Raw genomic sequence first — 576,716 nt, forward strand, 5'->3', positions numbered from 1 at the left:
TATTTTACGTTAAATGACCAATAAGCTATTATTACGAAAGTTGAAGAAAACGGCAGATAAATGTTGTTGAGTTGTTGAAGCCAGCGAGATTTCTGAGCAATATTTCCGCCCCAGTGGGCGCTCTACAGTCGGAACTTGTTCATCATGGTTCTTTGACGATTTCCTCCCTTTTCTCTTTGCAAGCTATTTCTTGCAGATTCTTACACTGTATGAAAGTTACTTATCAAACGTTATCGTGACGCTTATATAATGTTCCTTATACTATTCCTACTGTTCCTTATTATAATGTTCATTTACTCTCCACGTTTTGTGTTTGTATCTACTAACTAATTACTCATACAAGCGTACTTACTCATAAGCTATTTACTTGTATAGGTTTAGACAGATTTTAGTTGTTTCTTTTTATAAGAATAAACGTACAAAATTACAGTAGAAAATACATTTCTTAAGAAACAAATCTAACGGTGAATCTTGCTGGAATGATTTGATGTTACAACAATTATATGTAAATCAATCACCATGTGTGAAGTTTGTATTCAATTTCATTCGTAAATTTTTAAAAATAAGTATAAAATTTTTACAGAATCATAAAGGTTATTTCAAACGTCCTATGACCGATTTAAAAATGTTTCCAATAATTTGCAATATGCTCGTTATTAAAGTTGACCAACCTGGGCTACACGTTGTTGTAATTGACCGGCTATTATTATTTTCATCATTGATAATATTAGAAGTAACCCAAAATTTAAAAGATTAAAAGAATTTGGATTTTAAAATAAATTTCCCATTGCCAACTCCCACGAGAAATATTAATTTTTTATAATATTTTTATAAACTATAAAATAACATTTTACTTTCTACAGTGTCAAAAGTAGATTACGTGTTTATAAGCTGAGAATTTAACTGTCATCATCTTAAAATGACGAAGCAATTGCTTTTTACAAAGAATTCAGTTTTTAAGATGAATCTTGCAACGTTTACGATGGATAAAACATTATGATAACAGTCTGTCAGCCGCCGGCATTTAACTTGTTTTTGGAGTATGTTAATTATAAAGCCGATGTTCATCAACATCTCTCCTCTTGTTTACTGAGTCGCTGGAGGTTTGCATAAGTAACGAATCCACCCTTTCCCTGCCATTATCGTTCCCCACCTTTATCACATCTTTCATTCCATACATACACTTTGCATGATTTGCAATCCATATTAACATTGTAAATACAAGTCATGTACGACCAATGTATGAACACTATCGAGCCTCATATCTGACTCAAAAAAATCAACTCGAAATTAATACAGTACATGAATGATATTTCTTTAATTAGCATCATCGGTCTATAAACCAGTTTTATTTTCTAAAATATGTACAACTCAGTTTAACTTCAGAGGCGAGGAGAGAATAAGTAATTCAATTATGTGACACTTGATAAAACGTAAATTACTGAAAGAACAGATATTCTTCAGATAAGTTTTAGACATCTCTGGATATTTCGGTCAAATAAAGTTTTAAAACGGAAAACCGGTAAAGAAATATAAATATGTTAGATAAAAATTTACTTAAATCCATATTTTGTAACGATGCTTATTTGGTAGCGCATAAGAAACCCCTTAAAACGATTACTGGACATATAACGCCATGTTTCCATAACGAAATACGTATAACAGTACACGCTCAATTGTCTAGTATGTAAGCCTTACATAAATGTGGCACATATCGTTGTCTTGAAAATATCTTACACTTATGTAAAAAAAATATATTTTCGGTATGTTTTGGGTTTTATAATTAACTCCACTGTGAACCAGGAGTTAATATAGTAAGGCAATTATGTAAAACAATATTTTATTTCATACAATTAAAAATAATACATTATTTAAAATAATAATAATAATAACACTGTAATAATACTAAATAATAATAATATTACAATAATATATAGTGTAGAGTTTCATTCACCGTGCAGCAGTACTCAGTTGGGAGAAAAGAGTATGGAGTTAAGCAATTAGCAACCAAAGTTAGATCAGCAATTACTGAAAATCAGACAACATCAGTGTTTTATCTTTGAAGGATATTCTTATATTGAGTAAGACTCTTTATGAGCAGTAAAATATTGTTTACAACTTGAAGCACATCTTCCAATGAATATTATAAATCTTTATCTTTTGACCCAGATGTAAGTAAAATGAGAGGGTTTTTACATTCATAAAGATCTGGGAAAGCTGAATACATTAAATATAAAAGACTTCTTGGATCACAGTTTTCTGTGAACACTGCTACGAACAGACCTGTAAAGTATAATATAATATAGTGGTATACTAGAAAATTATATCTATTGGTCTAACTTGAGTGGTGAGTCTAAATTTGAACTGTTTTTGATCTGGAAGTTGTAGGACTTAAGATATTCGTTTAGAAAAGGAAATGTGTCATTTAAATCTTAGAGTTTACATGATCAACGTTATGGTTGATGTCCTATGGTCTCGCCATCTCTCATTGAGACTGTGTTTTCACTTTCAGCTTGTAAAAACAACTAATGAATATTTGTAATCCATTTGTATTAACTTATTTCTATCCAGAGCCTACCTTGATTGAAATTACTCCTGAAATGATAGTTGTAAATTGGAATTTCCTTTCAAATTTATAGCATAGCATTTTAAGTGTGATAGTATCCCTAAGGTTGACTTTTTCCATTATTAGGTTTACTTAGTGCTTTTTAGAAAAAGTGGCATTTCAGTGAAAATAGATTTCATGGTGGTCGTTATCTGAAAATATGAAATTAAACAGAGTAAAGATTTACATGTACAACATTGACAATTGATTAATACTTTCAAATATGTAGAAATTCTTTATGTTGAAACTTTTGCAAATAGTTTGAGATCTCTCAAAATGTTATATTTTGCTCAGCTATGCCTAATAACTGAATAATCTCATATCAGAACTTTGACGGGCGCTTTTTTTTAAACATTATAGTATGTAGAAATCGTGAAGGTACATCTTTGGCCAGTATCAGGCTTAGTTGGGAAGCAGATGTTCGGGCAGGTGCAAACGGTGTAAAAGGCAGGTAATATGAAGCATTTTATTGGTATATTTACGACCTTATTTTAGACTTATTTAAGTAATACGTACTACTTTAAAATCGAGTCAGTGCGAAATTTTTTCTAAATTAATCTAACATTGTAGCAGTCAGTGTTAATTGTTTTTTCTCCTAGTGCAATTGTATCTTGCAAAGAACTTTGTACGATAATAGTTTTACCACCTTACTAGATCTATTTTCTGCTTTTTATTACGTAATAATATTTACATCACATCTTAAATGAGAGAAATAATTACTAAAATAATTTAAAATTATTCACAGTTTTTTGCACAATTTGTAACTATTGTTTTATGCTATGGTATAGTAAAAAGACATTATGAAGGTACATAACGGTTTTGTTTTAAAACTAATTTATTGGTTGATAATGGATATAAAAATTATCCTAGGTACGTGTCGATATTATTTTCGCATCAAGATTAGTACAAATCAATTAGGCTTAACGGCCGTCATGGTGTAGTCCTGTGTCATAGCTACTGTATAAGCCTTATACATGAACCATATATATATATATATATTTTAATTATAGTGGTTTCATCTACTGGGGGTCATCCTAGACAAAAATATAAGTAAAATGTTCTGGGTGATTATGAAAGTAGATACAATAGATGCAATAGATGCCAAATATCAGATATTTATTTTTATGAATTTGAAAGGCATTTCATCATAAAGTGTTCCCATTTATAAAGAAATTGCGTGACAGTGACTTAGGTCTATATTTAAAGAGAATAATTAATTTTATTTTGACAGGATCCTTTTATTTAAGATTACTCTTCGCCGTGCCTGTAAAACTTTGTAATTAATTAAATAATTATATTTTAAATCGTGTAAATAAAATAATCTTCTTCTTTTTATTGTTTAAAACAATAAATATCTTATTTAAAAAGTGGAAAAGTGAAGTAAGTGGTTACACAACGTTACATGCTCTGAGCAGTTGTAAAATGAAGTAACTTTAAATATTAAAAGGGTGAGAAAAGCCATTTGTTTTTATAAAGAAGACCAAACTAGGTTTTTTTTTATTAAATAAAACAAAGAACACAAATTTATTGAAATCGTGATCCTGAATAACTGAACTAATAATGAAACAGCTGGAAGTGGATATTATTACAACTGCAACTATAATTGTTAAGATTCTTGTTAGATGTTTAATAATTGTATTCTATAAATGATATTATTAGATCTTTTATTGCATACTACAGCACGTGTACTAGTAGAATTCGAAAAGATACTAGACTTGACAAAAGAAATGTTATTTAAACATTAAAATAGTATATTACACGTTTAAGACCACTTAAAAATATTAAAACGTTAAATAACGATATATTTTCCAGTTTACCTGACATCTCCAGGAATAGTGGCAATCTTACTGGCATTTAACTTCGCCATATAATATAATAGTACAATTGTCATAGTCACACACGTTTCACAAGGTCCCGATTTTGTAATAATATTTTCGATAACATTAGCTCTCTCAAAATGAAAATACGTTCGATCTTGCGAGCCACCAGACTCGTTGCCTTTGTTTGTACCCTTGTTAAACATTTTTGGAAAGTATGAATATCTGTAAACCTGATACAGTAGGGCATATACGCCCGCTTCCCAATCCTCGCTCGATGTATCATCGTATCGCCTTTATTTAATCTAGAAATACAGTGGACGTGCTGTGCACTCGCTAATTATTACCATAAAAACTTTCTTACATAATACGATCACTTCTAGGCCTACATTTACCTGAGCTTGAATTTACGTTGTTCTATACTTTGTTTATCTTACTGATTTAAAAGAGCTATTTATGGTATGAGTTTGGTATAAGTCGTTTATCCTTTAGAATGACTTCAAAAATTTCCTCAGTATGAGAATATAGCGCTAATTCCATTTTGTATGCTTCTCCCTAAGTGGCATTATATTTTCAGATATTGAGTTATAGTTGGAAGGATAGACTGGATAATTCATCTTTCAATGTCGATACAGTTAAGACATTCGCAACAGAACCTCTTCGTTTTCACTTGTTTTTTTTTATTTTATTTTGTATGACATTGAGTATGACATACCACAACCACCTAACCACAAAATGTAGTCCTCTCAGAACCTCCAAGTTATGTCACTGATGCTTCTGAAATTGGTTTAATATGTATCAGATATAATTATAAAAATGGTATTTTCACATTTTCTGGAACATTTCATGTGTTTTTATCTTGGTGTAACTTTATTATTACACGAGCACAAGCCACAAATAACAGTCTCTAGAGGCGCTATTACCTAAACCATACAGACTATATCAAAATTAGCTATAGTAGACCTAGTAAATGTTGACTTATTTGGATTTGACCGATATTCTTAGCTATGATTTTTATTATTGCTTTCGTTACTTGGCTAATACCTTTGTACAGTAGTTTCATAAATAAACAAGGAAACAACGTTTCCAGCGAAAATTAACACAATTTATGTTCCTCACTTTTATGACGTCTATGTGAAATGGTTTACCATCGTCTCAAGATTTCTTTCACAAACTGCATACGATATTAACATATTTCTCATATTTAAGTTTTACTCTGTGCCCGATTTGTTCTAGTGTATTGTTTTATTTCATTGGGATTACATATTTATAGCATTATTTTAACTCCACTCATCATTGTTGAGGGCTTTGCTATTATTTTCCCTCTGTAAAAGGTTATAAGCACCCCTTTTGTATCTAACTTAAAATTATAACATAAACAATTCAACTTCTTTTAAACTCCATTAATAAACTAGGTACAGTTTTAAAAGACTCATTGTTATACCTTTTCTATACAACGAGTTATTTTTTGGAGTTTTGCCAACAAAACTTAGGCTCCACGATAAATATTTCATGCTCTAGTAAGTAATACAAAATGCAGGGATAGACTTCTATTGCAGGGATAATTCTTTAGACGGTTTTGTAATTCTGGTTGCAGAGAGCGAGCTTCAGCACCTCGGTTGGGACTCATTTCAAGGAGCTATTCTTCAGACCTTTGGTCTACACGTCTTATGCTGCCAACATTAAATGGTCGATAGATGGGATATATTTAATTCCACAACGTGTGCCATCCAGAGGGAGGCTATTGATCGGCCTACATGTTCTGATACATATTCTGCTTGCTACCCTATATAATACTACCTACCTTGTAATGTTCACTTGTATTCCTATCCTCATTTATTTTGTTGTATACGGTTTTATATACTCGTAAGTCACTTTCGTTAATCTAGGATACGGTGGGCTGTACACTTTAAGCTACTGTTAATTACTACTAATCACTTTTCTAGTTGGTTAGTTTTAAGTATATTTCTACATTAATTATTTATTGTTTTACTGTTTGCAATTATATTTTGGTTGCTTAAATGTTATTCATATACTGTACATGGAAGAACTGATTATATGCAACGGATTATGCCATTAAAATAATAAAACAATATTTTAAAATAAGTACTTGTGTAAGGGTTCAATTTTATACCCCGTTTTTTTTTTGTTTTTTTTTTTTTTTGTTTTTTTTTTTTTTGTTCTTAAATGAGAAAACGTTTATTTTGACAAGTAAAGGTGTCGATTTATTTTCGTCGATAGTCGTCGTCGTCGTAGTCCTTCCATTAGAAGGAGTTAATTTGAGGTTAGGGAACCTCTCTACTCGGGGCAGTGCAGTAGCCGGAGCTCCGATGTGGCCGCTGCAGCGTCTGCCGACAGACTGACAAAAACGCGTTTCTGCGCATGACCGGCTGGCGGTCTACTTATACAGCCGACCCGACAAGGGACAGGGAGTTTTGCCTGCGGACGTCGTTGTGTGAAGTCGAGTTGAGGAGAGGAGCCCGGTACGGAGAATACGCATTCGCCTTATATCGTCTATTTGGTGAGTCACCACGATTTGTAATCGTTAAGAAAATTTAATAATTCGGTGCGTAGAATAGGTTATTAGTGGTTTGTAGGTTATCGCGGTTAGTGATAGTTAAATCGCGGTTTATCTATTAAATATAGGTTCTACTACCCTTCACTACCTTTCATAGTTTGCAAACATATATTTTGCATCCTATAAGCCGCATAAGCTTGTTATCCTATTCCTAATAATTCGGTCCGTAGGATAGGTTAGCAGCCGTTTATAAGTTATCGAGGTTAGTGATAGTAGTGTATCTATTAAATATAGGTTCTACTACCCTTCACTACCTTTCCTAGTTTGCAAACGCATATTTTGCATCCTATAAGCCGTATAAGGCTTGTTATCCTATTCCTAAAATCTATAATTCGGTGCATAGGATAGGTTAACAGCAGTATAGTTATATATTACTAGTGTACAGTAGTGTATCTATTCACTATAGGTTCTACTACCCTTCAATACCTTTCCTAGTTTGCAAACGCATATTTTGCATCCTATAAGCCGCATAGGTTTGTTATCCTATTCTTAAAAGTTAATAGTTTGATTTATAAGATAAGTTAGGTGTATGTACCTGGTCAATCTACTAGATATAGCATATATAAACCTTTCTATAGATCACGATTATATATATTGTGCTTACTGTAAGTCGTGTAGGCCTAATAGCCTAAGCTTAATGTTATTGATCAACGCCAGGATAGGCTGGGAACTTAATTAGGCTATCTAGGTAACAGCCTTGTTTACAAATATATTATTCATTGGCTTAATAAACCTCTGAATTCTCAGCCCGGTTTCTAAATATTTGTTCAGTACCCTGTAAACCACATAAGCTTTACTTCCTACTTCGAAGAGTGTGTTTCAAAGTGAATGTTAGGTTGTGGGCTATAACAAACTTTTAATGCTTGTTCATATTAATAGATTTGATACTAAGGGTCTAAAGAGGAAAATAGTACACACGAAATACCTGTATTATAGTTGAACTAGGATACTTGTATTAAATAACCTAAATATATTTGCTTGAAGGAATTTAGCCGTTTCACAGGGGAGGAATATAACTCAAGACTCCCCTTGGACATTTTGCTTCCAGCTTAAACTTATACGATAACGTTAGTCTTGTTAGTATAGAAAAGGAATTTGTTTGGTTTGATATATTTAACATTTATTTTGATATTTGTAAAGCCAAAACATAACCTCAGCTTAACACAGCACAACAACACACTGAAGAAAGAAGAAACGAGCAGACGATACAGAGACCGGTTCGAGTCTACGACTGTGGAATAAAGATCTCGCGGACCACCGATATTAAAATTATGTTTTCTCACGCACAAATAATTGCCAAATAGTCGTCGTTACAATAGAATTTATTTCTAAACGTCATATATTAGAACGGGGCATTGACAGTTCTAATCAACATTTATTTACGTAAAATCGCGAAATATAGAACAGAAAACTGTGATGATATCGTTCCATTGAAGAGTGCGAATAACTGAATTCGCTCTGAACGAGTCTGAGTTTTTCTGTTCACTTACGTTTAAATTTGCGTATCATATCGATCTCTACCAGCGTACGGTGAGGGCGCGGGTAAGATAAAAATATAAGGCGATACTGCAACCCTGGAATAGAACCCAGCACGACTGCAACTATCAGGGCAGACGATATAAAAAGCGATTACACCGAAACACCTCACACTTGGAAACCATGCATTACGATCCTATACAAGAGATATGGTAAAAAAGTCAAAGAGAGGAAAATTGCCCTTTAAAAGATAGCTCCCATAAATTAAGACCAGCTTTATGAGTTAAAATAACTTTAATAAGATAGAAAAACTAAATATGCAAGTAACAACGTACAAGAAAACGGGAACGCTACAAGTAGTGTCATACTGGTTACGTCACCGCGCGTACCTCTCCATACCATCACCATACCGCGGCTGGATCCAAGGCGTCACCGCTCACATTAAAGGAGTGAGACAGCTCTTTCTATGTAGTCCTGGTTCTACATTACCACCGCCCTAAAACAATTTGTATTCTTATAGGATTTAACAAGTCGAGACGTTGATGACCTTTGAATCACTATTTACATTATTTATTCAAGTAAAGAGTATTAGCCGGATCGGACACACCCGTTAACTCATTTAAAGCAGTGGAATTTCAGCAGGCATCTTTAGATTAGTAACAAATCATTCAGTACCTATATCTTCTAATCGGTGCACCTCCGCAGCCCATGTGGAGACAGGCTGAGGCAACGCAACATTTGCTACTGTTTGGGACGCAACTCCCAACGGGCACTTTAAATGCAAGGTTTTACTTTCTTGCCGTGAGAAAAACGCTTTTCAGGTTTAAATAATATGTAACATATTCTTTAAACTTGCTTGAAAAGCCTTGTTATAATATATATATACTCTTCTAAAACATCATACGATGAGATTTTACAAACTTTTTCAATATTTCTACTTGGGGTTAACTTATAATTTTAGCATATTTGTTTTTTAAATGTTTTATTTCATATTATTTACTGACATTATACTATTACAACCCGAATATGTTTTCATTATAAGCCAAACATACAGTGGTTTGTATGTTTGTTGTTTTCAACTACAATGAAGACGAAACTCCGCATTTCGGCCCTGACACAGTGCCGGCAGACGTGCTACAGACCGCGCCACCTTTACCGAACCGTGGCTAGCGAATATATACGGTAATTCTCTCTCCATTCCAGATGAGAGCAAGTAGTACAGTCCATGCAAAAATTCTTTTTTACAATCAGTTGCTTCTGTAAGTGAAGTTCACTGTATTGTGCAGTGACACTTCCACTTTAGAGCAGACTGTACTCAGTTGAGCGCCGAGAGGGGTAGATTTTTTTGTGAGAGTTGAAGTCCTTGTCTCAGACTGTCACCTCCCCTATCCACGCTTCACGCTGACTGGCTTAGCCTACACAAGAAACATTGTACGCGTGCGGGAGAAGGCCTAACTCCCTGATAGACTTTGGTATGTAGTAGAATTACTACTGTCTTTGCATTCCTATGGCTGAGAGATCAATTTCTATCCACATTACGGTGCACCAATTGATTGTTAAAACAATTTGTGAAACTAAATTACATGAAAGCTGTGTTTTTTAAGCATTGAGAATTTAGTCATGCCAGTATCACAGTGCCCCGTAACTCTCTGGACAATGGTATTTCACATTATACCTCATACAAGGACAAATACATGTCATAATATGAACATACGGGTTAGTAGCTCACATGTCTGTGTATATGTGTTTATTATGAAAGAGTTAATATGTAAAAAAACATTAATCCTACCAAATTTTAAGAAATGTTTTTAAGATAGAAAGGCCTTTTACTAAAATATATGCTATGCTAAAATTTTAATATCTTCAAGACTAACAATTTTAGTGAATAGTTACAGAAATAATATTCTTTAGTGTATGTGATCTCTAATCCAATGACATCAACGTAATTCAAATCGAATAGTAAATAACCAAAGGAGAACATTTACTATGACATGACACGGCCCACATTCAGGTTCTCAGCGAATTGCCAATTATACAAAATTGAATAAACGGAAGCTCCAGAATATAATTTGCCCGCGGGCCGTAGTATGGAGCACAACTTATAGATTACTAAACAATATTAGATGCCTTATACTGCATGGTAAACCGGTGCTATTCTCATATGTAACTCATGAAATAATCAGAAAGCAATTGTCAAGGAAGTTGTTAGGTGAAATAAGTTCACACATTAAAATGAATTAATAAGTTTTTACTCGTAAACGAGGTAGTTGGAGTGTTAATGTTTGAGACGTAAAGGACATTTTGTTCCTCTTAAGAGCCTCCCACCATTCCCCTCTACATTTCTCATTCCCCTCCCCACTCAACACCACCCCGAGTATGAGAGGGTCAGTTAAGTGGGAGACTTGTTGCTGGCCAACACCGTTAATTAACAGAATGATGTTGCCGATGATATATCTGAACTCTGCTATCGACCTAGCCAGTTAAAACTGACTTCCATCTCACTGACAGTTTGTGTATGATACGTTTAATTAACTTTTTATCTTAACACGTAAATGTATCATATTAACTAACAAAGGTTTTGTTTAATATTAAACAATTTTATTACTCTATTAACTAATCAATTATACATGTGTGAAAGAACTATTACACATAAATGATCTTATATTTTCGCTTACTTTATGTAGCCAAGTATTAAAACGTCTTTCTTTATATTTGCTATGTACATCTTCTTAAAATGGAATTCATAATGTAAATTACGAATTTAATTTCATGTACTTCAGCCACTCAAAGTTAAATTGTCTGTTTCTTTGGTCTAAAACATATTTTCTTGTTTGGAGCTCGATTGAAAACAGTTTTGATATTGTATCTTCTTAGTATCTCTAAGAACGATACATTACACTACATTCACAAATTATTAAGGCTGTGCTAAATTCGATACAGGACTCTTGACGCAGTGAATGTGTGTGTGTGTGTGTGTGTGTGTGCGTGCGTGCGTGTGCGTGTGCGCGCGTGCGTGTGTGTGAGTGCGTGTGTGTGTGTGTGTGTGTGTGTGTGTGTGTGTGTGTGTGTGTGTGTGTGTGGTGTGTGTGTGTGTGTGTGTGTGTGTGTGTGTGTGTGTGTGTGTGTGTGTGTGTGTGTGTGTGTGTGTGTGTGTGTGTGTGTGTGTGTGTACACTGCTTGACAAACTTGAGTCTCACGGTATTCGAGGTTTGCCTCTTAAATGGCTTACCTCGTTTCTAACTCACAGATCCCAGGTTGTCCAGATATCTAGTAAGTCGTCCAAAAAAATAGAACTGAGTTACGGAGTCCCTCAGGGATCCATCCTCAGTCCTGTGCTTTTCCTGCTTTACGTCAACGACGTAAAATCATCGCTTCTGCATGCAAAATTAGTGCAGTTTGCCGATGATACGACTCTCTTTTTCAATGCAATATCAAGTGAAGTTTTGGAACAACAGGCTTTTGTTGACGTCAACAACTGTGTCCAATACTTCCACAGCCTCAATCTTACAACAAACCCTTCAAAAACCAACGTTTTGAATATAGCCTTGCGCACTGCGGGCAACCAGTGTGGGCCTGCTATTTTGTTAGATGACTCCACACTGGAAGAAGTCAGCTCTTCAAAATTCCTAGGAATGCACCTTGACCAAGGGCTGACTTGGAATGAGCATATTGACTATGTTTGCGCCAAAGTCTGCTCAGGTATTTTTGTTCTGAGATCTTTAGCCAAATACTGCCCGAGTCAGGTACTGATTACGGCGTATTATGGACTGATTTACCCCCATCTGGCCTACGGAGTGGTCCTTTGGGGAGCTTGCGCAAACACACAGTTTCAAAGAGCATTCAGACTCCAAAAAAAAGCAATTCGAATAATCGCCAAAATCAAATTTAGAGAGTCGTGCAGGGAATCCTTCAAGAAATTGCAGCTGTTGACTCTGCCGTGCCTCTACATTTTGGAAACAACTTTGTTTTGTGTGAGTAAATGCGCCTTAACCAGAGGCCAAGACATACACATGTATGAGACACGTAGTAGAGCAAACTACCGAACTGGGAGACACAGAACGGTGGTTTATGAACGCCTGCCCTCGCAGGCGGGTGTTCATTTCCTCAACAGACTGCCCAATTCAATTAAAAATACTCCAACGCCCAAGGCGTTAAAGACTCGCCTTAAACGCTTCTTGGTGTCACAAGCATTCTATAATGCAGGTGAGTTTTTGGCATTCGACTGGGAGACCGCCCAATTAGACAACTGACTCCGCTGTACTAAGTGGGTTGCATTGGCGATGTATGAAAGAGGCGTAACTGTGAAACTGTATGTGTGAGTGTGTATTGTTATATGAATGTCAGAAATTTATTTAAAAAACCATGACGTTTGCCATACAATGTAAGAATTGTCGATGCAATAAAAAAGATTTGATTTGATTTGTGTGTGTGTGTGTGCGCGCGCGCGCGCGCGTGCGTGCGTGCGTGTGTGTTTGTGTGTGTGTGTGTGTGCGCGTGCGCGCGCGCGCGCGCGTGTGTGTGTGTGATTCTAGATCTACAAAGTGTAATCGTAGATTTACGATATTCTATATAGATTATAACTCAGTATTGGAGGGAAACAAGTTATTTGGCATATTAAGCTCACGAAACGTCAGTATAAGATAGATAGCGTCAAGTTGCCAAAAAGATGACAGCGTGTGCGAAGGAAGCAATATTTTGTTCATAGTGATCATTTATTGGTTAAGGTAAAATCAGTTACAATATACCTCCAGCCTTCCAGATCAACTGAACATGAGGATTACTGACAGATACGGTTTACGTCTGGTAACTGAAAATAGCACTACGTCAAGGCCGAAAACTTCTCCAATATTTCAATAGAAGGCTTACATGCTATTAAAAGTAGCCAAAATAATGTTGTCATTATCTTTTGCTACTATTGTTGTTTTTTATAATTATAATGGTGTAGAATTAATTAGCAGGATAACTGGAATTCAAACATTACAAATTATATTATATTTTTTAAATTTTATATACTGTGAAACCGAAAGGCAATTAATTGTCTTTTACTAATATTCTTGCATTTTCAATTATATCAGCCTTTAAATAATGAATGATTTACAGAAAATAACAGAACTTTTTTAGAATACACCAGTCCTTAATTTTTTCCCGATCCATCCAAGATCACGAAACATATCCTTTCCTAAATTTAGCAACATCCCCACCTATTTTATTTTTCACACACGATATGTCCGCTGTGTTCCACACTGGCCTCAGTCTCTCCTTACATTTATATGGTAGACAAATTTAACTGACGCCACAAAAAAGGTAATATTTTACTAAAACACTAACTTAAAACGTTGCAATATTTTTGAAATGGGAATGACAAAACATAGTAACAAGATAAATATTTTATTCCAAATAAAATTATATTAATCCATAGAAGGTGCTTGAAAGCATTAACACCTGGCGATAAAAAGATACTTTACTAAGCACGACTGTACATAAAGTGAATTATAGCTATACGTATAACAAATATATTCTCATGTTTAAATCAGTACTTATATTAATTTTATATCCATGTTCATAACAGTTATAATACTATGAAACTAATGTGTTAACTTATAAAAATATGGGAAATTTAATAGAACAGCATAAATGTATATGGATATTTTGACAGAAAATATTGAAATTAAATATTAAATTAAACAGTACAGACAATTTGGAAAGTAAAACATGTTCTGATATAATATAATTCAATTCATGTTTTATGAATTTCAACCCTTAAACGATTGTCAGTAATCGTATGTGAAGAATGCTGAATGGTTCAAATTTATAAAACATGTGGATGAATGAATTGTGTCACATCGCATTATTAATATTATATCAGCATGTAACATTCTTTGCTACCAATATTTATATTCAGCTCCTTGCATTTTAATTGACTAAGCTCATTAGCAATTACAAAAAAAAATATTTAACGCAGTTTACCTTCAGTAAGGGTAATAAGTGACAGAACATGTATCTGAAAGAAGAAAACTACAAATAACTATCCGACCGGAAGAAATCAGAGTCTTTCTTCGTTGACACTTTCAAATTAAGATTTATATTTAGAGTCAGTACAAATAGGCTTATACCAAAGACAATAACAGTATATCCTGTTTTTGAAGATTACACTTCTCCAGCTGTTCATGTTTGTCAGCATGTGTCATGTAAGTTAAGAAATTTATTAATATGAATATAGCAAAGAAAATTTCAAATACTTACATCTTTAATGTATAAAGACCAATTATAATAATTAAATTTAGGGAAATTTTGTTGTTAAGAAATTGTTTAAGATGTGACAAAATAAACTCCATATAATATTAGAATATGGATGTGTTATTTTTATACTACTTCCAACACTAAAAAACTTCCAATCATAATCGTATGGAATAAACCCATTACTGGGGGGCACACCGATTAACATTCATAAAATATAAAATTTCAATTTATGTTTATACTAAATATAACCAAAAAGAAACTGAAAAACACAACTTGGATAACTCGCCACTTTAAATACGTTAGGACGAGACAATAAAGTGGATAATGCTGTTACTTCTTTTTCTTTTATGAAGAGGAAGCTCAACACCAGATATCAACACCAACTGAGTTCATAATATAATATAATAATTATAGAGTAAGACACACTGTGTGGCAACTGCGTGAATTAATAATCCAGGAAACATTTTTAGCGTTGAATCTACCTTCATGGTACAGTGATGAATTACCTAATTACCAGTAAAATGATAGAATTATGGGGCTAAACATAGCAAAGACTTAAGATTACTTTACAGTTCGTTATTTACAAATATTACAAGAAAGTGTGAACATCTTCTCGAACGAAACGTCTGTAAACATCTATTACACTGAACAAAGACCCTGTTGCTGGTCAAGCTCCGTCCACAACTCACAGAAGGACTTCGAGTCACGAGAGTAGTGAGGCCAGTGACGTCACTAACAGAAGTGTTGCTCCCACTCTGGCTGAACTCGCTGTGCCAGTCACTGGATCACAGAACAGAAATGTCATTTTATAAGCAGCTAAATATAACACATTACACAGTTACGTATATTCCATATTGTATGGTCAACACATCTAACACAATTAATTATAATTGAGATTTCACATTTAAACACGTAATGTACATGTTCCAAAATGTAGCGGAATATGTTTATAAGTTTGTATATGTTAACAATACAAACGAAAAATTACTAACATGAGTTATTATTTTTTTCAACAAGTCTGTATAATATTTTATATATTGAAATATAAAAATTATTTTTCAGAATATTCCTACCAAATTATTTGAAATAATTCATCTAAATGATTCTTTCCCCACTTAAATAGTAGTTGCCATTTCACATTTTCATTTCAGTCTTAAGAAAAATACAAAAGTTTCAGTATTTTATACTAGAAGAATTTTTTTTAGTTGACATAATTAAAAGTAAAATGTTCATACACATAAGAAGGAATTTCGAATATGAGTACCGAATTTAACATATAACGTCCACATTGGTTGTTTCCTTTATTTTACATCCGAAAAGTTGTGTTAAGATATGTTGTTTATTTTATGTCCCTTAGATATTTTTCAGTGATATTAGACATTGTTATAATTGTACACACAATATAAACATATACCGAAATACTTAATTTGATAGAAAACCTGTTACGCTACTTGCATATTTGATCGCTATGCTACACTAGATTCCAAATTTACTATATAAATGGTCCTGACCTGAGAAGAGAGCCTCCTTGCTGTAGTCAAGTGCGGGAGGTGGGCTGGATGCAGACAGACGGTGATGCTCGGGCGAGTGCAGGACTGGTGCCGGGGCAGGTGCCATGGAAGTGCCGGTAGTATTTGAGGGGTAGGTGGAGATGGTAGCCACACACCGCACCTGCAGACGCCCCTTACGGAAGTGCTCGGGTCCCACCCTGAAGTGGAGCCTGGATATTGAAGTGATCAGTCCGTGTTGTTGGACTATCATTGTCTCGTTGCTGCGGCCCATCTGACACATATGATACTTACTAGCACCGATGAGATTTACATGGCATACTCCATCACTATAGTACGAGACATATCAATTAAAGAAGAATATTTAGTGATAAGATAATCGATCGAATTCAACAATCGAGTATTCAATATTGCTCATCTTTATTTCTCATCTGTCTTTCTGAATCCTTGAGTATAGTACATAAAGTACGCAAACAAATAATAAAATATAAATAAGATCAGAACGGATATGAACAACCGAAACGCAGCGAACCTTTGTCGCGTCATCTAAGAGGGTAGAAGTGGGGTTCGGTAACATTCTATACTGCCAGGCTAGCGTTGAGGTGTCTCTTACTATAACGAAGTTGTTTTGTAAGTTACAATATGTGGGAGGTATTCAATACAAGTAATATGACCACATTTTGTTACGTTTTTATAAGATATTTTCAATCAATTAATAGGATGTTAATTATACTTATTTAGGATTTTATTTTTAAACCTTATCGTTAAATCACCTTATGCGGTTTTAAATAAATGACAAGTATTTAAAACCGCTTAGTAGTCAAAGTATTCTTTTGTTAAAACTTAATGCATTTTGTCTACAAAGTGCACTTTATATCTTAGGAGTCGAGAGCTAATTCACATTGTATGAGCACACAACCTTTCTTCCTTAAAATGGATAAAGAATTTCTCCTAATAAAACATCTATCATTAGCCGCACTTAGTTTGGTGAAGATAAAAAATTGGGAGTGTTGGGTTGAACAAATATAAAACTATAATTATTTTCTTAGGTCGTATTTTTCTTAGCATGTTTAAGTGTTTAACCCTTCAAAATAGGTCTACTACTATTTTGACCTCCGCCAACTAACGCGCCTAGTAATCGAGATTTTATTATTTAAGAAATTCCTCTATCGATTTCAAGAAAATCTAGGCTATGTGATTATGAAACGCTAATTTCCTCTCGAAATTTTCAAATTTGTTTATATATAAATCACGTTAAATGAAATTCAACAAGTGTACATGAGCGAAATGTGACGTGAATGTCCATCCGTACAGGACTGTCCTATTATACAATCCAACAAGAGCCAGAACTTTGTTTTCTTCTTGTGAAGATATTTTTACAAAGGTCATCTAATGAAATTTAAATGAGTTGCTGGAAGCATTGATGAAATGGGCGTAATACATTCGTTGTCGTATTAGGGCAATAGTATTGTTTTACCTAATGCAGTTGAGTAACAAAGTATTATTTTAGAGAAATTTGTTCGTTTATTTCCTCGTGACAATAAAATCAAATATAATTGGTTATCGTCATCATCATCATTGTTATTTTAAATATGCCGCAAAATAGAGCTGTAAAGAGGGAAATTGAAAGAAACACCGATTATAAACACTAATGAATATACATTAACATATGAACTACAACATACAGTATAAAATTATATTAAACATTTTGATGAGTTTAATTGGAATTATAATAAAAAACTTCTTTTAATTTATAAAAAGTGCTTGAATCTTACAAAACCAGATAGCCTGTAGTCTGAATAAGGGAGAAGACACACAAAGAGGTGATATCTAAAATATACAGTATAAGAGAGGTAAAAAAATTACCTAACTGATTTTATTTATTGAAATATTTAAGAATTTAACCATTCCGGTCATACATATAATTTTACCATCTTCAGAATAAATTTTGATGGTTATTGGAGGATAAAACCACAAATAAGTGATAAATTATGAATTTAAATATACGCATTTAAATCATAAGATATCATAAGATCATAAGAATAACACAATTTTACTATTCAAGTAGAAATAAAGAGTGTATGACTTTGTTATAAATTGTATGAAATATTATTTTTGGAAGGAACATAGATTTTTATACATCACAGACGAAATAGCTACGTGTATTTATTCTCTGTAACTTCCGTTTCAGTTGGTGTTTTTATACTTAATGTAGCTTAATATCGTAAAAGTTGTATATATTAGACATATATCGTTGTAAATGCTAACAAAAGGTGGTAGCATTGCAAGACATTTTCATACACAATGACTGCCTTAGGGTTTTTACAAGTTCTGTTTGAGACCCATCATGCTGCGAGCAAGTCCATTCTGTTGATTGTATGGATCTCAACCAGACACGCTGTTGATACCAGACTAACAATCATCAGTGGTGTACTCTTGTAGTAAGTGAAACTAAACAAACAGCCTTGAACCTTTTTGCCTAGCTTGCGCTGAGGATGGTATAAGGCTTCAGCTGAGAGTTCTTCTAAGCTTTGATGTACGGCAGTAATCAGGAAGTTAGGAGGTTCGAAATGGCTGTCGCCTAGGTGCTGGACGTAGCGTATGGTCGATTATTCGGCTATTACTTAATCCATTTTAATGGGTGTAAACAAAGAGTCAAAAACTAGAGCTCCTTTTTTGAGAGAATTGAAAATAAACTGTAACAATTGTACGTACCAATTTGTCGTTGACGTACCACTGCAGGGTGGCTGCCGGGAAAGATCTGGCTGAAGTACAGTTGAGGTTGATTTCGTCGCCTATCTGGTAGTTCCTTTCTTCTCCCTCAATCTCAGGTCCTTCTTTAGGAAGTGCTGTGATAAAATACAGTAAACGAAAATTAAAATAAACTTCTTCTCAAAGGTTTTGCTTTACAGATTGGCAATGCATGTTATAATTACACTTAGGTATATGTAAAGTCAATATGAGTACAATATACGAGTTTTGACCAACATGTTAATAAAGAGTTTAGAATAAAACCATGCAAACACCGAAAACATTTTTAAAATAAACTTTAGGATCAATATCTGATTCCAGTGATGAAATAAGATTTTCATAAAGATTGATAATCATTGACAAATTTACTCGCTAATACATTAAATAGTTCGCACTGAAAATAAACAACGACCAGACTGTTTTTGCTTACAAAATAAACGTTTTAAATGTTTTTACGTCTATGATATGAGCTGTTCTTTTAAGTCTCTTAAGTAAATTTTATTGCTGTATTGCTGGAACTTAAAAATAATTCCCAAATGTGTTAATGTAAATAGATTATTAAAATTTTTAATTTGTTACCATAATCTAAAATGCATTACATTAAATTCAATATGATTGAAGCAGAAGTGTAACATTGCGTAGAAAAATACGGATAAGACTCAAGACGACAAGTTTCAGATTATTGCAATAAACAGATCAACACTTGTTCCCTTATTTGTGTTTTTGTTACATCAATACTGCTTAAAACCGTTATTTTAAACGTCTAAATATACAGGCGATCCTTAAAATAATTTACTCTAATCCAAAAACCAAGCAATGAATCTTGTAATTTGTTAACAGTTTTCTGTTATGTTTAATTTTTATGAATGATCTATTTAGGATGAAATATTACTGGATTATTAACTTATTGAAGTAAATAAACCTTGTCTTATTCTGAACTGTAGTTCCATGTAATTTCAAAAAGAGTCTCTAATGGTTTGGCACTTACAATCTTAGAAAAAGTTAATAAAATTCCAATTCTATATCTAAGGAATCTCTAGACTGTATTCTGTTCTTTTAAATATACTCCACATGGACGGTATCTGAGGTTTCACCCCAAAATATCAAAGGACAAAATGTATAATATAGAAAAATATTTGAAAATCTTATTTAGCATTACTGCATTCAATCCTAGTAAATTAAATTAAATCCTTTAGCACACTAATCTGTCTAAAACTACGATCTAAGTATATTCTCAAAGGAAGCATTATCTTAAACATCGAAGGCCGTAAGATTTATTAAAAAGACCATAACCTAAGTGCTCTATCCATTTTTATTTCTCCAGACTGGATCCCTATTTGTCTCAGAGCACGATAACTGCCACTTCAACCACTATAACTATCTTATTTCTTTAGAATAGATATAATTACTTTTAACAACCCATATTACCTAGTATCTGAGAAAGATATACCTCAGTAAACTATTTTGTCCCGTTGTTCTATATCGTTTCAAAAGAAATCCTAGAAAGACGTTATCTAGATACCTGAAGTAGACTTTGTAGCTTCCCACAGTAGCTATGAGGTAACTTAAAGTGATCAAACTATGTCACTATCTGAACTGAATCCTATCGCTGCTCTAGGATATATTTCATCATGTTTCGAAGAGAGACAGTACTTAAACAGGTAATAAGAAACAATTAAAGGTTTCCTAGAATATGTTGGACAAGTAAGTGCCATATGTGACATAAGTGAATATGTCATTGGAGGATAAGTGCCAAGTGGAAAAAACCCAATCCTTAAAATTGTATAGAGCTACCCTTTGTTTAAACTAAGTAGCCTCTCGTTAAATTACACAGTACAGTACTCTTTAACGTGAAGAATTAACCCGATATCAAAATATTTGGGGACCTACAAAAATTCTTAATTTTCTATATTCAGCAAAAACAATATTCGAGACAATTTGAATTGTATAAGCAACCAACGTGGTTTTCCATGAAATTGCTAGAAAATTTTCCCTAACACAAACATCTATCATCGTGATAGTTTTAATGGAGTCCAAATGGAATGGTATTAAAAGAGTTAAAAACAGTGAATTGATAATATTTTCTCATATTATGGTTACCTTTGTGTACAATATTTATAACTCTGTTTATTCACGATTTAAAATATAATTTTACTTTTACATATTTTTTTAATTTGTAGCTTTATAAATAATTCCCAGTGACCGGCAGTACCCAGGCAGACGATTGTGTAGGATCAGGTGATCTTTCGTACCTGATTGGTCTGGGCAATTAAAGATATTCCTATAGACACAATTGAAAAACGCGTGATCGCTCGGCGAGAACTCCTTCCCTACTTAGCTATGAGAAGTTAATCTGGTTTAATTTCCTTTAGAAATTAAAATCAAATCCTTATATAAAAACTCATATTAATTGTCAAATGATATTTCTAATGGAAGTAAATTTTATATGAACTTTCTTAGGGCCACAGAACAGGTTAAACTCCCAAAAACTGCAACTCTATAAAATGATTAACTTACCTACTACATTCATCATGGACTCTCCGTTGACGGACGAGAAAGCCGGAGCCTCAGCAGAAACCTCGCACCGGTACATCCCGCTGGCTCGGAGAGGGACATTTCTTATCACTACCCTCTGGGCGTCAGAGCTGAGGTGCTGCGTACAGAAGGGTTAAACATTTATCAAAATTCATTAATTATTTATAGATCGACTATTTATACTGTGCGGCTGGTTATAAGAAACCAAACAAAGGGTTACCTCCTATAAATTACTTTGTATACATTTCTCACTAAAACAGTACATTTTCTGGTAGTTTTAATAAACGTATTAAAACTGTTCTGTATACTGTTCATATGAAAACTTTTCTGTACACTGTTCATATGAAAACTGTTCGTTCTGTACACCCACTTATGGCCAGAACGTAGGGTAGCATTACATTACTTTTATTATTGAGAGATTAGTAGCTAATGAATCAATATTTTGTCTAGTTAAAAAGTTTAAGTACTGGATCAAATTTCAACAAGCACGATGCTTTTTATAATATACGTCAGTAGCTTTAAATTACAATATAATCTTATTCTAAACCAATACAATTATCTGCTCTTGAGCGAGAAAGTTGTTTGAGGATTAGAAAATGTGCAATTTTATGTTATTAAAATGTTTAAGAAACATTTTACAAGTTGAGAAAGATCCTAAAAATGTCTTACAATGTTTTCCACTGGTCTTACTTAAAAACCATTGAATTTTTCAGTAATCACCTTAATGAGTTATATCAGAGTTGACAGTTTATGCACTAATTAATAATGCAAGTAAATGAGTTGAAATTACACATACATAATCACCTGAACTCAAAACAACATACATGCATACATACGACGTCCGAAACAGGAACTACCTTCATAGAATACTATAGTTAAAGGTATAAATTACCTAGGTCATGGAGTCACTTTTCTCATTAGCAACATTATAAGTCGGAGCTTTTAAAATGATGTTTATGTCCTCAAAATTGTTTATCGACTTATACATTTAGATTCTAAATTCATATAGTATTTTATTAGAAGTATTTTAAAACAATAAAAGTATATCGAATATCAAAATTATTCAAACAAGTTATCTTTACGTGAAGTAAACTCCACTTCTATACTCACATCAACCCTGATGCCATCCACCCTGTAGATGTGCTGACTGGGCTTGCCCTTGGGAACATAACGGTAGAACTCATCATGGTCCTTGTACCAGGAGACGGAGTACAGCTTGTCTCCCATCAGGTCAAACTCGCAGATGAGTTCTACAGACTCGCCCTTGAGAGTGTACTGAGGCACGGACACTCTCAGCATCTTCACTCCAATACCTCCTGAAACAACAAATCGTTCATATAGTTTTTGTTTACATTTTTGTAAAAAAAATATTATAACCATGTGAAAACTCATTAATAAAATATTCTCACGCATCGACATAGATCAATTCAGAGTGATTTGCATAATAGACTGTCACGAACAATAATAATATTGTGTACGAAATTCTTAGAATTCCTAAACTTTATAAGACATGATATAAATGGATATTATTAAAATACTTGACATTTGTGCATTTTTAATATATTTTATTTTAATGTTGTTTTCTATTCGAACGTTTTAAGGACGTATAATACTATGATACCGTATGAAGTGTACTATTGTGTGTGTGTGTGTGTGTGCATGTGTACGGTATGGTATGTGTAGCTTTGTTATTGTTGCCTTGAATCGTATAAAATATATTTGTACGACATTATATATTTAAGATTATTTACTTTTATATACTTTTGCATAATAATATATTCATTGAGGAACAGGTGTGCTGACACCCTGTTGTTTTTTATAACATTTCATATTTTATAGGATATCCCAAAGTACTGCATAGTTTACGTTGTTTAATACTTCCAAACACAACTTTACTAGATTTTTCTGTTTAAACAAATATATTTTGTATAAATTATTTTATATTTTAATCCAACTTAAAGTTTTTATTTTATTTTGTTAGAGCCGAAGTGATCGGAATACGGTGATTGTCGCAAGATAACCGAGTCTAGCAACGTTGGGCGTGGCTACTGCTTGAATGGCTAAGCGACCCTCTCCTTTCAAGAAGACCACCTGCCTGGCCTTTGGTGGAGGCTCGGAGTAATTTTAAGCTGTTGGTCCCCAAGTTAAATGTCAGAGAGCGGTTCTTGATCCTAACTATGTATGGCGAAATGATATATAATTTACTTTTACTTTCATTTAACAAATAATATAGTTTTAAGCGTCTATAATTTTGTTTTAACAGTTTTAAAATAACTACTAAAAATTAAACTGTTAAAAATGTATCAACTGTAACTTTTAATTTATTTTATAAAAATTTACAGTATTTACGTTTAGCTAAAGTTTGTTTGCTAATGTTATATGCAAACAATAAGATAAATTTAAAAAGACAAAATTAAAGGATTGTTCTAATATATGGACTTACATAGTATTTCTATTTATTTGTACTAAAACTTAAAAATTAGAAACTTATTTAAACACTAAGTTAATAAATTATGATAAGAAAAATAAAATCCCGTAATTATAGTTACGCTCATTACAGTGTATAGTATTTACGAATTATTTTTAAATAGGCAACAACAAGAGAATCAATATAAGAAGAACATAACAACATGAAGATAATGTTGTTCTTTATATAAGAGAAGCAACATGTTCATAGTTACAATAATATGTTTATCATAATGTTTCCTTAACAATATTTTTTTAAAGTAAATAGTATAAAGTTTATTAATGGCGTTTCTCAACATTTCCCCTTGAATTGTTTTAGATAAAACTCGTACAATTGATATCCGCATTGAATTAAAGTGCATTGTTTAATCGTCATAAATTAGAAAAAAATATTAATGTAAACATCGGGTAGTAACAGCTCTAAATATCCTATTACCATATTGAGATGAGAACTACTTGTACTCAAACGGGATGTTAATTGGATGTGCCTGGAGATAGACGGATGATAATGTTGCGCTGTTAAGTGTTTCACCATCTGGTACACCGCTTTGTCAACGCTTCTCTATGTATCATTCCTTCTGATGGTAGAGGTAAAATGTATTCCTATTGTCATGAGTAAGCAGCAAGTTTAAATACTGTCAGACCATTTTAGAACTTTTAAAATTTTAGTATTATTTTTTCTTAATTTAATTTGATTTAGAGAAACTACGAAAGTTATTCAGTGCCATTAATACAACTGTTGTTAAACTGATAAGTAAATTCAATAACATGATAAAAAGCTTTTAGACACTGCTAAAAGTTATATGTAAACAAATTTAACTCTATTTTTCAAGGATGGGATTCTATCCTCCTCTTCAAGTTTCAACAAACCTTAGACGAAGGTAATACAAACTAAATTAAAAACTAATAAATGAATGGCTATGAACTCACCAAATTTAAACTTGATAACACGATAAGTTCATATATGAAAAATCAATCGCACACCGGTACCCGAAAGGTTAAAACAATCAGAATACGTAAAAACCATCGGCCTCCACAAAATGTTATGAATTTGTCTAAAAGATACTTAAATAGAGGTCTCTTAAAATATAAATATAAAACTTCTTTATTCTATTGTTCACCATCTACAAATAAATTTAATAAAACGTATTCATGAATATTTATTTTGGGAACTTTATTTCACTAATACAGTACGTTCAAAAATGGTTGTTCTCTGGTTTAAATACATAACTGGGAAATAGCAATGGGCATGAAGATTGAATTCGATTGTTTTGAAATATTAATGCAGATTCAAAGAATGTTCAACAAAGATTAATCTAAGAATATTCAAAGTTAAGTTTCTTCCCTTGTGACTTTTGAATTTTCAAAATATATATATGAAAGATGTTAGATTTTACTGAGCTATAAAATAGCTTGTAACACCTTTTTTCTTATGTATATATCAAAAGATTTGTTTTTCGTTTGATTTCAGACTTTCGCTTGATTGGAATTTAACTAATCCCAATTATAAATTTCAGAATATATTAACCCACATTGTCATGAAACGTGGGTCTAATATTCATTGCCTTCAGGACACTGGCCTTATAAGTCCAATAAATCATCAGTAACTATACAAACCTCAGAATCTTCTTGACAAAATTTTAAGTAATTTAGCAGTAACATTCTTCTTCTTTTTTTATTTACTCAGAATATAATTACTGGTCATGTGCAGTTTGGTTGTAGTACTTATTGTAGTATATTTCACAACGAAACTGTGGTACTGTTTTCAAGACGTATAATCTATTATGAGAACTGGAATTATGTTCTATGCTATAATTATTAGTATAATGTTTATTACTATAATAATTATTATAGTAGGAGCTATAAGAAAAAAATTACACACATGAGATTAGCTACGTAAATGAAATTGGAATTACACTTGAAGAAATAATTTGAGGATGTTTTAAATTAAATATATCATAAGATTAAAAAATGTATTAAATATGTCAAGAGAAACTCTCAAAAACCAATCCATTTAATGGAAAAAGTTCATTAATGTATATAAATACCCTTATACTTGTATATTGTATGATGTTTTTGTGCTTCATGTACGACTACAAACTAAACAGTTCTCTTTAGGCTGAACAGCCGCTCTACTGCATGTTGCGTGTCGACAAACATTAAATTATGTTATTTATGAGGGCTCAGGCATTCAGAGAATAAAAACCACCATAAAGGTTCATGAATATTCTGAAACTGCGCAGTAAATCCTTCATCACATCGACATGAAGATCTTTGAAACTGATTAATCAATCATAACTACAGTTGAAATAATGAAGTGATTGGTATGCGAATCATCAAACATCAAACATATAAATATAATTTAGATAAAAACATCATGTCCATTTTAATGTTGCTACCGTTATTAACTAACGCTTTATATTTCGTGTTAGGAAGAATTAATGTATACATATAATAAACCTTTCACAATTTTAAATCATGTGAATATTATTCCAAATTACACATTTCCGACTAAGGAGTGTATCAAAATTCCAATTTGGAAACAGTTACTTAATAAAAATCTTTAATTTCGACATTCACATTCATGGTGTTTATTTTAATATTTCTTAATCAATATGGACTATTTAGCATGGTAATGAATTCTTTAATCTGTTACAGTGTTCTGTTTTAGTATCTAAAATATCCTAATAATTCAAACTCTGAGATACATAAACAGTTTAAGTTTTTCAAAATAGATTTTGTAAAGTTACACAGGACAGATGCCATTGGCACGTGATAGTATCAAAGAGGTATGTGTTGAAATGCCGCACTTAATAATGAACAGTAAAAACATTTACAATAATAATGAATCAAATCACAGCGTTGATTTGAATATGCTTTAACACTGATAATGCTGCATATTAATAAATAAATATCCAAGTATATATTACCTATTACGAATTAGTCAATTATAAAATGATAGACTGTAAATACAATGTAAAAGTAAATATAAATTGTACGAGCCACTTATAAATATACCTTTGTGACATCTGCCAAGTTTATAGCTAAACTTTTAACGTCTCCGAAGCCTTCAAGGACATAACTCTTACAACTTCCTCGGATAAAAGATGATTCCTGGAATATACGAGTATACATGTTTGTGGTTAGATCCGCCTACGTGAACACATTGTAAGTTAGGGCTATATTATAACACTGATGTGCTTATTATTTGAATTATATTATTTTATAGTTTTTGTTTTTCCGTGTAATTCCGTTTTGTAACAAAATGAATGTTAATTTCAACAAAATAATTATATGAACTACATACATTAAATTTCCGAGTAATATTAAAATGCTTACTTCTTTACTTGCATGAATAATATCTTACTATTATATTATGAATAAAAATAATAAGAATAATAACTTATACATATTTTACTGTTTTGTATTATTATTATAATTTAAATATATAGTTTAATTCTAAATAACTGGTATTGTCTTAAAACAAAAAGACATTATTGTGTTTTGAGTTTTATTCCACACAATCTTAAAAGAATATTAAACTAAAATTTTTAAAAAAGTACCGTGAAGAAACAGAAAAGTACTAGATGGATTGTACAGTAATACAATTGCAAAAATATAGAACGAAATATGTGACTATTTCTTAGACCGAAATTTGGTGCACTGGTTTTTTTCCGAACATAATCAACAATAATACTGTTTTCATTATAACTTATATCCGCCTACATATAATTTACAACGTAAGATGAAATCAGGATGTGGTAATGGTTATGAACATATTTGCCACCTATGAAAACTTGCATATTAACTTATATGACGGTTTTAAATTAAAAGGAATTATAGCATATTTTTAAAAAGATAACATTATAATGGTCTTAGAGATACTAGGAATGCAACAATTAAATTTCTTTATTTGGTTCCACAGTTTTACATATCAGGAGATTGATGTAAAAGAGCTACAGAGTAACAACTGAGAATGAAAAATGATAAGAATTCTCAAAATAGGCATTGCAATAATATTGTAACAGAACACATAGTTTTTTGTTTTATTTTGTAATATATTTTATTCCTTATTTGAGGCTTAAAACTGAACATTACGGGAATATAAAAATATATACTTCCAAAACTACATAATCATTTGTGACATATTTTAGATACGCTTGGTTTATTTTAAAATTGTCTTTATCTTTAAAGATGACATGTTTTTAGAGTAGCCTATGTATGTGCTCGTAATTTGTTAAAAAAAAATTAAATTTTTATTCATAACAGGTTACTATTGCATAATTTTAACGCCATTCTTAGTTGAAAGTTTGTTTGACGATGGATATATTTTGAAAGAATCAGAATTTTTCCAAAAATTTCCATTGATCAGTGATACAAAATCTTACGAAATGTTTTAAAACACCTAGATAAACTATGTGGGAGTTAGTTGTTCACATAAATGATTTTAATAACATGCATTTTTTAATGATTCCAATCGAATATATACATCTCAAAATTATAAAAACTAACACAATTTTTAAATTCAGGAGTGTGCCAGGCGTTTTTAAAGATGACAATTAATATAAAATGTTCTAGTTTTGGTAATGATATAATGGTACACAAGAAAACTAATTGTACGCACATATTTATCAGTAAATTAACGGTTAAAAGAAGAATATTAAGTATTATCAAGTGCATCAGTACATTTTTTTCTACGTTCCATTTAAGGCACATTCCATTTTAAAACACTAATACAACGACCTTGAGGCGTTATATGCCGATTGGAAATGTTGTTTGTTGTAACTAAAAGTCGATAGGGAACCAAAATAATTTAAATTTATCAATGTTACTTGAAAAAACCTGTTTGTTTCATCACATTGAATATATTATATAATTATTCAGTAAAAATTAAGTTTGAATGACAGTGAAACTTTGAGTATGACTAGTATACAGCCATTATTCAAAATTAAAGAAAATGGTAGGCCTATCTGTGAAGATCCTCAAATGTTTCTTGTCAGATTAATTAATACATTTAGCGTGTCGCAGTATTATGGTATGCTTGCAGTACCATTATCAGACAGGGTATACAAGATTAGGCATCGCTGGCTCACCAACTGTGTTCGTTGCAACCCAAACAGCACCTACCTTACTTCGGAATAAAATTTGTATAGAGTTGATATTCGAACAAGCTATTCGATATCCAATATTGAGTTATGGTTTCATATCCAATTTTTTCTAGTTTTTGTGTATGCTACTTCATATTATACATATAATTCCTCAAATTTAACTAACCGTAAAAATTTCAGTATGGTATATTACGTAAAAATTTTAGCAAATTAGTCAATCTCACAGGTATAAGAATTAATAATACGGTATTATATAAAGTTTAAGAAACAATTACAAACTTATATTGTATATGTTATAACAACAAGATACAGTAAAAAATAGTATTAGGTATAAAAGTACCATATTATAGATCCATATGTATGGGTATACTTAATCTCACGTTTCAAAATATGGTAATTCTAATTGTCAGTACGACTTCATGTTTCGAAATAGGTCCCAGAGACTGTTAAACCTTTGGTGTTTATAATAAATTTAAGCGTACTTAAGTAAGTCACATCATTAAATTTTTTAACAGGAAGATATATTTAGATTTATAAACACCGACCATATAGCTTAACAGGGAAAATGTAATACTATCTAGTCCCGTATTGGAAGGAAAGCACGCACAGTGAATAGTAGTAATTATAAAGAGATACACTATATTGGCTAATCTTAGTCTTAAAACTATTATATTTTGGGAGTGTGGTGCGAAGGCAAACTGTTTTCCTTTGCGGGTATGGTTATAAAATAATTACCAATTATGGCTATGAAAACATGCAAACTATTTAATGGTTTTGTTGTGGAGACTTTTGCTAACAATGTTGTACTTCATAATTGATAGTAAGTCCTGTAGAAGAGATGCACTAGAAGAGTTCTAGTTTAGGAGCTGAGCCAGTTTGTATTGTGTCAGTAAACAATCTTGTTGTTCTTTAAATAGATAGGTAAATTTCCCATGAGAAGAAAATGTGATCCTCCACCGTGCTAGTGGAGGTCACAATGAAAGTTTTCTACGAGAGCTAAAAATATGAAATTATGATATTCTTTCTCAAATCTTTTTTGCCCATATTCTTAATATCAATCGTCAAGACAGGTAAATAATTATTAAGATCATCATATATAGCTCCTTGAAGTGGCAAGTTTTAGTCTATGTACTTGAATAACTGTATTGTAACTCTTATATATGGTGTAACGGGCGGTTTTAACTGTATCTGAATAAGTTTTGTATTCAAAATATTATCTGAGGAAAATTTATGATTTTTCACTATGGTACTCTCCCACTTCGACCTTCATCTAAATTAGCGTGGTTACTCTCAGTTCTATAAGAGTATAAATTTACTGTCGGCTTTAAATCCGTTAAAATCATTACTTACAAGAGGTAAAATAATAGTTTAGTTACTGTCTGATGGAATTAATAAGTCACTCACTTTCTTTATAGAAAAAATAACAAAAAAATACAACTCCTGACATGAAATACAACTTTATATTTAAATAAACGAAAATAATTATTTAATAGAAAACTTAGCTTTTTTGGTAGAAGGTGGCCAGTACCAGTTATATTAATTTAAGGATAATTATCTCACATGTCAAGTTACTAAACTGAGTAACTAAAGGTCCGTAGAACTTTCGCTCATGAGTGAGTGTATTAAAAGCAAATCACGAAACATCGCACCCATGATACTCGCGCCTTCTGTCGCCGAGGCAATCTGTGATGGCAATTAGCTGCAGTTATTACTTTTTGCATTACATTCGCGCCTAACTGGCTGTTTTGGAACTTTAATTTACCAGTCCAAGTAATTTAGAACGTTTTGAGCTGGACAAACGAGGGATTTCTTATTACGAATTAAAAGTACTACACTGGTTGACCTTATACAACAAATATTGTAATGATTATTGCTAAATAATTGCAGAAACTGCAAGTTATTGTTAATTTTAAATTTTTTTATTAAAAACCATAAATAATATTTAATGGTTCTTTCTATTTACCATAGCTAGGTATTTGTTTATGCGAGTAGTTTATAACTGAATTCCCTTCAAATATATAAGAGTTTAGTTCATAACAAAATATAAATTATTTGTTCTTATAAACGTTGAATTCACGATCTATTGTAATCATTATTAATGCTAGATGTGCTTCATTTAAAAATGTCCTATAAACTTGGCGATGACGAATCTAGGTATCGTATTACTTTTCTTTTCAAGTTGAACGCGTGATGAGTTGAATCGATCTGGTTCAAGGGCTAACACTTGCGTAAAATCCATATCATTGTAAATGTATAAGTCAGATCTTTCAGATACTTATGTTGCCAAGAAAAATCAAAGTACTAATTTAATAAAAAAACGTTTGTTTTTAAACTAATAAACAGTTTAATTAATTACAAATTTCATATTACGCCTACAAATTTCAAAAAAGATTTAAATTTATATAGAATCAGTTTGAGAAACCTAAGTAGGGCAGTAGTCAAGAGAATATATAGAAATTTATAGACATACGGTCACAGGTGGGATTTCTACCTAGACTATCATTAAGTTAGATTGAAATTTTGACGTCTTTACAATGCCACCATCGGATCTGTATAATTAGTGGTTCTGGTAAAGGTAACGTACTATACAAAAGAACACTGTAACATAGATTTTTAATCATAATTTAGAAACATTGGAAAGCAAAGAAAACTAATTTACAGAACGTATTTTATGTACTGACAGAAACTATTTAGAATTTAATAACTTACAGTTAACCTATCACTTCCCTCAGGGGCGGTCTTTACTTTCAAGGCCGTACGGGTAGTGGCGACCCCGAGGTACCCTAGCTAATGCTCCAGATCCCTTCTCTTCTTGTTCTGGAGGCCTATGGCTGGCACACTTCTCTATGTGTCAGCCTATCTCTCTTCTTCACTCTCTTCTATCTGAGGTAAAGTTCCTCAACTCTTCGATCTAGTTTCCCTTTCATTTCTCCCACTAGGGCCAAGCCACGGTGGAACAGCGTAGGCCAGGGCTGAATGGCTGGTGGCAAACCAGGTCTATACTATGCGGACTCTGGACACCGGCGACCCTCCAGTTTAAAAGCAGCTTTACCCAGGCATGCGGGGCTCTGTCTGGGCGGACCTTCCATTCCCTAGCTTCTCGTGGGGAACAACATGGAAAGAAACAAAAACAAAAAACAAAACAAACCAACCCTTGAAACAGCTCCTGAAGCTGTTTCTAACCTACCTCTTCCTGCTGAGGTAGCTTCCTGAAGCTACCTCGCACATACCACCACCTGGCAACACAACTCAAGAGGTTGTTATGCCAACATCCCTACCTTCTCCTCAACAAAGTGCCTTAGGAACACAGGAGGTTCCATTGCACACTGAAGCTCCCATACATGGCAAGGCTTTATCTGAGGAAGGCAGTACAAGCGCTGAGGTAGCAAAATCCCTTCAAGATATAGAAGATCAGCTCCTCAACAGCCCAAGCACTCCCATGTCTACAGGTACGCTGGATGATACCACAGAGCAACTCGGCAACCTCAGAATGAAGAGGCCCAATCTCACCACTGCTCAAAGAAGAGAAGCACTAAAGGCTAAACTTCTTGAAAAGGGTGAAGCTTTTGACCCTTCCAAGTGGAGGAGGGGGAAAAAAGAAGAAGAAAAAGAATCCCCGAACGGCAGGAGGTCTCAACTCGGGCCCAACTGCGGGTACCAAGGCGGGGGTGGGGTCGGCCGAACGCCCCAGAGGCACCTTGGTCACCCCGCCCTCCGCTGAGGGACCCGCAAAGAAGGCTAGGAGGGAAACCAAAAGCCCGAAGCCCACGATCCCGAGGCCTTGGTAGCACACCCAAGGCTATCTACAGAGAGGTCGCAGCGATTAAAATGGCCATAGCCCTCGAAGGCTATCCGGAAGCGAAGCTTAGTGCAGAGCAAGGAGAAGCCATCGAGACGCAATTATGGAAGAAATCCAACCCCTGGAGGATGGTTCCGTTCCATCGTTTGCGGGCACCTACCTAGAGAAAGGTGTTTTAATTGCTTCCTGCATCAACGAACACACCAAACGTTGGCTGGAAGAAGTTATCCAAAGAAATAAAACCTCTGGGAGATGATATCTCTCTGAGAGTGGGTCTGCGTAAGGACATCTTGAGGTCCACCAGGGTGTTTTTCAGAGCTCACCCGAAGCTTCTGAAGAAGACACCTGAAAAGGTACTTGAGATGTTCAATAAGCAGAACCCCAAACTGAATGTAAACGAGTGGAAAAATCCTTCCATCCAAGCCAGACCCGAAAGGTTACGGATTCGTCTGCTTCCTGGACGAGGTCTGCTACAAGGCTGTGAAGGTCTTCCAACTGTAGAGCCAACTTAGGACTCTGGCAGGTCTCAATTGTCTCCTCGACAGTCAAGGACAATGCCACGAGTTCTACAAATCAACCTCCAGCACAGTAGGGCTGCCTCGGCAGCCTTCTGCCAGTTCTTCCTCCAGGAGGGATTTGATCTGGCACTGATTCAAGAACCATGGCTTCACCAAGGGAGAGTGGCGGGCCTAAATGAAACCAAAGGTAAGTTAATTTACTGTACCTCTCTAAGGAATGTCAGAACCTGCATCCTGTTGAGGAGAGGCTTGGATTTTCTAACCCTCAACGAATTCTGCTCCAGAGATCTCACTGTGGGCACACTGACCTGGAAGAATGGAGGTATAGTGCAGAGCACAATTGTAGGCTCCGTATACTTGCCATATGATGCCAGGGAACTCCCTCCATCAAGAGACCTAGAGCTCCTGGTGGAAGAAGCACAAGCCAGACGTCAACAACTTCTTCTAGGTTGTGACGCCAACGCCCATCACTTCTGCTGGAATGGGGCAGCACCAACACTAACCCTAGAGGTGAGGCACTTTTACAATTTCTTCTAAGTAGGGACCTATTTATATGTAATAAAGGTAACCGCCCTACGTTCGCAACACGAATTAGACAAGAAGTTATTGACATAACAATCTCCACACAAGGAATACTTGGAATGGTTGATAAGTGGCACGTAAAGCGAAGAGGCCTCATTATCGGATCACAGGTATATCCTCTTTAACTTGCAAGATGAGGCTGCAGAGGTCCTCTATCGTAATCCCAGGAGGACTGACTGGTTGGGATATAAGTCCTGACCTTCAGTCACAGTTGGGATCGTAGGCGGAAGGGTGCGATGCTTCACAGACATAGATCAGATAGCTTCTGACCTGCAGAATGCTATAATCAATAGCTTCCATGACAATTGCCCATTGCGACGGGGGAAGAGTCGAACCAATAGTAAGTGGTGGACTGCAGACCTCGCTCGCAAAAGGGCTAATGTCAGGAAGCTGTACAATCAATGCAAAAGGAGCCGTATCTGGAGTCCTATCATAGAGCTCTAACAGAATACAGCCTAGCAATTAAAAAAGCAAACAAAGTTCCTGGAGGCAGTTTACACAGAAGGTAAAAATGAGTTAAGCGCGGCAGCTAGACTGCAACGCTTGCTAGCCTCAAGTCCAACCGTCACTTGGATCTTTAAGGTCCCAGGGAGGTCAACACACTTCCGGGTCTAGTGATAGCCTCAAACTTCTCCTTGAGACTCACTTCCCTGATTGTATCTTTGAGAATGACGACACTGGAACGTCTGGTAATCACGAGGCAGGCTCACGGCCAAGAGCTTGTCGTGGTAGCTGGGCCATTGCCAGAAGGATTGTCACTCTCTCTAAAGCCAAATGGGCAATTTCTAAATTTGCCCCTTTCAAATCTGCAGAAGGAGGGGATGGAATCTTTCCGGCCCTGCTTCAACAAGGGCCGGAGAATCTCCTTACCCTTCTATGTGACTATTCAGGGCGAGCCTAGCCTATGGGTACATAACCACAAGTCTGGCGTCTCAACAGGGTGGTCTTCATCCCTAAAAAAGGGAGAGCGGACTACTCTGTCCCTAAATCTTTTCGTCCCATCAGTTTTATCTTCGTTTCTACTGAAAAACATTAGAAAGACTGGTGGAGAGGCACCTGAGAAAGGGAGTTCTCTCAGACACTCCCCTTCATCGCAACCAACATGCATACCAGCAAGGCAAATCCTGTGAATCAGCACTGCACCAATTAGTCAGTAGGATTGAGGATAGCCTGTCCGCCAAGGAATTGGCATTGTGCACCTTTCATAGACATTGAAGGAGCTTTTTCGACAATGCCAAATTCACTGCAATGGTATAGTGGAGCACAGCGACGTTGGCTCGAGCCAGCTCTGTTGCCGGTGGCTTAGGGCCATGCTGTGCTCCAGACGGGATCAGGGCCCGATCTCAATGAAGGTATCGCTTGTGATCGCACCCACAAGGGGATGTCCTCAAGGAGGCATCCTGTCACCTCTACTGTGGAGAAGCCTAGTAGTAGATGGTTCTACTTGAGGACCTTACTAACAACGGAATCTATGTCCAAGGATATGCAGACGACATAGTCCTTATGTACAGGGAAAATACACAAATGTTGTGGTTGATATCATGAATACCAACCTTCAACATGTACACTAACTGGTGTCAGGAGAGGGACTGAAAGTAAATCCCTCTAAGACAGTAGTTGTACCATTCACTAGACAAAAAGAACCTAGAGTCTCTTTCTAGGCTGAAACTCGCATCCCACTCAGCCTAGGAGTGGTCAAAGACAGTCAAATATTTAGGACTGACTCTAGACCATAAAAGCTTACGTGGAATGATCATCTTAATAATATCCTGCACAAAGCAAAGTGGGCGCTCATGACGTCCAGGAGACTTGCAGGAATCTCATGGGGCGTAAAAACCCCATATAGCACTATGGGCTTTACAAAGCAGTTGTAAGGCCTCAAATCACTTATGGTTTCATTAGTCTGGTGGACAAAGGTGAATCAGGTAACTGCCAAAGCCAAGCTTGAAAGCTTACAAAGCTTGGCACAATCTTTGTAACCGGAGCATTCAGGAGCAGTCCCTCAGCGACCCTCGAGGGGCTTTAGGACTTCTACCTCTTGATGTTCATATTAAAAGCTGAAGCGCGTAAGTCAGCATATCGGCTGATGGTTGCTGCTTGTGGAGGAATGGCGCGTCTTAACGCGAGCCATGGCTGCCATCACTGAAGCTGTAAACCCAAGCGCTATTCTCGAAATGGTTCTTTCCGACACAATGAGAACGGAGAGTTCGTATTCAATAAGCCATTCTCTGTTGACTTCTACTCCAGAGATGAGTGGAAAATCGCAAGATAACATCCCAACAATAAGAAAGAGCTTTGTCTGGTACACGGATGGCTCGCTTATTAAGGGTTAGAACTGGATATGGAGTGTTTAGTCAATCCCTAGAACTGCCCTTAGCGGCAGTTTGGGTCGGAATGGCTCCATATTTCAAGCCGAAATCTATGTACTCCTAGCCTGTGCCAACCTAGGCCTCACCAGAAGGTACCAGGAAATGAACATCTGTATAATGTCAGACAGTCAGGCAGCTCTTAAAGCTCTTGACTCCAACAGCATTTCATCCAAGCTTGTGTGGGAGTGCTTTAACACTCTCTGCAAGCTTGGATCACGCAACTGTGTGCGTCCTTGGTTGGGTACCGGGCCACACAGGCATAGGTGGCAACGAATGCGCCGACTATGGCTTGCCAAAAGCGGAGCAAGCATGCCATACACCGGTCCAGAACCGAGTTGTGGTATAAGCAAGTCAGGCCGCTTATCAAAGCTATAAACAAATGGTCCAGGAAGACACACCGCTTGCGGTGGCAGAGTCACCAAGGACAAGCACTCGGCAAAAGACTGCTTGCCGATTCTAGCTCCGGATTCACCAGATGGCTGATAGGGCTGGGGAGGATCGGGTATAAGCAAGTGATTGCCTTGATCACTGGACACGGCCACTTCAGGAAAACACTCGTAAACACTCTAGGTTTACGAAATGTGGACTCGGAGTGTAGACTCGGGTTAAGCAAATAAGTCTGAAGAGACTGCAAAACACATAATACTGGACTGTGAGAGACTGGGAAGCAAGGAGAAGGGCTCTTTTCGGGTGATAAACAACCAGGCGACGAACCAGATGCTAGTATCGGGGAAAAGCTTCTTAGCCTAATTAAGGGCACGAAGATAGGCTTACCCCTCTAACATCAAAGGGGCACACAATAAGCTCAGGTTGACGTGTGAGGATCTAGGAATCCACCCCAATATCCCAAAGGAAAAAAAAAAAAAAAAAAAAAAAAAAACCTATCTATATTGACAAAACACGAAGAGTAAAATAAGATTAACTTTCATAGAAGAGAATTCCCAATTTACTATGGTTGCAGGATGTTGTTTTATTTACACAATATTGCAATATCGTTTTTTGTTGTGTCCTGGGAAAATAAATAAAAACCTGACAATTGAAGCAGTTTGTTACTTATATTTAATTAAAGTGTTCTTTACTTTATCCTATTATATAATTATTATATGAGAAATATTGTGAAAATGTTTTGTTGATTGATACCCAATCCCACAAAACAATAACAGCACAAATAAAAATGGGTTGAATGTAAAGGGTAATACCTGAAATTTTACATGCTTGGGTATAAGAATAAAATGGATCTTTAATTTCGAGCATACTATCAAAGTAACTCTGAGAGGTAATATTAAAGAGTCTGTATGTATAACAGAAAACCCCTAACTCGCTAACTAATCACTACCTCTCCTACATTCCGATATTTTATGAAGTTTAAATTTGGCTCACATATACTTTAAATATGACATACATGACTTAAACACAAAAAGTAAAACATGTTCATAAATATCGAAAATTTATAGGTATAAGTAAAATATACAAATAGAATAAACATAAGCATGACTATGAATATTAGAGATTTAAATAGCGTTGCAATGCCTTCTAGAATATTATACTTGTGTTTTAAATCTTTCCGCTACATAATAAGATGAAATATAAACTCATGCCTTATCATTTTTATTTATTTTTAACGGTAATACACCATTTTACAGATAAGGATAGATGGCAATACAAATTTTAAAAGTCTATAATTATATAAAAAGTACTTTTTATGAAGATCAGCCACCCAGAGGTGTATGCAAACGTTATAATGTATTTAGTTTTCAACCTCCAGCTGTCATAAAAAGGTAAAATCTGACACAAATATATATTATGCTCTCAACATACTACCGGAACCATAAATACCTTAGACCGAAAGTGGATTGTAATTACAGGTTTTAGTAGCCTTTTTTACTGAGTAGAACTTTCAAACCAAAGTATAGGTACGTATTCTTTCTTAATGAAAACAACAATGTTATTATGGTACTGGAAATACCTTACACTGGAAGTAGATTACAATTGCCGGCAGTAGATACTTTTTGAGCGAGGAAGACTTTTTAGGTTAACATGTATGTATTTTATTTATCACGAAAAACGCTATTAGGTCAGCGAAAATATCTTACACTGGAAGAAGAGTAGAAGTGCCGAAAGAAGATATTTTTTTTACTAAAGTTAGCTTCTCAAACTGAGTATGTATATTTGCAACATAGGATATTCTAATATATCATGTTGCATTTAGTACAATAGAACCATCAACGCTTCTCCAAGCGATATACCTAAATAGAAGCAAAATTTTATTACACTTTTTAACCTCTTAATACGAACACTAAAATTGATTATGTTTTAAATACGTCTGCTACCGGTTTAAAATTTTGTCACTGTGCTCCCTGTACAAGTGCTTAAAAATGGGTTATTATTACCCATCTATACTAAAATTTTCCATCGGTTTCTGAAATCGGTTACTATTCTATATAATAAAACGTTAGCATAGAAATTCCATTCATATAATTGCACCTGTTTCACAGCCCAACTTCAGGGCCACAAAGTATTGCTCTTTAAACTTTCTGTCCTACTAATCGAAAGTGGATCAGGAGATCTGAATATCTTCCAGTGGCCATCACTTATTTTCAGAAATATTTATTATGCCTTTACAAAGGATACGCCTATGACGTATTCTACAGAAAATCGCGTGTAAAGGCGAGGGTAACTGCTATTTTGCAATAAATATGGTCAAAATTGTTGGCAGCTGATCGAGTTAAGGTGCTGACAGTGTCACACATATTTCGCAATATTTTTTTAGGTTAACACATACTATACGTAGCTAATAGAACTTAACTGATTACGAACCGTCATTAGAGTTAAAATAAAGAATTCGGTAAAGGAAACCAGTAAAGATAATTACAGAAGTATATGAAATGTGTTTTCTTTTTCAAAACAACAGGAAACCATAATCTTGGTATTTTAGTTATAACAATAGGAAATGCCCCAAGTTTATAACCCAAGAATGATACCGGATATTGCGTTATTGTATACAAAGAAGTCTGCCAAATGCGTCTCACGACGATCACTTAGAGTCGGTTGCCAGCTCAATGTTTCCTTTAAGCTTTATCTGAATGAAAACTTCTACCAGAATATAATATTTCATGTCTGTTCTGGCAATAAGAATGGGGAAATAGCTAAAACTATAGTCAATCCATTTTATAAAGACAAATAGTGTTACATAATAAAACAAAAAAGTTAATTTTTAAAATTCATCATTAATAAGATATGTAATAATTTTTATTACAAATAATAAACTATTATTTTTAGGTGGTTATAAAGGAACGCATTATAGTTCTTTTCTAATTAGAGTTTACGTTTCGTTTTATACCCTACTTAGAATTTATGATATTTATCACATATAGTTCATATTATTATTCTCCTACTGATGTTAATTAAAGTCTTGTTGATTATAGAATAAAATATAAGTATATTCTTATATATCTGGTTCCTTTAAAACTTGTAATAGGTTCATATTTACAAAATCCAGTCTTTGAAGTTCTACGAAAGGAATTTATAACATAACATTCAATAGTCGTCCATGCTTATTTATATGAGTGTTATAAATTGTGATATCTTATTTGATTTTTATTCACACACTGGAAAATCTACACTAAAACATGTAAATAATAGTTTTATTAACGATGGCTAACAAAATAAATCTTCGTATAAAAATACTGCTTGTTATCATTCAAATCATGGGTTTTCTTAGTTTTAACTGATTTTATTATATGATATAATAAATTACAAGCAAAATAACAATCCACCAAAATTTCAAACTTTTTGATGAGCTATAATATGAAAAGTTATCTAAAACATAATTCTTGTGCGCGTGTACCTGCGCTTGGACCAGCAGCTAAACAGATTTGCATGTCAATAGAGCTTTGCGGCTCAAAGTCGAAGCCGACGCTAACCAAATTAGGACAAAACGTGACTAGACTTTAAACACAAATTGTTGATATCGCCTTTTATGTCGCAAAGTTTTTATACTCCATTGAGTCGTGGCTACATAACACATTATTGTAAGTGAGCACATTAAATTTATTTTAAAATTAGGCACATGTTTAAATTTGTTTTAAGCATTTAGAGGAAATTAAGAGTAATTTTTAGAGGTTTCAGGTCAATAAATATAAATTTAGTCATAACTATAAATATAAGAGGTTTTAAATGAATGTCTAGTCCTCTAATATCTAATTTTTCAACAAAGAGAAGTTGGCTACAGCCAGACTTTCCTGCATCTAATATTTTCTTTTTTAAAAGGAAAGCTATAACTCAGATAACCACCATTTTAACATGGACAACTCGTTAGTTCTCGATACGTATGATTATACCTAAAACGTTCATCCAGAGCTCTAAAGAAAGAATCCTATTGACCATTACAATCCTTGGAATTGTTTGGACTATTAAGCACCCTCTTGTGTTCATCTGTAAAATAGGCAACCTCCACTGTATTCACCATACTATAATTATTAGCTGGCTACAAACGTAAGTCATCGCATCCTGACTTACGCATCTCGAAGGGGTTGATGTGAGAAGGCTTGGGCTTAGAATTCTGTTAGTTTGTGTGATGGAGAACATTTATGTAAATCATTACAAGGAAGATGGTAGACTGAAGTATTGTCAATTCTTTGAGGTAAAATGAAAATTTAAATTACTCTTTTTAGAACCCTCCTTCCTTTGAAATAGCAGGCAAGGGTGATATATATATATATATATATATATATATATATATATATATATATATATAATACAATAAATAGTCTCCACCTAAAGTTACTAACAACTTCAGGAAATGCGAGTTACTTTACTATAAATCCAAACTGAATTCCTTGTGTCGATTTTGGCATCCAGCTCAATTTGTTAGGTTGTCACCGACTTAAAAATTCGTTATTGTAGAAAGTAAAGCAACCGCGTCTTTGGTTATGGACAAACCAATAATCACTAGATTGTGGTGAAAAGAACAGAAGTTTTTCTCATACTAATGAGGTCTTGAACTTGCTGTGCTGTGCTAAAACGTTCTTTAATGCTTTTACAGTGAGTCGTGGCACCTGCGTACCATTGATCCTAAAGTGGCAAGTGAACACAAGTGGAAGGTTAAATTAGGCTGAAATAACCATTCTCGCCATAGCCGTGTTATTGGTAGAAAACACGGTTGGTCCACCGTGCTTTCTGATCGTGTCTAAAGCATCGTAGTGCACTTGATTGTTTACCTAATGTTGCCTTGAGAATAGCTCCTAATCTGGATTACAATGGATGGCTGGTGGGAAACTAGATTGACATATTATGCAGTGTATGTGTCTTTGATGATGATGCAAAGAGTTCATTCTGAACTTTTTCGTCACCGCATATTTTGTATCTGTTTGGACGTGGACTCCAGAGCTCAGGAGTCAAGTCTGTGATACTGTTAGATTTTAACGCTGCACTAAGTAGAAGGTGAAATAGAGATAAACTCAATATTCGTACTGAATCAACCTTTCCAACCGTAACTACCCTTTTTGTTTCATCTAGTTATAAATTATATTTACGCCATATATAATTTACGGGGGCCGTAATGTAAATCAATGTTTCATGAATACATTGAAACTCTTTGAAGCAATACACCATACAGTTTGCAAACAATAAGGTTAATTAAACAATTCCAACAAAAGCTAAACGTAATTTTAAAAACAATCTCTTCTGTTGTCACTGTTAGTATTTACTTGTTTAAAAATCCTCCAATAATTCAACGTTACTGTATTTTATGTTACATGGTGAGTTTTTAAAATTTCGATACACCGAATCGGTCCCATAATATGTGTAAAGGTGCAAGCAAGCTCTTAACATTGTGACATATTATAAAAGTATGAAGTACTGAGAAATTTAATGTTTGTAGTATATAAATAAAATAAACGTTAAAAAAACAACTTTAATTATTTTATTAACACTTTTCATCATGAATCAATTATTATATTAACATATATAAAATTTCGTATTAAAACAATGGAGTAGAAAGCAGAAAAAGTTGGTTAATATTTATATGACATTTTAAACTACATTATTATCACTACACGACAAATTCTTTTATCCTTACATATGATTTTTCACTCCCTGTATACTGTTTATGTTTTATGTACGTTACCAATACAATCCTATTTGTAGTTAAACAACGTAACAGTATTTATTATTTCAACTTATAATATATGAATGCGGTGGTATTTGTGCAGCAATAATGGAGATAATCGTTTTTGGTTTTTACAAATGTAATTTAAATAATATTAAATATAAACAGGTACTACTAAAGGGATGAAAGGAATAATCTATTATGAGTATTTGTCTAGCTTAGATGGATCTGAGAGTGGCGAAAATGTGTAAAAAGGCGCCATAATACACTTCATTGGACTATTTGTATTCGTGTGATATAAAAAAGTAATTATTTCCTATTTTTATTTTGGAAAATAAAAATTTTACAGTTGTTAGAGTTATTTTTAGGATTTTAGCTAGACACCATGGCGCTTGACTGTTCTACTGTATAGGTTCCATGTTCTAAGTCAAGTTTTTATTGTTGTAATCAGATGATTAACATTGTGTTTTAAGATTCAACACCATATACTATCTGGTCTGATCACTTAGTTCCTAGTTCTTAAAACGTAGCATGTTAGTATTTTTACAACACAATGTTATGGAAAATTGCTGTAATTCTCCTATTCTTTCATAGCTATAATAATATAATTAAGATTCATTACATACGTTAAATGAATGTTTGGTAAAATAAAATAAACCTTCAAAATTTTGATATTTCAATTCTTTTTTAAAATCAAGCAAATATAGGTATATGGTACAGGAGGAAAATAAAGGAAACCCAAATTCTTCTTCCAAATCTACGAGTTCAGGTCAGTTTAACTATTGGCTGCTTCGTATTCTAATTTTATGTATTCATATTCAGATTTAAGCTCTATTTAATTTATTGTGAACTCTAATGAAGCTTCGTACAACTTCAAAATTAAAAATAATGCCCGTGAAAAACAATGAAGTATACAACTCAGTATACAAGTATACAAATATGTGATACATTACTCCCATCCACCAACTTACACTTTTTCCTCTTATACTTAAAAGGGCAATATAAGAATTGTTTTAATGTATTGATGTATTTTGTAGTAAGGGTACCAGTCCTCGCAATTTCCCTGCATGTAAGTATCATAAACATCTTAAGTAGGAAATATTTCTTTATGCAAAATAATGCAGATGTACTACTGTACTATAGGATTATACTTCCTTCCGCCTCTATGTATGTGAAAAATATATAAAATTTGATAATCGTTTTAACGAATATTCTTGTTAAAGACTATTGCTTAGATATGATATATTAGTTAATGAGTGAACTCCATTTAACGATATAAATGTAACACACTTCTTCTGGTTTCTGTTTAGTAACAACGCTTCAGAATGTTTTGTTTCCTAAAACGTTGTTTTTACTTATATCTCAGGTCAGGTATCCGCCATGAACCAAAATTCGCAACCAATGGACTCGCTGCATTGAAAGAAACATTATTGAATGCTTAGCCAATCTGAAATGTTTTGTGTGTTTATCGTTTATTCATAATTTCTTTACGTTATTAGTATAATATTTACTAATTTTTTTCAAATTTATGTAGGTATCATGAATTAAATTTCTTTCATTTTACTCATGTCGTACTCAAATCAGTAAAAGTTGTATATGTTATCTTAGCATTTACAGGTCTTTGCAGTTATTCTAACGAAACAGCAGTAGTGTAGTAACCACTTAAAAGGCCACTGTGATGAACCGGATAAGCTTGTTTTAAAATATTACTGTTGTTAAGGGTCATTATTCAATCATTGTAGTTAAAAATACGTCTATTTTGTCACTATGCATACTAGGAATTTCCATTTGAGTATAATTCGCTTGGATTAAGAAGGCATTAGTGTCGTGAAAGATCTTTAATGAATCATCGTAGTTAAACCATATTCATTATTTCACTTTGCCACTAGGAATTTCCTTTTGATAGCCCTCCACCGAATTGTCTGCCTCGGTCTGTTCCTCTCTTGATTGTATTTGTAACTAGAACAGTGATATTGATCGTGCTTTTGTAACTTCTTCCATAACAAAACGTGTTGCGATATGCAAAGGCTACACAATTACGCCATTGCGCCGTTTAGACTGTATGAATGCATTGTAATGTTGAAGATTCCCAGCCAAATGGGTGTTCCGAGTGCTGACCCAGTAAATCCCATTTATTGCTCACTTCCATCTCATATGAGCCAAGAAATAGCTTTGAGTTTTCCAAACCATTTCATGATTAGATTGTTTCTTCTTAAACTGATAACCCTAATATATTTTACTGTAACTATATAACAAAAAATATATTATATAACTACCAAAATGTAAGCTTGAAAATTTATAGAATACGAAAGTACGCAACATAAAAAAAAAACTTTTAACATGAAAGCTACCCCATTACTGAGATGCCACTTGGTGCTGTTGGCACTACACAAATTAAGTGTATATTGTTTATACTTACTATGACAGTTCTGACGTTTTAAGTGTAGAATTTGGAGAATTTAATCAGGTTAGCAGTTTTTTCATCATAGCCGCAATTACCTATTGGGAACTAGATATTATTTTACGCTGAAGAATATTCTTTTTTAGGAAAATATTTCTCACAAAATATGTGACACATATTTATTTAGTAAAATATACCATAGATCAATGTGGTCGAAAGAGGAAATAATAATTAATTTTAGATTATTTGTTTACAAAGTAGTAGTTTTGAAAAATAAAGATTGTCACCACTAAAAATGACTAAGTCAACGAACTCCAGTTAGTAAATAATGTAAGACAACAATGACTGTAATACTAGCGTATCCTTTACCCACTTTTATTTCCACCCTGTAGTCACAAATGAAGAAAACCTGTAATCGTGTCTGACTTTTATACATCGTTCAGATTTCTTGTCGGTATTATTATAATACAGTAGTTTTTTTGGAATAGGGTGGATTTTATAAGTAAGCCACCATTTTGATCTTGGAAAATATAGACCTGACAGCAAACTGTAAATAGGGAACCTATCCTTGTTTTGATATATGTAGAGTCATCTAAGAATACGTTCATTAAATTTTTAAATCGCCGTTATTTTTCGAGATAGCGGTCAACTTAGATATTTACCATGGAACACTCTGTATATTACTACGTCGGTAGGAATAGAATTTTAAGACACTTATTTCTTGTCGTTTTACTTATTTCTTGATTTTTGATATTTCCAATAATTATGAAGGTATGAGAGCTTAACGTATTGAAATTCCACATGGAGTTTAATATTAAGAAGATTCCTTTTGTAATAGGCACCCATTTGGATGTTCCAAACTTGAAATATAACATCAATGTTTATAAGATATTTATCAATTTTTAAACGGGAAAGAAGCTTAAAATTATATATTTATGTTAAAGCGTTTCCGTTTGTTCACGTGTCTGAATATAAAATGACGCTGTGTGTAAATAAAGCTCACTATGTGCTTTAAACTGTGTACTAAACATAAATGTTTAAAGCAAAAGAAAATTCCCACAAAAGATGTTATAAGAAAGGGTAGAACAAATACAAACAAAATATATTGGCTAGTAATATATCTACATCTAATTTGCTGACCTTTGATCTAGCCACTATATTAAGAAGACTACGTTGGTTTGAGCTCCTAGTTTCGTCGGTGAGCATTCAAAACTTTAAAACCTCAGATTACAACTACAGTGGATGAATTTATATGTTCGACGTGGGATTTTGTAAAAAAATATAAATTACAATGTTTACCAACAAATTTTGTGTGCATTACATTTTTTATTGTTTAATCAAATTAGTATCAAAATGTCATTTTTACAATTCATTTTGCATGAAATATTTTTATTCCTTTATTTATATTTGGAAACACCTAAATAGATATAGAGTAACTAAAGATAATTTTATGACTATAACTAAGGAAATTTAATTATAACTGAGTAATTTAAAGATACCTGTGTGTATCAAGCAAGGGATGCTGGGTTCTCTAACAGGTAGTAAAGCGTGGGTGAGAGCGTTGCGGCAGCTGCAATGTACAATTAAATATATTGGCTAGTTTAATTTTAAATGACACGGGCTCTTTGAATGTATGATATAATTTATCCTCCTAGCAGTACCCGAGTTGATAAAATCATTTACCGAGTGCCTTTGTGCATTGTGACAGAGTAATTAACATAATCCTCTTCTCATAAGTTAAAGCCAATAAACTAAAGTTAAGGTAGATTGGCCACAGTAACTGATTTACAACTGAGACGCTCGAGGCACTTGTGACATCAGCTATAAACAGGACTACAGCCACCGGGTGATATACGGTCGCGGGCACTAAACTGAACTGTTTATTGCTCGCCGCCCTGTTGTCACAGGTATCCGAGAGAACAGAACACTTTCATTAACTGTCAGGAAAACTAACTTTCATATAAGCTACGTACATAAATTTGTTATAACATACTCGAGCAGCTATTTTCAAATAAGGAAATTCACTCTTAGCTCAGTAAATATATCTTTAACATTTTTAGGTAGAATTCTTGTTATTTCAATCACACGGGTGACGGAATATTTATCATTTTCTCCGATCGTGGCTCCTATATCGTAAAACCAATATAATCCAAAAACTTATGTATAGACTTATGCAAATTTAAAGCAAACTTGTAAACACGATAACTGCCGTAATTTTATTAGATCAAATACTAAGCTTACAGATGCAGTATATTTGTAAATAGCTTGATTGATTTAGTTAACCATTTTTAGTCCGAAATAGAGAAAAAAACAACCCGTTTTTTATATTAGGTAATTAAAATCATTCATATTCTCATTCGGCATCTCTTTGGATTTCAAGATTGTTGCTGATCAAATTTTGGAAAATGAATGTTTATTGTACGGGGAAAATTAAAGTAATTTTTAATTTTCAAGTTTCTTTACAATAATTGTTGTTTTAATGTATTTTTATACCTCGCATGATTTTTAGATATTAATTAAACAAAGTTTTGCGTTCCGTATACATGAGAAAGTGATAGATTTCCGAAATACATTTATATAATAACTTATATAGCTTATAACTTAGTAATATCTTATATAAAAACCTGGTTAGAAATACGATATCCTAAGGTGGATGTAACTTCAGAAGCGCTTGAGAAAAAAATACTGTGATTAAGTACATTTTATAGAAAAATATTTACTTTAGAAAAGGTTGTTACATAAAAAGGTCTATGTGCACAGCATTGTGGACCTATCACTTATGTTTGCGCGGACTATAATGACTAAAATAATGTTATAATAGGATTTTAATCTTAGTAAATAATACAAAATAAGGTTCCTTTTTGAAGTTATAAAATATATCGTAAATACGATGTGAGATGAATGTGATTACCACCATAAGTTAGTAAATGATTGGTCGAATGCAGGTGAAATAATTTACTCAGAGAACAATCCAATACACACTAGGTTTGATTCTGAATACAAACTATAGTTTAACCATATTCTAAATATTGAAATTACTTCCTTCGACTTCTTGATGTTACACATGTTATGAAGGTTATTAAAAATAAATACTATAGTAATATATTTTAAATTATTTTCTATTTCACTCGTAAAGTAGCACTTGAAATTAAATCTAATATAACATTCCTGTTTAAAACTTTAATTAGGCGAAGGAGGGGGAATAGTTTTAAGAAGAGGCAAATACTGAAATCAAATACGAGTAAATCTAAATTATTATGCATGTTAAAATCAACTTAAAACTCTAATTATATAAGTTTTAATTAATTAATTTGAAATATTAAATTTCTAAGTAATTTATGAATACACCATATACATATTTGCAATAGACAACATGATTATACTGTGAAATAAATTTAAAATGTTTAATAATAAAATAAAACATTAATTAATATACCCATTTTGCTGTGAATCTTAAGGTTTAAAATTTTTTGTTATAATTCTGTTCTAAAGGATTCAAATTTGAAGTTTATAGTTAAACACTTTATGGAGTTTAGGGTAAAGATTTAACAGACTCGTATCTATATTCAGTCAAAAGACTCGCAGAATATGTCATAGTACAACAACTAATAAGATAAGTTTGTAAGCACCTGGTTTCGTGCCAAGAAGTATTTCTTTAACACAGTATAATTTGAAAGCATTGTATCTAGAGAAACAGCGAATCTGCACATTGTAATAGTGTAACAGTGTAAGTAAGTAAACATACAAGGACTGTACACAATCGTACACGACTGCTATGTAATATTGGGATTCCCAGCCAAATAACTGTCTACTACATAGTGACCTTACTAAATTCCATTTATTGCTCCCTTACATCGTACAAACGGACGAAAGCCAAGAAATAGCTCTCGGATCTCCGACGCGACTACCTTGCATGTGCTGTTCAGGCAGTATTGAGCCAGTTATACGCCCATATTCCACGTCGGAACTCCCAAGTGTCTCAGGAACTTGTTGAATTATAATACCACCATAAGAAGTACTTTCAGAATTTGAAGATCACTGTACTTGAATATTTATGATATACTGTTTAGGCATATAAGTGTGATATTTTAAATGTATACGGTTTCATTTCAGTAAAATATCTAAATATATGTGTAGGGCATAAAACTCTATCCTGATAATTAAAAAGTATTTGTATTCAGATCTGAGAACAAATCTAACAACAGTAATAAAAAGTGTAACTACCCTTCACTGCAATCCCACTAAAAAAAGTTCATTTTTTAACAAGAAAGTAAATTTTGTTACAAAATCTTTGAACCTAAACGAATTTCAAAACCATATATGAATAAGCTTATCCTTGCTTGAGTAACCATAACATTATATTAACAATATTCAAGATTTAAAACTGTTAAATTATGTATTTAAAATTTAAAACTCCGAAAGGCGTGCATACGACTAACTTAACAGCCTTCGTACTACAACCTTGAATGCTCCGATAAAGCGTTCTCGTTAAAGAATGTTCTCGTCACCTTTCATTACGTGTGTTTTTGGGGTACACAATATTATTGTTACATTTTTACAATGGATAAAACACAAACCGATACTAATAGATAAATTAATGTAGACAAATATACTAGATAATGTACGAGAGATAACCGACGATATAACGTTGTTATGGATAGCTAACTGGCTATTTTTAATTTTCTCTTCTACCAAACGTTAGAAAATAATATGCTTACTATATTGAAACATCCTGTGCAGATTTGATTGTCATAATACTATACAAATAGATATTCACATGGCTGTCATGTGTACGTTCGGGAAACGTTTACTTAACTGAACGATTTATTGACATCAAATCACGAATAGGGTGAAAGAAGAAACGTACAGGAGGGAAAACGTGAAGAAGAGGAGGAAGAAAAGTTATAATTAGATCAGGGAGAGATATGCATATGGAAGAGTGGGGGAAAAGAGAGGGAATTATAGGGTAGGAAAAGTGAAAAGGCAATTGGTTAGTGGGGGTTGAGAGGTCCCTCTTTAGTAACATTAAATGGGACACAGCTCTGGCTGGTCTATACCCATGTAGTTCTATTCCTTAAGCAGCAGCTTTTAAGTTGACTCACATTTACAAGCAACAATTTCACATTATAATTCTTTCCGATGGTAATATTTAAATAGTAATCTACAAATCAAATGATAATTAATACTAAGATTTATTTGTTAACGCGTTAAATATAAAGTCAACCAGCCACACTATATTTCAGAGTCTTAATTTGCACGTCTCGTTTATGCTGCGCTTGTTTCTGTATTGGTACATCGTAGTTTTTTAGAAGTAGTATTTCATTAACATTCTCGTTTTATTAGTGACGCCTTTCAGATAAATATTTCCCTATACAATTTTTAGAATCTGATTGTCTTTCCAGCGTATCGTTTATTGTTAACAATTCTTTGTATTTTTAATGTGTATGTATGATAAGCTTATGTTTCAGGGTGGAAAACTACAGGACGGCGTAAATACGAGCTATCGTAATGTCGCATCTGTTTTTGTTTTTTCCTTTTTAAGGAAATTACGATAGTAAATCTTCGCCAACCTTATATTCTGCCAAGTCGTCCATAAGGGTTCATACATCACGAATCTGGAATGAGGAAATTATGGAATGAGGATATTATTCATTATTCTGTTTCCAACTTACTTTTTTCAGATGTTTATCAATGTTAGTCATCATGTTATAGGTATTCGTTTTCTACAAACTCGTAATTGAGATGGTTGAATATTTGAGTGTTCTTCGCAACTATCACTAATGAATGCAACGAAATCTTTTACTATTTTGTTGGTATTGGATATTTACACTTAGCTTATCTTTTATTTTTGTCTACATTATGTTAAACTCTTACCCATTAATATACTTTATTTATCTCTTCTATTATTGTGGAATTTTCAGTGTTCATTGGTCTTATTAATAATGATCTGTAAAGTATTATCCATCGTCTTTGATACTCCAAAATCGATTCAGAATTTGTAAATGGTACGTGAATAAATGATAAAACATTATCTCTATATTTGCCTACTAAACTCAATTATCGATATACTTCAATCAACAATATAAACTACATTATATCAAATAGTTTTTTGTCAGATCGAAATTACTGTTAATACTGAATACTAATAATATGCAAGTAACACAATACACTATCACATATAGACCATCGTATCATGATGGCTGTAAACTGTACTCTTATATGATGGTTGAGGCTTTCTGTACGTAAATGCGTCATAAAGTTGGCCGACCACGTGATCGTGTACGAGCATAACGTGCGCGGGTCAAACTAATGCCCGTGCACAGGTCACGCGACCTACTCCAACACGCTGGCCATAATCAATCAGTGTACTGATAAGATTTGTAATCTGCGTGCTTTGTTTCACGCACGGCAATGATCTGGAATTTTGAAAAATCATCATACAACCACTGAAATAGTGTAAATAATTTCATCACATTTGTTACAATAATTTCCCTGAATAGATATTTGGGCTTGCTTCAATCCAATTCCTGGATACTTTTTGGCTAAAAGTGAGAAATATTAAGTTACCTCTTATTCCTGAGAAAGTTATTAAGTACAATATTAACCAAACTATATAAATTATAGCATAATATGACAGTTAAATGTTGTATGATATTACTTTTTAAATGTATCTACCAAGCTATTTATTTTCTTCTAATTTCAACACATTAGGCAAAGACATAAGAAACCTAAGTACAAACTGTGTTGTATTATACGTAACAAGGTAGTGTTAATACGGTATTTATATTAAATGTATATTCCATAAAGAGAAACAGAGCTGCCAACGTAAAATTGCAAACACGAATAAGGTCACGTGACGTAGAATTTTCAGTTGTTCAATTATTAAACTCTTTATAAAACTTTATAGATTTTTACTATCCAGAATTCCAGTTACTATACCTATAGAAGGTATGATGTAAGTGTGTAAATGAAATAAGAGAACAGCCTTATATTTATTATACATAACATGTATTAACTCTAGTTAAAACACCTAATAATTGAAGGAGGAATTAGTAACCTTACTATCCAAAATACCATGATCATGTTAACAAAGGTCATGTTAACGTTACTCTATTTACGTGGCATTGTAATTCAATTCTGGATGGTAAAAAGACACAAATTTAAATTTACTTTCCTTTAATAACCCTTTAAAGGATAGATATTGCTAAAATATTTTGTGTTCATAGTGAATTTTATTTTTTTGTAATATAATATTTCACGTTTACGATACTAAATATACCTGTAACTTCAAGATGCAAGATTCTTAATGACCGCTAAAATAAAAACGTAGGGAAATTGAGAGTAACTGTTTATGGACGTTATTGTTCAGGTTTTTATTAATGCCTTACTTTGTAAACACACTGTTTGTACACAGTTCAAATTAAAACGAATAGCTATATTATACTCATATAATAATGAGGCTGAACTTTGTATACATAGTGGGTCCTAATAATATGGTGTAGTTAAATGAATGTGATTAAAAACTCATAAAATCTGTCATCTTTAAACGATTGTTTAATAATTCTATATTAATATTATTCATGTATTCAACTTGTTACAGTTTCTACAAATACAGGCGTCCTGTAACGCGACACACGGAAAGAGAAGGCAACTTTTACAGTCACATCTCGGTGGTGGTGTTACAGTGTACTTGGAATACAAAACCCTTAACAGGACACATGGGCGTTGTAGGGCCGGCGTTACAGCCCCCGCCTAACAGTTTAGAATGCTCGAAACATTCGCAGGATAAAAATAAAGCTTAAGAGAGACACGTGTTGGTGATAGATGACTACACACATATTTCATAATGTTATCCAGAAAATACATTCTCTTTCTGCATTAAAAATTGGGATTAACAACACATGTCAGAATTAATATATTAAAAGTTATTATATACTTTTTTGTAGACATTATTTTATTAACTTCTTTAGAACTAGTATTCTTATCTCATTAGAGTATATTTTCGTAATAAATGCATTATCTTGACCATTTTTTAATCTATATAATAGTATAATAGTAATTTATTACTCGATATAGTGATAAACGTGCGTCAAAACTCTTAGTTATTATTTATATTATTACAAATAACCTACTGTATTATTACCTTAAATATTTTAGGGGTCCAATGTGTTACCATGAGGGCCTACCTGCCAGAAAAACGGTGACTAGGTTCATTCAGCAAAACCAAATTTGTCATATCTGGACAAACCAACGGGTGTCCAGGAGCTAATAAGTCTCGAGATGTTGGAGTTGGTCGATAGGTATAGGTTACTGTTTAGTGGTGGAGAAATATTTTTAGAGTAGGTGGGGATCCTTTAGTGCTAAGGGTCTATGCAAGCCTAAAAATGAGGGAGTATCATCCCCTGGCCACCTGAATTGTAAGAGGTAAGGACAGATCTGGCAACCTGATTCCAAATTGACATTACTGAAATAGTCACTATCCCCTCCTCATGATGGATGTAACATTGGATCTTGATAGTAGATTGTCTCTACTCCTACCTTACTACCCGGGGAGAAATAGTCACTATCCCCTCCTCATGATGGATGTAACATTGGATCTTGATAGTAGATTGTCTCTACTCCTACCTTACTACCCGGGGAGAAATAGTCACTATCCCCTCCTCATGATGGATGTAACATTGGATCTTGATAGTAGATTGTCTCTACTCCTACCTTACTACCCGGGGAGAAATAGTCACTATCCCCTCCTCATGATGGATGTAACATTGGATCTTGATAGTAGATTGTCTCTACTCCTACCTTACTACCCGGGGAGAAATAGTCACTATCCCCTCCTCATGATGGATGTAACATTGGATCTTGATAGTAGATTGTCTCTACTCCTACCTTACTACCCGGGGAGAAATAGTCACTATCCCCTCCTCATGATGGATGTAACATTGGATCTTGATAGTAGATTGTCTCTACTCCTACCTTACTACCCGGGGAGAAATAGTCACTATCCCCTCCTCATGATGGATGTAACATTGGATCTTGATAGTAGATTGACTCTACTCCTACCTTACTACCCGGGGAGAAATAGTCACTATCCCCTCCTCATGATGGATGTAACATTGGATCTTGATAGTAGATTGTCTCTACTCCTACCTTACTACCCGGGGAAAAAATTATAATCATACACAGGTTTGATAAGCCTATTTCTGTCAAAAGACAAGTAGCATGACCTATAGCAGTGTTGAAATGTATTATAAAAGTTACATAGTAACTTTGTCTTTGATATCTGCATAACAGTACTGTGACCAAGCACTGCGTACTTTATATTTGCTAAAATGTACCGCTAAATGTGAATTTTTTAATGTGGATATTCTGTACTCAACAGTGATTACAGTAAAGGTTGAAATTAGAAGTGCTTTTAATTCAAAGCCTATTCTAAGCTTTCAAAGCTATAACCTTTTTAAGAAGAGGCCGATCCATTTTTAGGCTTTTTGAGCTTGTCTTTGCGAGGATCTCATCAAACAAAATTAGGAGGAAGTCTATTCAGTAGCCTACAAGTTTAATTGGACTGATAACATTTTATACTGTCACAAACAGAATTTGAACCTGCGTTAGCTCTGAACCAGGTTCGAACGTCTTAGACCGCTCGGCCATTGGCGCTCACATAAAAAATTTAGATAGTGATTAAATTGATTAAAAATATGGTTGTAATGTCATGAAGCAATGTTTACACAGAAAATTTGGTTACATGTAACTGGATCTTTCACTTAATAACATTTGTTTGGTATAATGGAAATCCAGAGATAGAAATTTCTATTTTCTCAAATTTAAAGTCCAGTGGGGTACAGGCTGGAGGGTATTCGAAATTTAAATGAGCATATAAGTTAACCAAGGACCCTAAGCACGCCCATGTAAAGTTTAAATACAATCCGTCTAGTAGTGTTTACATGATTGAGTAATACACATACAAACACCATAAAATATGTATATAGAAATATAGATTAAAAATGGTGTAAATTTTACACCTATGTAAGTTTTAAACAAGCATGTTTGAAAATAGCCTACGAAACGAAATCATCTGTGGCCAGTCCCATAGTCTTAGTTGCCGGATATACGGCGATATTATACATAGTAACGTAACTGCGGGGCTGAACGGCGATTGGTTGTGTCTCACCATGAGTGATAGCCCATTACATCAGAGGGACAGATCCACCGGCTGATTAACTCCTGTCAATCTCTAATCAATTAATGTCAACCAAGCTATCACCAATTTGCAGTTATGTATTACTGCTGATACTCGAACACCACATTGTTACACTTGACGTCATACTCGTTCACATACACTGAGTTTTTAATACATTTTTCGTGCATTAATCATGACTAAATGTAAATCATCAGTTTTTCGTGTAAATCATCTATAAAAATGTACTTATATGGATTTAATATATATATATATATATATATATATATATATATATATATATTTAACTTACATTTTATATACCTTTGAAATCAATGTACAGAATTGGAAGCGACAGGATACAATCTGAAGATATGAGGACCGTTTTTATTCTGAACCTAAAATATCTGGTAAAAGAATGAAGTTTATTGACCAACTAAAATTTAAAAGGATAAGATTTTGGCAATTTCAGTTTTACATTCATAGCTGATTATAGCGAAAAATATGGTTCAACATTTCTGTATGATATATGTGGCTGGAATTAGGCTAAAAATAGGACCAAAAGATGAAGTTCATTTTAATACTTAAATTTAATATTTGACACAGTTTATAAAAAAATTTCAGGATTTCCTTAGAAATATATCTCATTGGCTGTTAACGGATATAAACCATATATTGGGTGTTCAAGGTAAAGTTTAGTCAGTGAATCTGCTGTAACATCGAGTAGTTTTATGTTTTGTTTTTAAGTTTGTTACTGACGATGGAAGGCGTAAAAGGATAACAGGATTTTAGATATTTGCCATTGTTGTAGGTTATAAAAGGTACAACACAACGTTTCGACGATTGGTATCTATCCTCTCCGTCGAGTGGGAGAGGTCACAAAACATAGAGACATTACATACATAAATAGAGAATAGAAAGAAGTTAAAAAGGAAAGAAAAAAAATACTGTGGGATCCCTCTACATACAGGATAAATTCTTCATAGTATCCCACTGTAACCTGTGCTAGTGTGATGTGTGATTTTGATCATCGTACTTGTGTTTTGTATTCGGGACTTGCATCCTGTGCAGTGACAACGCCTGGACTGGACTCCAAGAAGCCTTTAGGTATGTTTGAACCGTTTTCTTTCCTTTATTACTTTTTCTGATCTTTATTTTTGTATGTATTAATACCTCCCCCACCTGACGAAGAGGATGGATTCCAATCCTCGAAAAGTTGTGTTATACAGTGTTATAATCTCTAACTTAAGTAAAGAGTTCATATTTGAAACAGTACTATTCCAGGTACGAGAAAGCTACCACAGCAAATCATCCCTTAGTTTTGCAAGACTTTGGGTCTATTCTTAACCTGGAATCCGTGTTTACAGTGTTATTATCCCTCACATAAATAAATAGTTTATATTTGAAAAGACACTATTCCAGAAACAAGAGCATAAACCCTCACTTTTGTAACACAGTGTTTGATCCCTTTGTGTTACAAGACTTTGGTACGTGTCTTAACTTATCATTCGGGATTAAATTGTTCTAATTTCTCATTAAGAGCTAACTGTACTGGCAGTAATCTTGTTTACAACCGTAACAACAATTTTTAACTTAACAACTTTTGCAGCATTATTTTAAATCGAAAACTCGTGGAAGATCTCTCATTTTAAAGATATGGCAAACTCGCACCCAAAAGCTGTTTTATTATTTTTATCATATTTATTATTAATATATAAAAATCCCAAAAATTATAAATTTTTTCGTTTAAATACTCAAAATTCCCACATTGTAATAGAGAAGTGAAAAGCATTAAGATGCGTTTTTATCATGAGATCGTCCATTTTATTGCTATTAGATAGCAATAACAACAGATCAGTAAAAGTCCATGAGGTTTAACATTGTTATTATAAGATAAAATTGAAAGTAAAGAGTTGTATTTTGAACAGATACTATTCCAGTAACAAGGAAACTTGGTATATCTTGGTATATAACACAATATTTGATCCCTTTGTGTTACAATACCTTGGTACGTGCCTTAACTTTCCAGCTTGTTTACAGTGTTCTGAACCCTTACTTAAGTAAAGAGTTTATGTATGAAGGAACTTGTTCCTCGTATAGGAGCATAAACCTTCACAGTTAGTGCGGTACTTGATCTTACCATAACTTTGATCGTGCTACCCTAATTTACTTTGTTATATAATTTTATGTATCAAAGGATTAGAATTATTTGGTTAAAGCCAAATCGCAGTAAGTGGAATAAATATCAACTTATTAATTTTAAACCTCTGCTAATGTATTATTACCGCAAAGTCTACTACTACAGCATTTGCCACTTTCATAACTACTAGGCGTGTAAGGCAGCAATATAGAAACATTTTATCGATCTCTAATACTCCATTTAAGTACAGAGTTTATGTGTGAACGAATGCTGTTCCAAGAACAGCAGCGTAAACGTTCGCAGTTAACGGAGTTCTAGATCCCTACGTGTTACAGTATTGCAGCCTTAACTTGTAAAAGAATGTTCAAACAATGTTCAAAGTAAATGTAAAAACACCTATTACACTATTGTGCAATAGAGTTTGATACTAGTTAAACATGACGATATAAAGTCCACCTCAGGTGATTGCACATATAGGCTTATACGGCATGGAAAATATTGTACACCTTAACATGGCTTAAATTAATAGTCAAATTCCAAATGAAATTGGCAAATAAAATTTTACAGCCTCGTTTAAGCAGCGGAAAGCTGTTTTTCACAGATTTCTCAACATTTTCTTAAAGTTATTATCCCGAATTACTACTTATAAAATACTTATTCAAGGTTTAGTATTTGCATGAGCAAAATACAATGTGATGCAAATAGTAATGCCAGTAGTATTGTTTAAAGTTTATTATAGAGAAAAGCTGGGAGCAATTCAAAATATTTGTTGTATTTTAGGCTAGCTACTGCTGCGGCCTCAATGGCAATTTTCCAAAATAAAACTCTAAATAATACTTAGTAGAAGTACTTATGATGCAATTTAATGAAGTTCTATGAAATTTTGACACTGTAAGTAGGTATACGTCGGATTATTATATTTTTAGTGTTTGTGTTTATGAGTATCAGAGTTTAATCTGACTCTTAAATCATGTGTTTTTCTATGTGTGGGAATATTTAATCATTGGAATTAATTATATTTCCCACGCAAAAGTTGAGTCTGCACTCTTGAACCGATCATAAAAATACATAGGTCTTGGAAACCTACTTCGGTCAAAAAGTGTTTACTTTAATCCTTGTCATTCCCTTCCGGTCTAGGATATTTCCAGTTGCATATTAGCTTAACTTGTAGTTCCGACGAAGAAAAAATATGCTTATACGTAAATTTTATAAGTTTTTATTTAAAATTGCCCACTGATTTAAAATTGTAAGATTACTTACAGTGTCACAGTTAAGTTTGTGTCATTGCCCCAACCAAAAACTGCATATATATGTAGTCGATATGTATACTTTCTACCAAAGTATACTTTGGTCTAAAAGCGACTACTTCGTTCCACAATAATATTTACGTTCAATCTAAGGTATTCCCAGTGCTATAGTTCAGGTACCTGGTTGTCCCGATGAAGAAAGTGTGCATGCATTCGTTGTTGTGAGAAACGTATTGTGGTCTAGGGCCTAGGGGAAAATCCTACCTACTTCTTATCTACTTTCGGTATAATAGGGAATTCTTTTTAAGTTCATGCAACATTTCAAAATAATGGTTCATAAGGTTTTGAGTGAGCAGAAGACTTGTTGTTTGTCGGGCTGTAGTCTGGTAAGTAATAAATCGTTAGGCATGTTAGTGTTCATTTCTCTGTTTTTCCTTAAACCACTGTTGTAAGTGCCACATCACAATTTCAAGGAAGCTCACCAGTTTGGAGTAGCTCACGTGAAAAAAATTCACAGCTTTGTTTATTAAGGTTCGTTTTAGAACAGTGTTTCTATTATACCTATAATGCATCAGATGTGTAAATTCGTCACTGGTGCAATCTAAATATTAAGTTTTATTTACTATTTGCATTATACTACTGATCGAGCACTGATTACTAAATATGTGTAAAATTTCAATGTAACCATATGTTTTAGCCACTTTGTTAAACTTCAGTTGAAAGTTTCAACAGCTGTTTAGTGTGAGTAAATTTCGATATTGAAGAGAAAATATTACAATGTGTTTCGAGTTCCAAAATATTTCAGGTGACTTCTCTGATATTTCTCATCTTTTTAATACAAAGAAATATTTTATAAAAAGAAATATCCGAATTGGTGAAACCGCTCTTGAGATTAGCGCTTAGCAACATTAGTCTTATTTTCACTGTGGAACAACATATTTAGAGTAGATCAACGGAATATTCGCATTTGTGACTAAAATTTAAGGCAAGACACAAGCTCAGGAATATTGTGACCATCAAATGAAAACGCAAAGCACTCCCCCAGACAAAAAAGTTTACTTTGTTATCGGAGAAAACTATTCAGTGAGCAGTGCACACGTTATACTTAGAGTACAAGTTAAGATAGTCAGCTAGGAGCCCGAAAAATAGGCATGGATTTAATTATCGAGATATAAATATTCATAAATAAGATTAGGATAGTCGGGATGGTTCGAAATGTGTAGGTGTGTTTCCGAACATTATCTAGAGAATCGTTTAGTGTACAGTGGAGAAATTGTGCACCAATTTTTTTCTATTAATAATAAGGCATATACTCAAGTTACGTTTTCGCTTTATCCCTTATACCAAAGGAAAGGATTACAAGCAGTGGAATCAAACACTTTTTGACCGAAGTTGGCCTCCTAAATTGAACTATATGTTCTTCATTGAGACAATAGTGGCGCCAACTCAAGTGTGGCGACCAATTCGTTCTAATCAATAGTAGTTCTGCTGGCGCTAAACCTGAATAACAAAAGTCAATAATAATTTTTCCTTGATCGTAGTTAATACTACTGAAAATAAAGCTATTTTATAATGTACAGGCATTCTCTTTTTGTATTTATATCATCGCAAACTAACTGAATCCATATAAAATTTGGCTACAAGGTAGGTATCCACCACGTTAATATTCTAACACGCAACACTGAGGTTGCATGAAAAAATTTCAAATACGTTACTTATTTAATTCTTGATATTTCCTGCAGGCAGACAGTCAGATAGTCAGTCTATGTATGTATATTTTACACTCCATAATACAACAAAACAATCTCCATAGAAATATTGTTGGAATGAATATTTGAGCAGTATAATTGCAATTGATGCGAGCAAGTTCGCATACCAGCTAGATCGGTTAAACAGCCTGGTAGGTAGTTACATGTAACACTCTCTGTTACAACAACAGTGTGTCTTAATGAGATTGTTGTTTAAGAATAATAGAACAGTAAAATTTGGATGTATACCACCAATGTACGTATACCAGCAAGATCAGTTAATCAGCCGGTCACAATTAACACTCTCTAGTACAACAACGTAATATACTAAATTAAGACTGTTGGGTATGATTAACTGCATTTTATAATTGCAATGGATACCACAATGGCCATATCCTAGCACGATCGGTTAAACAACCGGGCATGTAGCAATATGTAACACTCCCTAGCACAACAACAGTGTAGTCTCAATTGAGACTGTTGGCTATGAATAATTGCTCCCTGTAACTTCTCTATACAGCCACTTACGGCTTGATACAAGTTGGTGCTGCAATATACATTAGTTTAGAGTTGGATAATCAACCTAACTTCCTACTAGTTACTTGATAACATTGGCAAGTGTGTATTGAAAAAACAGAAAAATATTATGAAATTAAATATTACCTCGCTGTTTTATTCATCCTTATGAGAAAATTTATGAAAGACGTCTGCATATCTTACTTGATCATAATGCTCAGATTCCAAATTTAAAAATTTTTACGTCATTTTATTACCTATACAGATATTTTTAAATTACTGTTTTAATACTTCATTCTGTATCTCTCAAGGCTTTAAAATATTGGATATTCAGACTTTAAGAATTTAATAGATATATCTTACCTGAATTACATAGCAGAACTAACATAGCGTTATGATTTTAGTGCAATTACGATTAATTTAGTTCACATAATTTGATGATGCTTTATAAGGACGACTCTTGTACACCTATTTTATAAGTAATATAGTATATTTTTCATACACATACATACATACCCACTGGTTGGATTTAAATAATTGAAACGTTTTAATTAGATGTAAGGAATTTGTGAAGCTTTATAAAAAAAATTACAGCATGGCAGCTTTTTCCTATGTAATAATATTCATATTTTTTTGTAAAACCTCAATATAATATATTTAGATTTTTATTCCATTCGTGTTTTAATTTGATTATGACCCCTGATAAAATATTTTATGTTCAAAGTGTTAGTTTTTTTTTTTCAAACCACTTATGTGCTCATAGCTATTTGTGTCTTAATTGTTTTAATTATCATTTTTCTAAAATGTTATCAATTAAATAACAATTATAAAACAAACTAAATTTATCAATCCTTAAAAACTATATAATGACTCTTAAACATGATGTTTCGAGATGACAGCGTCACATAAGATCTATTTTAGCTATTACTGTACGAGTGTTTTGTGGTTGCAGTTTGGAGTGTAAAGGGTAGCATTATCCACTCTTTTTATCACGGTGTTGGTATAAATTAATTGTTACAATTCCACGTCAGGTAGTAGTTTCAAAGTAAATCTTATAACAGATATGCTATTGGATATACAGTAAATTTCTTGTCATGTAAAAAAATGGCCTCCTACAGAAGAATGTCTAACATATCAGTCTCATGTCAAAGTTCCGTATTTAACCTTGCGGGAAGTATATGTAGGAAAGTATATGAAGGAAGTAAGTATGTGGGAAACAATATGATAAATAGTTATATAAAAGCTTATTTTAAGCAAATTATGTAACACCACCATGTACGCGACTATAAACTTTATTATTGTTATAAATAAACATACAGCCGTTTGTAGTCATGTTTAACGCAATAAAACTACCTGGATGCTTTTTCATATTGGGAAACGTAGGTGAGAGTACTCATTTAAAAATAGTCCCTCCTCTTTTTTACCTTCGGGAAAGACATGACTAGGACAAAAGTTGGGGACATAGATGCTATATTATTTTACTGTTTAGTGTGTCATAACTGTACGGTTCTGGTGGTAAATATCAAGATTATATGTTGAAGGAGTATATGTCGTGTAGATATAAATTTTTGTTGTTGTACTATTGTTGTTAAAAATCTGAAAAATATTTCAATACTGTGATCGATATCTTCCCAAGACTTACTAATACAAAGAGGAAAATTAAATGTCTTACAGTGTTTATTGAAAACAGAGCCAGCACTTCAATTCCTGATTTGTTACCTGAATAAGAAGATATTTTCTTAAAGATATTTGTTCATTTCTAAACATTTACTATTGTTATTAAAACTAAGGAATAATACTACCACACGTTCAGATTTGGTCACATTGTTTTTTTTTTTTCAGTTTGAGTTAAACTATGTGATATGATGTGTTCATATCTAGCAAGAATGATGGTTTGAGAATATTTCTCATAACATACTGAACACAAGTCAACCGACTAAAAACTCCTTTGCTGAAGAACTGCTACTGTACAAACAGATTCTGTGAGCGGAAAGTTGATACTATAGAAAAATTAATGTACCATTTTATAGGTAATTTATTTATTGTGTGGGAGCTAGTATGGTTAGCTTGCCAATCTGTATGAAGTGATGATGGATGGAATTTCGAAACGTTATGTGTTGAAACGTGGTATTTTAAAAAAACTTGGAATTTTAGTAAAAAGGAGAGATAATTGGTCTAATCTTTTAAAATTTAAGATGTAAAACCGAGCATCAAATGGTATGCAAAATTATGTCTAAAGTTTTGTTGTATGATTTCAAACGTATTTTATATTCTGATCTGTGTTCATTATACATGTCGAAATATAATCCATTGGTAATATTACTGTTTAACCACCTGGGGAGAACAGTCTTACATACTGTCCAAATAGAGGCATTATCGTCAACGTTTAAGGTGCTTAAGAAAATTTATAAGTTAGATAAGAATAAGTTCCAAATTGAAGAAATGAATTTTGAATTTATTTACTGACTTTGTGCTTATTGTGAGACTCAGACACTGCGCTGAATTGTAGCCAAAAATTTTCCCTTTTTTTGAGGGGAGAATTTTACCGTACATGCCAATAGTTACAACAATACACTGTTTTATAAAAAAATTTAAAATTTCACAAAATATTGTTTTAATATATAATATGCTTGTTTAGTAAAAATATAAACATAACATGTAAGATTTATTTAATGTTACAAAAATAATCACTGAAGGGACTGAATTAGACTAAATCAATTCTGTACATTTAAAACATAGGTATTTCATTGTAAAAAATTAATTTTTTGACTACTCCAGAGGTCTGAAACTTGTTGACCAATAGAAGACCTAGTTGGATACATGTGATGTAATGCGTCAAACAAAGCTACTGGAGAGCTTGTAGGTAGACAGTTTGGTTGTTCAGATTGGAAGAAGACCCCAGTTTACGGATATGTACATTTTATATATATATATATAATATATATTTTACGACGTGATTTTAGAGCTAAAAATAAGAAAAAAATGTTATATAAAGGTAGGTACGGAAACGCTCCATTACTGAGTAATAGCTGGCGAAAGATTTTGCTTTGTTTTCAGTTCAACTGGTGAAATTAAGTGATTCTGAACGGTTTTATTCTTACTTTTTAACTCGAATAAGATAGATTTATAAAGAAAATCACCTGAAAAATCAAATAAAACCATTCTAGAGGTTGTAGTGTGAACAGTTTTTGAGAAAAAGTATGAAAATTGCCAAAAATCTAATAACAAAAATACCGTCTTAAATGTTTGATGGCGAATAACATTGTTAAATCACCAATAAACAAATTGTTTTTCCTAATACAGATTGTAGAGAATTGTACAGAATAGAGAGTGTCCCACAAAGAGGTTTAATTTTTTTTATTTTATATTTTCTTGCCCATATAGATACCGAACATTTTGAAACTACACAATTCATTAAATAGGTTTATTTCAATTGCTATAGAGCTGACTTTTCATAGAATATTTTAAAAACCTATCTAATTAATCGTGTAGAATTTGATAATGTTCTGTGAATAAATGGGCGAATAATATTAAATGAAACGTTTAAACAAACCTCTTCGTGGGACACCCTGTACATATATATTCAACTGTCTTACTTTTCCTTATTAAATTGTGTGGGAATGACTAAAATCAATATCCAACATTAATAACTGTATTAATTTAGTTAGAAAACTTTAATTTTATTTCTGCGTATTCATTTCGATTTATGTACCATCACATTATTTATTCTTGTACACTCAATAGCACTTGTTTTACATGTTTGCATGTAAGAGATAACTTGCAAATAAATTACCTCAATACGTATTCAGTTCGGCTAAATAACTCTTAGCTTCTCTGAACAATAAACCATTATAGTACAATTGCGTAATAATTTAAAAAGGTTTTTATATTTACCAAGAAGTTATATGTAATAACATGTTATTTTCGTTATTCATGTAATTATTTCCTTTAATACCTTTTTTTAATATGTCAGAATATTGTGTTACAGTTCTTATTTAAGCTTATAACAATAAAAATATACATAAGCATTAAATAACTATTTATTTTAATCAACATATTAAATAATATTTAGTTTGTGTCAATTTTTGGTCAAAAGAAAATAAATCGAAATATCAAATATTTTACAGTTTCAGCAAGCTATTGTGCAATCATTCAGTATTAGTTACTTCTTACCAAGTGTACAAAACTTTACTCGTTTGCTACTGTGATAGAAATCGCTCAGCATATTACCGATCGCTCACCATGCCAAAACGTATGGCACACATGACTTCCTTTGGGGATTCAGGCTCCTTAAGGACTTTTGGTAAGATGTGATACACTTGTAGAGTTTGGAATCAAAAATGTGAAACTTCAAGTTTCAGTATGATAAATATTATTAAATTTCAATATCAACCATCCAAATTGTTTTTAATTGTTATTTTTAAGGATTAAATATATTATGAAATTAAAGTACGATATTTTTTTTTTAATGAGTAAATTGTTCATATGATAACATTTATGTATTTTTAAGTGTAACAGGTTTATTACAAAATATTTTGTACAGCTCCGTAAAACGTAACAGTATTACGTTTATATTGAAACGTTGTTTAAAGCCGACCAAAACGAGTGTTTAGGCAACAAAGACAATCTAGAGAATGCTACGCCTTAGGCACCGCCGCTGTGTAACATGACAACGACAACGCTTAGCCATATAATCCTACCACTTGACGGCGTACATGATCTCCCCCATCCTCTCACCACCATCTTCTATCACCCATACCGCTACAGTATCATATTTTGTGCTCTGTAAAACACTTCAGTATATGTTAAATTATCACTCAAGTATTTGGTGTTAAATACTCACAAAAAACGTGATCTGAGTGACAAAATTAAAACACAATGATGTTAAAAGTCTTAAATTTTATATATATATATATATATATATATATATATATATATATATATATATATATATATATATATATAATAACATTTATTTAACATTATTATATATATATGTTTTATATATATATATATATATATATATATATATAATGTTGTTTAATTACCACAAACAATAAACTTTTTTGCTAAAAAAGTTAAATGTTGCTAAAAATGTTAGATCAATTATATACTTGTTACGTTATTTTTGGTTACTTATCTTCAGAAGTATTATTTTTGTAGGAAACCAAACAATAGCAGCAGTCCAAGAACTGTAACTGCCCCGAATCCCATCAATTAAATTAGGTACAGCTTATTTGAAACGATGATTTTCAGTCTAGTAACTTAATACATTTGAGATTATTTTACAGTTGTTTTTTCATTTATCCTTTAAATGTTACGTTCCTCCAACAAACATTAGAAGTTCCTCTAATATTTTCATTAAAATAAGTTGTTTATAATCTCTGACCCTTCCTATCTCAGTAACCTAGTTGTGAAGAAAAAACAACAAAACAAAGGTATTAAAGTCCTTTAATTTTTAAATCACACCTGATAAGTATTACATTCTTAAAAGGAGAAAAGGAGTACTCTTAATTATGTTTATACAATTTTTATTAGTATACTTATTTTTTATTAAAAATTCATAAAAATCTTGTTCATCCAATAAATTAATTTCACGTTCCAGTTTAACTTTGGTTTTGTTGTCATAGCCATGTTTAATATAAAAGTCTCCTAAGCCATGGCACATTATAATATTTAACAGAACTGATATTAAAGAGGAAGTTTCCGGCAATATCCGCTCGTGTGGGAGCAATATGAGACGGTTGATATTATAACTGGCTTCCGTAGTTTGGTAAATATTGCGTTTACCAACATTAGACGAACATCATTACTACAAACATAGAGGAAGGCAAACAGTATAAAACATACAAGTTAGCGTTCTGCTTATCTGCTTCAAAGATAATAAAACTGTGCTTACTTTTTATAACGTATAATCGCTTTTGTACCTTTTAGTGAATGTTTAACTTAAACTGGTGAAATATTGCACAGCAAATATTACATTCAGGAATGCAATTTATAATGTACTAGTATCTAAAAATTCACTGCCGATGCGCAATAATAAGATATAAAAATGAAAGGACAATAAAACTTCAGAGATTTTCTATTGTTATCTAAAATTCTATTGCGTAACCAAAGATGAGTGAAAGTATTGAAATCGGTAGAAATAGGGTGATTGAGTAGGTGGGACTCATATGTGTTGGCGAGCCAACAATAAATCAACTTGTGATGCCTTCACCACCTACATCATTTGCCTTATCTCAACCACTTGCTCCTTCTGCACATACTGCTACAAACCCAATCACAATCTCCAATAAATCCACCAACACCACATGTACCTTACCTCTCTAAATAAATCCACGCATACGCTAATTTCTCTACTTTACCACATAACATGCCTACGTAAACTGATCCAACTTGAAATCTCGATCCACAACTTCCTCTGCTGCTTCACAAATTATCCATCTCTAAAACTTAGTTTACGTCCACTAATGTTCCATCTATTTCAAATGCCCCATAGGATGGGACACCTCCTTTATTTGTTTTCCTAAGAAGGCCATCGTGTTATATCCTAAATGGCCTTGACCTCATTCCCACTAACAAAAATCACCTTCAAAATGTTCAAAGCTTGTAACGCATATCCATACACTCAGGCTAAAGTACCTTTGCCAGAACATGGAAGCTGATTTAAAAATAATTTAAGGAGAATTTCAGATGAAATAGTTTACGGCGCTTGTTAATTTACACACCTAAAAACAATATTTATTGTACATAAACGCAAAGATTGTAAAGTAAATATATATAATACATAGCATATGTGATATTTATAGTGTACTAGCTTTTTCCCGCGGCTTCGCCCGCGTAGAAAAAAGAAAGGGGGCATAAATGTTTTATATAAAATTAAGAAGTCAGTTAAAAAGTTTAATATATTTATAATATTTGTTAAATCCTTGTTAGAAATATTTGTAGCTAGTTGTCAAATGCCTACTTATATTAACAAAGGTAACAGCAATAAAAAAATACTTAGAGGAAAGGCGTCTGCAAAATGGATTGCTTAACACTCCAGTGGGCGCGTGGTTTGCCGTCCCGCGAGTGGGCGCGCGGAGGACAGGTGTCCTCCACTTTGTTATGTGACTTTAACCTATGAAAATGTATATTTAGCGATCATGTTTTTCTTGTTTTGGGTTGAGAAGAAATATATGAATCACATTTTCTATTAAAAAGTGTATTCTACAAAACAATTTAAGTAGGAAATATACAATTATGGTAAAATCAAACAAAAACGTGAATAAGTGTAGTAGGTTATGCTATAAACGTTACAAAAATGCCTATAAGTATATAAGTTTTTATGTTTTTAGAAAAAATAAAAATTCAAGGTTTATAATACTTTCTAGTTTAAAATACAAAAATTGTTTTCATAGTATAAACAAAAAAAGGTTTATCTTAGTACAGCATAAAAAAACGCAAACAGAATGTTGAAACCTTTGGAAAAAATAGCTTATTCAATGCACCTTTCACAAACTTGTCTCATATGGTCAGCACACACCCACCCAAGACATTTGACACACTTTTTTCCTTGAGGTCTTATTCCTGGCTCGGCCGCAGAGGTAGCATCTTCCTTTCCCAGCGACTCCTCGAGCTGCTGGTTGAGGTGGAAGTTCTCTGTCCAGTTTCAGCAGGATCCTTCCTCTTGTTTTTATTTCCTGTGGTATCATCTCCAAACTGATGCGATGTTCAATTTTGTGTTCTAATTAGGTTGAAGGCCATTTCTTTCAAAAAATCACAACGGCTCACATGGTCAAAGTTTTTTATTTGTTTTATATATTACAAGAGCATTCACTCCTCCTACATTCAGGATATGAAAGAAGAGTGTTAATGGCCATCTTCGTGAGTTCCTCGAAGTGTTCGTATTGAACGACACATTTTGTCTAGAATGTCCACACCGTACTTTGTTTCGTTGTAGGATGTAATGATCATGGGTTTCGCTCATCACCTGTATTTGGATCGATAGCCATGTTTCCATGCATAGTTGATATTGCTAACACAGCCTTCTTCTTCTTCGGCACGTACGATACTAATGTGCAGTTATTTTTTGAAAGCCAAACAAACTGCTTTGACTTCTCTTGAGTTATCAGGTAAAAAGTTTGGGGGAACTTCAGCTTTGTTCTTTCTCAGAGTAGCTATCATTGTTATTTTTTCTTCTTACCCGTAGCTTTATTGCCAAGGGTACAGATGCGAACCAATTGTCACAGGTAATATTTTCTATTGGTTCCTGAAATAGGCTGCACCAATCTTAAAACTAAGTCAGATGTCTTGCTGCTTATTCTAAAAGGGCCTACTGGTTGCTTCCGTACATACACTTCAAGATTTGTAGTATAGAAGTTTTGTTGTAGAAACCATAGCAAAGATTTTTATCCCGTATTTAGCAGGTTTACTAGGCATGTAAACCCGAAAGGTACAGTTTCCTCTGAATCCAACTAGCTGTTCGTCAATGGTAAGGTAGTCAGTTGGTTTGTAATGCATTTTTGCAATTGAACACGAACATCTCAAATACTTCACGAAAAGCAGCAAGGTTGTCAACAGATTTTCTTTCATCTCTGTTGTGGACGTTATCAAAATCTCAGACAACGTAAAAGAAATCGAAACCTCTTGGCGCTCATGGTTAGATAAACAGCCTCTACTCCCGTTCCTTGTGAATTATCCCACATTTCAAATACGTTTCTTCTGCCAGCCTTCAAAACCCCAGCAAGGTATATTATACCAATCAACGCACGAATTTCTCGGCAATCAGTGGGCCTAGCATCCCTTTCTCTGTCAAAACTGAGGTTGAATTTTTCATTATGTAAATGTTGGTGTAATCAAAACAATTTTTTTCACTATTTCATCATCAATAAGACACTGTAAGGTAGCTATAGCTTCTGGTGATTATAGCATTTTTCGCTGACCCTTGAGGTCCCTGGGCGATGAAAAACTGGTATAATGTTATACCTTGGTGTACGAGAAGTCTGAGCAACTTGAGGTTCTACGTACCATCTTGACGTCCGATCTCTTCCCAAATAAAACTCTGGGTTCACGAAAGGTCCCAGGAGGGACTGCTTTCTTCCAATCACTTCCATTTCCTCGCTTCGTCGGAACATCATCCGGGTTATCTTCAACATTGATTACATCATCTCTATTCTCTGTGTGGTATTCAACGTGGTCTTCTTCAACCTTCATCTTCGTCCTCTATACCTAGAACACTCTCGGTATCCTCAGTCTCATCTAGCCAACGGCGTAACTGTTTCACGGTCACTTTCACTGGCCATTATTGTTTCAACAATACGAGATTAAAAATAAAATACTACACCAATATGCCAAAAAAATGTAACGTCACTGGGCGCTGCGGAGGACAACTGTCCTCCACTACTGTACCGAGCAAATAAACACGTGGTCACAGCGACCAACTAGCGAGCATAGACGCTGACAATGCACTGGCGGGTGGAGCGTGAGTGGGGGGAAAGGTATGTGGTCGCTCAAGGTCACGAGTGTTGCCAACCCTTGTAGTCACACAAAAACAAAATCACTGGAGGACACCTGTACTCCGCGCGCCCACTGGAGTGTTAAGAAAGGTCCTTTTTACCTACCTCAATAACGCAACATAGCCTAGTGAAATAACCAAGTATAAAGTTTTCAAATATTATAAATAAACCACTAATTTCTTTACATTCATAGTATACAATCAATTACTACAAACAATAATAACAACTATTTACACTTAACCCCATAGCATTTCCATTTGTTTCCGATTTACAACAATAAACTAAAATTTGTAAAATATAACCTAAAAATTCCAAAAAATGCCATACATTTTGTAATATAATTATTTTTTAAAAACTTAATTAGTAAAACATTATTATTTCACATCCTTTGCCATTACCAAACTCAATTCTATCTATATTCCTTTTCGAAGTATGCGTAGGCTATTGCCACTATATGTACGCTGTTATTTTCTAAAACACCCTCGTATCTAAGTTAAAATGCATTTTTCCTAAAATATCCTAAGAATAATTTTTGTTTAGAACTATGTTTTATATATATGCAGGACAGTAGTTTTATCCTACAATATGCAACATTTTACTCACCTCATTGGTGAAATGTGGAAAATCAAAAATATAAATTTTTCAAGAAATTATTATGAAATTGATCTACATTCATGGGTTACAACCAATTACTACACATATAAATAACAGTTATTTACACTTAACTACATAACATTTCAATTTATTTCCGATGTATAAGATTTAAAATTTGTAAAATATAACCTAAAAATTCTTAAAAAATGCCTTAAACCTTATAATATAATTATTTTTACTAATCAAATTCGATTACCTTATGTGCAAACATCCACGGATTTGTACAATGAGGTTGTTTTCATAATAGCGTTTAATAATATTTTCATTCCATTGGATAGGCAGTTTATTGATCATTGGTGCAATATAATTGTAAAATTATGCAAAGACGTCTTCTATGCAACCTGCATTACACTACCTGTTATACTAAAGTTATACCTGTTCCAAATTTCAGCACAATCCGTAAAGCAGTTACAGCGCGATTCGAGGACAAACCTCCTAACATCCAAATATCCAAACATTCAAACTTTCGCATTTATAATACTAGTGGGATAACAGTGGTGGTTATTGTATTTGCAATATTTGTGTGTGTTGTAAATGCATAAATTGCAGTGATACTAGAAATAGGTTAGTGTCTTATACTGCTTTTGATGTATTCATGTGGGACTAAGTTACAGATTACCTCTGGAGGGGCTTGATAACAGTTTTTATGTTCTCTATAAGGACAAGAAACTTAGAAATTGCATTTACTCCTATAAGGACCTTTGCGTCGCTTCTGGGTGACAGGATATTCTGGATGGGTATTGTTGGGGATAGGGACCGCCTCCTGTCGAGATCCATGAGGATGAATTTAGGGCATTAATATCAATCCATTTTCCTTTGATCCATTTTCCTGAAGCAGCCTTTCCAGTCAAAGCAGAAAGGTGGTGGTACACTCTTATTTTTAGGCTAGCAAGCACCTTTGACAACTATGGAACGAATCCCACCAACTCCAACAGTCACCTCCCGCAGTAGACTAGATCTATCGAATTACCCTTGCGCCGCAGAATCTCGACATTTGCGGTTATTGATGTGCCACTCCTGGATATCCATAATGTCGCCCAGATTTAAGTGACACAATGGTTTCTGCTGTACCCAGTGTGGGTTCAACTGGAAGGTATAAACCAACCAAAAGTGACCCCTGCTGGGTCTTGATGACAGTTAGGAAACTGTTGGAAAGTGTCTCTTGAATTAATTTTATTATCAACACAATAAAGAATAAAACAACTATGCATATAACATGTAATCTTTTTACTAATAGATGGCCCACAGGTTATTACGTTTCGTAGTTAAATGTATTAGATCATAACTAACGTATAAAGCAAACCCGGGGACAAATTCTATCTAAAAAATGTGTTCTGCAGGCAAACGTATCAGCGTATTGATCAAACATTTGTTAATAATATACTTGTTATTGTAAGCTTATACTAGAGACAAACAATAGACCGGTTTCAGTGTCGTTTTTAATAAGACAGCCCTGTGCAAACCAACCTGAATAAACTGTACAAGCAATCTGTCAACGCCCGGAAACTGTTTGGTGATGCGGGTCACGTTTAATCCAATTTGTCTTGTCTGATCCACAGCTGATCTATACAACTTTAACTCCATTCCTATTACTGTGTATCGGTTTACTAATATGTATATAATTATATATTTTATACTAATTATTATACTTGTTCCTTAGCCTGTAGTATTTTAGAACAGTACAACCGTTATAAAATAAACTGTGAAATTATTTAAGAACTATTTGTGAACACACAGTTTTAATTTTTAATTATACTATGAAACTTCAGGGTTATAGCCTATGAAATATTTTGGGAACATATAATAATATTTCCGTGTTGTATTAGGTTATCATATAAATACACATTCTTGACATGTGGCATGTCACTGAATAAAATGTGGTTCCTTATAGGTATGAAATAATTTAAACACTTTCATTTTAGTATTACAAGTGGAAATTATAATTAAATTTTGAATCACCAACATAATTCAAAACTTGTCAATACATGTATATAATTTAATTACTGTTTTTACGCTGGGAGACGTTTTACATTAGTTTGTATCTCAAATCTAACGTAGCTATCCATCATCCATCATCTCATCAATGAAACGCTGTTGAGACAAAATTTGATTCGAAATTTTTAAGAGGTACGAATAAAAACTTAATTTACATTTAAATATAATATTTGAAAACACTTTAGAGAAAAAACTGTAATTTTTTAGTAAGATGTTCTTGGAAAACTTTATACGTTATTATGTAACTTTATTATCATAAAGTATAATATGTTGTTTCCCTGTCACAACATAGCACTTTAAACCTTTGAAAAAGATTACTAATCTTGTACTTCAGGCTCAAGTGTTTAAAGGTTAGGGATAAATAATTTAGTTCTAAAATCCAGCTATGGAATTAATTATTGCAGTCATCTCGGGTACAGGGTGAAAACATTTGATAAAAAATAATAACAGTTAATATTCATCATTTAGGATAGTGCTCAATGAAAATAAGCCAAAGATCAGGGTATCAACTTTTACAGTACCTTTGAACAATAATCCTATTAAATTTTCAACATTTCCCGACAATTCAGTTTCAAAATAGCCCAAATTAATGTTAGTTACGCTTTCGACTCTGGAAACTATGGAACTAACAATTTATGGAAATATCATAACTTAGTTTTATATTTTGTAGGTAATAAGAAGAGGCGTATAAATTGGATTTATCTAAGAAATTTAATGAACGACTAATACAAACATCTAGTATTAGTAATCTAGTATTGTCTAGATATTAATATCTAGGTCCATTACTTAATCATGAAAAATAACTAAAGCAATTATGAACCCTAAACCTAATCAGAAGTTACCCTTAGAAAAAAACTTAAAGCATATCTAATACTCGTATGTTAAATGCAAAACATATTCTAGAAAAAAAAAAAAAAAAAAATATATATATATATATATATATATATATATTGAAGTCGAAGAAATTTTTATCGTACACAATTGTTTTTGAAATCTAGTACACACACAGTAATTTAATAAATTTAAATTTATTTTATCACATAAAAAATAGAACACTTCTATATCTATTTATATATATTATAGTGTTATATAGTAATAGTGTTAATTTAATACAAATGTATTAAGGTTAATGTTATTATTATATACTGTTTGAGATAAACTAATCATTTTTGCTAAACCTAAGCTTAATATGTTCATGTGCACGTATGTAGGTACAGTATTTGTAATTTACACATATATGGCAGGAGGGACCGGGCTGATTGGTGTAAGGCAGTAAACCCATCACGTCCGTCATTTTGTGCGGAGATTCTTTCGTCCATCAGAAATCTGCAGGACGTGCCTGGATTGATGATTCATATTTGGACTCGGGTTCCACACCCGGTCGTTGTGCTGTTCAATGAATCTTTCATACGGCTATGGAGAGATCATTTCAAAATCATCATGAATGTTTAATATAAATATGAAGAAAACATTCTTATTTTTCAGCAAAATGCTTTTAACTGAGCACTCTACTAATAAGTTGAACACAGATTTTTTATTTAGTCTATCACAGATTACACTCATTGATGAATTATTATGAAGATGAAATTCAGTAAAATTTAAGTTCAGATTGAAAGAAATTTATTGTAATTAACGATAATAATAAATAGAATAACTGAAACTACTCCAATTGGTTGCTACGTACAATTGTTTTTCAAAAGTTCTCAGTTAGTAAATTTTCCATATAAAGTAAATTTATACTATGGAAAAACTTGAGACTTATTAAGTGAGGTACTTTATGTCACAGAATAATTTACTAGTAACACTTTATTTTTAAGTTGTATATAGGCCACAAATTTTCATAAATCAGGAAACCAATCATTAATGAAGCTATTTGGTTCATACCTATTTAGATTATAACAAGCAGACTTACTTGCGTAGCTTTATGAGATTATGGATTCCTCGTGGTCCTTACAGAATAGTTTCTATCTACTCCTACCTAGGAATCCTATTTAAAGTTATAATGCAGCACCTTGCTTAACATAAACGTGATCTGCTTCGTGATCCAGAAAGCGTATTGGAATATTATCTCCTATAGAGTAAATCACGTTCGTTCTCACTTAGTTTCTCATTAATATTTGTTTATATATTAAAATAAATTATTAACTATTTGATCAATTAAAGCTCATAAGGATAAAATTTTATTTGTGGATATCTATTATTTTTATTAACTGCAGCTAACATATGCTGCTTAACTGCCCCAACGTCATGTTTTGGTTACTTGGTATGTAGATTTTATTATACCGTACACTACTATGAAATCCAAAGTGTCAAACAAGTAATCTATATGGTAAACTCTATTTTAATTGAAGAATATCTTATTTTACCAGGCAAATTTGGGCGAACATGAAAATTTCTGAACGTGTCACGGAGCAGGAAATTTCGAGAAACATTTTATATGTAGATTCTTTATTTGAAACCTTATTATTACATAGACAAGAGTAACGGTGCATAATTAGCCATGACATTAAATTTTGTCTGCGGGTCATTGAACCCTCTCACTTAGAAGGTTGACACAATTTCTCTTTGACTATAGGGAATTGAGAAAGTTATACATGGCTGTTCATAGTCCATCTTGAGAATGAGATAAACTATAGATTTGAAATTTTAAATTCACTTTGTTGAAGTAGAGTGTAAGCAAATCAAGTTCATTTATCTAAAAACTCGAATTGAACATGGTAGAACCGTCCAAGTTTGACTGCGTGTCAAAAACTTATTTTTTAGGAATTTAAAACGCTTTTTAGTACAAGGAATAACGTATTTAATTTGGCATTTATAAATTTTGTTAAATTTTCTATTATAATTTTATAGTTTTGATAAAAAGTTAAGTTAAACGTAATTATTACGAAATAACAAAAAACTAAATAAAAATATTAAATTTACTGTATTTTGTGAACAAAAAGGTATAAAAGATTTAAATTACGTTCATATTACTTGTTTTATAAATGAAAAAGTATAGCCTTTTTTACTTAATCCGTGGCGTGTTATTGTATTAAATAGTTGTTGATATATTAACCATCTAATCTAGAGATTTTTTAAAGTGTATGAATATTATAATTACCTTAAAATAAAAACTATAATAATAGCGTTTAAGCCTAATTGCTATATTATCTAATTAATTATGAGATGAAAACATCGGGAAGTTACTAACTGGATGTCAGCATCGAGATAACACATCAAATCAGGAAGATAGCCATTATGTAAGTAACAAAAAATAATCAATGTCATATTTAAAGGGATGCTGATTACAAATTCACAACAAAGCAGATGGTAAAAAATCAAGAAATCCTCTTTCAAACATGGAGAGTTTATTGTGCCATAAACCCAGACTAAGCTATAAAGTGTTATGACACAACGATATAGTTGCATACCGTGTTCTTGTTCTCGAAAACCTATGTAATCGTTTGGTAAATTTAGTCAATTATGTTTTATAAATTAAACAAACACAAATGAAATAAAATTGAGTAATGTGTGTATTGCGTGATGAAGGTCTTTTCTTTTCTTTTGAAACAGAAAATATATATTAGTAAAATTATAAATTTTATGGACAATATATTATTAAAAAACTTAAACCAATTATGTTACAATTTAGAGAGAAATGACAGATTTGAGTATAGTACAGAAAGACACGGTTGTAGGTTAAGTTAATTAGCTATTGAAAGCTTGTGACTCAGGCTGGTGAAGGTTGTCTTCAAGTTCAATGTACTGCTTGCTATATAATTCTTACTGAAACGTCCTTGGAGGTAAAGAAAAATATTACATTTAAAGTGCTTTAGTTTGGTAAACTTACGTATTTCTTAATAAATTTAGCTCCTACTTTTGGTGAATACTAAACCTTAATCCTATAGTTAAGACTACAAATTCGGGTATTGTTCTGAATAGAGGCATACCGGGATTTCGAAATCAAGGACATGACTGATTTCAAAGAGAAACAGTAAAAAAAATACTTATTAGGCGTAGAAGATTATTGACATAATATAGATATACGTAAGGTAGAAGAATATCGTAACATTTCATTAAAACCTGCAGTGTTCAGTAGTGTGCAGATTACAGATACGAATGTAGTCAAATAATCAATATCATAACCTTGTTAAAAACATGCAGTTTTTCTTCACCAAATTTCCTATCTAATCACAAAAATATTAAACTTAATAATCTGGAATTATACATTTCAATGATTAAGATCGAAATTTATAATAATTAATACCTTGTATATTACTCATGTTTTTCTATGTAAGGCATTAAATATAATTAAATTTGATCAATAATGAATAGTCCATTGGATATGAAGTTTTACTTTATTAAATTAAACAGAAATATACCTACTTTATTACCAAGCTAAACTATCCATTAAAAACTCTTTAAAACCATGTTGTTACAATAAGTGTGTCTAAATGAGACAAAGCATTGTATTACAATGTGAACATTGTTTCAGAGCTTCGTATCTTTTATGTTTTAATACCAGATATTTACTGCTAAAGGAATGTAGTAGATACCAAGTTTTAAGTGTCTAATTTCTAAATGAATAGCCCAACCAACAATCGAAACTATACTCAAAATCCCTGTATACCTATACTTGTGTAGTATTCAACGAAATGTTTTATTTTTCTAGTATACTTAGAGTAAAACAAGATGACTAGTGATATTTTAGTACTTATCTTACGACTTGCATCTGTATTCCATAAGAGATATATTATTCATATAAGATGCACTCCTGTAATTATAAATATTGCTATATGAGCAACATATGCAATAATGTAACTTACTATGATTTTTTAGATATAAGCATTATGATAATCAAGTAAAACATATATACAAATTAATAAAATGTTTAATAACTTTAAAGAGAACTAAAGATGTTGGTTGAGTGTTTAAAAAAAAACAAGATATTATATGCAACTAATAGAGCAATAAAACGCGCACCGCAGATTCGCCGTCCTAGGGAACAGCAGTAAAATATTTTACATCAACTTCATAACAGTTTTTACTGAAAGAGTCACAAAGTGCTTCAACGTTATTGTTAGTGACACGTTTTTTAAAGTAACAAATTTTCATTTTTTCATTTCACTTTCAAATAAATATTAAAGACAATAATGTTTTATCAAAGTATATTATATACAAAAATGAAACTTAAGCATCACATGATCCTGCATTATTTTAATTTTAAGCATGCAATACAATTAATTCGCTGAGAGTTAGTGAAAACTCACTTCTGAATTTTAAAATTTTTCATTTCTGTCTTTCTGTATAGAATTAGTTGAATTGTTGAATGAAGTTTGATTTATATTTTACCAACACAAATTTAATGGTAGTGTATGTCACTTCATGGAATTTAGCTGATCATTATCAAATATGTTTATATTAGTCTTACGGGCAGCGACGATGGCAACGAGGAAATATCAGACTAGATTAATTTGTAAACAAGAGGAGTACAGCTATACGTGATTTTAAGATGTGATAACACGTATAGATTAATAATATAATAAAAATAAAAAAATCAATACATTGACTAGTCGGCGTTAAATGTCAGTGAAAAGGTTTGGTTTTGCCGCACTCTTGCATTGTAATACCCTCCATACCCCACTGGAACTTTTATTATTAAATCTTTGCTATTAAACTTAACTCAATTGACAAAAATGTGAATATATTATATGGCAAGATATATCGATAAAGATTATCCATAGATTTTTATTTTTTTATGAAACTTCGTTCCTACATTAACAAGAATGAGTTCTGTGATTATTTAGGTCCAACCATGGAATTTCATCGAAACCTGTAACCTAATGGACTGACATATTTTGTGCGGGGGGATATAAAATATCTATCCTATGATGTCTATCTATCTGAACGCAAGACATCTCGAGAATAAGAGATAAACACCCTGTACCTGGTATATTTATAATGGTTTTAAATTTTGTATTCAATCTAAGCGAAGTCTGTTATGCATCACGTGGTGTGGCATAAGGTATCAACTCGCTAGCTCTAGACTGATAGGAACGAATTAACAAAAATAGGGTCCAGCAGCCTTAACAAATTTGTCTTAGTACGCATAAATTATTGTTTGAACGTTAGCGAAGCTTATAACCCAGTGGCCTTGCAAACTTTCCTGGCAATTCTGTAGGTTTTTGCAGGACATGTGATAATGAATGGGGCTATAGTATAGAAATTTTATATGGAACTTAGTTTTTTTTTATATGGGCATGATTAACATTTGGCGATGAATGTCTCAAACAAGCAAGCGAAACCTAACTTTTTGCAGGATATTTTTAAGAAGTATTAAGTTATAGGCTTTAAATAGAGGCTTCATTTAAATTTCTTACTTTAGCACCAACAACGATACCTACCAGTAGAAACCCAAATGGAATTTGATAGTTGAGAAATATCATTGATATGTCTATATCTTTCCATCATTATGTTAACATAGTAAATTATTGTTACATGTTTTCACAAATATAGTCGACTTCTACTCTGAATGATGTGGCACTGGACAGGGATGGTTGGTTAACCTCCTCTTGTTTGTTCTGCCTCCTAGGTGTCAGCTTTAAATTCTAATTTCAGGGTGAAGATTATGTTATTTTTATACCTTTAGCTTCATTATCTGATTGGATGAAGTTTCTCTCTTTTAAATCAACATTCCTGCTGATATTTTTAATCGATATCAATCGTGGCAATATTAGACGTGTTGTTATATCTAATATCTAGAAGAAAATATATCAGGCACTCTCAATATCTGTCAAAACTCCTTTTGGACGATAATGTGGGATTGATCACACAGCTGAGGTTCAGGCTAAACCCGCCAATGTCAGATATTTTTAATTTTATTTCCAAGCTTTTAAAGTTTGTTACGAGTAGTTTGGTCTGTTTTAAAGTAAATAACGACTACTTTTATCAATTTTCAAGTATATATCACTAGTGATCTAGACAATGCTGTTTTTAACGGTTATTTAACTCGCAGGATTTTTATGAGAATTTCTTATCAATCTATTGCTCATACAACATTTTCTGTAATTTTAATTACATTATTAATGTAATACATAATGACTCTACGAATAATCAGTACTATGAGTAAAGATATTGTTTTAAATATATTCCGGTCTAAAGCAAATATTTTTGTAAAATTTTTTTTAGTAGTAATTATCAAGTTTGTCATCCACATATGACTTGGGACCGCACTTTTGGACATAACTTGGGATATCTTTCCCCGTAATTAAATTTCATAAGATTATTTTAAATAGATTCCCTGTATGTGATTAAGAGTTTTGCATTTTATTTATATTTATAGTTCTTCTAATATATGCTTAGGACACCTTATCTGCCTTATCCGGTTAACTAACTACATTAAACCGCATTCTAAAAAGATTGAAAGGAATTTAATTAAACCTGTACCGAAAAATACGTTAGTAATTGCTCCAAAGTTTTTATCACAGTTTGTTTTGTCAAAAGTCCCAGAATTGCCGGTGGGGACACTGTGCTGTGTTTAAAATTTCAATGCCACAACCGTATACCCATATTTTATAGTTGTATAGGGAATCTAATACAACTATAAAAAATTTTTAAAATTGTTCAATCATTACTTTTGCCATATCACGAGTGTGTATACTCAGCCTGAATGTAAACGGAAGCGTAGATGATTACTTATTATCTATATGTATGGGGTAAAAGTGCTTCTATACTTGTACTCTATCCGAGGGAAACCTCCCACCTACTTAATTTTGATAGTCCAATATAAAAAAGTGTGGGAAACAAAAGAAAGCTTTAAGTTTATCTAATGTAACAGAAATGTCCGTCACAAGTGTCGCACCAGAAGGGTTTCCGAATAGGATAAGTGTAAGTTGATCAGATTTACAACTAAACCCTCCCCACTAAAATAACCTTACAACTTGCCCATGAAGTTGCCGATTAAGCACTCTGACTATCTATATACTATTATATATATATATATATATATATATATATATATATATATATATATATATATACTGTACTATATCTATACACTATCTACCTCGACTTATAAATGGCAATTAAATTTCTGCTTTTGTATTACATTGACTTTTGATTCCAATTTATTCCAAGAAACATTAACTATTTATTCTGCAAAAATGTATAAAAATTATCCATTTTGCCGAGTGCTAAAATTTATTCATTTGCTACTGATATATGTAATTTATAATACGTGCTGAAGATTTAAGCATGAGCAATATCATAATGTCTGCTGTTGTTTCCTATCTTGTTTATCGTCTAACTAGAAACGATGTATTATTCAATAGATCTGCAACTACTTATAATTTTACTGTATAATAACACGTCCTTTATTCTATATATTTCCTGAATAAAATAAGTCTTGAGCTATAACTACTTCCACTGTTAATATTTGTTTTTATAAAATATATAAAATGGCGGCTAGTGGTTAAACGAACCATTTCTCGACCCATGTTTATACAAACAAGTATTATCACTCACAGAGGTTTGGACACCCTTTTGTGATCACCTTGTATATATGTCTTTCTAGAAATAAAGGATTGAATATTCCTCAATAACAATAATACTTATTAGTACGTGAGCATATAATGATAGGAAATATTCAAGTTATAACTCTCTGAAATAACCATTGCAATGTTTTCTATGATTGGGTAAACCTTTTGTTAAGAGGTTGTTATGAAACCTTTACATATTCCAGTTGTGTTATTGTTTCTAAATTCCAAAATATCTATGCCACCAAATATATTGTAAATATAATAATTTTTGGCCAAAAATATGTAGGCGTTATTGTTTATACTAAGAAATAGCCAACAAAATTAATATCTGAAAATTATGTACAAATCTACTTTTTGTTAACTTTGAGGTATGAAAGGATAGGTTTAGCTTATGGCTCAATATGTGTAGAGTAAAATATAATAATAATATTATAAATAATTTTAGTGAGGAAAAAGCTATTCACAATCCAGGTGGCCAAAATCAAGGAATCATCCTTTCAGACATGTAGGAGTTTATTGTGCCATAAACCCAGACTCTGCTATAAAGTGTTTATGACAACAGATGTAAAGCACAGTGTTCCTGTCCACACCAACTTATGACATATCTTATTAATTATATTGCATTTAAATTAATGCTATGCAGGTTATATGGAAAAAATAACTATACTACGGTTAATGAACATGAATTATATTTAGGAGTATGAAGAAAACAGAGTGTAAAACAGCTATATATATATATATATACATATATATATATATATATATATATATATATATATATATATGTGTGTGTGTGTGTGTATATATATATATTCAAAAAAGTATTTTTCCATTATTATTAAACATTATCTTAGGCCTGAATATTCCCGCTTTCGTTGCGTTGACGAATTTATATTTCGTATCGTCAAATATAATGGTATCTAAATTTAAAAAAATGTAGAAGATGTTCTTGGCCCTAAAACAAAATTTAAGAAGTTTGAGGTCAAATTGACCTTTAGAGCCAAATTTAACTAAAATAAACAGACTTATATTCAGAGTTCATTCTTAAACCATGTAAATATATGTATGTTCATATGTACGATAACATACATATGAACATTCATATATTTACATGGTTTAAGAATGATCATTCACATCCTTAATAATTTACGAACAGATATTGTATTCTACAATATTTTCTATGCTGTAAATATAATGATTCAGAACATATCAACGCAAAATTATTGACGTGACAACGTCTTAAATTAGGTTGCGGCTCGGAGTCACTCATGAAAAAGTGTAACGCCCGGTAACGTTACGATGCCCGTCCAGTGGGTCCGCCGCATGGGATCCGCACGGGATAAAGCAGATAACTGTGGGTCCGCCGCACGGGATAAAGCAGATAACTATGTTTATTCGTGAAAATGTGGAGTGCTTAGATTCGTCATTTACAACAACTACAACAATAAAGGTAAATAATTGTACACTGATATTTCATTATCGTAAACTATGATTGATTGATTAATTGTTAGATTGACACAAAAGTTGAGAAACTGAGTTTATAGGTTATGTCATACTATTGACAAATGTTGATAGTGTTAAGTAAATTATTAGTTTAAATCACTCTGCAATCAATCGTAATTCAGTCGATTGAGAAGAAACAGCGCGTATTGCTAGTCAAACATTTAAAATAACAAATTATAACCTCTAACCTGTCATAACAGTGCGACCAAACAAACGAACTAAACCGACCAATCACCACGCGCGGAGTTAGAATTTAACTGTGTTTAGCAAGAATTTCAAATTCCAATTTTAGTAAATGTTTTATTCAACTTTACCATTTACAATAACAAATTTTAATTAATTTCAAATTATGTACAATGTTTTAGTAAACAAAATATATTTATATAGTTAAAATTTGTGCAATTCTTATTTTCATTCAATTCCTTGTTCCTATTGTGCAATTTAATAATATTCATATCAATAAATATTCTACCGAGTAAAAGACGTTGTCACGTAAAATCTTTGCCCGTAAAACCGACTTTACAGGCAACCATAATTTTTTTATTTTTATTTATCGCTTAATAACTTAATAATCATAATACGGAAACTGGAAGGTAATTATTTTCTTTTTTACTATGACGAGTTTCAAATTTCGAGACAAGTTCAGGAATGCAATTTTTTCAAAATCATAATTATATCTATAAAAGAGGCTGCTGCTGGCCGCCCCAGAGAACTGTAATAAAATATTTTACTGCAAGTTTACTACAGCTTTTACTGAAAGAGACGCAGAGGGGTTTAGCATTACTGTTACTGGAGTTGTTTGTAAAGTTATTAAATTTCAGTTTTACATTTCACTTATACGGACTTCCAAAGTGATACAAAACATTACAAAATATATGGAAATTGAAATTAATATACATAGGCTAATGCAAAAAGAGACCATCTGATTGAATGAGTTTGACATCAATTTAAAAACAAATTATGGCGGTAATAGGCTCAAAAAGTCTTAAGTGATTGGGATAAACCTAAAAAATAATACGTAATATTCCACATTATCTTTCATTAAATAATTTACAGTTCAGTTAAACTGGACGAGGTTCTAATGCTATTGACTCTACATAGGCAAATTCTTTGTTGTATCTTTGTAGCAGTATCTCAAATCCTTTCTTAACTAGTGGCAAACATACAAGCTTGAATCCAAGAGAGGTCTACATGAAACCGATCTACACACTTAACCGGTATTTTATTTAATTGTAAGCATCGGGTTGACTGATCTTATTACAGTGACGGAATGAGTTTTTAGCACTTTTATTTGTATTTCAATGGAGAAAAAGATATATAAGGCCTTGAAACATCGTTCAAAGAATCTTTAATCGCTAGAAAGAAGATTAACACTCCCGGTTCGTCTATAACGGAAAAAACGATCTCAACACAAACCTTATCAAGAACTATTAACTGAACCATCAGACTAACATGGCTGTAGCAAGATCTGAGACTCATCCTTTCTCACCTGTCATAACGAGATTCAGGAGAATTGAGCAACAAAGAAAAAATCCTAAGAATACACAGAAATTTTCTGCTTTGCTTCCCTCGTAAACACATATATAAGTCCAATTTTGTTTATGATAATAAAGTACCTATGTTCTACGCTATACGAGAAAAGAAAATTCACCTATTGTCAAGTTTGTCGTACGTAGCCAACAGCTATTTTGTCTACATGCGTAAATTGTATATGTACCTCAAGTAATTCATTGCATTCCGTCATTCAACGTACAGTATATAATGAGCAGCACATCATTGATACAGATAGAATTGTCTAAAAGTGTGTTTGGCTTAAAATGGACCAGCCATTTTCCATTCATGAATGAAGCTGTTTTGTTGCGGCGGGAACAGTCACTACATTGTGCTTTCAACACACTGACATTCCTATAGTCCCTCCACATCTCCCGGGAAATATAGTGACAACAAGAACTTTCCACATCATAACGTTTCATTGTTGAAAATCAAATATGGAAAACCAATATTTGTTGTACTGTCGTGATGTTATTGGGTCCGATTTGTTGTGTGTATAAGTGTCATTCGAATGGAAACCAATCTCGTTTATAAAGTGTGAAATGATGATCTAGTATGTCTTTTTGGAGATTGAGAGTTGTAACCAGGTTTATCTCCCACGGCCTGAATTTTAAGACAGTCTTATAATTAATTGATAACTCGCCAATTATGAGTATGCTCCAAAATTACCATGAGTTTATTCTCGGTCCATTAAAAATATACATTACTAGTTCAAAAACATACACGAACAATATTAACGTAAGTAAAAATCTAGGCACCCTTTTAGTTGTAATAAATACAAGTTGGTCCAACAATTTCAAAGCAACTATTACTTGTAGTTACTTCAGTTACCTTCGTTACTGAATATTATTTACTGAATAATATAAAAATCTTGAAAACTCAATAGCTGCTTATAATCTACGACTCAAAGTTACTTTTAGTTTTATTAGGACAAGAAGCTGAGCAATAGCTCTTGACTAAAAGGGCCTTTGCAGAAGGGACTAAAAGGAAATTTCATAGTTCATTCATGTATTGTAAAATAAAAGGTAATATAACTCCAATAATATAGGGTTGCATTTTGTTCTAGTTAAAGGGCAGGTATTCAGTCTGATTCTTTACTTTTGTGGCAGAATATATAATAACAAACGTAATTAGACACAATAATAATAGCCTGGTAAGCGCGGTATCATATGACCCAACAAAAGTTTAATGAAATTTCAGGTTAAGTTAAACTGCACATTCTTAAAAGAAACCAAGGAATTTAAACAAAGTAAATTGACTTTACAGTAAACTAAAAATAAATAATCACGAAGAAGAGTGATGTGCTTAGTAGCAGTATTATTTTTTTCAGACAGAACCGATTTCAATAATTCTTTGTCTGGTTGCTCAGTCAGCTTCGTAACGGACAGACTATCTCTGCATGATCTGTACTCATTCCTTTACCGTTAAAAACACACACAATAAAACCCCTTTGCTGACTATATTATCGTTTACCAGTTCCCTCTTAAGTGTAGAACAACTGCAATATATATATATATATATATATATATATATATATATATATATATATATATATATATTACAATCTTGCCAACATTGGAAAAAGCCGACGCCATCGAGTAACATCAATATCATCAATAGACGCTCATTTTGCTCGTTGCGTAATGGACTGGATTAAATCAAATTATTAAATTGATTATTAAGTAAACCAATATTTGTATATGTTTCTTTTTTGAACTATAACAGAAAAACAGAAAAGAGTGCAGAAACTTTTGAAATTAATGTTTTAAGGAAACAATTAGGATGTGCCTAAGAGTGTGACACAATGAGGATAAAATAAAGAAAGTAAATGAGATAACTGTTCAAATCTCCAGGTGTACGAGTTGAATGTAATAGGAGGGGGCAGGACACGTGATTAAAAAAGAATAAGGATAAAACAATAAAGGAAATATGTGAGACAACTCAATGTTAAGAATACTACATGTAAGACCTAAGACACGATGGACACAGTAAAGAGAGACCTGAAAACTAGCAGGAGTGGGATACGATACTGTACAAGAGGGATAGACAGAGGTGACTAATGTTTGAGAGAGCCTTCGTGGAATAATAACTTGAAAGTTGGTAATGGGAGTAATAAAGTAAGTTACTCAGAATTTCTGACAAATAAATAGTTACGTGGCAGCCTGCTATTAGAAGGGAAATAATCCTATTGAAAGATTAATATTTATTAATGGTTAAACATATTATATGGTTGAATTAGGATGTCCAATGATATGGGGAAACTATGAAACTGTTTTCTTAATCTTAAGTATTTTCCCGAATTCAGAATATGTTAAACTTGAGATTGTTAAGGTGTATTAAACTATTTTTATAATATAATAAATTATTTATGGTTACAGTATAAAACTATTCCTTTAAACACTGTCTTGTAAAATAGTATAAAAGGTACGCGACTAGTTCTAGCACTGAATATACTACGATTTTGGTAATTATTACAGAAATCCAACTACTAAAAATATAATTTGGGGCTCTCAGAACCAACGTGTCCTTAATCCACGTTTCAAAAATGTTGATATCTTATGATTTAAAAAAAATAAAATTGTTATTTCATTTACTTAAAACTTTAACCATACATATATTAAGAGTGAAAATATTAAAAAACCCCCAAAAACATTCATATTAATGAGTAAGATATATTCTTAATAGAAAGTCGGAGAAAGGGCAGTTTGTAACTGAAACATGGATAAGAGGTCTTTAGGAAATTGAGGAAGCTATTTTTGTATACATAGAGGGTATTTGTTTCTGAATTAACTCTGAGACAGAATTCTCCCAACTATGTAAGTGTAAACACGTTATGTTTATAGCAATAAATTTCGTAAATATTAGTAAATATTATTGATTCATAGCCACCTGTTTGGCAGTTGTACCACTAAAAAAATATACATTCAGGTTAATAAAATATCAACAAAATGTGAGGAATAACAAGACTTTCCCATTCGCATACATAACAGCAAAAATGTTTTGACAAGAGACACTGGGATTTTAGTGGCATAGGGCCTCTGCTGGCAAGTTAGAATAAAGGACATTTTGGTTTTGAAGAATAAATACAACGGTATATTGGATCTGGTTTGTAGGAAAAAACTTTGGAAATGAAGATACCTTTTACATTACATTTTAACATATAAAACGGACGTTTAAGAACAAAAACATGTTGTTTTGAGTAGAGAAATATGCTAGGAAACATGAAGAATAAAGATGTTAATTTTGAAAAAAAGGAATAAAGGACACTTTGGTTTTGGGAGTCTCATTTATGAGGTACTTGCAGTATTTTCTAAAGGGTAGGATGCTGGTTTAAAAAAAACCAGTATTTATACAAATATTTATTAGTGTCAAGGATTTTAAATCCAAGAAGTTCACTAATAAAAAAATGAGCGTTGGGTGGAAATTTTGCCACAAATTATGCATCACCTGAGGACATCATGCCGCTGTTACATTGAATATAGATTATACGTGCCGCAACATCTGTCAATCTCGACCCGCGGAGTCTGTGCCCCGGGGAAATTCTGTATTTGACACTTGACGGCCGCGCCCACGTTCGTGTTGGGCATCCATTTATGTCTCTAACCCTCTCTAGCTTTAAGGTTTTTTATAGGCACCATAGTATTCAACATTACTACTGAATAATGGTTGAGGTCTGTTGTTATTAAAACCTGGAAAAGAATAAGAATTATAGATCAGGGAGAACTAATGCCTAAGATAACAACTTTTTGATCTGAAACCTCCTCAAGTGCAACTAAAATACAATGATATATTTCCCCCCTGCATCGTGGAGCAGCAGGGAGCTGTCAGGAAGCAATCATCACAGCTGTGTGGGTCACGTGACTCACGCTATCAGCTGATTTACAGCTGTACTACCGGTCCTACTGGCACTCCCGCTGAGATATTAATTGATGGCCCCACTCATACGTTGCTCTCACTCACGCAGAGCGACCCTTCTCAACAGAGTAGATATCCAACAGTGTTATGGGCTTACTACTGTAAACAGTGTTGTATGCGTATCCCATCCAGATGGAATACTGAGTCATATAAGACGGTAAAGTTCATAAAAAGAACGTATATTTCTAGTAGCCTATTAACACACTGTTGATATGGAATTTTGATGATGACATTTAGTTTTTAATACAATATTGATTAAACTAAACAAGATCAATAAACCAGTTTATACCAGTTAACCTATAACCTATTGGTATAACCTCCTCAGTTTATACCAATGGATATACTGAGGAGTATATCCATTGGTCATCACGTGGTGACATATTCCGGAACGACAGTCTTGTGTGTAAGTAATAATAATTTCGGCTTTTAATTTCTTATAAAATTCTATCCACCTAATTGATACGATATTCTACATTTTTATTTCATAACTAAGATTTATTATACTATGTTCAAGTTCTGTATTAGTGGCTCATTTGTGAAACTATTAATATTCCAGAGAATCCTTGCCTAATCTAGGTACTTGAGTTAACCTCCAATTCATTTTTGGCTGTGCCTTAAAACGGAATTAATGTAAAACTATAAGTATAATTTGTATTAACATTAAGTAAAATGAAAGATAACAAGCAAATATCATTGATTGGTAATTACCAAATCAAACTGCCATCGATAGTGTTATAGAATAAATAATATGATATTTAATTACATGTTTAAATACTTATTCAATGTACAGAACAAATTCATTATGTAGGATTATTACAAAATCCTAAATAATTTAACAACGACACAGCTAATATTTCTTATTTTTCAACTTACTCAATGTTCATAACAGAACGGAGCTTTTTAACGGTTTAGAAAGTCTTACATTGATAAAAGTGAACCGATGATTACTTCTTTTGCTGTTTTGTGTGTGGCCGGGGCTGAATATATGTATGACACAAAATTCAAGAGATGTCACATCATTCAGTGCAGTCAGCCCTCAGGGAAATACGCCCCGACTTGCTTGCGAAATCCCTTACGTGGACATCAGTCAGTGTCATGGACAGACGGTTTTTACGAAAGTGGACACACGTCTCATGTATTATATCTCTACACCCTGTGTGTACCGTCCACATAATAATAAAAAAATCAACAAAATATCATTCAAACATAAATTTAAACAAATTAATAACAGTTTTAATATACGAGTATGTTGTAAACTGAATGTTTATGAGCTCAGTTGAGTAGGGTAAAATACTAAATGTAAGGAGCAGATAGATATAGCAAAATAAAGAAAGCTGTAGACAAAAATGTGTCAATGTAGTAGGCATTTGGTTACATGAAACTAACGTTAAAAAATAAATAAAAACTACATAATTGAGCACTATAAATTGTTATCACTGATTCTTTAATAACAAGAATACAGTTTTGGCAGTGCAGCTTTTTTAAAAGCAAGTTTAAACAGAATGAACAACGTACGAAACTATATACAGGAAATAATTGTACTGATAAATAATCTTACCATTTTCTCGGAATGAGCAAAATATGTTTGGTGAACGTATTGGGTTATATCAATGTACTAAGTCTTAGTCTACATGTGGTTTGTTTTTAAAAATCAAGGGATTCAGATTTATGTTCGGTTCTTTACTCAATTTTTATCTTATGGAGACTTAATTGTACTCAAAAACAAAAAACAAACTTCTTTATAATAAAAATATGAAGTTTTACAAATTATATATAACCACGTAAAAATCAAAGCAACGAAAATAATTTAACAATTGCTCCAGTAAATATAAAATGTGTATTCCTTAGATAAACATAGATATGCCAATTCATTTTATAATAATAATATACATACTCGTATCTTTATTAGCTTAAAAATATGTAAAAAATGACTTGCTTGTAAGTATTTTGTAACAAACCATCACTTATCAACTATTACTGCAGGCCTTTTGTACATCAATAGGCTGGATAATGAGTTAATTAAATAACTGAGTTAATTGGGTTTTATTAATTGTATGAGTTTATTTCATCAAACAAAAAGCGAACATTGTTTGGGAGTGACTGGTGTTACTTAGTAATTTTAAATTTTATGTTGAATGTTTTGTATAAAACCTACGAATATTTATATTTATACACATCAACACGAAATACTACAAAAAGCAAAAAAAATACACAACAAGTTATTTACAGAGTATTACAGACATATTCGTGGTATATACTTTAACAATTGTAGCATTTTTGTAACAATGAAAAGCTTAGTTTTACCTGTTAATATGTTTAATTGAATACATTATATAAATGTTACACGTGAACCTGATGTTGACAACTCTGTGTAGTTACTACAGTGTGTTTCAGAGCAAGTTAAAGCCACGATCATCAGTCACCCACTACTACTGCATGCCATTTGTACATCACTGGGCTGGATAATGAGTTACGCTGATATAGAGTCAAACCAAACTTTCTCTGCTTCAGCAGTTTGTTTAAACGGTACAAATTCACTTATTACAAATACAGTCTACTTGCATATCATCGGACTCATAAAAGAGTACTTATTAAACAGTAAAATGAGTTACATTTGGCAATAGAGAGAAACTGATCTTGATAAAGTAGTGACGTTACCTCTAGAATGAGTTTTAGAACGGGTTTAAGTCCTGACCATCAGTCACGACGACGGCGGGCCATTTGTACATCAACAGGGTGAAAATAAGTATTGCTGTTATACAGAAAATCTATCCTTCAAATTATTTTAGTTAATTCATATACATACTTTAGTTGTAGAATTTAAATAAAATTTTCAAAAACATATAAAATTGTTAATAATAAGGCAGAGGAAAATAGTTTTAAATCAATGTAATTCAAAGAGGATAATTTATCATTTCAAAGGCAGCATCATGTTTTACATACTAACCTATGTATTAGATAGTTAATTCCAATGTTTTATATATATATATATATATATATATATATATACGTTAAATTGTATAAATGGCAATAGCCTTATTTCATTGGCTATTGCCATTTATATAAGGCAAAGTACAAAACTCCCGGCGGAGCAAGTACTTTTTGTGATTCAATGTTTATTGAAATTAAATAAGGCTATTGCCATTTATACAATTTAACGTATATATATATACATATATTTGTCATGTAGTTTGTAATCAGAAATGTAATTTACAAAATATGTGCAGTCAAGCATAGAATCTTCATGGCTCGAATTCCAATTACAACAACTTCTACATCCCCAAAAAAATGCTGTGTTTCTTTCTGTATAATATTAAACCTGTGGAAATTCGTAAGTGTACATACAGTTATTACAAGTAAAGTAAATCAAGGGAGCGCTCCAAGATCTGAGACGGTAGGTTCACAGATCTAGGTTGTAAGTTCACCGCACTGTGTTGTGTTTGACACGTTGAAAACTTCAGCTATAGCATTGTCAAACTCATGGTATTTTGAAACATAAACTATCTATAGAGTTAAAGATGCTACGGATAAGAATGAGACTGGGCACATAATAGACATCGATCGTCTACTTTTAGGATGATCTGAAAATTTCAACTGATCTAAACTGAAGATCCATAAAAACGGGTTTAACGTTTTCAATAAGGCTACTTAAAAATTGGAAGGTAACCGTAGTAATTGAATGTAAATCTTACATTTTAAAGATTCATTACCTGGCATAGATGCAATATCTTTACTCCAGCTTAATTTTTTCAGTTTTTCTACAGAAAGTTGGTGCCTTTAATTTATTGGATGCCTACGTATTACTGTTAATATAATGCTGAAATATCCTTCATAGAGTTTTGTAAAGTATTTGTAGACTTTGTTAATTATTACATTTGACTGTTTAACTGTACTGGAGATATTATTTACGAGGCCAGAACTGCATGTCGAAGCGAATAAGTAATTGCAGTTAATAGCAGCAGTTCGTGTGTTACTACGGCAAAGTGGCGTGAGTGCATGACTGTACAGAGTAATAATTGAATATTACTCACTGCAACACCTTGCCATAACGTGAACGCATCAGTAGCAGTGGACCTTACTCTGTATTTGGTGTACGGCGTATTGATTGTTGAACATGCTATTTCAATAGTACGTGCAATGGAAAAGTGCATTGATGTGTAGGTCAAAACAAGGTAATTAACTAGAGAGTGAAACACAGAGAGAAATAGAGTACTTAATGATGTAACGAAACTAAACTTACATAAAAGTAATATTTATATGATTTTTCAACTTAACCAGTTTTAATCTTTAGCGGATATGTAGCAAAATTTAATACTACAATGTAGTTTTAATAGGTTTCTACGCTAGCAACGTTCTAAAATAACACAACACTACTACTAGGTGTCACAAAATTATAGGACCAAACTTCACCAAATTTTTCAGGAGGTCAAATTGAACGAAAAATGTTAAAAAAACGATAAAAATCTTGTATGTAAAAAAACAAAATGGCCGATCTGAGGTAAACGAAGCTAAATAGGACTATACATTATATGATATTTTTCGTTCAGTTTGACCTCCTGAACAATTTGGTGAAGTTTGGTTTTGTAATTTTGGGACACCCAGTATATAAAATGTTACATTAAATGAAATATATTCAATAGTAAAATTACTTATTTTGATAATCTATGAAGTCAAGTTAAACTTCTTTGCAAAAAGAGTCACACCCCATTTTAAACTTATCATTTTATAAACCAGTGATTGTTTGTTATGTTCCTTAACATTTTTTAATACCAGGGGTCCCAAAAGTCCTCTAAATTATTAATTTTTAACAGAAATATATAACCAATTACCATGGGAGGATCGTTATAATGGCAAAAACGTGGATTTTGGGATATATAAATTCAATCTCCAACCTTGCATAGAAGATTTGGGAGAATCGAGTGAAGTATCATTTAAAGGCCCTTACCAAGAAAAACTAAACAAACAGAATTTTTATTCCTCAATCCAGTATAAACTGTCAAATTTAGATTTTAAAATAAGCTATAAATTTATGAACAACACTGATATTAAGGCATTTAGATTATTTTAATGTGTAATATATCGAAAGGTTTAGATGTCCTAAGACTCATGGTAATATCCGTAACTGGTTAAATGCTTTAAAATCACCCAACATTCCCATGATTATTAGAGTAAAACATTTTGTTAATATTTCTTGAACAAGATACCATGTGTTCACATACGAATTTTATAAAGTAAAGAGCTTCAGCAAACTTATCTTTTAGAGCTAGCAAATAATAAATTCGGTCACCCGGTCTCGAGGTTGTTCCGGGTAAATTGGAAACATTGTATTAGGATTGGAGTATGTTGAATAAACACTGTATATAGAGCGGATGCAGCCCAGTGCGACCAGGTAGGTCTACCTCCCTATTAGTAAGGAATCCCATCCTTGCTTTTCCAGTTTATAACTTGGCGCGTGGAAAATTATGCCATGGAGTAGAGTACGACATCACGGTTATGGAGTTTGTAGAACCATCCTGGATAATTTAAGGAGAAATAATTATTGTAAATGGACAAAGATAATTCTTGCTAACTCTGCAATCATGTTAAAGTCTTTACTGTATTCATTGTTTAAAAACATAGATGAAAAAATATTATATGCAATTTATGTCTATATAAATTAACTCACTGCTAACCTAAAAAATGAATAAATTTCTATAGGTTCTATTAAATTGAGACTAATAGTTTTGGCTGTTTTGAATAAGCTATAAATATCACTCAACTATTCCGAAATAGTCTTCGTACCCGACTTTTTTTACTGTTACCTTGTAACCTGAACCAGCCCAAGCGGTTACAGCCCATATAACTGTCACTTCAGTCAGGTCAGAGGTAACGTCGTGACACTCTCCCTCCCGTAATAGCGACAGTAACAGAGACAGAGACAGTTGTTACCAGGTGCTGCCATCCGACCGCGTTTCTATTGTTTTATTCAATTTGTTTATAGTTTATTTACTTTTTAAATGCCATGAACAAGTTGAAATTGTTTCTAAGTAAGTAGACTCTATTTTTAGACTCTTGAATGCACTCTTGAGAAGCCTCTTTTTATTTTGGCTAGAATTTACCTTACAATTATCAACTATGTGAACTAGAACATACATGAAATTATCTACTTTATTTCTCACTATAAGCAATAGTATCGTATGTTTCAATGATCATAAATTAAACTTTCATTGTATTGAAGATAAATAGTTGCTAAATAAATACTTGTTTTCTGAAATAAAAGTTTCTTTAACTATATCAGGACTCTAAAATAAGAATTTGTATACATAACCTTAAATGCATGTCAGACGTCGATCACCGAGGGAGACTCCGCTAACTCTGAATATATAAATGCGTTACTGAGCCTAGAACCTATTTTCTACAATAAATAAATTTAAATTAATGTTATAATCTAGACCAATACACCTAGAATAATTTTTTGACAGTCAGAAATTGATACTCCCTAGGGATCGATGTATATAATTTTCAGTGGTGTAATAGAGTAGATAATGTTTTACCCCGAATTTACAACCCTCTAGATCCACTTGATCAACTAGTGCGTACAGACACACATAATTCTATCAGTATTGTCCATCAGTAGTTGGCGGAAGGGACATTACTGAACGCTCACCCAATAATGTGGAAATCTCTATAATAAACATTGACTCATAAACTCATTCTGATCTCTCACTAATAGTTTTTGATATTGCAAATGAATTCAACAAAACATGCCACGAAGATTTGTACAGTGCTAGACTTTTCTTAAAACTAATAATAATAAATATCATATGAATTTTTTTCCACATACTAAATCTTTAGATGATGATTTAAATTAACCTTTTAAAGCTCAATTTTACTATATAGACACAGTGTTACACTGTAGATCGTATCCTCACATGAAAATCTATAATATTCTAGATACAATTTCTTCAATAAGGCCCTAAAATAATGTACTAAATAGATGTTCAACATATGGGAAATACATCACAATTCTATAAGCAACACATTGTTACTGTGGATTCAATACACAACACTGCTCCAGATATGTGTTCCAGTAATGCATTCCACACACGTTTATTTCGTCACCGGGGAAATATAACTTGGGTTGAGGTGTTGAGGTGGCACGCCGACCCTCTACGTGGTCACAATACTTACATAATACTTGATACTATAGATGAGAAGCTCAGTTCATATTTTGTAAGTAATTAACTATTACGTGTACACATTATGGTGTAGTTTTACCTGTGGTGTTTGTAACAACTAAAACAATGATCTCTGAAGATCTGCACGCTTATGAATGACTTGAGTAAAACTAGCTAATAATGTAACCCTGAATCTCTTATAAATAAAAATGAATCACTAGATGAGTTGCCAAGCGCCAATGTGTAGTACGGCTAAGCCAAACTGCCTAATTCTTTTTTAAATATTCGTTGAAATCCGAAGAATGTTAAATGTAGAGAATACCCCAAAAAAATCCCTGGAAATTTTGACATCGGAACATATGATAATATATACGAAAAATAATTAAAATATCATTTATTTGGCAATAATCAGATGTTGACAAAATCAGGTGAAGTTCGCCAAAGAATAAGAGATGCGTTTAGTTTTTAATTTTAGAAAATACTAAACAAACAATGCTTGATGGGTATTGTTATGGAGATTGCAAAGAAGAGGTTACTATCTAATTTTTTCCAATAGATAGCACCACTATCTTGAATTCAATGGAAATAGTATTTAAACCCCGTTATAAGTTATAAGTTCTATTTTTGAGATCACGGTTGTATATTTGCACATAATATACTGAAAAAAGGTTGGTCTTCCACATATATAATTTTAGCTGTTGCTTAAGACATAACAGGAAATGAAAAAAAATATGCTTAAACATACCATTCTCTCCAAGACTTAAGTTAAAAATATCTACACTTTTATGACGCAAAACTTGTTCCAAAGGAATATGTGCTTTGTTTAATGAACTTAGTTTCAAGTTCTCTTCTACTTATTCCTGAGGAAAAACTTTTTTTAGCGCATTAGTCTGTATAAGCTTATGTATGCGTATAATTTGTTGACCAGTTAAATAATTAAGGGTTACGTATAGCACCATAAAGTTGATTCCCATGAACTGCATGTGTATATATTTTCTTGGTGGAGGCAACAACTCAAACTGAACTTTTGAACCATTAATAAATTATATCGGAATTGAATTTAAACCTGCGGAATATGTACTTTTACTCCTTATCGACTTTTCAGTCGTAATTAAGTATAAATATTTTAGTTCGTCGGTATAACGAGGTACACTCAACTGTGAAACCCATAACTGGAAGTGAAACTAATAAGTGGGAATATTTTTAGTACTTCGTTGAAAAAAGGCCGTAGATGTAGGACTTCTAAACCATTCGAACACTTTTTTCTTCAGGACTCAGCAAAACTCAACTAATGGCACAGAAAATATCTTAAATCAGAAGTAATTAACAAGGGCCAAAAATTGACCCTTTTTGATTTAAGTAGGTTTCCAAGACCTTTTTAGTATATATTTTCCTTATTTTCTTTGTTTTCAGGGTAGGCAAACACAACTTTGCCTAGGAATATAATTGGTACAAACTAAAAAATTATGATTCTTCACATGATAATCCGTTAATAAGAATCAGTAAAAATTGTATTTTACTGCAGAATTTCTAAATCGCTGACACTAAATTAACAAATACCAGAAATATACCCCCTAGGCCTACAGTTTGAAAACAGGACTCATAGGGCTTCATCATATTAATTCACTGAAAATTGGCTGCAAAGCCGTGGGTACCTGCTAATATAACATTACAATTCAATGTTTTATACTAGTATTATTTAGAAAATGTACTAAATTAATATTGAACAAACTACCTGCCGCAGTAAATGGCCCAAATAGAAATTTGATACGCACTAACCAAGATTCATCCTACATTCATGTACTTGTTCTTGTTGGAAGAAAGCTGATCGAAACACACATTTGATCCCAACATGGTACTTGGCATATCTTATATGTAACATTCTGAAATATCTAAACTGAATAAAAGCAGGAAGCCTGAGAAACTTAGTTTACTATATTTATAGCATAACATTTAGTAGTGACCGATTCTAGAACTGAAATAAGTTATATATGTGTGCCAATATAACTGTGGACTTATAAGAGAAACATAGAAGAATGGAGCACTACCAGGTTGGGTGGATGATGTACCTCCTATAAACACCACAAACTCTTAATAGCATTTGCTGCTTTTATGTTAATAAATGTTTCCCTCTGCAAGACAACTTCTTTTATGGCATTTTGCATTTAACAATATTCCATTGTTTGTGCAAAACTAAAAATACGAGGGAAGAATTGATTTTTTTCAATGCAGTTACTTCTTAGATGCTTTTAAATTGTATTTGCAATGGTATTCACCATTCTCATACGTAATATAATTAGGAATTCCGTTACGTGTTATTAAGAATACGCGTGTCACATATTGTCATTTCATTATTGAGATGTTTTTTAGACAGTCAGGCAGACAACTGTACAGAAAAACATTTTTCAATTCCTCCGGTAGGCAAAAGATTATTTGTGTCAGCCTTAATATGACGCCTAACAAATTCCATGCACTGTCATATAACTTATTCTTGTCTATGTAGAAATGAAATTAATTCTAAATTTAAAGCCTACGAGTGGAAGTTTTCACAAAATATGCCACATGACCAATTTACATATTTTTCATTGAGGTAGGTCTTTTAGTAATGTGAAAGTAAGTTCCGAAGGGAGGGCGCTATTATGAAATCGAATATTGTCATCGTATCGGAACGTTGCATTCCACAAGTTTTTTTTCTTTATACAATAAAATAAATACTACATGTTTCGTCTACTTACGTTTTTATGTTTATATAAAAAAAAGTATATTGAAATGTTTGCAGAGTTTGAAACAAAATACCAAAAGGGTTCTCTATCTTCTGAATTTCAGATTTGAGCATCATTGAGGCCCATTTCTCCGCTCAAAGGTTTAAACTTCATCATAAAGATTTATTTTTGATCAGGATTAGTGCGTGAATGACCCAGAATTCTTTGTGAGTTGTATTGCGTAGTAAATATATAATTGAGGATACAAAATCATTTGTCCAAGCCATGCGAATTCTTTTATATAAATATTCAATTCAAGAGTAAAAGTGGCAAAAAACATTAAAAAATCAAAGGTTTGCTAGTACAGAAGGAAACTAATGTTGAAATAGCTACTATTGTTTATTAGGTATATATTATTTTATTTTCTTTTCAATAAGATTGACTTAGTACTAATTCCTAAAAAGGTTATTCTTTATACTTGTTCATTATTTTGTAGTTATTACAATAAATTCCCCAAAATATTGCCCTCTATTTAACGTTTCCCTTAAAAATTCACATGTTTAATTATAAAAGTAGAATTAAAAAGTCCAGTACTCATACCAATGTTTTAACATTTATGACAAACAATTAAAAATAGGCCTGTGAAACTTGGCGCGAGTGCTCTGTAAAGTATATAGGGCGCCACTAGTGTAGGGTATTTTAAAGACTAGATTTTAATTTGAGATAGGATTACTTAGTTTGAACTCTAAATACGATCCTCATATAGACTCATCCTGAAGTAATCACAGGATATGTGAGTCAAATGGTTAAGCTAATATATAGACATCGTCCTGCTTCGAACCATTCCGGTATGCAGATGGTTTGTAACCAATATTAAGCGGCTTCATCGGAGTAATAATTTACTTATCTTTCTTAGGCAAATCGATGTATTATACTCCAATGGCTCTTATCGTATTTACATTGAACCAAGGCCTCAATCCTGTCAACCAAACACCGTATTGTGATAATAGTTGACTGTTTTCAATGAACTGAGCAAGCCAATAAATAGTAATATACAATTATACATATAATTAGATTTGCAGGAACAACTTATAAAACCCATATTAGCACTATGACCTTCTGATTTACTAGCGGTAAAAAAGGATTACCCTTAAATATAAATCAGTAGTTATGGCTTAATGTGGCTATTTGTGAAGAATATACAGCTAACTACACTATTTAACCAATAACTAGTATTTACTTACCGCTTTTCGTAAACACTAAATATCCCTATCGGTATTTGTACAGTCATAAAGTCATTGAAATATAACTCACAAAACCATGTTCATTAGAACAACTATAAATCACATAAACATTCTTTTATTGGAAAGTGTCGCAATTGTTGTGAATGATAGCAGTTTGAGTGCGGGATGACTTTCATAACACTACAATATTGACGGACCTTACCTGTTACCTCAGCCCACGTAAAATCAATAGTAGGAAAACAGTATCTGTTACCTCAGGTTAAATGAGAGAAATAGTGGGGTAGCTATTCCTGTAAGGAAACCAACGTGGGGGAAGTGGGTGAGATGCTGTAGCTGATACATCCATCCATATAGGAGAAGTGGAGTGGAAAACATACCTGTTACCTCAGGCTACATTAAAGAAACGGTGAGAATTGGTTTCTGGTACCTATTATCTCACACCAGAGAATTGGGAAGAGAGGAGAGAAGTAGCGAAAAAGCTGTATCTGTTATATTACTACATAAAGGAAGAATCCATAACCATTTAATACACATATGGCTCAGATATTTGTATTTGTGTTTTCGCTGAACTTAGACTCTACCTATCTAAATATTGAAGGCATATTTATTTTACTGGATTCCAAAGTGATATCATGGAAATCATCCCATATTTTAGCCAATAAAGGATTAAATCTTGAGGATTGCTTGAGCCAAGAATGAATTATAAACTATTTCTTGTGTCAACTGACATCGACTCGAAGACGTGAGTGACACCAAAGCACTTCTCCTTTGCATTATTAGTTGTCCAAGGCACTTTCAGTAGGCGTGATGCGTCAATGAAAGGTTAATTAGATAGCAACTGCTAGATCTCTCCAGTTCAGATTATTTATCATATGCTAGTATACATTTATTAATATTTATGTTATAATAATAACATAAATATATTAATGACAATAAGTATATATATATATATATATATAATTCATCCAATTTACAGTTGTCTGAAATAAGTATTTACTTATATTTTCCTCCAAAAACGACAAGCTATTCTTTTTAGTTTTTTTACCGAATTGAAAGCTCACGAATCCTTAAATTTACAAAGTGGATTGTGTTTAACTCTAGTAATGAATAATGTGGAACTTCATTCGATTCAAACGCAATACCTTTGCCTGTATTACGTTGTATTACGCCAAAACTTTCGGTCCAAACCAGATATGGACACCATGTAAAATTAACAATTAACACGACAGTAGCATGTGTTCTGTTTGGCAGACACAAGACAACATGAGACTGACAGGAAGTGTCGGTCGGATATCAGCAGAGAGCTGGCGTGAGTCACGTGATACTCATCAGATGTCACGTGATTGGCCACAACTGGTAGGTTAAAGTGCTGTTCCCACAGAACGTCGGTGCTGAGGCTCACGCTCTCTCTTGGCAGCCGGACATTTTTAGAACTAATTGAAAAATTAAGTAAATTTGGAACACACTCAACACTATTCCAATACGTGTTTGGCAAGTATTAAACAACAAACAGTTCTTCAGTCTGCAATTTTTAGATTAATCCAATTTAAATTCAATGAGTAACCCATCATTCTTTTTCAATTTCATTTACATATGTTTTGACATTAAAGCAAGTTTTTTTATTCTTAATTTCGAGGAAGCTGGTAGATGCGTGACCAATCCATTTAAGTTTTGACCGAAATCATAATCCTTGAAAATTGAAAGCAACTTACGTAAACTAGTTTTAGCTTCTAATTCTAAAATTGTATGATTGCCTCAACACTTATTATTAAAATAGCTAGAAGTTGTGGTGGGTTTCCTTTGGGTTGCTCAATTCCATTTTTCCTAATGCACTTCTGCCTGAATTTCTGCAGAATTATTGTGAGTTGCAGTTTTAAACTCTCAGTCCTACTCCAAAATGATTCCCTAACGCTTTAGAGATAGTAGAATAATTATAAGAAAGTAACAGACCTGAAACTGTGAAAAGAGAATAAAACAAAATACGAAAACTTACAGTTTCAATTGTAATTACGTATAGGAGGACTAAGAGCCACTCATTCACTTGCAAATGGTGAAAATGTTGTCAAAGGAAAGAGCTGTTGATAACACTCTACTTGGCACTTCCGAACCAATCCATTTTCCACTGGCGTGAAATCCCCTCACTATTTAATTATATAAAACGCCTGTTTTTGTCACTTAAATTTAGTACAGAATTAAGTATAATTTGAGTAAATTTGTAATTTATTCAATAATAGCACGCACGCGTGTGTGTTGTCGCTTTTGTCTTGGACGAACTACTGTACGAGAGATGGATTATATTAGTTTAAAATAGATAATTTTTTAAGTCACGTAAAGTTTTAAACTGGTTCGAATTTTGCATTATCTAAAAATTTGAATTCATGAAAACATATAACCATTGGCTCAAGATCAACTACGAAAAATGTAGAAGAAATATTTCGCTCTAACGCGAGGTCTCAACATTGCATGCGACTGTTCCGCTACAAACAAAGGTTATGTGTCCGTAAACGTTTTACTGCTTTCTCCTAAGGGTCCATGTTTTACAACACTTAACGTCTTATCTGTGTATGACGCATACTTTACAGTTATACCACCAACGATGGGCTTTATGTTTGCGTTTTTCCAGCAGAAACCAACATATCTGATGTAATGCTCTTCATATAACTTTTAATCGCCAACTTTAAAGCCATTGTGACGATAAATGTAATTATGTATTATTTACCAAAACAAATAATATGGAATAAATATAACTCCACTTTTTGGAATATAGTCTTTAATAAATTTGAACTTCTTTTTAAAGTACACAATATAATTTATTTCACTTTATTCTGCCTTTCTATATTATTATAGCCACAAAACTTTACGGATATGGATAAAAAACAGCAGACAGGTCCGCAGGTTCTACTTTTTTATCATTTCAAAAATTTCCAACTCTTAAGTAACACGAAAGTTTTAGTCTTCCATCTTTTAGGCTATTAAAACCCAACAAATGTGTACTGAAAAAGAGAGCAAATCTTAGTATTAACTGGTGTATGGTTGTGTGTATAAGGATATACCTGGAGAAAGTCAGATTCTTCAAACAAGGGTGTGAACATATCGAATTACGGTGAATAAAATAAAGCTTACCACGATTTTATTGCACAAGTTTTGAGATATTTTTAGTATGAGAACTATCTTTGAGGCTTGCAAAATCTTACTGATAATAGCAGAAAGAAAAGCAAAGGTCAACTTGAAGTAATTTATCATATTCAGTTAAAAGATACTTCAAGAACATAACATTCGGGTTGAAGTGTCAAGTGTGATTATTTTGGAATGTCAGAGTTATTTTTTAGAATTGAAAACCCTAGAATATCAATGAAGGGAAACTTTAAAACGCTAGCAAGAGGTGATTTGTTTTGATGATTCTTCATTTGTAAGGTACGAAGGTGCAGCTTTCTACTTAGTTGTATAAGACATCCATTAAAATCAAAACTCTATAAATTATAAAATTTATTTGCAAGGTTAAGGATAAAGCTTTGTTTCTATTAACCGATTTTAGTTTTCAAGTGTGATGTTTGTGTAACATTGTGGTATAAGAAAGAAGCAGATCTTAGCAGATGATGTGCGTTCAGAAATGGTTTTTGTAAATTACTTTGTTCTTAGTATATTTGTTGCATAATTAATATTGCCTTATTTACCGATTAAGAAAATGTATATAAATACACAGATCAGAAAAGTATACCTCTGGGATGGCTTTTATAACAGTCTTTAAATTAATATTAAAAGTTAGATAGTAACTTTGCCTTTTGTATCTAGTAATTAACATTTGCTACAAAATGTACAGGTGAAAGTACATTTACCCAATTACAACAATTACCCTATTTACGTTTTTCTTTCATTGTAAAACTGAAAAAATATTTTAAATATTTTTGAAAATTTAGAGCTGGAATTAGTATATTAATTTAAAAGCACAGTCCAGCGAATTGTGGACTGTTTCAAAGGTACTATTTAGAGTAAAATTATAAAAGTTTTGTTAAATTTTTACCATTTTTAGGATGTTTTCTAAGGTAGGTGAGTATTTACTTAATCACTAAAATATAATAACTACGTGAAAACTAATGTTTACCCTTTAAATAATTTACACACTATACTTGTAAACAATATGAATATAGTGGTTAAAATAATAAGACATGACACGGTGGTGCAGTCATAAAACAATATTTACACAGATAATTTGATTATATTTGATAGGAGTAGCACGGAGGGGTTTTGAAATTAAGAATATGCCTATATTCATCCCAGGAACCCTAATAATGTCCTTGTAAATTAAAAAAAAAAAACGGTTGAATAATTTAGGTGTGAAAGCAAAACAAACAAACATTGGCATTTGCGCATGTATATTATTTGGGTATTGATAGTTGAAAGCACATCACAATACCCGACCTAGTAGCTTACTCAGTTTTCTTGAACTCTGGCGTACAGATACGAGCGGGCAGGTATAAAAAATGCATATAATACAATCATTTTTTAAAACCCATAAAAAAATCCTGAGATGTTATTAAACTGTTTTTTGCTGGGTTATCATTTCAAACATACTATATTTTTTATATGATGTGCATTTTCTCTATGTATAAAATGAAAAACCCTCACTCTCTGATCTCTGAAATATATATAATATATATATATTTAATCATTCAGCTGTCCTACAGGGCTAAAATTTGACACTCAAGTCTATTATGCTCTTGAAAGGCTAGCGGGATATATATTACCTTAAACCGGAAGTAGATTATATGGTCGGAAGTAGCGGATTTAAGACGGATGTAGATTTTTAGATCCACTTAATACATTTGTTTTTTAATTGAGGTAACAATGCATACGCTACTACGCTATGGAAGTAGATATCAGTAACTGAAAGTAGTCACTTTTGAACAGAATTAAACTTTTCAGACCAACGTCTATGACCGTTTAACGCTACTACAGGTGTATAGCGTCTTAATACATTTCAAAATATTTGGATGTCCTGAAACAATTGAATGAATAGCTCCACCAATTTCAGTGATACTTCAAATATTTTTAAAAAGAATGTAGATATAGTAAGTAGTTTTTTAACTTAGTGTATTGAAAGCACTTATAATAGAAATATGAGTGTCCTTATAATTTTTAATCGGGAAAAGAAATGTTAAATGCACATATTACTTTAGTGGTGAATGTAAATATTTTCTATGTTCAAACTAAACGAAATTGTCCCTGTCCCTTTAACGTGTGGGGACTTATTTCTGGATTGAATAAATTATAGTTTTGACGTCATAGTTGAGTTTGTCTTGTTTCCACAATAGAAAATAAATATACTACTTCAGAAACATCTACTTCAGTAAAAAAGCGTCTACTTTCGGATATTGTAAACTACTAGCGGTGTATGTTATTTTCAGTGCAGTTGTAGTGTTTACATTGTTGTCCGGACCAAAAAACTATATATATACATAAAACAGAGCCCTCACTTTTTACGATTCAATTATTTTGTATTTGGCCGTTTCTTTCTCACATGTGTTTAAATAACCAAACTAACATATGATCGGAAGACCAAATACCTGTCAAATGACTTCTGTTTACATTTATTAAATTTGTATAAGTGGCAATAGCCTAATTTAATTTCAATAAATATTTAATCGCAAAAAGTACTTGCTCCGCCTTTGTACTCTTTGTATATATATATATATATATATATATATATATATATATATATATATATATATATATATATATATATACAAAGAGTACTTTGTGTCTTTACAAATATATATATTTGTATTGTATCTGAAAAGACACTATCGGTGAAAAGCGTTCCCTTACGCTCATTATAAATAATCTCTGGTATAAGGTATTCCAGCGCCTGTAGTGTATTTAGGGCATAGTAATGTGTCTAACTTCTTACTTTTAGACCATGGGGAAGTAAAAAAACCTTAATACAATTTTTTTGGGTTACAATTACATCTAAGCCCCAATGAGTAGATTGACTCATAAATATTTATGTGAAGAGAAATGTGCGTAAGAAGTTTCATCTTTCTACGACAGTGGAAAGGGTGCTCCTGTAGGAGTTGTTCAACTATTTAGACCATTATGGATGGTTGATTTTCATGAAAATTCTATTTTAGTCTCGTATTTCAATTACTAAATTCTCTATGTAAGTCATGAGGCATGTGTCAAATTTAATTTTATTAGAACATCAAGAAGTTGAAAAACAAAATATATTTCTTCTATGGGTTTGCAACCCCTTTTCAACTCCTATAAATGTTTGATCTGAAAGAACATGTTATGAGGAATACGTGTTCGAAAGTTTTTACTTCCTAGTATATTATGTAGGAAGTTCGAAAATTAGTGATAAATGAATAAGTGAGCGAGTGATTGCTAGTTTGGCTATTTTATCTGGTATATAGATTTAGGGATGAAATTTACTTTTTATAACAGATGTCCATCTCGCATACGTTACCACATTAAGTACCATGTGTATAACTATTAGAATATTAAGTCCCAAATCGCCTGTCTGGCAGGCATCAGGCCTGTCTAGTAGCAAGAATGTTAACATGGCCTGCTATTTGTAGTGAACTGTTAACATATAACACTCAATATGAAGCTCAGCAGTATAATATCTGACCATCTCGGTAGTAAAAGTGTGTTTTATAAGATACATTCACTATATATGAAATATTTATCTACGTTATCAGCCAAATTAATTATAACCTATTAAAATGATGCTCTCAGATTTATAGTGAAAACTATGGCATAATATTTGGATGAGATTATTCAACAATAATGTTTTAGTATATGTTTTTAAATTATACTTTTGTATGTCGCATAAATTCAAAGTTTTACTTAGTTTCCAAAAGCCACTAATATGTAAAGTGTTGCTTTATCAAAACTACCAAATTACTTTACCAATTTATTACCGGTTCAATGGCTAGCATGATAATTTTATATTATAGAAACATAATCAATAAAAGTTTTGCGATTCCTGGAATACGAGATTACTCGGTATTCAAGGCACGTTTGTGTCTACACCCGCGGGGAAATGTAACTCAGATCGCAATGTTGAACCATATCGCTGTACTTGCCCTCAATAGCTGCACAGCTCTTACATACGCTGTTTAACTTGTTAAAATAGAACAATACTGTTGTCTGCATATTTCCATAACAATATGTTGGGTTTGCATTGTAGGTCAACTATCTTAGTTTCAAACAATTGATTTACTATTGATTAGAACGTAATTCTGTTACTTGAAACTGTAAGTTTTAAATATGCAGGGAGTAATTAAAATGCACTGAAAAAGTCCAGAAGATTTTTAGTTTCTGGTTTCAAATCAAAAGTTTGTGTTACCTTATGTCCTAAAAAGCATTGTTTTTATACTGTCAGTCTGCTTGTGGTTTTACATTACACATTTTTAAGGTAACCACCAAAGCCAGAGAGCTGAAATCTTTAATATGTTCTATACTAGTGAGGAGCCATAACAACTGAATTGGAATATTATGTAAATTTTTAAAATCTAGCTTTAAAAATCTTTTATTTTTCTACCATTTTATTCAGAAAATAAAAAAACAATTGTTTTGAAACTAAATTTCACGTTTAAATATGACAAATGCCACACATCTGTTTTTAATTTAGATTTCAATATATAAGGTTTCTTATAATATTTTATAATTATTGTAAAATGTTATTAAAAGATACTGTTTTAATGAAATTCAAAATAAATTTGTCATTCCCATATTGAGTTATGTAGAGCTAAACGTCTAATTGTTATAATTTTGTAAAAGAGTATTGTATTCATAAAAGAAAAATATGTTATAATATGCAATACGCAATACTAAATGGTAACTTATAATTTCTATAATTTTACATATTGTCATCTCCTGATTTCACATGACCTAAATTCTATATAGTTTAGTTATTTGGGTCATTATTTCTCAGTTATTGTAAATTTATACAAAACTATAACACATATTTGTGTAAAAGACACTTATTTTTATGTATTAAGCTTTTGCGTAAATAGTTTATGGCATTTGGTCTAAACTTGCTAAACCTTAACTGTTCTGACGAAACACTGTTTATTTGATTTTATAGAAATTACTGTTGAATATTTTTTATATTACGTGTTTATCTTAAAATTTATAAGGACACCTATAAGTTAAATCGATTGACTATGTTGAATGCTAACAAACATGCACAATCACACGTTTGGAAGCTTTCCAATATCTTTATACTTTCTGAATCATTGGCCCGTAAACATAAACTTAAAACTTAATTGAATTGTCCAGGCTTTACTGTAATAATAAAGCGTTCAATATTTCGCACTGTGCGTGACGCACACAGGAAATTATCAGCGTTTAATTTTTAACTTTAAGCAAACTTGAAATTAAGTTTTTAAGCCTTCAGTTCCTAATACGAATGTTTAAATGTTTTGGAAACAATCGTAAAAGTAGCAAATAAATGCAGCCTTTGACGATCAACAGGCTTTGACAAGAGCTCACGTGCGTCACGACACTGTCCAAGCTGACGCGGCGTCGCCCTCGGCAATGTGACTGCAGTCCAATATTTCCTTCGATGTTACATTTAACTAAATGTTTAATTTATTTATTGCTTTTTCTATAAATAAAGCTAAATTTTTATATGAATCGTGATTTCTAAAAATGCTTTTAATGCTAACTGATAATTTTTTTTCCAAACTACATTTTTAAAATGGATATTACCAAAGATGTATGCTCTTAAAATCTACTTGACTTATTACAAAATAATAATAATAACAAATAGCATATAAAAATAATTTATTACAGAACGGTATCAGATTTCTCTTACCTCTTAATAACATGCATGGTTGCACCCAGTATTGAAAGCAACGCGTAGGTGGGCTTGAATGCCTTGTTATTTTTTATCATATTCTGTGATAGAGTGGTACAGCATTAAAGTACTTTGACAAATTCAAAGTAGTTATGTACAAGTACATACGTGCTTTGTTATTACAGTGATCGTAAAAGGAAACGCACATTATACTTAATTGTCTCGTGTATTTTAATTCATTTATTCTGTCGTTGACTAGATAGATTACATCAAAAATAGTTTCTAATGACAATGAATTTTAGCATTTGGTGGCATAATTTAAAATATGTCGGATAAGTATTTTTATAATAAAAGAGAATTTTAAATAATGTAAAATGGAATTTAAAGTTATATGTGATTAAGGTTTTGGGATCGATTTTGGGTAAAAAAGTATTTTCGTAAATTCATTACCCTTCAAGATAATTTCCAGGTGTGTAAAAAGTTTTAACCTTATATATATATATATATATATATATATATATATATATATATATATATATATATATACACATATCAATTGAGTGCTAGAACTAAAGATAATCATACTATCTAACTGTTGATAGAGATTTATAGACTTTTATAAAACCCACCATAGAAATTTTTATGTACGAAGTAAGCTTCTCGGACCTTTATAGACTGTATGTATATTTTCTTCCCGCAAGAAAACAATAGTCTCCTCAGACCTGTGTAGTTGTACACGTGAATAACTACACAGGTCTAAGAAGTGTCAACTATATGTTTTGTGTGTGTGTGTGTGTGTGTGTGTGTGTGTGTGTGTGTGTGTGTGTGTGTGTGTGTGTGTGTTTGAGATCGGGGAAAACAAACAAACTCAACTATGTTACTAGAAGTATATTAGACCGGATAAAATTAAAATGGCTATAAGTTTACACTTTCTGTTATATTATTAATCCAGGCAGCATGGAAAACTCAATCAGGGCGTAGAAAATATCATTCTTTCAAATAATGATACTCATGTACCTAAAAGGGCCTAAAATGGATGTACATTATTTGAAGCTGTTAACCATGGACACTAACATAATATATAACTAAGATAAGCTTACTTCAATTCCTAAACTGCACATAATCCCACCATAAATTATATATATATATATATATATATATATATATATATATATATATATATATATATTATATATATATATATATATATATATATCATTCATTGATATTGTCTTCGGCTTAAGCATTCCACCACACTGACCTAAACTAGTTCAACTGTAATGTTATGAAAGCATTGGTGCAATTTAATGGATTATCATGGAATGTATGAGGGATATTTGAATATTTTAAAAACTTTATTAATTTACGACTTTAAGGGTCCAAAAACACTGTTCTTTGAACTTAAATCTTAAATAGATCAGGAGATTGGAATACCTTTGAGTGACTATTATATCAGGACTGTATAGAATGTCATACAAAAAGAATAAGTGAATATAAAGTATATTCTTCAACATGAATTTGCGTGCAAAGCGGCGGGTAACTGCTTGTTTTAATATACATTTCAACTAATAAATTCATTAATCGTGCTTGTTTAAAGTGCTATAATATAATGAACTTAATAAATATTGTTGCTCAGCTGCAGAAAGAATATATACATATGGAATATATTATCATGGAATGTATGAGGGATATTTGGATATTTTAAAAACTTTATTAATTTACGACTTTAAGGGTCCAAAAACACTGTTCTTTGAACTTAAATCTTAAATAGATCAGGAGATTGGAATACCTTTGAGTGACTATTTTTATTCGTGAGTGAATATATATATATTCGTGTCAGCAGCAGTGGATATAAATAAATTTGGCTGATAAGAAATTGCTTTAAGACAAGACATTTTGTAATACGTAAAGTTCTGAGGTGCAGACATGAACTCAATATGCAACTATAAACTTTGCTACTAATGTCAGATATGTTACTTTGTATCGAATACTCCTGCTCATGTAACCTAGATGCATTCACACAACAAGTGAAATACATAACTAGTTACCTTGTAGACAGCCTTATTATTTCATTTAAAGGTTTCTTTTTCTAGTTTGTTTAAACTTATTACGAGAGACATGTATATTTCTGGGCTTGTAATACTCCTTTCAACATAATATTTTTTGGAAGTAATTAATAATTATTAATTAAGGTATTGAATATTTCGCAGAATAATTTATGATTCAAATTCAATATTTCCATACTTTTGGAGAGGGAAAACCTCGTGTAACAAGATTAAAAAACCCATAGAGTTCTTAGTATTATTATTATTATTAGTATGGCATGAATTTTGGGCGTATGCGTAAACATACATATTACGATATTTTCACTGTGGAATCATATTATGATAAAACACACTTACTCCCATGGCCATGGGTACCTAGAAGGTATTGGATCCCATGAACTTGTCACCATAATGCCACGTCATATAAATCATGTTTTCCATTCCTGCCAGTTTCCTCAGGTCCTTCCAACATGTTACAGTTTTGTTCATGTAAATTTTCTCTCCATATATATTTTACCATTCTTTAAAGTATTTAGATCATATGCGTAATGCTCACTTAATCTTCTACTACTACTTTCCGCCACGAAATATGGATATTTCAACAGGTCATCATTTATTAATAGTATTTTATTATTCATACACAAGCTTCAATGGGAGGACCATGTATTTTTTTCAAAACTTTAGTTTTGATCATTGCTGCTTTTTCCCTCTGCTTTGTGGCAAATGACCAGGTCTCTAACACAAAACAAAGAATTAACCTAGTTGTAGTCTTATACAGTTGTAATGTTTTTTTATATTAAAATTATTATTTATGATAATATTATACCTTGTGTACATATGCATCTTTTTTCTGGGTTAGTTCCATATTCAATTTTTAGGCGCTAAATTTCGCAGCTTTTCCGGTCATGTTAGTAGTATTTACATTGATAAATATTTTGAAACTCATAATAAAAGAAGTTAAAAAACTTTCCCTTCATTGACAAAATTTTTGTAGATTAGGTTTTTCATAATTTATTTGAAATCCTAATAAATGTACGTTCTACAAATCTGTAATTTTTTCTAAATTAATACTATATAGTCTATATCATAAACGTAAACATTCGTATTAAAGTTTCAATACTTAATTCTCGGTTTTTATTTCTTTCAGTGGATTTTCAAGGTTTTTGGAGATAAGACATGTGCTCCCGTCTCATGCCTTTCTACTCTGCGAACTATGGTGATTATTTGTTGTCTACTTTAATCATAAGTACATTTAGAATTTTTCAAACAGATTCACCATTTGGATTAATTATGTCAAAAATTCACATAGCTCAATATTTTCTCAAAATTTACTATATAGTTGCAATACTTAGATCAACAATGATACTATTTATTTAATTTACAGAGATACACTGACAATCTTAGAGCTAACGCGTGATTTGTTAAACCTATCTGCACATTATAAAGTGTGTGTGTGTGTGTGTGTGTGTGTGTGTGTGTGTGTGTGTGTGTTTTGTTACTGATGCCCTGATAAACAGAAGACAGTTTGTACAGCAATCATTCTAATGGTTACCAGTTAATGGTCAGATGGTCAACACACGTGGGTAATACTTGGCAATTCAGTTAAGAGCACTAGCTTAACACAACATCGCATGCATATTTTGTTTAACAATTTACCTTAAATTACATCATATTCCTCTCACTTTTCTTTTAAGTGGTTTTATGCGTATTTTTACGGGATTATGACATGACCCTGGTATTCATTACTTAACTCGTGAACAAACTCTGTACAATAGAAATTTATGCATACCAGCCATAATTTCATACAGCATTTCGATAATAATGTGAATAAAACCATTTTTATCCCAGACTTGGAGGTTACCAGGTAGTTAGTTATTTAGTTATTACTTATGATATAGGTATTGCTGGGACAATATATTGATGTCTATTAAAATATTTTTAATAAGATAGGGTTATTTTACGAATAAAGTATGATTTGTATTAGAAAAATCTATTATAACAACTGCATTTTATCGAAAATTTAATAGTAAATTATAGTGATTCCCATCAAGTGAACAATAAATAGGTATTACAGTAATATTTTTAGCACATTCATTCTGTGTTCTTGATCACGAATCTTTTATTAACAGACTATCTTGGCAAAAATTAGGTAGTATTATAATTAACATTAGCCAACGTTATACTTTCTTCTGAATTGGGTTATTTCATCTTTGTCTCTTGTATTGCCCGACAATATTTCATGTCTGTGTTTTTAATTCAGGGATGAAAGGGAATACAGATAAATTTTCGTTAATTTATTCATATTTTATTCTGTTAATTCCCTTAAAATAGGTTTAATTCTCAAGAACGACAATATTGACGCCGATCAATTCTGATAACGTAGAAGACCAGTGGAGATTATAAACGAAAGCTATATCTCGTACTTAATTTATATATATGTTTACAAACGTTACACATTTTGAACTTATCAGCTTATTGAGCTATTGAGAATTCGATAAATTCTAGGTAAATTCGTGACGTTGTCTGTTGTCCATCTGTCTACCCATTTGTGTAATAACTCCTAATATATAGCCTAGGTCCTAGAGACTTGAAACTTGGGCCTAGGAAGAACTTTTTAACAGGTAAACCCAGTTCGGTATGATCTCAATGATTGCTACTTTCTATCAGGTTCTGCGATACCCCATTGTATCGGTTTATTTGAATGGTGAAATATTCGTAAATGCATTCTCTTGCATAAACGCCGTATACCTCAAAGTTTTTACAAAAATATTATTATTCGCATATTACCACATTGACTGCGTAACACTAGTCAAGATTAATTAGTAGAAAGCCGCACTGAAGGTGTTAAAGAAACCGAATACCAAAATCAATACACTAAGACCTTAAGCCATAAGCAGTGGAATGTTGAATTACCTACCCTTTCTTGACGAAAACTTTTCGGGACACATTGGTCATTAAATGGTAGTTGATAGAAATCCTCCTCCGGCACCCAGTCAAAACATTCTTTACTAAGCTCACAAGGAAACTATAGTTATTTCATAATTTGTAGGTTTTATGCTTTCTTGATCAAATATTTAAAACATCCTTGAATAACGTAACAGTTACTGAAGAAAGACCCCCTTCTACATGCAATCATACTCCATTGAAGTATTAAATATGTCCGCAGTCCATATTTTAGAAATCCCAAAGTCTATAACCATAAGATTTCTTACAACAGACCCATACCATCAGCAGTGGTGTAGTTGGGTTTTCTTACACCCTCTAGTGAGATAATTTCCATTGATACCCTAAATTTCATTTCTGAAAGCTCCATATCTGACGCTTTTATATCCGATTCCGAAAGCAAATTACTTTTTTGGCGTCCAGAAATTAAGTTATCAGGAACCCTTATCTCCATCATTTATCACCAAAAAAACATTTTCTCCCAATAAACATCACGCAGATACTACCATTTCAATCTAAAGAACTCATAAACTCGTGGCCTATGTTAGTTATGAAATCAGGAACTCTTATGATCCTCAAGCATCCTTGTGACACGTAACAGTCAGTAAAACAAATACCAATTTCGTCCTTAATACCATATTTTATAGCTAGTACCAGTCACTCCTGATTCTCTCAATATTGAGGTACCGTCATCAGGCATAAGTAAGTATAAAACTCTGCGAAACGTTTAGATCTTTTTATTAATAAGTATAATCTGAAATAAGTAAATAGGTCACCATATATCGGCCGTATAAAATAAAATATCCAGAGGAAATATCCTAACAATATTTGATGGAATACGTTAGGTTTGTTTCAAGTATACATAAAACAAGTTTTAACATTAGCAGTAGAAAAGGCCATTGACTCGTTTGGTCCGAGAGCTTTTAATTTGCTCTCTGTTTGTCCGAGTTAAACCTATCCATTGATTATCCGCTTTCTAGACGTCAAAGGGGCTTTAATGTGCGCTGTTTTATTCAAGCCCTTTTATCTTTTGCATCATTCTTTTCAATCTCTGCGAAATTTTGTTAGGAACAAGGAAAGCTATGTTATAAAAAGTTCGACCGTACGAATGAAATATCAATACAGTGTTCTCCTTTCAATAGTGACTTTAAACATCTAAGACTTCAAAACTTGCAAAATAGTGTTGCAGTCTAATTATTGTATAGATCAATCAGCCTGAACCCGATAAACAGCATGACAATAACTGCCATTTCTTGAAGTTTTCTTTAATTTATCTTATATTATTATTACATAAGATGTGTTTACACTAAGACACATTACATAAGGTCTTAGTACACTTAAATTGTGTTTAGTCTGAAACACTTTCCAATGAAAATATTACTTTCATTCGTACTTATTTTAAATGCTTTAAATGTTATTTGGATGTCTGGCTGACGTACAAACAGATGGATATCAATGGTTAATTGCCTCATTTAATGACCTCGATAATCTTCCATGACTCACTGAAGCTACAACAAATTTAGTCAGGTTTAAATCATTTCATTCCATTCATATTTATAAAAGCCAAATTAGAGATAAACTGGTGTAAAAGTAAAGCCTACAATTTCATTCCTTTTCTAACTGTTCAAAGTAAACAGCCAAATTAATAGGTGTAGTAGTATATGATAGTATAGTGCAGAATGGCGTGGCTGCTTGTCCGTGCAGTAAGGTAATTGAATCCTGTCTACTGTAACACCTTGTGTGTAGGCTTCCTTGCATGTCTAGTACCACAACATGCCAGAAAGGAGTAATTATAAAGTTAGGTAACATCGTGAGCGATTATATTAACATTTACACTAAACTTATTTGATAAATACCGTGGTAAATTGGTTTCCTGCGATAAAAGTAAGTATTTTTATACTCATTTGAACCACTTCTTCTTTTATTTGACACCATTTTAGCGTTTGACTTGTTTTACTGATCAAGGAAGTCTATACATACGTTCGTCTTCGAACAAAAAGCAACTATTTCGGTTGTTCTATTCTACTTTCAGTGCTGTAGTAGCATTTCTTTTGTTTTCCCAATTAAGAAAATATATACGTACGTTATGTAATGTTTGCCTAGTTGTTCCGATCAAGAAAGTATATTCATACATTGGTCTGAAAACGCTACTTAGGTAAAAAAAGTGACTAATTTCAACCATTGTACTCTACTTCCGGTATAATATATTTGATATACTGGTAGTCTGTTGAGTACATAATTCACATGTGTACCTAATGTTTGCCTTATATCACAGCAGGAAATTTTAAACACAAAAATATAGTTGTATTAGGTGTTTCAAGCCTACCACCTATAGATCTGTATAAAAATTCCTTTTTTATAATTTTCAGAAAATGAGGCACATGTGTGTGAAGTGTCATCATAATAAGAGATTACGAAGTTCAAAAACAAAAATAGAGTTCTTATAGGGTTGTAAGTTTTATGTGTGCCTCATTGTCATAAGAATGCTTTAGTTTTTATTTATAATTTAAATTTCATCTTTCTAGGACATCACGAAGCTGTAAACCAAAAATACGGATATTTTAGGAGTTTAAAACGAATTTAACCTCTATGGATGGGTTGATTGAAATTCAAAATGTATTATTTGTCTGTTAAGACACATTTTTATTAATTTTAATCTTTTCAGGACATGGAGAAGTGAAAATCAAGTTCTTAAAATGTTTGCAACACAATGGATAAAAATATGCTTTAGCTTTGCAAATTTCAACTTTCTGCGATATCAGGAAGGTGGAGAATTTGTGTTGAGTGAGTGAGAGCTTCGCCTTTTATATACAGAGAAAGATTATATCCCTAGATAGTTACACATTACAGTTTTATATTTAACAGACTAAACAAGGGACAAGGTTAAAAGTTCCACTGTGTAAAATTGGTGTAGCTACCACCTACTGGTGTTCAAAACCTTTTTTGCATAACTATTTTTAACGTAAAATCGGATGAATGTTTTAATTAACCGGAATAACTACGATTTAAATCAGTAACGATAGTTTAAACATTGACATTAATTTTTTTGTACCAAAGTGGGGTATTTGCAGGATATACAAGTTTTTAAACGTAATAAATTCTCTACAAGTCTTCATAATAAAGGTTTTAGTAAGCAAAAACAAGGTATATAAATGTATATTGTACAAATGTTTTATGTAGTGAATAATAACGGCCAGAAGTTAATTGGCAGCTAAGCTCCGCGGTAAAACCCTTTTCTATACAATTAATTAGTTTGAAACACATAGGGAATGTAATTGTAGCAACTGAAACTAATGACAACGTTTTAGGGTAAAAAGCTATGAAAACCCGATAATTGACCGAGGGAAACCAGATCGTTCCAAGACCGAGGCTTACTATAGACTGAAAAACAAGGCGGAAACTTCTGTTGTCTCTACACATTTTGTTTTAGTTAAACATCTGTTTACTGAAGATAGCTTTCCACACCGAGACTGACATAATCAAGGTTTACTATAATTATCTTTTTCAGGATTATTTTAAGGCGATTTGAAACCTTAAAAATTGATTAGTGATACCAATTGACGTGGATTTAAAATGTTGTCTTCAGTAAAGTTTTTCCTCTCCCCTTTTGCAACAAATAAACCAGCAGAAAGAAACTACTTACCGGTATGGACGACCATTCTCAATGAATGAAGATTGTAAATACATTACGCATGTTGAAGTAAATTACAGTTACAACTATTCTAATATCTAATACACTTTTTTTTAGAAAAGAAATCACCACCAACTTTTGTTACATATTTTAAATTAATTAATTGCGATTTCATATATTTTAGTGTGCCTCAAATTCTGAAAATATAAAACAATTTAAATGTGTGTGAATATAAAATACTTACTCCTATATAAATGTAAATACATGCATCAAACTCATATACTAAAAGTGGTGTCACATTAATATTTTTACTGTAAAAGCATATAAATTCAAAGGTGGAGCAGATAGACGGATATAAGTTAGAGGTCGTTACAACAACGACTGGTGGGCCTTGATGTTAAGTGACTTCATCTCTCACACCTTCCCTCGGGACTGTCTGTGTTGGTTCAATACTTAGATTTTCGCTGCCTTTGGAATGCCCAGAAGTATTGGTTGGGCGTTTAGCAGTATTACAGTGAGTTCACCCACGAGAGAGTATTATAAATTTGATCTTTTTTCTAACATATTTTGTGTATAATTTGTGTAGTTAATTTAAACTTAATAAAATAAAACTACAAATAAAGTAAATAACTCAAGATTGAGTGTAACTATATACATAATTGCAATGTGTCTTAAAATAACCTATAAATTTCAAGGTATCAAAACAAATCCCCTAAAGTTCAATGTAATTAAATATATAATTTTTCTCTTACAAACCCAATGTATTCAGTTAAAACAAGTGAAATATTTTTATGTAATTCTATCACAACAAATGGTTCAATCTTTTCGTTGTTTTTAAAAACCTTTTTCTCTTATATTGCATGAAAACTAATACACTTAACTCACAGTTTATACCGCTGAAATTAAATGTCCTTAACCTGTTATTAAAATTAATATGCAGTTTGCTTTTAGTTAGTTTTTAATCCTCAATTTATCTAAGTCCATAAATTATCCATACATGTACTGAAAATAATACATTTATCCAAATATATGTTTTGAATTTCATATCCTGCAATTACATACTGTTTTCCATCTACAGAATCTAATCCTTCCAATCCTTACACTTAATAGTGATATGCACCTAAAAATATGCATTACATAAAGGTTTAATCTTTTAATTTTCCAAATCCTATGTTCAAATTCATTTAATGTTACCTAAATATTACTGTTCAAACCAACGACGTTTTTTGTGACATGCCAGAGACATTTACTAACACATTAGAACTTATGAAAACGATTTGAGAAAATAAGAGCGTAAAATCTATTAAGAGATCATTAAATCTTGGAAATACAATGGCTATCTACACACGTATATTTTAATACCTGAAATAAGCTGTAAATTCTCTAGGGCAAACGTTTGAAGTTCCACTGATAAAACAACAACAGTTTGGCCGTTTATATACCAGAAACTGTTCGTTCTGTACTAAAACCTACAGAAGCTGGTAAAAAGAATAATTAGGTGATCAATAATGTTATTCTAACTTATAAATATTTCTAAAATTCAGTTAGCCACTATTTGTTCCACAATATATTTGGTTAATTTCTTTTTTGCTAATTTAAATTAATTTGGTGGTCTACCAACACGTGAGCATGCAATATATAATTAGCCATGAAAAAAAAATATATTATTATCTAAATCTAAACCGCAAACGGGCACTGTCTGGCCTTTTTACTGAGTGAGTAATTATGCACGTTTCCCTAGTTGATTTTGACTGGTTTCTCGGTCAACAACTTAGATGAATTTTATAACAGACTTAAGTATATAGCAAATTCAGATTACAACTTTGACTTGTATATCAACAATACAGTGCTGACCAAGCATGGTATACTTAACGTTTGCTAAAAAGCGTAGTTAATAGTATATTTTGTATTAAAATTATTAAAAGATGATATAAGAAGTGGACGTTTCTATTATGCTGACTATATGCTTTAAAGACAATAAGTCCAAAAAATTTTAAATTGTCGTTCCATTAATTAAACATGAATGGTTTTACTGTTCTATGTTTACGCACAGTTGATTACATTTAACAGAATCTAGATGTGAATTTAACCCCTTATCTATAAAAGGAACTTAAATTTGCAGTAAAAAGGTTAAAGTTTATTAACCGAGACAAACACTATCCTATCATTTTAGTTGTACCAAGCAATACATATCCATAAAGATTTATTGAAATCGGTTTAAAAGCTTCGGAGATTAGAGTAAACGAACATCGTGACTCGAGGTTTTTGTACTAGAATATACAGATAATAAACTTATACTAATGTAAGGCAAAATAATAACTATAGCATTAACAAATCGATGCTAATATGTAAAATAGAGGTCATAATCAATCACATGGTATTATTTGCGATTTTGGCCTCAGTGAGCATCCTAACTTATCTCAGCCTAGCAAAAATTAAAAGCAGTTTTAAATTAGGTTATTGGTACTGAAATTTCTTTTAAGCTTCTTTGGTACATTCATACATTCCTTTAAAATTTCAGTGCTACACTCAAATTACTAGAGTAATGCATTTACTGTAATAATATACATTTTTAAGTTGCCGAGACATAAATTTACCGTAATATATTGTGAGGGAAGTAAATGACCTTGTTTCATTCTTATGAAACATTCTTTAAGAACTATAAGCAACTATATTTAAGATCGAATGGCTAAGAACAAATATTATGATATGATATAGTGTATTACTAGTTTAAATAATATATGTAAATAGTTTTCAAGGTTTAAATCAACCGAGAAAATGTGAGGTTACCTTAGGGATTAACTTTGTACGAAATGATAGTTTTTATTTCTTTAGTTATTATATCTTTAGTTACCTTATTACTCCTTTTCTTTTTATTTATTAGTAGGGGTTCCGTGAATATTTATATTTCCATCAAGTTTGTAAAGTGTATACAGTGTTGTAACGTGTGTAGGAGAAGACTATCCATCCACTATTGATCCACACAATATTTTAAAGTGAGTGAGTAACTGCAAAACCAACAAATATTTTAGTGGTGATCTCCAAAGATCGAACAGACATTTCCCAGGGAGGGTGTGAGGAATGAAGCCACGTAACATTAAGGCCCAACAGTCGTTTCTAAAACGACTCCTAATTTTTGCTCGTTTATCTACTTCGTCTTTTAAATCTGATAGACATTTTCAGCAAATAATCATTGCCAGGACTTTTTGAAGGTGTATCAGTCTAGTGTTATAATTAGAGTTATTATTACTTTAAAATATTCATATCTCCCAAATAAAAATTTGTTTTTATTTTTTATGAAAACTTTTAACGATGACAAACGTAATGTACATACCATTTGTAAGCAGAATTATAATAAATAATTATAAATTGATGAAAACGTTAAATTTCACGAAGGCAAAGTAAAGGGAATAGTGTGCTTAGTTACTATTAGTGTTCTTAAAACTTATTATTAATACGTGTGCGTTTTATTAGTTTTAGGATGTAGGGTACATAAAATTAGTAGAATAACGACCTAGACAGTCTTTTTATTTGGTGGATTTAGGACATTTTGCCAAGTTTTCTTTATGACGTGTTACCACTATGTTTTATGTTTTTCCTAACCTATGAGCACGCTAAGGATATTATAGCTTTTGTTTTTTTACATCTGAAGATGATGATGCAATTCAATTATACATGTGCCTGTTGACATTACAAATAAATTACCGTCAATAACGAGCCAATGGTGTTTACCGAGTTATTGAGCAAGAGTTTTAGACTAATAATTTGATTCGAAGATTTTGTTTCTATATTTTAAGAGAAAAATTATTATATGCGGTAAACATTAATGAAGTAGTTTGTTTAGAATTATTATAAACAGAAGATTAGTAATTTAGTTTTTAATTTTTATAACATTATTTAAACTGAAATTTTAAAAAAATAAGTATAATGAACACGAGTTGTAAGCATTTAAAAATTAGTATACATCTTTCTTTCTGTTTGAATTAAATTTCAAGATATGTTTAGTTGTGGTTAACACTGTTAATTTATTTGTTTCAATTAATTTTAATGTTAGATTATTAAATTATAATTTAATAGCTTGGCTAATTTTTAGTTAAATGGTTTATACACATTATCAGTCAAAGGTTTTATGTAAGGTCGTTATAAATAAATAATTTTCTTATAACTGTATTTCAACATACTATTGCAAATAATTGGAATAGTAAAGAGATGTTATGTTAGGATTTTATAAATAAATTGATTAATGCAATATTGTAACTTTCACTTTTTAGTGAAGACTTTGTTAAACACAACTCACGAATGTGATAGATATATAGGAACTAGGATATATTCTATTTTACATTTTGTACTATCCTTTTAAAAGAGATTGATTACTTATCGTAAAACATCTCTATTTAAAATTTCTAAACCAAAAATTTGGCCATTTAGTGTTTTTTTTGGGGGCTAATGGTTTATTTATTTCATGTAGCTACGATTTAATTACAAAGGAAAGTGAATAACCATGAACTTGATAAAATTAGTTAAACTATTTTCGACTTCGGCAGTGCTTTAAAGATAAATTTACTATAACTTGCAGTTTTATTTACAGTTTAAAGTATGATTCTAGAACGGAGTATCAATATGTGAAAGGTCGATTGTAAACACAAAATGTCTGCTAACAAGTCCGGGACCTTCTAGCGCTACACCTTTTATACTATCATAAAGGTTTTACAGTCAGCTTTCTGGTTCAGAATGCGTCCCCATGTTCACTTCACTATTGTATGGTACTGTTTAATACTATTTCCTTTAGTACATCAAGGCGACTCTCGAGGTAAGTACTTCGGTAATAAAACGTTTCTCTCATCACAAAGATTGTATTTTATTTTGGTTTTAGTAATTTTAGTAAAATTATTTTCTGCCCTATTGCAGGACATTGTATTAGTTAGCAGGTAAGTAGTAACAAGGAGTAAGCTTTGTGCTTAAAATAAAGTTTTAATATCAAGTATTTGTATATAAAATATACTATTGTCCTTATTTTGAAATATAAATATGGGTATTGTCCTTGGAACGCAGCCTTTAGCTATTGATTGTTGTGACCTTATATTTTAACTAAATTCAATGGTTCATCTTTTTGATTTAATAACTCATATAGTAATTTTACTGCGGATTTTATGGGAGTTAGAAGTAATGTAACTTTTAAATGTCAATATATAAAAACTGCTAGTTGGAGATGTGTCACACAATCTGTTTGTTATGTACCTCTGTTCGAAACTTACATGCTAATAATGAAGATTTCATCCCATATATTGATTATTTTCCAAAAACTACACTCTTCCTGAATTGCTTTCTTGGTTTCTAATATATTTTACATAAAATAATACTTAATTTTAGTTATAGTTAAAGATTTGAGTTTTTTAAATAAAATGTATTTTAAGTTAACTATTTTAGTAGTTATGGTCATTGCACATTGAAAAAAGTAAATATACAGGTATAATCTAATAAATAAATAAAAACCTTACATGAACTTTTCTACTACAAAACCTTTTCCCTCGTTATGATTAATCACCAAATATTCCGAGAAGATTTGTTTTAAATCAGTAAATGACGTTATATATTGTAGTAATATTTCTCTTTCCAGGATTAATAGCTACATACATTGTTTGCAAGTACTATAGCCATCTTACCTCTGGTTAACTTAGGCGACACGAACTTCGAAATTCATTTCACCGTTATTACAGTACCATAAAAAAACACTGCCATTGCCTGAACCTCTGCCTGATTTAAAATACTTAGTTTTTTCCCGTCAACTGTATAATATCACTATAAGGGCCATTTTTAGTGATCTGTTTCCTAATCTCATCTTTTTCAATCTTAATTTTTCTAATCCTACCTCACTAATTTTGTGACCACACTAACTTCTTCGTAACAAAATCACTTAATCCTCATATTAAGATGGAAGCGTATTAAGTTTATCAGTAATCATGTATCGCCTCGTTTCAGGATTGAGAGTGCATTGAATTCATGGTAATGATATATTTTCAGTGCACATTTTGAATTATACATTGGGAGTGCTGGCACTGAACACTAGTTATACTTCTATGTCGGCTTCATCGCCAGGTCAGGATCGGATTCATCTGTAATTATTATCGTTAGAATCATTGAAGTACCATTACCTTATTAGCTAAATCAGACTATAACTCAATCTGAACAGTATTATGGTGGAATTGTGTGTAACCTATGCTTCACCGCATTCTTCTACCGTTAATCTCTCATTAGTATTGGAGATAGCGGCTAAACCGACCTGCAACTTTTACCGCTACCATATTTGAGCTAGGCTGACCTCACTAACAATCTAATTGTGCTAGCATTTGTGGTGGTTCAGCGGTCACACCAGCAGTATTACCATCACCCTACATCTAACCGATATAACAAGCAATATAACATCTGTTATCTCTTAGTACTCTAATTTTGAAGTAACATCATAAGTACCCATCGCATATTAGGTACATAATATAATATATATTTCATAGAAATATATATTGCAATCGCTGTCATGATGAAATATACGGGTAATTGTTTGAAATTTTGAAGATAACAGACCCTAGAATTCGTAGCTCCTATCAAACATACATATTATACATTTGTACACTTGCATATTTGAACTAAAGTTATAAATACATGGGGACTTTTGAAAACTTGTGAGGGCATCTAACTCTCCTTTAAAAACAAAACTTCATGTACATAACTGATAGAAACTAAACTGTTTATGAATTTTGCAGTAATGAATCTATTCAACGGTCTATTGAGTATCAGGTCCGTAGTTACAGCCCATAGATCGAACTGATTGTAAAGTGAACTATTGTGCCCTTTGATATTTTACAGTCATACATACAAATGTACATTCAAACTACATCCATATACTGTAACCAATATGGCAAAGACTGTCTTCCCATAGACATACTTAGCAAGCCTTTGACGTTTTGACTTACAATCGTGCAATGTTTTCTTGGACCAAGAGGAACTATGTAACAATTGTACATGACCTTCCTACAAAGAGTCATTGGACATACGGGCATATAGACAACGATGTAAAGGACTTTCGGATCCTGAGTAAAATATACCTTGGATCATTTTTAAGCCAATAAAAGCCAGGAAAATGTATCTAGATTATTTACGTTTTTATAAGGTACACAAGAACAAAATGTTTCTTTGTATTAAGTCAATAGTTATACTCACAAGTATTGCTAGAAAATAATTTATAAGATCTCTTTACTTTTTGAAATCGCGGTTATTAAAAGTTTCAAAAAGCTATGGTTGTGTATCACCTACTACACATAATACAGCAAAATGGTTAAAGATTTTAGAATGTTCATGCTAGTAACAATAATTTCGTTCCAAAAATTATACTGATATTTTAGTGTTTCTAAACTGTTGGCGTACTAAGTTGTACACAACAATATTAAAGCAATATTAGTGCATCGATTTAAAAACGTAATTTCTAGATTCTTCAGATTGGAAAAAAATCTCAATTTATGATTATCTTTATAACTATTAGACTTTAAGATTTCAAGTTTATAAAGCTGATTCTAGTTACGATAAACATATCCTATTAAGTAATTCGAATATTTTGATATTATTTTGAAACGGCCATAGCTACTTAAAACTGTTACTTACAAACTTACAGTTTTATATTAGCTTTACATAACATCATATTTTCGAATTCTATTATGTTCCAATTATACATATATAAATTTTGTTTATTAAAAACGTTAAACTAATAAAATATTATTAATTTGTATACAGATTCTGCTTCAGTTTTTCCAGTAATTTTTATTGATGTATGTATCATTTAAGACAAATTATAAAATGTAATGGTCTTTGGAATGAAGAGAGTAATACGAATTACAGTCTCTAAAACTAATCTTTAAAACCTAATATTCGCATAAACTCAAATAAATCCTTCCCTCCCCGTTGGACGGAAATTAAACGACTGTTAAGCCTCCCAACGTAGAAGAGACGTTTGGTATTCAGGATTGATCACGAGTAAACATTCATAATTTTTAACCAAAGGTACCAGAACACAAAAATCTTCAAAAACTCAAAATTACATTTGGTCAAAGTCACTGCGATTTCCCGTTGTATACTTTTCCTACAATCTTCACTTTTTCATCCGTATTATTCACACACAAGTCATTCAACTGTTCAGCTATATATTTTGCCTCAATATTGTGTCCATTAAATGCGCACTATAAAAAGTAACCATATATATAATAAAAATATATTTAACTGTCTTCAAATTAAAACAAAATATACAGATTAAACCAACAAGTATTAGTCTTCTGCAAATCGATTTAATAAATCATATTATTGGCAAAATACTTTTGAATGAATGATCTATTACAATTATAGATTTACAACTAGTTTATTCTTTAGTATTGTGATTAGTGTAACTGTACATTAATTAATACTTCTCTCTTGATAGGCTAGAGTTTGAGTGACGCGGGGGTGGTCACGTGACTCACGGCATACGTCAGCTCAGTTCCGCTTCCGGTCTGACGTTAATGCAGTCAGGGCTAGCAACTGTGCTTCTTCTTCTTTTCTCTAATTCTGTCTCGACTGGTTTAGTATTCAACCACAGTTAAAAAAAACTTTGTTAGTAAATTCATTGTGTAATCAATTTAATTGTTATAGAAAAACTGATGGGGATTTATTTGAGAGTAAGATATTATTTTATCATTAAAGTTATATACTTTTAGACTTAGTTTAAGTTTTTTATTTAGTGGACTTAAATAGTTTTAAAAAATCAGTATGAATCATGATGTTATGTTATTAGGAATAAAAATACAAATCCTTAAAATCGAAATAAAAATTAAACTTCGTTATATTTTCAATGCTTTGCTCGATTTTCGTATGATACTGAAAAGCCACACATATCCTGTCAATTTTTTAAAAAAATGTTGTTTACAGGGATTGAATTTTTCACAAATTCGTCTCGTGTAATGCAATAAAAATCTACAAAACAGCATTGGATTGGTCAAAGTGAGTCCTGACACAATACAAAATGTTCTTTAAACTTACATATCAATATATTAATATATATTAATCAAAATAAAGTAAATCAACTTAAACGTTCATACTTAAGTAAGTATTCATTTAAGTGTTTTACCATAGGAAGTGTTACACATCATAACTCATACTAATATGAATTAAAATATAGGTTTATAATATATTACTATTATTACTTTATTATAAAAGTTTTAATATAAAAAAATAATCAGGATAAATTACCTAAACAACTTTTATGATCATTCGAGGTACTATAACTGTTATTTTCGTCCCGTTCATTAAAGGCCTAATCATTTATGCTTTTGCTAAAGAATTATGCTTATTAGGTATGCTTTGTGTGTAAAGTACCAATAAGGCATTAAAGATTCAGAATCATAATAGGGTGATAACGTTCCACATTGCAAAAGAGAATATTTTTATTTAAACACAACATATCACGTCGTTGTGAGCCACGACAAATTGTTTCTTTTTTTGCCTTCCATCACTAAATGAACATTATAAATTTAGTACTAGGGGTTTTGCTTTACAATTTTATTTCAGTTGAGAACGAGTTATTAATAAATATTAAAACATTTTAAAGTGTATAGGTATAAAAGTTGTACACAAGTATGAGTTGTGACGAGAAAGTGATGATATGACTGAGGACTATTTGGTAATATTGTCTTTCCATCACAGCTAATAAAGAATGTCTTTCCTAGTAATGTCTAGAATATTTGTATAGTGAGTGTTGGAAACTGAGCAGCATATCATGAACAACCATGATTTTGTGTTATTCCTGATAAAACTATGGATGCAATGTATACCATGTTATATAAAACCTCAAATTCATATTCCAATTTTACAGCATTAAAAACTATATTTGAGACCATTTTTGTAATGAAAAATCACCTTCAATTTTTAATAATTAATATATTAAGTAGATACTTGTAAAATCCATTTGTAACTAACATAAATTTTATTAAAATTAAGAAATTTATCTAAGAATAAAGAGCGTTTATGAGAAAATAATTTTCTAGTAACATGCATTAAACAAATATTACTTCTATTAAATATGTTGACCTGTCGATAGTAATGACATTTTTTTTTAAATACTACATGAATAAAATGGTACATATTAATAAATGAGACTCCGCCATAGCTGTAGGTAATTGAAATGTATAGTTATGGTATTTGTGAATGCAAGCTTGTATCTGATAAATGTGTAAGATTATTCAATCGTAATATTCCAAGTATTACATTCTGTCATACAAGTTATACTTATTCAAGTAATACATTTCAAGTAAATTATTAATACAGTCTTCAAAGAATGCGAACGATAAAACATTATTAATATAGTTATGGAACACTAAACGTCGTTTTAATGAAGTATCAGTAACCTTTTGTCTGCTCATAACGATGTTTATTGATGATCATTCTTTAGGGTTTGCATGTCAGTCTCGTGTAAAAATACAAAACAAAGATCAAGATATAAAAAATCCTAAAGGCTTCTCTAAAGGCCTCTAAAAAACCTTCCCTATTGGATACCAAGTATTCTAATTCGCATTTTATCAAAAATCTTATATAACATGTAATGAGCCTAACATAGTTAAAAGGGGACAGGGTAGGGCCTATCTAAACAATGTTAAATTGACCAAACATTTGCACACATTTCTCAATAACCATAAAAGATATCACAATGAAATTTTTTCACAATAATAATTATTCTATTGTACAATGTTTAACAGGAGGAATTAAAAAATTATTTTAAAAAATTTATTTTTTGGATTTTTTTATAAACTACAACAAAAACTTTGTTTTTAGCTTAATATTTTATTTTTATTTTTTTTTCTAGAATTAATATTGTTAAAATCTCTTGCTAAACCATACAACTAGGTTAGTTTTATATGTGATAAAAATTTCAGAGCTTTAAACCTCTCCAATGCTGAGAAAAATGTGAAAATGTATTTAAAAAATGTAAGTTTCGGAAATCGCAAAAAAAACGCCAAGAAAGACAGTGTTTTAATGGTAAATACATGAATTTAACGTAAAATTACTTTTAATGCATCCCATAACTATAGCTGGGGTCATCAGGATCCTCTTTCCACATCTTCAATTTTCATTTTTTTTATGTCTTCTCATTTGTATAGCCTTCTTTGTAATCTCTAACACTTGTTTTTGCGCAAAGTATACTCGGTCCTTATCCAACCTTTTCATAGCTTCAATTGTGTTTAGGCCTATTTTCATGTTACATTTTTTCACAGTTTCACATCTGGCAATGTAACCATCATTAAAACATGAAATTGCATCATAAATGCCAAAATGCAATGTTTAATTAGCTACAAAGATAGTTTTGGGAATACGGTTCCAAATAACATTGTTCACGCTCTCATTTGGATTTTGGGTTTTCCCATGAACCACATTTTTTAGTAGATCTGATTTGGCTAGGTCATTAAAAATAGGTTTAATCTCCTTCATAACTACTGCAGGTAGTGCCTTTTTACGGGAAAAATGTTGTTGGTTCGCAACTGCCTTTTGGTACTTGCACCACGATTGCTGGCGAAATCGGTGCGTGCAATGTCCACAAATATCGTAAATAAACATGACTTGCATATATATATATATATATATATATATATATATATATATATATATATAATATATATATATATATATATTGTATCATATTGTACCGTTAATTGGTTAATTAAATTTCATATAATGTAAAATTCACAACCTAGTCAGCCAGTTTAATTTCATATTATTTTCATCCAATGTTCCGGAACTAAATTATTGGGCGGAGTAACTACCTAATTGGCACGCGTATGAATATTTTCTTCTAACCCTCTGTAGCAGCCCAATTATGTGACCGAGCAGACCTCGCGCGCTTTGTCCGTAAGTAAAATTTATCTTTTCGTATTATTAAATTAGCCCTTTGATGCCAAACGTATAATAAATGAATGTAACGTAAAGTAATGTTGTAAATAGTAAAATAACGTACCCTTGAAGATCTTTTATTTCCTTGATTAAGATAGATAAAAGTTGTGGCGTCGTCCATGGCGAACACGTTTGTTATAATAAGTAATTTGTATCATTAAATGGCTAATACCGTCGCGAATTTGTTTTAGGCGAGTTCACGTAGCTCACGTACCTGATGTATCTCACGTGTTGTTTGAGTAGATGGCTACCAGTTTCCCAACTCTACTCCTCTTCTAGAAATAACCGTTCTTAGACTGCAGCTTCAATGTTTCGTGCCATGACGCCGACACCCGGGTTGTGAGTCTACATATTGCGAAGGGAAGTGAAATCTTATTGTTTTATAAAGTAGAACATCGTAGGCATAATTCCAGAGAACATTGGATATTTTAGGCCCACTTAGAAGATATTCGTTTTTAGTTCTTGTGTTCTAATTGGCAACAACGTGGCATTACATACTTTTCCTTTACCATCTAAAAGTGGTGCTTGTAAGTTTTCGTAGTTAAACTGAACTTATAAGTAAACTTTGCATTTCTAGTATTTATTACTACGACCTCAGAAGTCACCACCCTCATGTGTTATCGTCCAACGGTACACATATTTATTGCGCAACTCTGCTATTGATGTGCCTACTCTGCCATCAACTGGGTGAAACTGAGTGAAAACGCCACAATGCCTTGCCATAAAGATAGAATATTTGTCTAAAGATGAGTTGGTATTTGAACTGATATCTAGAGGTATTAAATTAAATAGTGACAGTACACTAAATGAACTTAGGAAGTCCTTAAGACAGTGTTTGACAGACAATATTTTACCCACTGCAGGTAGCCTATTAAAAATAGATCACATCAGGAAGTACAACTTCTCAGCGAAAAAGTGATTTTATTAGAACATGGGTTCAGTGAATTGAACAGTGATAGTTCTCCTTTAGAAATCACCAAATTTCAAGAAAAATGTAAACATTTAATAAACCGTTTATTTTTAGACAACCAGCTAGAACTAAGTACTGTACATAGTGAAACTTTATCAGCTTTAAAGTGTAGGCTAGTAAATGTTGAACAACAGTTGGCTAAAAACTTGCTACCTAAAGTGAACCTAGAACAGCTTAAAGTGTTAGAAGCCAGTTTAAACGAATCATTGGAACAAGATGAGGCTATGGAACAGGCAGTGAAAGAACAAATAGGCCCTATTTCTGTACAACCACCAACAATATCACAGCCTACTGCCAGTACCCCCACTTTGGCTGTAATGCCTAATTATAATGCAAACAATAATGGTATTAGTCAACCTATGTCTAGTTTAAATATGTTTAATAAGTTATACAACCCTGTAGAACGTTATTTACAAAGTTTTACAGTAACAAATGGTTTAATAGTACCTGAGCTTATAAACTTTTTGAAAACTTTGTTAAAACTAAAATGTGAAACGCCTATCAGATAATGAAATTTTAGCATTGTTACCATGTTATGCAAAAGGTCCACTTTTAGCCAAAATAATACAGTGTAAGTCTGTCATGCCAAATTTCAACTATCTACATAGGGAATTAATTAGTGCTTTTATCCCTGTAGGCCTAATTGAAAGACTTAGACTAGATTTAGTTTATAGGCCACAAAGGTTTGATGAGCCACTGTATGAATACATCTATGATATCAAAGAGCTCAGTCAAGTTTTATTGTGTAACATAAGTGAACAGGACTTGGTAACTTGTATAAAAAGAGGTATTAAGCCTACAGATAGAAATAAGTTAATTTTTGAAAACAATCCCATTTGCTTTACAGATTTGGAAAATTTGTGTATAGCTAGTAACAATATAAACTTTAATGATAACTTAAGGGACAATTTAAGTAAGACATATGTTAACAACATGTATCCACCACATGTTAAACCTAGAAATAGTAGGCCTACTGTCAAAAACCCAAAGTTATGTTTCAATTGTAATAGGCCTGGTCACTTAGCAAAAAATTGTTTTAGGAATCCAAAAAACTAGTTGGTAGGGGAGTGGTATTACACACAACACCTAAAAATATCCCTCCCCGGTTTCAGAAGTCTAAGAATAATAATTTTATAAATAGTAATGCAATAAGAAAAGAAAAACACTATTTTATGAGCGTATATGGTAAGGTAATAAAAATTTGAGTAAATTGAACTATAGAAAACCTAATTTAAGACTAAATGTTAGACAGTGTAACAATATGCCTTTAATTGAAGCTATAGTGGGTAAAAATGTAAAAACAAACTGCTTATTAGATACTGGTGCTACAAGAGATATAATAAGTAAAGAATTTTATGATAGCCTATTGTTGAATAAAAGTGTTTCTAAATTAATGAAATCAGATGATAGAATGTTCGCTGCAAATAACACTGAAATAAAATGTTTTGGTTACTGTTATGCTAAGATAAAATTTTCTAAATTTTGTTGGAAAGTAAAACTTATTGTAGAGGATAATTTAAAATGGGACATTGTATTAGGAAACCCATTTGTAACTAATAGGAAATTAATTTTAGATCTTGATGAAGATTCATGTTATTTTAAATTCAATTGTAATGAGAAGATAACTATTATTGTACAACTCACTGAAAATGTTTTGAATGTAAAAAAGGTTCATGTTGTGGATTTAAAGTTAAAATAAGACATATTCTGTATAAATATTTTGTAGCATCCCTAGCTTAAGAAACCACTTGCTGCCAAATTCCAAATTTAAAATATAACATAACATCCAGGAAGTTAATTGTTTGGTGAATTCTAAACGAATGTTTAAATGGAAATAAAATATAGGAAAGCGAAATTGTAACTAGACTTTGTATAAAGAAATGAGACAGAGTTGATCCTGACTGATTGTAATAAAGGAAACAAATATAAAAAATTGTGTCTGTCTTTTGTACGTATGTCAAAATATTGAAGTTTGAATTTTGTGGATATATTTGAAGTGTTCTAATTCAGGTAGATGTAATATGTATAGGGTGTTGTATGTAAATATATATTAAGAGTAATGCAGTATTAATAAGAAATGTGAGACTTATCTTCTCGTGAGGGGACGTTTCATTCCATCCGTATTCGATCCATATTGGTAACTTGTCCGCAAGTCTCAGGGTATTTAACGGCAAAACACTATACACAAAACACTGGTATGAATGCAAAAAAGAAGTATGAATGTGGCGCCTACATAACAAAACACTACACTACACTTGTTCACTATTTAATCGCCTTAAATGCCCTTATTCTCGCAACGACCCGCAAATTCTAAAACGCTCCAACGTGCACTGAATGGAAATAGTTTGCCTAAATCGATTTTCTATTTTTGGTCCCTAAACGATCAGATAAAGAGTCAGATGCGGAGAGAACTGCATTGGTATGCGATCTAGCGGATTTCATAGGAAACTCTTGAAACCCCGCGCTATCGTATTGTTATGGTTGAATTTGAATTTATGTAATGAGTAAAAGGTTGAAAAAAGTTTGTTATTTAGAATATGTTTAAAGTAAAGTGACTAACAAGGTTGCGAATTCAAAACAGGGGGGATATTCTGTACCGTTAAATGGTTAATTAAATTTCAATTAATGTAAAATTCACAACCTAGTCAGCCAGTATAATTTAATATTATTTTCATCCAATGTTCCGGAACTAAATTATTGGGCGGAGTAACTACCTAATTGGCACGCGTATGAATATTTTCTTCTAACCCTTTGTAGCAGCCCAATTATGTGACCGAGCAGACCTCGCGCGCTTTGTCCGTAAGTAAAATTTATCTTTTCGTATTATTAAATTAGCCCTTTGATGCCAAACGTATAATAAATGAATGTAACGTAAAGTAATGTTGTAAATAGTAAAATAACGTACCCTTGAAGATCTTTTATTTGCTTGATTAAGATAGATAAAAGTTGTGGCGTCGTCCATGGCGAACACGTTGTTATAATAAGTAATTTGTATCATTAAATGGCTAATACCGTCGCGAATTTGTTTTAGGCGAGTTCACGTAGCTCACGCACCTGATGTATCTCACGTGTTGTTTGAGTAGATGGCTACCAGTTTCCCAATTCTACTCCTCTTCTAGAAATAACCGTTCTTAGACTTCAGCTTCAATGTTTCGTGCCATGACGCCGACACCCGGGTTGTGAGTCTACATATTGCGAAGGGAAGTGAAATCTTATTGTTTTATAAAGTAGAACATCGTAGGCATAATTCCAGAGAACATTGGATATTTTAGGCCCACTTAGAAGATATTCGTTTTTAGTTCTTGTGTTCTAATTGGCAACAACGTGGCATTACATACTTTTCCTTTACCATCTAAAAGTGGTGCTTGTAAGTTTTCGTAGTTAAACTGAACTTATAAGTAAATTTTGCATTTCTAGTATTTATTACTACGACCTCAGAAGTCACCACCCTCATGTGTTATCGTCCAACGGTACAATATATCAAAATGTTCAGAATACTTCAGAGAACAAAAAAAATCATTAAAATGATTTTCGAAAAAAAAATTTTTTTGCTTACCCTGTCCCCCGCATTTTATCACAAATCTTATAAAACATATAATGAGCCTAACATAGTTAAGAAATAGTTACATTCCATTGACGGTGGATCTTAAAAAGTTTACTTTTTTCTTCGAAAATCTAATAATTACGTGTAATAAGTGCAAGGTATGCCACACGACGAATCCCGTAACAGGCTTTGCTGAGGTAGCATGAAACAAGTCTACAGATTTTTTAATAGGCTACACGCGCTAGTATGTCACATCTTAAAATCTCATATCCTTATACTCAATTTTTACAAATTAATTAATTCTGCGATATTAACTTTGCCATCATGGTTACTCATAGAACCAATGTAAAAAAGTAATAATCCTTCCATCTGACAAATCAGCCCCTCTTCTTAATAATGCCCTCTGTCTAAATTTTCAGTACCCGTTAGCTTGCAATAACTAAGACCAATCAATTTTGCCTGCCATTTTCAAGATAGTGAAATAATGGGAATCAATGAAATCATTGGATACATAGAAGCAAGAAGAATATTTCGAAAGCTACAATACAGATTTAGACGAAAAACATAGTGTCTGCACAGTTCTCAATTAGTCATATAATTGAGCCGAAAAATAGTGGCAAGTGTAATATTTTCATGGTGCTCGATTTCTCTTCAAAGAATTCAATTCTTTTAATCATTATATGTTGCTAGCGACAATGAACAATCATAGTTTGGCGAGGAGGCATTAATGTGGATCAAATCTTATCTAGGCAATAGAAAACAGGTCAACAAGCTTGGCACAGATACTTTACAGTGGCTTCCTAACTGCGTGGTGTCCCTCAAGCAGATGTCTTGGCAAAATTTTATCAAATCACATATAATTTTCCAAGCTGTGTTCAGAGTTGTGTTGCACATATGTATACAGATGACTGCCAGCTGCTCTTGGCGATTGAGCCTGCAAACTTGTAGTCAGCATAATCAGGTAAATCGTTAACTAAAATATATTTCCAATTAGTTAGTTAAAAATGATCAGAAATTCAACACGAGGAAATGCAAAATCCTTTGTGTTGCTCCACACGAACTGATGCGTACCCTTAACGAGAGTGGGAGTTCGGTCGTACTCGATGGCGAGGGTTTTCTGATTTTGATAAAGTGAAGACTCTCAATGTCGTGTTTGACTGTAACGTAGTTTTCTGACCAGGTCAACCACGTTTTCCAATGTGCTCTTGGTAGGTTGAGGGGTATGTATGAACTCAGAAAGCGGCTGCCTGACACTTCAAAGGTTTTGCTCTTACATTCATTTTTTCTGTCAGTTCTTTGCTACTCCTATCCCGCAAACTTAACAATTAGACTTAACAATTCAGTGATAACGTTCACTTTCAATTTGAAACCCTTTGACCGTGTGTCCTCCTCTCTGGAGACTGCCAAAATGCTGTCTATGGCAGTGGTATGCAGAGTGCTGCATGTTGCATGATTCACAAAGCTTTTATTCTTAATGAGCCGTAATATTTAAGCGAGAGCCTCTTAAACAGAGAGGAGATTTCCGTAGAACCGTAAGATACTCGGTAGAACCTTTTCGGCTTTTCGTACTTCGGCCCGAAATTGTTCAATGACCTCCCCTTGTTGCTTAATAGTGTAGTTTCTTGCGAAAAACTCTAACCTTAAGTTGAGATAATTACTCAAAAGAAACTGCAAGCCTTATGTAAGAATAATGTGATTTGTAATTCCTTTTTCATTATTGTTATAACGTAAGAATTTATTTATCTTTTACATTATTTTGCTTTTATTGGTGTGTATTTATTTGAAGTTTACTGAACAAAAGTTGATTTGAAAACGATTGTAAGTTGAAATACGCTTGCCAAATAAACATATTTTTATTTAATTAATATTTATTCGATAATTCATATGCATCAACAAACTCGAAAGAGAGATAATAATTAAATTTGTCCCCTCTAGTAATAAACTTCGCTCACTCTCGGCCAATAATATTTGTGACATGTGTATTATTCTTAGCAGTACTGGGACCACCTATAGTTTAATTAATTTCATAGTGGCAACTAATTGGTACAGTCCTTCACTATGATATTGTATTCGTCATTAGAACGGTAGAGACACAATAATTATGAACATTTCATGTAGCTTCAAACTGGTGCAAAATGGATGAAACATTGATTACTCCACTAATTAGTGACCGATAATTAACCACTTTGGAAACAATTAATTCAGTAAATGACACTATTTAACAAACACAATTAAGCAGCAAATAAACCACCACCATTGTTCTGTCATACGAACACAGTCTATTTCCGGTGTGAATGTAATATCCGATTTCGGTTGCGGCGGTGAACCACGCACTGAATTTAAACAATAAAATGGAATGACTGTTTTTCACTTATATTATTTAAAACAATTTTAAATATTTATCATTAAACATTTAAATACAACTGATATTTTATACGGAAAAACTGTTTTTTTTTCTACAACAATTTTAATAATATCATTCTATTTCAGTGTTAATGCTTTAACAAGTAAAGAATTTTTACACTTTCCATGTTTGCAAATTGTATTACTTTCCAAATACTAAGATAATATTCATTTTTGTTACAAAAAATAAACAATCAAATAGTAAATAGCTATTATAAAAATAGTGACTCATCTTAATAACAAAAACAGATTTTTATATGTCCATAAGTATAATTGAATGTGTGTTTTACTTGTATATATAATTTTGTGTACACACACAACATAAAATATAAAATCTACAGATGAGAAGCAGAATCAAGGAATGGCGGTCATCTTAAATTAATGTAGTGGTTATTTGCATAAAACCTAAGGCACGTGCGTGCACTCTGGACTAGCAGACCGGAAATTAATTTTTACCCGGATATTGGTTGGTGTGGCCGAGCGGAAATTAGACATAATATGCGGCAACTCGTGGGGCAGTTGTGGTAAGTCGAGTAGCCCCTTAAATGTGAACAACATTAACGTCACTGTAGCAATTATATATTGTCTGAGCGTTAGCTAAGGCTGAATAACACTGAGGGGTTGAAATAATATTAATTTCCGTCTGTCTCTATGTCTGACCGTTTGCCCGTTCGTCCTCACTACATAATGAAAAAGTATACCTATAGGCATGAACTTTTGACAACGAGAAAAAATTAGAATAAATATAATGTTAAACATGCTCAGTATAATCATATGAGATTTTAACATGTGCCTTATTAAAACATTGTTATGAAACTAAATTTAATAAACAAAATATGAATATTTCTTAACAAGATATTCTATTATCAGTAGATTTTTTATAAAAATTTATTTCCTTGTAGATGAGAATGAGTTTTTACACATGTCCAACTTTGAAATGAGTTAGCACCTATGAAGTCTACTATCTCTCAGTAAGTTTACACAAGTTGCTTCCAGGGAGGATGTAATAGTTTCTTTTCTATGATTGTCTGTCTTTCAGCAACTTCTTATCTGTGTATCTGGACATATTAATAATAAATTGAGCCAATAAATTCGAAATTTTATATGTAATCTTGGTGAAACCTATTATGCGACTATGGTGTGGCGTGCTACTGCTAAGGTTGATAAGACAGAACCCTCTTATAGATCAAAATTAAATATTCATGCATAGAATGCATTGTGTTAGAGTACAGCAAAGTCAGGAACTTCATTTTGAGATGGCGCTGGTCTCTGCCTCAGAACTGAAACTATGGTCTTATTATATCTATATGATCGTCGGTCGGACTATTGAATATTTTCTTCTGATGGGGTAGTGGTACGCTACACCACGAATCGCATAATAGGTCTCACAGAGGTGTACCCTCGAAAGAGTCAGATCGCGCTGATATTTGCTTCATTTCTACCTCACAACAAATATTCGATGGCTACGGTTTACAACACTTACGAGTATATTTTCTTAGTAATAGTCTTAACCATTTGTAAACTAATTACTAAATTCAGTACAAAAAATTAAAAATATATTAAATTATTTATTTTGTGAATTAAGATTGATAGAACAGAAAGAGCAATCAAACAGAGTATAAGTAATGCTAAATACATTATGGTAATAATGATAACTTAGTACAATAGTTCAATATATATAATTTTGTACTAAAATTAAAATTTACGTTTAAATTCAAATTATCATACATAAAAAATCTTAGTAATTCTTTCAGTGACCAACAGAAAAATCTATTCTAGCTTATCTTATTTTGCTTATTTTGTCTTTTTAATGCATACATAAAATATTTTAATATTTTAAGAAGAACTAGTTTATTAATAAACATTTTTTCATTTATTCATTGGATCTAAGTCTATAACTCTTCATACATATTATAGTACATACCAAATATTTTAATATTATCTCACATTCCTCATAACCTTAAATAAGGTAAAGACACAGAGAAGTTTGTATTTTTTTAGATGATAATACATTATGTATATATTGCTTAAAAGATACAGATATTATTAGTGTTTTTCGACTAGTTTGTAACTTGAACATTTTTTTGTTGTATGTTCAAGTTTTACAAAGGTATTGCATATAGTGTAATAGGATTCTTCAATAACATTAAATTCTAATATTTAAAAGACGGTTTAACCAGAAGTATTATAATCATACTGAGAAGACATTCAATATATGTAATTAAAGGATGCTTTAAAAACCCATTTTCTGAAAAAAAGCTAGGAATAGTTATATACTTTAGAGGAAGCAGATAATTAGAACACTTTACAATGCATAAGATATAAATTTACGTTGCACATTGTAAGCCTTCAAGTAATAACATATTGAAATGGTCAAACATCTTTTTATATGTTGACTCACCCGTAAGATAGAATGGCGTGTATTTTGGGACGTAAATTTCATGGTATTTTTTACTTCATATGTTTATTTATATTTCTAGTTGAATCGTTTTATTAATTTAAGCTCTTTGTTAAATTGCTTAAACTAAACATATGTTTAATTTAGTGATTGGTCTACTAATTTTATGTACGAAGGGCTATTCATTTTTTTAAACATTCCTAAGCATTAAACTGGCTACACTTCACTTATGTATCATCTGATTTTCAAACCAGCTAGTTTTGCACAAAGACTCTTTCAATATATGTATTCCCCTATAGTCTTTTTTATAAACTTTAAAAAATACAACTATTATTAGGCTTATAATAAATCTTCTTCGGCCCTGACAAAATATTTATTGCTGCGTCCGGATCTAACTACGCATGACGTAAAAATAGTTTTTTGCCTACAAGTACCTGAACTTTATGGTTATATACACATACACTCATTTACCAATTATCCATCGTGTTGGCTGTCTTAATCAGTTACAAACATTCAGTAAACGAGTCAATAAACCGTGGTATGTTAAGTGTTCTCCATACTTTTCAAAGGGAATGCGCTCGTCATTCGAGCCCCTCGGCTAATGTCATTACAAGGGCCATTAGGGTTATTACTGAAGGAACCTGACGAGGATCCGGTACTGGGGTTGTTCTCCTCCCACACCTTAATGCATTACCGCACTCGCGTAGAGCACGCGTATTAATATTGTGGTGTACGGGTATTATGCATGCAATACATTAAGAAATCCATTACATTTAAAATGGTAAGATTATATTACGTAACAGAGATAATAACATATTGTAAGGGAATAGTTACTACTTTTTTATGAACTAAAATATAATAAACTAACGCTTTAACCATAACTAATTGGTTTCAATGACATTTTTTATGAATGATTTTGAACTAGCTATCCTGTGAATATTGATATTGAAGGATAAACAAAGGCTATAGGTATTGACTGCACCATAAAAGGAACGTAACGACAAAGGGCCTAACTGTATGTAGAAACATCATTAAAGATAATTACAAATTCCCTTACTAATTCACCTTTTTTATGTTTAGTATACTCGAACTAAGGACTGAGAGATCTCTTGCCACTGTAGCCCTAAAAACGATACTGCCTCAGCTACCAACGTTTATAGACAATCTACCACTTCTGTAAGCAGGCGACTCCGGCGGATAACCACTAGGAAATCAGCCTCTGAAATGTACACATTACAAACCATAAAATCGAGCAAGAGTCAACGGATGCTACTCCTCCTCTATTCAGTCAGAGACAGTGTCAAAAATAGGCACATAGAAATTGTCACACAATAAACAGTTTATTATTAATCCCGGATGTGTTTTTCTGACATAGACTAACTTAAATTAAATCAAAATCACCACGTCACTCTACTTTAGTTTAACAGATAATCCACAAAAGTTTTTAGGTGTCTTAGGATAGTATTAAACCAAATCATTATAACATGCGTCTGCGTCATGAATTTATAATTTTTATTAAAGTTTTTTAATAAATTTTATTATAAATCATCTCTAGACTTATTTGACAAGATGCCAAAATGCTATAGGCAGAGGATTGATGACAGTGCGCGAAACACAAAGCTGTACGTTAGTCACGCAGACCGGAAATTGCAACAAGCGAGCCATATAACCTTGATGAAAGGGGATCTAGAATAGACCATCAACTTATAGAGTATTAAAAAGTTAAAGGGACTTTATCACTATATGCGAATATTTGTGACATAATAAAACGGCTTTTGTAATCACTTCTATTGATATTATTGAAAATGTTATGCCTTCTAGGTTGCCTGGTGTAATACCACGGAATATTTACATATACTGGATAAAAATATGTTCGTAAAAAATTTAAATAAGAAATGAAGTTATTATCTCAATTAGTACTTAAAACTTCGTTCCCTGTCTTAGGCTCTGAATGTAACTTTGTCAGCACGTTTTAAGACAACTCAGTGACAGAATCACTTTTATTATTATTGTTATGGATATATAATTATTATTCCTTATAAACCATATATGTAAAATTATAGTCAAATTATTATCAAAAATTACTAAACCTGTTGCTAATAAAATATTGTTCAAAGTTGCCTTCATAAAATTTGTATAATAAAACAAATTTTAGTATATACTCCGTTTACTAAACAAATTTTATCCGATAGTTCATATTAAGTCCTTTAAATGCAGTAAAGAAACGCGGCTATTACAAACAATATATCTTAATGGTATATACTAATATACAGACATCCATTTGTACTGGTCATGCCATTGTATATTTAGTGATATTTTAAAACCAAACAAATATGAAGTAGTAATATATTTTATTTCAATAAGTTGAAGTATGCTCTAATTTTATTCATGATTTATATTAATTCCAAATACAAGAAATTTAAAAACCGATAGGTCACATTAATAATCTTTAACTATATTTTTGTATTAAAACAATGTTTTTAGTACGGGATAGATTAATGTAATGAAAGATCGAAGATACTGTAACCGTAACATGGGTGGACTATGGACGTCGTCTGTGCAAACATCAGATAAAAAGCTGCTGATTTTGTTCCTTTTCTTGTCGACACAGGAATAAGTAGGTCCCGAGTGTGCTAAGAAATATTGTTCTTGCAGTCTAGTAAACCAATGAGCTGAGTTTTATGATAACCTTTTTATTAAACTCCCATAAATTATACCCCACCACTTATTTTACAGTCTTCCATTAAACAAATAATCAAAGAAATACTTATTTTATTTTAGTACTAAACTAAAAGATTTAAAATTTCGTTTAACCAAATAAATTTAGATATACATTTCTAAAACTATTAAGCGTTCCTAACCACAGACCTGGTTTTTTTCGATGTTCTAAATTGTTTATAGATAGAATATTTATCTATAAATGCACGATTGATTTTACATCTACAATTGCGATCAACGATATTAATCTGAAGTAATATCGCGCAAAATTTATACGAACATCCATACGACAAATCAAGAAAAAAATGTGTTTACAGCTGGGGCTCTACGGAATTCGATCTGCAAAATTGCATTCAAAAGAATCAATGTTGTAGGAGTCACTTTATTTTCCCTCTACTATTTATATAATTTACCCACCAACTTCATTTATGTAACTAGTAATAGATAGCTAGTGGTGAAAGTATTAATTATGAAATAAATTGTCACTTATTACTTGTTTAGTTATCGAACTTGCAGTTTATTAATGTGAATCTATTTTATGTTCTAAGATTACTGATTTCCTCAGTTGGAATCATCTGAAATACAACATAATTGATATAACAGGTTTTCGGCCATTTGCCATCGTTATAGTAACAAAATGGCATAAAGTAATTATAAAATTTTGATGATTACTTCCATGTTAATCATATATTTTTAGATTGAAAGCTATGTTATAAGTCGACCGACTAGTATCATTTAGATCAGTGGTATTGTTTTGTATATGAAGACCTTATAGTAAACAAATTTATGATGTCTTTGTAATTGTAATTGTAATACATTGTCTTAAACTTTTAAATCTAATATAAGTTAATGAAAATGCAGTTTTGGATATTTCCAATCCTTACGTGTTTCATAGTATGGCATGTTACATTTTGAGGATCGGAATCTATCCTCTCCTTTAGATGTTAAAGAAATGCAGAGGTGAAGCAAACCCAAATAAATACTTTATTTAGCAGTATTATGACATTTCAGCAATGCTCTGTATTAAAAGTTATATATATATTATTTACAAGTTAAGAATTGTAACGATGTGATAAACTGAATTAAATGTATCTATAAAATAAGGAGAGTATTTTACTGTGATATACAACAAATTATAATACCAATAGTATTTTGTTAACAAAGAGAGAATTTATTGTTAATTTCTGCTTTACACTCATCATGTTATGATAGTTTAGGCGCCTCAGCAGTTTAGTGCAGGTTTAAAACGATCTGCTTAAATAGAGATAATGGGTTAATACGATTGTTACGGGTAATTAGTACTTTATACAGCTTATAACACACGAACTACAATATGCTTTAGAACAATACTGGGCGCAAAACTTTCGATTTCAGTTCCACTAAGCCTCTTAAGAGCCGGCTTTGCTGGTTGCTGTCTATATTTTAGCCCCATGCGAATAATGCTAACTCTAAAACACACTTATGCTTAAACGAATAAAAACATCCTTTCATTAATGTCATGTAATAATGTTATTTTATTAGATATGAAACACTCAGAAGACTTTTGCTCTATCAATGAAATGTCCAAAATGTTTACGCGAAACCTGATAATCGTTTGCTACGTTTTAAACATATTTTTAAAAGGAAACATCCATATTTTTATAGTCAGAAATAAAGTATTGAAAGTTGTGATATAGAACTTATGCGTACAAGTTCGTTTTGCTATAGGCAGCTGTAAAATACTTATGATTGTAAAAAACGTAATCTACACCACAAAATTGCGAAGTTTTCATCACTGTCCTACACCTTTACTAACATAGTTTATCTATGCAACTGTCAAACCAACATGCCACGCAATTACATTTGAAATCATGTACTACTTATAACTGTAGAATGATTTTCTGACTTCTAGTGGCTTATTTTTTTATCATCCTGGAGAATAGCTGTTTGTTAGTATTAACGCGGCTGTTTTACACAGCGTTTTCTGATATTCTACTGTTCTATCTGTATAAAATTTCAATTTCTGAATTCTTATACGATTTATTATCTCGCCACAGATAAATATTATGTGCACTTACTCATGTTGCCAGGAGTCCAGATGGGATTCCGGATAACAAAATTTGTAATTCTACACGAGTATTTTCGGCTATCCACAAAATTCAAAATGAATCTTCTAGAAAACTATTTCTGTATTTTCTTATGTGGAAATGCCCAAATACAAAAATGGATGTAACTATTGGTGTAACGACTGAGAAAGTTCAAAAAGCAAAGCAAATAGAATACAACTGTAACACTGTTTAACTCGTAAAATATCAATGGTTAATTAAACGTACAAAGCATCCATATAGTACAGATTGGAGGTTTAAAAATAAAACTTTTTGGATGTTTTTAACACAATAAAACATTTTGAAATCACTAATGAACTATTGTGTTCTGCCACTTCCATTCCAACAAATCTATTACGGTACTATAAACATCTATTTTGTAATTTATGCAGAACGTCTGTAATGATAACAGTTAGGCAAAAAAAGGAAATTTATGTTGTATTTTGAGTGTTTGACATCGTTCAGCCTTTTTATTATATTTAAATTTGGTTCCTTCTTGTACCCCTACCCACTTCTACATGTAAAGGTATTCATGATTATCCAACTTAGATTACCGGATTACAAATTAATATCACACAAGAGATGATAAAAGTTTAAATAAAGGTTTCGGAAATTAACAGAAATTTGTATTACTCTCCCGGAAAGTCAGTCTATGATGTTTATATATTTATTAACAATGTCAAACATGTAAACAAAACAAAAGATTAAAGTGATGGTAAGAGTGTGAGAAGTGTTTAATACTCACAATAACACAATTAACCTTCCTTCTTAGATACATGTAAAATTTAGTATATGTATATTATACAAATTATTATTTATATTTTTTTTGTTATTGGTTAGTTATACATTATATAAATTACCATACAAAAATTATCTCCTCAAAACCTTTTATTTTTAACGATTGTAAACTAATCTCATAGTTTAACTCTGAATTATTTTAACATGTTTAAACATGCAATTGACATTAAATATACATTTCTTTCGACAGTATACAAAAGTGATAAATTGGGAGCGAAAAGTCAATGAATTTGTTCGTGAGCGACAGTTGAAAGGTAAATTGTCACAAGGATTTAAACAATAAAATAAAACTGTAAGTAGCTCTTTCAATTAGTAATCGTAACCACCCATTAGGCCTTAATGTTGTTGTAAACGCTTCACAGCATGAATGGCATTACGCATGATTTAATCCTTTTATGGCGGATCAAACGCGTCGGTGCCCAAACATGAATCTGTCTCGCTAATTCGTCATTGTTTCACATGGTACAATACAACAAGGGAACAATGGGAATTTCCTACTCTAACAATCTAAGTAATTGCTTGTAATCCAATTATTTTAATTAGCGTTGTAATTAATTAATCCCTGCCATGTCTCTCTCTAGTGGTCAATTACAGTTAAAATATTAACAGGTGATAGTGTACTTGACATTTGAATACTGATGTTCCCGTTCCCAAATCTTCAGAGAGATAGTTTTTAAAGTATATGTACGTGGAGATACGATAAAACATTTACTACTGTAATACACAAATTCATAACATTTTTATGTATATTTGCTAGTGCTTATTACCCTTTATATAGATTTTAATCCAAGACTAATAATTTACAAGGGAATGGATATATCTAATAAACATGGATTATTTTAAATTACATTAAACATATGAATTTTCTATAACGTATACTTAGGGATATGTGATAATAAATTTAATACTTTAATAACATAATAATAATAAATATTTCAATAGCATAATTGGATAGTCAGTTTTTAATGAACTATGTATTTCGAGTTTAAATCTTCATCACATTATATTATATGGTTTTTTCAAGTTGTTAGAGACTCTCGTAATTTATTTTAACTGATTTGTATATTCTAAATGCTTTAAATTACAGACAAACATATCATGTTGTTATAAATGAGAGTACTTTTGGTGTACTTTTAATTGTTTGACTATAAAAGTTTAAAAAATGTTCAAACCACATCGACCGATTTCTAATGTTCTTATTTACATATGCACAGGAAATTCATGTAAATGATTAAATTTTGTCAGTAATGTATTAAAACACTAAATTTCATAACATAGGAGGCTTATTGAGCTATCCCCTCAGATTAGAGTTCCAGGGAGCTTAGATCTTACTCATGATAGTTTCACCTTTAGAAGGAAGTGCTTTGTGTGGAGTACAACATACAGATAAAAGTACAAAGGATGTTTACCATTGGTAAGTGTTATAATAAAAGATATATTGTGTAAACATTGAAGGATACTAAATTCCATTATCCTGCTATCCATTACAAAAATGTATAATCAATAATAACCTTTTATGAGAGGACAATAGCAGATTGTAATGGTTGAAGAACAATAAAGAACTGGATTTTTTAAATTTAAGAGGTATATTTAATACCGTATATCACTTGTGGTATGAGTGATTATTACTATCGAGATTGTTCTTATTTGTAATAGACTCCAAACAGTGCTAAACACTTAATGGAAGAAGAATGCCTAGAGATCCGTAAAGAGAACTACTCAAAAACTCCGTATGGTGAATCTCGAGGTAAGTGTACTAAAACCTAAAAATAAAAACAATATGTGCAAACCAGTAATAAAATGTGAATGTAATACCTTGAGGAAATATGGCAGCAAGAAGAACACACCACAAGGTCCTCAGCTTCACTTGCCTCATTACGTCATTCACCATATCTGTGTCGCCTGACCAGGAATTACATCACCACTCAGTCCATTTCTGTAAACAATCATAATCGATATAATTTAATAAGTTTACTTATTAGATTTATAAATTATAGAAGAAAGCAAATGCTATATCCAGACTGTATCAAAAAGTGCCATTTTAACGCTCAACTCATCAAACCCGGTCACACATTCATAAAAAAATTATTTATATACTAATTATATATTTACGTTTATTTATGTAAATTTAATACAAAAGAAGAAACATAAATATAATAGCACATTACATAAAACTTTTTTTTTTCATAAATATATAGAGTGCACATAATAGTTTCATCCATTCTGAAATACATACATTATTTAAATAACATTTCTTTGCTGATATTCATATTTTTAGTACATATGTGGCTTAACAAGCACCAATTTTAATGTTGTGATTTTAAACTGAAAATATAATATTAAATCGTGGTTTGCCATGGCATAAAGGAGTAATTTTAAAAGCTCTTAATCAATTGGTCCACAAACTGGAATAATTTCTACAATAGTGAAATTTCAGACGATAATCGATTAGTTACCTATTGTTAAATTAAAATGTCGTAAAAGAACAAACCACAAAATATACTCATTCTAGTTAACAATATAACGCGTACACTTTATCTAAAATCTACCTACAATACTTAAATGTCAAACTACAATTAACCCGATTTATTCCTTTGAAGATACAATTTTACTACCACAATATTTGTATAATGAAAGCAAGCTTCTCGGAATTTCATATTAAGAGCATACATTACCAACTGTTGGAACTTGAATGCGCTCCAGGCAACTACTACAATCTTACCGAGTCTCATGACAATAACAGTATAACCTTTTACTTTGTATTGTTCTTTCGTAAATTGCACATGAATATTGTGCGCACAAGAATCTACAGTATGTAGGTAATAAATAAATGTAGACGAATCTTATATCGTTTCTTCAAGAAAGTTATTTCTCTCTTGGTCGTGAGCCTGTTAAACACAAAATTACCAGCGCACTCTTCAGTTTTTACACCTGAAATATTACACAACTGTATTTAAGATGTACTCATACAGTAAATAAGTATTTTCAAAGAGAACTTTTTCTTTAAGATTACATTACCGGTTATCCTCGTAACTTATACATATTTTTCTGCTTTGAGTCTAATTTCAGATAGAAATTACTTGAATCTCAAGATTTCTAATAAATACTTTCTCTGTCACAATACAGTAAATATTAATATACCATTCCTCAACAAAGTCCTAGTCAATTTCCTAACATCTTGAAAAGTTTGCACTGGATTGTATTGCGAGTTTGGTCTGTACTATTTCATGTAACGGGGTCGTTTATTGTTTAAACAATCAGTAGAGTGAGATGGTGTGTAAACAAACATAATACATTTTTGTAACATGAAATATAAATTCAAATCAACTATGCTTATTCGGTATTCGGTTCTCATCATAGTAAGAAATCAAATAACGATTAAAATTTTTAATTAATTTTGATAACATTTATCGATATATCTAAATACTTATACAGCCGCATGTGTAACTGACTGACTGACATATAGATACAAATTCTAACATAGTTCTAGAAGTGCTGGAAACTTGAAATTTGGCACGCAGGTACCTTTCACAATATGACCCGGAGGAAAAGTCTGAAAACCGGACTTTTTTTTACTTTTAAAACCCCTCAAAAAAATTCCTCAAAAATCGCGCATTCTTCACCCCTGCAGGCATTTCTTGTAAGATGATAGCGGGTGAACCGTTGGAGCTAGCTTCGATCTGACGAAAAATCATTAGTCAGGAATGATGAAGTGAACTACAAAAAAGGTCCAGTGACTTTTTGCTCTATCTTCCATGGTTAAGCGACCAAAAACGCTTGAACATTTGACATTCCAGAGATTTTTTTCGCTTAAAATAAAGTTTCGAGCTCGATAGCGGCCGAACGGTAGGTTGTAGCTCAAATCTGATTGACCCATCAAATTAGCAAATTTTGCGATCTACAGAAAAGGTCCAGTAACTTTTTGCTCTATCTCCCATTAGTTTTGGTCTAAAAAACGTGATTATGTGCAATTTTTTTTGTAATTTTCACGTGAAAAACTTTGTTTTTTGGGGTCGATAGCGGCGAAACAGTTGGTCGGAGGTCAAAATAAAACAAAGCTTAGATTTAGAAAATAATATGATCTACAAAAAAAGGTCTAATGACTTTTTACTATATCTCCATTATTTTGACCGCAAAAAACGTGATTAAGTGAAAATATTTGAAATTTTCGCCTACAAATTTACATTCCGGGCTTGATAGCGGCCTAAACGGTTGGTCGTAGCTCAAATCAGATTTTCATGTGGATTTAGAAAATTACGTGATCTACAAAAAATGTTCAGTAACATTTTGCCCTATCCTCAACGGTTTGGCCGCATAACGCGTTTTAAAGTTTTGATTTTTTGAGTTTTACGTGAGATTTTGTTTTTCTGGGCTCTATTTCAGACAAAACCTTAGTTCTAGCCCAGAGTTAAAAATTTGATTTTAATACAAAATAATGCGATCTACACAAAAGGTCCAGTGACCTTTCACTCTATCTTCCATGATTTAGCCGTAAAACGTAATTATATTGTAAATTTCACTTAAAAAACTTACTTTTCGTGCTCGATAGTGGCCGAACTGTTGGTCCTAGCTTAAATGTAAAACTTTTTGTAAGTAGCTATTCATAGGATCTACAAAAAAGGTCCAGTAGCTTTCTATCGTTTATCTTTCCGTAAGCCTGATAAATGCTCTAAATGGCTAATTCTTTGTCGTCAATTTTAGGTGTTTTAAATTTTTGCAACTATAACTAGTGCGATTCATGCTGGTTCCAGATTGGACTTGTATTACTACGGTAACGAGTGACTATAATCCCCCCCTCCACATCGGAAGTTGGCTGAGCGTTAGTGAAGCTTCAAAAGTAGATAGGGACAGAGTGCTTTTTAATTAATTAATGAAATAGTGATTCCTTATCAACAGTCAGGTATGGAATTATGATTTCCGAAGTAATTTAAACCCCCTGATCAACGTTTTATTTTGATCAAAAAATACTGTACACATATCCTCGTGGCCCAGACACACATTTCCAAGAAAAGTACCACGCGTTCTTATAATTTCCCGAGAACATTAATCCCTCTCTCGGGAATTTCCTGGTTGATGAACTCCTGATTAAATTAAAACCCCCTGTTTAACTTAATAATCTGATAAAGGTAGTTATTAATTTATTTACACTAAATCTGTTTACACCATAGCTGACCAGTGCAGACTTTTATGCCAAGCGTTGTACCGACTAAACCATAGGTCGTAGATCAAAATCTGACGGCACAATCGAAAGACAAAAGACAAAATTAAATTTCCGACAAGAAAGGTTCAGTCACTTTTTGTCGTATCTCTAACGGTTAAGCCACAAAATGGCCTTAGATTCAAAACTTTGATAAAAACTGGAAAATTCAAAAAAATAGGTCTAATACTATTTCGAATTCCGCTTATCCCCGAATTTGACCAACACCCCAAAAGGGGGTCTGGGGTGTGTCATTAACCCCCGCTAACATTAACCCCCCCCGGGATTTCCTAGTATGACCAGATAACCTCCTGAGTAGATAAACCCCCCCTGTGTTAACCCCCCCGGGAATTTCCTGGCATGACTTCATGTCCGAAATTTACCAATAACCAAATCTCTTAACCCCCCCCCTGGGAAGTTCCTGGTAAGACCAGACAACCCCCTGTGTCTTATCCCCCGGTAACGTTAACCCCCCCTAGGGAATTTCCTGGCATGACCTCATGTCCGAATTTTACCAATAACCAAATCTCTTAACCCCCCCCCTGGCAAGTTCCTGGTAAGACCAGACAACCCCCCCCTGGTGTCTTATCCCCCGTAACGGTAACGTTTAACCCCCCCTAGGCAATTTCCTGGCATGACCTCATGTCCGAATTTTACCAATAACCAAATCTCTTAAACCCCCCTGGGAAGTTCCTGGTATGACCAAATAACCCCCTGACGTCTTATCCCCAGGCAACGTTAACCCCCCCCCCCCTCCTGGGAATATCCTGGCATGACATCATGTCCGAATTTTACCAATCACCAAATCAATCTTATCCCCGAATTTAAGGGACTTACTGTGGGGGCCTGGGGGCGTAGCCCCCAGCGAGCCGAAGGCGAGTATGTATATATATATATATATATATATATATATATAACTCATTATGGGTTTTAAATTCTTCAATAGAAAGTATACGGTGCAGATCTGTCCATCAGTCCGTGTTTACTGAAAGTTCACCAGCAGATTATAATCAAAGTAACTGAACAGAAAAACTTTTAATATATATTTTTATGTTATGTCAACATAAATTTATTCCTTTATGCAAAATACTAATTGACCATCGATTTTACATTGTCAACAGCAACGTAAAAACACCTTTAACCGGTCACCCTATAAATGTACGAGCACACGATAAAAATAATTTTGTAAATTGTTGCTCTCTGAAATATTTCAATAAGATCCATGAAAATGTAAACGAAAACCTTGATAGATCAAAATAGAAAAAAAACCTAAGGTGCACAAAGGCACTTCAAACAAGGCATCCGGCAGGTGTTAATTTATGGTATATTTGATTTTTCTACTTATTCTTAAAAGTCAAATTTATGGTCCATCAGCTGCTGATCATTGTATTTATTTATAATGTTTTTTTCCTTGCTTTGATCCTCACTTTCGTTTATCCTTCATCTTTGTTTTAAATATTTCTACAGTTTATATTTATCTGAATAAGTGTATATAAATAAATAAATATATACATACATACATATACATATATATATATATATATATATATATATATATATATATATATGTATATATAGGAATTAATTTAAGATTTTAACTTTAGCAAGTACATATTTAATATTACTCCCTTAAAACACTGAATTATTTTAAAAAGATTATCTTATCTAGAAATTATGTGTTCTGATACACAGTTACTGACACGGATATAATAAACAACACAATATTGTTCATTTCTGCAAACAGGAGAGATGTATTTGTGTAAGCGGTGGTTAAGTGCTGGTGGTAACAATGATGTTTAATGGTGTCATTGTGTTTCGATAAATAATGTACCAGTCAGGTACCAACCTAACCTGTGAAACAAATTTACTCTATTATTGGTTATAATTTCTTGTTTATAGCGTCAATATGTAAATTTTAAACTTTAAAATATGAAAAACGGAGATAATACAACTGTATGCAATAAACATCGATTTATGTTTGAGGATATTTAAGCTGAAATGCAAAATAATAAATCCTTTAATAAATCTCGAGTAAATTTTGACTAACTGAACTTTTTCTTATTACAAAATTTGGCTGGTAGGTAAACCTTTTCCTGTAGTACACGTAATATCAGTTAAAAATGAAATTTCTGATTTGAAATGATCCAGTTCAATTTTTTTACGTTTATAAAATATGAGGCTTATTATAAGAAAAACAATTCTTTAAATTTAGTTCTTTCATTCCTAACTGCGTGAATATATTTCATTTAACTTCTTTCATTGGAAAATAATTTGCATTGAAAAGACGTTTAATTGATTATCATGTGGTACATGTTTACATTTGAAACTTTTGCGAGTTGAAAGATAAATTCAGGTTTTAATATACACTGTATTGAAATTGTAGCGTTATTTAGATGGATCCCGTGCTTTCGATTTAGAAAAGTGGCATTATGTTACTTTGTTATATCTGTCTTCTAGGCTCTGTAGACAATAATTTTTGATTATTCAAATATAAAATTGGCTATATTCATTTACAAAAAGGAATGTACATTATACATTTTCTTTTAGTTATTTTTTTAACCTCGTAAAGAAGCTTCCATTCTTTCAGAAGTGACACCAATTCGCTTTTTTTTACTCTTGTGATGTTTTATATATATATATATATATATATATATATATATATATATATATATTCTTTACGGTGGTCTTTAGAAATATTTTCATGCCTAATTATATATATATATATATATATATATATATATATATATATATATAAATAATTAGGCATGAAAATATTTCTAAAGACCACCGTAAAGAATCTTTTGGATTTATATGAATGGAAAATCCGTCTTTCTTACCTTACAGCAATGAAGAATGAATTAGTAGGCGTGTTGCGACGTGCTCTATCAAATTAGACTTTAAGATAAAAACTTTAAGTGTTCAGAAAATAATCGGGAGATTATCAAATCATTATTATGGGGAGGTTTAAATATGAATAATAGTAAATCGAATCTCATCATTGTAATATATATCGTTAATAAATAAGATTATATATGTACAAACTTTGAAATGTATAAAATTTCCACAAGAGTAAAAATACCTATGTTTTTATCATTAGTAGCCAAATTAAATTGCTCTCATTTCTTAATAGGTTAATTATATCTTCCCTCTGTTATTTTGTATCTTTGTTGTTGTGCAACCGTGCTTTCGAGCTTTACTAGTTCCTCTTTAGACCAGGAACTTGATCTTGATCCATCTAGTGGTTTTATATAAAGTTTAAGAAGAACATCAATAAGACTTAGCACGAGGAAAAATTGTTTTTTAATGACTACACGCAATATTATACCGATGATGTACGACTATTGTACACTCGTATACCGGTCGGTCATAGCCCGGTTATGTACTAGACTCTTTCCTTATGTATGTTCACTGGTATCAGCTGTAAAATATAACACTATTTTGAATTATTCATATACGCCGTCAATCAATTTTACAAATCGCGTTGTTGGTCTTGTCAATGAATATAAATAAAAACAGATCCAATCCAATCTACGTATGAAATACAAATTCTGCGGGTAAATTATCCAAAATGCTAGATCATATGCTCACTATCTTGTGCAATTATTGCTTCCAAAACCTTAAACCATAAAGTGACCTTAGATATTCATTATACGAGTATATAATAAAATATAGAGGTGCAGAACTGGAACTTTATTGAGTCTACGGAAAAAATATGTACTTTTAGCGCACTGATTTTGTGCAGTGGTACTATACTAGTTTTCAGCCAAGGGAAACTTTTTAAATATTGGAATGAGGCTGATGAAGATCTGAGAAGATAGAGGCCAAACAGCGGTCTCACTACAAATATTACTCAACAGTTAGTGGTAAGTTTATTCTAGATTTTTAAATATTGGAATAAGGCTGATGAAGATCTGAGAAGATAGAGGCCAAACAGCGGTCTCGCTACAAATATTACTCAACAGTTAGTGGTAATTTTATTCTAGATTTTGAATAGGCAACCCATTATATATTTTGTCTGAAAATTGCTTGAAAATTGCTAGTAATATCATTTAAATTATAATTTTGTGTTTCCCTATATATATTTTTCAGCTATAAACAAATAATCTGTAAGGTTTCATAACGTTTCATCTATTAGCACTGTAATTTAATTTATTCCAATATTCTTTGTTTCAGAACAACACGGAACGTAGCTTCCAGATAATGCAATGAAGTAATAATATATTAAAAGTATGTTTCTATGGCAGTATAAGAATGAAAATAGATTCTGCAAGCAAAACAGCATCATGTTTCCGTAAGCACACGTAATATTATCTGCAGTAAGTTGAACAGATTGTAAACTGGAAGGTGTTGTCGATATATAGCACTCCGAGCACTTAACTGAGATTATTACAGAAGTTTGGCGACTTTAATTTTCGTTATTTCCAAGTCAAAACTGTCAAAACAAGTCAAAACAAATTCCATAAGGTACTTAAGAACAATCATCTTTTACGAGTCATTTGATGTAGGTTTTATATTAGTAATTTCAGGTATTATTGTTTCAATCTACATATTTCTAAGTTTAAATAGAAAAATTGAAGCTATTTAGTTAGCCAAAGAAATAAAACAAGTATATTAATCGAATACAATAGACTTAAACTGTTAGAAATAGCATTTATTTTTCAGAAGTGATAAAGAGTACACTACATGAACTAGAAACGTGGAACTAATGAGAAATACCTCATTAGTTATTATTAGTTTCGGTGGGAGTACGGAACTTGTAGTTGATAGTTTTTACTTGAACAATAAATATCATATAAATATTAACAAACTTAATAACGTATATTAACATTTACGTCATAACAGAAATTTAAAGCTTTTGCAATAAAATCCAGCATATGCATAAAAAGGAAACCAGTAAGGTGATACCAACATCGCATACAAATGATAAAATGCTTCGAAAAAGCTTTATTAATACAGTTTTGGTGTTTGAAGTAGAAATAGAGAATTTTAAAGTTATTCAGACGTATATCATTAATTTATTGATTTATGATCTTAGGTATTCCTTTTACGATTCCATCTGCTAGTTTATATGCCCATCCATTACAAAATTAATTTTAAAGTTAAACTTTGATTTAGAATAGCAAATTTATAAAAATCCTGGTGGGTCTTTGGTTTTCTGGATAAAAATATGCTCTATAAGGATAGGTGTGGTGTCTGATATGATAAATTAGTGGTTTAATCCAAAGGTGCGCCACAAAAATTCTTTTTCCTAAAAAAAGGAGAGGATCTTCAAATACGTGCAGTATTTCTCAGGTAATAACTCACGGCATTTGCTACTAAAACTCGAATATTTTTTAAAACTCGAATAAGAAGTTACTTTTAAAACCTGTTATTATAGCCTAGCTCAATTAAAAATATTGAAAGGCAATACTTGAATAAGGATTCCACATGACAATGAGTCCACACAAAGTAGGTAAAGCCCCTGGACATGTGTGCATTAGTCCGTGTAACGCAATGCCAGGTATACAGGATAGCAAACCTTGGTACATATGTTTATCAAGTTTCGCTGAATCCCAAAACGCTGCTGGTGTCTCTTTTGCTCCTCTTAGAGACTCAATATTTCTGTTCTGATTGGTAAAGCTACAAGAATACCTCATAGACTTCGAAGCTAACCTCAGAGATAGCGTGCAGCCATAGAACTATTTTCAAAGATGAAAATTCTTTACAAGATCGCTAAATGGCCTCATGCCTCGGTTCACTGTCCAACGTTTTGATAATAAGCATATTTTAGATAAAGGGCTTTAGAGCTGAAACGAGATGGGATGGGTGCACAGTTCGGGTTCCTAAAAACAAGCATTGAGAAGGGGGGCAATTATATTTCACTATCCACGTAAAAATGGCACAGTATTGTGTGTTTTTGGTGTGCTATGGCCCAAAAAGTATGAATCGTTAATATATATATAATATTTTTCCTAACAACCATCACTGAAATCAGGAATACCGGTGCACAACTAGTCGTCCAATGAGAAAAATAACTTTTTTACAACTACTAACTATAGTGTTATTTCAGGGTATATTCAAATCTAAATAGAAAAAGGTAACATTTAATAAGAGTGAAATACTGTGTTATATTCATAAAACCTGTGGTTTAATGTGTAGTTATGAGTAATTTTTCTATGTCAAACCAATTGTAAGGATGGGTACTATTATTACACGATCTTCGTCTTTAAAATAATGAAATAGTTTCCAGACAAAGACATTTAAGGCAAGCCTGTATTAAATATAATATTTACATAATTTTCGTTAAAAGGGATAGATTTAAACTGTAGCTTGTATTCTATACATTATAATGAATATGTGCAAAAGAGTGCATTTATGTATTTCGTACATCTTTTTATGACATCTAGCGATCTTTACTGTTAAATCGCAGTTTTATATGGGATCCGAAACACTTATGCATTGATATAGTTTCACTGAGTAAATGGTAACATGTAGTCTCCGATCTCAGGCTGGGTCAAATTTAACGATGTCTAGTATATGTATAATACTGTATATCATGTAATCTTTCTTTCAAAATATACGCCTATAGTTCTGACAATGAAAAACATTTGAAAAATTATAATACCTTCTTGCTATTTTGGTGGTTATACAATAAATAAACTTCATAGAAATGTGATATTTTTATGCTATAAATAAATATGTTTAAACTTCAATTATAGATTAAAAGTAATGTACTATTATATTTTAAGATATAATTATTTGCTTATATTTTTCAAATATAATATGTAAACAATTGAATAAATAAACTATTTAATATAACCTTATGTTGAAAGAGGTTATAATAAGGATAATCCAGGATCCGAGAGCCAATTTCCACTGAATAATCACACCACCTGGTTTTTCTTCAAACCAACAGAAAACATTTCCCTTAAAAAGAAACTGATCGTTGGCTGTGCTAGTTTTGGTGGGGACATAAATTAGAGGATATCAAAAGGGGTAAAACAGAAATAAAATATCATCTCATTCCATATTTTTCATGGTTTGATAAATTTAAAACTACCCGTCATACACTTGAACACCAGTTATATTAAAGTTAGTTAATCATATGAAGATACTTTCAGTCTCTTTATCTAGTTATCTGACGGTACATTATTATTTATGTCTATGACGGTCGGTTTGAAGTGTATCAATGTGTGAAAAATCATAATATGTGAAAATGTTATCGTTTTATATTTTAACCAATTTATAACATCGCATTTGAATTTCCACCAAAACTTGCATTTCTGATTTGCACAAAAATTGAGTTTCGTGCTTATGCAGTGCAAATTGGTTCTACGATCCTACACTATGAAGAGGTGTACCAACAGAAAAATAGTAAATTTATATATGTGTGTGTGTGTGTGTGTGTGTGTGTGTACATCGTTATGGACCATCAAATCGTTTCAAAATGTACTTGTACATATATACTAAGAAAAATAAAATAATATTGAAATAGTATTTTGAATTCACCGCAAATTTATTTTTTTGAGTTACAACTAAGGGATCCCAAAAATAGAATTTAATTTATGCAATTTCATAATTTAGTTTTAAGGAACTGTAACAATCGTACATTTTATGAAAAAAGTAAATGCTATATTGTTTCAATAAAAAATATGCGAAATAAAATAAAAAGTTATAATACTTTTTGAGAGTATTTCCTATCATACCTGTATAACTGTATGATTAAAAGCAATATATTGTACCGTAGTTGTAATTATTTATGCTGAATTGCTGTAGGAAGTAGGCTCTTTTGTTAACTAGACGCGGTGCGTGGACATTGTTTGTTGGTTAGACCGGTAAATCAGCTGATCGAGATGTCTACGGTGATACGTTCCCGAGCCGGTTCCCGGAGAGAGGGGGACCAGTGTGGGAGTATTGACGACAGCGTACGGACGTCCACTAGAGAAGCAGTAGTTCTTCCTCTAATCCTATAGTTTGGATCTAGAGTAATTCTTTTAATCGGGTGTATATTCAAATCAAGTTATTAATTTTCTTTAGTGCGTTTTTAGTTTCCTATCAGCCTCTATAGTCTTCAAAGTAGTAAGTCCCGTACCAGCGTTTACTTAATATCTTTTATTTTTATACTGATGTGATTAAACTTGTAAAGTTTCCCATATTACAGAGTCTGAGAATTAATTCAATTTTTTGAAGTTTTGTGAATTAAATTTTGCTCGTAAAGCTAATATCAAGTTTTGTGTTATATTGATTTTGAGTATTTTGAGAAGAGAACTTTTTATTTTATTTTGTTAATTTAAACCATTTTTGTAGAAGTATACATTTTTAATTTAATTTTAATTTTAATTCTTTTTGATCAGACTCTTAATTAGATTTTATCGATTGTGAGAAGTTTTGGACAAAATCAAATCTAAAGTTTTTAAACTTTGTTAATTTTTTGGGTGAACATTAATTCGGAATAAATCAAGTATTTCCGAAAAGTTGTTTTGATTTATAAAGTATTAGCTCCAAAGTAATATAACATATGTACTATAATAACGGTACAATATATATATATATATATATTGCTTATATATAGGTATATATATGTACTATGTCTGATAAGGTTTTGCCTTTCCTTTTAAAACAGCAATAAACGTTAAGTCAGCGTATACAGGTATATTACATACTACAATTAATGCTATCTGCTTACCTACTTGTAATGTTGTAACACACGACGCATTTCGTTCAGAACAATTACCTTTTAAAGAGGGAATGTTTTATGTTGAAAACATTGAATTCTTATATAAATTTTGAGCGGAATTATTCCACATGAACCGAAATATACTACAAAAATTGCTAATAATGTCGTAGGGGATTTGTCTTTTAGCTGTACCACAGTGTAAAGGGCAAAAGTTACATTACCATGAGGAATAATTTTTCACTTTCTCTGGCGCATAATCCTTTCATTTGCTGTTTACTCTTTTATTAAACTTCACGTTGAAGAATGTAAGAGTATTTTGTTATTCATTTTAAGAGTTTATTTGGTTTTTTGTAGTTAGTGCTTATAAGTTCTAAATCATAACATTTATGACGTTTCTTTGCATTTAATTTGCAATATTTTGGTAATTTCGTATACCTATAATTATCATAAAAGGAAATAATTAATCGTATAAAACAAAATTTGCAAAATTTTAGACACATTAAAGGGATTCTGTAGAGATATTTGTTTATATGATAAATGCATATTTTAAAGGAAATATTGATATAAACATTTATAGAACCTATATAATTCTTACATATTTATATCTGATAGCCATTCAACTGCATGTGTTAACCTCGTAAACTCGTATACGAGTAGCTGTAAGTATTGTTAAAACCAAATGATTTTTTCCTAATTTATACACATTAGGATACCGGAATAAACGAATTATACATTTTCGCACAGAAGTGTTATACGTTTGTAACATATACCAATGGCATATGTTTAAAATCCTTTTATTCTTTCAAGTCATCCATCGTCAGTAACACACTTTAAATAAAGAAAACTCACATGAAGAACATTTCAGAGATATATTATATTTTTTTCCAGAGACACATGGTTAAAGTTTTATCTGACAATTCATTGTCGGATTATTTGTATGCATAATATTAAATGTATTGATCAAATTTTAACGCAAAATGCACATATTTTGTCAGTATTCTTCAAAGCTTAAATAAAGAAAGATCGGTTAACACAACGATACAGTGGCTAACCGCAGTTTAAATATCTTATTCATCAATAGAACTGCTACAAGTTTCAGACTGATTAAGATCTGAAACTGTCTATCCTTGTCATTAAATTACTCAAAGGCACGATGTCTTTAATTATGAAGAGCCGACTGTACTTGAGGCCATTTTGCTTTTAGACTTACATAAGTAATCTAATTTTTACAAACATTTCTATTAATCTTAGAGTAAAACTGGAGATGTTTTTTTTTTTATTCATTCAAAGGTATTCAAATATTTTTTATAACTGTTTACTAAAAAGGGTCTTTAAAATTGTCAGTTCTTAACCCTATAAATTTTCACAGAGTATACATTTGGTCCCAAATAAAATCACTTAAATGAAATTTAATGATAATTTTAAAGTAACACATGTCTTATAATATTGAAATTATGAAAAAGCGTTAAATTTATTTATGGTGAGAATTAATTATATTTTATTAAAGTTTTAACATATAATTAGCAACAATGAGATAACCATCTTGATTTTTTAAAATTGTAATTTAGAGACTAAGAGTACATTGTACAAAATAAATAAAAATTATTGATTTATTTTGCTAATCAACAAATGAATTCGTTTAATACAAGTAAATACTCAGGTAACTTTCGTTTTTATATGTGTAATTTCAGTGTACGATAGTTTAGTATATTTTTAAGGGAGTTAAACTTTCTATGTTACATTTTGTTTTTAAACAGTTGTAGGATTATTTAGAAATTGAATTGATTCGATATACATATATGTATATAGATAAAATATTGTATTATATATAATATATATTATGTTATATATAATAAAATATATATAATATATAATAATATATATTATATATAATAAATATTACAAAATATTACAAAGCTTCATTTATATTTGTAAATAAACAAACATAATAGTTACATTTGTTAATAATGCTATACGTGAAAGAAGAAAGATAAAATAATTTATTTCACAGTTTTCATTAAAAATATAATTTATCACAATCTAATATACTATATACACAGACTGTGTATAAAAGGTGCCTATGCAAATTAAATATTTTTACACATACGTGTTTTATTATTACAAGCCTATCGATTGTATTTATGCAATCAGTATGTTTTCTCTTAATTCACATTTAATTTGTATCCCAAAATTTGACTTATGGATATAAAAACTTAATGTAAAGTAGTTACTTACGTATTTATGTAAGTAAATGCCGTTTTGTTCATTACATTAAAAGCACAATATCTATTTAAATTTAGTGTTACTGTTAATATCACCTGTTAAACTGTACATATTTATTATATTTTGTAAAGTTAAATCATTATTTTGTTTTTAATTTCTGTTCATAAAAACGGTGATGAGAACATTTAATATATGTAAGTTAGTTAAATGTTAGTAAATATTTTAGTAAATTTAAAATGTATTTCCATCATATTTTAAATGTTATTTGTTATTAACTGTTTTTGAGCTGAAGTAATACGGCAAGAAACAGTTATATGGAAATGTGAGTAATAATCCAAAGAGAGAGGTTTTTGTGACGAGAAGATGAAAGCAAATGAGGGACGCGACTGTTTTTGTTACAGAAGTGTTTAAAGAAGAACTAAATTGCCCCTGAACCCACCCTGGCGCCAACACTCTTCACCATTCGGCCTCTACTGTTTTTATAAAGTCGCTTTCACGTGTGAATAAACCCTTAAGATTAAATAACTATATGAATACGAATTAATACTGAACACTTTGTGCTTCGATCGTACACATCTAAAAATGTTTCGTTAAAAGGTGTATAATATTTGTAGCTCTGGTTCTGTATGATATGTATAATAATTTTACATTCAGATTAATTTTGTTTACAGTTACATTTTTATTTATTCGTTTAGTTGGAAAATTTAATTTCTGTTTATATATCTCTCTGTCTATCTGTCAGCTCGGTATGCAGAAAACTAGCTGAACTCTGGACTTGAAATTAGGCACAAAGCTTCATTTATATATGTGAGGAACAATGAATTCGATGATGATACATGTCACTCTACGACATTTAGCTGGGCGTTAGCGAATATTTATATATTCTTGTAGGTAACCATGATGGCAAAGAGAAAATATCACAATGTGAAAATAAGTGTGTAAAAGCCTCAATATACCCATAAGAGATTTTAAAAGGTTATAATAAATAACACATGTAGCATAACCATTCCAACACATACAACATTATTTTATAGTAGCTTGGTGTGTAGATTTTTCTCCCTTTCTAATCTACATTTCAGTTGTTGTTTTTAAATATAAATTGGGTTAACTTTGTACCTCTTTTAAAAGAAATCGGTGAGGCTCCGTGTCACTTTACAGAGTAAAATTTATTATATATTATATATTATAAATCTTTCACTTGTACTACTGGTCCGGTTTAAATCTCTAGAACGGGAAAAAGTAAATTAATTTTGCAAGAAAATTGCTTACTTATAAAATACAAAGCTGTCAATTATTTACAATATTCTATAGTCTTAACACCATGCTTTTAAAGCAATTGCTACACACTATGAAACCACACTGTATATTTCATTAGTATTATCTTTAAAACATTAAATAAATATCGTACTACTTAAACTGGTTTCCAAATTATATTTTCTAAAACACTGTAGTTCTATTACTATATTATAAAATAAGTAAAGGATTATTATATATATGGAATAAATAATAAATTATTACCTGATACAGCATTGAATAATAATGCACATATATATTTAATAGTCATGTCATTGGCTGCGTAAGCCAGTAAACTGAAATATACTACGTTTACAAAAAATATGTATTATACACACAAAAAGGGCTTCAAACTGCTTGCCCCAAAAACTAGTATGGTGTTCAAATGAATTTACGATTTCTGACTATATCGGTTTTACCTGAGATATTAGTTTCCCAAGTATCTTCGTATGAGTCAATACTTAAATATATATATATATATATATATATATATATATATATATATATATATATATATATATATATTTATATGAAGATGAGGATACCTATTATAATTTCAAAAAATAAGAACCGTTGTCTAGCACACTTTACTAACAGTAGTGGCATAGCGATGACGTGGTATCGATGTTGAGTTATGAACCAAACACTAACTGTTGGTAAATTTACAACAACCTGCTGTACAATGCCTTTGTACGCAATTAACCACAATGTCCCCATATTCAACGCAATGTCATAATTTGCCACAGAAGGGACTTATGCAAGGCTATTAAAATTTTCATCGGGTTTAACAACAGCGAGTAGTTATTAAATGTTGCTGTTCTATTTACGTTTATCCCAGTTGTATGTTAATATTGTAAATTGATCCCCTTATTAATAAGTTACTTTAATTGTTTATTACTTTTGAAAAATGTATTCTCAGGAGCTGGGGAATGATTAGCTTATCAAAAGTAGCGTAAGGCTATTTTTAAAATAATTAGCTAATAGTAAAAATGTTCCAGCTAATAGTAAATAGTTTAAGCATGTTCCGGCTTCGTATTATTTTTCACAGTACCTTACTAGATATGGTGATTGTTAACATGAGGATGAAACAGGAACTAAAATCTCATTATCTTAAAAATAGATCTTCTAACAGTCTCTCAATATGCGTTTGAAATATCTACCACACCGCGATTCCCAATCAAGATAAGACAGGAGTGCGTCACACCAGATCAATAAATTTTGCCAAAAGTTGTTTGTATTCTTCTTGAATATCATGTGTATCTAAAGATTATACTTCTTTGTTCAGAAAAAATTACCTATTCAGTAAAAATACTGCAGACATTCTTATGTAGATTCAAATTCAATCTTAGCAGAATTTTACAGGGACTTCTGTCCATTAGAAAACAGAATAATTGGGTTTGTTGCGGTAACGTAAGTGGTAAAGAGCGAGACTGGTAGCAACCATAATGTCCCAAATTGCTCCCAAAACCAACTCCTCGAGCAGCTGTTTGGATGTTGTTCTGCACAGGTACAATGACGTATGTCATTGTGTTAATATTATTAATTATTATACACCCTATTGTCTCGTACTAAAACTGTCATAATTCTCTTATTAGTACCTATGTTGTAACGTTTTTTAAACATGAAATCAGCATGAAACTTCTTCTGGTTTAAAAAAATTATAATGAAATGTTTTAAAGACCAGGAAGTTTGGGGTGTAGGGTTTTAGCTACTTTTCTTTGATGCAATGGTCCCTATTTTACTCTATTAAAATAATTTCGATCTTTCACTGATTTAAAAAATACCATATATATTATACATTCCTTGTGATTTTTATCAAATAATAAACACCCATTTTTTGTAAGGTTATTTGAAGATAACTTTAATCTATTAGACGGATGGTTGGTAAACATGTCTGATAACCTGATAAATATATTATAATGTAAACCAGTTGTAAATCTGACTTTTTCGCACTGCCTACTTAGTATGGGTGTGCATTATTTTTACAACGTGTGCAATAGTTTCTATTTAGGGATACACTGTTATTGCTATTAATTTTATAAATAAATACTTGTCCATATTTATATATTATTAAAAAGCTGATCGCAAACCTTACAAGTTTACTAACCCTACTATTATTGAAATAAAAAACCTTATATTAAAAAAATTATTAAAGTATTTTGTAACAGCTGTTCCCAACAAAACGTGCAATGCGATACGGAATACGCGGTATAGCCATATTTATTCTTTATCTCTTGCTCGTATATAGTCCAAAAAGTCAAAGACACTGGTTTACAGGGAACAGTTTTTCAAGTCTCAGTTATGTTAAATTACAAGCCAAACTTCCATATATATTACATAGGCTCTATTTAGAGCTAATTAGTATCTACTTTTAACTAAGTAGTAAAACAAGTAACGCGATCGTTATTCTTTTAATTTAGACTAAATATATCATGTTGGATACACTAACCGTGTACACTTCACTTACTCCACTCGTATTACTGTTTTTCAATAGGGAAACAGTTGGCCAAAGTCAGGTATCTAACGGTGGAGGATTCCTCGGTTACACAAGTCATCCCGTATGTTTGGAGTTTTTTTTTTAACGGCGTTTGTCATCCATATTGCTATGTAAACCAGTTTTAAATCAAAAAGAGTATACTTTTTACATTCCCTACTCAGTATGGGTGTTCATTTATGTTTACAATGTGTGCCAAACTCCTCAATAGTTAGTTTCTACATAAAAATTCACCGTTGTTGTTATTGATTTTCTAGTTACTTGCAGTTATAAAAATTTAAGAATATAAAGTTTTCCTAACCAAACTATTATAATTATAATAGTTTCTGTACTAACTCTTATTCTTAGCACTCATTAATTTCCTCAATTTTACACATATTTTAATCAAATGTATTAAATTTACTACCCTTCATAGTTGCATTTAGATATAAGTAGCCTTTTTAGACCTGTGTAAATAAATACATATACATCGTGGGCAACAATTAAAACTCAAAAATGGAGTCAGAATATAATTCTTTCAAACCAGATGTGATCGTATACGTGCAGAACTACAAAATTACGTGCGAAGCTGCAGGTGTCTGCAATTAGAATCACAAAGCAATACACCACACACTGAATAAAATATTTTAATTGCATTAAACCGTTGAAGGACAATGCGTCTATTCTCATACAATCGTACTATAATATAGATGCATTCGATAAGAAAGCTAAGAATTTCGAATTTGGGGTTTCTTCACATTGATTTAAAATATATCCATAGAAAGTGAAATCGTTAGATCCATTCAATCAAATGCATGCAATTTTAGATCCACTTAATTGCATATGAATTGCGGGCATAGTCGTGAGTAAATGCTGGTATAATATAATTTAAATTTAAGTTAATTTCTTTTTCATGTATGGTTATGAACATAATATCATTGTGTTACATAACAATTGTTCTGGTTATATACAAATAGGACTCGGTTGTAGGACTCGTGATCGCTTCCCCCTAATTGGTCGGACTAATATAAAGGTACAATTTTAAGAAATAACTGAGTTAGCTAGCCCCTTTGCTCCCCTGGCTAAGAGGTAGCTCGTAGGCATAGTCGCTTATTTTGGGCAGAGTATATGACACCCTCGCCTTCCCTTGTCTTGTTTTCTCGTCCTGCCCTCGTTCCTTGTTTAAATGTAGTTTGGGGTGTCCCATTGTATTCTCCCCCTCCTCATTGATGCGAAGTGACTCTGAGCGTTGGAAACTGTGTATATACACAATCCGTTCGGGAGGAGAAGACACTCCCGTACTTGTGTCGTGATAAATGAAGACAACCCAAGGTGACTCTGGCATCTCTCTCTTTACCTATTAATCCATTTATTTAAACCCTTGCTTCATATTTAAATCCAAGACAGAAATTGAAATTCATAGTTAATTCAGTAATAAAGTTCTTAATTATATTTCGGACATATTAATTTAAACAATAAGTTCTAAAACTTGCTTTCTTCCTCATGACCCAATATATTCCGCTTCTTCTATTGAACGCTGAAATACATTTTTTAAATCTAAATTAGTGGTCAACATTATTCACATACTATTTAAGTACTTTCCACTCAATATATTGCAAAATATTTTCTTTATTTATAGAAAGTTTCTACAGATAATGGTGAACATTTTTTAATGGCTTTCTTAATATACACACTGCGCCACACATTTAATACGAACTCCAACATCTATTTGTAATCAAATCCAAACAACTAATCTGAGACCCTGAAAAAGAAATCAAGTTATACAACAATAAATATATGACCACATAAATATTGAAACGTATTTGTTGATTTTTGCTAATATACAATCTACAAGTCTATTTAACTGAGCGTCAGCTTTTACTACATGTATTACAAAATGCAATTTTACACACGAAAGCTGAATTTGACAGAACACAATACTACTGACGCTTAACCACTACTTATACAAATACATCAAAAGCGTTTCATTGTTGTTTGCTCAACCCGATTTGTTCATTGATTGTCTATTTGCCGTTTTAATTACGTATATTTTTAACTATATAAATCGTTTAAGCTTTAGTAATTGCATTAACGGAGTACTATTCACATATTCACATGAAATTACTAGATCATTTAGTTTCCATTACGGTGTGATATAATTTACAAAATGTAATAAAATAATTTTACAACACCTCTGCATAAAAAGTATTTTGCATCACGCATTTATTAATACGCTTTTGATATGTTATTTCTTCTTTCTTAGATAGTTTATCTATCTAGCATATGCAATTTTAATAATATTATTCACTATAGTATATCAGCATATACAACAAAAGGATATGCAATAACCGAAACTTGTTATTAATGTAAAGTATCATTAGTAATTTATGTGTCCTAAGATTCAGCAATGTCTACACACGGTGTTAGTAAAAAAATCAAACAGTTTGTAGAAACATATGGGCTTAAATCATTTCCTAAATTCCAAGTCCGTTTAGCGTATCAGCCTTTGTTGAGAAAGCATGCAAAGTTTCTAGCCTATAAATCATCAAGCTGTATATGTTTTTATGTCACATGCTAAAACATCCTACGATTATACTCACTTTTATCCCAATTTTTTATGCCATGATTTTATGATTGCCGTCATGGTAACTCATAAAACCAACGTAAACAAGTTTTCTAACGCTCAGACAGATCCCATGGAGTGAAACTTTCAATCATGGAACTCAGTGTTGCCAATATAAAAATGAGGTTTCGTGCAAAGTTTAAATACTATAAAAATGAACTATTTCTATATAGATCTTGTTATATGATATAGTATATTCACACTTTTGTTCCTTACGTTGGGTTTCATTGCAATTTTTCAGTAAACTTTCTACACACCAAGTCACCAAATGTGGAAGCCGTACTCATTGTCATCATCCTAACCATCAACATTAATCAATTATTTTAATCCATATAAACGTCCAGTAATAAATCCATTAAAAACACTCGCCCGTATATGAACACAGTTGAATTAAATTGTTATAAAAATGTACTGATAAAGTAAAAATCTGTGGTAGTTTTAAATATTCAGTTTATGCATATCCTAAAATTCAGTTTGCATGTCTTTCATTACTTAGATTTGCAACACCGGTGACTTTAGTCATTCGTCACCATTACTCTAACCGTTGGCCCGTGTCAGAGTGATTAATAATGTGCAGGTATGCTCATAGTAGTTCAGGCGAGTTACTACAACTTCAGGTGGCCGTTATCACCACTGTTCTTGCACGTGTTTCGTATACCTCTTGAATAATTGTTTACTCTCGTTATATTAAACATTACCTGTATTTATAAAATAATGTATTTCTCATGAACTGCTAGATAATTTCATCTAGTTCTTTTTTATATTCGTTGGAATTAGAAAAAGGATTTTACTAAAAGAAACATTTCACAGATAATATACTAAATGTTTTCTATTAATATCATAAATTAAAAAGAAATTTAATTTATGATTACGGTATGATTATGGTAGTTAATGACCATTGCATTAAAAAGGTTGAACAAGATATCATCTAACTTTGGCATTTCGCTGATATTAATTGGTCCGACCGTTCTGAGTGGCGGATTATAGAATCATTCAGTTACCAATGGGCAATCCTGGTAGGAAATATTTGTTGTAGGATCCTTCGTGTAAAGGAGCAGACGAACAAGTAGCGTACAAGTGGCAATATATGGAAGTGCTATGAATGGTACTCTTACCTAAGTGATACATCCTGATATAAGTGCTATATTCTGAAACTCCGATTTGGTCAGAATGCCGCTCTAATGGAGAAAGAAGTGAATCTTAATAATACTAATATTGCGTTTAAAAGACTCGTATAACAACCAACCCCAAGACCATTTTTAACTAATATGCGAGCATGTATTATTTATATTTTATCATAATTTTGATGTTTGGTAAAGTCTGGTACATTAAATATGTAAATAGTTTTTAAAATACCTAATTAAGTGGTTTACAACCTATTTTAATATAAATGTGGCTGTAAAATGTGAAGATACTTACAACTTTTCTATTACCCTGGTAAATCTCCTTAACGTTTGAGAACAACATCTTTAGTAAGTTTTAGCCATCAATAACTCTTAAGCCTTTAAATTATATCTGCTTTTCTATTGTAATTTTAGTTCCAAATTTTAGAGTTGAGAGGTATTGAAGAAATAATATAAAACCTATTATTCGTGAAATTTAAGGGGAATTCCCCTCTTTGAAAGAAATTTTCAATCTGCTGCAATAGCTATGTTGATGGTCAAAAAGGAAAGGTATAAGGCATTTTTGATAAGCTATCGAATCCTTATGACAATGTTTGTTTTCCACCATATATTTCAACTTACACATTTAAATTCAACTGTCACGCACTTAGATAAATGTTTCAGCGTCATTCAAACATATGAATGTAAAGTATTTGGTTGAAATGGAAGTGTTAATCTTTCAGCCTCGTTATTTTGTTATTAATGCAATTAAAGTGTAAAAATAAATGGAATCTGAAAATATCATTGTTAAACCTACCAAAACTAAAGTGGCTGGTTTAAATGTTTTTCCTATAGGATATTCCTCCACATATAAAAGTGGTGTACTTGTAAAAAAAACAAATAATTCTTGACAATTAGACCTAAAAATTGAAATTCTTTAGGATACACATAAATAATTTTACAATATAGCGTTATTGGAGAGTCCATTGAAGAAAGGGAATCCATAAAATTTAGAATACATGCAAAATTTAGAAATAAAACATAAACACAATAGGGTATAAATTAATATACAAAAAAGAGTTCTCAAAAATGGATAAGAAGTTATAACGTTTATTGTTAGACTAGATATCACAACCAATATTTCAGTTCACCTAAATAGTACAGCAAGCATTTTAAGAAGTACGGAGGAAACTAATCTAATCAGGGTTATGGTTACACGTGATTGACATGTATAATTTCATGGAAGTTCTTTCTTGGAGTATGTAAGAATCGACAACCACAGTATTAAAAATGTAAGAAACCCATTGGAGCAAGTACTATATGTGATTCTATTTACGAACGTTTATTGAAATTATACATATCAATTATAAAGAATAATGTTTGAAAAAGTGTTTTATCTATAACAGCGAAGAATAGACAAAAGATGCGATCTTCTATCTTCGATCAGATTCTTCCGAGATGCACGTGTTTCTCTGCAGCTACCACAGAATTATCTAATCTGTGGTCACAAAGTCTAACGAAGCATAGTAAAATATGTTACTTACGGTAGGTACATGTCAATTGTTTTGTGTATTTTTTACTGAGACTCGGATAGTGCATTGTATGTTTTGTGACTTTTTTGTGGTGAACTTTTTCCACTAATTAGTAACAAAAATATGGCTTACTTTTCTGCTATCATGTTAAAAGATAGCACTAATACTAACGGAATGGTTTGAAAAATTATTAATACCACAATTATACAGGAGAAGGATAAATCTTGTTTGTCATGACTGCTATTTTAGTTGATCAGTATTTAATATAGTGCTGCAATGAATGTTTTAATGACATACTTAATGTCTACAGATGATATCTTTCTCGACTTATCTTGTGGATAGTGTTAATTAATAAAATTGCATATGGTTGTATTCAGTTTGCTTACAATTTCATTTATTCTCCTGCTTTCTCGTTGAAATCAATGTACAAAGACAAATAATCTCCCATAGTAACAATGTAAATAGTTTCAGTGATGCTCATGCATAGCTCATGTAACATAGTATGTATGTATTACATCATCACCTTAGAAATGGAGCGTCATGCAAAACTCAACTCTATAGGTCGCTTTGTTCTTGAGATATTGGTTGGCAGAGAGAAATGAAACTTTCCAGCCTCTCGAGTCACAGCAAAAATATTCATATTATACAAATTTGTAAAATATAATACTGTAATTTATATACAAAGCTTCATGAATGATACAGCTTGTACACTGTAAATTTTTTTAAATACACATGAACACGGTTAAAATAATAAATATTATATTCCCTGTTAAAAAGTCTCGTGCTTGAATGAGATAACTCAGACCGCACTCAGCCCACAATTTCATGTTTATGTGAGCACATATTTAATATCTCGTGTTTTGAATTGAATGAAGTGATAGCCGTGGGGTGTTGGTTAATGTAGGTTCTAATACATCAGGTTGAACCTCTGACAGACCTTTTAAATGGTATTATTATTTCATGAATTGTGTTTACTTTCTTTTTGTTTTCCTTATTTCTTTATAATTCCATCCAGTGTGTTCAGTATTACCTCAGTATAAGTCAAATCATTTTCTTTGAATACAACGATTTAACCTTATATTATTTTAATATTAATTGGTATTTCTCACCACACACATGTGTAGACATGTATGAATCATACGTCATGTAAGTGTAAGACACAAGTTTCATTTAATCATCAATATTTTAAATGAGTATATTTGATAAACTATAATCAATAGTAATAGTAATAAGTATTTTATGGTGTCTGCCAAATGTTTTAACCATGCAGAGAGTAATATAATCCATCGAAAACATAATAAAGTAGCACATAAACATATCGTTTCGTTAGTTTTTAATATGAAAATCGTATCAACTTTTTACATGGACATTTATTTATTTTTTTGTAACATTTTTCTATACTAAAGAGTTTAAATTTATTAAATTATATTATTTTGTGTAATATTCGGTTATGGAAACAAACTCTACTGTTTTCATTTAAAGAATGTTCCTTTGGAAACTATTAATAAATTTGAAGAATTTGGATAATTTTAATATAAATTAAGAAAAATAACAAACAAGACAATCAGTACATAAAGCGGATAGTACAAACAACGTTGAAACGCTTTTCATGTATTTGTTAAGCTGCAGTGGCATCGTGTTCCGGTAAGACCGGTGTTTGTGTGTGAAATGCACGTACGTGGTATACAGAGTGACAGCTGCAGGCCTATTTGTGTAAATTTGCACCATTTATGTTTACAATATAAAATACTTCGGAAGTATTAAATAGCATTTTATTATTGCAATAAATACATTGAAATATCACAACAATTAAATTTACTTTTTCGAAGTTTTTGACGAAGATAGCCTTGCTATCGAAAGGTCTCATATCAGTAAAAGTTTAAAATATTGGTTATCAACAATGTTTATTATAGTAGTACAAAAAAATAAAAAAACAAAACAAAAAAACAATATATTGGTTTTTTGGTGTTGTTTATCAACTTAACCCTGTTTGGCTGTGTACTAATTGTTTTCATCTCGAATTTATATTCGGATATACTTTGTTTGAGTATAAAAAAGATATATACAAAAAGGTGTACGACATTGTGTGAATATACAGGGTGAGTCTAAAAGGACTTTACAACTTTGAAATTATATAGATATTTATTGACTTTACTTACAGACTTGATATATGTGTCATTTTATAGCAAATTATTTCAAGTTTATTGTCATATTCTTATTTTGGTTCAATGTGACTTCCATTAGTGATACGGCAAACATCCCACCGGTAATCAATTTCTCGCCACACCCGTTCTAGCAAATCTGGCGTAACTTCAGCAACTGCAGCTGCGATTCTTCTTCTTAGATCTGCAAGACTGGCTGGTAGAGGTGGAACATACACTTTATTTAAACCCCATAGAAAAAAATCCATAGGAGTCAAATCGGGGGAACGAGGTGACCATGCAATTGGTCCTGAACGCCCAATCCAGCGATCTGGAGAGCGACCGTTTAGGAAATCCCTAACATCTGTTAGGTAGTGAGGTGGTGCTCCGTCTTGCTGGTAGTAGAAACGAGCATCCTGTTGTTCATCTTCATCAATTTGAGGAATCAAAGAATTCTGCAACATATCAAGGTAAATTATACCAGTGAAAGTTCTCTCCATGAAGAAAAATGGCCCGTACACTTTAAATTTACTCATCGCACAAAACACATTCACTTTTGGACTGTCCCGAACTCATTCAAGGGATTCTCTTGGGTTTTGTTTCCCCAGATTCTGCAGTTAAGGGTGTTCACTTTACCTTTGATATGAAAGGTACTCTCATCACTGAAGATTATTGAGTTCAGGAATGTCTCATCTTCTCCCATTCGATCCAACATTACAGCACAGAATTCTCCACGAGCAGCTTTATCTAAATCAGTGATATGTTGTACTATCTTAAGTCTGTATGGTTTTAAGTGCAAACGTCTCCATAGCACTCTCGCTAAACTGTCTTTTGTGGAATTCCAGTCTCCACAGCTGCACGCCGCGTTGATTTTTTAGCACTACGGGCAAAGGTTTCCCTGACTTGTTCGACAGTAGCATCACTAACCGGTGGGCGACCTGGCGATTTCTCATGACGAACACAAAAAACTGTCTCGACAAAATTCTTGTGCCAACTGTAAATAGAAGGCCTGCTTGGAGTGTCTCTTCCGTATTTTGTGCAAAATCTAGGCTGAACACTCGTAGCAGAGTTTGTTTCATGAAACAATAACACACAGCGAGCACGCTTCGCACCAGGGAAAGTAGCCATTTTAGTAAAGACGAAGCTGGCACTCGCAGTGGCGGAACTTCGTACCACAGCACTATGGGAGTCAAACTTGAAGTAATTTGCTACAAAATGACATATATATCAAGCCTGGAAGTAAAGTCAATAAATATCTATATAATTTCAAAGTTGTAAAGTCCTATTAGACTCACCCTGTATTTGTGTATTTTGTTAGACCCCTTTTTCTCAAAAGACAAATAGAGAGAAATAGTTCTCTAAATTAAAAATATATGCATACTACCTTACGATGTTCATTGAAATTGGAACAAAAATAATAGTTTTTACGTTTATAAAACACATACATCTGTAATAGCACAATTTCAAATAAGAGTGAAGACATCCAATACATCCTACAGAATTTCATTTTGTTCCAGTAAGAAAATAACGATAAACATTCTTAGTGTTGCTTTTTCACTGTCCATCAAAATATAAACTAAGTTTAAAAATGTCTGCTGTAATATACATGAGACATTTTTTTCAAGTTACCATAACTGTGGATTAAAGATTAGTTTGTTACCTGTCAACCCGTTTGGTATATATCCTGGACTAGGTATGGGTAAACATTTACGGGTAAGTCTTCAAACTAAACGAAGCTATATACAGTTGAAGGATTTTACCTGATTGATAGATAGGAAAACTAAAGCTTATATGCTGACGATTGTTTTATTACAAGAACATTAAGGTATAATTTGTAATATTAATACTATGATGTACTTTTTGTACCTGTGCAGTACAACATCAAAGAGTTACTCGAATAGCTAGTGTTGGGGCAATTTTGGCCATTATGGTTGCTACCAGTCTCGCTCTTTACCACGTTACGGAAGCACCTTAAGCACACGTTACCGCAACAACCCAATTATTCTGTTTCCTAATGGACTGAGGCCGATGTCAAATTTTGCCCAGCTTGCCCTCGCATGCACAGAAACAGTTCTGCAACCTATACAACGTATTTTCCTTTGAGAAACAACATGTATAATTATTAGATTCACATCATATTCACACTTGTTACCTAATATTTTAAGAATAAAATATAACAAAAGCAACAGTTTGCATAAAATGACTATGATCTTCTAAGACAAATTCTGGTGGGTAAAAATTAAATTCCAAGAAGTGTTTTTCCTCAGCATTCAGTAGACTTATATCTGTAACAAAACATGTTAGAAGTACACCACACCATGTGTCGCGTAACAGGTTGAGGTCGCATGTAAAATTTACTCTATAGGCTAGGTCACTTCAATCTTGATATTTATTACAGATGGTCAGACGGGAAAACACGCAGAAAACATTTTTACTTCCCTGTGGTAGACAAAATAGAAACTGTACTGCTTACTGATTTTTACATGATACGTGATAAATGTTTTGTATGTATGATTTTACTCAGATTCTTTATAATCGCAGCTATTCCGTGATTTTCTTGTTGCCATTATGGTTACTTATAGGATCAATATAAAACGTGCGCTAACATTCAGCCAAACTCCTAGGAGTTACATATAGGCTACCATAATTGAAATGAATGTTCCTTACTTATAAATGAAGCTTCAATCGCAATATTAATTCAACAGATTGGATCATTCTCGTTATATCGTGTTAACAGACAGTCAGACAGACAGAATCTTTTCGAGCTAATCTAGTTATTGGCTTTGTTAACGATCAAACAATAATATAGGATTTTTAAATATGTTTAAAACAAATTGCTTGGCTCATTTGAATCTGGTACGTAAACACGAGAATGATGAGATTCAAATAACACTGGAACACATAACGTACCCTACATAAAGTTATCGTTTAAATATTGTTTAGTCGATCATGGAAGTCAATATAGGTGGGCGATTTATATGTCGCTATAGGCAATAGCAACTATCTCAACTATTATTTGATACTACATTATGTATGTTGTAACTTTTACAATCATCAACGAGTTCTAGACTGGAAGAATCTGGTATATATTGTAAAATTTCCTTTATAAACGTAATACGTTAATACTTGAATGATATTTTGCATATTGCATATACCACATAATATTTTGTGTATTCTGTATGTAATCATCAATTCTGTTTCACATTGTACACAACTTAATCATGAAAACAGGATGATCTCGGACAATTGCAAGCGTTCACAAATACAAGAAATCAGTGATCCTAGTCTTACATTTGGTATTACTAAACTATCACAAATATTCGAAATTTACCTTAAATCTCGTCAAGAATGAACTTTGAACAAAGATTATAGTAAAATTTCAACAAGAAATAAAACGTGCTTCAAAAGTTAAGCTTTATCTGGTCTCATTGTATGCTTGGTTTGTTATTTACCTAATACATTGTACCTAATACATGTAGTTTGAGCTAATACAACATAGAAGAGTAGAGTGAGGGGAAAATATAGTTTTGCCTATGTGTTATCCTTTTCAACACGATGTTGAAAAGGATATATTATTACATGTTTTTATTAATTATCACGAAATTTGAATGCATATTAAGTATGCAATTTCCATACATAACAAAATATGCAAATCATTTGTTTCTTTGACTGAGAAACATTAGTACAAGAAGTTCTCTTGATCTGTACTAATGTACAAATTAATGTACTACTATACTCAAATTAGTACTACGTATTTGATCTTTTCAAAGGCTACCATCATTAATATGTTATCACTATACTATAACTCTTAGTATTAACTTACTAGTTTAACGTGATAAATAATTTAACATAAGATTATAACACGTTGTATTTATCAAACTGTAAAAGTATCATTGAGATCTGAATAATAGAAAATGTTACCTTATTAATGAAATGCAGCCTTACGATGCAGAATCATGTAGAGAGTAGTTGGTCTCAATCAATAAGGCCGCAGAAGAGGTGTTTGTTTTTTTATAAGCGGTTTGGTTTAATATCATAGCCGAAAGGATTCTAAAATGAACATTTAGGACATTACATGTAAATAATAGCTATGAATTCACATATGGCTGGATTGTTTACGAGTTTGAGGAACACTTAAAAATTCATCCTTGTTATTAAGGTGAGATGAATATAGATAACTTTTTCATTCCTCTCTGTATAAACTACTATTTTTCAAATACTGACTAACTAATATGTTCTAAAATCTAAAAATAAAGAAATGTTTTAATCTCTTTGATAAACTTAACCTGTAAGTGCCTAAAACATTCAGTTTGTTATTGGATTACTTTTTTATTAACTCAATATTATTATAATTTATTTTGATTTCCAAAATATGCCGAGAAACCTTTCCAGTTTTTTCTTTAACTTGAACAAATATACAGGGTGGTTATAAATTATTGTACACATTTTAATATTGAATAAATAAATAACCAATCAACTTAAAAACATGGGTATTGTTTTATTAAGTTGTAAATTTAAAACAGTTTTATATACTGAATGAAAATTAATAATTGTACACATTACAATAATTATAAAAAGTAGTTATAAAAAGAAAGTAAAAATGTCACTTAAACTGTGGGTGTAAGGTATGATTCTTCTTAATGACTTGTGTTGTGACATAGTCAGCTGGTCAACAATGGATCTTTCCACACCAGCTGTTAATTACAGTTGACTAAACAAACACTAAACTAACCTCAGTATCAAAATGGCTAGTGTGCAAGAAAAAGCAAGGTGTGTTCTTTGGTTTCATGAAAGCAGATCTGTAATAACTGTTCAAAGAAGGTTTCGTTTAGAGTATGGCCGCAATCCTCCGAGTAACAATTCTATAAAACGCTGGTATAGGCAGTTTGAACAGACGGGAAGTGTCCAACATAGAAAAGGTGCTGGTAGACCTCCAGTTTCTGAAGCTATTGTTGATCAAGTAAGAGAATTGTTTACGAGGAGCCCTGGTAAGTCTACTCGGCGTGCAAGTTTGGAATTAGGATTACCTCGATCAACAGTCTTAAAAATTTTGCACAAACACCTTAAGCTCCATCCATACAAAATTCAGTTATTACGTGAACTAAAACCTAACGATAAACCTCGACGCTACGATTTTGCTGTTAGATTACTTGACCTCGAAGAACAAACAATAAACATTGGAGAAAGCAATTTCTTGAAAAAAGTAATTTTTTCTGATGAAGCAACCTTTCATGTTTCTGGTAAGGTGAATAGACACAATTGTAGGATTTGGGGTACTGAAAATCCTCATAATGTTCGAGAACAAGAAAGAGACAGCCCTAAAATAAACGTTTGGTGTGCATTGGCTATAGATGAAGTGATAGGACCCTTTTTCAGAACCGACAGTCACTAAAGAGGTATACCTCGACATGCTTGAACTTATTGCAATACCGCAAATTGAGCATAGACAACCAAATGTTTACTGGCAGCAAGATGGTGCCCCTCCACACTGGGGTAAGATAGTACGTGACTACCTAAATGACACGTTTCCTGGTCGTTGGATTGGACGGGATGGTCCAATTCCTTGGCCTCCACGTTCCCCAGACATTACACCCTTAGACTTTTTTTTGTGGGGCTGTGTCAAGGACAGAATCTTCGCCAAAAAAGTTCAAGATATTGAGGAACTCAAGAATAGAGTTCGAGAGGTTATTGGAAGCATAACTCCAGCAATGCTCAGAGACACATGGTGTGAGGTTGAATTTAGACTACAAACTTTGCGTGCAAACCTCGGAGAGCACGTGGAATTAGTTTAGTTTCCTTGTAAAAGTATGAGTAACAGTAATATTTTTGTCCTTCATTGGTAATAAAACTGTTTTTAATTTGCTATTTAATAAAACAATTTCCATGTTTTTAAGTTGATTGGTTATTTATTTATTCAATCTTAAAATGTGTACAATAATTTATAACCACCCTGTATTTTAATTAAAGAATTGGTCCAGCCGTTCTTGAGATTATCACTTATCCATTTAGCGACTCAAGCGTCAAGCAAGATATAAACGCCAAAACACATGCCACGTAACAGGCATCACTGAATCTCAAATTTCAAGCTTATGGTTTATTTCATTCTTGAGCCTTAGGCAGACAAATCGTCAAACACGAAAGACAAATTTACTGCCCTCAAGCGTACATAAAAGAAATGTAATAACGCTCAGCCAAAGCCTATAGACGGTTTTAACTACACAGAGTTGTAACATAAAACACTGCAAAGTATATAGTTTTAATGTGTGAACTCCACATGTAGCATTTCATTTAACAAGTGAAAGTAAAAGCGGTAAATACTCTAGGTGTTTGTTTCATGCTGATATTGCAAATGTCAACAAGTTTGCATTCTGTTTTAGGTTTTTGTGAGCTCACAAACATAAACTGAAACCGTTACGGAATACATCACCATTGATTTAGGTATACTGTAGGCAAATCATGACATAGCTTCTACATGTAATAAAAATAATAACCTTTTCCTTCCTTTTAACAATGATTTCCTTTATTTTCGTATAATTATCTGTAGTCCTTCATTATACATAAAATGTGAGTAAGATCTGAAACTTTTTTAGCACGTATATTACTCGATTTCAACAAATAGTCGTAATATTCATTAAATTTTTATGTAAATTTGTGTTAAAGATAAGGAACAAATTCCTTGATATACGTGACCATAATTATCCATATACTATTTAAAAATTGCTTTAATAACTTTATCTAGGTGTATAATATCTGGGATAAAGATAATAAGGCAGACTTATGTCCCGTCTCTAAGACGTAAAAACTATACGAAAAGCTTTTGGACGATCTGTTTGATCAATTTTCACGTAATTTAATATAAACAAAATATAGATATATAATTGACATAACATAATAAACAGACATCTTTCACTAATGATTACTTTCAAATAATAATTAATACAATGCTGTTACTATGCTGTTAGACGATAGCTACAACAAATATTTTTGGAAATTATGTTAAACATGCCTGCTTTATGAGTTTTATCTTTAGGCTTTCTTATTCAAATGCATTCGTTTTTTTATTACCACATGTGACTAAAAATCTTAAACTTTGTTTTTAACACTTTGATTCACCTGCTAAGTAAGTACTGGTAATATTTCGAAGCCGCTATAAATTGTTTTAAATTATGTTTTTACTAATATAGATCTACTATTATGGTTATAATTTAATAATAAATGCCTTGCAAACATTAAATAAGACAAATCAAGATGGTTGTTTTTTCTAAATAAAGTAGTAAAGGATAAATATAAAACATGAGTGTATTAGTTAGGTTCCACTCACACAAGAGTCGAACGATCCGTCAACTTCCACCTAAGCTAACCGTTAAGTGGGCCTTCCAGCCAGCTATATCGCGGAGTAGTTTTTGTTATAAAACATGAATGTATTAGTTCGGTTCCACTCACACAAGAGTCGAACGATCCGTCAACTTCCACCTAAGCTAACCGTTAAGTGGGCCTTCCAGCCAGCTATATCGCGTAGTAGTTTTTGTTATAAAACATGAATGTATTAGTTAGGTTCCACTCATACAAGAGTCGAATGATCCGTCAACTTCCACCTAAGCTAACCGTTAAGTGGGCCTTCCAGCCAGCTATATCGCGGACTAGTGTTTGTTAAGTGCACACCAGACGGCTTAAATCTCTAACGTCCGGCGCTGGAATCAAACCCGCGACTTCAGAACCAACTCCCAGGTCGGAGAGTAGCGCCTTTGACCACACGGCCATCCTGTATTGATGTTTGGATGGACAGACTTACGAAATTACTCCAACAGCACTCACTCATTTATTGCTTTAGCACCATTCTATCAGCGTGACTCGTAGTGCATATAGGGTTAAAACTAAATCAATAATACCGGATAATAATTATGAATAGTCCATATTCATTACCTCACAAAATGCATTGTTACATTACAACTCAAGTTGTACAAAGATATAGAAACAAGGACAATTTAGATAAAATTGACAGCCTCATGTAATAATCCCCGTTAAAACTTAAAGGGCCCGAAGCACTAGTGGAACTCCTCATACACGTGATGAGGTTCCATGTTTTCAATTTGTTCAAGTTACTACATACGATATTACACGTGTGCTTACTGAAAATTGATATTGCTTTGCATGCAGAATCCATTTTCTCTTATTTTTTTTAGTTCAAGATACTATTTGATTATTTTATTTTAAACTGGGCTACACGCTAACCGATAACCTTGATTTGCAAAAGTTAATTTTATAGACTTAAAGGATAACAGGGTTTTGGATGTTTACCATCGTTGTTTTTAAAGTGTGTAGCACTTTTCTGTCTTTCCTTTTTTTCTTTCTATTATTTCTTTTTAATGAACTAATTATATCACCACTTGACGAAGAGGATGGATTTCATTCCTCGAAAGGAAGTGTTATATTATTTTGTAACATATAAAGATGATCAAACGTCTAACACTATCCATATTATCATTTTAAACTTTCCATCGTCATAAACACACTTTAAACAAAGGATATAGACTGAAATATAAAAAGTACATAATATTTTGGTATTTTAATGCTTGTTCAATAAATTATGCGTGAAAAAAATATGGTTTAACATAACGCCTACACCGAGGTTCAGCGATATGCAAGATATAGTTTTAAATAATTACAATTAACCTCTTAAGCAGAAAAAATGGTTGTGAAATATTTTTATTTTCTAATTTTAAATTATAAAAGCTATAATTACCATAGCATTATTATTTAGCTATCAAATATGTGAATTAACTCTAAAATGTAATTTAAAAGAAAGTTACAATATGGTTAACATGGTGATATTTTTGAAAAAGTATTTCAATGTAAAATAAACTAAGTTTTCTCACATCTGCAATGAAAACCTGCAAAAATAGATATTTCTGAAACGAATACCTTTATTACAACGCAAAATAATGTATAAAATTATATTTTTGATGTCTGAAAATGAAATACTCTACTATGCGTTGGACTATATAGAATTATGTAGAATTGTATTTTTATATTATTTTAATATTCCTTTCTAAATTTGTTAGATACGTAGTTTACCCTTACCAATTTCATATTACATATTACTGCAAGATTAAAAAAATATGATTACAAATTGATTTTGTTGTATTGTGGTGTCACATGTGTGCTGTAAGTGCAGAGTGCAGAATTCCATGCGTAATAATCAATGAATTCTTATCTAAATGTTAAACCGAATTGATCAATACGAAACGCCCGAGACTATACAATTTGACAATAACGTTGTAAGAAATATGTCTTGCAGCTGTACCGCAATGTAAGGTGCAAAGTAGCATTGAAATGAGAGACCATATTTCACTTCTCTGTCTCATAATCCTTTTATTCCTGGCTTTCCCTTTTATTAAACATCCGTTGAAGAATCTAAAAGTAGACATTATTCATTTTAAGATGTTTCTACGTTTTCTAAAATTTGTTCGAGGAATGAAACTTACAAATCAAGCTTTAAATATAGAAAATAATTAAAAACCCTATATATTTTATTTATTATTACTTGGGAATAATTTTCAGCATTGTGATATATTTTATGCTAACTCTAAAACTTTACAATGTTTTCCAAATCATTGAATATATGCAATCTTTATATACAACTATGGACTACCTACAAATTCGTTAACATTGGATTATAAAGTACCTGGGATTAATGAAGTATACATTTACCTGCTGATGTTCCTCAGTATTGCGACATTACGACACGTTTTGTCAATACTATAACATCACCAGGTATCCACACATTGGCGTTTCGTTGTAGATTAAAATAAATAACACTTTGTACACAACATAAATAAATAAAAAAACATATAAAACAAGTTTTGATTCGAAGCTGTAGCCGCATGGTAGCGCGTGTTGTACGCACGGTTTGCATCTACTGGAGAAAGAAACTTGTCGTGATGACTTTGTTTACCGACCCATCCTTTCCAGGTGCATTGCCGTGTCAAACAATGAATTGAATTGAATGTTTATATTAAAACCGCATCGTAGAAATTCGTGTTTTATAAATGTTTTTATTATTTATTTTGTGTTGTTGTGCCGTGTACGGTTTTTTTATATTGTATTTTAGAATCGCTAATTCATGAATACCTCTGATGATGTTAGAGCGTTAAAGATACCTCTCGTAACGTCGCAATATGAAATAATGATTTATTCCAATAAATGTATAATCACGATTAACAAAACTTAAAAAAACTCTGGAATGACTGTGCACTTTTACAAGTAATGTGGTCAGTTAAAACACAAATATAAAAACAAAATTATTTCTTGAGTCCAGGTCTAATATTTATGTTGCTGCCAGTTGAGCTGCATTCTGTGGCGTCTGTCAGACTTAGTTGACTCTATTCCACTAGATAAGACTTAATACAAAACATAATTGCTTAATAACTAAAACTACCGTATACAAATTATGTATTAGGCTACTCAGAGTACAAAATATGAAAGCACAGCTAATTATAATAAAAGCAAACAAGTTAAAATATTTCACTTTACTTTAAAAAGAATAAAATATAATATTTAAGTCTAAATCAGTTTTAAAAAACAGTTTTTAAATCGAAATAGGTCAGCAGGTAAATTGATAATTCATTAAAATTATGAGCAATCCAACAGAAAGAATGAAATTTAATTTTTTAAGCTAGGATTTTCATTTCGTATAGTGACTAATTCTCATTGTAGAATTATTTAAAACTGTATTCTTGGTTCTTAAGGTATACGGTGTATATAAAACATTAATGTTAGCATAGGTTTTAAGTAAAACTAACACATATTACAACTCATACAATTAGCATTAAGTTATTAGACCTAAAGTTTATATATTTTATATAAACAGGATAAAACTGAATAGCTATAGGCCTATTGCTTATCACCTGCGACAAGACTTGGAGCAGAAGAACATGGAATCTCGGAAATGCCAACAGACTGCGAGACACTGGTTTAACTGGTTTGCTTGCGTAGCATTCAGCTTGATAATGTATTATTTGAGTTTGATAGGTAAAAAGTATATAAAACATTTCAAAAAATTCAACTATATGCAAACTTTTCACATACTTTATATTTAAATAAAGCAGACAATCTTACATATGGACAATTGAAAACTACCTAAATCAAGGGCAGTCTAAATAAAATTTACATAAATAGAAGCTTCCAAAAACATTCAGAGTGACTGGGTGGAGAAGTAAAAACTTAATCCATTGTTGCCTTAAACAAATGTACAATGTTGGCGTTTTTTAGTGTAATGGTTTATGGTGAATATTATCTTGAATGTATTATTAAAGGAACAATATTAAACTTCAATACAATTACATCATTGAATATAGTATGAGAATGAATTGAATTTTATCTAGGTGCTATGCAATTGGACGTGCATTGGATTTGCACTTAAAGATGTGAGTTATAAACATATAAACGATATTTTTAATGTGAAAACTATGTTCGTACTTAACAGTTCTAAAATTATATTTAAAACTATAAATTGAACAAGATTCCAACATCAAAAATAACAACATAAAGTCGTTTGGTCCTTACATCTTTTTAGGAAAACATTGAAGGTTTTTGCAGTAAAAACCGGTTCAATTAATTGAAAAACGTCATATTCCTTTAAAATTCGACTTTAATAAACCGATGCAACGGAACATCGAAGGATTTAAAAGAATGTAATGACGTTTTACCTAGCGTACAGACGAATGACGAACTGCTATGCTATTTTACTTTTTAAGCTTAAAAATGCTAAGGAACCTAGGATGTTTACCAAAAATCATGCCTTCGGTTTAGGCCTAGTGCACATACAGGCAAACGCACAGACAAACAGACAGACTGTCTGCACTGTTACCCATTTAACCTGAAAATCGAGAGGATCACCTAGGATCAATACTCATTTCTACCAAATGTTATTGCAAAGACGAATGTATAGCGACAAAATATCAATAAAGCCATATAAACGAGAGAGATCAAATACAAAACGTAAAATTAATTCTGCATATTTTTACTCAATTTAAATATATTGGTTGAACTCATATTAACGTGTGTTTCTCTCTTTTATGATGAATATTTATTAGGTAGGTCAATAGCCGTGACTGGTATGTTTCTTTTATTTATTAAAATTTTATTTTCTATTATTTATTAAGATTAATTAATAAAGTCGTTTTTTTTTAGTTTTAAAAAACTGTATAGGTAAACACAAAGAAATAACAATTTAAAATAAAGGAAACAAATTTAATTTAGCATAATTACGAAACTATAAGTACGTAAGGTTCGTTTCCATAATACATAAAACGTATAAAATTTTGTAATTAATCAAATCTGTTATACTTTAGTAAAATAAAAACGGATTAATAGGAAAGTTTGCGTTGAAAAAAAATATATACCTTACCCTATCACGATATTGTATCACGTTTGTATTTTTATGTTATTGTATACGTAGTTATTAAAATTAGTAGTCGTAAGACCGTAATAACAATACACTTTTTTTCAGATATACGAACACTTTTTGGAAACTGTGCTTCAACTTAATCTTCCCTACTACCTATTAGGAATTCGGTGAAATTATTTTAAATCCATCAAAAAATATAAAGGGTATTTTAAGGGGTGGAGGATAATTTTGGGAAATTTATAAAGAGGCATGTGGTACCTCATTTTGAAGGTCTCTTAACAAAGATGATTCATCAGATATTGAGAAGGGTGGGGCTAAAATTCGAATTGTTGAATTTATAGAATTGTTTGGCCAAAAAGTGGTGGAAACTTTCTATCTTCTCTTGTTATACTACTAAACTAAGATACACAGCTTTTAATTTCGTCCGTAATCATTTTATCTTATCTAGGTGCTATCGTATTTTTAAAGAAGAAAAGAAAATGTGGTAAACAGTAATATAGAAACATATGCAATAAGCCGACTATAGAGCTTTTGTAAAGAGACGATGAAAGCAAATGAGGGGCGCGACTGTTTTTGTTACAGAAGTGTTTAAAAAGAACTAAACTGCCGCAGAACCCACCGTGACGCCAACGCTCTACACCATTCGCTCTCCACAGTTTATATAAAGTTGCTTTCACGTTTGGGTACACTCTCACAGTTAAATATGAAATAACATAAAATTAGAAATGAAAATTGAATAAAACATGACTCTACTTTCCATCTGCATATATCATCGTAAATTAATTTTATACAGCATTGTTTCAATATGCAAAATTATAAATAAGAACATTTTAATATCCTTATATTAAGTTATTTTATTAAGATACCTTCTTTAATTATAAAATTAAATAGTTTTTTATTAATATGCTGGTTTTAATTGCTTGTATTGTACAAATCTAATTTTCAAAAAACGTGTATTATGTTATAACTATAAACTGTATTATATCGTGCGTCGAGTGTCTCTTCAAATGACTATACAAAAAAAGGGTTTTTATTATTTATTAGATAAAACCCACAAGGAAAATATAACATACATGGTATTTTTTTTTTACAGTAAAATATCTATTTTGTAGTTTTAAGTAAAAAATGGATCGTAGCGATAAATAGATAATAAATCAAACCCTACACCCTTGCTTGCTAGCCTTAAAGTTTGTTAACTATAATATTTCAAAACTATAAACAATATCATGCAGACTTCATGTAAAAACTTAACAATATAGGCACTAATAAAATAAATGTGACATAAATAGAAAACATTTATTTTGTATTTGTTATTTACTGCTATTGTAAATACGTTATGTCACAGTATTATTTATTTTTAAGCACTGGCAATAATATTTGTTGGTAATATTTAGTTTGTTATTTTGGGGAAATAAATTATTTATTATTAGTTAGACAAATTTTACCAGTAACAGTTTTTTTAGCGCAGCGAGTGAACGACGCAACCAATAATTATTTTAACCACACTGATTATTTGGTCTTGTGTGCATAAAATTTGGAATACACGATATAAAGAAATAGATACATTATTTTTATATATGTATATGTGTGTGTGTGTGTGCGTGTGTTTCTTTTTTTGTGTAAAATAACTTTTACATTCTGGATGAAATCTTTTTAAAATGCTCACTGGCAAAATTCTTAAATAATTTTTTACAAATATAGAATAACTCTCTGTGCATGCTGGCACTAGGAATCGTATGTTACCACATCACAGAGCACTCACTTTTTGTGATTTAACTATTTTGAATGTAGCTGTTTCCTTTACAATAGCGTTTAAATAGGTAAAATGATCAAATCCCTAATGACTTTGATTTCTATTACTTTAAATCTGTTTAGTCCGAAACAGTTTCCGAACTAATTCAGAATTTCTCACTTTGAACAAATGTATCGATGCATCGGCTATAACTTTAAGCAATAATATGGAAACTTTTATACCGTATATAACGTATTAAACATTACACGTTTATGGTTTATTGTGTTGCAGGTCAAGCAGAAATTTTAGACCATTGCAGTACACGTCTTTTATTTGAAGGTTCACTCATCTACGCGTAAAGTGGAAACCATTCTCCCTTCTCTATTCTAAGTGTTCTGTCACTAAAAACTTTTCGACTCAACAGTGTTAAGACTTCACCTTTCTCAGCCTTCACAGCAATAAACGGAGCTGCAACGATCAGTCGACGCTGCAGTCCGCGTCAAACCGTATTTTACTGTACCACGCGAAACTTCACACACAAAAGCCGATTACTGGAACACAGTATATCGATGCCACTGCCTAAACAAAAACATCAAAAGCGTTTCAGTGTTGTTTGTTTTATCCGCATAAAGCACTGGTTGTGTATTGATTGTTTTTCGTTCCGCCCATTCCATTCGGGTCCACTTTGCTGTTTGAGTACAACTAGGATTTTAATTTCATTATGAAAATATGTGATGTGTTTTATAACTTTTATGAAACATGATCCAAAAAGTTTGGAACTAAATTAGATTTTAATTCCACCTGTAAAAGAAGCAAACTTTATTTGAAAGGATAACAGGATTTCGGATATTTTACATCGTTATATGTTACAAAGGCTATATCGTTTTACACCTTTTATACCATACAACGATGGTAAAGTTTACAATTTAATGTCCTCTATCCTGTTATCATTTCAAAGCTTGCATCGTCAATAACAAACCTTAAACAAAGAAACCTTATTTACTATAACTCCTGTTCTATATATGTAGGTATTTTTGCCTGCTGTACAGAAAATAAAATTATATATATACATATATATAACGATTCACAATGTTTATTGAAATTAAATTAGGCTGTTGCCACTTATACAAATTTAATGAATATAAAAGTCATTTGACAGGTATTTGGTCTTCCGATCATATGTTAGTTTCCTTATTTAAACACATATGTGAAAGAAACGGCCAAACACAAAATAACTGAATCGTAAAAAGTAAGCGCTCTGTGGTGTAATGGTAGTACATTCACCCGGCAATTGAGAGATCCGGGTTCGAGTCTCGGCGGAGCAAGTACTTTTTGCGATTCAATGTTTATTGAAATTAAATTAGGCTATTGCCACTTATACAAATTTAATCTAATTATATATATATATATATATATATATATATATATATATATATATATATATATATATTACCAGAGTACAAAAAAATCAATAACAATGTACTAGAATTTATTAGGTCATATTTTTTACTTGTCTGTTATTGAGAATACGCGTTAATATTAACACTGATTACTTAACCATATCTAAATTAATGAGACAAAAATATTTTTTTAATCTGTATATGGAAGAAAAATCTCTCTAATAATATCAACTCTAATGATTTACCAATTTTAGTTCAGAAATATACTACTTAAAGAGTTTGAATAAGTTATATTTTGGGATATTGGAGTTGAGAGACCTACAAATCACATAACTCCGACAATACAATGAATAATTTTGGGTGAATTCTAACCAGCTCAATTTTATTTCTGTTAAATGAGCAAATCTGCGCCCTACAAACAATGCAATACAACAATACAATAAGTTAACTTCTGCGACAAACCTATGTTTCTTAAACGTATTAAACACGTGAAGTCATTAGACAGAAATCGTACTTTGTCTTGTTATCTCCTCGCCTTTCCTAAATATATATTCAATATGTTTAAGTAGAATAATGACGAAGACAAACAAGAACTTTGAAGACAATCAAAGTTAACTTTCAACTTTCAACAGCAGCCTGGGGTATATCCAGGTTCTAACAGTTGGTAATGTATGCTTTTAATATGAAATTCCGAGACGCTTCCTCTTTCAATATAACAGCGCTTTGTACATTTACCTCTATTAAGCAAAGTGCATATCTTAAGATGTTTTCTAAGTATTAAAACAGGTGTAACTCTTCAAGATCTATGATGCAACGTGATGTAATGCACAATAGCATCTCAAAAGCATTTATTTATATTTATATCAAAAACGTATTTCTAGTTTTTTCATAGTAACAGTAAAAAAGACAAAAAACTGGATTTTTTTCTTTTATTCTTAATATTTGAGATAGTAACTTTCATTTTTATAAGAACTTAGTAGCATTGTACTAAGGATTGTGGTAAAATCGATTTAGATTTAGGAAAATATTAACCGTTTGTTTAATATTTCACAAACCGTTGTAATATTGTAGTTTCAAAATTACACATTTATAATTTATTTAACAGAAACATATACTCTAGAGATTCTCGAACAATTTTAATATTATTTTTGTACTTATTCAGACCAGAAACAATAAATTAAATTTGTGGCTCAAAGTTTTTTAAATTTTTTGTATTTGGGTATATACAAAATCCTTCTTATATATATATGAAGGATTTTGAAGACAAAACGTTTTATTTTGCTGTACAGCATAACTAATAATTTTGGTAGAATGAAATGGTGGAAAAAAAACAAATGTGCAAGTTATATTTGTTAAAAATATAAATGCAGAGAAAACAATTTATCTACAATAACTATTATCAATATTGTTGCTATTATTATTGTATTTAATTATTATTTTATTATAATTAAGGGCTAGTCCATAGTTGGGAACTAGAATGCGTATGGGGCTTAAGGCCGCAATTATACCAGGAATGCCTGCTATTTAAAAGGGAGTTACAGAATGTCTTTGATAATTACTGCCAGATTAGTTGTGAAATCGACAACAGTAAATAGCTTACCTGTTAAGGAATTCGATCCAGTATCGACAATGCTGGTGAGCTGGAAAACATTGTTCCTAAGTTTTTAGGGGAAAATACACTTTATTTACTTTTTATCATTACGATACTGCTGTATCGACTACCCAGCTTGAGTTTTACGTTTTAAACTTCTTATTGTAGCAAACAATAACTGTTACGTATTACAGATAGTCTGTATGGTAATGCTTCACAAAAAGCGATTGAACCACACAGCAAAAATAAATGGAAACTGAAAAGACAAAATTAACGGCCACACGTAATCATCTCAGTTAAAACTTGTAGTGTTCGGAGCACTACTGGAACTAAAAAACGCGTATTTCCACGTAAGTAATTTTTTCACCTTGCCATACACGGTATTATGTTTTTGCTTTTGGTATAACACCATGAACATAAGGAAAATTAATGCTTAGGATCCATGTAACACTAAAATAGTGCAGTTTTAACCTTGGTTTAGCTTTATCAATAAGGAAAATATTTTACATAGAAATTAATTGCTATGGTAAATTGTAACTTCGAAATTTTGTTAGCTTTTTGACTTTTTCATTGTGTTATTGATTATGTCGTTTATGTAATTGTATCGTCAAATAGAACACTTGGAGTATTTGCAGAAAATAATGCCATAATGAATGGAAACACCAACATTTTAAGAATTGAGTTTTAATTTTTTTAAAAAATGGCATAGTTTTACACCGGAAGTAGGCTGTATTATAACCTTAGCCACCTATCTTTATTTAATTATTGACCGTATTCTTCTATTACAAATACTTTTTTTACAAAAATAGTCTACTAGATAAAACTATACTGTAAGTACTGTAATCATAAACTTGGCACATTATACTCTTGTCTTGAATTATCATTACCATGTTTCATTCGTTATAAAATAGTCCAATTATTTTATGCTATGATATTTATGAAAGATTTATAATACATCGCTTGAAAACCGTAAAAAACACATTTAGCGAGTTATCTGTACTCATGTAATACCTATAATTAATTAATTGTAATATATAAATTGCTTTACTAACAAATGAAATTAATATTTTCCAATTAAGATAGTAATTTTAAATAACATAATATAGAAGCATTGTGTAGCATTAAAAAACCATGCTTCGTTAATGCAAGCACATATTTCATGTGTCCTGTTTTGATTTGAATGAAGTGATAGCCTGAGGATGACAATTATTGTTGGTTCCATTATTTCATGCTAAACCTGAGGCACAGCTTCTAAATTATGTCATTTCATTACATTTGTCCACTACCTACGTCATTTCACTTAATTCCTCAGAGTTTCTTACCAGTCATAAATTACACTAGTATCTCGGTGACATTTAGTTCGTACAGTAAATAAATTACATTTCCAACGTTTTATATAATTTTACAGTTTATTACCGAAAGTGTCTCCAATACATGCACAATATTGAAAAATGTGAAATGCATAATCCGAGTTATGATAGACAAGATAGATCTTGTTGGTTACTATAAAACCAATGTTACGAATCTCACTTATTTTTTATTTATTACATTTTATTTATTAAAAGAGAAATTGTGAAGACAATGTAATAGTAATATTTAAAATGCTACCAAATGTTTAACTATCAAAGTTTCATTTAAAACAAATAATATGATATATGAATATGAACATTTAATGCATTATAAATACTATTTAAATCCATATTAATGAACAAAGTTTTGAATATTTGCTCATAAGGTACCCATAACTAGTTGGCTTCATTGACTTTGTGATGTGAAATTTTTTAACTGGCTTTTAATAAGAAACAGAAGAAAGAACACTAAATATAAGAGCATTTTTTTCCCAGGCCACGGTTCGAAAAACTAAACACTTCTATAAAACCAAAAATACTATAAACTATAATTTTGAATGATAATGAACTTAATAAACTTTACACCTAAAGTTGGTGTAACCGTAACAGCTTTTTAACCGTTGGTAGGTTTCTCAGTCCTATGTTTGAATATTTCCTTTACCAGCACAAGGAAACCTTAACCATGGCACTGGAAATATCTCAGACCGAAAGTAGATTACACAATTCCCAAAGTAGACTCGTATTGACCGGAGGTAAGTAGGTTTCCAATGTCAACATGATCATATTTTGTTCGTCTGGTCAATAAGGAACTCTCATTTTTGGAACCTTAAATTCAGTAGATCGGAAGTTAATTTAAGGAGGCCTTATAATCTCTATACTGTCCATGTAAAAAAGCAATGTTCATAAGTAAAGAAAAAAACTAGTAGGTTTACAGATTGAAAACTTACAATGTTTATTTATATTTTTGGAACAATGTTTATTTATGTATTTATTAGTGAGAACAGTAATTACAAGTTTTTAAATTTATTTCTATAAAATGCTGAAAAATTAAAATTTTTATATTAGTTAATATTAAAAAAAACATTTCACACACAAAACACTTATGCGATAAATTTAGCTAAAATTGCTAGTTATACATCTAAACACAGAGGAAAAGTTTCAGACCAATAGTGTTACAGGATTAGTAAAACAAATGCACCGGATTGTCAAGAAAAGTGATTTTTTAGTAGGCGCGTAAAACTGAAAAAATAATCCTATATTGTTGTCACAACTAAAATAGTCTGGTATTATACTCAGCAGCTGTTTCTTCTTCCTTGTCTTCCAAGTTTTAATTTATGATTTATTTAAAGTTTTTTTTTAACATTCTAAAGCTGTTTTTTGGCATCTATAACTCAATTTTGGTTGACTTGTTTTAGACTACTTACCTCCACAGGGATAACTCACAAAGTTAAATATCTTTTAAATTTGAAGTATGAACATTAGCCACTAGTAGAAGCAAATCTGTTTGCTTTAAACTCGTTCTAAGCAAAATTTTGCAATTGTCACACAAGCCAAAAACAGTAATTATTGTACGAGGAAGTTTTAAGGTAAACAGAAAACATAACAAAATTTACAAAAACAGCAATACGATATGTTTTGGAAGCAACTGTGACAAAGCAGAGAGTTTTATTTCACTAAAGTTAGCGAAATACAAAGTGAACGAAAAGAGATTATAACTTATAGTATCATTACATACGATCACAGCACGATGTGCACGTAGAGGCTTGTAGATATCTGAGAAAAATAAGGGAAGGTAAGCCGGTAAAGAACTTTTTTGGAAATGAAAATATGCATCAAATATTAATGTGGTACATATTAAAAGTTTCAGAAAGAAGGGTAGAGTTTAGCAAAAGTGAAAAAAAAACATTTTCTTCACCGGTTTATCATCATAGACCGGAAATAGATAAACGTCTGGAAAAACTTTTGACATACGTCGCTTTTTGAGGTCGCAATTTGTCTGATTCCCACTAACCTCTGATCCCTTTAACCATGAATACTGAAATAACACGTACCTGACGTATTCCTACCTAGGTTCTTAAAATAACATTGGCCTAATATATTACTATACATTTTGTAAAACTGATACGCAATGGTAATCGGAATCATATGGAACCATTACTGCTTTTACTCAGAAGGCTACTATCTACTATTTAACGACTTAATAACGTGCGAAACCGTGGGTAACTACTATCCTAGCAATAATAATAATGCAAATATTTAAATTTTAAACATTAAATAATAGCCTCAAATTCCTCACTCAATAACAGTTTATAAAGTAAAGCAGTGTTATTTTATGTAACTGAAATTATATAGCAGTTGAATAATCCTTGAGTAAAAATTTGTATTTACAGATATATTTAAAGAATGTTTTTTAGTCTATTTAAATTTTTGCCAAATATGGGCATGTAGTAAAACCTTTAAAGGGAATTTATTTGTAATTTGACAGTTTGACTTACTTATTCTGAATTACTTGAAAAAAAAAGATATTTACTCAATTATGAAACTTGTGAAATAATTTTAGAACGGAATTCTGTACAACTATATTGACAAAACCTTTAAATCATGTGCCACAATTTTGAAATGTTTACATTTAAAAGTAATGAGATTCCAAAATAGACCTCTAGGCTACACTGTATCTAAAATATAATGAAACTATGTTAAATTATTTTTGTTTATGAAATCTATGAGGTAAGTTTCTTTTCTGTTATTGGCTTTTTGCTTCAACGACAACTATAACTTGAAGGGCTTGAAAAAGTTTTATTTGTATATTCTCACAATATTACTCTATGGAAATCCACTGGGCGTTAACGAAAATGTTTACATTGGTTTTATGGATTTTTAAACAAATTCATACAATCAAATTACATTATATCACGTGACATAGTAGCAGATTTAGGTAAGATAAATGAGTTACGTGCCTGAAATTTTGCATGCAACCTCAGCGAAGCCTTTTACGTAACACGTATTGTATTGTAATACTGGATTGTTTATATGGTACGCGCTGATACTTTATCGCTATGGAATGTTTTACATCAATATAAATATATTACGGCATTAAACTTACAAATAATTTCTGGTTCTGTACGTTTTAACCGATTCGAACACTTTTTGTGTATCAAATATTTTTCATTACACCATTTGTTCACATCAACATTGAATATTAAGTAAAAATAGGTTTTAGACGTCATAGGCTTAAGTATATGAAGAAGACTTCATCAATCTAGTTATATAAAAAATTAGCTTTCTCATATAAAACAAACATTTTAATATGAATCTGGATTGTACATTTATTATTTATTGCTAGCTCTATGGAGAAACTCTCAACTCATCTCCAAAGGAAAATTCAGATTTAGAAATTTCTATATTGTCAAACGTCAAAAATGTTTACTATTACTGGTGTTTGTTAAAGAATTACAAATAATGTTTCCCCAACTATTTTCTGTAGAGAGCTCTTACTTAGAGAGGTAATAACACAATATTGTGTTATTATAAATAATCAATATTCTCACTTCTAAGAAACTAAAAGGTATTGTTCTGTAGAATCCCTATGTTACAAAGACGTGGAAACAAGGCAAATTAAGACAAAGTTAACAGCCTCACGTAATAATCTCAGTTAAAACTTGGAGTGCTCGGGGCACTACCGGAACTCTACATAAACGCGAGCAGTTTCCATGTTGGCAATTTGTTCACCTTACTACACGATATTAAATGTGTGCTTATGGAAACTTGATATTACTTTGCTTGCGGATATTTTCTCTTATTTTTCCTTAGAAATATTTTTCAAGATGTTATATCTATATTACTTTGTTTAAGAGCTATAATATGTGTTATATTGGTGTAAAACATTCTACATCAATAACACACCCTTATGAAAAACGTAGGTGTACGCTACACCACGTGTGCTCGTAATAGCAGATCTGAGGTTGGTTACCAAAAAGATCAATGTAAAAATTAGCTATAAGGCTCAATACCATGGATCTATAAGCTTATTACCATGGATGAGATAAACCATTACAAGACTCCTCGCTTATGTAGAAATGATCGTACTAAATTTCAATTTATATGTCACTTTGTTCTTTAAATAAGCTGGCAAATAGTATGTGTATGGCAGACTAACTGAAAAACTATAGTACAGTTCAGCAAGTAGATATAGTTAACAGTTAACTAACAGTTAAAAGTTCAAGATATAGGAAAACTAATTAATGTTATGATTGCTAACTCGACATTTAGACAAATATTGTACGTATAAATCAGTTTTATTCCTATAACACCACAAAAAAAGTTATTATCCTTCATAAGGGGCATATCTGCTCATTTAGTTTTTTAATACAACCAGCTGTTGTATTTTAGTAATTGCAAACTTTCATTTCACCTTTTGGTAATTACAACAATTATTTCATAGAGCATATTTATTTAATGGTTTAATATCCATTCGAATTTTGAGTAATGATTTTTAAACAATATTTTTTATAATTTAAATGACATTTTTAAATAAATTAAAATTTATATTGTTCTCATTGAAATATAAAATTACTCCCAAAACCAATACATATAGCTTTGGTGACATTGATGTAAGTAGGTAGGTGAGGTGAAAGTGAAGGTATTGATGAGCAATGTGGTGGTTCTTGGTCCAAGATTTACTTACAGCTTTGTTGTAATTAAATTCCGGGACTAACTTCACCAGTTCATCAAGTCAATAGCTCACACAACGAAAGTGTTTAAAAATATTTTAAAGTAAATTTAGACATATACCTATATGTATATTATTGTAAAATTAGTAGCAAGTGTAACTTAATTTTGCACAGGTACCATAACTTTATTCCCGAACATAGCATCGTACGTGATTTTTTTCATGAGTATGTTAATAAAAATATATTTTAATCATAATCAAAAAGTATGTGTAGAGTTTAGCTTGCTACGAAGATTACATTGTAAGTTAAACAAAAATATTTAATTTGTGTATAATTCACTAAATATTGCACATTAGGCCCTTTTAAAGATGATATTTGTAAATTGGATTTTGCCAAATACATAAATTTACAACCTGTAAATAGATATATGCTAAACAGTAAAGTTTAATTTTAAGAATACTGCTGTCATTTTGTGACAAATCAGTTATTGATTTGTTAAAACCAATGTTAATGATTTGTCACACATGCAATGAAAAATAAAACACAACAAGTAACAAAACGCCAGAACAAACTTCGTTGATGTGGTTGGAAAACGACTTTAGCCTCTGTAAAAGTTTACAGGTGAATGAGCAAATCACTATAATCAACTACCTATGCTCCTATACAACATAGACTGTGACGTTTTCTTCTTACTTAAATTGTTAAAATATTTATTTTTTCTCTTCTGCGTTATTATACTTGTTATATTTTTAACCGTAGACATTATATCTTCTAGATCTTTGAGAAATATAGGTATAGTTGCAATACAATTTCATTTCTCTGTATTTCACTTCCATCTTTAAAGCCATCTTATGCATCTTATGTGTTTAGTCTGCTGTACGTTGTTTTCATATAAATTTTGGTGTTCTGTAAGTATATCCTATCAATTAGCATTTATGTAATAATATTTCATATTATCAAATGTTATATTGAAGTTGAGGCTTACAAACTTTTCACACTCCCCTTTATCTTAATAATTAAATAATAAGTAAATATTTTTGCAAACATTTTTAAACACAAAACTCTTGCTAGGCAGTTCTCACAGACCAACTATCCAGAATACTCCGCAATCTGATATGCTATATGTGTAGCAGTTCTTTTGTTTACTCCTTATTATTAGCTGAGCGTTAGCGAAGCCTATCACTCGCGGGGATGGAAAAATTTCATTTCTGTCTGTATTTCTGCCCTCATGTCTGTCTCTGTGTCTGTTAATCTATCCGTATTTTGACACAATATATCGAAAACGAACTGATCTATATAGTTAAAATTGTAAATTGAGCTTCATATTCGTTTAAAAAACACTGACGAATGATAGGATGTTACCCCATTGGATTTGAGTGAGCGTTGGATATTTTTTGTACATTTACCTTTGGGGTTATCATGATGGCATAGATCAACTATCAGAATAAAATAATTTGTAAATAAACTCGATAAAACAATCAGAGATTCAAGCATGTAACATATTGATAAATATAGCCTAACTATGTGGTAACATATATTATCATTTAATAGTGAGTTGATATGTTGATTTTTACTATGTAAACACTGATATGGTACCCAATATAATCAACAAGAGTTTGAATGTATCACGTGACAAAATATGCGAGAAAAACATATTCTAATTTTACATAAATCTTCATTTGTACAAGAATGCAATCTATATTTTGCAGTCTGTATGTCATTTTTGTGTTATTGCCTATCATGAATATGTCCGCAAAACCTCTCGAGAGTGAACTGAGCTTGAAATTTGTCATGCAAACACAGATAAACGCGTGGTGTGGCGTATTTCTCCCTTGTTGTAATACACGTCACATTTATTGTACAGTACTGTATTTCTATTGCTCTCCTTAATAGTTACTCTTCAGGTACGGATTTAATAATTTTAAAATTTTATTAAAGTTAAAAACTATTATGATACAATGTGGCTAAAATAAGAATTTAATTTTACATCTAGATTGAACAATATATCTAACTTAATTGGATTTATATGGCCGGTCAATCGGCCAGACACATTTCTGTTCAATGAATTGTAGTCCATTTTAACTAATACTAATTTATATAAATTAATGGAATAGTAATTTTAAATAGCATATTTCCAAACTACACTTTTTGCGCAACTAACAGCTTTAACTTTTGGTTTTATGGATTATTATTTTAGATATTTAACTATTTTGGATCCCTCCACATTTATTCCCCCACGAAAAAGCCCCTTACCCACTTACGTCCGAGCTGAAGCTCAGTATATAGTATGATATGGATAGGTGATGTGAAGCAAGGATAAGGTAATGAGTACACTGGTATAGTATTTATGAAAGGAGAATATTTATAAAGCTGTAGGATAACAGATATTTCCGGTATAGCGAACGAATTGAATTAGTAGCGAGAGAGCTTAGCTTAATAATGCGGTTTCCTGCTTGCCGACCTCATCGTTGTTTGCGAACTTCTCTGGTGGAGTTTCCACCAATCACCTGTCTGTTTGTTTTTGTAATACAATAACAGCATATTTTATTTTATATGTTTGGTATGCACAGAAGTTTCGGGTTTTACCACACTAATTTATGCTCAAAGAACCAAAATTGTAATAATTAGTGAGCTACCACGTAGGTACGACGTAATACTTTCATATATATATATATATATATATATATATATATATATATATTTATTTATTTATTTATACACACACATGACACACACATATGTATTATGATACTGAAGTTAGAGCGAGTTTTGTGACCTTAGCAGTAATATACACATTGTTCTGATCAAATTAGTAGCTTTATCGTGAGAAACGGCAACTAACGAGTACTGAATATCAATAAATCTAAAGATGATCCTCATACATTTGCAAGGTTAATAGTGATAATGGCGGCTAAATTACACCAGTTGGTCACTAGAACCACTGTCAACGTACATTATTAATCAATCAGACACGGGCCAGCCGTTAGTGTAATGGTGACGAATGACTAAGGCCTCCAGTGTTACAAATGTATCTTTAAAGTAATGAAGGACACGCAACGTACGATAGGCGTGGGTAAATCTAATGTGAGGCTTAATTTAAATGTAGTGTTCATATTCATTCATCTTATTAACGTGCTGTTAAAAATATTACAATCGAAAATTTCAAATTACTTCAAATTCCAATAAGTTTTTGAAGAATTCATACTATTAGGATTATATTTTGTGTGCTTATAGAAAATACAAATAATTAAAAAACATTGCTAAATACATTTTAGTGATAGCGAAAGTAATAACATAATGATAATCTTAAGGATGTAAGATGAAGCTTTCTTTGGTGGACCTTATATTGTTTTGGCGAGAAGGGGTGAATGGTGATTAAATGTATGCTATATATGTATTATATAATATATTTGTTTATTTATATTCGAATATCTATAAGTACTATTAGAAATACTTATAGTTGTTTATCCTTGCAGTAAAAGGATTTGCTATGACACATGATTTGTTTTGATTTTTTTACCTGATTTGGGGTGCATCTGTTCTAGAACCTTCCCCAGAAGAGAAGAGGTGGCTTGTAGAAATAAGGATTTCTCCCATAGATTAATAGTGTTATTAAAATCTAATAACGACGTGTTAGATGAAATCATTTATTAATGAATAATTAATTATTAGATGAAACAGTCTTATTTCATCTAATAATAAAATGAAATATCTACGATGAGGGATAGTGAAACTTTCCGCCATCTATTTTCTATGTTTTTGATGTATGCCTTAAGTTTTTTATGTATATCTGTTCAATTAATTTAGATCATATAGGATTTCTCCAATTAACCAGTATTGATTCATGCATTACAACAAACAAGTCATTTTCAGACGAATGTACTAAAATTAATGTCCTTAAAGTTCATAAGTTATTCTCGTTTTCATTATCAGAAAGTTCTTCACTTATCTTATAGAAGCACAGTATGTTATTCAGACGCGATGTTGATAATAGTCATATAGGATGAGTGGAGTTCTAGTACTAATAATATTACAAGTTATAGGATGGAGTATCTAGCTTTAGATGGATCTTGAATCTATAATCTGCTTAAGCTAGCCGATAAGTTCACAGCGAAAGGCGGTAGTATGTCCCTTGAAGACTGCTTACTTTAATTTTAAATATGAATCTTTTGACATCTATTCGAAAGCTTCTGTTGGAACTCTCCTTTGTTTACTTCATTTTAGAAAACGTTTTAAAACAAATACAGGTTTTAAATTATACTCTTGGGCATTAATTTAGCAATAAGTTAACAACTTAAAGTCGACAAAATCGCTTCAGCATTACTAATAATGGCCTCATAATTGAACAACTTTTGAAAACTTTAATTTAAAAGGAATTCCTGTTAGTAAGGAAAATTTATTAGTTGGTTTATTTTAGCTATATTATATTAATTCGTAATGAACATTGAATGAACAATTATGTATGATTACCACGCGATCTACTCTACGTAACTTCTCGCATTATTACAATTAAAATAACTCTCTACTTTGAAGTAAATAAAGTGAAGTAATTTTCAGCCGTCGTAAGAGTGTAGCACGTTACGGTAAACTATAATTTAATTAAGTTAATACTGAACACAGTTTACAAAAATGTATTTGCTTGAATAGTAGGTATTTGGATGAATAGTTGATTAGTATCTGAGCTTGCTATTGTCAATACTGCTAATCAGTCAGAATATAAATTGACAGCCAATTATACAGAAAGGCTGGCTGTTTTTGTGTGTTAAGCACTAATTATCACGTATTGTGGTAAGTACTACCGCACAGTATGAGATACTAATATAAGGTTGATTTTTTTCCAAAAAATTATAGTTATTTTCATTCTTACTCCACTCATCTCCACGGGCCATTGGCCAGCAGTAACGTCATTCGGATATTGGAAACAAATATTCGTAGATTAAACCTATTTAAATATTGTATCTGTGGTCATTCAAACGTTATTCTATCGTTGAACTGTTATTCACAGGAAGTAGAGACAATTTTACCGATGTACTACATATGATCTTAGCCTCGCAACAATGTTTACATGACTATAGTACCGGAAGTAAATTAGATCTACCGGAAGTTGTTGCTTTTTAACCCGTGTAGACTTTTCAGACTAACATATTATACATGATTTAAATCCAAATGAAAATTTTACTACTGCATCGAAAGTAGACGCTTTATAACCGAAGAAGACTTTTCAGATCTTCTTGATTCGGGCTACAATGCGAACGGTGCAACTATGGCAGCAATAATTACTTTAGACCATAAGTAATTTATCACGGCCGGAAAAGAACGCTTTTTGACTTTAGTAGACTTTTTATACCAACGTGTGAGTGCATTTCCTTTATTGGGGTAACTGTGCAAACGCCAATTTTCAGTATGAACAGAAATGAATCTTCAAACGCTATATGTATAATAATAGCCAGTGGGAATTGTGTTTTTATTTGTTGAGTCTCTTTCAATGAACACTTGTAATACATATTATAAACATGGCTAATTACTACGACGCAATTAGAATTCCTCCACTCTAACCTGAAACTTTTAGTATTATTGAAATGTTTTACCTATTCATTTAATTATTAATAGTTGCAAAAATATTTTTGTGTTTATTGGTGCTTTTTCATTCTGCGCCTTCAGAATCCCAAAACATTGCTCTTTAAACTTAAGTTCACTTAATATGAAATAGATCATGATACTAGAATTTCTTCCAGTTTTTCAGGAGTGTTGATAAGGTCATTTAAACGTAGATGCCTATGAAGTAAATGCCATTTGATAGGAAATGACGTGCAAAGCTGCAGGTAACAGCTAGTAATATTCAATTAAAGTAGGTCAAATTTCAGTGTCTATAAACTACTTATATGTAAAAGGATATTAGGATTTCGGACATTGAATTTCTCTAATTAAAATTAAATAGTCAACCACAAACTGGTACCATAAACTGTGTAACTGTGTTGCACACAGGGAGGTTCTAGCTAGTTGTAGACAAAAGCGTTATACATCGGGTATTTGCATTCTAAAGTTCAGTTTGTGTTCAGTTCATAACTAACCACCTACACCACGATACTGTTACTTTGCTTCGTGAAATATATAAGGCCTACTCATATTGTGTTGATAATTACTTTCAAAAATAGCCATACATTTCCACTTATATTCTTTATATTATTTAATAATTTAAACTTAAGTACTAAACCTATCATAGATTTTTGGGATTTATTGGTGTCATAAACCGAGATACTAGTTTATGAAAATAAATTAGTACTTAAATTGACCAATATAATATATTTACATAAAAACTATAAATTTTGAGATATTCCAAAAATAATCTGTTTATTTGTATTTTCGTTTTTATATAATGCGGTATTATAACTATTGTCATAACGGTTGCCGGTTCAAATTGCGTTGGAAAATTGTGAAATTAGTAATATCCAGGAATACTGCTGATGTTTTGGTTTAATATCTAATATTAGTAATTATAATTTGTGTTATCAATATTTTGACGCTTTGTAAATTGTAAAACTAACGTTATAAAAATTGGTATGTATACATATATTTGTTTATGTTGGTATTTAAAATCAACTTTTAACAATTTTTTAAAATTTTTGTCATACTACTCTCAGTATAAACACTAGAAGAGGAAACATTTTATAGCAGCATAGTACAAAATACAGTGTGGTGATCGTCCCACTACGATAAGTACTGTCTAGGTTAAACTTTAAAAACACCTGCCAAAGACCACTTTCAGCTTAACAACAGTAAAATTACGCTGAACATATCATTTAATATGGACGTAACTACTGCAATGTAAATCAAAACCTAAAAATAATTCACAAATGCAATAAATAAATAAATATAAATATATATATATATATATATATATATATATATATATTATATATATGGATTATATATTATATGAATTCCCATTAATACAAATGATGAGATATTGAAAGCAGTATAAAGTGATCCAGACAATGTACTAAAAGACAATATAAACACACGTCAATTCATAGTATGAAGTATGAAACATCAATGCACACTGAAATGATTGTTGAGTGATTATCTACGGCAACATACTTCCTTACTCCGCAGTAAGAAAGTTGCGAACCACCAAAAAAGCACGCGCGAACATGTTGCCACTGCGTCGTAGAAAATATTTGAATTTGTGTTCTGTAAATATTTGTCTTTTTATTACTTACTCGTGATATTCTATTCTATTCTAAAATTGTTATTGTGTACTATGGTATATTACGTATATAAGTTATGTAGTTTTATGTTAGTTTAGTTATCTCGTGTACTTTGTGTTATTAATTTTAAATTTACGAAATGTTAGTAGGTGGAAACTGGAATATCTTACAGTGTTACCGAATCGCGTCATAACGTCGCAATAATAAGAAGATCGCAAGGTATATTTATATTTATATTAAATTAGTGACGTTCCAGCAGTACGAATGAACTTTAATATATTTAAACCTTTTATGCAAAACTAGTTTTGACTGCTTCGCTCTGTTAAAACTGTTTCTGACTAGTCAAAACTATTTTCGTCCAGAGAACCTGGTCAGAACTACTACTGACGGGTCAAATCTGGTTTAGACCATGGCCTTTGCTTAAAATAATTGTTGACTGGTTAATACTAGATTTCCTGTGTCATGTATGCCTATGTTCGAGGCCATATATCCTAAGACGTATTGAATTACCGTTAATTGCAATCCACAATATGTCAAATAGAGATATATAAACGATTTAACAAAACTAATTCAATAAAAGCGAGATAACAATTGGCTATTTTGCGTAGAAACAAACGGAAGTAAAATTCAGTTTTACCTCATAAAGGTATTGACAGCTTCAACTTTAAGCCTTCACTTTGAGTAGTACAACTATAGAACATGTCTAAATAAATAATTTTAATGCAAGTATATATATATATATATATATATATATATATATATATATATATATATATATATATATATATATATATATATATATATCCTTTTTATTGCTTATTTTATAGTGTTTAGTTTCTAATTATTTGTACAATATTTGAAGTATTTACCATATGATGTATTTCAAATTTTACAATTTTATTTTGAAAAAATAATTTATATAAATATTTATATCAATATAAATATGAATAAATAAAGTTGTACTTTAAGACACTAAACCGTTTGACCACATAGCAACGTATTTAAGCTGGGAGGGAGACATTTATGTATAGTAGGTGAATATCTGGTTAGCTTGCGTATAAAATATTGCTAGATAAAAATGTTAGTAACCTTATTGATGCGATTCTTGAATCTGTCTTTATACTTAATGTTCTTCTTAAATAGAGTTTAGACTTATTTATGCATCTGTGCATGCTTAATTCAAAAAGCAATGAGAAAGAAGGATACATAATGAGTTTGGATCAGTTTTACATATTTCACAATATCTCTTATTAAGTATAAATTGCCTGTGTAACAGTAGGCACTAAGAATAATTCATTCCTATGTATTTTAGTAACATCAACTTTAGATTTTTTGTAAGAGTTTGAGTAGAAAACCGCATGAATATACTGAGTTGGATGCAATCGTAGAGACTTTTTATGTTAAAATATAATTATAAAAAATATGAAATAAATATAACTATATATTTATAAACAGTTTGAAATATTTTCGAAACAATGTAAATAACATGTGAGTTTGAATCATATTGTGCATTTATATGTTTCGTTGCATGTCTCATCATTTCTAACTGTTATTTTGAACATCCACACAGAGTTCAGAAAACACAAGAACCTCTCAAAATGAATAATGCAATACTCTTAGATTCCTCAACGTGAAATTTAATAAAAGAGAAAGCCGCGAATAAAAGGATTATGAGACAGAGAAAGTGAGAAATGTTTCTTTATTTCAATGTTACTTTTGCACCTTACACTGCGGTAAACCTGCGAGGCATGTTCCCTACAACATTATTGTCACTTTTTGTAGTGTAAAAAATTTCATACTTACACTGGTGTAGAATGTATAGGACAATTAGATGATTAGAACTTATTAAGTCATGGTTTAATCAGTACAATATCACACGAGTGCAGTAAATAGTAAAATAACTTTACCTAATAAATCAGATATATTATGTACTGTAAGGAATACCGAATTCATGAAAAATTATATTAAATTACATAAAGTAAAATTCATAAAAATAAGTCTATTTTATTGTACCAATATTCAAGGTACTAACATTTTTAATTTAAATACCAATACAATCAGTAATATAAAACTGGAGGCTGAACAAAAACCCCTTAATCTTGTTATTTATTAACTTACTTTGTGTTTGTTATGGAATACAATTTAAAACATTTTAAGTACTATAAAGGTAAAGGGAGTTATAATTGAAATAGATTATATACGATTCAAATATATCAAGACTATTAAGATGAAGCAAACAATCACGTTAGACAGTTTTTACCGTAAAAGAGTACAGTTAAAGTTAACTTGTACGTTGTTATTTTTGGATCAAATCAGTTATTGTAGGCTTGTTGCGCATTTTTCCTTTATTTCATATTTTTTTATAAATGAAAGTGAAATATTTTATTAAAGAAATGAGAAATAAATGAAAGTACATACTTTATAGTCACACCATTTTTGGGGGGTGCTATTCTTTGCTAATAACGAATGGTTGCAATTTGAAACGTTTTGTTCTGTAGCGGTTCCATTTCAGGAAATATCACCTCATAATAGGAAGTACGTAATTGCAGATCCGATTGGTGTAGCTATATTCTCAGAAGTTGTATAACAAATAAACAAGTGTCGTTCATCTCAACTGAAATGTTGTGCACGGAACTGCGCAGAACAATACTTTAACCTTAATAGAAATATAAAATTCTTTTATAAACATGTTTTGTAGCAGACTCTTCATAAACTTTACTGTTGATTAAGTTAGCAAAGCTTGTACCGAATTCTTTCCTTGTTTAACTTTAAATTTCGTTCAGCTTCTCCATTATTTTACTCTAGATGAAAACCAAACTTTCCTCATACGCCACTCACGAAAATGAATTTTTCATCCTCAGCGATCTCGTTTAGGGTGTGGATATGATTTAAGTATGAGACATCTTCTCGTTAAGACAGTTTTATTATTAAAGGTGTCAATAATATGCTAATAAACATAACTTGTCATAAAATTACAAAAAGGTTTACAACAGTAGAATGATCTTGAAATCCATACTTTACATACTTTCATATACTTCAACAGCAATACTTAAAATACACATGTTTATCCGTGTCTCCACAAACACTTATAATATTTTCTTCACGGAGAGGCCAAAAAGCCCTCATGGGCCACTGGCCTGGAAAAGGATCACATAAAACAGAATTAGTAGGAGATTCGGAACAGAACAAGGTCAATTGTACTGATGAATTATCCTACGGAAACATATAATATTTATCTCTAACTCAGGCCTAAAGTCCAATGTATTAAACCGTGTGTCCATTGGCTCCACCAAATACTTTGTTCAATATTAATCTCAACCGCTTACTGTCTCATTTGAGTTTATATAGCTTTTCAAAACATTCATACAGTCAATTATATCTAAATAATATAGATAAATTTGAATTTTAGCTTACTTGCAACATTAAATTGTTGCTTTCAACATAACTTTAGATGCTGATAAGATCGGTCTGCCGGAAATTTTCGAAAAGTGCCGACGGCCAAATTGATCAGCTTTTTGAATATTTATTATTCTGTTCATAAATTTTTACATATAGAATAGTAGGTTATTTAGTCTCATGTTTTACATAATAGATCAAATACAAATTGGATATTTATCTTGATTTTATTTGCTATAGAGAGTAAAAGCTATTTGCAAAATATGAGAGACGACTTATTTACGAGTGCTGATTTTCAAAATTTTGCAGTATTATACTGTATAAGAAATATCAAAACTCAGTATTGCGGATACATACTATTTTTAACTTGGTAAGCTATATTTGTTTATATTTTCTTAGGGAACAATAAAAAGGTACATGCAAATGTAATATCAAAAAAAGCTTGGTATGTTTGTTCCTGTTTGCATAAGGAGGAATACAAAAGGGGTAAAGATTAATTAAGATCACAAGTTTATAATTTTATTATTTAATAAATCAAAAACCGTTTAAGGTTTAATATTTTTGTTTATTTAAAAATATTAGTTTGTTTGATCAGTCAAATAATATATTATATCCCGCTTTACATCACACAATAAAACAGAAATAGTCTCATTATGTTTATATTTTGGAAGATATATGAACTTTTTGGTGGAAAATTAAACAAACATCAAATTATAGTACTTGGCACTGAGAGAGATGACCTATCACACATGCTTAACAGCGCCACCCCTTCAAAAGTGCTTGGCACTCAAAGGGTAAGTTGAGCCTCCGTTCATAAGGGTTCCACTTCATTCATAAACCTACTTACGACAAGGCCAAAAATTATGAAGCACTTGTATTATTAAAGTTTTTGCTCTTGAACAAATAAAAATACCTCCATTTGCATGATATCAAGGTAAAAATAAATCTTGAATAAATCTCTTATAATTACAGTATATTGTAGTTCCTAAATTAATACAAACATTGCAATAACAAACATATTATAATATGATACATTCATCACATTAAATAAAAAATGAATATTATTTAGTCGCTAACCACATATTTCATCTACATCAGGTGAGTGTCTAAGTCATACAGCATAGCGGGTTGCCGCCTGGATTATATAGTACAAATAGATTTAGAAATAGAATAAAAAATTAGCTAGTCGACAAATTAAGTGAAAACTACGGTGTTTGCACAGGCAAATATTATTTTTAGATCAAGATAGTTTATTTAAAATATTAAAATAATATTGAGACGTTTCAATCATTTAATACCAACAGACTAGAAACAATTTACTAGTAACTCAGTATGTCAAAGCCGTCGTAACGATAAAACCAATACGTTTGAGTTTCAGAATTATAAACAGGTTATATTCTTTATTTGGGAGCAATAAGTGATTCAGTTTTAGATAATGAGGAAGTTGTATATTATTATGTACCGTATACTTATACAATGTACTATATATATATATATATATATATATATATATATATATATTTATTTATTTATTTATTGGTTATAAAAATTCAACAAGATATTAGAATTTTTCTAGTAATTCGAACGGTACTTTATTCATCGAAATCCTTCAACGAATAAAACACGGTCACTTTAAATTCTTGCACAAGCCGGGATCGCCAAACATGTTCCAGTTGAGAGGTATCAGTTGTTTGTTTTGTGTGTGTGTGTTTGTCTCTATATATATATATATATGTGTGTGTGTGTGTGTGTGTGTGTGTGTGTGTGTGTGTGTGTGTGTGTGTGTGTGTGTGTGTGTGTGTGTGTGTGTGTGTGTGTGTGTGTGTGTGTGTGTGTGTGTGTGTGTGTGTGTGTGTGTGTGTGAGAAACCTAGCTTCCATGAAGTTTAATTGGCTGAGCGTTTGGCGCAGTCTCTCCCACGAACTTATAACTAACAATTTCAGTATTTGGACTTTTTCCATCGTATCCCAAACGGGTAACCGACCTCTTTGTGAAAAAGACCTTTTCCCGAACACCTTAAGTCGAAGCAAACTAGAAAAAATTTAATCCTAGATTGTATGATCTTGTTTTCATTCTTTTAGATCTCATCAGCATGGAGTTAAGCTAATAAGTCTGTTTCAATGCAGCAAATATCAGCTGCAACATTGTCTGCCTTAGGACAGGAGATGGTAAGAAAATAACTTTGCCAGGATCAGACTGTCGATTTGCTTTGAATTTCTCGCTGTATTTTGTGCTGTGTCTAATAATAAGCAGTTCACATATGCGCAATTAGTACTAATTGTAAAAAAGCTTTATCAGAATGGAGAAAGTTATGGAATTATTTTCAGGAGACTTCGCGTGGTGTTTACCGAATTCATCAATTTTCTAACACCAAATTTATGTAACAATGCTTCTGACTTGTTTCTATAGGGTCACATTAAGCCAATATGTTATATCAATAATATTCTAAACTCCGTGACGAGGGAAACTCGAGGAGCTATCGGTGAAATTAAAGTGGAAATTTTTTGTGCAGTCATAATGAATTTAATGGATAAATATATGCATGCCGGTGCAGTATTATTATCATATACCAACGCCATTTTTAATACCTAAAATGTAAGGATTGCACGTACATTTTGATGAATTTTGTTTGTGCCCTTTTATGTATTAACTTTCTTACTTTAATACATTAAAAATAGCGCTTTTTAACCATCATGTTACCTTTAGAGGTTATGTCGTACTTTCCACAAAACCGTTATAAAAATATCAAAACGAACGCTTCATAACATTTTTCAGTCTATTGTTTATGTCTCTTCGTAAAATTTTATACCATATAAAACAAGCCAGGTGACATTTTCAATATTAGCATAACATAAACAAACAGAGTATTCATTGCTTTGACTTTGGAGTTGTATAATGAATGATACCTTTCGTCAAGTTAAGCTACATATTACACCCTTTAAAGTATTTTTTATTAGACCAGCACACATAATTTAGTATAAATGTTAACACTTTCATTCTGATTAATTACTGTAACATAACACTATGTAACAAACTACCAAGACTGCTCATTAGCTAAGCCACTTAAATTCCTGAATGCTGAACATCAGTCACTAATTCTTCTTTTATGGTTTACAACAAACAACTCACCGTCATTTCTTATTAGAATAGCAAATTTTTCCTTTAAATGTAAAAAATGTGTATTACTTGAGGGAGAAAATAATACTCCTTCTTTTATTCAAAATATTATAAATTATTTTAAAAGCTATAAAAATAGTTTTCAACAAGCATATTCTAATTAAATCTAAATACAAATCTAAAACTTGTAAGATGAACTAAGAAACGTTCAAATCCGAAAACCGAGATAGTCAGTCAGAACACAGAAAAAGAAATTAAAAATTAAATTAAAGATTATGTAACATTTGATTTTTATGTTGATGTTAAATGTCATTATTGATACTATGTTGCGAACACATTGATAAACAAATGGATAAAATTACATTTTAGTCTAGCTAACATCTACTCTCAGCCTATGTTGCAGTTATTACCTCCAGACCAGTATATAGTATGATGTATAGTAAAATGTGGAATTTTTTAAATTAATTCAACAGATTTTTTACACTATTGCGTATAGCAAAAGGTATTGAAAATGTTATAATAATAGTTGAACATATTGAAACTAATTGAAAAAGCCTATATATATATATATATATATATATATATATATATATATATATATATATATATATATATATATAATAACAATGTTGTGATTTTTTTTTTAAATTGGATCGTCCACCATATTGAAAGTAAAAGCGTACAAGGATGGCCAACGAACTTATCCGATATATTTATAAAACACACACACACACACTCACCTTTTAATACGGGGGGTAGTTTAGGCCCCCTGGACATCATATTCAGTGAAGTTATGTCAAAATTTTCTGTAATTCCTGCCATGAGGACAACTGCAATAGCCTGGTTTTCTATACAAAATCTACCTAATAGGACACTAGTGCTGGTTCAAACTATTAAGTCTATGTAAACTACGATAATAGTTATTAAATATAATAACAAAAGAGTACTAATATACTTAGTACTCTTTTGCATTCAGCGTAATACTCAGGCGACAATAGTTTGAATCTTATTTACCTGTCCTAATTTCAATTTCATTACATCATACTTGATGAAAATCTATTCGGAGAACCTCCTATAATATTCCCTTTGTTTGATAGTAGTTTTAAGCGTACAAAGTGCTGTTATGTTGCTTCTTGTAATGTCATATTAAGAGCATACATTACTGACTGTATATGTGCCTCAAGCTACGGTTGTAAATTTACTTTCACCAGCTGTTGTTTGTGTTACTCATTATCTACTTAAAGATATTTGATCTACATTGCGAATTGAATAGAGGTAACAACAGTGACTATTATGGAACACATAAACGTTTTTTTACTACATAAAGTTCTGTAGGTAGCATAACTGCCTATAAAGGGGTGAAATTATTAACTTTTATTTATTTCATTGGAAAGCGTATGATTATGTTACTGTAGAAAGGTTTTCACTTCATGGTTACAAAAATTGACACGAGATAACATGAAATGATAAATTTAGTAATTAAAAATATAAATAAATAAGGCTAAATATTGGAAAGATACACAGTGTCCACAAAGTCATGTCATATATTTAATTGTTTGTAGCTATTATATTATTGATCACAGTTGTATTTAATCAGAAAAGTGACTTTCAAATACAACGGTCAGAATGAAAAATAATCAGTACACAAGAAGTGCTTAAAGTAAATAGACAATCAAGACAAAAACGGTAACTGTTTAGGCAGTGGCACTGGTACTTGTCGCCCTTTAATCGTCTTTTGTAAGTGAAACTTTCACGGGGTACAATACAACACTAAGCGGCACAGGGTTCATTGTTTGTAAGGTAGGATATATGCAGTCTCCACACACACTTGTAACATGGTTGTATTGATAAAGAAATATTTAATATGTAATTAATTATCAACACAAATTGTATTCTCTGTTGGATATAATCCATGACAAATATGTTTTCCGATATATTTCTTCACTGAAGTTAATTACTTAAATGGATTTGGTATTCCGTACGTTATAATCCAGTATTTATAAAAGATTTTATTAAACGTTAGTCTGCAGTTATAGTTTGTTTTTAACAAGATAATCTTTAAATTTATTTTATTGGAGGACATTTCAGTTTAATACTTATTACTTCAATTTTTTTCTTATGAAAATAAAGATGACGTAACTTCGGCTTAGCCTGTTACACGATACATGGAGCTTACCTTTAATGCGGGTTAACTTACTTAAACTTGATTCAAATGTTGTAGATATTAAAGTTGTTGCTAACATTATTACACAAGTGTTGTGGTTCAATTTCAAAAATGGCGAGCCAAAACATAACAAAGGCTTTACAAAAACAACCTTGTATATTGAAATCGTTGTAACATTAAGTAATGAATTCAAATAAATTCAATATCCAGTACATTTTCTTTAAAAATACACTTCGAAAAATTATAGTTAACAATACTTTTATGCATCCAAAGTACATTTTTAAAGGTTTTACATATCAAGTCAACAAAGCTAAATAAATTAATAAATGAAAATTTATGGATTATAAATACAGTATAATAATTTTTAAACTGTTCTTTAATATAAAAAATATGTTTCTAATAATACAACATAATATATATTAATCCTAAATTCTGCCTCTATATATTTGTTCGAGTAATCCTGACTTAATTTTACCGGAACAAAACACATTGATATTTAATTTCCGCTTGCTTAACTTCTGCTTAAACAAACACATCAAACGATGTTCAGCTTGTTTTTTATAACGGAGTTCAAGCATTGCTTGTGTGTTTATTGTTTGTGTTTTGTCATACCGTTTGTTTTTATATAACATCGATCCTTTAAATTTTATTTCGGTGTATTAAGGAAATAATTAGACATTTATTCCTTATTGCAATGGAAAACCATAGCTAGTAGTAAACAGACGATATTTTGTGGAAAGATTTTTAAGTATAGTCCTGTTCAGATATATATATATATATATATATATATATATATATATATATTATATAATATATAATATAATGTATATATATATATATATATATATATATATATATACATTAATTATTCGTAACAAACATTGTTGTTTAACTATTATTGGAATTTTTATAAAAAATAACAATATCACTTGTCGTAATCACATTGTAGGATTGTTGGCAGTTATAATTTTTAGGAGTTGAATTTATTTTGTACCCAATTTAAAAGACATTAAAAATTATATATTGACAATAATATTAATACGAAATGTATTCTATAATTTCTTAATGAATAATAATTTATTTTTAAATACGAGGTTTTTTACGCCAGCAATAGGTATTTACAAGATTGATGTTTATAAAAGCTCAATGTAGTGTAATGTACAATTCAGTACATGACATCATGATAGATATTTAAATTAGTTTCTAATTTATAAGAACATTGGAAGATTAATATACTTACTATACTGAATGTAAAGCACAAGACACTTATCCAAGTAGAGAAATAAGGTAGGTATAAAAGATGCAAGAGAAATCTGATGATAAATAAGCCTATTTTCAAGGTGTTCCTCTGGTCACAACAACTGTCATTAGGTATGTCATATCATTTAATTTAAAACATGATATATTAAATATGTGCCGCATAAACATACATCAGGAACTACCCAGCGTTATTCATTTTGCGGCGATTTATTCAAATATCAAGTTGATATATGATCTGGTTATATTTTTATTCGGAGATTGAATTTATAGATCGTTCATCACTTGGCACATAACTAATTAAATGTCTAAATTATTTGATACGTAATACAATTTTTATATAATAAACAAGTATATTATCTATCACATTTTTGTTTAACTATTAAATTTAGTACCTTAGAATTTATCTTACGTAAGTTATCTTCCAGCGTCTAATATATTTCCAAGGCCTCAATTCCCCAAATTAATTCTTTAAACGTTATTTTATATCTTAAAATTGGTAAATGTGTATATATGTATATTTTCTTAGTTGGGGAAACAAGGGAAAATAAACACAAATGTCACACAAAATACCAAGACCAGGGTAGATCACATTGGCCATAACTTTCACTATTTGACATATTTTGTTTCATCAACTCGGATAATTCACCCGAAGCATTGCTCATTTACGTGTGAAGCCGCAATTAACTTATGTATACTAACTAAAATAACGTAAAAAATACAATATTTCAAAATTGGTAGACACGATAAAACCTCTTATTATTTCTGTTTATATATATGTGTGTGTGTGTGTGTGTGTGTGTGTGTGTGTGTGTGTGTTAGCGTGTGTGCGCGCGCGCGCGCGCGCGTTTGTGTCTATTCGTATATTATTTCATGTAGATTAACTTCTAAATTGTTTCACTGTTTCCCTATTAAGATACAATTATTTAAGTGCGCCTTTTTACCTTCATATAATAACATAAAGCAAAAAAATGACAATATAGTAATATTATTACAATATAAACACTCAAATTAAGTGGATAAAAAGAACAGATGGTGTATATTGAAACAAAATCTATAACTTTATAGCATTACAATGCACATTATTTGAAGATCATTTACATGTTCCTACTTCTGTTCAGAGACAATTAAGATGGGTTTTGTAAAAGTCTTTAAATTTATAATAAAGCTAGATAGTAACTTTGAATTTAATATTTGTATTACAGTATTGACCAAGCATTGTATACTTAAAATTTGGTAAAGTTTACAGTTACAGTACACTTTTTCTTTCACTTTAAATGTTCTAATCTGAATATTTTCTTACTCTGCGCTTATCATAGGTTGCAGACAAGATTAAAATAAGAAATGTTGCTACTATCAAGGTAACTTTATGCATATGTAAATAAATTTAGGATAGTGGTTAAATTAATTAAACACGCGGTTTTGCAGTTATAAAATCCCGGAACATATCCCGGAGGTATTTTCAATATACTAATAGGCCTTTACATTAACCAGGGACTCAAAAAATATCTATATTGGATTTCGGTCCAGTAGTTTTAACGTGATCAACACACATACATGAACACACAGATAGATATAATTGATTTTTTATAATAGTATAGGTATACTGTTTAAAATTATTAGAAACCGTATTTCAATACAAAACTCTTATTTTTTTGGCCTCCACGTTAAGCAAATTACTATGTATGTTAATATAACTAGATAGTATAAACAGATTTAATTTGTTCAACTTCCCACTAATGTCATTTTTAAATACTCGTACCATACAATTGCACATTTTGTTGATTTGGACAATCTCTCAGTCCAGAAGGAAAAATTCGACAAAAAGAAGAATGACAAAAAGCTTTCAGTTTTATTGATATTTTTATAATAGAGAATTTTAACCAAATTATTCTCTTTTACACTACTGGGAATCGAACCAAACGGTATAGTGCAGTCATAAAGAAGTGCACACATTTCAATATATAAAGATCATGAAATTATTTATGCTATATTCAGTCATGATTATTTAGTAGTTATTTATGCATTCCAGATTTTTTGTAAGTATTATTGAAAACTTTAAGGTAACTAAAATTAAATGCTAAAGTTTAATATCGTGACATTATATGGTAATTTCTACATTAGTTTCTTTTTAACATTAATAAAGTAGGAAACAATTTGAAATTCTAAAATACCATTCACGCTTGCTCTTGTGGATATTCCTATTATTATTCTTCTACTAAACAAGAGATAACGTTGATTATCAACTGCAAGAAAAGTAACTACTAGGGAGAGAATAGTATTTAAAATCCATTGCAATAAATATGTTACTATAGCAAATACCAATATTTTATATACGGCATCTGATCTAACTAACCCGTAATTTGTATTTTAGTTACTTTTTGCAATAATAGTAAGTGAGAACTCTACCTGTGTCACGTTTTAGTTTAATTTTAGTGTCAGCATACTTATATTCCAATATTGGTTTAGTATTTCACGACGACCAGTCTGAATAGACAAGAGTCTGTTGTTTAATATTCACGAAACATCCCAAGATAATATTCCCGTTGTTAAATAGAAGTAAATGTACTGTTGTGCTGAAAGAGCAAGCTTCTCGGAATGTCATATTAAAAGCGTACATTACCAACTCCTGGGACCTAAACGTGCCTTGCGCTACATTCCAAACTTAACTCTTTCGCAAACTGTGTTATTTATTACACTTAATAGGTAAACAGATGACCTGGTAAGTCCAATAATAAATGTGATATTACTCAAGGATATAATCTATATTGAAGATTGCTTAAAGGTAACAAGACAATGACGTGATGTTTATCTGACGATTCCATATAACCATTACATTAAAATAACTGATAGTATATAAAGTACGCTTCAGAGAGTATGATACGGATTGTGGTCTATTAAGAAACAGATTATTTGTATTGCTGTAGTAACGTGTACTACAGTAAAGTGGTAAGATAATAACTCTAAGGAAACTATAATGTCCATAAAACAATGCCTTTAATGGCACTTGTTCGAGTAGCTGGTTGATGTTACACTACGTAAGTACCTCATGGTTTTGTATGTAAATATGAGTACCCTCATTGTTGCATAAAAAATCGTAGATAGTGTTAAAATAGGTTATATCATTATTTATATCTCACTAAGGCCTTTAAACTTCACACATCTGTATTAAACTTGAGCATTTTCCCTCAACTGTTATGGACATTATAAAGGGGTTTTTCATTTTGGGTGGGTAGATGTTGGTTCGGTAAACAACCAGCCTACACCCAGACGTCAAAGGAACAGCAGATCTATCGAGAACATTGCAGCTGTCCGTGAAAGTATGCAGAAGAACCCGAGCAGTCAATTTCTCGCCGTGCACAAGTACTCGGTCCTTCGCAAACTTCAACTTGGCAAATGTAGCGTCTGGACTTAAGCTTGCATCCGTACAAAATCCAACTGACCCAGGAGCTCAAAGTTTATGTCAATAGGCAACGCCATTTGTTCGCCGTTTGGAAGAGGATCCTAATTTCGGCCGAAAAAATATCTTCAGCGACGAAGCATATTTCTGGATGAATGGCTATTTAACAAGCATAGTTTCCGTATCTGAGACAACTCCAAACCCACATGAGGTTCACCAGGTAGCTATGCATCCACAAAAAGTTACTTTTTGGTGCGGATTTAGGGCTGGCGATGTGATTGGTCCATATTTTTTTGAAAACAACGTTGGTGAGGCCATCAATGTCAACGGCGAACGCTACAGAACGATGATAACGGATTTCTTTTGGCCCAAATTGAATGATATGGACGTAAAAGACATGTGGTTTCAGCAAGACGGCGCTACGTGCCATGCCACGACAGTGTACATTTTGCATGAACGATTTCAGGGTATGGTTATCTTTCACAAAGGAGACGTGAACTTGCCACCAAGACCGTGCGATTTGACGCCCCTAGAATTTTTAATGGGATTTTCTGAAGTCGCAGGTCTATGCCAATAGGCCTTATTCAACCGATGAACTTGAGATCAACATAACCCAGGCCATCGCTCAAATTCAACCGGATTTATGCGGCAGAGTAATTATTGAAAATTGGACCACTCTAATCCGTACCATTGTGGGAAACCGCGGTGGACATTTGAACGATGTCATATTCCATACATAATGGCATACATGGGCCTTTCTTATGAAAAATAAATTTCGTTAATATATCATACACACACTCTCTCTCTCAGATAAAAATAAAAAAATCAACCAAATTAGTCCAACAGTTCTGAAGATTAGCGCTTAGCAACATATTTAAAGATTCATTGTTAATTATAAGATATATATACGAGATATATATATATATATATATATATATATATAATTTAAGAGCATTAAATAGAGCTGCAGCAATTTCGTATGTAACAAAGAGCGACTTTACACAGTAAAGCTGATTTTATCGGAATACAATACATTGATGCCACCACTGTTTAACCACTGCTTAGACAAATACATCAAAAGTCTTTGAGTGTAGTTTGTTTTATTCACTTCGTGTTGAGTGTATATTGATTGCATTTCATCATGTATTATTTTAGATCATATAAATGGTATACACTTTTTTGTGTTTTAACAGATATTATTCATACGAAACTAGCAAGAAATTTAATATCTGTAATATTTTAATCTCATCTACAACAAATTCATTCTGATGTACGGTGTCTTACCACTACAATATAAGTTGATGGATAGATTATGATGAACTGTGAGGATGAAATTTAGTATCATTCCAACATTTTTAGTACTATTTTCCTCATAAATGTGATAGTTTTGGTTTCACCACATGGTAGATCTCGTGAAAATGTCTGCTTTATTCAATATTTGGCTTAGTCATGGTTAATAAATCTATAATACTTCTAATTACGATTCTAATAATACAACAAACATGTCCAAATAGAGTAGGAATATTACAAAAAAATAATCAACGCATAAAAATACGAAGTCTAAATTCAAATCGAATTTATTTTGAAGTCTGGAAGTGCTTTGTTTTCCCTTTGAGTTAATTTATAAACCATATAAATAAAATATATTTATTTAAAACCTAATTAAGACGCAGACTTAAGTTTGGTACATATATTGGTAGTATCATGAGGTATATTAATCAAAGAAAACAATTTATACCCCGTAAACTTAAATAATTCAACTATTTTCAAATATTTATGTTGTAAGTTCTGGAATAGCGTTGTTTTAATAAGTACACCGTACACTATTAAAATAATTGCAACTTAATGCAAAACCATTGCTACCGCATTGTTCAAAATTGTTCGAGGATTAACTAAATTGACTCATATTAATTATTTCTTTAATGGTGTTATAAGTACCATTTCATTATTTACCTACTAAGATTATGGTTATTAAGATTATTACCTTAAGGTTAGTAATATTACCTGTCAGAAACTTTCAAGGTACATAACACTGCCACTCACTTCACCAGATGTTACATGGACAGTAGAAATTTTTGTCATAGGGAGGGTTACACAGCCGCCAGGTGAACTTTAAGATGGAAAAGGTCTTTATCTTGAAACTGTACATCTTTTGCTTGTACCATATCCAGAACCTCCAGATCTCTAACAGATATTATCAGACATCATCCTTAGAGTGTAGAAACGTCTTCAGTGTTTTGCTAGGATCAGCTGTGAATTTCTTAAAAGATTTTTTATCTCTACAATCTATTCTTCCTCGCTGTGTTAGGGAGTAAACCACAATATTGATGACGTTGAACTTGTTTTCTTGAGATAATTTTGAGATGGTATCACTCTTTATCCTACCTCAACTCGCTAGGTCTGAGAGCTCAGGGCCGCCCATAACGCCTTTATATGATACCCTTGCCTGGATAATTTCAAATAATCTTTTATGTCACTTATACATGGAACAAAACCTACAAATATATGGAAAAAAACTGATATTACTTTAAACCTATTTCTGAAATTTTTAACATTTCATCTGGAATTTTGAGATTGTCATTTTGCTACATTCGCTTTATTAGAATGTTAATAATAATTGCAATTAGCCATGACATAAAGTTAACAAACTTAAAAAATTACTTTTTATTTATTTAATTAATTAACATTAAATTTATAGAGTTGTTACACTGGTGACTTAAGTCATTCTTCTCCATTACATTAACGGCAGGCCCGTGTAAGCGTTATTAACCACATGTGTTGACATTACTAGTTCAGGCAAGTAGCTACAACTTTCTAAATATTCATGTCTTCGAATGGGGGCTACACTACATATTTTTCCATCCTCCATTTATTCTAATACATACAATACAGAATATAAATTAATAAAAAGGAATATAATGGACATTGATGTAAAGTGTAAGCAAGAACAATAATATATCAAAGAATTATAATGATAACAACACAAGGATAAAAAATAAGTATTTATATACGTCAAACCAAAAATTAAAATATTGACAATTTTATTTATATATTTATTTATAATATTGAAGATTAATATATATATATATATATATATATATATATATATATATATATATATATTGTATATATCAATATAATATATTATATATATATATATATTAATCTTCAATAATAAATCTTCAAATGTTTCAATTAAACAGTTTCTATATTTCGGCTTAAGCCGTCTTCAGGAAATTACAAAAATATAAATAGGGCTATAAGAACAAAATAAACATAAAACATCAACACAGAAAATGAAAATTAAGAATTAATTATGAAGAATGGTATAATATGATTTAATTTTAATAATTCACTTTGTTGACTAAGTGACCTTAAATTTAATCCACTTGGAAATTTTGATTTAGTGACGAGTTGATGGGCTTGTTCCATGGTTCTAAGACTGTTTGTACTTAATTTTTCTGATATTTTACTATTCGGTTTAAACTGAATATGTTTTTTCAAAATTTAAATTATGTATTAAGCCATGTGCCACTACAGGTTGCTCTGTCTTTTTATGTTTATATGCATACCTGTGACCTGTCATCCTTGTTCTAAGTGTTCTAAGAGAATTTATCGTTGAGCCAATATAATCTTTAGGGCATAACTTGCACTGAATTTGGTAAACAATATTCAACAATTATAAACAATATATATATATATATATATATATATATATATATATATGTACACACACACACACACACACACACACCCCTATATATATATATATATATATATATATATATAAATTAATAAAAAGGAATATAATGGACATTGATGTAAAGTGTAAGCAAGAACAATAATATATCAAAGAATTATAATGATAACAACACAAGAATAAAAAATAAGTATTTATATACGTCAAACCAAAAATACATATATAGGGATGTGTGTGTGTGTGTGTGTGTGTGTGTGTGTGCGCGCGCGTGTGTGTAACGCTAACCCACTATGTAAGGAATATCTATCATTTTAAGATAGTAAAAGTTACTTTTAAGATATTTCTCACATAAAATCGTAAATTTGATTTTCAATCTTTTAATGCTTTGTTTTCTTAAGTTATATTTTGCGCAAATCACATATATTTCTCAATTTTACGATCATTTTGTTTACTATTAATTTACACACATAGTGATTGTACATAGAAAATCACATGAAGTAATAATATTTCAAAAATTGTCGTTTCTAGATCGATAAACAAAGAAAATAAAGAGAAAATCAACTTTGGACCGTGGGTGGTTTCCATCCTCTGTTGAGTAAATATTTGTCCTGGAAACTTCATCCAATGTTATATACACTCAGTACATATTACATGTTTTGGATATTTTGATAAGCGAACACTATCCAATCATATGTAACAACTTAACAGATATTTGTTATTTCACTTCATACATATGTTTTGTAGACGATTAAACTGCATTACAAAGGTGAGAGTACGTTTTCTGAAAATTAAATCTCTTAAATAATAAATTAGTTCTGAAAACAAAGTAAATACATTATTATTTAGAGATATTCAATTTATGTCATTTTCGCACGTCATTCAGTGCAAGACTTGGCCTTGGTTAGCCAGTACTCATAGAATGCTTGCAAGAATTGAAGTAACTAACAATTTATAGTTATAAGTCCATTACTGGGGATATAATATTCTCACTATGTAGTTTGGATAGACAAGCTGTTAGTTCTATTGTGTTATTAAATGCCACATCTGCTTTAAATCTTTGCATTTTGATTTAGTATCATTGGTATTATTCTATGTACTTAGAAATAAATTATGTAATGCAGAAAATCACAAGACTTTTTTTATAATGTAGTATTGTAGAAAATAATTTTCAAAGCTTATAATTTGCTCGTCGGATGACTTTACTTACACAATTCGTACTAGGAAACGCCCATTTTCACACTAGTTGTGAAATATAATATTTTACAGCCCATAACTACGGACCAGAAGCTAGAGATGGTTTACACAATTATATGATTGGTGGAAAATCAGTAGTCAGAGAAGTTTACAAACAACGATGAGCCGGGCAACCAGGAAACCTCATTATTAAGCTAAGCTCTCTCGCTACTCATTCAATTCGTTCGCTAGACTGGAAACGTCAGTTATCCAACAGTTTTATAAACTTTCAAAAGTCATCCATAGTGCAGCATTGCGCTCATTAACTTTTACTTGCTAAATAAGACGAATCCCACATCAGCGTTACAGAATTAAACTCTAGTTTTTTATTAGACTGATACTGGAATTATTTTGGAATAATAAGTGTTGTATGTCATTCCAATTGATTCAGCTTACCGATGGTAACGGTGAAAGAGCAAACTGGAGGATAAATAAATTTGTAAACGTAATAAATACAATTATGCGAAAACTGTTACATAACATGTGGTGTGAGGTAGTCCTGCCTTGTTGTAGTGAATAATACAAAACGATAGCATATTGTCCTTTAGAAAATTTCAAAGGCTTAATATTGTGCTACTTTTATCTTTACATCTTAAGTTTTGAAGAAAAAAAATTACTTTGCAGGTACAGCTTGTGAGACAATTGTTGAGAAGCATGTAACACTGTTAAGGATCAAGTCAATCTTGACTTATAAAATTAAATTCAGGGACTATGTCGTTGCTGGGCTGCTAACTAACGACTGATTTATATTTTTCAGGTATTATTTGTTATGTTTTTACGTCATGAGCTACTATTATTAGTTCTTTTTGTTTATATTGTTTATGTAATTATTATATTTTTAACATTGTTATTTATCTTTTTTTATTTATGTTACAGAGTTTAAAAACCAATATATTAAATATTGCTGATGGTAGTTATTTTAAACAAGTATAATGGAAAATTTGATGCTAATTTAAAGATGTTTCATTTAATAGTAAACGCAATTCAAATTTTTATGACAGGCGACTCAGAATGAAGTACAACAGAATATAGCAAGGACTCTGTGCATTGCACTATGTTTTAAGGATATGAGTGCATCCTCCATTCCAGCTGTCAATTTTTTACAGGCAACTTTTTCATTATTCAAGTATGAATTTTGGAGGTATATCCATGCCTTGATTATTTTTAATATTTGGCTCATGCTTAACCTTACGATTTAATTAAGGTGTTTAACATATGGAGGAAGGGAATAGATTCCTTTCCTTGAAACGAAGTAGTCTATTTTTTTACATTAAAGAAAGGCCTCGTTAGTATAGTTTATGTCTTGTGACAATTGTATTAAAAAGGCAATTGGTATTGTTTAGTTTTATATATTAGCTACTATATATTTATTATATGGACTAACTAATATTACATTTAACTTAAGCTATGTGGAATATATATTGTCAACTGATCAATATCTAAGTTGTTTAAATAAGCTAATATGTCGGTTATTTATAACAACTAGTACAAAAATAAAATGCTATGCACTATAGTAACCAATGTGGACATGTAAATATATACAATATAATATTAAGTGTAACATTATCATTGTATAGCTTGTCTGTTGCGGAGTAAATACAATGCCATTACTGAACTATACATCCGAGTAATTGATTTATAAACTTAACTTCTTTCAATACACCAATCAATATAATAATGTTATTTTATTATTGTACATTGAAAGGTTATGGCTACTTATTCGGTATTTGTTGAAAATTCCAAAGTTTTAAAGAAAAACGAATTTTAGATTTACCTGGTAGATAGATTTACATATTCAATGAGAGTAAACTTTGAATTATAATTTAGCATAAACCAACACAATATTAAATTGCTTGTTATGAGAAAAGAAACATTCATTGCATTTTTACCGCCGAAACATGAATAATTCATGACCAAAACCAGCTGAAAATACAGTTCGACACAAAATTAGCCGACCTATTCAGTCATTGATGATGACTTACTTTTATAAAAATAATATATCAAACATATTGTATTATTTCTTTAGCAAACTTTAACAAATAATGCCTAATACAAAACTGTATTAAATTTTAATTTTATATTTCACTGCTCGTATTTGTCTTTTAACCGAATTAGCAACGCAAAACAAAACATGTAGCCTAAAAAACTACTTAAAACTCCGAAAAATACAAAAATGTTTATAAAAGGAATAAATTAGATTAATAATTAAGTATAACATTTCGTCTCATGTACCAATCCGGTGTCTTGATTACTCTTCCATGTTTATTTCTCGAAAGTTGCCTCATAATTTGGTCATTCATAACCGCAATACTATTTTTTACAGTTTTCCTGTAACTGCTCCTTTGTAGTTGTTATTAACGTACGTACTCAATATTTGTTGTGTATTCGACTACGTTCATTGCCAAAAACATTATATAAATAGACATTTGACGATTGTAATGTCAATTGGTCAATAATTTACGCACTATTTTTATAGCGAAAATTATTTAAATTAAGCAGAAACCACTGTTTATAGCTTAAACTAAGATGCCTATAATAGCCTACATTTGTGCTACTTCGTGTGTTCCCGGACACTGCAGTATTATTTATTTATTTGTTTCAAAGGTCAGTGCCATTTACAAATTTTAAAATGTTCTTCCTAAATTACTTAATTCATAAATTACAACATGTAAGTGTAACATTCTTTAGCCTAATCCAATCTAACACTACATCATCCTACAAGCATCCTTGTATGCAGCAAAGCGAGAGAGCAAACTAATTTTAATTTATTATGTTTAAAAGAAACTAAGGTGGTGAACATCAATGAGCTGCTCAATAATTAACTAAACTCAGCATATACAATAGTAACTTACCATATAAATCTAAAACACAGCCTCAAAGTGGAGTATGCAAAGAAATAGCTACTGTAAATTTCCGAATCAACTAAACAATCAACAACGAAATAAAAAAAATTAAATCAAGATATTTATAGAGTACAGTAGATAAATACGAATCAGGTTACATTATTCTGTGCAAATAAGTTCCTACCATAGACATCAATAACATTGGTAAAACCAAACAGAAAAATAAACACCAATACATCCACCAGATGACGACAAAGCAACAATAGTGTATCCAAATATGTGTAATAAAGTCACAAATATTTTGAAAGGAAGATGTTTTTATTTGCCCAGAAATTCCTTATTAACAACCGTTTTTACGTAAGAAGGAAACGTGTTAAAAGACGGATGCAGAAAAATAAACTCTGAATTTTTTTATCTTGTGTCCAGGTAAAATCAGACAATTTCTATTTCCTAAAGAGTAATTAATAGTAGCATAATTAGTTACAGAAAAGAGTTAGGGATATGTTTTGTGCATATATATTGTGTATATATATTTTAAAAACCAACAACGTTTTTTAGAATGTCCCACTACCATTGGTTCGTCTTTGCATCTCTAACTATATTTCACAAGCTGCGTACTGAGTTTTTATGTCCTTCCTCACGAGGAAAGTTTTATTCAAAAAATGATTTTTGCAGTATACAACTGTTACTAGAATCTCAGTTAATAATTCAATAAAGAATAAATGCAATACTAAACACGAAACATCTCTTAATGACACATAAAGTACTAGGGTTGAGAGCATTGATTCAACGTGAATTTTGAGTTGAACTCAAGTTCTCATTGAATAAAACTTTCCCAGCTACTTTAGGTGTAGGAAACTCGGTTACTACACCCCGCTTTAGGATTATGTCAGAAACATCGTAGTGCACTCAATTGTCCACTTGGCGAAACAATGAGAACAGATCTTCACCTAGATTACACTAGTAGGAAACTCGGTTACTACACCCCGCTTTAGGATTATGTCAGAAACATCGTAGTGCACTCAATTGTCCACTTGGCGAACCAATGAGAACAGATCTTCACCTAGATTACACTAGTAGGAAACTCGGTTACTACACCCCGCTTTAGGATTATGTCAGAAACATCGTAGTGCACTCAATTGTCCACTTGGCGAAACAATGAGAACAGATCTTCACCTAGATTACACTAGTAGGAAAACTCGGTTACTACACCCCGCTTTAGGATTATGTCAGAAACATCGTAGTGCACTCAATTGTCCACTTGGCGAAACAATGAGAACAGATCTTCACCTAGATTACACTAGTAGGAAACTCGGAACAGATCTTACTAGATTACACCCTTTAGGATTATGTTGTCAGAAACAGAATCGTAGTGCACTCAATTGTCCACTTTGGCGAAACAATGAGAACAGATCTTCACCTAGATTACACTAGTAGGAAACTCGGTTACTACACCCCGCTTTAGGATTATGTCAGAAACATCGTAGTGCACTCAATTGTCCACTTGGCGAAACAATGAGAACAGATCTTCACCTAGATTACACTAGTAGGAAACTCGGTTACTACACCCCGCTTTAGGATTATGTCAGAAACATCGTAGTGCACTCAATTGTCCACTTGGCGAAACAATGAGAACAGATCTTCACCTAGATTACACTATTATTTGTATTTTAAGTGTCTCTATTGTGAAACTATTTGCCTCAATAGTTCCATTTCAGCTTCTTCGTTGCTGACGTTTTTTTCGATCACTTCAGACGAACATGACTCCAGACTCCAGGATTCAAGTCTGTGAAAGCATCAAATTTCAAACGCTGCACTAAGAGCAGGTGAACTGAAGAGCTTAACATTCACTTTTAATGAGTTTACACTGAAACATCCAAAACCAAAAAATACTAAGAAAGCACTCTGAGGGCACCATAAATAAAAAGCGCACTGATCTATAACACAGAGGCAGCAGTGGAACTCTTGTACGTGGCACCAGTAAAGGCACTTCCAACTATCACACAATCCAACCATTCCTGTATTTTGCCTTTGATTCCAAATTCAAACTTTTACGTCTGCTACAGAAAGAATACTATCCAGTTGCTTTCTAAAGCATGGTTCATTGAAGAAAAATCCACAGAGGATGCCACTAAGTTTTCCAGGTGTTGAATAAGCTCCATTGCAGAGTTAACTTCGTAATTTTTACGCAACTGCCTTTGATCTAATAGATCTCTGGATCTAATTTTCTTACAGAAAAGATAACTATGACGCAAAAGACCAGGAGCACCAATGGGAGTATGTAAAGACTGTAAAAGTCTGTAAAAAAATAAAGCTACCTTTTCGAATCTTGAGAGGAAAGAGAGAAACCTGAATGATGAAGATGCATGGTTTCCAAAACCAAGCTTGATAACAACAAACTTTCTTATTCCCTCCTGGAGATAATACTTGATGTGGTAACCAAAGAACTGAGCAATACTCTATGTCGAGCGTGAACATAACAGAATAAAGGATCTTTAATATTGATAAGTACCCTTATTGCGTCTCGTAGATTCTTAATACAAATCTAAACGTATCTAGATGTTGATATAAATAATTTCAATTTGGAGGTTAATGATATTAATAAACAAAATCTGCCATGAACTGTAGTGGACCGAATAATCTGTGATCCAGTGTTTTAGTACAATATAATTGGTGATTTTAATGTGTGTAATTTTTTTTTTTAGGTGAAATAACAATATTGTAGTTGCCCAAAGATGGAACAAGTGTTTTTTCACTCAATTTTGTATTTTATCCTAGTCTTCTCACAAACTACTTAACCTACAGTTTTTAGGATCTGTTTTATTCAATTTATCCCATGAATTCACTCCTTAATCTATCTTAATAGAATTTTAGGAAGACCTCATTTTATATCGTGAACTGAAATCTGTGTAAAATCATTCGCTAGCGAAGCATTACCGGACCCATGTTTATATATAATTGTTCATTCTTTTTACATGTATAATTAGCTCCAACAGTTTCTGCATGTCTTAATGAATAACCCCATGCAATTCCATTTACTAAAGTATGATATGATATCGGCCTGAAGAACTAGTAAACCATGTTCATATACTATTCTTAATACGTAGTCAGGTAGTTACAATTCTGCTAAAAACTTCTATAAATGTATACCGTATTGTAAATAACCTTTAAAAAACTTCGTTGTAAGTTAAATATAATATATGTAGTTACATTTATTTCCTAATTTACGGAATTTATTTACATTAAGTTAAAGTATTCATTGTGTTAATTTAACGAATTGCAACTGAAATTTATTTTATCTACTATAGAAATGATTGAGAAACACCAATAATTAGATAACGTTCTACTAATAATATTTTAATGTATTTAAAAAAATTATAAGCAACAGTGCTCTAAAAAGTGTTAAACAAAATGTATAAAATCACGTGACATTGTGAGTTTGAAACATAAAGTTTATTATTAAATGATTCTCCAGAGATAAAACAAAGTTGGGAGAAATGGAGCGCCCCTGAGGGAGTCCCCGTTAATTAAAGAGAATAACCTTACTTTAAGCTAATCTACCTCCGTAATTACATCCTTAAACGAAATTTAAATTACACTAATTTGTTATTTTTTTTATTAATAGCGTGTATTCAAATTAATTGTTTTAAACGTCTATGACTATATATCTATTTCAAATTATAATCCACATGAAAAGAGTCGTTTTTGGTAAAAATATAATTTATCAAACCAGTAATTACCTTAAATTGAGGTATTGAATTAATTTCTGACCATATAATATCATGTCAGTACTTTTACCACATTAAGACTTATTAATTTGTATTTAAATTTAAATAAATTTTATTTTTTCACTTTTAATGTCTTTTCCCCCATATCTAGTAAGACATCCTTACAAGAAAAAAACATTTTTGATCCTTCCTCTTGCAAAATACATACATGCTTGCTGGAATGAATTGACCTAGGCTATTTGGTTTAAGTGATTATTTTTACTTCATCCAGAGTCAAATATAGTAGCCACTTGTTTTTATAACCTGATTACATCTTTCTTTTCTCCATATAAAACCATTACTAAAATTATGCAAAGAATAAAAATGGTATTTAGTCACTGTTTATATCTCCTATTTCGTTTTTTGATCTTGTATTTTGAAATACAATCGTTTACTTGGATAAGTAATATAAAATTGTTATCTAACTAATTTTGAATTAGAATCCAAGTACCACTTGTTGTGTTTGTTCCCTTTAATATAGTAGTATATCTCGGAAATACCAAGTGGTCGATAATCATTTGAGTTAACACAATTAGTTTTCTTCTTGAGAGAAATCTTTAGGACTGACGATGTTTAGGACTGGCTGAATATGTGTTTTTAATAAATTATTTTCAGAAAATATTTGAAAAGAAAAACCCTTACATAAAACACCAAAATATATATATTGAATAAGGAATAATTAATTAAAAATGTAAAAGAAAACAAATGCTGGCAAAAGTAGTGTATATATATATATATATATATATATATATATATATATATATATATATATATATATATATATATATATATAAGTTATCCTTTTCAGTTGAGTCTATTGGTAAAGAAGAATTGTTTGGATACCACACAGTTATTTTAAAAGCAAAAAGGAGACGTAATAAATAAAAATATAACTTTACAGGAGCGTTTGTCGAATAAGTGCAAGGTTTAACTTATCAAAGCGATTTATCAGGGCTTTGCCGGACCAGTCGTCTCTATCAATGCGGGCAGGAGGGAGAGAGCCGATGAAATCCCACAACTGTTGTTGTCAAAGATTTGCTTCCTTTCAGTTTACGAAGAAGAAACTTTTACTTGAAAGATTACATCGTTATTTCTTTACAGTAAATACTTTAAACTCTGCAATAAAGTTATTTATAACTAAGAGGACAAATACTTTTGATCTCTTAAAATAGAAGATTTTCAATGCATTATACATCAGATAATTATAACTAGCAGAATAAATTGACAGTACGCAAAATTCATAAAACACATGTTGATAATCTAGAACCAATTAAAAAACTTTTCTATTATGGAGGGAGTTTATTCTTACTGTTCATATTTTAGGTTATAAAATTACATACAAAATGCAACAAAATGTTGGAAAATGTTACATTTGTCATGTAAAACCATCGTGATGTACAATCCATTTTTTGAAGCAAATCTGCTAAAACTAATAATAAACTACTAAGATTTAGTTATTGATAAAAGTAATAATACAAAAATTATGTCTGTTACAATTATGGTTTTAGAGACTTATTAGCAACTTATAAACTTTCCCACTAATTATTTAAAATGATTACCTTTTTACTCTAATTACTAAACACTCTGTATATAACTTAGATATGGTGTGAATGGTTGATTCTTTGTGAATGTAGAATTTAATGATGAGACGATAAAAACACTTTTTCTTCTAGATTACACTGAATGGCTCCTTGATAAACCAGATAGAGCTTTTTCAGTGTCAACTTTTCATATGTCGTTTGTTTGAACATCTTCGTGCATTATGTAGATCTCCTCAGATATACCTACGTGGACTCTATCTGCCGATGAGTCAAGTCTGTGGCAGTGTCAGATTTCGTACACTGCTGTTTGCGGCTGGTGAGATGTAGCTAAACTCAAAATTGACACCGTGTATATTATTTGTTCACCTCTCTTTATCAAATAATAGGAATTACTTAATAACAGTAAGTTATGAACAACTAACCACAAACCATGCCCATACATTCTATCCATCCATGTGGGTCTCACCTAATTCATTATGGACTATAAATTACGATAGGCAAGCCCTCTTGCTACGTGTTAGAAGTATCTCGTTGATTACGTCATGGGCAACAACCATCAGGCCACGCCTACACTCCCTGAAGGATACAGTAACATTGTTATGTACTAACAACCACACACAGCAGGTTCACATCCTACGTGTAACATGGATCTCATTTAATTTTCCATTGTTTAACTTACAACCAAAAATAGAAATATGTTTAGATAGAACTCTAATTCTAATATAAGAAAAGCAGTCTATCTCCACTTGTAAAATCACTTCAATTCTATAACGTTGAGCTAATTTACTTTTTTTGTGGACTTAAACAACGATGCAATTGTAATAATACAGCCTCGTTCATGTTATCACAGAACGACCAAAACACACGATTTCTGTAATAGTTGTCGCATGGCTTGCGCTATTTGTTACGAACTCACGACTTGTTATGCAAATTAATAGGCTCTGTCACGCGAGTAAGTAAAAATCAATGACACGTTCTCTGTAACATACACAACAAACCTCTTCTTATTTTCAAGCGGCTACTGGAGATTTTTAGTTTTCAAAACATTACAATCTCAATTAATACAAATTGTTGTTTCTGTAATAGCGATTACGTCCTAAGGCGGTTTTACTTAAGTACATGCGACACTGATTAGAGATATTCAAACTTGGCTTTACAACTAACATTAACTGTTATGATTGAATCATGATAGAACTGTGTCTGCAGAGTAACACGTCTTATAAAATATTCAGAGGACAGCTAAAGTTTTGCCAATAAAACCAATACAACTCTGGCAATGTTCGATTTATATCGATGAATACTGATTTGTCCTGGGTGCTGCGCCCTCAGATGAATTTGAAAAATTTTTCTACCAAACACGTATTTTGTATCAGGGTCAAAATATTTTTGTTATTTGAAAATTTTAGATACAGTATGCTTAAGAATTGCTTTTTAAAGTACTAAACACATACTCTATTCTAAACCTACTTTAATTTGACAAGAAGAAATGTGGTTCTTTCATTTGATCACAATAACACCTGAATTCAAAAAACGTTTAAATAAGGATGATTTTAATTATTTCAAGTATAATTTATTCCAATGAAAATTGTATACATAAGTAAATAATAAAATAAAAATGCATACAAATAATAATAACATAATTATCATGGAAATCCCAAATCTCTCTCACTTTTCGTATATAACGCTTACTTCATACCGTGTAAAGCAGCTTTTTGATGAATTTTGTTTTTATACACTGTATTATTTCAAAGGATTTAGTCTTATCATTTTACAAACTTTATTCTTGTCACTTGGAAGTGCATATTTTAGCCAAAAATTATTTTCAACCTTTTGTGGCCATATATGATAGCTGAAACGTAGGTTATAACTCACCTAAAATGTTGTTATAAATCCTTCGGGCAAAGGTTGGTGTAATAATTACATGGAAAAGTTTTGTTTACCTTTACAAATTATTTTTATGTTTAGATTTTTACCATCACTGTTTGAGGTTATGACTCGTAAAAATGTCGAATAAATGTGAAAGAATTACCACTTTAAGTAGTTCAATGGTATACTCGATATTTAGAAAAATTACATTTAAGAAAATGAAATAACCAAGGATATGTATTTTAGAAATTAATATAAGTATTCAAGGTGGTAAAACTGCATTAATTTTATGCACACAATTTAGAAACGTATTCATGCAACAATACGACGATTGAATACGTTCCATACCCTCCCATTACGAACCCCACAAAGATTAGCGTAGCTGAAGTGTGGTTCCTTTCTCAGCAAGAGTCCACTATTGATGCAAGAAAACCAGATTATGTGCTTATGCCGTGAAAATTGTTCTCGACTTCCAGACTACTGGAGTTGACCAAAGTGATTTGATCCACTATTCTTGACATTATGCAGAATCTTACATGCATTTTAGAGTATCTTCTTCATACGACGTATCCTACACATATTATCTAGAGCTTCCAATCACTTGGGATCATCCATTTTCCATTTAATTTTCATAAGGTGTGTAATTTTCAATAAACAGCATTTTCCGGTATTCCCAGCGACGCTTCGTTACTATGACTAGATAATTCCTATTGTCAGCTTTCAAAGTCTTTTCACTCTTTCAACGTGTGATGGATACCATTAAGATAGCATGCTGATCTGAAACTCACGGATCGTATCAGATACTGCTTAGGATCGACGGTAGAAAGTTCTTTTATGAACATTTCTCCGATGCTCTCTTGCCTTTACCGATGATTTTTTTGGGATCACGATATCTTACATTTTTTAAATGAATATACAACTGTGAGAGGGAAGATTATTCTATGACTAAGAAAAAAAACTGCTGATTTCTACTGAAAAAGAGAGTGATAAAATATTATTATTGCATGATAAAAGTATTAATTTAATACATCTTTCGTTTTTGGTGAGACATACTAGAAAGGCATACATTGAATAGATCTCTTAAGCTTACTTGAATAACATACTATTTAATACTCTTGTCTGTCTTAGTTTTGTTTTAATTTTTTAGGGAATTCGGAGATCACTTTCAGGAACTAGTTTCATTGAGCAATTGCTAGCTGTCCTCCCCAGGCTACGGCACTTGCCAATGGTACTATACTCTCCTAGTAAACACGTCACAAAATGAGAAAAAACCATGGAAATCTATATAGAAAGGAAAATGTTTTGTAGAAAATATATTTTTTATTATAGGCTTCACTTTTATAAGAACAAAATATGCCAATAACTTGTGCAGGTCTTCAGGTCATGAGGAAAGACATTTCCCAAAATAAGTGTTCAATTGAATATAAATCAATGAACTTTCTGATAAACTAATCTTTTTGATGAATTTAATTTTTCAAATAAAGGTGGTTTTTCGACAACTGCAGAAATATTACTGACCTCGAATAATCAGTTTGTGGAATCTATTTGAATTTCCAAACCTATTTTTGATTTATTTACATGGTTAATAATGCTCCTTGGGCTGTTGTATGCATTACTGAAGCGAATTTACTACAAAAGTTAAGTGAGTAGATGGCACATATTTACACTAAATTTGGTTTTTATTTTTCTACAAATTGTTACATTTAACCTACATTTGTTTATGAAGGAAATAGGTTTTTTCCAGACATTTGCCATCATTCAGTGAAACACAAAATCCGTAACACTACGTTGATCTGCAATCTGATATCTTCTTCAGGTAAATAACTAACTTAATACATAATTACAAACTAGGTTAAAATAAACAAATAATACCAAAGTGTTGTGACACGCCTAAGTCAGGAATCACAACTACCTTGTTGTGTGTCAACTTCACTAACTCTAAAACATGCACTTGATAAAACTGTATACAAGACTAGTCATTAAAACTGAACTACTGAATACAGGTCACAATACGTCAGTATTCGTCTACCAACCACTCACAGTCAAGGGAGTTTTCTAAATTTTCTTCATCTAGTGATATGGATACCTCGGGGAAAATTTTAATGCCATTTTAATGATTTTAATCAGCGAACATAAGGTATTGTAGTTGGTGGTTAACGTAGTTCCAATGTAGCTGATGAAAATTTTGAAAGAATGTGTCTCCGGTGAGACTGTTAAAAACAATAACAAAATTTTTTTTAATGCTACCTAAACCTGTTAAACAAGTTGAGAACGAGTCTAGTAATGTTTTGTGCAATGATTGAAGGAAATTGGGCTCGATATTTTTGTTGCGTGTGAACCAACCATTTGTTGTAAACCTTAGCGTTAAGTAAAAAACTGAACTCGACACGCCAGAAAGAGATCAGGAAAATTAGTTGGGATTTAATTTTTTATCGATAGAATATGTAACAATAGAACCACAATATAAAGAGATCCATAATCTGAAAAATATAAAAATTTATGCTTCATATTTTTATTTATTTCATTGAAAAAAGATAAAAAAGGTTTTTAGTTTAGTTTTAAAATAAACACAATAACTCTTTGTATACATGTATCTGATTTACCTGAAGCATTACCTTAGCTTAAAGTAATGAAAACTTATAACACAAAGCAGTAAGTCATGTTTGCATAAAAATTAAGCTCTTGCTTGGTCTTATAGATAAAGAGGGGTTTTAATTTCTTTAAATGTCATTTAAGTAAGAATTAAAAACTTAAATGGTAATACACAGGTAAGGCAAATTTTCTTAGAATTCTGATAAAAATAAATTGGTTACTACATATAATTATAAATTACTTTATAAAAAATCCATAAAACAACAATTTCTGTCGTAGACAAGGAATTCCAGAAATTTATGAGAGGAGAAATGCAATAGAGAGCTATTTGTTTTATATTAAATTTAACATTTGAATATGCAGATGTTGGAAAGTTTCCTATTTGTTTTACTTGATTGAATAGAATAATAGTTTCTTAATTGATAAGAACATTAGGACTGAAGTATTATTTATTTTAAATTACTCACTCTAAGCTTAATATTTAATTGTGTATCCAACTTTACTCATAGATTCAGTGATTATTGAAGTTACTACATTTTTAATGTTACTATACTATAAAGACTTTAGAAAGTCGAATTTCAGGAACGCATCACAGTTTACGCATTGCAATATCGTTTATACTCTGTATTGATCTTTCATTTCCGACTTTATAGTGATTGATACATAATTAAATATAGCGTGTTCTAAAACAAATCCTTTAGTACAAAAAATTTTAACTTAGTTTAACTTGAAAGGTAAATATCGATTTGGACTCTATTGTCCATATTGGACAATATTGGAAATATTGTGATTGAATTCTATTGTTTAGTTACGATTAGTATGAAATGAATGTAAGATTCTGATTTCATCATGAAGTCTCGACTAATACTTGTGTCTTCGTGTGTTTAATGTGAAATAATCTTTAATCTATTCCTACTTTGAATGATGAAATATCTCTTATTTTTTTAAATTATTAAATTTATAAAAACTGTTTCCAGTAAATTAGAAAGAATAAAATGTTCTTCAAGATAGTAAACTTTGTCAAGCAAATTTATGAGACAAATTATAAAATAGTTAAAATAATAATATTATTGAGAAAAGTTTTTGAATACGTAATGCTACTCTTAAAAAAATAAAAGTTTTTTACTATATAACTGTATGTAAAAATTTTCTTTTTAAACAACGTAATAGTGTTTCTACAAAATACTTAAACAAAATTGGACCTGAATGTTTAAGGCAACATTCTTTAATTTATAGACAGGGGTCTTATAAGACACTAAATGCTTATGTTACCATACAGATTTCATTTCGTATCTTTAGTTCAACATATAAATATAAAAAGATTTGTAAATTATACCATCTCATCATTAGCTTGCGCTTGAAAGTGTTAAAGTATATAAAGAATATCTTATCTGTTGATATATTTTTAGTTTTTATAAAAGTTTTTAAGTTGTAAGATTTCAGATTAAAAAATAAGTAAGATCAAAAATGTAAGAATGAACTTCTTAGGGGGACTTTCTTTTAATGTGAAAAAACTACAAAATATAGAAAGCATAACGGACAAAAACGTAAAAATGTAGGAATAGTGGCGGCATCTGCGTCACCACCCATCACATAATGTGATAATACATGAAAAACGAGAATCCACAGAATTTCTTTCAAGCAAATAACTAATGTGGTTAAACGAATGGCGGCGGTCTTATAAACTTGACCTTTGGTTCAGTAAAGAGATTATCAGAAATACTGATAAATGGACACGGTAAAAGAGATGTCAATTATAGGCTTATTGTCCTTCTTTGATCCCCACCGTAGTCTTAGAAGTAAGGCATCAGCTCCCTAACCGATAGATCTGATAAGATATTTGGAAAAAATGTTTTTAATGTTTTGTAGCAGTTGTTATCACTTTTTTTAGACAATTGGATATTTTCGATAAATAATAATACTGTTATAGGAAAGAATTTTAAAAATACAGATCCTACTTATTTACTTTTGTGGCTCATGAATTTCCAATCACACGGAGGGTTCTTCGAGTTGTTCTATGTATATAATAGATTACAATTTTTTCTATGTGGAGTCAGCTGGTGGTAACAAGAAATGAAACAGTTTATCTTGGTTTCCACAAAACATTGGTAATGTTTTACAGATATTTCAATGTAATGTTACTGTGTAGGGAAAAGGAAGAGTGCTGCATGCTTTATAGAATCACTAGATGTCATAACCCAAGAACATTAATGCTTTATGTGAATCTGCTTCAGTGTTCGAATGTATTTACCGGAATGGAATATGTATTAGATATGTGTAATAGGTTAATCACTTTAAAGATATAATAATAGCGTTATGAGTAGAAGCAATTGATTGCTCTGAAAGTTTATGTCGTTTTGATATACCACGGTTGGTCAAACTAAATAGGGTGCGTGACTACGCCGAACGTGCTTTATTTATTCAATTTATATCCGGTTTTTAGTTTCAGTAATACATCGCAGTATTAATGTAAAATGTATAATAACTAACTAAATAATAACTAAAAGTAATCGTGCTATATCTATTTATTTATTTAAAGTGTTTTGTCTCAAGTTGTATAAAGTAAGAATGTATATTATCTAATAACTATCTAGTTGAGCAAATAAGTTGAATATTTAGACAATGTTACAGTAAACATAAATATAGAGAGATAATACTTGTTTAATGAATGTTTATAAACATATATTCTATACACGAAAAGCCTTTAAACGCAAGTGTAAGGGCGATGGAAGGGAAGCAAGAGGGATAGGGATGGAGTTTTAGACATAAACCTTGTTTACATGTTAGTAGTAGATTGGAGAAAGACTATTTTTAATTTGTTTTACTAAATCCTGGCATTCCGGAAGCAGTACATAGATCCTTATAGGAGTAACGTACCTTCCGCTAAATACAAAGAGAGGTATTCTTAGTCATTAATGTAAAAGGTATTAGAGATAGGCTAGGTCCTCTTTGTGGTAATACAAGGTTTAATCGTTGGATCAGGTTTGTAAAAAATTTTTCTATTGAGACTGGTGATTTTTACGTCTTGTGTACCTTTCTATGTACTTTGTTTCCTTAATTTAAAACGAAGAAGAAGGGATCAGTTGAAGACAGATAGAAAAGCGATAAAAGTATGGAATATAATTTATATAAATGTGGAATATTTGTGTAATATCCAGAATAAATCATAACTTCAGTAACATAATTCTAATATTTCATTGTACTCGAGTGTAAAGGATCGATAAAAGCAACATTTTACTGATAGTTTCCACAAGAACCGCCCACAGTTATGAGGAATTTCTCTCGATGGATTTTCTCTTAAATGCTGGAACCTCAAGTACATCAACGTTTACAGTTCAAATTATAAATTCTAATTGTGAAGAGAGGGATAACAACAGAGCGGAGTGGCGGGTGCGGCGCGGCGCCGCAGTTTAGTTATTGTTGTTCTTATGAACTTAGAAGCACCAAACCGAGAAACGAGTTCTTTGTTTTACTTGGAAACTTGTCAAGATTTGCCTCAACAGATGTTTTATTCCGCTTAAACAACAAAATCAAGTTCGTTTTAACAAAGTTTATGTTTCAGCTCACCAAAACAGCTAAAATAATTCTGAGATGGTTTTCAGTCTAATATGCTCTTACATATTTTTCATTCATGTGCTTTCTGCAAGATCTAGCCATTACATATTTATGAGATGCAAATTAAACTATTTTGCGAAGGACGAGCTTACAATTATAAATGTAATGTCAGCTTACAATAATAAAGGTTATAATAAGTAATATTGTATAGCTATTATTGATGATTTCCTTCCTGAATTTCACTTATAGAAAATGTGCGTTTTTACAATAATTTTAGACTTTACAAACACTAGAAATTCATAATGACGTAAAAAGATAGATATTCATGTGTGAACCTGCTTACTTTCAAACCTAGCCCTCAATGTTATGTCTTACTTATTCTCATTTCGTTGAAAAATGAATTCCATTTGGCCCTGAACTTCTTGGATTCATCTAAGCCCACCAACAATTTACTGATCATTCTACGAATGAGACTGGGACACCTATCCTGGAACTACCCTCCAACTACCAGCAGACTGAGATTATATTATGCTTAGTACACGTTTTCTTTACTATAGAAAGGTATAATAATGCCTCATAATAATGTTTACTATCGGCCCAGCTAGATCAATAACGTAGTTCCGAAGACAACAGGTTTTCCTTTAACAATGATATCTAGAGCATTCGAATAACAAAACCTTCCTATCATTTTGTGCGTAACCTCTTTACTATGCGAGAACCATTATAGAAAGATTAGTCATAATATAAAATGCAAGATTAATTATCAAAGAGAGATGAGTGCTGGAAAAAAGTAGCAAAAATATTAACCATCCTGTGTAATTATAAACCAAGCACCCCCGTTCTTTAAGTTTAGAATTTAAATGTATTTTCATGTGTAATAAAATTTAATATTAGTCATTTTAGTAAAAATTTACAGTATCATGAATGTTATTGAAAGTGAGACTAAATCTATTTTACCCTATTTTATCCGTTTTAATATGTTTTAATTCCTTTAGTTTATACTTTTTAATAATTCTATTGCGTTATAATTGTACAGATATACACCGATAGATCTATTCAACAAATATATTTGTTAATGTTTAGTTATTATAGTATTAAAACAAGGAGACAAAAAATTAAATATAGAAGTTCTCATCCTACAAAACTTAACGCAGTTATTAATATTAAAATAAACTTAATTATTATCAAGTTAATGAAACATCTTGGTGGCGATTTTAAATATTTGAATACTTTGCAAACTTAAAATCCTAATATTTACATTTAATAAAATTATTTTAATATTTCTATAGCATATTTTGCACACACTTATGGTATATTTTAAGGGCACGTTTTACATATTTACCACTGCACTTTAGTAGTTCAACTATGGGCCCTGACAAAAATAAAATTTCTTCATTTACCTCACTACAGGAAGTCACTACACACAATCGGTTTCTCGTATCAAAATGACCTATCTTGTCTCACAGTAAATAGGCCATGGTAATACTGAGCTTTACAACAAAGTTATTCTTGTTATACTAGGGCAATACTTTTGCATGTTGCTAGTATTAAAATTTCTATTCTTATCAACTTATTTTCTAAACATTAGCTCGAAATAATTTACAATATTTTTTAATTGAAAAGTTTATCGGTGTTTTGCAGATATTGGTAATTAAATCATAACATGATGAAATCCATGTCTGATATAGAACATAAAGTTTAGCATAAAAAATATACAAAAATCATAAAACCAAAATAATAAACCTTTTATTGATCAGAGAAAAATTGAATAGATCATGTTAGAAGTAAAGTCTAGGGTTGTATACATATTTTACTGTTTTGCCATTAGTATATATTTTAATAAAATCTATTTATTAAAGGAACAAAAAGCAATTTAAGTTTCCAATGTGACAAAAGTTTATCCATACTAAATTATCCCTTCCTAATTAAAAGTTTCTAAACTTGATCTAAACAATTATATACTATAGCAGGATCCAATTATTTCTGGAAGACGGTTAAAATAACTTTGGTCGAGATACTGAGTCGAAGGTTTTAGTAATTTTTCCCTGATATATAAAGTTTAAAATTCTAACTCTTACGATAAGGTTCAAGGCCTTATCCAAGAGTTCCAAATTTCGTGTTGTAGTATTTCCAACAATAAATGTTTTAAATCTAAGGGCCTCTAAAATTAGAAAAATTAAACACATATTAGTTGCAGTAAGACATTCTGACAAACCTAAGTAATTTAAAAGGCCAATATTTATTGTCTATGTGTGTGTGAAGGCGATATTGCTGGAAAGTTGAGAGTTAGTTTAAGGCTGCGCTCTACCACTCTGGTGAACGCTGATGCAAGGGTTTTGAATATGCCTCATTGTAGGCTCATTTTTTGAGCTATTACAAACATATTGATGTCACTTAAGTAACTAAATATTTTTATACGTGCACTAGTTTTTGAAATTTCAATTTAGATTCAACTTAAGCTGCACATCAGGTGGAAAGTTTTTTAAAAAAAAGGGTATTTTTCAACGTTTCATAAAATAAAAACGTGAATTTTTATTAAAGAATAAAATACAGACATTTCGTAGATTGGAATATAGTAAGAGTAAAACTGCAAACGGTTTATTAAAAAAGTTCTGAAGTTAAGGTACAATAAGGCAGACATGAAAGGTCTGCAAGCGCTATTCAACGCTCTGTCAGGTGGCGCGCGTGGCGGCTACAGCCGGAAAACTGTAGGCAACTCTCCCACCACTACCTGCTGGATATTTCCCCTCACCCGCTTTCGCTAGGTTATAACGTGTGGCCTTTCAGTGTTGGTGTTCCTTCAATTTGTTGATTTATAATATCTATTCATACATTAATAATCAAGTTCCTATCTTGCACAAATGAAAAATTGTAGTAAATATTTTGTTTTAAATAATAATATATTATGAATAAGTACGTATAAAGTATAAACTAGAATATTTTTATTTATTCGTCATCCGATCAGTGTGAAAGGATAGGATCGCATAGGATCACAGGCGTCACTGAGCTCACGGGCGGCGGTGTCTAAGGAATCGCGCCGCGCCAGGTCTTTCCAGCGGCCATGGACGAAACACTACTTACGCGCCACCGTTGCGCGCCCATGTAATGAATGATCGACGATCGTGTCGTGTGGAAGCTCTCTCATATACATCTTCATATCACCGAAATAGTTTTGGCGAACTCTTTCCGTATTAATACATTCGTAACGTGTAACAACTACCTCTACCTCCTGGGGAACAATAATTATTGAATTAATGTCATTATTTTCAAAAATATGAGTGAGATACCTCATTATGAGGTATTTTGTTTAGTGCAATATTATAGTCTAACTATAATAGGTTTTATTTGACTTAATGTATGATTGCTTCATTTGATTGTTAAACAAATCTCATTACATGAGCAGCTATTACCCATTACAAAATAAAGGAATTAAAATGTTAACATTTTAAATTAAAATTCCAATTTTAACTTTTTACCACAAATGCATATTGCCAGAACTAGTTGACCCAAGATATCCTCGAGGGCTTCCTGTGAGAGACAGACTAGATGTTTTATAACTACAATCTTATGTTAGTATAATGCAATAGACGTGACAAGAGAAGCTGATATAGTAATTAATTCATTAATTCACACGTATACCTATATTATCCCTTACACTACTGGAGAATACGCTGATATGCACTTTATTTACGGGTTTTTGTGATGGAAATGCGCATTGAACTCCATGGCAGCCTACACTTGACTAAATTGAGCAGAAAAATAGTTTTATTGGAGGTAGAAGTAATTCATGTAGACACTGGTCTTACAAAACAAGATAAGGAATGAATGTACAATACTGGTGAAAGTGATAAGATAAGGAATTAAAAACATTGATAAAGGATGTGACCATTAATCTGTAACTAGCATCCACACAAAATTCAAAATTTCAAACTGCTTTACTTTTTTGTAATCTTCAATTCCTTGTTTTATGAGCATTTTATAAAATATAAAAATTAAGTACAGTTGTTATTAAATTGTTTTAATCTTTTTGTAGCTTGCGTAGATAACAGAATACTTAACTATGGTCATATGGCATACTATTTTAAAGCCTATTAAATGGCAAAGTTTTTAATATGACTTGAAACATTCTTGTGTACAGGGTGTGGTAAGAAGATGGGGTTCAATGATATTTCAGTTTTTCTTAAACTTAGCAACTTTGTCATTTGAATCGACCTGAAGCTTAATTTTCTTTCCTTACCGTTTGAACCGATAACTTTTTCAAATTGAAAATTTAACGTTAGGAAAAGTACCGGTTACAGTTTCATACTGATTTAGCCGATTTTACTTCGCTCCTATCAGGTAGACTTTGCTCCGTGGAGACATTTGTTTTGATTTTGAGGGAATTATTACAAACTGAATTTATAGTGTGGTATATTTGATTTTTGTAAGTTGGCTATCCTGTCTTTACATTGAAGCTATTCTTATGAAGCTGTGTCATCATTGGCCTGTTCAGCGATTACTTGAAAATTATACTATTATTTTGTTAAATTTTTGAACAAACAAATTTCAACTTCTACAAAATAACTTATTCGTCATTTTCAAGTAAGTATTATGTTTTTCTTACCTTAGTTTAAAGCATTATTAAGATTAGTGACTTATTAGAAGCCTAGTATTACATTATACAGGTTAAGCACATGTTTTTGTTAAGAGAGGTTAGATTTTTCATTCTATGGGGAAACTTTGCTCTACGGTTCTTTTGGAGCAAAAGTCTACCCACTTCACTACATTTTTTACTTCTGCAAAACATGTTATATGTATTGATGTTTTCAGGTGTAAAAACATCGACATTTAACATAAATATTATTGAGCCATCGATATGTGTGGTCAATATTACCACCAATGTTAACAAGGATGTTTTTCAATCGATGTCAACTCCTACTGAGTTCTGAAAGTCTGGTTTTATTTCAGAATGCCAAGAACGTACAAAAGAAAACAAGGATCGAGGCGATATTGTGATTACAGTTTAGATAAGCTAAACCATTGCCTAGAAGCACTAAAACAAAGAAATTACTCAGCGAGAAGCGGAGGCAATCTATAAAATACCCCGTCGAACTCTAATTAACAAGCTCAAAACAGGTACCGGTATTCAACATGTGAAAAAACCAGGATATCAACAAATATTCCCACAAGAAGAAGATGCTTTTGAAAAAGTGTATTGTTGGATTTTGTGAATTCGGCTTTCCTTTACGGAAAATTTTGATTTACGGATGATAGTACATTCATATTTAAATAAAATGGGGTAGAGTTATTAAGAGATTTAAGAACAATGTTCCTGGCAATGAATGGGGTGCAGTCCTTTTTTAAACGGCATCCAAAACTGAATGGCTCCAGGTTGGCTTCTAACATAAAACGAAGTCGGGCTCAGATTGATGCTGATGTTCTCTTTGTAAAACATTGACAATTTAACTCCTATTGCAGCTGGGTGTACCTCCATCGAACATTTTTAATTACGATGAATCAAACCTTACAGACGACCCTGGGAAGAAAAGAGTAATCGAAAAAAGAGGATGTAAATATCCAGAATGGATTTGTAATAGCAGCAAAACCAGGATATCAATAATGATGTGTAGAAGTGCCGCAGGAGATCTACTTCCTCCTTACGTTGTTTACCATTCAGGTAAACTATGGGATTTGTGGACTGAATGGACCAGCTGGAGCCCATTACAATAATAGCACTTCTGGATGGTTTGATTCCAATATTCACAGATTGGTTCCAAAGTTTACTTTTACCAAATTGAAGAAATTTAGATGGAAAGAAAATTGTTTATTGGTGATAACTTGTCTTCACACATTACTTCTGAAGTATTACAGCTATGTGAACAAAATGAAATATCGTTTGTGTGCTTACCCTGTACTAATAGTACACATCTAACACGGCCACTTGATGTGGCATTCTTTGCCCCGATGAAGAGAGCTTGGCGAAAGATTTTAACAGAATGGAAGGAAAAATTCTGGTATTAAAAGTGGAAATCTTGAAAAGTCACAGTTTCCCAGGGAAAAATAACTGGTTATAATGACAAGGAAGTGAACATAAGTTCGATGCAACGCTCACTGAAGTCCTGGAAATGGCCTACCCCAGAAGACAACCATAATTACTTATGGGAGGACATACTTGGGGAAAAAATGCACCAAAGAAACCTTCCAAGCGTGGTTCCTATGAAGTACCAGAGCTAAATCATAGTCTTTAGAACTAATTGATGTTGTTTTCAAACTATTTTTAAGTTTTCAACTAATTACTTTGTGAAAGTTTACTATTTTATTCATCATCAATACATTCAGTATTACAATTATATCTGGAGCATTCTATACTCTATTATCACCCTAACAATGCACCTAATATAAGTTTTTGGTTGGTTTTACTGATACTTTTTATGTTGTAGTAAAGTACACCCCTTCCATTGGTAGAGTTTGCTCCAATTTTCAACAATTACTATTAATCAGCCTTTTTAAAAATATAATACAAGAAATTATCATAAATTAATTGACTCATATATAATTTTTTTTTAAATTGTTAAACATTTTTATACAATTTAAAAATTTAACAGAAATTAACATTTTCCATTTTGAGTGTCAAGAAATGGAGCAAAGTAACCCCGATTGACGGTATATGTTTTGCCTAAATTATACTACAATATTTTATATATGTTTAGCGATAGTTTTTCATGTGTATCTTTGTGTCCATTTACTGTCCAGTATATAGAGGCAGACTAATGTGAATAAAGCACAGTCTGCTTTATTCGTATGTGGCGTGGGTAAAGTCAAAAGTGGCTGAAAGGTGAAAGGCCTACTAGCCCATCCCTAGAGTCGGACGTCACGCACCTGGCTCGGGCCCCCCGCTCGGCAAATGTCGGAGGCGCTCGGTAAGTTCCGATCCCTTCCACAGCAACTACTCATTGCCCTCCCTACAACGATTTTTCCAGCGCTCCAAGCGGATTTTTTGAAAACATCGTACTGCGATTTCTGGCCTGTGGTAGAGCACACCCTTAACCCTCCGGCTGATAATAAGAAACTCCCAGAATGATAAGCTAGAATTTGCCCTTGTGTAGCATATTTTTAAGAAATTTACTAAAAATATTTAATAAATTAAAAGGTATAAGTGTTGTATATATATATATTTTTTGTTATTAACCATAGAATAATCTACAGTAATAAAAGTATTTAATTCACTTACTTTAGCATATTTTTTTTATTTACACATAAAACTGAAAATGTTAATTAAAAGAAATATTTTTTCAAAGTTTTAAGCTTTGTAGCTTTGTTACTTATAAAGATATCAAGACACTCCAAATGTAAGAATTATACACCATATTATAATGAACAAAAATCTTTATGACATATATACACATATTTACAACACAAAACATGTTTTCTTTCAAAAACTGAAAAATATCCAACTATATGCGATAGTCAACTAACTGAACTATGTGTTTATGTGTTGTTAAAAACGCCTCTTTTATTATATAACGAGATCAGAATAAGATATTTTCAATTATTCAGTAATTGTATCATTCAATTTAGAGAAGCTTTTGCGGTGAGAAAGCATTTGGCGTTACGAAACGTGAACTGAGCAGTACATTTAGAGAAACACAATGGGCGTAAGGAGTAAGCAAACATCGAGGCTCTGACCTGTTACCAAAGCTATCCAGCTGGATATAATGATTGTAACTTGCCTTTTAATCAATTCACTGTGTTCAGAAACCACACAAGTTTCAAGCTCTGCATTCCGACCAGGCAACACCAAATACGAGGCTATTGTTCTACATTACGTCATACATGGTCTACCACGCTCAAACAATATCACAGCATCGTGATACATTACAGACCAACAGCGTCGGCTCTGAACGTAATGTTAAGTTTGATATATGTAGTGATTAGTGATAGTATAAGAAAAGTTATTTAGTTGTGCCAAGTGTTTTAGACAATATTTGCACACTTATATGTATTATATTTGTTCAGATAGCTATCGAACACCATCGGTCAAAAAGATTTCACTATCTAACACTTGTTATTGAATTTAAGATCGCACTTTGCTGTTACAAACATACGTTTCACCTTATAAAAGATATCGCGAAATGATATGTAACATCAAAACATATTAAAAATAAATGACATAAAAATGAACTGTATAAAATTTATTTGTTTTTACTTAACAATGATCACTGTTTGTTCAGCTTTTTACCTGCATAATAAATAAAGTAATGCTTTCAAAGTCTCCAATATATTATAAACTGATTAATTACAATTGCGTAATTTACTTAAAACCAAAATTACCTTGTAACTTCGATTGCCTCCTAAATGCCTCACCTAAAAAAAACAGAAAACATAGTTAAGATAAAATAATTATTTTAATAATTAATTATATTTATTAATATAAATATTTATTGGCATGCCAGGAATACCTATTTATAACAATATGATTAACCAATACGCGTTGAATTAAAGCTAAATATACTTATAAATGTATAACAGTTTGAATAATATAAACTAGTACAACGGAGTATCAAAATAACGAACAAAACGTAACGATGATATTACCAACCAAGCCAATAAAGTAACTTAATTTCGTACTACACTATCAAACGACATGTCATATGATTGTACTCAGTTTGTTTAAAAATTTCTTTAGTCTAGGATTTTCTCGTTTTCATCGTGTTTAGTAATAAGATCAATGTGATATGTTAGAATTTTTCGATTTAATTTTTACCTTTCGTCCCCAACGTCAATTAAGTAATTCAATTCCTTAGGATCTTCTTACGGACTGACTGACAGAAATACAGACAATGCCGCTATTTTATTAAGTCTTTGTAAGATCTTAGATAGTGCCCACAAAGTTATTTTACATGAATTTACTATTTTTGTATATATGTTTTACTATATATATTTAAGATTAAGAGTCACAATCAAGAAAATTGTAGAACGAAACTTTTAAAATTTAAGATTAGACTATAATTGTATTGCTATTTTTTGTGCTATGCTTTCACAAGTGAGCAATTATTTAAATGCAAACGTTTAGTAAGGGAAGTAATATGTCATATAATATACTCCATTTTGGACAATATAATTTGTATTTTTAATAGTAATCTGTTTAACTATTGTGAATATTGGGTGGACAAAATAAAAACTAACGTTTTACAAAAAACATTATAAATAGATGTTATCTTGAAAGTTGATGAACTTAAATTTTACACGTATATTTAAAATATCCAGAAAACGTAATTATCGAGAGGAATATATTTCCATATCCTTCCATGGTATAGATTTTAGAATTAAGGACCAGTTTATTAAGTACCCAAGGTAATAGACCCTAGGGCGTGCTCTTACTATGCTTGAACTTATTTAATTTTTATAAGCTAGATTTCTAACAATTAAAGAAACGTGACAACCAAAATTCTTCTTTGGCCATTTACACTTAGTATGCGCCTTTTAATGATTATCATAGAGCGCCTAGAGATGGTCCGGGTGATTCGCTTATAGCGTATCAAGGGTTGTTTTAAAGTAATTCCTTGGCTATATTATACAATATGAACGCTTAGTGTGCTAAACAAATATTATAGAGCGGTTATGATACTTATTTTTTAACTACTATATTAGGTTAAGCTTGGTACTAGTGGTCCGTTCATAGCGTATCAAATGTTACCTTTATAATGCAGCAACAAAGTTATCTCACAAATCCACGGTTTACGGTATAGAGTAAACGAATGTATTCAAGTGCAACAAGAATGGAAGTAGAGAAGGAGAGAATATTGATTATGTAAAGTGTAAGATATACTGCAGCAGCAGTAATCTAAGTCCTTTCTCCTTGGCACTAAGTTATTTCAGCTTGAATTAAAGGCTTTAGTGTAGGTCAGTAATTGATTTTAATTATTCATGAAACCTCTCGTTGTACAACGTTTAAGTATAGCCTAGGTAGTGGTGCCGCCAGACTAAAACCGGTTTATACAGAAATGTTATAGACGTCTTGTGTTTGAATGTATTTTTACTAAACTTACCATAAACGTTTTATATGATGAATATCAACTTAGAATGTTTATTAGCGCCTTGATACAAAGGTGTAGCGCTAGTAACAAATCTGTTATAATTATGTACAACCACTCTGAATTCTTTGCAATTGGACCGATTAAAGCCAAAATTGACACATACATTCTATAAATAATTAATGTTAAATGATCATAGACTTTTGGCGTCCTTTCAGACAATGGGATGGAGTTCTATCACCTAATCTACTTTTTACAAAATTAAATTCTAAATATTTTGTGATCGAATATTTTCTAACCATAAATGGTATGAACGTTCTAGGGAAGTAATTGTAACAGAGAACTGATATTTTTAAAGAAAACAATACAAAGCTGTAAAAGGCAATAAGGTTCTACTGAGTAAGCGCCTCCTGAGACCTGTAGCTGACAGAAGGAATATGTTACATGATAGAGGTTGATTCCTACAGGAGGCCACGGAGCTACCAGTGATATGGGAGCTACAGAGGCCGAGATGTTCTAAAGCTGGTAGCCCCCAGGAGTAGAAACATGCCAGAGGCAAGGGTATGCTACACCCCGAGAGGTTCTGGAGGATCAGAAATTTCAGCTCCCGGCCAAAAAATTTACCAATATAAATTTATTGTCCATGTGGATTTTGAAAAATGTGTCAAGCGTATTGTGAGCCCTCCAATTAGTAAAATAAATTAGACTCAATTAGTAAAACTGTTTTTAAAAGATTTAAAAAAATTGTCCCTAAAAAATGAGTTCCTATGTAACAAACTCATTCGCTTTACAACGCAGTTGCTTAGTATACTGCTAGAATGGAGATCCTAAGCGTGTAAAACTCTGCTCGATCTTTTAATTTATATCATTTATACTGACTGATCGTCAATCCAGATAGCAATGCAAACTAACTACGATTTAAAAGGAAAGAATTTCAGTCAATCTGTAACAGCATGAAGGGTCATAGCTTGTAAACAAAAGTGGCTTGTTCAAATAAATAGTATTGAAAATAATTGTTAATTAGACTAATTTTATGTATAAAGAATCTCTACGCAAACAATTTATTGTAGTTGAATGGCTAATTCAATTAATATCTTACAACTTTGCAACAAAAGATTGAATTTTGTGCTAATTTTAAGACCAGAGGAATTTTCGAAGTAATAACAGGCCTATATTCATACCAGGGACCGTAAGAGTGTCCATTTAAATCTTTAGTACAATTGGTTTGAATAATTTACGTTTAAAAGCAGAAAAAACGACCAAAGTCACTTTTACATTTATAATATTATTGGGCTGTAACCTATAAAAAACGTCATATTTTTATGTAGACTTTTTAAATTACAACTCAATAATGACAAGCTGCAGTTTATGAACACGGTTTACTCTGTAAAAGCTACTTAATAAATAATGTCATAAAACATTACCTTAAGGTCGCTAAATATTTTAACATTTTAGGCAGAGAGTTACATTAATATTTCATCCCTCAAAAATTATTTCAAGAGCGTTATCTTGATGCCTACAAATAGATTATGATCAACATTTCTTATATACGGGAGTTTTTCCGATTCAACCTAGCCAATAAATTGGTACCCTGTGTACTCTGTGTTTAACAACATTACATGTTAAGCTGTGATGTGATGTGTTTTTATTTCTTTTAGTTTAGATTTATTTTATGGTATAAGCAGGTTTGAGACAATTCTGTCTTGTCCTCAGGTAACGTATCTTAGCGCTTTTATATCATCTCTTTTCTTTTCTTCTTTGTAATATTGAATTGTTGTGTTTTTCATCAGAATATAGATCTCAAAATTAAGTAACGTTTCTACTTTCTATTAATTCTAGAAGATTCTTTCATCCAACATAAAAATACTTAAGAAATAGTATAAAAACTAATATGAAAGCTGTAAGAAACCTTCTAAACAAATCTATGTCCACCATTTCTCTCAGGCGGAGAAAACAAGTTAGTTAAGTTTGACAAGTTTGTTCAGTTCTGTGCGAAACCTGCTTGTATAACATGTGTTAGTTTTAATGTTACTTCCCACACCCCGTTACTTAACTTTTTCCTCATAATTTACTAAACGAATGTATGAACATAAAGTGAAGTTCGCAAGTTTGATTAGTAAAGTGCGCATGTTGATGTTCAGTGAACCGTGAATTTGTTCCACCCTTTAGTGGGGAAAATTGCGATAGGATAACTGTGCTCTGATATCATAGCTTTAATGTCGGTACTTTGTACATAATTCATGTCGCTGTGAAGTATTGTACAGTGTAAGATAATTCTACGGTTGTGAAGATGTGCCTCACCTCAAGACCGTATTTCTTGTTGTAAAAACCCAATGTTACATTGTAGGAGAAATGAAATTCCAGAGATACTCTCCAGTTTAGCCGCTTGAGTAATTTTTCTTATCTTGAAAATCATTAAAGGATTATAAATATAAGGTCGAAATATTATAGTTTATTCATTAGATTGATTTAAGCTTAATTATGAATACCACTTAGTGGCCAGAAACCACCTCTAAGCCGATGTTTCATCTCACCTCAGAGTTGTAATTATTGTAATTCACTAGGTGTAATGGTGCAATTACATAATATGACCTCTAAACTACCACTTAGTGGCCAGAAACCACCTCTAAGCCGATGTTTCATCTCACCTCAGAGTTGAAACTATTGTAATTCACTAGGCGTAATGGTGCAATTACATAATATGACCTCTAAACTACCACTTAGTGGCCAGAAACCACATCTAAGCCGATGTTTCATCTCACCTCAGAGTTGTAACTATTGTAATTCACTAGGTGTAATGGTGCAATTACATAAGATGACCTCTAACTACCTCTAATGGTTGGAAAATGCCGCTTGAAAGTACAGCGGTATCCAATCAAGGAGCATCTACGTAGCCTACATTGTTGTTTGATTATTTTATCTTACGACAACAGTTTTAAGTCAGAGTAAGGTAATTTCAGCACTCATAAATCATAAGTATTCCATGATACCAGCGCTTATAAGTTAATATTTCATTACTTCAAGAAAACTAGTGCCTGGGCAGATAGTTAGGCACCTTTCTTAATGTTTCCATGTAGCCTAATTGTATTTATAATTATAAGTAAAAACTTCCTGCAAGAGAGTTTTGGTTTATGAGTTAAAAACTAAATATAACTAGTAACACAGTAATAATAATACTAGTAAGCTTGAACTATACTAAGTATTGCTCAAACAGACCAAACTGAATTACATATTTTACATGGAAATTAATTTGAGAATAATAAAATAAATATTTTATTTTCATATGTACATCTTTTTTGGAAACCGTATAGGATTTTTCTCGAAAAAATACGAGCAATAAATAATCAACAGATTAAAGCTTTTCTATTACTATTCTACTCAATTGACTAATAAGTAAGTGTGTACTCATTCTTACCGTAACAGAATGAGTTGTGACTGCCCATTAAGAAAGCCCCTGACCATTTGACACTGTGAGGTCAATATTAATATGGACCAGTAAAGTACTACAGTATTTATATTGTAGTATTACCAACCAACGATTCTGCATTGTTCCTAACAGTAAAATGTAAGTACTATTACTTACAAAATATCTAACGTCACCTAAATTATTAAAAGGAAATAAGGAACAGTGATTATTATATATTTATTTAGTAAGATATAAGTCCAAGTTATAGTTGCTCGGAATATTCTAGTTGATCTCAACTGAGTTGTTAAGCGGAAGTAGCCCGATACCCGTGGCAGCTTTAGCTGCAGCCGGCTGAGGAATTTGCTGATTCTGCTGATTCCAGCCTGTGTCTGGCCAAGTTGTGTCGTTTCTAGACTCTGTTACGCCCAAGTAAATCATTTGGGAGCAGCACCGTACGGAGTCTAGTCCGCCATTTTAACAAAAATTTGTAGCGAAAAAGCATGTGCGTGGAGTGAGTTGATCGCCGGTACTCGAACGTAACGCGTCGCTCCGTGTTTGCCCTTCCCTCTAAAATCTTAAATTTCTAACCTACTGTTTCGCTGATGAGTGATTAATATATTTTAAAATTACAGTTTAGGGAATGTGAGTAGTATTGTAATAATTATTAATGTGAAAGATTAAATTAAAATCAGATTTTTGCGGCCAACTAGTTTTCTGATTATCTAATTCCCAAGTCCCGTCTCGTCCGTTACAGAGTGAACACATGACAATGCACAAAACTATACAATACATTTACAAGTTTATTACTATAATGATATGTAATATCATGAATTTAGGGTATGATTATATGAAATGAATGCATAATATATGAGATTTGTAGTTTAATTTGTATGAATGAATAAAATGCTACACTATTAGACGTTTTAGTTTACATCCAAAACATACAATTAACTAAGGTAAATAAGTATTTGATCTCGAGTAGATTTACAAAAAGATATCGTAAGTTGGAAAATTTTAAATTTTGTCCTGTATATTTATGCATTTCATTTCAAATTTGTTACTTAAAATGTTTCTTAGAGTCTCTGGGTAAGTAACACTTATTTTTTAAATCAAAATTTATGCATTCACAGGTCCCAAGGCTCCAGTAACTTACGGAGGACACTAACCAAACTCTAACTATTCCGTTTTCCTGGTTCGGAACACTACAAATCCGGTTCCTGAACCGTTAAGACTATGTCAAAGTCAAAATCTTTCTTAAGAAACCGGAGCTAAGTCGTAGACGTTAAAATAAAACACCACCCCTTCTTTTTAGACAATCTCGTGCAGTACATAAAACAAATAGTTGAAATCCAACATGGAACTCACGTACAACCAAAACGTAAATAATGAGTTATTCTCTAATACTTGTAAAATAACTCGAGAAATCCAATAGAAAACCTCTCTCCGCATTAAATATTTTTTTTCTCTAAGACAACTTGCACTTTGGGTCCAAACGAAAGACGATCTGAATTCAGAACCAGAATTAAATGTCATCTCTAAGTTATGTGAAGATTGGTGGGAGATGTGTCCCTTATCATGCTGTTTTTCAATAATTTATACTTGTCCTTAACGGAGGACATCTGGTAAGCAATCAGAAAACTATAAATCATTCTTATACTCTATGACTAACTATCGAACTTTGAGAGAATCTTACTATTACAGTAGTAATCTCGACACTTCCTAGCTAAATTTAGAAAAATGTGTTGTTTATACCTAACTAAGCAATTTCCTATGAAACCATTTTGTTTTTTATGTGAAAATAATTATTTATTCATTGAGTAGCAATTACATCGTAACAAAGAAAACACAATGAATTAAAACAACTTATTATTCTTAAATTATGGTAATTATTGCTTAGCACATCATTAAGTACAACGTAAAGCAGTGTAACCCCATTGACACATTTTAAGGGGCATCGTAGTCCTTACAAAGTTCCCTATTGGAAAGGTCCCAATTATAATGTTGTTGATTATTCCCGAACAAATTAAATTATTAGTAGATCACACTTATTGGCAGAACTGCCAACCGTTAGGCTTATGTTACTTTGATTAATGTGATAATTTTATTTAAGTAATGAAGCGAGAAATAAATATAAATTATAGGCTTACACATCCGTGTCAATGTTGTAATAATACTTTGCTTAAAAATCTAAAATAATTAATAATTATATCAGCTGTATACAGGTAATTTGAGTATAATTCGATTTTTAATTCAAGTTTAAAGATACCAGTTTTTTATTTGAAAGTCTTAAATTACTTTGAAACTATGCTTGCTTCACAATAAATCACAGTTCATAAATCATCATGTTACAATAGTTGTCACAACTCTCACGTTGTTAAACCATAATGCGATAGGTTAATGTTAGTAAAATTTTGAGGAATTACAAGACTTTCATTACAGTACATAAAATTATTGCCATGTACAGTATACTATAAGATATACTATAAGACGCACTGGATCGATGGTGTTTTGTTTACTGCATATAAGATAAGATGAGAAATATATTTGCGTAAAAACAATAATAAAAAAGTTCATGTACATTTAGTTAGGTTTACTTTACAATTACAAAAACCGGAAACATAAAGTAGCTTAAGTTACGCTAGTAGTCCCAGAACCGGAAGCCAATTCGCATTGTACAAGGGCACAGCCTGGATTTTCCAAATCAACGGAGAGATTTCTTCTTAGAAGGAAATCTACCAATCGTTACCTGAATTAGTACTAGGGAGTCCGAAATGGCTATCAACAGAGTTAACAATATGAAACAAAAATTTTCTCAAATCATATTTTATTAGATGGACTCACCATCAGAGTCTTAAACAAATTATATATAAGCTTTAGCTAATCATATTCAGGTCTTTAAAATTGCCACTTGTTATTCTCTTTATCTCGTTGTCTGACAGTTATATAACTACTGTGTATATATCTAACGGTCTGTTGTAAGTTTACCAATCTATAAAAGGTATGATCTGATAAAGCAATTAGTATTACATAATTTAACCTCTATTTCAAAACACTCATATTCTAATCTCCACAATAACTATCATGGCAAACGATTTGATTCTTAACAAAATTCCTCAATCACTTTCAAGAAAGCCCATCCTAAGTGCTTATACAGTTCAAATTGGCCCTCCCCCCTTAGACTATACAGTTACAAAATCCTTTTAATCGATATTTTAAGGCAGTAGATTATTTGCATAGCATGTAACAAAAGTTATTCAATAACATTTAACATCATTAGTTAATAACAAAACATGGTTATAATAATTAAATAAATTTAAATAACTTTTATTTTTCGCATTTCTTTTTGTATATTTAAACTACGGTAATGTTCAAACCAAAAGGGTAATAAAACATTTCAAAAACACCCTACACTCGTGAAAAATACTTTATAAACACTCATTTATGGATTAAAGACTCCAATAAAAAATTCCATTTACTTTTTCTTAAAACATTTTATATTGTGGAACGTTGGAGACTGGACAGAGAGAAGATTGTGAGGTTGCGATGTTTTGGACCCTGGAGATCTGGTTAATTAAAGTTTGCTGTCACAAAAAGTACATCTCTGACCTTCACTCAGTGTTCTGAGATATTTTCTTTCCCTAGTATAGATAAATTGGTATGTTATCATATAATTGAATTTTTCATACGTTCATATATAGCCCCTATGTGGTGATGCTGATATTTCTAGAAATATGATTACAGAATCACCTCATGTGTTCACAGTAATATGTTACAGGAGTTTTTGAAGCTTTTTGCAAGATAAAACTAGTGTTAAGGCCATATGATTCGCTCTACTATTGAATACTCTCTTAAATGAAAATATTAAAGTTTTTAAAAAACAATTTGAAAGAACAACATACTCATGAAAACAAATACACATAATTTTCTATAGTAAATCTTTACTCATATAATATAAACTACTTACAAAGTAGGTATATGGGTATTATTGATTTTTATACATTTTAATTACACTTCCAGGCTCTATTTTTTAATTGACTCTCTTAAAATAGTAATAGACTTATCAAGCTTTACATTCAAAAATAAAAATTGAGTATGCTGAACTCGTAATATACAGTAGGCTTTGCACACTATTCAAACCATAATATTGAGCAAGTAGATGCAAGACCACTTGCTTCAACTGAATGCTAATATTACAATATTTTCATATTTGTAGATATGTTTCTAGGAATAATTTTTAAGTAGAATGATTAGAACGTCCACCCTAAAGCCTTTGGGAAACTACAAGTAATTGGATTAAGTCTGAAAACCCATGAATATCTACTCTATAACAAGAGTCATCAGTGTTGTTATTATAATGTTAAAACAATGCTATTAGGCATTTTTGACGTGACAACGTCTTAAATTAGGTTGCGGCTCGGAGTCACTCATGAAAAAGTGTAACGCCCGGTAACGTTACGATGCCCGTCCAGTGGGTCCGCCGCACGGGATCCGCACGGGATAAAGCAGATAACTGTGGGTCCGCCGCACGGGATAAAGCAGATAACTATGTTTATTCGTGAAAATGTGGAGTGCTTAGATTCGTCATTTACAACAACTACAACAATAAAGGTAAATAATTGTACACTGATATTTCATTATCGTAAACTATGATTGATTGATTAATTGTTAGATTGACACAAAAGTTGAGAAACTGAGTTTATAGGTTATGTCATACTATTGACAAATGTTGATAGTGTTAAGTAAATTATTAGTTTAAAATCACTCTGCAATCAATCGTAATTCAGTCGATTGAGAAGAAACAGCGCGTATTGCTAGTCAAACATTTAAAATAACAAATTATAACCTCTAACCTGTCATAACAGTGCGACCAAACAAACGAACTAAACCGACCAATCACCACGCGCGGAGTTAGAATTTAACTGTGTTTAGCAATAATTTCAAATTCCAATTTTAGTAAAATGTTTTATTCAACTTTACCATTTACAATAACAAATTTTTTAATTAATTTCAAATTATGTACAATGTTTTAGTAAACAAAATATATTTCTACAGTTAAAATTTGTGCAATTCTTATTTTCATTCAATTCCTTGTTCCTATTGTGCAATTTAATAATATTCATATCAATAAATATTCTACCGAGAAAAAGACGTTGTCACGTAAAATCTTCGCCCGTAAAACCGACTTTACAGGCAACCATAATTTTTTTTATTTTAGAATATTTGACGAGTCCAGCTTCAGTACACTTATAAGATATTCATATATCATTAAACATTTACATTAGATATTTAAATCTATCATCCCATCATAACGTTTTGAGATTTTACATTCCAATATAAAGCTCAAATATATATGAGTATGTATTGAAATGTACAGAATAATTTCCGTGTGAGTTCGTTCATGATGCGGTCAGTTCCAATATGACATAAGTAAGTATGTTACAGCAATCGATTTATGACTTCAAACCGTAGTTTACTCACTTAGTTTAACCACCATAGTTTAACACACTGATGATTATCTAAGCCTATCGCTCGAGGACACTTTTCATTTCTGTATTTCCGTTTTACAGGTTTTTACATGAAGTTTTATTGTACATAAACAACATCAAGTTCGATAATGGTCATTTTGAATGCATGGGATTGGCTATACATTAGAGAACATATTTGCATTGACCTTATGGGTAACCGTGATGAAAAAACAGTGATGTGAGAAAATCACAGAATAAATCAATTTGGAAAGAAAATTAATAAAGTTGTACAATTTTGTACAATATATTTCGATCGATTCAACTTCATACAGCAAGTAAAGTATTCGCATAGTTAGCATTAGCAAAATTATACTATTCATAAGAAAATTCGAGTATAAGAAAGAGATTTATTAGGATAAAATAGAGAGGAAAGGTTTAACGTTTGTATGTACAATACAATTGCAATAACTTTTGTATGTACAATACAATTACAATAAAGTTTTTTAAGTAACTCCACAAAAGGCTATTTATTTTAAGTGTATGTTGCTGGGCTTTATGACTGAATGATAAAACTTTATTATTCACTATTAAAACAAAAGATTTTCTGACTACACTGATTCTATTGAGATAACTTTCTTATGGTGAGTGTATAATAAAACATTAGATTATCTTAAGAGCAATCTCTCTGTACTTAAAACTTTATGGTACATTGGGCGTATAAGTAAAAATGTTGTAGACAAACTTTACGTACTAGCTTTGTACAAAATACTTAAATTAAACTATTTCCTAATTAAAACAATGGTGGTAAACAACCACTTTATCAAACAGGACCGATTTTCATAGTTCATCATATTAACATAAAGTCTTTGTGGACGTTTTAAGGGAAGATCGATGCTGGGAACAAAAAACAGAAGAAAACCGTCAGAAAAAGTCTCCGCGGGGCAGTTGGCAGTGTAAGAGCAGCAGTTTTGTCTCTGCCTTACTCTTCAACCAGGACGTTCTGCAATCAAACAACTTTGTAACCGATGTTTATCCTTCCTTGAAATTGCAGTTTGAAACATACATGAGATAGACTCTATTTTTGAATAAATAAATTATTTGTCTAATTCTTTCCTTTATTCCTTTATTATTATTCACTGTCTATAAACGGAATAGGCAGTGTTTTCCTTTAAAAACAACTTATGTAATATTACTCAAAAAAGTCGTGTCAATCTTCCCTGTTCAGACTCTAAGGACATAGCTCATTAATAATTGGCTATGCTTTAGCGAAGTGGGTCTGGATAAATATCATCCGGTCATTATATGAATATACAAATTTCAATTATGTAGGTCAATTCGTTGTAGAATATATATATATATATATATATATATATATATATATATATATATATATATATATATATATATATATTATGAGGTTTCGATTATGGTGCATGTCACCCTTGGGATTTGGCTGAGCGTTAGCGAATATTTTGCAAATTGGTCTTTTGGGTAACCATAATGGCAACGAGAAAATTACTAAATAAGTAAATGTATAATAAAACATCCATAACAAATTCAAGGACGTAACATATTTACACATGTAGCCTATCCTAACGTATGCAATTTAATTTTATTGTAAGTTGGTGTGTAGAATTTTACTATCTCAATACTAATATGAAACCCAAATTATTAAATAACAATGATATGCCAAGATATGCAGAAAAATACGTCATATTTAGGTATTTAAAATTTTTTATAAAAAATAATTTCTACAAGAGCGAGTATTGTGATGCGTTATTTTTGTGTCTTTTGTATGATTATCTGTCTATCTGTCACTTCGAGAACGAAATGAGCTATTCATTTTAAATTTTGGATACAACATCAAAAATGAACGTTACAACACTTCGTGTGGCATATTTTGTAGTATTATTATTTTGGCATATTATTTATTAAACCAGACAAAGGAATTGTTTGTTTGTTTTAAAGTATTTCAGGAAATTTGTCTTTACTTCCATCAATAATTATTTATAAAAATCGACTTTTCATATCTGAACATTCTTTACATAAAACATGAGCAACTTTTGTCGTTTTGTATTCCACAGCTGTTGCTAAATATGTACAATCGTTGCTTCCAGGATAATCCATGTTAGGTTCAGTGCTTTGCCCTCATAAATTAAGGCACGGGACATCCAGAAATCCCGACACAGGAGAGAAGCTCTCCAAGCGGTCGTTGAAGACGAGGCCGAGATCGTATTTTTCACACACGGAGGATTGAAACCGTCGTCTAAGTCCGAGTAGCCCGGGAGGTTATCGAGACAAAGAGCTTGTGGTGTTTCTTGGTGTGAATCTTTATACGAACCTCACGTTCTGGGACCAGATCCGTGGCGGAGCAAACAAGGCGGCAAGTTGTTACTGCACCTTTGAGCCGCCTGATAATAAGGCGGACCTGAGGTGAGTAGAGGTGGATACTCATGTCAGTCATGGATTCAGTGCTCCTGTGCGGGTGCGAGATATGGGCAGAAGCGCTACGTCAAGAGTGCTATAGACAATAGATGAGGGCACTCGTGAATGCTTACAGCACTGGCAATCCTCGTGTTGGTGGGGACCATTCAAATCGACCAGCTTGTTTTTGAAAAAAACCCGGGTATAAGAGAGGAGCATGCACCGAGGATAGAGTACACGTCTAGAGGGACTGGAAGGAACGATGGTTGCTAGAGAGCAGAGGACGTTAGACATCCAGGCTGATAACAGTCCTGACACAATAGGCGAAGCACAATCACGGGGATTTAAATGTCTACCTGATCAAGTTCATAATTCGATTCTTTCTTTTATTACCAATAATTACAACCAAGAATGATGTTTACACGTGCTTAACTCTTATGATGAAGCAGATATTCATCTTTATATTCATGTTTTTGGCTGAATGCTGATTGGTTTGATTTTTTTAGGCATGATCGTAGACAACTACTTTTCAAGCATCCAAGTTTTTGGGACCAAGGTTTTCGTGGAGCCAAAATTGCAGATGTTACTTGTTTTTACTCTGGTTAAAAGCGAACCATATCATAAAACGCCCTGAGATTCAGGGGAAGGATTGAAATAATCCGCCTAGAGAGGTGTTTTAATTTTTAATTCTTGGGGAACATTAAGATGTTATGAGAAAGTGTTCAAGGTTAGGAATAAGGTTGAAATTAGAAATATATTTGAAAAATTAAATTAGAACATTTAATAAGATCGGTACCTCAACTAAGGCAATATTTACTTTACAATCAGCGATGTATAATAAATTATTATTATAAGCCCTTAAACGCAATGATTTTTTATATTTGTATAGCCCCCACCCTATACTTCAGTATCAGGAATTCGAAATACCAATTTAGAATCCAAAATTAGAATTGCTTGTATATTTATCCTTTTTGACATTAAGACGTGTACGTATGAAATCAGTGAAAACAACAATTCAAATAATATATCCTTTAGAATAAAAAAGAAGGTCGAGGTGTATGATAAAAATATGAAAACGCCAAAAAGAGTGGTTAAATACAATTTAATATTTATTAATTCAATTACTTTGATTAAAACAGTTTTAAACTGAATAATTGATTTAAACCATCTAAATAAGAGTGTTTTAACAGAGTTAAGCAAAGGCCGTCGATATTAAATTACACTTGTAGCGAAGTATAAAGGCTTTTGCCAACACATGAACGTTAATTATTAATCACGACTGAAGTTGGCTTTTTGTTTCCGCATCACTGAACTCTGTTGAAACTGTTGCAATTGATTGTGAATCGCTACAAAGCCAGAGAGATGGTGTGTTAATTGTGGAATGATTGCTCTTCATAAATATTTTATAACAGTAATGACTGAATAAAATATTAAACTAAACTTTAAATCTTTTCTATCGAGACTGTATATTGTATTTCATTAAATTCAAACTATCAAAAGATCTGTAACGTTTTAGTGGTTGGAACATCATTCGAGTTCTTAAAGTTTTGATTTGTACGTTTTTCTTAAACCCACGCTTAATCTTTTCAGGGGTAAATAACATTCTATGTACTTGACCAGTAATTTACATCACTAGGAGAATATATATTATTTTCGATGTCCAAATTTGTTTTACGAACGATTTGAGGTTTTAAATACAATTAAACACTTAAAAAACATTATTTTGTAAACACTGTTTTTTCATACGGGAAACACAATAAAAGCTTTCACGTTTTATTTCATATTTATTACAATAAAACTCAACATAGTACTACTGTAAAAAATTAACATATAAAATAAGTAGTGTACTACTGCTTCAACTGAAAAAAAAACAAAGTTTAACAAAGTAAAAACATAATAATTTAGTGCATTAACAACATTTTAATTAAACGGCTACTGTTTTTTCTAATCTCTGTTATAAAGATCTACGAGAAACAATCATCTTTTTTACCATCTCAACTATCAAAACTCTGTCAAACATGGTTGTTTTGGCAGTTGAAAAATAGGTTCGTCATAAAATACGGCTCCGCAATGAAAACAACTACTTTTGCTCCTAGTTTTTAAAACTACTTCTATTATAAGAGCCACCCCAATGTATTTTGCTTCTAAAATTATATACTATTATACTTTAAAATCTAATAGTATCATCTTTGCGTATGTTTGTTAACCAATTTTATATGGACATTTTTACGGTCCCTGGTTAACACACCTATTTATAAAATCAATCCGGGCTACGCCCCACTGGTTTATAAAGTTGCAAAACATTCTCTCTTGACCTCTAAAGTTGCTAAAAATCCAATAAGAAATTCATTACAGAAACAAATATTAATAGAAAGAATTAAAAGTAATCAACTGTTATGTGTAAACATTATTTTACGGCAGCACAACATCATTTTTAATTAAATTAATTACAATTTACAGTTTGTTTACATTTATGGTCTTGAAAGCATTAAGTAAGCTTTATTTACAATATTTCTTTTTTAACTCTTTCTGCAACCGCTGTGTTTAGAACAGAGTAATTAAATTTCCAGATAATAAAATTTATAGTTTTAGTAAACTACACTACTGACTGACCATTTATTACTGACATATTGTTACAAAAGTAGGCTTTTTAGACAAACAAAGGAAACGCCCCACACTATGAACTTTATAAGTACATTTAAATGTATGCGTGTCTAACACAGTACACATTATCTATAAGATTTTAGTTGATAATAAAAATATATATTACGAACAAGCTGACACCTAACACATAAAAGATTTTAAATGTCTTATTTTACCATGCTAAACTATTGCAAGAAATTTATGCTAACATAAAAGCCACAATAATGATTTTAAATGAGAAATAAGCATATATCAGTTAAATTAAAAATCAAAAACATATTCTACTTGTAAATACATACCAATTTGACTCAAGTTTTATGTATAACAAACAGTTTATTTGTATTTTCAAAAATTTCATTAATTCAGCATGATAGTCAACTTAAAGTTTGTATTACTATAAATTATGACACAATATTGACCACTGAAACAAATTTTTAAGCGATTAGATGTGCTCCAATTAATTAGACCATTATCCATTAACCACACACACAAATGATTACGAATTCTGGCTTAACCATAGCAATGCAATTGTAATTGTAATGGCTTAAATGATGACGGGCAGTGGCTGCCCAAATGGGTACGTCAATAACAAGTGGAATCCCTAAGTTAGTTTGTACTGCACGGATGTTAATTGGTTTATTATTTATCATAACTATAAACAGTTTACTGCTGTTTTATTCATGTACAAGGTACGCCAGACCACATGTCGTGCAAAATGCCTCGTTGAAGTTACCAGCAAAATTTTTAATATATAGTGATTTTTAGAGAATTTATAAGGAAAATAATGCTTTTTCTTATAATATGTTTCATCCTATAGGATAAATATAATACGCAGTTATAAACTGAATTTTAATTGCGTATGAAGATAAAACAAATATAGTATTATTGAATGAGATAACAGAACTCAAAATGAAATAATGAAGGTTCTTATTGAGGTTAATTATAAATTTAAATATAGGTATTCTTTTTGTAATCGTTAAGAATTGTAATATAATGATCATAGTATATAAACACGCGACCAAATGATGGAGATACAGAAAGAAGAAACAGTTTTCAAATATATTTCAACATAAATTCCCAATAAAGCTATAATTAAAAACAATGATCATATTAATATTCAAATATAAAAACAAATCGTCAAAAGAAATATTTGCAATTTAAAAAAATGTATGGTAAAAAAATTTTAACTAGTAATAAAACAGACCTAAATAATAAATAAATTCACAAAATAGCGTTTAATTATAATTGAAACTGAGTATTATAGCCTACGACAAATGTTCTCTCAAAATCGGAATTTTAAAACACCATATTTTTAAAAATTCTTCTATTTAATGTTAACATTGTCATTTTCCCCTTTGAAATACTAAATCACAATTTAACTGTGTTAATATTAGAAGAATTTGATATTAATAACATTCTGTCACTACAGAAAATGTGGCTTCCATAACACCTGTCCGCAATTCTTACATCCCATTATCTCGACTATACAAAAATAGAACGACTTAAGTAAAATTTAACATAAGTTGTATTATGTTATAAAATGAATCGATTCTATAACCCATCAAAAGACCCGAACACGTAACTAAAAGTTATTACCCAGATAGACGGACTGTCCTTTTTCTTTTTGAACCCATAATAAAGATAGTCATTACTTGAACAAAGAAGAAGTGGTGGTCCAAGTACATGTAAAATCTTTATGACCTTTCTATGAAGGCATATCGCACACACAAGCGGCCGGGCAGGTAGATATACAGTAAATACAAACTATCATTGTATTCTTCAACCCCTAAATCAAGAGAGTTCTTCCTTGGGAGAAGAGAAACGAACCGTACCATGTTTGCAATCTCTAGAACCTGTATGTTAAGAGTTATTACACAGATGGACAGACTTACCAGGTGTAAAACCTACCTTATAACCCCATGATCAATACAGATCTGTTTGGTACCAAAATATATATATATTTACCAAGTTGCAAATCTCTATAATAGTATTCGCTACAAGTAATTAGTCTTAAATAATTTCTTGAAAATATTAAATTGTAGTGATATTAAACTGCATAAATTATTATATTTGAAACAATACCAGGAATTTATGAATGAATGCGCCTCAAGTTGTAGTCACTCAAAATGACTGCGCTCTAAATGTTTACAGTATTCACATGAAAAAGCATTCACAGTTGTGAAAGCATGAACGGAGAAACACAATGACTGTAAAGCGTGAACAAACATCCAGACTATAACCTGTGGGATATGATGATTGTAACTTGCCTTTTAGTCAATCCACTGCGTTCAGAAAGCACGCAAGTTTCAAGCTCTGTATACCGACCAAATTAACCCCAAACACTGAGCTATTGTTCCGCATTATATTAGCACCATCTACTCAACTCACTCAACGTTATCAGCAACTTCAATATAGATAGACGACATCAGTTCTTGATCTACGTAATATTATTTTTCACACTTTTAAATTGATTTCATATTACTGAATGTCATTAATACAAATTTTACTTTCAAAATGGTGTCTACACGATTGCATTATATTTAAGCTCCCTATACGTAACAGCGATCCTCATTGGTTCACTCCATATATTTAAAATATGCATAAAAATAAAAAAATGGAAGAATAAAAAGCATATAACTGGACTACTAATATTAACAACTAGGACTACCCCCGTAACATGGTTTCGAGAGCTCAAGCGAACTATCTGGGACGCCGTAGTTAGGCTTTTGTTGTAGTAATGATAGAGAAATATGTACATAGGTATGTCTAAGAATCATACTTCGTGCAAAACATGTCCAGCTCTGGGCCTTACCTACTTTAGGCTATGGCATTTCTAATGGCATAGTTCGATTTCGTGAACCGATCTAGAAAGTATATAAAATGAAGGTCTGAGAAGCCTTTTAAAACGCCTACTTACTTATATTTTAATGTACCTCTAATCCATGAAGACTCCGCTTCTCTAGCTGAGTTGAATTGTTGTTCTAATCAAGAATATATATATATATATATATATATATATATATATATATATATATATATAATTATTGAAATTAAATCAGGCTATTGCCATTTATACAACTTTAACGTACATATTATATAAACACACATACATAGGTCTGAGAAGACCACTTTCGTCACAGCGTATTCTTTCTGTCTTTTAATCTACTATCAATCTAATATATTTTCGATGCTACAGCTAGGTTGGTCCTGTTTCCCTTGATGAAGATAATATATGAATATTTGGATCTAGAAAGGTTATGTCGGTCGGTAGCTTTTCATTTTTGTCACTCCAGCCTACTTTTGGTGGAACTTCCAGAGATATAGTTCAGTTCTCCTTATTGTACCGAAAAGAAAATAAATGCCTAAGTAAGTCTCAGATGCCTACTACGGTAAAATGAGTACGTTTTTGCCTCGTAATAATTCCCGTCGCAAGGGCGGAGCGATAAATTTTTCCAGCCGTGCACTATTATACAATAGGTCTTATGGATCATTGGGTCATTGTGCGATGTATTTATAGATAGTTTTAAATATTATAAGAACAAAATATTACCACATTCTTTACTTATTTGTCTTAAATAATTGAACACGCTGTAGAAATATAATCAGGACAGTTGGTAATAATCTATATTGAAAGTATAAATATAATTCAGTTCTCATTATTTATTAAAATATCAGGTTAATATTGCGTGGAAGTATGTTTATTTTTGTCGGGCAATGTGAACACAAGAATAAAAGTTATGTATATGAGGCCATTTACTTTTTTGGAAATGTTCTTGGATGAGTGTTAATAATCTGCTACGGGTTCAGATAATACATAACGTTGTGGATATTGAAAATTAAATACAAACTAAACAGTATTTATTTCGGAAAAAGCATTTAATCTATTACAATTAAAAAATTAAAATTAGTAAAAAAAAAAACAAAACACAATTAAATAAATCTTAATTCAAGCATACACCACTAAAAATACCATACAAAATTGTGTTTACTGTTAAAACATAAAAGATATAAAGAAAGAGTATGTATTATGTAAAATTTAAGATATAGTGCAACATATAATCTAGGTCTTTGATCATAGCAAGCAATTTATTTGAGCTAAAATTAAAGGCTTTAGTGTAGGTCAGTAATTGTTTTTAATGATTCATGAAACCTCTCTTTCTACTAAGCGACCAAACTCATATTCCTTTGTAGCACTTATTTTGATATTAAACGTCTATTGTACATATATTTTAACCAAATATTACGTACCGTTTATATAAGATAGACGGCTTTCTTCATCCATGATAAAAATACTATGGAACTTTAATAAATGTCTGTATGAATCACTTTGTATACTTAACGTGTGTAAAATGTTAAAAGTAATCATATTGGGATGGATAAGTGAACTTGGGTATTAATTTATACATTTACTTAATAATCTCTTTAGCGTAAGTTAAGATGGTGTAAGATATTAACGCTGAACATTTTTATACATTAAAATACTCAAACTTTATGAAAACATATTACAACAGAACACAGCATAGGTCGTAGGCTGATACAGACCTATTTTGACCTGTATTGTGTAGTTCAATTTTAATGATTAGTTAGCTTTTATTAATTGCAAGTTTTAGACTAGTTAGTGAAGGTGACACAACGTGGTGGTTGTGATTCTTGACTTATGCGTGTCACAACGCTCCGGTATAATTTGTTTATTTTAACCGACATTTGATTGCAGATCTTGAAACGTAGTGTTACTTATTATTTGTATCACTGAACGATGGCAAATGTCCGGAAATATCCTGTTTCCATCAGAGCACAATACCTTTATAGTTCAAGCTATGCGTGTCATAGGAATATGTTACATAATTTTTATTGCTAAGTATAAAATGTATGTAACATATTAGTAGGACAAGTATTAGGAGCATTATATTTAAACTAATATCAACAGTATCTCATAAATATATAGCTAAATATACACTGGAATCAACAAAAATACGAAAAGCACCCTGAAAAACAAAGAATTAATTCAATTTGCGTAATTTAATTTCAACTACGAAGGGTCTGATTTTAACATTAAATAATCTTAAGCAATTGATTCAATTTTGAGTTTTAAATGCTATAACTATACCATTCCTATATTCAGTTCAATTCAACTATATTCAATTAACAATTCCTTACAACAGAAATAGAAATCAAATGTATTTAAATAAAAATTAAGACATGATTAAATACATTATAATATACTTTTAGTATAACACGCTCATGCAAGTCACCTATGGTCAGTAGAACAACATTTTATTCTTTACACCTCAATCTTCAACCCACAATCAAATACTTATTGGCGATATTCATAATTTCTTTCACTAGTCCATTCTGGTGAACTATCGTTTACTTTCTCATTTAGTGAATATATTTATATACAAATGTATTTAATATAACGATAAATTGTTATTAATAATTTAACACTATTGTATAAGCTTGTAATTAAATTAAACTGATTTTAGAAGAAAAGTGAGAATCCTATAACTATTAATCAATTTCATACTACTAACTATACTTATATAAAAATACATATAGTCATTCACAAGTATTATCACAGTTGAAATGGTAATACTTAAATACACAACCAGCTTGTTCATTTACTGGTAGTGAAGAGACTAGTCCTTACTCTCGATTTCGCTCTCATTTAGCGTTCCTCAATGTTCAACTTTGTAAGCTCTGATATTCATGTTATTTAAAAATTACTTACGCCACTCTGTTAACGAGTCCAGTCATATTTCTCCTTTATTACATAAAATTTCACTTTACACTTCTATCTGAGAAAGATATTAATAATTTTTTACCCGTACCCCGTAAAACTATCTTAACCATTGAATTGCAATTTGCTTTTAGTACAAATCTCAATAAATATCAAGTTTTATTTTTGTGACATAAGAAACAATTTTTATAAGAAAGCCGGTGTTATCACTTGAGTACTGTAGTAGGTAAATCAAAACAGGTACAATAATAGATATGAAATGTAAACTTTCTAATTATAAAATATGCTAATATAAAAAAGTAAGTTCAAACCGTCACATTAATGTAATAATATTAGGGAAGAGACTTTGCTTATTTACCAATATTTTCAGAATAAACATCCCTCAGTTTAATTACATCAAAACATGTAGTGTTATTCTGAGGTCACTGGGTGTTACATGTCTTCACTGTTATGCATATGACACCAATTCGTGAGATTACAAAGAGGTTATAATTTTACCGCTTGTAAAGGCCTTGTTACGATAGGATACATTTTAAGTTATAGTTATTGATATACAGACTTCTTTCGTGTCCTAAAATGTATATACATATTATATTTATATACATACTCAAAATATGGAAAAATAGATTAAATACATTTATAACAGGAATAATAAGCTTACATAACTTTCCTCCGGTAGCCTACAATGATAGCCTACTCAACATCCTATAAAACTGCTATGTTACAAACTTATTTGCTTTACAACGCAATTACTTTTAACAATACTTTACGGGGTTAGGTTCTGATCGGATAATGATGCTAAGTATTAAATGATAATTCTGACAACATTTTAAGTTAAGATAGAAAATGTTTTGTAAATTCCCTCTTGTATTCACACAAATTTAATCAAACACAGTTCAATGTAATTTCTGATACAGTTAATATATGTTTGTTAATTTCATTAAGATGCGATCTCACGTTGATCGTATAACTTGTACTCATGAATGTTATTATCACACTCTTCCAATAACTAAACTTTCCTTCATATTTCTATGAAAAGGACAATTACTGGAAACCCATACAGTGAACATCTCAAGTTTCATTAGCAAAGTGCAGACGTTGTTGTTCAGTGAGCCGTGAAGTTGTTGTTCCACCCTTTTGTGTCGAACGATGTTATAGGATCACTTCAATCCAATATCATAATTTAAATGGATTATTAGTTTGTAGTTTTCATTGTGAAATATAATAAAGTATTATAATAAACCGACACAAAAGAGGATAGGAAGACCCAACATAACTTAACGTAAGTCTTTACAGTATAGACTATAACTGTTAAATAAGAATCAGTTGGCCATCATTTTTATGAAATCGAAGAATTCAACAAAGTAACTTTATAAAAGGTGATGTTAATTTCAAATTGCATTTAGATGTTTGGGATTAAGTTTGACTGTACAAATAGTTTGTTTACAACCACGTTTATTTTGCAATGTGCTCCTTGCCATAACTTTTTCGATCAAACCAATACAAAAATGATAGAAATTCATTCTTTGCTTTCTGAAATGTTGAGACCAAAATTAACAGTTTTCTCTTGGCCCAAGAGAAATGTGCGTATAAAGGTCTGCAGACATGTTTTACTAAAGACAAATCTACTATTTATTTCATATAAACTACGTGCATTTATCGCTTACACAAATATTACGAATACTGCAATTTATCAAAACAGTTTAAACATTTTTATTTTTGTAATTTAAAATTGTATTTACATAAATAAATACTAGTTATTTTTAACTTTACTGCACAAATTCACCATAGTATAATGTTTATTTACTTAGTATTTTGCACTCGTATCTATTTGTATGGTGGAGTTGATTTATAACAATATTATCTAGTAAAATGGCAAAGGAAATCAGTCCAATGTCATTAAATAACTCGATTGCATACCAAAAACCTCATTAGATAATAACCAAAATAGCGTATTTTAAAAAGCTTATGGTATTTTTTTATTTACATTTCGTTCAGAGATAGCGAAGGCTACATTTTAAACGAAGGCTTACTGGCAACATTTATTATCTAACTACCAGTCTGTTAGGATATCACGAGATCGGATTGAATTGTATACCTATTGGAATTTCGCAATAGGTTTCTTTTCTATATAGACAATTTCGAGTTGGGTAATGGAGTATTTTCCTTGATTTGATTGGGTTGAGCTCAATTTTCACCTCAAGCTACACTATCTAGATGTTCCTTACAGTATACACGAGATTCTGTCACTGTAAGGTTTAAGAAGTGTATACACACATATATTAAAAAGAAATAATTGAATGGGGTATGCAAATATCATTATTTTACGTTTCACACCAAATATTATCTAGGCCAACAAGAATGATGATTTATTCAAAATTAAACATTTGCTTCAAAATATATTCTGATAATAGAATATATAATGTATTATTATAAGACTTTCCAGCCATTCATCCATGATAATATTTAGAATAGAAACGTTTCTTCCAAATTAGAAAACCACGCTGTAGGTAGTACGAAGACACATATACTTACATAGGAAATATAAAACGTGCTCTCGTGAGTCCAATCTCTCCTATTTATGGTAATTATCCATAAATTATTATTGTTTACTTGTATTTGTTTTGATATAAATATTAATTGTTTCTTCCTTAAGAAACGTTAGTTTACTTTATCATTTGAGGAGCAGGAGACATGATTTATGTCAGTCTGCCCAAACGCGTTGATCTATATCCTTGACATTTTTTGTGAACTTTCGTATTGTATTTTCTTAAGAACTCTAGTTCTCCAGTAAATGTGGGCTCAGAAACATTTCTTCGACGTTACGGGAAAACTATTTATCAATACCTTATCAACAAATAGAATTATCTTATTTCCAATCTAAGGCAAGAATATCATCGGTTAGGAAATTGTTACAAGCAATTAACAGAGAATGGAGAGTGACGCAAAGACAAAACCGACGTCATTAAATTACCAAACTGAGTAAAGGGAACTAACAGTAGGGCTCAAACGAAAGGTAAAGGGTGCAGTTTATTGCATTTTCTAGGAAACTCCGTCCAACAAAGTTCTATGTGTAGAACTGCTTTCTTTGATTTTTGATATTATTAGTACAGCAACGTTAGTGATTTTACTGCAAATCGTTTAAACAAAAGAAATTGTGCAATTGCTATTTAAATGGCTCATTTTCATTAAAATAGCCGAATGGGAAAGAAATGTGGGGCAAAATCGGCGTACACTTATTTTAATATATTTCACATAATATATTTCAACTGAAGATATGTGACAACTTCGTGTATGAAATACAATATGTAATAGAGGACAATTGTAGTCTCAAATTAATTTATAGTCGCTTCTATTTTAAATGGTTAAAACCTATTATACCACTGGGTTACAATAGTTACACAATGTGACATTATGAATATACAACGTTAACGTGGATATCGTTTAAAACATTACCGAGTAACTGAAACTGCAATATCTCACTTCATAGTGTTTAAAACGATAGTTGTAGGCCTTATATAAAAGGTACATAATTCTATTACTATTTTATTGCAGATGTTATTATATAGGTTATTATTTCCAGTTAAAGTAACATCGTTTATGAATTGTAGCCTTTCTGTTTAACTTAATTCTAACTAACTTACAGGCGCTAATTGCCCGTAGCGAAATAGGAATATATAATCAATAATTTGACTATTAAAGGAGAGAGCTGTCACTCTATCACTCTAACGGAAAATGTTACCCTCTAGATGAAGTCGAGGTTAGTAGCATCTATAGCCCTAAAATAGTGTATTTTTATTTAGAGCTTTTAATAATATTTTAACAGTCATGATAGTAACACATTTCTTCTTTAATTTCTAAGGATACAAAGAACCTTAAGGAACTTAGATGTGTTATTCACTTTATCATGGCTTAAAGAGAAACGATGCAAACAAACGAGGTTCAGGACATAATATAACTTCATTCATAATAGTCACGTGGTATTTAGCGATTTCAAATAAATAATTTGTTAACTTTTTCTTAGGTAGTTTCAAAGAGCGATGAAAGTGTCATATGCTTGTTTTTCACAACACCGGTTACTTTATGAAACGTTGGAGACTGGACAGAGAGAAGATTGTGAGGTTGCGATGTCTTGGACCCTGGAGAACTGGTTAATTAAAGTTTGCTGTCACAAAAAGAACGTCTCTGACCTTTCCTCGACGTTCTGAGACTTTTTTCTTTCCCTAATACAGGAATGATTGTTATGAAATCCATTGAAAAATTATTTATAAATGTGTATATCACTATAATGTATGTGGCGATGGTTATTAAAACACCTTTCCCGTGCCACCCAGGAGTGTATTTTCAATCATACTAACATACTAGTTGTTACAAAATTTTGTAGGTTTACTTAGAGATAAAACCAGAAATATTTGGGATAATTTTGATTCTAATAGGTCATTATTCAATTCATACTATCAGATTTTGAAGCAGCTTAAAATAGGAAAGTGTTATTACAAATATGTAATACATGACACAGATATCTCTAACGGGACATTCGTATTGTAAATTATATGTGTAGCTCTATGTGATAACCAACAGAGACACTTAGGAAAACCATGATACATAAAAACAGCAACAAAAAAAGACAATACGGTTTGTATACTGTGAGGAACATCTACATAGTGTCCAGTAGCTTGGGATGCTGGCATTCAAGGTGTTACAAAGCGATAGTAGCTAACTATTCTATGCGTTGAAATACTTTATGTCTAATTAAAAGTATTTATCTAATTGAAAAATATATATACATTATATGGCTCCAGTTATACAGGTCTATAACTGGAATATAAAATAATATTATTTCTGTATAAATAGATTTGATTTCATCGTACTCTTGCGTACCTCATCCTCTCTAGCTCACAGGAATTTTCTTATTCGAAAATACCAATGAAACCTAACTTAATGTGTTCAAAAATGGAAGTTTTTTTATTAATAAGTATATCTCAAGACAAATTCTATCTTTAACCTGGGTTTTTTTATAAAATTCATCTTTTACATAGAAAGATTGATTTTAAAATGGTGTATGGTATATGATTGTGCGTCATTGAAACATTACTCAATTGGTTGCGCAATATTTATTTAGTCTACCAGGAGGATGTAAAAGTGTATGTTCTTTCTATTTGATTGCAAGATATCTCGACAATGAAAATAAGCTAAAGATTATAACTTTTGCAAGCAAGCTCAGCGAAGTCTATATGCGAAACGTGATGAGGCCTCCTGCTATCTTTTTTGTTTTTTATGCAACTTTTAAAATATACCGAACTCCAAATTAAGCTATCCAATATAATGAGTAATAATATGAGATTTAGCAATGTTTCTCAATTTTACGCGTGAAACAACCAGTTCAAAAAGTATAGCAAATGCAGTGTAAATACCAATATGATATACCTCACAATGAACGCTTCAATATTTTAACTATATGGATTTTATTACTTTAGTTTTTACTCTTTTTCGTTTGCTTCAGTAGTGTCTGTTGTTTTATGGTTTTTGGGAATTTTAATTGCAAAGAACACAAGGTATAAAGCATAAATATGGAAATAGCTGTCATTCTGTTCCTTAGGAGTTTTCAACCCAGTCCAGTTGATTAAATACAACTCTTAATCACGAGTAGTTTCAATGATATTTTATATTATACCAAAACTATGTATAGATAACATTTTAAATAAGTACATTTTGTATTTGGAAAATGATATCAGTTAGTTTTAAACTGTACTCTTGGTCTGAAAATAAGATTTCTTCCTCGTACGTGCATGTGCCTGAAATACCTTAATCTGTTGTTTCACAATACAGCGGAAACAATATAATCTGCTGTTGTAGACTCATTCGTGGGTGGTTGCTCGGCTGATGCAGACCTATTATATCCTGCATTGTGCAGTTCGGTTCTAATAATTAGTGTTGTGTTTTGTTCTCATTAAATACATGTTTTAGAGTTAGTGAAGTTGACACACAACATGGTGGTTGTAATTTTTGACTTTTCACAACGCTCTGGTATGGTCTTTTTATTTTAACTAGATTTTTATTGTGTGTTAGGTTAGTTATTAACTTTAAGAAGATATCAGATTGCAGATCTCGAGACGTAGTGCTTTTTGATATATTTTTGTATCAGTGAACGATGTCAAATGTCTGAAAAAATCCTGTTTCCTTTTCAAATCCTTCCATCGTAAAATACAAACTTCAAACAGAACTCCATTGTTAGACGTTTTCTTTCCTTTTAGATAGCTTTTGTACGTAAAATCAGCCCGTTACAATTTCCCTCAAAGTAGCAAGACAAACGTCTACCCAACTACACAAAACATGACTGAGTATTATGATTGTACCTGTCCACCATGGAATTTGACAGACAGCAATTGAAGCCTTTTAAGTTAACTCAGTTGGATGATACAATATTTCTTTAGTCTGCCACGAAGAATTAAAAATATGTTTTTGTCTATCTGTTTGTAGGACATCTTTAGAATCAAATAAGTTATAGATTTTTAATTTAGCACTCAACCTTAAGGAATCCTATTACGCCACATATGTTGTAGCTTACTCTTACCTTATTTTACAAGGATAATTTTACATGGACCTACACGTAATATAACTTTGTATATCAAATATTTATTCCTACGTGAGATTGTCGATATTTTTCTTAAATTATTGCTAGCTATTGGTAACGAACTTCGACATGTTTGTAAAAGTCACATTTACGTAAAGTAATATAAATAAGCAAGAATATTGTACTCTTACACTACCTATACAATACAATGGTTGCCCAATGTTAGAACTCTATCCGCCGGGTCTTCTAAGACTGGAGTGAAATTTCAGTGGGGGAATATTGATTGTATGTAAATTGCGAGATATATCTTGACAGGTAATCTATTTTCTGTTGCCAACAGTACATTCAATTTTGTTTTTCCCAAAATCTTTATAACAGTAAAGATTTGAACCGTTTCCTGTTTAACGATTTTATTACAAATAAATATTTAACTTCATGCATAGTAGGGCCCATGCATTAGCTCAAATTATTTAGTCATTTTTCTGATAATTGATTTTTACATCTACATTTCAAGAATACTCATTGGAATCTTATTCAAATATTTTAATATTCAATGAAAGAATAAAGCATATTACCTTACTGTGGAAATAATAAGCTAGAACTCTATAATTTACTTAAGACTGTTTATCATTTCATGTAGCTGGATGGCATTAGTTAATTGAAAAGGTAAAGTGATTATGAATTAATTATAAACTCCCTGGCTACAAAATTGATAGTTTATGAACATTATGTTATAAATAAATATACATATATAAAATAAATAATATATATAGATATATAATATATAAAAATATAATATTATAAATACACTGTTTTGGGACTTGAGTAGTAAGGCTTTTATACTGTTCATGAATATTTACATTATCAAGTGATCATGGGTAGAAAATGAAGGCTGTAATTCAAGACACATATATTTTTTATGTTCAGATTAGACGGGGTTATTTATATGGAAATGTTTATGTAACTTAAAATAATTATGAAATTTGAAATGTGAGTTAGGATAACTGGGTTCTTCAAAGTATATGAAGAGTTTAATAAAAACATGTGGTGTAAATTCGTACTTTTTAAGCAAAGCCAACCCTCAAAATTTTATTTTTTATCTCTCTTTCTCAAATGCTAATATACGAGATGTTAATCAAAGCAACGGATGTATCATAAATGTTGTTAGCGTTCCTTTTAAAACTATGTTAATACCTTTTGCATGTCGTTTGTCAGGTTACTTGAATTACAGGACACAGAACAGCTGGTGAGCACGATTTCCTAGCAATATACAATACAGTGATAGGGAATATGCCCTAGCTCTATCCTGTAAAATAATGAGAGATGGCATAACTATTTTATGGAAAAGGTGATATTGGATTAGGCCAGGAGGCTAATGGATAACACTGTATGCCTCCCACACTACCGATTAGCTGCACATGACCTGCCTGGCAGTCATCAAGGGGTACTATACATATCTGTTCCCACATAATAAATTGTACTCTCTAAGGATTACCCATTCAGAATCTATTGAACGGTATTCAAAATGTTGTCCAACGATATCTTCTGAGACTACCTTGTAGTCATGGAAAGTAAGCCATAAGTAAGCTCAGAAGGAGAATATAAGACTAATATTAGGAATGTTGACAGGACATGGTCCCCTAAGGAAACATCTTATGAAGGTAGGCCTTAGCCAGACTAACGAATGTAGACTCTGTGGAGAAGAGGAGGAATCAGCAGAGCATATTTGGTTGGATTGACCTGCCATCTTAGAAACTTGGAAATGATACCTGGGAGCATATCTCCTCAACCCCAAGAATATCAGAGAATTGGAGCCCTCAAATCTGTTTGGTTTTTGCAAAAGCCTCGGACCTTGAGGACATAAAATTAAAGTAAGGGAGGCGCAAAGGTCCTTTTAGGACTAAGCGTGGGGACAAACTTTCCTTTCCCTTCGGAAAGGAAACAAAAGCCATAAGTAATGCCTCAAAACAGTTTAAGAAAATTTCGTAAAAACCCACGTCTTAAGATACCTTTAAAGACTTCTGTGTCTTTTCCGATTAACAAGAATTCTCATATACACAAATATTTTAACATCTGATATTACTAACTTCTAACCAGTCTTGCCAAAACGTATCCATATAGGCTGCATGAAGCTCGATATCAAATAGGCATAACGTTATTCCAAATCAGTGCCAACACGTAACTCAGTGAAACCCTAAGTAGCCCCGAGAGTATTTCTCCTCTTCCAGTACATATTTTCATAAAACACTGGATGTATTAGGAATCGTAGATGTTAAGTGTGGTTAAATAAAAAAAACTGCCAGGCACTGCTTACAATATTTTTTTTTTTTTAGTTCGGTGTTTGTTTATCTAACAAAATAAGCTCACCATGTTGCAACTCCAGGGATGGTAATGTACATGGTGTAACAAAACACGAATCATCAGTTACTCAGTATTAATATACATAGTTTAAAAGTTGTACTAAGTGTTATATTGAAATGCGTATTGATTCAATGCTATTTAATTACATTACAAATATTATTTTATTTTTTCATAATTATATAATATCTGACATCCCTATCGCATCTAGTATCAGAAGCCAGTCTCATTCATCCATACTGATTCTAAAGAATTATACAATATCAGTGAGTAATTCCAACCCTATCATTCGAAGGATATTATAATATAAAAATTCACTATGCATAGAAAAATGTATAAGCGGTTATTGATTATAACTAAAACTATAAACTGTAAATTGCAATAATATTTGTTTCAAACAACTCTAAAAATCATAAAAGAGGAGTGATATAAGACTAGAATGCAACGAAGTGTCAATTAATAATTTAAGTAAACTTATGAGTATACGTAAATTACCAGTGTACATGTGTACTGGCGTTTTCCTAACTATATTTTGTGCAATAGATCAATACATTTCTGAATAGGGATTAGGAATAGGAACTTGCAATCAGGTTTAGTAGATGGAGGGATATTTCTCAGATGTTCAATTTTAAAGTATTCGCTTAGAGATTTGGTTTCTATTTATTGATTTTAAGTATAAGCTACAGTACTATTATTTTGATACCATTATGAATGAACTACCTTCTTGTATTTTCTAGACTTCGTACAAAGAATTATTTTAGTAAATAAAAAATTAAGTTTAAAATAAAATCATAATTTTAACCAGACTAATCAAATAGGGTTACTCTTTCGGTAAAGTATGAAGGCTTTTGCCAACACATAACTGTTAATTATTAATCGCTACTGAAGTTACCACACCACTGAACAATAGTGAACCTTTTACAATTGATTTTGAATTCGCTCCAAAGCTACAGAGCTTCTGTTACGGTGTGTTAACTGAGAATTGAAATCATTTAAAGGTACAACAACCGTACTAAACAAAGATTTTTTAAATATGTTTGGAATGCTCGCCTTATACATTGTATTACATCATTATTGGAGAGTTTGGGAGTCTGGGATTCACGTGTTTTATTTTAGTCCAAAACATTAATAACGTTTTTATTTTAAAAAAACCTGCTTTAAAATGTAATTCCCACACAGAAGTGGTTTATTTCTATTTTAACTACTTAATGGCCTATAATCAAAAACTCTCAATACACGATTTAAAAATATTAATGTTGTAAAAATATTGTCAAAATAAGGATGAGTCTTTCCACTTTACGTTGTAAGTTTTAATAAATCTTATCCGAAGGATTAAGGTCTTCTAAGCTGTTAATTATTAATAAGATGTGTCCATATGGTTTTAATATAATGATTGTTTTTAAGAAATGTCTCTTTTAAAGATTAACAAAAATGTATGATTTGTGATCACTGTAATCATATCATAACCAATAATGTGTAAATTATTAATTGTTTTTTACAATTTTTAAGTTGTTTTATTTGTTAATAATTGGTAATAATAATCTAATAACTGTACAAAATTGATTATTCATTATTCTAATTCTCTCAGAAAATACATTTTAATTCGATCTTCAAGACGGTTGATGATTACTATGGTATCGTGTTTTATATAACTTTTACGGGATTCAAGATAACACTATTTTATTAGGTTTTTGATAAGACTTTAAATGCAATATTAGGATTTTAAGAATATTTCCTATGTTAAAGTATATAAAACATGTTATTATATTTATAACAGTTAAGATGTTCTTAAATTAAGTAAGAGAATTTAAAAAAATATTTATTTGTAAGTGAAAGAATTTGAAGATTAAACTCTACACTTTTAGCTAGAGTTGATACCACCTTGAGACTAACAAGTTCAACAATAACACAGGATGGAGAATTTGTCCCCTCACCTTAGTTAACAAGAGAGAGAAGTTTAGTCCTCAACATTTACAACACTAAGAAACCAAACAAGTAAAAGACATTGTTTTCCTTTGTTACTCACACAAATTTTAGTTTTTAGAAGTTTCTTCTCGTATGTAGTACTAGCTTATGATCAATTTATTTTATTTCTTGATTTTAAAACTTAAAATTAAAGAAAGTTTAGAAATAAAAATACAATTAAAGACAAGTTAAAACGTATTGCTTCCATTACATTATATAAATGTTATAAGCAATGGTCTTGAAAATTTAAGTTAATGAAATTTAATGTTAAGTGATAAGGATGATAGAGATAACGGTTTTTATGAAATATTTGACTAAATACCGCATAGTCGGTACAATTTTGGCTAGAGAAAACTGTAATAAAATGTTTAAAAAATAAATAACCATTATTTAATAATTAACATATTACAATTCTACAATTACTTAATTCAATGTTAAGAATGTAAAATTTCCGCCTCACAAATCTGTGATCGAGATTTTGAGTTGATGAGGATGCGTAATTTACAAAGTCACTGGTCATTTTTATAAATAATTTTCTACCTTAATGTTAGCACTAGGGCTCCAAAACTGTTTTATAGTGCTAAAATTGGTTGTATGTCAATGGAATATAAGAGGAAAAATATGAGTTGGACTCCTCATATTAGTCCTGCGTCTGAGATATTAATAGCATCGGAGATGGGCCACTTCTTTATATTAGTGGTGTGTCAGTGGCTCTTGACAGGAACGGAGTTGTGTTAATCATTAGTCCTTTGTTAGACGTAGTAAAATGATCGGACTGTGTTGGGCGGTTGATATTAGTTCTGTGTCTGAGGTAGTGAGAGAATCATACTGTGTTGGACACTTGATATTGGTTCTGTGTGAGAGATCCATAAAAAGAACATTAATTTGTCGAATAAATGGGATTTTTACTTTAAAATGAAAACGGAGAATGTTATAAATACGTTCTACTATTTTTAATCACAGCGATTAGTTTTAAATATCTTATTATGTTTGCGAATCGTCAATTCTTAAAACACGTTTTTTATTAAAAACAAATATCATCTTCTGGGAACTGTCGGGGATTATTGTGGAAAACCTTACAGCACTGAGTCTCTCAATTTCTATAACAGGTGGATCAAAATCCACGCCGTCACTATCCAGCAACCACCACCCTTCCAGCTGAGTGTCCTCTTGTCCTGCAGGATTAGGCAACACCTCTACTCACGCTGACGCGGTAATGCAATCCTCTTCACTAGGCAGTGATTGCTATATGATATTTTTTGTTTAATGATACAGACACTTCAAATCAGCCTCTAAATATTACATTTTGCTACAACAATTTCTAACACACAAAACTCAAAATTCTCAACCAGGAATATTCATATAATCCACCAGAACGCCCTAACAACTAGTGAGGTAGATGAACTGTAACTCATTTATGAATATCAAAGGGCTGATATTCTATAATATCGAATTATGGATTCAAAACTAAAATAATACAAGATTTCAAGATTGAAAAGTTTGTAGTCTTTTACTTTGTTTTTAGTAACTTCAAGTAACCATTCAAGTTTGAAACTTTTATGATTCGTTATGTTTGGAGTTAAATATTGAAGCCAATGGTATCAAAATCATGCCTAACACTATATACGTCCGTATGATTAAATACAATCACAGAGTTCATAAAAAAAACAATCTAGCTTATTTATAATTTTCTTTTATAGCAGTTAATTTGTGCAACAAATTTACAAACATAAATAATTTCCACCAAAATAATACATTTTAAAACATAACAGTAAATCATTTTTATAATGTATCATAGAGATTCTGGTGACCATAACAACAATGTACATAATTGGGGACGTACGAGTAACTTAATAAAGAAATATAAACCCGAGTATAGTATGTAATAATATGTTAAACATTAAGATTTCCTTCCCTTATTTTAATCTTTTATTATATACTATGATCTGTATATTAATAAAATATTTATCTAAAATCGTTCTTTTATGTTCCCAAACATGTAATAAAACATATTGCAAAAATATAAAAAATGTACAATCGGGACTACAAAAGCCAATTCAATTCGAAGAGATGTCATTAATTCTTCCATTGACCACGAGTACAACGATTTCAAATTATTGTTTAACCACAGAAATGAAATTGTAATTTTAATGGCTTAAATGACAGCAGTGGCCAAATGGATACGTCAATACAAAGTGGAGGCTCTGCTCTAGTCTGTACTGCACAGTTGTCAATCGGTTTATTATTTAACCGAGCCAAAACCATGTAATGTTGTTTTATCCATTTTGTGGAATTTATTATTTAAACGTATTTGTTCACTGTAAAAACATCAATTGTTTATGTAAATAAAACAATAAAAATGAAAATTTCTGCTATGTTAAATGTTGTGGTATGTTCTTCTCTACGAAGAAGAGGAATTTCTATTTCATTAGTAATCGGTTTAAATATTACACTCGTAACTCATTGATCACCATTATCATGTATATGTTTAGACTTATAATGTTAGTTGTAATTTTAATTGGTAATTGTATTAGTAATCTGTAAAATAACTAACCAAGCTGAGAAGGCTCAGCACTTAACTATCAATTAAGAAGTTTCCTACGGGACAAACATGTGTGAATACTATGGGGCTGTCTCGAAGTGGTTTCATGCTGAACATGGGAGAAGGTGAAGACTGCATCCGGGTCTGAGGACGAACATAATTGCCCTACATTCGTCTTCCTTCAGGGCGGTTCTATCCTTAAGCAGATCTGTGTATTGTCGGGTTGTGGGTCTAATACTATGGTCAACTGAGAAAGCATATTCACAGAGTCGGCATTCTCTGGAATAATTCAATCTGAAGATTGTGTGACTGGTTGGAGGAAACTGTCCTTTGGCTGTCCTGCAATAGCAAAGAATCGCTACGCTGTCTTTGGTTGTTTGGAGAAAGGAGGTGTATTTCCCCGAGAGTACCTGATCGGCTATTGTTGGCGGTACTTAGAACTACTGAAATCGTAAACTGGTTAACCTCATGGTATATTTTCGAGATAAGAAAAAGACCCTTGAGACTAAAATGCATGGAAAAAACTCGCCCCTTAAAAAAGAAGAAGAGACAAACTGATAAATATAGTCAATACTGATATTTATAAAAATAAAACCATAAATGTATTGTTTCTTGACTCTAGTTACTGATGAAGATATTACTGTTCTAACGTGATCAGCATATAAATTAAAATTGAATACAATATTTTGCGTAATCAGTTAAGTTATTAAAACGAGTTCTTAATTTGCTGAAATTGAATTACGTATTTCTCAGAAACAACATAATATATCAATGTGATTTTAATTTTTTTGTTATATATTTTTCTGAGAACCTTCACGCAGAGAATATTTCAATTTTCAAGGGGATGTGCTGATAGTGTAAACGTTTATATTAGAAAAACCATAATACAAATAAAATGAATATTTTCTGAATAATTATTGTGAACCATTAACTAAAATTAAAAGTGCCACCATTCAGTTGTAATCATCGTAATGTAACGTTTACGCCATTATAAGGCATGAGTGTATTTTTTGCTACTGCTAATTTATCGCGTGTATTTACGATTTTTCACTAAGTATGAAGAATGTGCTCTTTCTTATACTATAAACGATGTTATAAACTCTTTTAGTGGGAAGGGTAAGGTTAGAATTGGTTAGCAAGGTCAATGCACAACAACTAGTGTCACCACAGAACAGATTACCTCCACCAAATGACACTACTGGCAGCCATAAAGGAGTTCTATGTACGGCTGTAGTGCTCCAACATAATAATTTGTGCTGCAAAATAATTACACAAGTACACAAGAAAGAACGTGTATTTTCAAGTTTAAATTATGTTTCTTGAACCACTAGCTGTCCTATGTCTCATGAAACACAAGATTTCCTTACAATTAAATTAGGGTCTCTATTAAAACAGATTGTATTAATATGTAGTTTTAACATCCGATATTACTAATTAACGAATTTTATCGAAGCAGTACCCAGTCGTGCAGCAGGGAGCTCGATTTTAAATAGGTATTGTCCATAAAAAAAATACAGCTAGGCTCGTTACAAGACTTAACAGAACATTGTCGGTTACCCAAAATAAAATACACGAATAATATAAAACGTTTTTCACAGTTTTTGTTGTTGTGGTTGTTTCTTATTAAACACATCTATTTACATTCCTACAGATACTAAATAACAACCATGGTTTACAGTCTCAATTTTAATCAACAATAAATTTACAATGGTTAACACCGATTGTATTAGTTGAAAGACCTGTGAAGACTTAGACTGTACCTTACTCCATAATGTTTATCTACTAATAATTAACAGGTGGAAGAATGCACTCTTTTAAATATTGGAGGAATGATTGTGTGCACTAGTCGTATGGTATCTAGGGGTTTTAAACCCCCTACTACACGATCATGTTGAGTTTTTAATAGTTAACATAATCCTCAATTCCGGGATCAATTGAATTCAGTTTTCTGTTAAAGAAAATTATAATTCCAAAACGGCAATTACTTTCAATGAATAGGTTAATAACAATTGTACAATATACAAGGGAATCTTTAATGTGCATTGTAATTGGTAAGCGCACAAGGCACGTTTAGATCCTCTTTCGAACTTTATGGCCGATTATTAGTGAAAACGATTAATCGAGAAACTAAATCAACTTATTTTCTTTCCGTATGTCTATCTTTCCACACGCTAATTCAAGAACTAAACTGATGTATAGACTTGATAGTTTGCATGAAGATTTATATACAAGCAACAACGAGTTTGATGATGGTACATATCACTTCATGGGATTGCGATGGCTGAGCTTTAGTGAATAATTTTACATTCATGTTACGGGTAACTAAGATGGCAGCAGGAAAATCACTTAATAAATTTGTGAGCAAACTCGTACTGTTATAAAATTTCATGAATGTTACATAACAACACATACAACTTACATACTGGAAATTTCCACGTAAACACATGGAACTTGTCGCTGCGTACTCCGATTTTGTATTAAAATTATCCACCGTAGATATACTGTACATATTCTGTTATCGTCTAAACTATTTTTACATTTTGAATTTATCCAAAATTTAGGAAGTTCTAAAACTAATTATAGTATTAAACAAAATATTGGAATTCAACTCTGCACTTTTTACGAGAGCTGAAACCATGTTTAAACTAACGAAAACAAGTTCAACGAAAACACGGAAAGAGAGAATTTGTCCGCTTAGCTTTGTTAACGAGAGAGAGAAGTTTACTCCTCAACATTTCAATACTAGAAACCAAACAAGTAAAAGTCATTGTTCCCTTTCTTACTTGCAGGCCTTGTTAAGTACAAGTTCATGTTAACTGCAAATGGTTGCTACACATCATTATTTCAGTATATGATTTGTTACTTAAACAGATATTTTATATACTTTTACATACAATTAAAAGCGTGTTAAAATTGTAAAGCAATTATGAATATATGGATAATTGATATAAGCACAATGCTATGTAGTAACCACGGCAAATTTACCTCTCAATTGGTATGCTACTTAAATAGTAAAAGTTATAGATGTTTGCTGAATCAATTTGTATCCCTATAAATATTTGCCTACAGCTATGCGATTTCAGAATAATTTTCCAATTGTAGTGTTAAGAAATTTTTTCGAGTGAAACTTGATGGGAATATAGAAGAATAAAAATAAATGTATATTACTCACATGTTGTTAATAAATATTGTTATGGTATACAAAGTTTTGTTTAGTCTTTATTATTTTGAACTTTGAACTATTGCTCTTTTAATACAGTAAGAAAGTACCCAAGTAGTGTCCTTTGTAAAATACGTTACAACGCTAATGGTTTTAATCGAACCTAGCAATTAACTAAATTTAAAAATAAAATTTCTATAGTACTTAGGATTTTATATTTATATTCAACACGTAAATAACAAAATACTCCTGTTTATAAGAAAAGTTCCATAATTAAAATTAATGTTTAATAAATTACACATTTTTATAGTGAAGTACTTTATATAAAATATTTTGTTTATAATATTTTAGTTTAATTATAAACGAGATATTTATACATCATTTGTTTAATAAATATAATAATATTTCATTCTTACGAATAGATTAAATATCAAAAATACCCTCATTTTGAATGGAAAGGGATCACTAAAACACTTTTAAAACAGGCTGAAGGCCTAACAATACTACTCTCAGTTAGTAACTATGACATTATAAAATAGAAAGATAAACAATTCAATAGTTGTTAAGTATTATTGCGTTAAATAACTTGTTTTTTATTGCCTAATATGAAAAGGCTACTTTTATTGAACAATAATTATGTATATATTTTTTGGGCTATTTATACTCTATATTTTCCTTTATTTTACTAAACTGTATATACTGCATTAATTCTATATCTATTTCTGCGCCTAGTGCCTACAATACCATTCCTTACTGGATTAAAATATTCACGTACAGTGACAGACCATTGTTTCACGAATCAGCTGTTTACTGTACACTCACCAACCAATCACAACGGTTGACTTATCAATTGCCCACCTTGCAAGCGACTGCACGCTTGCTCAGTGTACGCTCAGTCCCGCCTGGGGCACTTATATAGCACTCTAGCCACTGCTGACCATACTTACTCAACACGTGACTTTATGCCCCATGTGTTACTCTCTCACTTAAATATTAGTTTATCTCTATTTGTTGTACATTTACATTAACATTAAAATCAGTGCTCTGGATTGGCAATCTCTACCAGAACGTCTCTGTTCCCGGACACCCGCGTCTACCGTGCTCTACAGGACTGGTCACAGTGTTATGAACTATTCGTTTGCGGTCGTATTGTGCGTGAGTGAATCCGTGAAGGACATCTTCCGTCTTCACGCCTGCCTACAAGACAGCAGCCTATTTCCACACTTCCTGATCACAACCTGTTCCTCAACAACAGCAGACTACGGTTACCCCTCATGAAAACAAAGGTAACTGTTTATTTTCTGCACTTTATTTGAATATGCACTGTTCATAAACTCATTATGTGTAACCTGGTGAACTCTTGTTAAAATCAGTGTGCTCGGCGTCTTTAATGCCTAGTGTGAAGTGGTCCTTCTTAATCGAGACTCTAAAATCTTATTTCACGGTTCTCATAATCAAAATCCATTCTTTTCAATAGTCATTTTGTAAAGTCAAACGTTTTGGAAAGTCTTGCCAAAGTCCATTATTTAACATTTTTTATGGTGTTTAGACTATTAGAAATACTGTTACATCTAATTGTCAATGTGATACTAGCATATTCTAAACATAAAGGTAAGATTCTTCCCACAGTAGGTAAAATGAGCTTATGAGAATGCAGGAGGACGAAACTTCAACCAGTTCAGTTGACATCTATGTTCCATCCTCGGAAGGAATTTCTTCTGAGCCGTTTAAGTTACTAATTTCTGAAACCGTGATTTCCATACAATATAGTGACTATATTACTCCTCTTAATATAAAACTATACTAAACAATAAATAAATACCAACTAAATCTTGTATTAAATAAATGTTTTGCAGTATAAGACAATACGTATAGCATATATTAACTAAATAAATATTTATTGTAAACTTGGTATCTCGTGTTTAGTCGTGCTAATATGACACAATCATATTATTTTATTGCCTACTTAAAATAACATATATCATTTCCAGAAAGAACAATACTCGTACAACTGGACGGATTAAAACTGCAAATTCAGTTTGAACATATGCAATTGAATTAGTCCATTAAACGCGAGCACAAATAATCACGAATTCTGGCTCAACCATAACAAGGGAATGTTAACTACAATGGCTCAAATGAAATCCAGTGGATGTCCAAATGGATGTCAATACAAAGTGGAGGTTCTGCTCTAGTTTGCACTGAACGGACGCCAATTTGTTTATTATTTATCAGTGCAATAATTTTCTGCAGCCTACTCTTAAATGTATATAATTAATGTAGATAATCAAATTACATTTTTAACCGCACTAACACTAATTTTTAATTGTAATAAAACAGTTAAAACGTTAAATTTAATCTTTTACTATAAAATAGGCTAAGGTGTTTGGATATAATTCATCGCTTACAATAATTTATATTCAAATTTTACGTAAATTTAAGTTAGGTTATAAGTATATAATAAGCAATATTAGTGATTCTAACGTCAATACTTTACAAATATTGGATGATAGCTGCATAAATTAATAATGTTCACTTCTAAGTAATACGCCGTCGATCATGTAATTAGAGCAACTTCCTAGAAGGGTAAACCAATCTAGACCGCAATATGATCTAAATGAACTATTTATTTGCCTACAGGATTGCAATAAAAGCGATATTATTATTTTAATACTTCAGTGTTCTCTCTTCCTTTAATGATAAATCAATATAAAACTACTCAAAAAATGTGGTGTTGTGTATGTGTCAACATTTTTACTTCAACCACATATCCTCCAGACATATTTGTCTTCCAAAGGACTCACATATTTCAAACAGGAGTTTTGTGACAAGTTAGAAGAAAGGACATTGCAAAACACAGACTTTACAGTGTCTACATGCATATATTGCTAATGTTGGCTCATTTACAGTTTATACAATTAAATGTGACTTAAAACACGTTACCTAAGTTACAATGACATACCTAAACTCATTCCACATACGGGTGACTAGATGAAGTATGAATAACTCTATTACCTTATGAGAATTTCCAAATTAGGCGCCGGCAATATAAAGCAAACCGTAATACTTTTGATTCTGGGTGTATAAAATCATTATAATTGACATCCAAATTCCATTGAAGCTTTTAAACAAATTTCATTTCAGGTTATGGGATGTTTAAAATTCTGGTAATGAAATAGAAAAAAACTATAATTTCTCCGTCACGCACATTCGTGAAAAAGATTCTACAGATTTTTTCAAAATATATTGTTCAAGGAAATTTGTTTACTCATCATGCACAACACTTTAATGGCCTAATGAAAAATATGAAATTTTGGATTTCATCCTAATATGGCCTTCATTCAACAGAAAATACGTCAAATAGGATTCCAACACGCATTGGCTCATTTAATAACTATTACTCATTAAAAGGGAATTTTAAAGTACCAAATGATTCTTCCAAAATTCAGTTGGAAAATTTAGAACAAGCGTATCAATTAGTCCAAATTACCTTTAGGCTTGAATAAGAAATTGTCTGTTAGAAATAGTCGTACAAATGTAAAACTGAATGTATTTTATATTTCTTTGTTATGAATGTACAACTAAAAAAACCAAAATTAAAAAAATGTATAAATTCTATTTTATTTAAATTTGAAACTGTTAGAACGCCATTGTGATATTTGGTAATCTTCATTTTGATACAAAGTCACTTCCCAAAATTTCTTACAATATATACGGGTAAAATTAAATTACAACCCCCTTATGTAAGGGGGATTAGTGAACTGAGGCATATACTCAAAATTCATATTGAGTTAACTCTTCCTACCATGAGTTTACGTTAAGTTCGTTGGATTTCGGACCAATATTGAACTATATGATTTTCTCAGCAGTGGTGAGGATGTGAACCTCATCACCGTCAATAGGCGTCCACAATACATAGCGTGAAACCGAAGAAATTAGCTTACTTTGTTCTAACGAAAACCCCTAAACCTTAATCGCAAATAATTCTGAAAAATAATTTTTAACACCAAAAATACCCTATAAACAGTTTTGGTGTGTGTAGGGTCATTTTGAAAGATTTTCAAATGCAATGTTAGGTCATACTATACCTCATTTTAAATGCCTACCAGTTCACTGAACATTTTCACAGTTCTCCCCTAGCGTTTCAATGTTGAAGGTACATAAAAATCATATTATAACAAACCTAACCACACTTAGGACTATATTATTAGTAACACGAGGTGACCATTCTTAACAGTTATATTGCTATATTGTATTTAAAAGTGAAACCTACATTACCATTGTGTAGTAAATACTTATAATATATGTCCAATTATTGGAACTAGTTTTCTTTATGATTGTATTCAAATGGAGCAATATATTTCATTTCATTTCGAAAAGTTTTAGTTTGTTTCCTTTCTTATATACAGATTGGTCCAAAATGAGAAAGTTAAACAGTTTTTCTTTTTTTACTTTTAGGTAATTAAAACTTTTAGTTCTACATTTATCAAGGTTACCACAGAAGTACTTATCAAAAAATGTGTTAAAGTTTTCACTTTTCAGTAAGTAATAAATATTTTTGTTGTTTAAATTTATGATTTTTTTAATCTCGTAAACCCAAAAATATTGAAACAACCAGTTATGGCTATCATAACACCTACCAGTAGCTCTAAAAAAACTAAATGTTTTTGCATTTAATATTTTTATATTTTTTACCATTGATGGTTTATGAATAGACTTAAAAACTCTAATTATCATAACCTGTTTACCTATGAGCACGAATAACGAATTCCGATTTAACCATAGCAACGGAATTGTAATTGTAATGGCTTAAATGACAGCCAGTGGTTTTCCAAACGGATACATACGTCAATACAAAGAGGAAGCTCTGCTCTAATTTGTACTGCACAGTTTCCAATCGGTTTACTATGTATCAGTGCTAAAACCATCAATTGTTGTTTTATTTAGTAAGTTTATTGTGTTACTTCATTAAGATTTGTTCACCATAACAACAATGATTATTTATTTCATTAAAAGTAAAAAAAAAATGGTAATAAGTGCTACATTAAATCTTATAAATTAAAGTTATAAATTGGAAACCGAAAATTTTAAAAAATTTAGGAACTTTTTCATAAAATTAGCACCGGTTTTCAAGTTTATGCTGCGATATTCTGTTCACCATTTCTTAGCGACCACTTGAGAATTAAGACAACCTTGTGTACTAAATTTCTTTATAATGCGTTCAGTGGTTTTATATATATATATATATATATATATATATATATATATATATATATAATATATATATATATATATAATAAATATTATAATATAATATAATAATTATATTATAATTATATATATATATAATAAAATATATATATATAATTCGATTATCTAGAATATTATTATGTTTAGATTTATTATGTTATTATTAAGTTTATAATTTTGGTAGATCACGTTATTAGTTGTTTGTAAAGTGAAAATAACAAACGTAATGATGTCTAATGTCTTATTTGTAAGGATTCATCTAAAGAGTAAATGTGACTATAATCAATACCTATATTTAATTTATTTCAGAAACGAAAACAAATTTAACCGTTTGGAGTTTATTATACACTTGTCTAGTAACAGGAAATAAGTAAATTACCAAAACTTTACAATTTACTCAAGTTTACATCTAAGTCATAAATCCAGCAGTTGTAATCGATCACTAAATTAGAGTGAGTGCCCAGAACTGTAAACTATTTATGACTCCGATCTAATGTAAAGGAACAACTTGTGTGCCCTCAGTACGGTAATAAAAACTAGTACTATGCAGTAATTTAATACTTTACTGTTTCTGTTTTACTTTTATGACATATCAATTTACAGTTTGTTTATTTTTCATTTTTAACGGCCAATACCAACTGACAGTTTTTAAATTGTTTTCAACATTCTACTAAGTTAGAACTACAATGAATGTTCACAGCATAATTGAACTAAAATGAAATCGTAAACGAAATAGTCAAGTACAATTCAATGAAAACTACAATCTGCTATAATACGTTCAAAATTTTGAAAATATTAGACTATATTAGGAGCTATTAAAAGACAAAGTAGCCTAAACATATTTTAGTATTTCAAATTCACTAAGTGATCTATAACTCTAACATATTACCATTTGTTTGGAATTGCTAAATCAGTTGTCAGTGAGAAAAATGCGTTTAATAAAAATACTTGCTCCTTAACTCACGTTCATATTAAATTGTATCCACCTATAAAAAAATAAGTGTAACAGAAAATTTATATTTTTCAAGGTACTAGTTGAGTTTTGCAATAACGTTTCAAATGCTAATGTTCGCATATCGTTACTTTTTATAGCTATCCTAAAGAGCGTTGTATAACTTGCATTTTCATTAAAAATATGAACACGAGGGAGAAAATAATTATCCGTGCAATATTTTCGAGTCTGCAGAGTCCTGCTGAAATTACATGCCATAACTGTTCCCCGCGTCAGCACTCGCATTTCTCTCTTATCAGCCCCACATCAGCAATTCCGGCAAGGGACGGAGCTCCATATTCTGAATCCAATCAAAGAGGTAGAAATATAAATGTAATATCCGCCAATCTGTTCGAGGTTTCGCTTTCCACACAAGAAATGACAGAATGACAGTAATGTAACATATTGGATACCTCGGTAGCAAAGTTAGAAACCGTATAGAATACAGTGTTAAGCATACCATACAAAATCAGAAACTCGCCACTGAATGGCTAGTACAACAATATTTGAGTTATTTAAGTTATGAGAATCCATTGTCAAATCATCCAACTACTACAACCAGTATAATTATTCCTTTGTAACGTATGGTAATTAAAACATGAATGACATGTCAGGTAAAGTTTATGTAGTTTAATAAAATTGTATAGCAATGTACGTATTTTAATAATAAAGATATAAAACGACTTCATGGTATTTAAAAACTAAATATAACATTTGTTATGTTCACACTCATATCTCGGACGTTTGATTCATTAATATAAATATACTTTTTTGCTAAAAACTATCCGGACTATCATACAAACCGTTGCCAATAGAATTTGTAAAATTATAGTTTCCAGATTATTAAACTGTAACTTAGTCGTGTGTAAGATTGGTGGGATAAACAAATATTCCATTAACAAAACCACAACAATTGATGCAGTAAACTGTTTTAAAATCCAAGTTATATAAAACTAAGCTGTTCTTGAGGAAAATACGTTGCATTTTATGGGGCGGAGAATTTCCATTATAAAAATAAACCCTTTGTATCGTTTCATTTGCTGCCGGGTTGATAAATGTTTAAATGTGTACTTCTTATTCTACTGTTCATACTTTACATCAAATATGAGTGCATTTTTATTTTTGTCACTATAGGAACTTGACAGCACCTTCTAAAAGTCGTGTCGTTGTCCGGCAGACTGTCTGTGCAGGAAAATTTGTTATAAAGATCGTATAGACATGTTACTTTGTACATGTGTCCTCTTTCTCATAGGAAAAACTGTATCATTTTTGGGATTTCCAAAGACTTTATAGGCTGAACTATTAATTTTAAATTCAAAAGTTAAAAGGATAGTCTGTCCCTTTCTACAACCGTATGTGTAATAAATATTTAATTACATTCTGTAGGACCTTTCGATACTCTATTACACTGGTTTATTGATTTAGTAACAAGCAAATGTTTGTAACAGCTATTTCTGATATAGTCTCCTTAAGTTTCTAAAACATATCTTTCCTCTTGTCTGAACGGGTCTACATCCTTCTAGTTGTTGATTTGGGAAGAGCTGATCGGTAAGACAAACTTTGCCCCGCCAATAAGTACAATTTCTGCAGTTGTATGTTCAGTGTCATTAGGCAAGTACTGAAAAGGGTTGACACATGATATTGTGATTTTCAACATATCCAACAAAGTTTCTCAGTAAGACGAGTTTATAAGTCCTTAGCAAAACTTATAGCAGGATTTGATTATTTGGTTTTGATTATTCGGGTGTTACACATTAACTTCAATAAGATATACAAATTTTATTTCCTCTACCTCTCTGTGGGTTATGATTCAAAGGATATAGCCATTCATAAACACAATTAGGCATTTAACCTAGTAATGTATTTGTTTAAGAAATTTAGGTGACATTGAAGTTTCTATCTCTTCAATTTAAATATAAGCCAGAGGGGACAAGAGTTTATTGACACCTGTTCCAGAAACTGTTTTGGAATCATTTATGTTCATAAATAACATTTAGGTAAACTTAATATGTTTAAAGTAATAGAATCTTAGTGGGTGGTCAGATTTAGTCACAATTAAACATTTAGTTGGAGCCGACAGACAGTGATAGAAGAAGGTAGAAAGGAGCAGGTGAGACGGAGTGTGGTCCAGATTGATTGGTTTCTTTATTTGTTGTCACATAAACAAAGATAATGAAGTGGTGCAATAGGTTTAACGTGTAGTAAATATTGTTTATTTAAGATAACTGCTTTGAACACTGAAAGTTAGAAACGGTTTTTATTGCTCCACGTGAAATTGTAGGTATTTAAAGGCCATTTTGTAATCAGGTCCAAATAAAATAATAAATATAAAATTTTAAATATTTATTAATAAACGGGGTATTAAAAAAATAGTATTTTTTACTTCTGTATAATTTAAGAAAATAACTTGTTTTTAAACAATTTTCTTAGAAGAATTGAAACTTTTGAAAATAAAATAAATTTAATGTTTTGTATTTAAGAAAAGCATGTATTTGACGTTAAAAATTATTTTCCAACCACAAAATCAAATACACTATTTTAAGACTTGACTAATCTTCAGTAATTACATGACATTAACGAATATATAATAGTACAAAAATTTAATCATAATACATACGTTGAGCAATTGAAGAATTTTAAAATTATAACCTATACACTTATAAAATAATCTCCTTTTAAGCCATTGATATTTTCTTATATACTCAGAATTAACTAGTATTCGTTCGCCTTATAAATAGTACTAGCAGGTTCCCGTGGCTACACACGCAATTATTTATTGAACGATTGGAAAATCATAAGCATAAAATACTTTTTAAATTACATACCAAACATTCTTGTGATGGTCTATGGAAGATATTCTAATCGTCCGATTCATTTTAGAATAATATTGGAATTTAAGTTTAAAGACAATATTTACATACACAGAAGAAAGAGAATGAAACAATCGTTATTTGTACTAATTAAAGAAGTCGAATTTCTCTGCAACATTCCTTCATATTTTATATAATACCTCCAATGATTTCAATAACATTAAAAGGCCTGTCTGGAGGAATAACAAAGTCAAAATACGTAGTCTTGTTAGTGAAAGCACTTATAATAATGTAATATTATGGAGCCCACTCTACGTCAAACGGTTCTCAAAATAAATGTGGGTTCACACACACACACACACACACACACCTAACCACCACAACCCTTGGTATTAGCTTTTCAAAGGAATATCTGTAAACATAATAGAGTACACTGTATGCTTTTCCTTTTTAAACTTTTTCACTATGTCATTTAATGTTTTTCTGTTCAATCTTGGTATTATTTAAATCTTTATATACTTATTCAGGATACGTATTATAACTTTTCAGTATGAAGCAGGCTTTCTGAAATAAGAAATACAATTTGAGTATTCTGCATTGCTTTGTGATTCCATTTGCAATTATCACTGCCCCATTGTGTTCGTTTGTTTCCTGAAATTTTAGTCAAAGAGCTAATTTGAGTTGCATAGTTGAGTCATGTTAGTTTCCGGTCCCTCCACTATTTTCCTTTAGCTTCTGTAAATATGCCGTCCTACAATATCTAAGGAATCTAATTTTGATATAGTATATCGGGATAGAAATATTTCATTATTGTATTCGTTTGCTTAAGCAATACGCCTGGTAAATTTAGTATAAATCCGTCCACGAGATTCTGTATGATGAACTATAAAATATCCAAAGTATAAACGTATAAATATCCAACTCGAGTACGTTGACCACCGACATTGTTAAAGGATCCTTGGAAATGTAAGTAGGATGTGCAGTCCCAATAACTTTATGCTTTAATACTACTTTTAATTTCAAACTTTTATAAAGATTTAAAATATATAACTGGTAATTAGCCTTTGTACTGTAAGAAATAAACAATACTTATAAGTGTACATTATTTATATAATTTTCTTGTTTAGTTTTAAGCTTATTGTAACGAATTTCGAGTTTATAATAATTAATCATTTTCCTTACTAAAGATCATAATACCAGTCCATATTTCATATTACAAACAGCAGTGAAAAGGTGAGTTAAAGAACAATGTTAATATATTTTATGGCAATAAGTCATTAGCATATAAGTGTAAGCGTAAAACCAAATGACTTGCTTAAGTCAGAAAAATATAAAAAGTTAATGGCAAGTCCCCATCGGAATCAGAACTATTAAAAACAACAGCAATCTCTACTCTACTACATAAATGGTGCATTAAATCCTATAGTTTGCATGTGAGCGGAACCGTTGTATACACTTCCAGGTAGCCTGTAACTATAAAGTTTAGCAATAAGGAGTTAACGTGACTATATTTGTCCCAGATATACATTTTATGTGATATACTGTACATATGCCCTAAGACAATCTTAGCAGTAATTCCAAACACACGGTATTAAAATAATGTGTATGGGCTGATATACTCTCACTTATTTGGGGGGGGGAGAGGAATTTGAATAATAATCAATTTCATAGAATTTTTTTTTTTTCAGAAAAATATAAGAATAATAAAGAAATTTCCAATAAGAGGTATGTAGAAATACTTTTAGTGGATTACATATACTGACTCTATATACAATTATAGTGTATAATAGTGATTTAAATCAGGGGCTCTATGAGGCCACATAATTGGTACACCTCGACCATTCTCCCTGCCTGGAAAACATACCATGCAAGTGCTCTTTACCATTTTTAAATAGTGTGCCGGTGCGCTATCATGTTGAAATATCATTTGATGTGTTCTTTCAGGTGGTACACCTTCAACTAGAACTGACAGTTTATTCTCTAAAAAGACTTTGTACCCAAGACCGGTTTTCAAAAACAAATGGGCCCTTTAACTTGTCCACAATCACACCATACTATACATGTATCGAAAATCGTATTTTATGTTTCAATTCTATAACCTCAGGTTCCCAGGTCTGGGACGTATTCATTCATTTATTCATTTTTTATTGAATCTTACATAAAATCCGATAAACTGAATACCTAACTTTAAGCCATAAAACATCAGTTCGCTTTTTTCCATCCTTTCCCAGAAAATCGGGCAAAATCTTTCTTCTTACAAAATGTTTCGAACAAACGTTTAAATTAAATTTGTTCACTATTTTTAGAGAAGAAACCACTTGAGAAGTTTTTCGGGTTACTAGTAGGACACCCTGTATATTTACAGGTATAATTGAAAAAGTTCCAACGGTCTTTCTAAATGTAACTTACGTATCATGAGCGTAGTTGATCTTTTGAAGCGGTAGTTCATAATTTGTGAGCAATACCTATGTTCGGGATAAAGCAGAGTACAATATATTTATGAAAAGTAAGTTTAGTTATAAATATTTTTTATTATGCTCATGTTTTATAAAATTCCCAATGCAGTTTGTGCCGATTTTTGATTTTTCATGTTAGCCATAAAAGTGTTACTCTAAAAGGGAAATTATGTCTTTCAAAATAACTTAATCATAATGAAATAGTCGTTTAACTATATCAGTTTTTAACTTAAGAATGTCAATTAATATAAAATTTATATTCGTATTTTTTATACAAAACTGATATCTTAACATTTGGCAATGACTTTCAAACCTACATATTAATCCTGGCACTAATAATTTTCAACCCAATAAAGCCCATGAGCCCTGCAACCCTCGTCAAAGATTAAATCGCGCGGAATCAAAGGTTTAAATTATCGAGATAGCTTCATTGAAATAATTTACTCAATTACTTATTCTTCTTAAAAAGAGTATTTTGTTAAATTGTTATACTTGCAATTAAAATTAGCTCATTTGTTATATTAATCATTCTATAATAAACTAAGAGTCCCTGGAAGAATTAATAAAAGTGGACATGGAAAATAAATTTGGATATTATCAGATGTTTTTGTATTATTGTTTGTCATAATTTGAACAAGTACTTGAACAGGAAATCTGCATTTTATAACATTTATACTTGTATTTCTTTGATATTAAATTTATTATTTAAATTTCCTATATCTTAACTCATATTTATTATTCTATAAAACAACGAACTATGCAGTAGGTCAGATCTAGTTCACAACAAAACCAGATTTCGTTGTATCTACCATTAAAGTAAAAATTCAATAGAAAATAATATCCCATACAAAACTGCACATTAACCAAATGGAAGTGAATATCTTTAACAAAAAATTACTTTTGTTTCAGTCCAACAATCGTAAAAAATTATTTCAGGTTTTGGATTGTGTTTTGCTAATTTGGAGACTCAGTATGAGTCGAAAGACAGGCAGTAGATATGACAGCATAAGGTTAATAATTAAAATTATGGAGTAGGTCTAATATACACATATAAACACCTTATCAGATCTGCTTTTCGTATTACTACAAAGACCTTGGAGGGTTCCTAAGGAGATTTTTTCTATTGGGGTGGAAAACAGTGACATTGCATTTCATTTATTCCGCTCTTAGAGACAGTGACCCATGCATGATGGTTAGATACGTATTCAGGACGATAGAATCCATAGAGTTTGCAGCTATTTCAATATCTCTTCTTTCCACCTGCTTCCATCAAGAATCTTCAAGTTTTCATGGGGCACTCTGCGTTCCCAACTTGTAGATTATTTGAAAATTGAACTTTACCAATGGAAATTTTAGAGGCAATTGAGAAACTAAGTTACGTAAAAATTTCACTATGTTCCCGCGCTATAAACTCTCACGAGTTTCAGATTTACGCGGCTGTCCTATAACCTCTTGTCTTTGTCGCCTTGTCTATTCACTGCATTCCGGACGATTTAGTGCCTCATTTACTAAAAAAATAAATTTATTTCCTCTTCAAATGGAGGAGATCAATTGTACCAACAATCTCGACACCTGGTTATGAATCTAAGCACTCGCTATCCGGATATCACCGCTAGTGTCTTAAATGTTGTGCTGCAGCGCAACCTTCCTTCCCTAGAACACAGAGTGCGTGATAGCTATGAGTATCCGCCTCTTTGTTCATTTTAAGGATATGAAACGTTTTCCAAACTGTTTCAAGAGGAGTTCACTATTGCCACCTTTTCTGAACTGACAGAAATTTTCTCTCAACATATGAGTTTAATATCAAGGTTTAAGTGGGGATTAAGATTCATATTGTGCTTTGTCTCAGCATCTGGATTATTTCTTCCTGAATGACAGAGAGAATATCTAGGATGCTAGAGTTAGATTATGCTTGACATCCCAGTTCCTCATCACGATTCTTTCGAGCTGCCACCACACCTTTTCCCGAAACTTCATAGTATTACCTGCCCGTGAAATGAGAGTATTACAAGACGACACTGAATAAAATGACCCCTCTTTCCTAGCGTTCAACCCCGGATTTCTCACCTGCACACGAGTAGATTTTATTCACCAAACTCTGCTACAATTAGGTTATTACTATTGGAACAAATTTAATGTTGTTTTAGGTATGTTTAAAGAACTTACTAAAAGTAATTTAATAAATATTTGATCAAAGAAACTTTCTGTTTGTTGGTTATTTAAACAAATACGTGTGAGGAATGGATTCAAACAAAAATATCGTATACATTTTCAAAGTTTAAATCGCATCAAAACATAATGTGATATAACCTTATGTTATTATAAATTAGATATATTTCAGACTTCCGGGGAAGATACGCTTTTAGTAAAAAGATAATAAACTAGGATTGAAATTTTCATGAAATTATAACGGTGAAGTATATTTAAAATAATATAAAATAAATAAAAAGAAAGTAAAAGGGTATGTAATGGTGGTACGATATGAGCGCGCGTGCGCGTGCTTGTATGAGTGATGAAATTCTTTTCCTTTTATTATATGTACAGGAAACTAGTTTCTAATTAAAATTTAACGAGTCTGTTATTCATAATGAGAAAATCGTTTACTGTCAGTTACTTACAAGGTAGAAGTGCACCTTGTCGTGTCATAACCGGCCTTTAAGATTGAAGGTAAAATTTCAAATCTATAGCTCATTGCATTCTCGAGATGTCCTGCGGATAGATATTCAGACAGTCGTAAAGATAGAACTCATTCTTCTAGAAATAAAATTTCATGCAAAATTTAAGTCTTCATACGAAATATTTCTCGACATATCTTGCCAGATAATATATTAACAGTTTTGTTCCTTAAATTGGGTTCCATATCAGCGTTTAAGTAATACAATTATATACACGAAAATCACTATAAAATGACGTATGTGTTGAGATAGTTAGGCTGCATGTGGTAATATGTCATATGTTTAAATCTCTTTAAGGGGCATCGTGTTTTTTACAAATTTATTTATTCCGATATTCTCTCGTTGCCACTATGGTTACACATGAGACCAATGTATCCCTAATCCCTAACTCTTATCCAAACCCCTAGTGAGTGACATGTACCATAATATGTCTCAGTTTACTTCATATATAAATTAAACACAATATATAGAGTATATAGATAAGTTCGTTTGTGAGATATCGTGCAGACAGACAGTCAGACACACAGAAATGAAAAACGTGTGATACGTTTCGTGAATGCTCAGCCAACTAGTTTAAACTCCATATTGTAAAGGAATGTGCATCTTTAGAGAATATATATTGTGAAATAAACAAAGTTGTGGATTATGCATACTTAAATAACACATTTAAACACCAGGAATGAAAAGACATAGTTTGACTTTTCAATTTACTCCTTCAATAGTAAATTTAAATAGTTTTAAACAAAACAACAAGTTAAATTTTCTTAAAAACAAACCTCATTTGAAGTAAATCATGTAATATTTTATTTTTAAAACATTTTGATGGTATTGAAACATTGTTGAGCTGGTTTTTAAGTGCTTATAAGAAAGGTAAACATTGAAACTTAACAGAATGAAAGGAGCTTTTAGATCGACGTACGTTCCTTTAACAATAAACGTACTTTTGTTTTAATACCGATACAGCATTTACATACTCCAAACATTGAAATGTTTTGCCATTTACCTTTTTATTAAAGATCTAAGTAAAATACTTTCGTACCGATTGTTAGTAAAAATGTATTTAAACACTGATTGTGTTATTTGTATCTGCTTATAAAAAATATTATATGTATGTTAAGAAGTAACAGATTATGATTCTCTTTTCATATTAACATAACATTAATATCAAATAAATTATTGTATTATTGGAAAGAATGTATTGTTTCAAAGTCTTCTAAGTATGTCTAGTATGTCATACAAACTCTTTAAGTATGTCTAGCCGCTGCATAAATGTATAATTAGATATTTAACAGCATTTTTTTAGTTTTAATCGTAAAACCAACGTCAAAAAATAAGTAAAATAATAAACTTTTATATAGTTGTATACACAATATTAGAAAATTACATTTTATGACAACGAATTTTAATAATAATGCAATTTACTGCACTAATCTAAATTTTTCGTAACCTAAAAATGCTACATTATTAAGAATGGAAGTGTGTAATGTAGTAAAAAGGCAGATAAAAATATTTGTTTTTTACCCAGACAGCACATTTGCTAAGAGGAAAACAGTGCAATAAAAACATAAGTGAAGTGGTGACGAAAACAGACAGTATAATACTTCTACAATAGCAATACTCTACTATGCCTACTGTATAAGTTGATTACAAGCTTATGAAAGTGTAATGGAAATTCCATTAAGAAATTTTGTAACAAAAAAGTTATCTTTATTATCTACATTAACAGTTGACATAAACAAGTTACGGTATATGGCATTTTAGTGATTACAACTCAATACTATCACCACCATGACAAATTATTTGCATAACAAGAGATTTCATTAATTTATTGTTTTCATGTTTAATGAAATATGTCAATTGAAATAGTGTTGACTTCACTACGACAACATTCTCGAGAAAGAACGTCGGACAAGTATGTTCTTTATTGCGTTTTAATGAACAAAAAAGAATATTCAAGATAGTAATGAAAAAGACGGTCGGTGGCAACATTATATTTAATTTTAAATAGTGCTTTATTTGCTACAGTTATTTGTTGCGCTGAACAGAGGTCCTCTTGAATTGTTTGTTACAACGTTGTGCAATTATTCAACGAGTTCTCTCCCTAATAGAACTCACTACCTTGTGTTCAATTGTAATTTTTTGATGTTTGATATTGTACATTATAGTAAAAGAAATGTTCTTACAATTTCTACTCTATAGTATTATTGTAAGGCTTTTGTTTAACTACTAGTAATGTCGATATGGACTTATCATGTAGTTATAAAGGACAATTTCCAAACATTTATTTCCAAAATATGTAAATGGCTTCAGAGTCTGCCTACGTAGGCTAAAGTTGGTATTATTACTTCCCTGTGTAAACATCGCGTTGGTGGAATCATTAACATATGTAAAATGGTGCTACCTTACTTATTATGACGGCCTTTATGGAAAACCCTGTAAATACCAGGACATTACTAACACCCTCACCAATTTTGATCCCTTAATTGTAACTAGTGTTACTCTAAATAATAAGATACGAGGGAAAATCAAAATCGAATATCTGAATTACACAATAATTAAATACGTACAAATTAAGTTCTGTAAAAATGACGGTTATTTCAATTACTCTGACATAGAGCTTTTTATTGTATTTTATTCCGTTATGAATAATGTCTCGTTGATAAATTTTGAATTTGGTTTAATCCTTCCTTCATCCAACTAGATGTCTTTGACATTGATTGGCCAGAAACTGTTACTTATGTATATTTCATTGTGTATAGAAGGTATCACGTGGTCCGTAATCATTGTCTACAGTTACACCTTTTTCAACTTAAAAAAATAATAAATAACTTAAAGGCACCGTACATGTTGGACATGTTGGAAACTTGCCATATTAAAAATATATTTTCTTATATGGTACGGCAGAAAAATACTGATAGCAAACATTAGCACCATTTTCTTTTAGGCACTATCGTATTTTATGACCTCCGACAGACCTGTAAATATTTTGAATAGATTAAAGTGTATTTCTAACAGTTATCATAATTTAATTTCATAATGCAATAAATTTAAATGTTATTTTGAACTTTTAAACCAATAATACGAATGTTCATTAGATTTTTAAACGTTATGTTGTAAACATATTATACAACTTAAAGGTAATTATTTAAGAAAACAAAAACCTTTACTGAATAATGTAGTATCAATATTTACAATAATATTTTACGTTTTATTATTTCAGTTTTACAATGAGCTTATCAATATTCCTTGGTTTTCAATGTTGAATCTGAAAATGTATATAAGAAATTACAGATCAATCATTGTAACCTGCATTCGTGATTATGTCCAAAGCAGAAAATAGGAATGTAAATGTATTAGTTATCTGTAAACAGTAACTTTACCTATTATTAGATGAACTGAAATCTCGACGTGTTACTAAATGAGTTACTTTTGTCACCTCACCTGCGGCTGTCGTTAATCCCCCAGAGTTATGGCACGAGCGACCTCGAGCCTCGGAGTTAACGATCCTCTCTGGGCAGATTTATGGCCAACCTTCCCTGTTCACCCCTCATTGGTCATTTGCATCTCCATGTATTGACGCAGGCCAGGCAGGCGAATAAATGAGCTCGGGAACTAAACGTGATAACACCGGTCCAGGATCCTTTTTTCTCAAAGTTGCAGGATTCGCTTTTATTTTATAAAGAGACTTTTAATGATCTGTCAAATTGGAGTCTTTGATGTTGCGTAACCGTTACTCCAGGGTTTAACTAAATGTACTGTTGGAATGCGATCCATCACCTCATCGGCAATGTTAAAGCCTTTCTGCTTACTCGCTCATTGTAAATGCTTGTTTTTTACAATATCTAGTAAGTAACAAGACAAAATTTTAACTCTAGCTGCTCGAGCTACATATTATAGTTTTCCTTAACACTATCTCTTTGTAGGTTTTGTGTATTTGTATTTTGTTGATTTCAATTGTATAAGAGCTGTGAAAAACTTTTTTTATCGATGTTTATGAATTTTAATTAAATAGTTACGGCAACATTATGACTAAAACTATTTCATTATTACCAATCCTAAACCTTTAAAATGAAAAATAGAAGTTTTAACTTTAGGGTATCCTAATGAAGTTACATCTCCTGAATATGAACAAGGAGAGAATGGAAATGGAGACGGAATTAGAAGAATACGGATCTAGACAAGGTCACGATATTTCCCATCCGAAAATGTTTTTGATAAAACGTCTCAGCTTTCATAATTATTTGTGACTATTTAACATACTTTCATTAATATGATGGAGAAGTTACAATTATGATGAGTTTCTCAGCATTACTCTCCTGTTTTACACGTTTGCTACGGTAGTAGGATATAAAGCCATAATTAACGATGTTAGGGTTTTATGTACAACCTGTAGTCCAAAAAAGGTATGAATATCATACAGCCGACATGATTACTGAAACAAGTCCATTGATAAAAAAATAGACTGCTAAACAGTGAACTGACATTCTTTTCTGCATTTCAAAATTAATTAGGAAATTAAATAAATTTAATCGCACGGGTGAGTTCGGTGCAATACTTATCCATGTTTGTCCAATTCCAGTTTTAAACTTTAAAATTGATTAAGTTATGGCAATGGTTGATCTATGTTTCAACCTGTGATAAAGATAGTATTTTATCATTGCATATCGCTATACAATCTTGAACATACTCAAATAATAATTTAATTTAAAGAAATAACTGGTCATGAATCTTTATAACTATCAATATTCACAACATTTATACAAACACTTATTGCTTTTCATATGAGTGCTTTACTTTAGAATTCAGAATATATATTTTTTTCCGGAATAAATTGATTTAAGTTATGTACTTGGTGTGTAAAACTGTACAAACTATGCATAAGCAATGATCAAAATACCCTAAATAAGGACTATTTTATGAATGATTTATCTAATTTTTTACCTGAGTTTTAGTTTGTTCGTGAGGTAAGGGAAATGGGTCAGCCTTCATTAGGCGCATGACGGCTTCATTGTAAACTCAAACCAAAAGACTGCATACTGTCTCGGGATTTGTATGAGACAAATCAAATTTTAAATATTCAGAAATTATATATAATTTAACTTATATTAAATTGCATAAGCAAAACATAATTCTCAATTTTTACAATATCATTATCGTTCTGAAAAAATAAACAAAAATATATATTTTGACATTTCGTAATACTTGTTTAGATTGTATTTAAATTACAGTAAATTAAGATTCATACAAGCAAGAATAGTAGGCCTACTAGTATCAGTATGAACTGTTTCAAATTCCTTTAGGTATGAATTTGTTCTTATAGTTTTTACAGTCTTACTTATCCAATTATGTAACGTATCCATTTATTGCAAACTTTTTCAGACAAATATTGTATTAACTGACAATGTTGCACATCACAACATTAGTTTGGTCTAAATAACTGCCTGTGGTTGGTCTTGAACGTAAGTCTACCACGTAAAGTTACTGTCACCACACCAGTATGACCGGTAAACGGCAACACAGCATAAAATGCAAGTTTTAAGTATGGGTTTGCGCATGATAAGTTGTAAATAAACGTGAGCCGACGTGGTGGTGAGGGTGAGGGAGACAAAAGCCACACACCTCTAAGAGAGATCGGAATGTTCATGACAAAGCTCAGGACCGGAGGCCGGCAAGCGACAATGCCGGCCACCTGCAGGGGATGCCGCGCCACAATACAGCCCCGGAGGGCTCAGGCCTGTTCTGTTCAAAACATAACGTGATTTCTGACCAATCTGAGGCAACTGCAATTTACTACATTTAAGCCATACTTAATTGTAAAACACAATAAAGAGATACACTTAGCTATAATGTTATTTTAATCACCTGTCTATGATTATAAAACATCAAACGAACATTAAATCATTTAACATAGTCATGGTATAAATCACTACACCATTTCCTTTCATATTGTATTTGAAATTCGTATATACAAATGTAAATTGTTACAATGTACTGACCAAGTTGGTTTATACATAAATCATAGTTCGATGGAAGGACGAATCGAGGATTAGTTTATTTCTCGCATTACCTATTCCAAGTTTGGACATTGACAGTTTCCACCAGATATTGATCTGACCCTTTATTATTGACAAGGCCAACAGCCAATTTAACTGTCTTGTGCACAACTGCGACTACCCCTCCCTGTCGATGTAATACCTTAATACTTTTCTCTAATGTTATTATTGCCCACACACTTAAGCTTAAAACAACAAGCCAATCCATACGTAAATTCCAGTTGTAAATCTCTCAAATATTTATTTGGAAAAGTGGTTTAAGAGATGTTTCACATTTCAGAATAGTTTCGACATCTACTAATGTTTCCAAGACGTTACACTTCAGCCAGGACTTAACAATACAAGATTATTCTCGAACTATATTCTGCCCTTCATTATATTTTTCCAAATGAAGTATACCTTCTTTAAGAATTCTCATCTCTTTCAGGATTATTATACTGACCTTCCTGATCTGCAATCTTGGCCTTCCTAGAGTTCATGGTCTTTTAATACTTAAAATTGATTACTTGGGTATATAAGACTATTAATAGACATATATATATATATATATATATATATATATATATATATATAAAACATAATTATATAAGGTTTAGAGCTGTTGAAACATTCTATTCAATACCTGAAAAGAAAAGAGCATGGCCATTTGTGATAGCAAGTACAAAATGAATCCATACAATTTTAATTATCAATAGTTTATTTAAATATATTTATTATGCACATTATTGTTCCTAAACAATATAATCTACCTCGTGAAGTGTATATTAGACAACCGTTTACAATGCAATAAATAATGAAGACAGTGAATAAGTGTTAATTGTAGAATACTGAGTAAGAATTTTGTCCCTGCGCTGTCTAAAATTAAGTCAATTGGTGTAAAATTGTATTGATATACATAAATATCCAACTCTTCAAAGATATTCGATCTATAATGCAATCACGTTTTTTTATTTCATATAGGAATTACGAGTATTTATGAGGTATTTAATCCTATATCGTACACTTTGTAGTATTATTGGATTTTTCAGTGATAATTGCCGACTAGATGCTGTATTCTGAATTACCCGTTCATTATACTTCTAAGACGTAGGATTCTATGAACGTTTCTGCTGTAATTTCACACTCAGCTGCAATGTCACAGGTGATTTATTATACGTTTAACAGTTTTCTGGCTGTAAATATGAATTAAACTATAAAATTTGGAAGTATTTACGGTTTGCCATAAATTTAATAGTACTGGCTCAGCGTTACAGAAACATATCACTTGAGCGACTAGAAAAATGTCGGTCTGTTGGTCTGTCTATATTGTATATCTGTCTATATAGACATATGTCTGTCTGTCTATATGACTGTCTGTCCGCGTCTTATCTCAGTCTGACTTATACAAACAAGAAATTTTGCATGCAGCATTTTTTCGTAATTTCGACGTAATCAACATCAAATTCGATGATATTGCATGTCGCTCCATAGAAGTTTTCTGAGGGCTAGTGAAAATTGGTCTTATGCTTAACAATGGTTACAACGACAAATCTTATAATAAGTAAATTTGCAAAAAAATTGAGTACAGTCATATGGGTTTTTAACATATGACATAGGAACTACTGAATCTGCAGCTATAGGCTTTAGCTTCAGCGAAGCCCATTGCAAGAGTACGAAAGATGTGTTAATTTGATTACGACATGTGTAGAATTTATTAAAACATCTAGCACGAATGACGTATATTAGCCTTGCAGTATAATAAGATTTGTTACTTGGCACCCATTCAAGATTGAAGAAAACACAGCACATAAAAATCACTTGCAGTGCGTGTCTGTTTGTAAGCCACACTACTTTATTGTAAGGGGTTTTTGCGATCACCTTTTTGCGTGCTACGTACCAGACTTGACCTTTAACTTATACAAACGGCAGGTTGGCGACCTTAGTAATTGTTATCGCTGAGTTTGCGTTATCTGTTTGTCTCAAAGCACAAACATTTGCGACCATTTGTTTGATTTGTTATTGAGGTACACGATACGACCCACGTATGCGATACGCCCCAAGTACCCAGTGTGTCGCATTTGTATTGCTTAGGTGATTTCAAAATTATGTTCTTACCTCTTTACTGAATAAATACCGTAAAAACGTGGGGTACTGTATGGAATTGTATGTGCTATTTATAAAAAATTGTGTGGCCATATTTATCATTCACAACAACGCAATCAGCAGAATCTCCATGCTTTTAACATTACCACCATTGCTGTACGAAAAACGTCAAAATGTCCAGGAAAGTTGAAATGGAAGACTGTTCTTACTTTTTCGTGACTACTAAACTTACCATTTTAAAACGATAATTTTTTTCCAGAACGATAATATAACTTCAAAATTTAGTATTTAACTACCCAATTTTTTTTTATGTAAATTGAAAATGTAATTAAATGTATGGACATAAAATCTATTAAGACTAATTTATTTAATGCAATTTTCTTTTAAACTTACTCTTTTATAAGCTACAATCAATCATCTTCAGTTTTATAAATTACATATTTTACTAGTTTATGAACCGTTGTGTGAGTGATTTCAAACTTAATAAAATAGCAGATGTCGTTATTTAAAAGTAACCTATTAGTATCGTGTTCAGGCTCTGTAATAACCTTATTATAATCATTAAATTGCCTCCATGAGTCTAAAAATACTTGGGTGAAAAATAGTCTTCCAAGTTATATTTAAAAACTCACGTTAATGAATATATAGTGTGCTATGGTAATATCCAACAATTACGATATCAGTGAATGAGGTATAAACATTTAAAATGATAAATTAATACAATAAATATCTGTACATGTTATACCAACAGGGCCTCAAATATAGGAGATTTCCAAAGACTAGCTTACAAAGCAACTTATCTTTGTTGAGATATTTCAGTTCATCTTATTAGAAACTTTAACAAGTAAATTGGCTTTCTCATTTCTTCAGTTTTCTTGTTAAAGCGGGAAAGAGGGTGCTACTATAATGCAAGTTATGCTCATGTGATACCATTCATTAGCTAAATCTCAGTCAGACGTATACCAGTAGCTTATTTACAAAACAGAAATGTGTGCACATGCATAAAACCTATATGGCCTATATGGTTTGAATGTTTATTGATTGAGCTTTAACAAAACTTATAACCAGAGTGGTTGTGGAATTTCATTTTTTCCCGCCTGTGTGTCCGCACAATATCTCGAACAATAACTGACATTCAGACTTGCAAATTTTGCATAAAGCCTCATTATCGGAAACTCTAATTCGATGACGTTGCGCGTACTCCGGCTTTATAGATAACCATCATTGCCATGAGATAATCCCAAAATAAATAAGTCTATAAAACAATTTAGTACAATCAAATTCTAACAAGCCACATATTAACTCAATGTAGCTAACTACCCCAACACATATAACGTCATGAAATGCTGAGTATACTTTTATCATTCACTATTATGAAACCAAATTTATTTTAACAAGTTTGGATATATCATGAGGAAAGGTATTTCGAGAAGGTTTCCATCTGAAGACTTTTTACATGAAATGAATTACTAGAAAGACAAAAATTATCTCTATGGTACTAAATGTCCAACAATGAAATTAGCTACCATACAGTGTTACTAAAGTCAGATTGATACAACTTCTCTTTTGCCTGCTAAATTAAATATGCTGTAAACTTGAAATGTTCCATGCAACCTCAGTGAATCCTGATACGCGACACCTCATGTAGCATAATCATAACTTGCATTTTTGGTAATTGTAAATCAGTATCAACACATTTAATTTGTATTAACAAAATACACACTTTCTGTTCACGAAGTGCTATCATAACTGTCAGTAACAGAAACACTTAAGTGTCTCAAGTGCCCTTTGTTTCAAGAAAAGCTATTAATATTGCGTGCCAACTATTTAAAGGCTTATAACTACAGTTTATGGATTCTTCACGTGTTAAACTCTAGTCTCCCAGTAGTATGTACACTACGGTAAAAGCTAGCAAGCTAGTAGAACATGAAAGTTCCTTGGTATATAACTTACGTAGGACTGAATGGTACGGTACTCTACAACTTAATGTTAGTATCTGTTAGCATTAATGTATTGATGAACATAGCTTTTTCGGCTATTATTATTCCAAGTAAAAATATTGTACTATATACATATTGAATATATGTAGAAACTGTAAGATTCTAGATTATTACACATTTAAAAACCTCTTTTAATCATACAGTAATGTTTACTTATTCATATTTCTCCTAGCACAATAAGTAAAATTTTTTGTAATTAAAAAATAATTCTAGTGAAAATTTACCTTTTTAGCAATATAGATTAAAATTATATCATTAAGATAGTGAATTAATCTGTTTCTATTAATTATTATCTAATTTAAAATCTGTGAATGATTAAATGTGATATAACTAACAGTTTTCAACAAAAATACCTTACAATACAATACGCTGTATCCTATAAATTATACTTTACACTTATTGCAGTGCAGGTCACAAGTTTCGAGCTCTTTCTATCACTCAGAACATTTTGTTATATCGATAAACAATTAATTATATATCATATACTATACTGTTATTTTCTATGTATGTATATGAATGCCTCAGGAGCGGTGTGAGTGTGTTGAATATAATTGGTAACTAAATTAACTCGTGTGCCTTGACCTTGTACAAAGATTTAGGGTCCATCCTTCGCTGGGTTTTGTGACCAAAGGTATTTCTTTCATACTTCTATTCCTTAATTTTCTCCCTTCAATGTATTCTCTATTCTAGAGGCATTTTCCGCAAAAAATCATTTAACAGGAAATGTAAAATATGAACATTCTTCTTCCATTCGATAAAAACATGTTGTGGTCGAGGTGTTATATATTATACACACCGACCTGAAGTAACTGGATCGGTTGTGGACATTTAAATTATGAAAGTCGTGATTAGTTACCTAACAGTTGTTGTGACGATTTCACTAGTCTACATCAGGTCTCCAGAAAACGCTTCTGTTGGGTTATTCTGACACATCACGAAACATCACCTAGACCAATGAGCTAGAATAAGATACCAAGATGTAGTTTTCTTCGAATGACCATAACTGACTTTATATATGAACACATGTTCATGTTAATTTATGGTCCTCGAGTAACGACCCTATTGGAAATTATTAAAATATTCCGCTCAGGAACCATTCAAATCAATATAAGTTGCCTCAGAGTTGCTATGGGAAGGGTTCTTCTAGTCTATATCAGAGTTTCAGAAAACGTTCCTATACGAGTATTTAGAAATACAACATGGAGTAACGAGACGGAATGAAATAACGAGATGAAGGTTTTTAAAAATACCGTAACTTACCTCACGAATGAAAGGTTATGTATCTTTTTTTATAATCACAGTGGAATTTCTATACGAGGTAATATAAAAACATCCGTCCTTGGAGTAAAGGGTCATGGCTGATTACGGAGATTTGAATGTCAAATTAGTGCAAGTTACCTCACAGTTGTTGTGGGAAATGTCCTAGCCTACATCAGGGTTGCAGAAAACGATTCTGCAGGAATAAGTTGGTACACAATATGGAGAAACGTGACAGAATGAGTTTCCAAGATGTAGTTTTCTTACCTTAACCTTAACTTGTAGATGTTTGGAAACCAGTAGTTGTTTAGAATAATGGTCCGAGTGTCGCCCCTGCTATAGGCAATGTGAAGACCATTTGGTACAATAAGAGAAGGTAGAATGCTGGGATTGGAATTTTTAAAACTACTTATACTACCTCACAGTTGCCATAGGATGTTTCTTAGGTGTAACCAGGGATCCAAATGATGCTCCTAAAGGAATTATTTTACATGGAAATGAGTCAAAATTATTTGCACACTTCTATTTTTCAAGGTACCACCATCTTTACTTTAGGATGCCAGGAAATATTTCACTTTTTATGTTAGTACATCAAATGATGACAATTGAGGTGGAAATTGGTGGTTGGCTTATAGTTCTAGATTAGGAGTTATGCTGTGTAAATTTGAAAATTGGGATCCAGTCTAGAGTAGCGAGAAAAGATAGAGCACGTAGACAGTGATCCATTGAATTAAAATTTGCTGTCTTCAATGTTGTTACGGGACGTTCCGTCATTCAAATATCTCCGTTCTAGATATTTCCTTCTTTGAGAAAGCGTTTATCCCAGTTGTGACCAGATTAGTATGATGTATAGAAATTTAATTTGGAGGAATGCGATTGAATAGAGTAGTCCTAAGTAAGAATTTCCGTTCCCTAATGTTTTGGAATAGTACCTAAGTTCGAGTGCATGTGGAATATATTTCGTGTATTAGAGGGACAATATGGAATGCAGAGATTGCTGTTCTGTAATTCTTTGTCATGGGGCGGGATATTTTACTTTCTCAGAGTTTTAAGTGCCGATCCCTTGGAAGCTTTGTTTAACATAACATTGAACATCAGTAAGGAATATGTTTACGTTCATTGCGTTTATTAAATGAATGCTTCATTCTGAATTGAATGCATTCATTGAATTACTCTCATACTTTATCTCCCATATACATAATAATCTAATATAATATCTTGCAATGTATTTTGAATCACATTAAATGTATCGTCAAGAAGATTTTCATCAATTCTGGATAAGTATGAATTTGTTAGTGTGAGAAGGAGGAAACGTACTGACCGAAATCAATAAAACCCAATACTTCAAGGCTGTTTACGAGTTTGACAAGCTAATGTAATATTTAAGTCTCCCACTCTCCCATCGCCTAAAGGCAGTAACTGACCTGGGCACAACAGAAGGGCTTAAGGACTTTTATGCTTGGTGACATACAGTTTCAAGAATATGTGTGGTTTTCTTTCTAGCAGTGCCACTTTTATATTTTACCGTAAATGCTTACTCGTGAAAATCATAATTATGTATTTGATCCAGTCTTTGGTTACAATCTGATCACAAAACACCTTCTTAGTATCTTTACCTATCTTTAAATGGCTTACTTATATAATATTGGAATCAAATACAAATACGCATTTAGTTATAAAACACTTAATGGTAGTTTTAATTATATCAATTACAGCAAATTCAATTGAGGATTTTACACGGGTAAGTCATTATAAACATTGAAACGACTAGACCAAAAAAACTTTATTAAACTTAATATCATAAGTCGGTTCAATATAATCTAAACATATAAGTAGCAAACATACTACTTAATATTTATTCGTTATAAACAATATTGTGTTACAACTTAACTTACTACTATATACATTTTCATTTTTTAAATCACTTATTATACATAATAAAATGCTAGCTACACCTAATACTACACATGGTAAGAGTTGTGCTATCACACCACGAATAGCACAAACTTCACTCCGGTTGCACGCATAATCACTTCATCCTTAAAGTGTCCTGCGAATATAAAGAAAGACAGACAATTATAAAGAAAAGAAATCTTTACTTCTCCCCGCAGACAAAAAAGAAATTGTGCTAGCCTGGTGAGTAATGGGCTCAAATAACCAACAGCCGAATTCCACTTCTCTAATGCTCAGCCAATTATACGCTATACGTATATAATAATTGAAATCAACTCATTGATTTTAGTTTAATTCACTCAATAAGACCACGAAAGTTTAATGTAGGATTAGGATAATTTTAGTATTTAATTTCAGAGCCAATATCAGTTTACGCGCAACACTTTCATTATAACTCTTAAATTACATATTAATAATAATAATTAAAAAGTGAGTATTAATAATACAATACAACGTCAAGGTTAAAAAAATATAAACTGCCTGAGTACTGAAATGGAACAAGGAGCAGAACTAACTTGATGGTGACCACTTATCTGACTAGTTTAATCCCCTATTGAGAAATATGTGCAGATAGGTATTTACAAATTGAGATATAATAAGTATTTCCTTGACAACTGTGACATTTTAATCATTATGAACGTAATGATGAAAATATATGGGAGATATCTAAATGTCACAAGAGACGAATGGTTTCAAATACAATTTAGCAATAAATTTTATAGTAATTAATACTTTTTAGATGAAGCTGTAATTTTAGTTATTTTTATCAATATTTTCTTTTGTACTTCCTGTAAACAATAAATAGGTTCGGTACACAAATTTACGCGACACACCATCAGTATAGTATACTTGCAAATATAAACAAGGAAACGATTAGTAGAAGTTAAAATAAGTATGACAGACATATGTTATATAATATAGATCCGTCAACTTGTAAGTATATGTGTATAAGAGTCAACTGATACTCTCAGTAGGTAGTCAAGTATGAAAAGTCACCGATGTAAATATAAAACGGAGGATGATGTTGCGACAGACGACAGTATATAATAACACACGCACTGTGTATCCCTATAAGTATTTTTGGCGTCAACTTGTTATTTACAAAATAAATAACATGTCTTCTCAGTGAGAATACAGATATAAATAAGTTCGCTTGAACAAATTTAATGAACAATACCATATTGTGACACAGAAAAAGTAATAACAATAATACTAATGTCGTATACTCTTGTAAAGAACATTAATTCTATATTCTTTCTTTTATAATAGACGCGCGTTACCCATGGTTTCGCACGAAAGTTCATCCTGAAAATAAGAGACACCATTAGCATATTTTAAATGGAATTTTCTACATTCACAACATAAGTGATATTCACTGAAAGATATTCCACGGTCTTGGTCCACTTTAGATTTTAGTTTAAAGTTGGGGATCCTGAATTTGGAGAATATTAAAATAGTAAACAGTGACATATATCAGTCTGTAGATATTTCTAACGTCACAGATAGTTCCCATGGGGTCCCCCATCTGTTTAACTGAATGTTTGTATTTAGTACTCCTCTGAATTAAATCCTCAAAAAAATAATGAAAAAACGAATTATGTAAGTTTTTGTCTCCGTCAACAAATTAACTTGATTCGACCCATTCCCATGGTAGAGGTCACCATTCTAAGAAGTGGAATCGACTCGTTATTAAGGAATGTTATCCTCGACAGAGGATTAACTTGGATCGATCATGTTGAGCACGTATGTGCAAGAGTTGCTCCATGGGTTTTTTCCGTGAGGAATCTGAAACAGCTTTACTCTTATGGTGTTCAAAGGGTGGCCTATTTTGGCCTTTTATATCCCCATTTGGCCTACGGTGTATCCCTTTTGACTAGATGTTACCACAATTAGATTAACAGAGTTTTCAGACATCTGAAGAAGGTCATTACAGCATTTGCAAATTGAAACCAAGAGAGTAGTGCCGCGATGCTTTCAGGGAGCATAGTTTTCTGACTTTATGCCTCTATACAGGTATCTTGGATGTAGCTATGTATTGCCGATTCCGATGTGAGTTGATCCGGGGCAGAACCGACCACAGGTATGATAACAGATGTGGGGACAGCTACAGGATGCAGCATCATAGAAGACTGGCATCTTAACAACTTCTTTCAAAAGCTGGTGTCAGATTAATTAATAATATCCCTAAGAGCACATTTTTTAACAACCCAACACTGTGTAAAGCTCCATTAAAGGATTTGTTAGTACCTGAAGGGTTTATTCTGTAGATGAGGACATGTTACGCCACTGAGATCACTAGTTTTCGTAACTTAGTACCGATACTAAAGCCATGTATGAATGACAGAGAGAATGTGATGTAATGTGGGTATGCGTGCAATGAACTAATCTTAGAATAGTAAATCTGTAAATCTCCTATTTTTCTTTAAGGCACAGTAAAAATATCATACACAATGTCAAAGGAGTCAACTAATTTCGATTACCTTATGTGCAAACATTCGCAGCTTTCTTCATTAAGGTAGATTTTGTCTGTGCTATCTGAATTACTACACTGTTCAAGTATACTATGTTCTAAAATTTATAAAATATAATCAAATGTTTCGGCCTCTATAAAAATTTCATCGGATAGAGCCAGTTAATCTTGAGTCGAAAATTTTCAAAAAGAATTAGCCGGATTCGTTCAGCCGTCCTCGAGATTAGCGCTTAGCAACTGATACTAGCATTCATTTTTATTTGTAAGAAAGATAAAACACATCTTAAATGTTTTAACTATAATGGAAGTAGGTTAAACTCATCAAAATATAACGTTCAATACAAAATTGTGTAACGCGTAAAAATTAACATTCATCGGATATGCTTATAAATAATGTTAATTTCTTATTGTAATTTATGTAACAGATACTAGGTCTTCTGAGAGATAATATACACATAAACAAAGTAAGACATTCAAAGATAACACACAACAAAGTAGTATGTGTCAAACCTAGATTGACTTTAAATTCATCTTCTTATTTATATAATATTTGACACAACTTTCCATAGTGAAGTCAAGTATAATTAAATTCACCTTATTCTTATATAACACGCACGATGATGTTGTGACACACGCAAGAATACAACACACGCATCGCCCCTCGCAGCAAATCGCCACTTGCACGCGTAACCCCGCACGCAATTTCTATCTCACGAACTGGTTTTAAACAGGCTAATTGGTTACTTCTACTTAAAACCAGTGACTAGGTTATACGTTTAAGTAAGTTCTTCAGATTCTTCTGTCTATATATATATATATATATATATATATATATATATATATTACTTATTAAAGAGGTCCTTATTTTTATATTCAAATTGCAGTCATTAATCTGCATACAAATAAAACACATTTTGGACACTTAGGACAATGTGCAATCCCTCATTGGAATGTTTACTCTTTCTAGAGTGACTGGATATTTAGGATGGTTTGGGATTGGTAGGACCATGTCACCTTTGAAGAAGGAGAACCAGCCAAGAAATACCGAGGAGATCATTTCATTCATGTTTAGGCTTTAAAACTAAGTGAGCCACTACGTTCTCCGTTCATCCTCCATTGTAAACTTGACTTATCAACCAAACTATTATAATTTAAAATCTTGACATTTGCAGTTATTAATGTTCCATTACTGCAAATCCATTGTGTTCTCCAGATTTTAGTGACATATTGGTTTTTGCTGTAGATAGTATAGGTTCTACTGTAAGATATAAACCAGTTAGAAGTGATCTCTCCTTCGTATACATCAAGATAGGATTTTTAGTAACAGGATTCGCTTAGTTTCACCCAAAACTTCAAATCTATAGTTCTTTTCGTTCTAGAGATGTCCTGGTGTAAGATTATAGACAGATCATGCAAATCAGAACTTGACACAAAATGACGGCATAGAACTTTTCTTGTAGACATGAAGTTTCATGTAGAATTTTAAGTATGCGTATGAAAGCTTTCTCTACATATCTTTTTATATCACACATTCACACTTTGTTGATTAAATTGTTTTTCATATAAGTGTAATAATAATATAATATATAATAATAACAATCTACATAACAAGGCACTTTAAATTATTTATTTCTAGGCTAAATATGTTAATGTCACATGTTTCTGAATGTCTTGTGAATTCTTTTGTGTGTATTAAGTTTATTCACTAATTTATTTATTCTGCTATTTAATTTTTGCATTCATGGTTACCAATAAGGCCAACGTAAAAATATCGCTAACGCTGAGCCAAGTCTCTCGAGTAACATGCCCTACCATTGATATCAATGTTACTTTTTATAAAAATAAAGCCTCAGCCACAATTTCAAGTCTGTACGTCAGTTTGTTTTTTAGATATCGTGTGGACAGACAGACAGAAATAAAGTTTTCCAGCTCCATGGGTTTAGGCTTCTCTAATACCTAAACCTATTAAGAATTCATAAGATTCAAATACTTGAAAATGCTACTAAATATTGAGGGCAGTCGTATTCCCAATTGTGTAGCATTTTACAAAAAGCTGCACTTGATACTAAAAATGTTTCACATTGAAAGGAATGGCTCCAGCAGAGAATTAATTATTACCTTTGGTAAACGAAATGCTTGTAATTGTCACTGAGGGGTACTAATGGTGTGGTCTGGGAGCTATGAAACCACGTGAGGCACTCCTCTCAATCGCACCTCACCCCTTTTGTACATAGTGGTTCATAATTAAAGTACAGTTTACGGTTTCCATTTAATAAAATATTTAGTTTTCTAATAACAAAAAATTAATTGTGCAAAATATAAAACTTCGTCCTATTGGAACAAGATTACTTTTATGGTATAAGTACACAAATTGTTACATATAGGGTGGTTTTATATTTTGTGACAGGTTTCTTCAAAACAAATCCAAAGTTCTAATTCTTGAGTTTTACTTAAATGTCAACATATGCAGTGTTATGAATACTTTTCAAATGTATGACTTCATAATCTTAAACAATTGAAAAATGTAGGACGTATTACAGCATACGAACTAAAGTATTAATAATTAACCTAAATACGCACCACAATAAGAGTGATGTCGGTATGCAAAATTATATTTGCTGAAAGCACTCTCCTTCACGTTCAAACTAAAATTTAAAATGATATTCAAATAAAATATCAATAGAAATAAACCTTAATGAAATGGGACAGAATTCATCAAAATTAATGTACAGATTATTTAAAGTAAATGTTATATTGCTATACCGAGAGTTAAAAATACTATTTAAGTAAAACATTGACTGAAGAATTGTATCTTTATAAACTGGTTGTGTTTATACGTAAGCTTTATCAATATCAGCTTTTCAATAAATGAAAAAATATTTTTAAATACTAGTGGTTATTTTATTATTATTCTGCGATGGTCATTAGTTTAAATAACAAATTAAACTCTAGTATTTTATTTTTTTTACTGATTAAAATTAAAAAGATGATTACTGATCTTAAAGCAACGTTTATATTTATAAACATTAAAAAATCTATTCGCCATAATCCGGCTCAAGAAAATGCCCAGTTGTTGACATGTTATGAACAAGCCAACATATGACGATTGCTTCTAAAAATATATCACTAATAGGATTCAGTTAGAAAAAAAAATAGTTTACGTCATAAAGTAAAATAATTAAAAAGTTTTATTCAATAGCAAATGAAGTTATCGGTTTTTAATGTTTACATAGCTTTTTCATATAGTGGTTTGTTATGTTACCAGAACTGTTATATTTAGATCTTTATTTATGGTTCGAAAATGTACCTGACAGATGAAGAAATATGAGACTATTGTATGTATTAACACAATATATTATACGTAACTATATATATATATATATATATATATATATATATATATATATATAATTATATTAATAATTACTTACAGTGCTTCACCTGGACTCGAAACTGATATTTGCCGGGCAAGCATACACACCACCCAACGCTCATATTATGAAATAAAAAAGTGTTTATAAAATTTTAAATACAATCTTTCTATTTCATTATAGGAATTAAGCTACAATTATTGAAATCGAAATACTGCAAAAATAAATCTTTAAGAAGTAATAAGTTGTTATCTTTACATTCTGTATTCAATCGCAGTCTATTTCCTGCGGCAGCAAATTACGAGTAACTGGGTCAGAACCAATAAAGTTACCAATTATACCTGGGGTAATTATCTCCAAGTCCATGCTATAAGATATCTAGTATAATAAATACTGTTTCGATCTTGAAAATACGCTAATAATTTACCTTTATTCTGGATTATTAAGATTTTGATAATATGACTGTTTATAACAGATTGATTTGATGTTTATTGCGATTATTATTGTAATCGGGCTATTTTCTTTTATTTAAACTTATTATATTTTTTCTCGACTGCTCATTAATAGCTTGGTTTAATTGGTATCGATAACTCGTTTATATCCAAATCTCAAGAAGTTAGTTTTTACCCTATGAACCTAATAAGCGTCCGTTCAACAATAGTCAATTTATTTAATAATGTTTATTTTTAAGTTTTTATTCTATACATTTTTTACTAGTTAAATTAATTTTTACGTTTATTTTCAACACATATAATACATAAAAAACACAATACATTACAAATTTCATTTTAAATCAATTAATGTAGTATATAAACTAAAAAATGCGAAAAACATCAAAGAGCAGGAAAAGAAACAGTATCTAAATAGAAAAAGGAAAGGTAAATACAAAAATACATTTAGTATCGTCTGGAAAGTTTTATCTTCATAATAAATACAAGATTTTCCTAGATAAAGACAACATACAATATATTTATACGATTTTCGAAGAACTTGAAAGAAACATCTTTTTCCATGTGTTACTTGTAATTATAGTATACTTTTAATGAATTGCAATTTTTAAACGAAAGTTAAATCAGAGTCCTGGTGATTTTTTAAGAGATCCAACACCTCTTTTTATCCGGCTCTGAATGTACCCAAACCAACGGCGAGTGGTGATTGGTTGAGTATAATACTATGAAGCACGTATTAATTCTTTTTTTCAGGGGACAGGGACCGAACGAGAAGGTAACATTGTCGTTTGAGCCAGAAGACTGGGTCAAGTAAGTCCCCTGCAAAGTTTTACCTTACAACCAATAAATTCAAAAGCTTGTGATCGAAAATTTCAAACTTCTAAAGTGAAGATCTTCCTAAATGACTGGCAAGACACTGTCACAGTGAAAATTCTGATTTTTAAAGACCTTCTATAATAATAAATGGTGCATACGTGTTTTATCAAATAGCACCTCAAGTGGCATGAAGAGTCTGCCTTTCTCAGATAAACAACTAAATAGGAAGTAGCGTTTGCGATTGGGAAATGGGGATTTAAGTGTAATTATTCAACTGGATCAGACGGCATACAATCTCGCCTGCTAAAGTGGGTAATACTACATTTACTTGGCCACTAACTTTCATCAATAATCTCTTATTAATTTGGTAGTATATTCTAATTCACTGAAAAGTATTATTGCCATGCTAAAATATAACAATGGATATCAGAATAACTGTAACAAGTCTTTTCATTCTTTTAATTAGTACAAAAGTGTATTCATTGGTGACTAATATGTTGACAACTGGGTGTGTGTGTGTGTGTGTGTGTGGGCCGAGCTAGAGGTAAGGGTCTATGAGGAGACATGCGCTGTTCTCCATTTGTCTTTGTAGAACCTAATGATATGAATAATAACAAACCGCAAACACTTGATAATTTCAAATTTTTGTTTTAAATAATGATCTTTAAGCATTCCCGATTCCAGGAATCAAGTCTGAGGCAACGTCGGATTCCATATGTTGCCCTAAACAGAATATGAACTGGAGCTAAATTCAACATTTACATTGAATAAATCCTTCTCAACATTCATAGTAAAGTTATTTGTAAAAACATATACTGTGAAATCAGTTATTTTATCATACAAATGAGAAAAGAGGTTTATGAAGTTTATGCAACTTCAGTTTCTTTAATTGTTCTTCTTTTTTACTATACACTTCTTGACGGTAGTCATAATAGATTTATACTTATTAAAAACGACTTATGTATATGATTTTAATTTTGAAATAAGATTGTCTTAATTCGATACTCAATAACTATATAATTGTTTTAAGTGGTTTTCATACTGTACTTACTGAAGTTTCGTAATCTCAATTATAATAATTTGGGAATTGAAGCTCAAATCCTGCATGGCTTTAGACTTCACATATACTCCGAATAGATTTTGGTGTGTTTTACAAATATTCCTCGATTATTCGTGACCAATATATTAGCATCGTTAACTGGTCATTAAGCAATTCGCAATTATTATCACAAAAAGCATTTAAAAATTGCATCTTGCTCTATGAAATACAATCTATACTTTTTTTATTAGGTTTATTTATCAGTCCATTTGTTCTCTTATCTCATATGTGTCTAAAATAGTATTTTTATTTCGCCTAAAGTTATTTAAAATATAGCTATTTTGGTACTTATAAAACAAGAGTATTAATAGTTAGTCAGTAAAAGTTACTTATCTTTTAATATTGTATATATTAGGCTATATATTAAAAATCTTTCAAATTAAACTTAGTCTCGTAAATTTTGAACTAAAGTTTCCTTCAATACCACTAAAATTCGCGTTTGAAATGAATAGCAAACAACCCTCCTGATGTATTATTTTCGAAGGTGTGCGATGTCACAAATAATGGGTCGTAGTATGTGTTTGGATTTATATCTAATAACATGAGTCGTAAGGTGTAACTCATATTTTACGTTAGAATAAATTTTGTAAGGATCAAAAATAATAAGAATTAGAGAACATGTTCGCTGAAGATAATTTTAAAGGTAGGTAGTAGTGTAATAAAAAACAAGAACCCTAGAGTATTATAGTGTCACGCAACCTTGCACTTGCACCTCTGATAGCATGAACTATCGATTGGCTGATAAAATGTCAAGGTCAAATCATTGTCTTTAACCTTTCTAAATCCGTATAAACTACAGCAATTACATCATCAAATACCCATCTCAATTCGAGTTCACTGTAATCAATCTTAAACGCGTTTTAAGAAACACGTTAAAAGTTAGACTGACTGCTTGTTATATTGCTGTAAAATAAGTAAGACTTATTTTACATTAAATATTTAAGTCCTTATTTCTCTTTTGGAACATAAACTGTATGGTAAATTGGCAGTTTTTTGGAATTTTGGCTTGAAAATAAGTAACACAATATATACAGCCCTACCATATATAAATAATTACGGTCTTGTATTTAAATGACGCTTATTTTTTTATTTAAAATAAATATGTACATACACATTTTTGAAAGAACTAAGAACAATATTAGTGAAGTATTAAATCATCCTCACGATAAGTTTGTGTGTTTAGAGTGAGTATTGCAAAAACAAAATTAGAAACAGAATTATTTTCTACTTATTTACAACATTCTGGAGAATTTTACTGTCTAAGAAACTCTGCTTTAGGCTATAATACCATGGGTTGAAAGCGTTACATTTATTTCATATCCAAGCGTAGAAAAAAGTTGTTCAAATTTAAAATTAATTTTTCTAAGCTATTGAACTGTGGCTCTGTAATCACCAATGCCTCAATCCCTTATATTCGTGATTTAAGCTGACATTGAATCATCGCTTAGGAATTTAAATAAAACTTTTGGAGAGTGCTCAAAAGCTCAAAATAAATTGCCCTATGGAAAGGTGATCTAAGGTGTCTGTACGAACAACATCCATTTCACGAGATTGTTCAAAGGTGTAGAGAAATTTTATTTGAACATTTGAAACTTTCAAAAGTTTGCATTGTTCTTAAATTACAGATAAAACTTAATTTGTTATGTTTTTATGTGCCTGAGAGTATACCTAGGAGCTTATGAGTATGAAAATAAAGCACAGATAACTTCTAGACAGTGATGTATGGAACGGTGGTTTACTAGAATGTTTATCCACAGCCAGATATAATTTTTTTTTATCTGTTACATTCATTTTAAAATGACATGATACTCAAGAGGTTACAAAACTAACTAATAAACTGTGAAACCCAGTGTTGGTGACTTTGTGGAGTGTTATGGAAGGCCACACAATGAGAAGAGTTTACTGCTAAAAATTGTTTATAATGTGCGATGGCTGACTCAGCAAAAAAGTTTTAACCATCGTTACTTTGAATTTGGTTCAACTAATTCCTCATATCTCAGATTTTTAAGATGATCTTTTCCTGTGTACTATTTATTGTTGGCTGTGTGTAAAACATGTCATACAATGAAAATATCACGTGCCTACTTAAATAACAATAACGAAAAGAGTTATATTTTGAAGGTCTTATTTTTAAACATTTTGGATGTTTTATACGCTTACCATATTTAAAATACTTGGGTAGTAGTTATTTCATTTAAATTAAAACTGAATTAATATTTTATTTGTTTAGCTCTACGTCATTCCTCTCTGCCCTTGTCAAATCTTGAGTACATTTCAAGAACACATTTCTTGAGTTCTTGATTGCAAGAAATTAATGCTGCATAAGCCGTTAGTTGTTATATGTTGGTTTTAATGGAAAAGACATTTTTCATACTTCCACATTTAATTTATTTAAAAAGCGCTTTCGCCGGTTAAGGCATCATCAGTTAGATATTGTTTACAGAAAAAACACGTGTTTAAAATAGAAAAAAAACGTATGATAAAATAGAATAAAATTTAAAACTAATTGTAAAGATGAAAAATCGGCATTGTTACATAAATTTTGGTAACCGCTTCGATACCCAGGCCACGCCTTTAATTATTCTTTCACCTTCAAATTTAAAAATTAATTTATTTATAAAAGCCTTCATGTTAAATCTAAAATTACTGTAACAACATTCAAAACTCCTACTTGTGAAAATGGGCTATAATGTCCTTGTGTACCCACATATGACATAGTGCACAAATTCATGGGGAGTAAGTGATAACGGCCATTTCAAGATGCGTTTCGCCCTTCATAAGATAGAAGAAGAATCGTTGAAACAGTAGGTGAAAGAATACCCTGCAAGAATCGTTTCAGAGAACTAGATTTGCTAACCTTCCCGATCCGTCTACAGACACGAAAACACCTTGTAATGTCGTAACAAATATGAAGTGACGCGAGTCAGAGATGTTCATGAGGTTAATTCCAGAAGGCGGAAAGCGTTTACATCCTCACAGCACAGGTTCCAGACTTACGAAGCTCTGAAGCTGGGGCTAAGCTGGTCAACAAGCTGCCATCTTGATTAAAATAGAAAATATTACTCTGTTGGCAAGTTTTCCAAAATTGTAGTTAAAATTATTTGTATTTTTCAATAAAATGTTATATATGAGGTATATTTTTTTGTTAATTTCATTAATCTCATATATTTTTAAACTTTTGTGCTCGATTTGACGCATACCTTACAATATTGTCTTCGAATTAAAAAAAAAACACACAAAATATTACATATTTTCAATAGTTATACAAGTGTTATTTGGTAATGTTTTAAACTCAAGCTTTCCCCAGAAGGTGCACTTCTGGCTCGTTTATACATTCCAGTTGAACCCACACTGAGTACTGCAAAAACCGATGTGTCACTTAAATATGGGCACATTATTTTTTTGCAGGAGCGACACATCACTAACCGCAAATATCGAGACTCTGGGGCGAAAGAGAAATTCGATGGGTCTAGTGTACTGCGGAAGATGACTGTTGGTAGGATTCGTTCCTTAAGAGTCAAAGGTTCTTACCAGCTTAGACATAAGGGTGTGCCACCCCCTGCCTGCTTTTACATGAGAGGATGGTTCAGAACTGGCTTTCCCTTCTTCCGAGGAGACATGACTTGAGATTATTTCCCAAATTTGTCCACATGAATCTCGACAGGAGGCGACCTCTATCGCCGAACTTACCCATCCAGAATATCCTGTCACTCCGGAAGCATCGCAAACGTCCTAGGACCAGGTGCAATTCTCTCTGATTCTTGTCTTAAGAGAACAAAAATAATTACTTTGTTTATATCAAATTTTGTAGTTTAAGTTTTGCTCCTAATGTAGGGCTAAAAAACTGATTTTAATGTTTTTAACATATTATTCATCGTATGTATGTTTTGGATATCGGAAGTAAAAAATATTTTCCCTAAAATGTATTAATTAGTCGTGTACAGAGGATTATCTCTCAAACATTGAGTTTCGAATGAAGATTACAAACATATGGGTGTGCTAAGAGGTTTGAAACATTCTTATTTAAAACTAAAAATATTTTTTTTTACTTTCTCATAAATTTTAAACTCACAATTTAACTTAACAATGCGAACATAAACTGGTAAATAGTTTAGTAATACAGCAATTGGCAAATAGTATACCATTTAATAGAATAATTGCATTCTGTTTGACATTTCGTGAAGATGTAAATGAATTTGCCTGATGTACTTCAATAAATATAGTAAATATTACTATTAAATCTAAATTCAGATTATACAATTTTGATGTATTGTAATCAAAGTTTTTGTAAACACGTTTACCTGAAAAAGTAATTTATTTCTAAAATTGAGAAACTGTGAAATTTCAAAAGAAGGGATAGATTGTCATGTGCTTGAAGAACACTTGCATCAACCTGTTTTTATATTTTAATGCAAATATACTTTTAAAAAAAAATATCTTTGAGTTCAAGATCGAGTCCAAATGAGGCAGCAAATATTAATTTCATGACTACAAGCTTACAAGCTTTAATTGCTTTTGTTTTTTAATAGATTACCAAAAAATATTTTTAATTCATCAAAATTTGCCATATTTATTCATACTAAATCATTGATGTTTATGTTCAACATTCTGATATTGATCAGAATGTTCCCTTAAAACCTCCAAATAATGTAATGTACTATTCTGGCTTATAATAACCAATAGCCTTACCGACCAAAGGGTATCATTTATCTAACATTAAACTGTTATTGTTACTAAAAACTATATATATATATATATATATATATATATATATATATATATATATATATAAGTTATTATTGGCAAATGGACAAAAACGTTCTCCCTTTACGTGCAAACATTGTATTTTGTGTTGATATTTTGTTATATACATTGCTTAAAATTATATATATATATATATATATATATATATATATATTTTTTTTTCATTCAATACGTTTTACTATAGAGGTAATAGTTTTTTAGAATCTAAATATAACATTTTATTTTGAGCGTTAAAATAATGTTGTTAAATTTTATCTGTCCTTGAAATACCTTTGCATTTTAGCTGGATTCAGGAATCTATTGCAAAAGTTTTGTAGGACTATATAATGCCTAATATTATATAGTTATTCAAAAATCATCATAAAAACGTTACAAAGTAAGTTCAATACCAAGATTATAATAAAATTTAAATGTTAAATTTATTATAATTGATGTACATTTTAAGTTTTATTTGAATTCTTAGAATAAATACATTTTATCCTTTCAATATTAGCATTGTATAAATGTTTATAAAATTTATATTAGAGTCAACTTATACGATATGTATTATACTTTTCATTCTTTAGTCCCAGTGAAGCCCTACATATTCGCCACTACATCTTGATATATACTCCAAAATAGGAATTGAGTAACAAAACCGTTTTGCAGTGAATATACAACTTATTTTAAGTTTAACTAGTTCCACAATAGTGGATCATTAAGTAAGGCGTTTATTAAAGATGCTTACACAAATGACTTTAATGATCAACACATTTTCCTAACGTGTTTAGAGAACTAAACGTGTGTAATGAATCAAATGAAGATAATACAAGTGAAGTAGGTTAGTCCCTAAAGAGGATTTGACACAAGAGACATTATTGCAGTAGTCAAAGCTAAATCTCCGTATAAACAAAGCAACATCAAAGAATTTAATCCCGTTAAAGGACGAGTGAATATTAATTAAACACACAACTGAGTTTTAAACAAGTAAAAGAACTGTGAGCAGCTCGACCCTCATTTATCACATTTACTTTTAGCACAAAGTTTAATCTCAATTTTACATAAGCTAATTATTACTTGCTAAGTTAAAAGTCTTACATTGCGATTATAATTAACTGTTTCAGGGTTTAGAAGTGCTGAAACGACAGAACCTACTTTCAAACACGTAGTCTACTAGTTACTGTACCTATTACAATTTTTTCCCGCATTGTAACAAGAGAGTGGCAAATAACTTTTAAAAGGTTCCCAAGCACTGCGAGGTAATGATGTTTCCATGATCAAAACCACTTCAGAATATTAGATGTCTTAGTCAATCTTCAGAATGACTATTAAAAGTATTTGTTATTGACATTTTTGAAGCTGATTCGCAATCAAAGAAACACATATTTCTCCAAGTTGAGAAGTAGCAGGTTTGTCTGTGCAAAATTGAGTAAGATTACTTTGGAAAGTTTGTAACATTTAGTGGTTTCTATGAAACTTTAAATCGAGTGGAGTTTAAAATCTGAGTGATTATAAAACACTTAAATTATAAAACAAAACCACGTTTAAGCTGCTACTTCTATGTAATACGAATGTTACCGCAAATACTAGTGATATCAATTTTAATATGTGTTAAAATGACTACTCAAACTATCCAATATGTCGTATATATTGCACAAGCTCTTTTTACGTTTGAGAAATACAGATATTAATTATCTTTTTGGATTCACTAGTGACGCGGGGATCTTTTATGAATTAAAAACCTTTTAATTTTTCAGCGTTGTTTCTTCCCAATAATGATGAACTTTTCCTTGAATAAACTTAATTTTCCTTTTTTTTCGTATTTCGTGCCATTTTTAGTGAGGTTTTTCATCTTTAAAATGTTTCAAAAAAACATATCATGTCATCTGGATTAGGCTCAATACAGATTTCACTTTCTCTGACTTGGATCTGGTGAGGATTCTCGTAAATGCCCATTGACGTATCAAAATTCCTAATAATATGCAACACGTAATATAATTTATCAAGTTTTTTTTTTAATAACCATCACTTTTACGACTTAAAAAATTTAATTAAATATTCGAACAATGTAAGAAACAGGTTTAGTATGATGTTTTTGAATGAAACTTACATTTTATCATAAATTACAATGTCAGAAAGGTTTGTACGGTTATGGACTTTTGTCTACAAGTAGCGTTCTGAAACTACATTCTCTATCAAAGCTTTGAGACGCTTTATACACGATTGTCTGATAATCCATCTGAAACAACATAAAAATTCACGTTATTCACAAAATGCTTTATTTCAACTAATTTTGTATGCATTTTATTCTTTACTATATGTGATGAATTGTTACATAAGGTATTGTATATAACATGTACCTCTATAAAATGTGTTGTACTTCAACATTCACTATTAGATCAGTGAAACTGTTTATATGTGAATAACTGACAATTCGTCTGGACAAACAAAACAAATCACTAGATTCTTTACTTCATATAATTCTTTATATGTTTTATACTCTATTGTATGTAGTAAACCGTTGCATAAAGAGGGTTTCTAGCTAAATACCACCACCTCAACACCACAAAGTAACAGGTCATCAGTGCAGAGGTAAATAATTTATAGGGACCAGCAAATCGCCCGGGCCTTATAGCGCACCACATACCACAACAGTTTAATGCTTGTGAACTGGTTATGGTCAACAGTAAAATCGATTTTACAGTGGAACTATTTATTTATCTAAATATACAAACTGGTGTTAGTTCACAATGAAGTTATAATGAAATATTTACACTCGCATTTAACTCTTAGTATTTAAACATTCAGTCTTTATTATGACCAAGTTGGGTGTACAGCATAACCTGTAGAAAAAGAAAAAGGTATCAAACAAAATGAGTGATATTTTTTGTTTTCAATTATTTCACTATAATTGCGTGTATTATATTTTTATTACATCGCCAACTGCAAGTGTCCTGACTCTATATCACCAATCTTGGAGTTAGACTGATTTATAATTTTTGTGATGACTGAAGACTGTTTTTCAGAATGTCAATCTAAGAAAAACATGATATGAGAAAATAATGGTTAAGCATTTCACACTCATTGCCAAAACTAGCGCGGCTGACAATTTCCGTCTTAAAACATTTCTCTGCCGAGTTCTTGACAATTTCAAGACTGTATCCGTGTTTTACTTTCTACTATTAATCTTTACTAGTATAATTCTTTCTTTCGGTTTAACAAGTTATAGAAAAACTGTTTATATAATTTTGAATTTTTATCAAAAATGGAAGGAAAGTGTAAAATTTAAACCATCAATTCTACCCCTTCGTGTAATATTTTTAATGCCGTATGAATATATTTTTATTATTTAAGAGAAACACGAACATTTATTGGAATGTACTCATAACTCTTATAAATTAAAATAGCTACATTTTTGTTAAAGCAATTTAACATATTTAATGAGTGTAGGATTTATCAAAATATGAATATTAAATTCCTATAACTAAGCAGATTCCTTTAAAAAAAAAAACACCGCAAAATAGCATAAGAAGTATCAATAATATACATATAAATCCTATATTTACGTTGTTTTCCAACGTCCAACACTATAATTGGTTCAGTTGTAAACTCCTGTCCCATCTGTGTAAAAGCTGAAAATCTGGAACCACGCAACCATGTAGCGTGAATGTTTGATAACACTAAGAATGATTATTTACACACAGTTTTTATTAAACGAATAACAATTTATTTATGTCATTTAACCCTATAAAGTGTCTCATCACAAACTTTCAAATGGAAAAAACAAACTCTGTTTGCACTCGAAATTGATTTAACATTTTTGCAAGATTTAATTATCCTAAATATTTGTGTCACGTTTACATCAAATCTGTCCTTACCAATATATATATATATATATATATATATATATATATATATATATATATATATATATATAAAACTCAGATCATGACGACATTTCTAAATAAACTAGAACTCCGTGGAAATACTTTTTAGGCTTAATTATACACGCACTCTATTGCGGGTAAATCAGCATTTATTTTTATTTATAAAAAGACTTTACATTGCATATCAGTTTTACCTTACTTACTAGAGAACTATATTTTCTTTATGTAGAATAGAGCATAAGATCCATGAGACATTCCCAATAAAGAAACCCACGTAGAGAGATAACAGTTAAATCACCCATATATAAATATATTCCAGGTACAGCTTGATCTATGCTCATGTTTTCTTCAGACGATTTCCTCCGACTTCTCCCACGCTCAAAGTTTTTGAATAGCTCCCATTTATCTTAGTACCATCAGAAAACGTATGAGATACTACGTTATATTTAACGCAAAGTACCATTTTTGGTTTAGTAGATATTGTTCCTAAATACTTGTATTAAATGTTATTCACGATTTGGCTACGTTACTCAAAGCATTTGATAATCCTACAAACTATCCAAGGAAAATTATGAACGTCTTCATGTTAAAAAACGTCTCTGCATTAAAAAATGCAGACTTTATACAGCTTTCATATTAATATCCAACGCATATATCTTTTTTATCCGAATTTTATTTCAATTTTATCAATCACGTAAATATCATAAAGTGTAAGTACTCACGAACTAAAATCACTACACAGTGGAAAACGATGTTTTGCATTAAAAATGAACTCAGGATGTTTTAAAATTATTTTAAACTATTTGCATGTCAACTGTTAAATTGATATATGGTATCAGTTGTTTGAATGGAGGTTCAGTCAGAGATTTATTGTGTGATGGTCATTTCTCGCTCGTTTATTCTCTCAGATCTCAAAAGAGCAACTCTGAGTAATTCCTCAAGCGTCCATTATATGCCCGGCATTTTTTTTTTTTTTTTTTTTTTTTTTTTTTTTTTTTTTTTTTTTTTTTTTTTTTTTTTTTTTTTTTGAGAATAAATTAAGTTTATTCCAAATGAAAATTCATTCAAAGTGCCACCAGTATAAATGCAGTTTTGAAAAGGGTCTGATAAACAAAATCTCACAATTTGGCTTAGTATCACAAGAGGCTAACCAACATAAATGGCATAAGTATAAGTAAAGGGTTAGAAAGTAATACTTTATAAGTAAATAAAAATAATGTCTTTACATATTCATTCTCAACAGTAAATAACAGTTGCTGCACGGTGGTGTTCTTGGCTACGCGTATTGATTCTATTGAACGGACTATTTAATGTTAACACGTTCTTTAAAATTAATAGATATATTTCTGAAACAATATTATGAAAACTCTTTTATAGTTTTTCTCAACTTTAAATACATATAAATGTTCTACCAATGCCTTTTATTATGATATTCTCTTATTATATTTACTCTTATTCTTAATTATATTTACAGAACGCAACCATAATTATAATAAAGTAACCTAACCAATCACCATGAAACAGACAAGCATTTTTCAAGTAATCCATCTTCATATAATCAAAAATGTACAACAATCTATAAAATAGTGCAAAATCAACAACTTACAAATAATATTTTCTTAGTTTTTGAAGGTTGAGCTCCATCATGAAAGGAGGTTTTAATTAAGTATATGAGGTGTTCTTAACTACATTAACAGCTTCTAAATATATATATTTAAAGGTATAAAACAGACATGATTGTTAAAAATTAATAAGAACAATATTGTTATCATTATTTGTTTCGTAAGTTTATTTTTTATGAAAAATAAATTATTTTCACTCTAGTACTCCAGTGTTTTTCGATAAACGCAATAAATATGCCTGTATCAATCAATTTAATCATGTTCATAGTCTAGAAGACGACATGTAATTTTCATTGTTTAAGCACACAATATAGTTTTTCTTGAAATCGATAAGAGTGATTTCTCCAAGGAAAGAGAAATCATCAGTGTACGCTAATTTTCGTAAAAGTCGGAATGGTAGTTTATCAAAATACTTAAAAATACGAAAAGTAGTTATAACATCACGAGAAAATTATCAAAAAGTGTCAAGAATAAGCTTTTTTACATATTTAGTTGCCGAATTTACATTCATTTGGTCTGACAGTTGATTTTAAGATTGACTATATACAAAAAATTGGTTATAAGAAAAAAGTTATCGTTATATATTTTGATACCGCCCTATATCCTTAATTTCTGGTCCGATTTTGTATCTAATAATTGTTGCAATAATCTCAGTTTTTATTAACTACTATTATAGTGTATTATTGTAATAAAAGAATTATATAGAATAAATAACATACATGTAAATTACATAATTTTCTCAGTAATTATTCATCATAAAAATCAACTAAAATTCTATAGTTATTTGATTATAGCTCATGCAATATTTTCGTGCATTCATTGTTGCACGACCATTGTCTCGTACACATAGGCTATCATTGTAATATTGGGTTTGTGGAAAATAAAGTGTTCTTAATGCACTTTGACCTGAGATATTTTGTTTAAAGTTCGCATGTGTATAGAATATTAATTTCTTGCGGTAGTATTAAAATTATTAACGAAGATTTTATTAATGATACAAAGGTATCATTAATGAAAGTAAATCCAAATAGGCATTCTATACTATAGTATATCTAGTACTATAGTAGAATGTATGAGTTTCATTAATTACAGTGAAGTTATTATATTTAATTAAGTTGACCAAACACGTGGGAGAAGTAAAGGGTTTACCCAACTCAACACAGATTTTTAAGCTCTGAAAACCACTGATGTAGGTGTAATTCAACGTAACCAGTGGGAGAGGTGAGAGATATACTCTATTCCACCTAGGTTCTAAATCTCTAAAAGTTATTTTACTACACCCACTGAAGGTGGTAGGTGTAACTCGACGTAACACGTGGGAGAGGTGAGAGATATACTCTATTCCACCTAGGTTCTAAATCTCTAAAAGTTATTTTACTACACCCACTGAAGGTGGTAGGTGTAACTCGACGTAACCAGTGGGAGAGGTGAGAGATATACTCTATTCAAACTAGGTTCTACATCTCTAAAACTTATTTTACTACACCCACTGAAGGTGGTAGGTGTAACTCGACGTAACACGTGGGAGAGGTGAGAGATATACTCTATTCCACCTAGGTTCTAAATCTCTAAAAGTTATTTTACTACACCCACTGAAGGTGGTAGGTGTAACTCGACGTAACCAGTGGGAGAGGTGAGAGATATACTCTATTCAAACTAGGTTCTACATCTCTAAAACTTATTTTACTACACCCACTGAAGGTGGTAGGTGTAACTCGATGTAACACGTGGGAGAGGTGAGAGATATACTCTAATCCACCTAGGTTCTACATCTCTAAAAGTTATTTTACTACACCCACTGAAGGTGGTAGGTGTAATTCGACGTAACCAGTGGGAGAGGTGAGAGATATACTCTAATCCACCTAGGTTCTACATCTCTAAAAGTTATTTTACTACACCCACTGAAGGTGGTATGTTTAACTCGACGTAACACGTGGGAGAGGTGAGAGATATACTCTACTCCACCTAGGTTCTATATCTCTAAAAGTTATTTTACTACACCCACTGAAGGTGGTATGTTTAACTCGACGTAACACGTGGGAGGAGTGAGAGATATACTCTACTCCACCTAGGTTCTACATCTCTAAAAGTTATTCTACTACAACCACTGAAGGTGGTATGTTTAACTCGACGTAACACGTAGGAGGAAATATACACCCTACCCCACATTTACCCTGTAGCTCTGAAATTTATATTATTACACTCAGTAAAGTTGGTAACTCTGAGGATAATAGAATGATTTCTTATATCAGTCAAACAGTTAGGTTTGAACTCACTATGTATGTGAGCGCTCTGCGTCAGTTAAATCGTACTCCTTGTGATCACGCATAAGAGACAGTTATTTTAATGGCATTAGTAACATAATTTTGAGATAGAGCCAGAATCTATGATTATAGATCTCTATATCTGGCCACTTTCGTATCATGCTAACTACTGGAGACTAATCACTGAGCTCGTTGCTTCTTTTACAGCCCATGAGGTTATTACGGCAACCTTCTTCAGTGTGAAATAACTGTTGATGACACTTTAATAAAGTAATGACATTTTTCAACACAGATGTATGGGTATATTGCTTAGTGAGTTTAATATTTCACACATGTCACTGGTTGTATGCCGTATCTTCTCCTTTATTAGATGACCGAAAATTTGGTTTTTAACGTCGCTTCAGTTTTCATTAGCTGTTTTGACCAATAACTCCAAAAACAATTTCGTAAGTTTCTTATACCAAAATAATCTATATAGTGTTAAAGACACCATATGTAGCTTGTAAGCAAATACAATATAAGTTATTGTGAATATGTAGAATGAATGTGCCTGCCATGTGTAGTTTTATTAGAGTCAAATGCTGGCCAAATCTAAAGAATTAAGTAACTAATTAGTTGTTCAGTGACGATGTTGAATATAAATTTGACAGTGTACCATTTCGTTTTTTTCGCTATAAAAACTTTGTAATTTACAGTGTAACTTTCTCTTTAAATACTTACTTGATCTGTTGCGCTGCCTGATCGAAGAACACAAATTCACCTCGCGTTTCTGGTAATTGCAAATGTAAAGAAAATCAAAATATTCTACAGATTAAACCTTTTCATAGTTGTAACTGTCTAGATGTCAGAAAACATCTTCATTTATTTTTGGATCATTTATTAAAACTTCTATGTTATATCATAATGTCTATGTTATTGAGTAAAGAATTAAACCACCAAATTTCAATTAAACTTAGCTTTGTAAGGAAAAAAAAACATATAACAGTATGAGAGATAGAGAGTAAACTAATTGTTTTATCTTTAAATAATTAAAATGAAGCGTCGTCTTTTAACGCGATGCCTTAAAACTTATGTCATTTTACTTTACATATAAAAACTTGCTTAAAATATAGAGTAATTTTAATATTATACTGACTTAACTGCAACAAAAATCAGGAAACATGATAACGTAATTAAAATGTGTTACTGTTATTTTAGTTAGATAATTAAAATTCGCAAATAAGCGTAACATTCATGTTATCCTATCACAAGTTTTAAACCACGTGTAAATAATTATAAGTAAAACAAGAAGAAGGTACCTTTACAAAACAAATCCAGCAGGTGCCGTGACAACCCGTGTATCCATTGACGATCGACACACTTTCTTGTGAGATTCCGGTACGCACACTACCACCACGGCGTCCAGGGAGCTACTGACGCCCGGCGCCGCGACGTTAGTACACGCCGCTCCCACCGGGGCGATGCTAACACTTGTTGGCGTTGTGACCATTGTTGCCCAACCAGCCCCTTGTTGCGCCCCCACAGGTGTTGCTAGATTCCCGTCCCACGCCTTGCAACCACTCATCACCGTTCTCAAATTGTCTTTTTCCAGTACAATATACCTCATATTTCTGTAAATATACTACATTGTTCCTTATAATTGGCTTTTTACAACCACTTGATTGGTACTTTTCGCTAACGCTCAGCCAATTGTATTTCAACTCATCGTATGTATAGATATATAATGAAGCCTTGTTGTGGGAGTATGAACAATAACATACTAAATAAAATCTTAAATGTTTTTATCTCCTATGTTTGCGAGTTGCGGTTTAATGTTTTTATTTTAAATACAAGTGTTTATTCACTACCTTATGGTAAATTTTTCCTCACATATCAAGATATTTTTACACTAAAAAATCCCATCAAATCTTTTAAACATATAACGTTTAGTGTTAACGTTAAATTCACGCTATCTCGGCAAACATTTTTGATATCTACTATCTAATGGCATTTTCAAAATTACGTGCAAATTTTGTGTGCTACATTATCTACTACTAAAAATCCTTATTTTAAAAATGGATCTCATATAACCGTACATTCTTATGTATTAGTTACTTACACCAATGCTGGAATTTGTAGTGATTTGTACTGCCAATACTGTTATTTAACCGTACTAACATAGTTATAAATCAATATTAAATTTCGAATAATTCTATCGAAAATTGTGGCCATTAATTCTCTATATCCTAATAATAAATAGTATAAATATATAAAAATGCCTTTGTATGTTTCTTTTTGCTTTCACCCATAAGCAATTTTAATCGATTGTACTAAAATACTATACGGACATTCTTACGGTCCTTGGGATGAGCCTAATTTTATTTCGTAAATTCTTCTGGGCCACGTTCCGTACGTCACTGAAGTGGTGAAAAATAACAACTTGGTTTCTAAAGTTACGAAATATTAATTGAAAGAGTCTAGTATATATAATTAACTGTTTGTTATGTGTACATATTTTTTATGACATACCAATTAATTTTACTACTATTTTAAATTTGTTTACATTTATAATGTGAAAGCGTAGAATAAAATGGATAATAAGAGTAATTCTTATTTCAATCTTTTTCTTCAATTGCTGTTGAGCACAAAGTAAGAAAATATCCATATACGTAAATTAAGTTTTCATAAACATGTACTTCTAACTGTACATTTTAATAATAATAATGTTGTCTTTATTTTCATCAAGCGTTTCTCAGTTACATACAGAACAACTGCTTTTCAGAACAACTATCGTCAAATACAACATATACATGAAAATTAAATAGAAATAAATAAATAAAATCTATACATTAAGCAAATTCTGCCTCATCTTATTCTTAAATGTAGCTATTGAACATTGTTTCACGTTTGGTGGGAGGTCGTTGTACAATTTCGGGCCGAAATAAGAGAAGCTCCTCCTTCCCAACTCCAGCCTAACTTTGGGAAAGTGAAGAAGATTCCCATGGCGGGTTCTGCGCTGAGAGACTTCATCCCGAAATGAGAGCTTCTCACTAAGGTACTGAGGCTCCTGATTAACAAGAGCCTTGTGGACCATGCAACACGTCATGACCCTGCAGACGGTCTCTACCGACATCATCCCAGCGGCATCTCTGTAAGGAGAGACATGCTCAAATCGTTTCAAATTAAAAATGAAACGGATAGCAGAGTTTTGCAACTTTTGAATGCGATGCATGTCTTCTCCAGAAATGCTATTCCCGTAGGCTGGGAAACAGTAGGCGAAAACGGACAGGACTAGTGACTGCATGATACGTAGCTTCGCAGACTCAGGTAAAATATCTCTAAATCTGTAGAGTCCCCTCAGTCTACCGAGTGCTCGTTGACAGGCATGCGTGACATGGTCAGAGAACGTGAGGCCACTGTCTAGCACAACGCCAAGAGTTCTCGCCCTATCAAATACAGCCAAACTCTGGCCATCGAGCCTCACCATCACTCCTCTTTCACTGAGGGACTGGACAATGTTGTGTGGCGCCGTATGCAACACAGTGCACTTGCCTATGTTTAGTTTCAGCCCATTCGCCATTGACCACCCCAATATTTTTTCAAGGTTGACATTGATCATATCAATGGCTGACACCATCTGCGATGGCTCATAAGACAAGTGCAGCTGCGAGTCGTCAGCATACAAATGAACTGTGCAATTTTGCACACAGCTTGGCATATCGGCTGTGTACATATTGAACAGAATAGGCCCTAGGCAACTACCTTGAGGAATGCCTCGATACTTCACAAGCGGGGTTGATGTTTCACTCCCTAAACGCGTCACCTGCAGCCTGGAGTCTAAGTTTTTACCAAAAACCAAATATGCAGTGTATAATCAGTACTGTAATGTAAATATATACCAAGATAAAGTTATCTAACTTTTACTATAAATTTAAATAGTGTTATAAATCCCATCTGGGTTGTCTGTTGACATAAGTAGACTTCTGAGACCTGGGTATGTATTATTTTTTTATTTGGGAAACAAGGCAAAATCAAATATGGAACAAAAAATTCTAAAACCTGAATAAATTTCAATAGCCATAACAGTATACGTTTTGACTGTTGTTTTTGATTGTGTCAACAAGACAAACTCAATCTTCGAGTCCGAAATATAATTTACTCAAACCAGAAGTTCTCAACCAGTGAAAAGCTTTCTAAATTACATGGGAAGACGCGGGTAACTGTACAGTAAATGGAGTAAAAGAAGCAAAACACCTGACAATAAATTTTAATTTTAATTACATAAAATCGTAGAAGGACATTTCATCAATTTTTCAATCCATCGTATTATTAGAGCTCTTTACTAAGAAAGCTGAGAACCTCGACTTTTTTGCTTCTTCACCTTGTTTTAAAATGGTACCAGTGTTACTGAAATCGTTGGAATTATTGTGACGTGTACTTTTCTGTTTTACCTGAGCAATTGTTATGTAGAACTGATCACTCTACATAACGAAATTTTACATCCAAATGAAGAAGCGCGCATTCATTGTTGCTGCAATAACAGAACGGTCACTGATTAGACGCCAATCAGCTGTTCAAATAAAGGAGTTAGGCTAAGGTGAGCCATTACCATGCCATTGATATTTTGTCGCTTGCGTATGTCAGTTAGTAAAATTTCAGTATAATAAATTTTGTCTTTACAGAATTAAATATCTACGGTAAACTAAGCCTTGGGCCTCGTAGTAAGATTGTCAAGTCCTGTCGATAAACGTAGGAAATTAATACGTTAGCTGTAATAAATTAATACTAATCTAGTCTTTTAATAGTTCACAGGAGATTAAATAGTTTTGTAAATACGTGTTCATAGTGTCAAATACTGTAACCACATATTGTTTCTGTAAATTGTAACATAATTAGGCCGAGATATTATCTCGTAACAATTGCATCGTCTCTCATAAATTTCCTTACTAAACTTGTTAACTGTTCTATAAATAATTGAATCGGTAACTTTATGTCCCTAATGTTTGTATATTATTTAGTTTTACTCAGAATAATGTAAAGGCAGTTGTCATGAAATTATACCTACCATTGCCGTGAAAGTGCATACATTAATGCATGTTAATGTTAATACACTTTAACTTTAATTTATAGTATTAATTCGTTTAAAGTAAGTAAGAACAAACGTAATTAAGACCAATAAGACCTATTGTATATCATTGCAATTGGCAGATTCTGCGCTTTTTTAATGTACTTATGTTTATACATTAAACGTTTCTTTACATTTTACTGCCGCTGTAAGCTAAATACGAGTATGTTAGACACACCAACAATAGTGACCAGATTTTGCTTTGCTGTTTTAGTCTGCTGGTTTCTTTAAAGTTAAGTTTGACATTGTTTTCATGATTGATTATAAGTAGTGTTTACTGATTTCAATGAGCGGGCAGAAAATGAATAAAACTGACTTTATGAAATTAAAGTTTCAATATTGGATTGCACGGACGATACAATCGACGGCTCGTGTGTGTGTTTTGGGTCCGCCCAGTTGGTGAGTAGACTTTACACTACTTATTCCATCGTGCTCCCCTGGGAGGTCGGACTAACTCCGCCAATGGTCATTGTGGAGCCTCTACCTATCGGACTAGGCCTGAATAACTGCATCAGGGTGGATCCAGTTTCGAACTTTGACAAATGGGACTCAACTTTAATTTAAATGTCTAGCCATTATGTATTCATGTGAATTATTGTTTTGTAATTTTGTAGTCTCAGGAATATGGTCATCATGATTTTGGGCCACTGTAATTTTGTATTAGTAATCGGAGCGCTCCTACCGTAATAATTTTTCGTATTTTTATTTCAATTGGCCAACGAGTTAAGTTTAAGTTAAGTTAAATATATATTTGTTTATTTAGTTTTAAGACCTTAGCACTGTGAGAAATAGGCAATACAGAAGAAATATGAATATTGGTTTTTAATTTACTATTGCCTGATATTTAATTAAAGACCTTGCAAACTTACTATTAGAAAATAATCAACCGAAATCTGTGGCTAATTTAAGTACCTAAGGCTTAGTGTCGTAAACCTAATATTCTTGCGTGCATGGTAGTGGTCTCGATTGAGCATACCTGAGGGCAGGAAACTGTTCCTTGTTGGAGACCTGCGACTATCACACCCCATCAACAAGGTGGCGCCCTTATTACCGAGCAAACCGTAATCATCCTGGGTATCCGTCAATCTTAGTAGTCCTCTGTCACTGCGCAAGAACTTGGTTGTCCTGGCGCTCTAACCAATATTTCACGCCCTTCTCCACTGAGCGAGGCCGACAATATTGCTAACCGCGAGGAGGGTGGCACTATTCAATAAAATATATGAAATGTTAGATGCAATACAATGTAGAGGGATTGCGGGCGAAGCCGCGGGTAAATGCTAGTAGTGTAAAAATGAAATATTTTTACAGTAAAACTTTCTTAAAATTATTAAGTCTCTTTATTTAAAATGTACAATTAACCTTTTCTATGTGTTAAATAAAAAATTACTATTAGTACTGAATAACGAGTCAAAATATATATTTTTTTATAATGTCTACTTTTAATTTCAAGTTTATTACAGTTTATGATTACAAAATTTAAATATTTTTAGCAACAATTAATCACTTAGCTTTTACAAGACAACAGTGTTCTCACCTAAACGAAATAACCCACTCTTATATAACACAAGAAATCAAATATTACACTAGACTGTGAAGCTGATGAAATTGAGTGAGTCAGAAGATATAAGCAAATGTTTAGCCATCACTTGAGTTCCTCCTTATACTCTAAGTAAACCACTTAGTTGAGGAGTATTTAAATAACTTGATTATATATTTTACATCAATTAATAGTTTCACATCACGTTATTATTTTTAAAATAGTTTGTTTTTTATTTAGATCTTTGTTCATTTTAATTTTAGGACAATAACAATTTAATAACAAGTTTATTATGAAACTTTCAAAATATAATGAGAAACTAATAAGGAATTAACCAAATTTGAAGGCTTCTTAAAAACAATACTTAAAGTTTAATGAAAGTACCAATTAACATTTTTGTGCGTCCGTAATGATAGCAAAAACTGGATAGGGTTTGTAAATTTTTAATTATGATTAAATATTTTATAATATAAATTTGAAGTAAAGCTCAGATTTTCACATTTTCTTGTCTTCCCCGTCAGTTATTTTGCACAGCGCTGAGTTATCGCCAAGGTTATCTTTAACTACCAGTCTGAAACATTACACAACCCTAATTCAGCAAGCGTTTAGAAATATAATCCATATATTTAGGATTTTAATAAAAATTTCAAACAGAGTAATTAGAGTTTTTGAATTAGGAACATCTAAAACACAATACACTTTTTAATACATTAATGAACGATTTAATTATACATATGTGATACCGAACTTGGAATTTTAACTTTAATAAAATCAGACATACAATGTTTTATTGTTACGAGTGAAGATAACCGCATCCATGTCGGCGGCAAGAGTAACATGTTGACGTTGTAGTCTCTTCTCCCCCTTCTCCAACCGCCCATGTCGATGTTGTTGTTAACTTCCCTCCCCTCCAGCGAACATAATGGCGCGCAGGAGAGCTCTTTAGTTTTGATTTACTCGAGAGCTCCTGCGAAAACATTTCTGCCATCATTCCGTCGTGAATAATTGGTTTAGTTATCTAATACCGTATGTCAATGCTATTGTTACGGATTTGCTTGGAACATTTCCAGAAACACTTTTTAAATCGTTGTTATTCGTCCAACTCTTAATATCAGACGACCATTGTTCATTTCTTTAACAGATTATGCTCAATTTAAAAAATAATAACCTTTCTGAACTAAACAGAGATATTTTAATATCGCGTGTAAAAATCTAATCATTTCAACCTGGATATACATTAGTAGGTGTACGACGACCCCTTAATGGTTGACATATTAATTTACCATGAGATATAAAATATAAAATTGGAGAATTAAAGGGCAGTTATTGAAAGAGTTAACAATATTAAACCATTATGTATATATATATATATATATATATATATATATATATATATATATATATATATAGCATAACAGGTTTGAATCCAATTATCAGTAATTTAAATAACAGCGTCAGCCAACAGATAAGGAGAATAAAGTCACCAACTTTAGCGAAATTGGCTGTCTTCATACGGTTGGCTGATTTAACTATGACTATAACACAGTTTCGATATTTCCATCGCATATTAGTACCTAAACATTTTTTTAATCGTGGGAGAATATTTTTAGTTTTTACGGTTTTACGTATATTTAATCTAATGCGGAATGAACATTTAATCTATGCCAATAAGATCTAACCTAACCTATCTTTTCACTTTCTAAATCTAAAAAATTATGTCATTTACATCCGTAGACACTCTTGCAGTTAAATCTGTTACCATTTCCTATATTATTGTATATGCTTGTTATAATAAGGTGCATTTAATAGTCATGTGCATTTTAACTTTGTTTTAAGTATTTTCAATCGTGCGATTAATATTTTTAGTCCTACAGGGTAAAATCACTGCTTCCAAGTTCTTTTTACGTTTAGGAAGGCATTTCATTGGATATTAAAATGTTCTACTCTCGATTTAAATAAACATTTTATCAATAAAGTTTTAAACATATTTATGATATGGCTAATTACTTGAAATAATGGGAACTACGCTGCCATCTGACCATCAATGACTTGCAATCTAAAATTAGCACATTTTACTATTTGATGGAACAAGCATTGCCACCGTTCCTGGATTACTTTAACACTTTAACACGGTTTGTACGTCCAAAGTCAATATATTCATTCATGTGAGGAAATTACATTTTTTTTTAATTACAATTGTTTATATTTATATTTGTATTACTAATGGTGATAAGCGTTGATAATGATCCCATTATCCTTTAAATTAAATTTTAAAAAATTATAAGCAGATCTACAGTGCTTAAGATTAGAAAATTCTATAAGTCATGTTCAGGTTTATAAATTCACTGTGATAATATTAAGAATAAAAATAAAAGAGAATAACTTTTAAACTATCACGGTTTAATTAAAGCTCTGTGTACTAACGGAATTTGAATTCAGATTTGTTTACAAACACACAGTTGAGATAGCAGAACAAAAGCATTCAGTTTAAACACTAACAACTCGACGCAAATAACAATTCGGTTATGGTAATGTATGTCGATGCTGGTTATTTGCTTGTAACACAGTGAGTAAAAAGGAAACCATTAATTTTCGGTTTTATTTGTTACGTTCAAAACAATCAATTTTATGATTGAAATCACAGCAAACATAACGATTTATTTCTGAATTTACTTTCCATTACTGTGCGTACTCGAATATATTTTTCTAAATGCAATGCTTTGATTTTTCTCACACAGTAATAGTAAATTAATTTTTATGTTTACTGATGGGTTTTTAATTTACAAGCACTGAATCCTTAATTAAAAAATTAACATTTAAAATATCTTATTACTATTTTTATTAACGTTTTAAGAATCTCAGTAGGCGTAAAGTAAAGAGAACTTAATGATTTAAGTGTGAAATCAAATAAAATCAGCCTACATATAGTTTCATTCTAAAAATTTTAATTAAATCCACAACTATGAAAATTATGGGAGTATGAGAAAATTATAATTCATATTATAAATGCTACGTATTTGTTAAATTACGTGTAGTATTAACTACGATTTTATTATGACTACGATATATTCTTTTGTCATGTTTTAATTAATATTATTTTGAGAGATTATGTTTCATTTTTAAGTTATATGATAGAGACATTATGGACAGTAAAAGGATGTTTCATCAATTAATTTAGGCCCTTTAGGAAAACTGCTTTACGTTTAAAATGTGCTCTAAGACGATGGATGGATTTCATTACGGTGAGTAATGTCTATTTAATAGTCATCTAATATGGGAAACAAAATTGATGTCCAAAAACAGTTCGAAGGTTAGAGACATTTTGAAATCACATAAAAAGTTTTAGGGTTTCTTCAAATCGTTAAACATTAACAAATAAATGATATATTTATTGTGACATCATTATTTGAAATGATAATAGGTGAGTTATAGTAAATGATATAAAGCTATACTATTAAATATGCTTTAAAGGATAATAACCTACACAGACTGTTCATAAAAGCTTATAACTTAAAAGAATCATAATATTGTCATTTCTTAAATACAATTAAATTGTATACTTGCTTTAAAGCAGACTTTTTACTGTGACAGTAAAAAATATAACATTCAGGCCTTAGCCCGTGTTGACAAAAAAATGGCTTCGCTAATCATTTTCAAAGGCTGCATACTAACGAAAACTGTATTTATTATCATGGAAGTAAATACAATTTCATTTAGAATTACATTACAAAATCATTTTAGACCAATTCGATTTTCTAAAGTTTGAAAAATCTAAATATGCAGTCCTTCAAAAATTGGACATGTTTCGACGAGGTTCTAACTTTAAGTTTTTGAAATAAAAATATTGACTATAATATTCATCATACGTCATCATAGTGTATATATACACTGAATATATAAATATGTATTGAGAGCATTCTTCTGTATCTGCAGGGTCGATGATGAGTTGAACTACTGAACATTCGTGAGATTGATAATCATTGTGCAACTTCATATACTAAGTAATAACTAACAGTTTTGAGTTTAAACTTTATCTTTGTTAATATTAAATTATTGTATTGAAGTATTGTAAAGTTACTGCACGTTAGGTTGTTGGTTAGTGTTATACTCTCTTATTACATTTAATTTTGTTAACTCTTTGTAATACCTTATATATCGTTGATCCTTCACATTATTAATCTTAGTTAACAACACATTTGCCCAACAGCACTCATTTCATTCCTTACCTTAGTATTCTGAAAAGTGGTTTGTCACTACTTATTATTTTATTTTATAATTCCTCTAAAATACCGTAAATATATTACTTATTCATTTCATGTAAGCAACCAATGTACCTAACTCTAATTTTAATATTAATATAAATCATAATATACTTTTTTAGTAGTATTCATATACCTGTAGAACATGGTATACCGTAAATAAATAAGTAAAGTTCTCCTGTACTGTGGTAATTGTTTTAAAATTAATCACAAACTATTTTTAACTGATTAACACCGGCTATGCTGTGAGGCTGAAATAATTTAAACCCGGGACAAGAATAGAATGTTTAGAGGGCCAAACAAATAACTGGAATGTTATTTAGAAGCATTTGTTTTTAACAAATAGACAACGCACAAATCTTGGTGGCAGTCCCATCAGTTTTCAAAACAAGCGGAATGTTCAATACTTTCTCTCGCCGTTCACTGAAGCCTCTGTATTACAAACCAGTTATATGACGACTTGAATGAGTAGTTTAAATACGAGTTGGGTTTTTACACAACAATTTTACTTCTTAAAGAGTACCACATGCAAATATGTTGTTAAGTAGTGGTTCATAAAACGTCTCACATAACTTAATTCGTTCCATTGTTCGACGTGTATAATCATTTTTAATGAGTCCCGACTCTGATTCTCTATTGATCTGATAAGTTCATCCTAATCTTGATCAAAATTTGCATGATCTAGATTTATTCAAATCGAATGTACGAAAATTAAGTATGGCCTAGATGAATAAAAATTTACATGTAGTTACAGTTTGTGTCGTCTGTATTAGTCCTAACAATACCTGTATGTATAAAACCTCTTCAGACTTCATATAACGGGGCCCCTGACTCCTCATCGCCTCTGCAGATGCAGATGTACACACTCAGAATAAGAAAGAAAGAAATTTATTTCTCAAACAACACCTTACATACATACATACATTTAATATGTATATCGTGAGAAATATTTAATCCTCCAAGGCTTAGCCTGATTGGAGGCTTTACTGCAAATCCTAAATAATCGTCAAACTTCATTTCTAGCGAATTAAAAATATTTTATTTTAAAATTTAATATTCGAAACCTTTGTGTTGATTTAAATACACTAAATTTTTAGTATTACTTTTGTATTTTTATTTTTCAATGTGTATTGTATTTCTTTATTATATATTTATTATTAATTAATTACCTTTAACATGTATTTGCATGTTTTACCTACAAGTTTTAAAACAACGTAAATACTTTGTAAGCCTAACTTAATATTGAACAGTACCAGCTTTTCCAAATCACATTAATGAACTATTCTTTAAGTGAATGGGTAGGGGCAATGTTTAGTCCATTTAGCAAATGTAAAAATGTTCAAACTTGGAGTATACAAAATAAACTAAAGCTGAAATTCTTAAATGTCAAATAAGATGTGTTCTTAGAGGAAACATTATTTATTGTATTTAAATTCGTTTTCTGACTCTTATCATTTTAAATGGCAGCCAAAACCATAATTACGTAAATTACGACAGTTATTTTTTATCTAACACCCAGGTTTTTATGACGAAATATACGTGGTTTGTATTGAATACAGAAAAACATAAAAACTATGTTTTTTCTAAGAGACAAATAATTGCGGATCCTACAACTTTGCTTTTAGATTACATTAAACCCTATGTAACCGCACTATAACCTCATTTTCCCCTACATTCTTCGTAGGATAAATATTTCTTTAGCAAGTATTATGTTTTAAATGACGAAACCTAAATTTTGAATGTGGTTGAAAATCTTCAACTATTGAAGAACTACATAGCTTTTTTGTAAAACTTACACAAATGCAATTGGGGTGAATTCATATGATATTTATTAGAATTAATAATAATAACAACAATAACATCATCTTCAGTACCACACAGCCTCTAACTTTCTATCCATACTTAGATCTACAACTGCACACTATTTTCGATTATTTTCCCGTTATAATTAGTATTATATTTCATATAAAATAACTTGGTAATACCTGTATGTTTGACATTTCTTTGAAAATAGCAATTTTTAGGCATAGCCTTTTTTTATTTAACCTCACTATAAAACTAGAATTAGGCTCAAATCTGAAACGTTTTATTTACTTAGAAAATATAAGAGTGACGTAAGTTTATGGTTAGATGCCGTCTTTATAAGTAATTAGCCTAAAAGTAAAACGATCTCAAAAGTTTATAGGTTTTTCAAGAAAAACGGATTAATCACAAACCTTCAAAGCAGTAAACCTTCTCTCGCACTATAGGTGTAAGATTAAATTCATTATACATGATGCATTCTGGAGATATTGTGGAATCAACAATTATTATACTCCTATAACCTGGTGATTCCAAATAGTGAGTACTTCTAGTAACGGAAGGCTTCAGGAGATTTGAAGGCAAAGGGCAGGACCATTGGGAACTATATCGATTAAAGGCAGTGGGTCTTTTGTATTCTAAGAGGCAAGACAGCTTAGAAATATGATGTTAAGAGATCTCTTTTGCAGGAAATTTGAACAGAATGAAATATCCAAATGCTAAGTGGTAGGGGACACTAAGGAGGGTGACAGTGAATAGATTCACCTAACGGTTGTAAACTTTGTAAAATTTTTGTATTTATAAAACATACCAGGGGTTTCTACGGGATAGGTTCTAGGTCATGTAGGATAATAATAAAAAACTACTGTTTCAAATGTCATGTAGGATAATAATAAAAAACTAATGTTTCAAAGGTTTAAGTCTGCCAGTAAGTTGATTAATCCAGAATCCTTTAAAAAGTATACTGAAGCATACTTTGTACATAATAAGAGACCACTGGCTTTCAGATTCGAAATAATCCATTACTAGAAGATTCAAAATTTGACCAAAATATACTCTTTATTTTCTGAATAAATCTAAAAGAAACTCGTTTTGATTTTTATTTAGTTTAGGGAACAATTCGTTCCTAAGAGTACGACCACTGACTTTTAAAAATCATTCTAGATTAATTCTGTTTTGTTGAATTGCAATAAACATTTCTCAGCTTACAGTTCTGTCGAGCCGACTCCGAAAACGTAAGTTATTAAACTGGAAAAGTTGTTTTATTTAAGTTCAGTAATAAAAAGTAAGCACGCCGTGCCGTTATTTAACTTTGCGTCTGTCTTTGTAATTTTACATCCTTAACCCATTTTATTTGACTTATTTTCTCCTACTGAAAATTGTATTAAACATTTTGCTCCTACTGCAATTAAGATCCAACTTATTGCTATTCTCACCCGTAATTACAAGTTTTTGATATTCGTACTTTTAAGTTATCCGATCATTACAACTTTAAATCGGCAATTCAAATTAACGACGAGTACATAAACATGTTTTAACAATCAAAATATGTTAAATTAAATTTGTTTTAGCTACAAAACTTACTAATCCCTTATACAAAAAGGCCTAAAACAGAATTATTATTTTAAATTTTAACGTTTTACAATTTAACAATACACTTGAAAAAGATTTGTAAGCTGTCGAAATGAAAATTATGTAAAACTCTTTCGGAAACACGGTTATCATAACGTAGCTATCCATGATGATTATAATTGATTTTATCAGGTATCCTTATTATTAATTAGTGTCATGGATCCAGTCAACCGGATCCCTACACTGCGGCTGCTTCACTTCAATCTGTGCGTTCAATCTAAGTTAACACTTATACTTACAACTTAAAGTTTCTAATTCATAGATTTGAAGAAATTGGAATTTCAAGATTTAAAATTGAAAGTTCAAAACATATTCTTTTTTGGAAGATTAATCAATATAATAGAGTGGGGATCTTAAACATGTAAATGTAACAATAACATAGACTAAACATTTTTATGACTTTTTATAACACATATTTGTTAACTTACTAAACTCATTTTAATCAGAATAACAACTTAAAATGCAAAAGATAAAAGCACACACAAACAACATTTATATATTTATAAACACGAGAAAAATTCAAAAATATAACATAACAAAAAGTATAGGCACATTCAACCACTCTAACACACCGGCTGACCAACCACATGCACGCTACAAGCAACATCGCTCGTCAACCCCACAAACCCCCAGCTGCAAGCCCCTACTCCCGCCCTGAAGCGTGCATGGCCCTCAATAGATTTAATATCGCGGGGAAGAGCGTTCCCAAGGCGACAATACTTAACAGCATATTGAAATGTTTTGATCAATTAATTGTAAATGATAATAATGGGACGCGCCTTCTTGTACATCATTTTGTAATATCCTAGATAAAATTCTAGATAAACAGGATATTTGGTCTCGATAGTTAAATGTGGGATAGAAATAATTTGGAATTCACGTAGTTGAAGAAGTTTGATGAGTGGCAATTGTTTCAAATATTTTGTAACGTCTAAGATTAAAAATGAACCTAATACAATAGTTATGAGCACGCTGGAGACTGTCAGATTGTACAACAGTTATTTCACTCATGTCGACGTCACAGTATTCAAAGTGTGCAAGTATGATTGTCTTAATGAGCATCACCTTAACATTGAAAGGCAGGTTTTTTTTGTTTTGGTATTAGTTCACAACTGTTAAGTTTAAGTTTCGGTTCAGTGTAAAAATTAATTCGATTTCCAATTCTCGAGTTGCATATTAGAATTGCTAGCGTATCGTTTTAATTAGTGTTAGTCCATGTTGTACTACCCTAAAGGTAATGGCTTCAAAATCAGTAGTCAAAGAAAAGTGGTTTTAGGTCGTTCAATTGAATAAGTAACGTCTATTTTTGTTTCAATGAAGTAATAATGAATATTATATGTTTACAATTATTTCAGGGATTCAAGATATTGATAATGCATGATTTTTGTTATTGCGATTTGGATTACTCCATGATAGTTCTTCTGTTAGACATATCTCATATTATGTTTTAAATTTATTTCATTCCCATACAGAACTAGTACACTTCTAACGTTTTTTAGTTGATTATACAGATTCAGATTTCCAGTGTGGTACGAATCAGTTGACTGACATAATTTATTAATAGAAATCAAAACATAATTTGTTTCACTTAAAATTTTAGAGGTATTACATTGTTAAATTTCGTCTATAGAAATGTTACAAATTGGTTTCAGATTTTAAATAGTTCAAATAAAATAAAAGAAAGTATTTAGTAGCCCACTAAAGAATACAGTAGGGGCTTCAAAAGAGTGCATCAACTGCGGCAACACAGAGCGTTTTCACAGTATAGTACTGTACAAAACTCAAACTAACATAGTTACTTAGTTAGCTGTTAGCTCGTTGGCTGTTGCAAGATCATTTACCAAATAGGCTCCTCCTCCAACTGCACTTTCTGGTGGTCCCTTTAGAAGAGACTAGATCGGTGCAGTCAGAAGTCTTTTTCACTTATAAAGAATTATTATAAAGGTTATAGAGGAAGTGTGCAATGTTTAGACATTTGCGGTTGTACTGTTTATTTGTGGTTCTGTGTGTTCAGCTATACTAGTGCCGACAAATTATTATCTATATGACACTCACTACCAGAGGCCAGAATAGCATGACACTTTAGTGCAGTTTTAATCTCTGCAAAAAAAGATACGACCGTACATAATAGTTATGGATATTTATATCTAAAAATATACACGCATACTCTATAATAATAATTAGAATAATTCGTATTATTCAGAAATAGTAAGTTTTAATACCAGTCGGAGAGGGGAATTTTCCGCTCATCTAACATGTTATTTGGAATATATTTTTACACAAGTAGAATATTTATCTTGTAATGCGCGCTCTTTGTTGTATACTATCCCCTCCGGTGAGGTTAAGAATTTACAAGGTCTCACGTTATGTGGGGGTCTCCAGGGAAATGTTGAGAAAGCATTCCAGTGTTCCACATCGCCTCCTCTGTAAATTATTTCTTGTTAGCTACTGAAAGTTGTGCGCCGCTATGTGTAAAAGATAATTTTTTTTCTAAATTTATCACTTTCTTCTCTGAAACATTTAAAAGAAATGGTCGACTCATTCCTTGTCAAAAACCGAAATCTACTTATTGGTTAACATTAATATTAAATGATGAAGTTTGGCGAAATCGTCCAGTATAAGTTACTTAAACCTCACTCCAAATTGTAAATCTTTATATTGCGTAATTTGTTCAATTTTCACATTCTTACACTGTAATAAAAATTCCACTTTCTATAAACACTATATGCTTTGGTCAGCTGTTTATTATCGTATAAAGTTAAAAGTGTAGAATCTTTGACGGTGGATACTGTAAAATGTTATCAGAGTTATATAACGTTTTACAAGTTTAAGCTGTGAATATAAAATGTCTGTCCAAAACAAACTCGCTTGGTAGTTTTGTGTCATCTCGTTAGTCTTCGTTAGTGAATCTATACAATTTGCGTGCAGCAAAATAAAAGCTTTCAATCAATTTTGCGACAGTTAAATTGTTTGAAAAGTATTACTAACAGATTTCTATATTTATTCATTATTTCAATTGAGATATAATTCAATTCTAACTAGATATACAATATAAGTATGATTTATTCTGATAAAATCATGTATTAGGATAAATGGTCTTTACTAATTCAAATATGTAGTTGGTAGTTTTCTTCGATTGAAGTTTCTTAAGGTTTATTCATTGAGTACTGCTGCAGTAATGTAACCAAATTTACAATCCATGTTAAGGGGATCATTGAGCACGAAATATTTTTAAAATACTTATTGCCAGGTAAATTACGGAAGGAAACTAAGACTGTGCTAAGCTCTGATACACAGTAGATCGATAGTCTTCTCAAGCTAACATTACTTATTTTTTGATGTAGCAATAAAAGGACACTATTCAATTCTTGAATTATCGTGAAAATGGATAAAAGAGTATATCTGCTAAACTATATATGTATAAGGTATAATATATGATGTGGTTATTAAATACAGTGGAAACTCAATTATCAAAAGCTTGTCATCCGAACTTACAATCTTGACTCATCTGACCATATATTGGTTTGACCTGTAGTAGACCAATATACCAACTGCAATTATAATTAGTGTTTAATACTGTATAAAGAGGGTTTCAATTGCTTAGCTAAGAGTTCTAGGTCAATCATACAATAAAAGATGTGGCAATAATGTAGTTTCGATTTCAAGTATAAAAATTTCACGATATATAAATAATCATGTGAATTACAGAAAAAAACATTTTTAGTGTAGATTTACAAGATATAAATTTTAAATGTTCTGGAATATAGTGGAGGAGTAGAGATCTAAACTGCTTAGTAAATGTGGACACTAAAGCTTTTACCACCATTTGACCAACGGGGTGTACAGTATGTGACGGTAATTAAACACATTATCAATGTTTATTATGAAACTGTCCTCTTTTCATACATTTATACGTTTTGTAAATTTTTCATTGAAGGATTTTTTTAATAACTTAATTTTGTTAACATTTAACAATTGAATATAATTTAAATTATTTGGATTATTTAAACCTTAAACCATAAACCATAATGTTTGTGGAACAGCTTGCTTATTCTTAAAGCGATGAATAATAGAAAACAATTACCCACCCACCCTGGAGTTCGTTACGTTCTAAGAAAAAAAATAAGGAGTCAAGCTTCGAAAAATGCGAAATATTGGTGAATATCACTTTTTCCAAGACACTGCGCGAGCGGAAAACATTTTAGAAATTGATTATAATATAATTTTTTTGGGAAATTGAATCCATAAAACAAACACGACAAACTAAAGCATGTTTATTCTTAAAGCGTTAAATAGTAGGAAAAAATTACAAAATAGACAGATATTCACAAATGTTTATAAAATTCAAGTTCACTGCGCGACCGGAAAATGTTAACAGATTTCGGTTTTTTAGTATCATTTTTATTTTCAATGCAATAGACAAGTTTTCCGCACTAAAGCGTTTATAAATAAAAATATATTATTTTTTTCGACCCACCCTAATATACAATACTACTATAAATACTCTTTATTAATGACGATGTTCCTTTATTATAAAAATTATTATACTTTCTTTGTATTGAACTTGTGCTTTCAAAATATTGAAAATACACATTTGATAGTTACAAATGTATAAATTAATGCACAAAATACCAATTAAATGCATTATAAGCTTTTTGCTTGGAGTTGCTTATAAAATTAACAACTATGAACTGATAAACGTTAAATGATTTAGGATTGCTGATTCTCAAATAAATTTTGTTGATATTTTAAATTATTTAACTACTACCTCTTAAAAAGCAATACATCATTGTAAAAGATCACTTAATTTAAATGTTCTCTAATTGTTGTTTATCAACTAGATCATTTATATTAATTTTTAATTCCTTCGAATATCTTTTGAGATCCAAACAATTTAACCTTTATATTTATAATGTACTACGATATTATTTATTGTATAGAGTTTTTTAATGAAGAAGACTTTTTAGTTTAAACTTTATAAAGTCTATTATTTCAGACTCAATAATGAAACCTGTGATTTTGAAAATTTAAATGTTTCATACGCGTTTTTCTATTTATTTGTGTAGTTTATACATCCTTTTAAATTTTGTGTTTCCGCATTCTTGTTATAGGGTCATCTATTTTACAAAATTTGAGAATTTTCATCGGACCCTGCAGTCTTTAGTACTTCCAGAATTTAAATTGGACTCACGTTAAGAACGTAGTAGGAATTTTTTAGTAAGAGGATAAAGTAAGCATGTTCTTTAAGAAATTACACTTTCAGAATACTTCAACCTTAGGTTTTATTTTAAAAACAGAGTTTATAATTACAATTTAAGTTGCAATATTAAAATGTTCAATGCACAGTGAGAGATAAAACATACGAGTTGGCAGTGCATGCTATGACCTTCTGTTTACACATATCGCCTGGCGATGGTGTATAACTTACAGTTTTATTACGCCTAACAAAAGCGTTTGTTTCCAGAATATGAAAGTTCTGCGTTATTCGGGAATTTCCCTTGAGAATACCTTTTACTGTATTGTATAACCAGCTCACAAGAGTTTAATTTTTTATGACCGCAGCTTTCTTTTTATTGATAAAGCAGACCATTCGATCATCAACGAAATATGAAGTAGTTTTTTATTTACGTCTACATACTTTAATGATATCGTTAATATCACAAAAAACATTATTATAGTTATTATTATTATTATTAACAGAATATTATATTTTAAGCTACTCAGTATCATTTAATTTATAGTCTTTTGCAAATACTATAACGCCAAGACAGTACAACTTATAAAATAATTACAATGTACTTTAGTCCAAGAAACTTGTTTTGCTAATAATACGGTATTCATACTTCATGGGAAAAAATAAATTCCTCTTTACTTGTTTAGTTATTATCATTACGTCAACATTTATATTTTTATGCTGAAAATGTGTCATGCGTCATAAAATATATCTAGCTGATAGTTCGTAGTGTAGAGACATTAAACAATAAAACACACTCACCACAACAAGTCACTCCAAAAAAAACCGTGAATCCCATTGGAACATTCATCAGCTTCTATTAGTAAGAATTGTACTTGTAGGAGTTAGTATATAAGAATAGAATTAAGCTATCCTTTAAAGCATTCACTTGTGGGTACTTAGTTACGCCGATAGCACTTAATGATGCTAAATATTCTCCTAGGTCCACTTACTTGAAAATATATTACAAGCAAATTCATCCCGAGAACAACAACAACACGCACTCTCGTGTCTGTTTATCTTTCCAGGGGATTCTTCCTATATTCCATGCTCCTCCATCGTTTCTCTTCTATCACTTCGTTGTTCTTAGAGTGAATGGGTAAAATAGGCTGATTCGTTATTTGCAGCTTATCCTACATTATATATACATGGTGAGTCTAAAAGGACTTTACAATTTTGAAATTATATAGATATTTATTGACTTTACTTACAGACTTCATGTATGTGTCATTTTGTAGCAAATTATTTCAAGTTTATTGTCATATTCTTATTTCGGTTCGATGTGACTTCCATTAGTGATACGGCAAACATCCCACCGGTAATCAATTTCTCGCCACACCCGTTCTAGCAAATCTGGCGTAACTTCAACAATCGCAGCTGTGATTCTTTTTCTTAGATCTGCAAGACTGGCTAGTAGAGGTGGAACATACACTTTATCTTTATTGAAACCTCATAAAAAAATCCATAGGAGTCAAATCGGGGGAACGAGGTGGTCCTGAACGCCCAAATCCAGCGACCTGGAAAACGACCGTTTAGGAAATCCCTAACATCTGTTAGGTAGTGAGGTGGTGCTCCGTCTTGCTGGTAGTAGAAAGGAGCATCCTGTTGTTCATCTTCATCAATTTGAGGAATCAAAAAATTCTGCAACATATCAAGGTAAATGATACCAGTAACAGTTCTCTCCATAAAGAAAAATGGCCCGTGCACTTTACATTTACTCATCGCACAAAACACATTCACTTTTGGACTGTACTGAACTCGTTCAAGGGATTCTCTTGGGTTTTCGTTCCCCCAGTGTCTGCAGTTGTGGGTGTTCACTTTACCACTGATATGAAAGGGACTCTCATCACTGAAGATTATGGAGTTCAGGAATGTCTCATCTTCCCCCATTCGATCCAACATTACAGCACAGAATTCTCAACGAGCAGCTTTATCTAAATCAGTGATATGTTGTACCATCGTAAGTCTGTATGGTTTTAAGTGAAAACGTCTCCGTAGCACTCGCCAAACTTTTTTTGTGGAATTTCAGTCTCCACAGCTGCACGCCGCGTCGATTTTTTAGAACTATGGGCAAAGGTTTCCCTGACCTGTTCGACAGTAGCATCACTAACCTGTGGGTGACCTGGCGATTTCTCATGACGAACACAACTACCTGTCTCGGCAAAATTCCTGTGCCAACTGTAAATAGAAGGCCTGCTTCGAGGGTCTCTTCCGTATTCTGTGCGAAATCTACGCTGAACACTTGTAGCAAAGTTTGTTTCATGAAACAATAACACACAGCGAGCACGCTCCGCTCCAGTAAAAGTAGCCATTTTAGTACAGACGAATCTGGCGCTCTAAGTGGCGGAACTTGCTTACAGCACTACGGGAGTCAAACTTGAAGTCATTTGCTACAATATGACAAAAATATCAAGTCTGTAAGTTAAGTCAATAAATATCTATATAATATCAAAGTTGTAAAGTCCTTTTAGACTCACCCTATATATATATATATATATATATATATATATATATATATATACCTGTATATATATATATATATATACAGGTATATCCAAATAGAAGCCCTCTAAGTATATATAGGAAGCAATATTGTATGCTTTGAATTCGTCACTCATTTGTATGCTTTGATTTACTTTCGTCTCGTTAGAGTGCTTGCCAATTCTTTGGGTAAATAATGTTTTGACAGGATGAATTCATAGACAAGTTTTGCCCAGGAGCGGCGTTAGTGTAGGGCGCGGTTGGGGGACCGCTCAGGGGCGCCGGACGAAAAGGAGCGCCGGCACTTATTTTGCCGTAATCTATATTTGATGTTATGTATATAACCAATGTTTTAATATCTGTAACTCTTATCTTTGTTGTTATACTCGTAATTACGATAAAAAGCGACTAAACGTGTTTAGTATATCATTTAAGTTTTTGAAGTTGGATCTGGGTAATGACATGGGAACTCAGTTTGGGGTGCAAGTCTGTACTAGTCTGTACTAAGTAATTCCGGAACACAGCGGGCCTGAAAACCAAGGATGTTTTAAATCACCTGAAGTGAAAAAATTTCGATCATAGGGTTTTAATTGACTCACGTAAAATCTGGACATACCGATGAGATTCTTAGGTAAAGGTAAGGATCTCGAGGGTTAACAGACAGGGGGTTTTTCTGGATGGTGTTTTATCTTGAAAGGGATTGTCCATGAAACTAATAAACAGATGTTCAGCAGCAAAGATGTTAAACTTAACCAGATAGTAAAGCATTTAGCAGATGATTTTATCTGCCATGGGGTTGAAATTACTTAGGAATCTCAGCATATTCTTTATTAAACACTATCTAAGATTAAATCAGCCAATTTTGGGCTGTTAATGTTTTTTTAAGTTTGTGCCTTAATTTAATTATATTCCCACCTCTTTCGATTTAAAACACCCCTGGTACAATATGTGAAGACACAGAGTTGTGATTAAGATAAAACTGTGTCACGTATAACTTTCAATATTTTATAATTATTTTATGTAAAAATGAAGGGCAGTTTCGGTACCTATAATGAAGGTTGATGGTCTTTTTTCCGTATAAAACACTTGTAAATAAGCTACTCTACTCATTTTAATGGCAAACAATAATAGGGTTCCAATTTTAAAAATATGTTATGGAATCATTGTGTATTGTGGGAAATATCGCTTTATTTACCATGTATATAATTAAGAAGTTTTTTAAAGTTGCACCATTAGAAAATAATTAATACTTTGGCTCTGTTCTGTATACCTTGTTCAATTTACTCAGTAATACTTTTCGCAAGCACAAAAACATTTCAAGAGCCAAATCAAATGTCATAACAGCAGTCAGATGCACTCACCGATATTACCTATTTCAGTGAATATTGAATTAATTACCTACGGAACTAGTTTTTTGGCGATTTTGTACGATATTCTGTGATTGTATAAGATTGTTAACAACACATGAATTAATACCCAAACTGCAATGCTCTATGAAGCAAATTTATGTACTTTGGTGTTTTCTACAACTATTTTCTTGTAGAATATTGATTTTTGGGGATTTTTGTTGTAGTATGGTTCGAAAATTATGGTAATTACTGAATATTTTATTTTCTAAATGGTTATTTCTAAAGAGTGCAGGAAGTTGACATATGATAGTCACATAAGCGATTTTGAAATATGTTATGTAAATTCTTAGTTCAAAACTTTTTTTAGCGAGATGGGAACACCCTCGCCCTATTCGAGCAATCGTATGGATTGGCCCTCATATTTTACATTACCCAAAGATGGGTTTTTGGGAGGAAAGGCGATTGAATGTTTCCGCTCGCTCCCCAGACGTATTCCCTTTATGTCTTCTTTTTCTAGGGTAATGTGTAAAGGTAGGGTGTATAGAAGAAAACCACAGGATTTGAAAGAATTGAGGGAGATTGATCTTGGAAAACAATTGGCTTGTTTGGAACGTACTTGAAATAATGGATTAAAACGTGCTATACAGGACAGGCCTTTTATAAACGATGTGGATTATATTATTTATCAAACAACAAGTGGAATTTCGGAGTATATATTGCAAAAATGGCTTTCTCAAAGTAATAATCTTCTAATGCTTGAATCATTGTTATTTCATTCCTAAGTGGGGGGGAAGGGGGGGAAGGGGGCGATGTGATCGTAATGGTATGCAGCAATCATTACATACTCATCACTCTAGCAGAAGTGATAAAAATTAATTAAATCACAATGAACTTATATTTACTTCAATACTGAAAATTCAATCTCAAACTTTTATTACTTTCAATACTGGCATTTATACTCGGCTGTCCATTTTTAGGTCCATTTTGCACCAATTTACTCTATTAATTAACAATTAATTTGAGTGTGCTTATCAACCTATGATTAGTATTTAAGATTTTATGATTCTCATTGATTGTGAAGACGTCGTCCATGTTAGATATGACGTGGGTCATTGCATATGTTGCAAATAAGATTGTTTCAAATCCAAGTTTTTTTTTTTAATAATTTGTGGCTCTATCTTAAATTTGTAAAAAAATATTTAAACATTGCGAGATTCTTATTCGACACCGAGTCGTATAAATCCAAAAAAGCCCTTCTCAACGTACCCCCTCACTTTACACTTCTATCGTGGTGTTTAAAATCTTATGAATGACCTTTATAGTAGGTCATTATTTATTACCTATTTGAGTGTATTAGATTTCGTTCATTCAAGAATATAATCAAAAGTTTACTTATGTGTACTGAATAAGTATATTAGGTAGGGTGGATTATCATATTTTGTATTCAACCTCTTGTACCCACCTGGTATTTCATGTTCCTAAGTAAACGTTTAAGTCATCAAAAATCATATATTTTATGGTTATATTTTTAATTTGTAAGAATATGTCTTAACTGTCAAAAATTATGGAAAGTACTTTCGACGTATATCTTTTAATAGTTTACACCAAAATTTTACTTATACAGATAATGTTTTACATTCACACATGTACTGTTTGAACACTTAAACTGGTTCCATATTCAATCGCAAAACCTGTACTTGTACAAGTACGTTTTAGCAATATAGCTGGATTTCATAAAATAAAACTGCCCAAGCGACTGGCCATGATGTACTTACTTTTTTAAAGGCCTTTTAGTTTTTACAGTTTTTAAAAACAGTAAAGTTTGATTATTTTGCCCAACTACACTGCTAAAAGGTCCTTTAGTTTTCACCATCAAGTTCATTTGTGTTTTTAGTCACTACTGCATTTTTATTGCCAAGATTTTTACTAAAGCATTGGTTTTTTTTTCAGTGTTACTATCTATTCTTTTCTTAGCAATTAATTATTTTGGTTTAAGTTCAAATATGATATTTTTGAAAACGTTTATTGCAATTTCTAATTAATTAATTATTATCATAAGCATGATTGGGCTTAGCCAAACGCATAAACTTTGAACTGTCTTAATTTACCAGGCGAAGTTAGGGCTAAGATGTCATCTTTAACACAATCTGGGATAAACGGCTTAAAGGTGATTTCCGAAACCCACCACAAATATCCGGGTAGGCGAGCTACTTGCAAGGACAGGATCGCTGCTCAGCGAGTCACCATCCAAGTAGCAGCCACTCTCGACGTTGCTTGATCCTGTTATCTTCATGTCCGGTACTCTCTTTCATAATACTGTTTTCGTAGAGAAGTTCATCAACGAGTATTCATTGGTATGTTGGAGGCAGTCCCACGATTCACTTTTTTATTTCGTTTTCTTTTTTAGCTATGGACGTTAGTTCGGTTGAATAAAACACAGAAAAGGAGTGCTATTCCAAGGAACCTGGTGCTTTGTAACGAATTTTCATTCTTATAACATCAAAAATACCAGCAGAAATAAATAAATTAATAATAACTAATCGTTATTTACATTATTTAGAGTAAACTTTTCATATTACCTGTTAATCATATTTGTATTCTGTGTATTTTTAATTCATGTATATTGTGTGTCACATAGCTGTTTTAACAAAACGCTGTCCTTCTTTAACCGTACAAACACAATTCATATTGTAAGGCAACTCATGAAAGTTCGTTTTAAAATCAGATTATGACATTTACTCCTAAAGATTTTTAATGAATAAAGAGCATTTATTTCCGGACTAATTTACTTCAGAATAATGTATTTTTTTATTCCTAATTTTACTATGTAAACTTTGTTCATTTTATAAGCTACCCATGTGCACGTTTTTTTTAATATATAATCTCTAAGTAGTGAGCATATACTGTTTCTAAATAACGTATGACAACATGAGGACCTAAACTCGCCCAATATGGGACCACCCCAACAGTTAGAGACAATCAGCTTCTGTACCAATGTGGTAATGATTAATACTCAATACACGATCACCACCTGTCAATCCTGCCCAGCGCTCCAGGCCACCGATTATAGTAGTGCCAATGTCTGAGTGAGCTTTATATTGTTCTAAATAACGTATGACAACATTATGAGGACCTAAACTCGTCAACATGACCCACCCAACAGTTAGAGGACAAATCCAGCTCTGTACCAAACATGTGGTATTATTAATACTCAATACACGATCACCAACCTGTTCAATCCTGCCAAGCCGCTCCAGGCCATCGTAATTTAATAGTGCCAATGTCTGAGTGGGCATATAGTGTTCTAAATAACGTAATGCCATGTATTTAGGCCATACTCCAACAAAACGTGACCACCAAACACTTATTAATATTCACTTTATGTAATTCTATTGATTTAGTAGTGTTTTTGGTTTTGTTACAATAATTTATATGTGAAAGTTAATGAGCTTAAATTTATTATTTCTATAAAAATTCTGTGGACTTTTTTAAATATTTGCATTCTTGTTTTGCTCTCGGAGTAAAAGTAAAATCATATATTTTATTATTCTATTTTAAATTGTTCATTTTATTATATAATTTATATTGTGTTTAGTACCGACAAAAGATTATTTTTTTAATTTTAATAATACATGATCACTTCACTATTTTTAGCTCTTATCTTATAACCTACTATGGAAGTATTCTCCTATAATCAGTATAAGTATTATTTTAGAACTAATAAATTTTAACACACGATAGATGACAGTTTTTTATGAACGTTTATAAGGATTGGACAAGTCTGTAAGACACGTAGAAAGACGCTTTATATTTTCCGTCTATATTAGTATAAACCCACCATATATTTCCAGTCCATTTTCCATTCTATATATTCCATATTCCAGCGTTAGCTGACGAAGTGCACTTCAACTTCAGTCACTTATTGGAGGTAAACCCGCGAGTGAAAGAGATCAAAGCCCGTTATAGATTGTCACATAAAAAACCACAACCGCTGCTAATGGAGTGACCTTTATCCTTTGTCGCCTTTAACCGAGCTCTGACTGGACAGATAGTCCAGTAGTAACGTAGCCGTCACTGTCGTGCTCAGTTAATGTGCATTATGTACAGTTTTTTCATTACTAGTTGAACTGACAGATGTCGCGTATCTCTCTGTCAAGAGCTATTGAACTGTAAATAAATTATTGTTCTAGCGATTGTACTTACACGGTGCTTCAACTGCAAAACTAAGTTTTAATTTCACATGTAAGTTATTTTAACATCTTACTCTTGCTAAAATATGATGGGATATTATATCGCATCATATGAGGTACGTCTTCTATACATCGGTAATCAATTCGGCATCACGGGCTTCCACATTTTCTCAAACTAAGATGGTGAGACTTCTTCAGTTCGTAGGTGTTTTTTTTCGTGTAGGCTCACAGGGTATGTACCATGAGATACAATTTATTTTTGTACAATATAATCATAATCTGTATTTCCTACAGTGAAATATTATTTGCGCAAGGTATTATTTCATCATTCTTGTGTTAAATTGCACTCAAAAATAAATTTGGAGGAATTTGGACTACATGTGAACAACGTTTGCACAATTGGTCCCAAAATTATACTTGTGATGTGCTATTAAATGCTTACTTGGAAACATTTTTTTTGATACTTTTAAAGTAGAGAATATATGGAATCCACTTCTATATTCCTGATTATCCTATGCGTACAATAGCGTTGGCGTGACACCAATATGGCGTTAACTATTGCACTTTAATACTCACTTCATCCAGCGCAACACACAACGGATTGTATCTTCGTATTAAAATGTCTACCAGGTGGACAAACCGAGATCATACATATAATAGCTACGAACTGGTAGGCACTTTACTCAATTGAAACACACGTAAACTGAAAGCTTTTCAATTACAATCAAAAATCCGATTCAAACTTTCAGTATTTCAGCTTTATGTCAACGCTTGACGGGATTTTATCACAACCCTGTCTATTTCACTTCTATGCTGCTGACGTTTCTGTGCAGGTCCGACATAACTGAAAAATTAGATTCATTTTTATTTCTTTGACCCAAATTGATTCTCCCTGCGGGGTCTTTAGGTGATATGATTATTGAAACCGAGTACTAATGGAAATATTCATTAAAATAAACCCAAAGAACAACAACAAATCAATCAAGAAACCATATTGGTCAGTTGAGAAGCAATAGTTTTAATAACATCCAAATAAAAAACTCTCGCCCACACCTGGTTTTTTATAGTGTTTACTGTATTAAGCAGTAAAAACTTCTTTAATCTTTAAGGCCCTCAAATTGGGTGGAGGTCAATAATCAAACAAAATTCAGCTGCCTGATTTTTTCTTGAGAATTGTTTTAAATAACTCTTATTTGGCTGAAATAATTTAAATAGATTTCGTTCGATGAAAGCTGCTATGATATTCGACTACGTTTCGGTTTATATCCGTTCACCCTAACAAATTAGTTATTAGTTAACTATTGATGAAGACGTTATTTAGTTAAACTTTAAAATAAATAATATCTCATGGCTTATATAGCAAACTACATTATTTGGGCCATATACATTATAATATCACATTTTACATTAGATCCTGGAATACATATTCTTGTTTTTTTATAAATGTGTTATGAGTTTAATTACCAGTTTCAACTAGTTTTTTATAGAAAAAAAACTGTAGATTTTAAAACATTTTTACAGCCATATTTGTTCTTTATAAGACACCTTTCTCGAATTCAATGAATAATTTTTTCATTTTGTTCAGCAATTTTTGAGTTTTCGTACGTAATCTGATAAATTATGATTTCACACGTACCTTCCTGTTCAATAACAAGGATGCATCTGCATTGTTCTTTTTAAATGGAAAACCAAACGTTCCTGCAACGGTTTCCTCGAAAATATTCCATTCTAATTATCTGTTTCGGACTTTTAGAGCCTTGTTTAGAGTTTTTAAATAGCAGTTTTTTAGGCCCATGAAGTCGAAAAGTGAAGCAGCTTTCATGTTTCCCTTGTTGCCCCGATCAACAAAACTTTGTATATGAGGTTAAGGAAACCTACTTAGGTCATAAAGTGTAAACTTAATTGCCGTTTGTAAATTTTCTTCAGGCTAAACGTTGTAGTTGATTTTGCTTCGTTGTCCCCCGTATAAGTGTCAGGAGGCTTGTAATCTATTTACAGTATAAGGGGAAGTAGTATGGAATCTTTACTAAGTTCATGCTACATGTCATAATAATCGTTATTATAATATAATGTTTTTGCGTTATATTAAGTTTGGTAATATTCGGATTAAAAACCCGGTAAAAAATGATTCGATAAGGCATGTTAGTTTGAATTCTTCTTTTTTTTTATAAACCATTGTAAAAATGCAGTATCACAATTTAAAATAAGCTCTTACAATTGCTCACTAATTACTAACCACTGCGCTACCAGAAATTTTATATAAAATTTTGATGTAAATAAACAGTTCTAGACTCTATTCACAAACAATCTCAGCTAAAAGTGTCATCAGCTGTTAGTTTCTTCAGTAATAATTTAAATTATGTTTTCAAAATATTTATGATTATTTAATTTTATAAAATATATTACATGAACTTGTCTGATTTTCTCTTCAAAAACCCTTTCTTGAACTTCTCAATGAACAATTTGCATAAATAAATAGAACGAAAAAAAAAATTTTTTAGAGCTCAGCCCTTTCTTTAGATATTAACGCTTAGCAATAAATTTCTTAGTGATGTTTATTTTTATGTATAAGACTATTGTTTATAACTTTGAATATACCTTTCATTTTAAAATTGTATTCTACTATCTAACTTAACCAATAACATTTTATTGTATTTTTTTTTTTTAGTCAATTTTCTTATTTTCATGAATTCCTCGTTGAAATAAAACTTATTTTACATAATATTAAATTATATTGTATGTGCTTCATTTTCATATGCGTATATGTAATATCCCAACCATATATAAAGTGATTTATGAGGGCGGTAACTGCCTTCCTTATTTACTGAACGAAGTGGCGAGAGAAGAGGGTCCTTTGAACTCTGCTACAGTTTTTGCATGTTGTTGGAGCACCAATTAACTAATCAACTAAAAAGAATAAAAATAGTAGATCCGTAAGAAACAGATAGTACTGACTTCTCAAACTTAGTTAAAATTAATTATTTCTATCCGGTCATTGACAGCCTTTAGATATTTGACTGCGACATGTTATGAACAGTTGACATGGAATCCGCGAAGATTCAAAAAAATCAAAAGTTTTTAATAATGTAAGTAGGTTTTTTCGACGCGGTTTGTATCCGAAAATAATATATAATAGAAGAGAAGTGATTACTATCTAAGAGGTATCCCCCAACGTCAGTCCTTTTTAGGAAGAGGTGACATGCATTTATCGCTCGTCAAGTGGAACTCCTGCAAACATTCCATATTACAAACTAAACAACCCCATTTACCGTGGAAACACTAGCTGACTACTGGAACTGTCGTGTTTTTACACCACTTCACACTAAGTCTTGATTATTTACTGTTTACCAAACGTGTGTTAGGTTTCGCCTAAGGTATACCACAGTGCAAGTTGTCACATCTTCCCAGAATAAACCTCGAATCCAAAGTAAGATTCTAGCTCTCTTTTCAGCATAAGCTAACACTAGTTATCGCTGAGGAGAAAACAGCAAAATCACGAAAAAACCAATTAGATACAGGAAGTGAGACTCTTAATAACGTCTGTAACATAAGTGATACACCTGTTATACATTATAAATAATGTTAATCTCGAACTGAAAAAGGACAAATTTAAATGAACATAACACATTTTTAATCAATAGTAAATAATAAAATAGTAGAAGTGTTACAAAAAAATGGTTCAGAGCTCTTTTAACAGAATATCCTATATGAGCCCTTTGCAGATATCAATTCGATAGTCAAGTTCTTTCCAGTCTCTGTTTTCAATATTGACGTCCAATACTTTCTATATTTTTGTCTTATCCTGGCAAATTCTAAGAGTTTCAGTGGATAAGGAAAATAAAAATATAACTCCACAGAAAGAAGTCGCATGAAGGTCAACCCCGGACTTTATATTTGCCAACGTAGTAGTGACACATTGTTGTCAGTACGACTAATCCAGAGATGAGGTTAATTGTTTATCCAGGGTATTATCTACCGAGTAATGCCAACATGACTGGTAAAATTGTGCAATTTCAATTATATTGATCTATAAAAGTATCTACTTCTTTTTTGACGACTTTATACTCTTTAATCCAAAATAAATGTAAATATAAAATAAAAAACTCGTCCTGTTCTGTACGTAAGATAATGTATTAAAGAAAATATTAGAAAATGGAGAGAATGTTAGCCGTTATTCACGCAGTATGCAGTGTTGTCACTGCCTAATCATGACACAGTGAACCACAATGTGACCGATAACCAGAACGAGGTGCACTTGCGGTGTAACACGTGTGACATGCCTGCGCTAGGCCTTTCGCTCTGTCATCAAATCTGTTGTGTCACAGTATTAATAATGTAATTTAAAACTTCATAACACGTGAGAACGCGAAACTGAAGTGAAACAGGAACTGATCCAATTTAAGTTTTATAAGATATTTAAAGTGATTTTAATATAAATAACTGTACTATTTGTGTGTTTCCAGTTGTAGAGTTTTTAACTGTTGACCTAGATCTATCTCAACTATCAAGTAGAATATAATGTGTAGTTTTTGAAAATAAAAACTTGTGTTTAATTTCAAATTGTTTTAGTGTTTGTTATTCTGAGTGTTGATTCTTGATGCATGAAGTGAGATAGTTGACCAGATTCAGTCAGTACAAATGTATTGTAACAGTCTCGTCCATGTGATACACGTCGTTAGTGGGTCAATATATCTATGGACTCAATTAAACACTTTTCAACACACACATTACCAGTTTGTTTGCTCTTATTGAAGCCAGGGCGGGTCCTTTACATTCCAACAATGCATTTTAGTACAGTCCATGTGATGCACGTTAGTGGGTCAATATCTACGGACTCAATTTAAACTGCTTTTCAACACATTACCAGTTTCTGTTTTAGCTTATTGAAAGCAGGGGTCCCTTTACATGCCATCAATGCATTGTACAGTCCAGTGTGATGCACGTTAGTGGGTCAAGATCCTACGGACTCAATTAAACACTTTTTCCAACACATTACCAGTTTTTTTTGCTTATTGTTAATTAAGCCATGGGGTTCTTTACGTGCCAACAATGGCATTGTAAACAGTCCATGTGATGCACGTTACTGGTCAATATCTAACGGAGACTCAATTTAAACGCGTTTCAACACATTAACCAGTTCTGTTTGCTATTGAAATGCCCAGGGGTCCTTTACATGCCAAACAATGCATTGTTACAGATCCATGAGATATGCACGTTAGTGGGGGTCAATATCTAACGGACTCAATTAAAAGACGCTTTTTCAACACATTACCTAGTTCTGTTTGGCTTATTGAAAGCCATGGGGTCCTTTACAGTGCCAACAATTGCATTGTACAGTCCATAGTGATGCCACGTTAGTGGTCAAGAATCTACGGAACTCAATTAAACGCCTTTTTCACCAACACATTACCAGTTCTGTTTTTGCTTAATTGAAAGCCAGGTGGTTCCCTTTAACATACCAACAATGCATTGTACCTCCATGTGATACAACGTTAGTTGGAATCAATAACTACGGACTCAATTAAACGCTTTTACGAACACATTACCCAGTTTCTGTTATGCTATTGAAAGTCCAGGGGGTCCTTTACCAAATGCCAACAATGCATTGTACAGTCCATGTGATGCACGTTAGTGGGTCAATATCTAACGGACTCAATTAAACACGTTATTCAACACATTATACCAGTTTTTTTGCTTATTGAAGCCAGGGGGTCCTTTACGAGCCCCAAACAATGCAATGTACAAGTCCCATGTGATGCACTTTACTGGGTCAATATCTACGGACTTCAATTAAATCGCTTTTCAACACATTACCAGTATCCTGTTTGCTTATTGAAAGCCAGGGTCCCCTTTACATGCCAACAATGCAATTGTACATGTCCCATGTGATACACGTTAGTGGGTTCAATATCTAAGGACGTCAATTAAACACTTTTCAACACATTAACCACATTGAAGCCAGGGGTCCTATACATGCCAACAATGCATTGTACAGTCCAGTGATTGCACGTTAGTGGGATCAATATCTTTACGACTCAATTAAACGCTTTTCAACACATTACCAGTTCTGTTTTGCTATTGAAAGCCAGGGGGTCCTTTACATGCCAACAATGCATTGTACAGTCCATGTGATGCACGTTAGTGGGTCAATATCTACGGACATAATTAATCACTTTTCAACACATTACCAGTTTTGTTTGCTTATTGAAGCCAGGGGGTCCTTTACATGCATCGACACGGGGATTTTTACAAGTATAATATATTTAATTTAGTATTTTCTTTATTTTATACAGTCATTTAGTGTATTATTTGTGATTCTGTTTGAAGTAAACATCTTAAATTTATGAAATAAATCATACTAATAGTCTAATCTATGTCAAATGGATTTTTAAAAGTTTGTATCCACCGTGCATTAAATTGTTTTTATTTCCATAGTATCTACTCAATCTATCAAATATTTTTGGGGAATGGAGGATAAAACTATCACAAAAATATTTTGTAATAGAGCACTAAAATCACACGGGTATTTTAACTTGAAAATCCTTATCATCCAAAGTTATAACTTGGAGTTACAAAAACATGAATTAGGCATGCAACTCTAAATTACCATTATCAGGTTTTAATGTGGAATTGATTGCTTAAATTAAATGTATAATAACGGTTGTGGAATTACTATAAAAACGCCGTTTCAAAACTTGTATAATCAGCTCAATATTATTTTAGTAAAAAAAAGATTATGACATATTTTCATTGCTGTAAAAAGATAATATCTAACTTGGGTCTATTCCAAGAATTCTTTATAAGTTTTAATTTTGGTTTAACCCGTTTTAGTATGAATCTCCGACAGTTTTTAAGTGTAGATTATTAAATTCTTTTAAATACTCTTTATGCGGCTTAGAAAGAAGAATAAACTCAAAGATGTTGCCTGATCCAACTGATGTATATGCCTGGCAGTCTTTGTTTTCATCGTTTCTGTCCCCACATTTTACAACTAGATTATTTAAAGCTCCACGCTTATAACGAAGTACAAAATCATTGGTTGTTGTAAAAACAAATAGTTTCAAACTAGGGTCAAGATCTTCACAAATACAACATACCATTCATTTGAAGTTCGGATTATGTATGAGTAAGTCAATGGTACATACAGATGCAGGGCGATGTACACAATTTCAAAAAATATGCTTATCCTATGTTTTAACGAATTACAAGGGGTACAGTAATAAAACGTAATTTTAGTTTTTCAAGGCGTATAATAACACTGTATTATACTTTACTGATCATATAGAACATTCTATGCTAGGAAGAGCTGCAAACTAACTAAATCTTTCGATTACAATCCTTCACAAAAAATTCATGCCCCTATATTTTATTTCTAATCATTAATACTTCTTATTGTGGATGTTTTCAAAGGTTTCCCTGGATCAATCTGTGTGCGTGGCTAGATTTCGAAAGCTTCGCTCCACGAATCTTAACTTCACAAAGAAACCACTAAAATTATTGGGTTCATGACATTTGTCACTACGAATCGTGGACAGAGCCCAAGGCCGTAAGTTTTGGCTCCGTCTCAAATTATTTTAAACGGAATTAATCCCAATATGGAGGTTCCTCCCAGCCACGTAAAGGAATGTTACAAGGGCCGTAATTATATGAATGTCTTATCACATTACTAATACTTACCCGCGGCTTAGCCGCAATGCTTCTGCATTATATTTTCATATGCATTCAGTGTATTTTATTGAATAGTTTTAACGATTTCGGTATCAAATATTCTATTGTATACCAATGGATAGGAACCCCAAAGTGCAAGTTCCTACCTTTCTCAGTGATAACCTTTATGATTGGATACGATGGAGGACAAAATGAATGCAATGTTCTTCAAATATTATTTAACATTCAAATATTTTAATTTAGTATCTGGCGTATTCCTTTGTGATTCCACCTGTAGCTATCCCGCGGGTTCGGAAGCAACTTTTTAGCTTTGCAAGTGTATTTTACCTTGGTGCCACCATCAAGAACATGTTTTTTGAAAACATTTGCCAAAAATTTATATTTATGACCATTGCAATGTACTCCGGAACTCTGTACTCAATACCGGTTGTACAAAAGATAAAATAAACAGTTTTTTTTTTTTTATTATTAGGTTAACTCTATACTTTCAACACTACAAATTTAAGGGGAGCCGGGAGGCAAAAAAACAATTTTTTTTGACATTTTTTATAGTTTTTTATAGTTTGAAATGTCCTCTTTCAGAATATGTAATTAGTTTCTTTAATATCTTAAATATTAAGCACTATAACATATTTATTACATTTACGGGTCACACGTTTTCAGGAGCTTACTTTCTTTTGGTCACTTGATATAGTACCAGCTCTAAAGAATTGGGCTTGTAATTTTCGTTTTACTAGTTGGCTAACTTGATAGCAGCTGTTTAGAATGCTTATTGTTGCATGTGACATCTGTAACTAATCTTCCTTCTTGTTGTTTATAGTTATGTTGATCTTTACAGTGAAGGTGAAAGTATTACATTCGTTTATTTAGTGTGAGTTTCTGTGTTAGTTTTGAAGCTTTGCCTCGTGTAAAAGTTTCTTACAAAACAAATCTACATTCCATGGGAACAGATTTACACAGAAAATATCTAATAATGTAACTAACCGAAAAAACCTAGGCCTAGTTGAAGCTAATGAATAATCAACTCCTTTGAATTCATCTCAAGGGTAGGCCTGATAAAAGTTCTTCATCAAAAAAGATTACTTTTGATCAATACAAACAGTTTGAAAGTAGTGGCAATGGAAACTGTATTTTTTACTTAGATATTCTAAGCAATGCCATAAAATGTTTTGCTCGTTGCAAAAACTGTAATGGCGATAATTGCATCGAGCTGAATACATCTGACATCGAAAGACATGGCATTTTACAGCCTTGCTGTAAAAACTATTTTAGACTGTAGCTTGTGTGGAAGTCATTATGAGTTTAGGAATGTAAGCCTTACACCTAGCAATAAATATGACATTAATTTAAAATTCATCTATGTCCTAAGAAACCATTGGTAAAGGTCCTGCAGCCGGCAGTATTTTGTGTTCGTTGTTAGATTTGCCTTCTCCCCCAGATAAGTATGGACCTTATACAGAAGTTTTTGAGGACAGGTATTAGTAATTGTGCAGAAAAGTGTATGACAGAAGCTGTATCAGAAGCTGTAGAAGAAAATGAAGGAAAATGTAAGGTACAGATCTTACAGTTGCTATAGACGGTTCTTGGCAAAGGCGGGGGACACAAATCGTTGAACGGGATTGTAAGTGTAACAAGATTTGATACGGGTAGGGTATTGGATGTTGCTATTATGTCTAAGTATTGTCGGATATGTACAGAGTCTAAGAATGTCAATAAAAAACCAAAAGAAACATGTTTGTAGTAAAAAACTATGAAGGGTCACGTGGTGGTATGGAGGTGGAAAGGGGCAATAAAAATATTTCAAAATTCAGTTGGTAAAGGAGTTAGATACACCAAATATTTAGGCGATGGAGACAGTAAAGGTTTTCAGAGTGTAATAAAAAATAAACCATATGATGGAAAGATTGAAATAGCCAAACTTGAATGCATTGGACATGTCCAGAAGCGAATGGGATCTAGGTTAAGAAAACTAAAAAGGGATATGAAAGGAATGAAGCTCGATGACGGTAAGGTAATCGGAGGGAAAGGCAGACTGACAGATGTAGAAATAGACAAGCTACAAAATTACTATGGATTAGCTATAAGAAGAGCAGTGTCAGATAAGAAAGGAGTCTCAGAAATGAAAACAATATTTAGGCCACTTATTTCTATAGGTTATCTACAGATGAAAACCTCAGCACGGCCTTTGTCCGACTGGAGCCGAATCGTGGTGTGGTTATAATAAATCCAAAGCTCTAAATACTGTCTACAAGCACAAAACTCCACTTCCAGGGCCTGTCTTGCTAGCTATGAAAAGCATTTATAGAGATTTGACAAGTGATGACCTACTATCCAAAATGCCTTCATGGACAAACAAAAAATGTTAATGAAAGTTTTAACCATGTTGTTTGGTCAAAATTGCCAAAAAGTACCTTCATTAGGTTAAATACATTACAATAGGAGTGTTTGATAGTGTATTATCTTTTAATACTGGCCATTGTGGATAGTTGAACTCATATAAAGAGTTAGGGCTAAAAATCTGTCAAGCTGTTCGATTGACGCTCTGAAAGGAATGGACAAAACGCGACTTCCGTAAAGCTGAAAAAGCAGCTGAGGACATTACTAAAATTGCAAGGCAAGAAAGAAGAGCTAAAAGAAAACTTATTGAAGAGGAGGAAGGCAATTCAGATGATCCATACTACGGAGCAGGGATGTTCTAGGCCTAAGGTATGTTTACTTACTTTAAATGCGTGTTTTTTTCAGCAAATTATATTTTTTTCACACAAAGGTACACTTTTCTCAGGAACTATTTAAGCTGGAGGTTTGAAATTTTGTGTGAGTATTTTCCAGTACCAATGCCAAAATACAGCACTAGAATTATTACTCTAACTCTTCCACATTTAAAAATATTAAATAATAAATAATAAAAAAAACGTGTTAAAAATTTTCAATTAAGAAAATAAATTCCAATTCTTTTTCCTAAACGTCACACCAATGTAATTCTAGTCACATAGTATTACAACAAGTATAAGAGTACGTAAAAATATTTCAACCTTATAGCTTAAATAGTTTATGAGAAAAAGTGTACCTCAATATGTATAATTTAACATTGCGAGGATAGGGCCTCCCGGCTCCCCTTAAAACATATTAAAAATAGTGGTTAGATTAATTAAAAGTGGTTATGCTGTCATAAAATAATGTTTTCACAGCAAATTTGATCAGGGGTATTAAAAGGTTTTATTATTTAATAATATGTCTTTGCTGTAATACAAATTTATAGACCGAAGGTGGAATTTTTGCTACTTTAGAGACCAGTGAGGTGTAGATTTTCTAAATATGAATATCCCTTTATCTTAAAAAGATACCCTAAGTATTTCATGTAAAATGTCAGTATAATCGGTCGAATAGTTTACGCGTGAAAGAGTAACAAACAAACTGCTTTTGTATTTATAATACTATTTGGATTGGGATTACAAGTTACTTCAATAAAGTCAATCTATTACTTTTAGCTCAATCTGGAGTTTGTAAACCCCTTTAAACGAATATCCAATTAGCAGCTTTTCAAAGAAACTTATTTCCATGACTCAATCAAATCTATTTCTCTGCATATTGGTTAACAAAAGTAATTTGGACACCGTGTTAGTTAGTTTTTTACTTTATACCTTTTTTATGTAAAACTATTGTATGTAATTTAAATTTTTATTTTTGAGCGCATTACCAAAGTTTATATTTAAAGAAGAAACTCAATGTTTAAGTTTTGCTTTTATGTTTTTTTTTTTTTTTTAATTGGATTTCCTTACTTTTAAGCACAACCTTAATATAAACTGACTGATATACTGATACTAATAGCAACAGTTAAATACGGATAATGGGAGCGTTTTAACTTATTATACTAGGATTTACTCTTCATTATGCATCAATTTAGCACTTCTAAAGTAAACATAACTAGCTCTTAGAAAAATACCCCCCAGCCCGTTACATATTACACCGTATAAATTAAAATACTATTTGATTAAAATTCATAGAAGCTAAACGTTATTCATCCTCTGACTGTTTAATATTTACTATCATAATTTATCACAAAAGTGCATAATGTGGAGGCCACAATCTGATAGTTGTAATAGGCACAAAAATTTTGTTTGGATTAGGTTTTGTTGGGCCTATCTATGGTTTTTTGAATTTCATTTATATCCACGAACAATGAAAACATGTACTACTTAATTATTCCTTGTTACAGTTCACTATTGACTGATTTGAATGGTTGACAAGACTTCAAACATTTTTTATTATTGTGTTTATAAAAAGTGAATATTTAAAGGATATTAATTTATAGCAAATGACTTACATCTTGCTATATGGGTAATCTGTTAATCAAGGTTTATAAGATGGAACCAGGCTGAATCAGCCCTTCCCACTATAGCTGCGTTATGTGTAGAAGACATCGTAGTGAACTCAATTGTGCACCTTCACCTAATGACCTTCACCAATGACAATTCACCTGATGACCTTCACCTAAATTGCATCACGTTTTGTGATCTAGATGTCTGTGATGTCAATACGCCTGGGGGGGGGGGGGGTGTTGAACTTCTTCTTTCTTCGTCGCCAACTGTTTTTGGATCCCTCCAGACGAACATGATTTCAGGAGTCAAGTTTGCAACATCAGATGTTGCACGTAAAAGATAGGAGAAATTGAACTAAACTCAACATCCACATGAATCAGTCTTTCCCACCACAGCTGCGTTACTTGTTATGCCATCATCTCATTTGTATTAATAATCAGGCAATAGTTAAAATAATTAGAGATTTATTGACATAAAGTACAAATCTTGCTAACTGGAGAATAATGAGGAATTAATCCTTTATGAAGAATAAACTCCTTATTCAATGTTTAAAGCGTTCTTCCACGAGTATCACCCGTATATGTATTTACATCAAATTTTAGTTAAAGTATTTATGCAAGCCTAAACATATGACATCCTTGAAATCTCTTCTAAGACAAAAGCGTGATACAATAATTAAATTTCAAAGAAAAGTGCTCAAATGTTATAAAATAAACAAATTGTACAGTGTCATTTGGTTGATTCCAGAACTTAGGTTTAAGTACTGAACTTTATAATGGATGTGAATTCCAACTACTCAGTCGTCTAATCCACTTAAGACGTTAGTAATTTATCCCAGGCCTGTTACTGCAGATGTTTTAAAACTTGTTACTCACAAGAATGGTTAGTTATAACGTTTCGACTTCAAAATGTTTAAACTAAAATTTCGTTTTTTTTTTTTTTTAAATAAAACGTTAAAATTGAAAGGCATTACAAGCATTCACAAGCAAATTAGTGTAGATCGCATCATACAATTTGTTGTACAAAAGAGGAGCATTTATATTTGGGTGGCTAACAGAGCTCTGATTTGTTGAAAGAAGTTTCTGTAACGCTATTCTCAAAGTTCATCCTTCTGTTAATGTTACCCCTATAAATACACATTTTTAGCGTAAATATAATGTCCGATTACAAGTCCCCTTCTTGACTCTAAACTTGTAAGTGATATCCTCAGAATCCTCGCGCCTCCTCCACCGAATGTGACTGAACTTACACCTTAACCGGAGCTAAGCAACTTCCTTCGACTAATAAGAGGTTCTATAGTCGTGGAAACAGTCTAAATCTTGTGCGTCCATTAAGAGTCAATTAAACAGACCAAAAATGCAGACTGGAGATTAATTCTCATAAAGACCAAAGTCCGACGACCATCGTTCCAGATCCTTCAAAACTCCACTAGATTTTTTCTTCCATTATACTAACAGGGTTTCTTCCCTAATTCAAGCACAATGTCTACTGTATTCAGCCTCCCGAGAAAAGCATAGAGCAACCTAAAACATTTTTGAAGAGGCTACGGGAGTTGCGAGTTCATGGAGCTGGCTGAATTAAATCTCCTGCATGAGAGTGTGGTCGCCTTTACAGACAACCGATCATATTCTCAAAGAAAGCTCTACATATAAAATACAACTTCGATTTCAGAGAATTTAAATCGGTAAACAGTAACGTGGTAGACTATCTTCCCGGTCTGTCTATTGAAATATAATTCTCTAGACGTTCTGCAAGGGGTAGTTCCATGCCGTACTTTATGAACTGTCTTCAGATCGGTGACTGCTTACTGACAGTAAATACATTGTGTTGTAACTCCCATAATCCATTTCCTGGATTACGCTGCTGCATTAACTATGGGTAAGTTTACATTTCCACAAAGATAATTTCTACAAAGATAAAATATTTCATTGATATTTTCGATATTATCTGATAACATCGAAAATATCTTCAGTTCAGGATTCTCACAGAAATGTAGTAACAAACGTACCTTATTAACTACTACCTTAACAAACTACTATTCCCAACAGGTTGCACACTAATGTTCCTAAACCCACTAGATGGACATACTGAATTTATCACTAAAGGTATAAAGCAAAAACTACTTTTGAAGAGTTTTTTATCTTACGTGACATAGCTTACCTGGAACACAGATAATCCCTTGTTGTTAAAGTAGAGATTATCTACGGATAAGGTTGTCTGGCGTGGTTCCAATTTTTTGTCGGGTATGAACGCAACATAAGCAATTATGTATCATAATACCCTCATAATCCTAAAAGCGAGCAATAAATACTAGTTATTTGAAATTTTGAACAAAAAAAAAGAATTTATAAATACTCATTTTCAATATTTAGATTATTCAATGTCCACATCTTGATCTCTTATAGACAAACTTCCCGACGCTTTCAACAATTGATTCACCTCGTGGTTAGTTAAACGTCTCAACGTGATTGACACTGGGCATCCTGTCCAACTGAGAGTACGTTAAATTATTTAGCTTGTTATGCCAAAGTTTGTTTTGATAATCCGTTAAACAATTTATTCAGCTGGGGTCTGTTGAACTTATCAACATGATTTTCACTGGACGTCCTCTCCAACTGACAATTCGTGCACTAATTTAGTTTGATACACCAAACTTAGTTTTGGATATGACCATGGGATGTAACTCAGGGTCATTGAAAGGTATCACTCAGTGGGCTGGCTAAGGTTCTTCCCTGTCTGCCCTAAGTCTGCAAAAGTCTTTTTTTTGTCTACTTTTCCGTAAGTAGACCTCTCTAGAATAAAACTGAGCTATAAACTTCAAATTTCACAAATGTCACCAAATCTTTTTCCTTATTTCCTAACTTTTATATTCTAAACGTCATGTATTTTTAATAAGTTCATAATATTTCAAATGTGATTCAAGTACAATTTTTGAAGTACATTTATTGTAGGAGGAAGAAAGACTATATTTTTGTAGTATATTTATTGACAAGAGAAGAAAAAGTTATATGTCTTGATAATATGACAGCACCTCAAGTCCAGAGAAACCCAAATAAATCTGGTTTTCAACTGCCAGAAGTGAATGCATAATAAAGTCTTTCTTTCATTGAAGTTGGAAAAGTCTTCTCTCTACGGACTTCGATGGTAAGTCCACTAACAGGAAATATTGTACGTCAGTATGGAAAATTTTTCTATAGTTATTTTCAAAGTCTGAATTATGCAACCAATTTTAAGTTATTAGTAACTATAAACTTAAAGAGTACCAGCATTGGTTAAAAAGTCTAGGTGTTTTAACGATCTTCGTTTTTTAACATATAGTTTTTCAGGACTGCAGTTAATTACAGTTTTTTTTTTTAAATTTGCATTAGAAAACAATATTTATTTTTATAATAGTTAATCAATCTAATACGTTGCCCTTTTTCTACATACATATATATATTTGTATGTGATTAAAAATTCTTTTCCATTTCATCTTTTATTTAACATCATCTCTATGGCACCTAAAAGTGAATATTGCACCTGCATTGAACTGAAATGAATAAATGAATATTCAACATTGAAATGCAAGTGAATGGCACCTTTATATTGTTTATGAAACACGACTTTTATTGATAAAGGAAGACATACAATCACATTTCCGGTGTAGCAGTCAGTATGGTCACTTATAACAATCTAAAATCTATTTGGTTCTTGAATTAAATTACATAAAAAATTTATTTCAATTAAATATAAAGCAGGCATGATAAAAGCATAAATTCTGTTACATCTTTATACTGACTTAAGACTTTTGTAATGTAAATTTTTCTAAAGGGTGTACTGAAGTAGACGGAAGTGGTATTCCGAAGAGTCTTATGGGTACTGTATTGCAAAAGATATATATATATATATATATATATATATATAATATATATATATATATATATAGATATATATATATATATATATATATTAAATTGTATAAATGGCAATTGCCTTATTTAATTTCCAATAAACATTGAATCGCAAAAAGTACTTGCTCCGCCGGGAGTCGAACCCGGATCTCTCACTTGCCGGGTGAATGTGCTGCCATTACACCACAGAGTGCTTACTTTTTCCGATTCAATTATTTTGTATTTGGCCGTATCTGTCACATATGCGTTTAAATAAGCTAACTAACATATGATCGGAAGACCAAGTGCCTGTCAAACGACTTTTATTTACATTAAATTGTATAAAAGGCAATTGCCTTATTTAATTTCAATAAACATTGAATCGCATAAAGTACATATATATATATATATATATATATATACATAGTATATATATATATATATATATATATATATATATATATATATATATATATATACAGTATATGTATATATGTATATATATATATATATATATATATATATATATATACATGTATAACGCTTTATCCTATCAAATATAATTGATAATGTCCTTAAGCATTTTTACAAAATCTTACAAAGCTCTTACAATATAACAATAAAATACGTTTTGTGTGTGATATCAACATAATTTTGTAATATTGACCCCTAATCGTTATAAATGATTGTTTATAAAACCTATGTTTAAGATCTACATCACTTCTTTCAATGATTAACGCTAAAAATATCATTATGTTGGCTTTCTACTGAATTCCCAATTTACAAAACGTTTACCATAATTCTAGCTAAGTTGTCATTGCTCAGAATATAATAAACATATCATTTGTATGACCTAAGTTATTGCAATATATGGGCCAACTTTTGTAAACACAGGTAAACACGTCGTGAGGTATTGTTTAAAACATGTATAATATCGTGATTAGCATATTTATCATACTAAAATATAACGATTTATTAACTGTCTTCAATTATATTTAGCTGATGGTATATACCAATTGAGTTGACAACACTTCAACTGTTAAATTGATATTTGAAAAATTGGAAGTGTAACTTAAAGAAAAGCTTCCGATTACTAGTCCGCGTTATTTTCTCCGTATTTTTCCTCCAAATACGAAATTTAGTGCTGCAACTGTGGTGAAAATGTCATCCCCCTCGTCGTGCCCATAGGTTTTATTTTACAAACCTTTAAAATCCTTCCCTCCACCATGTAATTCCAACGGAAATACAATATGTACAATGTGTCGTTGAATTGAACCTATTTATATACTATATTCTGGTGCTAAAACTATGTCCGGTTGAAATTGCTTCTACACATAAAGGTTCATACTCGTCTGCTGACTAGTAAGAATAAGAAACAGCTTCTCACTAATATAAAAATACTTTATTTGCTTTTTCTCCCACATATAACTATTTTATTTTTCATTTTATTATTTTATTTTTTACACAATAAAATCGAACATTTGTTGTCACAGCGAAAACATAAATTAATATGGTTATGAAATAGTTTAAAAGAGTAAAACTAATATAAAAAATAAATGTATTAGTAAAAACCATGGCAGAGTGCACTAATATTTTAATTAATCTAACCATAAGATAACTACATTTGCTTTATATAAAAAGAGGTTTATCTTTGTGTATCCACGCCTTTTGGTCAGATTGTACCCAACAACGAAGTTTAAATTACCATTTACTTGTAGATTATTATATTAATCTCCGTAAGTATGCGTTAATAATACTCCGATTTATTTCAAATTTTCTGAGGGTAAAAGGTTTGTTCTATTCTGTACACAAGATTTCGATGATTTAAATTTAGTTTCATGGTCATTTCCATTTATTTTACTCTTGTATATACAGTTGGTTATTATTAAAATAAATCTAATTTGATATGATTTCTAACTGTTGTTATTGCAAGCCCAGTTTTGTTTTAGGTATTTAATTTGCTATTTCAGATATAAAATAACAAACATTTCAATAAATATGTGTTTGCGTGATATTTTAAATCACTGCTGTTATTTTTGGCCACTGTTATAACAATATGTTAAGAGTTTAAGATATTATGAAGCGTTTTTCTTTTACCAAAAATGGAATTTTTTAATTGGACACAAAATACAAATAGGGAGGGTTTCAAAACGTTGATATTGTACACATTTAGGTACATACAAAAAATATGTTTCATATTTTTGTCTATTGGGATTTTATAACAGTTTAATACTCAACGTTAATAAATTTCGTTACGACTTATGTTGTTGCTCGTGCCATGTATAGTTACAGTCGATTAATACTTCTATAAATAGCTATATGCAACTGGAATTCCGAGTACCCCAACTTTCAACATATTATGATCGGCGTTAACAAATTTATTATGGTTAAAATCTCAAACTTTACTTTGCAATATTGCTAGCAATAGCTTAGTGATGTAGACATGAAAGCATTATTTATCCAATCCCAAGGATTTGGGGCTGGTGATATAAATAAATTATTAAACATTAAATCCATCAAGTTTTAAAATATATTGCTATTCTACAATTGTTTACTCATTTACGAAATGAAAAATTACATTATATCTCATATTATTTAATAAAAACCCATATAAATATCCTGCAAACCTAAATATTTCTTCGGTTTTTCTTACTAACACAAATAAGTTTAACAATTTACATAGCCTTTGCAATGCATGGTGTACCGTTGGGTAATGTTCAGAAAGCCTGTCAGTGTTTATTCACTTATACTATGAATTATGTTTCATTATATAACAGAATTTGCTCATTTTTCATCGCGATGATGGTAATGCTTACGTATTTTCACAATTTAATGGCTTTAAGGAAGTAAGCTATTTAGACTTAGAGATCTAAGTCTAAAGATACTGGCGAACCATGAAAATATCACGAAAGAGTAAAATAAAATATATTAATACCAACTATAATATCCTTGTTATTACAATTCAAGGCAATCAAAATAACAATAAGTCAAAATATAACGAATAATCAAATTGCTTGCATACAACAACATGATAAAATAATAACTGTGTAAAAAATCATTAATAAACTATTGTGAGAGCTGAAGGTTTGTGTATAAGACAACGTGGAGCAGTTTCTTATCCAGTTTCCTGATCATAACGTTTTCCCCTCGGCATGAAACAATGTTTAGTTGGAATTCAAGAATACATAATTTTAATTTCAGATATATATAAATTTATTATTTGGTTAGTAAAAATGAGCTGCTTAATAGTTTTGGTTGTTACTAAACATAAATTTGAAGATAAAATCCGGAGAGGTGTAGTAAGACACTAGTTTTTGTTATTTTTCCATTATCCTTAGCACCGTAAGGCCACGTATGAACTTAGCGGTATTCTATGAACTCATACACCTACAAATGGTGAAATTAATCTATAAAAAGATATTATGTTCTTTACGTATATTTCTTGTTAAACTTTGGCCTTATATGCGTATGACAAGAACAAATTTGAAATATTGGTGACTAGAGCTGAGACGTGGCAGAATGTTTTACATGCATCGACTTAGCAACGGAGGAATTGCATGTTATTTAATTAATTTACCGTATGAGTGTTAAATCAATTACATTCCATAATATTTCCCTTAATTTTTGCAGTATAGTGTATGACAGACCTTGTACAGTTAGTAAGATACATATTTTTAATATGTATCTATTTACGTTATAACAATATATTAACTCTAAAAGAATGTTCAACACTGATAATACTCCTTAGATACTATTGAATATACAAAGTCCTCTCAATGTTCATAAGGAACGGCGCAACTGTAATTCTAACCTGTTACTTGAATACTAAATACGTATGCTGATATAAAACCATTTAAATGAAGGCAATAATGTCAGAGTGCTATTGTTTTTATGTTACATAATCTACAGATGATGATTCATTATGGTGGGTCCGAGATGGTGTTGAATTTATGTAAACATTGTGTTTTCTTATTTACACTCAGGAATATGCTTACGACGTAAAAGTTATACCATTTTATTAATTTTAAAAGGTGTGCCTCATTGCAAAGATTAACAACTATAAACATTATCTCATTTCTTATTATGCGACTTAAAAAGATTATTATCTCAGGAAGCTTAAAGATTGAAAATGTTTAAATAAGCTTTGATTTCCCTCAGTACCAAAATGACCCTGTAAATAGTTCATAATCGTAATTTATGTAAATAAGTTATTTAAAATCTAAATTAAAATCAGTGGTAATATTAGTTCTCATGTAATAAACAAAGGTTATCAAACTATCTGTTAATAATAAAATAGAGTAAATTATAAAAGAAAAAAGGTACGACTTAGAAAAGATTAATAACTTGGGGTGTAATGTTAGACTATACTTTCTAAGGATCAGTTGTCCTTGTATATGGGATATACTACATGAGGTATCCTGAATAATTCTAGACCACATACATCCTATAATAACCAAAATTTCACATTTAAAATGATTATTGTTCCGTCGACACAGAGAGGAAAATGTTTGGACAGTATTTGAAGGAGATAATATGACAGCCAGACTTTACCAGGTGTCGCGTGTCATCTGTCAAATCAGCTGTTCAGATATTTATCGGTTTACCTCGTTCCCTGTCAATCACAACCGTGTTGTGGTAATATCTCTAACTCTATTGTGCGGATTATTGAAGTCCGGTTACGTGGAAAAAAGAACGAGTATAACGTCCTTGTGTATAGTTAATAGTAAAAGCGTTACAGTTATTACTGTAGGTTCGTGTTTTAACAAAATGTTTAATTCTACGTGACTTAGTTAAAGATTTCAGTTTTATATACAAATTAATAATGGGTGAGGTAATGATTCTAGATGGTTTTTAGTTTCATACTCACATAATGTGGGTGTGAACGCCACACTGTGAACTGTCAAAATAGTGAAATAATGATGAATCTGCAATTCAACACACGTGACAGTTAAGTCAGGATTGACCGAGTGCTATAATTATTCTACTAATGAGGTGTCAATGACAGGCAAAACGTGATTATCAGCTGTCAATCCGGTTGTACTGACACTCCTACATCTCCCATGAGGTAAGTTTGGTTGTATAGTTCGCTAGGAGGATTTATTCCTTTGTAGATACAATAATTTTAAGGAATAAAACTGTATATACGTATAAAATATCTTGTTTTATAATCAACATTTAATTTTTCAATAAATAAGTCTCGTTTTTATACATCACCGCTTATTTTAAGGACAGAAGTTTGGAGGACACAGCTCAACACATGTAATTAAACTCGCTTCAAAAATATTGGTTTTTCTATCATAATACTTAGTTCTTTTATGAAACTAATAAAAAAATCAATTCTTAGACAGACCAAAAATTTAAAAATAGCTTTACAAAACCTTATGTGGAATTAAAAATCTAGTACAATAAAACGTAGACCCACAGATTTATCAAAAACATATTTAACAAAGTGAAGAAGGAAGTTCAATATTCTATGATTATTATTACGTCCTGAAAATCTGCTAGCGGGCATCCACTCTTTAGGTCAAATCACTTCGTCACATTTTAATGTCATCTGATCTAAATGACTTTTAATTTGTGTTAATTGGTACAGAGGCCAATGATTTTACAGTATTGCGATGATATTTTAAAGTAGATGATAAATCGTCCTTATGTTATGGTGATTCTTCTACGCACAACTGTAATTATTGAAAATCAATATTCATATTCAAAAATAGAGAAGAACATTCAAAAACGTATGGACTTACACTGTGAAAGTGTGGATTTCTGGACCACACCCACCCGATGCTTCCACTAGTCCAGTCCAATCTCCTGACCTTTTGACATGTCCACCCTCACTTCCGTCCGTCTGTCCTGTACACCAGGCCTGTATACTTGTCAAACTCTCCCATACCCTTCATCCATTGTGTCCGTCTGTCCTGTCAGTTTATTCCTGTCCATTTGTCCATGCCGTCTCACCATCCGCATGTCTCGTTCACCAGCCCCATATGCGTGCCCAATTCACTGATACCGCTCAATCGTCGCATCCGTCTGTCCTGCCAGTTCATTCCATCCATTTGTCCATGCCGTCTCCCCATCCACATGTTTCGTTCACCAGCCCCGTATTCTTGTTCAACTTACCGATACCGCTCATTCATCGCGTCTGTCTGTCCTACCCATTTATTCCGCCAATTATCTCATCCGTCTGCTTCATCCATATGTCTCGTTCACCAGCCCCGTATGCTTATCCAATTCACCCATTTCGCTTATTCGTCTCCTCTGTTTGCCCTGTCCGTTGGCCGTTCGCCTCTCTCAGCTAACCGTCCTGTCCAAACAATCTGAACCTTTTAGGCGTAAAGATTTCACTTTTAATTATAGGTATTTAAGTCTCAATGTATAAGTACAACTTTTTTTCTATTAGCTATGAATACCATTGCTCATCACTGTTGTTTAAAAATATGAAAATGGTTTAGTCTCATATTTTTCAACTCTATAGTTTTTGGTTCCATTATCTCAATTTTTTCAACCCTTTTAGATCAACTTCAAATCTAAAACAAACACTTAGGGTTAAAAAAATGGTTAAAAACACTGGCTGTCGTGGTAATATAACCTGTGATATGGCTCATTAAAAACGTATAATAAATACGCCTCCAAACACCATTTACTGTTTCTGATGTTATTGGCTTGTGCAAAAACTCAAAACTTTCTTAAATTACAAGTTTAAATATATAAAGTGCATACACAACTTTACAAAAAACAGTAAAAGAAGTTACATAGTTTATTTATAGTGCATTTCAAACTATATATCTCCCATAACTCCAAAAACACAATAAAGGACGTTAGCCTTCACATTAGTTTCACATTGTTTACATGGAGTAAAATTAAATTTTGTTTCACTACAGCTGGCTCATAAATGGTTTAATTTGTCGTAAAAGTCACTGACCTTATTAACATGGCTTGTCAACTATAATATAGATTTTGGGTTTAGTGGGCTAACAGAACAGTTTTAACTACTAATGGAGTTAAAACCAAAATATTATATCATTAAACTTAAGTAAATATAATTAAAAATAACAAATATAACAGATTAAAACCTTTCCATAGAAATATATATTTAACGATGAGAGTAGATATCAATATACTTTTTGTAACATAAAACGCTTGCCCATGTTTGAAATCCTAGAAGCCTTTCAAATTGCTTATCGTTAATAACAATCTTTAAACACATAACTTAGTTAAAAAGCTAAAGGTTTGAGATATTAGGTATTAGGTCTGAGCGCCTCATAAGATAAACAAGGGCGACTTCAGTGGAGTGAAAGCATGTTATGTATTAATGGGACAGGGAAATATGAGGCTTTCAGCGTAACTGAGTGCAGCTGTTCAGTACAGGGCTCGTGTATCTTTGTGTTTCCTATCTTGTTGATTTGAGTGTGAGTGGCTGGCTGGCTGTGAAATACAGTAGTTATGTATCTTCAGCGTAACTGAGTGCAGCTGTTCAGTGCATGGATCGTGCATCTTTGTGTTTCCTATCTTGTTGATTTGAGTGTGAGTGGCTGGCTGGCTGTGAAATACAGTAGTTATGTATCTTCAGCGTACAGAGTGAGCTTTTAGAATTGGTCACCTTCTTCTCGCTTATTGGTTTACAATTGGACAAAATACGTATGCTACGACGGTACATTTTTAACATATTTGATGTATAATGTTGAAACCTACATGTTTCAGTTAACAAAAATACAGTTTTATCAGTATTGGATTTCTATTTAAAATGTTATGTTAAAAAAAACACATTTATTAATTTTGTAATTTAAAAATATTTTTTCTTGTTTAAATTCTAAAACCGATACCTATCATATTTCTATAACATCAACCAGCTATTTAGGATATAAAGTAATTATAGTAACTTAAACACTTTAAGTCAACATACTTTTTGTATGAATTTCTTACATATTACAGCCTATATAAAAACCCTCCCTCACTCACTCGCACACTTATCATTAATTCTTGAACTTTCTGGTATCCTACAAAGTTCGAATATCGCACACGTATTTCCTGTGACGTAATACAAAAACTAAACCATATCCATAAAGATCAATCATTACTCTGAAATGAGATTTCAAGAAGTACTATATTTCGTTCCTCAACTCTCAATTGCCTTAGAAGATTACATTTTTTACACTGTCGTATAAAAGCAACAGACAAATAAAAGATTTTTTACGAAGATCTACCAACCAGAGCGGTTAAAATGGGATGGCAATACCTAAAAGAACTATATTTCATTACTTACATAGAAAATAAAAATTAATTTCACCATAGAAGAATTATTTTTTTTTTTCTAAATTCCAAATGTACTAGAAATATTAAACGTGATGATCACGTTTCTCATTAAATAAATAGAAAATAAAATTATTTTCATGGTGATTAACCACTTATATGGGTTTAAATGGGATTGAAATCCCTAGATAAACGAAGTATTAGTAGCTGTCCTAGGAAAGTGAAAAATGGCACACGTTTTTCAACACCTTACTGGTACCTTAATACCTTACACTTAAAGTACTGTATATTATAATGGAATGAACTAGTTGCTTTGTAACCTAAGTATATTTTTAGACCAACATATATAATTTCTTAATCTTTGTAACAATTTAAACTCTACAACAGTGCCAGAAGTAGATTCCAATGACCAAATAATCCCTTTTTGACCGAAGTAAACATTTTAGACCAAATAGTAAACACTACTATAGTAATGGAAATACCTTACACGGGAGGAGATTATTTTAAATTAAGTATACGCCTTTTGTCCGAACAAGATATTGTATTAGACTATTATATTAGACCTATGTGTATGTATAGTTTCTTGATCGAGACCACAACAAAAATACTTTTAACTGAATTAGGCATATCTTCACAAGTATGCATATAAATTCTTGACCGTAACAACAAAACAGACTCTAATAACTGATGTGTAAACTAATACTTATTCGAACCAGTAATTCTTCTTCACACGCTAAACCTGAAATAAGAGACTGTGGAAATTTTCTTTAACGTTCTTAACTATGAAACAATACGTACCAATAAACAAACATGTATATTTCGGATTAAAAATTATAGGGATCCATCACATTACATTGTAAGTGCTTACTATGGACTTACTATTCCACCACTCTGGCACAAAATACGTGATAATGAAATTCATAGAAATAAATGGAATGTTATAGAGAAAGTATTGTATTTTTATTTCTACACATAAAACTATTTTACTCAAAGTCATCAGAACCCCAATGTATTTCTCTTTAAACTTAAATTCTATTTATTCTGAATCTGATGAGGAGATTGGAATATCTTCCAATAACAATCTATCAATTTCAGAAGTGATTATTATGCCTCCTATTCAATATGCGTGCGTAACTGATAGTAAATCTATAAAACAAGGTTATAGTTTATAGGATTATAGCCGCCACTACATACTTTAAAACACTATAAAAGTCTAAATATGTCATGTACCATTCATTCGAGCCAGAAATGCTTGTTCACACAGTAAACCTGACATAAGAGCTAGTTGTGTTTATCTTTTGAACGTCTTAGCAATGAACACTTACATATAAACACGTACCACACACGTATCTTAACACATATTATATAAGTTTTTTTATTGAAAATTATTATAATATAATTATATTACATAGTAAGTGCTTCCACATGGAATACTGCGGGCTTAGTATTCCTGTACTATGGCTTAAAATACTTAGAGTGTCACTAAAACTCATTCAAATATAATGGAATATTACAAAAATATTTGTGTACTTCATTGGTACTCATAAACACTATTTCACTCTCGGTCTTCAAAACCTTTAAACGTAGATCTGTATCATAAAGTTAAATGATTCTGAAATTGATCAGGACATTAAACGTTCCACTGACAATCAATCAATTTCAAAAGTGTTTATTATTCCATTATAAAAGATAAGCCTGACTTCAGTAAGAAATCGTGTGCAAAATTAGAAAATAACTGCCAATAATTCTATAAAATAGGATTATAGTTGGCCACAATTATATTTTTTAAACGTTAGAGATTCTAATTTCATTTTAAAAGGTCATATGCTGTCCTATTATAAAAATGTAATGAACAATAGTATTACTCGGAGTTTTTATACACGACTAAGTTTACACCCCAGTAAGCGGTGGCTGCTCATATCGGTCACGTACTCCGTGCTCTTGTACGGGTGTGAGCTATGGGTGCATGCTCTAAGTCAAGTGTGCTACAGGCAAAAGATGGCGGCAGTACAGAGAAAAGAAGCACTCTGGATTGCGAGTGCTTACCGAACTGTCTCATCCGAACCGGCCGTCCTCATGGTGGCGGTGGCTATTCCAATTGACCTGCTCGCGGAAGCGCTTATTTATAAAAAGGGAATTGTGTGGTAACTCACACCGATGCTCGAGAACACATAAGGAACGATGGCTGCTAGAAAGCTAAGTTTGTCGACCAGGCTGATTAGAGAGACCCGAGATAATGGGTTAGACCGACAACATGGGAAGATAAATTTCTACCTGACCCAGTTTCTAATGAAAACTTTTAAACGTACTTGTTTAAGATGCCCAAGTTTGAAAGGTCGCAATGTCCCTATGGGAGTGCGGAGGTCAACGAGAGACGCCAACCACACATTCTTCTTCTGCATACGATTGAAGACGAAAGAAGAAACCTTGTTATTGGCATAGGCCTACTCTCAGTGAACATCGTTGTTCTGAAAATTGTCTGAAATAGACAGCCAGACGGATTACTGCTCATGTAGAGGGGGTGCTGAAAACCAAGAAATTTGAGAAAAGGTAATACAGCCCCAAACAATGGTGGGAGCCCTATGTTGCTTAATTACGCACCCTCTTGAAGTAATTCTGAAAGAAGTTCCGAGAGAGAGTGGTGCCGGGGCCGGTGGGGTGTTATTGGGTACGTGTCCCACACAACGGAAAACGTTCCTGACAGTACATTAGCATTTCCCTGTCGATTAAAAACTCCAATAACATTTTTTTTTACAGTTATCATGAAATATGTAAAATGGCTCTCTGTACAACAATAACACATCTGGCTAAATAGATGTCTTCAATTAATGTGTAAAAGTTACATTAAGTAAATAACAATTAATTAATAATTCGTGATCATAAGATGTAATATTTTTAAATAACAATCACAGTTTTCCAAAGAGAAAGAAATTAATAATAGTATGGGATATTTTGTATTACGTTTCCATTCATATAAAACAATCAATATCTACAGAAAAGAACTACTACATTTACTTTTAGATTTCCCTAGTGTTTGTATCGCTGCATTTTGTAATTTAATTTCAATAGAGCAAATCATTGTTCTCATTTCTGGATTACATCATCCATTTTCTTTCTAAGGAAACTCCTCACTAATTTACTGAGCATTAGTGATGTCTATATCTAAAAGGACATATAGTAACATTTATCTTCTGTCTATCTGAGTATCTGTCCACATAATACCTTGAATTCTAACTCATTTATTACCTTTATTTTTAAATGAAACCTCATTTCTATATAAGCAACATCGAGTTAGATAATGGTGCATGTCGCTCAATGAGATTTGGTTGAGCTTTTGCAAAGTTAAAATTCCCACTAATAGAGTTGAAATAACCTTGTGCATACTTTGCTACCCCTCAGGGGGCTGAGGAAATTATTCTTTTGTTTGTTCATTTCTTTTACTCTGTCTTCCGGATGATATTTCGAGGACGAAATGAGCTATAGCCTTTAAGTTGTGTATTAAGCTTCACTTTTACATAACTAAAATGAATTATGACACGTGTCCCCAATGGAATTTTTTTGAGCGTTACTTAAATCTAACTTTTCGCATATATCTCAAAAACAGACTGAGCTATAAACTTGGAAATTTTCCTAAGTATCTTTTACGCAATGCATATCTAAAAGTTTACGAAAAATTTCCTCCATATCTAAATATTTTAAGTTCTGGAAATAATTCAGTGTTTACCGATGACACCACCACCTTTGTGGCCGAGCCTTATAAGAATTTTTTAATTATAAAAGCACATTGATTAATCACATTGCACATATTAACTTGAGGAAAGCACAAAATTGTAATACATTGTAAATATAACTTTTTTCCTTCAGGAAGAAATGCTTCACGCACCATAGGGGTTGTATGAAATATGCAAGCTCTCCGTGTGTGGTACTCCCTAGTTATTAGTTGTGTATTCTTCTTTAATTTTCTACCTAGGGTTACCCACTAAAACCTCCTGTACTTATCTCTACTGGAGCTGGAATCGCCAAAGCAATTGCTTCAGTCCAGTAGGGTCATTATTCTTCTCCTGGCGTGTCAATTTTCTTCATGTCTGGTTAAGCTAGCTCCAGCCTTCCCTCTTCTTTCTTCCTTCTGATAATCTCCCACGCCATCTCTTTCAATGTCTCCCACTCACCTGAGCACTCTAGCATTTTGTTCATCGTGTTGTCCAACATGACATCACCAAGCTCCGACAAGTGGGTTCTTCTTAACTGGTACCAACGGTGACAATCCAGTATTGAGTAATCTGGTGTATCCTCCCCTCCGCAGTAAACATAGAATCTATAATCTTAAGAGATTATAAAAATTCCTCTTCTGTTTGCTTGATTTCCACAACATATATTCCACATATCTAAAGAACGAATAGGCTGAAATTTTAAATACAACGTCAAAGAAGCAAGTTAAGCCATGCAGGCTCTGGCCTACTCCTGCTTTGCAGATTTGCGAAATTGTGTAGAATATTAGATTTATATGTGTATAATAAGATAATATTATACTATACTAATGAAATAATTTCCTATATCTCCGTGAGATAAGTAAATTTCTCTCACTGCAGTCTCGTATTGTATTAAGGTAAAAGCAAAGAGATATTATATGAAAGAAACCAAATCAGTTTGTAAATTTACAAATAAAAACCATAGCTTCATTCATAGCTTGTAAGGCAATCTCAAAGTTTCCTGAAAAATATCAACATATTACAAACCCATTTGTTTGCTGGACAGAACCCTGAACATTACTAATGTCTCCTACAGTTAACAACTCTGACATAGACTATAATTGTAGTAGTTTTTAAAACCCATTGATATCTAATAAGATATTTTATTCAACCATTTATACGATCTGTCTTGAATGGATATTAAAATGGAATAATAAAACAAGGCTCTGTCAATAACTGGTAGGAGATTCACTAAATAAACAAAATAAGGCTATAAAAACCAAACAATAGTTTATGTTCTCAGCACTTCACAACATTTTGATACTCTAATTACTAATTACTCTAGGGTTAGAGTTATGGAAGTTGGGTGTGGAAAAACCGCGCGGAACAATGGCTGCGGCCTGGGATGGGTCCCGCCCAACGCAAATGGTAACCAAGTTATTGGGACATAATGCAGTAACTACATTGTGGGAAACATACCCTCTGTGAATTAAGTTATAACTGACATGTACAGTAATATTGTAATCTACTCTGTCTACAGTAGGTGTGCTGTCTGATAATTACCTTATACTGCGAAATTGAAAAGTTACCTTTAAATACGTCAAGTAATGCTATTGCTTAAAATATTACTTAAATAATTGGTAAAATATATAGAATATCAAATTATTTCAAAGTTATGTTTGCTCCTTCTTCCTAATGCTGTAATCTTTCACATTATTCCAATAAAAAATAGATGTTATGGTTTATACCAGTTAAATATATAGGCTATTTACTACCATAGTATGTATATATACATATTTTCAATGAACAGAAACCATCTGTTTCATAAATAATTTTTTTTATGAACCTTTCTATTGGTCACTCTACAGATATTTTTCTCTAGCTATATTTTTAGGTAGATTTTTTCATATATCATATTAAAAACTACATTATACTTTTTAGGAATGAAAAAGCGTTTAATATACATTATCCTTGTATGAGAGTTATCAAAACTCCAGGGAATGCGGATAGATTGTTCGCAGAATGGTAATTGAAGTTAAATAATTGAATTGAATATCAGCTTTTTACAGTACCAATAGTAAAGCTGTTATTAGTTACGGTGTAACAACAATCTTTTTTGTATAAAAGCAGTAGAAATCGTAAAATTATTATAATTTTGTATTGTTTAAATTAAGTTTAAGTTGAAAGTAATCTTCTTCCGGTCTAAGATATTTCCACCACTACAATAACATTTTGTGGCCAAAGAATTTGTTCTGTAAATTCAAATTCTGTTAAAGAGTGACTACTTCCAGTCATTTTAATCTACTTCTGGTAACTTAGTAGAGTTAGCAGTGTACCTCCGATTAAAAATATATATATTATATATATATATATATATATATATATATATATATATATATATTATGTTGATCTAAAAACCTACTTCGGTTACAAAGTTATATTCATTATAATTTACTTGAAGTTAAAGGTATATTAAGGAACATTCTACTACGGCTATATGTTAAAAACGAATTTGTTTTTCAGGAGGTTTCAAACCCACTTCAACACGTATAATTGATTGATCTACATGAAAATGATTTTTATTTGTCACATTTAACCTTTTTAAGACATTTGAAAAGTTACAAAAAATTACGAAAAGTACTTGTATAGATTAAAATCCCATTTAAACCTCTATAGTTGTCTGATATTTTTGAAATTCATTTGTGTTTTCTATTTACATTGCGAGGACACGTGTGTGTGTAAAATTTAATCTTTTTAGGATATTCACAAGTTTAGAAACAAAATATAATTTTTTTTAGGTTGCTATCCCATTTCAACCTGATGTCTAATGATTTAGTTTTTATATTTAAGTTATTAGACATAAATGTGGAAAATTTGAACTTTCTAGGATATCGGGAAGTTGAATAATTAATAATAAATGAGTTAGTAAATGAGGGAAGGCTTTGCTTTTTTATATATAGGCATTAATATTGTAAGTCAAATTCACTCTACATGTATGTTGACTTAGAGTGTTTATTATCAGTACTTCATATATTAAATAACTGAGTGATGAATTATAAGTAATGGTTGAAGTTTTTTGTACGATTTGAATTGAGAAAACTATAAAAATAAAATATAATAATAAAAATAGATAATGTTCAGTACTTATTTCTTAATTAACGGCTGGTGTTGTTTCTGGCCCGAGATGACGTCACCGACTCGCAGCCCCTTTCTCCAACCCCTTCAAGATAAGAAGACGCGGCTCTATTATTCTCTCCGCAGGCGGCGTACTGGACACACGCTGCTGCCCGCATTCCACCCCAATACTTGAACAGTTTTCACGTTTATACAGCTCTATTTTGTTTTTATGTATTTCAAGTCAATATAGTTACTTTATTTACCCGCTCGGAGTGAATCACTCCCCTTGTTGTTCACCGCTCTCCATCTACAAGACCTACACAAGACTTCTGGTGATCCTGGACTCCCCGCTGCCCTGGCCGAGGACCTCGACAAACCCCAAGGTACATCACCAGTCGTTTTTATTTCGGCTATACCGCGGTTACGGCTCTTCCTCAAAGACCGTACATATAACATATAAATATAAAATTCCAAAATCAATTAATGTGTTTCCTGAAAAGAAGTAACATTTAAAGGAAAACCCCAATATTGATAAAAGGTTTTTTCTTTGTTTGAAGGTTATTTTTGACGATAGAAGGATTGTGAAGGAAACAGGATTTTCCGAACATTTGCCATCGTTCAGTGAGACAAGAAATGAGTAACAGTACGTTTCGAGATCTGCAATCTGATCTCTTCTTCAGGTAAATAACTTATATAGTTATAGTTTTGTTAACAGACAAATAGTTTCAACTTTAAGCATCAAGATGTTAAAAAATAACTTTGAAGTTAAGAAATGACAAGCTACGATATACCGAAGTATTATCCTATTGTAAAAAAATAAACGAGAAGAAGGTGAGTGGTTCTAAGCTCACTCTGCACGCTGAAGATACATAACTATTTCACAGCCAGTCAGCCACTCACACTCGGACCTACAAGATAGGAAACACAAAGATACACGAGCCCTGTACTGAACAGCTGCACTCAGTTACGCTAAAGTACATAACTATTTCACAGCCAGTCAGCCACTCACACTCGGACCTACAAGATAGGCAACACAAAGATACACGAGCCCTGCACTGAACAACTGCACTCAGTTACGCTAAATTACATAACTATTTCACAGCCAGTCAGCCACTCACACTCGGACCTACAAGATAGGAAACACAAAGATACACGAGCCCTGTACTGAACAGCTGCACTCAGTTACGCTAAAGTACATAACTATTTCACAGCCAGTCAGCCACTCACACTCGGACCTACAAGATAGGAAACACAAAGATACACGAGCCCTGTACTGAACAGCTGCACTCAGTTACGCTAAAGTACATAACTATTTCACAGCCAGTCAGCCACTCACACTCGGACCTACAAGATAGGAAACACAAAGATACACGAGGCCTGCACTGAACAACTGCACTCAGTTACGCTAAAGTACATAACTATTTCACAGCCAGTCAGCCACTCACACTCGGACCTACAAGATAGGAAACACAAAGATACACGAGGCCTGCACTGAACAGCTGCACTCAGTTACGCTAAAGTACATAACTATTTCACAGCCAGCCAGCCACTCACACTCGGACCTACAAGATAGGAAACACACACGACACTGAACAGCTGCACTCAGTCATAGGAAACACAAGATAGATACACTGAACAAGATACTACATAACACCAGCCTGTACACTCAGATACGCTAAAGTACATAACTATTTCACAGCCAGTCAGCCACTCACACTCGGACCTACAAGATAGGAAACACAAAGATACACGAGGCCTGCACTGAACAGCTGCACTCAGTTACGCTGAAAGCCTCATATTTCCCTGTCCCATTAATACATAACATGCTTTCACGCCACTGAAGTCGCCCTTGTTTATCTTATGAGTCGCTTAGACCTTATACCTACTATCTCACACCTGTAGCTTTAGCTGAGAAATTAATTTACTGAAAGTGTGTTATTGACGATGAACAATTTTAAACTCTAGTGGGATTTCAAACATTGGCCATCATTTTATGTTACAGAAAGTATAATAACACACAAAAAGAGAATTTAAATCTACCCTCTTCGCCAAATATTTATTTTTGAGAAAATATTTCAATATGTTTTAAAATGTTCTAAATTTATAATTTTTAATAACACCCACAAATAATTATCAAAGATTTTAATGCCATCAGTAATTTAAACTGTTCTGTTAGCCAAATCTGTAAGGGGAGTGATTGTATTGTTGTTGATAAATTAAACTCTTTAAGAGCCAGCTGTATTGAAATAAAATTAATTTTACTCAATAGGAACGATGTGAAACCTCTGACAGTTTAAAATCCTCAATTGTGTTCTTGGACTTATGGGAAATGTACAGTTTTAACTGCACTATAAATAAACATCCCAATTCTTTTCAATGCAATTTATAAACTTACACTTTACATATTTAAACTTGTAATTTAAGAAAGTTTTGAGTTTTGGCACAAGCCAATAACATCAAAATCAGTAAATACTATTTGGAGGCGTATCATACATGTTTTTGGATGGCGCATATGTTTGTAATGACCCAAATCACATGTAATGCTACCATAACCGCAGTAGTATACTAAGTAAGGGCTTAAATATGTCTCAGGTTTGAAACTGAAATTAACGGTTTATGAAATTGAGATACTGGTACAGAAAGTTATATATATATATATATATCCATTACATTTTTGTTTAATGCAAACACTTTCATTGGAAAACTCTTATCCTCGATTTCAACAAGGATGTATTATTCCTTCTAGAGTATATATTTAATTATTTTTTTATATCTTAAATGTAAGAGCATTATTGTATCGGTCTAAACGTATGTGGATAATCATAGACTTGCATTATTTGGAATAAATTTGGTAGATGTTTGAACTCCTTTCAATGTAAAATTTCTATCATCATCGATTGCAATGTTCAAACTTAAATTTCTTTGTTCACTGTTTTTTATTAACGGTTTGTTGACATCTGTGTGATGGTAATGAATCAAGATTATTATAGTCACAAATTTCGATTAATAATGAAAGTAACAAATTATTTACCCTTAGATATAAAATAGAAGTAACTAATTAACTTAATAAGGTAGTATACTAATTTTGGTAATTTGCCATCGCTGTATGTTAGAAGAATTTAACCTTACGTTTGAGGATCTAATAAGGTCTCTTCCTCAGGTGTAAACATTACCAATGCATCTAAAACCCATATAAACTTTTAAAAAATGCGTAAATAGGCTACCAATTAAAAGGCAACGGCCTCCGGCCTTATTTTGGTCCTTGGTCCTAATACCATGGTGCGTTTTCAATCTTCATTGTTTGAGATCTCTTTGATTGTTAAAATATTTTTTAGCTCTCCTACATAATTTCCTTAATAGTGGCCTAACGTCAACTGAAGTTGACTTAGCGGTTGGTATGCTATTTTGTTTGAAACCTCAATAATTTTGCCTTTGAAAAAATTCTTCTCTCAGTGTATTATGTTGGCTTCATCGCATTCATGTTATGTTATTCAGACCATCAGTGTTAAGCAGTTTTGGACTTTTCTACTAGACATATTTTTTCATATTTTTCAGTAGTCTTTTTATCTTGCCTATGCATTTCCTATTACCAACATTATAGAACATGTTATATAGTAAATACAATTTTTGGGTCCTGTGTGCCAGTGTTTTGTTTAATGTATAAGAGACATTTCCTAAGAGTTCTGTATGTTCTACCAGGCGTTTTTAATATAGTATTTCATACCCACCCTTTTAATTTTCTCCAATAAACTTGGCACGCAGGTGATTAATATGTACGTGAATATTTATTAATTTTAGTTTTATGATTCAGCGATTTTCTTAGTATTATTTTGCACTTATTTATGAACTGAGAATGTCCAGAATGTTTTATGTCCAGATTTGTAAGAACCATCTTTTTCTGAGCACACGGTCTTCCCTCAGATCTAAATTTTCAAACACACCATCAAAAATATATCAAAGAAAGAGTTTCATTGTATATTTTTACAGATTATCAAATCAAGATTGAAGAAAAATATTCGACAGTTACCTTACACATCTTATAAATATTCGAAAGGTATTATTCTAAGTTGACTATCGATGTACAAAATACAAAATAAAAAAAAATATTTCTTGTGTTTAAATAAGAAGAAGTCATAAGGAGTTGTGTAGTCAGTATTAAGGTGATAGTGTTTCGTTGAATGCTTTGTAATGATCAATTTTTGAGCCTGATCCTTGTTAAAAATTCATAAATTAACTTTTAACAATTTGCTTTCCACAAATGGCGTATTTATTTTACTTCTTCATCAATCAAGCACAAAATAATTTCAATAGTGAAAATGCAAATCTAAATTCAAAATTACCTCTCTTTCATTAGTTTTTAACAAATAAACATTTCTAAAATAAATAAGCTTCGTGGAATAACACGTGTTAGGTTTACACGGGATGCAAATCTTCACGAATTAGACGTTAATTAACGCCACTCTCGAGAGTAAGATAGCTTGGGATTTAATCATTAGCGATCTTGAATTAATTTAGTCATCTTTGCATACCACCCATTATCGAATCATGCATTGATATCTATTTGCAGCTAAACTATGTCCTTATTTGCCTTTATTAGTATGTTTCAGTACTAAAAATTAAACCAAATCCACTCATAGTGTACATGGGATAAGATAATTATACATTAGTTTCTGGTGACCAGTGATAATGAATGGCAATGTATGTAATATGGATTCTCTGCCAGATTGGCCTCGTCGAAACGCATTTAGAAAAGGTCTCTTTCTAGCGATTAGTGTTAGTTATTGTAACTACTCTTTATGTTATGGTTTTGTTGTTGTTTAAGGTATGGTGAAGGGGTTTAAAAATGCAAGGGAGAGAGCAACATTTAAACTATAATACGAGCATATTGGTCTCTGATCCGACAAGTCATCTCTAATTTTATCACCTTTCTCCCCCTATGTCACTTTCTCTCACTCTCTCCCACCCCCTCTCTACCTATCACTGTTTTGTTTAATCTAATCAATGTACGTAACCATGGTGATTCGTAGTAAAGTGGTGTACTTATATACTGAGAGTTAGTTACCTGGCTCGTTAGCAGATCTTTAGGACAACAATAACAATAGATTAGTGCTCTTTCTTCTTCATTGTATTAAGTATGTGTTAGATAAACATATGCATCTACGTTTTATTGTAATAGGTTGTTAATTCCACATACAGTTTTAAATGTATTTTTGATTCTGTTTACTCTCTAAAATTGATCTTGTCTACGTTTTTTTAAAACAAACTCAGTATTATGTTACAAAAACCAATAATTTTGAAATAAGTAGAGATACATTTGTTCAGCCATGTTGAGTAATCATGACACGCCTGTCCTCACAATAAGCGGTGATATATGACAAGGACTTGTTTATTTAAATTAAAAATATTATATGCTGATTATAAAATAAAAGAATTTATACTTATACGTTATATTTCCTAAATTAGTTTCATATACATAGGAATAAATAATCGTAGCGAATTATACAACCAAACTTATCTCATGGGAGATGTTGGAGTGTCAGTACAACCGTATTGACAGTTCATAATCAGGTTTTGCCTGTCATTGACACCTCATTAGTAGAATAATTATAGCACTCGGTCAATCCTGACTTAACTGTTACGTATGTTGGATTGTAGATTCATCATTATTTAACTATTTTGACAGTTCACAGAGTGACGTTCGCACCAAAGTTATGTGAGTATGAAACTAAAAACAATCTAGAATCTAGAAATCTAGAAACATTACCTCAGCCATGATTAATTAGGAGAGAAAACTGAAATCATAAAAAATTATATAAAATTAGACAATGAACATTTTGATAAAACACGAACCGACAGTAATAACTGTAACACTTACTTAACTGTACACAAGGAACTTATATTCATCCTTTTCCAGATAACCGGCCTTCAGTAATCTGCACAAAAGTTTTGAGTTATTATTTCACCGTTCCTAACGATTATTAATACTGCTTCATATATTTTCAATAGCATCAAATAAGTCTTATCAAATGTTGAAAAATATCGTAGACATAATTATATTTATACAACTTTATTTATAAAATCACTCATCAGTATAGGAAATATTGCGGAAAGTAATTGATTTAATACCCAATCGATGGATGAATTAAATAACAGGCAAGTTTAATCGTGTATTTAATTTAACTCACTGCTCAGAGAGAGTTCATTAAACATGTTTTTACAGACACTGCAAAACCTCAATCTGTGTAATCTCATATATACTTGTGTGTTCAACATAAATGATGTCGTTAAACATTGCCATAATTTTATGGAGATAAGCTTTGTGTATTATCACTAATAAAAATTGTAACATTATCGACAAAAAGTTAAGTTAAGTTATGTATAAGGAAATTGTATCTAAATATAGATATATAAACGAAAATACTAACATTAGATAAGTTGGATATTTAAATGGTCACAGATTATAAAGATAGCTGTTAAAATATAAACTTTTTGGTGTTTTCTGTGTACAGACAGAAAACATTGGATCTTTAATATTCTAAAGAGTTAATAATAATCTTTATTACCATAAAGGGAAATAAAAGATTTTTCAATAATTTATTTGTTTCGAATTTTGGATTATTTGTCTTGTTACAGGTAATAGTTGTAAGCTCCTATTGAAGAGCAAAATATAATTAAAAAAAAAAAAACATATAAATGAAAAATGCATGAAATATTTGGAAAAGAAGAAGAAAGAAAGAGGCTTGGTAAATCGAGGAGAAGAGAGCAACAGGACAGATTCGCGGCAGAGTGGGAGTTCTTAGAAAACGTGAAAGAAAAAGGAAAACTGAGCATCAGGGCATCTTTACCTGTCAAATCAGCGAATAGAAGTACTGGAGAATATAAGCCGGAACAGGAAAGTATGCAGTAGGGTTCACGGAGTGGCCAAAATATTAGGATTAATAAAGAAAACTACTTAAATGACGATCGTTATGAATAGGTAATGGACTGGTTAAAAAAGGCCAACGATAATAAATATGGCAACGAAAAATCAAATTGAAAGATTGGAGACCCGAGCTGAAGAGAGGAGCGCTTTGATAGCTTATGCGTTGCACCGTAAGAGAAGTATTGAAGAGGACAAAGGGCGGAGACGTAGAGGAGTCTCTTAGCTACGCGGAAGCAGCGGGGTGAACGGTGACAGGACTAATGGGTCCGGTGTTGGGAACAGCAATGGATGAAACTCTTCATCCAATCATAGTTAGATTGAATGTGCAAACGATGTACTTCTGCTAGTCAGAGGAGGATGAACAGGACGGTTCGCAAAGCGTGGAAACAGGACGGTGGGGAGAGCAATTGAATGGAGAATAAGGAGGAAGTTCACTTATACGAAGGCGAAGTGGAAAAGGCTGGAAAGAACAAACGAAAACAATGATGCAATGCTGCTCGACGGATGTTAGTTTTGGGCAAAATGTGGTAGGGTATGAGAAGGAAGAATAACGGAGAGGGTTGCTTAAAGAAATGTTCTACTCAAGGTAGCAGAAGGATGCAATACCATGTCTACAACACAGTGAGAGTTGTCACTGGAGCGATCTCGATCGACCTGCTCATTAAGTAGAGGATGCAGATTTGGAAACACATGGAGGCAGGAGAGGATAGGGAGGAAAGTAAGGTTACCAGAAGATAAGAAAAACACTGAAGGAATTACAAAGAAGATAGGAAAACAATGACTAAGGATGAAGGACATTCTACTGCATGCCAAACGTGAGGAAGAGGCTAGAAGAGGTACGGGAATTATTAGAAAATTACATCACGCAGTACCTGATAGGACAGGAAAATTTCATAGTGAACCTAACAGATTCCATTTGGTACAGGAATGTAGATATGAATGTGGAAAATTGGAGACAGCTAGCCATGTGTCGATGTAACGTCAAAATTTTATCGAAGAAGGAAGGGATCTTAAGGAACTGATAGTGAGGAAAAACTTGAAATGAATCAAAGATGAATTTGGAAAAGATGCAGAAAAGAGGAAAGAACTGAAGGAACTTGTAGAAGAATAGAAAAAAGGAGAATTTTGATGGAGTAATAGAAGAAAACACAATAAGAGACTAAATATTTGCAGATGATCCCCAGCTTTGCAGGTCACTGGGGTCTCTCTCTCACCCACCCCCAATAAATTTCTCAATTACCATTTTTCAGAGCAGAGGTCTGAAAGAACTGACTGATAGTTATGTTAAGCGTTAAAGTTATCTCATTCCTTCTCGTGTTTAGGTATATCAATCACCACATGTTACCTTTTATAGATCACATATCGACCTCTGTTGAGTGACCTCTTGTCTAATGTTTTTGTAATTACTCTTAATTCTTACTCTAATATAGATCATAGTTGTATGTGTTTTCGAAAAGGTTTTCTTGCATAAAATTACTTCTTTTGGGCGTTAATATATGAATTTTTCTGAACAAATTATTAACGATGAGTAGTATAAATTCGGTTTAATTAAAAATAGTTACTTATAGAACAAATTCTAACGTAATTAATACTCCTTATGGTTGTTGAATTAAAATATATGTTTCCCTTTAAAATAATACCAACGCTTGAATACACACTAGAAAAATGTTTGTTATGGACAGAATTTAATTTTGAAAAATATTGCGTTTATGAACCCTGGAATTCACCATAAATCGAAAGTATGTATCTTTTCAAAACCTATGGTGGCGAAGGTCCTAAATGATACTATTATACCTGAATTACCTAGAAAACTATTAATATGGTGTTATACTTTCAGTATCACCTTAAACACTAGTAACGCATTATAAGTTTACTATTTATGGATATTAGCTTGTGTAAAATGTAACTTTCGTGTAACTATAAAGGAAAGGGTATCTCTTAAACTAGGCTGCTGTCTCGTAACTATAACTGAATACAGGTAACTTCGAAATGATAATATTTATATCTGCAATCAAAGAAAGAATAGATACTATTGCCTTTAGACTTTGGTGTCCTTAAAATGGATGACTTATTCTGTGGAGAACTGAACTTATAGCATTAGATAGAGATGAAAACACCAATCCATCATCATGATGTTTGATATATACACTACATCAACATCATGATGTTGCATGCAGTGCCTCAACTCAGGTCATCAATATTTAAATATGTTCTCATGTAATATGCTTACAAGGACAAATCCCAACGAGAACTCGCAGAATTTTAGTTTGTTAGGTTCAGTGAGTTTATATTGTGAAAAAAATAGCGCTGATTTTGATTCTTATCGACGGCTGCAGCGAGCGCATCTTGTGGCCTTATTTTCTGTCTCAAACACATTCTCTGAGTAGTTCTCCTTGTTACTCCTGGAGTAGCTGTAAACAGATTACTAGGAATTCCGAATCGTTTCTTGTTGACTACCAATAGATGCTAACTTAACAGTAAAACAACAACTATATGGCATTAAATTAAGATTGCAATTTAAACACACATTGTAAATTGTAAAAGTGATTATGTCCAGGATAGGGAAACCTAAAAATATACAAGCTCACATAGCTCAAATGTATCAGTTTTGGCTAACGGGTGTATTTTAACTGACAGACCGATAATGTAGTATCTTTATACTTCGACATCATATAAATATTTTCGGTTAAAAGTCCACAACAGTATATCCCATACTTCAATATATTACAAAATTTTAGATTTTTTGAAAAGAAAATATAAATGTATACATTAACTCGAATCTAAAGAAAATTTAATATGGGAATAAAATATAGGGCAGGACTACTTCTTAACTAAGTTTCCACTAATCAAACAAGAGCAGAAGTGAATGGACGAACAAGATAAGAAACTTCCGTTGGGAAATACGACCGAGAGCTTCTGTGCCAGCTGTTGTCCGTTTGGTTCTCGGACTCCTCTACTGTGACATCTTGTCCCCAAGTTTATTCTTATTACCAACAACGTACTTTCCAAACTACAACACTAGTTGTTTCGATAACTTGTATCGTTATAAGAAAATCATACAATTATTGGTTCAGCAGATTTTTATTTAAGCTGTATTATTGTCAATAGAGGTTGTTTTGAGAGGATAAGAAACACTTCACTATCGTGGGTGGATTTATGTTGTATATTATAATATATTACTATAAATATAATAGTATTAGTAAGTTTTGGAATAATGGAGTTTTGGATTAATTATTCTTTGTTTTAGTTTAATATATTTTGATTGGCTTACAAAAAAATTAGAGGACCTATATCTTTGGTTCCAACTGTAATTATCACGCATTCGTTCATTTTGTATTTTTTGGGTATCCAAAGATAATGTTAGACTGTATAAAAACTGTAGGCAATTCATAATTTGGGGACTTTTAAAAAACTACAGAAAGTACTATTTAAATTTATATAATATCTAATAAGTTTCTTGTTAAGAAATTTAATTTTCGTATGTTCTTATAAGTTTTAAAAATAGATCGTCATGAAATAATGTAATGTTTGTTATTTTACACTTTTATTTTTCTAAGAATTTATATAAGCGTTGTAAAATGGTTTTCTGTTATGAAATGTTCCTATGAATATTTATTATTAGGAGGTAGTTGAAAGATATAATTGCATGGATTGCCATGGAAGGCTACTCTTAACTTATCTTGTGCAATGTTATTAATTCTATTTACGAATCTATGACATTAAAATTATTTAATATTCTACAAATTTTTATGAATGAGGCTTTTTACTATGTCAATGTGGTCCGTTATTTAGTTTTACTACATATAATACATATTTTCGCAACCCAGTTACTTTTTACTGGTTAGTATAAATTACATCCGATGTTCTTGGAACTAAATTCTTGGCGGATTGGTAACTTAATTGGCACGCATATTAATTTTTTCTGTCGGGAACTTTGTAGCTGCCGAACCTGGCTACCGAAGCAACACCTCGCGCGCCTTGTCCGTAAGTAAACATTTATATTTTTGTATCATAAGTTAGCCCTTTCATGCGAGACATCTAATTTGAATGTAATGTAAAGTAAAATTATAACTTGTAAAGTAACTTACCTTATATGTGTTTTATTTGACAGATCAACATGGATAATATTTGTGGCGATGTCCTTCTGACGAGACCACGTTGTCGTGAAATTGTCCCAAATAAATGGCTAATACCGTCGCAATTTTGTTTTAGGCGAGTTGCAGTTCCCTTTTCGAGCTCACTTCTTGAGTTCAAGCCCAATTACTTCATGTTTTACACTTCCAGTCTAATAATCTTCCCTTTTTCCGACTGCAGCTGTATTTTCGAGCCTAAAATGCTGACGCCCGCGTTTGTGAGACAAGTTCATCGTAAAGGGAGGTTATTTTTTTAAGTTTTAATAATTATTAATTTAGAAATTACAATCTATAGAACATTGGAATATTTAGGCCCATCCTATGGTATCATATTTTAGTTCATTCATACTCTATTTGGCAGCTTCGTTGCAAATTTTTATTTTACTTTACCAACTAGAAGTGGTACTTTTATGTGTATATTCCAATATTAAACATATACGTAAACTTCGAATTTAGAGTATTCATTACTACGACCTCAGCTGTATCCAACCCCATGTGTATTGTTCATTCGGTACAAATGAAAACTCTCATGGGAGCTTTTGGTGCCAAAAATCATGGAAGAATTACATACTTTGATTCTTACTACCCCTCTCCGGATAGTTTCTCTTCGACTTTATGTTTTTTACAAACCGAAACAAATCAATTAACTCATTAATTAAATTTTAAATCAAAATTATGTATGTATTCTTGACTACCCAAATACACCTTTTTCATACTTAAGGTGAACATGTTATAAACGGGACACTATATAAGATACTGCCTTAGTTTTTATTCTTGTTTTATTATGTTATTTTATGTAAGAAATTGGATTATTTGTTTTATTTCTGATGTATTGTTGTTAACTTGAATGTGGAATCGTATTGTAATAAGGTTATATGTGGGTTTGAATATATTTTACTAACAGTACTTTATGGTCTCTTCAAAGTTAATCAGTTTAGTTCAGAACTGTAAGTTTAAATAGCCTATTCTCCTATAGCTATGAAACTATGAAAATATGTAAACACTATCATTATCTCAATAGAAAAAGGGTAAATTCTGCAATAGACTACCCTTGAAAATAATTCATGAGATAAGTGACTAAAACACTATAAAGCTTTCTGAACATATCTCAGAGGTATACACGCCGCAAAGGCTATGTAAAGTGTTAAACTTTATTAAAGTTGGTAAAGAAAACTGAAGAAATATTTAGTTTTGCAGTATATAGTTTTGATTTTTTCATTGAATAAATAACCAAGTAAATTTGTCTTCAATGTAAGTTTTATTTCGTAAATGAATAAAATAGGGAGAATCAAAATGTATTTAACACATAGATGTATTTATTGCTTAGTAACTTATTTGGAGAACTTGCCTCAACTCCTGAGATTGGATAAATAATTCTTTCATACCTACATTAATTATTAGCTTTTTTTAACAATATTAAATAATAAGCTTTACATTTTAACCATAATAAACTTACTAGCTTCGAACAAAAAAAGTTGAAAATTGAGTTCCTTGAGTTCCTTGTAACAATATATGGCAGCAGCAACAAATTAACATATAAAGTAGTATAACATAACACAATGTATTAATGTTATAAAATCACAATAAACACAAATATGAGAGTTATTATGTTTATGTTAACTAAGGGTAAACAGTATTAAAACATTGAACTTCCCTCAATATTTTTATATCAAGTCTTATTTAAAATATAAATAGAACTTTAATCGATATACTGTGTACTTAAACACGTAGAAAGATGTTTAAAACACTCGCCAAAGATAAATGCGATGTTTTAAAACGTTATTAAATTTCATACCAATATTTCTAATTATATATTTAATTTTTCTTATTTTATATCTGACATATCGTACCGACTCCCAACATTGCGTACGAAATTACGACATTTGCAGTGAAATCATTGTAGTGTGCTTTTTAAAGTGTAAATTTAAGAAGTTCTAAATAATTTATCAACTGTGAAATACTATAATTTATTCGGTTTTTCACAACAAGGAATGTTCCAGTCACGTATATTCATATAAATGCATTGAATGCAGCCGCATTGACGCTCTGACTAAACTTCGACGTGCAAAAAGATTAGGCCACGTGGTCTATTGAAATCTGGAGTTCTCTTGTTGCATGATAGCGTCAGACCCCACGCTGGAGTCTAAACCAAAAATCTCATCAGGTCGTACAGCCCGGATATGGCGCTGAACTACTTGCACTGGTTTTGCTACCTAAAGGGGTTTCTTGGTAGTAACTGGTAGTACAAATGCTCGCAGAACATTATGGAACAGTTTTAACAAAAATTGAAACTGTGTCTAAAAATAAAGAATGATGCTATCAATCAAATAAAATATGTTTTTTTTAAATCTGTTATTTTTTATAAGAAAATTTGACCTTACTTTCTCAATGACCTACATATAGAGTTTGCAAATAGGTTACATCCAACGATACTTGGAAAATAACTATAGAAAAATGTCAATATTGAAGTACAATATTTCTGTTATTTGACATACCAGCGAAGTCCGTAGAGACAAGACTTTCCCAACTTCAGGTAAAGAAAGACTTTATTATGCATTCACTTCTGGCAGTTGGAAACCAGATTTATTTGGGTTTCTCTCGACTTGAGGAGCTGCCATTTTATCAAGGCAAATAACTTTTTGTTCTCTTGTCATTGCTACTGCAATAAACATATTTACAAAATTTACAAATACACTTGAATCACATTTTAAATATCATGAACTTCATATCAAATGAATGTTATAATCTAAAAGGTAGGAATACGCCAAACCATACGTCGTGTAACAAGGTTGTTTGACATTGCATGTACAATTGGAAGTTTCCAGATCTCATGTGTATAAAATCACTACTATCAACCCCATATTGTTATTTGTAGAAATTAAGGTTTATGCAAAATTTAAAACATTCAAGAGAATTTATCCTCGGGATATCCTGCGGATAGGTAGGCTACGTAAATGCCCAGCCGAACCTCATATAAGGACTTGTCTTTTAACTTGACGGTACTTATAGTGAAATGAAGTTACACGCCAGACTTCAAGTCCTTAGCTCAAATTAGTTAGATATAGTACAGCAGAAAACATACACATTATTTATTGTAGAGATCGAGATATCTGCAAATTTGCAAATTACTACAAAGTATGTTAATAATTCAAGACGCTTAAAGTTTTGATGATTAGATAATAAATCTTAAATAAAAGTAATATTTTTAATTGTCTAACTTTTAGGCTATAAAATAATATGTATAAAATAACACACTTCAAACACATTTCAAAAGCAAAATATCATTGTTAAAAGGAGTTTATCTTATTGCAAGTCAGCTATAGAAGGTTCTATATTTAAGGAAAAATACATTTTTACCAAACTTAACAACGAAAATGATTTTTACACCACGACATGTAAATTCAAGATTTGGGCATTTTGTCTTTGATTAAAAAGTAATATTTTCTACTTCCTAATAATTATAAAGAATATTTTTTTTTTAAATGGAAAGTAAAAGCGTACCGGTATACAAATATAAAACAATTATATATGAAGAATAAAATAATGAATCTAGCTAAAAGTAATACAGAAAGACAAAACAAGAATGATGTAACACAAAATGAAATAATCTCAGTATTTAAACAGGATCATATACTCCGCAATAGATAAACCAGAAGAAATATTCCTATTTAACGTCAGTTTGGAACTGAATACTAACATTATTTAACTTTAATATTCCAATTTGATATTCGATTTTATGGAAATTATATTCGTTTGCATATAAACTGTGTAGTGGATATTCAGTTATTAAAAACATGTGTCAAAGTAAAGTGTTTTATCTCCATATCAATCGATGGCGCCTGAAGGCACCATTACCGGTTTAATTATTCACTATCGTTACGTGAATTTGCACGGCATTAATGTTACTAAAACTGTAAAAAGTGTCAGGTAACTTACAGCATTGATTAGAAACCAGCAGTTAGGTTTGTTGTTTAGTTGTTTCCATGTAAAAAACAATCAAATTAACTGCTCTTTTTCGTAATAGGTAATTTGAGCCAGTGACACAGTGTGTATCTAATTACTTCCTCCAATCAATCATCGTAATGTAAACTGATGCAGACATCCCCCCCCACCCCCCCCCCCCCCCACCCCCCCCCCCCCCCACCCCCCCCCCCCCCCACCCCCCCCCCCCCCCACCCCCCCCCCCCCCCACCCCCCCCCCACTGAAAACCAAGGATGTTTTATCACCTGAAGTGAAAAATTTCGATCATAGGGTTTAATTGACTCACGTAAAATCTGGACATACCGATGAGATTCTTAGGTAAAGGGTAAGGATCTCGAGGGTTAACAGACAGGGGGTTTTCTGGATGGTGTTTTATCTTGAAAGGGATTGTCCATGAAACTAATAAACAGATGTTCAGCAGATGTTAAACTTAACCAGATAGTAAGCATTTAGCAGATGATTTTATCTGCCAGGGTTGAAATTACTTAGGAATCTCACATATTCTTTATTACACTATCTAAGATTAAATCAGCCAATTTGGCTGTTAATGTTTTATTAAGTTTGTGCCTAATTTAATTATATTCCCACCTCTTTCGTTTTAAAACACCCTGGTACAATATGTGAAGACACAGAGTTGTGATTAAGATAAAAACTGTGTCACGTATAACTTTCTATAATTTTATAATTATTTTATGTAAAAATGAAGGCAGTTTCGGTACCTATAATGAAGGTTGATGGTTTTTTTTCCGTATAAAACTCTTTAAATAAGCTACTCATTTTATTGGCAAACAATAATAGGGTTCCAATTTTAAAAATATGTTTATGGAACATTGTGTATTGTGGGATATCGCTTTACCATGTATATAATTAAGAAGTTTTTTAAAGTTGCACCATTAGAAAATAATTAATACTTTGGCTCTGTTCTGTATACCTTGTTCAATTTACTCAGTAATACTATTCGCAGCACAAAACATTTCAAGAGCAAATCAAATGTCATAACAGCAGTCAGATGCACTCCCGATATTACCTATTTCAGTGAATATTGAATTAATACCTACGGAACTAGTTTTTTGGCGATTTTGTACGATATTCTGTGATTTATAAGATTGTTAAAACACATGATTAATACCCAAACTGCAATGCTCTATGAAGCAAATTTATGTACTTTGGTGTTCTACTCTATTTCTTGTAGAATATTGATTTTTGGTTGTAGTATGGTTCGAAAATTATGGTAATTACTGAATATTTATTTTCTAAATGGTTATTTCTAAAGAGTGCAGGAAGTTGACATTGATAGCACATAAGCGATTTTGAAATATGTTATGTAAATTCTTAGTTCAAAACTTTTTTTAGCGAGATGGAACACCCTCGCCCTATTCGACAATCGTATGGGATTGCCTCAATTTTACATTACCCAAAGATGGGTTGGGAGGAAAGGCGATTGAATTTTCCGCTCGCTCCCCAGACGTATTCCCTTTAGACTTCTTTTTCTAGGGTAATGTGAAAGGTAGGGTGTATAGAAGAAAACCACAGGATTTGAAAGAATTGAGGGAGATGATCTTGGAAAACAATGCTTGTTTGGAACGTACTTGAAATAATGGATTAAAACGTGCTATACAGGCCTTTTATAAACGATTGGATTATTTATTATCAAACAACAAGTGGAATTTCGAGTATATATTGCAAAATGGCTTTCTCAAAGTAATAATCTTCTAATGCTTGAATCATTGTTATTTCATTCCTAAGCGATGTGATCGTAATGGTATGCAGCAATCATTACTTATCACTCTAGCATGTGAATAAATTAATTAAATCACAATGAACTTATATTTACTTCATAACTGAAAATTCAATCCAACTTTTAACAACTGGCATTTATAGCTCGGCTGTCCATTTTAGGTCCATTTTGCACCAATTTACTCTATTAATTAACAATTAATTTGAGGTGCTTATCAACCTATGATTATATTTAAGATTTTATTCTCATTGATTGTGAGACGTCTCCCTGTAGATATGACGTGGGTCATTGCATATGTTGCAAATAAGATTGTTATATCCAGTTTTGTGGCTCTATCTTAAATTTGTAAAAAAATATTTAAACTTTGCGAGATTCTTTCGACACCTCGTATAAATCAAAGCCCTCTCAACGTACCCCTCACTTTACACTCTATCGTGTTAAATCTTATGAATGACCTTTATAGTAGGCATTATTTATTACCTATTTGAGTGTATTAGATTTCGTCTTGATCAGGGAAAGATCCCACTCGACATTTTTCTACTACCCGCAAGAATATAATCAAAGTTTACTTATGTGTACTGAATAAGTATTAGGTAGGGTGGATTATCATATTTTGTATTCAACCTCTTGTACCCACCTGGTATTTCATGTTCCTAAGTAAACGTTTAAGTCATAAAAATCATATATTTTATGGTTATATTTTTAATTTGTAAGAATATGTCTTAACTGTCAAAAATTATGGATAGTACTTTCGACGTATATTTATAGTTTACACCAAATTTTACTTATACAGATAATGTTTTACATTCACACATGTTTGAACACTAACTGGTTCCATATTCAATCGCAAACCTGTACTTGTACAGTACGTTTTAGCAATATAGCTGGATTTCATAAAATAAACTGCCCAAGCGACTGGCCATGTACTTACTTTTTAAAGGCCTTTTAGTTTTAACAGTAAAGTTGATTATTTTGCCCACTACTGCTAAAAGGTCCTTTAGTTTCACCATCAAGTTCATTTGGTTTTAGTCACTGCATTTTTATTGCCAGCTTTTACTAAAGCATTGGTTTTTTTTCAGTGTTACTATCTATTCTTTTTCTTAGCAATTAATTATTTTGGTTTAAGTTCAATATGATATTTTTGAAACGTTTATGCAATTTCTAATTAATTAATTATTATCATAAGCATGATTGGGCTTAGCCAAATAGAAACTTTAACTGTCTTAATTTACCAGGCGAAGTTAGGGCTAAGATGTCATCTTTAACACAATCTGGGGATAAACGGCTTAAAGGTGATTTCCGAATCACCACAAATATCCGGGTAGGCGAGCTACTTGCAAGGACAGGATCGCTCAGCGGTCACCCATCCAAGTAGCAGCCACTCTCGACGTTGCTTGATCCTGTTATCTTCATGTCCGGTACTTCTTTCATAATACGTTTCGTAGAAGTTCATCAACGAGTATTCATTGGTATGTTGGAGCAGTCACGATTCACTTTTTTATTTCGTTTTCTTTTTTAGCTATGGACGTTAGTTGGTTAATACACAGAAAGGAGTGCTATTCAAGGAACCTGGTGCTTTGTAACGAATTTTCATTCTTAACATCAAAATACCAGCAGAAATAAATAAATTAATATAACTAATCGTTATTTACATTATTTAGAGTAAACTTTTCATATTACCTGTTAATCATATTTGTATTCTGTGTATTTTAATTCATGTATTTGTGTGTCACAAGCTGTTTTACGCTGTTCTTTTACCGTACAAACACAATTCATATTGTAAGGCAACTCATGAAAGTTCGTTTAAAATCATATTATGACATTTACTCCTTAAGATTTTAATGAATAAAGAGCATTTATTTCCGGACTAATTTACTTCAGAATAATGTATTTTTTATTCCTAATTTTACTATGTAAACTTTGTTCATTTTATAAGCTACCCATGTGCACGTTTTTTTAATATATAATCTCTTAGTGAGCATATACTGTTCTAAATAACGTATGACAACATGAGGACCTAAACTCGCCAATATGACCACCCAACAGTTAGAGACAATCAGCTCTGTACCAATGTGGTATGATTAATACTCAATACACGATCACCACCTGTCAATCCTGCCAGCGCTCCAGGCCACCGTATTATAGTGCCAATGTCTGAGTGAGCTTATATTGTTCTAAATAACGTATGACAACATGAGGACCTAAACTCGTCAACATGACCACCCAACAGTTAGAGACAATCAGCTCTGTACCAATGTGGTATTATTAATACTCAATACACGATCACCACCTGTCAATCCTGCCAGCGCTCCAGGCCATCGTATTATAGTGCCAATGTCTGAGTGGGCATATATTGTTCTAAATAACGTATGCCATTATGTAGGTCCATACTCACAAACGTGACCACCAAACACTTATTATTCACTTTATTATTCTATTGATTTAAAGTGTTTTGGTTTTGTTACAATAGATTTATATTTGAAAGTTATGAGCTTAAATTATTATTTCTATAAAAATTGGGACATTTTAAATATTGCTTCTTTGTTTTGCTCTCGGAGTAAACTTAAAATCATATATTTTCTATTTTAAATTGTTCATTTTATTATATAATTATATTGTGTTAGTACCAAAAGATTATTTTTTATTTTAATAATACATGATCACTTCACTATTTTTAGCTCTTATCTTATAACCTACTATGAGTATTTCCTATAATCAGTATAAGTATTTTTAGAACTAATAAATTTACACGATAGATGACAGTTTTTTATGAACGTTTATAAAGGATTGGACAAGTCTGTAAGACACGTAGAAAGACGCTTTATATTTTCCGTCTATATTAGTTAACCACCATATATTTCCATCCATTTACTCCATTTATATATTCCATATTCCAGCGTTAGCTGACGAAGTGCACTTCACTTCAGTCACTTATTGAGGTAAACCCGCGAGTGAAAGAGATCAAAGCCCGTTATAGATTGTCACATAAAAACCACACCGCTGCTAATGGAGTGACCTTTATCCTTTGTCGCCTTTAACCGAGCTCTGACTGGACAGATAGTCAGTAGTAACGTAGCCGTCACTGTCGTGCTCAGTTAATGTGCATTTGTACAGTTTCATTACTAGTTGAACTGACAGATGTCGCGTCTCTCTGTCAAGAGCTATTGAACTGTAAATAAATTATTGTTCTAGCGATTGTACTTACACGGTGCTCAACTGCAAAACTAAGTTTTTAATTTCATGTAAGTTATTTTAACATCTTACTCTTGCTAAAATATGATGGGATATTATATCGCATCATATGAGGTACGTCTTCTATACATCGTAATCAATTCGGCATCACGGGCTTCCACATTTTCTCAAACTATGATGGGAACTTCTTCAGTCGTAGTGTTTTTTTCGTGTAGGCTCACAGGGTTTGTACCATGAGATACAATTTATTTTTGTACAATATAATCATAATTCTGTATTTGTCCTACAGTGAAATATTATTTGCGCAAGGTATTATTTCATCATTCTTGTGTTAAATTGCACTAAAAATAAATTTGGAGGAATTTGGACTACATGTGAACAACGTTTGCAAATTGTCCAAAATTACTTGTGATGTGCTATTAAATGCTTACTTGGAAACATTTTTTTGATACTTTTAAAGAGATATATGGAATCCACTTCTATTCCTGATATCAATGCGTACAATAGCGTTGGCGGTGACACCAATATGGCGTTAACTTTGCTTTAAGACTCATCCAGCGCAACACACAACGGATTTATCTTCGTATTAAAATGTCTTACCAGGTGGACAAACCGAGATCATACATATAATAGCTACGAACTGGTAGGCACTTTACTCAATTGAAATACCGTAACTGAAAGCTTTTCAATTACTTTCAAAAATCCGATTCAAACTTTCAGTATTTCAGCTTTATGTCACGCTTGACGGATTTATCACAACCCTGTCTATTTCACTTCTATGCTGCTGACGTTTCTGTGCAGTCCGACATAACTGAAAATTAGATTCATTTTTATTTCTTTGACCCAAATTGATTCTCCTGCGTCTTTAGGTGATATGATTATTGAACCGAGTACAAATGGAAATATTCATAAAATAAACCAAAGAACAACAAATCAATCAAGAAACCATATTGTCAGTTGAGAAGCAATAGTTTTATAACATCCAAATAAAAAACTCGCACACCTGGTTTTTATAGTGTTTACTGTATTGCAGTAAAACTTCTTTATCTTTAAGGCCTCAATTGGTGGAGGTCAATAATCAAACAAAATTCAGCTGCCTGAGTTCTTGAGAATTGTTTTAATAACTCTTATTTGGCTGAAATAATTTAAATAGATTTCGTTCGATGAAAGCTGCTATGATATTCGACTACGTTCGGTTTATAACCGTTCACCCTAACAAATTAGTTATTAACTATTGATGAAGACGTATTTAGTTAAACTTTAAAATAAATAATATCTCATGGCTTATATAGCCTACATTATTTGGGCCATATACATTATAATATCATTTTACATTAGATCCTGGAATACATATCTTGTTTTTTATAAATGTGTATGAGTTTAATTACCAGTTTCAACTAGTTTTTATAGAAAAACTGTAGTTTTAACATTTTTACAGCCATATTTGTTCTTTATAAGAACCTTTCTCGGAATTCAATGAATAATTTTTTCATTTTGTTCAGCAATTTTTGAGTTTCGTACGTAATCTGATAAATTATGATTTCACACGTACCTTCCTGTTCAATAACAAGGATGCATCTGCATGTTCTTTTTAAATGTAAACCAAACGTTCCTGCAACGGTTCCTCGAAAATATTCCATTCTAATTATCTGTTTCGGACTTTTAGAGCCTTGTTTAGAGTTTTTAAATAGCAGTTTTTTAGGCCCATGAAGTCGAAAGTGAAGCAGCTTTCAGGTTTCCCTTGTTGCCCCGATCAACAAACTTTGTATATGAGGTTTAGGAAACCTACTTAGGTCAGAAAGTGTAAACTTATGGCCGTTGTAATTTTCTTCAGGCTAACGTTGTAGTTGATTTTGCTTCGTTGTCCCCGTATAGTTCAGGAGCTTGTAATCTATTTACAGTATAAGGGGAAGAGTAGAATCTTTACTAATTTCATGCTACATGTCATAATAATCGTTATTATAATATAATGTTTTGCGTTATATAAGTTTGGTAATATTCGGATTAAAACCCGGTAAATAATGATTCGATAAGGCATGTTAGTTTGAATTCTTCTTTTTTTATAAACCATTGTAAAAATGCAGTATCACAATGTAAAATAGCTTACATTGCTCACTAATTACTAACCACTGCGTACCAGAAATTTTATAAAATTTTGATGTAAAAAACAGTTCTAGACTCTTCACAAACTTCAGCTAAAAGTGTCATCAGCTGTTTAGTTTCAGTATAATTTAAATTATGTTTCAAAATATTTATGATTATTTAATTTTATAAAATATATTACATGAACTTGTCTGATTTTCTCTTCAAAAACCCTTTCTTGAACTTCTCAATGAACAATTTGCAAAATAAATAAACGAAATTAGCTCAGCCCTTTCTTTAGATTAACGCTTAGCAATAAATTTAGTGATTTATTTTTATGTATAAGACTATTGTTTATAACTTTGAATATACCTTTCATTTTAAAATTGTATTCTACTATCTAACTTAACCAATAACATTTTATTGTTTTTTTTAGTCAATTTTCTTATTTCATGAATTCCTCGTTGAAATAAAACTTATTTTACATAATATTAAATTATATTGTATGTGCTTCATTTTCATATGCGTATATGTAATACCATATATAAAGTGATTTATGAGGGCGGTAACTGCCTTCCTTATTTACTTAACGAAGTGGCGAGAGAAGAGGGTCCTTGAAACTGCTACAGTTGCATGTTGTTGGAGCACCAATTAACTAATCAACTAAAAAGAATAAAAATAGTAGATCCGTAAAGAAACAATAGTACTGACTCCAAACTAGTTAAAATTAATTATTTCTATCCGGTCATTGACAGCCTTAGATATTTGAAGACATGTTATGAACAGTTGACTGGAATCCGCGAGATCAAAAAATAAAAAGTTTTAATAATGTAAGTAGGTTTTCGACGCGGTTTGTACCGAAAATAATATATATAATAGAAGAGAAGTTGATTACTATTAGAGGTATCACGTCAGTCCTTTTTAGGAAGAGGTGACATGCATTTACGCTCGACAAGTGGAACTCCTGCAAACATTCCAGATTACAAACTAAACAACCCCATTTACCGTGGAAACACTAGCTGACTAGCTGGAACTGTCGTGTTTTACCACTTCACACTAAGTCTTGATTATTTACTGTTTACCAAACTGTGTTAGGTTTCACCTAAGGTATACCACAGTGCAAGTTGTCACTTCTTCCCAGAATAACCTCGAACCAAAGTAAGTTCTAGCTCTCTTTTCAGCATAAGCCACTAACTGCTAGTTTATCGCAATGCGGAGAAAACTGCAAAATCACGAAAAACCAATTAGATACAGGAAGGAGACTCTTAATAACGTCTGTAACATAATTGATACATTATAAATAATGTTATTCGAACTGAAAAGGACAAATTTAAATGAACATAACACATTTTTAATCAATAATAATAAAATAAGTAGAAGTGTTACAAAAAATGGTTCAGAGCTTTTTAACAGATATCCTATATGAGCCCGTTGCAGATATCAATTCGATAGTCAAGTTCTTTCCAGTCTCTGTTTTCAATATTGACGCCAATACTGTCTATATTTTTGTCTTATCCTGCCAAATTCTAAGAGTTTCAGTGGATAAGGAAAATAAAAATATAACTCCACAGAAAGAAGTCGCATGCGGTCAACCCCGGACTGTATATTTGCCAACGTAGTAGTGACACATTGTTGTCAGTACGACTAATCCAGAGATGAGGTAATTGTTTATCCAGGTATTATCTACCGAGTAATGCCAACATGACTGGTAAAATTGTGCAATTTCAATTATATTGATCTATAAAAGTATCTACTTCTTTTTTGACTCTTTATACTCTTTATCCAAAATAAATGTAAATATAAAATAAAAAACTGTTCTGTACGTAAGATAATTATTAAAGAAAATATTAGAAAATGGAGAGAATGTTAGCCGTTATTACACAGTATGCAGTGTTGTCACTGCCTAAACATGACACAGTGAACCACAATGTGACCGATAACCAGAACGTGCATTGCGGTGTAACACGTGACATGCCTGCGCTAGGCTGTGGCTCTGTCATCAAATCTGTTGTGACAGAGTATTAATAATGTAATTTAAAACTTCATAACACGTGTGACGCGAACTGAAGTGAAACAGGGAACTGATCCAATTTAAGTTTTAAGATATTTAAAGTGATTTTTAATAGAATAACTGTACTATTTGTGTGTTCCAGTTGTAGTTTTACTGTTGACCTAGATCTATCTCAACTATCAAGTAGATATAATGTGTAGTTTGAAAAGAAAAACGTGTGTTTATTTACATTGTTTTAGTGTTTGTATTCGTTTTGATTTCATGATGCAAGACAGTTGACCTATTCAGTCAGTACAAATGTATTGTACAGTCCATGTGATGCACGTTAGTGGGTCAATATCTACGGACTCAATTAAACACTTTTCAACACATTACCAGTTTTGTTTGCTTATTGAAGCCAGGGGGTCCTTTACATGCCAACAATGCATTGTACAGTCCATGTGATGCACGTTAGTGGGTCAATATCTACGGACTCAATTAAACGCTTTTCAACACATTACCAGTTTTGTTTGCTTATTGAAAGCCAGGGGGTCCTTTACATGCCAACAATGCATTGTACAGTCCATGTGATGCACGTTAGTGGGTCAATATCTACGGACTCAATTAAACACTTTTCAACACATTACCAGTTTTTTTGCTTATTGAAGCCAGGGGTTCTTTACGTGCCAACAATGCATTGTACAGTCCATGTGATGCACGTTACTGGGTCAATATCTACGGACTCAATTAAACGCTTTTCAACACATTACCAGTTCTGTTTGCTTATTGAAAGCCAGGGGGTCCTTTACATGCCAACAATGCATTGTACAGTCCATGTGATTGCACGTTAGTGGGTCAATATCTACGGACTCAATTAAACGCTTTTCAACACATTACCAGTTCTGTTTGCTTATTGAAAGCCAGGGGGTCCTTTACATGCCAACAATGCATTGTACAGTCCATGTGATGCACGTTAGTGGGTCAATATCTACGGACTCAATTAAACGCTTTTCAACACATTACCAGTTCTGTTTGCTTATTGAAAGCCAGGGGGTCCTTTACATACCAACAATGCATTGTACAGTCCATGTGATACACGTTAGTGGATCAATATCTACGGACTCAATTAAAACGCTTTTCAACACATTACCAGTTCTGTTTGCTTATTGAAAGCCAGGGGGTCCTTTACATGCCAACAATGCATTGTACAGTCCATGTGAATGCACGTTAGTGGGTCAATATCTACGGACTCAATTAAACACTTTTTCAACACATTACCAGTTTTTTTGCTTATTGAAGCCAGGGGGTCCTTTACGTGCCAACAATGCATTGTACAGTCCATGTGATGCACGTTACTGGGTCAATATCTACGGACTCAATTAAACGCTTTTCAACACATTACCAGTTCTGTTTGCTTATTGAAAGCCAGGGGGTCCTTTACATGCCAACAATGCATTGTACAGTCCATGTGATACACGTTAGTGGGTCAATATCTATGGACTCAATTAAAACACTTTTTCAACACATTACCAGTTGTTTGCTTATTGAAGCCAGGGGGTTCCTTTACATGCCAACAATGCATTGTACAGTCCATGTGATGCACGTTAGTGGGTCAATATCTACGGACTCAATTAAACGCTTTTCAACACATTACCAGTTCTGTTTGCTTATTGAAAGCCAGGGGGTCCTTTACATGCCAACAATGCATTGTACAGTCCATGTGATGCACGTTAGTGGGTCAATATCTACGGACTCAATTAAAACGCTTTTCAACACCATTACCAGTTCTGTTTGCTTATTGAAAGCCAGGGGTCCTTTACATGCCAACAATGCATTGTACAGTCCCATGTGATACACGTTAGTGGGTCAATATCTACGGACTCAATTAAACACTTTTCAACACATTCAACCAGTTGTTTGCTTATTGAAGCCAGGGGGTCCTTTACATGCCAACAATGCATTGTACAGTCCATGTGATGCACGTTAGTGGGTCAATATCTACGGACTCAATTAAACGCTTTTCAACACATTACCAGTTCTGTTTGCTTATTGAAAGCCAGGGGGTCCTTTACATGCCAACAATGCATTGTACAGTCCATGTGATGCACGTTAGTGGGTCAATATCTACGGACTCAATTAAACACTTTTCAACACATTACCAGTTTTTTTGCTTATTGAAGCCAGGGGGTCCTTTACGTGCCAACAATGCTTTGTACAGTCCATGTGATGCACGTTACTGGGTCAATATCTACGGATTCAATTAAACGCTTTTCAACACATTACCAGTTCTGTTTGCTTATTGAAAGCCAGGGGGTCCTTTACATGCCAATAATGCATTTTACAGTCCATGTGATGCACGTTAGTGGGTCAATATGTACGGACTCAATTAAACACTTTTCAACACATTACCAGTTTTTTTTGCTTATTGAAGCCAGGGGGTCCTTTACGTGCCAACAATGCATTGTTACAGTCCATGTGATGCACGTTAGTGGGTCAATATCTACGGACTCAATTAAACGCTTTTCAACACATTACCAGTTCTGTTTGCTTATTGAAAGCCAGGGGTCCTTTACATGCCAATAATGCATTGTACAGTCCATGTGATGCACGTTTAGTGGGTCAATATCTATGGACTCAATTAAACACTTTTCAACACATTACCAGTTTTTTTGCTTATTGAAGCCAGGGGGTCCTTTACGTGCCAACAATGCATTGTACAGTCCATGTGATGCACGTTAGTGGGTTTACTGGGGTCAAAATTACGGACTCATTAAAGACTTTTCAACACATTACCAGTTTTTGTTTGCTTATTGTAGCCCGGAGTCAATACTCTACGGACGTACGTCCTGTACATGCAACTCTAAATTACAATTATCAGGTTTTAATGTGGAATTGATTGCTTAAATTAAATATATAATAACGGTTGTGGGAATTACTATAAAACGCCGTTTCAAAACTTGTATAATCAGCTCAATATTATTTTAGTTAAAAAAAAGATTATGACATATTTTCATTGCTGTAAAAAGATAATATCTAACTTGGGTCTATTCCAAGAATTCTTTATAAGTTTTAATTTTGGTTTAACCCGTTTTAGTATGAATCTCCGACAGTTTTTAAGTGTAGATTATTAAATTCTTTTAAATACTCTTTATGCGGCTTAGAAAGAAGAATAAACTCAAAGATGTTGCCTGATCCACCTGATGTATATGCCTGGCAGTCTTTGTTTTCATCTTTTCTGTCCCCACATTTTACAACTAGATTATTTAAAGCTCCACGCTTATAACGAAGTACAAAATCATTGGTTGTAAAAAACAAATAGTTTCAAACTAGGGTCAAGATCTTCACAAATACAACATACATTCATTTGAAGTTCGGATTATGTATGAGTAAGCCAATGGTACATACAGATGCAGGGCGATGTACACAATTTCAAAAATATGCTTATCCTATGTTTTAACGAATTACAAGGGGTACAGTAATAAAACGTAATTTTATTTTTTCAAGGCGTATAATAACACTGTATTATACTTTACTGATCATATAGAACATTCTATGCTAGGAAGAGCTGCAAACTAACTAAATCTTTCGATTACAATCCTTCACAAAAATTCATGCCTCTATATTTTATTTCTAATCATTAAAACTTCTTATTGTGGATGTTTTCAAAGGTTTCCCTGGATCAATCTGTGTGCGTGGCTAGATTTCGAAAGCTTCGCTCCACGAATCTTAACTTCACAAAGAAACCACTAAAGTTATTGGGTTCATGACATTTGTCACCACGAACCGTGGACAGAGCCCGTGGCCGTAAGTTTTGGCTCCGTCTCAAATTATTCTAACGGAATTAATCCCAATATGGAGGTTCCTCCCAGCCACGTAAAGGAATGTTACAAGGGCCGTAATTATATGAATGTCTTATCACATTACTAATACTTACCCGCGGCTTAGCCGCAATGCTTCTGCATTATATTTCATATGCATTCAGTGTATTTTATTGAATAGTTTTAACGATTTCGGTATCAAATATTCTATTGTATACCAATGGATAGGAACCCCAAAGTGCAAGTTCCTACCTTTCTCAGTGATAACCTTTATGATTGGATACGATGGAGGACAAAATGAATGCAATGTTCTTCAAATATTATTTAACATTCAAATATTTTAATTTAGTATCTGGCGTATTCCTTTGTGATTCCACCTGTAGCTATCCCGCGGGTTCGGAAGCAACTTTTTAGCTTTGCAAGTGTATTTTACCTTGGTGCCACCATCAAGAACATGTTTTTGAAAACATTTGCCAAAAATTTATATTTATGACCATTGCAATGTACTCCGGAACTCTGTACTCAATACCGGTTGTACAAAAGATAAAAATAAACAGTTTTTTTTTTATTATTAGGTTAACTCTATACTTTCAACACTACAAATTTAAGGGGAGCCGGGAGGCAAAAAAACAATTTTTTTGACATTTTTATAGTTTTTTATAGTTTGAAATGTCCTCTTTCAGAATATGTAATTAGTTTTTTAATATCTTAAATATTAAGCACTATAACATATTTATTACATTTACGGGTCACAACGTTTCAGGAGCTTACTTTCTTTTGGTCACTTGATATAGTACCAGCTCTAAAGAATTGGGCTTGTAATTTTCGTTTTACTAGTTGGCTAACTTGATAGCAGCTGTTTAGAATGCTTATTGTTGCATGTGACATCTGTAACTAATCTTCCTTCTTGTTGTTTATAGTTATGTTGATCTTTACAGTGAAGGTGAAAGTATTACATTCGTTTATTTAGTGTGAGTTTCTGTGTTAGTTTTTAAGCTTTGCCTCGTGTAAAAGTTTCTTACAAAACAAATCTACATTCCATGGGAACAGATTTACACAGAAAATATCTAATAATGTAACTAACCGAAAAAACGTAGGCCTAGTTGAAGCTAATGAATAATCAACTCCTTTGAATTCATCTCAAGGTAGGCCTGATAAAAGTTCTTCATCAAAAAAGATTACTTTTGATCAATACAAACAGTTTGAAAGTAGTGGCAATGGAAACTGTATTTTTTACTTAGATATTCTAAGCAATGCCATAAAATGTTTTGCTCGTTGCAAAAACTGTAATGGCGATAATTGCATCGAGCTGAATACATCTGACATCGAAAGACATGGCCTTGCTGTAAAAACTAGTTTAGACTGTAGCTTGTGTGGAAGTCATTATGAGTTTAGGAATGTAAGCCTTACACCTAGCAATAAATATGACATTAATTTAAAATTCATCTATGTCCTAAGAACCATTGGTAAAGGTCCTGCAGCCGGCAGTATTTTGTGTCCGTTGTTAGATTTGCCTTCTCCCCCAGATAAGTATGGACCTTATACAGAAGTTTTGAGGACAGGTATTAGTAATTGTGCAGAAAAGTGTATGACAGAAGCTGTATCAGAAGCTGTAGAAGAAAATGAAGGAAAATGTAAGGTACAGATCTTACAGTTGCTATAGACGGTTCTTGGCAAAGGCGGGGACACAAATCGTTGAACGGGATTGTAAGTGTAACAAGATTTGATACGGGTAGGGTATTGGATGTTGCTATTATGTCTAAGTATTGTCGGATATGTACAGAGTCTAAGAATGTCAATAAAAAACCAAAAGAACATGTTTGTAGTAAAAAACTATGAAGGGTCACGTGGTGGTATGGAGGTGGAAGGGGCAATAAAAATATTTCAAAATTCAGTTGGTAAAGGAGTTAGATACACCAAATATTTAGGCGATGGAGACAGTAAAGGTTTTCAGAGTGTAATAAAAAATAAACCATATGATGGAAAGATTGAAATAGCCAAACTTGAATGCATTGGACATGTCCAGAAGCGAATGGGATCTAGGTTAAGAAAACTAAAAAAGGATATGAAAGGAATGAAGCTCGATGACGGTAAGGTAATCGGAGGGAAAGGCAGACTGACAGATGTAGAAATAGACAAGCTACAAAATTACTATGGATTAGCTATAAGAAGAGCAGTGTCAGATAAGAAAGGAGTCTCAGAAATGAAAACAATATTTAGGCCACTTATTTCTATAGGTTATCTACAGATGAAAACCCTCAGCACGGCCTTTGTCCGACTGGAGCCGAATCGTGGTGTGGTTATAATAAATCCAAAGCTCTAAATACTGTCTACAAGCACAAAACTCCACTTCCAGGGCCTGTCTTGCTAGCTATGAAAAGCATTTATAGAGATTTGACAAGTGATGACCTACTATCAAAATGCCTTCATGGACAAACAAAAAATGTTAATGAAAGTTTTAACCATGTTGTTTGGTCAAAATTGCCAAAAAGTACCTTCATTAGGTTAAATAGGAGTGTTTGATAGTGTATTATCTTTTAATACTGGCCATTGTGGATAGTTGAACTCATATAAAGAGTTAGGGCTAAAAATCTGTCAAGCTGTTCGATTGACGCTCTGAAAGGAATGGACAAAACGCGACTCCGTAAAGCTGAAAAAGCAGCTGAGGACATTACTAAAATTGCAAGGCAAGAAAGAAGAGCTAAAAGAAAACTTATTGAAGAGGAGGAAGGCAATTCAGATGATCCATACTACGGAGCAGGGATGTTCTAGGCCTAAGGTATGTTTACTTACTTTAAATGCGTGTTTCAGCAAATTATATTTTTTCACACAAAGGTACACTTTTCTCAGGAACTATTTAAGCTGGAGGTTTGAAATTTTGTGTGAGTATTTCCAGTACCAATGCCAAAATACAGCACTAGAATTATTACTCTAACTCTTCCACATTTAAAAATATTAAATAATAAATAATAAAAAAACGTGTTAAAAATTTTCAATTAAGAAAATAAATTCCAATTCTTTTTCCTAACGTCACACCAATGTAATTCTAGTCACATAGTATTACAACAAGTATAAGAGTACGTAAAATATTTCAACCTTATAGCTTAAATAGTTTATGAGAAAAGTGTACCTCAATATGTATAATTTAACATTGCGAGGATAGGGCCTCCCGGCTCCCCTTAAACATATTAAAAATAGTGGTTAGATTAATTAAAAGTGGTTATGCTGTCATAAAATAATGTTTTCACAGCAAATTTGAAGGGGTGATTAAAAGGTTTTATTATTTAATAATATGTCTTTGCTGTAATACAAATTTATAGACCGAAGGTGGAATTTTTGCTACTTTAGAGACCAGTGAGGTGTAGATTTTCTAAATATGAATATCCCTTTATCTTAAAAAGATACCCTAAGTATTTCATGTAAAATGTCAGTATAATCGGTCGAATAGTTTATGCGTGAAAGAGTAACAAACAAACTGCTTTTGTATTTATAATACTATTTGGATTGGGATTACAAGTTACTTCAATAAATCAATCTATTACATTTAGCTCAATCTGGAGTTTGTAAACCCCTTTAAACGAATATCCAATTAGCAGCTTTTCAAAGAACTTATTTCCATGACTCAATCAAATCTATTTCTCTGCATATTGGTTAACAAAAGTAATTTGACACCGTGTTAGTTAGTTTTTTACTTTATACCTTTTTTATGTAAAACTATTGTATGTAATTAAATTTTTATTTTTGAGCGCATTACCAAAGTTTATATTTAAAGAAGAAACTCAATGTTTAAGTTTTGCTTTTATGTTTTTTTTTTTTTTTAATTGGATTTCCTTACTTTTAAGCACAACCTTAATATAAACTGACTGATATACTGATACTAATAGCAACAGTTAAATACGGATAATGGGAGCGTTTAACTTATTATACTAGGATTTACTCTTCATTATGCATCAATTTAGCACTTCTAAAGTAAACATAACTAGCTCTAGACAGTACTTCAGCCCGTTACATATTACACCGTATAAATTAAAATACTATTTGATTAAAATTCATAGAAGCTAAACGTTATTCATCCTCTGACTGTTTAATATTTACTATCATAATTTATCACAAAAGTGCATAATGTGGAGGCCACAATCTGATAGTTGTAATAGGCACAAAAATTTTGTTTGGATTAGGTTTTGTTGGCCTATCTATGGTTTTTTGAATTTCATTTATATCCACGAACAATGAAAACATGTACTACTTAATTATTCCTTGTTACAGTTCACTATTGACTGATTTGAATGGTTGACAAGACTTCAAACATTTTTTATTATTGTGTTATAAAAAGTGAATATTTAAAGGATATTAATTTATAGCAAATGACTTACATCTTGCTATATGGGTAATCTGTTAATCAAGGTTTATAAGATGGAACCAGGCTGAATCAGCCCTTCCCACTATAGCTGCGTTATGTGTAGAAGACATCGTAGTGAACTCAATTGTGCACCTTCACCTAATGACCTTCACCAATGACAATTCACCTGATGACCTTCACCTAAATTGCATCACGTTTTGTGATCTAGATGTCTGTGATGTCAATATGCCTGGGGAGGGGGGGGGTGTTGAACTTCTTCTTTCTTCGTCGCCAACTGTTTTTGGATCCCTCCAGACGAACATGATTTCAGGAGTCAAGTTTGCAACATCAGATGTTGCACGTAAAAGATAGGAGAAATTGAACTAAACTCAACATCCACATGAATCAGTCTTTCCCACCACAGCTGCGTTACTTGTTATGCCATCATCTCATTTGTATTAATAATCAGGCAATAGTTAAAATAATTAGAGATTTATTGACATAAAGTACAAATCTTGCTAACTGGAGAATAATGAGGAATTAATCCTTTATGAAGAATAAACTCCTTATTCAATGTTTAAAGCGTTCTTCCACGAGTATCACCCGTATATGTATTTACATCAAATTTTAGTTAAAGTATTTATGCAAGCCTAAACATATGACATCCTTGAAATCTCTTCTAAGACAAAAGCGTGATACAATAATTAAATTTCAAAGAAAAGTGCTCAAATGTTATAAAATAAACAAATTGTACAGTGTCATTTGGTTGATTCCAGAACTTAGGTTTAAGTACTGAACTTTATAATGGATGTGAATTCCAACTACTCAGTCGTCTAATCCACTTAAGACGTTAGTAATTTATCCCAGGCCTGTTACTGCAGATGTTTAAAACTTGTTACTCACAAGAATGGTTAGTTATAACGTTTCGACTTCAAAATGTTTAAACTAAAATTTCGTTTTTTTTTAAATAAAACGTTAAAATTGAAAGGCATTACAAGCATTCACAAGCAAATTAGTGTAGATCGCATCATACAATTTGTTGTACAAAAGAGGAGCATTTATATTTGGGTGGCTAACAGAGCTCTGATTTGTTGAAAGAAGTTTCTGTAACGCTATTCTCAAAGTTCATCCTTCTGTTAATGTTACCCCTATAAATACACATTTTTAGCGTAAATATAATGTCCGATTACAAGTCCCCTTCTTGACTCTAAACTTGTAAGTGATATCCTCAGAATCCTCGCGCCTCCTCCACCGAATGTGACTGAACTTACACCTTAACCGGAGCTAAGCAACTTCCTTCGACTAATAAGAGGTTCTATAGTCGTGGAAACAGTCTAAATCTTGTGCGTCCATTAAGAGTCAATTAAACAGACCAAAAATGCAGACTGGAGATTAATTCTCATAAAGACCAAAGTCCGACGACCATCGTTCCAGATCCTTCAAAACTCCACTAGATTTTTTCTTCCATTATACTAACAGGGTTTCTTCCCTAATTCAAGCACAATGTCTACTGTATTCAGCCTCCCGAGAAAAGCATAGAGCAACCTAAAACATTTTTGAAGAGGCTACGGGAGTTGCGAGTTCATGGAGCTGGCTGAATTAAATCTCCTGCATGAGAGTGTGGTCGCCTTTACAGACAACCGATCATATTCTCAAAGAAAGCTCTACATATAAAATACAACTTCGATTTCAGAGAATTTAAATCGGTAAACAGTAACGTGGTAGACTATCTTCCCGGTCTGTCTATTGAAATATAATTCTCTAGACGTTCTGCAAGGGGTAGTTCCATGCCGTACTTTATGAACTGTCTTCAGATCGGTGACTGCTTACTGACAGTAAATACATTGTGTTGTAACTCCCATAATCCATTTCCTGGATTACGCTGCTGCATTAACTATGGGTAAGTTTACATTTCCACAAAGATAATTTCTACAAAGATAAAATATTTCATTGATATTTTCGATATTATCTGATAACATCGAAAATATCTTCAGTTCAGGATTCTCACAGAAATGTAGTAACAAACGTACCTTATTAACTACTACCTTAACAACTACTATTCCCAACAGGTTGCACACTAATGTTCCTAAACCCACTAGATGGACATACTGAATTTATCACTAAAGGTATAAAGCAAAAACTACTTTTGAAGAGTTTTTTATCTTACGTGACATAGCTTACCTGGAACACAGATAATCCCTTGTTGTTAAAGTAGAGATTATCTACGGATAAGGTTGTCTGGCGTGGTTCCAATTTTTTGTCGGGTATGAACGCAACATAAGCAATTATGTATCATAATACCCTCATAATCCTAAAAGCGAGCAATAAATACTAGTTATTTGAAATTTTGAACAAAAAAAAAAGAATTTATAAATACTCATTTTCAATATTTAGATTATTCAATGTCCACATCTTGATCTCTTATAGACAAACTTCCCGACGCTTTCAACAATTGATTCACCTCGTGGTTAGTTAAACGTCTCAACGTGATTGACACTGGGCATCCTGTCCAACTGAGAGTACGTTAAATTATTTAGCTTGTTATGCCAAAGTTTGTTTTGATAATCCGTTAAACAATTTATTCAGCTGGGGTCTGTTGAACTTATCAACATGATTTTCACTGGACGTCCTCTCCAACTGACAATTCGTGCACTAATTTAGTTTGATACACCAAACTTAGTTTTGGATATGACCATGGGATGTAACTCAGGGTCATTGAAAGGTATCACTCAGTGGGCTGGCTAAGGTTCTTCCCTGTCTGCCCTAAGTCTGCAAAAGTCTTTTTTTGTCTACTTTTCCGTAAGTAGACCTCTCTAGAATAAACTGAGCTATAAACTTCAAATTTCACAAATGTCACCAAATCTTTTTCCTTATTTCCTAACTTTTATATTCTAAACGTCATGTATTTTTAATAAGTTCATAATATTTCAAATGTGATTCAAGTACAATTTTTGAAGTACATTTATTGTAGGAGGAAGAAAGACTATATTTTTGTAGTATATTTATTGACAAGAGAAGAAAAAGTTATATGTCTTGATAATATGACAGCACCTCAAGTCCAGAGAAACCCAAATAAATCTGGTTTTCAACTGCCAGAAGTGAATGCATAATAAAGTCTTTCTTTCATTGAAGTTGGAAAAGTCTTCTCTCTACGGACTTCGATGGTAAGTCCACTAACAGGAAATATTGTACGTCAGTATGGAAATTTTTCTATAGTTATTTTCAAAGTCTGAATTATGCAACCAATTTTAAGTTATTAGTAACTATAAACTTAAAGAGTACCAGCATTGGTTAAAAAGTCTAGGTGTTTTAACGATCTTCGTTTTTTAACATATAGTTTTTCAGGACTGCAGTTAATTACAGTTTTTTTTTTTTTAAATTTGCATTAGAAAACAATATTTATTTTTATAATAGTTAATCAATCTAATACGTTGCCCTTTTTCTACATACATATATATATATATATATATATATATATATATATATATTTGTATGTGATTAAAAATTCTTTTCCATTTCATCTTTTATTTAACATCATCTCTATGGCACCTAAAAGTGAATATTGCACCTGCATTGAACTGAAATGAATAAATGAATATTCAACATTGAAATGCAAGTGAATGGCACCTTTATATTGTTTATGAAACACGACTTTTATTGATAAAGGAAGACATACAATCACATTTCCGGTGTAGCAGTCAGTATGGTCACTTATAACAATCTAAAATCTATTTGGTTCTTGAATTAAATTACATAAAAATTTATTTCAATTAAATATAAAGCAGGCATGATAAAGCATAAATTCTGTTACATCTTTATACTGACTTAAGACTTTTGTAATGTAAATTTTTCTAAAGGGTGTACTGAAGTAGACGGAAGTGGTATTCCGAAGAGTCGTATGGGTACTGTATTGCAAAAGATATATATATATATATATATATATATATATATATATATATATATATATATATTAAATTGTATAAATGGCAATTGCCTTATTTAATTTCAATAAACATTGAATCGCAAAAAGTACTTGCTCCGCCGGGAGTCGAACCCGGATCTCTCACTTGCCGGGTGAATGTGCTGCCATTACACCACAGAGTGCTTACTTTTTCCGATTCAATTATTTTGTATTTGGCCGTATCTGTCACATATGCGTTTAAATAAGCTAACTAACATATGATCGGAAGACCAAGTGCCTGTCAAACGACTTTTATTTACATTAAATTGTATAAAAGGCAATTGCCTTATTTAATTTCAATAAACATTGAATCGCATAAAGTACATATATATATATATATATATATATATATATATATATATATATATATATATATACAGTATATGTATATATGTATATATATATATATATATATATATATATATATATATATATATATATATATATATATATATATATACAGTATATGTATATATGTATATATATATATATATATATATATATATATATATACATGTATAACGCTTTATCCTATCAAATATAATTGATAATGTCCTTAAGCATTTTTACAAAATCTTACAAAGCTCTTACAATATAACAATAAAATACGTTTTGTGTGTGATATCAACATAATTTTGTAATATTGACCCCTAATCGTTATAAATGATTGTTTATAAAACCTATGTTTAAGATCTACATCACTTCTTTCAATGATTAACGCTAAAAATATCATTATGTTGGCTTTCTACTGAATTCCCAATTTACAAAACGTTTACCATAATTCTAGCTAAGTTGTCATTGCTCAGAATATAATAAACATATCATTTGTATGACCTAAGTTATTGCAATATATGGGCCAACTTTTGTAAACACAGATAAACACGTCGTGAGGTATTGTTAAAACATGTATAATATCGTGATTAGCATATTTATCATACTAAAATATAACGATTTATTAACTGTCTTCAATTATATTTAGCTGATGGTATATACCAATTGAGTTGACAACACTTCAACTGTTAAATTGATATTTGAAAAATTGGAAGTGTAACTTAAAGAAAAGCTTCCGATTACTAGTCCGCGTTATTTTCTCCGTATTTTTCCTCCAAATACGAAATTTAGTGCTGCAACTGTGGTGAAAATGTCATCCCCCTCGTCGTGCCATAGGTTTTATTTTACAAACCTTTAAAATCCTTCCCTCCACCATGTAATTCCAACGGAAATACAATATGTACAATGTGTCGTTGAATTGAACCTATTTATATACTATATTCTGGTGCTAAAACTATGTCCGGTTGAAATTGCTTCTACACATAAAGGTTCATACTCGTCTGCTGACTAGTAAGAATAAGAAACAGCTTCTCACTAATATAAAAATACTTTATTTGCTTTTTCTCCCACATATAACTATTTTATTTTTCATTTTATTATTTTATTTTTTACACAATAAAATCGAAACATTTGTTGTCACAGCGAAAACATAAATTAATATGGTTATGAAATAGTTTAAAAGAGTAAAACTAATATAAAAAATAAATGTATTAGTAAAAACCATGGCAGAGTGCACTAATATTTTAATTAATCTAACCATAAGATAACTACATTTGCTTTATATAAAAAGAGGTTTATCTTTGTGTATCCACGCCTTTTGGTCAGATTGTACCCAACAACGAAGTTTAAATTACCATTTACTTGTAGATTATTATATTAATCTCCGTAAGTATGCGTTAATAATACTCCGATTTATTTCAAATTTTCTGAGGGTAAAAGGTTTGTTCTATTCTGTACACAAGATTTCGATGATTTAAATTTAGTTTCATGGTCATTTCCATTTATTTTACTCTTGTATATACAGTTGGTTATTATTAAAATAAATCTAATTTGATATGATTTCTAACTGTTGTTATTGCAAGCCCAGTTTTGTTTTAGGTATTTAATTGCTATTTCAGATATAAAATAACAAACATTTCAATAAATATGTGTTTGCGTGATATTTTAAATCACTGCTGTTATTTTTGGCCACTGTTATAACAATATGTTAAGAGTTTAAGATATTATGAAGCGTTTTCTTTTACCAAAATGGAATTTTTTAATTGGACACAAAATACAAATAGGGAGGGTTTCAAAACGTTGATATTGTACACATTTAGGTACATACAAAAAATATGTTTCATATTTTTGTCTATTGGGATTTTATAACAGTTTAATACTCAACGTTAATAAATTTCGTTACGACTTATGTTGTTGCTCGTGCCATGTATAGTTACAGTCGATTAATACTTCTATAAATAGCTATATGCAACTGGAATTCCGAGTACCCCAACTTTCAACATATTATGATCGGCGTTAACAAGTTTATTATGGTTAAAATCTCAAACTTTACTTTGCAATATTGCTAGCAATAGCTTAGTGATGTAGACATGAAAGCATTATTTATCCAATCCCAAGGATTTGGGGCTGGTGATATAAATAAATTATTAAACATTAAATCCATCAAGTTTTAAAATATATTGCTATTCTACAATTGTTTACTCATTTACGAAATGAAAATTACATTATATCTCATATTATTTAATAAAAACCCATATAAATATCCTGCAAACCTAAATATTTCTTCGGTTTTTCTTACTAACACAAATAAGTTTAACAATTTACATAGCCTTTGCAATGCATGGTGTACCGTTGGGTAATGTTCAGAAAGCCTGTCAGTGTTTATTCACTTATACTATGAATTATGTTTCATTATATAACAGAATTTGCTCATTTTTCATCGCGATGATGGTAATGCTTACGTATTTTCACAATTTAATGGCTTTAAGGAAGTAAGCTATTTAGACTTAGAGATCTAAGTCTAAAGATACTGGCGAACCATGAAAATATCACGAAAGAGTAAAATAAAATATATTAATACCAACTATAATATCCTTGTTATTACAATTCAAGGCAATCAAAATAACAATAAGTCAAAATATAACGAATAATCAAATTGCTTGCATACAACAACATGATAAAATAATAACTGTGTAAAAAATCATTAATAAACTATTGTGAGAGCTGAAGGTTTGTGTATAAGACAACGTGGAGCAGTTTCTTATCCAGTTTCCTGATCATAACGTTTTCCCCTCGGCATGAAACAATGTTTAGTTGGAATTCAAGAATACATAATTTTAATTTCAGATATAAATTTATTATTTGGTTAGTAAAAATGAGCTGCTTAATAGTTTTGGTTGTTACTAAACATAAATTTGAAGATAAAATCCGGAGAGGTGTAGTAAGACACTAGTTTTTGTTATTTTTTCCATTATCCTTAGCACCGTAAGGCCACGTATGAACTTAGCGGTATTCTATGAACTCATACACCTACAAATGGTGAAATTAATCTATAAAAAGATATTATGTTCTTTACGTATATTTCTTGTTAAACTTTGGCCTTATATGCGTATGACAAGAACAAATTTGAAATATTGGTGACTAGAGCTGAGACGTGGCAGAATGTTTTACATGCATCGACTTAGCAACGGGGGAATTGCATGTTATTTAATTAATTTACCGTATGAGTGTTAAATCAATTACATTCCATAATATTTCCCTTAATTTTTGCAGTATAGTGTATGACAGACCTTGTACAGTTAGTAAGATACATATTTTTAATATGTATCTATTTACGTTATAACAATATATTAACTCTAAAAGAATGTTCAACACTGATAATACTCCTTAGATACTATTGAATATACAAAGTCCTCTCAATGTTCATAAGGAACGGCGCAACTGTAATTCTAACCTGTTACTTGAATACTAAATACGTATGCTGATATAAAACCATTTAAATGAAGGCAATAATGTCAGAGTGCTATTGTTTTTATGTTACATAATCTACAGATGATGATTCATTATGGTGGGTCCGAGATGGTGTTGAATTTATGTAAACATTGTGTTTTCTTATTTACACTCAGGAATATGCTTACGACGTAAAAGTTATACCATTTTATTAATTTTAAAAGGTGTGCCTCATTGCAAAGATTAACAACTATAAACATTATCTCATTTCTTATTATGCGACTTAAAAAGATTATTATCTCAGGAAGCTTAAAGATTGAAAATGTTTAAATAAGCTTTGATTTCCCTCAGTACCAAAATGACCCTGTAAATAGTTCATAATCGTAATTTATGTAAATAAGTTATTTAAAATCTAAATTAAAATCAGTGGTAATATTAGTTCTCATGTAATAAACAAAGGTTATCAAACTATCTGTTAATAATAAAATAGAGTAAATTATAAAAGAAAAAAGGTACGACTTAGAAAAGATTAATAACTTGGGGTGTAATGTTAGACTATACTTTCTAAGGATCAGTTGTCCTTGTATATGGGATATACTACATGAGGTATCCTGAATAATTCTAGACCACATACATCCTATAATAACCAAAATTTCACATTTAAAATGATTATTGTTCCGTCGACACAGAGAGGGAAATGTTTGGACAGTATTTGAAGGAGATAATATGACAGCCAGACTTTACCAGGTGTCGCGTGTCATCTGTCAAATCAGCTGTTCAGATATTTATCGGTTTACCTCGTTCCCTGTCAATCACAACCGTGTTGTGGTAATATCTCTAACTCTATTGTGCGGATTATTGAAGTCCGGTTACGTGGAAAAAAGAACGAGTATAACGTCCTTGTGTATAGTTAATAGTAAAAGCGTTACAGTTATTACTGTAGGTTCGTGTTTTAACAAAATGTTTAATTCTACGTGACTTAGTTAAAGATTTCAGTTTTATATACAAATTAATAATGGGTGAGGTAATGATTCTAGATGGTTTTTAGTTTCATACTCACATAATGTGGGTGTGAACGCCACACTGTGAACTGTCAAAATAGTGAAATAATGATGAATCTGCAATTCAACACACGTGACAGTTAAGTCAGGATTGACCGAGTGCTATAATTATTCTACTAATGAGGTGTCAATGACAGGCAAAACGTGATTATCAGCTGTCAATCCGGTTGTACTGACACTCCTACATCTCCCATGAGGTAAGTTTGGTTGTATAATTCGCTAGGAGGATTTATTCCTTTGTAGATACAATAATTTTAAGGAATAAAACTGTATATACGTATAAAATATCTTGTTTTATAATCAACATTTAATTTTTCAATAAATAAGTCTCGTTTTTATACATCACCGCTTATTTTAAGGACAGAAGTTTGGAGGACACAGCTCAACACATGTAATTAAACTCGCTTCAAAAATATTGGTTTTTCTATCATAATACTTAGTTCTTTTATGAAACTGATAAAAAAATCAATTCTTAGACAGACCAAAAATTTAAAAATAGCTTTACAAAACCTTATGTGGAATTAAAAATCTAGTACAATAAAACGTAGACCCACAGATTTATCAAAAACATATTTAAAAAAGTGAAGAAGGAAGTTCAATATTCTATGATTATTATTACGTCCTGAAAATCTGCTAGCGGGCATCCACTCTTTAGGTCAAATCACTTCGTCACATTTTAATGTCATCTGATCTAAATGACTTTTAATTTGTGTTAATTGGTACAGAGGCCAATGATTTTACAGTATTGCGATGATATTTTAAAGTAGATGATAAATCGTCCTTATGTTATGGTGATTCTTCTACGCGCAACTGTAATTATTGAAAATCAATATTCATATTCAAAAATAGAGAAGAACATTCAAAAACGTATGGACTTACACTGTGAAAGTGTGGATTTCTGGACCACACCCACCCGATGCTTCCACTAGTCCAGTCCAATCTCCTGACCTTTTGACATGTCCACCCTCACTTCCGTCCGTCTGTCCTGTACACCAGGCCTGTATACTTGTCAAACTCTCCCATACCCTTCATCCATTGTGTCCGTCTGTCCTGTCAGTTTATTCCTGTCCATTTGTCCATGCCGTCTCACCATCCGCATGTCTCGTTCACCAGCCCCATATGCGTGCCCAATTCACTGATACCGCTCAATCGTCGCATCCGTCTGTCCTGCCAGTTCATTCCATCCATTTGTCCATGCCGTCTCCCCATCCACATGTTTCGTTCACCAGCCCCGTATTCTTGTTCAACTTACCGATACCGCTCATTCATCGCGTCTGTCTGTCCTACCCATTTATTCCGCCAATTATCTCATCCGTCTGCTTCATCCATATGTCTCGTTCACCAGCCCCGTATGCTTATCCAATTCACCCATTTCGCTTATTCGTCTCCTCTGTTTGCCCTGTCCGTTGGCCGTTCGCCTCTCTCAGCTAACCGTCCTGTCCAAACAATCTGAACCTTTTAGGCGTAAAGATTTCACTTTTAATTATAGGTATTTAAGTCTCAATGTATAAGTACAACTTTTTTTCTATTAGCTATGAATACCATTGCTCATCACTGTTGTTTAAAAATATGAAAATGGTTTAGTCTCATATTTTTCAACTCTATAGTTTTTGGTTCCATTATCTCAATTTTTTCAACCCTTTTAGATCAACTTCAAATCTAAAACAAACACTTAGGGTTAAAAAAATGGTTAAAAACACTGGCTGTCGTGGTAATATAACCTGTGATATGGCTCATTAAAAACGTATAATAAATACGCCTCCAAACACCATTTACTGTTTCTGATGTTATTGGCTTGTGCAAAAACTCAAAACTTTCTTAAATTACAAGTTTAAATATATAAAGTGCATACACAACTTTACAAAAAACAGTAAAAGAAGTTACATAGTTTATTTATAGTGCATTTCAAACTATATATCTCCCATAACTCCAAAAACACAATAAAGGACGTTAGCCTTCACATTAGTTTCACATTGTTTACATGGAGTAAAATTAAATTTTGTTTCACTACAGCTGGCTCATAAATGGTTTAATTTGTCGTAAAAGTAACTGACCTTATTAACATGGCTTGTCAACTATAATATAGATTTTGGGTTTAGTGGGCTAACAGAACAGTTTTAACTACTAATGGAGTTAAAACCAAAATATTATATCATTAAACTTAAGTAAATATAATTAAAAATAACAAATATAACAGATTAAAACCTTTCCATAGAAATATATATTTAACGATGAGAGTAGATATCAATATACTTTTTGTAACATAAAACGCTTGCCCATGTTTGAAATCCTAGAAGCCTTTCAAATTGCTTATCGTTAATAACAATCTTTAAACACATAACTTAGTTAGAAAGCTAAAGGTTTGAGATATTAGGTATTAGGTCTGAGCGCCTCATAAGATAAACAAGGGCGACTTCAGTGGAGTGAAAGCATGTTATGTATTAATGGGACAGGGAAATATGAGGCTTTCAGCGTAACTGAGTGCAGCTGTTCAGTACAGGGCTCGTGTATCTTTGTGTTTCCTATCTTGTTGATTTGAGTGTGAGTGGCTGGCTGGCTGTGAAATACAGTAGTTATGTATCTTCAGCGTAACTGAGTGCAGCTGTTCAGTGCATGGATCGTGCATCTTTGTGTTTCCTATCTTGTTGATTTGAGTGTGAGTGGCTGGCTGGCTGTGAAATACAGTAGTTATGTATCTTCAGCGTACAGAGTGAGCTTTTAATTGGTCACCTTCTTCTCGCTTATTGGTTTACAATTGGACAAAATACGTATGCTACGACGGTACATTTTTAACATATTTGATGTATAATGTTGAAACCTACATGTTTCAGTTAACAAAAATACAGTTTTATCAGTATTGGATTTCTATTTAAAATGTTATATAAAAAAACACATTTATTAATTTTGTAATTTAAAAATATTTTTTCTTGTTTAAATTCTAAAACCAATACCTATCATATTTCTATAACATCAACCAGCTATTTAGGATATAAAGTAATTATAGTAACTTAAACACTTTAAGTCAACATACTTTTTTGTATGAATTTCTTACATATTACAGCCTATATAAAAACCCTCCCTCACTCACTCGCACACTTATCATTAATTCTTGAACTTTCTGGTATCCTACAAAGTTCGAATATCGCACACGTATTTCCTGTGACGTAATACAAAAACTAAACCATATCCATAAAGATCAATCATTACTCTGAAATGAGATTTCAAGAAGTACTATATTTCGTTCCTCAACTTTCAATTGCCTTAGAAGATTACATTTTTTACACTGTCGTATAAAAGCAACAGGCAAATAAAAGATTTTTTACGAATATCTACCAACCAGAGCGGTTAAAATGGGCAATACCTAAAAGAACTTATTTCATTACTTACATAGAAAATAAAAATTAATTTCACCATAGAAGAATTAATTTTTTTTTTCTAAATTCCAAATGTACTAGAAATATTAAACGTGATGATCACGTTTCTCATTAAATAAATAGAAGATAAAATTATTTTCATGGTGATTAACCACTTATATGGGTTTAAATGGGATTGAAATCCCTAGATAAACGAAGTATTAGTAGCTGTCCTAGGAAAGTGAAAAATGGCACACGTTTTTCAACACCTTACTGGTACCTTAATACCTTACACTTAAAGTACTGTATATTATAATGGAATGAAACTAGTTGCTTTGTAACCTAAGTATATTTTTAGACCAACATAAATAATTTCTTAATCTTTGTAACAATTTAAACTCTACAACAGTGCCAGAAGTAGATTCCAATGACCAAATAATCCCTTTTTGACCGAAGTAAACATTTTAGACCAAATAGTAAACACTACTATAGTAATGGAAATACCTTACACGGGAGGAGATTGTTTTAAATTAAGTATACGCCTTTTGTCCGAACAAGATATTGTATTAGACTATTATATTAGACCTATGTGTATGTATAGTTTCTTGATCGAGACCACAACAAAAATACTTTTAACTGAATTAGGCATATCTTCACAAGTATGCATATAAATTCTTGACCGTAACAACAAAACAGACTCTAATAACTGATGTGTAAACTAATACTTATTCGAACCAGTAATTCTTCTTCACACGCTAAACCTGAAATAAGAGACTGTGGAAATTTTCTTTAACGTTTTAACTATGAAACAATACGTACCAATAAATAAACATGTATATTTCGGATTAAAAATTATAGGGATCCATCACATTACATTGTAAGTGCTTACTATGGACTTACTATTCCACCACTCTGGCACAAAATACGTGATAATGAAATTCATAGAAATAAAATGGAATGTTATAGAGAAAGTATTGTATTTTATTTCTACACATAAAACTATTTTACTCAAAGTCATCAGAACCCCAATGTATTTCTCTTTAAACTTAAATTCTATTTATTCTGAATCTGATGAGGAGATTGGAATATATTCCAATAACAATCTATCAATTTCAGAAGTGATTATTATGCCTCCTATTCAATATGCGTGCGTAACTGATAGTAAATCTATAAAACAAGGTTATAGTTTATAGGATTATAGCCGCCACTACATACTTTAAAACACTATAAAAGTCTAAATATGTCATGTACCATTCATTCGAGCCAGAAATGCTTGTTCACACAGTAAACCTGACATAAGAGCTAGTTGTGTTTATCTTTTGAACGTCTTAGCAATGAACACTTACATATAAACACGTACCACACACGTATCTTAACACATATTATATAAGTTTTTTTGATTGAAAATTATTATAATATAATTATATTACATAGTAAGTGCTTCCACATGGAATACTGCGGGCTTAGTATTCCTGTACTATGGCTTAAAATACTTAGAGTGTCACTAAAACTCATTCAAATATAATGGAATATTACAAAAATATTTGTGTACTTCATTGGTACTCATAAACACTATTTCACTCTCGGTCTTCAAAACCTTTAAACGTAGATCTGTATCATAAAGTTAAATGATTCTGAAATTGATCAGGACATTAAACGTTCCACTGACAACCAATCAATTTCAAAAGTGTTTATTATTCCATTATAAAAGATAAGCCTGACTTCAGTAAGAAATCGTGTGCAAAAATTAGAAAATAACTGCCAATAATTCTATAAAATAGGATTATAGTTGGCCACAATTATATTTTTTAAACGTTAGAGATTCTAATTTCATTTTAAAAGGCCATATGCTGTCCTATTATAAAAATGTAATGAACAATAGTATTACTCGGAGTTTTTATACACGACTAAGTTTACACCCCAGTAAGCGGTGGCTGCTCATATCGGTCACGTACTCCGTGCTCTTGTACGGGTGTGAGCTATGGGTGCATGCTCTAAGTCAAGTGTGCTACAGGCAAAAGATGGCGGCAGTACAGAGAAAAGAAGCACTCTGGATTGCGAGTGCTTACCGAACTGTCTCATCCGAACCGGCCGTCCTCATGGTGGCGGTGGCTATTCCAATTGACCTGCTCGCGGAAGCGCTTATTTATAAAAAGGGAATTGTGTGGTAACTCACACCGATGCTCGAGAACACATAAGGAACGATGGCTGCTAGAAAGCTAAGTTTGTCGACCAGGCTGATTAGAGAGACCCGAGATAATGGGTAGACCGACAACATGGGAAGATAAATTTCTACCTGACCCAGTTTCTAATGAAAACTTTTAAACGTACTTGTTTAAGATGCCCAAGTTTGAAAGGTCGCAATGTCCCTATGGGAGTGCGGAGGTCAACGAGAGACGCCAACCACACATTCTTCTTCTGCATACGATTGAAGACGAAAGAAGAAACCTTGTTATTGGCATAGGCCTACTCTCAGTGAACATCGTTGTTCTGAAAATTGTCTGAAATAGACAGCCAGACGGATTACTGCTCATGTAGAGGGGGTGCTGAAAACCAAGAAATTTGAGAAAAGGTAATACAGCCCCAAACAATGGTGGGAGCCCTATGTTGCTTAATTACGCACCCTCTTGAAGTAATTCTGAAAGAAGTTCCGAGAGAGAGTGGTGCCGGGGCCGGTGGGGTGTTATTGGGTACGTGTCCCACACAACGGAAAACGTTCCTGACAGTACATTAGCATTTCCCTGTCGATTAAAAACATTTTTTCACAGTTATCATGAAATATGTAAAATGGCTCTCTGTACAACAATAACACATCTGGCTAAATAGATGTCTTCAATTAATGTGTAAAAGTTACATTAAGTAAATAACAATTAATTAATAATTCGTGATCATAAGATGTAATATTTTTAAATAACAATCACAGTTTTCCAAAGAGAAAGAAATTAATAATAGTATGGGATATTTTGTATTACGTTTCCATTCATATAAAACAATCAATATCTACAGAAAAGAACTACTACATTTACTTTTAGATTTCCCTAGTGTTTGTATCGCTGCATTTTGTAATTTAATTTCAATAGAGCAAATCATTGTTCTCATTTCTGGATTACATCATCCATTTTATTTCTAAGGAAACTCCTCACTAATTTACTGAGCATTAGTGATGTCTATATCTAAAAGGACATATAGTAACATTTGTCTCTTGTCTATCTGAGTATCTGTCCACATAATACCTTGAATTCTAACTCATTTATTACCTTTATTTTTAAATGAAACCTCATTTCTATATAAGCAACATCGAGTTAGATAATGGTGCATGTCGCTCAATGAGATTTGGTTGAGCTTTTGCAAAGTTAAAATTCCCACTAATAGAGTTGAAATAACCTTGTGCATACTTTGCTACCCCTCAGGGGGCTGAGGAAATTATTCTTTTGTTTGTTCATTTCTTTTACTCTGTCTTCCGGATGATATTTCGAGGACGAAATGAGCTATAGCCTTTAAGTTGTGTATTAAGCTTCACTTTTACATAACTAAAATGAATTATGACACGTGTCCCCAATGGAATTTTTTTGAGCGTTACTTAAATCTAACTTTTCGCATATATCTCAAAAACAGACTGAGCTATAAACTTGGAAATTTTCCTAAGTATCTTTTACGCAATGCATATCTAAAAGTTTACGAAAAATTTCCTCCATATCTAAATAATTCAGTGTTTACCGATGACACCACCACCTTTGTGGCCGAGCCTTATAAGAATTTTTTAATTATAAAAGCACATTGATTAATCACATTGCACATATTAACTTGAGGAAAGCACAAAATGGTAATACATTGTAAATATAACTTTTTTTCCTTCAGGAAGAAATGCTTCACGCACCATAGGGGTTGTATGAAATATGCAAGCTCTCCGTGTGTGGTACTCCCTAGTTATTAGTTGTGTATTCTTCTTTAATTTTCTACCTAGGGTTACCCACTAAAACCTCCTGTACTTATCTCTACTGGAGCTGGAATCGCCAAAGCAATTGCTTCAGTCCAGTAGGGTCATTATTCTTCTCCTGGCGTGTCAATTTTCTTCATGTCTGGTTAAGCTAGCTCCAGCCTTCCCTCTTCTTTCTTCCTTCTGATAATCTCCCACGCCATCTCTTTCAATGTCTCCCACTCACCTGAGCACTCTAGCATTTTGTTCATCGTGTTGTCCAACATGACATCACCAAGCTCCGACAAGTGGGTTCTTCTTAACTGGTACCAACGGTGACAATCCAGTATTGAGTAATCTGGTGTATCCTCCCCTCCGCAGTAAACATAGAATCTATAATCTTAAGAGATTATAAAAATTCCTCTTCTGTTTGCTTGATTTCCACAACATATATTCCACATATCTAAAGAACGAATAGGCTGAAATTTTAAATACAACGTCAAAGAAGCAAGTTAAGCCATGCAGGCTCTGGCCTACTCCTGCTTTGCAGATTTGCGAAATTGTGTAGAATATTAGATTTATATGTGTATAATAAGATAATATTATACTATACTAATGAAATAATTTCCTATATCTCCGTGAGATAAGTAAATTTCTCTCACTGCAGTCTCGTATTGTATTAAGGTAAAAGCAAAGAGATATTATATGAAAGAAACCAAATCAGTTTGTAAATTTACAAATAAAAACCATAGCTTCATTCATAGCTTGTAAGGCAATCTCAAAGTTTCCTGAAAAATATCAACATATTACAAACCCATTTGTTTGCTGGACAGAACCCTGAACATTACTAATGTCTCCTACAGTTAACAACTCTGACATAGACTATAATTGTAGTAGTTTTTAAAACCCATTGATATCTAATAAGATATTTTATTCAACCATTTATACGATCTGTCTTGAATGGATATTAAAATGGAATGGAAATAAAACAAGGCTCTGTCAATAACTGGTAGGAGATTCACTAAATAAACAAAATAAGGCTATAAAAACCAAACAATAGTTTATGTTCTCAGCACTTCACAACATTTTGATACTCTAATTACTAATTACTCTAGGGTTAGAGTTATGGAAGTTGGGTGTGGAAAAACCGCGCGGAACAATGGCTGCGGCCTGGGATGGGTCCCGCCCAACGCAAATGGTAACCAAGTTATTGGGACATAATGCAGTAACTACATTGTGGGAAACATACCCTCTGTGAATTAAGTTATAACTGACATGTACAGTAATATTGTAATCTACTCTGTCTACAGTAGGTGTGCTGTCTGATAATTACCTTATACTGCGAAATTGAAAAGTTACCTTTAAATACGTCAAGTAATGCTATTGCTTAAAATATTACTTAAATAATTGGTAAAATATATAGAATATCAAATTATTTCAAAGTTATGTTTGCTCCTTCTTCCTAATGCTGTAATCTTTCACATTATTCCAATAAAAAATAGATGTTATGGTTTATACCAGTTAAATATATAGGCTATTTACTACCATAGTATGTATATATACATATTTTCAATGAACAGAAACCATCTGTTTCATAAATAATTTTTTTTATGAACTTTTATATTGGTCACTCTACAGATATTTTTCTCTAGCTATATTTTTAGGTAGATTTTGTCATATACCGTATTAAAAACTACACTATACTTTTTAGGAATGAAAAAGCGTTTAATATACATTGTCCTTGTATGAGAGTTATCAAAACTCCAGGGAATGCGGATAGATTGTTCGCAGAATGGTAATTGAAGTTAAATAATTGAGTTGAATATCAGCTTTTTACAGTACCAATAGTAAAGCTGTTATTAGTTACGGTGTAACAACAATCTTTTTTGTATAAAAGCAGTTAGAAATCGTAAAATTATTATAATTTTTTATTGTTTAAATTAAGTTTAAGTTGAAAGTAATCTTCTTCCGGTCTAAGATATTTCCACCACTACAATAACATTTGTGGCCAAATAATTTGTTCTGTAAATTCAAATTCTGTTAAAAAGTGACTACTTCCAGTCATTTTAATCTACTTCTGGTACCTTAGTAGAGTTATCAGTGTACCTCCGATTAAAAATATATATATATATATATATATATATATATATATATATATATATATATATATATTATGTTGATCTAAAAACCTACTTCGGTTACAAAGTTATATTCATTATAAATTTACTTGAAGTTAACGGTATATTAAGGAACATTCTACGACGGCTACATGTTAAAAACGAAATTGTTTTTCAGGAGGTTTTAAACCCATTTCAACACGTATAATTGATTGATCTACATGAAACTGATTTTTATTTGTCACATTTAACCTTTTTAAGACATTTGAAAGTTACAAAAAATTACGAAAAGTTCTTGTATGGTTTAAAATCCCATTTAAACCTCTATGGTTGTCTGATATTTTTGAAATTCATTTGTGTTTTCTATTTACATTGCGAGGACACGTGTGTGTAAAATTTAATCTTTTTAGGATATTCACAAGTTGAGAAACAAAATATAATTTTTTTAGGTTGCTATCCCATTTCAACCTGATGTCTAATGATTTAGTTTTTATATTTAAGTTATTAGACATAAATGTGGAAAAATTTGAACTTTCTAGGATATCGGGAAGTTGAATAATTAATAATAAATGAGTTAGTAAATAAGGTTAGGCTTTGCTTTTTTATATATAGGCATTAATATTGTAAGTCAAATTCACTCTACATGTATGTTGACTTAGAGTGTTTATTATCAGTACTTCATATATTAAATAACTGAGTGATGAATTATAAGTAATGGTTGAAGTTTTTTGTACGATTTGAATTGAGAAAACTATAAAAATGAAATATAATAATAAAAATAGATAATGTTCAGTACTTATTTCTTAATTAACGGCTGGTGTTGTTTTCTGGCCCGAGATGACGTCACCGACTCGCAGCCCCTTCTCCAACCCCTTCAAGATAAGAAGACGCGGCTCTATTATTCTCTCCGCAGGCGGCGTACTGGACACACGCTGCTGCCCGCATTCCACCCCAATACTTGAACAGTTTTCACGTTTTATACAGCTCTATTTTGTTTTTATGTATTTCAAGTCAATATAGTTACTTTATTTACCCGCTCGGAGTGAATCACTCCCCTTGTTGTTCACCGCTCTCCAATCTACAAGACCTACACAAGACTTCTGGTGATCCTGGACTCCCCGCTGCCCTGGCCGAGGACCTCGACAAACCCAAGGTACATCACCAGTCGTTTTTATTTCGGCTATACCGGCGGTTACGGCTCTTCCTCAAAGACCGTACATATAACATATAAATATAAAATTCCAAAATCAATTAATGTGTTTCCTGAAAAGAAGTAACATTTAAAGGAAAACCCCAATATTGATAAAAGGTTTTTTCTTTGTTTGAAGGTTATTTTTGACGATAGAAGGATTGTGAAGGAAACAGGATTTTCCGAACATTTGCCATCGTTCAGTGAGACAAGAAATGAGTAACAGTACCTTTCGAGATCTGCAATCTGATCTCTTCTTCAGGTAAATAACTTATATAGTTATAGTTTTTGTTAATAGACAAATAGTTTCAACTTTAAGCATCAAGATGTTAAAAAATAACTTTGAAGTTAAGAAATGACAAGGTACGATATACCGAAGTATTATCCTATTGTAAAAAATTAAACGAGAAGAAGGTGAGTGGTTCTAAGCTCACTCTGCACGCTGAAGATACATAACTATTTCACAGCCAGTCAGCCACTCACACTCGGACCTACAAGATAGGAAACACAAAGATACACGAGCCCTGTACTGAACAGCTGCACTCAGTTACGCTAAAGTACATAACTATTTCACAGCCAGTCAGCCACTCACACTCGGACCTACAAGATAGGCAACACAAAGATACACGAGGCCCTGCACTGAACAACTGCACTCAGTTACGCTAAAGTACATAACTATTTCACAGCCAGTCAGCCACTCACACTCGGACCTACAAGATAGGAAACACAAAGATACACGAGGCCTGCACTGAACAGCTGCACTCAGTTCACGCTAAAGTACATAACTATTTCACAGCCAGTCAGCCACTCACACTCGGACCTACAAGATAGGAAACACAAAGATACACGAGGCCTGTACTGAACAGCTGCACTCAGTTACGCTAAAGTACATAACTATTTCACAGCCAGTCAGCCACTCACACTCGGACCTACAAGATAGGAAACACAAAGATACACGAGGCCTGCACTGAACAACTGCACTCAGTTACGCTAAAGTACATAACTATTTCACAGCCAGTCAGCCACTCACACTCGGACCTACAAGATAGGAAACACAAAGATACACGAGGCCTGCACTGAACAGCTGCACTCAGTTACGCTAAAGTACATAACTATTTCACAGCCAGTCAGCCACTCACACTCGGACCTACAAGATAGGAAACACAAAGATACACGAGGCCTGCACTGAACAGCTGCACTCAGTTACGCTAAAGTACATAACTATTTCACAGCCAGTCAGCCACTCACACTCGGACCTACAAGATAGGAAACACAAAAATACACGAGGCCTGCACTGAACACTGAGCAGCTGCACTCAGTTACGCTAAAGTACATAACTATTTCACAGCCAGTCAGCCACTCACACTCGGGACCTACAAGATAGGAAACACAAAGATACACGAGGCCTGCACTGAACAGCTGCACTTAGTTACGCTGAAAGCCTCATATTTCCCTGTCCCATTAATACATAACATGCTTTCACGCCACTGAAGTCGCCCTTGTTTATTTTATGAGTCGCTTAGACCTCATACCTAATATCTCACACCTGTAGCTTTAGCTGAGAAATTAATTTAAAGTGTGTTATTGACGATGAACAATTTTAAGCTCTAGTGGGATTTCGAACATTGGCCATAATTTTATATTACAAAAACTATAAAACACAAAAAGAGAATTGAAAATCTACCCTCTTCGCTATATATTTATTTTTGAGGAAAGATTTTAAAATGTTTTACATTGATTTATTTTAATAACATCCACAAATAATTCTCAAAGGTTTTAATGCCATCAGTAATTTAAACTGTTCTGTTAGCCAAATCTGTAAGGGAGTGATTGTATTGTTGTTGATAAATTAAACTCTTTAAGAGCCAGCTGTATTGAAATAAAATTAATTTTACTCAGTAGAACGATGTGAAACCTCTGACAGTTTAAAATCCTCAATTGTGTTCTTGGACTTATGGGAAATGTACAGTTTTAACTGCACTATAAATAAACATCCCAATTCTTTTCAATGCAATTTATAAACTTACACTTTACATATTTAAACTTGTAATTTAAGAAAGTTTTGAGTTTTGTCACAAGCCAATAACATCAAAATCAGTAAATACTATTTGGAGGCGTATCATACATGTTTTTGGATGGCGCATATGTTTGTAATGACCCAAATCACATGTAATGCTACCATAACCGCAGTAGTATACTAAGTAAGGGCTTAAATATGTCTCAGGTTTGAAACTGAAATTAACGGTTTATGAAATTGAGATACTGGTACAGAAAGTTTATATATATATCCATTACATTTTTGTTTAATGCAAACACTTTCATTTGGAAAACTCTTATCCTCGATTTCAACAAGGATGTATTATTCCTTCTAGAGTATATATTTAATTATTTTTTTTATATCTTAAATGTAAGAGCATTATTGTATCGGTCTAAACATATGTGGATAATCATAGACTTGCATTATTTGGAATAAATTTGGTAGATGTTTGAACTCCTTTCAATGTAAAATTTCTATCATCATCGATTGCAATGTTCAAACTTAAATTTCTTTGTTCACTGTTTTTTATTAACGGTTTTTTTTTAAAAAATAAGTATAAAACCAAATTTTATTTAAAATTAAACTAATAAAATTATTTTTCTTGTTTTAACAATAAACATTTTAAAATAATAATTCGTAAAACATTTCCCAGGGTCAAACCAAAACTAGAAGTTAATAACCATTGAATTAATAAAAACTTGTTTAATCATTGGATCTTTTAAGCCTTCATACCATTATGAACATGCATGTTCTTTTCATAAATTGTCCTTATTCCTTTATTAGTAATTTTATACTAAAATTAACCAAATCCCTCATAGACTGGTAAAAAATTTTCATTAGTACTACCAATATTAAATGGCAATGTTGTAAATTTTCTTGCCAGATTCCCAGTCGCGATTTGAAAGGTCTTCATTATTTTAAATATTTTTATGTAATGGTTTGTGTTTAGGTTGTGAATTTTAAATCAAACAAATTTAACTATATAAATTCTGGTCCATACTGACCAAGTATCTTAATTTATCCCTTCTCCCACTATGCACTTCTCTATTTCTCCCACCCCCCTTACAAACTGTTTTTTTAATTAATAATTAGACATGGTATTAAAAAAGTGATATATACTGAAGTTATTACTGTCTTAGCGACTTTTGGCCTTTCAATAGTCAGGCCTTCCTTCTTGAAAAGTTTTGTAATATCATCACGTTTTTAATAGGTTTATTCCATCATATTTAAATGATTTTATTGTTTACCCTAAAATTGTTTGTCTATTTTTAAAAACAAATAGTATTATGTTCAAAAACCAAAATTTTGAAATAGTAAAAGTAATTGTTTTAAGCCATGTTGAGTTAATACAAGCCTGCCTAAATGGTATATATGACAAATTTGTTTTTAAATTAAAATTTAAGCTGATTTAAATAAAGAATTAACTATACGTTTTCCTAAATTATTCTTTTTACTAAATAAATATCGTACTTATAAAACAAATTATCTCATGGAGATGTTTGAGTGTCATAAAGTCATTAGACAGTTCATAATTTGTTAGTGCATTGCACTCCTTATAAATTTTATACATGGGTCAATCTATTTAACTGTTACTTAGTTGGTAGTAGAATTCTCATTTTTTAAAATTTTAAAGTTAACATTCGACAAGTTTGTGGTTGTCTAAACATCTAGAATCTAGAAATCAGAACTTACCTCAGTGATTAATTAGGAGGGAAAAGGGAGAAATAAAATATTAAAAATTAAATAGAAATAACATTTTAAATAAAACCGAACACAGAAAACAACATTAATAAGAACAAAACTTAAATTAAAAATCAATAACCGGAAAGTAATCGAACAAAAAGTTTGATTTAAATTCACCGCCAACGAAAATACGCCAAATTTTCGTCAAATAAGTCTTACAATTTGAAAATAATCTATGCTAATTATATTAAATTTAAATAAATACTCAAGAATATAACGCGGAAAAAAAAATTTTTTTAAAAAATCAGGAGGGAAAATAAACAATTAATGGTAATTAATTTAAACCCTACTTAAAGAGTTCTTAAATGGTTTAAGCCCTTTAAAACCCCAATTTTGGGAACCAAAATAAATTGGTTAACAAATGAGTGAAAATGGGATTTGGAATAGCTTTGGTTTACCTAATAAAAAATTGAAATTAGGAAAAAGTTAAGAAGTTAGTAAGGAAAGTTCTAAATAGTATATAACGAAAACAACATTGGGAAATTGGTTTTTGGTAACAGAATAAAGAAACTTTAAAATAAAAATTGGTGTTTTGTGCAAAAGATTGACTTTTTTTAAAAGGAGTAAAAAGGGAAAAAAATTTTTTCAAAATGGAAGGGATTAATGGTAAATAAAGGAAGTTCCTTTTGAAGGCAATAAAAATAAAAAAAAAAAAAACATAATAAAGGGTTGCATGAGTTATTTGGGAAAAGGAGAAGAAGGCGGAAATAAGGAGAGGGCTAGAAACAGGACAAAAGGGAAGTATTCTAAAAAGTGAAAGAAGAAGGACGAGCTTTCCGCATCTTACCTGTCAATAGGAAAGAAGTATGGAGAATTAAGGGGAAACGGAAGGTATGGGAGGAGAGTTCCAAAATAGTTTAAAAAAAAAAAATTAAAGAGATGAAAAAATGACTGGTAAAAAGGAACATTTTAATATGCAACGAAAACAAATGAAAGGTTGGAAAAGAGGAAGAAGGACCTTTGATAGCTATGCATGACTAAGAAAATTTGAAAAAGGGGCCCGGAGATAGAAGGTAAAATGAGGAAGCAGCCGGGTGAAGTGGTAAAATATTATCAAAAGGGGGAAAATTTAAAGGATACTTGTAGAAAAATCAAGGACTTTCCCCCCCAAAAAGCTTAACAATTTAAGGGGTTAAAGGAATCATTATAAGGTAAAAGGGTTTAAAACCGGTTAAATATCAATCCCACATGTTATTTTGGGAAAATTTGGGGTTGTTGGGGAAACCGTAAGGGGTTTGTTAAATATTTACTCAATACGATAGATTGTTTTAATTTCAAAAAGGTAGTTTTGTAAACCATTGGGCGAATTATTTTTGGAACAATTTTTAAACAAGGGGGAAAAAAATATTTAAAATAATTTTAAAAAATTTTTTAAGAAAACACCTAACGGAATTACAAAGAAGATAGAAAAATTGCAAGGTAAAGGACATTTACCTGTTTCCCAAAAAAAAAAGGTGTTCCCATTAGAAATTAAAACACGAGAAAACTGATTAACAATTTATGAATTTAGGATTATTTGGTACAGAATGTAAATATAAAGGGAAATTGGGATCCTTTTTAAAGGGCGTGTCCGAAAAAATTTAAATTGAAGAAACAGGAATTCAAGAAAATAATAATGAGAAAAAAAAATGAACATATTGTTTGGATTGTCCCAAAAGGAAGACAAAACTTGAGAATGAATAGAAAATAAGGGAAAATTTTGAATGATTTAATAAGAACATAAGTTTAATTTTTCAGATAACCAGTGTTGCAGCATGTCTCCTCTCATCATTATAAATTTTCTCAATTAATTTTCAAGCAATCTAAAGAACTGCGATTTTAGTTGGAAAAAGTTTTCATTTTTATTTGGTAAAATAACAATTGTTTTTTATGACCTCCGACCTCTTTTGGTTATTTCTTCTCAATGTTTTTGGAAATTCTCCTTTATTCCTAATCTAATTAAAAATATTTGAATTGAATGTTTTTCGAAAGTTTTTGCTAATTACTTCCCTATAGGCTTAAATAGAATTTTTTAACAAAATTGAAACGATAAAGTGAAAAAATTCCGGTAAAAAAAAAATATTCCCAGACTTAATGAAATTTCTTTTGGCCCGGGATAATTTTAAACGAAGACGAAATTATTTCAAACCCTATTGCAATATAAATGGTAAATAACCGAATCCCTACAAATTTAAAAATTTTGGTTTTTTTAAAAAATATAATTAACATAGTACCATAAAAATTTAAATTTTAGGGGAATAAATTGGGAGGAATTTTCTTAACTATAAGTTCAATAACCCAAACAAGGCGGTTCGAACATAACGAAACTTCTGAAATGAAATTTTTCTGCATCGGTTGGTCTTTCCTTTGACTTTTGTCCAAAATTCTTATTCTTAAACAACTATACTTTAAAAATAAAACCCCATTTTCATATTGTTTGAAATAAAAAAATCAACTTTATGTGTTCGCAGTTTTAATTAGCTTGAATTATTTAATATGTTTAGATATGTAAAGGGAAAACCCACAAACTCGGGGATTTTGTTTGTAATTATATAATTTAAAAAAAAATAGTAAATTTTAAATTTAATGGAGGTAAAGGCTTTTTTTTTATTTTTTGTCTCAAAAATTTTGGGGATATTTTCCTTTTTTAACTAGAATAGCTGTTTTTTGATTTTTGGTTCCAAGTTTTGTTGACTATATAACTTTAGAAAAAAAATTTTAGGCTTAAATTAAAAAAGAATTTAAAATAATTTAAATTTAAAAGTTTTGAAGGAAAGTAAAAAAAATTTATAAAGTTATAAAAGATCAGTTTGAGAAGTTGTATTTTACCCCCAAATTTAGAATTTTATACTTGAAACAATTTTTTCGGTTAAAAGTCAAAGTATATTTTTATTAAATATTAAAAAAAATTTTATATTTGCAAAAAAAATTATTTACATTATCAATTAAAAATTTATATAGAAAAAATTTAAAAAGGAGGATTACTTCTACAATTTTTATAGAAAACTTTTCAGAATGTGGCGTTTTAATTTTAAAACTTCCTTAAAATCAAACCCGAGCTTCTTACTGTTGTAAGTTTTCCGGATTTCTTGTAACATTTTGGGTTATAATTAAAAAACGATTTAACTTTTCTGTTTGATAATTTGAACCGTTAGAAAACAAAAAATTTTTGGGTCAGCAATTTTTTTTTTAACTTTTTATTTCTAGAGTTTGTTTGAGAGGATAGAAACACTTCATTTTGGGGGGGATTAATTTGTAAATTATAAATATAACTTAAAATAATTATTAGTTTTTTTGGAAATAATGGATTTTTGGAATTTTTTGGGAGTTTATATATTTGATTCTCAAAAACAAATTAGTGCTATTTTTGGTTAGTATTACCCCCTTTTTCGTCATTTTGATTGGGATCCAGTTTTTAACTTATAAATGTCATTTAATTTTGGGGGGGTTTTTGGCTTTTTAAATAAAATCAGAAAGAGGAATTAAATTTTTTTTAAAATTTTTAATAATTTTTGTTAGAAATTAAAATTTTCTATGTTTTAATTTTAAAATATCGTATGAAATAATTAATTTTGTTATTTTACACTTTATTTTCTAAATTTTATTTAACTAGAAAAATGGTTTTTGTTTATAATGCCAAAAATTTTTAAATTAGGAAATTTGAATTAAATTTCTATGCCTGAAGGCCCCCCTTTTATTTTTCAAAAATTAAAACCCTTTAGAATTGGCAAAAAATTTTTAAATTAAAAATTTTTATATGACTTTTACTAGTCAATGTTTTCTCCGTTTTTAGTTTTTACAAAAAAAAAAATTTTAACCCATTAAATTTTTTTTTTAAAAATAAAAATTTATTTGTATTCTTGGAACCCAAATTTCCTTTTTATTGGTAACATTTTACGAATAAAATTTTGGTCTGCGGAATTTTACTTTTTAATTGGTTAAACAAAAATTGGGTTGTGTATTTTATTTATTTTTTGTTAATTGTGACTTTAATGGAATCTTTTTGAATTAATTATAAAATAACTTTAAGTTTTTAAAATTAATAGTTTTTTGAACGTAAATTTAAAAATATATTTTCCATGCCTTTAAAGAAACTTGTCTTTCTTTAGGAGTGATTCCTTTTCGACTATTCTTGAGTAAGCCCCAAAAACTATAACTTTCTAATAATCTTCTTTCCGCCGCGGGTGTATTTTAGACTTAAATTAAAGTTTGTAAAAAATTTAAGAAAGGAATTATTTTTTTAAGTTTTATATTTTTTTAAATAAATTAAACCATAGAAATTGGAATATTTAGCCCTAATTAATTATTTAGTTTTTCAATTTTTTCACTTGTTTGCAAATTTATTTTATTCCCAAATAAATGGTACTTTATTAATTAATATTCATATACATTAAATTCGTTTTTAATATTATTACTAACCTTTACTTTTTAAACCCATATTACTGTCATTCGTACAAATGAAATTTCTTTGAGTTTTGGTGCAAAAATCAGGAAAATTACATATTAAATTTACTACCACTTGGTATTTTTGATTTATTTTTACAAAAAACAAATCAATTAATATTAATTAAATTTTAATAAATTATGTATAAATTTTTGGACTCCCCAAAAATTTTTATATTAAGTTTTAAAATTAAAAGGGGGAACATAAAAGTACTCAATTTTTATTTGTTTAAAAGTTTTTTATGTAGAATTGGATTATTATTTTTTTTCCAATATTTTAATTAATTAATTTTTTTATTATATTGTTCTTGAATTATTTACTAAAGAAATTTAGTTCTTAAATTTAGTTTTTTTTAAATGTAATTTTAAAATAGTTTTATAATTATAACTTAAAAATAGTAAATATTCATTTTTCAAAAAAAGGTAAATTCTCAATAGAAAAACTTGAAAATAATCATGAGTAGTGACTAAACACTATAAAAGTTTTGGGAAAAACCCAGGTTATTGAAAGGGGTTTTGTTAATTATTAAAGGGGAAAAGAAACTAAGAAAATTTTTTCAGGTTAAGGATTCCTTGAATAAATAACCAGTTTTGTTTTCCAAAGGGTTTTTTGGTAATAAATAAAATGGTAGAATAAAATTTTAATTAACAAAATTGAATTGTTAAAATATTGGAGAATTCCCACAATCAATTAAAATTGTTTTAAATAATTTTTTATAAAAATTATTAGCTTTTTTCAATTTTAAAAAATAGTTTAAAATTTTAACCTAAAACTTAAAAATCTAAAAAAAATTTAAAATTGAATTCTTTGGGTTTTGTAAAAATAAGGCCGAACCCGAAAAACAAGAATTTAATTAGTAAAAAAACATTATTAGATTACCCAAATTAAAACAAAGATTTATTAGGTTTTTTAACTTAAGGGCCATTTTAAACAAAACTTCCCTCATTATTTTATATCAATCATATTTAAAAATTAAAAACTTAATCTTTTAAAATGTACTAATACCTAAAATGATGTTATATGCTAAAAGGGTAAATGCGAATGTTTAAACTCGTATTAAAATTTTAATTTTCTAATTAAATTAATTTTTTATTTTATATCTACTATCCCCCACTTTTTGGGTAAAAATTAGATTTTGCTAAAATTTAAAATTAAGGAAATTTATGTTCAATAATTACTACGTAAACCCATTTACTTTTAAAAATAGGTTTTTCGGTAACGTTTTATTTAAATGTTTTAAGCAGACGCATAGTTTTACTAAATTAAAATGCAAAAAATACCATTATTGAAATCGGAGTTTTTTGCATAATCTCACCCAAAGTATTTAAACCAAATTTAAGGATAAGGATACTTAAAAAAAGAATTTTTTTCCTAATTTCTTGATATAAATGGTAATAAAATCCTTCAAAAGAAAACCATTTTAAAAAATTAAAACTTTGCAAAATAAAGAATGATTTAATAAAAAAATTTTTTTTTAAACCAAAAAGAAAAATTTACCAACTTTAATATTACTTTTTGGTTTGAAAAAAGTAAATAAATACTTAAATAATTATAAAAAATTTTTGAAAAATTTTGTTTTTTGAATTACCGAAGCCGTAAACAAATTTAAAAATTAGGTAAAGAAAAAAAAAAATTTATTACATTAATTCGAAGAAAAACCAGAATATTTTTTCCAAATTGAAATAATTATAGTCAAAAACTTTTTTCGCCTTTGTATAAAAAAATTTCCAAATTTACAAATCATTGAATAATATTAAAATTAACTTATAAAAATGAATGTTTATTTTAAATTGTAAAACGGGGCAAAAAACTGTGTAAAGTTTTAATTGCATTAAAATTGGTTTTTCCAGCTGGGAAACACCTATTAACCTTATTATTATTTTTAAAAATTAAGGTTTAGGGCAAAATTTAAAAATTCAGGAATTTACCTGATTACCGCAGTTGGGGTTTTGTTAGGCCCATTAAATTTAATTTGGGTCTTTGTAAAGGAATTTAAGCCAGTTCAAGTTAGTCAATTATTTTTAATCACAGAAAATAACTTTTAGAATTTAATTCGAAATTACAATTTCATTTACCCCCGTATAAAATTTCAAGACCCAAATTAATGATGAAAAACAAAATTTTAAGTAATTATTTTTAAATTACCCATAAAAAATTAATGTAAATAAATAATTACCTTCAACAGACAAAACAAAAATTGAAAAAAAAAAATTTTCAAGTCCCTAAGAGGTTCTTTTAAGGGAAAATCATTTATTCAACTTAAACAACGAAAATGAAACCACGACATGTAAATTAAATTTTTGGGTTTTTGTCTTTGATAAGTAATTTTGCTCTTCTATATTATAAAAAAATTTTTTTTAAAGGAAAAGTAAAACGCCCCTTCAAATATAAAAAATTTAATAAGAATAAATCAGATACTAAAGTAATATAAAACAAACAAGGAATGTGTAAATAAATTTTTAAAAATTTTTTAACGGGTTTTTATATATTGAATTAGAAAAACCCAGAAAATTTTCTTTTAAGCATTCTGTTAACGGTCAACATTAAACTTAATCCAATTAATTTATTTAGTAAATTTTCTTTAAAAAAATGTGTATTTATTTCGGGTATTAAAAAAAATGCAAAAAAGTTTGGTTTTTACCCATATAATATAAAAAATGCAATTTAGGAAATTTTAAATTTACAAATTTGAAGGCCAAATTTTTCTAAAAGGTAAAATTTGGAACTAAAATTGAATTAGCCAAGTTGGGTTTTTTTTTTATGTTTTTTTCCATTTTAAAAAACAATTCTTCTTTTAGTAAGGAATTTGACATTGCCCATGTGTAGTCAATTACGCACGATAAGCAACAAAAACAATTGGAGAAAAAATTTTATTAACACAGGGAAAATTATTTGTTTTACCGAATTTTTCCAAAAAATTTAACAAAATTTAAAAATTTTTTTATTTTTCAAATACTCAATGCAAATTCTTTTAAGGGGATTAAAAAGTAAAATTAAAATTAAACAAAATGTAATTTAAAAGGTTTTTTAACAAAAAATAAAAGTTTTTTAATATCAATAATTTCCAAACTAAATTTTACTTTTGATAAAATTAATTACACATTACTTAAAAATTGAATTAAATTTAATTAAAGTAAATTTTTAGAAATTTTAAACGTATATAAATAAAAAAATTACTAAAGTTGTAGGAGTAAACTAATAATGTTTACCAAAAGCGATTAAACGACTAAAATTTTAAATATTTGAAATGAATTCCCCCGCATAAATATATTAAATCCAACTATGGGTAGAAAAAACCAGCTCCCAATTTGGAAAATTTTTCCCTCGAATGGAGTGGTGATTTCTTCTTTTCTGGTTTGGGGCCAAACGTACATCAGGATTACCGGCCAAAAACCCCTTTTACCACCGCGCCTATTCAACTTTCCCACCGTTCCGCAAAAATTAACTAGGTACAATTCCCCAAATTTAATCATCTAATTTTAAAGAAAAACCCAAAGTTTATTGATAAAATTATGCTTGGATTAAATTTTGAAATTTTTTCTTTTATTAAGAAAATTTTTAGTTTATTTCCCAAGGGAAAAAATTTTTTCTAAACCCTTAAAAAAAAAAGGGGTTCCCCTTAGGGTCCCAAAACCCAAATTGATAAATTTTAAAGGGGTTTTTTAAATTGGGTAGTTCCCCCGTAGTTTAATTACTCCATTGGTTTTTAGTAATTTTAAAAACCCAAGTTTTTGGTCAAAGAAAAGTGACAGTTTTAAAAACATTTAAAAATTTTGTTTGAAAATTTTTATTAATCCATTCCATATTTTTAACCTAAAAAACAAACGAATTTGAAAAATTTAGGGAAATTTTGACAAAAATTTTTAAAAAAAAAAAAGGTTTTTGTTTTTTTAATTAAAAAAAAATACCCCTTGGGAAACCCCCAAAAAGTTTAAAATTTTATAGGGTTTTAAAAAATTTTAAAATTTTTAAAATTTTTTTTTATGCATTTTTATTATAAAAATTGAATGTTTTTTTCCCCTCCCTTGATTTGTCTATTAAAAAAAATAGGGAAATTTTTTTTGAATAAAAGTTTCAAAAAAAATTTTAATTCCCCAATTTTTTATTTTTTGTTGGAAAATTTTTTAAACTTTTTAAACCCCATTTTTTAAATTTTTTTGCCCAAATTTTACTTTTATTCCATTTTTTAATTTAAAAGAAATTTTTTTCTTAATAAAATTTTTAAAAAATTTTTTTTTAACCCAAATCCTATTGGAAAAAACCAGGAACCCATTTATAAAAAAAAGGGATTTAAATATCCACATAAATTAAAAACGTATTAAAAAAAAATTGCATTAATTTCAACAAATAAATAAAAATTTTTTTTGATTTTTAAAAATTTTAAGGAAAACGACCCCAAAAAGCTTCAAAAAATTTGGGGGATTTAAAGCTTAATTTTTGAGGAATTTATTTTCCCCCCAAATGTCTATTAAAAAGAATTTAAAAATTTTAAATTGAATCACAAAAATTTGTTTTAAAGTGAGATTTGGGCCCAAATTAAAAAGTCACGAAGGGTCAAATTATCTTTTTTATTTGGGAAAATATTGAAGAACCTAACAAAAGAAGTTTTGGTTTTCTGAATTTTAAATTAAATTTTCCCCCTTTTTTTTAATTTTGAAAATTTTTTTTTTTTTCAAAAAAAAAATATAAATTTTTGGGGAATTTGGGGCAAACTTTGAAAAAATAAAAGGAATTTTTACAAAAGGGACTTTAATTATAAAATTCAAACGGGTCCAAAAAAAAAAAAATTTTCCCAAAACAAAATCCTTTTGTAAAAAGACTTAATACAAGGGCACCCGGTATTTGGAAAAATACTTTTTCCCCAATTTTCCCGAAATTTATTTTTCCCCAAAACAAGTTTTTATTTTGATCCAAAAAGGGTTAAAAAAAAGGTCTATGGACTTATGGTTTTTGTAAAAAAATGTTATATATAAAAAATCCTGTGGGAACTTCCCGGGTTAAACCCAAAAATTTTAAAAATGGGAATTATTTTGGGAAAATTTGAAACCCTAAATTAAATTTAAAGCCGAATTATGGGGAATAAAAATTTTATTTCAGTAATTAAATTTAAACCCCCAAGATATTGATGACAATATTTAAAATTAATAATAAAAATTAAGTATTTACAAATTAAAATTTTGCCCAAAAGATTTTTGGGGGAAATACCTTTTGAAAAGACTTAAATGAGGCACACGTACTGTACTTACATTGCAAATTTTCTACCCAAACCGGAAAGGGGGCAAAAAGGTTTAAATCCCTCTCCTTTAGGGGGGGTTTTTAGGGACAAAAAAAGGGGGACCTCAATAAGTGCTGGTGAATTTATTGTCCCCAACCCCGGGTATAATTTTCTAATTTAGTAAAAAAGGAAAAAAAAATTTTTTTTAAATGGTTTTTAAATTTTAAGGAAAAATAAAAAATTTTATTTTCAAAAAGTGACGGGAAAACCCCTTTTAAAAAATTTTTCCAATGAAAATTGATAATAAAAGACGTATAATAACGATAAATTATAATGTTTGGTCCATTGTTACGGAATTATAATCTATGATTGGGTAAGAAGGCGAATAAATAAGTAAACTTTATCTTTGGAAGTGTAAAATATATATATCTTTAAACACCTCAGATGTTTGGTGCTTATTTACTTGAGGTATTTGAATGATTAACTTGAATTAACTTGAAGTTTCAAGTCCATCGATCTGTTTGCGGGTTTTAGTCCCGTTCTAAAAATCAATTCTTGTTTATTATTATTATTGTTAATAATTGTGGATGATTTCAAATACTCGTATAAAAGGATTCAAAACCTTCGCCATCGTTGAAGATTTTATTATGTGTTATAAAGAAATATGACATTACTTATTGAGTATTCAATTTATTCTTAGGCTTTGTTTATGAGGAAAAATAAAAGCGTGTTTCTTGAGATTGGTCTTAGTATAATTACAATTTAAAATTTGATTGTTATCCCTTTTATTTAAATAGTTATAACTATACTTATACCTATTTTAGAAAATACTTATTGTGGGTTAAAAGTAAAAAAAAAAAACTAGAAATAGTTAAGTACTATCCGTATTATTGAAATAAAATAGTCTTTCTATAATAAAACAATATACTTGTAATAGCACAAACTATTTAAAATAGAAAAAATATGATTTTATTTTATTCTTAGGACACAACAAACACGCAAAAACCAAACATTTCAAATGTTTATATCAGTAGAAATAATAAATAAAGCATATAATTTGTGAATGTAAAATTATTGTAACACAAACCAAACACTTTAATCAATTATAAAAAAATTTATTAACAGTGTGTGAATCTTATAACAGTTCTTTACAGAAACGGAACGACTTACCCATAGTAGGCCATAAAACGCTGATTACTTAATGTAAATTTAGCAATAAAGCTTCATTTTGGTATTGAAACTTTTATTAAGACACAAAACGTGTTCCTAATCCAATTTATAAACCAAACCACTGTTGTTTTCCTAAAATTGTTTTTGTCATAAACCAGTCAGAAGTTACAACGAAAACAAAAGACAAAAACATCTTACTCCAAAACCTCAGCGTTTTATGATAACAGGAACATATATGTAATTACTTTTATATATCACACTTTCAGAGGTAGTTACGGTTTGTAGGGTGAACTATTCATAAATAGGGTTTAGTTATCCTTTTAAATTTACATATATGTGACTATATTCTTTCGGGTTATAGAAAAAATTCGAGTAAGAGAGGAAACCTTCCCTTTGCCAAGAGGAAATTCATTGTATGTGGATACGTTATAATCGTTGTAGACACGATTTAAAAGGCCTACTAAATATGATTTAACACAACTGAAACGAGAGTAGAGTGGACAGTTTCTTTTATATAATAACTATTAGGTGACCCCCAACGGTGACTTGGCTGTGATTCATCCTGTGACTTTTAATGTGCAAGAGGTAAGGAACAATAACGCAATATTTTAATGTTCACTCGAACATTTTATTAAAGTAATAATAAAGTATTAAAATAATACATTACACAATTATTGATAAGTTTTAGATAAATAATATTTTATGATGTCAAGTTTAATTCAAACAAAACACGTATTAAATTGAATTTCATTAATTCGATTTAAAAAGAGTTTATTATATTTTTTGGCGGGTTTTTATCCCATCAAATTATTTTTCAGCTTAACAATATCTTTATTTATTTTTAATTAACATTGAAAACAATAATAGTTGCAACTTATTTATAAGAATATTTTACATGCATATTCATCGTTAATAGATTTTTCTTATCAAAAAATACATTTACATTCAAAATACTATTGCTTATAGAGATAATCTACGTGACCGATGATTTTTTCACCTTTAACTATCAATGTCTACTTCTTTTGGAATAAATATTTTGAAAAGAAATACTCAGTAATTACCATACTTGTCATGCAATAGTACAAAAATATAAACTACATTCAATATTAAATAGAGTATAGTTTAGTGCTATACGAATTTATTTCATAGAGAAGTGAAGTTAGGTATTTGTCATCTTAAAACCGTCTTATAAATCACATAATACCGTATACAAACGGAAAAGAGCTATTTTCAGAGTTATTAATTAAAATATTCCCTTAAAAGGGTTATTTGGGAAGTGCATCTGACTAGAGTTGTGATATTTTATTTACTCTTGAAATGTTTTTTGCTACTTATAGTATTATTATTAGTATTTCTAGTGGTGCAACCTGCAGCATTTGCACGGTCTGCTAATTAACCATATACAGGGTAAATCGGTATCCCGCACTGTAGATTATTCCATAAACCTATGAAACATTTTTTAAGTAGGAACCGTATATTTTCACAAATAAAATTATATCTTATGTAAATATGTTCTTAGTAAAAAAAATCAACCTTTTCTATAGGTAGAGTAACAAGTTTATTTTTTAACATAACATTATTATTATACCATATTAGTAGTTGTTCTGAAACAGTGTTATCTTAACCACAACTTTAAGTCTTAAGTATTGTGGGGGGTGTTATAACACAAAATATTGGACAGTGACAGACGGGAGGGGGGGGGGCAAAATAAATTAATTTTGCACAAACAAAATAAAATAATAACATTCAAATTGTGATTTAATCTTGGATAGTGTAACAGAAACATTTTAAATCGTTAAGCAGTTTCAACCCCGGTATATAAAATTCTCTGGTAGTAAATGGTTACAACCTGGTGAATTTAACTATTCAATGATCAAACCCTTTCAAGATAATAATTCACCTGGTTTATTTAATCTCATAAAAGACAAAACTCCATCAGAATAATCTTTGTTGTTTTAACCTCGATAGCCTTACCCTACACCTGGGAACCTCGCTGGTATTTCTAGAATATACCACGGGTAAATTAAAACTTTAGATTGAATTTCCTGAAAATAAATATTACTGTAATTAATCAAGTACCTCTAGTTAATCAAAATTCGTTGCTGTAACCCCTTCTGGTGCTGATGTACTCAGTATTAAAGTCCATCCCACTTCCTAGTACGATAGAAAGCTGAAATGTAACATCCAAGAGGTATGTTAGCTAATAATTGTGTACCAGTGCAGGCTAGTACAGACTTGAGTCTCCCAAACTGTGTACCGGGCAAAGCAGAGGTCATCCCTCACATCCAACTTCATAACCGTTATTATAAAAAAAATCAATTTTATAATAAATAACGTGTAGTCACTCTTTATCTTATCTCTATCCGTTTAGCAAGGTTTTAACAAAACGCTCGAAATGTTAAAACATTGTTTATATCCAGAAAGTTAACTATAGTCTAATCAACTTGCTGGCAAAACTCATCTCCGAATTCATCCTATAAAACACGTTTACCCTACAATTTACGAATGAACTAGGGTATCTGTAGAGTATCCTATAAAATACACATAAGGCAACTTGACCCGTTCTATGTATGAACAATGTAGTGATGAGTAATGCCAAGAAGGGATGATGCATTATGAATTTCGGACTCTGAGGCTTTTAGGTTCACATATGGATGAATTGGGTGAATAAACAGTAGAGTATTTCCTGGAAGAGCATGGGATATGGGAAGAATCCCATGGAAATATTTAAAGACACGGGAAGGCGTGTCAATGTGGATATCCTTGGTCTCTGGATAAAATGGTTTGTAATATATTTCTCAGTGAATGTTTCCAAGGAGAATATTTCCATATAAGAACTATCCGCGTAACTGGTCCTAAGTAAAGCAAGTGAATTCTTTTATGTGCTTAAGTAGAAGACTCTTGAAATATTACTGATCTCCGTTTATCAAGGGAAGTCGCGGTTTTTATATGAGTGTGTGTTTATAGGGTTATGTTTCCACACTCCGAAATATCAGCTAGGTATACTTTACGATGAATAACACGATTTAAGCATGAAAATACGAAAATGGTGAGCTGGAATTAAACTCAACATTCACATTGAATCAGACCCTTCGCACTATAACTACCTTATTGTAGAGAACATGAAAGACCTACAAATATTAGGTACAACACTATAAAATAGCTGCTGCTAGTATATTGGTCTACTACAAGTAGTGAGACAAAATGTTAACTTCGGGTGACAGCCTTTCGATAATCTGAGATCCACTATATTCACTTACGACGTCACGTAGTATATGTTATATATAATTTAATAAGTCTGTTTCTAAGGTAGTTTAAATACAGGGTGAATTTAAGTTAGTGTCGAAAAATTTTTTGGGTGATACTACTCAGTATTATAGACCAAAATATGAAAATAAAAAATCCCTATCGCATCTATCTTTTAACTACGACCAATTTCGCTGTTTTGTTAAAAAATCATGTTTTGTTTCAATAAAACTCAATTTCCTCCATTATTTTTAATGTTTTTTTTTAATTATGAATCCATTTTTGAAATCTACACAAAATTTTACATGAGAATAATGAAGAAAAACTGTCTTGAAAATAAGTTTGATACAAACAAATTGGTAATAAATCAAATTCTTAAGTTTTCAGAAAAAAACATTAAAAAGATATTAGACCCGAGGAATTAAATGAAGTTAATTCTGAAGACAGGCCAATACCACAAAAAACTTTTCCATTTTGTGGGCTTTAAAATGATATAATGCAACGTTACTTTTATTTTCATCTTCTAATGGTTATTAAAGAATCAGTATTGGGAAAACAAGGTCTACTTAAAGTATCACGGTGCCAAATAACCAGTCAAAATTGTGTTTAATTCAATAACAAATCAAACATAGGATAAACACATAAAGTACAGTTACAAAAAAGAACAATCATAAAAGTAAGTAATCTACAAATTGTTTTCAAATTGCCCTCTTCCGTTTCTAATGCAGGCTCTCGCACGCTTCCTCATGGCCCTAACCGTCACGTTCAAAGATAACTTGTTACGCACTATTTGGGCAGCTAACTCAATCCGGTTTCTTAAGTCTTCCTCAGAGTTTACAGTGGTCGAATAAACTTCCTGTTTCATAGTCCCCCAAACAAAGAAGTCCATAGGAGATAGGTCAGGAGATCTGGCCGGCCAAGCTACAGTTCCAGCGCGACCTATCCATGTCGGGTAATTGTCCGTGAACCACTGACGCACTTCATTGCTGAAATAAGGATGAGCACCGTCCTGTTGGAAAACTATGTTGTCCCTCTGATTGTGGTCCTTATCAATTTTCAACTTAAGAATTTGATTTATTACCAATTTGTTTGTATCAAACTTATTTTCAAGACAGTTTTTCTTCATTATTCTCATGTAAAATTTTGTGTAGATTTCAAAAATGGATTCATAATTAAAAAAACATTAAAAATAATGGAGGAAATTGAGTTTTATTGAAACAAAACATGATTTTTTAGCAAAATAGCGAAATTGGTCGTAGTTAAAACATAGATGGGATAGGGATTTTTTATTTTCATATTTTGGTCTATAATACTGAGTAGTATCACCCAAAAACTTTTTCGACACTAACTTAAATTCACCCTGTATTTAACATTGTCTGTTCATACCTACAACCAAAACATGTTTAAGGTTTCTTTCCATGACAAATACTTTTGGTTCTGCTGTATATCAACACTTAGTCCAGTTTTAGATTAATTTACCAGGCTATAAACATTTTACATTAGTTTCGTTCTGAATGACATTCTTAATATGGACATTTTAGATTACAGTAGTATTTATATAATATACATTAGTGATATTATCACTCAATGAATATTCCAAAAGCAACTTCAAACAAAGAAAACTGCCAACTGCATATTTAAATTAGTAATTAATTACATTAAAACGTAGCGTGTATGAGAGTAACAACTTATTATCAGAATAAATCATACAAAAATTGTATATCTAGTAAGATAGATATAAATTGAATTTTTGACAAACGAGATGGTACAAAACTACCAAGTGAGTTTCGTTTGTTGTGGAAAGGTATTTTATATTAACAGGTTAAACTTTTAACGCGTTAGAAAACCCTGATAATATTATATAGCATCCACCGTCAAATATTCTTCAGTTTAACTCTGGCAATAATAAATAGCTGGCCAAAGCTAAAGTATGTTTTGAAAGTAGAATTTTTATTACAAATGCCAATAATGTGAAGTAAGGTTTAAGTAACTTATTCTGCATGGTTTTGCTGACTATAACGCCAAACTTGTTTTATACATCATAGTCAGTAAGTAGATTTTGGATACTGAAGACGAATGAGATAATTGCTTTAAATTACTCAATGATGGAAGCAATACAGTTTGAGAAAAATTATATTTTACAAATAGCGACGCATAACTTACAGTAGTTAAAAAGAAATAATTTACAGAGGAGGCGATGTGGAACACTGAAAAGCTTTCTCAACATTTCCCCGGGGACCCCCACATAACGTGAGACCTTGTAAATTCTTAACCTGACCAAAGGGAATAGTATACAACAAAGAGCGCGCATTTCAAGATAAATATTGTACTTGTGTAAAAATGTAATCCAAAAACTGTTAGACGAGAGGAACATTTTTTCCCTCAACTGGTATCAAAGCTAACTATTGCTGAAAGCACCACTTGATTTAATTATTATTTACTACCATTACAGAGTATGCGTATATATCTCTTTGAATATCAAAATGTATTTAACTCTTATTAACGATCGTATCATTTGGCTTCGTAAAGTTGCAAAATATAGCACCAGTAGAGTATCCTGCCAGTGTGGCCTCTGGTATTGAATGTGATGTACGAGTAGATAATAGTTTGTCAGCACTATTCCAGTTGAAATGGTGACTAAACCAAACAACCGTAATGGATGTTTCCAAATCAAACTCATTCTCTATGGCCTTCTAATAGGAGACTTTTGACTGCGCTGTCTCTAGACTTGAATGGGCTGAAAAATAATTCCTTTGTTTTTAGTTTGACTATTGATCGAATCTGAAATCAACTGTTACCCCTTTTTAGCACTTCATATACGAGATTTTACCAATTAATACTCTTAAAGTTGTAACTAAAACGCAATATGTCATTTATTCCATCTATTAATAAAGTTCAATTTCAGTCTACAAATTCGTGACTCACTTTGTTAATCCGGAATTTTAGAATCAACTTAGCTAGGAAGGTTATATAGGAGTACTACTTCTTTTGTAAATTTAACAAATTGAAAAACATAAAATGAGATATTTCTAATAAATAAAAGTTTATGACGGAATCCAAATCGCAAAATAAAAGTCATGCACTGTCAATAAGATGAATTAATCAAGTGGATCTAGACATATAATGTTTTACAATATATTATACAAAAACCAATGTTGTTACTTATCCTAGGGAGGACTACGATCAATCCCGAGATTCATAACCTAGTTTTACTACCAGTTTTCCGTATGTGAATATAATCTCCACCCACGTTTGCGGTAAAATATGTTCAAATAACCCAGATCTTCTTTTACTTGTCGAAACATGCAGTTTTCTCGTCCTAATATAATATTATAAAATAATTCCTATTATAACAATAATATGTTATATTGTGTTATCTAGTGTGCACAAACTCCTATTATTACCAACTAAACACTAACTTATTATCTCTTATTAAAAACTGTCCTTTATGGAATTGAGGTATGCTCTACAACAAGACTTAAACTCTTTCCTCAATTTAAAACTAACGAAATATGTTATCACCGTTGGGTGTAGCATAATAAAATGTTAATAAGAAACATTTGAATTATTTTCATGAGTCAAACAGTGCGGAAGAGACATTGGAGTGGAGTCCACGTTTCCGTACAGTTGGCGCCCAATACGGCAGAAAATCTGCCGTTTGAAGAGCATTGTAGTTGACAATACTCATCGATGTGTAGTTGAAATCGATATAGAGAGTTAACCTATACGATGTTCACGGTCTAGATCAAACTTTATTTTATGATATAGGTGACCTGATGTCGGAACTCATCGATGTGTAGTTGACATCGATATAGAGAGTTAACCTATACGATGTTCACGGTCTAGATCAAACTTTATTTTATGATATAGGTGACCTGATGTCGGAACTCATCGATGTGTAGTTGACATCGCTATAGAGAGTTAACCTATACGATGTTCACGGTCTAGATCAAACTTTATTTTATGATATAGGTGACCTGATGTCGGAACTCATCGATGTGTAGTTGACATCGATATAGAGAGTTAACCTATACGATGTTCACGGTCTAGATCAAACTTTATTTTATGATATAGGTGACCTGATGTCGGAACTCATCGATGTGTAGTTGACATCGATATAGAGAGTTAACCTATACGATGTTCACGGTCTAGATCAAACTTTATTTTATGATATAGGTGACCTGATGTCGGAACTCATCGATGTGTAGTTGACATCGATATAGAGAGTTAACCTATACGATGTTCACGGTCTAGATCAAACTTTATTTTATGATATAGGTGACCTGATGTCGGAACTCATCGATGTGTAGTTGACATCGATATAGAGAGTTAACCTATACGATGTTCACGGTCTAGATCAAACTTTATTTTATGATATAGGTGACCTGATGTCGGAACTCATCGATGTGTAGTTGACATCGATATAGAGAGTTAACCTATACGATGTTCACGGTCTAGATCAAACTTTATTTTATGATATAGGTGACCTGATGTCGGAACTCATCGATGTGTAGTTGACATCGATATAGAGAGTTAACCTATACGATGTTCACGGTCTAGATCAAACTTTATTTTATGATATAGGTGACCTGATGTCGGAACTCATCGATGTGTAGTTGACATCGATATAGAGAGTTAACCTATACGATGTTCGCGGTCTAGATCAAACTTTATTTTATGATATAGGTGACCTGATGTCGGAACGCTGTAAAGAGTTCAGTTCGAGCTTCTTTGTTACCTACATTTTTTTATCTCTTCAAACGAACACGCTAGATTCCAAGAGTCAAGTCTATTACAGTGTCAGATTCTGTACTGTTCTAGACGTTGGATTAAGAAGAAGGTGAACTTAATTTAATTTCACAAACACGCAATATTAGGAACTGAAAAACTAAATCTTTGTCGAATTAATATTATTTATAGGTCTAGTTCTAGAATTTAATACATCTAAAATATAAAAATCATGTATTTTTGTTAGGATGAGCAATTTATTTACGTAGTCTTCTAAATAAAACAATGTTAAAGTTTTCAAACGTTAGTTTTTCTCAAAACATTATTAGTTACATGTTTTGTATAAAAATAAACTAACGGTAAAACAAAGAGATTGTTACAGTGTTAAGAGTAATATAATATTATTTGATGTTTGTAGAATCACCAAAAAGACCAAAGAGGTATTAAAAAATTAAAATGTGATAGTTAAATTGAAAGCAAGATCAACTTATCCATTTTATACCTCAAACTTTTTAGATATTACGAGGTATTACTTTATTTTAGATGAAAAGAAGTTTACGGGGCCTCTATTGTAAACTGTATTCCTGTAAACATATCCTATTGAAAAAACTTTGGACATATCATTTAAGCAAATTACAAAAATATCAATCAAAGGCACCTCCATCAGTAAGTAATTTTAATGTTATTTGTCTACAATTTACAAGAAAAACATTCGGAGACCGGAGCCTTGGACGCACGTGAAAGACGGTTTGCCGTCTCTGTTTGCTTTCAATAAGAGAGCAAACCGAAGTAATCGAGTAAACATTGAGAGATGTCTCTGAAAACACTTATTACTCTGTAAGTGGCCTTCTCTCTGACTGCCTCTCAGGATATCACCAATATTGACATGTACGAGTCAATATAGCTGATTCATAACCTGAGTCGTAACGTTTTATCATGTATCACGACTTATTTACTATTTAGTAGTTTAATAACTTGTCGGGATTGTATGTTTTAAGTTAAGGATTATTATTTGTTTCATTTAAAAGCAAAACCAACCTTTATTAAAGTTAAATGATCAATATTAGTGTGAAATTATGTAGTTCGCAGAACTTCATCCTACATCATTATGCTCTAGGACACCAAACATTCGTGGACTCTAAATGAGTTGTCATCGAGCAACATTACAATGACAATAAGATAATTCCAAGCATTTTCAGGTCAGTTATGAGTAAAAGTATCAATACACTAAAGGAGTTTCCAGGTCCTCATGGACATCTATTGCACTCATATTATCATACGTAATTTCATAATGAAGAGATTGGTTCTGGAAATTCTTACCTGAAACCAATCAGCGGACCCCTAAGGAAACAAATTCTACCCAGTCTATTGAAGGAGTGAAATTCGAATTTTTCATGAGCTTATAAAACTTACTTAAAGCATTTACTACTTGATTATATTCCAGTAAGTAAATAGTTAGTGTGATATCATTCATAGATGGTACCATAATGTATTCTACTTTTATAAATTCATAATCTGAATGATCTAAAATCTCGAATTTGTGTGGAATTTGTTTTATATTTCTTTTAAAATGTTCTGTACGTCAGATGACACAAGTAGTACAGTTTTCGCTCCTCCGTTTAACCAAGCGTGGATAATTGAACTGGCGTTCTCATTGCCACACGTCTTCCGTTCTGTACATAGTGTTCCTTCGGTAAGTAACAGTGAATGAACATTTAGGTTAGGTAATTTCACATTAACAAATCTTACACAATCGTGCTTTGTGTGGCCTATATAGTAATGCAACTTCATTTAATGAAAAATGTCTAGTCTATAGGTCAGTTCGTTCTCGATATATCGTGTGGACAGACAGACGAAATTTTGCCTGTCCTGTGAGTGATAGGCTTTGCTAACGCTCAGCCAACGAGATATGTATATTTCTCCTAAGGGATGTCAAGAAGGCATTATTATATCCTTACACTAGGTTTTATGTTAGATTCATTGATTTCAATAAACCTTTCTTCGAGGCAAGTATCTTCTTGGTTGTATAAATATTGTGGCCGATTAAAGTTTGAACATTTTATAAGACGCCCACTGTTTAAATTACATTTAAAGTTATTGTAAGGGAAATAAAACATTCCTTTTTGCAAACTAAGGACACAAAATCATAAACAAAGTTTTTACAAGAATCAATAAACATCAACAACATGATTAACATTGCCTTTATTAGGTTTAGTTTTGTTTGCCCATTAGGAAGTCCTGGGAATATCAATAGCTATCTGGTTTTGCCAAGTCATCTCTTATTGTTTACCAGTTAGTATTTGAGACACATTAAGACTACTTTGACGAAGTAACTGGACTGAACGACGTTTGATTGTTTTATAAGGAGAAAATGTAAAAAATGTAGAGTTTTTAAACTAAATCAACCTATTCCAAATGTCCTCATGGCAGGACTAACCTACAATTCCTGCATAGCATCACCGAACATGATCCCCAGAGTACCCAAAATATCCAAACACAGTAATTAAAACTAAGTACAAAAACGTATCTTATAAATATATTGTCTAAGTTCATTGCCTAGATTACGAATTCATTTAGTTTCAAAAACGGCCACCTTCATACTTCAAAAATAACAGTGCCGTTATTTATAAACCTAGCGAAAAACAATAAGCGTCCTGGAATGTTCACAATATTTACTAAACAATGTATAATTATTAAGAACATGGTTTTATTTCGAACGGTTTTCTAACTATCGATAAAACGAGTATATACGTAAATCTCATGAGAATTTTGATGTCACCAGGAAGTGACTGTGGGAATACTAAAATAAGTTCCATGTAGTACAAAAATATTGATCATATTCCGAAAAAGTTCTTTGGATAGTTTGCTTTACAATTTTATAATACAGGATGGTTATAAATTATTGTACACATTTTAAGATTGAATAAATAAATAACCAATCTACTTAAAAATATGGAAATTGTTTTATTAAATACCAAATTTAAAACAGTTTTATTACCAATGAAGGACAAAAAGATTACTGTTACTCATACTTTTACAAGGAAACTAAACTAATTCCACGTGCTCTCCGAGGTTTGCACCCAAAGTTTGTAGTCTAAATTCAACCTCACACCATGTGTTTCTGAGCATTGCTGAAGTTATGCTTCCAATAACCTCTCGAACTCTATTCTTGAGTTCCTCAATATCTTGAACTTTTTTGGCGAAGACTCTGTCCTTGACATAGCCCCACAAAAAAAAGTCTAAGGGTGTAATGTCTGGGGAACGTGGAGGCCAAGGAATTGGACCATCCCGTCCAATCCAACGACCAGGAAACGTGTCATTTAGGTAGTCACGTACTATCTTACCCCAGTGTGGATGGGCACCATCTTGCTGCCAGTAAACATTTGGTTGTCTTTGCTCAATTTGCGGTATTGCAAAAAGTTCAAGCATGTCGAGGTATACCTCTTTAGTGACTGAAGGTTCTGCGAAGAAAAAGGGTCCTATCACTTCATCTATAGCCAATGCACACCAAACGTTTATTTTAGGGTTGTCTCTTTCTTGTTCTCGAACATTATGAGGATTTTCAGTACCCCAAATCCTACAATTGTGTCTATTCACCTTACTAGAAACATGAAAGGTTGCTTCATCAGAAAAAATTACTTTTTTCAAGAAATTGCTTTCTCCAATGTTTATTGTTTGTTCTTCGAGGTCAAGTAATCTAACAGCAAAATCGTAGCGTCGAGGTTTATCGTTAGGTTTTAGTTCATGTAATAACTGAATTTTGTATGGATGGAGCTTAAGGTGTTTGTGCAAAATTTTTAAGACTGTTGATCGAGGTAATCCTAATTCCAAACTTGCACGCCGAGTAGACTTACCAAGGCTCCTCGTAAACAATTCTCTTACTTGATCAACAATAGCTTCAGAAACTGGAGGTCTACCAGCACCTTTTCTATGTTGTACACTTCCCGTCTGTTCAAACTGCCTATACCAGCGTTTTATAGAATTGTTACTCGGAGGATTTCGGCCGTACTCTAAACGAAACCTTCTTTGAACAGTTATTACAGATCTGCTTTCATGAAACCAAAGAACATACCTTGCTTTTTCTTGCACACTAGCCATTTTGATACTGAGGTTAGTTTAGTGTTTATTTAGTCAACTGTAATTAACAGCTGGTGTGAAAAGATCCATTGTTGACCAGCTGACTATGTCACAACACAAGTCATTAAGAAGAATCATACCTTACACCCACAGTTTAAGTGGCATTTTTACTTTCTTTTTATAACTACTTTTTATAATTATTGTAATGTGTACAATTATTAATTTTCAGTCAGTATATAAAACTGTTTTAAATTTACAATTTAATAAAACAATTCACATGTTTTTAAGTTGATTGGTTATTTATTTATTCAATCTTAAAATGTGTACAATAATTTATAACCACCCTGTACATCCATGGAACAGTAGTATTCTATAAACACTCATTCAAAAAGATTATTATTTGCAATGAGTTGTAGTTGGAGCAACCTATACAGGAAAAAGAAAGTTATATTTATTCTTATCAATCAGGACCATATTTTCATTGGATTATTGTGATACGCTTTTAAATATTAGTATCCGTATAAAGGTTGTAAACCTTAGCTTCACAGACTAAAAACTTAAAACGAGCTAAAATTCTTTATTCAAAATGGTTATTTGATTCAAAGTACTCAATTAAATCGATTGTTTCATTTTAAAAAAGCTGTTACACAAATATTGTTATATTCTAACATTTCAGTATTCTGTCTATTCAGTAAACAAGACATTAGACTTTTATTCCAATGAAGTGTGGGAGTAGTTGTGTGTTTTGCAACTCAAAGTTATATAGTAATTTAAATAATTTTGTATTCTAGTATTACAGGTATTAATACTTTTTAATAATTATTTAATTATTGAAATAATTAAAAAAATAAAACCCTAGCCTTCACCAGAGGATAAGCTATTGGTATATGTTTACACACACTTCTTGACGGAAAATGGTTTTAATTATTAAATTTTGTAATATGTAATAACTTAACTGTCTTTGAATGTGATAGCAATCCTATCTTGTTCTTTTTGGATCTCAGGTCTTGATAATTTTTCGAGATTTTACTGGTCCGGTGGATTTTATTATTAGGAGGATCATGAGATATTAGGACAAATAGGTGCCTAACTAAAAACATATTTTAAAATATCACCACAGCCAGTTAGATATCAAAGAACCTGCTTAAATAAAGAACTTTCATAGATATTTCCACTAAATAAACTTAATAATTCCATGATGTTTGATTTAATAACTCCAACAATTTCAATAATAATGAATATAATTATTAGTTTTTCATGATTCAGATGTCTATGTGAACTATTAATTCACCTGGATAATAGTTACCGACGCCGTTCATTTATTTAAGGTCTGAGATAATTTTGAAGCCATAGGTGTGGTTGCCTCGATGGAGAAAATAGGCATATACATACATATCGTATTTATTATTCTTACCATTCTAATATACGTAGTTTATACCTTGTAGTTTACGGTTGGTTTAGTACTTTTGGTGCCCAAAACCTGAGTTTGTATATGTATATACTCAGCTTTGGCACCAAAAATACCTTAAACCGGAAGTATAGATAAATAATTACATACGCAGTCCAAAGAAGCCTGCTTCTGTCCACAAATCAAATACGGTGGGTTATATAAGTCTTTAAATTTGTGTTAAAAGGAAAATAGTAACTTTGTTTTTTATATCTGTATTACAGTACTAATAATAACATCATAAAACGTGTATCTACAGCCATTGTAATTTACTTCGTAATTTTGTCTTCAAAGTCAGCATTACTGTACTTGACCAAGCATTGCATACTTAATATTTGGTAAAATTTAAAGTTAAAACTATATATTCACAACTAAAAATTTAAATTTTTATATCTTAATTAACTCTGTCCTCAACAGTGATTATTTAAAAGATTGAAATAAGAAGTGTTATTCCTTTCAACCTTAATTTATCCTTTCAAGGCCATAAATTGAATAGGCGATTAAGTGTTGTTATGTCATCATTTTTACGTAGAACAAGTTATTACATTTATCAGGTTCTTTAAATTAATAGAAAGATAAGCCCGTTTTATTATATACACGTAAAAACCAATTGCCAGGTGTAATTACATTCCTTAGCGCCACCCTTACTCTGTTTATTCTTTACACCAATAAATGTTATCCTCAATAACTAATTTCACCAAAAAATGTGGTAATGTGTAATTAGTAAAATTCATTATACGTGTAAAATAATTTGTATTATTCTTTGTTTGACGGTTATTTTTGACGATGGAAGGATTGTGAAGGAAACAGGATTTTTCCGGACATAACAAAACTTAAAAACAAAACCAAAAAATGGCACACAGGATTCCAAAAACTGTGTTTACAGTATAAAATGTAGTTGCATTAGGGAATAAATACATAGGCGAGACAAAAAGACCACTAAACGTAAGGATAAAAGAGCACAAAGAAAACACGAGAAATGGTCTCACAGAAAAGTCAAAAATTGCACGCCATTGTTGGTCCGAAGACCATCATATCAATTGGGATGAAGCCAACATAATACATCGGGAACTACATTTTTTCAAAAGGAAATTAATTGAGGCAGCATACATTAAATTGGCAGACCAACCAATCAGTCAACCATCAGTCGAGATTAGGCCGCTTTGGTTGCCAATTCTAAAAAATGAACTAAAGAGAAAACCAAAAGTATCAAACCGATCAGATCTTTGTAATAAACCAATGCGGAGTCACAATATGGTTTTAAGAAGTTCATCTCGCATGAACCAATAATAACGAAAGGGCCCATTCCTGTCCCCCTTCCTTTTTATTTCCGCCATCTTGTTTTTGTCTGCCGTGACGATTACCATTGGCTAGCGCCCTCTGGTCAGTCGTAGGCGGTTAGTAGACGAATTAATACGTATTGTGACCTGTATTCCGTAGTTCAGTTTTAATGATTAGTGTTGTGTATAGTTTTTTATTAAGTGCATGTTTATAGAGTTAGTGAAGTTGGCGAACAACATGGTGGTTATGATTCCTGACTTAGGCGTGCCACAACGCTTTGGTAAGATTTGTTTATTTGAACCTAGTTTGTAATTATGTATTAGGTTATTTCTTTACCTGAAGAAGAGATCACATTGCAGATCTCGAAACGTAGTGTTACTGATTTCTTGTTTCACTGAACGATGGCAAATGTCCGGAAAATTCTGTTTTCTTCACAATTTGTATTAGCTGAAAGTTTAAAAATATATTAATTCTCTAGACCTTTTTCTATAATAAAAACATAGTTTGGTAAATTAAATATTCTTTTTATAAACAATCGTAAATCCCATTCGATATTATTTATCTCTAATACACTCTAAACTTAACTAACATAACTTATTATAAATATAATTAACATAAAAATAAAGATTTTAGTGTCGTGTCCATTTTAAATTTATTGCCAGTTTACTTACCTTTGTTTTTTCCTTCCCACTTTAACTGTGTTGCTAAATTTTATGACAATATCATCCGCTTACATTAGTTTTCTCTGAATTTGAAGTTTTTGTTATGATCAAAATTTATTTAAAGTTTGTTTTTGATGATGGAAGGATTGTGAAAGGTAAACAGAATCTTACCGTATATTTGACATCGTTTAGTGATACAAAGAATCAGTAACAGTACAATTTAGAGATCTGCAATCTAATCTCTTCTTCAGGTAAATAGTTAATCTAACACTACACTACATTATACATAATACATGTACTAATAATAATACATACTAATACATATTATAATACATTATACTGTATTATAAGATAATTTATTTCTCTTGAATCGGATTTAAAACTTGTTGTAAAATGGTGTATGCCGTATATCAATAAATAAACACATAATTACAGATTAGGTTAAAATAAACAAATCATACCAGAGCGTTGTGACACGCTTAAGTCAGGAATCACAACCACCATGTTGCGTGTCAACTTCACTAACTCTAAATAATGCACTTAATAAAAACTAAACACAACACTAATTATTAAAACTGAACTACTAATACAGGTCACAATAGGTCTTCATTTGTCGACCAATCACCTATGACTGACCAGAGGCCAATAGCAAATGGCAATCGTCACGGCATAAACAAGATGGAGGTAAAAAAGGAAGGGAACATGAGTGGGCCCTTTTTTACTATTGGTTCATGGTAGATGAACTTCTTAAAACCATAATTTGACTCCGTTCATTACAAATATCTAATCTATTTCACCACAAGGTAGCTTATCACTTTAAAATAGGCTATTAGTTCCAAACAGCTGATAGGAACCATCGCGAAGTCAATATTCAATATTCAAAAATATTCTAAAACTTTACTACCCCTTGCATTTATTTGCTATTTTGATTTCATTGCTAATTTATAGTTAGAATAACCAGAAAACCCCCATGATCTAGGATTATTTTTTTGTGCTTTGTACCCATTTGGTTCCCCAATTATACACAATAAATCCCCAATAAATCATGTAGCCCTTAAATGCCACTTAATGCCTGGGGCAAAAAACCCAAATAAGTAATTGTGTAATGTGGTTGGTTCTTCCGCAACACACGTTCGTCCAACTACTCGTGCTTAAATTAGGTGTTCGAAGACATCACTAGTTTAAACAAATGGCATATTACATTATTTATTTATTTAACTTCCAACGGTCAAGAGACCAATTTACAACGTGTTACAGTTTTACAAAGTTTCTCAAGATGACTAATACTTATTCACACAAAGGGCCAAGCCAAACATGCAACGGAATTTAAAACTTAATAAAAAAAAACTTAAGGTATGAGGAAGGACAAGCCAAACATGCAACTGGACTTTAAAACTAATTAAGGACTTTAAAGTGAAACATGCAGGGAACAATACAGCTAACACTATGCAACAATAACAATAAACAAAGCTATATGATTTACAATAAATATAACTATACTAGTAAAGGTAAATAAAATCTACATAATTGTAATAAATATTAACAGTATTAGAGTAACAAAATAGAATCTATAGAATTCGTAATAAATTTTAACAACGATAACAAATAAATAACAAATAAATAACAATAATTTATAATAAATATTGAGGATCATGATAAGTAAATAGAATTAGGAAAAAACTAATGAACATGCACCATATGTTATACTAATAACTACAGTTTTGATTGCCGAATACAGATTCAATGCAGTGCCTTCCAGTCCAACAACTTCTTTTTGAAGGTCTTCCTCACCTGTACAAAACAGATCAATGTCGTCCGGCATGCTGTTGGCCAGCAGCTGGAGGCGAGGGAAAGTGCTGTGGAACAAGTACTGGGTCGAATACTGACGTCTAGCGAAAAGATGGGTGTGGCGCAGGTGTCGAGAAGTGCGGAAGTCCAGCTTGACAAGTAGATCTGGGGCATCAATGTTCGAGTTAATCAGCTTCCTCAGGAACAGTAGGTCATTGATTATTCGTCTTGTGTGAAGTGGCATCAAGTTTAACTGAAGTTGCAGATCATGAATTGGAGCAGTGCGGTAGTCGAAGCCTAGCAGCACACCAACAAAACGTTATGTAATTATGTTTTATTTTCAGTAAACTTGGTGTTGAACCAGGAGTGAATTATGTCCGGGCAATTAAAAAGTTTGATGATATGCGCATTTTCTAAGTTGGTGAAAAAAGTGCTTGAAGAGTAGAACAAGTGGTAGCATTCATAACTAAACATATTGTGTATTAATGTTGTCCAATAATTACCAAGTGATAAGCAATTGCTTTAATAATATTTTTATTGTGTCAAATAAAGATAATAGGTAGAGTAATTGTCAAGCAGCCCTAACATTACAACCAATTAGTATTCACGTCACGAACAAATACAAAAGCTATAAACAACACACTGCACAACGTAAAGTGAGTATTTTATATTCAAACCTCTGCCGAGCAGAGAGCGCAGTGAGTGCACTTGTTGTGTAATTGTATGGTTATCTCTCTGGCTCGGTCACACAACACTTGTACATTTGCTGTAGTAAATTTCACTCAGAACATGTCGTTATGCATTAAGAGGAAATCGGCGTGACATATAACTTACATATGGTACTGATGTTGACTTGTTGACTGTTAGCTGGATTTGCTACAATTAAAGTACTTGTAGTGTAGTACATTACTACTGAACTCGACGTACTGATATACCTATAAGCTAGATCTCAATCACATACATGTAGTCATAATATATACTAGTCCTGTTAACCAATCCAAAGTGGAGCCATTGTGTTATGGTTGGTGTGTTATTATTTCAGAGTGACCTAAACCTTCAGGTTTTCTGAGCATAGGAACGATTTGTCACTCTCTATATTTATTATAAGTATAATTCTTGTCAATATAGTAATTGGATTAAAGGTGTTAAGTACATGTTCAGTGTTTTTATTTGTATTATAAATGTTACTACAGTATTATCAAATATGGATTACGGCTGAAGGTCCATGTAGTCGCCTCGCACGCACCGCACACATCCCCACACATTAACGAGCGCAGAGGATGGGACCAGACCGACCGTTTTCCGACCCGGGTTTAACACACTTCAGTCTACTATTCATTACAACAACATAAGGTGTAAGGTCATAGCACGTTAATAATACTTAATTACAAAATAATAATTTTATAAGAATCTGGTATTTTTAAAATGTACGATGTGATAAACAGAAATAAACGAAACTAGTTCTGTAGTATGTAAAGCTCTCTCTTTCAACATCACTCTAAAGAGTCACCTACTTCCAAAGTGCGTCGCCACCACGAAAAACCTGTAATGTTAACTCTTACGATGCTGCTGTTTGAAAAAGTGAACTAAGTAATCACGTAGGAAACTCACGTTTTTCATAAGAATCATATGTTTTTAACTGGTCATGTGGACAAGTTTTACGTGTATAAACGAGCCTTATTGGTCGGGCAAAAATAATCTATTATTTATTTATATGTACGTCATTCACGTTTCAGGCATATTTTTTTGTTTTATTTTGAAAAAAAACTAATACTATATATAGCAACAAATTATTAAACTATTGTGGAAGACAGTAGGACGGAGTTGTAAATATAAATATGTGGTAACGTAAAGTTTCGTGGTCGACAAGAATATATGTTTTAGTACAGTCAACATATATATATATATATATATATATATATATATATATATATATATATATATGTGTATATATATATATATGTATATATATATATATATATACATACATATATATATATATATATATTGGCATCTTATTACTACAGTTTATATTATTGTATTCTATCAGTAAATTATTCTCGTAATGTTGGAATTTGGATACTTTTCCCTTCAGTAAAACCTAGTTATTTTTCACAAAAGAATTCTGTAGTAGAAGAATAATCTAGTATTCAAGATTCTACTAAATACCGGAGATAAAATAGTTAATAGAGAGACTGGGTTGTGATTCTGTGTTCGAATAAAGTAATACATATCAATATATTAACGTACTTAGGTAACGTAAGGTAACGGAAGTGAATATTCCTCGATGATTTCGACAGGTGGAAAACTAAAAACGTGAATGAATTAACCTGTTTAAATAAAAGACCTATGGAGGAGTTATGGCACATACGAATTAAAACAACAGAGTAATAGCATATTTATAGTGACATAGTACCAGCATTTTAAACTACAGAATTATAATATTCTTGGACAGGGATATCTATTAGTTTTTGTTTAAATTTTTCAATTAATAATGTTGATAAATTCAATAAAAGAGGCATTCAACTCCATTACTCTTGTAAGTGTTTTATACAACTCGAACAAATATTAAATCCCTACAAATTCTATAAAAGATATCACACAGAAGAATTAATTAAAAGAGTTCTTTAGGAATATAGGATCGCGTCGGCCATTTTGCATTATTAATACATATCTAATGCATTAGATTTAGCTTTATTAGTAATTGTAGTTTAAATATATATTCTGAACAAACTTCAAAAAATGTATAATGCCTGCTCAAATATTTATTTTGTCGGTAATTGTTAAAGCGATGTATGTTCTTAACCAAAAGTGGTGTAGGAAAAGCTGGATTAAGTTTTAAGAAAGAGGAAAATGAAGCAGAAAACAAGATACACTTATTACAGTTATTAATAATGTTCTGTGTCTAGTCTGTCTCATGTCTTCTAGGTGGCTTGTATTATCTTAACATTGTATAAAAGAATAGATAGTTTGAATAAAGAACGTACTTTTATTTAATGTAATTCAAATATTATGATTAACGTTTTCATTGGGGAATATGAAAAATTATAATTAATGGTAGATATTTATAAGTGCAATGGAACTGTCATAAGTACAAACAACATAAGTAAATGTTACACAAACAAAACATACTATATTTATTTTAAGTAATCTATGTGTCAAATTATTAAACATTAAAAACTCGAAGATTTTATGAAGCTCATTACAGCTATGATAGCAGAGTCACTTAACACACAATTATGCATGTCTAATTCAATGCTCGGTTAACTTGAAAGCTTCAGTCTGGTTAGTGCACTCGTGTTACAAAGACTGTGTTACCTTGACAATACATGACCCGGTAACTGTTCATTGTTACTTGATTGTGTCAACTTTAACGTTCATGTTTGGTTTCCTTGCGTAGCGTTCAGACATTTACCACGTCGACCAAAGCACTCCTAAATCTCCGATTGTAGTTTCCCATGACCCCTTTTAATTTCTCTACATTCATTTTACGATTTTCCATTCACAGCTACAGTGTGTTTTACTAAACTAGTGCTTAAAATAAAATTACAAAGCTTAAGCTTAAAGCAGTTTCCAAACACTGCAATTTCATTGAAGGCCTAATTTTGGGATTCTTGGCTTTGTGTAGTTTCTTATACAGAGTAAAGCATTTGTTTCAAATCTAAAATTTCACTTGAATCTGTGCCTTATTATAAATCGCTTAAGTTTATTGTAAAGAATTTTTAGATTTGAATAAAATTATCGCGATTTATTCCTGTAGAAAAACTTCTTTTAGATATACAGTGTGATTAAAAAGTAAGTTGCACCCCCTCTTAAGTTATTTGATATTTTAGATATATAAAATCTGTTTGCGGCAATTTTACTAGCTAGAAATGGTGGCAATAATAATAACATCTTACAAATGTTTGACGCTCAGGGGACAGAAGGGTAAGGGGCAACTGAAGTTTTCAAATAGCACTTATAGTCTTGTAACGTATAATTTTGAAGGTCTTGGATAGTCTATAAAAATAAACTTTAAGAACTACAATCTGACCACTCTACAGGAGATGGCAGCCCCAAACGTACAATGTTGAAAAGTAAGCCACACCCCCTCTTAACTTGTTCATTATTTTGGTTATGTGAAACATGTTTGCGGCACTCTTACTAGCTACAAAAGATTAGACTATAAGTGATAGTTTTCAATTTTTTACCATTAGGGAAAAGGGGAGTGGGTGGTAACTGAAACGTTTGAAATAGCACTTATAGTCTTGTAACATATCATTTTAAAGGTCTCGATTAGTCAATAAAAAATGCACCTAAAGAACTGAAGTCGGACCACTCTAAAAAGAATAGCAGCTCCAAACGTAAATGAGAATTATTGTGATTCATAACGTAGAGACCAATACCTAATTTAACAAATAATGAAAAATCAATTAAGACTTTTTTTGGCAATTACAGATAAGTAATAGGGAGAGATTAGTTGGAAAAAATGCCCGCTTGTTTATCTGATTCTTAACTTATGCAATGCATTGATCCAATCAGTTTCCCAAATTTCTAAAAGTTCGCTGTGTGTGTCAAAGTTTGTACGATCTGTACAGCATTAATGTATATTATGGATTTATGGAATTATGGATATATAATTTCGACAATTCTGCTGCCGTAATTTCTGCAAATAAAATAACACATAAATAAATACAAACCGTAAACGTGGCAGATAATAAACGGTATGAGCAAAGCAGTAAATTAATCATGTACTGAAGAGGCACTCAGTTATGTCAATAAAGCTGCTGGCCGGTGATACTTATACGATGATAGCTTCACTGCGCCAATACGAATGATGACATCGTCAGGTTGTAAATTGACAATACATCCCGGGAGCGCTTTGTAAACACTGGATATATTGGACAAGATTCACTTCAAACGAGTTTTTGTAGACGATAGTTGAATGAATTTATTGTATATCTGACCTGAACTACAAGAGCAGTTTAAGTTTTGGTTTAATTTATTTATGCTAGTGAAATTTTAATGATCTCAATTTCAAGAACCAATAAATAAATAAAAGTATGTTAAGTAATAATGTTGAATGATCTTACACCTTAATTTTAAATGAAAAAAACGAAATTGATGGTGTAAGAGTAAGAGTGTAGTAGTGCATTAGATACATGCCCAAATATTTTTAAGCATCATAGTTTTTTAAAGAACTAAACAATTTTTTATTTAATCCAATTAGATTCATAATGGTCTCGTATTAAATGATTAAAATTCCATTTTCTTGCGAGCGCTTCTCAGTAACAAACAGTTTTCAAAACAACTCGAGTCACTTAAATCTAATAATATCGTTACTTGCTACGATAAAAATGATGTATATTTGAATATAAAAATGTTGAGGTACTCAGGCAGCTCATTATACATGAACGGTTTAAAGTAGCAGAAGCCCTTCATGCCAGCTTTAAGTCTTCACGAGGAAAGTAGAGCTGGCGGTCATTACGGGTGTTACGTTCTAAGACAACATCTACAACTTTAATTTTTCGCTACGATATTGTAAAAGTATACTACGCTATGGTATAGCGGTTTGGGGTAATCCATCTTCTTTAGACAGGTTTTTAATATCCCAGAAGTCTAATCTGAGAATAACTTTTAACGTTCGTAAATCCGACTCTTGCAAAGCATATTTTAAAAATGACAACATCTTTACAGCGCATGAATTATATATATAGAATTATATATAGAAAGAGAACTTCTTATATATATATATATATATATATATATATATATATATATATATATATATATATATAAGAAGTTCTCTTTCTTACTTATAAAACTCTTGATGAAATTCCTAAAACAACAGACTTCCATGATTTTAATTTCAAGAAATAAAACTAAACTATACTTTCCACAGCTCAATACTTTCCACAACTTCAATAAGTTTCCGGAACGAATAATAATAATAATTCTTTTATTGCATTTTGGCAATAATACATTGCATTGCAAAAGTCAGGTTTAAGTATTTGTAAAAAATCCCTACTATACACATTCATACTTACAATACTCATTCAAACATACATCTCTTGTCCTTTCACGCCAACATTCATTCAACATGAGACTCGGGGCTCTACTAATTAATTTTTATGTAAATTTTGATTCTGTAAATTTTTATTCTAATTCTCCCAGCAGCCAGCCATGAACTCCTCGACAGAATAAAACGCATTCGACACCAGTAGGCGCTTCAGAAGAGCTTTAAACTGGTTTAAATTATCCGATTGTATAAGACCCTCAGGGAGCCGATTGAGAAATTTGACTCCAGCCTGTGACGGCAAGCGTTCGAAAGCCACCGTCCTATGCTGTTCTGCACGGTAACTCTCCCTGCCTCTAGTTTCGTAAGAGTGAATGTCACTACCCCGAATAAGAACACATTTAGATCGACAATACAGGGCAACCTCCAATATATAGAGATAGGGCAGAGTCAGCATTCCTAGCTCCCTGAAAGCATCCCTGCACGACTCTCTGATGTTTAATTGGAAAATTATTCTGACAGCTTTTTTTGTACTCTGAATACTCTTACTAGATTGTATTTGGCACAGCTGCCCCAAAGGCTTAAACCATATGTCAGGTATGGATAAATCAGGCCAAAATAAGCCATTCTTAAGACTTTTTGTGAACAATAGTTGGCAAGGTTACGCAGGGCGTAGATACCTGAAGTAACACGAGCACAGATATAGTCCACATGATTGTTCCAGGTTAGACCTTTGTCGAGGTACATCCCTAGGAACTTGGTAGATTCAGTATTCTCCAAGAGCTCATTTTCTACAAAAACTGCCGGGTGGCATACATCTTCATTTTGTCGGAGACTAAAGTTGATGACATTAGATTTTGTACTGTTTGTTCTTAAGTTGATCTCAGAAAAATTTTGAATGCAGCAATTGACAGCAATGAAGGATTCAATTTCAAGATTTTCTTTCGAAGTCGATTTTATGCAGAGAGTCGTATCATCGGCATATTGAATTATCTTTCCATTTTGGATCGATGAATTTATTCGATTTACATATAGAAGAAAAAGAACCGGCCCAAGAATAGATCCCTGTGGGACTCCATGAACCAGTTTATTTCTCCTCGACATGACACCCGAGATCTGCACACACTGGTATCTGTCCCTGAGATAAGACGAGATCCATTTATGAGGGAGACCCCGAATGCCACAAAGCTCTAACTGGTTCATCAGTGTCTCATGATGCACGCAGTCAAACGCCTTGGAAAGGTCGAGAAATACGCTGAGCACATGTTCTCGCCTCTCCAACCCATCGACAACATTATCCAGAAGGTTCGAAATTGCATCGATTGTGGATTTGTTTTTCCTGAATCCAAACTGATTTGGACTCAAAATCTCAAAACGCTCTAGAAATGCATTTAGCCGAATCAGGAAGGCAGCCTCAAAGACTTTACTGAATACCGGCAGGATTGAAATCGGCCGGTAGTTGCTCATTTGCCTGGAATCACCCTTCTTAATGATCGGTGTTAATTTAGCAGTCTTTAAAGTTGAAGGGAAAGAGCCTTGAATGAAAGAAAAGTTTATTAATTTGGTTAGTGGTGTCAATATATGCTGAAAGCATAACTTGAGCAACCACACTGAGACACCATTTATGTCGGTCAACTTTTTTGATTTCAATCTCTGTATGATGCGGGCCACCTCATCCTCGTCAACAGGGGCAACGACCATGGATGTCAGCGGTTCCGAATTTCGACCCGTACCGCAGCCGGACCTCCCACAAAACGAAGCAGAAGACACCGAAGAGAAATAGGCACTAAACTCATTCGCTATATGTTCCGGCTGTGTAAAAATTTTATCTTCATTAACAATTTCCAAACATTTTAAACTTTTTGTGGACTTTAGTTTGGCGGTTTGGTTAATAATTTTCCAAGCCGTTTTTGAAAAATTGTCACAGTTCCTTAATTTTTCATCAATTTCGTAGGCTTTAGCCGCTCTTATTACTTTTTTGTAAATTCTTTTATAATTTCTAAAAAAGATTTTAAATTCCTCATTTTTTGTTTTTATAAAAATTTAATGATACAATTTTATTTTTTACCTGGAAGTTAAAATACCGCGAGTAATCCACGTATTCTGTTTGGCAATTTTTTTTTACTCTACTGGTTTTTAAAGGACATGACAAATTCAGTTAAAAGATGAATCTATTGTTGAATCCATTAAACATGTCATCTAGGCAATTATAATCGTCTAGGAAATCCCAGGGTTCCAGCGTAAGATGCATTTTCAATTCATGAATATATTTTATTGGAGCTCCGATGCCCCATCTCCATCCTGCGGACAATCGTCAATAAGAACCTCCTGCGCGAAATGGTCTGAGATGGCCGCATTCAAAACAGAAACAGAGACATTCGAGATATTACTAATTACGTTGTCGATGGCTGTTCTTGTCAAAGCGGTTACACTAGTCGGCGAGCTCACTAACCAATTAAGTCCAAAAGAATTTAGAATGTCCCGTAGCCGCTGGTTTAAGGGGTTTGGTTTGGTCTAGTACATTTATATTAAAGTCGCGAATTAAAATAAATGAATATTTGTTTGAAAATAAAAAATTTAAAATCAAATCCAAACGCTGGAAAAAGGAGTTACTGCAGCCATTGGATGAGCGATACAATCCAATAATGTTTATCGTCCCAATAGATTTAGTATTTATTTTGACTCCCTCCGCTTCTAGGTCTAGTTCGGATGTATAGTTGATCTTGAGCTGAGTATAATTTAGAGAACTTTTTACAAAAATTGCCACACCACCCCCCTTGTTACATGTCCTACAGAAAATGTTTGCCAATTCGTAATTTTCTAGTTTGAAAAAAGATACTGTTTCCGGCTTATACCCATGTTCCGAGATGACCAGTACATCAGGTTTCAGCTCATCACACATGAGTACAAGCTCGTCTAACTTATTTGAGGCGGTTTGTGCGTTTTTATGTATGATTTTGAATTTTGAACACTTCGAATTTGGATTATTTAAAATTTTGGATTTGTCTTGAATATATGTATGCACACCCGAGCCTGATGTATCTATACCTTCGTAAAACCTGCGTCTAAAAAACAGTTTTTTAAATTAGTACTTTGATTCCCTTCATTTGGAACGATTAAGAATGTGTTGACGGCATCTGATAAAGTCCCAATGTCTGATGTTCTGGGCTCAAGTGGGATGGAAGTAGACACACAGGAAGCAGCAGGTGAAGGTGGGCTAGAAGGCTGCACAGCAACGGGAGACCGACCAGAAGAACAGAAACCTCATTTTCTGGGTTTAAGAGATCGCTGAAAAATGAATCAGTAATTTCTGAGTTATGGAAAAAGCCAGAATCCTACAGACAGTACCCATTGGAAACATTCCGACAGCATCTCTGTATGGAGACACGTAATCACATAGTTGCAAGGCCCAGGTATAAAAATAATCTAGACGAAACTTTACATGGTGATTTTACAGTTTGAGAACATACACATAATATAAACAATATTCATATGGCATTACTCTAACTATGGTATACTAGTTAAGATACTATAACGTATATTGTTTTCTAACAATGATCTGTTCTGATTTTTATATCTAATTAGCTATTATCCTTAGATTTGTCTCTTAACCTATAACAAACCGATAACAAGCTAATCGATCATTTTAACGTGGCAGCCTAAAGTATAAACTTATTTCTCACTGATTATGTTTTGTTCGCCAATTATATTACCTTATTAATAGCTTAATTTTTATCCTACTCATTAACTTACTCAAATGAATTCCAATTTCTTTAATATCCTTTGTATTTTATCATATTTAAACTAGTTATGCTAAAGCATTAAACTGACGTTGTAATATGTACGAATGTCGTATTATAAATTCAAATTATATGCGGATAACTATTACTTTTTTGGTCAAGAAGTCATATTTAACTAACCAAAGTTACGGGCATTCAATATTAACAGGCGAAAAATGTTGTTTAAATAAACGTTTTGTAAATTTGATTATCTTCTTTCTAGTTCGTCCTTAGAACTGTGTAATGTTATTTAAAATAACAAATTGTTCTGCACAACGATGCTTTTATTATTTACATCTAGTGTTCATAAGTATATAATAATTTCGTAACTGAGATTAGTTATATATTAGCCGATTTATATAGCACTCAATTTTTGTCTGTAGTAAATAGCCTATAGTAAAACTTGCAGCATCCCTGAATGTAAGCTGCGACAATCCCATTTCCGCTAACAAACACTGACACCAATTTCCGGGAGGACGCGTGACGTTGATGACATGGCACTTTTGCGTTCACATTATCTCTCTTTTTATGCAGATAAACGGGCTTTGACGTAATCACTGCTCGAGTTGAAAGTGGGAACATCACTACTAACCTTGCGTTGTATTTATCATATTATTTTCTTAGTAAGTATAATATGACAAATGTGTAAGTATAAAAGTAATACCTTTAGATATAAATCTTTATTAATTAGTCATATCAATTAAATTTACATGAAAATATCAAATACATTTATACATATATATATATATATATATATATATATATGTTAGTTGCTTGCATTGTAGTTAGTAGCGACGAAAGCGACCTTATATATCCTCCATTCCATTCCTTAATAATATAAAACAAAGGACTCTATATTTATAATAAGGTAATTAGCTCATTTTTATGTCTTTATAGGTAAATTGTCGAGTTACTCTCTATAAGAAACAAATATGTATCAAATAAACATTAGAATGAATAAAAATGTATAAAAACACCAAAATGGATTAATACTAAGTCCATAGTAATCTTAGTGAGCTATCCTACGATAATTTTGAACTGGTACTAGACATGTTTAATGTGTTTATGTTTTAATTGTTCAAAGGTTTAAAAGAGTAAGTTTCGTCTCTAACCTTCAGTGTTTGATCACTTCATATCTATATGATCTCTATTATTTAGGATTTCTTGGTCTGTGGAGGGTTCTAACTTCAAAAAGCCTTTGTTTTTTGGGAGCCTTCTTCCTGTGGGAGAACGTGGGCATTAAAGGCTTTCAGAACACATGTGTTTTTTGCGTTTTCTGCCTCTGCAAGCATCCGTTCTATGACAAATTAGTTAATGAGCTTTAGATTACAGTCCTAACTTTTATGGGTCTCTAGCCTATGAGAGCTTCTTAGATCGGATCTTTCGGCCTATGTCAACATCAGATTTTTTGAAATTGTTATATTTTAAATTTATAGCGTATTTAATGAGTTTCCGATCTTCCACGTATCTCAGCCCATAGGAGCCTTCACGGAGGTAGCCTCTAACAGGTTCAGGACATTAAGAGCTTCCGGCTTTAAGAATCTTGCAACTTAGAGAATCATTCGAAATCATACCTTTAGAAATTTCCGAGCACTAGTAATCCCTGGCTTCTGATAACTTCTGCGACTTTGCAAACACTCCTCATCTCTGAAAGAACTAGAAAGAACAAATTGATCATAATAACTCTCATCTAACATGTTACAAACTAGTAGCGTAAGATGTTTTTGAAATGTACAGCCAAACACACGTCTGTAAAGAAATTGTCAAAGTTTGAAAAAGTTTCGTTGCTTAATTTTTATGATTGAACGTATTCATCACGGGGAGAATCAGTCCAATATGCATGCCTAGATTTGCTGCTGCCTGAGCATTATGGCACAGACCGCGAGCATGTGAGCAAAGACCAATAATTGATCTCTGGTGTGAGTCACATATAGATTCCTCATTAAATAGTTAGGTTCGCTCTTTGATCTTTATGATAGCTATTTCCTAAGATGAATTATTCCAAAACTCCATTGTATTTTTGTGACATCGTACGTAATGTGAAAGCTGAGTTAGTAATAATGGAGTACAGTTGCTTATTTATAGTTATGGTAGGTTAAGGTTAAGTGCTTCAATTGAAGTGAAACTTTAATTGACTTTCAGAAATACATAATATATGTTTTGCAATGAACAATCGCAGAATGTGCTTTACTACTCACGCCCCGTCACTGCAGTTAAGTGTCACTAGACACTTTGTCGTCTAGGTCCGGGTATAACTCCCATTATCATCATTTCCCTCCTCCACCTGCACTCCACCTCCACCACACTCCCCTACATCTACCCTTCATGTTAATTACGGCTACCAGCCCGACGCTTTCTCGTTATAATTGATTCGTCCTTCCCTTATATACTATTAAACCACGTCGACAGCTGCAGAAATAATTACGAATATCCACTTAACACACAGATCCACAGATATATTTTCAATTCCAATGTTGGTCATACTAGCAATATGGTTATTCAACTATGTGACCATTAAAAAGTAAGAGTAGGAAAATAAATGCTCTATTAGAGTTTGTTGTGAAGAGAATGATAATATTAGCAACGAAACAATTTGTATATTTAAAAAGAATATAAAAACTTTATTATGTAATATTTATATTTTTAAAGTCGTAGGAATTTTATGGAGATAAAAGGGGTTTCAATTACTAGAATCAAAGCTTAACAGAGTAATCATGTGCTCCGTGTTAAATTTAGTTTTATTGTTGCAAATTTTTATCTAAGAAGATTTTAAAATCCCAGATTTAACATATTATAGTTTGTATAACATACAAAAATATAGAACTTTCTACAGTACGTTGAAACTGTGTTGTAAAAATGTAATCCTTTCCAGTTCAAGGATTCAAGGAAGCGCGACGTGAATTGCATTGGTATTCTACTAGAAATATTTTAAAACCACTCTATTATTTTTATTTTTAACATAAAAACGTTATCAAGGTATAGTATTCAACGAGTTTCACACCCAAGAATATTGATGTAGTTGGTTTTTGTAATATTATTTTATTATACTTTTATTATAATATATGTGATTGAATTTATATTAAACGTTTACAAGGGTTAAAAAGTTCTATAATGTACCTGAGTGTCCCTTTATTTAACTAGCTTATAAACCACCCCATTAGCTTAAGCAGTATTTCAGGAAGATACATAGAAAGAACGACATTCTAAATATTTTTACCCTGGGGTGGAATTTCAGACTTCAACCATTTTTCTAAAATGAGACTTAAAAGCAAAATAGCTAATAAACCTATGTGAAAAGTAATAATTAACTTGTACACAGAAAAAGAAAACTAAAAAGATGCAAACTTGTTTTTAGCAGCTACTTCTAGCAGAATTGAAACATCAATGACTGTCAGTTAGCTTTAGTTATCTGGGGTTGTAAAAACTATTAGCAAGTAAAAACCACTCAGCTACGCTGCCCATTTGTTTTATGCAGTATTTTTTATCAATGGTCTAAGTATGTATATGAATATACATAGATAATTAGCGGGAAACGAGAGATACCACCATTATATCAATCATCAAGCCTCTTTTTTATCCAAACAAGTAAGGTGAAAAGATAATGCTAGCATATTTAAGGAGTTGACATAGAAAATTACAGTAGTAATTCATTGTTTTGCATTCATTATTTAAACTATTACAGCTCAAGTAGACGGAATTTTATTTACATTTCATCATATTTCTTAAATTTTGAGTTCTTTTGGGAGGGAGCAAAAAGTCTTTTGAGAGGAATTTATTTTTGGACAGTAAAATAAAGATAAATAAGTATTATTAAGGGTTGTTTGACAACAATTTAATTGAAATAAACTCAACGTGTTGATTTAATTTTGCTGCAGTGTTGCAATTAGTTTAGGCTAACTTAAAAACTTATTGAGTTAAAGCGTTGTGGTGCGGAGTGAACTGTAGTATACAGTTGCTTCATAAGAACTGCTGTTTGGTTAAAAACAGCGAGCTATATTTGAAACTTTCTAAGATTTTTATTAGGTAGAGTAATTTTGAATTTTATATGCAACAGTAAAGCATGTTAGAATTTTCAATTCACGTGAAAACATCACAGAACTACAAAATGAAATAAAATTTGCTCAATGAGGATGTGATATAGTGTAAATTGATCAATAATGCGTAATAGCTGGTATAAAATAAGTTTGTAATTATTTGTTTTATTATATAATTACATTAAATCATGTACGCCCACTTGTCAACTGGCCTGCATAAGTATTTACCATAACAAACTTCTGTCAGTATTCTTCGAGTTCTTCCCGTCTGGAACTTGGTAAAAAACAAAATCACTGTTGTTCAGACAGTAACCTGAATTTAAAATAAATTACAATATTTTTTATTACACATTTTCAGTTTCCTATGTAAAAAATAATAAATTGTACGTAGATATATCCTTCTTCCATATGAGCATTATTATGGCACTTTGTCGAAAATCTGGAACATTATCTTAAAAAATGACTAATGCCCATAATTTAATAACAGACTTTGTCCCTATAGTCATTTTTGTCCTTTTACAAGTTTTATATTATATATACAAGGTGTACCACAATGATAAATATTTCAGATATTTCTTCAGAGCATCACAATGGAAAGATAAATATGCAAGAATTGCTTTGAAAATATCATGTGTTCCATTTAATATTTTCTCAATTTCATACCTTCTGTTTCTGAAAGATCGTCCTCCCCTTATGAGTCACTCTGCTCAACATGATGTTATCATTTGTGTACATTTATGGTTTACTTTGGAAGCCGTCCAGTGCTCTAATAAATAACTTATATCTGTAATTCTTTAGAATCATCCAAATGTGATGATCAGTTTTGAAATCCTCAAAAAAAATACAGAAGTTTCAATCGAATGAGTGTTCACAGCATGATCCGATGGCCAGATGTAGTATTAGCATATGTGAGACATAGCACAATACTAGTGGAAACTGTTGAATAGTTTTAGTTAATAAACCCAGTCTGTTTCCAAACATATCTAATCTAAATTGTCTTTGTTTGAATCCCATTAATATTTTTGAAATAGCACGCAAATTATTTTCATGACTCAATTTAACTAGAGCATTTAAAGAGCTTTAAATCAATGGTGTTACAGGGATAGAATGACACGTAAAATATATTTCCGGATGGCCCACTAACACAAAATAAACATCATGTGTAAATACAGATGTGGTCAGTATTTGGCGAGGGAAGCGCAATATATAAGATCAAGATTTTTCCTTTCACTCAATTTAGGAACCACGTACGCTCACCCTACAGACAATTTATATATAATGAATTTTAAAGATATTCAATGTTACTGTTAAGTTAAAAAATGTATTTTTTTAATAAACTAGCTGTTAGCCATAGCTCCGCGTGCCATTTCTGTGCTTTAAGCATGAATAAGCACTTCTGGTTTGATTAAATATATTTCCGACGCCAGGATATGTTGAGTTTGTCTTGTTGCCTCGATCAAGAAAATATGTCAAAAAGGTTATATTTATTGTAATTTACTCCAGTCATATTTTTTGAGGCATGACTGATTTTTCTTTGTTTCCTCGAGATCAAAGGTGTATATTCTAAGGTAATATTCTGTATATATATATATATATATATATATATATATATATATATATATATATTGCAAAGGTCTGAGAAGCCTACTTCTGGTAAAGCACAACTAAGATGGGTTTTATAACAGTATTTTCTGTAATATCTGCATCACAATAGTGACTGATCACTGAATACTTAATATTTGCTAAAATGTACAAATATTTGTACCAATACTTTTTATTTTATTATCTGAATATTTTCTTTATCTGTGCTCAAAGTGGTCACAGAAAACAACAATTGTTGTTTTTATCAAGCTTACTCTATGCTTTCAAAGGTATACATATATACAAATCGTAAATATTGGTACACTCAAAACACACACAGAGCTCGCGTTAGATTTTTATATTATACTATAAAATAAATTAGAAACTAAATAAATAAATATATTATGTATTTTTGTCATTAAATATATATTTTCAACAGTACAATCTTATAAATATTATGATTTTAAAAACAATTGATGAAGGTAGTTATACAGTTTTATAAACTGATAATTATTTATTTGAGCAACGATTTATTGTAGTATACATTGTAGCATTCATGTATTTGTGGACATAAGAGCATACAAAATAAAGGTTGAACAATATTGAAAAAGAGAACAGAAGAATGTCTTTTCTCGAGGGACCTCAAGAAAACATTCCTTCTAGTTAAGTCATGTTCCGCTTATGAATAGGTAATCAAAGGGTTTCTGACACACAGAAGCCCCTACAAGCCAAAGGTAGTGTTTTACATCCGACATCGTATGTTAGCGAAGTCATTCATGCTTAGTTACTGGATAATAGAATACTGTTTAACTTGAAGTACAGTTTCTAACTATGGGGTTTTCTTTTAATAAGGAATAACTTCAATTGATTTTACTATTGACAAGAATTACTTATATTGTAATCTATTCTAAAACTACTTTTAACATGAAATCCAATTCCTTGTTAAGATAAAATACAGTTGTAAACTTTGTAGCAATCTGTATGAGCGAAGTAAAAACTATTTACTTACAATGGTTTAGTTTAAAATGCAACATTTACGTGTAATAAAAATAAATAAACAAACACTTTATACGAAACTGTAACTTGCAGTTTACAGCAATAGCAATATCATTATTGATGGAGTTTAAAATTACATCCCATTGAATGAAATAAAACAGAAGTAAGTTTAAGAGCATTTAAAATATAGTTTAGATCGAATTCTGTTAGCTCCTTAGTGTAAGCCAAGAAAATTCGTCTTTATAATAAAAAAATATTATAAAGCATTTCTAGTTTTTGAACCATGTCACACTATTACCACAGGCCTTCATTGCGGGGTTACTACAGCTGTAACGACCGAGAGAAATTCCGAAGATAATGCCTATCATGTAACAGGATAATTTTTGGAGTGTCTTATCACAAATTATGGAGAGAGATATCAATTATGATAAACTCATTTGAATAGATGGATATATTTATATACAGTCCTTTATCTTTATAGCAATGTGGCATTCAATTCGAATAGTTTGATTCACCTGTAACGCAGTAACACTGATTATTAGTTGTCGACAGGGCAGTATAAACACGGTAGTAGTGGTAAATTGCCGTCTATAAAGGTTTGAGATTTGGGACAGGTAACTGAGTTAGCCAAGTTTGGTATGGTCACAACAGTATCCTCTACAGTATGAATATTGAGTTTAGCTCCAAAAGATCCTAGGTGTCTGAAGTCGAGACGATGCAACAGAAATTACTAAGAACGCGTCGTTGCCGAGAGTACGTTTTCCGTCCCCTACTGGTTAGGGTGGTTATCATCCATTGGTTAACTCCCTCACTCAGTATTCTGGTGATGCTGGTGATTTAAAGATTACCGAAATCATTGCAAGTAACAGGTAGAATTGGCAAGTTTCACTGCTGTTACGGTCTTGATGGACCTCTTCAAACGGACTTAGAGTCCAAATTCCAAGAAGCCAATTGTGTAAATTATTTGCCGATCCACAACAACATTTCACATGTAAAAATAAACGGAAAATGTTTATATTTTTATTTTGGATTATTTTAGCCCAAAATGTCATGTGTATTCTTTTAAGCAATATTATTACTTCAAGACCACCTTTAAGATATTTTCTTACAAAACCTTTTATATCTAGCACTAACAAAAATACATTTGCCTTATTTTATCAGATTTTAAAATGGTGACAATTTAAATATTTAGAAGTCAGTGTCTATAACAACCAGTGGAAATTTTTAAAAAATTAAGTAACAAAACCTTCAAAACTTAATTAATTCAAATCTAACAGTATATTTGTTGAGGTTGGTGTATAAAATTAAAAGTCACTTTTTAATGTGCACATAAAGGAAATCGCCCTCAAAGAAAATTTCAAATAATAATAAATAATTAAAAATTCAGTGTTTTCAAAGTAATTTAAATAAAAATACAGTTATAATACATTTATGCTGCACTTACAGAAATAAAGATTGCCGTTACCTCCACAGTGTTACTATTGTTACTGACTGAATATTAATATTATAACTATATTTATACTAATATGAATTATATTATCCTATTAGCAAGATTTTTACTTTATTACAGTGAATCTCTAATTTTATCTACTGCCTGATTAGTAACATGAATGAGATGGCTACTCAAGTGGTAATACCTAACGCATTTAAGGCAGGAAGGTCTGATTCATGGGAATGTTGAGTTAGCTCCAGTTCACGGGAAGGAAAATAAACAACATATAAATAAAAGGAATCTTACTTGCAGCATCTTCAATCTGATTCTGTTGCAGATTTGACTCCTGAAATCTGAAATCATGTTCATCTCAAAACATTCGGTGACGAAGAAAGAAGAAGCTCAAAACAAACCCCCGTTCCTTTCTACACCAGACACACAGACTACAAAAACGAATGCTATCTAGGTGAAGAGGTACTCTCATTGTATCATCAAATTTACAATTGAGTACACTACAATGTTAATTGGCACGATCCCAAAACATGGTGGAGTAACCCCGTCGTATACATATAACGCGGCCTTGGTAGGAAGTAAACATAAAATGAAAGTTTAAAATTTAGGGTTTTTATAAAAAATTGCAAATTGTTAATGTGCTCAAAAATAAACATCATCCAATTACATCCAGTAGTTATGACTGAATGGTTACTGAAAGTGTAAAGTGAAAACCAGATGTTGACAGTAACAAATTACTTTTGTTAACCACTACGTAGACAAATTAATTTGTTTGAGGCTTTTAAAAGGAGTTGTCCGATAAGATTTTAATTGTGGGTTGTGAATAAAACTTTCAGCTAACATTAATAGATTGACTTATTTCAGACGTTATTAATTTATTTCACTCCATAAATCCTCTGTGACAATCATACATCGGTTGTAATATAAAAAAACCGCATACGGACATTATAAAGCAGTTACTGAGTGATATTTCTATGTCAGATATATTCCCAATGTATATTTATTAAAAGTTAAAACTATTATAACAAATTCAACATGTGATAATATAATTAAACAATAATACGATTAACTCCCTTTGATAGATTTACGAGTATTCACGTGGCTGGGCGGAACCATTTCCGTTAGTGTTGAGGGGTGGGGGGAGGGTTAATTCTGTTAGACTAACTTGTCATGTCACTGCCACGGAGCCAAATCCCACGACCACAAGCTCTGTCCATTGGTGCATGGTGACAATTTTCGTAAACCAGAAACCCAACATCTTTCGTGGTCTCTTTGTGAATTAAATATTCGTGGAACAAATCTTTCGTAGTCTCAATTATGATTTATTGAGTTGGAAGGCTAGCGTTACCATAGGGTGCCCATTGATCCAGAGAAAGGATTTAAATTATTTAGAAAAGGAAGTGTGAATGGTTAGATATAAAACTAGCGGCCGAGATAGCTTTCTTTGAAGAATGGTTTTAGAATGATCGAGTCAGTTTTCAACTCGTCGAAGGCATAGCACGTTCTGTATAACAAGCACAGTGTAATAAGTTGTTATTATTAGCCCTGGTAAACTAATTAAATTAAATTTTCTGTTATTAGTGTACACCCTCTATTGGTAAAATATATAGGCTAAGAATAAGTTTGAAATTTTCCACATTGACCTGCATCCTGTGCTTGTGTCATTGGCTTTCTCGTAGCTAATGTCAACCTCAAATGAGTGTATATTCTGGTTTTGAATATACTAACCCTGCTTTGAATTGTGTTTTTGAAGCGATCATTTCGTACGACGTTTTGTATGCATAACTAAATGTAAAGTGTGGCGGCTGAAAAGAAGAAACAAACTATTCTACAAAGACTGTTAAGCAAAACATACATCAGAAGGATCAGGCAACACCTTTGAGCCTATTATTCTTTCTAAGTGTCATGAAGAGTATTTAGTTAAAAATTAAGCAACACCTACAAACTGTTGGAAGTTAATAATAAAAGGTTTCAGCTAGAACTAACACTTTTAAAAAATCATTGGATTCGACTCAGGCAGCATTTTATCTTTCATCATTCATCACGATTCAAAAAAGCACACGAAATCTTAAGAGACAGTCATCAGCTACTTAGTCTACTGTGAAGTATTGATTACTGCTTCTCAGAAAGTCTATTCCTAACATTATGTCGATTGATATGGTATCTAATACACAAAAAACGAATGTCCATGATAAATAATTAACCTTGAAATGATTTTGAGCCTGTGATTTGGAATTTGTTGACTTGTTATTAAGCATTGATTTCAGTTGCGGCAATATGTCCAATCGTTTGGTCCCTCCTTTGGAAGTATTGAGTTTACAAAGTAATTTATTGGAGATAATAGAGCATGATGCTCAAGTATCAATTAGCTCTAATATACTGTGTTGGCCAACTTTTATCAGCAAACATGCTGATTTAGTCAAAGGAGCAATCACTGAATTGGGTAAATGATGTAAACGTTTTCAAATTTATTGTTTGCAATATTCCGTAAGAAAGACAGTCCTTTTTAACTTTAATGTCCATTTTATTTCTCGCATATACATCTGAATCAGTAGAAGGAAAGGTAGGGTTTATATTTAGTGTGTCAGGTTTTAGTGTGTTCACTGGAATACAGACTTGAGAGCCATGGAGGAGGGGCTGCCTAATAATTCCTCCTGTACTGTTAAAATTTTTATAAGATTAGGACGAGTTAATAGAATGTATGCGGGCCGCTAAATATCAGTCTATATCGGGGTGTAGCTTCTTGCTGTGACGGGATTTATTGATTGCTCTGTTGGTTGGATAATGCGTTATAGCTTGTGATAGTTAGGTAGTCGATGATCGTTATGTCTGAACACGTACTGCTGTGTTCTGAAGTTTGAATTACCATTTTGTCTATACTATACAAGCCTAGTTGAAATTTGCCTATGATTGTTTTAATTTTTTATGTGAAAAGATGGAGCTAACACTCTATCATAGTACTTGATAACTATGATAACCTGTTATGTGAAGAGGTACTGTTTGGTATGTTACCTTCGTACAAACTAGCTGTTAGTGGTGCTACTTTAATCAATCTCTGAATTGTAAGCCATTAGTTTTGCCACATTGCTTAATCTTTTGTAATTATATAGATTTAAAAAATGTTAAGGCAGTAACGCGCATGATATTGGATTCTGGAATTGTTGCCGCTGAAAACGCAATTAGTTTCCATATATCAATATTACTAACAATTACCTACGTCTTCGCACGCAATTTTGTAGGCGTTGTAACTGTGAGCTCTTCTGGTTCGAATGAATTATATTTCCGACGCCAATGTTGAGTTTGAGTTGTTGTCACGATCATGAAAAACTTTCAAAAAGGGTATGATTTTGGCCATTATGTTTTTATTCGATCCTAATATTTTTTGATCCCATAGTCGATTATCGAATATTATCTCGATCAAGATAGTACATATCTATACATATGTATGAAAAGCATACATCCGTCAAAAGATAACTAAGATGGGTTTTATAACAGTCTTTTAATGTATAGTAAAAATTAGATTTGAGGTAAAAAAAAACATTATATTTCCTTAATATATACGTTATAGAACTAATAAGGCACTGCATACGTAATATTTGATAAAATGCTCAGTTAAAAGTATATTTTCACCAAATATTTCTTTTATATGAATATTTCCTTAATTTATGCTCAACAGCTGTTGCAAAAGCATAAAATAAAAAGTGTTTTTCAATTCAATTCAAATGATTTATTCACATACACAAAACAATAACATTACATCTGTAATCTAAAAGTTGTTTTGTCTCCATTCCAATTACTTTAGTATATTGTATTGTTTGTTTTAATTAGTTTCTTTTCATTAGCAACAGGAATGGCAAGTAATGATATTACCAATTTTACCAACTCAGAATTAAACAACTTTTAATAGCTTAAATAAACAGATGTTCACATTAATCAGCTCATTGACTTTAAATCAGCTGTTCAGAGTAAAACAGTTTAGAAAACTATACTTCCTGTTGTGTATTGTGTAAAACATAGTATTATGTTTAATAGTACTAATCAGTTGTTTGTTATCCGATTTTAATGAAACAACCACTGTTAGATTTAGAATAAAGGTTACAACATTTTAATATTCTTGTAAAATGATCATACAGGGTATCGATTTTGCGGAATATAACATCAAAATTTATGATTGGCTGCCATTTTGAAACGGGTAAAGATAATTTGTTCATATTTTTTTCTAAAATGGGCATAAAAAAGGCCAACACAACTGCAAAGTTTCATAACTTTATCTTTACTGGTATAAAAGATATAACTTTTTTGGTAAAAATCACATACAGACAGATAGACGGAAAACTAAACGTTTTAGGACATACCTCCATATGAAGTTTTTTGCTCATTTTCACGTCTAGAACAAAATACCAAAATATTGGAACACTTTTAGAAAACATCCTGTAATAATTTAAATAAACATTGAATCGCAAAAAGTACTTGCTCCGCCTGTACTCAAACCCAGGTCTCTCACTTGCCGGGTGAATTTGATACCATTACACCACAGACCCCTACTTTTTACGATTCATTTTTTTGTATTTGGTCGTATCTGTCACATATGTGTTTTTGAATAACCAAACTAACATGTGATCGGAAGACCAAATACCTGTCAAACAACTTTTATTTACATTAATTAAATTTGTATAAATGGCAATAGCCGAATTTAATTACAATAAACATTGAATCACAAAAAGTACTTGCTCCGCCCACATATACCCATCTATCTCTATACAGTTTAGGCACCGCTTAACCACTATATTTACTATTAGATGGATGAAAACAATCCAACAGCACCACCAAACCACATCCCACACAATAATAATTTTTTTGTACACAATACTTCCAAGTAATTTGCTGTTAACAGGCTTCTACATAATTTATTGCTAACGCGAACGAATTAGTGCCTCTGCAGCAGCATCACCCACGTTGAGCAACCACTGACCTATCCTACGATTGTATTCGACTACACTTCCGCCTTCAGCCTCCAAATGTGTGCTCTGGTAGATTTTTATAAAGTACATGAGCTATGTAAAAAGAGTTAAATTTTTCTATGGAACGATTTGGTCTTGGTACCTGATATCCAAACTGTGTTCTATTTTCTGGTAGTATAGTTGTGGTGAAGCGCTACACAGATAAAATCTTTGTATTTCTGTATATGCAGTAAAATAGATTGTATATATAATTGCCTTACATTTAAAACAGAAAGCTCATTATATAAAATATTAGAACGATATATGCGGCTTCTCCTCAAAATGATCCTTATTACACTTCTCTGTGTGACCGCTAGTTGTTCCAGTTCAGCAGACTTCACTCCTCTCCACGCGAGAATACCATACTGCAGAACCGACTGCTCTGTGTGACCGCTAGTTGTTCCAGTTCAGCAGACTTCACTCCTCTCCACGCGAGAATACCATACTGCAGAACCGACTGCTCTGTGTGACCGCTAGTTGTTCCAGTTCAGCAGACTTCACTCCTCTCCACGCGAGAATACCATACTGCAGAACCGACTGCTCTGTGTGACCGCTAGTTGTTCCAATTTCAGCAGACTTCACTCCTCTCCACGCGAGAATACCATACTGCAGAACCGACTGCTCTGTGTGACCGCTAGTTGTTCCAGTTCAGACTTCACAGACTTCACTCCTCTCCACGCGAGAATACCATACTGCAGAACCGACTGCTCTGTGTGACCGCTAGTTGTTCCAGTTCAGCAGACTTCACTCCTCTCCACGCGAGAATACCATATACTGCAGAACCGACTGCTCTGTGTGACCGCTAGTTGTTCCAGTTCAGCAGACTTCACTCCTCTCCACGCGAGAATACCATACTGCAGAACCGACTGCTCTGTGTGACCGCTAGTTGTTCCAGTTCAGCAGACTTCACTCCTCTCCACGCGAGAATACCATACTGCAGAACCGACTGCTCTGTGTGACCGCTAGTTGTTCCAGTTCAGCAGACTTCACTCCTCTGAATACCATACTGCAGAACCGACTGCTCTGTGTGACCGCTAGTTGTTCCAGTTCAGCAGTCACTCCTCTCCACGCGAGTCACCGCTAGTTCCAGTTCAGACTTCACTCTCTCCATCGCAGAACCGACTGCTCTGTGTGACCGCTAGTTGTTCCAGTTCAGCAGACTCCACGCGAGAATACCATACTGCAGAACCGACTGCTCTGTGTGACCGCTAGTTGTTCCAGTTCAGCAGACTTCACTCCTCTCCACGCGAGAATACCATACTGCAGAACCGACTGCACGTAGGTCTGTAGCATAAGGTAGGTCTGAGAAACCTACTTCTGTCAAAAGAAAGATAGTAACTTTGTATATGCTATCTTCATTACAGTACTGGCATTGCATACTTATTATATCAATAGTAAATCGATAACTGGAACCCATAATTTGTTACTAAAGTTTGTACAGCAGATATATTCCAGATCTATTTAAATGGTCATTTGTAATCTTTTTAAGTTAATTAAATAAATTTTCTGAATTTAAAAATATTGCTTTAGTAGAATAAACATAACAAGACTGGGTTAACTTTTAGGTGAAATTGTATTTTTCCAGTGTAATACTACACATAAACACCTAAAATGATCCTAGGTTTCTCATTTATTAAAAGTACAAATTCATCCATATTATAAAGGGCACTCTAAATTATATAAATATATCTGTTTCGTGGATCTAGAGCCTTTTGAGATGAACCGAGAAAGTAGGAATGTAAACAGTTTAAGGGTACAAATAGAAAAGACAAAACCTTATTTCTTTAACATTAAGATTTACGTTGCAAGATAAATACAATTTCCTTTATTAGAGATACAGAATAATTAAATACCTAAATAGCTTTTATTATTTCAAAAATAATATATCTCTATATGTATTTCAATAAGTTTGTACTTGTTTGGAAACAGTTTGATGTTTCATTTTAGTTCGCGTCACAATATTATGAAGTTGTTATTTATGTTGTTAATACTCTGTCATAACAGATTTGATGACAGACCCACAGCCTAGCGCAGGCATGTCACGTGTTACACCGCAATGCACGTTCTGGTTATCGGTCACATTGTGGTTCACTGTGTCATGTTTAGGCAGTGACAACACTACATACTGTGTAATGACGGCTAACCTTATCTCCTTTTAAAAACAGTGTATGTATAATCATATAACGTTCAGATAAGTTTTCATTTTATATTTTCTCCCATCAAAGATATATGTCAAAAAGTGCATATTTATAGCAGTGGTAATTTATTCCGTTCTAAGTAATTTTTGTGCCATATTTAATTTTGCCTTGTTTCCCTGATCAATGAAATACTTTATATCGTTCAGTACATACATACTGTACATAGGTTTGAGTGGCCTATTTCTGTAAAAATATATATTTATAAAATGTATACCGGTATTGTTGGCATTGTTGGGTAGAGAATGCCTCGGTAAGCAATTAACACATCTCTGACCAGCCTCTGGAACTGACAGCAATGTGTCACTAATACATTGGCCACTTACAGTCTGGGCTTAACCTCACTTGACTTTTTTCTTTGAGTTATGATAAATAACTCTTTATGTTGTGTTTATTTCTCTTTACCACTGAGCCTCTTAGATTTTTGCTGCGTTTTGGAAAACTACAGAGAGTATTGACTTCAGTATCGTTAACATAGTCTGGTCAGAACATGTAAGACATCTGCAACGTTGCTAAAAAGCTTTGAGCTGTCTTTTTATGTAACGCTTGTACTTATATTTACTATTGATCAAATACGTTTTATTATGTTCATTAAAATGTGTCCTTTTCAGTTCGAATAACATTCTATTTAATGTATCAATGTTGTTAAAAGGCGTTATTAATAGTGTACTTCCTGTATATCATTAGTTTTCAATGATTTCGCAGCTTACCCTATATTGTGATTCAGTAGTAGTTAGTGGGTTATGTGGAAAAGAGAGCTATAAGTTTCCTTGGTTCGAGGTTATTCTGGGAAGCAGTAACAACTTGCACTGCGGTATACATTACATGAAAGCTAACACAATTTGATAAACAGGAAATAATCAAGGTCTAGCCTGAAGTAGTGTAAAAAACGGTTTCAGGCTAGTGTTTTGATGCTGAATAGGGTTATTTAGTGTGTAATCTGGAATGCTTTCAGGAGTTCCATTTGTCGAGCGTAAATGCATTTTGCGTAAAACGACGTCGAGCGTAAAAACCTGACGTCATATCTGTGATAGTAAACAACCTCTCTTCTATCATCTATTTTTCCGGTTTACACCGCGTAAAAAGCTTGCTAACCTTATTAATATTTTATATATTTCGGCCTCGCTGTTAAGAGCGATTTCCAGTCAACTGGTCATAACATGTCTCCAATTTTTTCCTTAACCTAGGGCTATTATAGACTTGATATAAATAATTATTTTTGACTAGTTAGGAGTCCATTACTAATCGCTACTTTACGAATCCCCTATTAATACTCTTTTGAGTTAAAAAGTTAATCATTGGTGTTCCGCAATATGGGACTTTAGCAGTTTCAAGGCCCCTCTTCACGCGCTAATTCCTTTAGTAAATAAGGAAGCCCGTAACACTCTTAAAACATCGATTTATATAGTGTTAATAAATGTATCTACATCGAAATAGATACGGTTTTGTTTTAACTCACTTGTAATAAAATTTGATATAATTTAAAACAAGTGTTATTTCAAAGACGATTTTATGAAATCGGAACATTGAAGAAAATAAATTCAAAAGTTTTAATTGTTTATTTGGATAGTAGATAGTGGTTTGCTATTTTGCATTTTGATACTGCACATTTACAATGGTGTAAGGAAAACAGAGGATTAATGCCTTAATGAACCATTCTTTGCCAACCTATAATCCAAAAATAAACAAGATTGCTATAACGCAAAACCTTTTTATTATTATGAACTATGAAATGTAGCATGAACTTCCCCTTATACCGTAAGTAAATAACAAGCGCCTGAACTAGATGATTTTTGACCGAAATAGTCTCCTTAAGACTACGTATGTACAAATTTTCTGGATGGAGCAACGAAGCAAAGTAAAAAAATATATAGCATAAAAAATACTAATGTATTTACTAAGGTATCAGGCTAAGGCCTGAAGTAAATTACAATGGCCATAAGTTTAAAGTTTTTGAGCTAAGTAGGATTCTTAGACTTTATGCACAACTCTTCTTGGTCGGTGCAAAAACGACCAACTAAAGGCTGCTTCACTCCCGACTTTATAGACACAAAACACTGCTCTTTAAACGCTCTAAACACTGCTCCAAAAGTCCTATTAATCTTAAACGGAATATTACAATAAAATATTTTCCAATGACCATTATAGGAACATTTTCATAAACATTTAAAAATGATATGCCGATGCCAGGAACATGCCGACGTCCCTTTTATTCAGCAGGAAGTTGCGTGTGAAACCGTAGTTTATGAGTTTACGTACAAAGTTCGAGAATAGCTGAGTCACTTGGAAATAATAATTGTTGAATTCTCAGCAAGAATCTTATGCAGAGAAAATATGATTGGAAAAACGTAAAAATCAAATTTATTTTTTACGTCCAAACTTGTCGTAGCCGCTAATTCAAACATTTCAAATAAATACATATATTTACCTAAAACTCATTTATCAACAAATTTTATGTGTTCGGGAATCTAATGTACAATCATAGTAAAGTCTATCTAACCTCAAAAATTACTATAATCCATAAAATTATATTTATTGGAAAGTTTAACTACAATGCATTTATTAGTTAATAAATATTTATTTGGCTGAATGTTTATGAATCAGTCACAACAACGTTCACTGAAATAATATTCGATTAAACTATTTTACACAAAAAAAGAGTTATTAAAACAACTCCCAAGGACTCATGCAGCTGAGTTTTGTATAGTTATTGTAAACCTAATGAAGTTTCCATGCCCAAATTACAGCACAGATTTAAAAAATCAGGTTTGCTTGTTGAAGATTGAAATGAGATAGAAAGGGTTTGGACATTACAAACCCATGCAGCGCGTCATCCAGCTAATAATGTTTCAAGTTTGAATCCAGCTGCTTTCAGTTACGGTGTTTCAATGGAATTACTAGTTCGTTGCTATTGGATGTATGAACTCAGTGTGTCCACATTGTAAGACAATGAAATACGAAGATTAAACCGTTGGACTGTTTTGTGGTAGATGAATGGCAAATTAAAATTAGTAGTGCAATATGGTTTCACCACCAAATCCATTGCACGCATTATAAATCAATCAATCAAATTACTTTATCCGTATCATATTCATAATGTACACAGAAAAAATTTAGGACCATTAGTTCCAGTCTTAAACTAACCCTAATATAATAATACTTGTTAAGTAAATAAAACTACTAAATTTGAAAGTAAAACTAAATTATATAATTAAGGTCTTTTAAGAATTGAATATGAATAACTCATCAATACATACATACTTTCATTACCACTCCATCCATCCTCCAAGACCTACCCTAACTAACCCACCGCTGACATTGTTTATAGCAATTGAGCTTTCAGTAAGGGTGCAAACCGGTTTCGACTCCTTACTGACTTCAAAGGTTAGAAAGGGAATTATATGCTCGGCAAGCAGTAGCGACAAATTATTTATTGTAAGTTGAGGCTCAGTGGCGAGGAATAAGAAGCATTAAGGAGGCCATTCTTGTCTATCTTGAACTTGTTTAAGAGAATTTGAAACTTTCAGTGAGATATACGGGCTCTCCAAAGTTAAGAATTGAATACACCAATTTCAGAATTTTTAATTCCACATCGGCCAATTTTAGAATACAATTTAGAATATTAATATGTGTTATATAATTCTCCTGTCTTGGATCAAATACAAAACGTAAACAGTAGTTTTGGCATCGCTGCAGTTTGTTAGCCAGATTCACAGTCATATCATCGATTACAGAGTTACAATATGAAAAATGAGGAAAAAACTTTGTTTTTTACCAGTGAAAGTTTCACGCGTTTTGGTAAGAAGTGCTGCATTCTTTACTGAAGCAAACACCTTCTTACAGATGCCTACAACAGCATCACGCCATCCAAGAGTAGAGTTCATAGTTAGATCCAAATTGTTCACTTTGTCGCAGTACGGAAGAGACACGTTGTTTACAGTAATTTTTGGCATATTATTTGTGTTTATATAGTTCTGAAGTCATGAACGATAATCGTTTGCGTTTTGTTTCGTTATCGGTGTTTCACTGACAATTCCACAGGTTTTTTAATGTCAAAGTTTATGTTGCGTATTGTTGTGTGTATATCACATACCCCACAGTGAGCGGAAATTATTAAATCATCAACGTACATGTGATATTTAGTGAATGCAAGTACTGTATAAATATCAATTACATAAAGTAAAAATGAAAGATGTTCAAACCTATCTGAACCTTACGGCACACCATAAGTGATCTATACTTTGTCAATCACACTTACACACTGCCGCCGTTTCATTGCTATGATTTGATACAAATCATCATTAAAACTTCATTCTAAATATTATTTTCTCTGAGGAATTTTGAAATTTGATTGTGTACTATGCCATTGGAAAGAGCAGTGAGAATGCTTATTTGTATCTGGAATAGAAGAGGATTCCATATATTTCCTTACAAATATAAAAACAATATAATAACAGCTTCCAAATAATTATCTAATAGCACATCACAAGTAATTTGGGACAATTTGCAAAATCAGTTTACATTAGTCCAAATTTCTGCAAATATGTTTCAAGAGCAATTTAACACAAGACGCAAGAATGTATCTGCCTAGTGCAAATGATAGTTCACTGAAAAGATGAAATATAGAACACCTACAGAATTTCTGTCATTAACACAATTCCAGGAATATACTGTTCAAATTACACTGTGTTGTAGTTTTACTATGAGACGGATTTTATGCTGTCTCATAATAAAAGTTCTGTGGGCCAACATGCTAAAAAATCACCAATAATTGAAGTCATTATTATAATTGGAGAAAATACGGAAGCCGGTTAGTCGTTTTAAAACAAAGAATTGATCACCATGTATGAAATATATCAATTATATGATACGCTATAATATCCTATCATATTGTGGCAAGATTCAGATGGTAAAATCACGTACAGGTAATCAAAAATTTAGTTTTGCACTTGAGATTTTGTATGAGCTATTATATGTATTATATGTACTCATAATTTCAATTACTACAGCAATAATTTATGGTCCAAAGGCTTTTGATAGAACGGCGTCTGTCGGGTCAACTAGTCATGAAATACAGTACAAACGCACATTAACTGAGTACGACAGTGACGGCTACGTTACTATTGACTATCTGTCCAGTCAGAGCTCGGTTAAAGGCGACAAAGGATAAAGGTCAGCTCCATTAGTAGCGGTGTGGTTTTTATGTGACAATCTATAACTGGCTTTGATCTCTTCCACTCGCGGGCTTACCTCAATAAGTGAGTAGATTGAAGTGCACGTCGTCGGTTGACGCTGTAATATGGAATATTGAAATGAATAGAAATATGTATTTAGTGATTAATTAAGATGGACATAGAATTGTATTTATTTTAGAAGACTTAACAAATATTGAAATAGTGTTGTACATACGTTTCGATAGCAGTGTAAAAAAAATCCTGATATATACTTTTTGAGTATTTCTTGCAATTTATTTTGTAAAAACATGAACTTCTGTTAAAAATAATATATCCTTTAATATTATTAAATTACAAAGTAGGTCATTCGTTACATAAAATATTGAGACATCGTTGGGGTTTTAATGATCTGAATTATCATCTTTTTCAGTTTCAGATCGAAATAATATAAATTATAATGTTATTAATTGTCCTTTGTTAAAGTTGTACGGTTAAATTCTAGGTATGAAAAACATTTATTAGTATGAGAGATACATTTTTGTGTGTGATCAAGCTAGTGTATTGGTGTTGCAAATATTTCTGAAAACTTGGATTATCCTGTTAAATTTTGCAAATTTGAATGGATCGTAAAAAATAGCAGGAGAGCTATAATCGCGAGCGTGATGCATACGTTATACGTATGCCCATTCTATATTTCTTGCTTAAAGTGAAAGTAGACAAACATTAAATTACACTTAGATGTTCTACAAGAGAGTGTATATGTGTAACAAATAACGCATATATCCAACACGGGGATTTACTATACTGCTAAAGCTATTTATGGGTTAGAGACAAATATTGAACGTCTCCTATCAACATTCCGAACTCAGCAGCTAACAACATCTAGATGAAGTTGTAAACTAAAAGTCTTATTAGTGCTTCATCTTATTATTGGATTGTATTTCAAATGTATGATTCATAGCTACAAAGCAACAAACATGTTCAGCATAAATTCACATTACAGACCGTTGTATATAATTTGATTGCAGATTTAAATTTAGGTCTGGTTGATAATAATTGAAAATATATGATATTTTGTAAGCTTAAATTAAGATCGATTTTATTTTACAAAACTTAGTTTTCCACATACTAGCATTCCTTCATCTTAAATTAGAAAAATCAAAAAGGTGTCCTATTGTTATACAAACGAATGCCATATTTAATAGTAATTAATATGAGGTGCTGTAAAGCTCACAATCTAAGATATTAATTAGTTTAGGCTAAAACATGTTATAACTAAAGGTAAAGTCCTATAAATTTAGTTCTGTGATTTCCTTTTCATGTGTTACTATGTCAAGCATTTCTTTTTTCGAATGGTAAAATATTGACTGATTTAACTTTCAACAGGATCGATATAGCTCTGAGTTCTTCCTTGGTAAAATTTTGTTTTTTGGGAGGAATTTCGTTTATTAAGAATCCAGTCTTGCAAAGCCATGGTCATCTTGTTCCTCACATAACTGGAAAACAGCAAATATAGTCTCAGTAATGAATAACAGAGCTTTTTTTTCAGATTACATTGATGATACAGATAACATTTAATCCTTTATAACATCAGAGTTTTACATTTGCCTTAAAATCATAGATAATTCATTTCTAACATTTTTGATATTGAAGGAAACAGGATTTATTTCTGGGCGTTTTCCTATGTATCAGTGATACAAGAAATCAGTAGCACACGTTACAAGATCTTCAATCTGATGTCTGGTTGACAACTGACCTAACACATGCCTAAAATTTGGGTTAAATTTAAAATATCAATTATCACTGGAAAATGCTCATAAATAAATCCTATTTCCATCACAATCTCTCTATTGCCATATATTTCAACATTACTCAAGGAATGGTTTAAATCCATGTATTCGTTACTGAGGAGGTAGTTTATTTTAAACTGAATATTCCAAGTTAAAAATGTTTTCCTTATCCGATTAATGACCTGTATCTTGAATAATATAAAAACTTTGTTGAATTCCCTTTGTGTACACACGTCAGATGGAGGGATTGCGTGGTTAATCTGAGGTTCTAAGTAGTTTTCAAGTCCTTTCATCTGCCTATTGGTTCCAGATCCGTTCTGATAATAAATTATTATTATTAACGATGATTTACAGGATTTATTATTACAAGATTACAAAATTTGGCATTCTTGTATTTTATGAATAAATATCCCACTGCTTAATGGATATTGAATTTATTTTGAAGTGTTTTTTATGAGGATAAATATCTTTCTTGAGTTTAGTCCTATTACATTTGTAAATTCAATTTTATGGCTTTTATCCCTCCTTTTCTATTCGTTCTAAAAGTGCTTATAACTAATATAGAAAATACTTATAATGGGTTAAAAGATAAAACCTGAAAATAGGAAAGGGCTATCTGCACTATAAAACAAATCTTGTAATACTAACACAATAAACTTGTAATGACATGAAAAATAGAAAATATATCAATTGTATTCAATTCTAAGAACACAATAAACACAAAAACAAAACATTAAACTTTGTAGAAATTTTTAATTAAGCTTATAATTTTTCAATGTAAAACTATATTAACAAAATCAAAACTTTTTACCAAATGGATAAAAAAGTTATTATCATTGATCTTATGACAGTTCTTATTGAAAACAGAACATGTTAGCCATACTAAATTATATAATTCAGTTATTAACCAGTGCCAAGCAGCGAGTGCACAGACTAATGGTAATACTTGGTTATACATGGAATATTGGTATCTATATCATCAAATAATAATAGGTCACATTATGAACAGAAGTATAAAATAGTATTTTGATTAACGTCTTCATTTCTTGTGGTAGTCTAACAGACCAGTCTACTAATTATATGAGATGGCCTGGAGCTGTAGCAGGATTGACAGGTGGCAATTGTGTACTTGGTATTAATCATATCACGTGGGTACAGAGCTGATTGTCTCTAACTGTTGGGCGGTCACGTTGGCGAGTTAAAGTCTACATGTTCCAACACGTTATGTAGAACAGTATAAATGCTCACTAAGTCATTGGCACTATAACAAGATGTCCAATAGCGCTGGCAGGATTGACAGGTGGTGATCGTGTACTTGGTATTAATCATACCACAAGGGTACAGAGCTGATTGTCTCTAACTGTTGGGCAGTCACGTTGCCGAGTTAAGGTCAACGTGTTCCAACACGTTATGTTAGAACAGTATAAATGCTCACTAAGTCATTGGCACTATAACAAGATGTCCAATAGCGCTGGCAGGATTGACAGGTGGTGTTCGTGTGCTGGGTATTAATCATACCACATGGGTACAGAGCTGATTGTCTCTAACTGTTGGGCAGTCACGTTGACGAGTTAAGATCTACATGTTCCAAAACGTTATGTAGAACATTATATGCTCACTAAGTTATTGGCACGTTAATATGATGGGCTGGAGCGCTGGCAAGATTGACAGGTGGTGATCGTGTGCTGGGTATTAATCATACCACGTGGGTACAGAGCTGATTGTCTCTAACTGCTGGGCAGTCATGTTGACGAGTTAAGGTCTACATGTTGCCATACATTCTTTAGAACATTATGTGCTCACTCATAAGATTATATATTTATAAAATGACGTAACATGAAGAATTAAAAAAAAATTAAGAGTTATGTTTGGTCAGGAAATAAATGCTCAACATTCACGAAACATTTAAGTTAAAGAGTTTAATTATATGTTTAAAGTTTACCATACAATATGAAATGTGGTTTTAAGATAGAACTGGCGTAAATAGTTTATAAAACTTAAGTACGTGGTTTTAATATGTAGAGTAAAAATCACTGGTAGTGTGTATAAATATCACTAACAGAATGTTAGTTATGAAAACGTTACTACAGATAATTTAAAGAACTGTAAATCGTAGCTTATTTATTACACCTGATATTTTGACTGTAAGAGTGAAAATAAGTTATTCAATACTAAGTAACTTAAATAGTAATAGTTTATGTGTAGCAACCAACTAGCGTCCATAGCCGAAGAAGAACACGAAGAAAAAAGTGAGCCACCGCCGCTCCCACACCTCGACGATAAACTAAACGAATCCTCGTTCATGAACGATTACAATTACTGATTAAAGTTTATAAGAGATGAAAAAATGTTAAAACCTTTCTATTTGGCTAAGTCCAACCATGCTTTTGATAATAAACAATTAATTATAAATTGTATGAACTAAAACTTTTAACGTTTATGTCATATCGAACTTAAACTAAAATAGTTAACTGTCAAAAATTGATTATGGAACCAGTGAGTGTTTAAAAGTGTGAATGTGGGACATTATCTTTATATATAAGTTGTAGTGTACTAACAATATATGACAAAAATTTAAAGGGTAAACATTTGCAAATAAACTACATTCCTCAAAATTAAAAATTAAAAATGTTTCTTATGAATCTGTAATTTATTTAGAAACATAGAATACGAGGTGGGCAGAAGATACATAAGGTTACACATACAGTATACGAATTTTTATCTACACTACCATAGTTTTTATATAATCATAAACTCAGTAACTAGACGTAAAATAAATTAGGTGCATTGTTTAATTCATCTTTCTACATGTCTGTGGCAAAAATAACCAAGAGAATAACATCTACTTTCAGAATAAAGTATTTACCGACTAAACATTTCATAATTATAATACAAAAGTAGATAATTTTCAATTAATTAATATAATCAATAGCGTCAAAACTAAATACTGTAATATTTTTTAATGTATCTTGACGTTTTGAGCATTCGAATTATCTATTCTAATTTTATGATTTTCAACCAAACTGTATCATATACAAGCTTTGTAGCATTGTACGTTATATAATTTAATTTTCAAGGAAATTAAAGGTTTAAACTTGCTAAATAATTCTATTATAAAAAAAATATATCAACATTATTAAGGGCCATAATACGTTGTTATCTTCTAAACGGTAATCTATCAATAAAGCTTCATATTGGTATTCAGACTTTTATTGAGATACAAATCATATTCTTAATCCAATTTATTAACTAAACAAATTTTGTTTCCTAAAACTGTTTTCATCATGAATCAGTCAGAATTTACAACGAAACGATATTTACTACAAACATCTTACTCCAAAATTACAGCGTTTTATGACAACAGGAACATAATATATAACTACTTTTCCATATAATAATTTCACTTGTAGGTACGATTTTCAGGGCCAAATATTCAAAATTAGGGTTTAGTTATGCTTTATGCTTTTAAGTTTATATATATATATATATATATATATATATATACACGTCATGTATATATATATAAAAGTCACGTATGTATATATATAATATATATATATATATATGTCATGTATATATAATATATATAAAAGTCACGTATGTATATATATATATATATATATGTATGTGTGTATATATATATATATATATATATATATAAAAGTCACGTGTGTGTGTGTGTGTGTGTGTGCGTGTGTGTGTGTGTGTGTGTGTGTGTGTGTGTGTGTGTGTGTGTGTGTGTGTGTGTGTGTGTGTGTGTGTGTGTGTGTGTGTGTGTGTGTGTGTGTGTGTGTGTGTGTGTGTGTGTGTGTGTGTGTGTGTGTGTGTGTGTGCGTGTGTATGTGTGTGTGTGTCACTTTTTTTCCAATGTTTACATATATGTCGACACGATAGAAAAGGCTTAAATAAAATTTAATGCAAATGAGTTATTCATTTTATATAATAACTAATAGGTGAATTAGTTTAAGATAAATTATTTTGGATGTCAAGGTTTATTAAAGCAAAAAAAAACATTCTAAATTGAATTCTTATTAATTGAAAAAAACACACAGTGAAGTAATTTAAATTTTTTTTACTAAAGCCAGTTAAGATAAAACGTAGAATATTTGGTAGTAAAGACAACGAACAAAATCACGTTTTTTAAACTGAAACAATGAGTAAAAAAATGATTTATTATAGTTTTCTTTAGCGATTTTCTATCCCAACAAATTATTATTCAGCTTAAAAATTTCTTTATGTAGTTTTAATTAACATTAAAAACAATAATACTTCTAGCTTATCGATAAGAATACTTCACATGCATATTCATCGTTAACAGATGTCTCTTATAAAAAATACATTAACTTTCAAAATACTATTACTTAATAGAGGTCACTATTTAAAAATCTATGTAACCGATGATTTTTTAACCTTCACCACTTGTCTGCTATCAATGTCAACTTCTTACCTTCTTTTGGAACAAATAATTACGAAATAAATATTCAGTTAATACCACACTTTTCATTAGTAGTAGTTCTAAAGTATACTATTGAATGATATAAACAAATGCTTAGTCTACAATTTACGAATGAACTAGGGTATCTGTAGAGTATCCTGTAAAACATACATTATCCAACTTAGCCCCTTCTGCGTATGAATAAGGAAGTGATGAGGAATGAGAGGAAGGCACGATGAATTTCAGAATCTGAGGCTTTTGGGTTCGCATGGATGAATTGGGAGAATAAACAGTAAGTTGAGAACTCCCTGGAAGAGCATGGGATAAGGAAAGTACCCTATTTGAAGATATAAAGACATGAGAAGGCATGTCAATGTGGATATCGATGGTCTCTGGATAAAATGGTTTGTAATATATTTTCCAGTGAATGTACCTAGTAAGTACTTAGTAAGTAGTAAGTACCTAGTGAATACTTCTATGTAAGTAAATTGTTGAATGGGCTTTAGTTGAAGCCTCTTGAAATATTCCTGGTCGCCATTTTACAAGAGAAGTCGTGGTTTTTGTATGAGTGTATTTTTAAGGTTATGTTTCCACACTCCGAAGTATTAGCTAGATATAATTTACAGTAAATGACACGTCTTAAGCATGAAAATAAAAAATATATGAGCATGGAAGTGTTAAAACAATAATAAATAAAGTAAATCAGAACATCATTTTAGTCCCATGGAGTTTGAATACTACTGACAGTATTAGTGAGTCGTGATTTTTAGATTGAATTATTTATTTAATTAATTATTATTATTAAATTAAATTTCATTGAGTTTAACTATCTTGACGTTACAGTATCTAAGAATGAGTTAATTTAATGTTAGTCAGTAACTGAAAATATAACACAAGTATTAATAATAATAACTATACTACTATTTAAAAACTTGAGTATATTTTTTACTATTACCTAAATGTTGGTATGAGCTATATAATTAAATTATATAATAGTAAATAAAAAATGAGTTTTCAGATTTCAATGTTTCGATGTTCTGCTTTATCAATAAAAAGAAATCTGGGGTCATAAAAAATTAAGTTTTTTGTAAGCTTGTTATACAATACAGTAACAGACGTTCCCAAGGGAAATTCTGGAATAACGCAGAACTTTCATATTCTGGAAACAAACGCTTTTGTTAGAAGTAATAAAACTGAAAAATATTCACCATCGCTAAGCGATGTGTGAGAACAATAGGACGTAGCATCCATTGCCAATCCGTATATTTGATCTTTTACTGTTCATGAAATATTTGTCTTTTATGTTAAATGATACTCATAAAATTTGTCTTCAACACATCACCTAAGATACAAGTATAAGGATTCTGAGTGTAAGTTTCAAAAATGCATACTTTATCCATTTATCAAGGGATTCCGCCTACGCTTTTTATCAGTTCAGTTATAATTCTGCAAGGAGAAAAGTCTGTAAGGTACAATGAGAATTCTTACACTTAAATAGGTATATAGGTGGTCCTTAATATATGTATAAGTACAGCCAAAACTAATTATATTGCAGGAAAAATAATTTAAAATATTTATGAACCATAAATCATTAAGCTAAAATTTATAGAAATAAGTATAGAAAAATGTCGAAATCATATCTGTAAAAATACAATTTAATAATTTATTTTAGTACAATTTAAAGTCTAAACTAAAAGTTATTTGTGTTCAAAAATCATTGACAAGATGCGAAGTAAGAAATCAGAATCAGATGTCTGTTTTTTAATAATTGTATAAGTTTAAATAAGTTTGTACAACACCTCACAAAAAGATCTCACAAAAATAAAAAACCTATATTATTGGAGTGTTTGTTTTTAATTAATATCTAATTTCCAATAAGAAAAGAGCTTCAAGAATGAATCTTGGATTAATGTTCATGTAAAGAGATAAAAATATCGTTGTGTTCCTGATAAGACAATGAGAATATTATCTTCGCCTATGTTACACTATACGTATTTTCTAGTCTGCTTGTTCAAATGATACAATTAGTTCATTTTGAGCTTCTTCATGGCTAACCTTTTTGGATCTCTTTAGAAGAACATGGCTCTAGATTCGAATAGTTAAGCCTGACATTATCTATCCATACACTATAAATAGCAGCAGTAGATAGTAATATGGGGTTCCTGGCGCACTTTCGGAGCCGACCGAAAAGCAATGTAAAATACTGTTCAAATGTACCATAAAGGAAGCTGAGAAATAACACAGCAAATCTCAATGAAAAAATTAACCGAATCTACAGTCGTTCGTCTCCAAAAGCGATCGGTACATTACTATCTACTCTGTGGATTGAAAAATTAACCAAATCTACAGCTGTTTGCTTCTACTTTCTTAAGCTGTGCTTTGTAAAAATGTTGTCAAATCTGCTACGAATAAAGGAAAAATCTTCAATGACAGTCGAGGTGTGCTACTACAGACCGACCATCACGATAATCACTTCGCCCGCGTCGTATCCGTTAGTGATATCACGCCGTGAGAGGCGCAATCGTTGGTTTTACAAGCACCATTTAGTTAAATAAATTTTTCTATCTAAATGGAGCGCGATAAAATATCATGTCCGTTCTGCAAAATAGAAATTTTAAGAAAAAACTATGATCGCCATTATAATTCTAAAAGTCATGAAAAAAACAAGCAAATTTTACAATAATGAACTAAATTATTTAAGACAGTGGGCTAGAGAAAATAAAATTGCCGATCACGAAAAAACATGTTTAATATTGAGAAATTACGTGAATTAAAGAGAAATTTCAAAGTTGAAAAGAAAAATCTCGACCTATTTAATGATGAAAAACTTCATTCAATAGCTGAAAAGTTGGCTATCGGTACTAACGATAAAACCAAGTCTGAAATGATCGAAGAAATTGATAAAAACTCTTAAAGTAAAATCCGAAAATATCATTGATGTAGAAGTTTTATCCTCAATACACGGTCTTTTCAAGCAATACATTTTAACAAACTTGAACGACAATTCCATGTCAATTTACAAATATCTTTCAATTATGCGGTCAGAAATTAAAAGTTTAATCGAGAAATTTCAAGAAAATGTTAAAAATATGAAGGGCTATCTCCTCTTTGGAATGTTGAATGTGACTACGAACGAACTTTAGTGAATGGTGAACCGCAAACATGTCTAATGTATTTTACTATCAAAGCAGACGAAATCTTTGACGTAAAACGACTTTATTACTAAGCAATTTAATAAATTAACACATCGAGAACAAACGAATAATCCAAATAAAGGTTCCGGATGGACATTTAAAAGTTGTAAACAACTAGTTTTGAGCCTTAACAAACACGAAATGATGAATGCAGGATCATACATCGATTTACCAAAGAATATCAAAGATAAAAAAGCTTGTATAAATATAAAAAATAGAGATGATTTTTGCTTTATTTTACTCAATAAGAATGTGCTATTGAAAAAACCAGAAAGAGACTGTGAACGTGTAAAGCAATACGAAAAATTTGTGAATGACGAAATATTTTCAGGTTTTGAGTATCCAATGTCTCTGAAAGATATACAAATATTTGAAAAACGAAGCTACAATTCCAAGTATAAGTATCCAAACAATGTCTATCAATGTCTACAGTTTTGATGAAAATATTAACATTGTTCCGTTACAAATTTCTGAAAAATATGACGCTGAAACAAACATTGATTTATTGTATGTTAAACAAGATGATGATAAATCTCATTATGTTTTTGATAACCGATTTAAATAAGCTTGTTTCTTCGCAGTTGTCTAAACATAAAGAAAGAAAATTTTTGTGTAGAAGATGTTTAAGCCATTTTTACAAATCTGGAGATTTAAACAGATCACTTAGAAATTTGTAAAAATCATGAAGTTTGTAAGCCAATTATGCCATTTCCAGGTCAAACAACTAAATTTACTAATTATCAAAAGAAATTTAACCATCCGTACGTAATTTATATGGACTTTGAGAGCATATTAGAAAAAATTCCGACATGCAAGAACAATCCACAAAGATCGACTACAACCAAGATTCAGAGGCACATTCCTTATGGTTTTACTCTATATTTAGTGTCGAATGTGACCAATCGCATGTACAAACCGATATGTTATCGTGCCAAAAATGAAGAAGATTTGAAAAACGTCCCGACAAAATTGTTTGAAGAACTCAATAAATTATCGAAATACATAGCGAAAAAATATAATTCTAAGAACATGAAACCTATGAAATTGACAGAAGAAGAAGAAATTTCGTATCAAAATTCAAACGTTTGTCATATCTGTGAATGGTCTGCTTATGATGTTGGGTCAATTCAGTATGGTTTTACTCCTGATAGTTGGAAAGATAAGAGTTATAATAAAGTGAGAGATCATTGTCATTTAACCGGCAAGTTTCGAGGCGCAGCTCATGCATGTTGCAATCTAAATTTGAAATTTCCTCAGAATATTCCCGTTTTCTGCCACAATATGTCAAATTACGATACTCATTTGTACATAAAAGAATTGGCTAAACAATATGGAAATGTTGATTTGATTGCAAACACCGATGAAAAATATATAAATTATTCTGTAAATTCTGGATATGGCTATGAATTCGAAGGTGATAAGCCAAGAAAATTCATCAAGTTTTCGTTTGTAGACACGTTCAGATTCACGGCCTCGTCTATAGAAAAGTTAGCGAAAAATTTAAAGAAAGAAGACTTCAAACATACAAATCATTTTATACAGGATGGACTGAATGAAATTATAGAAAGACAGCCAAATGACGACGACGAGATTTTTTAAAATTCTATCTGGAAAAGGAATATTTCCCTATGAATTTATCGACAGTATTGAAAAAACTTGATTACACAGAAGAATTGAGAATTCAAGATTTCTATTCACTTTTGACAGATGAGAGCATATCTGAGAAAGATTTTCAACACTACTTAAATGTTTGGAACAAAATTAAAAGAGAAAAATCTTGGAAATTACTCTGATTTGTACAATAATCCAAGATGTTTTATTGCTTGCTGATATATTCGAAAATTTCAGAAAACATTTGCCTTAATTGTTATAAACTCGATCCGGCACACTATCTAAACAGCTCCCAGTCCTCGCATGGGACGCAATGTTAAAATTAACGAAAATTGAGCTTCAGCTAATTAACGATTATAATATGTATTTGATGATTGAAAAAGGCATTCGCGGGGGCATTTCTCAGTGTATTAAACGATATGTGAAAGCAAATAACAAATATTTGAAAGATTTCGATAAGACAAAAGCCCGAAAACTATTTACTCTATCTCGATGCAAACAACCTTTATGGGTCTTATATGGTCTTATGCAAAAACTGCCGTTTAGTGATTTTCAAGTGGATGGATCCTAAAACGTATACAAAAGAAGAGTGGCAAGAAACAATTTTAGAACTCACTGGCGACGAAGATTATGGCTATATTCTCGAAGTCGATCTTGGATATCCAACAAATTTACACGAACATCATAAGGATTTACCTCTTGCTCCAGAACATTTTAAAAACAAACTTTGCACAACTCTACTGGATAAAACTGGAATACGTTGTTCATTCGAGAAATTTGAAGTTCTATTTGGAACAAGTATGATTTTGAAACATGTGAATAGAGTTATTGCATTCGATCAAAGCCTTTTATGAAAGAATACATTGATTTTAACACAAACATGAGAACCAAAGCTACAAGCGACTTTGAAAAGGACTTTTATAAAGCTGATGAACAACTCAGTTTTTGGAAAATCTATGGAAAATGTGAGAAACAGATGTGATATTAGACTAGGAAATGAAGAATTTCAATGAAACAAGCTAAGAAAACAAATTTCAAATGCTTTAACATCTTTGACGACAACTGTATAGCGAGTCACATGTACAAACAAAAGGTTAAATTTAACAAACCGATTTACATAGGATTTTCAGTTCTCGACCTCTCAAAATTGCTAATGTACGAGTTTTATTACAACAAATTAAAGAAGTTTGATCCAGATTTGAATCTGTGTTACATGGATACAGACAGTTATTTTCTAGAATTGAAACGAGATCCTTTTAAAATTATTAAAGAAGAAAAATATAGATGACTTTGATACAAGTGATTATCCAAAAGATCATGAATGTTTCACTAATAAAAATAAGAAGGTAATAGGGAAATTCAAAGATGAGTTAAATAGCGAAGTTTTAGAAGAATTTTGTGGTTTAAGGTCTAAGATGTACTCGTACAAATATCTAGATAAAAACCCAGTTAGGTGTAAAGGAATTAAGAGAAGCGTTGTAAATAAAACAATAAATATCGAAAACTTGAAGAAATGTTTGTTCGAAGATAAAGAAGAATTTAGGGAGATGACAGTAATCAAAAGCTACAAAACATGAGTTGTACACCGTCACTATAAAACAAGTTAGCACTGAACGCTAAAGATGATAAGAGAATTGTCCTAGAAAATAAGATCGATACAGTACCGTATGGATATAAAGGCGAAATTAAAACAGATATTTTAGAAGAGTTAAACAAACTTGGGAAACTTTGATATGTAAATGGAAGATGATTTAATTCACTGTCACAAGTGTAAAAAGAAAACGAAAAATATAGATTCAAAAATCGTTCAAAACTCAAAATGGATTGTATAGAATTGCTGCAAAATGTTCAAAATGTAAGACAAACAAGAGTAAGTTTATAAAGAATCAAGAATTGAAGACTAAAGATGAGATAGAGATTGAAGCTCGAGAAATTCATGCACCAGTACGAAAAAAGTTTAAAAAGAGAAAAATTATAACATTAGGAATTGACGATTTATGGGCAGCAGATTTAGTTATAATGTCTAACTATTCAGATCAAAATGATGGATTTAAGTATATGTTAAATGTTATTGATACTTTCTCAAAATATGCTTGGTCAAGAGCTATCAAAAGAAAAAACGGCAAGGATATTTCAAAAGCTTTCGAAGATATAGTAAAAGATGCCATAAGGATCAATCACAAACCTCCTAACCTACTTCATACAGATAAGGGTTTAGAGTTTAAAAATAAAGAATTTAACGATGTTTTGAGAAAATACAACATTAAGATTTATCATACTGAAAACGAAGAGAAATCAAGTATTGTAGAGAGATATAACAGAACTCAAAATGAAAGAATGAAGGTTCTTTTTGAGATTAATAAAAACTTTAAATGGATCGATATTCTTCAAAAACTCGTAAACAATTATAACGATACAGTTCACAGCACAATCAAAATGAAACCGAAAGACGTAGATAAGGATGCAGAAAAGGAGTTATTAGAGACCGTTTTCAAGTATGTTCCACCTGAAATTCACACGAAAACTAAATTTAAAGTCAATGATCATGTAAGAATTGTTAGTAAAAAACAAACATTTTCGAACAAATATAAGAACAATTGGTCAAGAGAAATCTTTGTGATTTATCAAATTAATAACACAGATCCTGTAACTTATAGTATAAAAGATTTAAATAATGAAGAAATAACCGGAAAGTTTTATGAATATGAATTGAAGAAGTCAAAACTGTAATATATAAATTTTCTATATATAAATGGCGCATCAAAAGAAATGTACAAAGTGCAAAGAATTTAAAGATTTAAATGAATTTTATAAAGATAAAAATAGGAAAGATGGAATGCATTATAATTGCAAAGATTGTGAAAGGGAATATCATAAAGAATTATATGATAAAATAGAAAAAATTAACTTTGGAAGATAAAGAATGTCTTAAATGTAAAGAAACTAAAAAAATTTCAGAGTTTAATAGTGATCACTATAGTAGAGATAAGAAAGACTCATATTGTAAAGATTGTGTAAAGAAGAATCTTCATAGATTATATTATGAAGATACTCAATGTGAATGTGGAAGAACTATAAAATGGTTAAATAATTATCAAAAACATTTACAAACAAAATATCATAAGTTAAGAGTTTAACATTTTCATCGTGTAATAATTTTTTCTATATAAATGGAGTCTCAAAAGAAATGTACAAAGTGTCAAGAAGAGAATAGAAAAGACTGTTATTGTAAGGAATTATACGTTAAAATGAACAAATTAACTTTAGAAGAGAAAAAGTGTTACTTTTGTAAAGAAATTAAAAATATTTCTGAATTTAATAACTGGCAGTATAGTAAAGATAGAAAAGATGCTTTTTGCAAAGATTGTGCTAAAAAAATTTTCAGCGAAAGTTATAAAAACGAAATGCCTTGTGAATATGAAAAAAGAATTCTACAATGGTTACCTAGTTATGCTAAACATTTACAAACAAAATATAATAAATCGAGAGTTTTTAGTAAAATTTAGAAACATTTTCATCGTGTAATTTAGATATTCTATAAATCAGTCGAGATTCTGCCATATTTGTAGTAAAATGATTTCCGTTGTATAAAATATTCAAAGATTCTTTCATTTGGTTATACAGATTGATAGAATTTGGTTCGTCATCAATGAACAAAATCTCTAATTCAGGATAATTTATTTTTAGATGTTTTAATCGGTTTGGTATTTCTCGTTTCTGAGCTCTGATAACGTAATAAGGCCATTCCCACATGTGATTCTTCTTAATTAACACAAAAACATGGTGTTTTTTCTTATCAAAATCTTTACATACCATATCTCTCTTCATTAATTCCATTCGCAATTCTTGATTCTCTATTTTCAATGATTTCATTTCATCTTTAATTTGTAACTGTTTTATTTCATCTTTTAACTGCTTATTTTCCTTTTCAAGTTTGTACTCGCCATATTTTCTAATACTCGGTAAAACTTCTTCTAAAACCCAATTTTGAAACGTTTCTGCAATCTTCATTTTAGATTTCAGTATTAAAGAATATATGCCTGGTTCATTGATGAAAATAGTGTCTGGATGTAATTTTTGTAAGAGTCGCGATTCGATACCCTTGTCAGAATCTATGTTTTCAAAGCTTTTTTTGTATTTTTCTTTAACATGATCTATGATAGCTTGTCTCGTATTTTTAAATTCCAATATTTCTGCAACATCTTTAGCCTTAAACCAAAATTCATTATTTTCGTCAACAATTGTAAAGATATGTTTGCTTTTAAATCTATGTTGATTATTGAGTAGGTCTACAACTGACTCCATTTAGATAGAAAAGAAATTTAACTAGTAATTTTTATTTTGAGAATGAAGGCCAGATTCATTGATAAAAACAGTGTCAGGATGAAGATTTTGAAAGGGTCTATAGCATAGACTCTTGTTTTTTAAGTAAAAATATTGAATTTTGTCATCATCATCAACTCATTTTTATTCCTTTTTCAATCTTAAATATATTGTTGTTTTACTCTCATTATTTAATAAATTTCCCTCAGAGTCTTGAACAGTTAAGACGATTTTTTGAATTCTTTTCATATTTTTTCTAATTGGAATATAATCGATTTCATTCGGTTTTTCACTGATTTTTGATCCATAAGCAACATTTGGGAAAAAAGTGTACAAAATTTCAGATTCTTTGTGTAAATGTTCGGTATGATTTTCAAAACTAGGTTCAACGAGATTGCAGTGCACTTCAATTACATCGAATGGTCTAAATTTTGGCGTTTTATTTCCTAAATATACCTGATTTGGCTCAATAGTTTCTTGAACAAACCCTAACAAATCTACAATAATTGCTGAAAACATTATTCTTACTGGTGATTTTATTTGAATTTTATTAGAGAGATAATTTTTTTGCATTTCAAACTTGTTTTCGTCAAAGTTTAAAGATTTATCTGATTGTTTGAATGTTTTCAGATAATTTTTAAGGGAATTTTTAATTTGATCGAAAGTATAATATCCTTTGTTTAAACCATAATATTTTGTTATGTTCTTCTCACTAAATCCTATACAATAAGGAGAACTTTCACTAATATTTATTACACAATTATCAGAATAAAAGCCGCTTAAACCGATCAAATAATTTGATTCTTCCTCTAAGTGTATAGGATGTTCCAAGTTTAAAACTAATTTAGAGCTTTCTGAAGTCAACTTGAACAGCTTCATTTTCGCAAGCGTTGCTTCAAGATGAAAATCTTCTATTTAAATGGAGAAATTTTTAAAGCAAAAAGATCAGATAAAACTTCAAACGTTTGAAGAAAATAAGAAAGATCAACCAATCAGATTGTTAATTGTTGGTTCAAGTGGATGTGGAAAAACAACTTTATTATTGAATTTTATCTACAATAGGTTGATTCCTTATTCCAATTTGTATGTTTTTAGTAAATCTTTAGAACAAGACGCCTATAAAAAATTACAAGAAAGATTTGAAAATATTGAGAAAAACTTAAACAAAAAAATATCACATTTTTATAATGCTTCTGAGGACATAGTTCCGTTAAGCGAATGTAAACCCAATTCGTTAATCGTTTTTGATGATTGTATTTTGGAAAATCAGGACGTTATTAAGGAATATTTCGTAATGTCTCGTCACAAAAACATATCTTGTATCTATCTTTCCCAATGCTTTTCAAAGGTTGATAAACAAGTTATAAGAAATAACCTGAATATGTTGTGTATTTTTAAGCAAGATGATCACTATTCGAGAAAGATTTATAACAATTATGTGGGATCTGATATGAGTTTTAACCACTTTATTGAGTTATGTGATAAAATTTGGAAGGAAGACTACGGATTTTTAACTATTAATCTAACTTTGAAGCCTAAAAGTGGTAAATATTTGAATAAAATTTTCCAATATAAACGTGTGATAATCTAGTTGTTTTCATGTTTTTACGTTCACGTTTACGTTTCGTGTTCTCGTTTTTACGTTCCACGTTCCACGTTCACGTTCCACGTTCACGTTCATGTTTCACGTTCATGTTTCACGTTCATGTTTCACGTTCGTGTTTACGTTTCACGTTCATGTTTCACGTTCGTGTTTCACGTTCCACGTTCACGTTTTACGTTCCGTGTTCACGTTTCGTGTTCACGTTTCCACGTTCCACGTTTACGTTTCAAAATTTTCCTAAATAAATGGCGAACGTAACTTCTGAAGAAGCGAAAAAACTTGATCAAATAGAAAAGAAATTAATCAAAGAATTTAAAGAACAGATTCGAATTGATGAAAAAGAACAAGAATTTATTCAAAAAATTAATCAACCTGTAACATCTGCAATAAAAAATGTTAAGGGCAAAATTGAAAATGTTTTTAAGCGATAATCAAAATTTGATGAATTTGGTTCCAGTTGTACGACAATTTGCTGATATTTCGATACCAGAATCTGAGTTTGAATTGCCAAAATTACCATCTTCAACACCATTTAGACCTCGAATCATTGAAGACTCTACCATAGTTGAACCAATAAGTCCTGGAACAACGGATATAATAATTGGTGAAATTGGTAAAAAATTTCTTCCTAGAGCAAAGGATGATAAATTTGGTTTGTATTGGGACAGAAAAAAGAAAAGTTTTATGATTGGAAATTTGCCCGTGAATTTTGAGCATAATGATATCATTATTAATGAAAAAACATATGAAGGAACTCAAGGTTTATGGAGATTATTAACAGGCACTGATGTTCCAAAAGACGGTTTATATTCTGAAGAAGACTTGAAAAAGTATACTGAAATTTTATGGAAATCTGATTCAATTTACAAAAATAATGATCCATCAACTAAGAAACCAAAGTCAAGTAAAGGTAAAAAATATCTCAATTTGATTAAACCAATTTGGGAAAAAAGAATCGAAGGATCAGGTGTGAGAAAATACAGTGATAATAAGATTGAATACAGATATATCGACGATTTGACAAAACTCGATGGAATTATTAATTATATTTATGCTCAAGAAAAGGCTGGAAACAACAATTTTTTGAACGAAAAAAAAGCGATTAAAGATTTTATTTCGAACAAACTTGATGAAATGATTGAAAAACCTGATGGAATTAAATATTTAAAACGAGTTTTGCCGGCAATAAGTTCATCTATGATTGAGGGTAGTGGACTTTTGAATGATTTTATCAACAATTTACCTTTTGAATTACACGTACCAACTTATCAGTATCTGGGGCCTGGCACAAAACTCGAAAAAAGACTAAAAAGAGGAGATCCTGGTATAAATAAATTAGATCAAGCTGCTATGGAACACGATATTTTTTATGCAAAACATAGAGACACAAATTCCAGACATATCGCAGATAAAGTTTTGCAAGATAAGGCAATGGATAGATTTTTATCAAAAGATGTTAGTTTAGGTGAAAGATTTGTTGCGCTTCCAACAGCTGGAGCAATGTTTTTGAAGAGAAAACTAGGAATGGGAATCGAAGAGAACTTGAAATTTTAACTATATAAATGGAGGTGAACGTAAACTTCAGCAAAAATCAGAAAGAAAAAATAAAATCCGCTTTTAAGAAGAAAATACCCGTTAGTATTCAATTTAAAATAGATCAACTAAAAAATGGCGAAGATAAGATATTTTTAACAAATAGACAGTACAATAAACTCGAAAAACATAAGAAAAACAATAAAGGAACCAGAATAGAATTTTCTTATAATCAGTTGAAAGAACTCAAAAATGGTGGACTTTTGAAAGATTTATTAGATTTTGGAGAAAATATTCCAGTTGTTAAAAATGTTGTTCCTTATGTTCGTAAAGCTGCTCCAATCGTTAAAAAGGATGTGATTCCTATTGTTCGAAACATTTTAAATTGGTTAGATAAAGAGTTGGAAGATGTTACAGGATCTGGATTAGATGAAAAAAACTTTGAATTACGTGAAATCAAACATTGAAAAAAAAATTTAAACCTTTAACATTCGGGGAATTGGAAGAAATCTGCAAAAATATTAAACATTTTAGAGGAATCTTCATGAGAGATACATTACCTGAAAAAGTTAAGAAATTTGAATGTGGAATTGTGAATTTAGACTCGATTATGGGAAGTGGAACGCATTGGATTTGTTATTATAAAAATGATAAGAATGCATGTTATTTTGATTCGTATGGAAGAATTGAGGACAAACCACCTATAGAATTGATTAAATATTTGAAAAAATCAAGCGTCTACTACAATGATTCTCAGATTCAAGACTATAAAGATCCCCCAATTTGTGGTCATTTATGTGTTTTTGTTTTGAATGAACTGAGTACTGGTAAAGATTTTAAAGAAGTTGTTAACAAATTATTGCTTAATAAATATGGATTCACAAAATATTTTTGACGTATTTGGAACACAAATTATTCAAAATGTAGATAATAGTTTGAATTTTGATAGTTTGAGAAATGAGTTTGATAACAAGTTAGAAAATTTATTACAAAACCTTCCAGATTCAGATATGTTTGCTGTCGAGATTGAAGATTTTAAAGCAGAATATGATAACAAACTTGCAAATTTCATGAGTTCAAATGAAGTTGCTGATAAAATAAAAACATTGGAAAAAGAAGTTGATGATGGTGTAAAAAAATTATTTACCAATTTAATGTCTCATATCGAAAAAGCTGATGAAATTACTGAAGCGATCAAAGTTGAAAAGAATTATGTTAGTTTGGCTAATAAGAAAAGAATTGTCGGTGTTCGACCTGGTATTGACAAACATGATGTTGTTGTTAAAGAACAAATTTTAAAACCTCTAAAATTATCAGAAAACATCGATATTGTTGATTTACATGATCCGAATGTTAAAAATGCCTTAGATTTTAAAGGAAAAAGAATTAGCAGTGTTAGTAAAGGAATTAATCCATTTGATGTTGTTGTAATGATTCAATTAGAAGATCATATTAAAATGTTTAATGAACTAAACAAAAATTACGAGAATCATAAACAGCATGTTAAAGATTTTACAACAGAAGTCTATGACAAGTTAGAAGCCAGAAATAGAAGATCAGTAGACGATGTTGGTGAATTACTTGATAAAGTAAATAAACTAGAAGAAAACTTTAATACATATAAAAATAGTGTTAATGTATTAGTTGGTGAAGTAATTAACAAAATTCTGAAAAATTTTGATACAAGTTTTAATGAGAAAATAAACTTTTTTGAAGATTTTGGTACACGTTTAAATGAGCAAATAACACATAATAATGAATTACTTAAAAGTATAGATGATCGATACTCTTTATATCTCGATAAAGTAAATAAACTAGAAGAAAACTTTAATAAATTTAAAGAAGATGTCGATAAAACTTTTGAAAACATCGACAACAGATTTAATGGAGTAGGCGGCTATGATGACTAATTTTCCTTATATAAATGGCGCTCATATACTGTGTGAGGTGTAAGGCAAAAACTGAAACAAATGATATAAAATACTATGCAAACATCAATGGAGTTAAGAGAATATCTGGAAAATGTGCTGAATGTAACTCAAAAAAGAGTCAATTTATAAAAACTTGATTTTGAAATTTTTTCCTAATAAATAGAGATGGCGGGACATTACAGTGCTTTCGATCTTTTTATCATGCAACACGAAAGAGATTTGAAAAAAGAACATTGGGATGACATTTCTCAAAAATATGAATTATCCGAAGATATGATGAGATTATACGTAAACAAATTGAATTGGTATAACATTGCTAAATATCAAACTTTATCATCAGAGTTCATTCAAGAAAATATACATTATCAATTAAAAGATCATATGTCTGTTCTTTGTCTCTATCAACACTTGAGTATAAAGTTTTTGGATGAAAATAAAGATACAGTTGATTGGAACAATATTATAGATAGCGGTTACTATCCTGTGCAGATTTTATTGAAATATGTGACCGAGATCGCAAAATTTAAGGAAGAGAATCCTGAATATGACGAAGTAGATCATTAAAAATGACTCTAATCTTTTTAATTATTTTACTAAAATTTATATCTTTTCTTATAAAAACGTACATTAGATCGATGAAAAAAATGATACACGATGTTTAAAATTTCTAAATTTTCTCTTATTAAATGGCAGACTACAGAAAATATGCTAGTGATATTGAAAGGGCGGAGTTTAAAAATTTCTATCCAATTAGTAAACAACATTTGAATGAACCGAATAAAAGAACTGAGTTTAATATTGATTTTGGAGATAACTTTTGCTCGTCTAACTTCCAGTTTTATATTTCTGGAACTTTAACAAAACAAGATGGTCAAGCATATCTTGGAACTGATAATGTTAGATTAATCGATAATTTTATACCGTTTTTATTTTCTAAGATTGAAGTAAGAAAACACAATAAATTGATAGAAGAAGTCGAAAACTGTGGCCAATTAAGCACAATTAAAGGAACTATTTCGTATTCAAAAAGTGATGTTATTTCTCAAACTTCTAATGGCTTTGAATCAGATTTTAAATTTGGTGTTTTTGAAGCAGCTGGAAATTTATCTCATTTTGGATTAGGATTTTTTGAAAATGTTACTATTCCGATCTATAAAGGAGGATTTTATCTAAGTTTTATAAGAGCAGAAGACGATGATGTGATTCTGAAGACTGCAACTGGAAATGTTATGCCTGTTGATGGAAAAATAACAATTACAGATTTTTTTATTAGAGTTCCAATGATTGATTATAAAACCACGAGTAAAATTAGGTTGATTGATGAAATTACAAAAAGTCAAAACATTATGTTTAATTTTCTAGATTGGCAATGTATTGAACAAAAAGGTATTTCCGGAACAACTTATTCGTTCGATATTACAAATATTTATAGAAATATCTTCAATCCCAAGTTCGTTATCATTGGTTTTCAAACAGGTAGACAGAATAATCAAGAAAAAAATCCTTCAAAGTTTGATAGTTTGGATGTAAAAAATATCAGAGTAAAATTGAACGGTTCTTATTATCCAGATGAATTACAAAACTTAAACATTTCAGGAGGTCTTTTCAGAATCATGTATCAGATGTATCAAGATTTTAAGAAAGTTTACTGTAATAATAAGGAAATGTATTACAATCCTAAAGAATTTTTAGCGAATAGACCTATTTATGTCATTGATACAACAAAGAGTATGACAAATATTTCTGGTTCAAAGAACGATATAATTATCAATATGGATTTTCAAAAAGCTGTTACAAACTCGACATGTTATGTGGTTGTGGTTTCTGAGAAATTTTTAGCCTATGATGTGATTAAGAACGATATTAGAGAAATTCAGTAAAATTCACGTTATTTTCACTATTATTCATCGGATAATTTTAAAACTTTACAGAATTGTTAAAGACATTGATATAAGTATTCATTTTTAATTTCAAAAGAATATCTTAAAAAATGGGGATGATATTAACAAAAAAACTATTCCAAGGTCATCTTAAGGGTTGGACCGGAAGTTATGATTTTAAAAAATACTTTAATATTTACTGATCCTATATACCAAATTTCAGCAAAAAAGCTCCAATAGTTCTCGAGATATAAGAGTTTTAAGATAAGGGATGATTGGGGTAGTTTTTGAAAATTTTGTTATTTTCATGAAATTTTAAGTTGAACTCGCTTGTTTTTGAAGTTTCAGATTTTTCTGATAATTTTTTTTATTTTTTTATGAATATTAAGAAATAGGGGATGATTTCACCCTTATGGATAAGTTAAGTCGAAAGAGTTAAGTATTTACTATATGTGTACCAAATTTCATTAAAATCGGTTGAGTGGTTTTTGAAATATAAAATTATTAATAAATTTGTAAACTAGCAATCCTAATTGAACAACTTATATAGCAGAGATATAGCTTATAACTTTCGAGACTCTCCGTAGCTCAGTTGGTAAGACGCTTGCCTTCAAAGCCTGAGGTTCTGGGTTCAAATCCCAGAGCTTCATGGGCGCGCTTTTTATTGAGGAAGACATGGTTGTCGTTCAGTGGTTGGGGACAAGTCTTTACACGAGTGGCCATAGTGTAATGACTATAGAAACAAGCCGAGTAATGACAACTGTGGTTGGCGCGCCATTTGCTTCCTCACCTTTCCACTTCATTCCTTAATTCTTCTCTTCCTTAATTCGTACATTCCTTCTCTTCCTTAATTCGTTCATTACATTCATCATTCACATCATTCATTAATACAACATTACACTTACAAAACACCCGACACAAATTCCCTAATTGTATCTCTCCATCAAACTTCTACACAGTAGTTAGTTACCAAAGAAAAATGAGACTTGGGAACAAAAAAATTCCAGAGTCTAAGACCCGAATTACAGCTCCTAGCCATTAACTTGGTTGGACAGTAGCAGTGCAGGGCCAAGTCTCTAAACAATAGACACCGTAGAAGTTGAATGTGATGTGATTCCCCATAGCGCAAACACGCACACTAACAACACTACACCAAAGACACAATCATTCATTTTGTCTTTTACAATAATTGATGATGTTCATATTATTCTCTTTCATTCCTTCTAAAACTTCAAAAATATACTCTTTCGCTGATGAAAAATCTCGATTTCTTCCGGAATAATCTTTGTAATCGTACACATAATATCCTAAATAGTTGTACAATAGAATGAAATTATTTCTATTTATCTCTGTTGTAGAAATGTAAACACAAACATTTGCGCTGAAAAATTTTATATCTCGGCAGACTTAGTTCCCATAATCTCCATTTATAAAAAAATCTTTTTGTTTAAATGGAAGAGTATAATGCCAACTGTTACAAGTGTTCTAATAGAGGAGAAATTATCGATAAAAGATATTTAGTTTGTAGAGGTTGTAATTTAATTTTGTTAGAAAGACCTAAACCTAAGAAATTTCGAAATAAATTAACACATTTGAATAACCTGCTTACAAAAATTGCAATATGGAGACAAGAAGCAAACAAAATTTGTTACAGAATTTAGAAAACAGAATAAAAATTTTTACTTATCTCTTGGAACCATTGACAAAATTATTTTCCTTTTCAAAGAATACATTAGGTTTGTAGGTATCGATACACACGTTTATTATGAAAAGATATTACCTGTATTTTTTCATTATCTGGATGTTGAATTTGTTTATGATTTTGAACCAGAAATCCTCGATGATTTTTATAGTACATTTGGAGAAATTAAACGAAGAACCTCTTGAAAAGAATGCGGTTTTACTCACATTCTCCCCGACTTCTCGAGTGAAGGTTAGCGAATTTCATTTTTTTCCGTCTTTAAATTTTTTTCTATTTAAATGGAGTTCTTGAAAGAGTTAAATGATATTGGAGAATGTAAGTTTAAAGAGTATAAGAAGTTAAATGAATTGGAAGAAAGGAAGAAACATAGAATCTTGAATTTGGAGAAAATGAAAGATAAATTCGGGTTTACAATAATTGCCGAGTTGGAAGATTGTAAAGTACACTTGCCGAACAGATTTTTGACTGTTTTGGATGAAAAAAAGATTAAAGAATTAAACAAAAATGAAAAATTACACTTGATTGTTACTGGAAAGAAGACTATTAAAGATAAAGAAATTATAACAATTAACTTTGTAGAATAAAGTCTTAACTCTAAAACTTGCAGTCCCTCCCCACGTCATAGTACTGTTTTGATAACCATAGTTGGTGTCTTTCTTCATAGGAATCACATGGAATATTATCTACAGTAATACCTTTTGTTTCACACAAAATGTGGCTATATTCTATAAGAAAAATTCTATAATGCTCTTTAATGAATTGTGTTGATAAATCTTGATACTCACAAAAATTTCCTAAGAAATTCATCAATTAAGTCTTGATTATCTTGAAAGGACGTATAAATATGAGAAAAATGTCATAAAAAAAAAACGATGAAAACTCTCTGTTTGTTTATTTTTTACTTTCTTTTCAATATCTTTCGTAATTATATTAAATATATAATCCCTTATTTTTTTCGTTTTTTGTGTGTACACGTGTGCAGTTTTCGTTCTTTCTGCAAAAGACTCTACAAGTTCTTTTAATTCTGTTTTCATTTAAAGACGGTATCAACTGTTGTTGAGAATAAACCGGCAATTCACTGAATTCATCTTTGTTGCACTGTTTTAATGCTAGAAATTGTAGAGACTTTGGTGAGTTCATGTTGTTTGGTGACTATTTAGTAGAAAAAGTTTTTTATTAAAGTATGTTTTTAGTAAAAATGTTTTAAATTGATTAAATTTTATTAAGATTTCGAAGATTTTTCCTTTATTCGTAGCAGATTTGACAACATTTTACAAAGCACAGCTTAAGAAAGTAGAAGCAAACAGCTGTAGATTTGGTTAATTTTTCAATCCACAGAGTAGATAGTAATGTAACCGATCGCTTTTGGAGACGAAACGACTGTAGATTCGGTTAATTTTTCATTGAGATTTGCTGTGTTATTTCTCAGCTTCCTTTATGGTACATTGAACAGTATTTTACATTGCTTTTCGGTCGGCTCCGAAAGTGCGCCAGGAACCCCATATTACTATCTACTAGCAGCAGCTTATATATTGGTCTACTACAAGTAGTGAGGCAAAATGTTAAGTTCGGATGACAGCCTTTCGATAATCTGAGCTCCACTACGTACAGTATATTCACGTATTACACCATGCAGTATATGTTATTTATAATTTAGCAGGTTTACTTTTAAGATAATAAAAAACACTGCTTTTCATTGTCACACTCAAATATGTTTAGGGTTACTTTCCAAGGCAAATACTTTGGCTCTGCTGTATATCACTGCTTAGCCCAGTCTTATATCCATTCTATCATTCACCAGGCTATATGCATTTTGCATTAGTTTCGTGCTAAATAATGTTCTTAATCTGGAATTTTAACTTTTTTTAGCTTATGTACTTTTATGTATTTTTAATGTAGCATTTATATATCATTGAATGAATATTCAAAATGCTAATTAAAACAAAGCAAACTGCCAATTGTATATTTAAATTAATCATTAAATAATAATAATATAGATAGCATGCATGAGAATAACAGCATATTATCAGAATAAATTATACGAACATTTATGTTAAATGAGTAAGATATCTAGTAAGATAGATCTGAATTGAATTTTTTTTTAGGTATTAAAATTTGTTTTTAATGCTTATAAACAGAGGATGTAATTGTTGCAAAACTGATTGAAAGCTTGTATTGTTTTCACATAAATTGTATTGATTTACTAACGAAGACAAACTAGTTGACACAAAACTGCCAAGTGAGTTGGTGTAGACAGGCATTTTACATTCACAGGTTAAACTTGTAACACGCTAAATAACCCTGATAAGATGTTATATCATACACCGTCATAGATTCTTCACTTTTAGCTTTGACAATAATAAATAGTTTGCTAAAGCTAGTATCAAATGAAAGAAGAATTTTTATTACAAATACGAAAGTCAAAATCATACTAATCATATAATTTGGAGTGAGATTTAAGTAATTTATTCTGCATGATTTTGCTGCATGTTTGCAACCCCAAACTTGTTTTAAACATCATAGTAAATAAGTAATAAGGTTTGGATTGCTGAAGACGAATTAGATGATATTACTTTCAAATTATTCAATCAAGGAAATCATAAAATTTGAGGAAAAATATGTTTTACACATAGCGGCACAAAACTTAGTAGTTAACAAGAAATAATTTACAGAGGAGGCGACGTGGAACACTGAAAAGCTTTCTCAACATTTCCCTGGAGACCCCCACATAACGTGAGACCTTGTAAATTCTTAACCTGACCAAAGGGGGTAGCTACTGTATACTACAAAGAGCACGCATTACAAGATAAATATTGTACTTTGTATAAACATATATTCCAAAAACATATTAGATGAGAGGAACATTTTTCCCTCGAATGGTATCAAAGCTTATTATTGCTGAACGAACCACTTAATCTTATTATTATTTACTACTATTATAGAGTGTGTATAGAGTATGTATCTCTTTAAATACCAAAATATATTTAACCCCTATACGAGTCTCATCATTTGGCTTCATAGGGTTGCAGAGCATAATATTGCACCAGATATAATATTTTCCTGCTAGTGTAATCTCTGGTAGTGAATATGATAGATAATATTTTGTCGGCAGTAGTCCAGTTGACAGTGTAACTAAATTAATAACCGTAGTGAATGTCTCCAAATCACACATTCTCTATGACCATAAGGTCATAAAATAAAAGACTTTTGACCGCATTGTCTCTAGACTTGAGTGGGCTTCAAAATAATTACTTTGTTTTCAGATGGACTAGTGATAAAATCCTAAATATTTTTTTTATTTGTAGCATTCATATAGACGAGATGTAATTATTTAATGTCATCGAATGTCTATAACCCTTAGGTCTAGCCTCATTAGTGTCCACCAATATTTATCATCTGTAAGGTTTCGGCGAACAGGATATTATATTCTGTCCAAATCTCCAGCAAAACAGAACCCGTAACATTTGAAATTATCAGGTTTCTAAGGTCACTTACCCTTAGGCCACGGAAAAGAATAGTACAGTCTTTTAAATAGTACAGTCCGCATAGGTCCTGCCATTTGCCTCCGAATCTCCCGAAGCCTTCGCTCACTAGAGCCAACTTCTAATCGTTGACTACACGAGGTGTCCGTAAATAGTGGTCTAGTCCTCGGGACTACTAAAATCAATCCGGGGATACATAACCTAGGTTCACCACCAGTTTTCCGTATATGGATACAATTTCCACTCACGTTTGGAGAACAATATGTTAAAGTAACCCAAATCTTTTTTTACTCGTCGAAACATGTAGATTCTCATCCCAAACTCATTAATATACAAGGTGTTTTGAAAATTATGGGTACGGCTTAATATTTTACAAACATCCATAGCAGATAACATCTATAAACTTTGCACAGTGTCATATGGCTATGTAAACTATTTTTCCTTGCTATTACCATGGCATGCCAACCATGGGGGGACGGCCCACAGAGGAAAACATGGAAATCTTAAATGAAAGCATGGGTCGAGTGATACCTCATTTGAAAGAGCTCACTTAGTAGAGTTGAATGCCGCAAACCGCATCTCAAAAGGTTTATCCAATCAGAAATGGCGGGTTGTTTTAGTTAAACATTTTGAAATACATTATGCGCTGCCTTCTGACTGGATCATCGTATTCTGATGCGGTAGGCGGCGTTTCACTCTACTAACCAATGTGTTTTCACTGACTTTTTTTAATTAGCAAATTATGTCATAAATTTATAACACAATAAATCAAACTAAAAAACATCGGTATTTATTGCGTTTGATTTATTTATTTATCTACTAAGTGAGCTCTTTCAAATGAGGTATCACTCGACCCATGCTTTCATTTAAGATTTCCATGTTTTCCTCTGTGGGCCGTCCCCGACACTGTGCAAAGTTTATAGATGTTATCTGCTATGGTTTGTAAAATATTAAGCCGTACGCATACTTTTCAAACACCTTGTATATAATTACAATAAATACTGTGCTATTGCATTACCGTGTGCGCAAACACCTATTATCACCAACTAAACACTTCCATCTCTTAAAAACTACCCTTCATGAAATTCACGCTGTGCACTAGAACCAGAACTTTAACTCTTCTCTCAATTTAAACCAATATTTGTACTAACGACATATGTTACCACTGCTGAGTGTAGAAGAAGAACGTGGCTAAAAAAATAAACATTTGAATTCTTTTCATGAGTCAAATAGTGCGGAAGAGACACTGGAGTGGAGCCAATGTTTCCGTACAGTTGGCGCCCAATACGGCAGAAAATATGCTGTTTGAAGAGCATTGTAGTTGACAATGCTCATCGATGTGTGGTGGACATCGATATAGAGATTTACCCTAAACGATGTTCAGGCTCTAAATCAAACTGTATTTTGTAATATAGGTGCCCTGATGTCGGAACTCATCGATGTGTGGTGGACATCGATATAGAGATTTACTCTAAACGATTTTCAGGCTCTAAATCAAACTGTATTTTGTAATATAGGTGCCCTGATGTCGCAACTCATCGATGTGTGGTGGACATCGATATAGAGATTTTACCCTAAACAATGTTCAGGCTCTAAATCAAACTGTATTTTGTAATATAGGTGCCCTGATGTCGGAACGATATAAAGAGTTCAATTTGAGCTTATTTGTCGCCTACATTTTTTGGATATCTTCAAACGGACATTACTCCAGATTTTAAGAGCCATGTCTATTACAGTGTCACATTCCAGACGCTGGAGTAAGAAAAATGTGAACGGAAGCTAAACTCAACATTAAAAAACACACAATATTAGGAACTGAAAAATAAAATTTTTGTCAACTTCATATCTTATATAGGTCTAGTTGTAGAATTTATTGTATTGAAAATATAAAAAAGAAACATATATTTTGGTTAGGGTGAGCAATTTATTTCCGTATTCTTTTACTATGTTAATGTTTTAAATATTATATCTTTCAAATTTATTGTTAATTACATTTTTTATATCAAAAGAATAAATTAAAGTTAAAGCATAGAGGTTGTTATAATATTTAGAGTAATATAATATTCTATTAAGTTTGTTGCATCACCAAAGAGAAGATAAAATATAAAAATATTATAGTTAAATAGACTGAAAGCTCGACTTGTATATTTCAAACTTAATTAGATATTATTACGTTATTTTAGACAACTTTACGATCCTTTTATTGTTCACTGTATTACTGTTAACGCTTCCTATTAAAAATATTTGGGACATATTATTTAAGCCAATTACAAAAATGATCAATCAAGGCCATCTCCATCAGTAAGTGATTTTCATTGTATTTGTCTACAATTTGCAAGAAAAATACTTGGAGACCGAAGTCTTGGACGCACGTGAAAGACGGTTTGCCGTCTCTGTTTGCTTTCAATAAGAGAGCAAACCGAAGTAATCGAGCAAACACTGAGAGATGTCTGTGAAAATACTTATTACTCTGTAAGTGGCCTTCTCTCTGACTGCCTCTCAGGATATCACCAATATTGACATGTACGAGTCAATATATCTGATTCATAACCTGAGTCGTAACGTCTTCTCACGTATCACGACTTATTTACCATTTAGGAGTTTAACAACTTTTCAGGATCGTATAGTTTTGTTTAATTAAAAAGCAAAACTAACCTTATTATTATTATTATTATTATTATTATATAACCTTATAAGTAAATAATTCAAACTCAGGCATGTCGCTAAGGTTAAAACCCATAATTAGTCAACAGAATTCCCTAGTTATCTCCCACCAATGGTATTTCCCAGGCCTGGCCGTCAGATAACGCTGAGAGCAGTGTTCTAGCGACACTTCTGCATGTCTTGTCTGTGTTATATTAGCTTTGCGCACTCTTGGGCTGGTCTCAGATATAATATCACACTTTACCCTGTATATTTACGAGTCTTCTTCTAGAAGCTGGGTTAAAATACATCATTTTTACTACAGCGAATACATGCAAGTCCTTACTTATCTAGTATCATATCTTCCATAAAACCGAAGTTAGTAAATTAATTACGAGTTTATCGTACATGCAATAAATTTCTAATCAAATTAACACAGTTCGTTACTTTACAGTTACATATTATAAATTTTAGTCTTATAAAATTTAATTAAATAAGTATAACAGTTTTCAATATAAATTTTGTAATGGGTTATGATCATAACAGTAAATAATAGAAATCCAATGCCTCCATAATGAAATAAAAATTTATTTCAAGATGACGTGTTAAATGTTTCAATCTGAGAAAAGCTCTCGTAGACTGAGTGTGGTGTATAGAGGAGATAGACGATATTTGCGTGTCACTTGAGAATGTAGTCTAAGTGAATACTAAGAAACTCAGCTCTTTAAATATTTAATGACAATATTGGAAATAATTTTTAGTTCTATGAAGATTCATAAACAACTCAACTTTGTCGGTTTTTGTCCAAATTAAGGAATAGTTTGTTCTATGAACACACTCAGTAACTGTTTCTGATATACGACAAATTAAAAAATATATTTCATGATAAGATTTGTTCGATATATTATCATAAAGTAATTGCGCTATATGGAGATTTATGTTATAATTTTATTACTAGAGTGCTTTAATAAATAGTATAAAAGGAATAATAAACATATCCGACCACTTAATGGATTAGCGAGGGTGGTAGGTCCCTTGATTAGGTTTGTTTACACAATTATAATTCTGTGCAAATATTAGTATTGATGCAACTGTGATGTATCAACGTTATTCAATTATATATGCGAGTCAATAAAACCCACTAATGCTCTGAGGCGTGAGTGTATGCTGAATTGATGTCACTAAGTAGTAATAATTGCATTGAAGTACAAATATATAATAAATGTATTCCCGATTCTTTTGTGTAAAACATATTTACATTAGTTTTAGTTTGTTTAAAGTACATAGGTTGCGTAATTTGGCGATATTCTTGGTCATAAACAACATAGTTGTGATATCATTGATGGGGATTCTTAGTTATTTTACAAATATCTTGCCTAAGACATCGCCCAGTTTGGAAATTCATTTCGTTTCACAACTGCCGCCGTTTAAACTGTAATTACAGTATTTGTATTTTGAACAGTGTATATACGAGATATCCATAATACGAGCCATAATCATGATCTGGCTATAGAAATGCTAAAACAAGTTCAGACTTGGTACAAAATAGATCATTCTTTTGCTATGTTCGCTGGCTTGTTTGTTATACAATGTTACTATATATTCATGGAACATTAGTATTCTATAAGCACTTAGCCAAAAATATTATCCTTTGTAATGATATGTAGTTGGAGCAATTTATACAGAAACAAGTTATATTTATCAATCACGACCATACTTTCATTTTATTACGTTGATAAGACCTTAAATAATAGCATCCATACATACATTTATTAACCTTACATTCACAGACTGTAAATGTAAAATAAGCTACCATCCAAATTGTGTATTTGATTCAAAGTACACAATTAGACAGATATTTTCTTCCCTCGCTCTTTATTCTTTTATATACAGAACAATCTGCGATGAATCTCTCTTTCCGGATGTAGACGTTGCCGTTAAGATTTACTCAAGATTGAATCAAGGATAAATCTGTTTTTAAAAACAAAGGTAATAATTGATGCAGGTCAGAATGGTTTAATCCCAGATACATTCACTGTTGTGAAAAGATTTGCGTTTTATTTCTCAGGAGTATTGCTATTGCTATAAAATTTGCACAAGAGAAATCAATGTTTTCATAACTATTCACTTTCCAAAAATCTTTTACACTGTTCTATTTCCTCAAACCCCACAAATATAATCTAGTAGTGAAATAGCCAAGCAATTAAAGTGTATTATTAATAATTGGCCTCTTATAAAATTTTATTTTAAATTTATTGTTACTACAAAGCAAACAAGACAGTAGAGGTTTGCTCCAATGTTTTTTCGGTGTCATTGCGTGTGTTTTGCAACATAAAGTTATTAAAAAAATGTTGTAGTGGTAGTCAAGTATTACTACTTGGTAGTACTTAATTATACATATCAATGAATAAAACACAAAATATAAGCGTTCGCTATAGGATGCGCTATTTTTACAAGTTTTTAAATGAAAAGGTTTTTAATACTTGTATATTTTGTGATATTTTTAGAAAACTAACTACCTGTGAATATGACAACAAGCTCGGGGCTGCGAACGTGTAATCTTTTGACTGGTTGGATGGATTGTAACATATTAGGGCACGTGAACTAAAGTGATATTTGGAATATCCACACTGATAGTTTGATGTTAAGGAAATATATATTCAATTTTCTTTGAGAGCATTTTAATGTGTAGTATTACAAAACTTAACAAATAATGATTTAATGTTTATTTATTGGTTTTTCTCAAAGAAGTTTTACTAGATTAATTAATTCGATAATGTTGTTTAAACCTTAAAATTTGTTATATACCATTATTTTAAGTGATTTAACAGAATGAAAAATGTAGGAGTGTTTTGTTTTGCACATGGGCGATGCGGTAAAGTTCTGAAGGCTATGCGAGGAAACATGAACGTTAAGTTCGCACAATCAAGTAACAATGAACAGTTACCGGGTCATGTATTGTCGAGGTAACACCGTTATTGTAACATGAGTGCACTAACCAGATTGAGGCTAGCAAGTCCACCGAGCATTGAATTAGTTGACATGCACAGTTGTGTATTACGTGACTCTGCCACTATGGCTTGAATCGAGTTAAGGTCTTATGATGTTTCATAAAATTATCTGTTTTAATGTACAGTAAATTTCCACATGGGTTACTTAGGACAGATCTCGTATTTTTTTGTATAATTACTATTTAATAAAGTAAATTAGTCCTATAATTACAATCCATTTATAAATTGTCTACCATTAATTATAACTATTTCATATTCTCCAATGAAAAATGTAATTGTAATATTTAATCTACACAAATTATAAGTGCATTCTTGATTTAAAAGTATTTATTATTGTATGCACTGTTACAGATCACACGAAAACAACCACTAAGAAGACATGGCACGAGAAGGATATCCATAAGGTTGTCCAAATTGAAGTGACAACGGTTTTTGCTGTACTCTGTGTAGGTTCAACAAGAAGATATAACCCAGCCACAATTTAACACTCTTGAGATTGTATTCAGTTAAATTGGCTGAAGTGAAGCGTTCTTCAGTTATGCTCCGTAATACCTGTGTTAAGTTTGAAAAAAAGTTTAAACCGTAAATTTCATTAGTTTATACAGTCTATTCTTTGGTTATATAGTTTTGGGAGTTGTGTAATTTTAATCTTATCAAAACGCATCCAAATGATTCTTAATTTTCTTGCCAAGTTAAACACTTTTATTATTCTAACGATGAAGTACTAAAAGCAGAAATGAGTTGAAGAAGTTTAATTTTTTTTTGCCGTTAAAATAAATGTGGCTGACATTGCATATTATCCATTTTTCTTAATATGGCATGCCGGCCCCTATTAACCTTATTCCGCCCGTCATATGCCATTGGTTTGTGACACGATCTTATCAAATAGAATACCAGAGGTTTGATAGAGTTTAAAATTAAATTAGATAGTGATAACATGTATAATACTCACAGGCCGAATTTGAAAATACGATCTTCCTAATTTAGATCAAAACGTCTGCCGCCATAGATCGAGCAACTAATAGCTCTTCTAAAACCGAGAAAAACAACCGAAGGCATTAAAGTTTATCGCTTATTCTTAATTTTATACTAGCTCATGATATCAGGTAAAGAACTAGTATAGTATAGAACAATATAAACAATTAAATAGAAAATTTTTTATATTGATGTAAGGTAAATAAGATTAATACATAACAATAATTTTGCGAAGTACATAACACGAAGTAATAGCGAATTTTCGTTGTTATAAAAATGTGTTTTTTCAAGACTAATAAACCATGTATATATTTGGTTTAAACCTTGAAGTACACTCAATAGTAAATAAAGTAAAAACCAAAGCTTATAGTTACAATACGAAGGCAGAGCGCTATATTATATAATAGATTATAGTATTAGCAAATATTGACTGCGGGTGGAGCCCAGATAGTTTTATTGTACAGACACGCAGACTCCACACATACAAGTGCAGGGGATCAGTAACTGCCGTATTTTTGCACTATAAGTTACCTAGTGCACCTCCCCAATCAAACCCGGACTGTTTTTATTCACACTTCATTGTAAAATTATTGCTACATATACGATATTAATATCAAAACTATAATATGATACCAAACAATGTATAATTCATTAGAATTTTTAAATAGTTTCATATATTGTCTAGTCATTAGTTCAAGACGTTATTAAATAACCCTGAACGAAAACCGGTCGGTCTGGACCAATCCTCAGCGCTCGTTAGTGTAGGGATGCGTGCGTGCAAGGCGACTACATGGCCCTTCAGCCGTAATCCATATTTGAAAATACTGTATTAACATTTATAATGCAAATAAAAACCTTAAAGTGTACTTAAAACTCCACCCAATTAGTTAATTGACAAGACAGATTAAATAAACTTACAAGTAGTATAGAGAGCGACAAATTGTTATATGTTTCTATACTCAGGAAACTTGTTATGAAGGGGAATGTGACTATGAAAAACTAAATCCCCAACCTGACCTATATCACTGTACCTACGATTGGTTAACCAGACTAGTGTACATTATGGCAGTAGCCAACATGTATGTGACTGAGACCTAGTTTATATGTACATCAGTACGTCAAGCGCAGTAGTATGTACTGCACTACAAGTATCTGGCTAACAGTAAAAAAATAGTACTGGTATGTGATAGTGTCACGCAGATTCCCTCTTAATGCGTAACGAATGTTTCTGAGTGAAATTTACTACAGCAAATGTACAAGTGTTGTGTGACCGAGCCAGAGAGATAACCATACAATTACACAACAAGTGCACTCGCTGCGCTCTCTGCTCGGCAGAGGTTTGAATATAAAATACTCACTTTACGTTGTGCAGTGTGTTGTTTATCGCTTTTGTATTTGTTCGTGACGTGAATACTAATTGGTTTTAATTGGGATGGCCGAAAATTACTCTACCTCTTTCCTTTGTTTGATAGAATAAAAAAATAATTAATTTGAATCAATAGGTAATGACATGATAATTATTGGACAATATATACACAGTATGTTCAATTATTGATCCTACAACTTTAAGGGATGTCGGCTGAACCTCAAAGTACTGTTTAAGTAGCCTAATCAAAAGATATTAAATATTACTTATTTCTTCTTTGTACATATACTTAAATCAAATTTATTGTTTTGGAAATTCAAAACCCAATTTTTACAAGATATTGATTTTATTAATCTTTTAGCTTATAAATTTACAATATTTCTCTGCATTTGTTGTGTATTATAAAATGGAACCATTAAACAATCATGAGGATATCTTTATAAGTCGCTAAATTATGTGGCTTATATGGGAAGAACATTTTATGGTAATCATCAATTGAAATCACTCAATAGTGAAAATGAACAAGTGATTCTTATACAGTACTATCCTAGCCCATAGGTTGGTTCAGCTAGGCACCCAGTTTCAAGTTAGAGATATCAGTCTTTTTCCTTTCTCAGTTATGCCTTCTGCCTATACGTTTTTAGCTAAACTCTGCAAGTGCTTTTTCAGCTTTTTATATGCGCACATCTTCAGACCTTTTCTTTGCCTGGACACAAATCACTCCTGGTTCAACACCAGGCTTACTAAAATTAAATATATGGTAATATATAATTTGTTGAAAATGTTTGTGTTAATAAACTTAATTTAAATAGTGCTAGTTGGAACATCGTATGTTTCGGAAGCCCTGATCACGTTAAAGTGACTAATTCGGGTACTGTGCTCCAGACATGGGATGTGGAATTTAAGGACTTAATTTATCAACAAAGAATTCGGTCACAATTGGGGATCTAAATGAGTTCCAAGCTTTAGAACAAATACTTCTAGGTCAAGAGAATTTTACTGGTTACTCTAACCATAAAAATAAATTTAATCAAAACTGATTAGAATTTTGTGATAATTATGGCAAAATTATTTGGAAAGGCAAAACTAAAAGTGAAAATTAGGAAAGTTCTCTTTTGTGTCAGTGACAGGAGCTTCAGTTATTTATTTCGCGATGGTTCCTACCAGCTGTTTAGAACTAAAAGCTAACTTTAAAGTGATAAGACATATCGTGGTGGAAGTCGATAGAGCTAAGTGAGGTATCAGGGTAGGTCAGAGCGAAGCGAACTGTTGCGGATACGGTGTACAGATCACTCCATTTTACCGAGGCTAAATTTGACAAGCAAAGATAGTGAACTATATTGGAGCAAAATTAATTTTGTTAGTAGTTTATTAATATCCGATGATAACCAAAAACATATTGAATATCACATAATGTGGCCCATTCGGTTTCTAGTAATAAACGTGGAGCCAGGAAATATCGGTTTGACCTAGATTATTATTATTAGTTATTCAATAAAAGTTTGAACTACATCTGGTGCTACATAAGTAGTACTGGTAAACAACAACACATAGAACAGTAGGAACATGCCATATTATATTTTAGACCATAATATAAAAGTAGCATGAAATTGTAGTAGTTTGAACTGAAACTGACTCATCTCTTATCAGTGTGTGTGTTATTTATTAGTACGTGTATTCATAGACACAGTAGTACTCTCGAGTTTTGTGTTCCTCGTGGATAAACACTTCACCCGTACGTACAGCTCGCTCCAGTGCATCTGTTCAACTTAATAAGCTCACAATATGTTAGTATGATTTTGTATCTGTCCATGACGGGTATGATAATTGGTTACATTTCCTAGCGTTAAATATGATCCATATCCTCCTATTGTTGAGCTCTATTTGTATGCAATGTATAAAACTCACGGAAATATATTCTCAATGAATTGAATTAATTAATTATATTATGTAGTAATCACACCTGACTAGTATATATTATATATAATTTATATATTTCGGTAGAACTGTGATGACTTTCTCAGTATCCTACCAATAACATTTGTTTTAAATTATTATTTAATTTTGTTTAAATGCGCTAAAAACTACAAACGAATTATGCAAGTCGTTAAAATGAGTGTTTGTAGCAAACAAGATTTGATTGATCACGAAAAGGAAAAAACCTTTCTCAAAATAATTTAATCATCACTAAATTACTTTAAACAATTAAAATTTTTACTATAATATTCAACACTGTCATTACAATTTTACTTTTATGAGTTCTCCAAATGAAATTGTAACGATATTTGTCAGTAAACATTTACATTATTTATTTATATATAAATGTTAGAAACTCATTTAAGTCAAGCCATGTATAATTCTACTTCTTTAAATGTGAAATATATCTTATCAAAAGAAATATGTATAAAATTAATAGACTTATTGTTGATCTCACTTCGTACAATCCATTATTAGTTTATTATTGCGAAAATGAAACTAATTTATATTTATTATTTATATCCTGTGTTTTCTTATTTTAATTTTAATTAAATTCAAATTTTCAACTCAAATCGTTAATACAAGATTAAATTGACTTATTTGTTATATCTTAATGAAATAATTTACGGCATGAATATTATAGGAAAAATATTTCTCTGTAAAAAAAACATTTCATTAATATTTAATCAATCCTCAGATGTTTTATAACATTATATGTTTATGCTCCAAGTTCAGAATTCTTCCTTTATTACTCAATGCTGTTTCTAAGATTACTTACGATATGCAACTCTGGTACCATTACCAATAAAACTATCCTTGATAACTCGTCCTAATTGTTACTAAGGACCTTCTAACGCGATTACGCCGTTGGTCTTTTAAAAGCCGTTATTAATTCATATTATTTTTGTTTTAGAAGTCAAAGTTTTATAAAATTTATGGTTAAAATTATTTAACCAGGTTTATAGAGGTAATCGTATTGATATGAAGACAAAAAAAACACAATTTGTAGGAACGTAATGATGTAATGAGTGTTACTCTTCACTTGGTATAGGGGAGTTACATGGATATTGTAACAATGAAATATCTCGTGTCTTTATGAATAACAAGCCTACAAATGGCCTTAAACTATTTTACTATTTTAGTAATTTAGTTAAACTAATCTCCGTCCTCTCTTGCGAGAGAGCTCAGAGCCGACATCGCCTCTGTCCACCAACCGAGTCACCAATTACTCCCGCCCTAACAAAAAGGCTGACTAAGTTGTTTGTTATATGTTGAGATTGGCCAGGTTAGTTACCTTCACGTTATATACTTTCACGTTCTTCTGAATTGAACATTTGTATTATTAATTTTTTAAACGTCTAATAACATTTATTATTCACTAAATGTTAAATTTATTATACAGGGTGTATATTATGTCTGGAAACACCCAAATATATCCTTTAATAATTTAGATATAAATTTGAAACCTCCTACAATCGTGATAGAGATTGGGCATCTACTTTTTGGAACAATGTTTTGTTATGTCACACCAACGGGGGATGTCCTGCCGAGGGTAATCGTGAATATTCTTAATGGAAGCCTATACCTTGTGATACATAATTTTAAAGGTAATAGCTTAACTGAATTGAATGCCACAAACCGCATCTCAAGGGAATTATTCTATCAGAAAATAGAGCATTTTTTAGTATTGAAAATTTACTGATGTTCAACAATGTAATTTTAACATGGTTCTTGCCACAAAATGTGTTACACTAATTTTTTAGCATTTTTTTAAAATGTTCAATTAAATAAAACAAAAATTTCATTTTTAAGCTGGGTTCTATTAGCACAAAATTTGCCAGTTTTTATTACAGTACAATTATGGAAATACTTATGTTATTGATTTCTTATTACAAATAAAAAATAATGTATGCTGTTAGAAAAGTCTTACAACAAACGTTTTACCTGCATTTGGTGTCAAAGCAATTGTTCGAACTGTGTTCCTTCTACGGTTTGACAATGAGCCAATCTTGTGTAAAATGATTCGACAGAGTTGCCTAACATTTCATCAGTTATCAAAGCAATCTCCCTCTATAATCCTGTTTCTTAGGTCTTCCAAAATTATGAGGCTTTCTTCTATAAACATTGGATTTTAAATGACCCCATAGGAAATAATCGATTGGTGACAAATCCGGAGATCTTGGAGGGCCATTCGATTTCTCCTCTTCGGCCAATCCATTTATGAGGAAACCTTAAATCCAAATACTCTCTTACCTGTCTCCCATAATGGGGTGGAGCACCATCCTGCTGAAACCATACATTATCAAAGTATTCTCCTGATGCAATTTGAATAGCTGGGATTATTTTATTTTGGAGCATATTGTAGTAAAGTTCGGCATTTAAATTTCCATTGATGAAAAAGGGTCCAACAATTTTGTTACCTGAAATTCCACACCATACGTTCAGTTTTTGTGGTTGCTGTGAATGGGACTCAGTAATCCAATGTGGGTTTTCACTAGCCCCAGTAACGGCAATTGTGCCTGTTAACATTGCCATTTAGGAAAAAAGTTGCCTCATCAGAAAATAGTATGTTGGTCAGAAAATCTCTATTGTCATCACATTTGCGCTTCACAAGTTCACAAAACTCAACTCTTCTGTCGTAATCATCCTCACTTAAACTGTTGGACTAAATGAACTTTAAATGGTTTGTATTTATTAATTTTCAAAATCTTACTCACAGACATAGGGTGCATATCATGTTGCTGTGCAGCTTTTCTGAGCGATGTATGTGGGTCTTCAATAAATGTTTGCAAAACATCTAGTGCATGTTCTTCATCTGTTGCAGATTGTATCCTACCCGACTTTGGCCGATTACGTAACACTCCCTGTCATTTCAAAACGCTCAATAGTTTTTGATATTGTTGAAACACTTATGGGATTCCTTTCTGGGAAAGTGTCATTAAACAAATTACAAACTTCCCGATAAGATCTTTGGACGATCGCCATATCCTCGCATCATCAACAGAGTAATTCGTTCTCTTTCAGACAATTCCATTAAAATGCCAAATAAAAACTGAACTACTGTAATTAGATAACTTGTTGACAGCAATGCTTCAGAGACACTGATTAACTCGACAGGAATGATTATGACCTTTGTCCATTTGTAATTTCCCAAGCTTAGACCTGTCTAGTGAAAGCTCCATGCTCAACAAACTGAGACCTGTAGACCAGATGATTAATAACACAATAATGTTTCTCATAGGCTAGTGACCTTTGTCTCTTTAAACCTTCCTGCTGACTGGAAAACACCAAGTACAGATTCATAAGTAATCAGAGAAAGTGACTCATAAGTTTTTATTCATTGTAATAAAAACTGGTAAATTTGTACTAATGAAACCAGCTTAAAAATAAATTGTTTATTTTATTTTAATTGAACATTTAAAAAATGCTAAAAAATTAGTGTAACACATTTTTGTGGCAAAGAACCATGTTAAAATTACATTGTTGAACATCAGTAAATTTTTCAATACTAAAAATGCTCTATTTTCTGATAGAATAATTCCTTTGAGATGCGGTTTGTGGCATTCAATTCAGTAAGCTATTACCTTTTAAAATTATGTATCACAAGGTATAGGCTTCCATTAAGAATATTCACGATACCCTCGGCAGGACGTCCCCCCGTTGGTGTGGACATAACAAAACATTGTTCCAAAAAGTAGATGCCCAAATCTCTATCACGAATTGTAAGAGGTTTCAAATTTATATTTAAATTATTAAAGGATATATTTGGGTGTTTCCAGACATAATATACACCCTGTATACTACATTAACACACGCACGCGCGCTCATACACACACAATGTATATGTATGTGTCAAAGTCAAGTCAAAGTCAAAGTCAAAAATCTTTTATTCAACAAATTTACAAAGCTTACAATGTTTCCTACACCCAAGCACCCAAAAAGGCGCGCGAGGGTTAGGGTAATATGAATATACAATACCATACACAATTTAAGCTTCGTGGCAGCTTGTTATTTTTATCGAATTAAGTTTTACTACTAGAAATTTTAATTTTAACAAAATTCCAAAACTCGACAACACAGCAAAAATACAAATATCACCTATATAACAACCATAAATAAACACACAATCATACAAATCTCAACACACAACATCAAACCGACACCAACAACGAGCTATAGAACATTTTTGCTTATACAGTTACATAGAACTAAATAACAAGGAAATAAAATATAATAATGTGTGTGTGTGTGTGTGTGTGTGTGTGTGTGTGTGTGTGTGTGTGTGTGTGTGTGTGTGTGTGTGTGTGTGTGTGTGTGTGTGTGTGTGTGTGTGTGTGTGTGTGGTATTGGTTAATAAAAGCCAATCTTAAATGGTGTATGAAAACATTCTGTCAAGTTTACAGTTAAAAATCAGTATAAAATTAAGTGGTGAACAACAAGCATGGTTGTTGATTTTAACATTACTTTTCATTTTCAATACATTCGTTTATTATTCTATAATAGTATACTGTTGTGTAGTTAGTTTATCCTGCAATAAAGTAATATTTGTACCCTATGCTAAATAAAGCTTACATATATACATATCTTAGTTTTAAAAAAAAGGAAGGCAATATAGGTAAATTTTATTCGTAGAAAAATAGAGGCACAAAGCACGGTGTTCCCGCTATAGCGGAGTCAAATGTTTAGCTTCCGCACAAACACATGCACAGAAAAAATGTATTCTATCATCTTTAAAAAAGCTGTAAAAGTTTATCTCTCTGTAAGCCTTAATGAAAAGACTTAAATCTTTTGCAGGTTTTAAGCCAATTTGATTGAAATTAAATATGTATATTGTACTAGTTATAATAAGTACCTGTCGTACACGTTTTTTTCCCATAGTACGTATAACAAAATAGATTTGTTGGAAATTCTATTCAGCCGGCATACAAACAGTTTTGTGATAAGCTAATGGCATTGATAGAAATTCTAGCTTACGGAACAACTTATAAATACTATAACCGATTAAATTGAAAGGCTAACGATGTCTTGGAGCCATGAAGTTGGAGAGCAGAGCCTTTCTTACCAAACCCCTAAGAACTAAATGAATATGAATGTCCGGGAATTCGTTGAGTGGGTTCTGAGAGTTTAGTAGGTGCATTGAATCCTCTAATTTAGTGTTGCTCATCTGTAACATATTACCTCTCCATTATTTTTGCCATAATGGTAATGCATTATAATTTAAATCAGTCTGACGAAACATTTGTGTATCATGTCTTTGGCACTTTAAATGTTTGAAATAAGTTATGTGTTCTGGTTAAGAATGTTTAGTAAACTCAGGACGTTGAGTACCGAGCAGGGTGGCCATATAAACACAAATAAGTGGTCTCATTATCCCAGTCACATGGACACTTCTGGAATGGTTTGCATCGAAGTTGGATGCGATATTACGAGGAATAGATCAGCCGCATGTCATATTTCACTTTCTTGCTGTCCACACCATTGTGTTTACAATCACGCCATGCTACACCACACATCGTATTTCACGTATACTTAGTGAAAATTTGCGTATCAGTTCACATTGTAGTTTTAGAACGTGCTGCCTTGGTACCGTCAGCAAACTTGCACCTCAGTATTTTCCCCAACGCAGGAAGAAACTAAAGTGTTCTAGGACAAAGTTGAATTAGATCGAAATTTTGCAGTTGAAAATGTCTGGACAGGTTTGGTATTTCACAATGATTAGATAGTGTTTTCAAACAAATAACGCTCATTCGTGTCACCAGTAAAAGTGAAACCTAATGGTAATAATCATGATTATATCCACATTTAGTTTTTTTTTTTTTTTTTTTGCGAAGGCAAAGACAATATTGGATTAATGTCAACAGGAGAAGTTATTGCATCTCACTAATCCGGCGTGCATAAGATCGTGAATGAAAAAGCTTTGTCTGTTTTTGTAAATTAGGTATCCTCTTACTTGACATAAAATGTCCCAGATTTGTATTAAACTATCCAAGGCTTTAGTTTCAAATCTCAGTATGTATATTTTCTCTCTCATTTAATTCTTTCACCCATATACTTACATTCGTGAGAGCATTATAACATGCAGTTATGAAATAAGGAGGGAGTTTGTTTTTAAAAAATTTCTTAAGGGAGATAATAAGATTTATTAGTTATGTTGTATATTAAACTAGTCTCATATGTTGAATTAGAGAGTTCCTGTATCTTAACACCTCACTTAGTCGTGTGCAGTATTAACGGCCTTTGATTTATAGCTAAACTTTTTTGAGATATCAAGGGAATTTTAAGTGTCACAGGATGTACGATCTGTATAGAATAAAAGTAAATTTTTCAATGACCCTATCTTTTATAATTATCTGCATCTTATTGTTTTTTATTGTCTGGCTTTACATACATGTAAAAATACTATACGTCAGATTGATGCATTAGTCCACTATAGATTAAATATGATAAAATAAAAAAGATATTCAACAAATCGGAATCCATTTGAGAATCCATTTTAGTTGACTCAATTTCTTACTGAGTAGGTTACAAATGAAGCTGTTAATTAGGTAAAATAGTTGGCAAATAAATCATAATTACAAAAAATTACACTTTAGGCTGCAACGTTAAATTTGTCAATTAGCATACGTTTTTTATAGGTTAAGTGAACAATATAATAAAAAAACTACTTATACGTAAAATTCAAAACAGATCATTATTAGAAAACAATAAAGATTATGGAATATTATCTATTTTAGCCTAATAACAAAGGGATATTATTAATTTCAGGTTTATATGATCAAACTGTAAAGTCACTATGTAAAGTTTAGTTAATATGTTTTTATTAATTGGAAACCTTATATCGTAAGTTCATGGAATGGTTTAAAATTGTATGGCAAATGATTGTTATTCTGCATATGGGAATAACATTTCTAGAAAGGACATTCAAAGAAATGAACGTTAACAAAAAACAGTCATCCGCTTTGCTTTTCCAGTTAGACGATATGATGACGTGTCCCCCTATAGAGATCATGTCGAGATGTTCCCAATGGGCCCTATCTGCAGGATTCTGACTAGTTGCATGATGCGTAAAGTAATGATTCACTGGGCACCACAGTACTTATGTGAAAAGACAAAGTTTCTGGATGAGGTCTTAGAACGTAACACCCGGAATGATCGCCACTTTTCTCCTGAAGACTTAAAACTGGCAAGAAGGGCTTCTCCTACTCTAGGCCGCTCATGTAGAATGAGCTGCCTGGGTGCCTCAAAATTTCGTCCCAAGAATCGTTTATGCGTAGTTTATTAGAGCTTGTTAAAGATTAAAATATTTTTTAGCGTAATAAGTAATAGTATTATTAGATTTGTGACATGAGTTGTTGTTTAAACCAGTTGTACCAGAAAAACGGTCGCAATGAAATGCAATTTTAATTATTTAACACCAGACTCTATTCTTATAGATGTTATTGGATTGAATAACAAACTTAAGTTTCTTATTTACAAAGTTTGTGTTATTTAAATGTTTCACCGCATATCGAGTGCGAAACAATACTGTAGTCAGTCAACTACATACTTATCTACAATTTAAGTTTTTAAAATGAACTAAAACTAATTCCGAAATACCTAATAATGATTTTAGGAAAGGTGATATTTTGTTTATTTCTATGTTGCTTGTCGATATTTAGGCATATATCTAATGAACTACTGGTTCTTATACAATCAATTTCGTTTTTGCCTTTGAAATTAAGGTGCACGATCATGATACCGAATTACTAAATATACTTTTTTCTATTAATTGTTTTTTTTTAATTGATATAATTAAAATATTGCTAGCTTGAATAAATTACACTTACCTTGTAGTACGGTTTAGATATACAATGAAGTCACTCAACACTCGTCAACAAAAACTCGTTTGAAGTGAATCTTGTCCAATATATCCAGTGTTTACAAAGCGCTCCCGGAATGTATTGCCAATTTACAACCTGACGATGTCATCATTGGTATTGACGCAGTGAAGCTATCATCATGGCATAAGTATCACCGGCCACCAGCTTTATTGACATAATTGAGTGCCTCTTCAGTACACGGTTAATTCATTATTTGCTCATACCGTGTATTATCTTCCCTGCTTAATCTGTTTGTATCTATGTATGTGTTATGTTATTTGTGGAAATTCGGATGATAGAACTGTATATTGTTCAGTGATATTTTGTTATATCATCTAGTGTCCATAAGTATATAATAAATTGGATAACTGAGATTGGTTACATATTAGTGTGTAATGACATACGATTTAAATGTCATACAAACTCAAAGTTTGTCCGTAGTAAATATCCTATAGTAAAACTTGCAGCATCCCTGAATGTAAGCTTCGACAATCCCATTTCCGCTAACAAACACTGACACCAATTTCCGGGAGGACGCGTGACGTTGATGACATGGCACTTTTGCGTCCACATTATCTCTCTTTATATGCAGATAAAACGGGCTTTGACGCAATTTCTGCTCGAGTTGAAAGTGGGAGCATCACTACTATCCTTGAGTTGTCTTTATAATATTATTTTTATCCATAAGTAGTGACGAATGTAACCTTATGTATCCTTTATTCCATCCCTTTATAATTTAAGTCATTGATTCATTTTTATGGCTTTGGAGGTAAATTTCAAATCCCTTTCTGCAAGAAATAAACACGTAACAAATAAAAAATTATAATAATTTATATAAAAAACCAGAGGAATACTAAGTCCATAGGTTTTTAGTGAGCGCACTTTGTATGTAATATGATGGCGTCCTACGATAATTTTAAAATTGTAGTAGTAGCAAAAGGTTTTAATTGCTAAATGGTTCCAAAGGGTAAATTTTGCCACTAACATCCAGTGTTTGATCACCGCATACGTCTAAAACCTCCAGTATTTAGGAATTGTTGCCTGTGGGGGCTTCAACATCAGAAAGCTATTGGTATTTGGGAGACCTCATCCTGTGGTTGAACGTGACTTTTAGAATTGACGATTTCTATCTCTACAAGCACCTGATCTATGACAAATATATTAATAAGCTTTAGGCTATATCCCAAACGTTTATGGATATCTAGCCTATGTATCTTCCTGGATCAGTTTTTGTTGCCTCTCTGAACATCTGATTTTTGGAAGCTTTTTATATTTTAAATTTTACAGCTTATTTAGCGAGCTCCCAGTCTTCCAAATATTTTAGCCAGAGAGCCGTAATAATCTGGGAATTTTCATAGTCTAAAAGCACCCAACTCTTGCAAGTTTCCGACCTCTAGATGCTCCTGTCCTTTAACTGATTCCAAACTTTGAAAGTTTGTTCTATCTGGAAGATAGCCTCTGTCAGGTTCTGGTCATTTAGGACTTCCAGCCTGTAGAATCTTCCAACCTGGAGAATCATTTGAAGTCGTAAATTTCCAAATTTCCTGGCACTAATAATTAATACATCTGGTTCCTAATAACTTCTGATGTTTGCAAAAACTTCTGTTCTCTGGAAGAACAAGAAAGAAAAAAACGATCATTGCAGCTCTCATCCAATAAATACTAAACTAGGAGCATAAACTGTTTTGAAATACGAAGCTAAACACATATATTTCCAAATAAATTTTAAGAGTTTGAAAATAAATCTTGTTACTTCATTTTTATGGTTGAACGTATCTATTATGAGGAGTATTTATCCAATACTCATGCCAAAAGTAGCTGCTTGTGAAACATTATGACACGTACCACGGGTGTGTGAGCAAAGACCGATAATTGATCTCTGGCGTGAGTCACGTATAGTTTCCTCCTTATATAATTAGGTGAGCTGTTTGATCTTGTTAGGTAGCTATTTCCTAAGATAAATTATTCGAAAATTCCATCAACATCGTACGTCATGTAAAAGCCGTTAAAATTACACACTTATTAATAATGATTTATAGCCACTTTTTTATATGTATGTTAGGATAATCCTAAGTGTTTTAATTTAAATGAAACTTTAATTGAACGAAATACGTAATATATGCTTTGCTATGAACAATCACAGAATGTGCTTTACTACTCACACACCGTCACTGCACTTAAGTGTCACTAGACATTTTGTCGTCTAGGTCCGGGTATAACTCCCATTATCATCATTTCCCCTCCTCCACCTGCTCTCCACCTCCACCACACTCCCCTACATGTAACACACCCTTCATGTCAATTACTGCCACCACCCCGACGCTTTCTCGTTATAATTGATTCGTCCTTGCTTTATACACTATTAAACAACGTCGACAGAGGTGGAGAAATGATTATGAATATCCACTCGACGCTTGGGGCAGATATATTTCTAATTCCACCTTAAACACGTGGACATTACAAAATAAGAGTATCATATATATGAACAATTGCTCTGTTAGTGTTTGGAACTAGAAATTGTGTTGTGAACGGAATGATACTTTTAGTTATAAAACAATTTATTATGTAACAAATAATATGAAAACTTTATTATGTAATGTTTATGTAACTAGTACAAAAGTCCTAGGGATTTCTTATGGAGATAAAACGGACTTTAATGACCAAAATCGAAACATAAAAGATTAATTACATGATCTGAGTGACATTTAGTTTCATAGTTGCAAGTGTTTAACCATTAACTAAGAAAATTTATAATCCCAGTTTGAAAGATTTAAGTTTTTTAAGGGTAAATTTGGTTTTAACATTAAAGAATTTTTTATTATTTGGACTTAGGAACAAGGAAAGGTCGCTACCATAGGTTGGTACCTCTGTGACTAAAATAATGCGGTCAGTTGTAATCTTATGGTTAACATGGAAGTGTCTCTTAGAGAGATTGTAAAAACCCGAAGAGTTATCTTCCAATCCTTGAGGCTTTTCATGACTTGATGAATAAACTATTTGACCTCTCAACCATGGGTTTATATCTTAACCAAAATTGATCCTAAGGCAAATTAATGTATCCTAACCTAAGACCTCTAGATAACATTAATAGCGACACATGAAATGTACTTATCGTATATTTTGAGGAAGGATATTATTGTAATTTTTTTCTTAAAATACTTTAATAAATTTTTGAAACCATATATAACTTTCTAAACGATTTTAATCTACATAAAGATTATGTTGCAGCTATAAAGCGGATAGGAGCCTGAACTTGTGGGACGCAAAAGATTAAGAAACCTGCAATAGATCCATCCACAAGCCTCTTCTGTTTTCCAAACAAGTAAGGTGACTATACAATCCTATTATATGTAAGGATTTAACGGAAAAAAGAGCAGTAGCAATTCATTGTATTGCATTCACTCTTTTAAACCATTGCAAATTACACTGTAGACAAAAATTAATTTACATGTCATCCATTTTATATTTTGAATTCTTCTTCTTAATATTGATTAACCATCGTACGTAAATAGTTTGATTTCGGGCATATTATTTAAATTAAATACCATAAATTGAAACTGTACTACAAATTTACTTAGTATATAGATTTATCTTAGCAAGTGTTAGTAACTAAAAATGAATTACTCATATACTTTACGATGTTTGATGTAAAACTCTACCTTTGGCTTGTAGGGGCTTCTGTGTGTCAGAAACCCTTTGATTCCCTATTCATAAGTGGAACATGACTTAACTAGAAGGAATACATGACTGCGCTCCCTCGAGACAAGACATTCTTCTGTTCTCTTTTACAGTTTTGTTCAACCCTTATTTTCTATTTTCTTGTGTCTACAGAGACTTAAGCGCATAGAACTTTCAATGTAATACAATAAACATTGCTCAAGTAAGAAATAATAAATTAATAAAACTAATAACTAACCTAATCGAATTGTTTCTAAAATCGAGATTCTTCTAAGAGGGTACTGAGGAAAACATATATTAAAGAAAAAAGATAATAAGTTCATTTATTAAATGTTTCAAATACTATTACAGGAAAATAAACTTGTCTGTGTGTATGTGTGTTGTGTGTGTGTGTGTTTTACTTAATCGATTAACCTACTGGATCAATTGGTTAACATTTGTCTATAAACATTCCAAAATCTCTGCAGCCTACGCCCCACTGGTGTCAAAAGTTGCATTAAAGCAAACATATGCTACTAAGAATCTAAAAATTAATTGTTCTTTGTCAACACACAACCATAGTACAAGCATATGTTTAATTATTCATCACTTTTAAATTTGTTTACATTCATCCTCTAGAAAGCATAGAATAAGCCTAATAGTAACAACACTTCTTGTTTCAACACCTTATGCACTACGTAGTATTAGTAAAAATATTGGTACATTTCAGTAAATATTAAAAGTATGGAGTAATTGGTTAGTATTGTAATGCAGATATTAAAGAAAAAGTTACTATAAAACTTTTACCATAAATTTAAAGACTGTTATTATACCCAACTTAGTTGTCTTTTTTACAGGGGTAGGCTCCTGAGACTTGCGTGTTTGAATATATTCTTACCTAGAAGCAAGGTAAAATAAATCATGATACACAAAAATAAGACTGTAGTAAATTTTTATAAATACAGACTTTTTTCACATATTTCCATGATAAACATTTCGACAAAATGGCAAACTCAACATTGACATAATCACGTGCAAGACACATAAATAGTGCGCGAAGCTGCAGGTAACAGCAATCATATTTAATGTTTATATAAATCATTGTATTTAAATTTTTATTGGATAATAAACAAACTAAGGTTTAGTTACTTACATATTTTCTGTCGGCTGAGCGTGAAGTTCCTAAATTGAGTGAATGGAAAACCTTTATTCTTATATAGCACCTTCCACGCCACCTATTAAGATTTTCCATTTTTATTTATTTATTATATGTTTACTTTGTGTCAGTGTGCTATTCCGGAAATAGACTTAGCTAATGAATGTTACACACCAATTCATTAATACACACACAACACCTGAGATTTAAACATATTTTATATGTGGCATCATTCTAGTACTATAATACCATAGAAGTTAGGCTTTTAAATGCATAAGTTACACGTTACATAATTGTGATTTGTTTGAAATTTAAAAATATTAATGGAATCCAACCAAAGACAATTTGTATTACATATGTTCTAACACTGACGTCTCAACGGGTTTATTAACTATCAACAGTTTCACGTAACTACTGAACAGTTTCACGTAACTAGTTAATGTGTTGCGCTTTGTCCCACACATGTTAGTACTAGATCTGGCCATCGGACCATGCTGTAAACATTTTGTTCAAGTGAGGCTTCTATGTTTTATTTTTCTTGTGGATTTCAAATGTGACCATCACATATGGATAATTCTAAAGAATTGCAGATAAACGTTATTTATTGATTACTGTGCAAAATTTCCAAAATAAATGCATCTTTTAGAAACTGGTTAACTGGCAAAATGAGTAAAAGTAAGGGAGTTGTGGGACTGACTAAGATAAGTGAAAAATTCTTATAGCAAGTCGTAAGCATATGTCTTTTAAAAAACGTTGTTAATAGTTAAATGGTTATTTTTTATATTTTAAAATAATATGGGACATTAAATCCGTAAACATAAAAGTTTTATATTTTATTCTAAATTTTTATTCAATTTTGTAATTTGATTTACATTTCATATATTAAAATGAACACTGACTTCTAAATATTAAAATAATAAATATTTATACACTTTCATTGTTTTCGTTTATATTAGCTTCTATAACCTTTTCAGTATCATTTTTTCCTACAATCGTTTTTTCGGAAATAATTACTTAATTTTCATTATCATCATATTCTAGAAATGAAATTATGGGTTACGAGAACTAAAGTAATAAATCAAAATTTTAGAACAACATCTTGCTAAATATCTTGTAAACACAGCATTTATTGCTGTTCCATAATTCATTCTACTTATATTTTTTATAGATTGAAATTGTTAAATTTACTTTATCTTTTAAAAATTCAATTAATGATTTTGACGTGTCTTCAGCAAAATATTTATAAAAATCTGTTTTTACGTAATTTATTTTTAAGCGAATGTAAAGACAGGCCCATGTGATTGAGAAAAAGTGTTATTGAGGATATATTTATCAATAGAAATACAAATTTTCTTCCAGGATTACATTGCAATAAGGCTTTTTGGTAGAAAAGATCCAATCAGTTTGTTTTTCATTTTGTTGTCCTTTTTTCATTCCCGTCAGGGCGAAAGTAGTGGTGAACTAAAATGGGAATTAATGTTAACCTCTTAAATTCAATTTAGAATCCGTGAGCTTTACATACTGCTATTAAATGATGCTGTAAGTCAATCAGTTTTACGTCGGATCCATTAATCAAATAACTTAGTAGGTTGTTGATTTATTTAAATCAGTATTTTACTATATATTTTAGTCTCTTTGCTATTGTTTGGCGTTGGATGTTTAATTGTTTTAAGGTCAATCAATATAGCTATTAAAAACAGAGTATGAAATGATTTTGTATATTTTTACAGCTTTTAGATTGGAGCAAAATCAACCAACCAACCAACCTAACCTGAAAAGTTCCACAACCAAGGAAAGTCTGCAGAAACAGGGATATACCCTGACGATGCGATATTTTGGAAAACATTTCGTCAATAATTACATTAAAACAGCAAACCTTATCTAGTAAACAGTTAGAAAACAAAATACTGCAAATTACTAGTAGATTTTAGAAGCTTCTCGATATTTTCATTATCATATATTAAATTGCTATTATGGTAAATATTTCGCTTTTTATCAATCCTAATGCAATGTTCATTAACGTCAACTTTTCTAGTTTAGATCCGATATTTATATAAAGATTTTTTCCGTATCGGTAAAGCTGTCATTCTACTTTGAAAGTAAGTGGAAAACTTAACGTACATGCGTGACGTCACGAGACGAGAAAGTTATTTTTTCCGTGCAACACATACATATATAGCCCGCCTGAAAAGAATTATTCACTTCAAAATTAAATGGATCATAAATGATCCCTGAAGGAATACCTGAAATATTTGTCATTATGGAATACCTTATATACATAATATAATTTTGGAAGGAGACAAAAATGGCAATACGATCAACCTAACTTTCTATTAAACGATGGGCATTAGATATTAAAAGATAGAGATCCAGATATTCACTCACTTATGTACCATAGAAACCCTTGTGCGGAAGAATCAGATTATCCACGTACAATTTATTATTTTTTGCATAGAATTCTACAAATTTTTAATCAAAAAAGGGTAAAATTTAGTTATATACTAATAGACATGATCTGAACAACAATGATATTTTTTCCCCAAGATGTTTCAGCCGGCTATAATTGGAAGAATATTCAAAGAAGTTTATTATAATTAAGCTTATCCAGTCCAATTGACAAGTATACGTACATGAATGAACGTAGGTATATAATATATTAATAAATTAAAACTTACTTTATTCAAGCTATTACGCATTATCGTTTAAAATTTACACAATATGACTTCCTCATTGAGCAAATTATTTTTCATTTTTTAGTTTCGTGTTGTTTTCACATGAGTTGACAATTATAACGCGTTTTACTGCATATAAAAGACACAGTTATTGTATATAATCAAGATCTCAAGAAGTTTGGAATATAGCGCGCTGTTTATAAGCAAACATAGGTTCTTATAAAGCAATTGTATACTACAGTTCACTCCTCACCACAGCGTTTTAATTCACCAAGTTCTTAAGTTATCCCAAACTCATTGTACCACTGCAGCAAAATTAAACCAACAAACCAAACCGAGTTTATTTCAATTATGTTGCTGTTAAACTTAAGCAACTTTTCAAAATACTTATTTCTATTTATTTTTAATATCCAAAAATAAACCTTTAGCTTTTCTGTTTTTTCCCACGGAATATTTTGTAACAAAATATTACTATGAGGAGTTTCATTAATTATATCAACCAAACAATTAATTTTAAAATTCACTTGTATTAAACATAAATAAACATACACTTTTTTGAAAATTGTAACTTCAAATTAAAACCCATATCAATATTATTATTGATGGAGTTAAAAATTAAATCTCTTTGGTGGCAATTAAACACAAATAAGTGCAATAAAAACATTTAGAACTATGTTGGGATCACATTTTGTTATCTGCTCACAAATTTTTCCAAGAAAAAATTAATACTGGTAGAAATGTAAACAAAGAAAAAGATTCTTTACAATGATAAAAGATTAGAAAGTATTTCTAGTTTTAGAAACACATCAAACTAATACCTCAGGCCTTCGTTGTGAAAAACCACAACGACAAACGAAAATCATCCCTGAATATAGCACTTATCACGTAACAGGATAAATTTTAGAGTGTTTTATCACAAGTGCCTGAGAGAGATATCAAATATGATAAACCCATTTGCACCTAAATGTATTTATATACAGAAAGTTATATTTACAGTGATATGGCGTTCAATTCGAATAATTTAATTCACCGGTAGTGCCATCAAACTGATTTTTAGTTGTCTATAACAATTTATGAATTGGTATTAAATTGCCGCATAGAATGGTTTGTGATCTGGGACAGGTAAATGAATTTCAGCCAATTTTTTTATGGTCACAAAGTATCCTCTACAATATGGCTATTCAGTTTAGCTCCAAAAGAGCCTTGGTGTCTGATGTCAAAACGATGCAACAGAAAGAACTAGGAACTCATCGCGTTGCCAAGAGTACGTTCTGAACGTCCTCGTGTCCAACTGGCTAGTTTGGTTGTCATACATTAGTTGGCTCCCTCTCTCAGTATCCTGGTGGCTTGTGCGTTCTAGACTATCGAAATCATGGCAAGTAATAAGTAGTATTACCGAGGTACAATAATGCAACAATCGGTCTTGCTGGAATTAAGAGATCCAGGAGTCAGTTCTGTGACAGTTCGTTATTTCAGATACTTCATTAAGTGGAGGTAAGTTCCAGGTAAGAGCGTGAAGTTCCTAAATTGAGTGAATGGAAACCCTTTATTCTTATATAGCACCTTCCACGCCACCTATTAAGAGTTCCATTTTTATTTATTTATTATATGTTTACTTTGTGTCAGTGTGCTATCCCGGAAATAGACTTAGCTAATGAATGTTACACATTAATTCATTAATACACACACAACACCTGAGATTTAAACATATTTTATATGTGTCATCATTCTAGTACTATAATACCGTAGAAGTTAGGCTTTTAAATGCGTAAGTTACACGTAAACATAATTATGATTTGTTTGAAATTTAAAAATATTAATGGAATCTAACCAAAGACAATTTGTATTAAATATGTTTTAACACTGACGTCTCAACGGGTTTATTAACTATCAACAGTTTCACGTAACTACTCAACAGTTTCACGTAACTAGTTAATGTGTTGCGCTTTGTCCCACACATGTTAGTACTAGATCTGGTCATCGGACCATGCTGTAAACATTTTGTTCAAGTGAGGCTTCTATGTTTTATTTTTCTTGTGGATTTCAAAAGTGGCCATCACATATGGATAACTCTGAAGAATTGCAGATAAACGTTATTTATTGATTACTGTGCAAAATTTCCAAAATAAATGCATCTTTTAGAAACTGGTTAACTAGCAAAATGAGTAAAAGTAAGGGAGTTGCGGGACTGACTAAGATAAGTGAATAATTCTTATAGCGAGTCGTAAGCATATGTCTTTTAAAAAACGTGTTAATAGTTAAATGGTTATTTTTTATATTTTAAAATAATATGGGACATTAAATCCGTAAACAAAAAGTTTTATTCTAAATTTTTATTCAATTTTGTAATTTGATTTACATTTAATATAGGTATTAAAATGAACACTGACTTCTAAATATTAAAATAATAAGTATTTATACACTTCCATTGTTACCGTTTATATTAGCTTCTATAACCTTTTCAGTATCATTTTTTCCTACAATATTTTTTTTTTCGGAAATAATTACTTAATTTTCATTGTCATCATATTCTAAAAATGAAATTATGGGTTACGAGAACTAAAGTAATAAATCAAAATTTTATAAATTGGCAAGTAATAAGTAGTATTACCGAGGTACAATAATGCAAAAATCGGTCTTGCTGGAATTAAGACATTCCAGGAGTCAGTTTTGTGGCAGTTCGTTATTTCAGATACTTCATTAAGCGGAGGAGCTCAACTCAATACTGTATTCACATTGAATGAACATTTCCCAAGAATAATAGCTGTGTAAAGTATAGCCACTTTTTAAAATGAATACTCTGCAATATGTGTGAACAGAATATAGAATAGTAAACTCGCAATCATAAAGAATGTGAAGAAAAGGCTAATCTGTCCATCCAGCATCATATTCTAAAAGTAAAAATAAACCAAAATTGTTATGATTTTTATTCTACACTAGCTTTAATTTGTCTTGTGTATTCTTTTGGAGAAGATCATTTTTGCAAACCGCATTAAAAATATTTTTTACGAAACTTGGCTTTTTGTACCTAACACACAAAATATTTTCACCCTATTTTATCAGATTTTAAAATGGTGGCAATTTAAATATTTAAAATTCGATTACCATAAAAAACCAGTGGAAATGAAAAAACTGCAATGGACGGAAGGTTATGAACTTTTAAATAACAATCAAACAGTATTATTATTGAGACTATCGTATAAATTTAAAAGTTACTTTTAATAGGGTCATAAGGGAAACCTCCCCCAAACAAAATTAAAGATAATAATAAGTAATAAAAAATTGTTAAGGGGACCCGATACGATCTATAACGCGCCTGTAAAATTCACTATTTCGGTGCACACTTTTCTCAAGAACTATCGGAGATATTAAATTGAGATTTAACCAAGGCTTTTACACATAGGTTACTAGTGTACACTTTAGCACAGGCTTTACAAAAATTATTATTTTAAAAAAAGTTATAAGAAAACCTTGGTAAAAGTTTCAGTGCAATATGTCAAGTTGTTCCTGAGAAAAGTGTGCACGAAGTTAGAAAAACACAGTTTTCGGGAAATCCCATTTAAATTTAGGCTAAGACTGTATTATTAAGAAAACATTCTTATTTTATACTAAAACATTCCTGGTGCAAAGCTAGGGCTATCTGGGTCTTCTTCTGTGTCTTCCAGATTTCTTTTTGTTTTCCTTGTCTTCTGTCTGGCTTATTTCTTCACTTCTGAAGCCATTCGGATGGAATTACACTGTCGCTCTTTGCCCACTTCTTTCATAGCTTGGGCTGTATGTTTTCCAATGCTTATGCCTAATTTACTAAGAACGTGGCATTTCTCTATCTGACCGCAGTTGAATGAGGCTACTACCTCGTACATACCAAAGTGAAGTGTTTTTACACCAACAAACCAAGATTTTGGTAATTGAGACCAAATAACGTTATTAATGCTTTCATTTGGGTTTTGGGTCTTGCCGTGCAAACATCTTTTTAAAAGCTCTGGTGGTGACAAAGACTCAAAGACTGGCTTTATAAATTTTACAACAGGCCTCGGAATGCTGTTTTTGTGGGTGTAGGTTTTATTGGAAATGTGTGCTAGTTGGTACCTCCACCAGCTGCTCTCTCGTCTTGGGCACAGACCGTGTTTAGGATCATCGTCACTAGAAAACTTATGATAATAGATAGACCAAATGGCTTGCTTCATGCTTACAATACTATTACTATTATTTCTTATAGCATTCCCATAGTAGGTCTGCAACTGGTCGATTACCGCAGCTGAAACTCGGTTCTGACCACCCAATGTTTTTCCGTCCTCCAGTTTTAGTATTGTTTTTTTTTTCAGTTGTCAATCTGCGTAATATATTTTCCATGCGCTTTTGAATGTGTCCAATGCACTCAAGTTTACTCACTGCACAATCATTGCCATAGTGACACATTGACTTTAATAGCGGAAAATCCCTTTGAGTTACCATCGCCCAAATATTGAGTATAACGCACATTGTAAGTTTGTACAGATCTACTACAAATTTCCATGGCTCCCTGCACCTCCATCCCTCCAATTGCACCACTATAATTTGCTGTACAAGAAGGAGAGTGTTTATGAGTATTTTTGTTTTCACAAATGCAATATTTAGTCAATATAGCTACGTCAAAAACTTGGCCATTATCAAAACTTGTGACAGTAACCGCACCATTTAGAGATTTGAAACCTCGCTTCCGCCAGGTACCATTTATTACTACCTTGGAAAATCACGCAGCCCTTTATTTAGTAAAAATGCATTTCCAACAGCATTTTTCATGCTTTCAAAGCACAAATCCTCAACGCAACTACCTACTAATTCTGTGTAAGATAAAAACTTTGTTGGAGGCGGTGGCAAGTTCATTACGCCGCATATTGTCTTCGCTACAGCTTGACCCTTACCTAAAGCACATGAACCCCAGGTTAACCTTATGTTTATGTCATAAAATTTCTTTAATTGCATTTTAGGTAATGGCATAAAGTGAAGCAAAGACTTGCAAGTCCTGCAAAATATTTCTAACTCACTGGCCAAGCCAATGTTGCTCGGATTTCTTATTTATATTTCCACTGAACTGCATTGTACACATTTTACAGCTTTTGACAAGGCATTTTGATAAAATTTATAAAAATATAATAATATTTACATTGTTAAACTCACTACATACATTGTATTTTTCATTAAATTTACCTAACTGTTTCTTAGAAGCACTTTCAGTTTTCAACACTGGTGATGTAGGTCTAGGGGTAAGTGATAATGTTCCAACAACTGGTTTTTGGTTGCACTAATATCAACAGAACAACTCACACATACATTTCTTGGTTTTTTTAAACTGTTCTCGGTTTGCAAGGTCTTCTAGCCATTTCAATTTGTTTTGATAATCACTTTTCAAAACAAACACTCAAACATAACCATATCGACAATAAAAACAACACACAGCACTACCTATTTTATGTTTTTCCGCTAGAGACACAACCTCTCAGTGCTGCAAACAACACAAAACTAAATACTATGAAGAAATATTAAAGGTAGCAATATATGAAAAGAGATTTGACCTAATATAATTGGCTGCAACTATTGCGTGGCTGAAAATGTGATTATCCAGTTGTGCAGAAGTTACGATTTTAATTTTTGTATTAATTTCCTGTTGTTATAGATACCATGTATTATAGGGGTGCTGAAAAGTCCCGGGACGGTCTAATAACTTTTTGAAACTAATTACAATATAAGAACCAAAATTTACATCAAGCTTTTGCTCATATAAAACTATTATTTTATGTATTTCACCATGATATCCTGCTTATGGGGGACGTCCCGCTAGGGGTTGGTGAAAATTCTTAAATAGAAGCATAGGTCGAGTTGACATCAAATTAAAGCTCTTTTAATTAGAAACATTTTGGCGAAAAATCTGACGTTAAAACAGTTGACGCATTACAAAATGGCGGACACTCAAAGATTATAAAATACAGAATTTTTCAAATGCAAACATTCTGGTTGTTAGAGAAAACTGAGACACTTAACCTTTTATTTTACTTCTTTTACTTCAAATCACTTACCAAAACAGTTATAACAAATGTTCAAAGTGTTTGCCTTCAGTTTGCTGACAATATCCCAATCGATTGTAGAACGCTGATATCGCATTGTTTAAAGCTTGGACAGGAACACCCTGAGCTTCTCTTACAATACGGTTTCTCAACTCATCCAAATTTTGAGGTTTTGTTTTTAAACACTTTTTTCTTTGAGGTAGCCCCAAAAGAAGTAGTCTAAACGGGACAAATCTGGAGAACGGGCAGGCCATTCTATTGTTCCCCTTCTACCAATCCACTTATGTGGAAAGACATTGTCTAAAAAGTGTCTTACATGTACGCCATAATGTGGAGGGGCTCCATCTTGCTGAAACCAGATATTTTCATTAAACAGATGCCTTACCTCATCACATGATCTAATACGGTCACCAAACCCGCGCATCATTAATAAAGTTATTCTTTCTCTCTCGGAAAGCGCCATAGCAAAAATAAAACTAGCACTACTGTAACTACTTGCAAAATTAGGGCTTGAAGACTTCTAAGTGACTGAGTTGATAAAACAACTGTATCTGTCAGCTGGCAATTTTCATTGTTGTCTTTTTGGTCTTGTTTGCTCCAGCTGATTTCTTTTTGATTTCTTTTTGAATTGAACTGAATTGAATTACCTTCCAGATAAGGAAACTGAAGGCAAACACTTTGAACATTTGTTATAACTGTTTCGGTAAGTGATTTGAAGTAAAAGAAGTAAAATAAAAGATTAAGTGTCTCAGTTTTCTCTAACCATCAGAATGTTTGCATTTGAAAAATTCTGTATTTTATAATCTTTGAGTGTCCGCCATTTTGTAATGCGTCAACTGTTTTACGTCAGATTTTCGCCAAAATGTTTCTAATTAAAAAGAGCTTTAATTTGATGTACGGACTTGACCTATGCTTCTATTTAAGAATTTTCACCAACCCCTAGCGGGACGTCCCCCATAAGCAGGATATCATGGTGAAATACATAAAATAATAGTTTTATATGAGCAAAAGCTTGATGTAAATTTTGGTTCTTATATTGTAATTAGTTCAAAAGTTATTAGACCGTCCCGGGACTTTTCATTCGGAATTAAATCCTCTACACAATAGGTGGAGACCCCAAAAATGTGAATTTTTTCAATTATTTGACTACCAGCTCCCCTTAAATTACAACTGAAACTTACAGTAATACTGCAATCTGTTCACCAAGTTCACTGTGGAAATATATCGCGGGACGAATGGTACATGATGGGGCTACTGCCTGTGATGGGTCGCACCCAAAACAAACGGTAACTAAGTTATTGGGACGGGTTACAGTAACTACATTGCGGGAGACATGCCCTCTGAGAATTAGGTTACAACTGACACATACAGTAATATTGTAATCTATTCACCAAGTTCACTGTGAAATATATCGCGGGACGAATGGTACATGATGGGGCTGCTGCCTGTGATGGGTCGCACCCAAAGCAAACGGTAACAAAGTTATTGGGACGGGTTACAGTAACTACATTGCGGGAGACATGCCCTCTGAGAATTAAGTTACAACTGACACATACAGTAATATTGTAATCTATTCACTAAGTTCACTGTGGAAATACCTCGCGGGACGAATGGTATATGATGGGGCTGCTGCCTGTGATGGGTCGCACCCAAAGCAAATGTAACAAAGTTATTGGGACAGGATGCAGTAACTACATTACGGGATACATACCCTCCAGGAATGAAGTTACGATTGACATGTACACTAATTTTGTAATCTATTCTTCGTGATCATAGGTGCTGATGAGTAACTTGCATTTCAAAAGTAAAAATTTCCCTTTAAATATGTTATGCAATGCTACCAGGGCCATTACTAAAAATATGTTAAAAAACTGTTATAAAACTGTTAAATTCGTGAAATATTTAGAATATCATATGCTAAAAGTTAATTTTGCTCCATTCCCCTAATGCTGTAATCTATTACATAATTCCATTACATATTATATTATATGGCTTATATTACTATAAATATACGGATTATTTTTATTTATTTATCAATATGTTGTATGAACGGAACCCATATGTTTCATAATCAGTTGTTCATAAAACTGCAATTACAATATACATTTGTAATAATGAACATTGTTCATTGATAATTCTGAAGCTATTTTTCTCTGGCTTTCTTTGCATTTAGATGTTATTTTGAGGTATAACGTATTTATTTATTTATTTATTTATTTATTAACGGACAAACCATTTTACAATAAATTAACAAAATAGCTGATACAAGCGATAAAGCAATAAAAATACAAAAAAAGAATAAGTGTATAAATCGAGAGAATGCGATACAATAACATTATGAAGCTTATAAACAACAAGATGTAAACAAAAATATAAACTATTGAAACATAAACAATGAAACTGCAAGATGTGTTCTGCAAATACAGCAATTAATTAACAAAAATCAGATACTAACAACAATACAATATATATAATAATAAATACCAACAATAATAAACTATAAAAAAGTGCAATAACAGGAATAAATAAAATATAATAAATATATAAAAGCAATGAGAACTAATATTAACAGCTAATAAACTATGTAATTTAGCAATAACAAGAATACCATATATTAGTATTAAAAATGAGTAATTAATAAGTAGCTAGGAAATAAATTATTATATAAAATTGCAGTACACGACACTCCGTAGAGGCGCTTCCAATCACTCTTGAGCTGCGATAAGTGAGGTGTCCTTCCTCCTGAACAGCTGGCCACTGCTGTATAATCAGTAGCTTAATTGGTGAGAACTTCCACTCCCCGCGCGATGGTCCGCGCCTGTACAACCCCAGCAGAAAGAAGAGAGAAGGCCTGCCGGCGAACCTGGTGAAGTCAAAGATACAACTATACGTATTAAAGATACAACTATATTATACGTTTTACGAAAGAAGAAGCGTTTAATAAACTAATGGTCTTGGATGATAACTATCCAAACTCTAAGGGCTGTGGTTAGATCGTTTGCAGAATGGTAAATGAAACTCAATAGTTGACTTGAATAAAAACAGCTGTTTACAGTAGTGTTAGTAACACTGTTATTAGTTACCGGTGTAACGGCAATCTTTACTTCTGTAAGTGCAGCAGAAATCTAAAATTTATTATATTATATTATACACCAATCTCAGTAAAAATATTGTTATATTTATATTAAAAAATTCTGAATCTTTCGATATACACAATTTTTATTATCACCACTGGCTTCTTCTTAAAATTCCACCATTTTAAAATTTCATAAAGTAGAGCAAATGTATTAGTAGAAATAGAGTAAAATTGTTAGATATAAAAATACAAGATTTTTTAAAACATATCTCAAAGGTAGTATTGTAATGATTTTGTTTTTCAAAAGAATACATAAGACATATTAGGGCTAAACTAATAAAACTAATTTATTTATTTTTACCTGTAGAATGCGGGTTGGATAGGCTAATCGTTATCGTAACATTCTCTATAAGAGTAAGTTTACTATTCTATATTCTGTCCACACATGTTGCAGAATATACATTTACGCATGTGGCATCCTGGAACCTCGAGTCCAAATCCATTTGAAGAGATCCAGCTAGACCGTAATATTATTGTAGATAGCCAATCCTGCGTATTACTTGCAAGACTTCGGTATTCCTGAACGCACCAGCATCACTAGGATACTGAAAGAGGGAGCCAACCAATGGATGAAAACCACCCTTGCCATTTGGACACGGAGACGTTCAAAACATAGTCTCGGCAACACGATGATTTCTTAAATGTATTTCGTTGCACTACTTCAATATCAGACAAATAGGCTTCATTGGAGGTAAACACAATGTTCATACTGTCGAGGATACTATTGTGACCATACCAACATTGGTTGAAATTCTGTTATCTGCACCAAATCATAAACCATTCCATACGGTGATTCATACATTATTATCTAGAATAAGAATCAGTTTACGGAGTCACCGCAGTTGATCAAACTATTCCAATCTAATTAAATACCGCTATAAAGATACGCTCTGTATAAATACGTTTATCTATGAACATTTGTTTATAATATTGGATATCTATCTCTATCAGGTACTTCTGATAAGACACTGTAGAATTTATTCAGTAATTTGATACACATTTTATTTAGGAATGTCTCTTGTTCGTCGCCTGTAGTGATGTAGTGATCGGCAATGAAGGCCTGTATTACTGTGAAGTAGTTCGAAAACCACTCGTAGAAATAATTGGTAATCTTTTCAGTAATAACAAGGGGTTTTCTTGGTTTACACTTCTTTTCTAATATATAGTTTTTGATGCAGCTGTAATGAGAACATGTCTTCATATTCCAGGAGTCGTCTGTAACAGAGTCAGATTCCAGACGCTGCACTAAGAGAAAGGTGAAATGGAGTTAAGCTCAACATTCACATTAAATCAAACCCTTCACACCATAGTTACCTGTATTTAGTTTGTCTTGGACAAACTTACTATTTATGGGCAGCTAGCAGCATTTAATCCCAACATTGCTTTAAATATTTATAACGTAGTTTTATTTTATTTAATACAAAGAGATTTTAATGAAAACTCCATAATTATAATATTCCTGTTGCTATAAATTGCAAGTTATCCTTTCGTATAAAGTATTTTTAATTTATTAATAATACACTTAATTTTTGCGTTTTAAACTAAATTATTGTACTTTTTTTACAACTATTTATAATCGAAAAAGAAATTGATTTTCTATTCAAAGCTGATTTGAGATAAATTATAGCATAACTGAACATTTCTACCATCAGAACTATTAATAGTAAATCAATTTCAGTCATTCATTAATAAAACATCCCATAGCTATAAACTATACTATTACTTTACTTTGTAAAATAGTATTTTCTTAGACAGTATTAGTAAATAAACATGAATGGCTTCTATAATATAAGATGCCGGATGTAAAACTCTACCTTTAGGGACTTATGTGTGTCAGAAACCCTTTGATTCCCTATTCATAAGTGGAACATGACTTAACTAGAAGGAATACTTCACTGCGCTCTCTCGAGACAAGACATTCTTCTGTTCTCTTTTTCAGTTTTGTTCAACCTTTATTTTCTATTTTGTTGTGTCCACAGAGACTTCAGTGCTTAAAAGCTTCAAAGTTTAATACAGTAAATCATTGTTCGAATAAACAATAATGAATAAATAAAACTATCTTCATCGTATTATTTTTAAAATCCTAGTACTCCCGAGAGTGTACTGATTAAAGTATACATTTTACACTAAATACATCATAAACTACATTATTTAAATTTTTATCTATTCCATACAATTATATAAAATATTTAATATTAAATGTATATACTATACATATAATAATATATTATAGTATGTAATATTATATAAAAATGGTATCTGTGTGTGTGTTTGTTTTTTACTTAATTGCGTAAAACTAAATAAATAAATAACGTCTTTATTTGAAGCGATTTTCAACATTACATTGTCGTTTTTCAAAATAACTCAAGTCATACATTTTCAATCAAGGCACATACAAATCTATCTATCATCATCCGAGAAATACAAAATTAACCTAATCAAACCGATAATGCATTACATTACACAGCTATTTAGGGGTGATGAAACACTCCTCCTCCAAAGCCAGTCTGAGATTGTTGTCTGAAATATCCATGAGCCTTTAGACTGTGAGGGACGCTGTTGTATATCTGGGGGCCAAAGTATCTAAATCCATTCCTCCCCATCTCTAGCCTGACCCTGGGACACCTCCAGCATGGCGTCCTGTCGAGTGTGACAGTCCCTAATCTCAGCCCGTGTCTGTAGCATCCCCTGAGGTAAGAGGGCTTTCCTGTCAGCAACACCTTGTGAACAAAGCAAGCCACCTGAAGTTTGAAAATTCACTTTATCGGAAGAATCCTTGCTGTACGGCGATACTGGCTAACGTGATCAAATTTTCTCAGGCCGTACACAAATCTTACAGCAGAGTTCTGTAACCTATCAATCAGGACCGTACCCTCAAGGGCCAATCTTCCCCCAAATACAGGAAGAGTATAAACAATAACTGGGAAAAACCACAGCTTTGACAATCTTAAGTTTCACTTCCTCCTGGAGTAACCCCTTAAACCTAAACAATACTCTTAACCTATTCATTACACCACGATTGATATTTTTAACATGGTTCAAGGAGGTTAACTGCTTGTCAAAAGTAACGCCAAGGGTTTTTACTGCACAATATTTCAATTTGGACCACAATATAACACTACTGGACCGATTGTAATTTATATTATATGGACATTTTATATGGACATTCTTAAGGCACCTACTTCACATATAGGCCTATAAACATTCAAAAACCATACGAGCTACGCCCCATTTTCTCTAAAATTGCGTTACACCAAAAATTATTATTAATTGAAATATTGTGCTAAATGTAATAATCTATTCTGTTTAAACATTAATTAAACACAGCATAAGCATATGTTAAATCATTGTTTTCAATTTGACTCCATTTATAGTCTTGAAAACGCAGAGTAAGCTTAACAGTAGCAAAGATTCTAATTTCAACCTTTTTTCAACCGCTGTTGAGCGCAGAGTAAGAAAATATCCATGTATTTAAATTAAAAGTTTTATAAAAACATACTAAGTAAGTAATGCAGATATCAATAACAAACTTAAAATGTAGCTTTTCCCCATCAATATATAGGCAGATTGCAATACATTGTATATATAATACAATATTGACCATGCAATTTAATTTTTTATGCGATTATCATGTTTTTATATAATTAGGGGGACAGCCCGCAAGGTGTCAAAAGGAAATTCTAAACCAAAGTATAGGTCAAGATGTTGTGTTGTATATGTTTTTCTACTAAACAGACCTTTAATTTTATGTACATCTCAAACTATGCTCTATTTTAATATTTTCTTCTTTCTCCTTGCGAGCCGATCTACTTATCGGATAAAAACCTGACAATTGCATAAAGAACTTGATTTTATGGGTAATATTGATACACCAAGTCTCAGTGCTTTACAAGAAATGGTTAAATATTATTCAACCGTTCCGAGACTTTTCAAGCAGATTGGATGTATATTATTGATTGGAGAAAGAAGGCAAAATAAATTTGGCAGAACAAGTACAAGGACCGGAGCAATTTACAATGACCCTAAATATACACTATTTTAGATACATTATTGATCGTGGCAACAAGATAAACAACTGGCACCGGAAATATAATTGAGGTGCGAACCAGAAGTGCACATACATGTTCAAAGTCTACGAAATTATAGACCGCGGGTAACAGCTACTTTATTACAGCAACAATACATTTTTAATCCAACGATAATATAATTTCTTATATATCATTTTATCTACATTTTTAAGATAGTAAATTATCTAAGGTTTAATTACCTACAGATATTCCTGACTAAGTGTAATTAAAGTTGATAAACTGGGTGAATGGAACTTCGTCACCAATTGATATATCACATTTTAATTTACATACCATGTTTATTTTCTTTTCAGTGTGCCATACGCATATAGTACCAGTTAACACATTTCCACGCCAAATCATTTATGGAAAAACACCTTTCACTTAAATATATTTTACGTGTGTCATTTTTTCGCTATAATACCATCGCTTTAAAGCTTTAATATGCTGAAGTTAAACGGAAACACGATTATAATTTGTATACAATCTTATAAGTCCTAATGGGAATCAAACAAAGACAGTTTGGAATAGACAGGTTTGGTCACAGACGTCTTCCATGATTTTTAACTACAATTAGTCATCAGTTTCCACTAGTGCTTTGTCCCAAATACGAGTACCAAATACTCGTATGTTAGTACTAGATCTGGCCATCGGGTTACGCTGTGTACATTCATTCCAGTGAAACGTCCGTGTTTTATTTTTTCTGTGGAAGTAAAACAAATTAACATTAAATGTTAATACTTCTAAAAACGTTGAATATTAGAGGGAGATATTTTTTAAAATATATAAGAGCATCGAAATGAAAATAAAATCTAATGGAACAGATGATACAGCAATTCTTGCATATGTTTTATTTTTTATTTTTATGGGATGTCTGAAATATTTTATATTAATCCTCCTCCGTGGACTAGTGGTTATAGTCTCGGCTCTCTAACCGAGATATCACAGGTTCGATTCCCGGGGAGGTCCTAAAATGTAATAATAACAAAAACCAGTGCACTTCGAAGCCGATATAGCTGACGCTGAGGCTTAAAATAAGATAAAAAATATTTGTTATTGTATAACAACTTATATACGTAATTTAAAATTTGTAATTATATACAAATAATTATAGGGACAGCCAAACTCTGCTATTAAATTAAGCATTATTTGGAGATAAATACCCACATTATTCACTAAAGTCCGAAAAACACTTGTATGAAAGAATGAAAATACCCAAGACCAACGTATTATTTATTATTTTTTTCCTTAGGAAACTACAAAGGTGAAAATCAAATATGGTTTTAATTTCTTTTACATACTATTTCAATTCGCCTTTTGAACAACAGTGATTTTTTCATTTCCCAAGATATTTCAATACGGCAAGAATTTGAAAAATACTAACGAAAACTTTTTATAAAACAGCACATGCAGGCCAGTTGAAATAAATAAATGGCCGTGGATGAATTGATATATTGATTTAATACAGTAAAAATGTAAAACTGATTTTATTCTAACAATGCGCTTTTTAACAATTTACTAATATCATTCTTTATTGAGCAAATTATTTTTCATTTTTTAGTTAAATATTGTTTTTTATTAATTGAAATTCTAACATGCTTTACTGTTGAATATAAAATTCACAATTAATTACTCTAACTAATCAAGATCACAAAAAGTTTCAAATGTAGAGCGCTGTTTATAAGGAAACAGCGGTTCTTATAAAGCAATTGTACAGGATACTGCGATTTACTCCGCACCACAACGTTTTAATTCACAAAGTTTTTAAGTTAGCCCAAACTCATTGTATCAATGCGGTGAAATTAAACCAACAAACCAGACCGAGTTTATTTCAATTATATTACTGTCAAACTTAAACAACCCTTATGATTACTTTTTTCTCTTGTTTGTTGCCCAAAAATAAGGGTTAGCTTATCTGTTTCATTTTGTTCTTTTACCTGTTTCATAGAACATTTTGTCACAAAATATTAATAGAATATTATTTTGAGGAATGTCAATAATTATAACGTAAACAGTTATTTAATATTCATTCAATATTAATAATAAGAAATCCAAATTTTAAAAACGCGACTAAATGTAAATTAAATTTTACCGTCTACAGTTTAACCTGGAATGGTCTAAACGATGAGTGTAACAAAATAAATTGCTACTTTTTTTGTGCGTCAACTTCTATAAATGTGTTTGCATTGTCTGGTAATGTTATTTATTTAGTGAACAGATGATGCTTGTGAATGGATCTATTGCACATTTCTCAGGTTTCTTGGCGTCCTACAGGGCAGGTTCTTGCCTTACGGGAGAGTATCTTTTTTATCACACCAATGTTTATGCTCAGAAATATCTATGCAGATTCAAATCATCCAAAAAGTTTTAAAAGTGCTTGAATTCTAATGTTAAGAAGTTTAAATGAAATATTGTAAGAAACAAATTACTTTATTAGTCCTTGCCAAAATATAGGTACAATTCATGTGTCGTTATGAGTGTTATATTAAAACCTTACGTTAGCACGTGTGCCTGAGGATCAATTCGGATTAAGGTTAAACCGAAAGTCGACGAGGTCAAATAGTTCAATGATCTAGTAATGAAAAGCTTGGAGGATTGGGAGATCACTGTTGGAAGTTTTACTCAATCTCGCTAAGGTACTCGACTGTGTTAGCCATCAGATTGTGACTGACTGCATTTTGGCTTTAGAGATATACCAATGGAATGGTTACGATCTTACCTTACCAATAAGTCCAAATAATGCAAATGTCTTTTTTGCTAAAACCAAATTTAGCCTTCAAATGGTTAACATTTTCATAAAACTATACCATTTTACAAGGAAAGGAAACATGTGGAATTAGCTGTTGTTGGTACAATAAGTGTTTACAGAAACACACAACACGAAGTCAAAGATATTACAGTCGTGAATGCATATGAAATGAAACATTTTTTCATAGTCTGAGTCAAATTCATACAAGTCACAATTAAATACACCATACTTACAAAAATTACAATATGACATACAATGAAGAACAAAATATCCTCATACATACTCTTGAAATATATCAAATTTAAATCATTTCTCTCACGATTCCAAGTAAACCTGTGTTTACGACATTTAGGACATTTTTTATGATAATAAACCAAGAACACGCTATTGATTGTGGAAGGGTTAAACGTGTTTAGGATTTAGGTGCCACACCGAAGGCCGATGAGACAACTGAGTAGAAGTTAACCCAAGACACGACACAGACCTGTGTGTCCCACAGTTCATAGTTACTTCTAAACGGTCTCCTGGGTCGAGTTTTTTTTTTCCGTTTGCTTTAAATATTTGTAATATTTTTTCATGACAATACACAAAAAACCATACAGTAACTCTTACACGTACATGATACTGTTTCACATCTACCTTTAATACTTCTCAACCCGTTGCACGTAACCGAACTGTAACTTTTTAATGATAGTTGAAAGTATGGATGTTATTGATTTAAAATTTGTAGGTGTTGCTAATTAGTACCACCATAGATGTTTTACCTTAACTAAAAACTCATTTGATAATTTCTAAACAAATACATCGATATACAATTTCTGACGTGCACACTGGAGAACAAGAAGCATGAAGAAGAGAACAAGATATTATTCTTGATAACATTATTTATGTTAAATATAAAAACTTAGTATAAGAATAATAGAGGTTTTTAAAACCTTTACTTTAAAATACCGATGAAATCCATTTCGTAATGCGTTGTATCCTCATTCTAGACAGGGTAACATTAACAATTTATTGCTATTTACTTTTATAAAGTCCTTCATTTTTTATAATAGTTTCAATTTTTGAGCAGTCTTCACTTTTATTAATACATCATCATCGTTAGTTGTAAAAATAAAACTGTATTTCACATAGGATATATAATATGTATTCTGTTAAGTTATATTATATAATGCAATAGCAATGTTCTTTCTTACACATTAAATTAATTACTTTTTGAGGTAAAGTATTAAAATTACAGTTTTGTTCCAATCAAAATATCTAGTAATTACAAACAGAGAACCTATTTTAACACTCTTACTTTTCAATGTTAATGTATCAGTAAACATATTGCCAGTATGACCAACTGTGTAACTGAAAATGTATTTGTCCCAAGGGCTGAGTGGATAATTATTTATAATTATTTCTCCATTTGTCTACGTCGTTTGATAATTTATAAACGAGGGGCGAATAAATTGTAACGAGAAAGTGGCAGGCTGGTAGGAGTAATTGACATGAAGGGTGTGTAGACGTAGGGGAGTGTGGTGGAGGTGAAGTGCAGGCGGAGGAGGGGAAATCATGATAATGGGAGTTATACCCGGACCTAGACGACAAAGTGTCTAGTGACACTTAAGTGCAGTGACGGGGGTGTGAGTAGTAAAGCACATTCTGTGATTGTTCATAGCAAACCATATATTATGTATTTCGGTAGTCAATTAAAGTTTCATTCCAATTTAAGCACTTAGGATTAGCCTACCATACCTATTACCAAGCCAACTTCACTGTACTCCATTATTATTACTTTTTTAATGTTCTCAGCTTTCACGTTAGATACTATGTAGAATATGATGTATTTTTTTAATAAATTAACATAGAAAATAGTTGCCTGAACAGATCAGACACCGAACCTAACTATCCAAAGAGGAAACTATATGTGACTCGCTCCAGGGACCAATCATTAATCTCTGCTGAGACGTCATGGTGTGTGACATTATTTTCCGGCAGAACCAACTTTAAGCATGAGTAAGAGAAGAATTCACCTCACGATAAATACGTTCAAGCATAAAAATGAAACATCGACAATTATTTTCAAATATTAAAACTTTTTCTACAAAAATTTTTGTTAATCTGCGTATTATAAAACATATTATACACCTAGTTTAGAACATATTGGATGAGAGTTGCAATTATCGATATTTTTCTTTCTTGTTCTTCATAAGATCAGGAGTTTTTCACACGTCAGAAGTTATTGGGAGCCAGGGATTAGAAGTGCCCCCCAGGATTAGTGGATTCTAAAGGTATAATATCTAATGATTAACCCTCCAGATTGGAATAATTTAAAGGCCAGAACCTCTAAATGTCCATAAGTGAAGCTGTTAGACGCTACCTTCAAGATGGAACGCACTTTCAGAGGTTGGAATCAGTTAGAGGACACGAGCATCTAGAGGTCGGGAGCTTCTAAGAGTTGGGTGCTTTTAGACCAGACCACCCTTCCAGATTCCGATCGATCTAATGAGCTGAAATCTGTGGAAGACCGGGAGCTCGCTAAAGAAGGTAGAAACTTAAAATATTAAAAGCTCCCAAAAACCACGAGTTGCTATAGGCTTAAATTTCCGAAAACGCCGAAGTTCTTATAGGCTAGATATACATTCACGCTAGGAATATAGCCTGAAGCTTATTAATTTATTTTTCATACCAAAGGTTCTTGTATAGGCAGCATCTCTGTGTTGAAAGCTTCTAAAAGCCACGTTCTCCCACATATTGAACGCTTCTAAATACTGGAGCTAATGATGTATGAAATGTCATACACTTGACTTTAAAGGCGAAATCTGCCCTTTTGAACCTCTGAGCAATGAAAACAGTAATACTTTAAACATGTCTACGTATAATTCAAAATTATACTACATCAAAATGCGGTCACTAAAATTACTACGGACTTTTTATACAATTTATTCTAATGTTTTAGTTGTTGTATATTTATATATAGAGATTTGACAATTTACCTCCAAAGACTTAAAGATGATTACTTTATTATAAATATTTAATTATTTGTTTTCAATTGTTCTCCATTCAAGCAATAGAATGGAGGATACACAATGCCAGTTTCGTCGTTATTAACTACAATAAAAACAACCAACAGAAATATTTATTCTAGAAGGATTGTTGTGTAAAGTTAATTAATATGACAATCTAATAAAGATTTATATCTCAAGGTATTACTGTTAAACTTACTCTGAATATACGATAGACACAACGCATGGCTAGTAGTGATGCTCCCGCCTGCAACTCGAGCAGTTATTGCGTAAAAACACGTTTTATCAGTATAAAAATAGAGATAATGTGGACGCAAAAGTGCCATGTCATCAACGTCACGCGTCCTCCCGGAAATTGGTGTCAGTGTTTGTTAGCGGAAATGGGATTGTCGGAGCTTACATTCAGGGATGCTGCAAGTTTTACTATAGGATATTTACTACACACAAACGTTGAGTTTAATATTCTGTAATATAAATCGTCTGTCGTTATACCGAGCACAATATGTAAACAATCTCATCCGTCAAATTAATTGTATACTAATCAACACAATATGTAAATAATATAAATATTGTATTGCGATAACATTTTGTTATTTGAAATATTATTAGAAAAATCTTAGAAATAAACTAGAAAGAGGCTATCGAAATTTACAAAACGTTAACTTAAACAATGTTTTGCCTGATGATGTTGAATGTCCCTACCTGTATTTGTTTATATAAAACTTCTTGAACAATTCAAAAACTATTAGGTATTGGCATCTTAAGCTCTGTTTATTATCTGACATTCGTACACTTTACAACTCGTCTGGTTGATGCATTAGCCTATCATAGTTTATGTGTGAAAAAATTTGTTTGAGTATCCATCTCATTAATTTGAGGGAAAATTCTAAGAATAATAACCACTTAGATGTAAAAAGCAGAACAGATCATTGTTACAAAAAATATTACGATTCGAGTTGTTCTTAAAATCAGTTGTAACTTTACCCTTACATTGAACCAAAAAACAAACTTCAGTTTCTTATTTACAAGCAGAAAGTTTGTTTTATTTAAAATTTTTGCTGGATATCGAGTACGAGACAATAATGTATTCAATCAATTACATACTTCTCTACATTTTAAGAGTTTAAAATTAACTAAAACAATCTCCGAATAGACTTAATAATGATTTTAGGAAAGATTTTACATTTTTTGTGTGTAGTTTTATGTTTTCTTGTAAATACTTAGTCATATATCTAATGAACTACTGGTTGCTACACCATCAATTTAGTTTTGGTCTCTTAATATCAATGTTGTTTCTGTCCATTATCTTTCAACCATGTTAATAAACATACTTTAATCTATTTCTTGTTGTTTTTATTGAGATCATTAAAATTACTATGGCGAATAAATTAAACCAAAACTTAAACTTCTCTCTGGCAGTTTGGTTTATATATACAATGAAGTAATTTAACAATAGTCTACAAAAACCCGTTTGAAGTGAATCTTGTCCAATATATCCAGTGTTTACAAAGCGCTCCCGGGATGTATTGCCAATTTACAACCTGACGATGTCATCATTGGTATTGGCGCAGTGAAGCTATTATGGCATGAGTATCACTGGCCAGCAGCTTTATTGTGACATAACTGAGTGCCTCTTCAGTACACGACTAATTCATTGTTTGATAATACCCTGTATTGTCTGCCCCGTTAAGTATTTGTATCCATTTATGTTATTTTATTTGTGAAAATTCGATGGCTGAGTTGTTGGATTAATATATCCATAATTTTACGTTTAGGTTATACAGATCATACTAACGTTTGAAACTTAAAAATTTATCTGAAATCTCATAAAATGTGGGTATAAACACGAAGGCCGTTAATGCTGCAAATGACTATGTGACGTGTTAAGATACAGGAGCTCTCCAATTCAATATAGTAAACCATTTAACATACAACATAACTAATGCACTTTATTATCCCACTTAAACCTTCTCATTTTTAAAACAAACGCCTTCCTTATTGCATTGTATAATGCATGGTATAATGCTCTCACAAATGTAAGTATATGGGCGAAAGGATTGAAATGAGAGAGAAAAAGTAGTAAAACTTAAGTACTAAATTATATATAAATTTGGATTTAGCTTAAAAAATCTAAGAAGGATAGATTTTTTAAGATACGCCAGCTACGTGACGACCACGAGTTCTTAATGTTTTGTCAGATGTACATCATTTCGCAAATTTATAAATACTGATAACGTGTTCGGGCAGTAATGATGTCTTATTTCAGCGGCGTTTTTTTTTATTTTTAAATATTCTGACTATATCGTTGGGTTTGCTGCATACAAGTGGTTTTATAATCATGTAAATGAAACATTCATGGTGTGATTTAAGTATTCATTTTAAGAACTTAATTGTTTTTTATTCATATTCTGATTTGAAATCTTCACTTTTGAACGAAATAAAACATGTTACTAAAGTATTCTTAAAAGAAGTAGCCATCTTTATTAATAAAACATGAATCATAAAAATTAAGATTTACGAAAATCTGTTATTTTATTTTAA

At 31.6% G+C, this 576,716-nt stretch overlaps 1 protein-coding gene across 1 annotated transcript; it reads right to left on the minus strand.

Moving 5' to 3' along the window:
• Positions 1-13,848: 13,848 nt before the first annotated feature.
• Positions 13,849-331,701, minus strand: LOC124354085 (cell adhesion molecule 1-like). The gene is made up of 7 exons (XM_046804289.1): positions 331,581-331,701; positions 145,532-145,652; positions 22,621-22,826; positions 21,493-21,628; positions 18,940-19,073; positions 16,228-16,498; positions 13,849-15,496 (listed from the first exon to the last, which is right to left on the minus strand). Exons 2-7 carry the CDS (start codon positions 145,605-145,607, stop codon positions 15,420-15,422), a joined length of 900 nt encoding a protein of 299 aa, XP_046660245.1. The 5' UTR covers positions 145,608-145,652; positions 331,581-331,701; the 3' UTR covers positions 13,849-15,419.
• Between the last annotated feature and the right edge of the window lie 245,015 nt (positions 331,702-576,716).

Source organism: Homalodisca vitripennis, chromosome 2 (assembly GCF_021130785.1).
Source record: "Homalodisca vitripennis isolate AUS2020 chromosome 2, UT_GWSS_2.1, whole genome shotgun sequence".
Lineage (NCBI taxonomy): Eukaryota > Metazoa > Arthropoda > Insecta > Hemiptera > Cicadellidae > Homalodisca > Homalodisca vitripennis.

Coding starts and splice junctions, on each gene's coding strand:
- LOC124354085 (XM_046804289.1), bottom strand. CDS start 145,607: ATGGTGAATGACGTAATGAGGCAAGTGAAGCTGAGGACCTTGTGGTGT. Junction 22,827..145,531: donor TGCTGCCATATTTCCTCAAG/GTATTACATTCA, acceptor TTGTTGTTTCAG/GAGGTATTGGAGTGAAGATG. Junction 15,497..16,227: donor CAAGGAGGCTCTCTTCTCAG/GTCAGGACCATT, acceptor TCTGTGATCCAG/TGACTGGCACAGCGAGTTCA.